Source organism: Mus caroli, unplaced genomic scaffold (assembly GCF_978045245.1).
Source record: "Mus caroli unplaced genomic scaffold, Mus_caroli_1 scaffold_2, whole genome shotgun sequence".
Classification (NCBI taxonomy): domain Eukaryota; kingdom Metazoa; phylum Chordata; class Mammalia; order Rodentia; family Muridae; genus Mus; species Mus caroli.
The window spans coordinates 102,497,554-103,069,198 of record NW_028227257.1 but is presented as its reverse complement, the minus strand read 5'-3'; the positions used below and the strand labels follow the sequence as shown (position 1 = coordinate 103,069,198).

General features: G+C 41.5%; 1 protein-coding gene, 2 long non-coding RNA genes and 2 pseudogenes across 13 annotated transcripts; 1 reads left to right on the top strand and 4 right to left on the bottom strand.

Annotated features, from left to right (window-relative positions):
- Positions 1-33,074: 33,074 nt before the first annotated feature.
- LOC115032787 (uncharacterized) lies at positions 33,075-36,494 on the bottom strand. The gene is made up of 3 exons (XR_003838420.2): positions 36,280-36,494; positions 33,461-33,594; positions 33,075-33,340 (listed from the first exon to the last, which is right to left on the bottom strand). It is a non-coding gene; the product is annotated as an uncharacterized LOC115032787 (long non-coding RNA).
- Positions 36,495-48,646: 12,152 nt separating this feature from the next.
- Positions 48,647-49,264, top strand: LOC110290457 (proteasome subunit beta type-3 pseudogene; annotated as a pseudogene).
- A 37,388-nt stretch (positions 49,265-86,652) lies between these two features.
- Positions 86,653-87,912, bottom strand: LOC110308047 (uncharacterized). The gene is made up of 3 exons (XR_002379506.1): positions 87,873-87,912; positions 87,309-87,403; positions 86,653-86,890 (listed from the first exon to the last, which is right to left on the bottom strand). It is a non-coding gene; the product is annotated as an uncharacterized LOC110308047 (long non-coding RNA).
- A 36,761-nt stretch (positions 87,913-124,673) lies between these two features.
- Znf385b (zinc finger protein 385B) lies at positions 124,674-527,433 on the bottom strand. 11 transcript variants are annotated; one of them, XM_029474277.2, is made up of 11 exons: positions 527,284-527,433; positions 422,306-422,453; positions 421,189-421,530; positions 217,644-217,786; positions 194,799-194,837; positions 190,083-190,193; positions 164,452-164,614; positions 129,955-130,200; positions 128,641-128,819; positions 128,001-128,102; positions 124,674-126,167 (listed from the first exon to the last, which is right to left on the bottom strand). In XM_029474277.2, exons 3-11 carry the CDS (start codon positions 421,481-421,483, stop codon positions 125,952-125,954), a joined length of 1,494 nt encoding a protein of 497 aa, XP_029330137.1. In that variant the 5' UTR covers positions 421,484-421,530; positions 422,306-422,453; positions 527,284-527,433; the 3' UTR covers positions 124,674-125,951. The 11 variants fall into 11 exon arrangements, with proteins under 11 accessions (XP_029330137.1, XP_085690869.1, XP_029330138.1 ...); XM_085834743.1 differs by lacking the exon at positions 194,799-194,837 and having other exon boundaries at positions 527,284-527,431; XM_029474278.2 differs by lacking the exons at positions 194,799-194,837; positions 422,306-422,453; positions 527,284-527,433 and adding exons at positions 405,432-405,560; positions 419,576-419,584 and having other exon boundaries at positions 421,189-421,524.
- On the bottom strand, positions 363,627-364,590 carry LOC110289341 (spermine synthase pseudogene; annotated as a pseudogene).
- Positions 527,434-571,645: the final 44,212 nt, after the last annotated feature.

Sequence of the window (571,645 nt, the reverse complement as noted above, 5' to 3'; positions counted from 1 at the left end):
AGCAAATTGTTGCAAAAACTTCTGACAATATACAATACATTAATTGAATACTAGGAAAAGCAAACTAATGAGACCAAGAGTCTCCATCTCCAATACAATCTCTTCCCATAAGCATTAAGTGTCACGTGTATGTTGAAATGGCTGTCTCTGAGGTCAAACTCCACAAGTGACAAAGGAATTGACACTAGATTCAAGTAGAAGGATGAAGGAATTCTACAATAATCCTGGGGCAACACAGATCCCTAAGAGGAAAACTTCATTTCTGGGGATCTCAGAGACTGAAGTCAAAACATCTCTCTCATTGACTCTCCTGTCGAGTCTGCTCCTCTCAGATGCGTCTGTAGTCTGTCCAGCAGCCAAGCAGTCTGCAGTAGATGACAATGGCTGAGCTCCAAGGACCAAGAGCTGCTTCTGAAGGTGCTGATATCTTGATTTTGTGAATGGCGAAACACTGGAGCTGGTAGAACAAAACTGGCTTGTGGGCATGGAGAAAGCATCCCCCACTATACAAGAGGAACATTGCCATAGGAGAGAGAAAGGATACCACACAGGTCCTCTGCTGTGAAGAAAACATCTTCCACTGTACAAGAAGAATGTTGCCATAGGAGAGGAAGAGTACCACACAGGTCCTCTGCCGTGGCTGGATATGTGCTTCTCTGAGCAGATATTATTGGGAGATGATTCTTGTGAAATATTTTATATAGTCAGTCAACTACTAGACTAATAATGTAAATTGTTTCCCTGTCTCATGATTTCATATTAAGAGCATATGCTTAAAGACTCATGTTCTGATATGCTGGTGCACTCTTAAATCCCTGCCCTAGAAAAGTCCTTCTATCTGCCCATGGCAGTTATACAAAGATACCACTTTTCTTACTTCACCAGACTGCCTTTAGTTATTACTTGAAATAAGTCTAAAATTTTAAGCCCGAACATGTTTTATTCACCACTGAGGATATAGAGGACTTGATTGTCAAACTCAATATTCATAGTGAAATATTTGTCTCTTGAAAAGGTTTTCTTTAAGGAACAGGGCTGGGCTCTTCACTTCCAGCACATGCTATTTCAATGTGGGGCCAGGTCTCAGATATCTTTAACTGAGAAAATAATGTGAAGGACGAGCTTGGTCCAAATTACTCAGTTGGTTCCCCCTTGTTTTCCTAATGTGCTACAGCCATCTGCATAGAAAGGTCAAGAATATTTCTTGTAGAGATTGAGCCTTGTGTTCTGCTCTGTACTGGGAATGCCTCAGGCTGGAGCCTCAAGTGGCCCCTCCTTAACTGAATTCTCTAATGGTCAGAAATGACTCTCATGTTTATCTACTTTTTTTTTTTTTTTTTTTTTTGAGCAAAACAAGGGCAAACCACATTTGGAAACAATCTCCACCCATCAGCAGGCTTCTTCCCACATGTCAGTCTTTCCAGCTGCCCTGGAGAGGTGCGTAAAACTGTGGCCAGCAGCTGAATGGCAGCCCACGGGAAGTTCCATGGCTTGGAGTAAAAGTCGCAGGAAGCGCCGTCGATACAGAAGCAAAGAATTGATTTGGTTGGTTGGGTAAAGTGGAAAATGGAAAGAATTGCCTTTTGTATTAATCTAAGTTTCCCTCTCCCCCTGAATACAACATTATTATGTAACAAAGGGCCTTTAAGCAATTGCTTTCTCTTTTAAGTTGGCCATTCGACAAATACAGACTGTGTCACCCTGGGTTAGAGCCACTTCTTAGGGTGTGGGGTTACTTGATTCCGCACTGTGCATCAGTGTAATGAAAACACAAATTAGGTTCATGCTTTGTGGACGTTGTGTTCAATTTGGGGAGAGAAAGAGTGCTTTTCTTTGGGGAACATATAATAGGAGCTACTGCATACATACGACTTAACCATTTTATTCTAAACCTTAATTTTTTTATATGAAAAACTTTTCAGAAACACCAACAATATATCCTAATCATCATTCCTAACGATGAAGAAAACTGTTTTTTAACACAGGGTTTTATTATACAGCACAGCCTTGCCTTGAACTCATTATATTTTTTTCTGCCTCAGCCTCCCTAGAGCTGGAACTAAAGACTATGGTGCCCAGGTTTAAAATTGTATTTTCTTTATCTAGACTTCTCCATGTAAACGACAGCAGCAAATTTAGGACAAGGGCTGTTGCTGCTACTTAGCTTAGCAACCAGATGAATAATGTTTGGGGTCTTGTCTAAAGATATTGTCCTGTACCTCCTTCCAAGAATATCTACAGATATTCCAAGATTCTGTGTTCAGGTCAAACTGATTACATTTAGGAAAATGCATGATTCTAATGTTATGTGAATAACCTTTAAACATTTTACTTGGAATAAATGGAAGCAGGAATGAAGCCTAAGGAAAATAAAATCAAAGATGTCTTTGTTCGTGTGTCCAAAAATAGAGTATTCTGGTGCTCAGGAAACCTGGGAACAAGAAGGAGGGTGTCATGACTTTGCTCTCTGTCTAATTGAGACACACAAACACACACACACATGGAATGCAACAGGATACATACGAGAGTTGTAACTAAACTCCACACAAAATCTTCCCAGGACCCAGACATGAGTCATTGCCAGGTGTCTGGGGAAAGGTTTGCAGAGGCTTTGAACTTGAACTGAAAATAAAAGAAAGAGTCAGAGCCGCATAGGCTGAAAACAGAGAATGCAGAGGCTGGGAAGCAAGTGACGAATGTGATATCTCAAGGGGAAGTTTGAGCATCCTTGCTGTAGCTGAATGAGGAACACTTATAGGTGTGATCAAAATATGAAGTGCTTTTGGTCCAGGGTTAAAAACAACCCAGGGATGTTATTCAAATGCCTGAAATCAAAGCAGATTCAGGGACTAAGTGTAAACGCCGTGATTGACAAGCTGTGATTGACAGGTTGATGATGCTTTATGGGAGGGCATACAATATCTTGAGCTATTGCACAAATTATAAGCCCCAAATGATCAGAGAGAATGTCTCTTTCCTTACTATACTCTTTCTCACAGTCGTCTTTTTTTCCCCTCACTCTTTTTAATATATATTTATTTATGCAGTGCTCATGGTTGGTAACTTGTATTCAGAATTCCACAGAAACTGAAATAAAAGTCCTATATCTTGAAACGTGCACTGTGGGGAGGGGAAGGGGGAGAGGCAGAAAGTATATTTTCAAAACCCAAATGGTCAAGTATAACATAAATGCGGTGGAATCAAAGCAGAGGGGGACCAGATAGAGAATGGGAGAGAAGATGGTATGATCTGGAAGGTTCCCCCCAGTGAACAAAGACTAGAGATGAGGACGGCTGTGCAATGGGAGCAGCCATCTGTGGCAAGAACACTTCTAGCAGAGAATACAATCATGACTACAACCAGAAGACCGCCTGAGTGGAGAGAACACACCCTCAGGGCAGCCGGTAGAGGAAGTAGGAGGAAGGAAATGAAACAGACAGGGGTCTTTTAGGCAATTGTATAGAGTCTTCACCTCTCAGCAAATCAAGGACTTTGACTAACTAGTTGATTGTGACACACATCTTTAGGGCCAGCACTTGGGAGGCAAAGGCAGACAGAGTTTGAGGCTAGCCTGGTCTACAGAGCAAGTTCCAGGACCGCCAGGACTACACAGGGAAACCCCGTGTGGAATAAAGCCAAACCAAACCAAACCAATCAAACAGCCAAACAAAAACCACTTTAACTAGTTGGAGGTGATGGATGAGGTTTATTCTTTTACAGACTTTTCTATGCAGCCAGAATCAATATCATTTGAGTAGAAGCCCAGGAATAGGGAAAAGATGGGAAGCGAGAACTACTACTCAGCACAAATTTGAACATGCCTTTGGCCGATGCAGTAGCAACCAGGGGTGGCAGACGTGATCAAATTTTTGTTATATGTCAAAGAGAAAGCATCCAGACTTCCCAACACACTGTGTATGGGGTGTGAAGAAAAAAAAAAGAGAGAAAGAAAGAAAACCTAGAGATAAAGGTGATGTTTGGACCTAAGCATTTAGAATGGCAACATCCAACTTTCTATGGAGAAGGTGGTGAGGGCACTCAGTCTAGGGGAGAGACAGAATTGGGTGACTTTGTTTCAGAAGTGCTAACATTGACATACATGTATCTCCAGTTATACATATGAGTTATACATAAGACAAGAGGTTGGGGCTAGGAGGAGTCTCTGGAGTTTGTTGGAGTAGCAGTGAATAGACACTGTTAGCAACGTGTGCTGAGAACGGGCTGGGCACTCAGCTCTGGGAAATGGTGATTGAGAAGATGAGGAGACTGAGAAGCAGTAGCCAATGAGGCTGGGGAATGTGTTGTGGATGGGCCTGGTACTGTTTGTATGCTAATTACGCTCTCCTGGGAGGGGCTATGGAAAGCAGTGAGTTACACCTATTCAGGTGACTTCTTGTGAACCAATCCCCTAGTGAGTAAAAGAGCCAATCACTGGGTGAATAGGATAGACGGAAGAAGAGAGGAAGAGGGTTAGGTCTATTTTGGAATGGGGACAGCAGAGGGGTAAGATGTAGCTATCAAGGCGGATCGGATTCGCCACCAGAGGAATCAGATTTTGATAAGGCTTACAAGGTTAGGTTTTAGTTGTTGCGCCCAGAGATTGAGTTACCGTTGTTTCTGAGTGCAAACACTAAAAATAAATAGATAGACAGATAGAATTAACCATGATGGCAATATTTTGAGACTAAGACAGAGCATTGTTGGCTATCTTAGGAAGCATAACTAATGAAATGAAAGGAGAAGAAAGTAGAATTAGAAGGGGAATACAAGGAAACTGGGGGGAAAAAGACTCTTTTGCTCCAAAACAAATAATTCCATGTGCTTCCAGGGTCATAGCGTTGTAGAAAAAACTCAAGAAGGGCCATAATCTACCAAGACAGACTTGCCTGATGCCAGCTGCATCCAGAAAAGGAGCCTGGTGAGGATTGATAGAAAGCAACTACCCCATGAAGCCCCCAGACTGTGAAATGAGTCCCAGCAGGCCCAGTGAGCATCACTCCACACAGAGGGCAGGGTTTGGAAAAACACATCCTCAATCCAGCTCTTCAGGATTTCTACCGACCAAAATCAACTAACCATGGGTTATGATCGGCAAGCAATACATTAGGGCATCAAAAGGAACATCACCTTTAGTCCAATGGGAATTTCAAATATTGGAGTTACCAAGCAAAGAAGATGAAATAACACTTACAAAACATTGAAGGAAATAAAAGATGGGAATGTAAAAATAAGCAACAAATAAGGTGTTGCCCCCACCCCTCTGAGGTGGGGCACATTTGAAAATGAGCTCTACTAAGCTCTAGAAAGTAAAAATTAGAAATATGCAGATAAGAAAGCTACTATTGACTAAAATATATATTGGGGACAAGTAAATATAAATATTAACAAATTGGAGGATGGAACAGAAAAAATATACAAGATGCAACACAAACTAAGCAGATAAACATATGCAAATAGCAAGAAACATGGATGTGGTCATAGAAGGTAATGAGAGTGAGACAGGGAAAGGACATTTGCTCCACATGGCTAATGCCAGCCATGCAAGCAAAGGACAAACTCCCTGGGGTTCCTACACACTCACCCTGAGGTCAACCTTAGATTATTCTGCTATTTTTTTCTTTGAGGGACACAGAGGAGGGGGTTGGAAAAATGGCAGAGTCAGTAAAAGCCTATAGTTAATAACATAAATGTATTGTGTAAGCCAAGAGACCACTGAAATGACTGTGGCTTGAAAGAGGACTAAAATCTTCCCATAAGCCAGTCTTACCATATGACATTAAAATGGTCTTATCAGTGCTTGTTGTCCTCTCACTGCTTACAAACATATTTGGTTTCTTTGTCTTCCTTGTTTTTAATTCTTTCAAGCTAAGATGTTCTTTTCTTCTTTCACCTAGTGACAGATTTCTTATGTTGGAGTGGAGAGCTATCTCAACTGGAAATGAATATATGCTCTCCAACCCTGCTGCTACCTCAGCTGAACTGGGTCTTTCCAAAGATAGACATGACTATTTAATCACTACAGGCAATACAAGGTTCTTCCTCTCTTCTGTTTATGATAATATTTGATATTGCTAGCCTTTGTGCAGGTTGGCCTGTGTGTGTGTGTGTGTGTGTGTGTGTGTGTGTGTGAACTTGACAAAAGCTGGGATCATCTGAGAAGAAGAAACCTCAGCTGAGAAAATGCCTCCATCAAATTGGCCTGGAGAGAGTCTGTAGGACATTTTCTTAATTAATAATTAATGCTGGAGGAGCCCAGCTCACTGGAAGCAGGGCAAGCCCTGGGCAGGAGGTCCATGGTGGCATAAGAAATCAGGTTGAGCAAGACAGTAAGCAGCACCCTCCTATAGGCTATGCCGAGCAAGACTGTAAGCAACACTCTTCCATAGTTTCTGCTTCAGTTCCTGCATCCAAGTTCCTACCTTGAGTTCCTGATTCAACATCCACTGATGATGGACTATACTCTGTAAGCCAAATCAACCCTTTCATTCCTAAGTTGCTTTTGGTCATGGTGTTTTATCACAGAAATAGAAAGCAAATTAAAGTGCCATTCATTCATTTTCCCCCCTATAATCAACAGTGATTAGATTTTTATTATTCTGTAAAGTAAGTGGGGAACAAAAGTTAAACTACATTCACTGAGCTCAAGAGGTTGATTTCTACTTATCAATGAAGACATGTATAACACTAGGGACCAGAGCACCATGGAACAGTCAGGAGTCATCACTTCTACAAAGCTCTTGCACTTGAATTTTCCTCAAAAGAGACTGTGCATTGACCTACTGGATGAAGTGGATCATGACATCTCTGGAGGCAGAGGAGGATGTGATTAGGGCAGAACAGCACATTTAGTATCGTGAGGACCACAGGAACACTTCCATAAGCCCAGGACAGAACAAAGATGGCCGCCAAAGAATGAAAACCATGTGGGATCATGGAAACCTTGCAGTCTCTTTCAAGGGGTTTGGATTTTATCTCCCCAGCACCGTATCACTTACTGTTTTCATTGCTGGACAAAATACCTGACAAGAAGCAACTGTCTTACAGTTTGAGTAGGTACAATCCATCATGATGGGGAAGGCATGGTGGCAGAGGCAGGAGGCCACATGATCACATTGCATCCATCTATAGTCAAGAAACAGAGAGAGACAGAGGGGCAGGGCTGTGCATACTTAGTTTTCTTTCATTTGTGTATTCACTCTACAGCCCTAATCCAGAAGATGGTGTGATCCATAGTGAGACATTCCATCTCAACTAAACCAATCTAGGTATGCCTTTAGGCATGCCTGGAGACTGTCTCCTAGGTGATCTAGTTGCTATGTGAGACTTACTACCTCAAGCACAAACCAAGAAGTCACCCTCCTCCTTCTCCTCCTCCTCCTCCCCCTTCTCTTCCTCCTCCCTTTCTTCCTCCTCTTCCTCCTCCTTCCTCGTATATTTTAAGTTTATAAATGCCACCCCTCTCTAATTTTGAGGGATGTATTGAAAGCTGACCTTGAATGTTCTGTGTAGATCAGGTTAGCTTCCACTTGGAGATCCCCCTGCCTCAGCCTCCTGAATATTAGAATTATAGCTATGAATCACCATGACTGCTTGGAAATAACACTCTAGTAAGAAGACGACGGAGGCTGAGGCTGAGGCTGAGGTACTGCAGAAGGAAGAACTAGGCAACTTGAGGTTTTGAATTAAAAACAATTCAGGTGAACTAAGAAGAGGGCAGGGTGGCAATCCCCAGAAATGTGGACTCCAACTGATGTCCATGCACTTCTTTAGATACTCTTGCTTTGCCTCATTTATAATATTGATCCTCACTATCAGATTCTTAGCTTTTCATTGCAGATGATTACAAAGACATTCTAAATATAAAGAATAAAACCCACCAGGAATCTCATTATGTAGATATAAGAAAAAAATCCATGAGCTGTGAACACATCCCATTTTTAGAAAATTGTCTCATACCTTATAAAGAATGTTAGTCCTTGCTTTTAGCATTTGATTGTGTTCCGTGAGCTCTGTTCTGCATACAAATAATCTTTGCATATAAATTCTAATGACTGTACAGTGTTTTATAAATGAAGTGAAATTTTTAAATATTGGCGAATATTGTAATTGCCTCATTTTTTCTATCAGAAATTATACTGTAATGAACACATCTATGTATAATACTCTGTGGTTTTGACTATTTCCTGAATAAATACTCTTAGAGGTCAATTACAATGTCAAATTTAAGGATGGTTACAAAGTCTCCTTATGTATACAACTACTTTATAAATATTTCGTTCCAACTAAAAGTCCCATTAGCACTTACAAATGTACTTTTAAAAATATCTTTTTTTAAGTGAATAGGCAAAGATCTCTTCTCCCTACTTTGCATTTTCTGAATTAGAAATTAATGCATTTATTGACATTTTTATTTGTATTTTATTTTCTTAATGTCTTTTCAGTGCTTTGAGAGTTTTCTATTAGAATGTTGCTTTACCCTTGATGAATATTAGCTCCAACATACCAAGAATGTTGTTTTTTTTTGGGGGGGGGTTGTCAACCATGTTTCTTTGCAGATATTGACATATGACACTTTATGCTTCTCTATAGCTAAATGTAATTGTTTCTGGCTTGGGGGTAACCCTGGCTTTACTTCTCAAATCATCTCTTCCAATGGTAGTACCACTGCTTAGGTCTGTTTCTGTGTCCATTTCTCTGTGGTGCGGAGCTAACACTTACTTCTTCTAGTAGGGAGATCTGCCCCAGTCTTTGGCCCTTTTTAGTCAGTATGTTTACTTTGAGACTGAGTTTATGCAAATGTTAAAGAATTTTTCAGTCTAGATGTTTTTAATGTAAAAATATTTTGTGTGATACATTTATATTTATTAACAGTATGGTTATAGTCAGGATTGTATGTGTGTGTATGCAGGTACATGTGTGTGTGGAGGTATGCACACACGTGTGTGAGTATCTGGGAACCTGTGTATGCATGAGTGTGGCTGGCAGAGGTCACTTATAGGTGTCATTCCTCAGCAGCCATCCCATTTGTTTTTTTTGAGGCAGCACCAGGATGTAGGGAGTTACTGACAAGAGGGGTTGGCTTCAGCAAGATGCTCCACTTCCTTGTCTCCTGTTCTGATCTGTTAAAGAAGAATGTTGATTATTGGCACCTCACAGGATTTTTGTGCCAGTTACGTTGGTTCATACAAAGGTTGTGCACACATGCGTATGCAAGTGTGCACGCATGTGAGGTTAGTTACATTGGTGCATGTGGTGTGTGGCAGGGCCCATTAACAGCTATGCTTTGGTAAAGAAACACTAATAGAACTTTTTATTTCCTAAAGAACATACAGTAAAATGGAGAAATGTTAATTGAAAAGTGTCCATATAAGGAAGATAAAGTGGAACCTGTCTGATGAATAAACCAGATATAGGAGACAATGGACAAAGAGCTATCTGGTTATTGTAGCTAAAATGATTTCTTAATATTTGAAATAGAAGGAAATGTCTTATTAGCTTAGCAAATGTCTGTCTGTCTGTCTCGCTGGCTGGCTAGCATTTTTAAGCAGGGTCTCTTTGCACAGTACTGACTGTACTGGAATGCACTATGTAGACCAGGCTGCCCACAAACTCACAAAGGCCCAGCTACCTCTGCCTCCTGAGTACTTGGGGTTACAGTGTGCACCACCACACCCAGCTGTTTTGTTTTGACAAAATAATGTGAAACTGTAATATTTAGTAGTTCTTTTGATTTTTTGGGGGGGCGGGGAGGGTTCGAGACAGGGTGTCTCTGTATAGCCCTGGCTGTCCTAGAACTCACTGTACAGACCAGGCTGGCCTCAAACTCAGAAGTCCACCTGCCTCTGCCTCCCAAGTGCTGGGATTAAAGGCATGCGCCACCACTGCCTTGCTTGATTTTTATTCTAAGGAAAAAGTATAGTTACTTAAATAATATCTGATTTTGTTAAATTTAATTTATTTTGTGGAATTTAAGTATGGCGGTAGGAATCCAAACCTGCTCATCACTGGTGGCCACTGTGGACTTTAGCTTGTTGTTTGTTTGCTTGGTTTGTTGTTGTTGTTGTTGTTGATTGTTTGTTTGGTTTTTATCTTGTTTGTTTGGTTGGTTCTTAGACACAGAGTTTCTCCCAGCTGTCCTGGAACACGCTTTGTAAACCAGACTATCGTGCACTCAGAGACCTGCCTGCCTCTGCCTCAGGTCTAGCATTAAAGGTGTGCACCAGCACACCCAGCTTTAATGTATTTAGAAAAACAAAACAAAACAAAACCAAAAAATCCCAACTCTGTTGTATTGCAACCGAAGACAATCCTCTGTTGCTCTCAGCTTGACTCATTCATTCATTCAGCTTCATTCATTCACCTTCACTCATTCATCAGTGAAAAGCGAACTTCCCAAACACACTCAGCTCTGCACATTACAGAATATGTTAATCAATGTGCTTGTGAGTGTGTGGCTGCATATGAGTGCATAAAGGACATGAACCCTTTACATACATATTGCATCAGTGTATTTCAGAACTCTGTCTAAATGTTTGCAGAGGTCATTTCCATTTACAACTAAGTGAGAAATGGCCTCCTGCTCTTTGTAGCTCTCAATTCCGGCTCCCATCCACTAATGCATGTGAGCAGGTTTCTGAGAAGCAGCTCAGCTCCCAACTCACCTAATAGATAAAGAAGTCAGTGCTGTGAAGATTGAGTTACTTATGGAAATATATGAAGCTGTTTAGTGAGTCCCAGAATTGGGTCCACACCACTCTCTGTTTATAAAAATTAAGTGGAAGAAAAATTTCCAACCGGTTTCTCTTTTAGAATTCCATTACATTATAGGGCTGACTCCGTCCAGGGTCTAGAAATGTTACTCATACCTGGATCAGCTTCAGAATTGAAAGTAAATTCAGATCTACCTGCTTATTCTCACAGTGGTAGACTTTTCATGGCTTTATCAATACATTGTAAACTACAAGGAATTTTTTTATTTCTAAGTCTGCACAGCTGATACTGTACACACAGACAATAAGCACAACGAATCTCTAATCTCTAGATTTTCACCACATATAAATTTATATGTATTTGGAAAAAAAATCCCTGCATGCCAGAGAAGCTTTTATGATATGAGCCTTTGTTATAGGAACCAAGGGGGAAAGATGCCGTCTGGCACACACAAGAAAAGGGGGGGGCAGCTACTCACTTAATGCTTTCTGATCCATTCTTTTCCCAGGGCTGGTGAATTTGAAGTCTACGGTTCACCCCAAATATGAAACCGCTTGCCATATTCAATGCAGCTGATATATTTCCAGGGCAGTTGGCTATCTGAGCTGGTATACGAGACTAGAAACCCAATGCTGATTCTGCAGGAAATGAAGTTCTGAGGCAGGCCAGGGTAAGCCGTTTATGATTGAACGTTTTCAGTAAGATGGCTCATCGACTAGTAGAACAAACCTTGCCTGCTGTTGTTTTCTGTCACTACTTGACAGAAAACAACTAAAGTCCTGGGAACACAAAGGAGTCTGACGTATGGTGCAGTCTACCCAGGAACACACCAACTTGGCTGCCTCAGTTGAAGACTTTGTCTACCTGCCCACAGTTTCAGGCATAAGGGGAAATGCCAACGGTTCAGCAGACCTAAACTTTCCAGCTGGGTAACTGCCCAGTTCTCTCTTCCTGGAAAATAATTGTACTGGGGCTCAGAAGGATTTCCCGAAATAAGCTATGATAAAACTTATATGTTTTCCTATGAGGGAAAAACATCTATTTCAGGGTTCAGTGTCTTCAATCTCATCAATGGTCTGATATATCATCTCTCTCCAAATCCCTTCAAGGCCATCTCTGCTGAGTTCCCTAGACACAGATACTAAGATGGAAGGCTGCATCTGGACCAGGAAGGGCTCTCAGGAGACCCACCTGTAAAATAGGGCTGTAGAGGGAAAAGCTGGCATGCAGTCAGTGACAAATGAGGCCTCAGCAGATTGAGGGTGGGGACTAGGCCTTTGCAGTTCAAAATTAACCAGTCATTGGTCACGGCTGCTTTTGGGAAAAGATGTACCCTGAAGGAGAAAGTTTCCCAGCCAAGTACAAGTACCATTGATAGATGCTTTGTGGCAGTTGTCTGCATCACTCTTGGGACAGGATCTAGGTGGACTTCCATCACAGCCTGGACAATGTGACTCCTCTTCCAGCCTCTGACCTCACCCTTCCAGATCCACTGGCACCCTTCCTAGTTCCTGACCCCAGGCTCCTAACTCAGGCCCTTTGTTCTTTGGGGCGCCTCTCTTAAATGCTCCTAAAGTGAGCCTCTATTTGGCCTGGCCTGCTTGGGTTGAGAACTGAAAGTCTTTCATTCTAGAAAACTCTCCGAGTCCCAAACACATTAAAATGCTGGTCATCTGCATCCATGCAGAAACTCATATTACACTCCTTCACTGCATTCAAGACTTGTTAGATGTCGTCTTCCTTGACCATCCTTTTAAAAATTGCACCCCCTTGCCTTCAAAAATATATTTGACTTCCTTTCTTAGTTTTAATATTTTCCATAGTATGTAACATCCTTTAATACATCATACTATATTCTTGCTTTATTTCAGTTGGGAAGGTAAATCTCATACTGACAGCTTTTGGTACATACTAGAGACAGGTTAGTTTGTATTAAAGGGATAAAACAAATAAGCATATATATCTTTTCAAAATATTTGTTTTATCTGTATGATTGTTTTGTCTACATGTATGTATGAGTCTGGTGTGCACAGAGGACAGAAGAGGGCATTGGAACCCCTGGGAGTGGAGTTACAGATGGTTGTGAGCCACCATGTGGGTGCTGAGAGTGGAACCCAGGTCCTTTGCAGGAGTAACAAGTGCTTTAAACCACTGAGCCATCTTTTCATCCCTAAATTAGCATGTCTAATATATTATACAATAGGCATAGTTGACAGTTAGTGAAAAAAAATATAGGTTGGATTGTAATGATGAACGTCATTTCGATTACAATTATTCATCATTTTAATTATTTGGTAATTATGCATGATCAAATTGATCATGTGCCCATGTGCTTACAAAAGACCCTCACATCTTCAGTGTATTGTATCTGATGCAGAAGGGATTTAAAGTGAAGTCGTGCCACTTGGTGGTTGATGGGAATAGCGTATCATCTTTAAATTATGTGAAATAGCAAATTACTTAGAATAGGCAAGTTGAAAATGAAATGGGGTAATCTCACTGATTGACAGCATAGCCCACCATGAAATTAATACAAGATAGCATCATATCCTAAGTAATAAGGTTATCAGACGACAGCATTGAGACTGAAATTCCAAAAGGTATGAATGCAGTCAGAGTTTTCCTTATCCTCAGTGGACCACGTTTCCTTCAGGAAGGGCAGAGGAAGGCGAAGGCATCATTTTTTGGAGAGATAAATATTTATTTTTACATGAATGAAAGATTTTTTAGAAAGTATAATATTCGAATACACATTTCCATTCTATGAAATGTCATAGATGTCTGATTGTAATATTATACAGACTGCATAATATTAGATGTCTGACTCCTATTTCTAAGAACTTAGCGCAATCTGAAGTTCCCTGTGCTCTACAGTGTAAAATTTTGAGAAGAAACGTGAAACAGTCTCTTTAGGCATCTAAGATGAGCATTAGTGCTTCTGGGCTTTGTTGATAATTAGTGCCCATCCGGCCCCTTTCACCACCCAGGCTTTCATGTGAACAGACGGCTATTTTCAACTTGTGGGGAAAAATTTTTAAATCAAAGATATAGAAAATATTCCTTTTATTTTATTTCTGAAATGGTTTTTCTTTAGGAGAGAGAGAGAGAGAGAACACGAGCGAGCGCATGAGAGCTGGGAGTAGCCCAGCGGTGGAGTGCGTGCTCAGCATGCATAAATACATTGCATTATGAGAGGAATTATGGATAAGCTTCCCATGATTTATACATAGATTCCTGTACAATATGATAGGGTTCAGGGTCTATCTGTATCTTTGTTCTGTTTATAGAACCATGGAGGGAGCTAATTAACCCAAGGACTTTACCTGAAAAGCCCCTGGTTGCAGCACAAGAACCAAAGGCTCATTGTCCTTGCACATTTTGCTTCCTAGTATTTAAAGGGCAATGGCCCAAAAGCTTATAGTGACTTTGTTGCAATTTTATTAAAATTACGTTCTTTGCTTCCATGCTGCCTTAGTTTCTTTACATTATTCTTAAAGTTGTAAGTTAAATTCCATCATGGACTGGAGGACTCTGAATTTTTTGTTTTGTTTTCTTTACTGGTTTTGTGTTTGTTTGTTTGTTTGTTTGCTTGCTTGTTTTCCAGACAAGGTTTCTCTGTGTAGCCCTGGCTGTCCTGGAATTGTATGTAGACCAGACTGGCCTCAAACTGTCTTCCTCTTCTATCCAAGTCCTGGGATTATTAAGGACAGAGAGTTTAGTTTAGTGGGTAAAAGCATTTGTCAGGGGCCCTAGAACCTAACTATCGTTAAGGCCAACCGTCTTGAGCCCACATGCTGGAAGGAGAGAGTGAAAGAGAGAACTGACTTCTAGAGATTGTACTCTGAACTTCACACATGCTCTGTCTTACAAGCATGTGCACACACATACATGCACATATACACTCAAAATAAATGAAAAAACATAAAAAATTAGATTACTGAGGTATTATTAGCGTAGTGACATCATTTTGTTACATTTTCCCATTTTGGTTAAACAGTGACAATCCCCACCCCACCCCCCACCCCCACCCTGAACTAAAGCAACTTGATTCCCAGAGCTGAAATAACTGGTTTTTCTAGATTCTTGCTCTCTACCCATACTGGCCATGGCATGGGCTGATGGCAGGTGATGCTTATTGATCAGCAGACATTCTTGGGCTCACCACTCACCTTGCTTCCCAAGCCACCCCTAGCAATGGCTAACCACAGACCCAAACAGGAAAGTTTTTGGTTCCCTTCCCTTCTTTTCCTATTCGGTCCTACAACTACCCACCCGTAAGTAGACAATAGGCTACAGGCCCCTCCACAGGCATGCTTTTCCTGAATAAAGCCTGGGCTGTCCTTCAGTTTCTGGTCCTTCTATCTGTCTGTCTTTCCTTCTTATCACAGTAGCATTAAAGGAAACGATTTTCTTCTGGTCAAGAGAATGAAGTCTCTGGTCCAGACAGAGACCCAACACTCCAGGTGAATAGGTCCTTCAGCAGGTTAAAGAATCGTCCCTCAGGAAGGCAGATTCACCTCAAGCCAGGTTAAAGAGATGGGGGGAATAAGTGTCCCTTTAACTAAAAATGTTCCTTTTCTTTTCAGAATTTCTGACCCTAGTGAAGTCCCTTACAGAGTTCCAGCCATGGTGCTTTTTAATCAATTACTCAGAAAAGCATAACTCAAGACTCTCTGTCTCTGTCTCTCTCTCTACCCCCACTCCCCACCCCTGTCTCTCTGTCTCTATGTGTGTGGGGGGAGGGGGGGAGCAGACTCTTACTCTGTAGGCCTGGCTGATCTGGAACTTGGTATGTAGACTACGTTAACCTTGACTTCACAGAGATACATTAGTCTCTGCCTCCCAGTGCTGGGATTAAAGGTGTGTGCCACCGTGCCTGGCTCTAACACCCTGGGCTTTGCTCTTCCTCCAAAGCCTCCCTCCCAACCATGTGGCTGCTTGTCTGCCATTGCTGAGCTCCATGTCAATAGGAAAACATGGTGCTCTCTCCTGGTCCTCTCTATTTCCCTCCTCCACCAGGGGCTGAGATTTAGAGCCTGCCTGTTTGGGAATTTTTCTTTTAAACTCTAGTAAAATTGGCTACAAGCTTCTTTTAAGTTCACCATTAAGTTCTTACATTAAGAACCCCAAGAAGGGACCTTGATTTGCTGGATAACATATGAAGATTCCCCAGTGGGATTTCCCAGAATTCTCAAAGTCCTTACCGGTGTCACCAAAGTTGTCCAACGTCTACTGCAACTCAATCTGGAAGGTCTCAAGATATGGCCATATTTAAAGATAGAGGCCTGGCAGGGAAGGGGGAGATGCTTAAGAGAAACAAGGTGGCAGGGAAAACCCTAAACCAATGCAGAGTAAGCTCAGTGGCTCTGCATAGAGGGAAACTAAGGACACAGGGAGCAAGCAGACCTCCTACAAGCCAAGAGAGGCCTCAGAAAAAACAACGCTGAAATACCTCCTCTCACTTCAGGCCTGTAGAGCTGTGGGGTGTTCTGGCGTGGAAGCCACCATCCTATGGTAGTTTGTTGTACAGCCTGGACAGATTGGTGATGTGTGCCTTTACAGTGCGGTAGCCGGTAGCCTTCATTAAGGCACTGATCAGGCACTTACTTCCCTTTTATTTAGTTCCTGACTGAAATGCAGTTTCATTTTTGTTTGCTGTTTTGTACTTGCTGTCCAAGTGACTTTGTGAGTTGTGTCTATAAACACGTGATGTCCTTCCTTCCCTCTTCATACCCTCCCTCCATCCTGCTTCAGCTCTCCCCTCCCCAGGGCTTTCGAAAGGAGACCATGCTTCAGCCAGAGGTCTGAGGTATGTGTGATGGGGACGGCATGCTATTTTCCTTGGAATGGAAAGAAAGAATGCTGAGAGGTGGGTGGAACTAGGTAGTCCCTGATGTCCTGAAGAGAATGACATTTTTCCTTGCTTCATCAAAACACTTAAACAGACTTGTAGTTAATTTAACTTCTAGCCGTTTAATAATTTTACACTCCACTGCCTTTGTGTTCCTCTTTCCTATTCTCTCCTCCCTGCCAGTAAGTGTTTCTCATCTGTCTCCTATTTCTATATCCATTGTCTGAGAATAAGTTTTCCTATCTGGGATCTTGCCTGTGGAGACAACGGTCCACTCTAAATTCCTCCTATTGAATAAGAGTTTGAAAGTGTTCAGGGTACGCGATCATAAACTTTCACACAATACCTTGTCTTGAAGAAGGTTTTAAAGAACAACTATTCATTACATTTTAGATTGTAATGCTTAGGGAAAAAAAACTATGCTAAGTCTTGTTTGTGCAAGTAAACAGCCACCATCTGTCCCCAACAAGGCACCATACAGATGGGTGCTTACTTATACAACTAAAGGACTGCCACCTATGAATTTAACAAATTAAACTAGGAATGCATGAGTATTTGAGCATGTCAAACACATACCAGAAAAATCAATCCTGGCCCTGAACTTGTTCAACACACCAGAACATTTCAGATAGTGATGTCTCAAACACACACACACACACACACACACACACACCGCCAAATCATTCACACAAAAGGTCCCTTATATTGAGTTATGGTGCCCCTCACTGGCCTGTCTCTAGCCCACCCCCGTGGGAACTGCCTTTCACGCTGTCGACAGACTCTGTGCACTTCCTTAAGCCAGCCCCATGCTTCAACTTAAATGAGATGTATATGCTTCCAACAGCTCCTATTGGTTTCTCAGGTTTCAATCTTAGCTTACAGGCTGTACTGAGTCTCTTTGCATTTGTCTTGATGAGAACAGGAGACAGAAAGTAGCCATGTAAGGAAGGGACCTCCTATCGCAGCTGTTTGGTGTGCCTTTTGTGGAGTCAGGAGTGCCAGAAGAGAGTTCTGGCTCCTGCTTCCTTGAGGCTGTGTGTGAGATCATGCTGGAACTGGACTCATAAGCTCATCCAGTTCTCATGCCTTACCCTGGTTTCTACCACAGGTCCTTTACACTGACTGTCCTTAGACTAGCAGTTCAAAGACACCCTAGTTCCTAGTATTCCTGCTGCTGTGTATGTTTTCTCTCTCTCTCTCTCCCTCCCTCCCTCCCTCTCTTCCCCCTCCTTACCTTTTTCCCTTCCCTTCCACCCCACCTCTCCTCCTTTCTCCTCTTAAAAGACATGTATAGTAAACTTTTCTCCATAACACCTCCTCTGTGTGTGAATTTCATATTTCAAACTCCCGAGGACCTTAAAGCCACTGCCCTAGGGCAGCTGTGGAAACTGTTGAGTTTCCCACCACACCCCCCAAAACAAGCTCACTAAGAGCAGAGAAAGACTCTGTCATCTCGAACACCCTTCAGCGCCCTCTATCAACATCAGCTCTCCTTGCTCTGGTCTCCACTAAGTCTTCAACCTCTGGAACACATTTGTTTCAACTCTGTGACATATACTTGCACACACATATTCGTGTGTTCTATGTAGCACCACACTGAGGAGCCTTCTATTGGAACACTAGTCACCCTAGAGTGTGCAAACTTAGGGGGGTGCCAATGGAGTTTGAGGCTGCAGAGCTAAGTGTGGTTAGCACAGGATCCTGGAACAAAAACTAGCCAAGCTACTAAACTGAAGACTCAGCTCTTTCTGGCATCAGAAAAACTCAGCACTAACCTAAATGTAAGAAAAGCAAGTCCACCAACAGAAAGTCTCTTCTGAGGGGAGGGTGTGTGGGGGGGGTGAGGTTAATTAGCCTCTGGAAGTAGAAAAAACTTTACAAGGCTTAGGGTGTTACGAAAAGTTACAAGATTCACGAAGGCCAACCCTCCCTGCAAGGCTATATAAGTAAAATTGTTGGGGTAAGGAGAAGGCCTGCTAGCCATTTTGGCAGCTCCAGGGATGCAGCCTTTGTGAGTCATCCCCCATGCAAGGGTGGGCTCTTCGAGACCCCGATATCCTTACTAGTTCACCAAGTTAGACTTGTGTGGCACGGTGGCTGGAATGAGCACGCCCATGTATTTGCATGTTTAGGTCCCTGTTGATGAACTGGTTGGAAGGATTTAGAGATGGGGCCTTGTTAGGGTAGGTGTGCCCTTGCAGGAGGTGTGTTGCTCCTGGTAGGGTCTGAGGTTTCAAAAGCCCAGGGTGCACCTAGAGCCTTTCTCTCTGACTGTTGATCAGAATATAAAGCTTTCTGCTTCTGCTTCTGTTTCAGCCCCATGTCTTTCTCTGTCTCTCCATGATGGTAATGGGCTCATCTTCTGAAACTATAAGCAAGCCTCCAATTAAAAGCTTTCTGTTTTACAAAAACTGCTTAGGTCTAGCTGTCTCTTTGAAGCAATAGAACAGTACCATATATGTGGAATTGTTTCTTGAGTCTGTCTGTGCCCAATTTGGGGTGAAGAGACATTTGTTCACAACTTCCTAGCAAAAGCCACACAACATTTTGTGTGTGATGCAATTATTATTATCAGGAGCTACAAATGGAATAAAAGAACCCATGATTGTCAACGGCCGTATCTCCCAAGGAAATATGAAACCAGTAGTACTTGGTGAACTAAAGCCGGTAAAGTTGACATAGCTTATAGATTCATTATTAACTAATAAATTCTGGCAGTGTGAAAAAACATAAAAATGTCCATTTATATGGCTGACATAATGTGGCCATGACATTAACCATCTCCCCCTATTAGAAATTATAATACAACTTGGCAAACAGCAGGCACTCCGTACGTAATTTATTGATGGATATATGATGTTGGAAGATATCCTGACAGTGTCTACTTCTCTCTATACTTATAACTGTGGCTCTGGTCTGAGCTTGATCATGTCTTTTCTGGGTCCTGAGGGAGGATTGCTCTCTCCAGCCCCAGGTTCCTGATAATCCATTCTCTACACAGCAGCATTGGCTCTTTAAAGAAAAAGAGAGACATGACCATCAGTGCTCATATCAAGATTTTAAATACAATGGGTGCATAGCTCTATGCAGTCTGCCTTTATCCCAACTCACGCCTTCCACCCTGGGCCCTGCTGAGACTCAAATGCATCTAGTAGGTTCCCATTCTTTAGATCTCTGTGCAAGCCATCCTCTTTGCTGCATTTCTCTATTATGAGCTTCCTTGGGTTCAGCTTGACATGACTACAGTCATCTTGAGTTGCAAATGCCACAACTGCCATGACTGTGCCAGAATAACCCTAGTCAGTTTTCCCACTTCGTTTCCCAGCAATCTATAAATAGATAAGACCATTAGAGTGGTATGTGGTGCTTACAGCTGGAACCTGGGGTCAGGAATGTGCCTGACTCTTTGATATTAGCTTAAGATAAACCAGATACATTCTGGTTACGGTGAAGTCTGTCTCTGTCTCTGTCTCTGTCTCTGTCTCTGTCTGTCTCTGTCTTGCACATGCTTGTGCACACGCGCACACCTTTCTGATACAAATCACTTGCTCTTGTTCTTCAAGACCATATTACTGGGAGTAAACCTATCAATAAACTGTATTCTGCTGGATTTTGAGGTGTAATCACAATTAGAAGTTGCCTATATATCACATAGGGGAAAAATTAAGATAAAAAGAATTGTGTCTGTTTCAAAGAGAGGATAGGTCGAAAGAGCATCAGAAACCATAGGACAGCCCAAGAGTACAGGGACACAGGGCAAGCAGCCCTTTGGAAAGACCAAGCAGATACACACTGAGCTGTGGATAGCTACAGTGGGGGGCAGTGGCACACAGTAGCCTCTCCAGAAGAGAACTGAAAGACTAACAGTGGTGCACACAAGTGCACAGTCCTTGTAAGACTCACATCCAGCCCGGGGATTCGGTGACTCTTTACCATGATATGTCAACAGTGGAAAGCTCATCTATTTACATTCCTCATGGTTCGGAGGTCTGTCATGAAGTGCTGTCCTCTGTGTGTGTGTGTGTGTGTGTGTGTGTGTGTGTGAGAGAGAGAGAGAGAGAGAGAGAGAGAGAGAGAGAGAGAGAGAACATTCTATTTGATACTGAGCTAATCAAATCATTGAGCCTGAGGTCAAATCGAGAGACCAATACAGGAGGTGGACATGGGAAAGGAGAGAATTGATGTGCATAAGTTCATATGGGGTAATGTAGGTGACAGCCCTGTCCTTAATGATAGAAGCTGAGCCCATCACCTGAGGATATGTGCTGTGTCTGATAGCGCTGAGCCTGAGGCTCAGCTTCAGACCCATCAACTGACCCATCTTCTGGAACAGCTTACCGGCTGCAGAGTCTGACGCGGCAGGACTGAGGACTTCAAAGCGTCATCCGAATATCTGTCTTCCTCAGCTGCTTCCTCCATCCTGAGTTGGTTTTAAAGATGCAAACTCATCCACCATTGCAGCCAACAGTGCTGTGTTTACCTCCTCCACTCAACACATCCAAGAAGCACCCCCTGTTTGCAGAATAGTCAACCCAGGGTTTGCAAACTTGGGGGCGTGTCCAAGGAGTTTGGGGCTGCAGAGCTGGGTGTGGACATCAGGGATTCTGGAATGGGAAGAAGTGAAGCCACTGAATGGAAGACTAAGCTCTGACTGGAATCAGAGAAACTCGGTGCTAGCTAAATGTAAGGAACAAAAGGTTCCAATATCATTTAACCTTCCAACCCTGCCCGATCTGTCAGAGCCCAGTTGTAGAGAACCCAAAAATAATCTGTTAAGTTTGACTTTCTTTATTTGTCTTTCTTTTGTTTATATACTGGCATGTCTCCCCTTACTACATGTAATAGTATTTTTTAAATTACTATTTTTATTTTATAATATTTTGTAGTAATTCGTTGGGAATTTCATAAAATATAAGTTGATCATATTCGGCCAGACTCCTCCCCTAACTCCTCCCACATTTCCTACCCGACCCCTAAACTTTGTGTTTTTCTTTCTCTCTCTTTTAATTAACCCATAGACTTTAATTTGTGCTGTATGTATACTCCTGGATGTAGGGCCATACACTGGTGTGAGATCAACACAGTAAGAGCTGTACTCTTTTCTTTTTCATTTATTTATTTATTTATTTATTTATTTACTTTTCATCCTAATCACAGTCCCCCCCCTTCTCCTCCTAGCTCCCCCATGGCTCCTCCCTCACCCGCTCCTCCCCTTCACCTCTGAGAAGTTGGAGGTCCCCGTTGGGCACCAACCCACCCTGGTGCTTTGAGTCACTGCAGGACTGGGTACATCCTTTCCCTCTGAGGCCAGACAAGACAGCCCAGTTAAGGGAACAGGATCCGCAAACAGGCAACAAAGTCAGGGACAACCCTGCTCCAGTTGTTGGGGAACCTGCATGAAGACCAAGCTGCACATCTGCTACATATGTGGCAGGGAACAGAATGTAGGTCTAGCTCTTTTATGTTCTTTGCTTGATGGTTCAGTCTCTCGGAGCTCTGATGGGTTCAGTTAGTTGATACTGTTGTTGTTCCTACTGGTTGCAATCCCCTTAAGTTCCTCCAGTTCTTCCAGTAACTCTTCTATTGGGGTCTCTGGGCTCAATCCAATGATTGGCTGTGAGTATCTGCATCTGTATTAGTCAGGTGCTGGTAGAGCCTCTTAAGGGACAGCCACACTAGGCTCCTGTCTGCTAGCACATCTTGGCATCAGCAATAGAATCAGGGTTTGGTGTCTGCGGATGGGATGGATCCCAAGGTTGGGGGGTGCGGGGGTGTCTCTGGATGGCCTTTTCTTCAGTTTCTGCTCCATTTTTTTGTCCCTGCATTTCTTTTAGATAGGAACAATTCTGGGTTAAAACTCTTGAGATGGTGGGTGGCACCATCTCTCAACTGGGGGCTATGGCTATGGACTAGAGGCAGTCTCTTCAGGTTCTATCTCCCTGCTGTGGGGTATTTCGGCTAACATCATCCCCATTGGGTCCTGGGAGCCACTCACATCCTTGGCATCTGGGACTTTCTTAGTGGTCCGTCCCCACTACCTCCTACCACTGGTACATTTCTTCCTCTTCTTCTTCTTCTTCTTTTCTTCTTCTTCTTCTTCTTCTTCTTCTTCTTCTTCTTCTTCTTCTTCTTCTTCTTCTTCTTCTTCTTCTTCTTCTTCTTCTTCTTCTTTCTGGTACATATTTCAATTCATTCTCCTAACCCTCTGGATTTCTCTCCTGTCTCTTCCCATACTTGATCCTGCCCCCTACTTTTCTCCCTACCACTCCCCTCTCCCACCCAGATCTCTCCCTTCCTCTGCCTCACATGATGATTTTGTTTCTCCTTCTAAGTGGGATTGAAGTATCCACACTTTGGCCTTCCTCCTTGATAAGCTTCATAAGATCTGTGAGTTGTATAGTGGGTATTCTAAGCTTTGGGGCTAATATCCACTTATCAGTGAGTACATACCATGTATGTCCTTTTGGATCTGAGTTACCTTACTCAGGATGGTATTTTCTAGTTCCACCCATTTGCCTGCAAAATTTATGATGTCCTCGTTTTTTAATAGCTATTAAATTCTATTGTGTAAACAGACCGCATTTTCTGTATCCAATCTTCTGTTGAGGGATATCCTGGTTGTTTCCAGCTTTTGTCTATTATAAATAAGGCTGCTATGAACATAGTGGAGCACATGTCCTTGTAATATAGTGGGGCATCTTTTGGGTATAAGCCCAGGAATAGTATAGCTGGATCTTGAGGTGTAACTACTCCCAATTTTCTGAGAAACTGCCAAATTGAATTCCAGAGTGGTTGTACAAGTTTGCACTCCCTCCAGGAATAGAGGAGAGCTCCCCCTTGAGTAGCCCCAGTCTTAAAGGAAACCAACTTTATTCTTTAAAAAAATGATTTTATGTTTTGATTTTTCATTGTTTCTTATATTTATCTACTTAATTTATCTATTTAATAATTTTATACATTTTCCTTTATGGAATGATCAGATTTTTTTTTTAAGATTTATTTATTTATTATATGTAAGTACACTGTAGCTGTCTTCAGACACACCAGAAGAGGGAGTCAGATCTCATTACAGATGGTTGTGAGCCACCATGTGGTTGCTGGGATTTGAACTCTGGACCTTCAGAAGAGCAGTCGGGTGCTCTTACCCACTGAGCCATCTCACCAGCCCAGAATGATCAGGTTTTTAATGTCTTTCCTACTTCATGACATTCCTTCCCATCTCTCCTTTTCTTTTTTCCTTTTATTTAACCTTGTTTCTCCTTTCCATGTTCTCTTTGTTTATACATTTAATATTTTTGAACTAATTTTTGAATTTCATAGCACACTTAGTCATGATTCTCTGGAATAGAATTTATAGAATAATTATACATGTGAATATATATATACATATGATATACATATATGTACATATATATACATATATGTATATATATATATATATATATATATATATGAGACTTATTAAAGTAGCTTACAGGCTATGATGCTGCTAGTCCAACAATGGCTGTCTAACAATGAAAAATCCAAGAATCCTGTTGTTACTTATTCCACAAAGCTGGATGTCTCAGCTGGCCTTGGGTCCACATTGGAATCCTGAAGAGGTTGGCTCTAATGCAAGTGGAGGAATAGGTATGACTGAGAGATTGGGAGCCAACAGACAAAGAGAGGTGGATTTCTCCCCTCAAAAGATCCACATTAAAAGAGAATCTTATACATTTTTCTTTTTGTTCCAAATGATTTAACTAAGAGAAAAATCCCACACAGGTGTACCCAGCTGTTTGGGTGTTAGTTAGTTCCAGATGTAATCAAGCTGGCAAGAATAGCCATCACAACATTCTACAGCTGTTTCTGTTTTTCTTTTTTCTTTCTGCTGTTGTGATTGTCCTATAGTCATTGGAGATGCATTCATTATCTTTAATTTATTTTGTCTATTTTTATCTCTCATTCTATCTGTTGCTATACTGTGATTGTTCTTCCTCTTATTGGAGCGGCACTGAGAACAGAGCCCTCCAGAGTTTACTGCTTACTTAGAAGATGGCCGATAAAATCCCGAACAGATAACAAAAGTCCAGTGCTCACAGCCAGGAACTATGCGGCTTCCAAGAGCTCAGGACTCTTCAAGTACTGAATCCAAAATCCTGAGATAGTTGAAATGGCAGAGTTCAAATGCCACTCCTAAAAATAAGCGGCAACAGTCAACAAGTCCGCGAGTGAGGTAAGGAAATCACAGAAGAGGGGTGGTCAGCAACACAGCACAGCAGGAGAGCAGCGTTGAGGGAAATGTCAGCAAAGAACTGAGATCTTGGGTGGGTAGGGGTGGGGGTGGAGGGCGATGGAAATGTTGGGAGTGAAAAACCAAGCTAATGAAGTGGAATATGGAGCGTGAATCGCCACTGTTAGATTAACCAAGCAGAAGAAAAGTGCCGCGCAAAGAGGGCTGGAAGACCTTCAACATTGAGCCTCCAAAACAGCAGAGGGGAAAAAGCCCAGCTACGATTTTCAAACCCTCGGAGATCAGCTGGCTTACAGGGGCAGATACCCTGGACCACTCAAGCAAGCCTTACAATCCAGGAAAACACAGCTTCTTCTTCTTCTTCTTTTTTTTTTTTATTTACTTTTTTTATTTGTATGAGTACACTGCAGCTGTCTTCAAACACACACTAGAAGAGTGCATTGAATCCCATTACAGATGGTTGTGAGCCAACATATGGTTGCTGGGAATTGAACTCAGGACCTTGGGAAGAGCAGTACTTAACCGCTGAGCCATATCTCCAGCCCGAAAGCACAGCTTCTTAGGAGGAAAAGCTCTCAACTTCTTGCCTCTCTTGCTTCCTGACTCCACCCACCACTAGTCTTCCCGGCTGAACTACTTCTTCCTTCTGTATTTTCCAATCTCCTTTTTCTTTAATCAGCAGTTCCTTTCTCATCTCTGAGTCGCTAGACCACACTTTCAGTAAACCACTTTAAATCTGTATCTTGGATCATTCTTGGATCTTCTTGATGGCTTTCTTTCCTGCCTTCAACAGTATGTATTTTGAGCCTCGTCTTTTTTTTTTTTTTCTTTTATCCTTTACAGAGGAAAACGTGCATGTTCCATGCCTTAAAGACAGTAGCTGTGCTATATGCCGAGGCTTTCTATAGTAACATTTTTATCCCCGGGATCTCTGCTCATGACATTTATGTCGCCAACGGCCAACTTGCCATTCTCTTGAATGTCACACTTTACATGTGCGGGACAGTTTTCCTACTACTCGCGTGCCTCCCCTGTCTCTATAGCTCAGAACAGGATTCCACCAAGTACTTAGAAATCTGAGGTCGTCACCAGTTCTTTACCTTGTCTGTACCCATAGACCCTAGTCTAACGGCAATTCCTGTAAAATCACCTCAGCCAGTCCAGTCTCCATGCTCACTTTCATCTCTGCTGGCCTATCATCTATCTTTGAAGGAGAGGCCCCTTGCTCCCGTTCTTGTTAGCTCGTGACCTCCTTGGAACTTTTCCATTCCCTGTCAGGTTGTCCTCATGTGCTCCTTGGTGTTGTGGGTTTGCCCATCTGCACATGAGATGCCACGGGTCCCTGCCCCCAGTTGGCTCTAATTGGTAAATAAATTTGCCGGCAGCCAATGACAGGCAGAGAGACAGAGGCGGGACTTCAGATTTTCCGGGCAAGGGAATCTCGGGAAGGAGAATCGCCATCTTGCCCTGCCAGGGAAAGCAGGAGGACGAGGTTTGAGAGCTGATAAGAGAAAGCATACAGCCATGTAAGAGCTCAGGAAGAGCGGCCCCAGGGTCCCCTCCCCAGATTGGGTCTGGGGTAGCAAAGATGGAATATAGATTTTAGTAAGTAATAATTCAAGAGTATTGGAGGGGAGGCATTAGCAACGAGGAAGTTTGGGAGTGGCCCAGTCATTGAGCTGCTTAGGAGATACTAAAAATAAGGCTGCATGTGTATGTCTTTCATTTGAGAATTCAGAGCATTTTGGCGGGTGGCGAGGAACATGTGCTGCCAGCGGAGGGGCGGTTTGAGTACCGTTAACAATTAATGCAACACCTTGGACCATCTCCATAACCTCTCTTCTTTCGTTCTAATCCCATCACCACATCACTTCCAGTTTGAGCTTTTGTAACTGTGTGGGCCCCATATCTTCATGGAGGTATACTGAAGTGATGCCTCTGTATTCTTAAACCTGTCTCCCTGCCTTGCTCTCTACCACACTTTGTTGCTCTGTGCTTCTGCTTGCTGTTTTCACAACCACGTAATGTCATTTGTCTGCTTTACTCCTTGAGTTTAAGATTTTTATTTAAGGGTCTAGAGAGGTAGCTCAGTGGTTAGATGCACTCGCTGCTCTTCCAGAGGACATGAGTTTGGTTTTCAGCATCCGTGGGCTGCTCACAATCACCTGTAACTAGTTTCAGGGAATCGGACCCCTCTTCTTCTCTTAAGGGGAACACAAGTGGTATGCACTCACACAGACACATACACAAAAATAGAAATGAATTTCATTTTGAAAGTCTCTCATTAAAGGTTTTATACCTCCTAGAAAACACAGCCCCTCACCTCCTGATTTCTCACAATTCAAGCCATAGGGTACCTTGAGTTCCTTAACAAGTTTATGACATGGCACCTGTCACAGACTCTGCTATGTCCTTCACCAGTTGAGCACTTTGAAGGCAGACGTAGATTGTGCAAGGCCAGCACATGGTCAGTGCTTACTGAGTCCTGACTAAGGTTGATAGGGAAGTAGTCGAGCGTAGAACTTAGTTGGACAGTGCACGTTTACTCCCAAAGGGAAAAGCAACAGAAGCTGTCATCTCTGAGAGGAGAGAGAGCTCGGCGAAGGGTTAGCAAATGAAGACCTTTCATGTTCTCCTTTTATGTGCTTAAAAAAACCCCTAAGTGGCCTGCTGTGCAGGGTCTATAAGAACACGATAGGACTGTTATCACAACTAGGCCTTGCCTTTCCTTAGACTGCCCACTAATTGGATGACCTTGGGCAAACCACTCAATTTTCTCATTGTAAAGTCTGAGAATTGGCTAAAGTGGGGTTCTTTTCAGATCTTTCTCAGGTTTAAAATGCTACGGTTTTACAAACGGAGTGAATTAACAACTTTGTAATGGAATTCTTAGTTCTTTCCCCCTGATTCCAGATGAGTTTTTCTCTTTGGATGTTAAAAGGCTATTGCAGTCTCTCACAAGTAGATAATATCTCATGTAGGCACTGCAGTTCAGACCTAAACTTCTTGCCTGAAGTACCCTAGAGAAGAAAGAATTCCTTCACCCTCCTGGCATACATTCTGTGCCACCCTCAAAGCCAAAATAACCATGCACTTCTGAGCTCTCCTAGATTCTAAGTTCCACATTTTATATTCCACATTCTATATTCTACATTCCACATTCTCTGTTCCACATTCTATATTCTATATTCCAATTCTATATTCTATTTTCTTCTAAATTATATGTATATATATTCTATATTCTATGTTCTATATTCTCTATTCTTCTATATTCTATATTGTATTATATATAGTCTATGTTCTATATTCCATATTCTAGGAGATAGAAATAGAATCCCCCACTAGGTGCCAAATACATTTGAGAAATTGCTGCAGTCTAGAGCCTTTCTTGGAGACAACCAATCTATTTGCTCTCCTGAAGGCTCAGAGAAGCCCCGCTGTGTGGAAATGCACTTACTGGCATTTTCCTAACCAAGAAGCATGGAAAGTGTGTTCCCCTGCACATGTGTTCGTGTCTGTGGCAGTGTGTTCCGATGGCACCAAACTGGGAAAGTAATTTTGAATGACCTCTCTGCTGTGTGGTTTAACTGTTGTCTCCTGAAATCTCTTGTACAGGCAGCCTGACCTAAGTAAGGACTGTCTCGCAGACGTCCTTGATGACAGTCTTTCCAATCCTGCCACTGTCTCCCCTAGCTCCCTTTCCTGTCTTACACTGCCTTGATATAAAAGTTGACTCATATGAGATTTATAAAGGCTATCTATATATCTAACCTTAGAAGATTTCCATTTTAAATCCTCTTTATAACATTATACAGCACATTTATACAGATCCGGCTTAGTTATAGAAAACCTCCATCTGGTCTAGTGGCCACTTAAGCTTCCCTGAAAAAAAAATCATTATCTTAGAAATTGCTTACATTTTTTTGTCCAGTCACACTTGAACCGTACCTCACTAGTAGAGAAATCGTTTGAAGGACAGAAGAACTTCTGCTCGGAGGACCCATTGAACTCTGAGTGTGGCATGTCACTCTGTTGTCAGGAGCAAAAGCTAAAACTCTGTAAAATGCCTCTCTCATGATTTATTGTTCCTACAAGCACTTCTTGCCTCTCCCAAGCACATCCCATTGAGTTAAGATGAGAGTTGAGGCCCCATACTGAACGATTACAAAGCTTCAGTTACTTGTCCTACTTTACAGGGATCTGCTTTTAAGGCAGGCACAGCACAGTGCTCTGATGGATGATGGTGCTGGACCATGCTCAGCATGACCAAAGACAGCTGCAACCATAGTTAGCATGAGGCTAACGGCTCTGACCTGACTACAGAACCCCATCCGTAAGCGCAAGCCAGCACTGGGGCTGTAGCCAACGGAGTTGACAGCTGTCTCCTCAGGAGCATTGCAGAACGATTTCAGTGAAGCAAAGTCGAAGTTCATTTTGAAAATCCTCTGGTTTTCAATTTGAGAAGGCTGAGAAGCTGAATGTGGCTAATCTGAATGATGTCATAATAGTACAATTCAGGATTCAAATGAAACAATGGATTTGATGGGGCTTTGACATAAATACCAGTTAGACAGAAAGCAACGCATCACTGTTTGGGGCATTGCTTTTCAAAGACAGACTCACTCTACAAAGAAATCTGCAGCTGTAAAATACATGGATAAAATAGACTGGTCAGAGTTTTAAAATAGAGTTATAAATATTTTAATATATTTGCCCTCAGGTCATTTCATGAGTATCATAAGTAAAATAAATTGAGTACTGGCATAATAATACGTAAGTTAATTGAATACAGTGTGTAACTCATAAGTCAATTCTATAAGAATTTTAAACAGGATAAAGTCAGTCCAAGAAAGGAATAAAAAAACAAGAAAGAGAGATACAAAGATTATTGAATGGTGTCATTGAACATATAGATAGACAAAAAAAAAATCATCTTGATATAGCTTTTCAAGTAGTAATGGGTACATTGAATACAGAGTGCTTTTAGAGCTAAATAAATGAATCAAGTTTAAGTAAAACATCAAATGATTATAAGTTGTTTATATACATTGTTACATATTTATGAGATGAAGTTGTAAGCAGTTATTAAAAATTATGGCTACAGTGATTACGTAGTGATAAAAGATGATATTGTGCTAAGTGAAAAGACTGAACTATAGCAAAATTCATAAACCTATATACTTAAGATTAAGTTTAAATATGTGTGAAAAAACTTTCTAAATAACAGTGTTTAACAGTGTAAATAGAAGCTTATTTCTCTGTTAAGCATAAGTCCTTTTGGCAGTTCAGGGCTGGAATAGTAACAAAGCAGACAGTGTGCTTCAGTGTTGAATTCTGAAGGGACTCAATCTCAGAGATGACTCCGTTTTGGGCTTCAGGCATGAGGATAAACAGAGGTGTAGGGCAACAGCAAGTATGCACGTGTTGTATCTGAGGACTGATTCCCAGAGATGACACATGACCCTTCAGCTTGGATTCCTTTGAACTGAAACCAGCTAAGCAGCCACTTGTAGCTGCAATGGAAGCTAGGAATGTCAGACTCTCCGTCTCCAATCATGCAATCATTTATGTAGCTCACAATCTGAGCCTTATCACCACAAAAAGGAGAAATCTTGATGGCAAGCAAAAGTTATTGTTTACCAACATTTTACAACTATATAATAAAACCAAGAGAGGGCTGAGGAGATGGGTCAGTGAGTAAAGCACTGGGCTTGCAAACACAAGGACTGGAGGTCTGTTTATGTGCTATACTACTGCGTTTTTACATCTTTGTTCAACAGGAAAATGGGCTTACAGTTTTCTTGTTGTATACTTGTTTGGGTACTGTGATGGCTATTCTTGGTTGTCAATTTGACTACATCTGGAATTAACTAAAACCATAAAATAGAGAGTACTCCTGCAAGGAATTTCTGCTTAATTTGATCTAGACCTTTGAGGTAGGAAGACACACTTTTAATGTGGATCTTTAGCTCAGATCTAATCTGAAGAACACCTTCTGCTGGAAGCCTGTATACACAGAGGAAGGAAGCCTTGCTCTTTGCCTTCACTCTCACTGGCAAGTCCACTCCTTTACTGGCATTAGAGCCTTCTTCCTTGGGATCTGAGCAAATACTGAATACCAGCTGAGACATCAAGCCTTGTAGACTGAGCAACTACTGGATTCTGGGATTTTCTTTCATAGTCAGCTGTTAATACATCATCTGGACCATAGCCTGTAAGTCATTCTAATAAATATCTTCTCTACTTGTCTCTGCTTCTCTCTCCCTCCTCTGCATCTATAGATAGAGAAGTGGGAATATATGTATTTATGTATATATATATATATATATATATATATATATATATATATATATCTTCTTTAAAAGTCTGAAACACTTTGGCAATGAATCTGTCCTGGGATTTTCTTTGTTTGGAGTCTCTTTGTCACTGTTTAAATCTTGTTGTTTATTCTGGTTTTATTTAAGTTTTCCAATTTCTTTTTAATTCTATTTTGGTAGCTCTTATGGGTCTAGGAATTTATCCAGCTTGATTTTAGATTTTCCCTATTTTGTCGTTGTTACTGTTTTTCTTTTGAATGCATGCTTTTCATCGATGCTGGTGGCATGCCTACTCTTTGGATCCTAGATTGACTTCCTTACATCATCATCTGCTTGCTTGTGATCCCTTTGAGGTCACTGATCATGTTCTTTAGTAACCCTTTGAAATCCGTTTCTAGGAGTTTCCCTGTCCAGTCACACTAAATTATCCGGGCAGTAGGAGGCCTGTGATTGGACAGGGAAAGGGATGTGAAGTTAAGAGTTGCAGGGTCAGAGAGCTTCTCAGAGAGAGGAGAGAGGAAAGCCAAAGTGGAGGAGGACAGACAGGAGGAAGAACCTGAACCAGCGTGGCTTTAGATAGCCACAGGTAGTCATGATATCAATAAGGTTAGAGTAATTGGGATACTTTGTCTCATCTAGGTGGGCAGCTTTTATCATTATCAATTGGTTCTGAAATTATTGTATTGGCATCTTGTAAATTGAGAATTTATTGATACATAAATCTGATTGGTGAAGTATAATCTTCAAGAGTTTGTTTCTATGGGGTTGATAGGTAGCCCTTGAATGGGGCTGGCGGGGCAACGATCCACCAAGGGGCACAGGAGCTCCAGCCTAGAGTTGAGATTACCTGTGGTCCATGCAGTTGCCTGCTGGTAGCACAGGAAACCTGCCGGTCCATTTTTTAATATTTACCACAACAGTTATCTTAGGGTTTTATTGCTATGAAGAGACACCATGACCAAGGCAACTCTTATAAAGGCAAACATTTAGTTGAGGCTGGCTTACAGTTTTAGAGGTTCAGTTCATTATCGTCATTGTGGGAAGGAAGCAGGCATTGTGCAGGCAGACTTGGTGCTGGAGGATCCAAGAGTTCTACATCTTGATCTGAAGGTAGTCTTTTCTTCACTGGGTGGAGTTTATACACTAGAAGACCTGAAAGCCCGTCTACATAGTAAGACCACACCTACTCCAAATAGGCCACACCCACTTCAAATAGGCCACACCTCCTAATAGTGCCACTCCCTGGGCCAAACATATTCAAACCACCACAGTAGTCAAAGGATTTTGATTTTTTTGGAGGACTTATAGCCTTTTCATATTTTTTTGCGGTGCTGCCATTGCAATTTGTGCATCTGTTGATTTGTATCGCCCTTCCAGTTTTATTTGGAAGTCTTCACAATGAGCAGCCTACTCTTGAGTTCTCAACCCACTCAAAAGTACCACTCAAAAAAAGAAGACAGATTGCTCTACTAACACCACCAAGCCAACCTAGTTAGAGAAACACATTAAAATTAAATAAATTCCACAAACACATCACCAATACCTATAGACCAGAAACTGGCAAAATTAACATACACTATTACATGAAGTTAAAAATTATTCCGATTTAATGAAAAACAGCAAATGAGTGAGATTACAGAAGGGGTAAGGGAAAGAGAGGAAGTAGGGTTAATAAAATAATAAAAGGAAAAGAAGAAACGGATTGTTATTTTAAAGGGGTAAAAAAAGAAGAAAGCCAGGTGGTGGTAGGACATGCATCTAATCCCAGCACTCAGGAGGTAGAGACAAGCACATCTCCTGGTCTACAGAGCAAGGTCCAGAACGTCCAAGGTTACACAAAGAAAGCTTGTCTCAAAAAAACCAGAAGCAAAGGGAAGGAGAGTATGATAAGAAAAAAAAAAGAACAAAAAAGAAAGAAATACTTCCCTATTGTGAAAAAATAAAGAAAATTTGATAGCTGGAATATAAAAGCATATAAAATCTTTAAATAAGGCACAGTCAAATACTATTCAAAGTTCAGTAGGATGAGAAAAATGGGGAATAAGGGAGCAAAACGAGAGAGAAGAGGTGGAGGGGCAAGGAGGAGGAAAGAAGATGAAGTATTAGAGCAGCTTAGTCCTTAAACATTCGGGTCTCCTAGCAGTGGGCCGTTGTCAGGGTCTGCTGAACTTGTAGACTCGTGTCTTTCCTGTGATGAATTCTGATGTTGGTCCAAACAGCGTTCATTCTCTGCAAGGCAAAACTTATTTTGTTATTTTAGTTTACAGGGAAGTCCTGGGGCAGGTATTATATCAATTACTCATTGTATTCAGCTTCTCCTTAGACTGTATTTGGGGAAAGTTACCCTACCTCTAAACTTGAGCTCGGGAGTAGCCCAGAGGTCACTGAGGTCGTTGGTCTCTGTATTCTCCATGTCATTGTAGGCTGGACCAATAAGTACCATAAGTACCTGGTCCACGAACAGTCTCCAGAGAGCAGTGTAGCTGAAGTCAATAGAAATGGAGGTAAGCCGAGCACCCTATGGGAGGTATTCTGAAGGTAATTACAAACATTGTTGTGCAGTCCAATAAAGGTATATCAAGAGAGAGAAGAGGACTTGCTGGTCATGTATTTCTATGTACCATAGTCCAAGCAACAATCGTACCAAAGTCCAATTCAGTGAAGCAATGAAACCCCAGATCACCCTCCCAGGCTCCCTGATTTTTTAATTTTTTTCTTCATTTTTTTGAACATATAATATAATTACATCATTTACCCTATTCCTTTCCTTTCTCCAAACTGTCCCAAATATTCTTCCTTTCTCTTTTTACACACACACACACACACACACACACACACACACACACACACACAACACACGCACGCATAAATACACCAGACTCAGTCTGTATCATATTATTTCTGTGTTTTCCGGACTCACTATTTGGTATTAGTCTAGCAAGACCAAGGTGTGCACTTCCTCGGGAAGAACTATTTTTCCTGCTCTCAGTATTCCTCCCCTTATATTTACTTACTGCTTCTATAACCCAGGGGAAGATCCCTAGTAAGACTTTCAAACTTGAGAACAGGAAAAATAGTAACACACAGCCTCAGCAGAGGAATGGGTTGCATCCCTACACTGTGGAGTCAATAGCCAAAGGAGTCACATAGACCCCTTACCCCCGGAACATCACAAAGACTATCGATTATTCTAAAAACAAAACGAAACAAAACAACCCTGATGGTAAGGCCTTATTGTTGAAGATTTAAACATGGGCCATGAGGAAATCAAGCTAGTGCCTAACTAGAAGTTTCACCCCCTACTGATAAGTGTACAGGGTACTGGAAAGAAGGTTGTATACTATCAAAGGAGAAAAACACTCATCACTGTCCCCTGTGATAGTCCATCCCAATCCCTGTGATGACAGGGAGCTGCTTGAAGATACATGGGTGCAGCACTGGTATAAATGTGAAGGGAATAACCAGTCACTTTTAAAATTTTGATTTAAGGCCCACTCCATAAGACGGAACCCATAACTGTTCAGATTGCAAGAACCTGAGATGAGACAGGCCAGAGGACTAAGGGAAAACCTAATGCTGTTATTAGGCTAACGGGGCCTTGCTATAAAATGACTTCTAATAGCGTAGTGCTATACCCATAGATCAGTGGGTCACTCAGCTCTCTTCAGAGAAGCTTATTCTTGCAGACGATGGTAATTAACAGAGAGATTCATAACTGGGCAATGTGCAGAGAGTGAGAAACCTTGGAGAAATCAGGGATGGTGATGTCTTTATCAAGCCCCACCCTCCTTTGGGATCTGTGAGGAAGAAGAAGCAAAACACCAGTGATGGTGGATGATTCAAAGAAACGCCGTCTCCCAGACACAACAGGATGGGCACACATATGAACACAGAGACTATGACTGCACACACAATACCTGCACAGATTCAAACCAGGCAAAACCCCAGCATTGAGAAGGGGAAATGTATACAACGTCCCATCCTTAACCAAGAAGCTATTGCAATCGATACTTGCTAGAAAAAGGAAATCAATTTTCTTCACTGGAATGTCCCTGGGTGTATCATCCACTCTCCAGGAGTAGCTGGCCAGCCTAAAACGGACTCCATGTTTTTTTGTGCACTTTTTGTTTTGTATTATTTTATTTGTGTGTTCATTTGCTTGTTGTTGTCGTTAGATAGAGAGAAAGAACATAAGATTGGATGGGTATGGAGGGAGGGAAGATATGGGAGGGAAGGAAAGAGTATGATCAAACTCTGTTACATGAAAAAATTTAAATAACATAAACAAATACATTTCTTTTTTAAAATCACTTATATGTCATCTTGATATGACTAATTATATCTTATATGTTTACATATACATTATTTCAGTGTTCAGTAACTTCGAGATATTTTGGCATTTCACTTAAATCAAATATGGACATTGTCTTTCAATGCTATACTCTGTTTATTGCTGGGATACATACCACCTCATATGTTAAATACAAGATGTCAGCAATCTTTTTTAATAAAAAGCCAGATAGTAAATACTTTAAATATGAGTCATACAGTTTCTATCAAAACCATACATTGCTGCTTTTACAATACAAGAGTATCAAGAGTATAGGTTATATGAATTCAGGAATATAACTACGCTATTAAAACTTCCTTTATGGGCATTAAATTCCATATAATTTTTAAAATATCACAAACATTATTTGTCTTTTGAAGTTTTCAACCATGTGCAAATGTGAATGCTATATTTGTTAGCCATAGAAGCATTGAAAGTAGCCATATTTGATTGGCGGTAACTGTTTCTAGTTAGTATTATGGTTACTCTTCCTGGGCACTCACAAACTGTAAACATTTTCTGTGTAATACTTCCACATACTTTTCTGGTAAAGAATGAACATCCTAATCTTACCAATGCCAGAAATCCAGTTTCTCAGGCAATTTGTGATGGTTTTGAATTCACCTAATTATATGTTCTAATACCCTGCATCAGGACAGGAAAGTAATAATTAGTTTTATTTGAGTCAGCGGCTGGCTCAGTTAATCATATGGAGAAATAACATTGGACTTGTGATGGAAGCCACTCACCCTCAGAGAAAAACTGAAAGAAGTAATTAGCAATTTTACCTTGCCTGAAAACTGAAATGGCTATATAAGTATTGACTATAATACGTTACCTGGACCTAGCTTTAGTGAAACCCACTGAGACGTTCACAGTGGCTGGGCTGAGGCTGACGGGAAGAAGCCACACTTGCTTGCCTCCTTTATTCAACCAGCTCCACGAAGATATTTCAAACCCCACAATTTGGGTTGCACGCAACTTCTTCAGTTTTATCTCTCATTTAAAGCGGAGAACTGTAAAACGATACAAAAATATCTACGAAATGTCACCCGCCTACTCTCCACCGTGCGTACCGAAAAGCACAAATCAAAGTCCAAAGGGCTGTTTCTCTGGCTCATACTTCAAAATGCTCAGCGGACCCTGGAAGGCCTTTGGCTGTCTTTGTCTGGAGCCTTTTCTCTGCTCACCCCAGATGCCATTTGGAATACACGAAACAAACTTCACTTGTATATTGACATTTCTTTTCATAGAAGATTCCAGACTGTTAAAAAATAAATAAATAAGCCTTTTCATCAGTTACTAAGTCTAGCTTCCTCTTTCCTCCCTGTCTTCTTTCTTTATTCCTCCTGAGGAGGAAGAGCAGGAAGAGGAGGAAAGAATCTCTCCCCCACTCCCTGTTGTTTTTGTTGTTCCATGGATCAGATCCAGGGCCTTATGCATATTGTAACTGAGTTGCATCCCAGGCCCTAACTCTGCCTTCTTGCCCAGCCTTTTCCAAACTCCATAGCTGCCATAATTATAACATCTTTTGAGTAAGGATTCAAGCATTCAATCAGGAAGTGCTTGTTTTACCTCAGCAAGCAAGGTTCCCTGGAGTCACTTGACACCATGTGTCCCCACTGGCAATGTCCCCCTGGGAAGCGTGTACTTCCTCACTGCGGGATAAACATCTGTGCTTCCTCTCTCCAGCGTTTACAGGAGCTGTGACCTGCAAACTCTAGCCATCTGTGAGCATAGGAGAATTAGTCTGAATTTGGTCTGAATTCCGTTTGTTTCTACATAGCCGAAGAGCCAGTAGGTGTGACTCGGTGGTTTTGGAGTCAAGTTATGCCACATACCTCAAGGCTTTTATTATTCTTGTGGAAAAATCTCAAGCTTTACAAATTCCTTCAATGTCGCAATTGGAAGCACTTCCAATTGAACATTTTGTATCTGCCCCAATTGGTCTGACCCTTTATTTCTGATTTAGCTATTGCTAGATTATGCCAACTTAAAACTGACCCAGTCTCAAGTGAGATATTAATTTACTGTCTAAGGGAAAATTCGATTTTAAAATTCCAGATTTCCACTGCTTGTCACAAAGCGCTTTATCTCACAGCAAGACTCGCCCTTATTAATATCCTTCCTGGCAAAGTATTTTACAGATGTGGAAAATATCACAAGCGAATGTCGTGATTTTCCTAACAGTTGTCAGGAAAGTATATTCTGTGAATTTGAAGATTTTATTTATAGTCTTTGAGTTACTCCCCGTCTTGGATTTTTAACATCATCTTAAGCTATTGATGTTAAACAGAATCTTGTGGCCAGCTCACATCTGTCCAGACATTATAGAGCCTTTCAAGAAGCAAAGCTGGAAAAAACACACAATTTTCCCCTCCTGAATTTTCATATTGAATTTCCACATTTTACCTTAAAATGTAAAGTTGCCCCCTGAGTGTAGTTCTCATAATTGGAATTTGACATTTTCCCCATCTTCTATTTAAAATGACATTTCAGAAGGATTTTGGACAGGCTCGTCGTGGCATCAAGTATTACTCAGCAGGAGCCATCTTTTCATTCTCCAAATGAAGTCACTCCTCCAGAATAGGTGCCTGAAACCGGCTTTGATAAAGTCCATTCACTTTAGATCTCAGACTTAGCCCTGGAAGCATATGCTCTTGGTAAAAACACCCAGAATTCGGCTTATGCAACAATGTTTCCTTTGAATGAACACTTTCATGTTTCTTTAATACCTATTAGGCTAAGCAGGCTCAGTTTTTAATTCATAAATTAGTGCTAGTTTTAACATCCTATGTGTAGGTCTAAATTCATAAATATATTCATCATGGAGACTCCTTTTAGTCTTTTCTATTAACATATAGTAATTATACATAATAGTTTTATCATGACCTTTCCATACATGTGTAGTGCATTTACATCATATTCACTTCTGTTAATGTTTTGTCCATTCATCCAATAATTCCCTTCCTTCCTCTTCCTAGCTAGCCCTCTTTTATTTTCCTCCCTTGTCTGCTTGGTTGTTCTCTCTCTCTCTCTCTCTCTCTCTCTCTCTCTCTCTCTCTCTCACACACACACACACACACACACACACACACACACACACATTCATGAATTTCTTTGGGGAGCATCAGTAAGCATTTGTTTACAAGAATAGGGAACCTTGCCAGTGGTTATACCACTGATGAAAAAATCTCTCCCTCCCTCCCTGTGCTAGTCAGTGTTTTGTAAAGAAACAGAACTGATAAAAAAAAAGTCAGTTGATATATTGAAAGCAGATATTTTAGATTGGCTTAAAGATGCTTTAAGTCTGGGCAGCCTAACAATGGCTGTCTCACACCAGAAAGATTGGGAGTCTGTTAGTGCTCAGTCCAGGAAGATTCCTGGAGATATGATAGTCTTCAGTCTGTGTCGGGATACTAAAGAAGTAGGTTCCAATATCGGTGAAGAGTGGTTACAGCAACAGGATGGAGGGACTTGCTGTAAAGACGGAGGACAAGCAGGCACAAAGAAAACTTCCTTCTTCCGCGTCCTTTTATCCAGGCTGCCACCAGGAAGTGCCACCCCGATTTAGGGTGGGTCTTCTTGCTTCAAATAATCTGATCAAAAATCCTTCACAGAAACATCTAGCAGCTTGTGTTTTAGTTGATTCTGAATGCAGTCCCCCATCAACTACTAATGAGCCCCGCCCCCTCCACGACAGCATGCTTATTGGCCCTACCTTGTGCAGGTAAGTATAACTGTCATGACTTTGAGAGTAAAACCGAATGTCATATCCAGAAGTCAGTGTTCCACCCTACTCCATCCCCTTTCCCTGTTTCTTAGGTGCTTTATAATCTTTCATCTGCAGTGTTCTTTGAATGTTGGAGGAGGTAGTCTAAATGTCCCATTTACAACTGGGCATTCAACGGTCATTTATTCTCAGTACCTCTAAGGGCATGAACAGAGTAATCAGAGGCTAACAGATGATACTGAGACTTTAATTAGATCAAAGACCAGAGAGGGCAATATGATAGAGCAAGTCTTGTCTATTGTCAGGAAAGGAAGAAAACTTTTATGTAGATGTGGCCAGGGCAACATAGAGACCGATGAGTAACTTACAAGGGGATAGGTAACTGTTAACGAGAACCCTAATTGCTGATGAGAATTCCTCATCTTTATCTGGATGGGGAAAACTGTACTTTTCTCAGAAGGAAAGCAGGCATCTGCTGTTCTGTTTATTCTTTCCACCAATCAGGAAGAATTTTGTAGTCAACTACTCAGACCATGTTATGCTCTGAAATTCTAAATCAAATTCTGAAATCTTAGGATTTTGTGGGAAAGGTTCTTTACCTGTAAGGAAAAAGCATCCTCTACCATCAGTAATGAAAAACTCCTCACTACTCAACTCGTCAAAAGATTTGGTAAATATACTAGCAAAAGTGTATTTACTGTTCACAGAAGTCTCTTTGGCTACTGTGTGAAAGGACTTAACTCCCAGTCCTTAGTGCTTATTTTTAATTCTTAAATCTAGAAGATTCACTCTTACAAGGAGATACTACTGGGACAAGAATACTGTTGAAACATTAAGGTGACTTTGAAGAAGAGACATGTGTTTTGTTAGACCATTAAAACACTGATGGCTGCATTTTCTGGGACCCATCACTGAAGCACACCTCAGCTAAAATTTCAGGAGAGGATTGTTTTTTTGTAATCTGGGGCTGACCTGAATTAGACAAATGCAGTTTCTGTGGCTATAATGACCCAGAAACTTAAAGCAAGGAGAAAGGAAACAACATGGAAGGGAAGACTGTTTCAAAGACCTGGGAGCCGGGCAGAAATAACTCATAACAACTTGTCTAGAGCATGTTTGAATTGAGTTTGGAGGATATACAACCTAACAGGATAAAACACATGGCTGTATACCTGTATACCCTGCCTCTATGCAGTTAATTTTGCTGCAAATTTACAGCAAATGGCTTTAAAGGAGACATTGGCTTGCTAGCTCCACAATCCTTTTGCCATTGAGTTTTGATCCTTACCCTACTGAAATGGCTGGTTGTGAGTCATCAATGCTCTCTTCATTACGAAGCCCAGTGACTTACCTCTGATTTACTGCTCTCTCTGCAGGCCAGCACACTCAGGGATTCCCTAGGTTCTCTTATCTGCTTGCTCTATTATCTCTTTCTTCCTGCCTTACTGAAGACTTTGTCATTCTGATCTCTCTCCCACCTCCTCTGCGTGTGACCTACATTTTCCATAGCGGTGATCTCTGTCTGGAGATGGTATCACTTGTTCCATGACTCCAGTATGTCTCCAGGCCTTACTTCCCACAAGTTCCAGATCAACACTGGTCTCTATAAATCACCTGCTTCCCTAGATGCTGTGTTGGTTCTTTGTTTGGTTCTTTGTTTCATTTTGTCAATGTGATGCAAGCTGGGGTCTTCTGAGAAGAGGGAACCTCAACTGAGAAACGCCTTTGTTGGATTGGCCTTTAGGCAAGTCTGTTTGCCATATTCTTGAGAAGTTATCAATGTGGAAGGGTCCAATTCACTGTGGACAGTGCCACCCTTGGGCATGAGGCCATGAGTTGCATAAAACGGGAATGCTCAGCAAGCAAGCCACGAGGAACGAGCCAGAAAACAGAGTCCCTCCACTTCCTACTTCACTTCCTGCCTCCATGTTCCTGCTTTGAGTTTCTGCGCTAACTTCCCATCATGATAGACTGTGAGTTATGAGATGATGAAATAAATGCATTCCTTTCGAGTTCCTTTGTGTCATGGTGTCTATCACAGCAAACTAGGACAGATGCCAGTATGTCAAAGTCAACATATCTAAAGAGAACCCTGAAAGGCTGGAGAGATGGCTCAGCAGTTAAAGATACTGGCTTGTTCTTCCAGAGGACCTCGGTTTGACTCTCAGCACCAACATAGCAGTTCACAACTGTCTTTAGTTCCAGTCCCAGGTGACCTGACACCCTTTTCTGACCTCTGTGGGTACTACACACACCTGGTGCATAGCCACACATGCAGACAAAACAAACAATACAGAAAGTAAAATTAAGGTTAAAAAAAAACAATAGAGGTCACTGGAAACTGGCTTCTGTAGCCAGCTCAAAGAGAACTCAGATCAGCTCAGGCTTTCCATCCTGACAACACATGAGCTAAATTGCAGAAAGATGGAGGACAGATGAATTAACTACAAACCCTACTCACACAGTTAGTTATCAGCAGAACCAGTGACATGGCACAGGTCAGGAATGTCAACAGATACCTTCAATTATATTGAATACTTTCTTTATACTTTTGAAAAGGTTACAACCTATGACTTGGTCACCAATGGTTTCTGATGAATGTCATGGAGACATTATTTTATACATAAAGATAACTTCATTCTTACTTTCCCATGTTCTTTTACATGTAGGCAGCCTCAGGGACCTGATGGAGCTTGGTGCCCTTATAATTTATATTTTCTAGCTTCACTTGGGTTCTGAGTACCCTCTGCTGTCAGAAATCTTCCCGAGAGATGAAGAAACATCTCCTCACTGCAGACATGACACTGGCAACAGAAACAGCGTGATGTTTCACCCAAGTATAGTTGGTGAACAAATGAGCTTAGTTTCTGTTACTTACAGGAAATAGGTAACTTCTGCATGGCTAAGCACTGAACACACACATACTCTGTCTCTCCACCCCTAACCATTAATTACATAAATAGGGGGGAATTCTCAGGACACCCTTCCCAGTAGCTGTTAACCGAATATAAATCCTTGAGGAGGGGCAGGGTCATGTGAGCCACCTCCCCATCTATAATAGAAAGCTAATAGACCCAAATATCTGTAGGTCTCCTTTGGTAACCACAGCCACTAATAGTTCAAGAGGGTCAAGGCCATGTCATAGCCAGGGGTCAGTCTTCCACATCCTATAAACTACTTTTGCTTTTTCTCAGTTGCAGCACTTGCTCCAATGACTTTTAAATCTGTCCATTTATATGTATTGAATAAAATAGTCTTCAACTTCAGATGGAAACAAAAATGATCTAGTGAAGTCTTCTGCTTCCCAGCAGGCTATTCCTCGGAAGACAAACACACAATAAAACTCCCTGTTCCTTTGCTTGATGCTTCTCTTTTCTGTCCCTCATGTTGAACCAGCTGTAATTGAAATTTCCATTTAAAACAAAAAGCTTTGGTGCATAGGTCTTTGTCTTTCCACTTAGGACCCTTGTTCTCTCTCATGAGTTTTGTTACTATCTACCTCCACTCTTCCTACTTTCTTAGACTCTCCCCACTGAGTTTACCTTACTCTGAAAAGGGTTTTAGTCTGATGTCCCAGCCTTTGTTTCTCCACAGTTAGCTTTCTTTATACAGAAACCACCTTTACCCTACGTCTTTGTATAGTATATGTATAGGATCCGTAGTATTTCTAGTAGAGATATCAAGATAGTCTTGACATACCTTTGGTCCTCGATTTTCTCTGTGCTACAATTACATTGTTGACTGGATGGATGGGACAGGCAAGGTATTCACTTACTGCTGCAGCTTACTGAGATTTGCCTAGAGAAATGGTTTTCAATCACTGCCATAAAACTAGTTTGTGAACACAAAGTAAGAATCAAACACTGTTGAGGTATGATATTGGGTCTTATGTTTCCTACTTCCAATAACCCAACAAGACCCTTTAACCTTGCCTAAGTTAAAATGAGATCTTTGGTAAAACAGACACAAAGAAAAATGGCATAGAAGGGTAGTGTGTGTGTGTGTGTGTGTGTGTTTATTTTTTGAATTAAAATCGAATTAGATCATTTCCCTGTTCCCTTTCCCCTTCTTCAGACCATTCAATGTACATCACTCTTGCTTTTTTTCATAAATTCATGACCTTATTTAAAAAACTATTGACATATATATTTATATTCATGTATAAATAGGTACAATCTGTCCAGTCTGTATGATGTTACTTGTTTGTATGTGATTTCCGAGCTGACCCCTTGGTAATGAGTAACCAAACAAGGGGCTCTTCTCTTGAGAAAACTATTCCTCTCACTCTCAGAATTTCTTAGTTGGCTACAGTTGTTTGTCTAAGGTCAAGGTCCAGAGAGAGCAACATCATCTTAATTAAATGTTAGAACTGTGTCTTGTCCCTCAACAAGGATTCATCGCTCATAGAAATTGATGTGTTCTCCATTGTTGCCAGCAAACCTAAAACGTTCTCCCTTCTAACATGAGGCAAATGAACACATTACGAAACCATATCAGAGGAATCACTCTGTGAGATTATAAAGTCCACAATTTATAGTCTGCTTCTAGGAGCTGATCACTTATGACAGGCAGCATCTATTTTAAGCACCATAGGTAACGAAACACACATTCTGGACATCAAAGATAACAAATACTGCATTTCTGAGTCTATTGATCTAAAAAAATGCCCAAAGAATTCATGAAGCAGATGCATACAAAAGCTTAATAAAAAATTGAAGCCTACATAGTTTTCTTGTGATTTCTGAGTTCACATCTTGATTTATAAAGTTCCTAGATTAAATCTTTGTTCATTTCTGTCAGATGAGGTATAAAATAAGCCCAGGACTAGAATTCCTACTGAGAGGGCTTTTTCCTTCATGAAATAATCCTCCTAGACACAGTGAATGAATATCATTTTAAAATTCAAGAGAAAAAATTATGCTAAAGGGAACATCCCATAATGTAGAAAAGAAATCCTGGAACAATTTGGTTAATAATATAGTATTTACAATAATTCTAGAAAATGAAAGGGATAGCTTCATCCCCAGTATGAATTGGCAAAAGAGGTTTTGTGCTAACTGAGACAGCATCAGTTGTGGATGTCTGGTATGTGGTACTGAGATGCAGTCCAAGAGTATGGAGGCTCACAGGAATGATTGATGGGTGAGTTTGCCTTGATGTCTGATGGGAAAGAGTAATGCTCACAAAGGGTATGAGCCGACCTGAAGTCTAACAGTATTCCTGGGAGGCCACCCAGAAATCTGGAAAGTAAAGTTTAAACACATCCAGGAGACAGAATGAAAATCCAATCATACAACACTCATAAAATAATATAAAGCATTGGATAGAGCAGGACAGAATCTACTCCAGAGAGAGATAACCAATAGTTTCTGAAACAGAATCTTCATCTGCTACTATTGAGAATTCGTGGACTTGATGTAGTTGAAAAAGGATAATGTAAGAGGCTACTCATCAGATAAGTAACAGCAAAGCAACAATTAAAACAAAAGTACCTGTCCTTTTTGTCAAGAGATATGCTAACCAAACCCCTATTCATTCCACAGACTTCAATGTTCAACACCTTGAACAAAAAACAATTTAAATCTAGATTTTTAAACAGAGAGTGTTCATTGTCCTTTCCCCACTTTTGGCTTCTGTGTTGATTCCAGGTAGACTTTTTCTCATAAATTCTCAATCCAGGTCTCTCTCTAACTCTGTTCCCTTTATAAAACAATTCCAAGATAAGGTATAAGAGAAAATAAAGAACAAAGGGAATTAGAGAATAACCTACTAATTGAATTAGATACTCATCTTCTTCCTCTTCCTTCATGTGGTGAACAATTACGCCTTTGTGAAGACTAATTCAACCAAGCTTACTTGCCTTGTTTCATAGCTCTTCGTGAGAAAGCACTTAGGCAGCGGCCATCCCTTGCCTCATTGGGAGACGAATGTATGCTTCCAGAGTTGATCATGACGGGTAGATCATAGACATTTATGCTATACAATCCATGTGGGAATGAAGTTTCTAATCATCTGTAGCACAGAGATTATTCCACTCATTCCATCTTTGATCCCAGATAAACTAACTCTGTGCCAGCAACTTTGTCACTCATTCATGTCTTCTGCCTTCCTTAAATGAATGTCAATTTCATTTAAACTTACTTTTTGAGAAGTTATGCAGTCTTTTTTTTTTTTTTTTTTTTTGTGGTTTTTCGAGACAGGGTTTCTCTGTGTAGCCCTGGCTGTCCTGGCACTCACTTTGTAGACCAGGCTGGCCTCAAACTCAAAAATCCGTCTGCCTCTGCCTCCCGAGTGCTGGGATTAAAGGCGTGCGCCACCACGCCCAGTTGAAGTTATGCAGTCTTAAGGAAAGAGTAGATGCCCAGGATCTTTAAGAAAAGCACAAAGAGCAGGGGAAAACTCAACCATGATTTTTTTTTTTTTTTAGAAAGATGAGATTATATCTTCATCGTGGCAGCATTAGTGTCCATAAGGCTAGAACATTGAGGCTGACCATTTGAAAAAAATCTATAGTCACAAGTTTGATTACGCACTTACTTAACACCCAGTTCAGTAGGTACAAGGTACTAAAATAACACCATCAGGAAAAACAGTGACAGAACTTACCACTCAGGAAATCACAGGCTACTTTGGGTAGAGACTTAGACATTTTTATAAGTTTGTATAATAGAAAATATGATAAAAATAAAGCCAATATAGCCACATAATGACGTTAGTGAGATAAATGGATTTTACTCAGGATAATTTTTTTTCTGGCAGGTGACAAAGGCAGACTCTGACTGTGGGTTAAAGTAAATTTGTACCAGCCATGTCGGTACTGGGTAGAGCCCCATTAAATATCAATGGATGGAGGAGGTCAAAAATGTGTCCAAGCCAGAAGAGAATATACAGACACGGGTCCAGCGCTGTCTCTTTTCCAGAACCGACGTTAGAGAACAGTTCTAAAGGATAAGCCATGGGCTCAGTTTTGGGTTTAAGGTTCCTGTTTCCCTTATTTAGGGATTTTATGAATTGAAACCTTACCTTACATTTACTGTACAGTTGTTTTAAATTTTGTTACATTTTATACTCCATGACACCTTACGAGAGGAGATCTTGGTTCTGTCAGCCACTTAAAACACTTCCTTCCTGACTCTCGGCTCTAAGACTCTCTCAAGCTTCCTTCTTCATAGCCGGGAGTGATAACACCTTATAGAATTTAGGAAAAATGAACATGATAATGAATATAAATCACTGATTAATGCCATCACACAATGGCTCCGAGTCGTTTCTGTGTTGTTTGGTGGGTGTGCTGTTTGTTTTCACAGACTATATGGATTTTATCACCTTACTTTCTGTCGGAATTTTATCATCATACGCAAACTATAACTATAATATAGACACACAAGCCTAGTCTTCGAGGAAAGGGGTCATATAGTAGGAGTCAGGGAGATGAGGGGCGTCAGAGGCAGGAGGGATGCCAAGTATTGAAGACTTTCTTTGGAGATGTGACCTCTGAGAGAAAAATGGATTCTCTGACAGCATGCAGATTCCTCATAAGAACACGTCAATTTTCTATTCTGTTGAAGGATGAGCAAATTGTAGCTTCTCATCACCGAATTCAATAGTGACAATAACACTGACAGTTATCGGATGACAATGGCAGCCATGAATGGAGCGAGAGCCTTCGAGAGGAAAACAATTATAATTAGACCTCAAGAAGGAAGCGAGGAGAAGAATGCAGAAAGTAGAGGACACAGACGATACTGTTTCCTAGCAACTGGGAAACACTTCTTTTTGTTAGGAAATGGCCAATCGGAATACCGAGAATAGGATTCAGCCCTGAGCTCAGGAGGACTAAGATGCATGACAATCACCATTGAGGTTATAATTACATTCGCAGCACTATCGATATATAATGATGCTTTGTGTCACACACTTTGGGGACTAGTTACATAAATATGCCAATGTGTTGTAATTTTATTGAGTCAATTGGACTGAGGATTAACCCCAATATAAAGAATTCAGACGGTGTGAATAAAGAAGTCTTAGGTACCACCTCCAACAGGAAAATGCAGGACAAAGATTTAAACTCAAGGAGACAGTCTATGTAAACCAGATGTGAGTGGGCTAAATAAAGGACTTTCCTGAATAATATTTACATTTCAGGAGGGATCTCCTCCACAGGCATTCTAAGCAGGAAGGTACAGGGGCAGGCATCTCAACACCTGCAAGGCTGATTCTTTTTTTCATTCTTTCTTTTCCTTTTTTTTTTTTAAAGTAGAGAATGTAACAGCAGAAGCCGGTTTACTGCCTACCCTACTCTTCTGCCCAAGGTCAACGTTCCCAGATGAAAATCTGCCCTCCTTTAGAAAAGCCAGTCTGCTACTGCAGCTACCAAACAGCATATGCTATTTGTCAATCTGCACCAGTGTGCCTGAAATTATTCAAATCAATCAATTAAAAACAAACCCACATAAATAATGCATTTTCCATCCCTGACTTTTCTCCTGTTTCCGGGCCTTGGTTCATAATCAAGGCGGTTAATAGTCTTTAGAATGCAAATGTCCATGTTTTTAGTTTTTAAAGACTTCACTCACTTTACACGAACGCTCTACCAGGTGTAATCCAAGAGAGCTTTTGAAGGGAGGCAGCAGATGGGGAATCTCAGCATAAGTGAAAGAGAAAGTAGAAGGCAAAGGACTCCCATGTCTTCATAGAATAGCACGCCATTCTATGTAGTAGCCATGTCTTCCTAACTCTCTTATAAACTGACCTGGAAGGGAGGGAGAGTCTCTAAAGCATACGACGTGGGGCTAAATCTAAAGACTCCTGCTTTCTAAAATCCTCTAGTACTTTCTTCACCAGGTTATCACCCCCTTAAATACATTCAAGAGAATTCCTTCATTTGTATCCAGAAGGGCGTCTGCCACACACCCTCTTTTGTGAGCAGGATAAACATCTACCCGTTCTAAGCACATCTCCCCGCGCAGAGTCTGTACATCTGGAAAACCTTGCTGTCTAAAGCGTGGTTCCAACTGTGAGCCGCTGGCAGGAGCTCACGCTACTCAGACTTTTGGTATTTATTGGGAGATCCTGCATAAATGGCACAAGGATGCCCAGAGGGAGGCCTGGAAAGCCCTCCGGAGCTCCACAGCTGGGCTCCCTCTCTCAGCTGCCAGACTGGCATCGTGTTTGGGCAGTGAGCTTTAGATTCTGACGGAGATGAAAGGCTAAGGACCAAACCTCTGTTACTGAAAGACTTCCAGATTCTTCTTCCAGTCTCCAGCTTCCTTGTTGATGAGAATTCATGAATTGGTTATATCTTCAAAACTTTCAAAGTGAGTTCAGATCAATATTGTTCAGCCTTAAGTATGGCGAGTTACATTTAAAAGCATTGTCCTGAGGACTTGGCAAGAACGTTGACCCTGAGAAAGCCAGAGCCGGTTTGCAGGCAATGCAGTGGGGATCGGGCTTCCACTCCCTCGCAATCATGTCTATTATGTCCTACAATGGAGGGGCCGTCATGACCATGAAGGGAAAGAACTGTATGGCTATCGCTGCAGACAGGCGTCTTGGGATCCAAGCCCAGATGGTGACCACGGACTTCCAGAAGATATTTCCCATGGGTGACAGGCTCTACATAGGCCGGCTGGCCTGGCCACTGACGTCCAGACAGTTGCCCAGCGTCTCAAGTTCCAACTGAACCTGTATGAGCTGAAAGAAGGTCAGAAGATCAAGCCTTACACCCTCATGAGCATGGGTAGTCAACCTCCTGTATGAGAAGCGGTTTGGTCCCTACTACACAGAGCCTGTCATTGCTGTCCTGGACCCGAAGACCTTTATGCCCTTCATTTGCTCTCTAGACCTCATTGGCTGTCCCATGGTGACTGACGACTTCGTAGTCAGTGGTACCTGCTCCGAACAAATTTATGGGATGTGTTAGTCTCTCTGGGAGCCCAACATGGATCCAGAACACCTATTTGAAACCATTTCTCAGGCCATGCTGAATGCAGTGGACCGGGATGCCGTGTCAGGCATGGGCTTCATGGTTCTCATCATTGAGAAAGACAAGATTAACACCAGGACGCTGAAGGCCTGGATGGACTAACCTGTGCTTTGTGGATGAACTAACCTGTGCTCTGGTCCCATCTCCTTTTGTTGATTTTCTTTTTAATAAAATCGCTTTTCTTTCCAAAAATAAAATAAAATAAAATAAAATAAAAGCATTGTCCTTAGGCTGTGGCAAAAACTAAATTCTGGTCTAGGCTGGGCTACATCTCAGACCTTATCTGTAAGCAGCACCACAGCTACACGAACCAGGCTCCTGAAAGGGAGGCTGGGGCTGCATGAGAGAAAATGGCGAGAGGAATAAGGAGACCAAGACAAAGATACTGATCAAGGCCCAAAGTTTACGTAAGAGTCTGAGCTTATGGGGCAGGGAACCCCATCCCCCACCACATAAGGATAGTGTCAGGAGAACAGGTTCAGCCTCTTAGCAGGTATCAGTATCTTGGAGAAAAGAGCAGAGGTGGCAGAACAATAGACCTATCTAGGTGGGAAGACTCCACCCTAGGTGGTCTTATTCTCAGCAGCAGAACAGGTCTGAGACAGCCTGCTCAAGGCTCAGGGAGGCTACATAGTAATATTGATACAGGTTAAATGAATCTGACTCTTAGCTCTGAGAAAATGATACGGATAATTTGAAAATAATTTTATCATATAACAGCTAATGGAAAGAAAATTATAATTAGGTTGTTTTGGGCAGTTGATATTTTTTTTTTTGACCCTAAACTGTTCCTGATGTCTAAATTCTGAGATGTAGCTAGGTTTAGTAAAGGTCTTCAATATTATTTACCAAACATCCTCACTACTTCCCCTCATTCCCCTATACCCAGCCAGGGTGAACCCAGACCAGGCATGGTAGTCCAGTCACTCGGGCTAGTAACCATCACTGGAACTGTCCTTGGACGCTGAGTGGGAGGAGTCTGCCTCTCTCCTTTGGATGTGAATTTGAACCATGCAACCATCTTGTGATGCCAGATGCCATTCTGGTGTCTCACAGGAAACAGACTCAAAGGATTGCCTTTTAAGAGTTTATGACTTGAAAGAGACTTGTCCCTTCCCCACTCATCAGGATTTTAGCATTTTGAACCCCAAATCCCAGATATGGGTTGGTTTTTGCTATTTGCACCCACAGGCATTTCGGTGGGTATGAATTAAAGTGCAAGTTGAGTATCTACAAACTTCCCACTGTTCATATGACCTTTCATGAAGGCCAGCCATCATTTAGGCTCTCATTCCAGGGCACTGTGGCACGTCCAACAGGTGTCTAAGTGTTCTGGGAATCTCCAAGCAGGGACTCCTTTGCCAAGGTCCACCCTTGGCTAAGTCATGATCTTGAGGAAGGAATGCTTGAGAGTGGTGAAATAAATGACTTGAAGTAAAATCAAGTGTCCAAGCCAACAGCTTATCTAAGGTCAGTCTGCTTAGACTGCTTTCTTGTTATTCTAAAACCTCTCTGAATAGCTCAACATTTGCATATCAAAAGTCCAGTCTTTTTATTTATATATTAATTCAGTCAGTACCCCATGTTCCCTTTTGATTATCCCATGAATCAGCATCCTGTGACTCCAGCTCCTAGATTCTTAGAAAGAGACCAAGAACACCTGAAAATACCGTTCCTACCTTGCCTGGGTCTTGATCTCAACTCCTTCTTTCCCAGGATGTCCTTGAACTCAGGAATCTACCTGCCTTTGTAAGCATAGCCCTGCAGTCACCACTCCCTAAATCTCTTTATCTCCTTCCTTAACACCGTCCTGACAAGATTGTGAGGCTGCCTCTGATACTTTAGATCTGTGATGATCCTTATACAATCCATAGGGCATCCTGATACTTTGGATAGTTGAGAAATTATCTATTTTTGAACTCATGTTTTCAGCGTTCTTTCCCACAGTCATAAGGGCTGTCCTTATCACAGCCTTTACCATTTTGCTGAGACATAGACACATATTCACCTCCCAGACTCATGCTATCTCTGATTATCATGGAGTCATTAACCTTGTCAGAGAGGAAGAACATAAAGTAATATATATATATATATATATATATATATATATATATATATTCTTTCTCTTTCTTTCTTTCTTTCTTTCTTTCTTTCTTTCTTTCTTTCTTTCTTTCTTTCTTTCTTTCTTTCTTATCTATCCACACACAAACAAGCCTCACGCCCACAGCAACCATGGACACTGGTGGACATCCAAGCCCTGCTGGCCCTGCTCCAGAGGCGGGAACCACATTGTACCATCCCTTACACATGGACAAGCAGAACCCAGCACCCCTTTTTCTAACTTTCCTCACTGTTTCTTTTATGCTCAATCCACCCTCACATCCATCTGAGTCATCTCTTTCTTCCTGTGTTTAGCTCCAGGATGACAACTCAGTTATTTCTGGAACAATGACATACAACTCCAACCGAGATTCTCCCAATAAACGACAACATTCTCTACACCCACAAAAGACAGCCTTAGAAGGGATGTGCTTCTCCGCTTCCTTGTTTTAACAGTCACCTCCCATTGCTCCACACTCCCCAAACACCAACCCAGTTTGGGACCTTTTCCTACCTAACCATGAATCCATTAAAATATTTTTCCAAAGAAATGGGCAGTTTTTTTTTTTTCCGATAATGTTGTGATCATCTCCATGATTATAGAAGTCATTTCTATTTCCTGTGCCTCATTACATATATAAATACTAAGCCAGGGATTTGAGGTTGTAAATTTTTTCTAATGCTTTGTTCCCTTTAAATAATAATAAATAGAATTTAGGAAAACTAACAGAATACAAGCTCATTGTTTGGGCAAACACTTCCAGCATTCCAGTACATAGTGAATTGAGTACTTCGGAGTTGAAGAAGTATTGCCTGACATTCAGAAAGAAAGGTAGCAAAACACATTTTTTATTTTGCTGAAGTCTTTCTGCATGTATAATTTAGCAGATACAATTCATCTCATACTTTTTTTTATTATTTTTTCATTAAGAAAGACTTTGGTTAAATCTCCCTAACTTATCCAAAATGCCTTTATCTAATTTATTTTCGTACTTCATCAGTGAAGGGTTAGGTTAGTAAGCATCGTGGGGGAGGGCATTTGAGTCTTGGAGCGTGGTATCATGATCAATATTATGCTTTAATTAAGTCACATTGACATTCATAATAGGTCTCAATCTGGCTAATAAGAATGAATATTTTCTTGGATAAAGAGCAATGCAAATTACAGACAGTGATCAACTGCTCGTACTTAGTTTGAGCTCTTCAGCCGGAGTGGGTCGTACTCTGTGGGGAAATTATAGAACTCATTATGAAGAATGATGATGCTCTGAGAAAAAGCAGATTTACAATGGAAGGTAATTATAACAGTTGCTGCTAGGCCTAAAAATTTTAGCATCTGAGGCTTTTCGTGGGTGGGCTTGATTTCTACATTGTAAGGTGCTCTTTAGGAGCCGCCATAAGTGAGCGCCCAAAAATAAGTCACGGTGGGACATACAGCACAAAGTCATAGACTCAGCCTGCTTCTGTACATTTAAAATCATTTAAACCATTTAATCATTGAAGACCATTTAAATAGTGGGCACAGTTCTGAGCATCAGAGAACCCTTCAGCCCACCTAGCTGAAAGGAAGGCAGCTTTCTTGCCAACAGCACTTAGCTTGCTCTAGGTCACACAGACAAGAGTCGTTTTAGTGTGTCCTGAAGTCTCTTGGCTCACATCTCCATGTGCCCACACCCTGGGTATCCACTGACTCGTTGGTAATGTCTTTTATTAAGTCCTGCTCTTTGCCCCCCCCCCCCCCCCCCCGCCCCAGACACACACTACTTCTTGCTTTTCAAATGAACTCTGTCTTGCCTAGGAGTTTTTCTTTTTTTTTTTAATATTTTTTTATTACATATTTTCCTCAATTACATTTCCAATGCTATCCCAAAAGTCCCCCATACCCTGCCACCCACTCCCCTACCCACCCATTCCCACTTTTTGGCCCTGGCATTCCCCTGTACTGGGGCATATAAAGTTTGCGTGTCCAATGGGCCTCTCTTTCCATTGATGGCCGACTAGGCCATCTTTCGATACATATGCAGCTAGAGACAAGAGCTCCGGGGTTCTGGTTAGTACATCATGTTGTTCCAACTATAGGGTTGCAGATCCCTTTAGCTCCTTGGGTACTTTCTCTAGTTCCTCCATTGGGAGCCCTGTGATCCATCCAATAGCTGACTGTGAGCATCTACTTCTGTGTTTGCTAGGCCCCGGCATCGTCTCACAAGAGACAGCTATATCAGGGTGCCTAGGAGTTTTTCTTAGCCAACCTGTGATTAGAAGGTTCAGGGGTTTTGTTTGTTTTATGTTTTTCCCTTGTAAGACGTGGAGGAACGGTTACCTTCTCAGCCTACCCGAGAGTCTTTGGCTAATGACTGGCTCTAAGCTCTCTGCTTTCCTCACTCACAACCTCATTATCTTCTCTCTTCTTCTGGAACTTTGAAATAATCTCTGTTTGACTGTTATCTGTGTCCTCTTTCACATTTTATAAATCCTTTCTTCTAGTGTATGGCCAGGTTTATCTTTCTTCAGCCCTTGAATCTAGACTGGTGGTTCTTAGCCTTCCTAACTCTGGCCACCTTTCATACAGTTCCTCATGTTGTGGTGACTCCCAACCATAACATTATTTTTGTGGCTATTTCATAACTGTAATTTTGCTTCTGTTATGACTTATAATGTAAATACTGGTGTTTTCTGCTGGTCTGAGGTGACCCCTGTGAAAGTATTGTTCAAGCCCAAAGAATCACAACCCACAGGATGAAAACCACCATTCTAGAAAGTGCTCACAACATGTGCTGATTGAATAAGAAGGAAGAAATGACTGAAGGGATGGAAAATGAAAAAAATAAAATGAAAATGAAAAAAAAGTCAGGAAAAGTGCACGATTGAAAAGAAGGGGGATCCAGCCTACAATTGTGTGACAAGGAAGCCTTGGTTTCACACTGTCAGTTGCCCTGTGAGGTTTCAAGTGTGGGATGGAGATCTATCACGGCACCAGAACTCAGAGGGAAACCAGCCAACTGTAAATCCAATTGAGGAGAATGGTGGAGAACCAAAGCACACAGAGGTAGGGGACCTTGTACTTTATACACTTTGGAGAATTCTACTTGGTTTCCATTTAATAGGTCCTTGTACCTATTAATGGGAAAATACTGAAGAATTCTTTAGGGTGGCGATGCCATATCTCAATCGAAGTGAAAGGGACAAAGCACACCTAACTTCGATTGTGTGGGAATGTGTATGAGGAGGGGTGTGTGTGTGTGTTGTGTGCCGAAATCAATAAAAAGGTTAGGATATGAAATCCTGCTCGCTCACACTAGTGAGCTGTTTCTCCATTGCACACACACAGCAGACACCGATAGATGGGGACAGACCTCAGAAAGCTCACTAAATACAGCAGGGAGGATACCTGTGTATATGTGAGTCACCAAAGCTACCAAAGTAAAGGACAACGGAAACATAGACACAGTGACTCAGCAAACAGCTTCCCTGCCTCCGAATGACTCGTTCATGCAGCCAATTACTGCACACCCGTTCCTCAAAACCACGTTCTGGGTGTTGGAAATCCTGCTAATAGCACAAGTGATGCTATTGGAGAAGGCATTTGGATTCAAATCCAAGCACTGTAGCTGTAGAATCCATACCCAAATACACTTTTCCAAATGTAGAGACTTGTCAGCCCTATTCCCAAATGGAGAAGAGCGCTGCTTTCATCCCAGAACTTCAGTCTGACTCAGTACTTAAAAAGTATCCCTCCTCGGAAAGCAGATTCCTACCCCAGAGCTCGCTTCTCGAATCGTCACCCTGGTGTTGATACTGCCCTCTGCCGACCACTCTTGGGGGAGCAAGGGCCTAAGCAGGCGTGACTAGGTGCTGTTTCAGTTTCATAGTTGCTGACACACTGCCCTCTGGTGGCTCCTAGAATAATTGCCCTCGGTCCTGGCTTCTGGATTATCAAATTAAAAGTCTGCAACTGCCCTTCTCCCAGGGAAATGCTTTTCAGAATTATTGTTTTCACAACACTCTCACATTGTTTATGTATATGTACGCTGATATAGATTACTATCATAATGCTCTTCTCCAAACCTGTTCTATTAACCAACTTTCTTTTTGTTAACTAGATTTGTTTTTAAAGGGATTTCAAATGGGAAGACCAAAGCTACAAAGCAGCTGTAAAATTAAATCAAAGGAAGACACACCAGGATAGGGAAGTTCAGACAGCTGCCCTTCAAAGCTCCCAACTTAAGACTCACTCTGTAATTGTTACAGGGAGATTAGCTGGTGTTAGAGTGTGTTAAAGACTTGGCAGTAAACTGGCTTTTGCTTGGATGGTATCGGGAGGATTGGGGAGTGCTGAGCGGAGATTAACTGCTATGTACTTCACTGCTACTTAATGCAGTGGGTATGCAGGGCTTAAACAATCTCTTGAGGGACCTGCTGCAGGTGGCAAAGCACTTTGATTTTTTTCTGCCTATGCAGTCTCTACAAGAGAAGTGATTTTTTTTTTTTTTTTTTTTTTTTTTTTTTTTTTTTTTTTTTTTTTTAGGGATCTAAGCCAATTACTGCCAAAATAGGACGATCCAAGGTGGCCAGTGAACATTCATCATCGTGGACTCTGAAATCAGGCAGCCCTGGTTTATTTCTGGGCAAATTCATTACCAAGCTCCCAGCTTCATCTAAAATTCCCACTTCCAGTAAGCTTAGCCTCACTCATACAGTCAGACATGTAACTGAGATTGAAGGTATAAAGGCTTGAGGCAGGAGTGGATCAATTCTGCTTCCCTTTAAATGATTAATAAAGTCAAGTCTGAAATTCCAGCTTCCAGCGACTGTCTCGGGTTGGGTACTCTTGAAGCCAGGGTGGGCCAATGAAATACAAGAAATCCTAGATACTGGTGTGGGAAATAATCTCAGGGCAGTGGCCCTTCCCACAGACATGCGAAATGCGTGTGAGGGTTGTCAGCTGTAGTCACCTTACATGGGAGAGATGGAAGGGAGAGTGACTAAGGACAGAGTTGAAAGAAGGAGCCCAGGTTCTCAACACCACTGGTCTTTGATAAGGCAAGCCTCCCTCAAGCCATCCATCCCCCTAGTGAACAAAGAGAGCTCTTCTCTCTTATGCTGGTGGTGCAAATCTGGTTTGCAGAACTTGGAATCCATCACATGCCAGCAGACACAACATAGCATAAAACAGGCATGAGCTGTGAGATTTTTTTTTCTTTAAAAAAAACAAAATCTGAGCCGGGTGTGGTGGCCCATGCCTTTAATCCCAGCACTCCGGAGGCAGAGGCAGGTGGATTTCTGAGTTCGAGGCCAGCCTGGTCTACAGAGTGAGTTCCAGGACAGCCAGGGTGACACAGAGAAACCCTGTGTCGAAAAACCAACCCCCCCAAAAAAAAAAACCCAAAATCTAACTGGAGAACCACATAGTGGTTCATAGAAGTACTAAATATCAGTTGGGCATGCTGGTTCAGACAGTAATACTGTAGTCCCAGTGTATGGGAGGTTGAAACAGGGAACCAAATCTGAGGGGTCAGCCTGGGCTACATGGTGAAACCTGTCTATAAGAGAACATATAAATAAATAATTAAATTTTAGCGCATTTCAATGTGTGTAAGGAAGAGCAAAAGCTGTACTTTGATACTCGGTGAGAGCCTGCTCTGAGCCAGGCATCATCCTCTTTTATGTACAGCATCTTACAAATGTTCTAACATGGCAAGTAGGTGTTGTGTCTAAGGTTAAGTTAGAGCTAAGGGATGTGTTTTCTTTTACTTTTGTGTAAGTGGGTTGTTTTGCCTGCATGTTACGGCTGTGCATCGTGTGCATGCAATGCCCTCAGAGGCCAGAAGAGGGGGGCAGATACAATCAGAACTGGAGTCATAGACGGTTGTGTGCTGCCATGTGGTTGCTGGGAATTGAACCTGCATCCTCTGGAAGGGCAACCAGTGCCCTTAACTCCTGAGTCATGTTTTCAGTGCCTTTATCTGCTGAGTCCATCTCTCCAGCTCCAGAGCTAAGGAAATGTAAGGCTCAGGTAGTTGGTACCTGCGGGGCAGTGGGTGTGGGGGAATAAAGGGAGTGGGAGAAAACCTGCGACCCGCCAGAGTTCCCGTGCTCTGGGCGGGCGGACATGGAAGGACCACCATATGCTTTCCACACAGACCCGGGTGGCTGTCTGGCTGTGGGGACACCGCTGGATACCTCGGAAGAACTGAGAACAGAATGGGGGCCCCGGGGGTGGCTTGGTCATTCCCAGGGCTGAAGGGAGGAGAGGGCAGGGGGAGAGGGGGCACTAGATGGTTCTCACATGGGGGAGAGTCCTTGGTCCGGTCCATGGCTGGAGCGCAGAAAGGCCTTTCAGCGGGTGGTTAGACGAGGCTCTTTAGGAGAAAGCCTATTTCATCATTCAATATGGCAGGCCTTGATGAGCAGAGACAGTCTATGGTTTTAGAGCATTTGTAGAAAGGCAGGGAGAAAGAGAAGAGGTAAAAGAGAGGCCAGCCATGGAGAGATGGGGGAAGGAAGAGAGAGAGAAGGAGGGCTAGAGATAAAAGTAAGAAAGGTGAAAGCTTAAAAAGAGTGAGGAGGGGGCCAAGCAACTCCTTTTATAGTGGGCTTGGCTCCCTTGCTGTTGCCAGGTAACTGTGGGGAGGAGCATACCTGGCTATAGTCAGGTAACTGAGGGGGTGGAGTCTAGCCAGAACGCCAGGAGCTTGGGGCTTTATCTGCATGACTGATAGTTACAGAATTATGGCTCTGTGGTGTCAGGCACCCGTCTCTGGGAATGTGGCTCACTGTTCTGTCCTTTGTAGAGTTTTCTACTGAGTCTCTACTGAGTCTCCAGAGCAAGCCTCATTCAACCCCACAGGTGCCTGCTCAGTTTTACAATGAGTGCTGGTAAGTGCGACTCTAGGTTTTCCACAGTAGCTGAGAATTAGAAAGTTACTGTAGAAACTGTCGAACAGCATCTCGTCTTCCTTCCTTCCTTCCTTCCTTCCTTCCTTCCTTCCTTCCTTCCTTCCTTCCTTCCTTCCTTCCTTTCCCCTCTCACACTCCTCTCATTCTTTCTTTCCCCTAAACTCCCTGGTAAGTTTTTGCTATGTACCCTGAGGTAGCCTTGAACTAGCACTTAACAAAAGATTGCCAGGATTGCAGGCATTGGCTACTGTGTCGAGCTGTGGAAAGTGTTTGCATTCTAATAGACTAGGCCTCTGTTCTTACTATAGTGGAATAATCTTAGAGAAATTATATAATTTCCCTGATTCTTTTCTTATTTGAAATATGGGATAATTATATCTTTTCCCCACAATGTTTCGCACCAGAATATATAAAATGATACTTTTATAATCAGACTGTATTCTTTGAACTGCACTAGCACGGTCAATGGAGGCCCAAGCTGAGTTTGTGGACACTTTCCTAATGCCATAGTAACACTTTATTTCATAGGAAGCCTCTTTGTGCTTGGGTATGACCAATCCCTCCTTTTCCGGCCATATTTATATTTAATTCTTGTTGATTCTGCAGAAGCTGCCGCCACCATACATTTTAAAGTGTTTGTCTTATCAGGGTACTCCAGCACATACTGTTGTTATGCTTCACTCTTTTACTTTAAAAGTTGATCTCATTCAATGACCTTTGAGAGACATCAAATGTAAAGTTCAAATCCATCCAGACTTCAGTTTGAGCAGCAAATATTTAAAGATCAATAGCCGAAGCAAGGCTTCCAGAAGCTCAGAACATCTCTCCTTTTGTCTCTGTGCTTTTGTATTAAGGCATCAGAACCGTATTAGCAGCCATCTTCCTGATGCTACCTAAGGGGCTTCTATGTCTCCCCCTCTCACACATGAAACCAGATCCTCCCCAAACTCCACAGATGGACTCCGTGCTGTGTCTTTCTCTCACCACCCCCCATCACCACCCCACCACCCCTTAGGTGTGGAGTTCTTGGCTGCTTTCCTGAGCCTTCTGAATTTGCGCCCTGTTGCAAGCAGCCTTTCTGCTCCCTTCAGTGAGTCAGCATCTCAGATGTCAACTATTATGGAGGGAAAGTTAGCGCAGAGCCCAGGGCTGTTTGCAAGGAAGGAAGAAATTAAATTCTGCCCGCAGGGGAGGTCAAGACACCACAGCATAACAAGGATTGAAAATAACAATAACAACAACAAAAAGGCAGCAGATGATGGAAACTCTGGAGGATAAGAGGAGGTAAAGGAAACGGTAGATACCTTTTAGGTACACACTTGGCAGGTTCTGAGAAGCCATGTACAAATTCCACGAACAAAGTGGTCTCAATCCCATGGTCACCTGAAGGTGGTTGGCAGAGACTGCGTTCCTTTGCTCTGCTGTTTAGCCCATCTTTTTTCTGGGGAGCCTATAAATAAAGAGGGTGAATGTAAACTTGAAAATGTCAAGGAAACAGAACAAAGTCACTTTTGGTGGTTTGAGTAAGAGTGGCCATCATAGGCTCACATATTTGAATGCTTGGTCACTAGGGAGTGGCACTACTTGAGAAGGATTAAAGGGATGAGGAGGCATGGCCTTGCTGGAGTAGTTATGGATTTGTTAAAGGAAATTAGTCACTGAGGGTTGGGCTTTGAGGTTGCAAAAGGCCCAGTGTCTCTCTCCCTCTCTTGTGGATCAGGGTGTAGCTCTTAGCTACTTCTCTAGTGCCACACCTGCCTGCTACACTGCTCCCTGCCATGATGATAATGGACTATCATCTGAAACTGTAAGCAAGCCCTCAATTAAGTGCTTTCTCTTATAAGCATTGTCTTGGTAATGATGTCTCCTCACAGCAATAGAACAGTTACTAAGCCATCATTTTCTCCTCCGCCCCTGATGGTCCATCAGTGGCATTGGCGTGTTCTCCCACACTGGGTTTACTCAAAGGTACATGTGTACTCAGCCTTAGAACTCTGACAGTACTTCTTAAAACCAAGAAGTCGGAAAACAGCCTTCATTTGCTGTGTTTTCATTATTCTAGCTCTGTTTAAATTCCACTGCATTGTTCTAGAAAAACAGAGAAAGAAAACATTTCTCCATATTCTATTGTTTAGAAATCATAGCCTTCAGTTCTCTCTGATTCCTTCCTCCTCCTCTTCCTTCCTTTCCTCCCTCCCTCTCTCCTCCCTCCCTCCTTCCGCCCTTCCTCTCCCTTCCTTCTTGCCTAAATGCATGTATGCATTAATTTCTATCTTCTTGCTTTCTTTCTTTCCTTTGTTCCTAATTACTTTTAAAAAATCCATATATATATATATATATATATATGTTATTGTTGTTCTAGAACACTTTGAAGGAACATAAAATATTGAAACGAATATTGCAAGAGACTCGTCTTAAGGGAAACCCAGGGACCAACACATCTTGCACACACCTGGACCCTTTCGAGAGAGATGCCATATATTTGCCCATGGTTTCACAGAAGCTTAGACAGGTTGTGTTTGCTCCATAATTTGTAAGTTTGCAGTGTAAATTACAGTGCACATAGAGATTTTTTTAAAGACTTATTGTTTAGAAGAATAATGGTGGGTTTTGGCCAGGAGAAATTTCCTCCTAAGATGCAGTCAAGTGGTGAAAACATTCCCTGCAGCATCCGAATGTACATAGGGGTGGCACATTTGGCTTTTCAGTGCTTGCTGGTGGTTATGTGTGCAGATGCATGCCCTAAGGAGCTCAATAATGCAGTTGTGGGGTAGAGCTTAATGTCTGAGTGGAGACATATGTACCAGATGTACAGGTTGGCTTTCATGCAGGACCCCCAACAACTGGAATGGGGTGAGGGGGCTTACCCTGACTCTGTTGCCTGCCTGTGGATCCTGTTCCTCTAACTGGGCTGCCTTGTCTGGCCTCAGTAGGAGAAGATGCACCTAGTCCTGCAGTGACTTGAGTACCAGGGTGGGTTAGTTTTCTGGGAGGGATCTTTCCCTTCTCAGAGGCAAAGGAGAGTAGGGATGGGTAGAAGGGCTGGGGGAGGGGAGACTGGGTGGAGGGGGCACTGTGATAGGGATGCAAATTGAATAAATAAATAAATGGAAAAATATTTTAGTGTAAAAAATTAAAGGCCAAAATAACAACAAGACCATGCTAAATGGATCAAAAAATGCAGAAATGAGGTATTAGGAGAAAAGAGGAAAAATAGCTCAAGACATAGCATGGATGATGTCTTTCTAGACTTTATCCCAGTAGCACAGGACACGCTAGCAATAACTAATGAGCAGGACTGTATGAAATTAAAACGCTTCTACAGAGCAAAGGGAAAAGTACTGGAATTAAAGACAAAGCCTTTAGAATGGTAGGAAGCCTCTGAGCTGCCCCCCCTCAAGGGATTATTATGCAGAATGTACAAAGAACTCAGAAAAGGTAACCCTCGAAAGAACAATGATCAATAAACAGACAAATGAACCAAACAGACACTGTTCAAAGGAAGAAATACAAATAACAACTGAGCCTGTTTTAAAAATGTTCTCTACCCACCTAGGAAATGTGAAGCAAACTCCACCAGCATTCCAGCTCACAGTAGTCAGAATAGCTCTCACCAAGAGAACCAATGACAAATGCTGGTGAGGATATGTGGAAAGTAGAACCCTCATGGCTGCTGGTAGGAATACAAACTGGTCAGGTACAGTGACCATCAGTGTGGAAGTTCTTCAAAAGGCTAAAATCTGACCTATGTTATCCAGATATACCAATCAAAGTCAGTACACATTAGAAGTATTGGCACACCCCTGCTTATGACAGCACCATTCACAGCAGCCACCTCGGGAAGTCAGAAGAATCACTAAGGAATACATGGATGGATGGATGGATGGATGGATGATGAGAGGAATGGGTGGATGGATAAGGTGTGGTGCATATACACAAAGGATGATTATTCAACCATGAAGTTGAACAAAACCATGCCTTTTTCAAGAAAATTGATAACGTTGGATGTCATCGTCTCAAGTAAGACACATAGATGTAGAAAGTCAAGTCTTACATGTTTTCTCTCATATCTGAAATCTGGGGTTGCAAGGAATTTTAGGAAAGTGGGAGGGTGACCAAGGAAGACTATTAGGGATAATGAAGGGAATTTGGGGAAGGAGGAGAAAGTGAGAAATGGAAGGGAATATAATCAATGTACATGCATGTACAAAAATGTTGTACGAAACCCATAATTTTACTCATTGCCACAAGCTAATAGAAGAGAAATGATTTATGAATGAAATGTCAAGTCCCAAAGAAATAGAATATAGGACCATGTTAGAGTTTTAACAAGATCCTCCCCATATTTGTTTTGTTTTGAGCAGAGTTTAAGGTTGTGTTCTCTGAGGTATAGCTTAGAAACGGATCATCAACGATGCTGATGAAGGACACATTCATCAGTCAATTGGGATGAAGTTGATGTTTTCTAATGAAAACCAAGGAATCGAATGCTAACAAAAGCCAGGATGGAGACAGCATCCCTCCCAGAAAGAGGGCAAATCAAGCCCTTCTTCCTCCTTCCTGCTAGAGCTGAGGGGAGGTTGTAAGTTGTAGACATGTTCCTGAACACAATCCCAATGAACCCATTTGTTCACCAAGCTGGATTGAATGCAGTCTTTTCATTGGCCTGTTATTGCTCTCTCTGGAGCCCCCAGGAATATTATACAGCATAAGCTAATGTGTAGCTGTAGATTCCATTGGCTGAAGGAAATAGGCATTCTAGAAAGAAATCACATAGAGGACTCAAATAACTCTAGGATAGGTAGGGTGGGGGGCTGGGACATTGGAAGCCAAACTGATGAGCAAGAACTGAGAAGAGTCATTGGGGGAAGAAAATGGAACATCTTTACATGGGACTCTACAGGAAAAACTGCCAAGCTACAAACAAACATCATTGTAATTGGTGCTGAATTCTTGGTGTCTAATAAAGATTATTTGAAAGTTTGATAAGCTCTAACCTTCTTGATGAAACCCTCAGTTTAAAAGCTTAAACTGGGTAGAGAGGTGGCTCAGTGGTGAAGAGTGTCTTCTGCTTTTTTTTTTTTTTTTAAGAGGGCCTGCATTCAGTTCCTAGCATCTTGGTCAGGTGGCTCACCACCACCTGTAACTCCTGATCCTGGGGATCCGTCTGAGGTCTCTGGCATCTTGGGCAACCATACTTACATGCACATCCTCACCTGTATGTACAGAAACATAATTAAACAACAACAAGGATACGTTTTAAAAGCTCCAAACCTGTGAAATTTGGAAGCATGCACAACTGAAAGCACTTCCTGCAGCTAAGAGTTCTAACTACCCTTAAAGAGACCGTTCTCCTCGGGGAAGTGCCTAACCTTCTGGCCTTGGTTGGGCATGAGGTCAGCAAGGAGCAGAGCTCACTGCCTCTTCTGCCCTGCAACTCTCACAAGCATCTCTGTGGAAGCAGAGTGAAGAAGGAAGATCCTCCGTTGGGAAGAGGAAGATGCAGCAGAGCAGGCTGTGAGTGCCTTGGCCTTCTGCTTTCTGAGGAGTTGTCAGATGGAGAAATGTCTAGTTTGAGGAGTTCTCATATTTCCCATCTTTTCTAATTGAAATATGGCTTCCTTCTATCTAAACATCGAAGGACGATGCTGGAACCCTTCAGAGTCATTGAGGAACGTGGCAGGAAGTAGCTCTCCTAAGTAGTCCTCACCCAGAGACAGATAGACTTGGGCAGCAGAAAACCAGTAGCTCTGGTTGTGAAATATTTGCTTTCGTATTTTATGTGCAAATTGTTGTTTATTCTGATATATGCAAACCCTGAGGCTGTTAGGCAGTCTTGTTACCTCCAGGGCAACCTTTTCCTCAGGTGAGTAACAAGCCAGGAACAGAAACATCATTCTCTTGCCTTTGAAATGATGAGATTTATAAACGCCTTGTGATATATCTTAGAAGCCTTCAACTTAATGCTTGGGCAATTTAAATCTCACCAGAAGAGTTGAATGTAGAAAAATGTACCAGAATTTTTGTTTTACATTTGTGGTAGAAATACATAGAGAAGGGCCTGGAAATAAAGGGGGCAGGAACAACTCCAGAGCATAAATATTTCACCGCCAACCTTATATTTCTCTCCTCCACATAGGCCTGTGATATTTGGCTGAAATACAAATCTGTGGCAATGCTTTCTAGAAGGAGCATAACTGAAAGTATCTTAGCAACTTAGGTTAAATCTATTTAGATTCTTATAAAAGTGGTTAGAACGTACTTTCCCTTCTTGAATATTTGGCCCGCTGCATTCTCAATCTATTTAAGAATAAGAATGAGTTAACTATTGCCTCTTGCTTAGAAGTCAAAATTAGGATGTCTCTCCTTGGGAATGTATAGCATGATATAAATAGCACTTGCTAATATTATTAACAAGGAACTGTCCTACTTTTTAACCAAGAGATAAAAGGTGGCTTTCTAACTGCAGAGAACCACTCTTGCTACCAACTCACCTCATTTCATAAATATAATTAAATGATCTAAATTCAAACTCCAAATCTAGGGTGAATTAGACCTGGTAGAATTAGAACTCCCTTGTGCTCTTAGCAGAGCAAGCAAGAGGTCATATCCAACACCATATCCAGCTCTTTGATGTCATAGCTCCTGAGGAAGCGCTCAGCCATCATAATTAAAGCCTCACAAAGGATGAATTATAGTGTGAATGGCATGGGAAAAATTAAATGTTGATTTTTATCATGCAAAATTCATAGGGAGGCAGAGTAAAGTCATGAATTGATGGCAATTTGTGGTTGTGGAAGCTCTAAAGTGGGTCTGTTGTTACTAAGAAAACATGTCACAGATATATAAAACAGGTTCAACAAGAATTTGCAGGTAGTCATGGAGAATTTTCTTGGGGAGATGCCAACATACCTTTCCACGAAGATATAACACCGATGATAGGACAGAGGACTAATCCTTTCCAAGTCCACCTTGGAGAACAATGGGGTTTATTTAGCTTGCTTTCTGAGCATGGAAGGGGTTATCATGTGGGTGACCCTCAGACAGCTGTGCTATGGAAAATTCTCACTCCAGCATGGATGACGACTTTCCCATAGCCATGGACATGAAATTCCTCACCAGTTAACCCTCTGTTTACTGTATAGTCAATCATTTCTGGAAACCACGTGTAGCTGGGGCAGAAATACAGATAGCGAGAGGGGACGTGCAGAGTGTATCTGAGATAAGAGGGGAGCGTCTGATGACCCCCCTTCACCCCCTCTTTCTATGAGTAGACGTCTAAGGTCTGATCGTAAGATCTCTTTCAGGCAGTCACAGCTGCACTGGAGAAGATGGCACCGGCCTTTATGCTCAGAGGGCATCGTTCCACAGTACACATAGGCACCCCAGGTCTACATTGCCTGTGGACAAGCTACTGCCCAACGGAGTCATGGCTGGCTTTGTTGCTGGACTTGGAAATCCTCAACTATGAGGCAGAGACCATGTTTTGCTCCCCTTTGATGTCCCTGAGGAAATCAAATTCCTTTTGCAAAAATGCAAAGATTGTTGACTGCCTTAGTCAGGGTTTCTATTCCTGCACAAACATCATAACCAAGGAACAAGTTGGTGAGGAAAGGGTTTATTCGGCTTACACTTCCATACTGCTGTTCATCACCAAGGAAGTCAGGACTGGAACTCAAGCAGGTCAAGAAGCAGGAGCTGATGCAGAGGCCATGGAGGGATGTTCCTTACTGGCTTGCTCAGTCTGCTCTCTTATAGAACCAAAACTACCAGCCCAGAGATGGTCCCATCCACAAGGGGCCTTTCCCCCTTGATCACTAATTGAGAAAATGCCTTACAGTTGTATCTCATGGAGGCATTTTCTCAACTGAAGCTCCTTTCTCTATGATAACTCCAGCTATGTCAAGTTGACACAAAACTAACCAGTACAATTGACCACAGAAAAATGAAGGGAATCTATGTTTAGCTCCTTTAGAGACATTTTGGACAGGGAATCATCTCCTACCCTGTTGGGAGTTATCTTTTTCTATCACATAAAAGGTTGGGAATATTTTTGTTGTTTTAACGGTTGACCTGAAAATTCATCCTGGATTAAGGTTAGTTTTTGTTTAGAAGAATAACTTAATCCATGGTTGAATAAAAAAGTGAGAATGTAAGGGACAGCGGTTGTCGGCTGTTACACTCAGAAGAGTCTTGTCTTGGGTCTTCAAAGGAACGCTCAGTGAAATAGATGGAGGTGAGCCACCTGTGTATCTATTAATACATACATAATTAAATGAATGTGGCCCATACAGAAGTGAACGATTATTTGGCCTTAAATGGAAGGACATATACACACAACAACACTGATGACCTTCAAGGCATCATGTGTTAAGGAACAAGAGTATTGTTCGAATCTGTTCCTATAAAGTTCCTAAAGTAGCCAAGGCATAGGACTAGAAGGTAGAGCTATGTTTTCCCAGTGATGGTGCAGGAGGAGAGATGAGTTAGTGTTTAAAGCATACAGAATGTCATTTGGGGAAGATGAAAAACCCCTGAATAGAGATAGCGGTGATGGCTGTACAACAGTGACTGTTAGCTTTGTGGTTATTGTAAATCCTGCCACTATGCACATGGAGGCACGGTGTGTTTCTGAGCCCACATAAGCTACTTTCGTGTCGCTGTGATAGGATGCCCTGACAAGAAGCAACTGTTAGGGGCGAAGGTTTGTTTTGGCTTATTGTTCCAGATAGAATAAAGTCCACCATGTAGGGAAGGTGTGGAGGATGGAGCATGAGGTAAACCTGGCAGTTTCGCAAGCAGAGTGTTGAGATTTCATCCATATACAGGAGAGAGAGAGAGAGAGAGAGAGAGAGAGAGAGAGAGAGAGAGACTCCATAAGCTCCCATAAGTCACTATCAGTTGGGGACTCCATGTTCAAACACGTGACCCTATGTGGGACAGTTCACATTCAAACTAAAAGTCCTCACTTTCATTTTTGGGGGCTATGAGCTTGTTAGATTACTGGATCATGTTGTAATTATTACTGGATCATACTGTAGCATTTTTTAACGAAATGCCAAATAGTGTTATTTTGGTACACACACACACACACCCCAAGCACACACACTTGCTCATTTTTGCTAGTTGTTTCTGTAAGACAAAATTCCAAAGCATAGAAGTAGAGTTGGCTTTTCACGAACATTTGATGCCTATTGCAAGTTTTAACTTAAGTATCAGTGCATTAACCTGCATTCCCATTGATAGTACTTTACGGCACTGAATTCCTTATTTCAAGGTGTGCTCGCAAAGTTTGCATGATGAGTTCTTGGCTTTGGCAGTTTGGGTTTGGGTTGCACCAACTGGGAGCCTCTCATCATTTATGGCCATTTGTAATCATTCTCCCGTGGCTTTCCTGTCTTTATCCTTTGTCACTTCCTCACTGTGATATCTTTTTCCTAATGGCTTGGTCTGTGCAAATTACAAAAACTACCAGTTTGTCTTTGGCAATTTCTCTCTTTTCTTTCTTTCTTTCTTTCTTTCTTTCTTTCTTTCTTTCTTTCTTTCTTTCTTTCTTTCTTTCTTTCTTTCTTCCTTTCTCTCTCTCTCTGTCTCTCTCTCTTTCTTTCTTTCTTTCTTTCTTTCTTTCTTTCTTTCTTTCTTTCTTTCTTTTTTTAAAACTAGTGTCTTCTGACCATACTCAGGAGTGTTTTTAAAAGTAACCTCAAAAGTCAATTTGTATTGTAATATAAATGTACTATAAATATAATTACTTATTTATTAGTAAATTATTTTACTATAATAAACTATACACTTCATAATAAACTATAATAAAATTAAATTGAAATTATTTAATTATAAATATAAATTGTAATATAAATGTATTCTATTATTTTTACTATGTTTTTATGTTATGTTCTTAAATACTCCTTTCATTTTGTTATTTATCAATAAACCCACTTTTATTTGTTTTCAGTGCTTTAAATTGTGATCGACACACCCACTAAATCTCCATGTTAGTATGAGGAGAGAAGTTGGACGCTGGGTCTTTTCGTCAAATGGCCAATTGGTTGTCTGTCTCCTTTTCCCTCACTAATCTAAGTTGCAAAGATTGGTCATATTAAAGCACCACACTCCTCTTTATTTGCTTTCCGTTCCTGCCTCTCATCTGCTGATTTCATAACATAGTATTTAATTGTGGCTTCAAAACCCCATTAAAACATATTAAACATAGCCTTTCCCTCCACCACCTTTACTCATTTTTTGGTTGTTTGCGGCTATTTTTGCTCGTATATTCTTGCAGATGAACTTCAAGAACAATTGTTAAAGTTTATTAAACTCTATTGGGGTGCTATTGAATTTACAGATTAATTTGGAGAAATTGACATCTTTAAAATACCGAGGCTTTTTCATCTGGGAACAAAGCACTTTACAAATCTATTTATCTAAGTCATTTTAATTAAGAGTTACCTCTTGATTGCTCTCAGGTGAAGACAAGTCCCAATTTCGAGTCTTTGTAAGAGCCTCCTGTTCTGTTTAATTATCTGCTTTGGTTTTTTCTCGACTGTTTTCCTCACCCTCAGCCACGGAGTATAGCGCTCATTAGCATTGGGACACAAACACCCTAGAAGAAAAACATTTCACTAAACTTCTGCGGGGAGGAAGGGAGGATGAGATTCCTATTGTCAGCCATATCCATCTGGGATGGATGGGAAGGAATAAGTGCATGGAAGGAGGGAGAAAGGGGGAGATAGGAGGCCTGCGGAATCAAGTGTACCAGACCCTGTTTCGTAAAGAACCGGAAATCCCATGATTGACTTATTCATTTGAAATGTTGTTGATTCCTAGAAAGTGAGAAGCAGTCAGGCCTAAGCATGAACAAAAATGTTTGAGTCCCTGGCCTCAAATATAAATGATATTTTTGGGATGGCAGAGTTAATGATAATATTTCAAACTGGAAGGAAGAACTACATTTAAAAATTTAACAGCCAATAAGCTTTGGGTAAATAAAGCATAAAGAAAATAGGGGATCTTAAGAGAGACGATTGTAACTATTTATCAGCACCATGATGACGTCATACAAATGATGCTGTCCTCTGTAGCTCCTACAAGATGGATAAACTGCTTTTAAATTCCGTTAAATTGACAATAAAAGGCCAAAGAATGAAATAAACGTGTTTTAAAAAAAAGAACGTCCCAGTGGCCACTAGAGGGAACAATAAGCAGCCTTTCTTCCAGACATTTGAGCAGAAGAATATTGCAGAGAAATGAGAGACAATTGGAGGCAGAGCACTTGAAGCCACCTCAATCACTTTTCTGGGAGAGCAATGGCTTTTAGAAACGGTCATCGTGTCTGACATCTAACCCCGGCGAAGCATCAAGAGCCTTTTGAGGGGAATGTGTGTCTTGGTGGAAGTAAAGTGAATCTATCAATGAATACAGAAGTGTTTCTAAGGAGTTCATTAGGAAAGCTAAGCCTTGATTCATATGCAGAAGTGTGCCGCCATCTCATTCATTAAGCCTGTTGGTTAAAACCTCTTCAAAGTGACTTCACAAAGATACCCCACCACCACCACCTTCAAAAACAGAAATGAAGGCATAGGCTTATTTTTTTTTAATTTATTTATTTACATTCTAGTCTTTCCCCCCTCTCCCTGGTCTCCTCTTTCACAGTTCCTCATCCCATTCCTCCTCCCCCTTGCCTCCCAGAGAGTGCTCCCCTCCACCAGGCCTCCTCCTTCCCTCCTCAAGTATCTCTAGGATTGAGCACCTCTTCTCCCACTGGGGCCTGGCTAGGCAGACCTCTGCAGTATTTGTGCCAGAGGCCTTGGATCAGCCGGTGTATGCTCCTGGATGGTGGCTCAGTCTGTGGGAGCTCCCTGGGATCTGGTTAAGTTGTAACTGCTGGTGTCCTCTTCTTCAATCCTTCCCCTAATTCAACCGTGGGGTCCAATGGTTGGATGTAAGTATCTGCCTCTGTCTCAGTCAGCTGCTTGTAGGGCCTCTCAGAGGACAGCCATGCCAGGCTCCTGTCTGTAAGCACAACATAACATCAATAACAGGCTTTTTTTTACAACCTCAGGAATCAACGTTCTGAGCCAGCAGTGCTTCCAGGGAGAGCACATGCAGGGCCTGCCTCCCTCGCTGCTGAGATCTCAGGATTGACAAGAAGCACTGTCTTCAGGAGGGTCTAAGAGGAGTAGGCATTGTGTGATCCTTTTTTTTTAGGTTGGGCCATCCAATGCTCACCTAGTCTACTGAAGTATTTCATGGGGAAAAATTGTCTTTTATACAAGATTCCACCTATTACCCATTATAAATACCTCCATCCTTTACATCTTAATTATTATTCTGCATTCCAAACTCACCATGCTTTTAAAAGAGAAACACACACACACACATACACACACACACACACACACACAAAACCTTTGAAACATTGGTGATCTCTATTACAAGAGGAAATAAAACAAGCTTATCTCATTAGAAAAGGGAACTCCAGAAAACAGCCTTGCCTAATACTGCACAACGCTTTACAGCTGATTGATTGTCTTTCCATCTGGTCATGGAGGTCACTGCATCCGAGTACGGAAATAGAAACTTACATCAGTGCAAGACCTCATGGGAATCGCCCTGGTTGGTAAAGGGAAGGCCTGGAAGACCAGACCCTAAGACCTTCATCATCCAGACCTGTGGGTACTTTGTTGTTGTTGTTGTTTGTGGATCATCTACAACTGAGATAAGCCAGTGTAGGAATCCTAAGGGCAAACCTCTCTAGAAAAACTTCGGATTTAACACGAGGAGGGTATTTCTGATTGGCTGTGAGTGCGCCTGTGTGCTGTCACGTGTCATTTTGGTTTCTCAATTACTTACTTTCCCAGGTCTAGTTTATAATGTAGACATAGCACCCAGCTTATACCTTGCAAAGAGACAATTCTGTGTCTTCAGCAGTTGAATGCCCTTGGTTTTCATTATATCATCATCCTGCTTTGATTTATTGATTTTGTAGAAAACAATCTCGAAGCCCGCAGAGCTGCCGAGTGTGTGCTCAAATCCTTTCAGCTTTTTGATAAAGGCATTTGAATAATATACGCTGTTTATCCATGTTGCTACTCCGTAATAATAATCTGCCTGAAGTAGATACTGTGTTCCTCGGCTTTGTGTCACTGTGACAAATTATTCCAGTGGTATCACCTCAGAGGGAGGAAAGGTTTATCTTGGTCCACAATTGCAGAGGTTCCAGGCTGTGTTTGCATGGCTCTTTTGCTCTAGACTCCAAGCAAGGTAGAATAGCATGAAAGGCAAGGCATGATGGAACAAAGATGTTTACTTTATTACGGTCAGGAAGTGAAGAGAGGCGGAAGGATAGGGGAGGAGAGTAAAGAGGGAGGGAACAGGAACCAAACATGTCTTCCAAGGTGTGTTTCCAGTGACCCACTTCCTCCAACCGGGCTTCATTTCCTACAGTCCTCATTGCCTCTCAGTCCTTATGTATGGATCTACTGTGGCTCCATTGTTCAATGGCTTTAGAGTCTTCACTATCCAATTGTATTCCTTACTCTTCACCTCTGAATTTTGCAACATTGGGGACTGAGCCTTCAACATATGTGCCTTCAGGGGGACAGTTTCTATTTTTAATGTTTTAAGTATCAGCAAGGAGGAGGTTGTATGAAAATGGGATAATGTTTTCTGTACACGACACATCATTACCCAGATATAGAAAGCTGTTATTGATGAGTCTTTTCTGACACTCCCTAATTTACATACAAACTAGATTACTTCTGAACGCATTTTCACGACATTATTGATCATTTCATTTGAATGGTACAGTGAAGTTTTCCTAGAATTAATAATTTTTTATTCAAGATATTTAATATATCTTTATGCCTGCCATCTCTATCACATACCCATGTTTATAAAATCAAACTGGATTAAAATCATTTTCCTAATATATTCAACTGTTTAATTTTAAATACTTAATTTTAAAAAACGTAATCCATTTGAAATTGTCATAGCCATCACAATTGATGTGTGTACCTCATCTTGAGACACACTGATTGAGTAGAGACAGTTCCCACCTAGGAAGTGTCATGTTTGATATTGATGGTTGATATGCACAGGCTCTAGAAAAATCTCGGAGACAAAGCTCTTGCATGTCTGTGAGGAGTTTTCTAACTAGGGAAACTGAGGTAAGGAAGGCCCACTCTAAACATGGGCTGTGTCCCAGCACTGAGAGAAAATGATAAACGAAGCTGAGCACCAGCATCCATCTCTGCCTCTTCCTCTGCTCCCCCTTCTCCTCTCCCTCCTCCCTTCTGATTGTGAAAACATTGTGACAGTTGCCTCCTGGCATACTATGCCTTCAAACTTTAGAGCAAATAAACACATTTTTCTTGATGTACCTGAATCAGGTATCGTGTCACAGCAACAAGAAAGCATCCTGTACAATGACTTACTATGCAAATACTGCCACTTTATAACTTTGATTATTTGTAAATCTGAGCCTGAGTTCCATGTGGCCATGAGTGAAGAGTTAATCGCCACAAAGACCACTGCCTGTGCAAGACATTTAGTCATCTTTTTAACTCCTTGGAGGGACTTCAGCTGATGAAAGACCATGTGTGTGAACTGAGTTAAAACATCGTCTTCTGTATGTAACATTCACCTACATTGTATGCATCAGAGTGCTAATATAAGACACAGAAGTCGTTTCAGAATGGCCAGACTTTGGGTAAAACCAAATGAAAGCACCAAGCCCCGTTCTAAGTGCTTTCCATGGTAGCTTACATCACATTCTCTTCAGAACATTGTGTTCCTCAGGGCTGCAAGAACAGAGGCTCACTAAATTCAGCTCAAATCAAAGGGGAGAACTTTTGTAGATATTTATAGACCTCAGAGACTGTAGGTTACCCAGTGGGGTTTGAGAAAACCCAAGTCCCTCTTTCAGAGGTTTTGTAATGGCTCCTCTGTTGCAGGCTCATTTAGTTTCTCTGTCATAATTTCCCACTCAACTGTCTTGCACACAGAATCACAGGCTGAGGACTCTAACCTAGCTTAGACATTTCCATGAAGTCAGAGGTCTCTGCCTATTCAGTCAATGACTCTCCTGGGACTCCTCATCAGAAACAGTAAGCCATAGCTGTCTGGTAAGAGGAACTGCAGGGAAGGTAAACATTGGTCCTTCATGAATACATCAATTCCGCTGCCCAATACTCTTCCTTCTCAAAGCACAGTAACTCATTGTAGGGGTTCTGGGGCCTACTAACGGCCTATCAGAGTGTAGGATGCAAAAGGTGGTATTTTATATAATATGACATATGATTACAAAATCTTCTGTCGGTAAAACAGGCTTTACTCTCCTTTAAGGTTTACTGTTACTTAGGCTTGTTTTGGCTTTATGTCAACTCTCCTTTTCATCCTAACTTTGATATTTAAAAAGATTTTTTAAAAAAAGCAGAGAAATTGTATTAGTAATAGACTCCTCCGTGGAGAATCAACCCCTTCAAACCTTCTATGATGAAAACTGAGGAAATTAACATTTAGCCTAATGTCTCACTGCCTTCAACAAATGTCATGAAATGATTTACTTCTTAAGTGTGTAGGCAGTGGGTGGTTCCCTTCCTCTAAATGTTGATATTCCGAATGAGTTCATTTTCTCATTGCTGCGAGAAACATCCAGTAGAAGCAACTTACGGGGTTACAGTCTTGGAGGATACAACACACCACGACAGAAATATGGTGGCATCAGGGTGAGGCAGCTAGTTACTTAGACTGCAGACAAGAGGTAGGGTTGTGTTATAAAATCCCAAGGCCCGGCCAGGCAGAGTTGGCGCACGCCTCTAATCCCAGCACTTGGGAGGCAGAGGCAGGCAGATTTCTGAGTTCAAGGTCAGGCTGGTCTACAGAGTAAGTTCCAGGACAGCCAGGGCTACACAGAGAAACCCTGTCTTGAGAAAAAAAAATCTCAAGGCCCACCCTCAGTGACCCACTTCCTCCAGTGGGGTGCCACCTCAGGAAAGTTCTACAACCTCCCAAAAGAACACCACCCACTGGCAGTAAAGTGTCCAAACACACAAGCTCACGGGAAATAGTTCACGTGGAAACCAACACATCATATGTGAACAGAGCTAGAAATGTTCATTACCACTGAACTCATTAAGATTCACCGTTCAGTATTATTTTATACACAAAAAGAGTTCTATACAAAATAAATAATTTCTCAACAACCACGGCTGGTAGACTCTAGTATGCATAAGAAGCAAATCAAAGATTCTTGTCTAATCAGTATAAGAAAGTACAAGAAAACTATGTTTTTGAGTAAGGACCTCAGCATACCTTGATATAAATGATCCTGGGATGCTCCAAGAAACCTTCTAGAATAAATTGCCATGCATGATTTGGAGATAATGTTAAGGAGACTCCCTAGGGACCTCTTGGCTCCAGCTTTGTGCAGGAAATCACCACACAGTGCACTTCATCTTTAGGACACTCATGCACTGGTTAGTTAGTTAAACTAGCCTGAGTCTCCTTTGCAAGGTGGGATGGGAGCATCTGGTGTGGGCTGCGTGTTCACCTGTTAGCCTGGCATCGCCTAAGTAGCTTCCTGTGCCTTCAGTGTCCTGTCTGTGAGAGGCTTTTGCTTTTCTTTCAAACAAGTGTTTTGCCAGGGGAAACATGGCTTTTGAAATCAGGTACATTTTCTTGGGCCTTGGGATACATGATTGGGTTAAATGATTACAAAAATGTTATGATAGTCTTTGGGGCTGTTTTGAAATGTCATACCATATGGTTTTTTGAATCATAAAAGCTTACAAGTGATACCAGTTCAAATTGAAAATCATATGACTAAAGTACTTAAGATATTCTGAAGCCCACAGGGAATTTTTAGTGTCTCTACAGGAAAAACGATAGAAAATTGAAGGCATGTAATAGCATGGGAGACTCTGGCCTTGCTTATCATAAGGATCTCCTGGGTTGTAAATGGAATTTCGAAAACATGATTGTTGCAAACTGAAAGGGATTTCAGAAAATGTCAGAAGCAAAACTTATTTTCCCAATTTTAACCTGTGTTTTTTACCTAACGCTTTCTTCACAATAGAGCCCCTTTATCCTCCATTCCTACACTGAACGCTGACCTAAAGTGTCTTTATCTGTCTTAAACCTTTTTCTCCTCAGCCAAAGTCAGGCTTGCTTTTGTAGTTTGTCTTTTCTATAAGTTTAATCTCTGGGCCGTGAAGGAGTTAGACTCCGAGAACTTGTTTATTTTTTTCCTAATTGTTTCCCTTGGAGATGAAAATGATCGGCCACTGCACACTTTCCGATCAAATCTTAGGAGGCCTCCAGCGGCTCGAGGTCTGCCTTCACTTCTAATTGCTCTGTGCTATTAAACAAAGGCATAATTTATTTTCTGAAATGGAGTAGACTTGTCTGTGAGATAATTTCTCTCTCTCTCTCTCTCTCTCTCTCTCTCTCTCTCTCTCTCTCTCTCTCTCTCTCTCTCTCCCCCTCCCTCCCTCCCTCCCCTCTCTGAAGCTACATACGAAGAACCTCAACTCACTACACCCTTCTCCTTGATGCCTTGCCTGAGATGTTCATGAACCCTTTGAAGTCTTTATCCTATTTTACAACCTCTGGAGAGTCAGTCTGAAGGTCTGTCTTGCAGCTGGGGTGCCCGAGCACAGATGGCAAGTCACTTATGGGTGGCAGACCGGCCTGTGTCTGAGATGGACGCTGTGTCTCTTAGTCTCCTGTGCACTTTAGACACTTTTGGGTTACCACTGGGAGTTGGGAAAGGGGGTCCAAGGGTTTGCACTTCCTCTCAGGGTGTTTGCACCCCAGGCAAGAAGGAAAAGGCAGGGTCTGGGACTGGGGGCAGAATCTGGTTTGGCTCCCTGTGAGGGCACAAAGTACAGAGGGGCTGCAAGAAAGGCCTTTTCTGGGAGATTTAAGTACTGCTCTTTATGATGAATGCCTCCCTCTGTGGCAATCCTTGATAAAGGAGATGGTCCTTGGTTGTCCAAACTTCTTAATTTGATGGTGGATGTGAATGCATACATCTTACTCAGGGTGAACCAAGGATTTAATACCTTTTGTGGAAAGGAATGCCCAGGAAGGGACATTCATTGACTTAACACTCAGGACCTATATAGATTGTTCATTAGCACTGAGAATGCCAGGTTTTTATGCTCTCAGTGGGGTGTCATGGTTACACGGTCCAGATCAGGTAGTTTGGCAGGGAGCTGGTCCCACACCTGCTGTTTACAATTCTGAGATTCCCCAGGGTTTGGGTCTGCTCAGCCTTACCAGTTCTTCTGTCTGATGGCATTGTCCACTTGCCCCACCCTGAAGCTACTGCTCTCTCATAGGGTGTGATTGTTAAGAGGCCCCTCTGTCTGCACATGAGGGGGATTCTTATAGAAGTCAGGGAACTTGTTTTGAAATCTACACTGCACTGTTTACTGAAAATAAAACGCAGGAAGATTTGAACGCTGGGACTCTAGGCTGCTGAGCTTCTTAGCAGCCTCTAGAAGGAGGTTAGGTACAGCTTTGATCTATTTCTCCTCTCCTATTTCTCAGTCTCTTGAAGGGCGTCAAGCACTTGGTTTGGATCTGGAATGTTCCTCAAAGGTCTATGTGTTAAATGGTTGACACGTGACTCAGCACTATTTAGAGGTGGTAGAAATGTTTAGGAGGTAGGGTCTAGTGGAAGGTGTTGGGTCATTTGTGATTTGTCCTCAAAGGGGATTATCTCAGACAGTTTTCATCCTTCTTTTTACTTAAAAACATTTTTTAAAGAATCCAAAATGGATTCTTCTCTCATGCAATACATCTGAAGCACAGTTCCTCCTCCCTCCCCTCCTAACCACCCCCATCTCTCTTCTCCCCAGGTCCACTTCCCCTCCATTTTCTTTCAGAAAAGAAACAGGTCTCCAAAAGATGGCAGCAAACAGGACAAAACAAGACACAATGAGTCAAGGTGGAAGTCATCATATCAAGTCTGAACAAGGCAATCCAAGAAGAGGAAAAGAGTCCCAAGAGCAGGTGAAAGAGTCAGAGATACACCTACTCTCACTGTTAGGAGTCCCACAAAAGCACCAAGCTAACAGCCATAACCAACACACAGAGGACCTGGTGCAGACCCATGCAGGTTTCGTGCTTGCTGTTTCTGACTCTGTGAGCCATTATGAGCACTGAGTATTAATGGCATGCTCTCCTACAGTCCTCCAGCTTCTCTCTCTCTCTCTCTCTCTCTCTCTCTCCATAATGTCTGTCTGTCTGTGGGTTTCTACACTTGCTTCCATCTGCCACTGGAGGAAGCCTCTTTAATGTCTACTCGACAAACCATCCATTTATGAGTATAGCAGAATACTGTTTACTTCTTGATAGTTATGAGGTGAGCAGTTTGCTCCCCCATGATGCACTTGCTGGTGTTTAGAAGACAAGAGTGAGTCTAAGCCTTTAAGAGATGAGCCATCTTACCAGCCTTCTCTTCTCTGCACTTCCTTTGTCCCAGTCCCCAATTCAGCATGGACCACACTCTACAGACTGAGCCTCCAAAATGTTGAGATAAAATAAAATTCCTTTGTAAGGTGAAGATTCTTTGTTGTTTGCTGTAGCTTGAATATGAAGCGTACCTCAAAGACTTATGTGTTGACAGTTTGCTGCTTTTGGAAGGTGGCAGAACTTTTGAGGCAGGGGTTACTTAAAAGATACTAAGCTTTTGGAGGTGCTCCCTTGAAGATTGAATTGGGATAGGACTTGGGTTCTCTCTCTCTCTCTCTCTCTCTCTCTCTCTCTCTCTCTCTCTCTCTCTCTCCATTGTAGTTATTTTGAGGTGATCAGCCTGCTGTCACGATTCACTATGTTGTCACAGATCCAAAGCAATGTGACAAAGTAACCAAGGGCTGAGACCTATCTTGTCAAAGGTACCTTAGGGTGTCAAAGCAATGGTTAGAGTGACACACAACTAACACAAGTGCCACCTTTCATGATTTTATAGTGACTACTGACTTAGACTCCAATCTAATATTTGGGTTTCTTAAAGACTTTTAGCTTATTCCTGTGGATTTTCTCACTCAGATGCAAAAGCACTAATATTTCAAGCCTAAAGAAACCCCTTCCATAAGGATCCAGATGTTGACCTTTAAAAGCCAGAAAATGATCAGAATTCTGATAATTGTTTTTCCTGTTTTTTTCTTTCTTATCAAAAAGAAAAGTGTTTTCCTAGCTGGTGCTGTCTGCTAACTCATACACAGTTCCTCCAGGCTACATTTCTTGATAAATTGTAGTTCATGTCTTTGCATTTCTAAGAAGCTTATGGAAAGTCCCCAAGGGAAATAATAATTGCAAGCATCATAATCTATACTTGAACCTGGGCTATACCTACTTCATTGGGGCTAAGTCACTATCCCTCTTAGTATCCAAGTTTTGTATTAGTTGTAAATTGTGGGTTTAAGCAAAGGAATCTACATTGGCTCATGAGAACAGAGAGGCCCAAGCACCAAGCTTGGAGAACAATAGAAGAAAATACCTCCTGGAATCTGGTGGTACGGTCCACAGCGCTCTCTCGGGAGGCTGCTCCAACTGTGATTTCCTTCTTTGTTCTTAAAATTGAAAGTCTTGGGAGGAATTAGTTAACTGGCCATCTTTAGATCCCGAGTACCTCCAGGCTAGAGAAATACAGAAGGGAATCAGCAATTTCCCAAAGGAAATGGGGAAAAAAAAACCAGAACAATAAATAAAAAATAACGATACACCCCTGCAGTAGCCAGGGAAAAAAAATCTATTGTTTTCCTTAAACAACTCTTGCTATTTTAGTAGCACGGAGAATAGCTCGTCCTGAGTGCAGACTCAATAGAGAGATGGTGTTTGGGAGTCTGTTTCTATTACGTTTTTAAAATTTGTTGTGTATGCACATGAATGTGTGTGTGTGTGTGTGTGTGTAGATCAGGGGAAAAATTATGGGAGTGGGTCTCTCCTTCCACCTTGTAGGACCCTGGGGGTCTGAACTCAAGTCATCGAGGTTCTGTGCAAGTGCGTTACTGTTGAACCATCCTGCTGGCCTGGGAATTTGTCTTAATTTAAAAGGTTCACTAACCAGAGGGAATAAATAATCAGTTCGAGGATAGCACAGAGACATTTTTTCTGTGTTTTTTTTTTCTTTCTTTTTAAGAAGTGGGAATGTCTTAGGCAGAGCTGTTACCTTCTGAAATTACACTCTTGACATAAAATCGCGCTATTCATATTAGGAAAACATGGTAAGAATTACAACATTCTAACTCTAATTTCTGTGTGTTCACTCTTGTGAGCTAAGGGATGTTTCCCTGACCCCCTGTCCCCCAGACTCATGTGCTGAAGCCCTCACCCCAGCACCTCAGAATGTGACTACTTTGAAGATAGGATTTAAATCAATAAAGTTAAATGAGGTCACAGAGGTGGGCCCAAATGACTGGTCTCTTCATCAGAAGAGGGAACATGGGCACAGGGACATTCAAGGAGAAAGAAATTGTGTGAAGACACAAAAGGACCAATGCTTCTTAAAGTCTGGTGAGAGGGACTGTCATGTAGCAGCCCCTGCAAATGCAGTATAAATTGATATAGCAGGTTCTAGTTTATCACACTCTGTGCAGAAAGAATAATAGCTTCTGTAGATGTATACTTGACTTAGATTCTAGCATTTCATGGATCACTGAGCGTTTTTTCTTGATACTCCCTCCTCTTGCCATCTGTAATGGTAGCTATGGTGTTAGCTATTTTCTCTGACCTAAAGCCCAAATAGGGAGGTCTGTTGGTTCCGTGATGCTCTCATGACTTCCCACTCCTTTACCATGAGTTGGAGTATTTTCTGGAATTCTGACTCTGGAAACCAAGCTCCCATGTCTACCTACACTTTGCTTACAGCTCCACTCTACTCTTCGTTTGATACTGAACGTTGCTGGGGAGAGACCTGTGGGGATTGCACTGAACGATGCACACCAGTAGCATCCACTGAGCTCTAGAATACCCATCAGGGCGTTTCTGTAAATCTGGGTGCTTTGAGGCTGGGCTCTAGAGGCAGGGAAGGGATCAGCCTCTGCTCCTTTGTGCCAGCCAAGTTGAAAATGAGTGTGCTTTTTTAGTCTTCCAGTATGAATGACAGCTATCTCATGAAAAAAAATTATGATTAAAATGGCTAGTATTGCTTGTCTAAAGGGCAGGATAACAACATTGAGAAAAACATTTGTTCTTTATTTTCTCTAACAAAATTTACATCAGTCCTTTATCATCTGTGGAGGACTGATTTAGGATGTTCCCCATCCTAGCCCCACGATGATACCAAATTCCACAGATACACCTAAGCCCTTTATGGAAAATATAGTATTTCCATATAATCTGTGTACATGGCCATGTGTGATTTAAATTGTCTGCAGATCATGCATATTGCTCAACACAATGCAAATGTTATATAAATAGCTGTTATCCTATATTGTTTAGGGAATGACATATTTGGTACAGATGCATTTCTCCACTAATTATTTTCAATCCAGATGTGATTGATTCCGAAGACATAGGATCTATAGATGCAAAGGGTCAATTGTGGACTGAGAGAATATTTTGGTAGGTAAAGTGTTTACTGCATGAACATTAGGACCTGATGCGGGGCCCTCAGGACTCACACAAGAGCTGGTGGCACCCCTCTGCAACCCCAGTCCTCAGGAGGAGGGGCAGGGATAGGTTGATTCTGAGAGCTTACTGGTTGCCCATCCTAGCCAATCAGTAAGCTCTAAGTTCAGTGAGAGACCCTATGTCAAAAACTAAGGAAGGGTCATGTCATGGAGGAAGACACCCGAGATCATCACATAAACACCGAGAAGTATGTGTTTGTGTGTGTGGGGAGAGAGAGAGAGAGAGAGAGAGAGAGAGAGAGAGAGAGAGAGAGAGAGAGACTATATTTCATTATGGAAATCAGGAATTGGATAGTAACACTTTTTGGTCTGCATTTGTGTTTTAGAAACTTTAAATTTATTGGAATCAACATATATAATATCATTAATATTTTTTATAAGGCCATGTTACTTTTAGCTCTTATGAATCACTATGGAGTGATTCCTTTCTACACAGATCTACTTATATTTGACATAAAGGCAGCCCACTGTGCCTAAGTTCAGTAGCAGCCTCTTTGCTTAGAAAGCTTCTTTGAGACAGTTCTTCCCTTAAAAAGCTCAGTGTTCTCCACGATTGATAGAGGAAGCAAATTAGAGGCTCCTTGAGACACAAGGAATCCATTCCTCTGTTATTGCCACCTGCTGTCTCTACCTGTGGGTGAGAGCCTAAAGAGAGGCATTACTCCACTTCCCGGTGCCACAGCAAGTTCCCCTAAGCACACCCGAAACGGGGTGGAAGGGGAGGGAAAGAGAAAGGACACAGCTTGGCAGTGTGATCAGTTATGTCTTCTTTCTATTTTGACACATCTATTGCTTCAGATTTTTGCTGGGATGAATGTAGATTCCTTCCACCCACTATGCACGAGGCTTAAATTAGAATTCCCCTCACCTGAAGGTTAAGCCTCCTTTATGGACTTGAAGCTACATTCTTCTCCTGAACCTAAAGCCGATTGATTTATCTTTCACAGGATGGGGGTACAGGAGGTCAGTCAGCGAATCTCGCAGCAACACTGAATCTCCTTCTCAGTTCTGTGCCTACCACCAAAAGTCACATGAGCATCTGTTAGTGCTCTCAATTTATCTCAATTGAAAATATTGATCACCTACTAGACAATTAACAAGGGGCCGAGCATGTGGAATCTTAAGTAAATATCTGAAGATTATGACCTTGTTGAAGAAACTTGACACTTGAATAGAAAACGATATAAGAGAAAATAAAAATAGAGGCAAAATACATACTAACCCCAAAGAACTGAAAACACATATCATATGAAGTTAGGTACACATTTTTTTTATGCCATACAGAAACTTGTATGTGGATGTTCATGTCAGTGTTATTTGTAATAAGCCTAAAATAAACTTATATCAGGTTTCTATTGCTGTGAAGCACGTTAGTCTAAAATTTAATGATGTAAAGCAGCAAATATTTATTGTCCCACATATCTGTGGACCGGACACCTCTTCTAGGTGATTCTGGTTTTGGGTATCCCATGAAGTTGAAATTAACCTGTCCAGTGCTGTGGTCATCTGAGATCTAGGAGGAAGTTAAAAGGTTTGCTTCTAATGGGATTCATGGTTAATGAACCCATTTCTTTTTATGTGCTGTTGTGTGCGAGTTTTCTGAGGAGATGTGAACAAAGTCTACTTGCCTCAGATAGGCAACCAACCACACACCAAAGTAACAATTCTACCAAAGTCCGACTTGGCATAATAAGTTTATTTGGATCCCTTGCAGGAATGGAAGAGGAGCTACCTACAGAAGCAGGGACAATTCAGAGGCATTTGCACCAGCAAAAAGCCCACCCCAGCATGGGTGAGGACCACGAAAGCCACAACAATGGAGGGAACTCTCTGTTCAGCTTGCAGGCAGCTCTGTAGACTGGAATTTCAAATCCAGGGGGGTGGCTGGGTGGAGAGTCCAACTGGCTTGAATCTCTTCCCGAGGCAGCTACTCTCCATTTCTGAAACCTTGGAGAAAAGCCTGTGAATACTGTACATGTGGGCCCTCCCAGCCCTGGGAGGTTTGTGTACTCCTGGAGTCTCACAGGTCTCCTTTCTCCATGCAGCAGGGAATGATTCATATTGGAGGAAACTGCTCCAGGACACTTGATCTTCCCCACAGGGCTGCTTGAGTTCTTTGTACATAGCGGTTTTTGACTTTCTAGAGAGGAAATTCAAAAGGAATGCAGGGAGAAAGCCCCAGTTCCTTACATGACCTCTTCAGAGACTGTGGGCCATCTCTGTTGCTTTAGTCTAGTCATTATAAACAAGTTGCTAAGCCTGTCAGAGAATTTCCAGGCATATTAAAACCACCACACAACCAAAATGTCCATCAGAAGGAGAATATAGATATGATTTATATCCCTGTACAGTGGATATTCTATGAATTAAAAAAAATTCAACTTCTGATACAGGCAACAATACAGATGAACCTGAAAATAATTGTGCCAAGTCAAAGAAGTCAGACTAAAAGACACAAGATTGAGTTGTGTCTTAAGAACTACACAGTAAGCTACTTAGAAGGAAGGTCAGCAGCTATGTGGGACTGGTGTTAGAGAGGAGGAGGAGGGAAAAGGAGGACTTCTAAGTGGCACCAGGAAACTTGGCTTCTTGGTTATCTATTCTTTTCATTTTTGTTTGTTTGTTTGTTAGTGTGTTTGTGAGAGGGCCTTACTATTTCACCACAGCTGGCCCGGGACTCACTATATAGATAAGGTTGACCTTGAACTCACAGAGATCATCTGACTCTGCCTCCTAGAATTTTGGAGTTTTGAAAGAAAATGTGTGCCACTAAGCCCTGCACTTGGATATACCCTCGGTCTTGATTGTGATGCTAATTTTAGAAGTTGTAAATGTGTTAAAACTCATCAAGTTATATGTCTTTAAAGCATGTAGTTTATTGTATGTCAATTACACCCCTCGTCCTGACAAACCTCTAAGGGTTCTGGAATGGACAAGAGAAATTGTTGTCTTGCACAACACTGTTTCCAAAGTTCTAGTTTCCAGCTGTCTCCCTAGCGACCAAATATGACTTACGAGTCTAAAAGCTTTATCCATTGATAAAATTTTCATCTCAGAAGGGATTTACTACGATACTTTTTTTTTTTTCAGCAAAAAGTGATGTTTTGGGGACTCTGGGTTCTTACTCTGCTAATCAGCACAAGCCTACTGTCCCTTTAAATGTTCCTATCTAACAGTGTCTGCTGTGCTTTGTGGGTTCTGTGCTTTCCACCAGGAAGATGTTCCTTTATGCTATGTGCTGCAGTCAGCATTCATGACCTACACTGTGACCTGGAAACATTTGGTGCTTGCTTCATTGCTCTCTCTCACTCCCCTTCCCCGGCCCACCCAGCCCCCTTCACACACCTTCATTCATGACTTCAGCATTCCTTGAGCAGCTGCCCCATGGAAAGCGGTAGCCAAGATGGGGCACAAGTGCTCCTGGTTCCTGAACTTAGACCTTAGTGAGATTTACACTGCTGGAGAGTCATACTGCCACCCATTCTGGGCCATTCTGGTCCATTCTCCTCCATCTGGCCAATTCCGTACCACAAATGCTCTCTATCCCCTCTGTCTGCCATTGCTACTGATTCAGGGTAAACTTATCACCTCTCACCTAAGTCATTTCCTAATTTTTCTCTGTCTTTCTCATGACCTCAAGCTAGTTTGTTCCCCATATTGCTGTTAAAATCACATTTTGAAACATAAATGTGGTTATAGTTTTCTCTGATTTACATTTTAAATATTTTGTATTATTTGGCAAGTCTATCCATGCATTCAATATCTCTTAATCATAATTCTCTCTCTCTCTCTCTCTCTCTCTCTCTGTGTGTGTGTGTGTGTGTGTATGGTGTGTGGTGTGCAGGTATATGCAAATGTATGTTTGCATTTGTGGGCACACATGTATGTAGGTGCCCATGGAAGTCCAAGTTTGATGTCAGGTGTCTATCATCCTTAACTGCTCTTCAGTTTATGTACTAAGGCGGGGCTTCCATCTGAACCATAGGTCACTGGCTACTCTAGTTAGCCAACTTGTCTCACAGATCCCCCGGTCTCTCTCTTTTGAGTGTAGGGCCACAGGCAGACTGCCGTACCCATCCACATAGGTTCTGGAACCTCAGCTCTGTTCCTCATTGCACAACTGTGCTTTTATTCACAGAACCATCTTCCCATCCCTCAAGTCATGTTTGGTGGGTGCATGATACCAGATTAACCACATCAAGACTTAAGGGTGGCCTCTCAACTTAGCCTCAGTTTCACTATCTCAACTCACCCATTTATTCTAATAGACTAAACTACTAAAGGTTTCCTGTTTTGCATCTTGATGTGCATATTTAAGCTTTTTATTTTGCCATGTGTCTTAGTCAGGGTTTCTATTCCTGCACAAACATCATGACCAAGAAGCAAGATGGGGAGTAAAGGGTTTATTGGGCTTACACTTCCATACTGCTGTTCATCACCAAGGAAGTCAGGACTGGAACTCAAGCAGGTCAGGAAGCAGGAGCTGATGCAGAGGCCATGGAGGGATGTTCTTTACTAGTTTGTCTCCCCTGGTTTCCTCAGCCTGCTCTCTTATAGAACCAAGACTACCAGCCCAGAGATGGTCCCACCCATAAGGGGCCTTTCCCCCTTGATCACTAATTGAGAAATTGCCTTACAGTTGGATCTCATGGAGGCATTTCCTCAACTGAAGCTCCTTTGTCTGTGATAATGCCAGCTGTGTCAAGTTGACACAAAACTAGCCAGTACACCATGGAAATGACAGTTATCCTTTCTTTCCTTTTGCTCATGAAATGTCTATGTGTTTTTTCAAGATGCCATTCACATGCACTGCCTTCCTAGAAAACACCTACTCAGAAGCCGAACTTAGCTGGCTTTCAAGTCGGCACACACATGGCCATCTTTGTAGTCCAGCACTTACCTGATGCTAAGTTGTGCAGTATAGCTTAGTCTTGAGGAAGTAAACAAAACCTAGTATCATATTTGCATAGGAATTCCAAAATCACATTACGCCGTGGCTAATCTTCTTCAGGGTTCAAAACAAAACCAAGAAAACACACACACACACACACACACACACACACACACACATGGTGGTGGGGGGGGGCGGAGAGAGAGAGAGAGAGAGAGAGAGAGAGAGAGAAAGAGAGAGAGGAGAGAGAATTATGATTAAGAGATATTGAATTCATGAATGGACTTGTCAAAGAACACAAAATATTTAAAAAATTTAAATCAGAGAAAACTATAAATGTCTCAGTTTAGGCAAATCCAAAAAACATGGTGCTAGCCACAAAAGTGTTTGCTCGTCTTTGCTTTCAAACCAAAGGGACTCACAGGTTTGCAAATGATAGATGTAACCCTCTTCCATTACTCCTACTTCCTAAAACAAAAATACTTACTGTCATCTAATGGAAGAGCACTCAAGTTCTGAGAGTACCTGGTCCACACAAGACTTTTTCTTTGAACTTTCCCCCAAATTATCTAATACAAACCCAAACCCCATTACAAAGCTCTCCATAGTGCCCTGTGGGACTCCTCTTTGTTCGTCATTACCCAGTGTCCCTTGCTGTAGTAAAAAATAGGCTCAACTTTGTTTACACAGAGCTATAGTCATGGTGGTGGTTGGCTGGTGGGCATCAAAGCATTTGCATATTTGATGTTTATAACAGACAATAAAGGTTTTGAGACATATTTATTTATTTATTATTTATTAATTTATTTATTTTTGTTACTTTCTGTACTAAGCATGGTGCCTGACCAGGTAATGAGCACATTTATAGAAAAATTAATGAGTATGTATTTTAAGATATAAAATGAAGAGCATATAATCAACAAACAGAAGATATTGTTTGAATAAAACATGCCATTTCACATCAAAATGCCCTACATCGGGCTCTGACCGAGTGCTCCTTTGCATGTGAGATGCCCTGTGGCTTTGATGCTGTTGCCTCTGGCCAGTTCCCACCATCAGCAGAGCTTGTGTCTTCATTTAGAAGTGATGATGGCTTGCAATGGACTTCCCCTGTTCCTCGCAGTCCTTACCATTCCCAGCATGCATAGCTGCATAGCCCACCAGGTGTGAGGATGCTGTTATTTGGACTCTAAATTACTGGAAATAAGTCACAGCGGGAAGGCAGATTAGGATAGTTTAAAGAGCAGGCAAAGAGAAGCTATGAAAAACTAGAAAGAAAATTGATTTCTAACTACAGTTGGATGTCATACTTGTTTCGACTTCACGGATGATACACGGAATGGTATATAGTGTAGCTGTTCTCTCTCTGGGGTTTACTCCTATCTGTGTATTACCAGGGCCCTTTCAACCTTAATATTGTAGTTCTCTGTCTTATGCTTTAGTAATAAGTATGAAACCAAAATGGAATAAAGGTGGTAGTTTTATTCATAACTCTTACCTTATTTAAGTCCTGTGTAGCAGAACAGGTAGGAACATAGGGTTTTTGAGATAGAGACCCATAGACTGGAATACAGAAATATCCCCTTCTGAATAACATGAATATTAAGTCACTTACCCGTTCTGAGGCTCAGTTTTGTCATTCACAAAATCAGATCAGCAGTAACTACTCCATGAGAGCCAATAGAGTGGAATGAGCTTGCATATGGAAACCTTTCTCCGCAAATAAAATATTCAGAAATTATATCTGTTATGAATGCAATTGGCTCATTACTTTTTATTAGCATTTATAAGCAACACAGGGTAGAATGGTATAGCATTATAAAACATAATATTAGTTTTATCTATTATGATTATACTGCACTGTTCTTATATTATAGATCATAGCCAAAATTGCTTACATTCTAGGATTTAGTAAAACCCACTAGCTTGGCAATAAACACTTTATGAAACTGGCTTGTGCGTGTTATATCTTTATCAAAAGAAAACTCCTAACAGAAAAATACAATAGGCTCTTTCTAATGCCTATCACGGATGGAGTTTTAGCGATTGGACTGGATGGCTTTCAAGGTTCCCCGTTGTCAGACAGAGAACAGTGAATTTGATAAACAGCAGGAGAGAATAAACCAAGTGGAAAAAGAAGCAGACATTACTCTGCCTCTGGGGAGAGTGGGATTATTACCATAGCCAGCTGACGATGATGAACGGAAGTTCTGTCAACTTGTATGCTGCTAGGTAATTGGTGGTTGCAAGAGGCCGTTGGCAGCTGGGAAACGGGAGTGAACCGAGCAGAGCAAGTGCCTGTGACATGTGAGGAAGCAAGAGACCATTGTTATTACCTAACAGTGATGAGTCCTTTGTAGGCACCAATGACTATGTTAGCTTGTTTAGTCCCAACAATATGATGTTAGTAGGAGGTGACTGTATTGCCGACCTGATTGGATTGAGAAACACCTAGGATAGTAGTGAAACACCTGGCTGAACACGTGGGTAAGGTTGGTTGTAGAGAAGACTAAGGATTAGGAAGACTCATCTTTAATGCGAGTGGTACCATCTCTTAGGTCTGGAGCGGGGGGGGGGGGGGGGGGGCTGAGAGGAGTAGAATCGGAGAGAGAAGAAAGCCAGCAAATTCAGGCATTTCTCCCTCTCCTCTGCCCCACCGTGCCCTCCTCACCACGTGAAACCCAGGCGACAAACCCAACGTTTCCTTCCTCAAGTTTGTCTCAGGTGTTTAGTCACAGCGACAAAAAGGCTGGGTGCCACGCGTTATCACCCGCAGTCTGCAGCTGAGGAAATGGAGCTGGAGTCATGGAGTCGCTCTCTTGCTCGCCCAGTGGGAACTGAGGTCAGAGGCACGGCCTGGCTCTTGGAGTTATGGTTCATTTAAATGCATTTTTAGTCTCTGACATTGCGTTGTTGATTTCTGGAGAAGCGATTTTGATCATTTCCCACCCCTTCCTCCTTACGATTGTTTTCCCTTAGATTTGTGAACATATGGGATGAGTAATGATAACGACTTTGATGTTTGTTTGCAAGTTCTGCATCTGTTTCTGTTTTGATTGATAGTTTTACTTATTAAGGGCCTTATTTTTTTTTTTTGTTTGCTTGAATGCTTATTAATTTTTGATTATATGCCAGCCTCTGAGAAGTTTGCTCTGGTGGCTTCTGGTTAGGATATCCTTTTACCTCATGCTGGTCTCAGATTTCTGATATCCTCCTGCATCTACCCACAGTGTGTTAGGAGTGCAGGCATGTGCCAACATGCCTGGTTTACACAGTGTTTGGAATCAAATCAGAGGCTCACGTATGCTAGGCAATCATTCTACCAATTGAGCTACATCCTCCTGCTGTGTTCGGGTCTTTCGTGATTTGTTTTGTTGTGGTTTTGTTCTGTGAGACAAGTCTTACTATATAGCCTTAACTGCCCTGGAATCAAAAAAATATGCCTACCACTGCCTCTAGGATATTAGGATTAAAGATATGTACTACAATGTCCAGCCTATTTATGGTCCAACTATGCTTTCAGAATTTAGACTTTTGGTATCTGTCTATCGGGCATTGTATGGCAATTGTCTTGAAATTTAGAGGAGTACTGGTTTCCAGCAGGAAACGCTCTAAGACATGGACCTCTAAAGAGTAGAGCCTCTTAACAGGGTCTCATATTAGGAGGTCATCAGATTCCAACAGAGTTTGCCCACCTACAAGTAATTCCTCCCCAGCTGCGCATGCTCTTGAGGGGTACTAAAGTAGACAGAAATTTTACTGGAGCTGGGGCTCCAGGGAGGCAGCTTCTGTGAATCATCGGCCTCCGTGTGGTAACACCCTGTGGTGGGTAATGCCCTGGGAGGCACCCTCGATCCTGCAAGTAAGCCCATTTGTTCACCATGCTGGACTTTGGCCTGTCAGTTGTCCCATCCAGGATAGTTAGTGGGAGTCTGTGCTTCTCCCCAGGAAAAGCCACGAAACACCTGTTTCTCTGCTTGTATTAGCTAGCACCAGATTAGCCTCCATTCCATGGCTGACTTACCCACTCACTGGTGAGTCAATACTTGAATAACACGGATTAAATTGTGCATCAGGAGACGTGAGTTCAAGGATACACCTCTGAGAATTCCACTTGAAGCCCCTATCTTACACCATTTTTTTTCTCCCGGGGTGAAAAACTAAACCGAAACACAGCATCTATTTCTGCCTCGCATGTGCTCCAGAGATGATGCTCACACCCCCTTCTAGCTGCTCTTTCCAAGGCTTCCGCTCACATTCTCATGCACAGGCAGTGGCAGACCTCAGGAGACTTAGTAACATTAATAGCTAGGAAGATCACCACAACACTTTTTATGGATCTTCTCCCCTCTCTACTTCCTTGCCTAAACTCCTGAGCCCTACAAACCCTTAATCCCATCTTCATAACTCAGGAGACTATTGGCCTCTTCCTGCGTTGGTCCCTTCTGCATGGCCTCCTGGGAAGGTTTTCTAGACAGTGAACTCTGCATGAGTTGAACTTACCCTATTGAGTCTCTCTCCTTAGTGCCTGCTAACCTGTACCTGAAGACAATTTTGTGTGTGTGTATGTGTGTGTGTATGTGTATGTGTGTGTGTGTGTGTGTGTGTGTGTGTGTGTGTAGCTGGAGGGAAGCTCTCACCTCTCTGATTCCATCTTTGTCAGCTACAGAAACCCCTAAACATCTTTTATCACATCACTAAGGCTACAGTGTGAATGAGCACTTGATTTGTGTCCCTTAAACACCCCACACAGATTAATCAACTGTGTTATGCGCACATAGCACCACTCTACACGGACCCAGCTCACTTCTCATTCTAAGGTCTGTTGACTGCTGCATACCATTTGCATGTATAAATTTATGTGCTAGCCACGGATCTTTCAGTTAAAAGCCTAGAAATTCTACTCTGACGAGCTAAGGGAAAGTATCATTTCAGCTCCCTTAGCTAAAAGTTCAGGGAAAGGAAGTATTTTCAGGCATGGATATGATGTTGTGAAAGCTATGTATCTTTAGTTCTTGGAAATATTTCGCACATAACTCTAAAGTGGTGGGCAAGACTACTTTTGACATTAGAAGACTTTCATCCAGGTAGTTAACTGCTTAAAGCATAAAGCATATATAGTAGGTTTAATCCACACAAACACCAAAAAAAGAAAAAAAAAACCATCTTATAGCCTTGGGTTTTGAGTTAGGGTTTCTATTACTGTGGTGAAACACCATGACCAAGAGTATCTTGTGGACAAAAGCATTTATTTCACTCACAGTTAGCGAGGGCAAGAATTCACCCAGGGCAGGAACCTGGAGGCAGGAACGCACGCAAAGACCATGGAAGAGTGCTACTTACTGGTTTGCTCTTCATGGCTCGCTTGGCCTTCTTTCTTGCAGAATCCATAACCACCAGCCCAGGGATGGCAACCCGTACAATGGGCTGGGTCATCCCCATCAATCACTAATTAAGAAAATGCTTTACAAGCAAATCTTATGGAGACATTGCCTCAACTGAGTCTCCGTCTTCTCTGATGTCTTACCTTCTGCCAAGTTGACATCAACCCAGCCAGCACACCGAGTTTGGAAGTTCTCAAGCTGGATCAGGTTGACCATGCTGGTTCCGCCTCTTCTTACTTGATTTTTAAGGTTGCATGATGAGGTCTTGTCCATAGGTCTGCTTTCTTCTCTATAGTCTCTCAGTGGGTGATTTCACACTATGCCTACTAACCAGAGCTCCATCTCTCTCTACCCCTGTCTTCTTAGCTCTAGGTATGTCTGTCCGGTGTCTGTCACATTCAGTAGGCACCTGACAACTTCGGAAGGTTTCCTATCTCCAAACCCTACAGGCTACACGCACACTTTGATTGCTCAGTCTCCCCAGCTCCCTGCAGCTCATTCTTTTTCAAGTGCTAGTAGATCTGGCTTCCAAATCTAGCCAAACATAGTCACTTTTCCTGGGTCCCATTGGTGTCTAGTGCAAATATATATCCTGTCTCACTGAGATACACCCTAATCCAGACAGCAGCCACTGTTGTATTGTCCTTTTTTTTGGGGGGGGGGTGGAGGTAGCTCTGGGCTCCCATATCCTAGAGTAGTAGTCTTTTTAAAATTTGCCATGGTGTGTGTGTGTGTGTGTGTGTCTCATTTTAACAGGAATCACTGTTGGTTTATTCTAAGGTCAGAGAGAATCAAGTCAAGAGAGGGTAATATTGACCAGTTAGTAAACCCTCAATGAGCAGCAGTCCGTGCTTCTAAACTATGGATGCTCTTGATAGATACATGTTAGGTGGGGGACGACTACTTTGTCTTCCTAGTTTTAAAGGTGACAGGTGACAGACCATGAAGGTTAAGGCACATGATTAGTTATGGATGACAAGTTCTCCCACAGAGTGGGAATCTTGATCTGACTTTAGAGGATCCATGGATGACTGAAGAGGACACTATGAGACATCCTAAGGGGATGCGGGGGCGGAGGTGTCACTGTGGTGCACTGGACACTGTCTCACTGTAGCGTGTCACAAACCACTGTGTGTCAAGCATCCTTCTTATTCCCCAGCTTCAGAGACATGGTCTAAAAACTGCATTAGTTAACCACTTCATCCTTTTTCAGATACTGTGCATTTGCAGAGACATCTGGGGGCTCAGGCTGCAGGAGACAAGGGTGGAAAAGAATGACCGGTGGCTGTGTTTTCCGAGGGACACAGTTTCGGCAGCATGAATGAGCTTCCCTGGGAACAGCCCCGTGGCTAGAATTTCCCAAGCTGATCTAATTCTGCTGTGTAATTCACAGATTTAAACACATCCCCTCTCTTTAGGCGCTCCAATAAAACCTAAAGGATTTACAGTTCCTTCTTTCTGAAGGATTTGAAGTACTTTCTGAGCTAAGTTCCCAGTCTATTGGGAGCTTATTTGGACAATTTCTTAAACTCAGGATTTATGTGGTTAAAAATCCACAAGATTTCAAGAGGGCAATTTCTCAGGACCCTCTTCTCTGTGAAGGGTCCTAGTGCTTTCCTTCATAGAGTCAGCAGTTGTGTAAATCTGCACTGAGCCACCCCGGAGAGCATCAGATGACACTGAGAGATAGTTCAGACACATACCTTGGATTAAGTGAACCTGCTAGAATCAACAAAAGCATTTGTCATTAAATATTTTAAGTCATGCCTGTGTGGATGTAAATCAGAAGGATCTGTTGGGATGGCTTATTGTTAGAGACTTATCCACTGCAGGTGAGTAAGGTAACTGGGAAAAGATTGGTTTTTGGTTAATCACTTTGATGTTCAATTTTGCTGCTTTAAAAATACTCATGAAGTAAGAAGCAGGAATATATGGAACTAATTTAAAAATTAAAAGATATCAATAAGCTTAAAATGAAAAATAAGCCCTTGACTAAAAGGGATTATTGATTTCTTTCCAAAAAAGGATTCTTCTATTTTTAAGTCCATATTTTAAAATGAAAACTTATATTCCTATTTTCTCATGTTATTAACTTGAGATAACTGGTTATCACAAAATAGATTCCATCTCTCTTTTTATTTTTTTTTAAATCTATGTGTGTGTGTGTGTGTGTGTGTGTGTATGTGTGCACACATGCGTGGCAATCAGAGGAGAAATTGAAGGAGTCATTTTTTTCCTTCTACCATGTGGGGCCTGGGATTTAATTTATACATGAAGCTTAGCTACAAGTGCCTTTATGTGATGAGGTATCTTGCTGGCCTCAAGAATCAAAACCAAGCCCCACCCCCTTTTTCTCAACAGGGCATCACTATGTAGCCTTACCTAGCCTGGACCTCACTATGTAGATGAGCCTTGCCTAGAGCCCACAGAAATCTGCCTGCTTCTAACCCCAGAATGCTAGGATTAAAGGCATGTGACACCACACAGGGTTAGAACCCATTGTCTTATATTACACATGAATGAGCATGGCCCCTGTGGGCTCATGTGTTGGAACACTTGGTCCTCAGGTGATGGAACTGTTTGGGAAGGATTAGGAGGTGTGGCCTTGTTGGAGCAGGTGTGGCTTTGTTGGAAGAAGTGTGTCACTAAGGGTGGGCTTTAAGGTTTCAAAAGTCTACCCATTTTCCAGTTAGCTCCCTCCCTCTCTGCCTTTCGCCTGTGAATCAGATGTAAGCTCTCAGCTTGTGCTCCAATGTCATGCCTGCCTGCCTGCCTCCTGCCATGCTTAGCAACTTGATAGTCATAGACTCTACCCTCTGGAACTTTAAGCCTCAAATTAAATGTTTTCTTTTAAAAGTTGCCTCGGTCACAGTGCTTTGTCACAGCAGTAGAAAATAGCTAAGTCGCCTCTGTAACTTCTTCCTCCTACTCATTCGCTATTATACATCTCATTTTTTAATCAAATCAACATCTATTAAAACTATATACTATGATAACTATGGTACGTGTCCCATTTCTATGCAGTTTTTACCTTGCTAAGTGGTTTCACTTAATACCATTCATTCCCCTTGAATCCTACACACTCTACTCCAGAAACAAAAGGCTCCCTAAGTTCAGCTATCCCAATGAATGGCTTTTCTTTTCTTTTATTTTTTTAATCTACTGGCAGAGCCTCCCTGTCATACTCAGATAGGGACCACACAGCAAGCTTCCTGGGATACCTTTTTGCTGCTGTGTGAGCCTGGATCTACTTCCCCTCAGATTTTAGTTTTACTTCTTTCGAGCCTTGTTTTCATTTTCTATTCTTAAACAGGGTCTTGTTGGGTAGTTGAGATTGGCCTGGAACTCAGAATCCTCCTGCCTCAACTTCCTGAGTTCGGGATGACCATACTTGATTTTACCCCTGATTTTAGTAGGGCTCATTCTTCAGTGAAGGGTATGACATATAGATTAACATGACTTTGTTCTGTTCTCTGTTTGTCAGGAACATGAAACTCACACATACTGTATCTTGTCATGCTGAAGAGATTACTTTTGGAAATCAGTTTTCCAAAGCCTCTGACTAAGTCAAATCCAATGCCATTCTCCACTTCTGATCTTTTTAAATGTGACCTACTGTTTTTATTCTTCTTAAATATCTTCTCTCTTCCTGTGGCTATGAATCAATATGCATCTTTTCTTACTCAGTACATCCAACACTTGGTAACCCCCTTTAATTAGATGCCTCCCAGGCTTCTGCTCCCTTCATTTGTTTTTAGCCTTCCAACATCACGGAGTGCTTTTTCAATCCATGGGTACTGCTTCTTCCAATTTCATAATTTTAACTGGCTTACTCTTTCATCTTAGTGGGGCATTGGAAAGGGACAGAGATACACACCCGTTGTGAATCTGGGGCTCTTAACGAAAAGTTTAGACAACGTGTTTTTCCATCAGGGAAATCGGTCTGCTCCTCTTCTGTTTGCTCGACTTCCTTGGGGCTTTGCTGGAACTGTTAATCACTGGAAGCATGTTCTTGATCACAGAGGTGAGCACGTCACACAGACAGTGGGGAGATCCAGGAGGCAGGGAACTAGGTTTGAGGTAAGCATGGTAAACCGGTGATATTTTGGTAGCTGTGCCTTTCTACAGTCAGAATACCCTTTTGTGCCTAAACCTCCTTGAAGCTCTGCTATACCAGAAACCTAGGCACCAAGGCGGACCATTGTCATACATGTGCACCCACAAAGAACCAGCATCCTCAAGAGACCCTCACTTTGTTACAATCTCATTTGCATTGTGCCATTGACTCCTCTTGTGAGCTTTTTAAAAGGATCATAGAAAGAAAACAAAAACTCTAACAATGAGACCTGTTCCATCATGATTTGGGAGGGGGAAGGGTTGTCATGTGCTATCTATCTCATGAAGATTCTAAGAGGGCCTTTAGACTTTGCAATGCAGAGCTCATTGGGACGTTAGCACCCTTTGGGTCGGCCTGCTCTGATCTCTCTCTGGAGTGTCGCATCACTTTGCTGAATGAACTCCTGCCTGAATTGTGTCTTTCGTCTGAGTTATTTCCTCCAAGACAAGAACCAAGGAGAAAGGTCCTTCTTGCAACACAATCTGGCAAGGGACAGTCAGGGTAAATGAAGCTGGGAGAGAGTCCAGCCTTTCCGGTAAATATCATAGCCAGCTGCTGTGGATGCCAGTTTGGAAGTGGCAGTGGATTTGTTATCTCCAAATGGAGAAGAGCTGTCAGCCTGCAACAATGGCGTCAAGCTGAAAGGAAGAAATAAACTAGGATGTGCTAAAAAGAAAAACAATGACTGAGTCCCAGGACCCAATCATCTCTGTCTCCCGTTCCTACGAAGCTGTAAGAGGAGAGTGAATAAATATTTCTTCCAAATTGCAAGACTGAAATTGCTTTCTACTTCTTATCAGTTAATTTGTCTCAACGATGTTGTTTTATGGGGTTGTATTGGGGTTCTGCTAAGAATATCTTGTCTCTCACTGAGTGTAAATTGTCTACTTTATGCTGCTAGACTAGAATACAGTAGGAAAAAAATTTTTATAAAGAAACCATGGTTTGGAGGACTGAGACCTCCAACTGTGTAAGCTTGATCTGTGGTGGGCACGTTCTTGGTGTGTCACAATGTGGCAGGGGTCAATGCGTGCCAAGACAGCAGATATGCAAGCTCAGGGTTGTCTACCCTTATAAAGCCACATAATGCTCTTAACAGGCTGCAACCCTCCCATGCACATCTAAACTAGTCGCTTCCCCAATGCCCTGTCTGTGAATTAAGATATGAATTTGGGGATTAAGTTTCTAACACATAAACTTCTAGGAGACACATTCATACCATAATTCAGAAACTTTAGGAACCGAGATACAGAAAACAAATAGAGGTCATTTATTAAGTTATCACTCTTGTTAAAAGGAAATTTCAGGTACTAGTGAATGGTAACTAGACATAGGTGTCCAGAAGGCCACTAGAGCCAGCTCCTCTTGCCCTTCACCTTGCCCTCTTTGGTGGCAGTCCTACCTCTCATAGGTTCTTTCTGTGTGCCAAGATAGAAATCCATTTCCCAGTTTAAACCAAACATGGTCCTGTATGTACCTGTGAGCCAACATAGAACCTAGGGAGAGAGGCACAGAGTGACCCCTGCCCTAGCTACATGGACACCATCACAAGTATGCAAGTAGAAAGAAGAACACATTCAAACTTGTGTGTGTGTATATATATGTATATATATGGCCCTGGATGAAAAGGAAAACATAACAAGAACATGAGAGAGAGAGAGAGAGAGAGAGAGAGAGAGAGAGAGAGAGAGAGAGAGAGAGAGAGAGAGAGAGAGAAGGCTTCTCCTGTGTGTCCAAGAGAGCATTCTTTATTTGCCCAACATAATATTTTTATTGATTATTTGCAAATTCCACATAATGCACCCATATCACAACCACTTTCTAGTCCTCCCAGGTCCATCCTCCTACCTGTGTGACCTCTTTCCAGTAAAAATAAGACAGCCCTCCCCTCCCTTTTTCCCTCTCTTACCCCCTCTGCCCCCTAGTTCCCCCCACTTCCTCCCACCCCCACCCCCAAGAAACAGTCTATACAGGAAGTCATTGAAAAAACTCTTGCAAATTGTGATAGCATGCTGAGGTGTAGCTTTCCACTATTGAATGTTTCTGGCGGGGATGCGGGTGGGGAGGGACTCTGTTTTCTTTAAAGGGCTGGACTCTGGGAGTTTGACCATGCTCCAGGGAGTATGTGGGCAACACAAAGTGGACTTGGTGTTTTTTTCTTTCTTCTTTTTACTGGGAAGAGGCCACAAGTGTAGGGGGAAGGACCAGGGAGGGCTGGGAAGTGATGTGATTGGTATGTATTATGTGGAATTTGCAAATAATCAATAAAAATATTAAGTTGGATAAAAAGAATACTCTCTTAGAAAACTTGTCCATCCCTGTGAAGTTCTAAGTTAGGCAAAGAGTATTTAATGCAGAGTAAAGACAGTTCAGAACTCCACCCTTGCTCAGGCATGCTTTAAATCATGTGCCGAGTCCAGAAAATGCTCTCATTGCCTCCAGTCTCTTCTCTAATGTGCTTATATAAGCTTTTCTCATCTACTATGGACAGTAAATGTGTAATTATATTTGGTAATCTATGCAAGTACCATGCATGTGAGCGATGGCAAGCTGGGGAAATTGTGAACTAAATCACAATTTATTTGTAATAGAGAAAGGAAATATATTCATTAAATGAAAGGGCTGGCTAGTCTCAGAGCTCTTGAAATAGAGTTCTAATTAATTTATAGATTTTAAAGGCCACTCTGACTCAGCCTCATAATTTGAGTAATAAAACTCTTCTAATGGTTTTACAGCAGATTTATAAAATAAATGAGCAAACTTAATCAAACCACAGTGCTCGGTCAATACAAACGTTTCTGTTGTCAGCAGTTTACTCTATCAATTGGGAGATTTAGCCATGAGTTTGGGTGGCTCCGTGGCTCCTGTGCCTGGAACTGATTAGCTAGGTCTTCATAAATGTGTTCTTTATAGGAAATTCATGAAGGCGCGTCCTTAGCTATAGGCTGGAGCTTTTTAAAAAAATCTTTCTCTTCTCTTCTCTTCTCTTCTCTTCTCTTCTCTTCTCTTCTCTTCTCTTCTCTTCTCTTCTCTTCTCTTCTCTTCTTCCTTCCTTCCTTCCTTCCTTCCTTCCTTCCTTCCTTCCTTCCCTTCCTTCCTTCCTCCTTTCCTCCCTCCCGCCTTCCTTCCTTTCCTCCCTTCTTTCTTCCCTCTTTCCTCATCTCTCTCCCTCTTTCCTTCCTTCCTTCCTTCCTTCCTTCCTTCCTTCCTTCCTTCCTTCCTTCCTCCCTCCCCTCCTCCCTCCTTCCCCCCTTTCCTTCCTTCTTCCTCCTCACTAAATCTTATTTTCAAAAGCAGTTTTAGGTTCATTGGAAAATTAGACAGAAGTCAGGGAGACTTCCCATATCTCCCCTGATCCCACATATGCATAGCCTCCCAATGGCTCTCAACATTATCTACTGCAGTGATACGCTAGTTATAACTGACAGACCTGCTTTACCTGTAGCCATAATGGTGTATACTCAATGGGTATAGTCTATGTTACATTTATGACAGTTACCCGCCATTATAATACAAAAAGAGTGGTGATATCGCTCTGGAAACCTTTCCTTCTTCTCTCTTCTTTTAATAGAAATGACCAGTTTCCAGAAAGCTCTACAGAGGTATTAAAACAATTAAAAGAAGCGGGATTAATTAAACATAAAGGAGTTGATGATTTCATCATTCAATGTAACTTTTGTTAATTACATTTAATATGTTTACAGAGATGCCCGATTACTTGACAAGTTTTGTGGACCTGTGCTTTAACTCGCAAGTATTTGTGAGGCAGGCAAGGTTATAATTTATAATTATGTGATCGTAGAGTTATAATCTGGAGAGATAACTTACTTGTAGTTTGCTTCCATGAAGGAATTGCCAGGTCATTCAAAGTAGCTACAAGGCCTCCTTGAAAAAGAGGCAGCAAGGAAATCACTTGGCTTTTGCTCCCTGCCTGTATCCACAAGCAACTGAATTTGTCTTCCGATGAATAATGGATCATGTCAGAGATAATGGATCATCAAGAATCTGTTGGGAGTGACAACTTCTCCAAGTAAAATGTACACCGACATAGACACACAGAGTTGACATAAGTGCTCGAGTCTCATGCACCAGAATCTTTACTCAGAGCCAGCCTACTTATATAAAAGTCAAAGGCATACATATTTCCCTAGAAATGAACATGTACAATTGGACCAAAGGGAACAAACCCATGTTGTAATGTATGGACTTCATGTGTAGGAATCTAAAGTTTTCATTCACAAGAGAATGTTTTGTGTTAAAATGAGTCCAAAATGCAGGGGAAAAAATTATTTTTTTAAAAACCTGGGGACGTGGCTACAACATCTCATCCACCAGGGGGCGGTAGTGTGGTTCTTGGAGCCCTGAAGCTCCTGAATGCCCTTGCAGTGAAGGTGAGACAGTGCTCATTGCTAGGGAATTTGCAAACTCTGGGATAGATTGGATCAGGCATTTTAGGGTCACACAGACTTCAAAGGTCACAAAGACTACAAAACATTCCCCAGTCTCAATGACCATGAAGAATAACACGACAATATTGGAAGGAAAACAATCACGTTTTCACACAGTACTCAAAGTCAGACCTGATCTATGTTGCTCCCTGGAAGCCCCCTCTCTCTATCTTACTTAGCCTGAGGTGGGGTAGCCACATCTGAGAGAAATCCAGGTAAGCAGAAGGTGAAGGCGTGAAGGAGAGGGTTGCCGCATGGAGGACAAAGCTTGTCTCTAAAAAGAACCAGGAAGATTTAGTCATTAACTGAGTGTCATAAGTTTAGACTGGGAATGAAGGTCAGCTCTCTGTTAACCTACTTCATGTTTTAGGCCAGACAGGAAGAGAAAGAGGGCACGGATGGGGTGTTCCAACGTGCAGAAGCTGAGTATTTCACTTCCGTCTGCAAGATGAGATGGGTGTGAGGTCAGAGTCCATCTAAATTTCATCATGTAAGTCTAAAGTCTCAGCTTGATGCTCAATCCTCTCTGAAGCACTCTGTGCTCTGGTGTACATACACCTGCCATATCCCATGGATGCTCTCATCTTTACATGGGGGATTGCAGAAGGACCAAAAGCGTTGGGTGGCTTACAGGAGTAGGAGGAAATGTGTGCATCAAGGTTAGAAACAAAAGAAACCAACCGGCGCTGGCTGCCTCTGGGGCTCACACCACCATTAAAATGTATTGCTTTTGTTCAAACAACAGGAAAAAAATTGGCAATAAAAGTACACATGTATGTGTGTTTAAAATTATATTCTGGGTTGTAATATATAACAATATGGTAAGACATGAGAATGTGAGACATCTTGCAATTAAACTGCAACAAAAGTAATCATTGTTTTAAGGAATGAAAAATTTAAAAAACTGAATTGTACCACTTACTTTTATATTGTGTAGCACTGATCATAATAAAAATTCATGTGTAGAATTACTGGTGTTTTGTAGTTCACGTCTGCATATGTATCTCATTCTTGCCTGAACAACTGAAATACAGTTAAAGGCTTTTATTCACTTCTTTTTACACACATATATTACCAATACTTGCTATTTTGCGTTTACTTGCTATTTTATTTTACTTGGCTATTTGGGTTTGAGTAAGAAAGACATGAGAGGAGAGAGAATTATTGGTTGCCTGATCAATCCCTTTCTTTTTGTGTTACAAGTTTTATTGTCATTTCTAGCTAATACAGAGCACTAGCGGAAAAAGAAGGGGGTATGACAGGATTTCTTTGACTATTCGGGTTTCTCAGCACACCATTCTTTTCCTTGTTCAAAACAATCTTGTTCAAATGCAAAAAGAAAACATGAGCTATTGTCTCTGGCCACTCCGAGATGAGTTGGTATAGAATGAGCACAGAATTCTGGTGGACCCAGGACCCTTGGGACTCCAGCAATACTCAAAGGCAGTCCTGGTTATCTGATGAGAGCTGTGAGTGGTACTGTATAGACCCGAAGGTCCCTGAAGACCCCACATCATGCTAGAGGTCCTGTTGATGGTTCGACTTCAACTGAGTAGAACATCAACAGCGCCATTGTAGAGAGACATGTATGTTGCAGGTTAAAAAGCAAAACCACCCTGGGCTGCCTTAGTCCTCTTGCTGTTTACTTTTGTCTCTGTTTGACCTGATATCCCAGTGACTATTAGGTAAGTAAAACTTTTGAAATGTACAGCTGAGCCTGGCCGGCCTCTGTCCTGCACTGACCCTAAGGTAAAGAATACTAGAACATCTGAAGCTGGGAGAAAATATGTGAGTGCTTCACCATTACCAACTTTCCTCACACACTCACCAAAGTGCCGAGTCAATGTACTTGATAAAGCAGCCCTATTCTTGCTATAAAAGTTTATAAAAGTTCTGCATGGCAGAACACACCATCCAAGGTCATTTGAATCTGCCTTACCCAGAAGATGGTCATCTATATTTGGCTAGATTTTCCTTAAATCCATTAAGAAAAAGTCATGGTTGTACACCAACAATTATACTTAAAGAAGCACAAGGCATGATGGCCTCCTTCTTGTGTCTTGTCTGCTTATCCAGATTCTTCACTATCACACTGAACCTCACGTAGGAGGTACAAATCCAAAGGTAAAGTTATTAAGAATGAAGAGATGCGAAACCCAGAGCATTTAAGCAAGTGCAGGGCAATTCTGAAAGGAGTGTGGCTTACCCTATCACGGCTGAGGATTATAGTCTAAAAGAAACCTGCTTTCAGAGCTGGCCTTCATCATTCCTGTGCTTAGGGTGGGCTCTGAGGGGAGAAAGCCGGTAGAACAAATTGTCTGGGATCTTGCTTGACAATAATCCTTTCAGGAATATCTCATCTCTCCCCTGCTCCCCCACAAAAAAAGTCAGGGATGCTAAAGCAGTGAAGACCACATTTGTCTAATTTTAATACTCTTCATGTGTCAGGGGCAAACATGGAGCATTGTTGAATGTCATGCAAATATCACCGAAGACCCAGATGATCACCTCTCCTATGAACTTTAATCCTTCATCTACAGCCCACCCACCTTCTCTCTGAACTTCATGCTCATAATCCCAGCTTCTTCCAAGACTCAGCGTCTGCAGCCAATCAGCACTGCGAGCTCACGCTACCCACTCCTGAATCCTTTCTTCTGGGTTCCATGATGGTGAGCGGCCAGTCCATCCCATCCCTTGCCTTTATGATGTCTACCTTCAGTTGATCAAGTGTATGGAGATGAGCTTTTAGCTATGCCTTAAGTCCAGGCTCCTTTATGCAACCTCATTGCCCAGCAGTAATGCAATGCTCCATTAGTTTTCCTATGTACAATGGTCTGACTTTTCTCAAGAATCCGCTAGGCCACCCTGCATTGACTTGTAATCTTGGAGGAGCAAACATATATGAAATATGACAAAGCATTGAAAAGGTTGAAAGTAATCTATACTAAAACCAGAATAGACCCCCCCACACACATTTTCTAAATTTCGACTTACCCATTCATTCTTATAGTTTATATTTATTTTATATGGATTGGTGTTTTGCCTACATGTATGTCTGTGTGAGGATGTTGGTTTTCCTGGAACTGGAGTTGCAGACAGTTATGAGTTGTCATGTGAGTGCTAAGAGTTGAACCTGGGTCCTCTGGGAGAGTAGCCAGAGATGCTTGGTCATCTCTTCTGTTTAACTTATCCATTTTGATTTTTTTTTTTTTTTTTTTTTTTTTTGGTTTTTCGAGAAAGGGTTTCTCTGTATAGCCTTGGCTGTCCTGGAACTCACTCTGTAGACCAGGCTGGCCTCGACTCAGAAATCCGCCTGCCTCTGCCTCCCAAGTGCTGGGATTAAAGGCGTGCGCCACCATGCCCGGCCTTGATTCATTTTTTTAAAAAAGGAAATGAAACACACATACACTGAGAGTCACCTGTGTGTTCCTTCCTGCATGATTCCATTTCCTTAAACCTACAGAAGCATCTGGAGTTTTTGTTTGTTGGTTTTTAAAAGATTTATTTATTTATTTAATGTATATGAGTACATTGTAGCTGTATTCAAACATACCCGAAGAGGGCATTGGATCCCATTACAGATGGTTGTGAGCCACCACGTGGTCACTAGACATTGAACTCAGGACCTCTGAAAGAGCAGCCCAGTGCTCTTAGTTGCTGAGCCATCTTTCCACCCAGCATTTGGTGTTTTTCCTTACTGTTTTGGCTTTCATGAGACTGTTCATAGACTTTTGTCTGTAATTTGTAGCTATTATTATGAATTTTTAAAATTCCCATAAATAGCATCACATTTTGGTATAGTTTCAACCCAAATGCTCTCCAAAGACGGCATGTCAAAGACCCAGCAGCTTACTTAGTGCTCTTCAGAGGTGTTAGAGCATTTGATTGGTAAGGTCTACCAGTAGGTTGTCTAGTTCTTGGACAGGTGACCCCATGCCTTCCTCGCTTTGTGTTACTTCCTGGCTATGGGGGTCAGCGGGCATGTACTCTACCCAGATACTCTACACATTCCCTCCCATTGTATGCTTATCCATTACAGCCCCAACTCAATGAAGGCAATTGATTATGGACTTTTAAAAATATGAGCCAAATGAAACTCTTCTCTTTTAAAATTGATGATCTCAGGTGTTTTGCTACCGCAGTGCATAGCTGACTAATACAAATGGTATCTGTCGTGCTTCATTATTATCAATCTGTAGCCAGTGATTGGATTAACTGTAGTATGGATCTCTTTTCTTCCTAAGTCTACAGTTCATCATCTGTACATTTTTTGCTTGGTTCTGTTGTATAATAGGGATTCTAGAACTGGCTCTGACCTCTGGGTGCTTATTTCCTTAACATGTACAAATCAACACTCACAATAGACTATTAGGATTATTAGGATTTTGGTGGTCCCATAATAAGATACTCTGTGGAATTATTATCTCGACTAGGGCTTTCTGTTTGTTTATTTTTTAAGGAACCTAATGCCTTTTGTATTCCATTTCTTTCTTTCTGGTTCTATTTCATCCTTTCTGACCAACCTCTTTTTTTTTCTCCTTACGAATTTGGCTTCTGAGAGTGCTGTACATGAGTAGAAATATGTCACGTTTGTCCTTTGGGGATGGTAAATGTCACTTAGCATCTTCAGAGTTTGTACACGCTGCTGTACCAGTTAGAACATTGAGCAGCATCCCATTGGGGATCCCACACGTTTGTTTATCTGTGCATTTGCTGGTGGCACTCGGCTTGCTCTACCTTCTAACTATGGGTAACAGTGTTGCTAGAATGTGAGTGCGGCTACCCATTCCTATGGTCTACTTTGTTGCTGTTTCAGAGGGTGTGCACAGACCAAGTGGAACAGGAAAAACCATGGGAGTTGCCTTTGTTGCTGCTATTGCTGGTGTGGTGTTGTGCATTCTTACAAACAGGGTAACAGTATACAAAAGTTTCAGAATCCACATAGCCTCACCAACACCTGCTATTTATGACCATTCTAGCTCATTCGAAGTAATGTCTCCTTGTGTTTTGATTTGTGTCTCCTGGAGACCTCTTCTTTATGACCTCTTCTTAATGCTTGTTATTATTTCTTCTAAAGGAGTCAGACATCTCAATCTATAGGACGTTAATGAACTCAGACATATAGACACATCTTCTGTATGAGAATACACACACACACATATGTGTATGTATATGTGTGTCTGTTCATGTGTATATATATATAATCAGAAAGAAAGAAATGGAATACAAAAAGGATTGGGTACCTAAACAAAGAAACGAAATTCCAGTAAAGATAATAATTCCACAGAATGTGAATGTGTGTGTATGTGTGTGTGTGTATCTCCTGTAGGCAGATACTGGTGATAATTTCTCCCTCCCCCATACTTTTAGGAGTGAGGCTCTGGGCTTCTCTTTTCCACGGTTTTCTCTCTCTGCGCTTCCATCAGAAGATGGCATGCCTCAGGTAGCCTCCAGGAGCCATCAGAAGGTTGTGGGCTTGTTTGGCTTTTGCTTGGAGTTCTTGGAGTAGCAAACTGGGAAAGAGCTTTCCTGGGTTCTGATTTTGGTCTCATTATTTCTCATTACAGCATGGGCTTCCTAAGTGGAGGATTCAAATAAGGAAACTGTTTAGAAGTTCTTGTTAATTCTATTGAGTGGTCTGAGCAACAGTGAGTAAAATCTTAACTCTTTCCTGTCTTATAAATTTGATTTGACCTTCAAGAAAATGGTCCGAAAGCCTGGGAACTCTAGGATCACTAACTGGTTAGACAGTCTTTCATCAAACAAACTAGGAAGAGAGACAAATATTCCATGCTAGGCACTGGGTCAGATACTCTTTATGTGGTGGCTTGTAAATTATGTATCATTTTTTATTACTGAGAGTAATTTGTTAAGACCACATAGCTAATAAGTGCCAGAAACATAAACAAAACCTAAGTCCAGTTCTAAACTGCTGCTCCCGAATGTGCCCATCATGCATGGTATGTAATTGCGGTTATTTTCACGATACCCCCTTTAATGACTGAAAAGGGAGACCCTCTCTGCATAAAGCAAATAGATGACCTTGGGGTCCTCTGATATATCGCAGAGTTTGAGACACTCTAAAAGCAGCCCAGTTGAGAACAGACGTTGACTCTGGCTGAGGCTTATTTAAACATGAGTGCCCTGCCATCCACGGACAAGGGCTCCAGTTCATCCATCACAGAAACAGGCATGGCGTGCTCTTGTTGATCAGGGGTGAGATTATTGAAATTCAAGCCTCAGGGGGAAAAACACGAGGACTTTTATCTTTCAAATTCCTTGTGTGTGAGTTGACTCTAGCAGGAGAGTTGAAGGGGAGGTAATTATAGCATTGTTTATGGGGCAGTGCTCAAACACCACCTCGTTTCCCTCATTTTACTTGTTGACAAAAAGAAAAGCATTTCAAACATATTAAAAATATAAAACCTGCCTCTAATAACCCTCAACGGCTTGTCATGTGATAGGAGTGCCCAGGGGCACCTTTTGTCTAAGGATTCCACAGTGCTTTTGATACTCATTATGTCTCCATCCATCTGTTTCTCTGTATTTTATTGCAGAGGAATGGAACCATCATGGAAGCCACACAGTGTCAGCATGGGGCTTGATGGGGTGTCCTTCAGATTCAGAGCATCCAGCCTGTTCATTACGACTTAGTATGTGCTCATCAGATAATGGGGATCGTATCGGCTAACATCATGAGGAATTTATTAAGTTCTAGACTCTACATAAATTCTCATGAAGATAAATACACATTCACTGCCTATCCTTTTCAAATCTGGGACGCAAAGCTGTTAAAATCAGATGGAAACAGGGAAGACCAGCGATATCTAATTAGTAATCTGCCCTGAGTTTACAGTAAGTCCTGGAGCTAGGATGAGAGCCAAGCAGAACCTGTGTTTTTGCTTAGTGTGGCACTATCTCAGCATGCAACAGACGGTCTTCTTTTTTTTTTCTTTTCTTTTCTTTTCTTTTCTTTTTGTTTTCTTTTACATATTGGAGTTTCATGAACACAGGGAAAACAACTGTTTTGCTTGGATATCTCAGAAACATCATATCAAGCTGACTCTGGATGAGAGAAGGGGAAATGGGACTTGGGGTGGGATGGAACTTAAGTACTTAGAGAATTGAAGAACATGGGGCTGGGTTTTGGGTAGGGTGAGGAGCTGCGCGTTAAGTCCTTATTCGCTCCACAGCATTGCTGCCCAGCCGAAGGAGCAGTCATCTTGTTTACACCCCAGGACTCAGCCCGAGGAGTGTCCAGCCACCTGAGCTGGTATGTCAGGCCCACTTCTAGCTCCGGTGCTTCAGGATGCAAATGGATTGTGCATCCTTACAGCACCTGATGGGGAGGAGGAAAGAGGTCCCAGTGGCATCCACTTGCTTTGAAATGAGGGCTGGGCAGGACTGCCGCCCACACAGTATTCCTAAAACACTGTGTGATGGGAGGCGGCCGTTCTAGACAGAGTAGGATGAGGAGGAAAGGAGAAGGGGGTGGGACCAAACGGCTAAGAAAGATACCTCAATGGGGATGCACCTCAGACAGCATCTCCCTCAGCCACAGCTAGCTGATCCATTGAAGTTGGCCATCACAAACTCAAACCTGTTAACCACATTAATTCCACAAGAAACAACACAACCAGAATATATATATATGAGAGCAGCAAGAGAGGGGAATCAAATGGAAAATGAGAAGGAGGCAAGGATATTGATTGAGTTTCAAAGTCAATAGAATTTATATTAATTTAGTAGTTACAATGTATGAAGTTCAAAGTAAACTCTAATTCCCCAAACTCCAAAAGGTAGTCCAAATATTCATAACTGAGCTCAATTTGGACTATGGAAGGGGTTCTAAAGGTTAGATAAAAGCCAGCATTACTCAGGAACTTGTGAAACGTGATCCCACTCTACCAAAAGGAGTCATTGCTCTTACCTCTGGCAGCCGAGACAGATGGTTACCCATGGAGCCTATCACCTGGTGTGCAAGGCACCCTGGCCTCCAGGCTCCCTCAGTATCACAAGTACCTGTTACACATTTCAAATGCCAGGGCATCCTAGCCCTTTTCACTCCGCCCCACTACTCCAGCTTACAGGATCCCCTCAATTCCCCAGCTACTCAATCTCTTTATAACCCCATTATCCTCGCTATGTTTCTGATACACTTTCAATTCTGTGTCTCCTCTTCCCTGATAGTCTCCCCTCTTGCAGATAGATAGCCCTGGCCACATCCTGTCTCCTGTCCAGATTCTTTCTACTTCTTTCTTTTTCTCCACTCTGGACTCTTCCCTATGTCTCTGACTATTCTCTTTCTCTCATATCTACAATAAAACAAAACAAAACAAAACAACAACAAAAAACCCTTACCCTTAACTGTATCATAGACTGGTTGTGTCTTCAGTGTATACACGATGCACCAAATAGTTATCTAAGCTTGCAGTTCTCTTAATCTTCATAGCAGCCTCGTGGGAACAGAGTCACTGTTGTCAATGCAGAGAGTTAGAAAGACATGGACAAAGAATGTTGCGTGCGCAGAGGGATTTCTACTTTGCTTATGGTTACACAGCATGCGGTAGAACCAGCAGCTGAACTGAGAAAGACCATTGGCCTCTAGAGCCTGCAGTCTTAGCACTAATCTAGACTAAGAGACAAAGTGCTTCTGAAAGTCACAGAGCCACACAAAACCAAGGCTCGATGGCTGTGTGTGCATGGTGCGTTTCACACCAGTGAGAACAGGAAAGACCAGCTGACCTGCTCCGTTCACAGGTGAGAGCCAACAGATGCAAATTTGTTCTATTTAGGTATTGTTGCTAAAATTCCTTCCATGGGCAAGAAGCAAACAACACCTATCCCTCCTCCTAAGGTCCTAACAACAAACCTACAAACTGAGGTGTGATGCCACCGAAATCATCCTAAGGAAATTGTGTTGGCTATTTTTATGTATACCTGACACAAGCTAAAGTCAGCTCAGAGGAGGGAACCTCAAATGAGAAGAAGTGCCTAAAAAAACTGGGTTGTAGGCAAGCCTGTGGAGCATTTTCTTAATAGAGATTCATCGGGGAGGGCCCAGCCCATTGTAGGTGGGGCTACACTAGGGCTGGGGTTTGGGGGTTCTATAAGAAAGCAGGCTGAACTTGCCCACTCCATGAAATGGAACCCATGCCAAGTCACTGCTTGGGTAACCTGGAACCAGAGACCAGATAGCCCAGAGACCTAGAGTAAAACCAAACACTACTGGCCAAAAAACAAACAAACAAACAAACAAAATCAATAAAGTGACTCCTAATCATATTCTGCTCCACTCATAGGTCAGCGCCTTATCCAGTCAGCATCAGAGAGGCTCCACTGGCAGCAGAGAGGAACAGAAGCAGAGACCCACAGGCACACATTATGTGTTGAGAGAGTTCAAATGGGAGGTGTCCATCAAATCCTTCCCCTCAGAGCTCAGGGAATCTGGCAGAAGAGGAGGTGAAAAGATTATAAGTGTCAGAGAGTGTGGAGGACACCAGGAGAATCAACGAAGCAAAATGAATAAGGCCTCACAGAGACAGAAGGAGCAAGCGCAGGGCCTGCAAGAGTCTCCTACCAGCATAGGATGGGACTCCTGACCAGGAGAAGGAGTGTATCTCTGACTCTCAGACCAGCTCTTAAGGCTCCTCTCCTCTTGCAAGGTTGCCACCTCCAACTTTGATGTGACAGTTTTTGTTTCATTTTATTACATTATATTTGGTCATGTTTAGTTGTTATCTTAGAAACCTGTTCTTTTCTAACGAGAGACAGAAAAGGAGTGGATCTGGATGGATGGGGAGGAACTGGGAAGAGGGGGGGGGGATTATAATCAGCATATACTGTGTGAGAAAAGAGTCTATTCTCAGTAAAAGAAAAAAAATGGGGGACAAAAAGAAGCAAGGAAGCAGGCTGAGCAAGCCAGGAGGAACATGCTTGTTCGCAGCACCCCTCCATTGCTCCTTCGTCTGCTTCTGTTTGGATGTTTTCCTTCACTGCCTTTGGTGAAGAATTGTGAGATGGAAGGGTAAGGGAAATGCACTTTTTTTCTCTCCAAGTTGCTTTTGATAATTTCACTTTATCACAGCAATAGAGACCCTGAGACAAGAGCCAGGGAGTTTGTTAAGCTTTTTTTTTTTTTTTTTTTTTTTTTTTTTTTTTTTTTGAGACAGGGTTTCTCTGTGTAGCCCTGGCTGTCCTAGAATTCACTCTGTACACCAGGCTGGCCTCGAACTCAGAAATTCACCTGCCTCTGCCTCCCAAGTGTTGGGATTAAGGGCGTGCGCCACCAAGCCTGGCTAGGCTTTCTTAACACAGCAATGGGTAAGGGTTACAGCATGAGCGCTGGCGACTTTCAAGTAGTCACTCTGGAAGGCATGTGCTCAGTGTGGATGCCGCCTACCCCATGGCTGTGTAGATGGATCTCCTTCCTTCATCCTTTCCGGTATCCTCCCTGAAGACCAGGTGCAATTAAGGCAGGATTGCATACAATGTGTTCAGAGGGGTGACTGGATACTCCAGTGAGGGTCCCAGCACCCCACAACCCCCATCTTCTATAAAAGGGGGAAGTCCAACTGTGATGATCTTTTGTGAGCATGCCCAGAAGAATTCCTGAAGATGATGGCAGTTTGGTTGGGTCTGGATAGTCTTTAATTACAAACATTAATCTGATCAGTGCCCTTCCAATATCCCTCCCATTACATGAAAGGCATAGAGGCTAATTCCAACTCTTGCCAATATGTTCATAAAGAAAATGCTGGGAACCTGGAGTAGAAGCTACAAAAACAAAAACAAAAACAAAAACCAAAAACCAAAACAAAACGAAATAAACGAACCCAGAAGTAACTGTTAGCAAGTCTCTGCGTTCTTGTGGCACATTCATTTCCAAAAGTTCAGTAAATGTGTGTGGTTTCCACAGACATGGCTTGGGTGAGCATCTGTGCATACATTTACTGCTCTCTGCTGGCCCATCCTCCCCATTAGTGTCTCACACTGACTGTCCCTCCTCCACCAGGCTCACATCACCTCCTGAGAGATGCCTCGAGAGACGCAACTCCAAGGGTGTTTCTGGTGTTTTATTTTAACCACTTGCAATGATTCTAAAAAGAAAAGGCCCTTTAAAAAGTTCACTTGAATAAGCTGACTTGAAGGTCTCATACTTTACTCTAGAAATAGTCCTGCCTCTTAGGCTAAACTATGGCTTTCCGTGGAGGTACTGTTAGGTCATGGCTGTACTCCCCACCTCTGCAGCTGCCATGCCTCTGCTGAGGAATTTGAGATACACAGTTAGGGGAGAGAGAAACCTAAGACAAATGAGCTCTAAAACCCCAACCCGTACATGCTGCATGAGTAACAAGACTGTGCAAATAAAGGCTACCCTCCATCTCTTCCGTTCCTAGCTTTGAGTTGGGGCCAGGTTTCCTAAGTCCCAAAGCCCCACATCAAATACTCCTTGGAGCAAAGCCATACACCACCCTAGAGCATCCGGCTGCTCTGAAAACATACACATAAGCATAGCCTCTCATTCCCCAGACTCCCACCTTCCTGTTGACTGCAACTCCTTTAAATAGAGTGCCCATTCCATCTAAACTTCACTTCACATATTAAATTAGCTCTCACCCTAGCAGTGGCTTCTCTGTCCTGAGAATACCATGTCAGAATCAGAGACAAGTACATTGGTTTCTTTCCACAATGCCAGAATTTACTGAATAACAATAAATTCACAAGAATCTATAGCTTTAGCAGCAGAACTCTGGCCAATCTGTACCTACTTTGGGATTCTGGCCCAGGCTGGTTCCTTCATTTCAATCTTAACTGCTACTATCAACTCTCACATCGCACATCACATAGTAAATATGTGTATCCGAATATGTCTGGTTTATATAATAGTCCAAGTTAAAGTGGTTGCTGCAGGGTTCAAGAGACCTTGAAAGTAGCCTGAGAGTCTGCATTGATATGGAATCAGACCACTGTCGAGAGGGAACTGCTGGCAGCAGGTTTTGAGAGCAACATTCCAGATGCAAGGTGGAAAGCATCAAATCAGGATCTGAGAACAGGAAATGGAGGGCCAGGTCCAGATGGGTAAACAGGTAGATGGACAGGTAGTGAGTAGGTGACGTCAACAGTGGAGGACCAAGGGACAGTCTGGGAGTCCCAGGTCCTTGACCATGGTAGTACTGGGTGTCCCTCATGCCATAGGGGCCAGGTAAGAAAGTTACATCCTTCCCTTGGTCTTATGTGTCTGATAAGTTCTTGGGTATGGCTTTCCTTACATAATTTTATTATACCCATGTGTCCCTACTGTCTCAATTTACTGCAACGAAACAAAGAAGGGAGTCTCCATTTCTATTCCCAGAAATAAGTCATTTATCAATCTGCACTGGATGGTTGGTTTCTGACACAGGCATGGTTTTCTGGGTCTACGCAAGGGCTGCAATCATCCTTCTCCCTCAAAATGAAATCAAAACTGCTTGCGAAATGGAGTCCCCTAGGGAACATACAGTCTCAAAAATCAGTTTTATAAAATGTGGACTTAGTGCAGGACATAGTCTGACCTCAACACCGGCAAACAGTTATTAGGTGTAGACTAAGCAGCCCTGTGCCTCATTGACCTGTAAGGAAGGCTGTGTATTGCTTTAACTTTTCTAGGGGACAAACCAAAGTGAGACTTCATCAAAGCTCAACTTGGTGAGCCCAGTGCATGTCTTGGGCTTTCTTATACAGCACAGGTGAAAGATTATATGCAGAAATATTGGAGACACCCAAACAATGGTATCAATGCAAAGTCCCACTCCATCATGGAAGATGACCTCAGGAAAGCTGCATCATCCAAACCCTTTCAATTAACCTTCCACTTCCTATCTACTCTAGTGTCTCCCAAGATCACCTACAGTGGGAGGAGGGTTGGAGGAATAACAGCAAGAATCTCAGGTGAAGCTTTCCTGAGTCTCCTTGGAAGTGTTAATAGCTTTATACCATTACCACAGACCTGGCTACCACTGTGTTGTTCTGCTCTGGTTGCCATGGATACCGGAGGGAAAGTCCAAAATGGCATCATGTTATGCCCGGGGGGTGGGGGTAGGTGGCGGGGACAGAGACACAGAAAACCACCATACAACATCACACAAGATCACTGCAACATTTATATTCATAGCTGTAGGTGGAGTGACATCTTCACTGGTCCAGTCCTCCACCTCCCAGACTTTTGGTGAGCTTTCCCGAAGGAACTCCTTCGGTGTTCCATCTCCATGGCACTTGTGCTACCCAGTGACAAGATGATGGCTCTCTGCAAGTGCCTGGACTGGAATGTATGAAACTAAGGTTTGCCCATTGAAATGAAATCTAGACATTGGGAAGTGTCATGGGACATTCAGGTTGTTAGCAGAATTGAGAACAGCGGCCTCTCTTCCTTACAAGGGACCAACCAGCCTTGTATCCAGGCCACTGCGCTAGAGATGGTGAGACAGGGTAGAGTATTGCTATGCTATTTCTAGTTAGTTCCCAAGCAGCAGGAACTCTCTGAAAAGTACTTCCTTGAACCATAGGTGGTGACCTACAGATGAGCATCTCTGGGGACTCCCTGGCATGTATCGAAAATGCAGTGGTGTATACATGGCTATGCATATTTTTTTCTGTAGTAAGAACTCAAAACTTTAATGGGCTCTTATGGAACTACCTCCACCCCTGTCCTACCTTTCTCCTCAGGGTGAGTGCCTCAGCCTTTAGCTCTTCTCACTTGCTGGGTAGGGGGACAGGGATCTCTAGGTTTCTGGGTTTTGGAGCAGGAATGAATGAGAGGGATCCATTTGCTCTGCCTTGCAAACCAACTGCTCCTCCCTAGGTTTAACAAATATACACCAATCCATCTGAACCCAGTAGAAAGAGCATGGCTTCAAGAGACACCCTTGCTACTGGAGTTTAATTACATGGAGAAAAGGCAGGTTTGCACACATCTTCCCGCTAGTCCGCCCCATTTGTAGCAGAGGCTATATTATCATTTTAAAACAGCCTTAGGGAAAACAGATTCTTCTTAGAGAGAATGACAATGTCTGGGGGGAAATAGTAGGAGTGGTAATGGAGAGTGTTGATTTAATTAATTTTATTGCCTATCTGCATCACCCGGGAGCAGGTAAAATAACCAAACAAGACATGCCATTTCATCTTCATGATCCGCACATTCAAGTCTGCAGGAATTTACTTAGTTGTGTAAGGCAAAAGAAATTGAGGTATTGAGGTCTTGGGATTGAGAGACAGAATTCCCACAGCGCTCTGAAAATAAACTTTAGGGGACAGGTAGCTACTGGTTGGAGGTCTGGGAATGCCCTTAACTGGGGATGTCACCTCCATGGGAGGGGTAGGGAGGGAGTGTGCTTCCAGTACAATTGGGGAGGGGTGTGTGTGCTCGGTATTATGTCTGCTGTGGGCACCCTGGACTTACATAACTTACATTGATCGATCCTAGGTTCTGTCTTTTTCGAATTCGTGCTCCAAAGTGTCTTGGTTAATTAAGTCGCCTGTTTGTCTGTGTATCCTAGAACACCCCACTTCATTTCAAACATCTTTGGGAACAGCAGGATGCTGCTCCCCATTTACTTGTAGGGGCAGAAGAACCACAGGCTTCCTTCTTCCTTTGGCTCCTTTGGTTGCCAGGATTTCCATCTGCTCTCAGGAGAAGGCGAGGAAACCCGCTCTACATCCAGCACAGGCTGGATCAAGCTTTCATGCTGATTTTATATTAGAGCCAAACACAGTTGCGGCTGCTCCAGACTGGTCCCTTTATTGACTGAGCTGTCCTTGGGAGGGAGCTGTGTGGGAAGACAGGCTTCCCAGCAACAGAAACCTTGCAGCACACGCAGTGTCCGGCCCCTGCTGGGTGAAAATGGCTTCAGGTCTTCCTAAATGCCAAGTTGGTCTTGCCCTAAGGATTTGACTTAGTCTAAATTGTCAAGTCCCAGCTTGGCCTAATAACTCCACTATTGCGTGCATTTGCTTTTAATGGGCACTATGCTACCTAATTCTGCAGACAGTAGACATAGCAGATTGTGTAAGATCAGCATTTAGCACTGAACCGGGATACGTGGGGACATGGGCAGATGTCTGTCTCAGTGGCTCAGCCTCTGGCTAGTCAGTCCCCAGCCCCCTGCCGGTTGCAGGCTCTGGGAAGCTCCCCACAGCCCACATCCGATCTACTTACAAAAGGACTCAGATAGTTTACAGACAGAGTTTCCTTGGCTCCCCTCCCACACAGGGTGGCACAGTCACATGGGCCTGGCTCTTGATGTGAGGGGATGAAAACACCCACAGGGTGCTTTCTCTCCTCTTAGCTTCTGTCTTCAGTGACAAATTTGGTCCCAAACTTTGTGACCATTGAGTCTTCATGATAGGTTCCTAGTGAGGCCTGTGGGACAGATGTTTCCAGATTTGCTTTTAAAAATACTAGGTGCAGGAAGGGATGTCACCATGCAGCCCTCCGAGACAGATAGGATCGCGAGATATTAGTCACTTAGCTTGTGAACAAAATGTGAAAGAATAAGAAAGGAGGGGTGGTTTGCCCCGCTCCCGCCCCCGCCCTGCTCTGCCCCGCCCCCCGCCCCCCCCCCCGCCCCTTCTCTGTGCTCTCCTGTCTTAAGTGTCACAGCTGCCATCTTCATCACTGGGTATCCGGGCTCTGAATGAGGTGCCACTTGGCCCCATATGGAATCTGATGATAATGACGTGAGGTCTCAGAAAGGAACTGTGATTAAATCGCCACGTGGAAGCTGGCAAAATTCACACTCAGAGCAGAGAAGGATTGTTGGTTACCTGCTCGAGACTGTTCAGTGATGTGGTACTCAGAGGCATCTTTGACTGTTTAACATTATTTTATTTATTAAATGTATAAGGTCACACCTTCATCGAAATAAAGCAACAGTGTCAGACAGCCTAATCTTTGTGTGGCTACATTTATGTTTGAAGATCAATTTTTGTTGGAGAACCCAGACCTTCCAAGGAACCAAACCATGAGAAGGCTGGGACACACCGAGGCCCACACCACCCACCTGCCATTTAACCTAAGTCATGCATGCCTTGTTTCCTCTCCTCAGTCAGCTAACATGGACCACTTACTAATCAAGCTTACGTCCCTGCCCTGTACAAACTCACCCTTCCTTCACGGAAACTTTCTAAGTATGCCTTTGCTGGCTCACGCTAGGCTATAGACTTCATTGATAGATAATAGGTCTGCTCCTCTAAGATGAAGGTCATCTCCTGGGACTGATCTCAGAATCTGAAAAAATTAGGCCAACTCCCCAACCCCCGCCCCAAGTCTTGTACCGCTCCTTGGGAAAGAGAAGAAAGCTGTCCAGGAGTTTTACAGCTTCTCATTTCTTGTCTGATTCAGTATCGGACTCCTCTGTTGTGTAGGCTGTGCTGAACGAAGTCATATGGTATGTAATTCCCCAATGCACCCTTTGTTCTGGGGGTTTCTCTGAAGATTCTTCAACTCTCCCTGTCATCCTGTCCATGCAGGTTGTCTCTTACTTTTAACGGAGTTTTAAAGGGAAGTCTCTCTGTCCCTTTAAGACTCCATCCTGCTGTCTCTGATGTAGGGTACCATTCCTTTGTTAATGCTTTCCATCCTCAAGGTCCAAGCATGGCTCCCTAGAGTCTCAAGGCTCTTTCCCCCCAAGAAAGCTTCTATTTGAAGAGTAATTTTGTGTCAACTCTTTCCTGAGCCAACCTATTACTCTGTATTTCTCTCCATCCATCCACCCACCCCCTCCCTCTTTCATACCCCTGCTGCATGGCTGATGTTATTAAAGACCTTTTGCCAAAAATGATCTGACTCAGGGTCTCCTTCAACCCACAGAATGGAACAGCACCCAATGCTGGTCTCTTTGTCATATGCCTGGCGCTGGGAGAATCTGTCAGAAACTAACATTGACAAAGCAGAAAAGCGGCCCAGCCTGCAAGCCCCTGGTAGCCTTCCCATGATAAAAACCAGTCAGGCAATTTTAGGGTAAGGACCCCAAACATTTTAACTTTCGTCCTTGGCTAGAAGCTGAACATGCCCTTGGTTCTGTGGGCAGCTCTGTCTTTGCCAGAGACTAGGAGGCAGGGGAGGATGCTTTGTGCCTTTCCTTCACTAAAAGAGCACTTCCCTGGCAAGCACACATGAGGATGTGCTCAAACCAAGAGGCACCAGGACAGCTCCTTTATGGACCCATTTGACGAGCCTGCTCACGCCTTCTCCCCACTCCCCAGTTTCTGCTGTGGCTTCTGGGTTTGGTGGTGCTCCATCTTCTTAAGCTCCCAGGTGCAATCCTATAACAGAGCTCCCCTCTAAACCCACTTTCCCTTTGCCCAGGAATTTCATCCTTTGAATTCAAGAGAAACCAGAAGACAGAGAAGCCCCCAGCCCAGCATTGCTGTGGTGGCTGTTAATTCGTCTGGGACCTTAGTACTCCGAACTATGCTCAACTGAGGTGAGAAGAAAAGGTGAAGTTGCTCTCAAAACCCCACTTTCCCAGGATCTACAGCTCTGGCCTTGCTTTAAGAAGCACCAGGGGGAGATTTGCAGTCTTACACCCCAGTTCTTCCATTTTAATTGTTTTAATTTTGGAGTGCTGGGAACTGAACTCAAGGTCTCATTGCATGCTAAGCGCAAAGTGTGCTACACGCTCACATGTGCCCATTCTGATGAGTTAAACCAGTTGCAGGCATGGATGCTCTTAGAAGTCCCCTAAAACAAAGAGTAATTTTGTGTCACGTCTTTCCTGAAGAAGTCCTTCATTCTGAGCCATGTTTGGGCATCACTGGTTAAAGGGGTTTGCACTTGGCTGGGCAGTAAACGGGATGCTTGCTAGAACGGCACAGAGAGATTGACAGTGAGAAAATGTGTAGCAGGACCCATAACAGGCTATGCCTCCTGTTAGCCATGCCTCCTGTTAGAGATTCGGGAAAGTCCACTAATGTGCTCATATGCCACTGTGTGATCCAAAGCCACCACACTGAAGTTAACAGATGCCTACTTCCAGAGTGATTTTGTGGGCCCAACCGTATGACCGTAGATATTGAGGCATTCAATGATTTAAAAGAAAAACAAAAAAACTTGTTCTAGTATCAGATGTTGATTATATTACTTGGCATCACTTGGGGGAACTTTATATTTAGATAATTTTAGAAAATTAACTTCTAGAGTTTATTGTCTTCCACTAGAGGTTCGGTAATAAATGAAAATGTTCCCCTCCCCCAGTCCTCATGGATGCTGGCAGGGCCAGCTGTTAGCTCAAAAAGCTCAAATGGTCTAGAGTACCACACATGGGGGAACTAGATGGTCTGATGAAGAAAAGCAAGCCATCATTTACCCAGATTATCTAACCCACTCCTTCAATGCACACCTAGGAGGCTCGTTTTCTTCCCCTGCCTGTTAGCCTGGAAGACCTATTCTGCCCTCAGATAGAATGCTCTTGAGTTCAAACTCTCCTAGGTGTTAGCTTGGGGGGCTTCTTCATCTCTAAGTAATTGGAGGCTATTGGATCCTTTAATGACTCGGTATGTTCCCCCGAAGAGGGGCTAATTTATTTTTGTGTCCTGTCAGGTTCACCTTCTGAGGGTCTGACTCAGCTGAGCTGACAGTGAGACAAAGACTTTGCATTTTTTGAAAATTCCAAGCAGGTTGATAGCTGAGATTAAACTCATCTCTGCAAATCAATTCCTATCAAAACAAATCACATTTCATGTTAAAACAAACTGGAAAATACACATTAAAACAAAACGAAAACTCACCCTCACTTCGAGGGTTTTAGTTATTACTTCTTCAGTGGTGGCTTGTTGTTTAATTTTAGTGTTCTGGGTGCCTGGCGTATTCTCATTTGCAGGATGAATCAAGGAGGTGGTGGTGTGTTCTTATATTAGGAAAGTGACTTAGGACACAGAAGAGGTGAACTCTGGGCATTGAGGCTCCGGATGGTTTATCCTTGAGATGCTCAAAGTATAGTGTAACTGTGCCATTGTTACTTGGTTTTTCAATGGTGGGCTTTGCGGTCCAAATCATTTTATCGTTCTTTTAGCTAAGATCCTAGGTCAGGCCATCCTTCTGTCTTAGAACTACCTCTAGTCTGAAAAAAAATGTTGTTCTTGCTTTCCTTACCAAAAAGCTCCCCCTAAGAGCAAATTCAACCCTATTCCTGCAAGCTGCAGCAGTTAATCCTGACTGCTGCATACAGCTCCTTCCAGTGACCTGTGTGCCGTCTGCCACCTGTCTAGCCTCTCATTTTCAGCCTTGACTTCCTATGAACCATTACTCTCTCTAGCTTCTACCCCAGGGCGTTCTTTTTCTTTGTAGTACCATCTCTTCCTGCACTGAGCCATCTTGTTTCTCAGGTAAGTACCTACGCAGCTCACACTGTCCCAGCCCTACCATTTGGGCTTGTTGTATTCCATTTGCTCTTACTCTAGACCATGGGTCTCGACCTTCTAATGCTAAGACCCTTTAGTATTATAGTTCCTTGTGCTGTGGTGATCCCCAAACACAAATTTATTTTTGTTGCTACTTCATAATTATAATTTGGCTATTATGAATGGTAATATAAATATCTGATATGCAGGGTATCTGATATGCAATCCCTGTGACAGGGGTCAAGACCCACAGGTTGAGAACCTCTGACCTTCACACGTGTTTGTCTTCACAGCACTTCCTGCACTCTGCTGCCTTTTCCCGGACCTGAAACGACCTTTCTTGACCACTTTCCACTCTGTGAACACCTGACCCTCAGTGTCTTTCCATCCATCTTCTCTCTTCCCTAGTCCAGATACCAGGTCTTACCAGGACCGGTGATAAGTAGCTCACCATCTCTGGGCTGCTACAAATGATCCCCAGGGCTGGCTTCAGAATGCAGTGTTCTGATAGCATACAGCAGTCACAGAGGAGCCAGTGGGGCCTGCAGCCACTTGGGACAAACCTGTCGAAGTTGGCTTTCATGTGCCATCTGTTTCTTGGATATGTGCAGTGGCTGACAGACCAGTAATAGGATAGTTAAACACTGCCCAAGCACTTACTATAGTTGTTTTATTTGAGCCCCATGATAAATTTTGGTAGAGGAGATATTGAATATAAATTTTAATAGAGGAGATATTGAATCTAAGCCAGCTTAAGGTATAATGCCAGGTGAATATAGTTCTTGGACTAAAATTTAGTTTGGATTTTGATTTTTCAGTCTTTTTTTTTTTTCTCTTCCTATAAGGGTACTTATAATGTGTTCAGTAGTGAATTATCACAAACATTTGATTTGATCTCTAGAGAAAGCCCTGTTTTCCTTCATCTGCAATAGTTATGAATAAGTTTCAAAGACCCTGCTTTAAAAGCCACATTCAGTGGTCCACACTCAGTAGAGCCACGGCAGAAGGATGGGCCTACGTCTGGGAACGCCCAAGGCACGCTGCCCCAAGGTGTGCTTAGAGAAAACCTGCATTCTCCATTCATGACTTGCCAGGTCTTCATACACATTAAAACTAGTCCTGGCTTTCTATCTTTTACTTTTAAACTGGGGTTTATGGTAGGATTTTGTTTGCAAAGGGGACAAAACCAAATAGATGCCCAGCGCATTTTACATTCTTTTAGGTTACTGAAAAGCATTTGGTTATGCGCATGTGGACCTCCTCAGATCCTAAACCTAAGGGGTTGGTTTCTTCAGCATAACCATTAGAACCGAGAAAGGGGTGGATTTGTTTGAGACCAGCTTAAGCCTAATAGTGAGACCATTTCTCAAAAAGCAAAAGAAAAACAATGTGTAGAATTTTTATGTAATAAATCTAAAACCCTTTTCTTTTCTGAGAAGCTGCCAGTGATATAGTGGTTTATTGCCTTAGTGTTAACTCTATTTGAATGATACCTTTGAGAATAGTAACATCAAAATTACAACTAATGAGTTTGCTTCTTTCTATTACTGCTCTATTTTTTTTCTGATTCTGTGTCACCATTAAAGACATAAAACATGAGAAAAACCCTAAAAACAATTTAGGAATTGAGAATGAGAAAAATTGATTTCACTCATAATGAAAATTTATAAAGTATGCTATTAATTTATGAAAACATTTTCCCCTCTTAATTTTATTTGCTCATTAGAACCATCTTCTTTGACTAGCACATGTTTATAGGAGATTTAAAAAAAACAGGCTTTAGGAAAATGCTATAAGATCTTTTTGTGATTTATATCCATGGACCTAATATGTGCCTGGTATGACCAGGTTTTGAATTTCGGTGTTATAAAGATTATATACCGTCGTTATTTAATTCTCTCTCATCCCATTTTGCCTTCTCACTACAGTAAAATGAAGAGCAGGTGCTTAATGGCAAGCTTGTCCAATCGTGTGTGGATAAGTGACTTCTTTAACTAAAGAAAGTGACATAAAGACATCCTCACTGCACCCACAGAAGGAATTCTATCTGACAACTGTAGTTTTGATTCATGTTGAACACTGAGCTGATTGAAGAACAATATTATATTGTCATTCTGGCCTAAGACATTTCCAGTCAAAGAAATGAGGGCAATTCCCCAATCACACTCCATAGCCAAGAACCTGCACGGTCATGGTCCTGACGTATTTCCCGATGGAGCCAATTACTTAGCTTTCTGCAAAGAGTAGCATCCCTTGTGGAACCAGCCGCTGCAGTACACAACTTACCCACTGAGGTACCAAACTATTGCTTCCCCAAGAAGACAAGAATCATGAAGCAGGTACAGAGAGGGGAGAGTCTGGCCTTGGGGTGTTTCCTGAACACCCCATGCATGTGTAGGGCATGTGTCTAGATGCTCACCTCAGCTGTAGTTCTCAGAAACCCTGGCTCCCCTCCCCTCTCCTCCCCATGATTCTACATTCAATGGGTACATACTTCTCACAATATTCCAAACACAATCTCTTAGTGATTCTCTGGACTCCTTTGTGAGTCTCAGCACAGCAAACCTTTGAATTTCCTTTGTCCTTCGTCTCAATACCTTAGCTAACACACTTTCTGAGAGAAAAATTCTGCATAGCTATACCTAGTTCGTCCTTGGGAAATGAGAATTCTCTTAGGGGAGAATTAAGGTGATGTGTTTGATACATACAAAAATTAGTATTTTGTGTTTTCTTCTTCCAATTAATTAAAATCTGTCAAACTCATCCTCAGTATAGGTAGCATACAGGACATGTGTATCTATAGTGGCTTCCATGCTGTCCCTATGCCTTGCTTATTCACTTATGGCCGGCTCCTTCTGCCGGTTTGCAAATATATTTCACAATGTGCCTTGACAAAAATTCATTATTGGGTTTTTAGTGCCCAGGAGGGCCTTCTCTCCTGAAGCACCAGAGCAAGAAGGAATCCTGCAGAGAAAAGGGCCGTGAGACTTAGAAACCATGGGATGTCTACATGAACTGGAATTTCAGATAAACAACAGGTAATCTTTTAGTAGAAGTATGTCCCCAATAATACACACTTATTTATAAGACATATATATATATATATATATATATATATATATATATATATACTGTATGCAATAGCATATGAAATTATACACTAAAAGCAAACACTATACTAGACTTACTTGTATCTTATTTTAGATTCAAATTTAACTAAGTATTTTATACCATCTCTGGCTACCCTTTCGCAGACCAGTTGTAGCTGGAGTATGTATGGAGTATCAGAGGAAGCAAGGTGTTTTTGTTTTGTCTCATCTTTTGAGGCAGGGTCACCTGTAGCTCAGGCTGCCCCGGAGCTGTGAAGCTTAGTGTGACTTTAAACTATCCGACACTCCTGATCCTCCTGCCTCAGCCTCTACAGTCCTCTGCAGCATATGTTTTGTTTTGTTTTAAACTTGCACAGTTGGCAAAGTTCAGTAGTCATCTTTTTCCTTTAGGAATGACATATGAGGAGGCATTAGTTCAAATACGTGTGTTCCCTTGGGGCTGCCCGACTCTGACACTTCAGTTCCAGAGTGGATGATGAGATGTGGCCCACTTAATAGTGTTTCATAAATCATAGCTTGAAGCTACTCACGGCTCCATTCAGAGGCATGAATTCTAATGAATTGCTATTCTTTTGTGCTTACTCCTTGGGGTGATTTAAAACTCTCAACTCTAAATCTAATCAATAAGTTTCTAGGTCTATTTAAATACTGACATTTGGAAATTTCTGAGGGCTGCAATAAGCTTCAACAAGACATAGGACAAGGCAAGGTAAATCAAGGAAAACTGCCACTGAAGTCCAGGAAAAAAAAATACGTTCCGTAGTGTGTCAAATGGAAACAGAATTCCTTCAGAGTATGGCATTTGTCAATCAAACCTCCAGGTCAAATTACGCAAGTTTAACTTGTGTTGGATAGAGTTCAAATGGGCTACAATAGAGCAAAACAAAACTCAAATTCTGAATGCCATACTATACTTCTATGACGCTTCAGAAGTAGCCTGCTTGTAAGCACAGGATGCTAAGGCCCACGGTTGGTCGTCAGACAGTTGGTTGAGTACTTTGGTGGAAGAAGCCATTTGCCCATGTACTGGGCACCATCACAGCGACGCTGCCATCTACTGGCGTTGGCTTTTAAGAAAAGAATATTTGCTTCCAATTCCAACCCATGTCTCCATTTTAAAGAATAACAGGGTTTGGGCTCAGGGTCTGAAGACAGAAGATCTATAAATAGTTTTGTTACCATTTTTTCCCCTCAAAATTGTACAACAGTGTGACAGATTAAAGATGGTGGCACATTCTTTGCTCTTGTTTTTATTTATGAACTGAAGTCTAGTGGTCCTCTCTTTAATCTGGATGGGTTTAGTGTTTTGTTTTTGTTTGTTTGTTTTTGTTTTTTTTGTTTTTGATGAGTAGTAACATGCCATGATTCATAAAGAAGCCTTTAATTCCTAGTCAGGTATCTCAAAATGCACCTTGTAATTGTCTGATTCAACTGGAAAGATTTGCGCGGCCACACATACATATTCCGCTGAACTTGTTGTTCAGTAGTGTCCAAGCTAGTCATTTCCACAGTGATGTTCAGGCCAGTGAAATTATCTGGGTAGCCCCACCTCCAGCCCCAACCCATCCTTAGCCCATTGCCATCCCCTTCCCCTCCCCAGCCCAACCCCTCCCTAGCCCCTCCCAGCCTCAGCCTAGCCCCAGCCCCAGCCCCAGCCCAGCCCAGCCTCCCCCAGCCCTAGCCCAGCCCAGCCTCTCCCAGTCCCAGCCCAGCCACTCACCCCCAGCCCCAGCCCAACCCCTCCTCAGCCTCAGCCTAGCCCAGTCCCAGTCCCAGCCCCAGCCCCAGCCCCAGCCCCAGCCCCAGCCCCAGCCCCAGCCCCAGCCCCAGCCCCAGCCCCAGCCCCAGCCCCAGCCCCAGCCCCAGCCTAGCCCAGTCCCACTCCAGCCCCTCTCCAGACCCAGCCTCAGCCTAGCCCAGACCCAGCTCCTGGCAGATTATGACCAAGGAAACTCTGATGATCCCCAAGGGAACAGAAGCACAACCCAGACAAATGCCCTCTAGAATTATCAGCCTGTGAAATCCTGATGTAACAAAATGGTTGTTATTTTAGGTTACAGTTTTAGCTGGCAAGGAAGCAAATAGCTCATCAGAATAAATAGCGATGCATTAAACCTTATGTTTTAAAAGTGATATAATGAGGTGTCCTGACTGGAGGGAGGGGCCGTGCCCCTCCATGGCCCTATAACCATGGTCCATAAATGTCACTGACAGGGATAAAAAATGAACTGGAGATTTAAAGGGCCTGCACAAAGTCCTAAGAACCCAGAGTCACAGGTTTTGGCCGGCTGCTACCATTTTGGATAATGTCACTACTTTGGTCCATCCTCTCAGACAGTCGGGGAGAAGGTGGTGGCTAAGCCTACCCTCACACAGACTCTGTGAACAGCAGTGAATAAACATGATAATTAAGAACACTTGCAAAAGAGTGAAATATGTAAGAGGCAATCCTCCTCCCTATCTGACAGCTCTCAACAGGTAATGTGAAATTACAGGAGTCTCCTGAGAAAAGACGGCAGGAAACACCAGCAGATTTTTTTTTTTTTGGTACTTTTATTGAAAAGGTACATTTAAAAAAATACACAGACATTTTACCATTTACAGATTGCAGATATAGGCCCTCTAAAAGAGTTCACTCTATGTTGTTGTTTTATGATACCTCTTGCCCCTGATATCACAACATTCCAGTCTTCTTAACAACAGTTTTTTTGGGGGGGAGTATTAGGGGGGAGGGGTGGGGGAGGGGAAGCATGGTCACATGACCTGCGACACAGTCATTGAACAGAAAGACAGATTGTTCAATTTATAAATTATATATCTTCTGTACATTATTGCATCAGGGAGCCACAGAGTTGTGTAGCATTGCTACCAATGGGAAACAGAAGTTTAAAGTGAAGATCATTATGTAGAAATACACGGATTCACTGTCTTCTTGCAGATGCACAGAAGGTGCAAAAATGTGCAATTTAGGAAGCTCTTTTTTTGTTTGTTTGTTTGTTTTTTGTCTTTTTTGTATACATTTGCTTAGCAACTCAAACCAGTGAGGATGCTACAAAAATAAGTTAAAAACAAAAATAGCAAACAGGTAGTAATTATAGCTATGTTATATGGCTTTCTATTTCGTTTAAATATCTCCAAATAAAACATGAAATAAAGAAAATACATTATCTTTTGTTCTCTTAAAGAGAAAAATTTTCAAAGCTACTTTGCTTCCTAACAATTACACAGCAATGAAAAAAAAGTTTAATTCAACGAGGGTTACGATCTAGTACTACGCAGGGTACAACAGTACTCGGGTCTAGAACAGTACACAATCCCTGTGGACACTAGTACACCAGAAAAGAAAAAAAAAAAACCTCCATGAGCCGTGGGGAGGATGGCATCCACAATTAAGCACTTGCGATGGACTTTTGTTCCACACTAGAATATGCCCGCTTGGATTCTGGAGTTATTTACAGACATCCGAGGAAGAGCCTACTGTTCAAGTCTGTCAGGAAGAGATTCTATTTTGTTTCTAAGCCAGATCGTTACGCCATGGGAACACACAGGGTCGGTTTTCTTTCTCTGATCAATATATTTCCAAGAAACTTAAGAATCTCAAATACACCAATTGGCTGGGGTAGGATGGAGAGGGCACCGGAAGAGACACGCTCTTGAGCCTGGCCTCCTTTTGTCCCTGGAGGTGGGGCTGGGCGGTGGCCTGCACTTTGTGAGTGGGTGGGTGGGGTACTTACAGTCACACACAGGGCTTATACTGCTGAATCCTTTGGGCTTTTCTTCTACACCTTCCCACTGGCCTGGCCTGTCGCGGGCTCTGGGTGTTTAGTAAGGGGCAAAGAGGATGGAGGCAGGCGTGGCCCGGATGGGCCCGTGGCCAGGCCTCAGCAGCGCAGGAGGGATGGCTGCAGCCTGGAACAGAGAGGCGGATGGCCGAGGTGGCAGCGACAGCGCAGAGGACACGGCTGCGGCCGCCAGGGGTGAAGACAGGAACGTAGGGGCCAGAGGCTTCATCAGATCTTTCTGGAATGCAAGCTTTGCCTAAAGACGGGACGAAAACCAGAAAGGGGTGACAATACTGTTTACAGCACCACAGAGATTTTCCCTACAGAGCCAATGCGTTGGATTTTTCAACATCTTGACTTTAAGAAGTCATGAAATGATGGCTGTCACTGGGCTCAGGGGCTCTGGGTGTGACTTGATTTTTGATACCTCAGCTTTTGTCTCCGGAGAGACACCTAGAAGATTCATGCTTAGCAACCAGAGCAACTAAAAAACCACGTGACCCAGAGAGGTGTATGCTGCCTACGCTGGCCTTGAACTTGTCTTCGGATGCGTCCTAACATCCAACACGCTCAGTTTGGGGTTTTCACGTCTCTTAGACACACTGTATTGAGGTTAGGCAATTGAGGGATAGAACATTAGGGACCCAGGAGATGAGAACATAAAACCAATTTGTACTTCTGTATTGTCCACGTGATGAGCATTCTCTGAAAAAAAAAAAAAAAAGCAAACCCAAATTCCAGCTAAATCAAATCCTGTGCTCGACAGTGACTGTCAGTGGGCTAGAAACCTTCTCTATTTAAAGGAACCCAGTGTGGATGCTTCCCAGGAAGAAATCAATCCTACATGTCTGTCTTTTGCAACCAGCAGGGGCTGTGCGGCAAACTGCTTAATACAGGCACCACCTGCTTGCCGCATCCACTGGTACCTTAGAAGGTAATCTAAGATCCCCTCCAGCAGGCCTAGCTCAGGTCCACCTCAGACTGAAGACCATGTTAGACCCAGCCCCAGGGACACTGTGAATCCATCCATCTGTGTAGTTATATGAGACTTGTTGCTGAAGTCCCTAGGTGTTTGTGTAAGGGACTGAAAACAGGACATATGGAGAGCCCGTGGGACAGGCTGATTACCAACATGCGCAGAATGAGCAATATGAACATGTTCATATATCCATACAAACACATACCAGAAAATGGGGAGATACTAACTGTATGGATTTTTGTCACAAAAGTAACCCCACGTTCCAAGTCTGAAACTTCCCAGAATTCCTCAGACATCACTTGTTCTTGTTTTAGGCTTTCAGCTTTCTTTGTTTTTTTGTTTGTTTGTTTGTTTTTTCCTTACAGAAGGTCATCTTTGACATGAGCTCTTAAAATATATATTTTTTCTTTTTAATTGTGTGTATGTGTGAGAGAGAGAGAGAGAGAGAGAGAGAGAGAGAGAGAGAGAGAGAGAGAGAGAGAGCAGATGCCTCCAATGTTCAGGTGTCAGATCCCCTGGAGCTGCTGTGAGCTGCTTGCCCTGAGTGCTGGGAACCAAAGTTGAGTCCCCTGCAAGCTTCTAACCTTCTCTCCAGTCCCAAGACACTGTCTTTTCAAGAGGCTCCACTTTGCTGTTCTAAGGTACCCTGTAGCTGGAATTAAGCACCTCATTCTAACATCTCTGGACCTGTTGGAGATGGCTCAGCAGGTAGAGGCACCTCCTGCCTATCCTGACATGGCTCCGTGGATACAAGTGCCTGCAGCCAGGTCTCACAGACAGAATTTGATCTCCCGGACCCTCAAGATGGAAGGAGAGAACCAACTCCCCCAAGCTTTCCTCTGATCTCCACACAGGCACCACCGTGGATCAAGACCTTCTCTCCCGTGAATGCTTTAGCTTTATGGTAGAACTCTTGCTTGGCAGGTAGGAAGTTCTGCATGAGATCCCTAGCCCAGCCAATTAAATGATAAACAAACAAACAAACAGACAGACAGAATTAATCACTTCCAGAGTCTAGTGCCCACTTGTCCCTAGAGGCTCTCCTGCTGACCGCCATCCAACTCAGCAAGGGTGCCCCACAAGGCAGGGCGGGGGCAGGAGGGAACTTACAGCTAAGATGCTTGGGCTCCGCTGCAGCTTGTTGTAGGGGCTGTATTTCGGCTTCAGCGGTTTTCCTGCCACACGGTCTTTATGCCTTCGGCTTGAAATGTGCTGAAAGAAGTATGTCGCATTAGCTGACTCTCTGGAAGGTTTGTTTCCTAGACAAGGATAGCTGATTTCTCATTCCCACCTTCTAAGGTGGGTTGGGTACCAAAAACAAACAAACAAACAAACAAACAAACTAACTAACTAACTAACTAACTAACTAACTTTCTGTTCCCCTACAGAGAAGACGTTTCCTTCTAGCCCAATGTCCCTGTCCTTGTAATGTTCTCGAGTTTTATCAGATACCCCCTGGATTGCCACGGTCACCACTAAGCCTGTCTTCTGATGCACTGCACTCCCTTGGGAACTACACATCTGTCTGTCTGTCTGTCTGTCTCTAGCACTGGGGCTGGAAGCTGAGAGGTACAAAGTGCAGGCTCAGGTATTGGGCAATGCTCTTCTCTTCAACACAGCACTTGCATGTTGCAGATTGTTGCCTATTAACTTTAACCTTGAGCACACAGAGAACCATTTATAGACGAGGAGCCATAGACAGACAGTGGTGACCTAACTCGGTGGCTAGGCTTGGTCTGGGCTACTTTACCTGTTTGAGTTGAATCTCTGAGTTCACGTGAACATCACAGATCTCACAATGAAACGTTTTGTTCTGTAGTCCTGAGCCCTTACTGCCGTTCTGTACCTTTAATCTTGACCCAGGTCTTGGATAGGACTTAATTGGACCAGCTCCATTACGAGCCTCAACCATGGTCTTGTGTTTAGATCCTAGGAAGAGAGAGGTATATATTTAGTAGCTATTGAAGAACTCCGCGTGTGGGTGTGGGGTGGAGGTGGAGTTCAGTTGGGGGAGTGTTTGCCCAGATGTGTGAAGGCCTGCGACTGAGCTCCAGCACTTCGTTATCTCAGCTTGGCGCGTGTATGCCTGTGAGCCCAGTACTTATAAAGTGGAGGCAGAAGGTCAAGGTTATCATCTGTGCAGCAAATCCAAAGCCAGCCAGTGCTGCACAAGGCCCTACCTAAATAAGACAGACAGAGAAATGAACGACAGGAAGCCTTATTTTTCTTTCCTTCTTTCCCCTCCCCTCTTCTGTCACTTTCTCTCCCTCCCCTCCTCTCTCCTTCTCCCTTCCCTCCACTTCCTTTCTTCCTCCTACTTTTCTTTGAGGCAGGGTCTTACTTTGTATCCAAGGCTGGCCTTGAACCCACCTTGCAGCCTTTGCTAGCCTCAAACTTGTGATTCTCCTGCCTGAGCCTCCTGAGTGCTAGAACTAATGGGCACACACCACCATGTCCGGCCCAGGTACATGTTTTCTTTCCATTAATTTTAATATCTGAGTAATATATATTATATCACATTGGGCTACTATAGTGTATTCTGAATTTCATTACTGATGAACTTTTGTTTACACCCACACCCACACCCCCCCACAACCCCCCCACACCACACACACCCACACATACACTACACACACACCACCCCCCCCACACCACCCACACACACACACACACCCCACACCCCCCCACACACCACACACACACACCACACACACACACACACACACACACACCACACACACACACACACACACACACACACACACACCACACACACACATTTTTTCTCTTATGAGTGTGTATAAGTGACCACTATACATAAATCTTTGGCTCTATCTCCAGTCCTTTGTCAAAATGATTTTTGGTCAGTATTAGATGCTTTTTAATGAAATAAAGAATGAGTTTGTCTCCACACTACTCCTGCTTTGTATTTTTCAGTAATTATGACCATACTTTCCTAAAATCACGGGGAGGAGGGAACAATAGATGTGATATTCTGCTGGGAAGAGTTGGGTTTAGTTATCAACATTATTTAGACGACAAAGAGACAAAGATGGCAGCTGACCTGTGTTGTGAGCCTCCAGCTGTGACAGGGAGTTCACAGCCACCTTGCATAGTGAGCAGTAGAGTAATTTTTTGGCTTTTTCTTCTTCTGACTCAGCAACAGACCCTGGAGCGCCGTTTGTGCTCTTGGAGGGAGACGCGATGGCTCCAAGTGGCAGGGGTGTTGTGCCAGATTTGAGGAGAAAGGAGCCTCCTTCGGAGCCTGAGGGCTGACTGGAACTTGTGGCTTTTATCTTCCCTTTGTCTTCTAAGGACGACACAGAGGTGTTACTAAAGGCTCCTATACCATGCATGCCAGAATGAGAAACAGGAATATCGTCTCCATACCACATAGATAATCCAACATCTGTTCTTTTAAAGTTTAACACGGATTTTATCTTGTAGAGCGTTACTTAAACAAAAGTCCATCCCATCCCATTAGTTCCTATTAGTTTCCACAGCAGGTCACCCTAAAATCATGGTGATCTATGAAGCATGACTTTGCCTCCCATTTAATGTAGGTGACTTTTCTAAAATGCTTGAGTTGTAAGCCATACCTTAGGGAAGGCTTTACTATAGCAAAATCAGCTTCTCTTCAGCGCGATGACAAGACAAGATGGCACCGTGAGAAAGGTCATTAGCCCATGTTGGCTTCAGCTGACAACTTATGTCTTAATTATGGCATGGGTATGAAGTCAAAATTTAACTCTGATACCAAGTCAATATTTTACCTTTGGGTGCGTGGGTAGAAGGAAGGGAAGAAACATGGCTAACTGTGGTTATGATCAGTTAAGTTTGTCCTGCCTTTTCAATGGGACCGCACCTTATCCAAAGCATGGGGGGGTGGGGGGGGGGGGAGGGAGCTGAGTTCCACTCTCTAGGCTCATGAATTAGTGTGAGTCTAAATAAAAAGTTTAAAGTAATCAGATCAACCACAGTCACAAAATGAATATTAGTCAGATAATTTAAAGACATCTTGACATTTTTAGTCATGCAATTACTGGAGGCTTATTATCCTGAAGAGTCTGGATAGGCTGTGAGGGGTCACAGTGACTTTGGGAGAATCAGAGGCATTGTTCAGTGGCTCCCTTGGGAAGAAAAACTGGGGCCTCATAGGCAACACCATACCCATGCCCTGTATATTTCTCGTAGAGCTGGCACTCTTAGAAAAATGTCCAGTGATACGTTAATTAAGAGAGGAACACTATGTGAGAAGATATTTGCTAACTGTCCTAGGTAATTCAGTGCTGCACACCATTGGCTTAGAAGACTGCCGACGTGTCTGCCTCTGCGTTTATTCACAAAATTCTCCATGTGGCAAACCAAAGCTTTTGGTGCTTACTATGATTTTAAAAGCTTCACTGATCTGGGCATTCACCAGTTTCTATCCCTCCTCTGTGTTGGGGTCCATGTTAAGATGGACACATGAAGACTGAATAAGAAGCAAGAGTGTCCTAGAGAGGGCCCCATCTGAGGAGGTGAGGGCTGTATCCTTGGCTTCCATATTTTGTATTCCCTTCCGGAAAATATATTCACACTTAGGATGAGATGTAGTTTAATTAAAAAAAAAAGTCTGCAACTTTTTATAAAAGTTTTAGCAGGAAGATTGCTCCTTCTAATTGGTGATAGTAAATCAAGATGGAGATTTATTGTTTAGATGGGGACTCCTTCATCCTGGAGAACTTAGAAACATCTGAGCAATGCGGTGGTCTTCCTACTTGCTATTGTGCTGTAGGAGCTGCCTAGCTCTTGTGATGGAGATTTGCTACTGCACACAAGTTACCTCCTGCTCCGACTGCTCCATTTGCTGTTTTGCATACATTTGACCTGAATGAGTCTGACCTTGTCGGTGGTGTACGCATGCAGGCTCCCTGAGGTTCCTACATTGGCTTCCTTACATCACGATTTCCATGCATCCTTATGTTACACAATAATAACATTCTATTATAACAGACTTATGGGGTAGGGACGGCTGAGAGTAATTTTTTCCCCTTATTTTTAACATGAGAAAACAACTTCATAAAGGAGTGTGATGTTCCCCATACCTGGTCTTCATGCTGTATACTAATCTTTTTGCAAAAAGGGGAAGTGACTTAATATATCATCATTAATACTACAGACACCTATAAAAGTCACCCTATATGTGAATTAGCTGTTGTTTTCTTCACTGCCGTTTAGTTTTAAGGCGTTTTTCTTTTGTTTTAAATTAATTTTTTTGAGAATTTCATACGTGAATACAGCATTTATATCATCTCTACTCATTTTTTCTTTATTTATACACACACACACAGACACAGATCTCTCTATGTAATTGGTTTTTCTTAAGTGAGGATATTGTACATTGTACTCAGCAATCACCTGCTTCATGTTACACTAGTAAGATGTATAAAATAAGTCTTTTTATTCTTTCTATGTTTTTTCTTTAAGAAAAAAAAATAAACACATTCCCATTTTAAATCTCCTTTAAAAAATTGTTAATTTATTCACTAACAAATGCAGGTTGACATCACGTTAATTGCTGACAAGGTGCTAGACTCTGAAGAGAACAGCAAGTAAACCAGGTAGAGACTTGAAAGTTACAGAGGAGCCAGGGGCACGAGACAGCCATTCAGAGGCTCTAATTTATGGTAGAAACCAGCGGGAGGCATGGAAGCATAGAGCAGAAATGATTACTTCTGCTTGGAATGAAAGGGGCATTTTTCATTAAGGAAGTGGCTTTTTGGAGTTTTGAAGGTCGGATTTAGATAAGCATAGAATGGGGGTGAAGAAGGAATAGAAAACAGACTACATAAGCAGAAACAGGAAGGAACGCGTAGGGTTAAAATTTTTCAGGGTTTCAATGGACAGAGGTCTGAGACCCCTGTGGTTGAATTGGGGAGGGGCTGGAGGAGTCTGGGGAGGAGGGAGACCCCAGAGGAAGACCAGCAGTCTCAACTAACCTGGATCCCCAAGATCTCTCAGACACAGAGCCACTAACCAGGAAGCATACACCAGCTGATAGGAGGCCCCCAACACATACACAGCAGAGGACTGCTGGGTCTGGCCTCAGTGAGAGAAGAAGAACATAGCCATCCAGAGACTTGAGGCCCCAGGGAGTGGGGAGGTATGGTGGTGGGGTGGGGGAGGTGATGGGGACACCCTCTTGGAGATGGGGCGGTGGAGAGGGATATGATAATGACAGGACTGCAAAAAAGGATTAAAGAATAATAATAAATAATAATAAATAATAATACATCTCTGGGTTTCAATCTGGCTGCGGAGGATAGGATAGGCTGCTCAGGTGTGGTCAATGGAGCCCAGAGGCAGAGACTCTCAAACCTATTGAATTATATCTACTGAGGACCACAACTTCCCTTTTAACAACAGACTGGAGTGCATATTTAACTTTAGAGTCATGTAAGATTTAGATAAATAATTATTCTCCATGAATAGGCTAGGGTCTTCATAATTTGGAACACGAGGAACAATTTTGATGTTGGAAATGTATAAATGATTTCAACATATTCAGAGGATTCTGTTGCTAAATGGATACCTGCTGGTCAATATAGAAAACTCGAAAATCACTGCTGCATTTACATATTTAAACAGTGGTATTCTCTCGGGATGTGTGAACTTATGAACAGCAGGGCCTAATCTTATTGTTTTCCCTCTCAGTGGCTTGATATCACAATCTACTGTGTTGTTCCTCTTTGCTAAGTGACATTTTTAAAACCTGAGTTTTAGAAATGGATTTGAAGGTTTAATTAACGTACTGTTTACTTCTGCTTCCTTTAATAAAGATGCGTGTCATCTGGAACTTCAAGTTAATGTAAATTCCATTTTCGAGTATTCCCTTGCCTAATGTTAATTAGCAGGTCTTCTGACTGTCGTAATTGTTTCCTGTCTACGCACACACTTCTTGTAAGGTTTTATGCTTCAGGATGTTGAAGCGACTGGCCCTCTCACCACTTCACAAAGCTCAAAACACTCAGCATCTTTGTTGGGGGACTGTCCTTCCGACCCAGCTGATGGACTGCAGGAGGAAAGCCAGGCATTCTTATTTTCTCCTCCAGAAACTTTACACAAGGAAGTTCACCTTGCACAAAGTTAATGCTGTATTTTAGATGCGGTGCTTTGTGAGATGGGGGGAGGGTGGGGAGCCATACTAACACAGAAGACAGCATTTCCTGGATACAGTGCTAAGAAATGGATTCTGTGGATGGAAGTCCTGCATATATAAATCTCTTAATTAAAAAAAAGTCCTCTACTTACAATGTTTGAAAACCCTACCAATTTTTTTATTATTCTATTTGCAAGGGTTACTCTTGAATTTTATTGTTGTGATAATTTTTTTCTAACTAGGCTTCAATATTAATCTTTATAGTAACAACATTTTCACTATTAAAATTTAGAAAATAAGTTCAGATGAAATTATAAAAATTAAAATGGCTCACGATTTCACCAAAAAATGTACATCACTTGTTTACACAACTTCCAATGAGAGAGGAATCATTATTATCTATGCTTTCATCTTTAGTCTGAGTTTCTTTTGCAATCCCTATAGGTCAGAGAGTGCGTGCATTTTGCTTTAATCGATCTCTGCACTACTGTAGGTGGATACAGACCGTTCCTGCCATCCCAGAAGGCTTGTTTGAGCTCCTAATCAATTAAGAACTCCTAAAGGTAACCACTATTCTTGCTTCTATAAAATTATACTAGTAACTATTTTCAAACTTCATATACATGGGAATCACACAATATGTATTTGAGCTGTTACACAGAGTCATTTTTTCTCACTGCTGAGTCATGTCCCACTAATGTCTCGCTACATGTGACCACACTACAGTTTATGTTTTGGATAGTGATGATCATTTGAAATGTTTTCAGCTTTACCTATTTTGAGCAATGCTATTACAGACATTCTTATGTTCTTTTGTAAACATGAGTACTAACTTATAGCCAGTAGACAGTCACAGTAGAATCCCTGTGCCACGAGATACTCATCTCCTCTACCTTTAGTAGGCTCTGAAAACAGCTTTTCAAAAGTAATTGTACCAGTTTATCTTCTTCTCAGGGGAATATGAGATTTTTCTAGGCTAGAGGAAAGAGGTGAGTGTAGGTTGCAGAAGTCTAATGCTGAAGTAGCTACAGGGCACCAGGGTGGAGACTGAGAGCTGAAAGAGTCAAAAGTGAGAACTTGCTAGAACTGATGAGGACTGTCACGGCTCCCGAGAGAGCTGCTAACTCTTCCTTGTTTCTTTATAAATGGTGTCCCTGTGTTAGCATTACGGACTGGCTGTACTCCTGACACATCTGACACCATGCCACATCTGAAAACTTCACATAAAAAGACAGAAGGAGGGGAATAACTGTTATTTCAGGGAGTCTCCAATTCATCTATGAGTTCCCCACTTTTCCCCCTTCTTGGCTCATAGGGAATGCTCCTCTCCACGAAGCATGGCTGGGCTGTCCAAATTCCCGGCCCATGACATGAACTCAGAGGATGAAATTTTCACTTCTTGACTGCGTCCTTCCACTGCATAGAAAGTCTCTCTCCCAGTTCCTCACTTTGCCTTACCTCCAGTGTTCCCCCTCCCACCCTCTACCCCCTGATAATGACAAGAACCAGGAAACACTGGGTGGAGGTCTCAGTCCCTTCTGAGATTCTCCCTGTCCCAATACTTGATATCAGAGGCTTCATCACTTTGGAGTTTAGCAACTAGGTGGGGATGGATTACTGTCTTACTGCAATGGTGGTTTGTGTTTATTTCCCCATGGCTAGTGCTATTGGGCATGGTTGCATAGTTGTATTATATGCTTTCTTTTGTAAAGTGTTGTTGCTGTTGTTTTGAAACAGGTCTTCTCAGTGTAGCCCAGGCTGCTCTGGAAGTCACTATGTAGACCAAGCTGGCTTTGAATTTACATAGATCCATCTGTCTCTGCCTTCTGAGTGCTGGGATTAAAATATGTACCACCACACTTGGCTTTGGGAATTGTTTGCTTAAACAATGTATTGTTTAAACTGGATTGTTACCTTTAAAAATATTTTTGACTTATAGGAACACACACACACACACACACACACACACACACACACACACACCCCTGAACTGACATCATTGTTAAACATGTATCACAACCCCTCCCCCAGGTTGAAACATGCTTCCCATCTTCTATGTGCAGTCTTATGATAATCTCAATTATGTAAAAAGAAAATAAAACCAGCCAGGGCTTAAATGCCTAAGTTGCCTGCAGCTGTTCAATTAATAAAGAGCAGGCACTGGTCCCGCACAAAGGCTGTGTGAACATGGAGCGGTCACTCTTCCCGCTTCACCATTTTGCAGGATGCTAGACTGAGACTGCTCACTGTTAGGATCCTCTTCTGGAAAGTTTGACAGAGTAAATGGACAGCATCCCTCTGTGTACGCACGGTACAGGATGCCATCCAAAGCAGCACATATGATGCACAAAACTGTCAAGAAACAGGGAAATGAATCGGCTTGAATGCTGTCTCTTTACATGCATGGAGGATCAGAAACGCTGCCTCTTCCTTGTCTCTTAGGCATCGGGATGGTTTTGAGAAACAGCAGCTGGAGAAGAGGTTCAGAAAATTAGCAGTAATTGTTGTATTTTAAGGAAAGTGTATACCTATAATGGAAAGCCTACTTGTAAGGGTGTCCCTTTCTCTGTGCCAGGAAGAGAAGGACTCTAAATCTCTAGAGGCTCTTAATGCGACAGCCAGTTTCAACATTATCCTTATTTACTCTTGCTTTCCTTGGCCTCTTCCTATAACTGGCCGCTCCAAGCCTTTCTTTACTTATTTGAAGATGGCACTTAGGTCTGATTCAAAGCCATTTCTTGGACACTCTCACTCTCCTGGCATAGCATGGATACATACAGGACATACGTGCAATGCTTTTCCCTCTCCAGTCTGTGCTTTATAGCCCAGTCAGTTCCAACCAGGAACTCAGAAGGAGAGAACATTATTTTATTTCTCTGTACTATAATAGTGGCTTAGCATACGGGATAGAGAAACAAATGTTCTTGGCTCACCAAATTCTTACTTCATGATTAGTGCCCCAAACTTAATGGATATGTCAATGAAAGTATCAGATTTCATAATTAAAATTTTTCTTGAATTGTTGTTTTTAAAGTCTTGATCTGTCAAGTGTGTATGAATTACAAGCTATTATGAATTCTCCATCTCTGAGACACTGTAAAGGTTTTAAAATTATAATAGAAGGGGGTGAGAAGATACATGAGACATTTATCTTCCATATTATAAGACATATATAGATACATAAATATTTACAACTTGGTGGGCCTGTGAATTGGCATAAATAACTACCCATTCACGAAAGAATCATTTACTGATCATCTACCACACACAAGTCTATCATATATCAAGAGCAAAAGGAAAAGAAAAAGGACCAAGACTTTGACTCAATGAAAACTAGGTATCTAGCTGTGGAGACAGGAAATAAGGTGTGTATGATGCTGAGACTCAGCTCCACAGCCTTGACATGCTTTGGCATGCTAAGCATTTTGGCCTTAAAGGTGAAAGGAAATTGTAAGATCTTAGTAGCTGCATGAAAATCAGGCGTTCTTAACTTTCCGTTTCACATTCCTCCCCCTAAAATGCAGAAGACAGCTCTCCCTGAAGGATCTTCATTTTAAGATCTGTCTGTGTTTTTTTTTTTTTCCAAAAGATGAAAAAAAATTTACCTTTAACCATCTCCCCAGGAACTTTGTCAAATAGGAAAGATTAACTGCCAGAGAAGAGACTGACGTTTGCCTCCATGCCTAGGTGGGCTTTTCACCAGTCTTCTGCGGGCAGAGCTATTAGAGATTGCCTGGGAGATTGTGTCCACCCAGTGGGAAGAGTCATGGTGACTGTGAACTTCTGCCCCTGAGCCTCCAGTGACACAGGGTGCCAACTGCTCTAGAGCTGAGAGCATTCTACCCCGGGCCATTGTTTCTCTTCGGAGGACCCATCTGTTTCTCCTGAGATTCACCCGCAGCCCCTCTATAGGCACTCACAGTCTCTCCTCCCCTTTCTCCTGAAGAAGACGACATTTAGAGTTTAAGTGTCAGTTCTAACTCTTTGGTTGAGTTTCATACTCCACCCTCCGCCCGTGCATATTAAATAATTTGCATGCCCCCTTACCCCTCTTTATCTGCCAGGTAATATAAAGATATTCAAAAAATATGATCAAGAATTATATGATCATATATAATCTGGGAAAGAATGGGAGAAATTTGACATTAATCACAAATTAAGTATGATTACTGAGAGGGGGGAAGAGGTGACTCATGTGTTCAGATGCTCTTGCTGACTGCTGTCATAGCAACAGCCACTCCTTTGTGAGTTATCCTATGCATCCTTAAGTGAGGGTGAAAGTAGTGTTTTGTTACAGGGAAGGGATCCAAAGAGGAAGTCCCAAAGAAGATAACTTCCTGGAGAACTAAGACCCGTTCAAATGTAGGCCTCTTTCTTACTCTTTTACTCTTCTTCTCTTTCTTCCCTGTAGAAAGCCCTCTGTAACTCGGTGCTGTGTCTCCTGAGAAGTGGCTTTCGAGAGGTGAGTGGCCCAGGCCTACATATATCAATACGATAGGAAAGTGAGCTGTGAAGGTACAGAGATCAGTCAGGAGACCACTGTAAGGTAGCCAAGGTTAGCAGTAGAGAACTGAACAGTAGTTTTAGGGGATATCTGTGTGTAGAATCATCAAGACTTACTGATTATGTGTGAAATATCCAAAGAAAGAAGTCAGGGATCACCTCTGTGGCTCTGGCACGAAGGCTTGATAAATGATGGCAGTGCCATTTATTAAGAGGGAGGTGATCGTATGTAGCTGGATAACAAAACAGCTAAGAAAACTAGGCTGTGCCTTGCTGCATTCTCAATTGACATTAATCTTAAGCAAGACTTATGTGATTGGTAAATTAATCCTCAGACATGCAAAAGGCTTTTGTTTTCTTTTTAAAAAGAATTATTAATTTATGATGTATATAGCATTCTGCTTGCATGTATGTCTGCAGGCCAGAATAGGGCACCAGATCTCATTACAGATGACTGTGAGCCACCACGTGGTTGCTGGAAATCAAACTCAGGGCCTCTGGAAGAGCAGACAGTGCTCTCAACTTCTGATCCATCTCTCTAGCTCCATTATTTTTTGTTGGTATTAAGAATCCAATAGAACATGAAGGTAAGATGAGGGCTTCAGGAGGGAGGTAGAGTGGGGAACAACTATGGGAAACTCACTTCTCAGGACATGGGTTTTCATTACCCATAAAAACCCATGGGTGCTCTGGGTTTCTAAACCCATGCCATTTACTGCTAAGGATCAAAAGAAAAATGTTGCCCAGTCCTAACAGGAAAATCACCACAATTGGGCTATCCCAAGTCAATTCCCTTGGCTGCAAAGCAGTGATTTTAATATTTAAATTTGAGGAAGCAGTATTGTTTTACACTAAGATATTATATTTATCATTATCTTTTTACCATTAAATTATCATTATATAGTCATTTGTCATTTGTTAAGGCTTGTGCCTTGCTCACTGATAGGTTAGGGACATCTCTTCAACAGAACTTCTCTAGAAAAAGAAGCAGAGGCCAGAAGAAAGACAAAGGGGACATTTAAAGAAGCCAGGGTCTGAGGGAAGGACAGTGTGCCTTGCAGAAATGGACAGAGGAGGGCAATCAGGAAAAATTAAAGAACCAGATGTACTGAGGCTTTGTCCATTGAGGCTTTGGAGTGGGTATAAAAAAAAGTGTCCTTCCTGGGATAACATGATGCATAGCTGTGAAAAGTTAACTGCCTTGGGCCAAGCAAAGAAAAACCATTAACTCCATTCTGATCCTATTTGGTTTTACTCTGAGCCGCAGACTCAGGATGGATGTTTGAGACAGGAACTCTTAAGTCATGGTCACTACCTTGAGTTTGCCTGTTAGTTTTTGTTAGGTTTGGGACAAGAATGAATACAAGATAGCCTCTTTTCCTGTCAGTTTACCTTTAGCGTCGTTTTTAGTCAACTTAAAGCCCCAAGTTGCCTTTCTAGTTTTAGTTTAGGGACAGGCACTTTGAGAATTGCTCACTTAAATCTTAACCTGTGAAAGTGCAGAGTCCCATTTTCCAGATTCTGTCTCTGCTCCCAGTGCCCACACTCCTCAGTGACCCTAAGGCAGACTTGGGCTTCCTGCGGTCACTGGAGAATTGCAACTTTAGAAAGTAACTTTTCCTTTTCATACTTCATATTTCACTGGAGAGGATTAGGCATTGAGGCAGGTGCTGAAGGCATGCCCAGTCATTCTTCTTCCTTCATTCAATAATACCTCAAGCAACAAGCCACCATCATTTCAGAAAAACACTAACCAGTTACTCCGGAAGACTCATGGGACCAAGGTATTTCAGTTTGAGGAATTCTGAGACCATTTTCTTTGGCTTTATCTTTCTATTTTCCAAACAGTAAGAAATGAATGGGAGTCAGTCAGAGCGCCCAGTGCCCTGTGCAGTCTTGTGAGAAATGAAATTTAAAAGCCCAGAGGGCTCCACACCAGACCAGGTTTGGGTGGTGGGGGAGGGGGGTTGGGTTGGTCGGGACCCAGTGCAAACCTGTATGTATGTAAATTGATATGTGGCTATGGACTTTTTAAGCTTTTGCCTCATCTGTCTCAGCCTTATCTACACATTTGACACAGCACAGAGGGACGGAAACCGCTAACTGATGACAGATATTTTAAAGTTTAAAGTAGAATTCCATTAAGATAGGTAATGGATTTGAAGGAAAAAAAATCCTCCACAAAATACAGAGGCGGCAGCATACAAGCTGTACAATGAATAAATGAACAAGCTGATCTGCTACCTGGGATGCAGAACAATATGAAATAAGAGATTCACAGATGTTAGGACTGCCATCTCTAACATCTCTTTTTTGTACTGTGCACTGTATATTGCTGGACACAAAGAGAGTGCTCTTCATTTGTAGAATAACGGGACTTGTCAGAAGGAGCAGGAAGAAAAGGCCAGTCTCGCAGAGTATGGTAGGAACGTCAGTTCATTCACCTGATTTTTTACCTATCAGCTGTTTCCCTAAAGGTTATATACAGAAAGATCATAGAAAATGCAGTGATTTGAAGGCAACATTTAAAATATTTCTCTGGGAAGATGTAACATTTTTTGGCAGTGCAATATTCATAATCAATTATTTTCATATCCTCTGATCTTAAGAAGTAGATTCATTTAAATTAAGACTCTGTACAGTTTGGTCAGGGAAGTGGGTAAGCTTATTTCACCATGTTCCTCATTTGTCCAAATCCAACCCCCCCAGTCTCATCCCAGTCCTGCTTCAGCTCCCACTCAGCACCCTGTGTCTCCATCTCTAGTGGATCACACATTTGACCTGGAGAGCCCCATGGCTACAACAACCAAGATCACAGAATAATTTACTAACAGACAATACACAATCACCACACTATTCTAAGAATCCTAAAGAACTAGGGAGGAGAACAAAAAACCAAGGTCTAAAACACCTGCCCAACAGAGACAAGACCTAGAATCTCAATCTTCCCAAACTCAGATACATAGATATCAGTATAAAAACATAATCAAAAACAGCAAGGGCAATATGCCCAGCAACCCTACCTACTACAGGAGGCCATGGGTATGATAGAGATTCTTAAAGAGGAAATGAATAAATCCTTTAAAGAAATCTATGCAAACACAAGTAGTAGACATAAAAGAATAAAACAGTTCAAGACATGTAAATGGAAATATAATCAGTAAAGAAAACCCAAACTGAGGGAAATCTAGAAGTGAAAAATGTAGGGACTCGAATAGGAACCTCAGAGGCAAGCCTCACCAACAGAGATGGAAGAGAAAATCCCAGACACTGAAGATACTATAAAAGAAAAGGATACTTTGGTCAAAGAAAATGTTAAATTAAAAGACTTAGTATAAAACACCAAAAATCTGGGACACTATGAAAAGACTAAGTCTAAAAATAACAGGAATAGAAGGGAAGACACCTGGGTCAAAGGCATAGAAAAGTTTTCATCAAAAAAATCATAGAAAGAAATTTTCCTAACCCAAAAAGAAAGAGATGCCTATCAACATACAAGAAGCATACAGAACATTAAATAGATGGATCCAGAAAGGAAATTCCCCTTGTCACATACAAATAGAACAAAGAAAGAATTTTAAAAGCTGCAAGGGATAAAAACCAAGTAGCATACAATGACAGACCTATTAGAATAACACCCGACTTCTCAATGGAGATGCCAGGACAGAAGGGCCTGGATAGATGCTCTACTCTCTCTACAGACTCTAAGAGACCTCAGATGCCAGCCCAGACTACTCTACCAAGCAAAACTTTCAATCATTACAGATGGAGGAAAATACAATATTCCATGATAAATCCAAACTTAAGAAATATCCATCCATCAATCTAGTCCTATAGAAGGTGCTAGAAGGAAAATTCCAACCTAAGGAGGTTAAGCACACCCAAGAAAACACAGAGAATAAATAATCCCAGACCAGTAAATCAAAAGAGGGAAACACCCTCCCCCACACCCTCCCCCACAACAAAATAATCAACAAACACTGCTCATTGATGTGTCTTCACATCAATGGTCACAATTCCCCCGATAAATGATACAGACTAACAGAATGGAAATGAAAACCGGATCGATCTTTCTGCTGCATTCAAGAGACACACATTAACATCAAGGCTAGATATCACCTTAGGGTAAGAGAATGGAAAAAGTATTCCAAGCAAATGGTATAGCCATTTTAATATCAGACAAAATAAGACTTTAATTAGAACAGATAGGGAAGGACACTACATAGTAATCAAAGAAAAAAAAATCCATCAGGAACACATTGCAGTTCTTAACAGCATCTATGCACTAAATATAAGGCACCCATGTTTGTAGAAGAAATAAGCTTAAATTACATATTGATCCTCACACAATGATAGTGGGAGACTTCAGTATACAACTCTTGCCAATAGACAAATCATGCAGACAAACACTAAACAGAGACATTGTAAACTGATGGTGCAAACCAAATTGGCCTAATGGATATTTATAGAACATTTCACTCAAACACAAAAGAATACACCTTCTTTTTAGTACCTCCTGGAATTTTCTCCAAAATTGACCATATACTTGAACATGGAGCAACTCTCAATGGTTATAAGAAAATTGATATAATACTCTGCATCGTATCTGAACAACATGGATAAAAGCTGGATTATCAACAACAGAAACAATAAAAAAATTTACAAACTCGTGAAAACTGAAAAAACTGTTTACTGAATGCAAAATGGGTTAAGATAGAAATTAAGACAGGAATTCAAAACTTTCTAGAATAAAATGAAGATGAATACACAACACACGCAAACTTATGAGACACAATAAAGGCAGTTTTAAGAGGCAAGTTTATAGTGCTAAGTGCCTACATAAACAGAACAAATGAAACAAAACAGGAGAGATCTTACATTAGTAACTTATCCACATATTTGAAAACTGTAGGAAAAAAGAAGAAAATGAGGAGGAGGAGGAAGAGGAAGGAGAAGGATACGAAGAGGATCAATAATATAATCACACCCAAAAGGAGTAGACACCAAGAAATTAGCAATAAAATAGAAACAATAACAAAAATCAATACAATGAGTCAAGGAAATAAAGAATTGGTTCTTTGAGAAAACTAGTAAGATTGACAAACCTTTATACAAATTAAATAAAGGCACTGTTATCCTGTTATCTAAACTACATAAAGACCCAAACAAACAAGAGACTTAAAAAGCCAATTTCCCTTATGAATATAGATGCAAAAATTCTAAATAAAATACTTGCAAACCAAATCCAAGAGCACATCAAAAGATCATCTACCATGATCAAATAGACTTTATCCCAGAGATGGAGAGATGGTTCAAAATATGTAAACCCATAAATCAAATCTACCATATAAACAAACCAAGAGCCAAAACAACATCACCATTAGATGCAGAAAAGGCCTTTGACAAATCCCAACACTCCTTTATGATAAAAGCCCTGGAAAGATTTGGGATACAAATGATCTACTTCAGCATAATAAAGACAGTTTACAACAACCCCATAGCCAATATCAACTTAAATGGAGAGAAACTCAAAGCAATTCCACTAAAACCAGGAACAAGACTAGTTGTCTACTCTCTTCTTACCTATTCAATATAGTATTTTGTCTTAGCCAGAGCAGAAGGAGATCAAGGAGATATAAATTGGAAAGGAAGAAGTCAAGGTATGTTTATTTGCAGATGTGATAGTATGTATATGTGACCCTAAACAGAGAAACACGCACAGCTGAGAAACACTTTCAGCCAAGTAGCTGAATACAAATGTATTTCACAAATCTCACTACCCCTCCTGTAGACAAATGACAAATGAACAGAGAAAGGAATCAGGGAAACAACACCTTTCACAATAGCCTCAAAAAATATAAAATATCTTGTGGTAACTGTAAAGTAAAGACTTATATGATGAAAACCTTAAGACTAGTCCCATCCATTTTTTACTAGTCCCATCCATTCCCTTGAGAATTTTATGATTTCATAAACACTCCAGCATAGCTTCAATACTGCTCCATTGTGTAAGTGTACATATTTTCTTTATTCATCTTTCTGTTGAGGAACTTCTAGGTTATTTCCAAGTTTTGGCTATTGGGAATAGGGCGTCAATGAACATGATTAGCAAACACGTCTGTAGTAGAATGAAACGACCTTTGGGCATACCCAGGGATGGTACTGCTGATCTTGAGGTACCCATCTCAATGGAAAGATATTCCCTGCTCATTAATCAGTAGGAATAATGGCTATCCTACCAAAAGCTATCTACCAATTCAATGAAATTCCCATTTTAAGATCCCAACACAATTCTTCAGAGATCATGAAAAGATAATTTTCATATGGAAACATACACAACAACAGCAGCAGCAGCAACAACAAAAACAACAAAAATAAGAACACTTTAAAAAAAAAGGTCCTGTTGAAACCGGATGCCTGTATAAAGAAAAATCCAGCTAGGTCATACTTATCACACTGCCACAAACTCAACTCCAATAGTCAAAGATCTGAACATGAAACCAGATACCCTGAACCTGATAGAAGGTAAAGGGGGAGCAAGCCTTGAACTCATTGGCCCAGGAAAAGACTTTCCAAACAGAACACTGTTAGCACTGGCACTACAATTAGTGAATGGGACATCATGAAACTGAAAAGCTTTTGTAGGGCAAATGACACCATTATTTGAATAAATAGGCTGCCTATAGAATGGGGAAAGATTGTACCAACTTTACATCTGATACAAGGATAATGTCCAAAATATATAAAGAACTTTAAAAACTATATATCAATAAAACAACCTAATTCAAAAAAAGGAGTGCAGCTCTAGACAACGAATTCTCAAAAAGAGGACATTCACATATCTGAGAAACACTTGAAGCAATGTTTAACATCGTCAGTCATGGGGAAAATGCCAATCAGAACAACTTTGAGGTTGCCTCTTACCCCTGTCAGAATGGCGAAGGTCAGTAACACAAGTGACAGCTCGTGCTGGTAGGGTGTGGGCAAGGGGACACTGATCCATGGCTGGTGGGAGTGCAAACGTCTACAGCTACTATGGACATCAGTGTGGCAGTTCCTCAGGAAGATGGGTACCTCAAGATCAGCAGTACCATCCCTGGGTATGCCCAAAGGTCGTTTCATTCTACTACAGACGTGTTTGCTAATCATGTTCATTGACGCCCTATTCCCAATAGCCAAAACTTGGAAATAACCTAGAAGTTCCTCAACAGAAAGATGAATAAAGAAAATATGTACACTTACACAATGGAGCAGTATTGAAGCTATGCTGGAGTGTTTATGAAATCATAAAATTCTCAAGGGAATGGACGGGACGAGTAAAAAATCATCCTGAGTGAAGTAACCCAGAATCAGGCATATGGAATGCATTTGCTTATATGTGGATCTTAGCTATTAATGCAGTGGTAACCAAGCTACAGTCCATTTACCCACAGAGGTTATGACAGTGTAAGGGATTTTGGCGTGAGGGATAGAGAGATCTCCTTAGAAATGGAAATAGTGTACATAATTCTGGATGGATATGGGTGTTGGGACTGGAATGTCACTACCAAGTGGAGGTGGGAGGAAAGACAGAGACAAGGGAGGGAATATAGAGAGAGAAGCTAAAATTAAGAACCATTTGATGGACTATGGGAATCTGATACAGTAAAATAAATATATATATACTTCTTCCTAAAATATATGCATATACGAAGGAGATCTAAGTAAAATTGCTAAATAATGGGGGAGACAGTGCTCCAGTGGAATGTTTTGTCACTTCTAGTACTGAGAATGGGTTACAACTAAGTGAGTTGTCCAAAGGGGTCCCGTGTGGATCCCCAAACAACCCATGCTCTTGCCAAGACTATAGGTCGCTCTCCACAACATAACAGCAAGGCCTCACTGTTGAACACAACACCTATCCAACTCGTTGAACACAGAGACACTGAGCAGTCACCTACATAGGGTTATCATAACCACGTGGCAGTGTCTTTAGTACAGGAAGGCATTCTGCATGCTACCAAGGGAGAAACGTAAACAACCCAGCCACTAGTTTAATGGTGGCACAAAGTTTGTGGGAGTAACTGATTACTCCCACAGTATCCAATAGCTGATTTGAGGCCCATTCCACAAGCTGGAACCTATGCCCAATACTGCCTGGCTGACAGAAAGCCTGAGTATAGATAGGCCAGGGACCTTGGATAGAACTCAATACTATTGTTATCGAAACAAATCAGAACAACACAAAAGGTAAAATGTCTCCTAACGATATTCTGCAATACTTATGGAACAGTGCCTTGCTCAGCCAGAGTCAGAAATTACACAAAGAGTGAGAGACCTTGGGACACTCAGCCCTAAAGGGGATGTCAATATCAAACCCTCCCACCTCAGGGCTCATTGGAACCCAGCAGAAGGGGAGGTGGCAAGAGTGTCCTTTGCATATATATTATAACTTCCACTTTGGTGTTTGATGGGATTCCCGAGTGGGCTAATGAGTGGTCTTTGGTTCTTGTGCCTTCTCGAGCGCTTTTCTTTCTGTTTGTTTTATCCAATCTCAATGTGTTAGTTTTTGTTTTATCTTATTATATTTTACTCTTATTATATTTTATTATCATCACATAGAAACCTGTTTGTTTGCTAATGAGAGGCAGAAAGCATAGATCTAGATGGGGGTGGGGGAGGAACTGGGAGGAGTAGAGGAGGGGAAACTAATCAGGATATATTATGTGAGGAAAAAAACCCTATTTTCAGTAAGAGAAAAAAGAATATGCATTAGTGAATGTAAATTAATAAAAATTTTTATATGTGGACAAGAGCTCAACAAATAAAACAAATGGGGAAAAGTATTATATGCAGAAACATATTATATATTATATATATTCCTCATCTTTTTCATGGAAGTTTTTTTTTTTTCCTGTTTGCTACTGATGCTCTAATCCTTTAATTAGCAAACGTCTGCTCTCCTGTTTCATAACAGAGAGGAGAGGCTTTGCAAGGTCATCCCCGATGCTGAAGTGTTTCTCATCTGTGAGGAGAAAGGCTTACGTTTTCACTTGGTTTCTCTGCCTTTTATCTTCTCTTTCCTGTAACTCCAGCTACTTACTTTCTGATGAAGTCCTGAGAGCTCCAGGTTCTAAGGTCCTTCTCTCAATCTGCTCAGCCCTGGGGCTGTAGACTTATCTTCTCTTTGATGGATGGAGGTCATGTGAAATGGCCCCCTTTGCTTCCTTCCTCCCATCCCAGCCTACACAAACCACTGTTCTCTCTGTAGTCATCACTTCTGGATTTACTTCCCTTGACGTTCACAGCATCACTGCTTTGGATGACTAGAAATCCTCCCACGATTATTTCTCTAGTCATTTCTACAGTGGTCCACTCTAGGTCCTTCAACAGGGATTGTTGTTCTTCCTGGCCTTAGGTAAGGGATGACATGCTTTAGGGAGGGTCACCTTACTTTCATCCTCTTCTTGGGCAGTGCATACTCGAATTAACTCTAGTGACTTCCTCTACCAGATGGACCCAGATTCCTAAATTCACAGGTTACCTCTTCTTTATTGTTCAAGACCCTTTCCTCACGTCTATGTCTAGATGTCCCAAGAATCTTCAAACTCAACACCACTGATACTCAATGGATCCAGCTACCCCACCGAGGTACCCCAACATTCCAAGGAGTCCTCTGTCTTCATCTCAACTAAGCTGCTGAGTCAGCAAGGGCCACCATGTTCTCTCCCCATCGGACTTTCAGTATTTAGTTAGCTAAGGCTTCTGATTTTATCTTTTCAGTATCTTTCCCATCAGCATCCTCACCCTTTCCTCCAGCTCACATCCTCTAGCATCTACTGCATGCTGCAGCTCACTGCACACCCTCTTCAACACTTTCTGAATCACTATTTAAAAAGACATCTCTACTAATTTTGCTGGTTAGGTTTCAGAATCACATCTTCTTCCCTTCTCCCCTAATGAGCTTTCGTAATCCTCTTCACAAAATTATTCTATTATCTCATAATCATTTATTTGCGCCTACAAATTGTCAAGATAGAAATTCTCAAGTCCTGGGAACATCTTAACCTATCTTTATGCAAAGTGTGCAGAAAAACATCCATGGACAATGATTCTGCTAAGCTACAGAATGCCTAATTCTAGACAGTGCTACAGGAGTAAAAAATTTCAAAATGTCAGTGCTTACCACTGAATTATAATGAATGAGACATAAGAAAAACATGTATTTCTTATTGATTATGCAAAATACTTTAACACCTCTTGCCAATATTACATGTTTGTAATATTTGGGGTTCATTTTATTAGTACATTATTATTAACTATATGTATGTATGTTTCTTTGTGTGGGTATGTGCATGTGAGTGTACTGAAAGAAGCCAGAGGCATGGGAGCCCCTGGAGCTGGAGTTGTAGGTGGTTGTGAGCTGCCTGGCATGAATTCTGGGAACTGAACTCTGGTCCTTTAGAAGACCAGCAAGTGCTCTTAACGCCCAACTCATCTCTCCAGCCTCCGTATCTGCAACAGTTAGTGCCAGTTCAAGTTGAAGCTTTCCTCTTATCAATGGATCTGTTAGATTTATGATAGTTATAAAAACAACAAAAATGCATTTGTGACAGGTTTGATGTTTTAATGCTTGATAAAATGAATGAATCATTATGTTCTCTGTTAGCAATGCCACACAGCATGCATATAGGTAAACAGTGCTGATAGTTGATAGAGCTGTAGACATAGATGAAGGTCTGCCTGTAGGTGTCCTGCCAGAAGTACACATGGAGGGAAAAATCCAAAGAATAGCAAAGCAGTTCTCTTTTTGAGTAAATTTGTCTCCTGTTTTTGGTCCATGTAGTTTTCTTTTGTTCTTTCCTTCTTTGGAGGTTGTGGTGAACCTACAGCTCTGACATTCCTGGCAAAAGCTAGTTCACTGGAAACCCATACAGAACAGGAGAATGCTAGCACTGGCAAGTTCACCAACGGCAGGCCGGGCTGCCCCGTTCAGCCTGGAGATAAGTGGTGATCCCTCCGCTTTGTGGTTGTTTGTTTCATTATTTTTGCTGCTCTTGTTTTTCTAGTATCTTTGACCTTGTTACACTCCGTGCACTCTGGCAAAATTTCCCACTTATGAAACTATTTGTGTTCTGTCTGGAGATGCATTAGAGAGTCATGCCTAGCGACTCTCTCCTCAGGGATGTTCTATGCTGCCAATATTAACTTGCACCATGCTACTGTGTTTTTTTGCATTTTCAACAATTATGTGGCTGATTTATTCATACAATAATATTCTGAAGAAATTCTAAGTACTAGGTGCTGTGCCGTTATTTGATTTCCTAAACCTTTCGGTATCATCATTGAAGGGCATTATGGAAGCTTTGCTATCTTAGAGACATAACCACTCACACCTAATTGAAGTCCCCAAGGCACATGACTTTATACCTGGTGGCCTACTGTGACTCAGCAGATGGGTCTTCTTGTCAGTCATTTAGAATTTTCCAAGCAGATGCCCTACTTAGATTAGATCTGGTTCAAATGTCCCTGAAGTTCACCTGGCAGAGTGTTGTGTAGAGTGGTTTATCTCACATCTACTAGCTGGCTAACTTGCTTTACTAGTCAGGAGACTTCCTCTTGGGCAATAAGCTGATGTCAGTTCCACACTTGGGAATGAACTTCAGAACACCCCGTGGACCTGGGCCCTGAACGGCTTTTCCATATATAGCGGATATGGAAAATAAGGTAGAGTACTTCAGGCTTCAGCCCGGAAATACCAAGTGGCCATGGAAAAAATAGAGGAATTACAGCTGCCTTGTAAAATTCTCAGGGCACAAAACAACAGTACACCCATCTGAAGCTGTCGGCCCTTGGTGTGCAATGCCACATCTCTAGCTAAATTCCAGAAACCCTGCCTCTCCAAGCATGGCTGAACACTGTGAAGCGTACTAATTCTTAATTAGCTATGTTTATGCCTCATTTTCATACGGTGGCCTTTAGACTAACTCAGAAGGCAGGTAAACATCAGCTAAGTTAAATGCTTCTTTGCTGAATCAGACGTCCTATGTCCTTTAAGGAAAGGAAAGCCTATTTAAAGTCACTTAGGACTCACAAGAGTAGAGTGACTAATTCTGTAAATTTGAAATTGGCCCTGTGCTATTTTGGCATCTGGGACCTCTGTGCCAGGCTAAGGTCCTGACTTAGGAGGCTGCTCTCATTTCATTTCAAAGCCACTGTCAATCAGGGCCTGGTCTCCAGCCCTTGCCTTGCAGGGGGTTTGTGGCTCAGTAAAATGTCAGATATTGCCCTCCTTCCCCAACTCCGTGCCCTTGGCTGCCTCTGTCCCTTCTCACACTATCCCTTGTTTGGGAGCGAGAGCAGCCAGGCTCATACTCAGATAGAACAGAGGCATGACCAAATACCTCCGTGTGGAAGGTTGGCAGCCCTGACTTGCTACCAATGAACTGGTGCCGATCTTCGTGAACTTGTCAGTTTTCCTGAGTGAGCACAAAAAAGATGATTTGCTGGAGTTTGAATGTAATGAAAAGCTTTCTCCTATTTTGTATAGTTTTCCAGCCATTTGCCTTGTACAATAGAGAAATCGTATTTCAACTTCTTTAGGTTGAAAAATTGCCCCTTTTCTGATTTGTCACCCAGAGATGTGAAACAGTTATCTTTGAGGCACCTTTATTATTGAAAATAGAATAACTAACTCATGTCACTCAAATCAAGACTCTTAGGGTGAAGGGATTCAAAAGCTCTGAATGAGATTTTTAAAAAACCTAATTTTCAAGATAGAATGAGGAGCAGGGTCTCTTTTGCTACGTCCATGGCCCTATTTTAGAGAACACAATCTTTGACTCACAAAGCCTAGAGGGGTGGGAGGGCGTTCAAATTTAGGTCCACCTTCCTCCTCCCTAGCTATGAGCTCAGCAAAGAGGGAGGCTTTGATGCTCCAGGCAGGGGGAGGTGCTCATAGAGGAAGGAAAGGTCAGTAGTCTGTGGAGGACACTGGCTCTTTCTTCACCTAGTCAGAGGCAAAAATTACTGCTGGGGAACAAGCTTATAGCCTCGGGTTGCCTCTGGCAGACAGGTACCTGGCTGGCCCACATGCTTTATAAAGGTAACTAGGCAGTGTCCGTTCTAAGGATCCTAGGTAGATATTCCAGGGCCAGACATTTAGGCAACACGGGGAGGCTGGGGACCTTTAAGAATCTTTGCTAAACACCCATCATGCTTTCCTGGTGCTGGTCTGACTTTTGTGTCCAAATTCAATCTGCGGCTTTATGAAGTTGTCAAAGCTAGCTTAATATTTAAGACCTATAGATGCTGGGGAGAGTCGGCTGACCCTGGGAAGTCACTTTTAATTTAAAAGGCTGAGTCTCCAGAGGAATTTGTTTTGGGCTGCCCATCCTGCCTGGTCTCAGGAACTGCTTCAGTTCTCTGATCCTGTGTCTGATAGGGGGCATCTGGAAGGCAGTGAAACGTTTTAAAAGGTGGAGCCTGGTTGGAGGTTTCTAAGTCCCTGGGGCATGGGTTCCTTTCAAGCAGATAACAGGTCAGGGTCCCTTGTCCCTGCCTCTTTTATTTTGCTTCCTTGCAAAGAAGAAGTTTTGCTTTGGGAAGGAGCTCCAGGCTATGGTATGCTGCCTTGTCAGAGGCGCAAAAGTGACTGAGCCAAATGACCAAAGACTAAAGCCTCCAAAGCTAGAACCCCAAACCAACTCTTTCTTGTTAGAAGTTGCTTGTTTCAGACTCAGGCCTGTGGTTAGATGGTGGCCAAAGTGAACCTCGATGACAGGACTGAGCAAGAGACAGCTAGGGAGGGCACTGCATAGCCAGTTGTTAACCTCACAACGAGAGAGAACGCAGAGACACAGCTGAGAGCTTCCTTCCTGTCCTGTCTGTGTCTGTCACACATACTTGTCATCTAGGCTTAAAGACACATTTTTATGTCATATGACAAAAGAGAGGAAAAAAATTCCCATTTCCGTCAAATTAAACATGGGGTTTTTAACCCGAGCTCTGTGGGCTCCAAGGCACCTAAAATTTAAGGTATACATACTCTAGCTAGCAAACACTTATCTTTATTTTCATTTACCTTTCATTAAAATTTAGCATTTCCTTCAGTTCAAATGAACATGACAGCCTCAGGAGTGCCTTTACCTCTGTCACCTACAGATGTCAAATAGTCTTAGGGGACATTAGCACTGTCGCAGAATGCTTGGACAATGTGCGTGTTTACCATCACTTTAAATTTGGGTAGAGGCTGGGCCCATGGCGAGAGCACATTTGGAGCATTATTGCTATGTTTGGATAACAACAACTGATGGCTATATTTGTGTCAGATCAACTTCAAAGCATGTAGTCTAACCACAGGCTCCATCAGTTGGCTAAAGGAATCCATGAGACATTGTGCCTCTGTATTGGTTCATTCTGCCTGCATCTCTGTATGCTCTTATCCTTCCCTGCATTGTTTAAGCTGTGTTCTGCCTACCTTCTTGCCTATATTTTCACTGTCTTAAATATTTAACTGGGTAGGGGTTCACATGTTAAATTCCATGGTTTACTGACCCTCCAATCACCAGTGCCTGCTACAATGCTGAATATGAAATGCATATGTGTATGCCTGATATCACTTTGTATTATTTATTTTAAAATATTCTCTAACTCTTAAATGTCCATTACTCATTATTTTCATGATATTACTTTTATTTACTTTTAAGATGCATAATACACACAGTTTATTTAAATAATCTCCTTGGTACTTCTTTGCATTTTGCAGTAATACAAATAAATGGGCACCTCCATGAATAATGTTTTATTATTCTTACTTTGTGCTTATAATTGTTTCCTAGTTATAGAATCCAGAAGGAAGAATTCGCTGATCTAATAGAATGAGCCTTTTGTACGGTTCTTTTTTGAGTCTGTGAAGTTCACTTCTGAAATGAGCTGACTCAGCTAGTCTGGTTGGCCAGCAAGCCCCTGGAGTGTGCCTGTCTCTCTGCCTCCCCTGTGCTGGGATTGCGGCAGACACGTGCCACCACTCCTGGATTTTTATGTGGGGACTGGGGAATCTACATGTAGGGCCTCCTGCTTGATAAAATGTGCCTGGTAAGCACTTTACCAGCTGAGCCACCTCCCTGGAACGGCGTCACTCAATTTTAAACACCACAAACACTGTGAGCAGAAGAGTTGCACTAACAAGCCTTTAAAGTATAGTTCTTAAAAAGACATTTTTGTATGCATGCATGCATACATGTCTATACGTGGGGGGTTATTCATGTAAATGTATGTAGGTGCATGTGTGCAGAGCACTGTTCTCAAGGGCACTGTCTGTTTCTTTTTCTTTGAGATAGGGTCTCTCACTGCTCTAAAACTCGCCGAGTGGGCTGGGCTGGCTAGCTGGTGACCCCTAGGGATCCATCTGTCCCCAAATCTCCAGCACTGGGATTTTAAGTATATGATGGAGTGACCCACATTTTTATGTGGGTTCTGGGCATCAGACTAAGGTGTTCATACTTGTGAGACAAGCACTTCATCAACTGAGCTGTCCCCCAGCCTCATATTTTTAACTATGTTTTTTTTGGGGGGGAGGGGAGTTAGTCAAAGGATTGAGTATAGTTCTGGCTGAAAAGAAAAGAACAATTTTTCCTAAACTCAAAAATGTAGGACAGTCTGTCTCTGTGCCTACGGACCCACATCTATACTTTCAACCAACTTTGGGTCAAAAATATTCAGTAAGACTGACACCTGTGTTGCACATGTTTGTTTATAGTCATTCTCTAGAGACAATAGAACAACTTTTCTATGGTATTTATCCTGTAGTAGTTGTCGTCAATGTTCTGTGGTGATTTAAAGTATCAGGGAGGCCCTGTGCAAACACTTTATTGTTTTGTATAATTAATTTGAACATCTGCGGATTTCAGTATACTTTTGGGGTCCTGGATCCAGTCCCTCGTGGACATTAAGGAAATGAATGGACATCAATACATTTCAATATTGAATAAAATTGTTTGTTAACAGAGAATTAGGAACAATGATATGCTAGAAATTTTAATTTTCTATTATTTTAACTTAATAGCTATTTTGCTAGTTAAGTGGGCAAAAATTATAAAATTCATACAGAAATTCAAATAATCTAAAAACAGGAGTAAGACAATCTATTGTGAGAACAAACTGTAGTATTTATTTATGCTACTTCACATTTAAAAGGGGGTATAAAGTGTACTTAGAAGTTAAGCCATTAAAAGCCCAGAAGAAATACCCAGCTAAATGCCATATACCAAGAAAGTTTCATAAATAGCTGGAAATTAAATCTATGAGATGACAAAATTCTTAGTGATGGACACAAATGCCACCTGGGGCTTTCCAGGACCGGGGCATGTTTTTCCTTAGAGCACCATGACTTCTAAATCTTTGATCTCACTGGCTAAGACTGGTTCCAGCCTGAGCTATACTGCTCAACATCCAACACCTACATTTCTCTCTAAAAGGTGCAAGTGTGTTGGGTTGTCCCTGAGTTCAACCCCATAGTCACACACATGTCAACCTCAGGCCTGGCCTCCTTTACACTGACTGGGGGAAGTACAAGAGCTATCTAGTGTCTTGCTGCCTTACCTAGCCCCTAGGGCAAGAACCTGGTCTCCCGCCATTCCAATGTCCTTAATAGTATTCATATGATACAAGCTACCTCTGTGATTGCCACATGCGGAATAGGGCCCTGGGAAGGGCAGACAGAAGGCATGATGGGTAAAGCACATAAGTGTTAGGGCCGATGGAGAAGTGCTTCCTCTGTTACACAAAAATGTGAGGGAGACCAAAAACGGGCTTCTTGCTAATTTGAAATGTCTCACAGGGTACTGGGCTCATCAGGCCGCGGTGTCCTGGAATGAAAACACACGTGCACGTAATTACTCTGAGATGATAAACAAGCACATAAAGGGACTTGAGTTACTGTTGCATGCCAGCGTGGCAGGAACTGATGGTGGAGTCAGGGACAGGGCCTTGAGTATCTGTGAACAAATGGTTGCTTTTTATGGCTACCATTTACCGAGTGCCTGTTACGTGGTAGGCACTTCGCTGAGCACCTAGCAGGTTTTAGCTCATTAACCCTGGCAATCTTATGAGGTAGGCATTAACACTTCCATTTTATAGAAGGGGAAAAAACAAAAACAAAAAACAAAACAGAAAGCCAGAGAACATGGCTTGGTCAAATTATATCAAGTCAAAGAGAGGTGGCACTAATGAGTTGACTTGAACATCATATTCTTTTCACTATGTTACAGATGCTGTGCTGGTGAGTGGCACCCAGAAACGACTCCCTGATTAACATTTCATTATGCAAAGCTGCTCAGACTGTGACGTCTCACTATGTAGTCCTGACTGGGCTAGAACTTGCTACGCTACCTGGACCAGGCTGACCTCAGATTCATAGACATCTATCTGCCTCTGTCTCCCCAGTGCAAGGATCAGAGGCACATGGAACCATGTTTAGCCTAACTTGATCAAAACCAAACCAAACCAAACCAAACCAAACCAAACCCAAACCAAACCCAAACCATCAACAACAAAACTAGCTGTAAAGTAGGCTGGGGAAAGCAACATTGCACCTTTTGAGATAAAGGAACTCACTAACACCACTTAATAGAACAATTCGCAAACAACCTTTTAAAAACCATACAGTGGTGTGGTCCTCAAAGCTATTCCAAAAGCTAGCGCATTGTAGGAGAGCAGCTGAGAGACGGTCTGGGAGACATACTGGCCTTAAAACTATCCTCAACTTGAAGCTATCCTCTAAGTTTCTTCTCCCTTTCTCTAGACTTCACTTTCTGGTGAAGTCCATCTGAAGACTTACAGCCCATAAGTAAGACAGAATATATAAAACACTTAGCACAATGCAGGTACACAATCATTCCTAGTCATATGTTGGTTATCATTAATATTACTGTGTCTTGGCCCATTTTTCTGCTACAATGACGAAATACCATGAACTGAGCATTGTTGATTAACTTCATTTCTAAATGTTGGAGACTGGGAAATCTAGAATCAAGTCATTTAAAAAGCTGGTGTCTCAGGAGGGCCCACTTTCTATATGATACCACTTTCTGGTGAAGGCCTTTGTGCCATGTCAGCTCAAACTGAATTCCTCATGAGTTTTGGAGGGAACATTCCAATTACAGCATTCCTCCTCGGGTTCCCAAAAACCTCATAGCCTTGCATGCCAAACTCATTCATCCCATTCCAGTTGTCTCAGAAACATTAGCTAATTCCAGACTCAAAAACCCAGAGCCCAGAGTCTCATTTAAGTGCAATAGAAGACCAGACAGTGCTAAAACAAACAAACAAACAAACAAACAAACAAACAAACAAGTCAACTCACATATGTGCTTTAGCTCTGACTAAGGGCGATTCCCTGAAGTTCCAGGTCTGTGGGCTCTAAACGAGCTATTTCCAATATATATCAGGCCTGGCATAGACATCATGACTCCAACGGGAGGAAAAAGGCAAGAAGAGAGAAGGCAGGGCTTCGATTGTCCCAGCTGCAGCTCACACAGGCCTGGCAACAGGAACTGTACAATTTGGATATCTTGAGGCTGGCTCTCCACTGTCTGTTAGGAGCTCCCTGCACAATGTCCCCGACCCCTCAGTGCTTCTGGGCCCTGTAGCAGTGTTCCACTGGTGGCTCTGCCCTACAACAAAGCTCTGTCTGGCGATCTCTGAAGTCTACAACATCCATAGGACTCAGTATGGGAAATCTTACACTCTGCATAGGAACCAAAACAGGCCTCACTGGACACTGCCAAGGCTGACTCCTGGCACTCTCCAGATAAGGAGAATCCAACTCCACCTGGGCCTAATTGAGCAAGGCTGGGGTCAGGAATCTACTCTTGAAAAGTTCCAGGAAAAGAAAAAAAAACACACATATATTTGATTTTTGTGTATTACTAGATAATGTTATTAGGATTGGCCCCAGAGTGCTAAAAACTGTCTTACATATGTGTCTTGCACACAGAATATAAAATACTTATCGAGTAAGCTCTATGTGAGCAGCCACCCTTGTCAGAAAAAATATGCCACAACAAGAGAATTTTTCCTGAAGCAAATAAAGAGGAATGCCATTAAAATATAAATAATAACCCTTGTTGAAGTCTCAAGGGCATCTGTGGTTATACAAAATTATTCAGTGTATGTACAAAGTCTTTTACATCCCAGTTGCTTTTTAATGCAAAAATGTTGTGAGTAAAGGTATTAAAAAGAGATGACTACAAGTTGAAATAGAAAGGACTGAAGATGAGGAAAGTTTGTGAGGGTGATGAAGCAGAACCCATAGCTTATGGGGTGGGGGTGCGGTTTACAACATGTCCCCAGAAAATCATAAATTAATGGGTCAACCAGATCTCAGGTCCACTTTTTTTCTGGTTCAATTCCCACCCCCACCCCCAAAGTAATGCCAGGGAGCAGCTTTTAACAGCAGGAAGCATGACAGTAAAACCTCAGCATTCTTTTCCATGAAGCTACTGCAAATGGTCAGAAGGCTCAGAAGTTAGCTTCAAGTGGAGACAAATGTCTCAAGAGCCATTGGCTTCACCTGGCAGGCTGCTCCTGTCATACTCAGTGTGTATGAGCAGAGATGGAAGCAATTTCAGTTTTGAAATGTCCTTTGAAAGTCTTCATGATATATGAACATTTCATGAATATACGAGCTTTAGTATAATGGTCTGTTCTCTTCAGACAGATGGGGCTCATTTATGCTCTACATGATTGTACCCCAGAATTTCAGGCTTAAGATGTTTGTCATAAACACAGTTAATCTATTATTTTATGAGGGTTACTAAATCTTGGCTTCCTGGATTTGAATAGATGTATACCAGATTTATGGTGGCACTTGTCTGTAAGTGACAGGCACTGTCGCAGCAAGAAACTATCATTTCTTCTATTTAACAGCACAAGGTCCTGCTGCTGGATACGGGAAGGGGGAAGACACACTCAGGAAGGCCTTGCTGGTTAACAGATGGAGTGTGGTGGCAGTCAGTGGAAAACCTGACTCCATTTATCACAACACATAAAAACTACTAAACACACAGGGGGACCCATAAAAAGGAAGAGCCTTTGCCAGAAGCACTCTTTGACAAAAATGGAAGATGTTCTTTCACAAGGCGATTCGGCCAACATAAGCAACTGAATGACAAGCCTTCCTGCGCACACTGCACTGACCTGTGTGTGAGCCGACAACAGCTCGCCGGTTCACACCTCAGGAACGGTCCCCACACAACACCATCACATGCCAGCAACTAAGGCAAGCTGCACTGGGATGCTCTGCCCTCAGATCTACATTGTCATCTCAGTCTCCACAGGTCATGGGCGTGAAGCCAACCAGAGTCCCCACTGCCAGTGTCTTCAATGGAAGGTTTTACCAAGCCCTGAAGGTAAACAAATGTCGTCTTGGGGGCGGGGCGGGGGGCGGGGAAAGGTCTATGCTATGCTGGCAGAGTCCTTTCCAAGCTTGGCATCATCCCAGTCAGCATTATCTGTCTCTACACACGGAGAGTCTACAGTGGTCACACCGGGGCTTTAAGAACATTTCTCATGTGCTATTTACCCCAGGCGAATTATTCAAATTTCTCCTTAAATTAAAAAAAAAAATCCCTCAAAAATAAAGCTTCTTCTATTACAGCTAAACACTGCAGGTAAGAGCCACGCAAGAATTCTAGGAGCAGTAATAAAACATTGTATATGATGTCCCTTGTACAGTCACCGAGTTTAGCTGAAGTGCCAGTGGCCACGGTTAAGTACGCTACTCCTTTCTGTTTCGGGGGGGAAAACAGCTCAGTTCTTTGGTGGAAGCTGAGTGTGTCCCCCGGCACTTGTGTGTCCCCTGACACTTGGGCATGTGTTCTGAACCTTAGAAGTGCCTGGGTTCAGAATGAGTGTGGGACAGGAAGCTGGGATTCCTGGTTATTCCCGACGATGCTGGGGTCTGCGTCAGGTAGCTTCACTAAGGACGGATTGCTTGGCTCTTCCCATCCCAGCTTCTTCACTGTCACCATATTCTTGGAAGCAACTGGAAGGTGGTGGCTATATACTACTTTTCTTTATATCACTAATTTCCAATTTTAAAATGTTGCCAGAGTGAGAATCCCTTAGAAGAGGCAAAACAAAAAACAAAACAAAACAAAAACAAAAACTTCCTATTCATTGTTGTACCACTGCATCTGACAAAATATACACATATACTATAGTACAGAGCAGTGGTTCTCAACCTCCCTAATGCTGAGACCCAGTTCCTCATACTGTGGTGACCCCTAACCATAAAATTATTTTGTTGCTGTTTCATAACTGTAATCATAATCTTGGTACAGTTATGAATTGTAATGTAAATATCTGATATCTAGGATGGTCTGAGGCGAGCCCCGTGAAAGGGTTGTTTGACCCCTCAAAGGGAGTTGAGAGTGTCTGTTACTGAGGATCATCAACTGCATGGAAATCCTGCTTGTTGCTGGCTGAAGAAGAGGTAGGTATTGATGTTAGCCCTACGTGCTGCAGGGTTCCTGAAGGGTCCACATGAAAACATCTATGTGCTTGCCTCTTGTAAACCAATGTTGCTTTACCATTGCTCCTGTGACTGTATTTCCTGCAGAGCATTCTGCGTCCTTTGTTTTTGGCTCTTAGCTGCATTTGTATATTGGCCGGACAGTTGAAATCATTCCCTAGGCCTTCCTTTGAGAGCAACCATTCAAAAACCCGCTTATTTAAAGTCGCTTTAATAGACTTTAAACTGGGAATGTTTTTCTCCATTAGAATAATAGTTGACTAAAATTGTAAAGGCCTGATAGAAAACCTAGGTTTATGGAATATGCTTGCTTGTGTTGATTTGATATTTGTAAGCAGTAATGTTTCCTATGAAGGCTCTGTTAATTTGAACCTGTTACAATATCACAAAAGGGCCTTGCCATGATCTGTGCTGCAGGTCACCGCAGGGACAGGCAGTGTCCCATGGCATCACGACACTTGAACTCCAGGGAGAGATTTGGATGCAGTGTCTGGCCTGTGTGTTCCAGTTGTCTTCCTGAAGCTGCCTAATGCTTGCTGTGTTCTGACCCTAATTCTCCCCAACTACATTCCTCCCCCTTCTCACTGTTTCCAACACCCACTGAAGCATCGTTAAAAGTTGGGGCAGATCCTGGGAGACCAGAAAGCTATCTGTCTGCACTTTACATTTAATTCTACCTCAAGTTCTAAGAACTGAGTGTGGCAGCTATTCTTACTCAACTTCCTTTAGCCTTTAAAAACCATGCAGTTGGAAGTTCCTATCAGTGAGACACCAGCTATTTGTACTTTAAGCCCATTTTGTTTACTGACCTGAGAGGAAAAACCCAGAGAGCTTGCCATGTCATCCTGACATTTTTATATCTGTTGGCTCTATTATGACGAATCTCTCTGTATTGTACAGACCCAGATTCAACATGAGCCAAATTATATCTCCAAATATAACGCAAAGGACAGAAATGGTTGTACCAAGTGTCAAAGTAGCAGGTAGGAAGGCCCACCAAAGCCCTGAAAGATGCTAAGTATCATAGCATAAACCCTGTGTGCTCTAGGGTAGCAAGAAGGATCACACCGCAGTCTTCATGGGCCTCCATGTTTCTCATTAGATGCTTCACCTCCTCACCTCATGGTCAGTGCTATTCAGTGCATTCCAGAACACTGCACTCCCGGAAGCTCCCTCCCTCAGTGCCTGGTTCTTTCTTTCCCTTCATAATTTGCTTTCCTTAAACAACTTTCTATGGCTAAGCTGATGCTAAGAGACTAGAAGTTGGATTGGCAAATTCTGTGGATACAGTCGTTGTCTGTATCACTACAAGCTAACAACTCCGGCATCAGGTGGGTGACTGACTTCTCACCCAAAACCCTCGGCATCACAGACTCTGCTTAAAACCTGTTGACATGAACTCTCTTCAGAAGAAAAAGACCATTGCTGGGGAACTTCAGTCTCATGGGATTTGACAATCAACTGTGGAGTCCCTGGCATTGACTCAGTTTTGGATGACTCTTCAGAGGCAATGTGGTCTGACAGAAAGCATTTCCATCAGCTTAGGATCACCAGTCACTGTTCCTCTTCCTGTTCTCTTTCTCACCCCGTTCTACCCAGGCCAGTTACAAAGGACTAAAGGACTTGTGTTTCTGTGTGTTCTGTCTTTCCAAAACAGGAGTTTAAATGAATGAGAGCTACTGACTAGAATTTGTAATAATGACAAACACACACACACACACACACACACACACACACACATACACACACACACACACAAAACCAGTTCAAGCACTTAGAAATAGGTGGTTAGCAATCATCCATCAGTTAGGTTATTTGGATCATTTTCTCTAGTTGGGTAAAGCTTCTAATTTTCTCATTTGGAAATTCTATAAAACACAAAGAAATTCTTACGTAGAGCCTAGTTTCAGGTAAAGGGGACAAAGGCACATATATCTAACAAGTAAACTCAGTTACCTTAAAGAGGCTGTCTGCCTTTGATGTTGGTGTCAGTTTAACTATCATAGATACAACATATTTCATTTACATTGATACTCATACAAACCATAAGTAATCTCATTAGTGATACACACACACACACACACACACACACACACACACATATATAATTTGAGTGAGGTGCCACAGTAGATGGGTTGTTCCAGAATACAAGCATTTTCCCCATTCCTCTACAAATCTGGAGAGGCTCACAGTGAGGGATTTAAACACTGAGAGTCTACAGGCACTGTGGCAGGGGAACACGATGCTGTAACAGGGGAAGCCGAGATGGCACTGCAGGATTAAAGACCACCTCACGCATGCCTTTGAGATGCCATCATTTAGATTTCTGTTTTCATCTCTCCACTCTCATCCGCCAGGGTTTTTTCTGAACCTTAGCCTTCTTTCTTTGTCAACATCACTGGTATCCTTGACCCTAGATGGTTCCGACAGCTCACCAGGCAAACACGGCTTCCTAGGAGGTCTCTTTGTTTCATGAACATCAGTCCTCGATGAATGCTAACATTCAAATGTTGGAAGAAAGACCTTGACTTGCTGCAATTTATTTCAACAGTTTTCGATGGGCACCCTATAGGCATGGGAGGCTGTGATTATAACCTAGCCCCTTCCATTTGCATTTTCTATGTCCTCGGTGCTCTGTCCTTGATTCAGTCTCCCCTGGTCTTTGGCACTTTCTATTTCACTTTCTGCTCATTACTTTTACTACTGTCATTCGAGCAAACACAATTCCCTGGTGGTTCCGGGGCTTCCCTGAAACACATTCTGCTGCAATGCTGGAGTATTTATAGAGTCCACTGACTATCTGATTAGCTCAAGCCACAAAATAAACTGAAGGGATGGGTGACACTAACCTCCATTGTTTTTCTTCTTACTTGTAAGTCCTGCTGGAGGTAAAGACCACAATTCAGGTAATAAAACCCTTGACAGAGTATTGTTTCATAATGGCAACAATATTCTGTGGAAAATAAAAGCTAGCAGGGAGTCAGGGGATGGAGAATTTTGCTCTTCCAAACACAGGGCAACTGCTGTGATTCCAAACACACTGCAGGCTGCAATGCCAATTGTGATACTGCACACATGGAAATGGTGTTTAGCACCTATACTAATAACTGCTTTAGACACAGGTTAACCATTACATTTTATGCTTTGTCTAAACAGGGGTTTTGTTCTCCACCAGGTTAGAAGTGCTGTGTAACAATCCAGTACTTATCATGTTTCTCTGATAAGGTAATTTGGTGACCCTAGCATAGAAAGCACAAAGAATCATTATTAACACTAAATCTGGTAGCTTAATTATAGGCTTGTATGCTTTTGAAGCCAGAATCTACAGGACTTAAGCAATGTTTCCTTTGTACATAGTTTTCTTAGTTGAAGAGGCTTTCTGTACTCTCCTCTTACGGTAATGGATTTGCCCATCTCCAACGGCCCTGGGCAGCCATGGGTAAGCATTCTTCAGCTTCCTCCTCAAGTGCTGCAGGGATTTTGACAATCAGGAGAGAATCTGAAGTGTGTATTTCCCACAACATAGAATTCCCTAACGCCAGAGTCAAACATAAAGAAAGGGACATGTCCTCTTAATGCCCTTTAACGGACGCTGTTCCTCGGCTAGCCACTAAAACAGGATGACAAATCCATTATGGATCCCAAGGGCCGCTGTGAGAAGGGAGCTTATCAACATCCAATTTCACAGCATCCACACTGAAAGAGACAGAGAATTTTGTTTCCCAGTGAAAGACCTCACTCAGAAATTACAGGTTCCGTATTAAAGAATTTTCTTACGAGGCTCTTCCATCATCAGCACATTTGTAATTTTAAATTAAGGCTTTCTGTTAGGCAGTTCATGGCTTTGTAAATAATTCCTTTAAATTATTTGGGTCTATTTGTAATTCAGAGAAGAGCTTTGTGAAGGTGTTAGAAAGTCAGAATCTGTTACTTCTAAGCACATTTTCATACCCACGAATGTCATTCTCTCAGAAAACATCACCCCTAACTCTTCACTGAGATCAGAGGATATGAAAAAAAAATATTAACAAGTATAAGAATCTCTTAAAAACCTGCAACACAAACCAGACATAAAAGAAATAGAAAGAATTCCATTGTTTTATATCCATTACATGATCTTTGCCTGAACATGTGACCAACACTCTTTGCTGATTTTTATACATATATACTTATGTACACACACATAGTTAAATATAAATATATATTGTACAACATGGAATGGCAACATATCAAATGTTTACATTCTCTGCTAACACATATTGCTTCCTGTGAGGGAAACATATCATATTACAAAAATAACTCATGGAGAGTAACATGCAACATCCAAGGAGGAGGGAAGCAGGGGTGGGGGTGGGGTGGGGAGGAGGGACACAACAATGCCAAAGAACAAAAATGCCATTGACCTGATTTGTCAGAGCTGTCGCCTGTGCCTGGCCTGATGGAGCAGCTGGGATTAGCCTTTGCGCTGTCCTTGGAAGGAACCATTTTGGGTTTATTTTTCGTTGCCTCTAGAGCTTTGACCTTCTTGGCATGTTTACTTCCTTTGTAGTGGGCCTCGGCCTGGCTCTACAAAGGAGAACAAATCAGGCTCATTGTTTTGCTACTTACAAACACCAGGATGGATGAGCATGCAGGAAAAAATACAATCAGTCATAGGCACCACAGACATCACAGGTCAGTGCTTGGGTACATCCCCAGCATTTATCTACGAGGTTTCAACATATCAAACCTTGCTGGATAATGGAGAACCCGTGTCGTTGAAAGCCTAAAAGTCACACCAGTGGACCACAGGATCTGGACAAAAGCAGGAGGAAGGTGAGACCGGTCAGCGGTGCTCTCTCGCCTCCGCTCAGGCCAGGGAGGACTGCTTTCTCACCATCTGGCTGGCAGCATCTGTGCTGGGTGTCATTCACCCTCATAGATGTGGACTTCCACAGTCTCCACCGCTCATTAGATAAAGCCTGTCTGCTCTGCACCTAGTCCCCTGTGGTCTTTGAGATCAACTAGGGTGACATAGCAACATGACGATAGCTGCTGTTGAATGCAGATGGCACGGCGTTTAGGAGACATCTACATGCACTTAGTATGCCACCTTGGATGATCCCAGTTCCAATTATAGCTCATGCCACAAGGGAGGTAAGGACAGTCCTTGATCTCAGATGTGGGTCTCACATCAAAGCAGTTAGCATTCCATTCTCATACATAAAGGGTGTGTAGCCCTGTGACTTCAATACTAGATCAAAGGAAGTAGAAAGTGAGACAAGAGACAACACCAAATTACAATAAACCAGAAGACACGGAGTTAACTTACTGACATTTGGGGAGTTACCTTCCATCCGAACAAGATCTTTTTGACACCTTGATTTACCAGACACATTGAGAAAAATAACTGCATAAATTCATTTGAATTGCACTCTGAACGGACTGAAAAAATAAAACTATGTATGTAGCAAAACCAAAACAAGACATAGTGGGTACACTGCTTTAGCTCTAAAGGTGACACACGTGGTAAATCTTATGCAAACAAGATGGAGTTTGATGAGAGGGCTTTTCACCTAATTACTTTTCTTCTATCAGTTTCCGTTAGAATCCGAGTGTATCTAGAGATGGTCAGGGTCAGCGAAGTGAGGTAAGGTCACGCCTTAGGTCATAGGCCCGTGAGGTAAGGTGTGATGCAGATGCACTCATGAGAAAATGGGCAGATGCAGCAAAGCAGCAAAGCACGCCATGGGGCAAGCCGAGCAAAAGCAAAGGGAACCCGAGAGGAGTTGTCTTGAGGAGATGTCCTAAAATTGGCAGCCTTAGGTTTGAAGATCTGAAGGAGGAGTTACACATGAATTGGTAAAGGGAGGTGTGCTTTGGGTGGGAGAATTTGGCCTAGGAAAAGCATTTGTGCTGGAATGGCAGAGGCATAGGTATTGGCAGGAGAGGGGGCTACACGGACCACTTGATAGACTACCTGCCATAGGAAGTCAATGGGAGTCAGGTGTGGGAGCAGCTTATCACAGGGATGAAATTCTCCAGCAAGTGCATGGTGCTACAGGTTCCAAGTGGGGGGAATTTCCATCTCAGCTGGTTTATTTATTTATTTATTTATTTATTTATACCAACTGTGTAAGAGAAAAGGAAGATGAACAGGGAAGCGTTGAAAATATGAGACAGGGGTAAAATCATGAGTGAGGAACATGACAGAAATATTCATAGTGTAAACAGAGTAGCTCAAGTTCCTGGGAATGTTAGTCAGTATCAGTCCTGTGGTCCTTTGCTTAAATGGATCTCATCAGTTTACTGGTAATCACTAAATACAGAGTGTTCTCCCAAAATATCACATTTGCTTAAGTCATCTCAGGCTGGGATGTGTGTGTGTGTGTGTTTTGTGTATGTGTGTGGTGTGTATGTTTGGTATGTGTATGTGTTGGGGCAGATGTGTATATGTGTATGTGTATGGTGTTTATGTTTGGTATGTGTATGTGTTGGGGCAGGTGTGTGTGTATGTGTATGTTTGGTATGTGTACGTGTTGGGGCAGATGTGTATGTGTGTGTGTGTGTATGTTTGGTATGTGTACGTGTTGGGGCAGATGTGTATGTGTGTATGTGTGTGGTGTGTGTGTTTGGTATGTATTTGTGTTGGGGCAGATGTGTATGTGTGTGTGTTTGTGTGGTGTATATTTGTATGTGTATATTTGTGTTGGAATGTTTTCCTGACTTCCTGGCTTCTTTTGTTCCAGCTCAGAGCACACATAACTTCACCATCTTCAGCAATTTCAGCTCACTCATTTCTGTGGAACTGGTGACGGTGACCATCACTTCAGTGCCCATCACTGTGAACCACCATGAGGGAAAGGCCTAGTTTTGCTGAATGCATAAGTGATGAGATGAAGGTAGGTGTTCTTGCTGAACTATAGCAGTCTGACTGTGAGGAGAAGATGCAATGAGCCGAACGCCCTGCCTGTACATTTACATTCCCATGGTTCACTGCACTCCCGCTGGAGTGGGAACTCAGTGATTTCAGAGCTCTCTGATTTGGTTGTTTCTTCATTTGACTAGGAAACGGATGTGGAAACATGCACTGTCTCGACACAACTGTCATCTGGGGATTGGTTTACTTTACAGCTAAGAGGACATTAGTGTCTTCCCTTGTGTGCAGCGTTTGCTACCCAGGGCCTGTGCTGAGTGTAGTTCTAGCTTCCTCAGGGTCTCCCCACAACTCTCATCTTAGCTGTTCATTGACTTATCATTGATCTTACTTTGGATGTTCAAGACTGCGTATTCTTTGTCAAAGTTAAAGGAAACCCCAAGGAAAACGGAAAAGCATGATGAGACCTTCATGTATTGGCTGTGAGAGGTGACATAAAGTGTAGTTGTTTATTTCTAGTCATCTTCAAGCTGCCAACTTGTCGCAACTCACACTTCTCTTCTGAGGGAGTCTCAGCTGGGGGACTGCCTTGATCAGATGGGCCTGTAGACATATCCATGGGGCAGTTTCTTTATTGATAATTGACTGAGGAGGCCCAGTCCACTGTGGGCAGAACCACCCTAGGCAGGAGTTCTAGGCTGTATAAGACAGATTATCTGAATAGAAGAGAAGATAAGGAGTGACCCAGCAAGCTGAGTTTCTTATTGGTTTCTGCTCTAGTCCCTGCCCCGACTTCCCTAATCTTGGGACCAGAAAGTGTAATCTGAACTAAGTCCTTTCTTCCTCTAAGTGGCTCTCGGTTTCAGATTTTATCACAGCAACAGAATTCATACTAGGACAATGGTAATAAACTAGAAAATGAATGCAGATTTAAAGGTGGACAGCGGAAATAACAGTGATGACTTATGTCCCTGAGCACTCTTCCAGTCTGAGCGTGACCCAACTCACTTGATTCTCATCGTATCCTGGGAGAGGAGGCATTGTCGGCTAGTGTCTTGCAAATAAGAAACTCTATATTTTAAAGGCAGATAACTCATCAACAACCACACAGGGCCTATAGGAAGGCATCTAGTGGATGTTACGTGCTGAGATGCACATCTCTCCTTAATTATATACTCATAGGTCTGATCTAAGTTTACACTGTAATCGTTAAGAACTGGAGAGCTACAAAGGCACCGCACTACTTTAAATATCACAGGAAGGGATTAGACCTTAATGCTGCTGAAATTTCTACAAATAGAAAACAGCTGCATAATTTTGGGTAAAGGGTAATACTTTAGGTCAAATCCTTTGAATGAATAGCTAAGAAAGCCCTAAAGTCCCACTTTGGAGTTGTATACCTCTAGAAGATACTAGGATACCTCCAACCTTTTTTTAAAAAAAAATTTGAGCAAGGCTCAGGTAGTTAAGGGTAGTCTTTAACTCACTGTGCAGCAGAGGCTGGCCTTGAACTCCTGACCCTCCAGCCTCCACTTCAAATGCTAGGATTACAGGCACATGGCACCATGCAAAGTTCCAAGGACACTTTTCAGCGCCTCTTGTTTTCAAGTGCACTGAGTAGTTGAGGGTTATTTAGTACCCTTTTGGCTCAAGAACAGGGTTCTCTAAATATAACTTTCAAGTACAAGACGAACAGGGTGATTTCCTCATTACCATGTCCTGGCATCAGGGCAGAAAGTTAACAGCACCAGTTAGCCCTCGAGATAAAGATACAGCTAGCTATGTGATACCTTACTGCATGTGGCAAGATAGAAAGGGCTCTCCGCAATGTGTTTCCCCTGAGTTTGGGGTGTGTAGAAGCCAGCAGTGAGGATCACTGGCTCCCTTGGACTGGCATTTGGGGCAAGTGAAGCCGCCCGTTGTGGAGCAGAGGTGCCCTCACTTGGCACACCTCTACTTTCTCCTGGTGTTCTCGGTGAGTGACACTTTGCTATCCTCGTACTTTATCTGATGCAGTGTCAACAGCTTCTGCTTCCTGGGCAAACCTTCAAGTGAAAGTGAGACGCTGTTAAATAGCAACAGCACTGACCCCACTTCATTAGCAAGGAAGCACCTTAATTGAGGAGTGAGAGAGGCAAGAAGGAGAGCCAGCAAACTCATGGCACCAGGCAGGCGACTGCCACAATCAAATGCCATCAACAATGGGCTTGTTTGGCCAGCCTGACTTTCCTTACAGCCCAGTGACTGAGCAGCAGGAGATAGCTGTCTACTGCAAGTGGCTTCAAGAGAGCTGTTGCAATCCCCCTGGCACTGACCAGTGCTTGTGTGTGTGTGTGTGTGTGTGTGTGTGTGTGTGTGTGGCTTAGCAGTAAGGCACACGCCTCGTTGCACAGGGCCCAGGGTTTGAGCCTGAGCAGTCAAAATGGAGAAGGAAGAAGAAAGCCCCATATGAAGAAGTGGCAAGAAAGAAAGGGTTACTGGAATGACCACCTTGACCTCCATCTAGGAACTGATGGGAATATAACCTCATATTTTAGGGGCCACTTCTATAGTTCCCAGAATACCCACTATCCATTGGCAAAATAGCTTTCACAGGAAATGACATCCAGAGATACATTTTCCCCCCATTAATTCCCTTTTGTGTCAAGTCCCATTGATTTCCCAAATCCTCAACATTTCTCAGAACCTCACTGGCCCAAGTTAAAAAAAAAAAGATAATGAATTAGACAAGGTTTTGACTTAAAACTAAAAATGTAATGAAGTCTTCCCAGTGGGATATTTTACAATCTACTGTGCGCTCCCCTCCGGTGTCTCCTGAGTTCTAATTTCTGCCTCAGAGAGGGAGATCTGCAACCTCCAGTCAGGATGTAACATTGTGTTCAGTGTATACGGAAAGGCAGATTCACGGAACGCTAGGCAAGTGCCCAGCTCTCTATAGAGAACTGATCTTTTCGTGTTTAAAGAAATGAGTGAAACTATTTCCTCCATTAAAGAAAATACATCATAGCATCTCTTTCTCTACTACCTTAGGTGTCAATGCGGTCAGCAATGTCATGAGGGAAGCGGCAACAGTTAGTTAGCATCAGACAAGATGGGCTCTGCACATGGTGGTATGGCTGTAGAGAGTGGTCAGTTAATTTAAACAACAACAACATATTCTAAATAAAATCTAAATATTAAAATACTAAGTAAAACATATGCCAAATCAACCATAAATAAATAAACTAGTAAACTTGATTGTTCTAAAAAGCAATTTGACTCATGCCATGTGTTGGACAGCATGATATTTTTAGAAATAAAGACAACCCCCTTTCACCCGGACACCCACTGAAGATCAGGAGGTAGAAGAAAAGAAATTCAAACCACAATCCAAAGTTCAAGGATAAAGATGACCCGAAGCAAGAGGGGGAAAGATATCAAGGATGGAGCAACTGAGAACTAAAAGGAATCAGTGAATAGAAAAAAAAAAATTCTCCAGATTGTAGAGGACAGGGGAACTTCCTCAGAAGAGGGAGCAGAGGTTGGGCGCTGCTTCTAGGGCAGGCTCTGAGGTGGCGGTGCCCAGTGGGAGACCTTCTGGGGTAAAAGGAACAGTATGCGCTGGACAGTACATCCTTTGAGCTACAGTGTTCCCTGGCATAGATACTTGTAGCTTCTCTAGAACACACTGATACAGAGAAGACAGCAGAGAAATGCCCCTGAACTGTTACCTTAAAATTTATGTCCCTTGTAAAACGGAAGCCATCGTCGGGCTTTTCAATTGCACGTCAAATGCCCTATCAGTAAGCACTTGGAATAGGAAGTTACTGTGACATTAGATGTGGCTTTTACATTACAGATCCTATTCTGTGTGCTAAACTATAATCTTGTACCATAGCCAAGGCACTAAGATAATTATCTGAGATAAAATAATAATGACACTTTGAAATCTATGAACATGTTAAGAAACAAATTAAAAATTACTGAGTAGAAGCTAAATAATTTCTTGAATCTCTGCCTTTTATTTTTTTTTCACAAAACTCTTTTTACTAGTAAAAACCCTTTTGCATGTATTTTTGAACTGATTAAGATTTGACACTCCCAGAGACAGGGCCACATTATGAGAAACGGAGGATGTGTCCAAGAGAAAGTCTTACTCAATCCAAAGATGGCTAGTGAACTTTTCTTCTGATATTGGCCATATTACGGTCTGCAATACCAATAATGATGTATAAACTGTCTTTGGTATTTACCTCACTCACTCAGTCCTTACTTATGGGAATCTGTTGAAAACAAAAAAAGTTCAGACAGAATTATGACCATTAGGGAAAAGAGAGTCAGTGTTTTTGCTAATTTCTAAGATCTAACTAACCAGTGAAAGAGTTGTCGTTTCTATGGTCCAGCTAGTACCTTGATATTGTGTAACTCCAGGGGGCGCCACTCACATACAGTTCACCATGGATGCTATCCTCCAGGCCACATGTAGGCGACCAGTAACCTGTGTAAGGCATTCTACATACATTGTCTGTAGAGTGCAGAAAGCACCCTGCGAACTCCAAAGCTTTCTGTATCACTAAAAGGAAAAGCAGTGGCTCTCAGGAGGGACACGATGTGCACTCTAGCCTGTTAATTCTCTTTGGGCCCAATTTAAAATCCATCAAATCTTAGAGACAGAGTAGAATTCTTGGGTCACAGCTGCTTCAGAATGCTTCTGTTTGATACCCCAGCTTTACACAGACATCTTCACTTTATACATTTTAGTGGAGGCAAATTAATCCATTTCTTAAAAAAAAAAAAAGCTGAGATCTTTAGTGCAGTTCAAAGTAATTTTTCAAATATATCCTATTAGTCATCTGTGAGCCTTGATGCCTGTGTTTCTGCTTGGCCTAAGAAACTGCACATAAGCACACTGTTGGCCTATCGGTGACCTACAGAAGGGCACCACAGCTTGAGTTAATAATCAGCTGAGATGTGGTGCAGAGACAGGATTGTGCCCTTAAAGAACAAGCAGGGCGGTTTCCCAGTTTCAAGTGAACAAACTCGGCCATTTCCCTTCACTTCAGACTTCACTTGAGTGCTCTGAAGGTAGATTATTAATTTTAGAGGATTCCCAGGAATCTTAGCTTCTTCCCTTAGGGATCCAACTGCACACCGAGTTACCAACTTAGGGTTGATAAGGGCAGGATAAGAGACACAGTTATTCGGAAGTGCCGGCACTAACTGTGATCTGACTGTGAGCCCTTTTATTTGGTCAGTTCTGTTCTCTCGCTTGCCTAGCTCTTTGACATTTGACATTTCATTTCAAATTAGGTCATAATTAAAACTTATGTCCATTAAAAAAAAAACAACAATAGGTTTTTGCTAAGGTAAAGACCAGATGATTCCTATCTTAATTCTGTTTGTAAACAATGAAAATCATAGAGATTGCATTTTGAAGAACATTTTCTTTTACCAATCAAGTGGCAGGACACTTATATGAATTCTTCAGTACAGGTCTTCAGCATCACTGCTCTGATAAATGTCATTACAATTTACATAGGGAGTTTCAAGTGGCTGAGATGCTTATTCTTAAAAAAAAAACAAAACAGAGTGTTTACTCTGTATTTTGCACTGCAGTGTGGTAATTTTTTGAGGGATGCTTATGCTGTCTTCTGTGTTGAGGATCAGCACCTGAACACAGTAAGCCAACACCTCGTGCATAAGTGAATTCCTAAAAAAAAAAAAATGTCCAACAGTTTAACGGGGGTAGGGGAAGATGAAGCAATAAACCCTGGTGGGGTGTACTCTACCACGCTCAAATCAAAGGGAAATATCTGACTCACTCCCCAGAGAATGCACCTAATAAGCTATACACTCTAAATGACGCTATCCAGCTCAGGAAGGCAAGTGCTTTGTACACTGACATGACTAACATATAAAGTGATTTTAAAAATACCCAATTTTCTTTAAAATTAATACATATAGGAATTAAACCCCTTAGAATATTTTGTGAATCAAACATTCTTATTTTAATTTTATTTGAAAAATTAATTTATGTTAATATTAAAGATTTGTCAATGATTACACAATATCCTTTGAATTCTTTATTTTGAGATTTTCCCAGAGTATTTAAAAGTGGAAGTGATCCATTTTCCTCAAATTAATTTCACATTTTATATAAGCCTGTTAGTTACTTCTCTGATACGGTGACATAGAAGGACATCTCCGACTCTGTGGTGACTCCAGTTTCACTGGCTCTGCCGGTGTATTTACAAGGAAGGACCACGTGCTTTCAGTGGGGCACTGTGACCGCTCACCTAACTGATCCAAACCATCTGAACTGTCTCTTAGACTCACACGTTTACAGTGGCCTGGTCCAAGAAAGCATCGCACTTATTTCTGTTTCCATATTAAAGACATTGACACAAACGACACCAATTACATCTAAAATGAGAACTTGTATTATGTCTCCTTATGTACGTTCCACGAATCATAGCCTTAGTGTTGGCTGTAGTGGCAGGGCAACTCAGTGGGCAGTGCTCAGGGAACCAGTTGAAACATGGCTGTACCAGTATTTCATATGCTGACACATTAGTTATCTATCATTCATCATTTGAGACTCTGTTTAACAGTTACTGAAACAATCATATTTCAGAGTGGCAGATTAAGGCCTAGGCCCCGGCATAATGTTATAAGTCAGATGAAATAAGATATGCAGATATGAAAAGCATATCTTAGGCTGGAGAGATAGTTCAGCTGTTAAGAGCACTGACTGCTCTTCCAGAGGTCCTGAGTTCAACTCCCAGCAACCACACGGTGGCTCACAACCATCTGTAATGGGATCTGATGCCCTTCTCTGGCATGTCTGAGAGAGTGACAGTGTTTTCATATACATAAAATAAATAAATAGTTTTTTTTAAGAAGAGAAGCATATCTCATAAACTCTCATAATACACAAATGTAATTAAGGGTAAATAATGAAACAATATATAGCCAACCTTGCCCTGCTAATTGTTCTTTACATTACAGCAGCAGGTTAAACCTGACGTTTCCATCCTAATTTACTATTTGCAGCCTGAGAGCTCCGTCTACTTAAGGCAAAAGAGGAATGGAAACATCTGCAGCTTTGATTTACCTACAAACTCTAAAGGTCAGCACACCATAACAGCATGCTATAGGGGTATCACATGCAATGTTAGGTACCAAGGGAACTTGCCCAGAGACTTGAATGGACTGAGCAAGCTAGTTATTGCAGGGAACTCTTGCTAGTGTATGCTTCTCTGCTCAGTCATCAAACACTGCTTACTTTTAGCCCTTTCTGAGGTTCTACTGCCCAATCTCACCCACATTATAGCACACAAAACCAGGTTTTGGATGTCCACTTTGAATATGGAAGGATCTTAAACAAAAACTCAAAGCTAAGCTCCTTGTAACAGACGTTGCTCTCTTCCTCTGAACTACCTAGTCCTCTCCCTCTTCTGTCAACTGCATCTCTTTTCTCTGTTGAAAGGACCAGGGCACCCTCTTATCATACGCAACACCCACATTCTGTGAATTGCCAGAGCCTGTGGAGTCCACCCCGGTACTTCTACAGTCAGGCTGATTTTCTTGTACTCTGTCACAACCATCCTGATGAAATCTGCTGTCATCTTACGTAAGGCTCCTCTGCGACCACACAAAGACCTTCCTCAGCTCTCTGTAGCAGTATTTTCAAACACAGGTCTGACTGTGGTCATTCCTTGGTTTTAAAAATCCACAATGCTTCACTGATGCTGTTTTTACAACCTAAATCATCTTCCTGGCAATCTGCCTGGCCTTCTCCCTCCCTACTTCTGGCTTTTTGTCTTGGTCTTCTCTATTGCTCTCTGAGAAAAAAACAGTGTGGCTGCAGCCCAAGGAAAGCACAGGAAGTCTTCTTTTACCCAGCCTAGAAGCTAGCTAGCCCCTCGGGTCTAGTCTTAGTTAATTCCTGTTCTTCCCTCAGAACCTGGCTAGACGCCCTTCCTGAAGAAACCTTCTGTGATCCTTCACTAGGTCCCATACTAACTGTGGATTCTTCCAAAGTACAGCCACCAAACGGCAGTGCAGTGCAGCTCCTTGCTGTATGTATTTCTGTCTGTATGATAGTTTCTGAAAGGCCTGCCCTGTTTTGAATTTATGAATTCACAAGACCATTTGATTAATTCTGTCTTCTACCAGACCATGGCCCTCTATTATGGCTCACACCTGTGAGATATTTATTCTTCATTTTATATCTTGCACCTAACACATTACTTAAAACACAGTAGGCATCTGATAAATATTTACTACATGGATGGGTGAGGGAATGAACATATAATCTTTATTCCTTCAAAATAGAACTCAAGTAAAGATAGAGGATGGAAAAATAGAGCTGACTTTAAATTGGTCATAGCCAAATGGCAGAGAACATGGCAAAAACAAATAACAAAGCTGTAGTCATGGTGGAGCGGGATATGTTTCAGGAGGAAATGAGGATTTTGTCTGGGCATCTGTCGGGGCTGCTCACAGGATACACACTGGGGAGATTCAACAATTGCTAGTTGAGGAAGGTTGCTGGACTGTAGGCATCGTTCGGAAGCCAGGCGACAAGATGATGGATGACCCTTTGGAGACAGACAAGGTTCCAGAGGAATTAGGTGCAGCGGGAAGGAGGAAATCTATTTGAGAAAAGAAATCTCAAGAAAACAGTTATGTACAGTGGGAGAGAAAAAAAATCTATCTGAGGAAAGATTCTTGAGAAGACAGTGACGTGAGACCTTCAGGAGACAGCTCATCAGTCAGGAGAGCAGGGTCATCAGGAGAGCAGGGTGGGAGAGAGAAAAGGTCAAAACAGAAGACAGCGAGGAGGAAGTCCAAGAGAGAAGAACTGAAAACTAAGTTTCTAGGAAGAACTGCGCTCTCTAAGGGTAGCAGCAGCGTTAAGTGCTCCAGCACTTTTCCACAATTTCAAATCAGTTTTATTAAATAACTGGAAAATAGTAGATTCTGAGGTCGTGTCGTTCCACAAGCTGGCAACAGTGCACCGAAAGCTGAGTGGTAGCCGTGTTTGTGTAAATAAAGGACTGAGAGCCGCCTCGAGAGAAATCAGAGCACCTTGCCCCCGTCACGTAGAAGAGGTGAAGAACACACAGCCAGAATGGAAACGCAGTATCCAGAAAAGCTTCAAGCATAAAGGCTATGACACATTTCCCTGAGTTCAGAAATAAAAATATAGACAACACAGCTGCCATGGCTTGTCATGTGTCAGGAACAGGGCTAAGTGTTTTCTGTGCAGAGCCTCATTTCACCTCATAAAGCCACGTGGAGCCAGTAAGACCAGTGGGAGTCTACAGAGAACTCGGAAAGCTACTGTTGCTCTATCTCAGTGTTAGACGTGGAAGACCGTGGGAAGAATATCTTATGTCTGGATGGACATGGCACCTGTCAATAATAGCACTGAAGGCCTATGGCTTAAGCAGGAAGTAGGAGGTGGGACATCCAGGAGAAGAAAGAATTCTGGAATAGAACCAGGCCAGGTGGGAGATCCACTTGGGAAGATGTGAGGAGACAGACACATGATCCCTGAGCTAGGTAACCAGCCACATGGCAAAATTAGGGTAAGATTAGGGCAAATGGTTTATGATCTAGTCAGAGAAGAGCCTAGCTATATAGCCAAGGTATCTGTCGATATATTTTAAGTCTGGGTCTTATTTCTGGGAGTATAAGGCTGAAAAGAAGAACTGGTCCAAACTTCTACAGAAGACATTGGATTTGAATAAAAGATTAAAAGAACGGGTTTTTCATCAGCATACTGCAGATCAATGAAGGAAGCCCTAGCCTAGATCAAAATAGCACGCCCTGGGGCAGATTAAAGACCATATAGACTCTCACCCTTCGCTATGATGCTTAAAGATGATCTGGAGTAAAAGCAGGCTTTGGGAGGTAGCCTTTAAGGCCATGTTAGGTTCAGTTTTTATCATAGAGCATGTATTTAGTAACTCTCCTATGACCCCTTTAGAATGATTCCCACAAACTGAGCTAGGTACAAGAGAGACTACAGAAGGGATCCAGTCACAGTCATAATCAATATGTGTGTGTGTGTGTGTGTTTGAACCAATAGTTCTATAAATAAATATATATTTTCTAATTAAGACACAGTCAATATAGCCAATGGGAGTGGGGCCAAAATTAGTCCACCAAATCTTGAAAAACTACAGTGAGCAAGAAATATTTAAGACCTGAAAGATGCATAGGAACTGGAGCTGCTGTGGGAGGGGTGGGAAGGTGGGCATGTCCTACTTAGGGTAGTCAGAGTCACTACAGATGCAGGATGCAAGCAACCAGGGCCAGAGGCAGGAGCTGGAGTACAAACTGGCACAGTTAGGAGCCTGAAGTTTGAGAATGTCAGGTGACATTATCTTGTCTAAACAAAATGTCAAGTAAGTAACAAAAGTACTAGTTTTCTTTAAAAGCGAGAATGGTGTAAGCTAAATGGTCATGGGCTAGGGAAAGTCTCAGTAGTGATTACATGACAGTCCAAAAAACAGAACATTTTAGAGATGGTGTTAGCTGGGGGGAAGGAAGGAAGGAAGGAAGGAAGGAAGGAAGGAAGGAAGGAAGGAAGGAAGGAAGGAAGGAAGGAAAGAAGGTAGGGAGGGGCGGAGGGAGGGAGGGAGAAAGAAAAGATAGAATGGAGGGAAGGAAGGAAGGAAGGAAGGAAGGAAGGAAGGAAGGAAGGAAGGAAGGAGGGGAGGAAGGAAGGAAAGGTTTTTAAAGGCTGTTAGCTGCCAGAGATGAAGCAATTTGTTAAAATCATGTGATAGTCACTGCATGAAAGTAAATCTGTGGGCTTAAGAAGCCTTCTCTGTGGGTTTCCAGTTTTTAGGCTTCGATTCCCCTTTGCAAAACTCATGTGTACTGTCTTTGAAGTAAGAACTTAGAACAAACAAAAATGCAGTTCATTCATTACACACCTGAATTACCAGAGATCCCTGGTTAATATAATCCAGAGTAATAAGAATTTATCACATTTATAAAAACGGATATGCATGCAAATGAAAATTCTTCAGTCTGTAAATCTCCAGCAAGATAGCTGGGAAGGAATGACATATCTTCACATTTCTAAATTTTTCTTTTTTCTTTTTTTCAATTTTATACCTGTAAATTCAGCAATCCTATTGTGGCACTTTAAAAATGTGGAAATCTATCATTTTCTCTTGACTTACAGAGATTAATGAATGCTCTGTTCTCTGACCATCTGTGCAAATGTATAGACTGAACACAAAATGTTGGTATTTTTAGTTTAAAAAATGTGTGGGGCATTTTGTTGGCTTAAACCATTTCAATTACAAAGCCTTAATGAATTATTAACAGCTCCTTTAGAATCTAGTCTTTTCTATTCTTCTGGTTCCTAAATGGAACCAGAAAAAGATGACAGAAACTGGTATTACTGAATGGCTGTGATATTAAATCCCAAATCACCACACAGAAGGATTCTGTAAGTGTCCCTCATAATATACAATGATAGCTCTGTCCAGAGCAAAACCCGAGTGGTCATCTCCCACTCGACCAATGGTATACGTTAGCCGGCTTTCTAGGAGCATCTTAGTAGATGGATCAAAGATGAAACGAAGTCTGTGATCCCAAGTCAATATTCTGCCTGTCTCTGTCTCTGTCTCCCAATGAAAGCGGGTAGACGTAGAACCAGAGTTCATTCATATGGAATGAACACTAGTCTTCAGGGGTGCACTGAAGGCAGGGCCCTAAGTGGTCCTCAGAGGGAAAGGGGTTGCATGATCTGTAGATGATTTAAACAAGAAAACTGGCTAAAACCAGTCTGTTTTGCATTGCCACTAGATGCTGGTGATACGGTTTTTAGATAAACTTATCCTATCTTATGTGTATGTACCATGTGTCTGATGGCTTGGAAGGTCAGTAGAGGGCACTGGGGTTTTAAGCCATTTCGTGGGTACTGGGAGCCAAAGATGTTCTGTAAAAACACAAGTGTTCTTAATTGCTGAGCCACCTCTCCAGCCCCGCCCCCCCCATGGGCTGTAAACTACAGAACTCAAATAGTCTTCCTTGGCAACGTTCTTTTGTTTTTAGTCTAAGTTCTAGTTAAGTGTCCTGGTTGTTCTTGTGTAATGTCCATTCTCCCAGCACTGGGCTAGAACCCAAGGTCTGGGGCATGTTAGGCAGGTATTCTACTCCTGAGCTGTACACCCCAGTAAGTTCTAAGTGTGTGTATGTGTGTGTATATAAAATGAGAATGTTGTGTTACTTAGGTTTTAATTACCTATGTTCAGTTAATACAGAGAACTTATCATTCTCAGAGGAATGCCTGTTTCACACTGGCTCCACGACATGTAATCATTCCTGATGCTGAGAGATCACCCAAAGCCATTTCAGATGGGTTCAGATCTGCAAACCTTTGCCACTTATATTGTGACATTGCAACCATAGATCTAACAGGGACACACAATACCACCGATTGAAACATGTTAAGTTTTTAAAATTTTATGTGTCTCTTTGAAATTTCTGTTAGAAGGGTTTATATTTTCTCCTGAATGCATCAATGTGATTAAAAGGCACAAGGAATTGTCTTTTCCCTCATTTTTTACTGTCTTATTTAAAACTAAAATTTATTTTTTGTTACATTTGCAAGAAAAAGTGCCACCCATGAGTTCCACTGCTTTTTTTTTTTTTAATTAATATCTACGTACTACAGAAGACTGGCTATGCTCTGTAATGGTCATCAGACACCTCATGAATAGTGTAATAGAAATATTATTTATTGTGCTTAAACCACACCCTTTTTTACATTTCTGATTTGTAATGCTAATGGTGAGTTCACAGACATAAAAGTCAAGCGGCACTGAAGTCCACACACTGAGTTAGAACCACATGTCAGCGAGCATGAGAGCTGTGTGCACAACTGCTCTCCAGTGTCCCTGTCAACGTCCTTCCTTCCCTTTGTCTTGACGTGGGAGGTGTGATCATGTGTGGTTTCATGTTTATATGGTGTGGATTCTAGTCATTTCTGACTCTCACCCAATCCCTCTCCTCTCCAGGTCAGATACCTCTCCCTGTAAGTCTCACCCTGCTTTCCTGTTATCTTGTGTCACCACTGTTAGCGCTGTGAATGCACACTTTCCAATCAGATGGAAAACACAAAACATTGAATTCCGAACCAGTCTCAAATCCCAGGGCTAGAGACTGATGGTGTGGTGCATCCTGAGTCCCTGTAAGACCAGCTGTCTGAGCAGTGAACACAGCATACACTCTCCATGTATCCTAGAACACAGGGGGGAGAGGAGAGAGAGAGAGAGAGAGAGAGAGAGAGAGAGAGAGAGAGAGAGAGAGAAATTGAGTGTGTGAGTGTGTGTGTGAGTGTGTGTGAATGTGTGAGTAAACAGAGGTTGGGGTGGGTAGAGGAGTTTGTTCTCTTGCTTTGGATTTACATGAGCACTGACTGGTGATTTAGCTCAGTTGGACTTGCCTAGTATGAGACCCTGAGACCCTGGGTCCAATCCAAATCACCACTACTGCCACTAAAAAGAGAAAGAATGGAAGGAAGGAAGGAAGGAAGGAAGGAAGGAAGGAAGGAAGGAACAAGGGAAAAGAGAAATAGTTTCGGTAACATGAAATATTAGTTCCTAAAATTTATCAGGATCTAGACCATGGGAACATGTTGATATAAGATGTGGAATATCTGTCCCCTGAGAAGAAAGATTAGTCACTTGTCTTGTGGTTTCAGATATGAAAATACAAAATATCTGCGAATTTTGGGAGGCCATGGATTCTCTGTTGCCTTTCCAAGGACCATGAGAAATATGTAACAGGCCATATTTGGGGTTTGTTCTTTTGTTTTGTTTTAAGAAACAGGGTCAAGCCGGGCGTGGTGGCACTCCACTTTAATCCCAGGACTGAGAGGCAGAAGCAGGTGGATTTCTGAGTTCAAGGCCAGCCTGGTCTACAGAGTGAGTTCCAGGACAGCCAGGGCTACACAAAGAAACCCTGTCTCGAAAAACAAAACAAAACAAACAAACAAACAAAAAAACAAAACAAAAAAAAAGAAAGAAAGAAAGAAAGAGAAACTGGGTCTCACTAAATATTCTGGCTAGCTTGATGCTCCACACACAGTCTTGGCTGACCTCAAAATCACAGAGACCCAGCTACTTCTGTATTCCAAGTGCTAGAACTAAAGGCCTAAGTCACGGTCACCAAGCTAGGCTGTGCCCTGTCTGCATCAGCTACAGAATTAGATAGTTCTTCTGTTGTGTTTTCCTCAAGTCCCGGCCATCTCTCGAGGCTTGCCCTCTGTGCCCCTGTGTGCAATCACAGGGATGATGTGTGTGGAGAGTGTCCTTGTGGCACCAGGCAGGGAGCTGGGACCCAGCAAACGCTGTTCCGCTGGAGGCTATTCTAGCCATAGGCTCTGTTCTCTCCAGAATTATGCTGCAGTTAGCACCACAGTACAGTTGGGCAGCCTTAAAATTCCTTTCTTTTTCTTTCCCCAGGTAGATAACCAAGACTGGGAGGAAATTGCTCAGACCTTCCTTTTGAGGCAGAGATTATCTTGATGGGTTTTTTTCTTAGCTGCTTTTCTGTCCTTGAAGAGCCCCCACCCCTCAGTCCCACCATCCACACGATATTGCCAGCAGATTCTTGATATTTTAGAAAATGGCTGAAGCAATAATCCTTTCTCTGCTGTCTCCTTCCACCCTTCGGCGTGCACAATGGATGGTTCCCACAGCCTTGCCTGGCTACAGATTCCAAATCCTTGGGCCTGCAGTGCAAACCGCTCCCATGTTACTCAGGGAACTGCCTGAGAGGTAAAATTAGCTAAAAGATCCTTTTCTTGCAGAATGTGCCAAACTGTCTCAAGTTGCCCCTCTTGCTCCAGCAGTGGAGCACACAAACTCCCAACCACCCTTTCCTTCTGTTTGGGTCACACATAAATAATACTTTCCATTTCTCATTGTGAAGATGGTGAGGAGTCTAGCCAACCGCCTAGGAAAGCATCGCAGAGAGGAGCTACAGGAAACCAAGTGCCCCTAAAGTAAAGCCCAGATATCTACCTGAGACCAGCGGCTAATCACACCGAGCCCTCGGGTGCTCAGCTGAGAATTTCTATCTGTCCTTAATTACATATTGAATGAACCTGTAGCTGAAATCCCAAGCCACAGAAATCACGTGAGACCTTTTCTTATTGTTAATGATTCTGGCATCAGTCTTAACTGAAGAAATTTATATCAAGGGAAGAAGGGAAATGCAGGAAGTCTTAGCAGTCTTCCGTGAGGCCCAGGTGGCAGGGAAGGAAACCTTCGGGTGGAAAACAACCTGACAGCAGACTTGGAGAAAACGCTTTTTATTTAAAGGGCCATTCACTGAAGAATTTGAGAAGTGAGCAGAAACCCGTCCAGTGTTTTTTAGAGCTGTATTACTACCTGACTAGCCCAGCGTTCACTGGGCATAGACCACAGCTGACAGCGAGTCAGAGGTGCCAGTGGGTTTCTCTTGAGAATGGACGGTGAGGAGCAGGGGTGGGCGTTGGTCCCTTCATTCTAACGCTCATATTTACGTTCTGTGCACGGCCATATACAGCGGAACGTACCATTCCAAACGTGGCTGCAAACAAGTGAATGCTAGAGTCCATGTCATGAGAGGCATCTCTACATTTAGAGGAAAGCCCGAAAAATACTAAATCACGTCCAGTGGCTGATTTCCTCCTTAATTCAATATGGAGTCTGACTCGTCTCTAAAAATTGGTATGCTCACTTTAAAAAAACAAAAGACAAAACTGTTCTTTAAATGTAGTCTATTATTTCTCCCAGTGGTAAAATTTAGTGTGTGTGTTATACTCACTCCTGAGCACATATGTTTGCATGTATGTGTGTACCCATGTGTAAGTCAGAAGTCATTGTGCATTCTCTTCCTTCGTTCCTCCTCCTCCTCCTTTTGATACAGGGTCTATCACTGAACTCAGACTAAACTTCTGGCCAGTGAGCTCCAAGGGATCTCCCTGTCTCAGGCGCTGGGATTACAAACTGTGTCAGTCTCTGTTACTCACACCGGTGTGGCAGATGCTTTCCTGGAGGAAGCCATCTCCCCTGCCCTGAGTTCTAAGTCTAAAAATCAGTCCTAAAGTTCTCCATGTGCCTATTTAAGATAGAAGGGACTGCTGCTTTCACGTTCTCAGGCTGGCCTACCACGGAAGCAAGGTTCTAAAGAATTTAATGAGTAGGTACTACACACCTCAAAGAGGTGGATTTTTAAGAGCTTTGTTTAATGGCAGCTATTGAAGAAAACTTTTAGCACCCCATGTCCCTGTTCCGTGTAATCACGCTATATTTCTGTCATGTTGAAGCAAAAAATGTTCATCATTTTGTCAGCTCTGTCTGGGAAACAGAGAATTACCTTCTCAGGCCCTGGAGATTTATGCTTTTAATTACCTCCTATCTGCTTCGCTACCCTCCAAACCTAAGAATCAATATAAATAGTCTTATTTATGGGAAAAAAATGTAAAATGTTTGACAAAAGCTGGCTCTCACTTTCTAGATTCTCATTGGACATTATTGATCCCTTCTGTTTGGGGCATTACACCTTTGTTCTTGACAGGATTGGTTGGGTTCTCAAACTCACGATGTTAATTTTTCTAATAATCCTTATTGCTTAACAGCAGATGTAAATTTTACAGTAAGCACTGCAGCTCCTGGATCAGCAACGAGACCACGATCCCCTCCGCAGCATCTCTTTATTCAATCACCTACTGCCAGGCTCAGCGGAAGTCCGACCTTGTGGAACCCCTACACCACAGATTGACATTTTAGTGAGGGAGGGGCAAGTTTCTTCTCTCTCTCTCTCTCTCTCTCTCTCTCTCTCTCTCTTCAGTAGTAGCTATGTTAGCACAGGTGAAATGTAATAGACTAAGCTTATCCCTGGATGTATGTGTAGCCATTGCTCCAGTTCATGGGGGATGGTTCCAGAAGCTTCCTTGAGTGCCGGAATCTGTGACTGCTGAAGTTCCTTATATAAAACAGTGACATGGGATTTGAATATGTCCTCCTATATTCTTTTAAAGCCATCTCCAGAATATTTAAACTAAAATATATATTCTGTGCAATGGCTCTCACACTGTACTGTTTAGGGAATGAAGTTGAGGAGAGCAGCATGTGTTTGTGCAAGATTGTGGGGCAGGAGGGAACGCTAGAACCATGCTTGGGGATCCCCTGAGTATAGAAGGCCTACTTTATATAATTCATATGAAATTACACAAAGGAAGCCATAGGGGACTGGCCGTCTATCCCAAGCACTGTCAAGAGCAATGGAGTAGATGTGTATAGGTGGTTGGCAGTGGTTAGATGCATATACATGAGGCAGGGGACAGTAACATATAGCCTTGATGCCTGTATAAGTGGCAGTGACCTTATGTTGGGGACAGTCAAACATCAGAAGATAAATTTTCCGAATCGAAATCAAAGAATCTGCTTAAGGAAAGAAAAGACTTAATTAAAAACACTACCAATGCTGAAGACAGATAGGGAAAGCAATGCATTTGTTACTCCAGTGTGACAGAAGGCAAGAAAAGGGAGAGGCATCGGAGAAGACAAGACCTTGGAGAATGAAGGAAGAGGAAAAGTAATGGTTTGGAGGAGAACACGGAAAAGAACAGGGAAGACATATTTCAGAGATAAAAGATAACTCAAGGATATCAATGGCAAGTTGCAGGATTCCCTGGAATACTGAATGGCACTGGAGTTTCATAAAGCCCTTCCTTGCACGCCAACTGCTTGCACTGGTTTTGCAAAAAGGGACCATTTTGTAAGTTTATGCCTAACAGGGTTCCAGGCTCTTGGGTGATTTGATTTCCTAGGAAGGGCATCTGCTGCAGGGGCTTGGTGGTGTCAAACGACAGCTGGTGGAGAAGGACAGTCGGGTCTGGTAGCCAAGAGATGGAGGACCCACCAGCAGCATGTGGGAAGGAAATTTATGTGGGGCCCAGAGCTGTGGCTTGGTGGCCAGCCCCGTGACTGTGGAGGATTCTGTTGGGTGGGCTGCAGAGACCGCCAGTGCCCCTGGCAGACACAGCAGGGAGGCTTCTTAATTGTTAAATGGATGAAGTTTGTTTACAGAAGGCAGTAATGGTGGCAGTGTGAGATTTTTATCTGCAAAAGAAATCAGGAGGCAGGAATAAGACTTACAATGGGCCAGGGAGGAGAGAGCAGGCAGAAAGACCGGAGGGCCCAATCTGGGTGAAATGAAGGTAGCAAGATGACAGAGACACAAAACGAGGGTGCCAGGCTTGCGCAAGTACCAATCACCTGCTAACTGTGGTCCTGGGAATTGCCACCAATCTCTGAATGACTGCGATTTTCAAAATGTCGGAGGTTCACAGTCAAGAATAGGAGAGTGAGGCCACCCTCAAAAATGTTCACACAAATGTCTGGCCTCCCTACCATTTTATCTTTGAAGCAAACCTTTAGTTTCCTGTCTGTCTATGATATTCTGAGGTCAATCAATGAAATGGCATGAGGTCACCTCTTTACATCCCCAGACAGGAAGACATATAAAGCACAACCAGAAAGACAGAGCCCTAAAATCTAGAGATGCTGGCTAAACCAAAGCAGTACTGGGACCCAGACAGAGCAATGTCAAGAAAACCCACCGACTCACAAATACCATGAAGTAAATAAAATGAAGAGAACGTGGACTATGGTGGGACTCAACGCTGAAGGTGCTAAGCAAAAAGCAGTACTGTAGATTTTGCAATCGGACTGGGTAGGGCCGTGTTAGTAATGAGAGCCTATGGCATTAGCGTCATGCATCATAATGTGTGGCCTTAATGACCATTTCCAAAAATTTTAGGATGGATTCCTGAACCAGAATTGAGTCTGTAGAGCTCAATTCGATTGCTGTGCTCTTTCTCCCGGTTCCCTAAGAAGCATGAGGATTTGGGTGAGATGAAGATCATGCATGTGTGATGTTGACATCGATGGTGGTGGTGATGATGATGATGATGATGATAATGATGATGATGATGATGACGACAACTCTAGTGGACCCGCTGTAATGTCATGTGAAACTCCACTTGTATTTTTTTGATCCTCCTACTGCTAGTCTCTAATGAACTGAAATTAATATGCAGATTAAAATTTATTTGTGATCTCCCAACTTCCGACCTAGCCCCAAAGGGAGAAGAATGTCCCCCTCAGGGCATTATTCTCAAAGTGAATGCTAGGACTGGGTTCATCTCCCGAGATGACACTGCCCAGCTAATAGGTAGCCATCCCTACTCAGGCTCATCACTTTATAGTCATCCTCCAGTTGTAGTACACCCACCTGACAAGGTGCACGACAACGTGAGTTTGGCTTACCCTAGGTTAGGATTTAAAGAGAAGATGAGGAGGAAGGAAAGAGGAGCTGTCACCTGCACATATTTGTGCAGAGGTCTAGGACTCTCTTGGAAAGTGTATTCTTCCAGGATGGCAGTGCCTGCCTCTGGCAAAGTTAATGGCGTCATTTGTAAAGGTTCACTTGGGAAATGTGGGTGATTAATGCTTGCTCATTTACATAAGGCTGTGTTGTGTAAATAAAGCTGTAGCCTTTTGCTTTCCAACAGTGGAGTTCTACTGAGACGATAAAAGCTGGACAAAGTGGGCTGCCGAACCCTTAAACTAGGTCGCTCTGAGCTTTACTGCACAAGGCCTACCCTGGTATGTTTTATGTGGGTTATGGAGAACCGTGGAGTGCAGTCTGTTTACTGTGCAAATTTGCCTTCCAGATCTTTCAATAAACGTATTTTCTACACTGAAGACTGAAGCCAATTCAGTCTCAGGCTGATTTAGAAATGTTATTAAAGGAAATAAGGATGAACATCTTCTTAATTCTTGCATTAAAATGTAAATAGGGTAATTATAAAATAATAAACTTTCTCCCCCAATAAAAAATGCTCAGTTAGAGAGCTCAGTTATGCAGATTATAGCGCCATTACTAAACACTGGGAACACATAGATGTCACATTTCTAAGTTTGCCATCGAGATTTTTTTTTCGGTTATATTGCCTAGAATCCAAGCATGACTCAGAAATCTCATTACTGTCTTTGTTCTCCGCAGAGCTGATGAGCGGTGACAGGAAGCTGGTGGTCGCCCTCCAATGCGCGTGCAGCTGACCTGCCCACGTTAGCGCAATGCGGGGAGGAATGGATGATGGTGAGCAGGATTCAAAGGGGTGGGAGATTCCAGGATGTAGGGAGAAGAGTCTCATACCTCACCCCACATGACCCATGGAACAGATGAGTTTTTGATTTTGTTTGTTTGCTTGTTTGTTTTGTATTTTGGTTTTTCAAACAGGGTCTCATGCTGCCCCAGTCTCACACTCACTCTGTAGACAAGGCTGGCCTTCAACTCCTGGTTCTCCCCCTCTTCCTCCTCCTCCCCCTCCTCCTCCTCCTCTTCTTCCTCTTCCTCCTCCTCCCTCCTCCTCCCTCTTCCTCTTCCTCCTCTTCCTCCTCTTTCTCCTCCTCCTCTTCCTCCTCCTCCTCCTAGTTTCTGGGATTGCAGGTGTGTGCCACCATACCTGGCTTCCATGACACAGTAGAAAAGTAGAATGCTGAGGTCTTAGCTGTCCTATCTATGAGGCTGATGTGTTTATGTCATGTTCTGCTAATGACAATACCATGCAGATTATTTTTAATCACAGAGCTGGAATGGTCCATTTCAGTTGCTATCATAGAAGAGAAAACTAAGGCCAACAGTGTGGCTATCATTTTCCATGTTCAGAACCAGGACTTAAACCTGTGTTCAAGAACTCTTTTTTAAATCTATCTATTTATCTATTTATTTTTGAGACAGTGTCTATGTAGTCTGTTGGTCCTTAAATTCTGAGAGATCTGTCTACCTCTACCTTTGCATTCTGAGCATTGATTAAAGGTGTGTGTCATCACACCTGGCCCTCCAGGACTCTGAATGAGTAGAAGACCCGTGACTTGTAGTTTTCTAAGTAAGGACAGAACCCAGACAGACTTAGTTATCATTTGCTGGTAGGGAATGTCCCACTATCGTCCAGGAGGGGTTCCGTTAAGCCTTACACCAAAGTCGGATGACAGGAAATAGTCTTGTAGGCACGCCTGCAGATTTAGGGGCAAGACATCCAGATCCTAGTTCTGCTGGCTACTGACTGTGAAAATATATGCAGTGCTCCTAAGCGGGAGACAACCTACAGGTTCACCTAGAAGGCACTGGTCAAACTGCACGTGCACACAGACTGCTGCTGGGTACTAAGTAAACAGTACCCAGGAGACGATCATAAGTTAAAGGCAACCCGAATGCATTATCTTCTAGTTGGTCATCGGAAATGGGATGTGTGTCTCTCTGGGCTAAAATGAAGGTATGGGTAAAACAGGTTCTCTGATGGAGCTTTCTGGAACCTGTGCACACTCCTTGGCTTTCGGAACCTTCCTTTATCTGCAAAGCCATCAGTGAGCAAGCACGTTCTTCTTATCATGCATCATCAACGACGGCTTCTTCCATCTCCTTCCCCTTTTAAGGAGGCCTTGTACACTGGGCACACGAGGAAGTGGTGGGTGGTCTTTCCGTTTTAGAGACAGATGATACCACCTTTAACTCTGCTAACTTACTTCCCCTTGGTGATGTAAGGTGACATATTAAGAGGACACAAGCATCGTTGTCTACCACATTCATTTGCAAACAAAGGGGTTAGGGAACACTCTATGTTGACAGAGTGGCTTCTCCATGAAGCTGAAGCGTTGTCAGGTGAGGGGGCGGGGGGAGCTGGCTCATGGTAGCGTGTCTGCCTTGCAAGCAAGAGGACCTGAGCATACATGGAAATCCCAGGTATGGTGGCACTGTGCTGCAGGGCAAAGCCAATCAGATCTCTGGAGCTCATTGGTCAGATAATCTCACCGGAAAAAGACAAGCTCTGGGTTTAGTGAGACATCTTGTCACAAGAAAAAGGAGGGGGAGGGAGATTGAGGATATCAAGCTCTGACCTGCTCACTCTTACTGACAAGTGTGCATGCATGCCTGCACACACATGTACACACACATATATACACACACATACATGTTCATGAACACCATAAAAACTAAACAAGCAAAGGCAGAGGAAAATTTATGTTACTCTATGTGTAAGAAAAACAGAAAGATACTCACATTTAGATATAGCTCCGTAAACAAAAGCTGGCGAGTTATGTAAAAAGTACTAAGGTGTTGATAACAATCAGGAATGGCAAGTAGGGCTTGAGAAGTTAGAATGGGTGAGGTTTTTAAGATATATTTAACTTTATACGTATGAGTGCTTTGCCTGCATGGACACAAGTGCACTAGTGTGTGCAGTACCCATGATGGCCAGTAGAGAGTGCCAGTTCCCCTGAAATTGGAGTTCTGGATGGAGCTGGGAATGGAACCCAGGTCCTCTGCAGAAGCAACGAGTACGTTTTACCACTGAGCCATCTATCCAGCTCCAAGATGGAATGATTTCTCAATTGATGACTGTAGATTTTGTCATAAGTAATGAAATCATGAAGTGTAAAAATCTTCCAAATTTATGCATATGAGGATTTTTTTTTCCTTCCTTCCTACGTGTATTTTAAGAAATGGCAGATTTGTAACAATAGAGAAGGTTTGGGGACTTGGACCTATTCGTTCTGCTGCTGTCTTTGAAGTCTGGGGAGAACTGATAGCTCTGGGATGCTGAGGTGTCAAATGAATTAGCATCTTCTTTCCCTCTGTTGACTCAAGGTTCATTTAAATTCTTCAGGGTAGAATTTTATGAGGTACTGAACATTTGCTAGACTTTGGTTGAAATCACACTAAATATAACTGTTCACATCATGGCCTGCTTGCTTCTCTGCCTTTCCAGTGAGTGGAATTTCGTTGTCTGTACTGTGTAGAATTATGAAAATGTCACACCCATGGTATATATGAAGAAGGATGTCTCTTATTTTTTTATTTCTAAAAACACATTGAATCTGCTTTTTGCAAAATGGCTTTTTGAGTTCAGAAGCTTAGGAAATTTCACAGCCAAGATAGAGTCTTCAGATTCCCATCTGAATATTACCAGTGTGTGTGTGTGTGTGTGTGTGTGTGTGTGTGTGTGTGTGTAAAGAGAGCACACCAATATGACGAGGCTTATTTGTATTCAGCCCACTCAGCATCAGGTCCACACACTTCAGAGAGCAACACAAAGGTGATACTCACATCCGAGTTAAAGCGAAGCTGACAGACGTTACAGGAAATAACTTGTTTCTTCTTTGGGGGAATGGAGACTCCAAATGTGTGGTTAATGACTGCTTTCTGCACGGGGTCCATCTGAAGAGCAAATGATTAAAAACAGAAAGTCAAAATCACCTTCCCAGGAGAGACAGCACTGGGGGCAAATAAGCCAAGCAGAACCACTCCTAGAGGTTTTAACTCTTAGTTCCCAGCTGAGGCTACCAAAGACTCTCCCTCGTTAGTAATGTTCTCGTCTCCCGGAATTAAGAATAAAAACCAAAGCAAAACACAAAGTGCTAACACAAAGAAGACCACAAGAGAATCACCACATGCCTTGTAACCCAGTGTCCGTGAAAGAAGGCATGAGGTATTTTAAAGAGTCTACTACAAAGCCCCACGTGTTAGGGTTAAAATGAAGTTGTGAAAGGTTTTCGTGGAGGAAGAGATAATACTCGGCAGGTCTCAGATGACCTCCGGGACAGTTACCGCAGATATATTTAACTTAAGTTTTGATTTATGGCAAAGTTGTAAATGTCAGGCTCTTATTACAGATCAGAAAGTGTGTACTCTTTATTTTAAAATAATTTATTAGCTTTCATGTTCTATGGATTGAAATTCACTGTTCTGGAAAGTATATTACAAATGAACACTCAGATGAATGTAAGAGATTGGCTAATACACAATCCTTGTTTAAATATTGATCCCAAGCAAGGCTTTGATTTATAGCGGGTGACTCCTTTTGGCTTCCATAAGAAACATACATATTTGGGGAAATGTACAGTAATGAAAGTGTTCAGCCACAGAGAAACTCATGGTGTAGCGCCATCACACTTAGGGGAAGTAAGGATTCCATCTGCAGAGCAGATAAAAAGAGCTATGTGGTGATTCTCTTGCATGGCCCAGAAGTTAATCCTTAGCATCAACATCAATGAGAGGTTCACAGGACAACGCAGAAGCGAAGCCAAGAGTCACTCATAGACAGGTGTGACGTGAACCAGGACAGGTCAACTGACACCGCCACCTAGGAAATCTCCCCAGCTCAGGGTTTAACGTTGGATTAGATGATGACATTTGAGAGACAAGAAATAAACACTGTCGCTGATCATGCTTATAAATCAATGAAGTCTAACACTAGCACTTAGGAGAACTGATATACAGCAAAAATAGAGGGCAGAATTACTGTTATAAGGGATGCCTAAGAATAATAGAAGTCATGTCTGTATGGTATATATGTGTAAAGCACAGGGGTGGAAACGAGGTAAATACAGTGTGCCCCTCTCTGAAATTCTCCAGAAGGAAAATTCAAAGTCACTGGAATTAGCTTTGCTCTTGGGTTACAAGTTTAAGAGTTGTGGAGGCGTGATGGTAAATGAATTGCCACTATACAAACAGGGGTGATGGTTTCCAGGTACATTTTCTGGAGTGGTGGGGATGGTCTCACATCCTAACCTAGGGCTTCATGAGAGCTAGCCAATCCTTACCACTGTCCTATGTCGACAGTCCTTGATTTTACCGCATGAGAAGTCGACAAAGCAGAACTAAGCCCAGCAAAAACAAACCACCATCAGGCAAAGCAAATCCCACAAGATCAGGGAAGAAAACATTAGGTATTTATTTTGTTTGCAGATGTGTATATCTAAATACTTTCTGCTGGTTCCTATAGATATATCAGAGTATCAATTTGTATTAGGCTTAAAAATAAAACAGTCTATTTGGCAGTATTAAAATGCCCCCAATTTTAAAGTTAACAAAAGAGCCTTTTATTGAGATAGTTTTTATTCTCAGACTTCCTGTTGGAAGACATCTACCGAACTCTAAGTCATGCATGCCTCTTTGCTCATCCTTGCTGTAGACTACACTCATGCTTCATCGTTTGCAAGGTGCTTTTAAAGAGACATAAATAATAACATCCTTTAAGCCACATCTAGAATGTACATTTTCCCCTACCACTCATTTTAAAAGGGTATCAAAAATTAACCTTAAAAATAAGAATTTCCATTGCTGAAAATAAATGCACATGTCCTCGTTTTACCTATGGTATGACACACAAGCACACATAAAATATGAACTTAAAATATGCTACTTTAAAATTTTTAGTGAGCCAAGATCATTAGGGGTGGATCCAACACAATCCTTAAATAGAAATATTCCCCTTACATTTTTTTTCAAAGAACTCCTAATATAACTGCATCCTGTTCCAATCTGACACTGGTATCACCCCAGCTTGAAGACACTGCTTCCTCTTCCCCATCCCTAAGGGAAAGTCATGGCTGAACACTCCAAACACAGATGCAGACAAGTTCCCAGCCACCTGTACCCCCAGAGCATGGTAAGGAGGTCCGTGCAAGACACTGGCACCAGACTTGGCCTCTGTAGTGTGTAAGATCCTAGCTTTCCTCACAGAGTCGGTTCAGTTGTGACAGCAGTTGTAAGGGTTTCCTGGCCTCCGGCTTTGCTGCCTTCCTTTGAACGACGACTTGGAGCTAGCCATACCAGAGTCTCTCCCCTGATGTCTCGGTCACTCTAGTTTCCAGGGAAACACGACTCATCTCCTTACAAGAATTTTCAGAAAAGACCCGTTTTCCTCTTGTCTAAATCCCTTCTATCTTTCTCGTAGATGCTGATTTTGGTGGTGAACCCCAAATGCCAGTCAGGATTGAGAGGTGCCCAGGGGATGAAGCACACCTCTGTGTGTGTGGGGGGGCATGGGGGGCTGTTTCCAGAGAGGACCAGCTAAGGGGAAGGGGACCCATCCTAACATGAGTGTCAAGACTCAATAGTCTGGAGGACTACGGTGTAGATGGAGGGCAAGAAGGAAGCCCTCCAGGAAAGCCTCTCTTTTCTCCCCTCTGCCCATCAGGGTCCAGCTGCTCGGGTCGCTGAAGCCTCCCTGCTGTAACAGACTGAAACCTAAATGAATCTCTCATCCTGTGGCTTGAATAGAAAACGTCCAACTTGGGTTCTGTGTATGACCTCTCACTGGTGGCATTAAGGAGATGGACAGTGGAACCCTCAGGAGGTCGGTCCTGGCTGGAGGAAGGTGACCACTGGGCACCTGCTGCTGAAGGCTATACCCAGCTCTCAGCCCCCACCCACCCTGCTTCCTATCTGCAAGGCCGAGTGTAGCCTCTGCTGTACCATCACAATATTTTGCCTCACCCCAGGCACAGAATAAACAGAGCCAAGGACTGTTGAGAAAAACCTCAGAAACTGATCTAGAGTAGAAAAGTTACCCTTTAAAAGTTGTGTTTTCTCTGTGGGTACAAAGCAGAAAAATAACTGTGGATCCCTCATTTAAGTGGCTTCCCCAGGGTCTGTGCCTCAGAAACAGAAAGTCTAAAAACATCTCTAAGTACAGTTTTTAATTCAAATATGATTTGTTGGTCCTGAATTTAAGAAGATGTTACGGGGTACAGATGCTCTCGCTGCCCAGTCTGTTGGATCCCTTGGGACAACTGCTGGTGCTCTGGACCCTCACGTCTGAACGAAGAACCCTGATGGGCAGAGAGGAGAAAACGTCTGAAGGAATGCCTAACTTATGGGCGAGATTTAAATTTGCAGCATCATAAGAAGGTTTTCCGATTTTCAAAACGCAGGAAGTGATAATAAGTATTCGGAAGTTTTGTTTCATGTCTTCCGCAATGTTCTAAGATTTAGATGGAATGGTTACTGTTACATACACTTTTTTTTTGTTTGTCTTACTAATTGGCTGCTTTCTCTATAGTCTGTCAGAAGGAGATCTGTCCAGCCTGTCGGTGTACGTGGTGAACCTGCTTCCTCTGGGTGGAATGTGACCATCAGCACATGACTCAGAGCTGCCACGATCCTCCCTGGAGCGATGGAGAGCCTACAAGCTTCATGGGGCTTCTGGGGGTGCAGGAGCCTTCATGGCTATCCTCTCTGAGGTTGAGAGCCTACAAGTGTCATAGGGCTTCTAGGGGTGCAGGAGCCTTCATGGCTATCCTCTCTGAGGTCGCTCCCTCCTGAAAGGTTACATAAGGAGTACGCAATGAAATACGGTTGGGAAAGCGCTTGCAAGTTGCCCAGGGTGCTCTTGAGTTTCACATTTTCCAGGCATTGTAATTCCCATGTGGTGGGAAGGACCCCTCGGGGAGTAAATAACTCCAATGGACTTATTGACAGAATTGGAACAATAAAGTTGGACAGAATCTATTCCGCAAGAACTGGGATGAGAGGATGTTTCTTTACATCTCCCCAGAAAGTCACACAACAGTGGCAATTCTTCCATTATTCATACAGTAACTTCCAGAATAAATATTGCATCCTAGATTAATAAAGACATTCTCATAAACACTAAAAAGTCAAGTAATTAAATTAACAAATGAAAAATTACATATGTATAAAAGACTTCATATATACCATATTAAGGTAAATTATTGAAGGAATCGCAATTACACACCAAAGCAGTATTTTAAAAGATTAAATTGGCAGTTCATAGGCATTTAATTGTTAAAAATGAATGCTTTCAACAATATTATTAAGTGTAAGATAAATTTTAAATGACCACATGCTTGTTACTTAGTTAGGCAATTTAGCTCATGCTATTTCTGTTTACACAGAAAAGTCTGCGGATGGGGGCAATTAGGATCGACTGGAAAATAATCATAACATAGCTTTCAAGAGGAAAAAACAAGTAAATCAAATGCCTGCCACACAGCTCCAGCTACCAGAGTCCCTTACCTGGCAGAACTTATTGGTCCCAAATAAGCCTCTTCTTTTCTAAAAAAAGTAAAAGTTAGAAGTAACCATCTGGTACTTTGAGACGAATGTGCACAGCCACACGCATTGACATGGTTTAGAAACCCGTTTCTCCCGCTCATGTGCGTGCAGACGCTGGAACGCTCGCTACCTACAGAGTAGTGAGGCTGAGCTCTCTGCAGTGAGTCTCAGGAAAACCAAAACAAAACTTATCAGTGCCCATTAAATGATAGGTAATGAAAATGGATGGGGTGGTGGCCGTCATCAGGAACTGTAGAAGGCAACTGGGGGCCACAAATGGGAGAAATAACTACTGGTTGCTGTGCTATAAGCCGAAGTAATGAAGCTGGCCCCATCACCTGTCTATTGCATTTTCAGCATCAAAATGAGAACAAACATCCCTTTGGTATATTCATCAAGATCATGAGGCCCACAAACCTATACGAATATTTTTTAAAGACCATTACTTTCCTTGAGTATAGCAAAAAGTAATTTGCAACTGCACGGGCTAAGCAATCACATGGAAACCGGTGGCCGTGGAGGGACCCAGACAGAGAGGTAGCACAGGCTGAACTGCGGTCACTTTCCGCTACGGATAGGCAGGGTCTCCAGGGCAGTGATCAAGGGCTGGGCCATACTTTAGACATGAGATGGTTCTCTAGGTGGAATTTCAATAGAATCAGACGTTTGTTCAGTCATCCCAATACTTTTGAAGAGGCTGAACCTGAGGTTTTATCCGATGTCTTTAAACAATTTAGCTATGGAGGAAGGCTGAGACTAGGGAGAGCCTGGGTGCTACCACCCTGTTAAGTAGGAGATATTGTTCAAGAATTATAGGGGGCTTTCTTTTACCCATGCTGTTCTTAAGGCAATTGCATCTTTAAACCAATCATGGATTTTTGGTAATGTCCCTAAAACCATTTGGTGAGCACAAATTACCTACACAATTCGGTATGTCTATTGTTATCAAATAAAATTAGAAGCCAGGGGTTCAGTGTATGTGTGTGTATGTGTGATATATGTGTGTGATATATGTGTATGTGTAATGTGTATGTATATGTATATTCCACCCACTAAACATTTCTGGAGTTCTAGTGTGGTTCAGATAATGTTCCTGTCTGCATGGAGAAATAGTCAAAGATGAGAGAGAACATGATTTTAAAGTTGAAACGTGAGATGGTACAACATATTTAATTGGAATCTGGAGGGTGAAGGTCACCATTAAGCAAAAATAAGAAGATATGGGAAAGAAAGACAGACAGAAAAAGCGGTCTGTGTTGCATGGCCCTTCCAACCCTAGGCTCTGTGCTCCCTCTCTGCTCTTCTCATCCTGCTGGTATCCAGGAGCCTCCTCTCAGTGCGTGACAGCAGTGTTGCCTTGCATGGCTATTGGCTTTGTCATTCCTTCCCCTAGCTGCCTAGTAATGGTGACAACATCGGAAGCGCTGCTGAGTTCTTGGAGACTTACTCTACCTAGGGCACTCGGAGCTTGAGCTCAGTACCCTTCACCAGGAGGTGAAGTGGATCACTTAGGATTTTCTGCCACACAGAAGAAGAACCCAGGACTCTGAGAAAGACCATCACTGACCACCCTATGTTCTCAAGTTCTGGAGTCAGGCGTCAAGCTTCAGCAGGGCTCTCTCTCCACACTTACCCTAGTGGAGGGACAGTGCAGAGGGCAATGGGACCACGCAACACCATGGCACAGCATGAATCTAGAGCCAGAATCCAAGAGGCAGCTACCCATGCAAGTGTCTCCAGAAAGAAGAGAAAGACTTTTCTCTTCTTGATTCTGTCTGCTCTTAATATACCCTCCCCCACTTTTTTTTATTGAGTAACTTTTGGAAAACCATATAAAACTCAGGATTTTCTGCCCTCTTTCTGAATCATAGCTGTTCAGACAGCACATAGACAAACACTCTAAAAATACTTAAGGGATTACTAGTTAGCAGGGCAGTCATCTCTTGCACCTGCCTTCTTTTTACTACAACAAAGAGGACTTCAGTTACTAAAGCCTGCGGTTTAGGGCCTTCTGGAAGTTTGGCTAAGCATCAGCCTTTTAACTGTGACATTATCAAATTACTGTAGTACACAAAGAATAACCATTCCTTTTCATCCCTTTCTTTCTCAGGAGCAGACTTAGGGGGAAAATATGTGACAAAAGAGTCTCATTACATTTCAAATATTCATGAAATGACACATTTAAAAGTAATGGCTGCATTATTGAAGAGCAATATCCCTCTCAAGTTACTTAAAAAAAAAAAGAGACATGAAAGTCCAAGAAGAGTTTCTTGGGAACACATGTGTCAGTGGGGGAGAGGACACAAGAGGGGGTGATGGGTAAAAATGGCTAAAATTCATTACATATGAGGACGAAAGTGTCAAGAAGCAAATCACCTCCTTTAGATGGCCTGGTCTCTTCCTCAGTTCTGTATGGGTAGGGGCTCTGAGAGCCAACAGGCACAAGTCCACGGACAAAGATGGCTTGGCATAAGGAAAAAAATAGTCTTTATCTATTTTGAAGAATAATTTTTGTCAAGACGACTAGCCTGCATTTTCTGGTAGTTTTTCTAGAATTCCATACAGAATATTCTTAAACTAAATTTTTTAGGTGTTAGGATTCTTAAAGGTTAAAGTTTTTTTTTTAAACAAAATAAAATATAGTAAGATAAAGCAAAAACACACTGGAGTTGACAAGACCAACAAATAGAAGGAAAGGGGACCAAGAGAAGGCACAAGAATCAGAAACCCACTCATCCACACTCAGGAATTCCATTAAAAACACCAAACTAGAGCTATAACATACATGCAGAAGACCTGGTGCAGACCTGTGCTTGCTGCCTCTCTCTCTCTCTCTCTGTGAGTTCATCTGAGCTTTGATCATGTTGATTTAGAAGGCCTTGTTTTCTGGCTGTCCTCTATCCCCTCTGCCTCTTACACTCTTCCCAACTCCTCTTCAGCAGGGCTCCCTGAGCCTTGCAAAGAGGGATTTGACAGAGACATCCCTTTTAGGGCTGAGAGTTCCAAGGTTTCTCACCCTCTCCATAATGCATGGCTGTGGGTCTCTGTATTTGGTGCATCTGCTACTGGAGGGAACGTCTCTGATGATCGGTGAACAAAAGGTACTGATCTAAGTATGTGTGTGCATTCATACACACACTGCATGTGATATCTATGTACACATACATAAAAATGCATATGTGATATATGATATATAATTATATATATCACATATATGTATATCAGGATGTCATTAATTGCTCTCTCTTTCCTCTTTCTCTCCTTCCCCCATTTTATATTTATTTATTGAACAGGGTCTCACTCTGTAGTGCAGGCTAGTCTGGTACTCACTGTGCAACTGAGATTAGCTTTGAACTCATGGCAAAGCCCTGACCTGAGCCCCATGTGCTGCATTGTAGGTGTGAGTCACAATGTCCAGCTCAACAGGCCATTTTTAAGCTGCACTGGATAGAAAGAATATTTCTAAGATTCACTTTCAGGCAGATTTGTTGCTCTTTTTTTTCCACTGGAAGATGTCATATCGTTAGCCATGTGCCTCTCACTGATATGAACTGTCTAATCTGACAGCAGATACTTGTATGTAGCAAATATTGTCACTACATATATAAAATGTTATTTTTTCTTGGCTGCCCACATGCCTGGTGATTTCCCATGTTACAAAGAGATCAGGAGAGATGATTCACAGTTGTACATATGCTGCTGTGTAATTCAAAATGCCATTATCAGTGAGCTTTTATAGAGTTCAGTTTAAACAAAGAGATGGTCGACTTATTCCTGAGAAGATACAGGGGCCACTTACACTCACAGCCAGCGCTACCTGGATAGTGATGATCTTATGCAAATGCTAGAGAGCCAAACTAAAGAACTGAGTTCTGTGGCACAGGATTCACAATTCAGGGTAAATGTGTGCATACAAAGCCATCTGACTGGTTGATTCCATGAGGTATTGAGTTGAGCTCCAGAGAGAACTTCTGTTTTCCCCTCCCCTGTTCTTAAACACGTCAATGTTGAGATGTGAAAGAAAGTGTTTTTCCAACCAGGATACAAAGAACATTCTAGAGAGGTTTTTTTACTTTACTCACAGTGTTCCTATAATTAAAATAATTTTTGGTCAAATTATAACCACTGAATTGAAGAGATCTGTGCTCATCTACAAAGACACTGTAACAATACTTCCTATCATATTGCTATGGTAGGCTTTTGAAAGAAATGAGAAAAATTAAAGAATCTGTAAAGGAGATGAAACTTATTTGGGATCAGTGAATAAACTAATGAGAATTTACCTCTATTGCAAAATTTAATAGCTCCACATGAGAAATAAAATAGGGGGAAAGAAGATTAATATTTTCTTATCCCCAGAGAAGTCACTTTCTTCAAAGTATTAAGTTATATTTCTCTCAATAAAATATATTAACATTTTAGAAATACACGGTTGAGAGTGAACTGTATGACACAAATAAAATACCTACGACGTTGTCACAGTTCGCTGTTCAGAGTAATGACAACAGGAACTGCTCTCACCAAGAGAATGTGAAATAAACAGACTGTCTCCTGCCCTGTCTAGTATGTGGTCTCCTTGGGGTGAAATAAAACAAAACAATATATATAATTTCAGGAACTCAGACGGAAGAGACTTTTCATTTGAGGGCCGGTTATGAGAGTGACTGCTCTGTAACATATTTAAAGAGAGCTAGCCTAATGTTGGGAAGACAGGCTAGATAGAAGATAATCTTGAAAACTGGCTTTTATTCTCTCTCCCTCCTTCCTTCCCTACCTCCCCCTCCCTCCTTCCCTCCTTTTCTGTACATGCATATAAAAGAACATCAAGTGCCCTGCTCTGTCCTGATACCCTGTTATTTCCTCAAGACAGTAAAGGTTTCTTTACCAAATCAGATGCTCGATTATCACTAGTTTGGCTGGCCACTGAACTCCCAAGAACCACCTGTTTTCAGGCCCCCACACTGGGGTCACAGGCACATACACAGCTATTCCTATTCCTTTAGGTGGGTGTAGGAAGACAGAGATCACTCAGGGCCTTGTGCTTGCATCTTGCTGAGCCATCCACCAGGCTCAAAGAAGGTTGGGCTTTTCTTTCAAAAATCAACACTTGAAAGCAGCTCCCAAATATACCTATTAATTTCCATAACAGACAATTCAACACCCCAAAATAAGTCTGAGGAATATTAGTTAAAAATAGAATTCCTTATTATTTTTAAGGAGGTTAAACTTGTATGCATGTCACCTGATTCTATGCAAGGACGCTGGCAGAGGTGGTTTAAGTACGACTGGTGCAAGACCTCCAAATTCTTTGCTGAAGTGAAGATGTTTGCTGCTTTCTGTATAAGGGTTAAGGAAACATTACAAGAGCTTTCTGAGAGACCAGGGAGGCAGTCACTCCTGATTTAAAAATCAATACGCCTATGGATCAACAGAGTACATTAAATAACATCCTTTCAAACAAAACAAAACAAAACAAAACAAAATGTTTTGCCTAAACTAGTTGGAACACTGCTCAAAACTCAATGTATACAGCACAGCACTGGGAGAAATCTGATTGGTAATGCAGAGTGAGAGGAGAGAAGACAAAGAGAGAACTCCTCTAGGCAGGATCAAATACAAAGACTGAACCACAGGTCTGTTTGATAGATTCTTCATTTTAAATTCAGAAGCATTTCCCTCTGTGCAACCAGTGGCTTGCTGCTCACCCTCACACTAAGAAGGTGGCAACAGAGGTGTGTCAAGGCTCCGCACACAACAGATCTGGAGTTGTCAACAGAGCTGGAGTTGAAGTTCAGTCCTCAGAGCAGGCTCTTGTGTAGTGGTAAAATCTCCACGACTATTCACGTGACTGTGGGGCTCTGTCTAGTCTAGAACTTGCTTTGTAGACCAAGCTGGCCTTCAACTCAAGAAATACGCAATTCAGCCTTTGCCTCCTAAGTGCAATGCTGGGACCAAAGCCATCACCACCACACCCGGCATGCCTAGAATTCCCCCGTCTAAAGAGAATCCTAACTGAAAATTCAATGCAACAACACAACGAAAGGGGGATTCTAGTTGAAGCAGGTAGACCAGACTTGGTGAAAGCCAGTATGATTTTTAACTTGAAAAAGAAAAAAATATATATATTTTGAGAATTTAGTGACCTGAGCAAACCTTTTCCACTAAGAACAAATACTACTGTAGCAAGATCGAGCTGACAAAAACTAAGATGTCAGTTAAATTTTATTTATTTTTTATTTAATCCTTCCTCTTGGTGGATCTTAGATCAAAAACAAAGCCAAAATGATAATAAGACAACACACTGAGCGCTACATGCACTCCAGAGGGCAGGAAGTAGAGGGGATGTGACTAAAGACGAGGTAGGACCATCAACACCCTCTTCCCTGTGACCTTCTCCAATCAGGACCTATACTTGCTAAAGTCTCAAGAACTTCTCAAAACCATGTCACCAGTTGAGGACCAAGCGTTCATCACACAAGCCTGGGTCCGACATCTCATCTTCAATTTCTTCTGGTGGGCCATCAGAAGCCACTGGTCCTGGAGTACCCTGGGCATTTACTTTAATCTCGCTTGCTCCTTTCTCTGATGGCGAACAAAGGAGGCGCACCCTCAGAACTGACTCTCCTGTAGCTCCTTGCAGCCTCACCTTGTCAAATGGAATGACTTAGGATTCCAATTGCCAAATAATCTCTGAGTGGTTTTATGGACATGGGCTATCAAAACTATTTCCTATTGTGTTTTCCCGTTCCCATTATCCCTTTGTGTGGTGAGTCTGCATGCACTCACCACCTCAGCTCAATAGAAAACACCTCTGGTTCAAGTTTGTTTTTCCATTTGTGTTATAAAAATATACAATGGTTGTAAAGGAAAATAAAGAGCTGTGATAAAAATGCCCCACTTTGCTTGCAGCAGTGATAATTGCTTTATTGAATAAAGCTTTGTTAATTGTATAGCCTGACATTCAAAATTTGTTCATTTGACTTGAAATTATTTTACATGAATGCAAAGAGGCAAGTAGTTCAATCCAAAAGTAGTTTTAAATAGAACCGTCTTCATCTTCTTAAGTTTGTAAGAGAATATGGTTATTTCCAGGAAAAGAAAATTTATTATCCAAACTTCCTTCAGATACACATGAAGTCTTCTTTCTAATAGAGCCACCACAAAATAGGGGAGAGTGACTCCAAGGAACAAAGTCACCAATCCATCTAGTTAGCTCACACAGACAGGGCATCAGCATTTTCTAATAAAAATTAAAAAAACAAACAAACAAAAAATAGAGATGGGCTTGGAAGGTGGCTCAGTGACTAATGAGTTCAGACCCCTAACCCTCTTGTAAAATAACAATGTATGGTGGAATGTCCCAGTAACCACAGCACTGAGTAGGGACCGACAGGAAGATCTGACGAGCTGGCTAGCTAGCTGGCTAGTTGACAAGCAGCAGGGTCAGTTTGAGACCCCGTTCCAAAGACACACACACCTGTGTCTGGTGTCCACACCGAATGGGTACACACCCTGCGGATTACTACACGTAGACAACAATTAAAGAAAGAAAGAAAACACTACATGGACAGCGTGCTAAGTTGTCAGGAAACACAGCAAGTGTCTCTCAATAATAAAAGACTTATTTCAGTTGGGGCAAGGTGGCACATGCCTGTGATCCCAACACTTGGGTGGTAGAGGAAGGGTGAGTGTCATGAGTTCAAGGTTAGCCTGGGCTACACAGGTAGTAAAATAAAGCAAACCAAAACAAAGACTTACCATTTTGAGCAAAAGGGTATTTAGAATGTGCCCAGGCAGTAGGAAGATTTTCAGAAATGGTCCTATATATTTTTTTTTCATTTTCTGAAATTAGTTCTTTCAGGATGCTTGGTCCTTCGGTCCTCATGACATCTGCCTGACAATTTTATGGACCATTATGCCTCTCCCATCACGTCTAACATGTTTACTACAATTGGTCAAATACCTGTACCTGGTAATACAACTTGCTTCATTGAAAACATTTTGTATAATTGTTAGGGAATCACCAAGTCCCTCCCAAACAACAAAACCATCCACAATCTCAATGACTGGCAGTTATCAAAATACTTGAGATTGACCAGCCCTCCTAAAGCGAGGGTTAAAAGCTGTCCTCTGGGAATCAATCATGTTCTCAGCAGAGAAGAATATTTCAGAGATGTGAAAGCTGAAATGGAGACTATAATCTTTTGTGATTACCCTTGAGGCTGAAGTGAACGCAAAAAGGAAAGTCTATGAATTGCTGATAATTTCCTGTGATGACCCACTCCCAGGAAATTCTGATATTGCTCTTGCACCGTAACAAAAGGACTGTTCCCCAGACGTGTAGCTTCAAAGAACTCCACATCTGGGGGTCACGAGAGCTAGTCATCCATTATGGGGGCCAGGCCTGAGAGACGGCTGCTCTCTCCGAAGACAATGGAGCGTCTGATTGCACCGGGACTCATCAGCTGTGTGGTACATACTGTCTTTCTAAAAAGTTTCGTTTTTGAAATAACTGATTAAAAAAAATATCAGTTTTAACTTACAAAAGTCCAAAGACTGATGCATTTTTCTGCTGCTCCTACTAGCTATGGCTAGTACATATTTCGCTGATAAATTTTTATTTGCGCAGATATTTTTATTCTGAGGAAAAAAATTGTTATGTACATGTACTTACCCTAAAAGTCTGTATCATACTTAAGATGGAACCCAGTGAGTTGTAATTACTCAGAGTTTGGGTGAAGTGATTTACATTCAGGAAAGAATGTATCTGGGGAAGGGAAGCAGGAGAGGGAGGCGTGTTAGGAAACAGCAGAGGGCTGAGGGAGTCCTCGGAATAAAAGTTCATTATCAGTACGTGAAGGATCACCTGGTAGGTTGACTGTTTCGGGACTCAGTTAAATCACTTCTTAAGTGGCCATTGGCCTAGTTGTGGTTTGACTAATGAACAATGTGAACCAAAGGTTCCAAAATCATTTTTAAATTATAACTGTAAACACCATCATCTTAGGGATCAATGACAAAGTCTCACAGGTAAACAGTTCTCAACTTCCCAAGTAATGGTAAAGACAGAGTACAATCAAATTCATTGTATGTTTTTCTCCCTAAGCTCCACTGAAAAGATCCTCTCGCCAGCTTTCCTGAATTCACTCGTGATCATCTTTAGTGCTTGAAGGAAGTCAGGCGATTCTGGTCTGTAAATCTGGTCTGCCTTCATCTCATTCAACTGAACATACCATGAAACCAGGCACACATCTGTAAACTAGAGCCTTCATGTCATAAGCTCATGTTCTTGACCACATGCATACAATTGGTATCTATGATAATTAGGGTTTCTCTGATGCAGAAAGTCAGCTCCAGTGGTGAACATTATTTATTCACTGCAGTTAAAGGGATCAAAGGGATTGATATATGAATATAAATTATGAGTATTTGTAAGAATACTGCATTGCCATGTTGACTCACTTTGTAAGGATCTAATATGTAAAAGTATCTTAAATTATTCAAAATATTATTGGGATATGTTTACACAGCACTTTGCTCTCCACCAAAAGAAAAACCAAATTTAATGAACTCTAGAAATTTCCTAAATACTCAACAATACTCAGTTCTCTATGAATATAATCAACAAAAATTTTCATTATATAATGATTTGGATAGGAAGGTACTATCATGTCTAGTTTTTCTTTCCTTTTTTTTTAAATGTATGTGAATTTTTTTTAATTAGATGTTTTCTTCTTCAAACTGATTTCCAGAGTGGTTGTACCAGCTTGCAATCCCACCAGTAATGGAGGAGTGTTCCTCTTTCTCCACATCCTCGCCAGCATCTGCTGTCACCTGAATTTTTGATCTTAGCCATTCTGGCTGGTGTGAGGTAGAATCTCAGGGTTGTTTTGATTTGCATTTCCCTGATGATTAAGGATGTTGAACATTTCTTCAGGTGCTTCTCAGCCATTCAGTATTCCTCAGGTGAGAATTCTTTGTTTAGCTCTGAGCCCCATTTTTAATGGGGTTATTTGATTTTCTGGAGTCCACCTTCTTGAGTTCTTTATATATATTGTATATTAGTCCCCTATCTGATTTAGGATAGGTAAAGATCTTTTCCGAATCTGTTGGTGGCCTTTTTGTCTTATTGACAGTGTCCTTTGCCTTACAGAAGCTTTGTAATTTTATGAGGTCCCATTTGTTGATTCTTGGTCTTACAGCACAAGCTATTGATGGTCTGTTCAGAAAAATTTCCCCTGTGCCTATATCTTCGAGGCTCTTCCCCACTTTCTCCTCTATAAGTTTCAGTGTCTTGGAGTTCCTTGATCCACTTAGACTTGAGCTTAGTACAAGGAGACAAGAATGGATCAATTTGCATTCTTCTACATGCTAACTGCCAGTGGAGCCAGCACCATTTGTTGAAAATGCTGTCTTCTTTCCACTGGATGGTTTTAGTCCTTTGTCAAAGATCAAGTGACCATAGGTGTGTGGGTTCATTTCTGGGTCTTCATTTCTATTCCACTGATCTACCCGTCTGTCGCTGTATCAGTACCATGTATTTTTTTTTTTTATCACAATTGCTCTGTAGTACAGCTTGAGGTCAGGGATGGTGATTCCACCAGAGGTTCTTTTATTGTTGAGAATAGTTTTTGCTGTACTAGGCTTTTTGTTATTCCAGATGAATTTACAAATTGGCCTTTCTAACTCTGTGAATATTTGAGTTGGAATTTTGATGGGGATTACATTGAATCTTTAGATTGCTTTTGGCAAGATTGCCATTTTTACTATATTAGTCCTGCCAATCCTTGAGCATGGGAGATCTTTCCATCTTCTGAGATCTTCTTTGATTTCTTTCTTCAGAGACTTGAAGTTCTTATCATATAGATCTTTTACTTCCTTAGTTAGAGTCACACCAAGGTATTTTATATTATTTGTGACTATTGTGAAGGGTGTTGTTTCCCTAATTTCTTTCTCAGCCTGTTTATCCTTTGTGTAGAGAAAGGCCACTGATTTGTTTGAATTAATTTTATATCCAGCTACTGCACTGAAGTTGTTTATCAGGTTTAGGAGTTCTCTGGTGGAATTTTTAGGGTTACTTATATATACTATCATATCATCTGCAAATAGTGATATTTTGTGATATTCCTATCCAAATTGTATCCCCTAGATCTTCTTTTGTTGTCTAATTGCTCTGGCTAGGACTTCAAGTACTATATTGAATAGGTAGGGAGGAAGTGGGCAGCCTTGTCTAGTCCCTGATTTTAGTGGGATTGCTTCAAATTTCTCTCCAATTAGTTTGATGTTGGGCAATGGTTTGCTGTATATTGCTCTTACTATGTTTAGATATGGGCTTGAATTCCTGATCTTCCCAAGACTTATCATGAATGGGTGTTGAATTTTGTCAAATGCTTTCTCAGCATCTAATGGGTTGATCGTGTGGTTTTTGTCTTTGAGTTTGTTTATATAGTGGATTACGTTGATGGATTTCCGTATATTAGACCATCCCTGCATCCCTGGGATGAAGCCTACCTGATAATGATAGATGATCATTTTGATGTGTTCTTGGATTTGGTTAGTGAGAATTTTATTGAGTACTTTTGCATTGATATTCATAATGGAAATTGGTCTGAAGTTCTATTTCTTTATTGGGTCTTTATGTGGTTTAGGTATCAGAGTAATTGTGGTTTCATAGAATGAGTTGTGTAGAGTACCTTCTGTTACTATTTTGTGGAATAGTTTGAGGAGAATTGGAATTAGGTCTTCTTTGAAGGTCTGATAGAACTCTGCAGTAAACCCATCTGGTCCTTGGCTTTTTTTGGTAGGGAGACTATTAATGACTGCTTCTATTTCTTTAGGCGATATGGGACTATTTAGATAGTTAATCTGATCATGATATAACGTTGGTACTTCCTAAAAGAAACTGGAGAGAGCATACACGAGCAGTTTGACAGAACACATAAATGCTCTAGAACAAAAGGAAGCAAATTCACCCAAGAGCAGTATACTGCAGGAAATAATCAAACTCAGGGCTGAAATCAACCAAGTGGAAACAAAAAGAACTATACAAAGAATCAACCAAACCAGGAACTGGTTCTTTGAGAAAATCAACAAGATAGATAAACCCTCAGCCAGACTAACTAGAGGGCACAGGGACAGTATTCTAATTAACAAAATCAGAAATGAAAAGGGAGACATAACAATATAAGCAAAGGAAATCGAAAACATCACCAGATCCTACTACAAAAGCCTATAAACAACAAAACTGGAAAATCTGGATGAAATGGACAGATTTCTAGACAGATACCAGGTACCAAAGTTAAATCATGTCTATTTTTAAGTTAGAGAAAATGGCACACTCTGACCTTCTCAATCTCTCTTCCATGTTCTGCTTGGAAAGGAGCAGAGTGTTCTCCCTCCTTGCTCCCACATAGACCTAGCCTTCCAGGCCTTCGTGACCTGGACTCCTGCCTTCCTATGGATACAGTCATGTGGAGTCACTCCTCAGGTCAAAGATTGCTTCTCCAAGAGGTAGACTATAATAAATTAACGACTAGTTAACCTTTTAAAGGACATACATCAGTGATTGTCCATCATTTCACTGTCTGATAGCTTCCTCTCCTTTTGGGAGAAGTGCATCTTAGAGCTTCACTTGGCTCTAGTATCTGCTTACTAGAGAGCAGGTTGGTGGCTGGGAGGTGGTGGCTCACACCTTTAATCCCAGCAACTTGGAAGGCAGAGGCAGGGGGATTTCTGAGTCCGAGGCCAACCTGGTCTACAGAGTGAGTTCCAGGACAGCCAGGGCTCTACAGAGAAACTCTGTCTCGAAAAAAACCAAGAGAGAGAGAGAAAGAGAGAGAGAGAGAGAGAGAGAGAGAGAGAGAGAGAGAGAGAGAGAGAGAGAAGGTTGGGACCGACAAGACAAACCTGCCTTCTGAATACTGTGTGTGCAAGCGAGGATGCTCTGTTTGACTTTGGGGGGATTTGTTAGGCACTTAGATTTCTGCCCCATGTGAAAAACACTGTGAAGAGTGTACATGTCAGCCCAGCTCAGGTGAGCGTGGAGGCTAGCCCTTGCTTATCTCATTCTTTTCAGGTCTAGCCCACTCTATTGGAAGACACAAGGATCTCAGTTCTGTCTTTCAATCTTCTGATCCACAAAGGGCTCAATCAGTGACATAGGTAGCCTATTTCATAGACGAGCACACTTGAACAATTAACTGTCGGGTATCTCTGAAACACACCAATGTCCCGTGATCCTGAGTTCCATATAACATAGGTTATTTGTCATTTTGTTTCAAGCATCTGAACATAAAAGAGGAAGTTATAAAAAAAAACCCTACATACAGTGAAAGCTCAATTTGTGAAAAAGTCTTTTCCCAAGATTCCTACTAAGCTCGCAGATGTGTTTTAACTCCACAGATTGCTAAATAGCTCTCCAATTCATCTTTAGCACCCTCAACGCAGCCATAAAAGCAAAGAGCCTGGAATCTTCCACAGCGTGCTGCTCATCTGCAAAGAGACGCAATGCTTAATTCTGAGCGCCAGAATCAAGGAGGAGGAAAGGACAGAAAAAGAAGAACAAGAAAAAGCAACAAACAAGCAACAACCAAAACCATGTCACTACATGGGCTCCCCAGATCTTTGGGAGCCACCACAACCAATCACTGAGCATCTGGCTTAGAAAGCCTTTCCTGGGCTGTGGAGGTACTGTTTTAGGTATCAGTATTTCTCCACTTTCTTACTGAGCTTTCCCACTCTATCCCAGGCACACAAAGTCTCTGTGACTGAGACCAGCTAAGAGCAGGCTGGACTATGGCGGTAGCTGAGCAGTTTCTGGTTGGATTTAAGGCCTGCTTCACAGCAGGGATTCATGTAAGTGTACATTTAAATTACAGGAGGAAATGCTACAAAACTAGCCAAGAACTGTGTTTAAGAACCATCATTACGAAATAGGGTTTGAGAAAATTAAAGCTACAAAGCACCTTGGTTCTTGTGAATTTAATTCTTGGTTGGGGACTATTATTCCGCTAAGTGGACAAAAGTATCCATATGCTCTCTAACCCTGGATTGCTACACTCATAGGTCGGTGCACCTCTTAGATCTCATCAGAGAAGTTTCTTAGTGCAGTGGACCATGGTTAATGCACAGGCTCACAACAAGTCAAAGTTCAGGCAGTACATGTCGATGGAGGGCTCAGCCACAAATAGGACATTCATTTCCAACTCTCTCCCCTGCTCCCACCCTGCTGCCTGCTGCAAGGCTCAGGGACTATGGCAGAGGTGCCTAGAAAGCTACCTTTTGGACATGACAGGACCTCTGTACTCATGGACCCACAACAGCTGTGGCTGTGTGTACATACGACAGGCACATGATCAAGGGAACACACATTCTAGCATGAAGGTGGAAGGGATTCTGGAGCCCACACCCATAACTGAGGTGCTACAAACAGTTAACGGCTTCTAGAAAAGAAAGGGACAATTTTTCTTTAACTGGCTCCTTGTACACGGTTCATGCTCCAGTGGATGGCCCCACATCCTGAATTATATGAACAGCACAAACTGGACATATATACATATACATATATATATATATATATATATATATATATATATATATATATATATATGTGTGTGTGTGTGTGTGTGTGTGTGTGTGTGTGTGTGTACCACAAAACAAAAGCGACAGAAACTTGGAGTGGGGATGGCTACAGAAGGAGTTAGGGGAGGAGCAGGACAAATACAATGAAAATACATTTATAAAATTCCTAAATTAATAAAATATATGTTTTAAAAGAGCAAGGCGAGAGGTGTTTTCTTTTCCTAATTATAAGAATAACTAAGAATATACCGAAAGTCTGAGTTGAGAATAAGATGAAGGTCTAAAGAAGATGGTCCGATGTAGACACTCTTTCCAAGGTGACTCTACTCTTGAACAATGCTGAGCTGGGGCGGTGCCAAGGCTGAGAACCTGTCTTGCCAGGGAAATCTAGTGCCGCCTCCAAGTACACATAATCCTTGAAACCCTAGCCCCGAAGACTCAGCCCAGAGCCCGAGAGGCTGAGACCAGGGCAACACAAGAGGCAGGAGAGGAGCACACAGCAGGTTAGCTGCAGGACTCTCTTCCTCGACTCCCCACACATCACAGGGACTATAAAAATCTAATCCGAATCTCCAGGGACCATATGGGGAATGCCAGCGACGGAGGAACTATTTGTCAACTTAACCTCTGTTCAGCACAACGAATGTAGCATCAGACATGCAGGAAATGGCTGTGAGTGGGAGCCTTCCTCAATGACGTAGACAAGGCAAAGAAACCGAGCCACCTTTTACAGAAACATTCTTTCTACGTCCATAGCATAGGGTCTTCAGTCCAAGTTTTGAGGCTCCTGAGTGAGGCAAAGGATACAAGTAAAAATGGCATGTTGTGGTCTGAGGGGCAGAAAAACAACTACGTGTGTTGTCACGGTGAAGTTGTGTCTTTTCCCCAGTGATCATGTCTATTTTTTTCCCCTGGGTCAAATTTTGTGGGAATGCAATATTTTCTAGACATATGTACCTGTGGCAAAATACTTGTACAAAAAAACTTTGTTAGCTCCTCATCACATTTTAAAAGTTTTCTGTTTTTAAGATTTTTTTTTCTAATTAAATGTATATATCTATGTGTGGATATGTGCACATGAGTGTAGGTGCCTGGCCGGGGGCCAGAAGAGGGCAGTGGAGTCCCTGAACCTGGAGTGACAGGTTTGCGAGCCTCCTGATGTTAGTGTTGAGAAATGAACTCAGATTCTCTGCAAGAGCAGCACACACACTCTAGCCATCCCTCCCGGTCTGCTAGAAACGTGTGTGTGTGTGTGTGTGTGTGTGTGTGTGTGTGTGTGTGTGTGTGTGTGATCATCTCAGAAGTGCTACTGATGAATGTGCTAGGTTTAGCACATTCAGAGTGGGCAATGATTTCTACCTCTCTCAAGTGATTCTGAGTAACTGTAGAAGACTTCATCTCAGTGTATCTTAGTATCACACACCTCAATGCCTGTGTGGTTCAGGCTTTTAATCCCAGCACTCCTGGGGTGGGAGTGGGAGGCAGAGCCAGGAGGATCTCTATGAGTTCAAGGCCAGCTTGGTCTATGGACAGAGTTCCAGAACAACCAAAGCTACACAAAACCTATGTGTGTGTGTGTGCGCATGTGCACATGTGTGCAAAATGTGTGTGATTTATGATATATATGAGATATATGACATATATATGAGATATATGATATCATATGACATAAGTGATAAATGATATCTATGTGATATACATCACATACTTCAGAACATATAGAAGAGGAAGACTCTTTAATGTAGTTTAAAGTTATGATCAAAAATAAAATTTCAACCACATTTTTTAATTAGGCAAACATGAGGCATAAGTGTAGCTAGACATACTCGCATCTATGAAATATTAAATATATAACTTTTTAATGCTAGCAAGCACTGTTAGAGTATAAAAATAAGACCCAAAGAGCAAAGATTCAATTTAGGTTATATCAGCTGAAGCATTCCACTATACCAGAACAAAATAGAACTATGTACAAAAAAAGAAATGTAGAAATAAGGAGTTTATTCAATAGATGGAAGTATTATAAGCAGGTCCCAGGTGATGTCAGGGTGTCTTTCAATGGCATCACCTGAGTAACAAGCTCACAGTAAGAGCAAAGTGAATAGGATTTTAATTTCTGATTTCTGTTTCTCAGCACCAGCTGATAAATGCATTATTTCTCTTCTAAGAAAGAGAAGTCTGAGTGCTTGTTGATATTTCCAGGCTATGAATGATTCAGGCTGCCAGGGGATCTGGGATGATAAGGTGACTTGCTAATCACACTGGTGACCTCATAGCTTCTCAGGCATGACTCAACGATCACACTGTGGCTTGCGACAATAGACTCTGAAATCATCTTTATTCTGTTCCACACATTTGATCATGTCTTGGGGAAAAATAATTTCAAAGTAAGTGGTGTGATCAGATCCCGCCGCCCCCCTAAAAACCAAGGGTCTTGAGCTTCTTGCAATAAGACGACAGTTGTGCTTGCGGTTTCCTGGAAAAGGAGCAGAAACATAGCAGGACCTGAGAAGAATTTCATATAAACAGGCTCATAAAGCACCTGTCAGTCCACAGAGACACTGAGGGATGACTGTGGTCCCCAGGCAGCTCGACTACAGTTAGAGCTCTGGAGAGGCAGGCTAACACATCTGTTCCTATATGCAGAATGCTGCTTCTTCGAGAAGGCTTTATCTACTAATACACATGATGAAGGAACCTGGGGACATGTCTATTCTGAGCTCACAGCCAAATACCACAGACTTCATGGTTTGACAACAAGGCTTCATGCTTTCATGCTCCTGGAGGTTGAAAGTCTCAGATTAGGTCAGGTTACATTTAGGAAGATATGTGAATATGCACATATACATGTGCATGTAGTAAGCATTAGTGAAAAAGGAGGCCATGGGTTTGAAGGAGAGCAGACAGGGTAGGTGTGAGGGTTTGGAAGAAGTTAAGAGAAGGAAAAAATATATATATTTATAATCCCCCACAATAAAAATTTTAATAAACTGGGAAGAGGTTAAAAATGGACTGGAGGCAGGCTGGTGAGATGATTCAATCTGCGAGCGCGAGCAAGAAAACTGAAGTCAGTGGATGGGCCCATGCAGGAGACTTGATAAAAAGAAAGCTGCTTCTGAGAGACAAACACGGATGCCAGGGCAGTGGCAGAATGAGCACCAGTGTGTAGCCAGGCAGAAAAGCCTACTGGGTTTTAGCTATGAAGGTCAAAACCTTAAAAAGAATTGATGTTTGTGTTTTCACGGTCTTCTCTTTATAAATGAACAAGCCAGCCCTCTGTGCAGCCTGACCACTGAGGCTGGAAGCTGATCTTGCAAGTCTGTGGCCATCAGGAAGCCAAACCATCAGCCTCCTTCCCGACGGCCAGTTAGTTTCCTTACTCGGCTCTTCTCAGTTTTCCTGGATGGGGTCTTACGCTATTTGGTTATTTTTTTTAAGAAAAGATGTATTTACTATTTTAATATGTATGAGCATTTACCTACATGTATGCATATGTGCCATATGTGTGTCTGGTGCCCTCAGAGACCACAGTAGTGAGTGCTCTTAACCACTAAATCATTTATCTTTCCACTCCCCTGCTTATTCATCATATATAGCATAGAACGATTCTCTCAGTTGTGGAGTGTGAGGCAAGCCAACCTCTAAATGAATGCTGGAAAGCGTAGATTCTGCAGTGTGTGAATTCTGCATTCAGGGACCTGTTTTGTTTTAGAGCAGTGGTTCTCAGCCTGTGGGTCTGGACTCTTTTGGGGGTCAAACGACCCTTTCACAGGGGTCTCATATCAGATATTTACACTAGGATCCATAGCAGTAGTAAAATTACAGTTAGGAAGTAGCAATGCAAACAATTTTATGTTTGAGGGTCACAACATGAAAAACTGTATTAAAGGGTTGCAGCATTAGGAAGGCTGAGAGCCTCTGTTTTTTAGACTATGACAGAATTGATTCATTTTTAACTTTTATTCAGCATGCAGTAATCTTCTCTATTATAAACAAAAGAGAAAACTTTAAATGTTCGTTGTTTGTTTATAGAGGCACAGTATTACTATGTAGCAAGCCCTGGGTGGCCTGGAGTTCACTATATAGATCAGGCTGGCTTTGGTCTCACAGAGATCTGACTGCCTTTGTATCCATAGTGCTGGGATTAAAAATGTGCACCACTGTGCCTGACTATGACTTTCGATAGAAATTACCTTATGTTTATTTACATGCGTGTACATACACATGTGTGTGAAGTCACTAGAGCAAGCATTATAGACAGTTGCCACCAACTCATGTGGGTTCTGGGAATTGAACTTGGGTCCTCTGCAGGAGCAGCAACTGCTCTTAACCACAAAGCTATTGTTCCAGGCTCCAAATATACTTATTTAAAACTAACTTGAAGGGATCAAAGCTTAGAATTTTCAAAACATTTATCCGTGGTCATGGTATAGCAATAGAATTGGTTCTTTTCAGATAAGAGTTGATTAAGTTTTTAATCACTTGCAGAACTTATTAATAACAGCATTGGTTTGAAGAAAGCTAACGTATAATACACCGTGTTTCCTCAAAGAAAGAGTAGGTAGTAACTCTTTAAACTTGCCAACAAGCTACGACAGCTGTTGGACAAACACATTCAGCTTTGGCAGAACTGGTTATAGAAGTTTGCGTTTCATATTGAAAAAGTCATTTCCTCTTTTACTTAAAGATTCAGCAGGAAATTTTCTAGCATGTGTCCAGCGAAGACAGAGAAAGATTTCTGATTGGGCTTTGTTCCCAGTGAATGAGGTGGGCGGTGACACGGGCCTAAAGAGCCAAGGGCCTGAGGAGCCAGAACATGAGTTTCAAAGTTAGAAAATTGTTAATTCCAGTCCCAGCCCCTCCTCTTCACAATAAGGGTGAAAACCACTGACTCGGCAATGTTTTGAGGCTTGATTACCTGAAGGGGTAGAAAATATCACAAATACATGATAATTGTGTATAATTATTAGTAGCAGTATAGAAACATTTCCCTAGGAAAGTGGCCAAAGATGTTCTTAAAATCTCCTAGAAATTTTCCTAAGTGAGTTTGGTGCTGGGATGGAAAAAGACAATTGGAAAAAGGACAGTCCAGCTATTGGATGGATCACAGGGCCCCCAATGAAGGAGCTAGAGAAAGTACCCAAGGAGCTAAAGGAATCTGCAACCCTGTAGGTGCAACAACATTATGAACTAACCAGTACCCTGGAGCTCTTGACTCTAGCTGCATATGTATCAAAAGATGGCCTAGTCGGCCATCACTGTAAAGAGAGGCCCATTGGACATGCAAACTTTATATGCCCCAGTACAGGGGAACGCCAGGGCCAAAAAGTGGGAGTGGGTGGGTAGGGGAGTGGGTGGGAGGGTATGGGGGACTTTTGGGACAGCATTGGAAATGTAAATGAGGAAAATACCTAATAAAAAGTATTAAAAAAAAGAATACCAATGAAGCTTTAAGCTCAGGCTCTAAGATCAACAATTGATAAGTGGGACCTCTTGAAACTGAAAAGCTTCTGTAAGGCAAAGGACACTGTCAATAGGACAAAAATGGCAGCTTAAAGATATTTACTAACTCTACATTTGATAGAGGGCTAATATCCAAAATATATAAAGAATTCAAGAAGTTAGACTCCAAAAAATCCCCACAAATAACCTAGTTTAAAAATGGGATACAGAGCTAAACAGAGAATGCTCAACAGAGGAATTTTGAATGACCAAGAATCACTTAAAGAAATGTCCAGCATCCTTAGTTTTCAAGGAAATGCAAATCAAAAAGACTGGGAGATTCCACCTTACACTAATCAGAATGGTTAAGATAAAAACAAACAAACAAACAAACAAACAAAAATAACCTCAAGTGACAGCAGATGCTGGCGAGGATATGGAAAAAGAGGAACACTCCCCCATTGCTGTGGGATTGCAAGCTTGTACAACCACTCTGGAAATCAGTTTGGCGTTTCCTCAGAAATCTGGAAATAGTTCTACATGAAGACACAAGTATCCAATTCCATTTGTACCCAAAAGATGCTCCACTATTTCACAAGAACACATGTTCCACTACGTTCATAGCAGCTTTATTAGTAATAACCAGAAACTAAGAAGCAACTCAGATGTCCCTCAACCAAAGGATGGACACACAAAATGTGGGTCATTTACACAATGGATTACTATTCAGCTATTTAAAACAAGGACATCGTGAATTTCTGAGGCAAATGGATGGAACTAGAAAATATTACCCTGAGGGATGTAACACAGACCACAAAGGACAGGAGTCTAGCATGGCTGCCCTCTGAGAGGCTCTACCAGCAGCTGACTGAGACAGATGCAGATACAGCCAAGCATTGAACAGGGAGCCCTATGGAAGAGTTAGGGAAAGGATTGAAGGAGCTGAAGGGGATGGCAACCCCCACAGGAAGACCAACAGTGTCAACTAACCTGGACACCTGGGAGCTCTCTCTTTCGAATGTAAGACATTTCGAAAGTTGACAATAGTGACCCACAGAACATTGCTGAATATCTGAACTTGCAAAACCCAGCTGCATTCAGGTATCTGTTAGATGTGCAGCTTTGAGAAGGAGCTGGGAGGACGGATGCCAGCTTTGACAGCGCATTCCTGGTAAGGGAATAGAATGTGACCCGGGGGCAGGGAAATTAAGCTTTCAGTTTGCCAGAAGTGCCAAGGTTTTGTTTGAAGCAGAACATGTTTGTAATAAATTCCTGTGGGCAAATTTAACAAAAAAAAATTGTGTTACTTGTGCTAATAGTCATGTGTGAGACTTGCATTAAAAAGTAAAAACAGAGGCTCACACCCTTCAGTGTGCTTCATCACTCAGGGTGCTCACCAACACCAGCTCCCTTGTGCTGCCATGCACAGACACAAGGAGAGCAAAAGACAGATGCCCCAACAGGGTCCCGAGTACAGCATCATGTCTAGAATGACTGCAGAGTCAGCAGCAGGCTGGATTCAAGCTCGCTAAGATGCCTCGATACCTTGGTACATTGTAAGTCTCACCCTCTCATTTCTCATGGATTCACCTGGCCAAGACAGGCTGGATTTATCTTACTTGCGTGCTTCTATAGACTAGAAACTATGCTTCATGCCTAAAAACAAAAACCAAATCAACCCACAAAAAAAAGAGCCCATTGGCCTTGGCCAGAAAATAAACTCAAAGAAACCACAAACATTCAACCATGGCCAAGTCAAAGGCGGAGCCTTCACCAAGCTGTCTGACACTTTACCATTCAGCACTAGGCCTCCAACAGAAGGCTTGACAACAGATTTTATTTACAGCCCATGAGGAAAAAACCCTCTTGCTGTTTTCATTTCTGCGGAAGATAAGTTTGCAAAGGGGGGACATTTGGCAGTGCTTCCTGAGCACACTGTCTGCTGCTGGTGATAACACGATTATTTGTTGTGATCATGGCAGCATCTACAATGGCCTTGTTCACAGACACCGTCCTGTTCCACTGAGTGGATTTATCTCTGGTGTGGATGTGATGCACGCACGGTGTCTCCTCAGTGTTCAACCTTTCTCCTGGCAGAAGTTTCCGACTTGCCCAGAATCCTGCGGTTCAAAGATGTCAGCTCTACTTGGCTCGCCTATGAAATGTCTTTCATTCAACTGAAAGGAAGTCGTCTGACAGATGCAAATACGCTTGTCAGGGTGGGCTAGTATTCATTATGTTTGTATAATGGGGAATAGCTACACAATGTACAGATAACTGAAATGTAGATATAAAATTAGTACCTTTCTTTTTGGTCAGAGTTAGAGTCAATAGCTCACAAGAGCCCCTTGCCCCAAATATAAACTCTGTTTATATGAAAGTCATACTTTATTTAAAACATCTCCCAAATAAAAAGGCACCCCCAGAGAGATGAATCGCACAGTTGTTGCTTTTTATTTATACTAGAAATTGGAAAAGTCAGTGTGGCTCAATGTCTCTAAATGTGTTCCTGAGCGCCTCAGGAATGAGAGGTTCGAAGCCGCTGTAGAGCTTATTAAACAAGACAATGTACCAGGCAACTGTCATCTGTGGGGACAGGAGTGAAGTCTACACACAGCTCGCTTGGTCTAAGTTCCCTGAGTGAGGCATTTCACACAGAATAGTTGAATGGTAGAGCCTAAACCCCACCCTTTGGAAACAGACTCCACCCATGGTCTACCTTGGAAGGCAGTGAAAGAAAAGAGATTCCGGAGATACAAGTAAAATACGAATGCATTTACTCACTGTGTTAAAGTTTGGAAAGAGCCCCACGGCAGAGCTACTGTCCACTGGAAAAGACATGAACGGTTTGATATCCAGCGAAGGCTGCATCATCAGGGTGGGTGTGCGCACGAGGGCAGGAAGGGTAGTGGTGTGGCATGCGCTGCCTGCCAAGAACAAAAGAGAACAAATTCAATCTCTCACATCCATTGCCCTCTCACGCTCCCAGTGCCAGCACAAGGCTGCTGAGCTGTGACCTGCAAACACAAGAGTCACAGAAGCAAGCACCCGGCAAATACAGCCAAAAGGATCTCTTCATGGACTGAGACACATGCAGAATACCTCCCTGTGCATATGCCAAGGGTTCCTCAGGGTCAGGTAATACAATGTCCCCAGGTTCCACCAGCAGGTCTGGCTCAATGGGGATGCCTTGGCATCCAACCCTCCTGGCACCTTTGAGAACCCACAGAACCATAAACTGCTGGAGGATAAAGGAAGGGCCTCTCACGATTGTCTTTGCTATTGGGAATAAATGGCCAGCAGTAGGTTTTATGCAAATCAGAGATAATTCTCAGGGTTTCTATGAGGAAGGAAACTTGGACTTTGGCAGTTCCTGACTACAGTTATGACTCAATCTGTCGTCTTATAAAAGGACCACAAAGTTGTTCTTACTCTAGGAGAAACAGAAAGTCGAGATAAGGGATGGCTAGAGAACACAAGATGGCAGGGTATGGTTTGGCTGCAGATGGGGAGTTGGGGACAGGAACTTCACGTGTCTTCATTTTTACACCTTGTGTTCTTTGGGGACCTGTCCCCTGAATGGTTACATTAGTGGTTCTCTCCTTTGGTGGCTGGTTTAATGCAGGCCTTGGTGGTTCCAAATGATGGTGACATTCTTCTTGATCATTACCAGTCATGAGGTATAGATACATTTGCCGGCCTGGTTGGCTCTCTGGGAGACAGGCTCTGGCACGCTTTGTGGGTGTGTGAGTTTGTACTTCTGTAGATGTGTATGCTCATGTGAACTCATGCATGTAGAGACCAGAGGTCAGCATCAAATGTCATTGCTCCAGCACCCACCGCTTTGTTTTCTGAGTCAGCGTGTTTCACTGGGGCTTTGCGGGGCTGGTTATGCTTGGGAACCACCAGTAGTGGAGGATCCTGCAGCCTCTGCCTCCCCTGAGCTGAGAGTACAAGAGTGGTCCCCCAGAGAATGCTATCATGGCTACTTTTCATGTGGGTGCTGCGGATCAAGTTCAAGTCCTTACCAGTGCATGGCATGCACCTTATCAAGCTACCTACATAGTCCCATGTATGTATGTATGCATGCATATATGTGTGTGTGTGTGTGTGTGTGTGTGTGTGTGTGTGTGTGTGTGTGTGTGTGTATTAATCTAGCTTTTGGCACATTCACAGAGTGGTAAATGGGCCTCATCTTCACATTCAGAACATTTTCATGACTTAAACTCTACATGGAACAGCAGCCCCTTTCCCATTTCATCCAACATCTCTAGCTCCTGACAACCAATAATCAGTTTTGTTTATGTACAGAATGATCTGTCCAGAACACGCCCCTTAAATAGAACCAGACAACATGGCTTTTGTGACTGCCTTCACTTGTTGGAGATGAAGGCTTTCATCAGAGTAGCGTGCCTTTTCAAGGCTCGGTGATACGGCAGAACATCACTGGGAACGGCCCTACATTTTGCATGTTCATTTATCAGGTCGTGGGCACCTGGATCAGTGGCACTTTGCGGGTACTCTTAAGAGGGTGAGACTTTCCCCCACCAGCAGCCCAGGAGGGCTCAGGTCCCCTGGCACAAGGATTTCAGTGCCTAGAATCCCTCACTTGCTTCAAGGAGAAATGAGTAATGTCAGAAAATGCCCTAACTATTAAATCTATTAAATGCCAGTGATGTAGGCATGCCAGGTCAAACCAGAATGGCCTTTAAGTATCCAACTTCTTAGAGTGTCCCCAAATCACTAAAGCTCCAGCCTCAATCATACCTGGCTCTTGTCATGAATTTCCAAACCAAAAAAACAAACAAACAAACAAACAAACAACAACAACAAAACAAAACAAACTGTTGGCATGCTACTAGTCAGCTGTGGATAGTGTTGGCAATCTTGTTGATTATGTGTGTGTGTGTGTGTATATATATATATATATATATATATATATATATATACACACACACACATATATGTATATATACACACATATACATACATACACACACATATATACATATACATGTGTGTGTATGTGTATTTATGGAATGAGAGAGAGAAAGAAAGAGGGGGAGGGAGGAGAGAGAAGGGCATAAGAAGTCTTAACTATAACAGCCATTCAGGTCAGCCACAGCCAGTAGGAAATACAGATGCTGAGTCAGAGGAGAAAATCAGCTGAGAGTATAGAAGGAATGCTACTTCCTTTCCTTTCCTTTTTCCTTTCCTTTTTCCTTTCCTATTTCCTTTCCTTTTTCCTTTCCTTTTTCCTTTCCTTTTTCCTTTCCTTTTTCCTTTCCTTTTTCCTTTCCTTTTCCCTTTCCTTTTTCCTTTCCTTTTTCCTTTCCCTTTTCCTTTCCCTTTTCCTTTCCCTTTTCCTTTTCCTTTCCCTTTCCCTTTCCCTTTCCCTTTCCCTTTCCCTTTCCCTTTCCCTTTCCCTTTCCCTTTCCCTTTCCCTCCCCTCCCCTCCCCTCCCCTCCCCTCCCCTCCCCTCCCCTCCCCTCCCCTCCTCTCCTTTCCTTTCCTTTGTTTTCCTTTGTTTTCTGATGCTCAGTCATCTGGTTTGGCCTGGAATGCATACACACTGGCATTTAATTACTCATTACTCTCCTAATCAGGTAATGCTACTCCTCTTGCTACCTTCAAACTTGGAGATCCAAGATGATGTATTACATAATTGCATCAAATGTCACAGAGGTAAATCTGAAAGGACTTATTTTAAAATCCTAGCTAAATTGAAAGCTAGAGAAATTGGCCTTTAGTAATTTATCATCATGATGATTATTAGAATTCTAAGTTTGAAGGGTAATAAGTAGGTAGAATCAATCTAAGCCACCGACTGAGCAAACACAACTGTCCTGTGGCTGTCGGTCTCTGCAAGGGAGTTCCACCCCCCAGGCCTCAGTGGTGACCATGATAAAAAAACAGTGTGTAATACAGAGGTCCCCAGGGCCTGGTAAGTCACTCTGTACTAACAAACTCAGATCAAACGGAATGCAAAGGGAAACTAACTCACAGATTGCCCCAACAGTGAAGGTCAGAACGCTCCACCATCCTCCTTACCCAATCACATCTCTATGCTAATAGACAGGCTGGAGAACTACTTAGCCTCCGCCAATCATTAGCATAAAAACTTAGCAGCTGTTTACCATTTCATTAGCATTTTAACGACACGCAATTTGCCACGTTAAACACAGATTGTTTTAAAGTACGGATGGATCTTCAGAGAAGGCCAGGCTTCCTCCATCCTTCACCTTTCTCTCACTGCTTCTGTTTTTTACAGACTGCTTCACCGAGAAAGAAAGCCTCCAAAGACACTTCTGCAGACCGGAAATAAAAGACAAAGCACAGAACGCCCCCCCCCCCCTCCCCTTTCAGGTCACAAGTTATTTCACGCTTTGATCCCCGGTCATTTTATTCTAGATTTTGCTACTGCTGCTGGCAAGCCTTTTTTGTCACCTTTGGGTACCTGAAAGTCGGTGAGTGTTGTGAGGAGAAATTTGGCTAGGACGCCTTGCACCCTGCAAGAAAATGTTCCATTTTTCTAAAAGTCAAAGAACTTGCTGAGATTTAAAAAAAGAAGAAGAAAGAAAAAAGAAAGAAAGAAAAGAAAAATGGTTAACACTGAAATAATGAGCATTTTCATGCAAAAGGGCTCCCTTGGGGGTTGAGGGGAAAGAGGGTTATTAAATAAAGTGCAGTTTATTAAGATTTTAAAAAGTGTGCTTAAGCTTGAAGTGTAAGTGTGAAGACAGGCGGCTACAAAAGGACACTGGTGGTTGACACCTTGGGCAAGGTGAACATGGCCGATGCTAAGAGAGTCTTTGGCTGTTCTACAGTTATTCAGCAATCTGAGACTCTAGATGTGTGTGCATGGGTGAATCTGGTTTATGTGCGCTCGAGAGGTCAGCTGTGGACAGAGGCCATAGGAAGAAGACAGGCGTCCTGTTCTGTCATTCTGTGACTCAGTGCTATGTGAGGTAGGGTCTCTCATTGAAGCTGAAGCTGCCCTCACTGGTCAGCCAAGGATCTCTGGCCATCCTCCTATCTCTGGCCTGCCACCCAACAGCTTCCAACCCCGGGCTTATGGGTGCACTGTACCCTGCAAACCTTTCAGTGGGTGTTGGCATCCAAACTCAGCAGGCACCCATATCCAGGAAGCTTTCTCTCCAACATCAACAGCTTTGTTGTTGTTTTAATTACTAACTGTGCCAGTTAGTTTTTGTCAACTTCCACAAACTAGAGTCACCTAAGAAGTGCGAACCTTAATTGAGGAACTGTCTCCATCAAATTGGGATGTAGTATCTGTAGGGCTTTTTTCTTGATTAATGATTGATATGGGAGGGCCCAGCCCACTGTTCCTAATGCCATCTCTAGGTGGGCCGTCCAAGGCCGAGCAAGCCAGGACAGTGGTCAGTAATCAGGGTTCCTCCGTGGTCTCTGCTACAGTTCCTGCCTTTAGGTACCTGCCTCTATTACCTTGATGGTGGACTGTAACCTCTAAGACAAAATAAACCGTTTCTTCCTCCAGTTGGTTTAGTCAGAAAATCCACAGATTTTTCTCACAGCAATTTGGGGACACTAACCTTATTAGGCCAGTGTGTAAAGCACTGAATTTCATCACGAGTTCTATATAAATGAATGAAGTCAAAATAGGGTTTCACTTTATTTCATGAGACTTTTTATAATCATATATATTTATCAAACTTCCTATTAGAATCACACATGCGCGCATATAGATATACACACGTATACAGTTACTTCTCTGGTTCTGGTGAGCTTTTTGGGGGCGGGCAGTCATTTCCTTAGAGAAGGAAATGCAAAGGGGGTAGAGGGAGTGGGGAGGGAAGAAAAGAGAGCAGCAAGAGCTGGCTTCCTGCTCAAGGTCAGGGAGGGGAGACAGGGTCAGAGTCCTAATTGCATGTTTCTAAGGTTGTCCAAGTGGTGTTGTTAACTTACCATGCTCAGGATGACAAGGTACCTTACTTTGGTGGTAGAGTTTATTAACTCACCATGGCAAGGTACTCTACTTTTGGGGGCACAGTTACAGTTTTCTGAGTCTTGACAAATAGAAGTTATATTTATCTACCCTATGAAGCCAGTAATACGTGAAAGACTCACCACTGTGATCATAAAAAAAATCCTATTATTTCAGCCAACTGCCTCTGTAACATAATAGGTACCTTATCATGTCAATGGATTATGTCATAATCCATCACAATGAGAGCTCATTTGAGGGCCAAGTGACACTTGGAATTATTGCCTTCGTCTCTGACCTTTAGAAATGTGATCTTGAAGGCCCTTTTAGGTTATAATCCCAAGGCTTCCTGGTGCCTCATCTCTGTGCCACAACAGAAACAAACAAAGTGTCTGACTCTCAGAAACGAGAGCTGGACAACCCACTCGAGGAAGTGTTTACAGAGAGAGGCTGAGTCTGTCCCCGACCACGCAGGGCTTGCGCCTCATGCCACTGTCAGGCATGTCCCTTCAGCAAGGACTGAGATAGAAAACGTAACATGCCACAGATGCCAAATACGGAACTCCTAGAGATGTCTCTGAAGAAATTAAACTGAGCGGCAGTTCATTTTTCTCATTGCTTCCCCAGCTTGGGGGCCCCTCGCTTTGTAGGATTTCCCATTTGCCCATCACAACCAACACCCACTCTCCTCCCAGTCCATTTGTCAGGAAAATAGAAGAGACTAAGAGGTCTACTGAGCAAGCATGAACACTAGGAGGCAGCTACCTGAAGAAAGGGTGAGATGAGAAAGCTTTGCTGATAAAGACAGATACAGAAAAATAGCACTGCCCTGTGGACCAAGTTCATTACACATGGCCCAACTATTAATATACACAGATGCATAGAGAGATGCATGCTGATGCATATTCATATCCACACATATACTTATATACTCACTTGATTCTTACAGCAGACCACTAAACAAACAAGATATCACTAGATATCAGAGACAGGACACTGAGGCGCAGAGTGACTACAGCTTTATAAAGTTGATATATGCAGGTGCAATAATTCAAATCCAGGAAGTTTGAGTTCTGGTTGCTGGTTTTTGTTACCAGGTTATTGCTGAAAACATTCTCACGACCTAGGTACATTCTCTAGCTGTAGAGAAGAAGAGTTTAAACTTAAACCAAGATATCTAAAATGCTAAACACACAAACAAAAAATCTTTGCTGCTGAGGAGGAGCTAAAACTCTTGATATTAACTTAAGTGTCTGGTACTGAGATAACGAAAAGGTGTAAGACGTTTTAAAGTTCTATGAGACCTAGTTCTAGAAAATATTGATTTTAAAATAATCTTCCCCAAAGAGTCAAATTATTTCATTCAATCAATAGTTATAAGGGACCAGAAAGGTAAGGTATTGATGTGTTTATAAACTGTGTCAGGATTTATTTTACTTTTAAGAGAGAATAAAACCTACAAATAACAAATATAAGAATCACTGAGATTCTACTACATGCAAGGCACTGGGCAGGTTATTAAGTTATAATAGAATTCCATAAAGTTTCTCTTACTGTCTCCATTTTACAGAGGAGAATGATCAACTTTAGAGCCATTAAGGTCATTCAGTAGATGCTGTAGCATGTGTGGTGGTTTGAATAGGTATGGCCCCTATAGACTTCTGTGTTTAAAAGCTCAACCCACAGGAAATGGTGCAATTAGGAGGTGTGGCCTTGTTGGAGGAAGTGTGTTATTCTGGAGTTAGGCTTTAAGATCTCTTATGCTCAAGCTATGCCCAGTGTGGCACAAAGTCTTTCTTCTGCTGCCTTTGGACCAAGATATAGAACTCTCAGCTCTCTCCAGCACCATGTCTGCCTGCCTGCAACCATGTTTCCCATCGTGATGATAACAGACTAAACCTTGGAACTGTAAACTTGCCCCAGTTGAATGTTTTCCTTTTTAAGAGTGGTCATGGTCATGGTGTCTCTTCGCAGCAATAAAATCCCTAACTAAGGCAGACTAGATCCAAATTCCTGCTCTTGACTTGAAAACTTAGACCATTACTATATAAAGCAGGATACACAAAAGTTAACTGTGAAAATGTTGTGCCATAGGGAGTGAGGAGACAGTTCAAATGGAAGAGCTCTTGCTTGCCATGAGGGAACAAAGTCTTGTGCTTGAGACACAGCCAGTGTCATGTATGCTTCAATAACTGTGGGCATGTCCTGTGATGTCAATACAATTTTTGGGAGGTTAAAGGGAGAAAGAAATTGCATGTGGTTGTAAGTTGGGTTTATCAACACTTCTCTAGATGAGTTGACTACTAAGCTAAACCTTGAGGAGTGGATAGTCTTTTGTAAGGTGACTATGAGAGAAAGGTATTGGGTACTGCTTAAGCACATCAAAGAAGCCACATATATTTAAATGTAACAGTATAGACTCCAGGGTTTGTGGTTAGAGGTAAAATACTAAAGAGAAGAACTAGAACATCTTCATAACCTTGGAATAAGCAAAGATTTCTTCGAAGTTGAAGGTATTGATCACAAAAGGAAGACTGAAGAATATATCCGACTAAGGACAGAGATGCAGCAAGAATATGCCTTCAAAAAATGATAAAAACCTACAAATTGGAAAAGATCTAATGATATGTGTGTATATCCACATATACATATCCACAAACACACATAGATATAGTATAGATGGTAAATATTTAGGTACCTTATCTTTAGAAACATAATAAAAAATTAGAACAAGAAAAATGAAGAAAAGCCCAAATGGACAAATTTCACAAAAGTAGTTATTAAAATAGTCAATAATTCTACAGAAGGTGGTCCATGGTGCTTCAGGGATTAGAGAGTTATAGTTAAAGGGGGATGCTACTCTGTAGCCATGAGCTTACATCCACAATGAAGAAAGAGTCTAAGCATTGAGCCAGCAGCTAGGACTCAAGGATGAAACATAGATTGTTGCAACTACTTGGAAAAAATCTATTTGACAATATCCCCATCAGCTTAGTACATCATCCCCTGTGACTCAGCAACTCCGCTTCTGGACAGATGCTGGCCAGAAGTATCACAGAATAATCCTAGCAATGGGAGGCCCACCTGGAGAAGAGGCAATCAACACATCAACTACAGAAAGAATAAAATCATTTTGGGATCTTGTAGTACAAAATATTCGTAACAAAGGACTCTGGCAGTGAGAACAAACGATACCAAGATGCCAGATTATATATACATTAGTGAATAATAGATGGCTTGAGAAAAACAACGTTGAGGAAAAGGACTGTGGGAGCAGGCACAGATGATAAAATCGTAAGAAGTGCATAGTGAGACACACTCAACCTATGCTCTTCGGATCATGGCTGTCTCTAAGGACAGAATGGACAGCAGTGGGGGCTGGAGGGGCTGGAGGGCAGCATGAGAGTGTCATCTCTCAGGTACTAGAAATGTCTTTTCCTTAATCTGAGGGCCAGGTACACCGCTATGCAGTTTTTCACATTCCTACAGAGAAGATGCCTCTCTGTGAAGTCCTGTGTGCTGGCCCATTGCACCAGGGGGGTCCCAGGGTGCCTTTCTGTATACGTTAACAGCTGTTTCTAGAAACAGGCTCTTAAGAAAACATTTGCACAAATAAGAAAAAAGAAACCCTGGAGGCTGGAGAGATAGTTCTGTGGTTGAGAGTACTGGCTGCCCTTCCAGAGGACTGGGGTTCAATTCCCAGCAACCACATGGTAGCTCACAACAGTTTGTAACTCCAGTTCTAGAAGCTCTGTAACTTTCATGCTAACGCACATAAAATAAGATTACATTATTTTAAAAAAGAAGAAGAAAGAAAAAGAAAAATCGCTCCATTAAAAAGGACGTACCCAAGTGCTGTCATATTATTACATTGTGTTTGGTGAGATCTGAGTTCCCTTTTCCATGGTTGGTTTGATTGTGCTCTGAGTGACCTGTCAGTTAATGAACATTCCATGATGTTGGCGCTTCTTCACTGGCCTGACCAAAGAAGGGACTAATGTCAGGGATGCCTAAGGGACTAGTGTGTATCTGGAAGTGTAAGGCTATATGATTTTTTAAAAAGATTGTTTTATTTACTATGTGGAAGTGTTTTGCTTGTGTGTATGTAAATATATGTACCATATATGTACCTTGTATATATGGGGGTGTGGGACAGAAGACATGAGATTCCTTGGAAGAGGAGTTACAGATACTTGTGGGTTTCCAAGTAGGGGCTGGGGATTGGACCCAGATTCTCTTAGCCACTGAGCTACCCCTTCAACACTCTGAGGCTATGTAATTTTAACTGTTGGCATCTGGGCCTTGGGGCAGCTAAGGTTCCCTGTGCCCTGCAGCCTGCAGAGAGCTTCCCCAGCATCTGCCAGTGAAGAAGCCTGGGGCAATGCTGTATATACAAAGGAACCCATGGAAGCTCCCTGCTCTGTCTGGCTTGCAAGCTCTGAGGTTCTGCGTGAGAAAGCAGCGGTGGAGCCGTGATGGATGGCAAGTCATGATGTCCTTCAGTTTACCAGTAATGCACAGCTTTTATACAAAATGATGAATTCATCAGGAAGATGGTGTTTCTCACGCTGTGGCAGCAGTGTACACACAGCCAGGTAGCGATTGATTTCTCTCTGACTCTCCGGCCCATGTACTGAATTCCTTATATTTAAATGCAGAAAGAATGAGATTTACTTACTATGTACTGCACACTATGGTTTAGGGAAGTACCTGACAGGCTTTGCTGCAGCTGGCAACCTTTTGAGACAAATGGGAGCATTTCACAATTTCAGTTTAGATGGCCAAAGCTGAATAAGAAATATTTCAGCTTTATTATAGTTCTTCTAACTTGCTCCCTGATAGGATGAAGAACAGCCGTGCAAGATGGAAGACTCAAAGATGGGAAAACGGGCTTCTAACAGATGCATTCTCCAGCTTTGAAAGCAGCATTTTAATACACCTGTCTTATCAAAGGGGAATGCCATGTGCTGGTTCCTGAATTACCAAGTGTTTAGAGAAGCCAGAATGAACTCCAGACATGGTTTTACTAACAGTGTCTGAGGACAGGCATGGCCTGAGAGACACAGGAGCCTGGTGACTTTTTTTCTTCTTTTTTGGCTAACTGACTCAGGGAGACGGTCCTAAGTTTTGTCTGCTCAGTTTTTCCTGGCCTTGGCATCCAGACTTCGTGCAGTCTAACAGTTTAAAGCTGTTTAGACAAACACAGCAACGGTTTTTGCTGTCTCCACATAGAACGCTAGAAAACTAACTGTACCATAGAGCTATGGCTTATTGTAGGAAGTATTCTAAAAAGACTTTCCTAGGAAAGATAACTGTGTTTCCCAAGTGATCGAATATTCCTAGAGAAGTTCTATCTCATATAGATATTATTAAGGGGAAATATAGCTTAGATTAATACAGTTTAGAATTGATTTGAGTAAAGTAAGAGTTCACCATGACACTTGACAAGTGAACCAAGTCTGAGTCCATAGGCCAGTGTCACTGCTTTGAATATTTAAGTTGGTACCCCCTAAGCTGTATAAGAATTACAGGTTTATTATTGTAATTATTATCATCTTTCTTGGGGAATTAGAGAAGGGTCAGGATAAGGTCTCTTACAGCCCAGGCTGGCCCTGAGTGAACTCACTGCTGCTGAGGAGATCATTCATCTCTGTTCTTGCCTCTACCTCTCAAGAACCAAGGTTACAGATGTGCGCCGCCCCAGAAGGCATCCTTACCTTCAATCATTTAAGTTCATAGTGTTCTGATTTGCTTTCTAACTTAGAATTTTAACACACAAAATAAATAATTGCTTTTTTTTTCAAGGAAGGTTTTAATGTCAACTTTTTTTGTCACTATGAATAATGGAAGAAAAAATCTGATAGAAGAAAAGCAGATGTGGCCAAGGACCGCCATTTCTCCCCAGTTTTAAAGCCTAGCAGAAGATTGATTGCAGTGCCTCATTTTGAATAAGTCTTTTAATTTCCCCAAAGGGGAAAAGGAGAGAGCAACAGAGTTCATTAAACCCACGCTTTTAACCACACGGCTTGGATCAATATAACTGATTCAAACAGCATTGTGGTAGGGGACACTCATACTTGGGTCGGTGGGGTTAGATGGCAGCACTAGCAGAACTGCAGTGAGCTCACTGTCTGAAAAGACACCTTTCCCTAAGCAAATGGCAATGGTCCTTCTGCTGGAGCAGATCTAAGCAGCAGACCCTTCTGGCCTCTGGCTCTTTTTGGGCCAGCCTCTCACAAAGGGCCAGCAGGAAAGGGGCTGGATCCAGGCACTCAGGAGGCCAGTGCACCAGCTGCTACTGTAAATTCTAGCTCCAGGACACAGAATGTTTCACGCCCTGGTGAGAAAGATTTTCAGTTTCTGCATTCAATATCTAGACTATTTATATTTAAGAACTTAAAACAGGGTAGGTGGGGGAGGAATTGTGGTATACAGTAAATAATACACTTAAAAAGACACCCTCCCCCTACCCAAGCTTGCTCAATTTCAGAAACATGGTATTTGCTCTGCCTGAGCCTTCTATTCCTACCTTGGTAGAGAGGAAAAGGTTTCCTGGATTTAAATATTAACCAAACACTTCCAAAAAAAAAACTGTTAAAAAAAGAAAAAAAACCTGTTGTTGTTCCCCTCACCGCTGCAAAGCAATAGACTCCCCGAAAACACATCTCAGGGATAACAGAAACAGCAGAAACCACTGTGGCCCCTTGTGCACGTGCCTAATAATAGCTACTGGAAAACTGCCAGGGGACTATTAACAATCATGGCAGCCATCATCGAAAGGGATGCTCCTGGCCCTCTCTACCACAAATGAAGCTATTCTTCCCTGGAAACAGAGATGGCTCCTAGGTGACGTCCAGGAACACATGAAGCATGAAGACCACTGTGATATCCCCAGGGAAGCCTGCTATCTGAGTGTGTAACCCTACTCTACACAGGGTGGGGTGAGTGGCTGTGAGTGATAAGGTGATATTAGGGCTGATAGAGGAGAGGGAAGGAAGGACGGTGGCTGAGCGTGTCTTAGATTTGCAGAAGGGTAGAGAATCAGCACCATTTCCTCATTTAGAATTTCCCAGTTTTATCTCCTAGAATGCCCACCCTGAGATCGTTCTCTTGTGTAGCAAAAACAGAACAAAGCAAAGATCACAGGAGTCGCAGCACCAAGGAAGGAGGGACTTGAACCGCCTCCAAGCACAGAGCTACGCAACCAGAAGATCCTGCTATCATATCAACCTCACTGTGACAAATCAACAGGGAACATCCTGTAGCCCCCAGGGTGCTCATCCTCCACAGGACAGCTTCAGGGGGTGCTTTGATGCCTGGCTTGACTTTCTGGAGCTTGGCCACCTCTGACATCCTAGCAATGGACTCCACTTGTCTCAGTCAGGCAGCAGCTCCTGAGCCCTGAGTGATATGCAAAGCAGCATCAGATAAGGCCCTGCATGAATGCCCAGGACAGTTTGCACTGGGCGTGATCCTGTGGAGATGATAGCCCTGCCCTGTGCCTTGTGTCTACTCTTGTACCAGCACACTAGCTTTGTTCTAGCTATTCTTGTACAGGATTTCTTTCTTCTTTCTCTGTGTGTTCATATATGTGCAGATACTTGGGTGTGAGCAGGTTCACACATGTTAGTACATGTGCGTGTGTGTATGCGCAGCCAGGAGGACAACCTGGAATGTGGTTCCAAAGCATCACCACTTATTTTTACATTTTTACTGTATTTAATTAATTTTTTTTTAAAGCTAGGTTTTCTTACTGACCTGGACTCACCAAGTAAGTTAGGCTGTTTCTGTCTCCACAACCCTGGGGTCACAAGTGCAAGCCACCATGCCTGGCATGTTTCTCAGTGGGTTCTGAACTCAGGCTGCCCTGACAGGGCAACTTTACTATCTAGGCTATCTCCCAAGTCTGTCTGCCCATCCATCCTCCCTTCCCTTCTAATTAAAACAAAACAAAACCAAACAAAACAAAAGACATATTTATTATTGCAGTTTTTATAACTTGACTTTGGTGTTTTCTCTACCTTGCTGTTCTTCTCCATGCAGTAAAAGGCTTTCTAACATTATATAAATAGTGCATATTATGCCCAGCATCATGAGATATTTACTGTAGGTAAGCAGTTTAGTGTGTGGTGAAGGCACCTGTAATCTATTCCCAGGAAATCTCTACTACACCACATGATATCATTAACTATAGTCATCTTGCGCTGTCTGTGGAATCACTAGGTTTATCCTTCCTATGTAAGTACAGGTCTGGCCCACTGGCCCACACTGCCCTCTGCCTTTCCTGTTCCCCTCCTTTGCTAAGTTCCTTGCTATTCTGTTTTTATGCTTTCGAATCTTGTTAATGATTGAACAGAGAAGAGACATGACTTTTGTCCCTCTGACTGGTTTATCTAGTTAGCTCATCATACGTTTTCATCCATATTTCTGCAAATGATGTGATTTTCTGAGAGCTAGATAACATTCCTTTCGTGGACATGGAATATCTTTTTAACTTCTCCCTTGTGCACACACTCCATAAACTGATTTCCTGGATTCACTACTACCTTCTTTCTGTACGCTTTCTCCTCATGGGACTGCTCACCCCTGTGCAACACTTAGCTCATCAGAACGCTGTGGGGAGGGATGGACACAATGGGCTTTTAACGAGGAACCCCACAAAAGTAAAGCATTTTACCATAGCACCCATTCCTCTTCTTTTCAGTGGTCTATGGCACAATGTAGCCAAGGACTGGAGTGTTTCCCTCAGAACCATCTGTTTTAACTCTTGGTCTCTTCTGGACTTCACACAGCTTTCTAAGTAACTTCTGCCTTAAAAGTCACCAATGCAAAGGAGAAAAAAACCATAAAAATGGACCTGGTGCTCCTTGAATATATGTTGATGACGCATATTCCAGGTAAAGTTCCCAAATTGGATAATCTTGACTCATTTTTCAAACCCGGGTTGATTTGTCTGTCTATTTTTTTCTAACAGTCCTCTGTCTTTCCCCTATCAGTTGCTGACCCTGACTCCCAATCTGCCAGCCTTTCCTGCCTTTCATCCCTTCCTGTTTTGCCTTAACGTCTCTTTGTCCGTCCCTCCCTCATCATACTACTACTGGGAAGGAGAGAATACTCATATAATCTTGCCTCTGCCTCCTTTACAGTTGGCTGTGTTAATTCTGTCTTGATTACTTTCAGGCTGTTCCATTAAAACCTGAGAGACTGCAAGCAAGATGATATGAGATCTGGTCAAGACACAACAATTCTACTAGGCCCGACATCTGTGGTTATGTCTCACACGGTTATGTTGGCTGCAACACCTAAGGACTGATTTCCTCTGTGCTTCCAGTGTGGTATCTGCTGACACTGTGAGAGAGGGGGGCACTCTATAAACGTAGCTGCACCATGGACGTTGAGTGCGTATTTTATAGAAACTCTTCATTGTGTCCTGGGTCATCCAAGCACGATTGCTTTTCTCCTCAGGGTCCATCGTCCTACTCCATATACTAAGTAGACTTCTGATGTAGATATTTAATAAGATGTCTTCTAGAGTCCTGGGTGGATTATGGTCATCCCATGCTTTACGTGGAATACACAAGTAAACCAGTTCATGAGAAAAGCAAACGTGGTGCCTTGCTGGAGGGTGGCTTAATTTGTCAACTGCTTGCTGTGCAAGTCTGAGGACCCAAGGATGCAAGTTTGAATCCCTGGAGCTCCTTGGGTAGCTAGTGCTGTTCAGTCAGTGAGCTCCAGGTTCTACAGAAGACTCTAGACTCTACGGGAAAATGTAAATGACAGACGTATGCACACATAAGAACACAAACACACATACATGTCACATGCACACGTAGCAAATGTCAGTGAAAGAAAAAATACCCAATGGTAGAACAGCAGGCAGAGGACTAGACCCAGTTCCTTCTCAAATCTGGTGCTACCCTACTTGACTACCTGTAACAACACAGCCTAGGAGATCGCACATCACAGAACCTGAAGGACCTTGGAAACATTAATGAGCTCTGGATTTAACACACTAGTTTCTGTTGTAGGGGTTCACCAAAGCCTCGGTGTTCACACCTCTGATCCACCAGTTAGGTGGAATACAAGAACTTGATGCTGTTTCAATGTTTTCCAAATCACCTAAAAGTCCCACTGGGGCCAGTGGTGAGATAAAAACATCTTCCTGGTGCCAAGGATCCCCGGGTCCATTCCTAACAGTAACTTCTCTTCATGTTTTACAAACCGCAATATTGGAAGAAAGAGAGGGAAATGGTAAGAAAACACAGCTTTCAAGTGGGAGTCAGTAATGTCACAAATACCTATTTTACACACAAAAGCCTTCCCCCTGGCAGGCACACACTGCTCCCTCTGGGGGAGCTATGCTTACCTACCAGCCTTCCCAAGAGAGTTCTCTGCCAAACGCTGAAACAAACAAACCTTGAGCTTGACTTAAACTAGATGGACCGGGCCATTACAGCCCAAAATTTGCCTGTCCTAAAACTCATGTGACAGGAACACAAATCACCCACGTCACTCCATTTCACTGCTGGCGGGCTGTCACTATCTTGTCAGTCAGAATGTGGACTCAGCCTCAGCCCAAAGAGACCTCCGGAAGACAAGAGAAAAGAGGAGGGGCAGTTCTCACGCAGTTGCTTAAATACACGCTTCAGTTTTTTATCCAGCAGTTATTCTACGACAAACTTCAAAAGCTAAAAAAAAGAACTGTAGCTCAGACAGACAGGCAGGGAATCATCCGACCGCATCTTTACGATATTTAGCCAAGTGCCTCCATAATACGCTTTAAATACAAACAAGTTAGGAAAGCCAGAAGTAAGGTGGGGTGTGAGCAGGCAGGGAGTGGGGGTGGGTGGGTCTGAAAATTAGCAAGCATTATTTTTCTCCCACCCTGATTCTGATGTTTGCCCTTTTCCTGCAGCTTTTGAACAATTTTATATTTCTGTCACACTCTTCTTCTGTCAGAGAAGTTATCTGCAGCGTGAATGCTGAACAGCCAGCCAGGCTTACCTTCACTTTAAAGATTTCAGTCCTCACTCGCTCACGCCTTCGCTCACGCCTGGTGCGCGGCATTACACTGAGAGATAAATTCTTCCATCATTTCAACCCGGTGCTACTGCGAGATGTGGCTCTAGGAAACGGCCTGCAGGCACTGCGTCTGAACAAATCACAGGTCCTGTAATTGCTGTCTAGCTCTAATTACTATAGAGGAGAGTGTTTGCAACTTGATTCCAGGGAGAGGGCCGGCTACCTTCTGACGACGCCCAACCAAATATATCCTAAAAGACTGACAAGTCACTTTCTTTATTGTAATTTTTCCCATTCCCCCATTCGCTCCACTGTGGCAAGATAAATCAGATACCTGTCTCCTCCCTCAACAAAACAGCTCAACGCCCACAAAGTATTTATCACGACGATTTGGAATTCTTTGTATCGCTTAGATTTCAAGAGGTTGTTTTGTTTTTCCTAAATGGGCAGCCAGATCTACAATTTAAATTTGCCTTTTATTTCTGAGCAGAACCTGTTCCCAAATAGACCCAATTTGTATTCTGTTAGCAGAGAACAGTTTATTTACAAGCTATTTGGTATGTGGAAAAAAAAGTGCTTCGTTTCCCATGGAAATTTAGGCTTTAAGTAAAGATTCAGAGCATATAATTAAAAAAGGCTAAAGCTGATGACGATTTGATGTTGACAACATTAGCAGTGATGTCTCTGCATTCCAACTCAAAACCCTAATTTCAGTTATGTGGGGGAATTATCCTGCTGAAATTAGCACTTGTCTAGGCCTGGGAGTAAAATGATACAGTATCTACTCCCATATTTAACCAATGCCACCCTCCATCTCCTGGCATTTGGGTCTTGGCTCTGTGGTCAGAGTAAGGATGAGGTGTGATGTGTCTGTGTTACATGGTGTGGTTAACGCTGGTGTAGGGGCTTAGGGAGGTTTTGTCACCAGTACGGATGAATTTAGTTCGAGGGCAGCTCAGCGATGTTTGCACACACCTTGTGCAACTCAGTACCGTTGCCAGCCAGAGCCAACGCTTCAAAATCAATCATGTCAGGTTTGCACAGTCACGACCAGGGAAAAGTAAACCTAATATAAAAATCAAATGCAGAGTTCAAAACAGTGAGTTTTAACATTAGCTCTTAGAAGCTATGTTAAACTTAGATCCTGGGTGCTTCTCCAGGTTCTATAAACTCAGGCATGAGTACCTTCGATGGGACACGGCGGGCTAGCTCTGAGCTTTCTTCCCTCTGACTAACACTTGTGTGTGTCTTACTCACATAGTATTTAGTTTCTGGGGAGTAATGTAAAAAAAAAAAAATAAGACAGTCATGCTGGGATTCTGCCTTTTTGTAAAATTAAACTTTCACTCAGGATGAATCTCTCTTAAGGAGTCTCTGGCCTACTAGAGACTGTTGTTAGGTCTCTCAGCCTCTCTGCTGTCCTCACCCAGAAAGCTGGAGAATATATATATATATATATATTCTTTCTTCCATAGTTTGGGCCTTCTCTTCTTCCTCTGAAACTGCCTTCCCTTTTGTATGTGGCTGCTCTTCCTCCACTTCTAACTCCCTTAGTGTTTTCTTTTCAACTTCAAGGAAGCATCCTACCGAGTCTGTCCTTAAATTCTTTGATTAAGGAGACTAGAAAATTTGGGAGGGGAGCCTCAGTTTCCTTAATAAGATGTGGTTCCCTAGATGGAGTCCACACAGATTTCAATACACTAACATAATGTTACCCATTGTACTCAATATTAGGCAATGGAAGCACCTTGAATCAACCATGTTCCTATTCACCTGTCTTCTGCGACTTCCCTCTGTGAGTTATGGACCGGAAATTCAACACACCCATATAATCTCTCTGCTACATACTAAATATTTCATGAATTAATTGCCCTTTAAGATACAATTTTCTCAGCTGATGAGCAAGCATTAAATAATAATAGTATCCCCTGAGCAGAGCTTGAGGACATGATGCTGCAAACTTTTATTATGGTGCCTAGAATATAGAAGGCCGTGTGTTATCAGCATCCCTCAGCCATCCCATCCCCAAGGTGCTCCCTCCCCAGGGCTTCAGCTCAGCATCTTCTGCCATCTTCAAACTTAACAGAACTATTTATTCCTTTACGTTGTTTTATAAAATTACTTAAACAAGGTTTCCATCAAGAGCAGTGCCTAATTTTGCTGTTGGTTTTCTCTCTCTTGGCCTCAGGCAATGGCAGATTGGGGGTGATGTTCGCCCATCCCACCCCTGGGAATGTTCGCCACATAAGGCGGCAGCTGTTTCTAGGCCTGGTATACTTTCTGATACTTCATTCATGCCATCCCTCCCAGGTGCCTCCTTGTTTGTCTTATTTTAAGTCCTCTCTGTTTGATACACCATTTTAGAGGCCATTTTTTTCCTCAGGAAGCTATTCTCTACCTTCCTAAGAAAAATATCTTGGTTTCTTCTAGGCATGAAATGTTTTCTTTTCCATGTCTATTACAGTACTGAAGACAGCGATTTGTATGGCAGTGTTGACACAAGGAACCCTGAGCTCCTCGGAGTTAAGAGAGTAGATTTGGTTGCTGCTTTGCCTTCTCTACTGTCCAGAAAAGACACTCAGTTAGATATCTTGAGCGAATGAACTAGATTAAGGGAATAGCTCTGCTATTATTATATGGTCTTCTTTCCTGATGATAATTACAAACATCATCACGAGTAGAGGATTACCCCTTACAAATGGGATCCATTCTTTTATTCTTCCTATTGAGACAGGGTCTTATATATTCCAGACTGGCTTCAAACTCACTAGATAGTTGAGGATTGATTATCTTGAACTTCTGATTCTCCTACCTCCATCTCCTGAGTCCTGGAATTATAGACTTGTCCCACCACACCAGTTTATTGGATACTGAAGACTGATCAAGGTGTTCCCTCGGGCTGGTCGTGCAAACACATTACAGCGCTGTTATCTCCAGCCCTGCAGTCAAAGTCCAACATTCCAGTTCTCAGAAGCATTTTCCTTGAACATGAGCTCACAGGTGAGTACTGAGTTCCTGGATAGACCCCAGGAACTTTGTTAACTCTTGGGTAGCTGCATTCAGTACAACAGTGTGCTAGCAACAACATCTCTATGGCAACATTACTACAAAGGACTTGAAATGGAGGCAGCGTACTCTGGGTATGGCCTCTCTTCCTTTGAAAGCCTGAACCATGATCTTTGTTCTATGTGAAGACTCAGAGAGCCATAACCAGAGCTTATTTTTCTATGTGTGAAAAAGTGCTTACTTTTTGTGAATGGAACATGATCTTGTTAAAAAAAATCAATTTATAATTGGTATGAATTCACAAAGCCCTAAAAATGTTAATATATTCTAATTTTTGGAAATCAGAAGTTATCTTTTTTATTTTTACTCAGAATTCCAAATTTTAGCTCTTTTTTTTTCATTGTGAACTATGGTTTAGTTGATGGTGGTCTCAGATAGTCCAGCATCTGCACTTTTATATGAATTCCTTCCTACAAATACAGAATGACTAACTGACACACTTTTAATTTCATCACTAAAGAGGTCTGGTGTCTCCAACTAACTTTTGAACAAGTAAATGACCGTCTTTTAATGTAAAAATGGTTGTGTTTCACTGATGTGATGGTAGTGTTGGATTGTCACACATTTGCATATTCAAAGCAGGCAAACCTATAAGGTTATCTATGGAGAGGCTAGATTATCCATATTAATCCTTGCTTCCTCATTCACTTAACTAGACATATGGACTGAAAAGTGGCTCCTTAGAACAATTTTAGACTAATAAGACGCATGGAACTTTGTAAAAATTACCCAGAAAAACCAACCAACCAACTAAATAAATAAAATAAACCCAAACCAAAAGGCTACAGGACAGGAAGAGAAGAGCCTCCAGAAGTCTTTCTTATGTTCACAAATACTTCCTAACACCTGGAGTCATGCTTTAGACATACTAATATTATGAGCTTAATAATCAGCTACTGCCATAAAAGGAAAAACTAAAAGGGTTAGAATGGCCAGAGAACGTGTCACTGAAAATCAGGACATAAGCAAGATCTTTCCCCCCCCCCCCCCGGTTTTTTGAGACAGGGTTTCTCTGTGTAGCCCTGGCTGTCCTGGAACTCACTTTGTAGACCAGGCTGGCCTCAAACTCAGAAATCTGCCTGCCTCTGCCTCCCAAGTGCTGGGATTAAAGGCGTGCGCCACCACTGCCCGGCAACCAAGATCTTAATACCTGTGCTTCTTTGATGCTCCCTTTGGCTTCTTGCCTGTATCCCAGGTGTCACCGAATCCTATTGTTTCTACCTCCGCTTCTAGCTTTTGTGTCACTCACTCCATGGTCTAGTTCCAGACCACCTCTGTCTGCACCCTAGTTACCAGCTCTCACCAAGAATACGTGGAGCCGCCGATGCTCTCCTATACTTGGTTCTCAACCTAGCAGCCAAGCAAAGTGTTTAAAAATATCTATCTGATGATGCCAAGGTGAAAGGCTTTCCCCTTGCACTTTAAGGGAAGTCGTACATGTTAGCATGGTCTACAGTTACCACAGGGTGACATCCTTGCTCAAGTCAAATTCTACTTAGTAACATCCTCTTCCCCTTTCCCCAAGGTCTTCGTCTCCCTTTTATTTTCCAGAATGCCAAATTACTACCTTCCAAAGCGGTTTCCTCATTACAGGTTCCCCTGTCCAACTCCAGCTCTGTAGAAGCTCCTTGTCTCCTCTCCAGAATTTAGTCAGCAAGAACACAACAGCCATTTTTCAGAAAGTCTCCCCAGCTTCTGAAACAGTGCCAGACCCAGGGCAGTCACTCAGGAGAGATCTTAAATGTGTGAAAGGCCACACTTTCTCCAGTCATTCCAATGAGGACACACAACTTTAGTATCATATGAAGATACAATTTTAGTGTCATTATGATGTTAAGGGCTTCTCCTATATTATTGTAATCATTTTCTTAGTATTTACAAAGTTCTTAGGAAGTTAGTAACATTCAAATACGGCATTTCATTATCATAGTTGTGATGCCACACAATTGGGAACAAAAGCATCTTGGGCATATGTAAGATATGGCAATTGCTCAATCTACCAAATACATTGTGTTTATCTCCATTTGTAGGCATGTAAATATCTCAGCCCATAGATGGGCTAATTTAAAGGACCCACTGAGTTATATGTACATTTGACAAACTAGGAACAGAATGGTCCCATTTAGAGTTATCACAAGACACAGAAATGCATTATCTATAAAGTTTAGCATAAAGCTTTATCCTAAACTTCAAAGAGGTCAACTTATTTGTCTGTTTGTTTATCTGAGATGGGATTTCAACCATTCCAGGCCAGTCTTGAACTTACTATGTAGCTGAAGCCCTTGCATTTCTGACCCCCCTGCTTCTTCCACTTTTTAAGCAGTAAGACTTACTACATGTGTGCTGGGGATGGAACCCAGTGCTTTGGTAGTAGAAGGAAAACACTCTACCAACCAGGGTATATCCTTGTCCCTGACAACTCTTTGTCTTCTCTCTCTCTGTCTCTGTGTGTGTGTGTGTGTGTGTGTGTGTGTGTGTGTGCGCGCGCGCGCGAGCGCGTGTTATATGTGGAGGGCAGAGCTCCACATTAGGTGTCTTTTTCAATTGCTCTCCACAGTTGGTTTTTTGTTCATTTTTGAGAAAGGGTCTCTCACTGTCCCCAGAGTGCTATGATTTGGCCTAGACTGGCTAGCCAGGCAGCCTCAGGAATTCTCCTGTCTCTGCTTCTTCAGAGTTGGAATTTCAGGTACATACTATCAGGCAAAACTTTTTATTTGGGTGCCAGGTAATCAAAATTCTCCTTCCCGGCAGCGCCATCTCTCAATGTCATTCCCCACTAATGTATTTTTAAGAACAAGTAACGCTCGATGAGTTTGTTATTCATCTCCACATATTTGTATATCAAGGGCTTTTACATAAGCATTTCTTGTGAGTCTCCTCTCACTGGAGGTCTAAGAATTTTATCATTTGTACCATCCATAGCCTGTGAGAAAAAAATGACACGTAAGATGTCACTCATTCCTAAATGTGCATATTTCCTCTCAAATATTCTCAAGGTGTGTTTTCCTCATTAATGCCAAATAAAGGTCAGACACTTTGGATCATGTGGGAAATCACAAGGAAAATCTAAATCAAATCCCAAGCCACACAGTGCCTTTAATATCAGTGTGAAAATGCACTGTGAAGTCTGAGGTGATAAGATAGCATATCTTAAAATGACTTGAAACCAAAAATGGATTTGTGAGCAGGCTCAGCTCACTAAGAATCTTCTTTGACCGGTTAGAATATGAGGACACAGGCCTCACCGTAACATGCAAACCAGGGCAATTTCTTCACAATATTGACTTAGGCTGTTTATGAAGAAAGGTCACTATTAGATTATAATGCCAAGACAGAATTCCAGCAAGACTGGCTGTTCTAACCCTCGGATAAGGCCCTCTGGCTATCCCTTCATTTTGAAGAGATTAATGAGTTTTCTTAATTGGGAAGGAAGGAAGGAAGGAAGGAAGGAAGGAAGGAAGGAAGGAAGGAAGGAAGGAGTCAACTTGGGGGAGCACGTTCATGGGTGCAACATGACCGCTGTGTAATAAATCTTTCTAGAAGCAGGTCATCTTTTCCAGATGGGCCCTGTCTTCACTTTTCTCCATGTGGGACTTGGCAGATGGGACGTTCTGAATCTGAGAGGCCACCTCTCTGCTGACAACTGTTTTATATAGCCATCAGCGGTGAACTCTTCCTGGGGCACGTAGGGGATCAGAACTGTTGAGTCATGTCTGGCCAAGAGAGTCTGTCATCTCTCAGTCCTCTGCCCACCAGTCCATCCCAGCAGCAATGCACCACACTGTTGCCAGACAGCCAGACTTCCAGCACGAGAGAAGGCAAGACTGGCTGTCAGTACCATGCTGTTTACAGAGGTACTTGGTGCAGAGATCACAAAGAAGAACAATCTTTGCATTTCTGTCTGTGATCTCTTGTGTAAAGATCTGGAGCTTGGGAAGAAGCAGGAAGGAATGGATGGCTTTTTACCACCCTGAAATAGCTGTACAGCAAGACCAATTTGGCGCTTTGCTTCCACCACTTACTACTCATAGGTCTTTGGAAGATCCTTTACCTGAAACAACTGCCTTCTCATGTTTGGATAGGGGATGACACTGTGGCTCTCATAAGTTTCATAGCTCTGTGCTTGGTACAGGGTACCACCTACGGCAGATGTTATTCTGTTTGCTTCCACGATGCTAAGGGCCCAGGTTATCGAAGCCCCAATTTAGAAAGGGCCCCAACATCGCCCGTGCATTCCAGTTTCCCTGGCTTTATCTCTGTTTTGGTTTAATGCCAGGATTCTTGATTTGGGATTCATGGAATCCCCATATCCAGGAACTTGCTACAAATATTTGCAGTCATGCTTGTTTTTCAGAGAGAGAGAGAGAGAAAAATCAGATTAAATCAACTCACTAAGACTGTAATTCAAAGAGATTAAAAAAATACTTATATGTTTCTGAAGAGTTACAGGCAAACTCAGTATGTTTTTGTAAATCAGATCTGATTTTTAATTTACCAGAAAAGCCCATGAGTACAGAAACTCTACAATGGATCTTTCTGTAGGCAACGACTTATATTGTAACTGCGTATTTAATCCAGACTATTTCAGTACAGTACAAAAGATTCAGATCCTCACATATCAACTTTAATCAAAATAAAGTGCATGGTGATATTGCATGCACAGTAGCTAGTCCGTCCATAATTTCCAAGAGAGATTGAGGGGGGAGTCATGGCAAAGTTGAATGGGAAGGGAAAGGAAGAGCTGTGTGCGATTCTTGTTCAATCAGTGAGAATCCTAATTATCCCACACCCAGACACTGTCTAAATGAAGAAATAGAGGTTCTGAAAGGCCATGTGATTCGCCCAAGGTCATCACGTAGTTACGGACAATGAGGAATCGCAGCTGTGAAAACCATGCTGGTGATTATGAAGATGATGACAGGGCAGTGATCTACGGAGCAGTCACTTGAGCTAAGCCTCTTAAAGACTTAACCTCTCTACTTGAGCTACAACCACGCAGCAAGATTTTATTACCTCTACTCAGCAGATAAAACACTGTGCCCAGGGCTCTAGGGTCAGAAAGTGGACAACTCAGAAAGCAAACCCACTCAGAACTCTGCCTTGCCTTGCAAGGCTGCTCTTAAACACTGCTGGAAACTGCTTCCTAGGACACAACAGGGTGGAGGTACACAATCTTGAAATATAAGTAGTTAAAAGGCTGTGTAGGAAAGATGTATCTGCAGTCTTTAAGGTTTGTTTACATCCTTGGATGGAGTTTTAAACAATATCCACATCATATACAGTCTTTCTGGACATGCCCCTCCTAGTCTCCAGGCCAGATGCATCAACCCCATGAAATCTGTGTTCCCCCTTACCAGCCCTCTTTCTGGGACTCCATAAGCATTATGCACCGATGGCCTTGAAACTGTTTCTGATGCCAGCTTAGGACTGCTTTCCAGAGCTGTCCCTGAGGTGGACAGACAAGGTGACTGTTTTCAGGAAGTGTAGACGAAGCTTGGAGGCGGGACTGTCTCTGGCATAGATCAAGGAGCAGGACAGGACACAGGTCAGCTTTCATGATTTGGCACAGAATGACAAAGGATCTTGGGATTCTAAAATGATATTTGGCTGTCTGTGGTTCTAAAAATCAAGAACGGAGGGTGAGAAAAATCACATAGAGGAAAAGTATGGTCAGCAGAGCATGGTAACTCAGTGGTTCTGCTGTTATTGAAGAAGAGCATGGTAGCTCAGTAGTTCTTGGGCTGTTATTGAAGCAGAGCATGGTAACCCAGTGGTTCTTGGGCTGTTATTGAAGCAGAGCATGGTAGCTCAGTGGTTCTTGGGCTGTTATTGAAGCAGAGCATGGTAACTCAGTGGTTCTTGGGCTGTTATTGAATGGACAAGAGCAAAGTTTGGGTGTGAGAAAGAAAAAGTACACAGAGGTAAGGATCAACTTTGAGGGAAAATCAATTTCTGATCTTTGATCTGAGCAGCCCTCCAAGTTAGGTATTCCGGCTTCCACCTTTCAGATATGATGCACGGAGTGTGGGAGTCAAATTGGATATAGTAGACTGTTCTCAGCCTGATCCTTCATGCTGTTCTGCCTTTTCAATGTAGCAGGACAGACTCATGCCAACTACAAATAAAAAAGACTCTTGAGGGAGGTTCTCATCTATAACCCATTACTCAAAGATAATCGTCATATAAAAGCTATTAGTCATCATACATGTTCCTGGAATAGTCATTACATTACAAACTATTTGAATTTCTAAAACTACATTTGATTTTCAGGTATCTTGAGTATTATTGCAAGAATTCACACTTGTAATTATTTCAAGATCATGTTCTCAACTATTTGAAGTTAGCTTATTAATGCTGAACCTCCAAAGGTTTTAAAAAAATGTTACTTAGATGCTAACTCATAATCTCCGAAATATATCTTCTCCAACTTTACACGTGATTCCATACTAAGTTGTATCAGTCTGTAAGCTTTCTCACCACATCTGAATTCTAGTCTTCTCTTAATCTCCAATATTGATCTTGGAAGCAAAAATAAATAAGTAAAATTAAAAGTTAAGTAATAGCATTTAGGATTGGATCAAAGCAACTATAATTTAAATTTCGTTTTGCCAGGCTAAACAACTGCTAAGCTAGTAGCTACCAGGAAGAAAGACAAAGATTAAACCCAAAAATACTCAAGAGTGAGATTTTTTGGGGAGAAACTTTTCAAAAGCTAAGTCTATTATTTTCCTCAATCAGACATGTCACATATGACACAGTTAGGTTTTACTTTTAAATTGAAAACTTAATAACTTCTGAACCATTTCGAAGTCGTCTGCTGTGAAGTTTTTAAGTTAAAAAAATATAAATCAATATACCTGAGGAAAAAAAAACCCAAACCGGATGGGAACACTTTCAAGGGCATCATTAATATTTCAAGCCAGCTCGGAGGAAGAAAATAAGGCTGCACTCAGCAACGCCAAGGTTCCTCAGATCTACCGCCTCTGTGGCTATGGAAAACTCTTAATTTCTTTACATTTCAGCTCCTTCATGGACAGGAGAAATAGAATAAAACACACCCTTAGAGTGCCACAGCGAAGAATGAACTCTGACAGTCAGTTGGTAAAAAGTCTAGAATTATTATTAGCTATGTCTGGCTTCATCTTTAAGCAGAACTGGTCCTGTGAACTGAAAGGGATGGTTTTAAAAACATTTCTTCACTGAGATACTTCTATCGGACATTTTAAAAATTAATAAAATCCTGGCCTATGAGAGATGAACAAATGAAAAGTCATCAAAACAAGGGTGTCAAATTACCACCCATCCCTAGATTAAAGATTTTAAATCCTGTGTATCAACTGCACTTCACCTAGGTAAATATAAAGAAACCATAATTTATACAAAGAGTAGTGGGACAGGAGGGTAAAATCACACTTTTCTGTGGCTGAAACACAGATCAGAACTAATTCTAATCAGCCCGCACAGTCCCTGCTGGGTACAATGAATGAACACAGCACACACTAGATGACCTTCTCTACGATTTTTACAGTTTTATTTTATTATTTTAAATATTTACTCATAGTGAAGTACATAGCTAGATACAAGCTATTTCTGTTTGCCTCTGGGCAAGGTATTTGCTTCATACAGAACAGGGGCAGAAAAATGCAAAAAAAATTGCAACCCCCCCCCAAAACAAAAAAAAACCCAACTAACCAACTAACCACCTCCCCCCCCCCCAAACCTCAGGGATTAAACAATGGTGAAATGTACTGGTTAACCATGGAAACCATAAACACTGAAATACTTGCATGGTGCCAAATTCCTTACATTAGTAGGCACAGATCCTCTAGCCAAACTATACGGAAGCAAGAATAAGGAAAGAAAGATATCCAAAGTCAAATGTATACACAAAGGCATCCTCCCGAAACATATGTGAGCACACAAGGACTTGCGATCCTCTCCTCTGCTGCTCCTGAGACTGAAGAGAAGCTGCTCCAGATAGAGAGCTCAGTAAGTGAGCTCCTGGCTTCACGTATTCTCATTTTAAAAACTATATTATTTATTTATTATTTATATGAGTGCACCATAGCTATCTTCAGACACACACCAGAAGAGTGCATCAGATCCCATTACAGATGGTTGTGAGACACCACATGGTTGCTGGGAATTGAACTCAGGACCCCTGGAAGAACAGTCAGTGCTCTTAACCGCTGAGCCACCTTCCAGCCCACTCTCATTCTTGCCTTCATCAACTTCATTTTATCCCTGCCTTCTGGAACTTGTCTTCACCTGGGTCCTTCCCTGGCCTCATTGCTGTCGTGGACCTTCCTCCTCCTTGGGCCTTTGCATATGGATGCTGCTGCTCAAGTCTCACCACTGCTGGCTGTGCTCTGATGAGAACCCTCCTTGGGAACTACTGATCATCCACCGTGAGACAGCTAAGGAAGTGAAGGTGCTTGCTCTGTGAGCCTGGGACCTGAATCAGGTCCCTGAGGCCACATAAACCTGCTAAGAGAGAGCTGACTTTATACATTTGTCCTCGTCTCTATGAGTAGGCTATGGCAATGCATGTCCCCTATCCCCCATGTCACACACAAACAATGTATAATAAAAATATAAAAAGAACTACTGACCCTTGAATTCTGAGCTGACTCTGCTCCCAAGAGCATAGCCAGGTATCTATGGTGCCGCCCACTGGATACTCCATACTCATGGGGAAACTCAAACTTACTTGTGTTTAGTTTCCTTTTATAGAAAGAAATCACTAAATGTTTATCTTGTTAAAAGAAAACCTATTTCTAGGGCTAGTGAGATGGCACAGTGGCTAACACTCTGTTTGGTTAGATCTGTTTACAACTTGCTAAATGCTAGAATTCTATTGGAAAAAAGTGAAAATGGTATTTCTTGGGAATTCTCCTTGGCTTACAATCATTGTTTCCCTCCCCATGTGCAATATACCAACTTGAAGAAACCATGTGAAGTAAAGCTCTCCAAAAGAGCTGACTCTGGGTAGATATGTAGAGAGTTAGGCTATTTCTCTCTTTACCAAAATTAATTTTGAAGGTTAAGTGGTAATTTAGTTATGTCAAAATGTGTTGGTATCAGTATCTTTTTGTTTGTTTTGTTTAGAATGTAAGGAAGGAACCATGAGACAGTCTTCTGAGAATGACTTAGCCAATGCTAACTTGAAATTAACATGAGACCCCCACTAGACTGGACCCACTGATACCCACCTCTAGAAAGAGTTGGGGGAAGGTCACCCAAGTTTTCCCTGAGTTTACATTCATTTCCTCCCCTTGACAGTGCACATAATCCCAAGCCAGTTGCACGTGGCCTCTGGAGATAGAAGGCTTAGTGAATGAACACCATCAGTGAAACAGCTTTTATGCTAAGCTAGTTTTGGGGGATGATGCATTGAGAGTTGCTCGTTGGCTACCAGGATGCATTCGGATGTGACCATTTCTTTACTCTGCTGTTGCTATATATGGGGTGACTGGTAATAGACTTAGCTGGAGAAATGGTTTAATAGGTACACATGTATTAAACTCATATTGTTTACCTAGTGAGGTGTATATGTCTATAGCATGTGTGTGTGTGTGTGTGTGTGTGTGTGTGTGTGTGTGTGTATGTGTAGAAAATCTGTAAGAATTCCTCCATGAGTTCCCTTCTTAAATTGACACATTGACACATTGCAAATTATACTTACTTATGATATACCATGCAATGTTTAGACACACACACACACACAAAACGTGTGCATGCTTAAGCTTGGTAAAATGCTCAAATTAGGGCAAGGTATCCTTGCATGTCTGTTTTTTGTGACAGAAACATTTAAAATCCCATCCAGCTTTTTTTGAATAGATAAAATATTATCATTGTTCATAGCTTTTTGCTGTGTAATATCAGAACAAATTATTTTTAATTTATTTATATTTTATACACTTTACATGTTTATATATATTTTTATTATATATATATTTATTTATGGAAAATAAATACTTACCATAGTAGTCATTTATCTTCCTTTTTAATACTACATTTGTATGTTTATGTGTTGTGTCTATGTATATGTGTTTGTGTGTATGCATGTATACAGGTCATACAAGGGGTGTATCTGTGTGTTTGTGTGTGTGTGTGTGTGTGAGTGAAGATCAGAGGAGAACTTGAGGGAAGCTGGTTTTCTCCTTCTATAATATGGGTCCTGGGCACTGAACTCGAGTCGTTAGGTTTAATGGTAGGGGCATTTACCCACTGAGCCATTTTGCTGATCCTTACCTTTTCATTTTAAAAGTAAAAGTCGAAGCAATCTATGTGTCAAGGTCTTTGTCGAGTATCCAAGCATCTAACACTCCTTTTCCCCTCACTGGCTCCTAACCGCAAGTGTGTATATGTTTAGTCTGTCAAAGACCTCGAATCCATTCCTCTGTTACACATAGCCCACGTCGCCATCTTTTTTGACCATGACTGGGCTCCTTTAGTCTGCATTTCATCACCTTCATCTCCCCTACTGCTGCTAGAGCAGCATGCGTGGGGTAGAGGTGGGACCACAGCACTCTTCAGTGGAGTGTCCTATCATCACACAGCCATTCAACACATAGATGCCACAGGCCAGGCGAGGTGAGCCAGAAGTGCACGCAATGTTAGCCATGTGGTGGAGACAAGACAGACGAGATCCCCATGCTAGGGAGTTTCACCCTCTCCATGTCATTGGCATGAACATACCCTAGAGGGTCCTCCACAGCGAGGTTCTTGTTTATTGTCTGTGCTTCATTTGCAATCACTGTTTGAGCCTCATTCTTCACAGTCTGCTTCCAATGCTGCACTGGCAAGGCAATCTGTTTACAATTCCATATATATATTAGCTGTTTCACACCTCCGTGGGTTCTTATATTTGCCCTTTGCCCTTCTCTCCCACATTCATCTGCCTCTTCCTACCCACTTAGAATGAGGATGCTATTTTGGATCAGGCTAGTTGAAGCAATATTGGTGTTTTCTTATAATACCTGAATTTGCAATACCTGAGTTCCACAATATTATACCTACCACATGCTACACTGTGTGGTCACAGAATCATTTTATGTGTATTCAGTTCCAGCAAACACTCAATGGCTACCAATTCTGAACATGATTTAAATATTATATTAATCATATTGCATAAAAGCTATATAACAATATATAGGATTTCAGGAGACAATGATGGCAAAGAGATACCAATAGTACAGAGAGTCATGACTCAGAGAAGAATAAAGGAGCAGGAGACACATGGATTCAAGGCCAAATTTCATTCCCACTGTAGACTTGAATATTGAAGGAGTTTAACAAATACAGACTACATTCAACTTATCTTTGTTACATTTGCCTTGCTGATGGAAGAGTCAATTATGTTGTGATAAAGAGCTCTTTGCACTACAGAAGAGAATCTCAGGAAAATTTCTTAATGATAGCTTCAAGCATTCTTCCTATGAGATAACAGCAATTCAGGAGAAAACTGGATATGGAAATATATTGAGGAAATAGAAAGCAGTCATTGTCACCAAACACACACTTGCAGCATGGAAGGCTCCCGCACCCCCACGCTTTCAGGATTTTCTGGGACACAATATGCAGGCTTCTGAGGTGAACGGGTTCAGTTTCATAAGACCAAGATTATTGGAGAACAATCTAACGATACCTCCTAAATCCAATGATACCTCTACAGTAGACTTTTGCTTTTTCTCTTCAAAGCTAATTGTAGTTCCAATTAGGGTACATAATGTGGAGTTGATCAATATTAGGTAGATAAACCTTATAGTGAAACATGAAGTCTCTAGTAGCATTCATCAAAACTATAGATGAATATAGTTCATTCCCTGTGTAAGGCCGAGTGTGTTTTCTCTAATTATGAAGAACTGGAATCAATTTTAAAAGCAAACTCGGTCCATGTCTGTCAGTATATTTGTAACTAAAAGTATGGCAACCAGACCTGGGTTCATTTATAATTACTAATCTTGGGGAGGGGGGAATCAACTTAAAGTTTTATTAAAACATTCAAAACTGTATGAGTTCTTATTCTTAGAAAAGTCCCTACATTTCTTTGTAATAAGACTTTGGAAGACTTTATGTAAATATTTTAATAAATTACCAGGTATCTTTTCATTTATCATGAAAAAATGATGAATGATCATTCAGTGGCTTGACTAAATAGCATTTCTTTATTAAAACACATAAAGAAAAACTGACATCTATCAGTGAACACCAACACGCTCACATTTCCAAAGGTTTTCTTGGGCTACTATGTTTAATTCTCATAATACTTAAATTCAGTTGTCATAGTAGGAAGTCAACTAGGACCCTGGGGAAATGGCTCACTCTCAGTAAGCGGAATGTTTGCTACACAAGTATGAGGTCCAAAGTTTCATCCCTAGCAGTCATGTAAAAGCCGGGCATGGTACCATGCACATTTAATGCCATTGCTGGAGAGGCAGGGACAGGAGGATGTCCAGAGCTTACTTGACAGCTACTGTCTTGTCATCCCACAAAGTCATGAGCTAAATATGTGGTAGACAGTGACTTAGGAAGACACAAGATGCTAACTTGCCGCTTCTACATCCTTTCTTTCTGTGTGCCTCTCTCTCTCTCTCTCCTTAAATACTATATACACAGAAATGAAAAATTCAGTAAGTTTTAAATAAAATCTCCATATTTCAGAGACTATTTGTTTTATACTATATATTATAATATATATTATTGTTGGCTAGACATCTTAAGCATTTACTGATCAATTTCCTGGCAATAGTATCTAAATGTGGGAAGTTCGTGTGTGTGCATCCATATATACAGTAACAGGTTTTTCAAGTAATGTTCATATGTATGCATGTTGCACAAAACTCTCAATCAAAGTCTTGTTTCACATATACTGTGATTTGGGAACCTCTGTTAATCCTGAGAAACACTCAATACATCCCTGCTTTCAAGAAGTCAGCTGGGGGTTAGCAAGATGGATCAGTGGGTAAATCTGCTTGTACCACTGATCTGCAGAACACAGGTTAAAATAAATCTAGACTTGGAGGAATACATCTATAACCCCAGCACTTGAACTGTGCGATGGGATTCAGAGCCAGGAAGATGATCCAGAACAGGGGTTCTCAACCTGTGGTCTGTGACCCCTTTGGTTTGTGTCTCACAGACATCCTGTATGTGAGATATTTACATTGCGATTCCTAACAGTAGAGAGCTATGAAGTAGCAATGAAGTAATTTTATGGTTGGGGGTCACCACAATATCAAGAAGAACTGTATCACAGCATTAGGAATGTTAAGAACCTCTGCTATAGAAGCTTGCAGGCCAACTACCCTGGAGTACTCAACAAAGCAGAAACAACACAGGGGCCTCAACAATGTGGAAGGAGAAAAGAACTAAAGACTGTCCTGTGACCTTTACAGGCACTGTGTGGAGTGTGTGCCCCCTCAGGTAGTGATACATTAGAAAACTAAAGAAACTATTTGGAGAAACAAAGCATTTCTGACAAGCTGTATGTGATGTAGCAGAAAGCTGCAGCAATGTAATAATTACACAGAAACCCACACTAAAGGGATATTCTTTTTGTCTTCCACACCAACACTTTGAGAAGATTGTTTGCCCATGTGTGCACAGTCATTCTGGGGCTACTTATAAAGCAGAGAGACAGATTTTACGTCGTAATTCATCTCACTCATGTACATGATCATAGACGCCTTGCCCTGACTATAAAAATGTTTTTCCAATAAACTCACGGGTAATTCTAAGTCAGGAACAGGACTAAGTACCCATATACAGGTTGGAAGTGGTTTGTAAGTATTACTTACTCACTTGCTTTTGGCTTTTACAGTCATTAGACTCTGTTCCTGAAGTCTCAATGTCACGCTGGCCCCTTCTTGTTTGCTCAGCTGGTCACAGAGCACAGGTGATGACATTCGCACTGCGAATGCGCTCTGCTTTCATCTTGTTAAGTTTTGCTTTGGTCTACTTTCTTCTACCTGAGAAAAATACATGGCTTTCTGCCTGAAAGTTTAACCCAAAGTAACTATCCAAATAAGATTTCTTCTTTTTTTTTTTTTAAATTTAAGAACACAAATTATTAATCCACCATAAACAGTCCCAGTAGGGAATTTTTAGTTATAAAGACGGTGAATGAAAGAAAATCTTTCTTCTTTTTTTGTTTGCAGAACATAATTTTAATATTTTCAACTGTTAATATTCAAAAAACAAAATAATTATTTTACGATATATTTCATTGTTATGTCTCTCTTTTCATTTCTGATTTTATTAATCTGGATAATTAATCTCTGGGCCCTCTGGTTAGTCTCGCTAAGGGTTTATCTGTCTTGTTGATTTGCTCAAAGAGCCTGCTCCTGGTTTTGTTGATTCTTTGTACAGTTCCTTTCATTTCTATTTGGTTAATTTCAGTCCTGAGTTTGATTATTTCCTGTGTCTACTCCTCTTGGGTGTATTTGCTTCTTTTTGTTCTAGAGCTTTCAGGTGTGCTGTCAAGCTGCTAATGTATGCTATGTCCAGGTTCTTTTTGGAGGCACTTAGAGCCATGAGTTTTCCTCTTACCACTGCTTTCATGTGTCCCATAAGTTTTGGTATGATATGTCTTCATTTTCATTGAATTTTAAAAAGCCTTTAATTTCTTTACTCCTTGACCAAGTTATTATTGAGTAGAGCATTGTTCAGCTTCCATGTGTATGCATGCTTTCCATTGTTTTTGTTGGCATTTAAGACCAGCCTTAGTCCATGGTGATCTGATAGGGTGCTTGGAATTATTTCAATCTTTTTGTATCTGTTGAGGCATGTTTTGTGACCAATTATATGGTCAATTTTAGAGAAGGTACCATGAGGTGCTGAGAAGGTATATTCTTTTGTTTTAGGATGAAATGTATCTAGATTCATTTGGTCCATAGCTTCTGTTAGTTTTTCTGTGTCTCTGTTTCCATGATCTGTCCATTGCTGAAAGTGGAGTGTTGAAGACTCCCATTATTATTGTGCGGGGTGAGATGTGTGCTTTGAGCTTTATTAAGGATTCTTTTATGAATGTGGGCGTTCATGCATTTGGAGCATAGATGTTCAGAATTGACAGTTCATCTTGGTAGAGTTTTCCTTTGACCAGTATGAAGTCTACTTCCTAATCTTTTTTGGATAACTTTTTGTTGAAAGTTGATTTTATTTGATATTAGAATGGCTATTCCGACTTGTTTCTTGGGACCATTTGCTTGGAAATTTGTTTTCCAACCTTTTACTCTGAGGTAGTGTCTGTCTTTGTCACTGAGGTGCGTTTCCTGTATGCAGCAAAATGCTGGGTCCTGTTTACATATCCAGTCCGTTAGTTTATGTCTTTTTTTGGAGAATTGAGTCCATTGATGTTAAGAGATATTAAGAAAAAGTGATTGTTACTTCCTGTTATTTTTGTTGTTAGAGGTGGAATTATGTTTGTGTGGCTATCTTCTTTTGGGTTTGCTGAAAGATTACTTTCTTGCTTTTTCTAGGGTGTAGCTTCCCTCCTTGTGTTGGTGTTTTCCATCTATTATCCTTTGTAAGGCTGGATTCATGGAAAGATACTGTGTAAATTTTGTTCTGTCATGGATATCTTGGTTTCCCTGTCTATGTAATTTGAGAGTTTTTCTGGGTATAGTAGCCTGGGTTGGCATTTGTGTTGTCTTAGGATCTTGATAACATCTGCCCAGGATCTTCTAGCTTCCACAGTGAGAAGTCTGTTGTAAACTTTGATAGGTCTGCCTTTATATATTACTTGACCTTTTTCCCTTACTGCTTTTAATATTCTTTCTTTGCTCAATGCATTTGGTGTTTTAATTATTATGTGACAGGAGGAATTTCTTTTCTGGTCCAGTCTATTTGGAGTTGTGTAGGCTTCTTGTGTGTGCATGGGTATCTCTTTCTTTAGATTAGGGAAGTTTTCTTCTATAATTTTGTTGAAGATATTTACTGGCCCTTTAAGCTGGGAATCTCCATTCTCTTCTATACCTATTATCCTTAGGTTTGGTCTTCTCATTGTGTCCTGGATTTCCTGGATGTTTTGGGTTAGGAGCTTTTTGCTTTTTGCATTTTTTTGCCAATGTTTTCTATGGTATCTCTGCATCTGAGATTCTCTCTTCTATCTCTTGCATTCATTTGGTGATGCTTGCATCTATGACTCCTGATCTCTTTCCTAGATTTTCTAACTGCAGGGTTGTCTGTCTTTGTGATTTCTTTATTGTTTCTATTTCCAGTTTTAGATCTTGGATGGTTTTGTTCATTTCCTTTGCCTGTTTGATTGTGTTTTCCTTTAATTGTTTAAGGGATTTTTTGTGTTTCCTTTTTAATGGCTTTAACTGTTTACCTGTGTTCTCCTGCATTTCTTTAAGGGATTTATTTATGTCCTTCTTAAAGTCCTCTATCAGCATCATGAGAAGTGATATTAGATCCAAATCTTGCTTTTCTTGTGTGATGGTGTATCCAGGAATTGCTATGGTGGGAGAACTGCCAAGTAACCTTTGTTTCTGTTGCTTTTGTTCTTATGCTTGCCTACTGCCATCTGAGTATCTCTAGTGCTAACTGAGATATATCTGACTGGACCCTGCCCATCCTATGATCCTGGTTGTGTCAGAACTCCTCAGAGTTCCACTGTCTTTGTGATCCTGTGATTCTGTGATCCTGAGATCCTGGGTGTGTCACAAATCCTGGGAGTCAAACTGCCTCTAGGACCCTGAGATCCTGCTGTGACCAAGGTCCTGGGATCCTGTGGTCCTGGGCATGTTAGAGCACCTGGGAGTGAAGCTTCTTCTGGGTGTTGTGGACTGGCTGCAGAGTTCTCGACTAAGGTCTTCTCAGGACACCAGCTCACACTGGAAAGAACCTGTGCCACTGGTTGGGTGGAGTTCTGGTGTAACTGGGTCCCACTGGTCCCAGTTACTTGTGGTGTTGGGGTAGATGCTGTGTCTTCCTGACCTCTGCTCCTATGATCCTAGGATACCTATTTCTTATGTGATACAGATCTGGTGTAAAATCTCTGCTCTGTCTTTTGAAGCTGTTAACCTTGGGCAAGTTTCCTGGCCCCTACAAAGTGCATTACGCTCACAGTCTGTAGTCTTACTCCCCAACAATGGGCAGCAGCAGCAGCTGTGAATAGAAGTCCAAGGATCTATCAGTTGCTCAGTCCTACAAGGCAAGCAGTTGAAGAAGAGAGGGCCGATTTCTTCATTTTCAATCATAATCATGGAAACATACTAAACCAAAATTGGATGAAATTCCATAATTACCTCTTCCAGATGAGAACCAGGGCTAATATGCAAGACATATAAAGTATATATTGCTAATTGGCCTTGGCTTACACATTCAATTACCCTCAAATCTGGGCATAGGTGGATACTTCCCTGTCACCATGGCTTAGATAAGCTGATGGTACTAAAAACTTGTATGCTACATTTGGGCAATCAAATTAATAAGACAATGAGTATTTTAGTAGAGACCAAGTCCTGAGAAAGGTGTATAAAAATTGAAGATATTAACTCGACATTTTTGTGACCCATATTTCAAGCAGTGAAATCTCTGTTATTTTACTGTTTGTTTCTTCGATAACAACTATTAGCCTGTATTCATCAGTAACTGTTACTGTCTTTCTGGTGTGAGAATAAAAGGACAATTCCAATGTCAAGTTTCTTTTATTAATAAGAACTAAATAACCACAAGTAAATGGAATAACAAAAATAAAAATAATAAAATTTAAAAACTCATTGGCTTGCTTAAATGGTAACAGATACAAATTTATCAAGCATCAGGCCATAATCTGTTGTTTAAATCTGTTGATTGAACTCATATGACACTATCTTGAATAAGTATGTGGAGAGAAGTAAAAGAGAGACAGAGGTAGGAGCTGAAGAATCTCACACCCAAATAACAACTGTGTTGTCCAGTTGGTAAATGTTACAAGCTTGTAAATAAAGTATTTCTCAATCAGTCAATACATTATGTAATTTGAATTACACAGTAATCTAAAGTCGAATGGAATGGATACATTTGAGTTTTACTTAAATTTAATCAAACAAGGTTTTCTCTGTACTCAGAGGTGATAGTGATTTTTTTTAACCTTTCTTAGCACTTCTAAGTTGTTTCTAAGCATTTGATGATTTAATTTTCAATAAAGCCCTAGGAAGCATACTCAGTTATTTCTATGTCACAGAGAAGAGCCATGGATGCTAGTGAGTTAAGTAGCTTGCCTACTTCCTGTTAATAAGTGACAGAACTTGAACTGAAACCAAACTTGAGTGGCTCTTGAGCCAAATTCTAGCTCATATTGATCTAATGTGGTTTTAAAACGTAAAGGCCTGGAAGAGACTCTCAGTGTCTATTAACTATTAGTTCAGAGACCTTGGGCAAACCAGTGAACTTCTCCAAACTTCAATTTTCTGATGTTATATAACAAAGTCAATGAAATAGCCCAAACATTCTTACCAAGGTGATGGTAAGGACTCAGGAGCTAATGTAGGAAGACTGTAGAGTACTCTAAAAATACCACTTCTTACATGATCGTGTCTTAACAGTTTGTAAATGCTGAAATCCTCCACGTGGTCACAAAATGAATAAACCAGAGATCTCATTAGAGAAAGCGTGTTTAGGAAGCCACTAGGGCAATCTTTTCTTCTAGTACTACTGAAGTTTTTGACAGGTAGCCCAGGATCAATCTCAGTGTTACATAGACCATATACTTGTACTCCCTTCGCCTTGTATATCAGCACCCAGACATGATAGGATTAATTTGTCAACATGACAGGTGAGAAAGTAATGATTATATTCTTATCCCTCCCTGTTCATCCTTCTCCCTATCTTCACCCCTTTCCACACATATGAGAAGAAAGGCATCTGCAAGCCAGGAAGAAAGCCCTTACCAGACATGAAGCCAGTTAGGACCTTGGTCCTGAATTTCTCAGTCTCCCTAAGTGTAGGAAATAAATGTCAAGCAAGCCTTAGGTATTTTGTTATGGCAGCCCAAGCAGATTAATATAACGAGTATCGTGTTCGCCTCTCCTGCTGCCAATGTCACCCAAAGAGCAGGGCCAACTGAGCCCTGTTCAGCTGCCAGCTGGGTACCAGTGCAGTCAGATAAGTCACAAGAGAAGCTGACAAGCTGAGGCTGTGTCCTGTGGAATATACAAATGTCCTAGGCAAGGTTAGCATGAATGGGGTCCAGTATAAAGCTGTTGCAGTTCATCAGGTTGTATAAATATTTTCAGGAAAACATTTATATTAAGCAAGAAAAATGGAAGTAGGCTAATGAAGGTCGAGTTCCATACCTGTTACTAAAACGTTAAAAGGTTGCAACCAAATCCGAAGAGTGAACGACAGAAACATTCACGTTGATAAAATTACAGTTGAACTAACTGGTCAAATAGAAGAACTTCTAAGTGACGGGGTCTTGGCTTCACTGAACCTTGCTTGGCTCTTTCTGGATGGCCCCATTCATGTTTCCTGAGCTAGATGGAAAACTGGCTGAAGTGTGTACATATAAAAAAATAAGTATGTGTCTTGATTTTAACACATAAACATAAAAATATGTAAAAAAAAGCTTGCTTCTGCAACTTCTTTTCTTTGGGGCCAGTAGAAATCTTATTTCTTGGGAGTCATGTTTTCATTTATGAACATAATAATGTTTTCAAATGCAAATATATTTGCCTAGAAAGGGATATCCTAAATTCTCAGTGATTAAAAAATCATGTTAAACTGTATTTTATTTCTCCTTTCCCACTAATTGTCTTCTGTATGATTTAAAGAGAACATCTGGTAAGCATTTATTGGACACAAGACACCACTCCAGGTACTTACAGTAACAAAATCCAAGTTGCTTTGCCAATCTCTACGAAACCAGAAATACAAATTAACAAATTGTATTCTGGCTAATACATATCTTCAGCCTTCTTTGGGGTTTCTTTGCAGGGGCCCCATGACTAGGTTCTGGCCAATGATCTATGAATAGCAATGATTAACTTGCAAGTCATGCCCTTAGACGGAGCATGTGTACTCCTGTAGATAACTTCCTATTTGAACTCTGGAATGTGGAATGAGTGGCGAGTTGAGCCCGCAGAACAGAAATGAGGAGCCCAGGGGCCTATGTGGAAAGATGTAGTAGTCTGGTGCCCACTGCACTGCCCCAGCACTCCTGGATAACTGATGGGACATGAGCCTCTTCAGAGAGCCATTATGTCCTTGAGCATTCTCACAGTAATTAAATGGCACTTTTGTTAAAAGGAGATTTTGCAAACTTGTAATAATGTATCCCTACCTCAGTTTTGCTGTTCAATCACCGGAGTCATGTATGACAGGAATTCCCCTCAATCTCACAGAGGAAGTGGAGAGAACACACATTTAACCAAATATCTTTCCCATTACATCGTTCTCACACTAACAGACAGGAAATTACTAATTTGTAAAACATTAGAATTATGCTGTGTAGCTCTTTGCCTTTTTTCCCCTTTAGATATTTTGTGTGGGTTCTACGTGAGTTCATCTCTGATCTCCTACCCGTATCTTCTCTGGCTCAGCTGTGTCTTATTTTTCACACTGCTCAGTGTCTTGTCTTCTCTAGCCCTACTCAATATTTTTTCTTCCTGTGTCAACTGTCTCCTCTAACCCTACTCTGCCCCTGCTCCAATCCTACTCTTCTGCCTCCTGGACCCTACTCCTCTCCATTCAGCCCCCTCTGGCTTTTTATATCCTCTCCTGTTCCCAGAAGTCCAAGAGGCAACAGACACTGAAGGTCATAGGGTCATACAGTTCTAATAACTAAGCGTTCCCAAAGAGTCAGCTAACTAGCTACTGGGGATCTTTTAAAGGGCTAGACATGCAAAATAAACCAGACTACAGCACTGCTTTGTAATTTCTGATCTATTGATCTCAAAGGATTACAAGAAGGCTTTAGTTTCCTTGGATTGGAATTAGGGCTACAGACCCTTTTTCTAGAAAAAGCCTGACAGCTACCCACACCTCTATGTATTCCTTACAAAATGTTCTACTAGAGAAACTGGAGTATGCTGCTTCTGGGCTGTGAAGTGGTGCATTAAGAGGCTGAGTCTGGCATGACCTGGGTAGGGACAGAATGGCATGGTTCCTGCCCCTGGATAGGGCCAGCAGGAAGTGTCAAAGGCTGCTGTGGATGTAAGGCTTGTTTGTATCTATTTGTCTTCCCTGTTAACATTAATGACTCCATGATAATCAGAGGCAACACAAGTTTGGGTGGCGAAGGTGTGGCAAAAGTCTGAGCAAAATGGCAAATGCTTTCAGGACAGCCCTTAAAGCTGTGCAAAAGAACTCTAAAAACATGAGTTGGAAAACATGTCATTTCTCAACTATACAAAAATATAAGAATGCAGTATGAATTGTATAAGGGGCTTCCCAGATCGAAAGGAGCAGAGGCAGCCGCACTGTGAGTCAGCCTGTCAGAAAGATGCTAAGGACAGAGGTAAGGAGATTTGGAAGTGATGAGCCCAAGGAAAGAGTCTACCCAGCCAAGTCTTTGTTTGTTTGTTTGTTTATGCTTACAAATTCAGGCAGATTCAGGGTCAGTCTGGGACAGAGATAATTTAGGTCCAGGTGTGGTCTATATCAGGACAAGGTCCCATCCAGCTAAATTTACAAAGGCAGGCAGATCTCTGAATTCTTTGGCAATGTTAAAAAAAGGGGGGGAAATGTACTTGCTGCCTCTTCCTAAGAGTCAGGGAGGGGGGGTTAACTAAGGTCATGGAATGCAGGTTCATGGGATGGTCAAGAGGGAACTGAATTTATATGTAAATTAAAACCGGGGCTTTTGGTCTACATGAAATGAGCTAGCAAAAGTTGATAGCATTCTTTCTTAGAATTTTTCTCTAGTGAGAGCAGAGCCATCTGAAGATCTCGGGAGAGCGAAGACAGCTCTTCCAGAACTTTTTCTAACAGAAATTTCTGATTTTGGTAAGAAAAACCATGGAGAGCGAACAGAGCTTTTAGAATTTTTTTTCTAACAGGATTTCTGATACCAAGAATTAGAAGGCCTCATAAAACTGCAAAGCTTCTATAAGGCAAAGGACACTGTCAATAGGACAAAATGGCAACCAACAGATTGGGAAAATATCTTTACCAATCCTACATCTGATAGAGGGTTAATATCCAATATATACAAAGAACTCAAGAAGTTAGACTCCAGAGAACAAATAACCCTAATAAAAAATGTGTTACAGAGCTAGACAAAGAATTCTCAACTGAGGAATACCGAATGGCTGAGACACACCTAAAGAAATGTTCAACATCCTTAGTCATGAGGAAAATACAAATCAAAACAACCCTGAGATTCTACCTCACACCAGTCATAATAGCTAAGATCAAAAACTCAGGTGACAGCAGATGCTGGTGAATTTGTGGAAAAAGAGGAACATCTTCCACTGCTGGTGGGATTGCAAGCTGGTACAACCACTCTGAAAATCACTTGGTGGTTCTACAGAAAATTGGACATAGTACCACCTGAGGACCCAGAAATACCATTCCTGGGCATATACCCAGAAGATGCTCCAACATGTAATAAGGACATATACTCCACTATGTTCACAGCAGCTGTAATTATAATACCTAGCAGGTTAAAAGAACCCAGATATCCCTCAACAGAGGAATGAATACAGAAAATGTGGTACATTTACACAATGAAGTACTACTCAGCTATTAAAAACAATGAATTCATTTGCCTAGGAATTTCATAAATTCATTCTTTTTAATAGCTGAGTAGTACTGAATGAGGTAACCCAATCACAAAAGAACTCACATGGTATATACTCACTGATAAGTGGATATTAGCCCAGAAACTTAGAATACCCAAGATATAAGATACAATTTGCTAAACACATGAAACTCAAGAAGAACGAAGACCAAAGTGTGGACACTTTGCCCCTTCTTAGAATTGGGAACAAAACACCCATGGAAGGAGTTACAGAGACAAAGTTTGGAGCTGAGACGAAAGGATGGACCATCTAGAGACTACCATACCTGGGGATCCTTCCCATAATCAGCCTTCAAACGCTGACACCATTGCATACACTAGCAAGATTTTGCTGAAAGGACCCTGATATAGCTGTCTCTTGTGAGGCTATGCCAGGGCCTAGCAAACACAGAAGTGGATGCTCACAGTCAGCTATTGGATGGATCACAAGGCCCCCAATGCAGGAGCTAGAGAAAATACCCAAGGAGCTAAAGGGATCTGCAACCCTATAGGTAGAACAATAATATGAACTAACCAGTACCCCCCGGAGCTCGTGTCTCTAGCTTCATATGTATCAGAAGATGGCCTAGTCGGCCATCATTGGAAAGAGAGGCCCATTGGTCTTGCAAACTTTATATGCCTCAGAACAGGGGAATGCCAGGGCCAAGAAGTGGGAGTGGGTGGGGAGGGGAGTAGGGGGGAGGGTATGTGGGACTTTTGGGATAGCATTGGAAATGTAAATGACGAAAATACCTAATAAAAATTATATGAAAAAAACAATGAATTTATGAAATTCTTAGGCAAATGGATGGATCTGGAGAATATCATCATGAGTAATGTAACCCAGTCACAAAAGAACACACATGGTATGCACTCACTGATAAGTGGATATTACCCCAGAAGCTCAGAATACCCAAGATACAATTTGCAAAGCACATGAAACTCAAGAAGAAGGAAGACCAAAGTGTGGATAATTCGATCCTTCTTAGAAGGGGGAACAAAATACCAATGGAAGGAGTTACAGAGACAAAGTGTAGAACAGAGACTGAAGGAATAACTATCCAGAGACTGCCCCACCTGGGGATCCATCCCATATACAATCACCAAACCCAGACACTATTGTGTATGCCAACTAATGCTTGCTGACAGAAGCCTGATAGAACTGTCTTCGGAGGCTCTGCCAATGCCTGACAAATACAGAAATGGATGCTCACAGCCATCCATTGGACTGAGCACAGGGTCCCCAATGAAGGAGCTAGAGAAAGGATCTAAGGAGCTGACCCCTAGGAGGACCAGCAATGAACTAACCAGTAACCCCAGAGCTCCCAGGGACTAAACCACCAACCAAAGAGTACACTTGGTGGGACTCATGGCTCCAGCTGCATATATGTAGTCGAGGATGGCCTAGTCAGTCATCAGTGTGAGGAGAGGCTCGTGGCCCTGTGAAGGCTCAATGCCCCAGTATAGGGGAATTCTATGGCCAGAAAGTGGGAGTGGGTGGGTTGGTGAGCAGGGGGAGGTGGGGGGGGATAGGGAGTTTTCAGAGGAAAAACCAGAACAGGGGATAACATTTGAAATGTAAATAAAGAAAATATCTAATATACACACATACATACATACATACATACATACATACATACATGCATACATACATAAAGAAGAATTAGCGAGCTGACATAGCTCCTTTAGAATGTTTTCTAGCAGCTATTCATAGAAGGCTGTATGAAGATCGAACATAGCTCTTTTAGAATTTTTTAATGGCTTTCTGATTTTGATAGGAAAACCCAAGCATTACCTTTTTTGAAATATTCTAACAGGATTTCTGACTTGGTTGGAATATCCAAAAAACATTTATAGCAGTTATTCTGACTTTGGTCAGAAAACCCATGAGCTACCCAGAGAGGTTTTAGAATTCTTACTAGCAGAGGAGAGCTGGCTGGTCCTTGGCAGGAGGCTGCTTTAATATACAGAAAACACAAAAGAAATAGCAACAGCTTAGAAGCAAACAGGGGTTTTTTCCTGTATGCTTTACTCTTTTATTATTATCGTTATGTCTCCCTTTATGTCCTGAGCAGATGTCAAAAGAAAGCGAGACAAAGCTGTGGTACAATTAGAGATAATGCTCAAATGTATCCATTGGAGATAATACCTTAAAATTAACACGGCGAGTTTACAGTGTGGGCCAATTCTATATACTCATCCACTATCCAGCCATCTACCATCCATCCATCCATCTATCTATCTATGTATCTATCTATCTATGTATCTACCTATCTATCTACCTATCATTCCATTTCACTGATCTACCTATCCATCTACCTATCATTTAGTCATCAATACATCCATCCATCCATTGATCCATCTATACACCATCTATTCATTGATCTATTTCCTATCATCTATGTTTCCATCCATCTATGACTCCATCTATCGATCCATCTATTCATCCATCTAGCTACCTACCTACCATCCATCCATCCATCCATCCATCCATCCATCCATCCATCCATTCATCCATTCCCACCTACATTTTGTTTTATTTGTGTTTTAAACAAGGTCTCACTATGTAGCTTTAACTGGCCTAGAACTTGGTATGTAGACCAGGTTGGCCTGGAGTTCACAAGATCTTCCTGTCTCTGTCTCTTGTGTGCTGGAATTAAAGGTCACTAGGCCTGGCTCAATAACCTATATCTTAAAGTTAAATTTATAATTTTAAATTTATAGAAAATATGAAAAATAATGATGAGTTCATATATACTGGTAATATAGTTTTCTCTAATGTTAACATTTTATATGTCTGTGGTACATTTGTTAACACAAACAAACTAATTTGGTATAATATTCCCCTTACCTTATACTCGAGATAAGTTCTGAGACTTGCAGTGGTTATCAGAAACTGCAGATGATATGGAACACTCTTACCTCATACTCTTTTAATTATAACTAACTGCCTATCACATGTTAAGGCTGTAACTTCTACAGTCTGATGTGAGAGAGCAACATCAGACACTTTTCTTTTTTTTCTTCTTTAAAATGTCACGGGGATAAAATTTACTCTTACTAGATCTTAGCATAGGACTTTAAATTTTTTTCCTTATTAATCCAAGAACTACTGTTCACTTAAAGGAAGCATTTATGCTTTTCACTGGTACATCTGAACTCCCAAGACTATCGCTTCCACACTATGGGTCGGTCTATCAGCAAGAGCAAGAAGAATTACTTGAATACAGGTGATTACCGCAAACTCAAACGTTGATATGGTAACTAAGATGGCCAATTGAGTCGCTAACCCTAGCTGAGTGGTTTATACCGTGTGGATTTGAGAGACAGAGGGATGATTAACATCCTGGGTGGGAGGCTGGGATGTGAAAAGACAGCAGACATCTACTACACCATGCTACTCAGAACGGCAGGCATATAAAGTGAATAATTGTTGATTTCTGTGATTTCCCACTTAATGTTTCCTAACTATAGTTGAACAGAATTAAGGTGTAAAAGCAAACGTTCAGATGAGCTACAGCTATTGGATTTATGGTATAGATGCAACCAAATCCAATGTTTTAGACATGCATCATGACATTACTCAAGAATCGTGTAGCCACCTCTCTCTCTCTCCCTCTCTACCCCTGCACCACCCCCCCCTCATACACACACACACACACACACACACACACACACACACACACCTCTAATGTTTTAAGTAATTTTTTGATTTTGTGTTGGCCTTCTTTCATAGCAGTCCTGAGCCACAAGTGGCTATGCACAGATAAGAGCTACACCTTGGAAAAGCAGTTTCTAGTAACTGAACCTTGGCATTGCTGGCTTCCCCCATTGCTGCCATTCCTGTGTTATTCATCTTGCTTCCTTAATGCTTTTTACTTTGGACAGTTCTCAGTTGTTCATGTTTTAATTGTCTCAAAAAGTTTGAAAAGTGTTGTTCTGGTCTTTGACAAATGTTCTTCAAGTTAGATTTCCTAAATACTTTCTCCTGGTTGGATTGGACTTGTGACATTTTGAAAGAAGAGTGGAGGGGCCACGGTTCCTTTCCATAGTCCTATAGAAAAGGGATCTATGATAACAAAATGACTTCTCCCTGGTAATGCCAACTCTGTCCTCCAATGAGGCCTGGTCCCATTTACTGGAGAACGGATTTAGAAATATTGATTTGGGCACTGAATATGCTTTTTGTTCTTGGAATATGAACTGAAACTCATAAAATCAATCTCCTGTCTCTACCAGTGAGTTTTAAAATTAAATGTAATTTTGAGAAATAATGCTAATAACCTCCATTTCTGTATGTTTTCATTAAAATACAGCCAATTTATTTAGGAATGTGTATTAAGGAATATATACATATAAAATAATGTTAGGTGTAGAACCATAAAATAAATTCTCTTATTATAATATCTTGTTATTTGTATTCTAGGATGCTAGATCTTGCACCTTTTACATATAAATATATCAAAAGTGCTTCTTGGATGGAACTTAAAAGAGGTTGAGCATATGGCCTCTTTCATACCGTCCTCCAGTCTGCTGGCTGTCACAGGAAGGCAGTGACATGCATCCAAAGTTTCAAGACCATGCTTTGGTGTCTGGCCATGCCGCCCTGAATGCACTCCATTTTGTCTGCTATCAGAAGCCTGTATTTCTGGGTTGGTATGACGCCAAGGAAAAAGTAACCTCAATTCCTTAACGAATTCAAGGAGCCACCAAACAGCAGTACAGACCTCCAGACTTATTTTACGTGGTAGAAAAATCAATTATCATTTAACTTAAGACATTTAATTTGCAGAATAGTTGGAGAGAAATGCCATTTTCCTGAAGATCTAGTGTATATTGTTATTGTATATACTTTAATTTGTATTATCATCAAAACAAATGTGTATAAATGAGAAAATTAAACATCAGTGGAGCTGAGACTATTGTATAATTTTACAAAGCTTTGAATTTCATAGCTGAATCTGAACCAAAACCTATTTTCTTCTTTCTTCCCTTCCCTTCCTTCTTCCTCTTTTTTCCCTCCCTCCCTCCCTCCCTCCTTGCCTCCCTCTCCCTCTCTCTCCCCCTCCCTCCCTTTCTCTCTCTCGTTATTTTATTTTATTTATTTTTTGAGACAGGGTCTCACTGTGTGACCATGGCTGCTCTGGAACTCACTACATAGACCTCACTTGTCTTGAACTAACAGAGATCCACTTATTTCTGCTTCCTAACTGATGGAATTAAAGGGACATGCCTCCAGATCGGGCCCTTTCCTATGGCAACATGCTAAAATGTCTTGAGTATAATACATAGAGATACTAGCAATCAGTGTTAACACATAAATTGACACTCGATAACAAAGAAAACTATATAAAATACCAAATATAGACATGGTATGTTCAGATAGACAAGAAAACAAACAGATGTACTCAGTCCGAGTCTCTCATTTCTCGTTGTGGTGTGTACCTCAAACATTAGAACTGGCATCAAGAACCCCTCAGCAGTGAAACAGCAGGACATACTGACCTTGTAACTATGTAACTATAGGCTTTCTCTGCAGGCTGGTGTGGGAACAATCAACCCACGGATGCCTCCATCTCCTCAGTTATAGGTTCATCTTTAAGGAGTATCTAGTATACATCACAGAGTCCCTTCCATACCAAAGCTTTGTCTAGTGACAGAAATGGGAAAATGGGCGGTTATAATAGAGTAAGGTTTCTTAGTATTAAAGAGACTATGATCAACATAATTTAATGTTTTGATGTGCTATACACTGAAGAATATTTATTGGCATTATCCTCTACCTACTAAGTGCCAAGATCATCTCAGTATTATTTTTGGTACAACCCAGAGTGTCTTTAGACACTGTCTAAGGTCCCAGGGAGAAAGCACCCATCCTACGTCTCTCCTCATTTACCAGAGCTGGCACAAGAGAACGGAGGCTCTGGCACCCAAAACAGGAGCCTGACCACAGGGGCTGTGGTTAGCTACTATTCTAGAGGAGGTAACAGGTTCACAGAAGACTGAAAGGTCAAACAAACAAACAAACAAACAATCAACACAGCAGACGAACAGTATGTGTTTGTTTGTTTTACATGTGTCTCTTACAGTCCCTGGAAATGTTTATGTACTGAATTGATAACAAATGTAACGTATCTGGTGGATTAAAGATGACCAAGCCCATGTGGAGCGTGGGGGTAAGAATGTGAGGTGAGTGCAGAAAGGTACCTAAGCCTATGGAGGAATTAACGTCTTTAATTGTAACACAAGAAGCTATGATCACAGCAGGAAAGGCTTAAGGAAAGAGGTCAGCTTCTGAGTACATTGAATCTGAGTTGCCAAAGGGACAGTCAGGTGTGGCTCTACAGCGGCAAGTTAGGTTTTTGTTTCTGAAGCAGGAGCGTGACTCAGGCCGTCTATATATAGAAGCCATATGTGTGGATGAGGTGACCTGGGGAAAGTGTAAATCTGGGAAGAGAAGCACAGGGACCTGACAGTGACAGAGTGGAAGTGGGTGAGGGAAAGTCAGGGCAATCCTGATGTCACAGAGGGCAAACGAGGTGAGCTTCATCAACCCAGCAGAAAGGTCAAGTAAGATGAGGAGGGAGACACGCCCACTGGAATGGGGACTCGGGAAGATGGTGCAGGCCTCTGCTTATTGGTGTGCATTGGGTACCCAGCAGCTTACAGTAGGCTGGAAGCAACATAACTGGATCCAGGGAGGATGCTTTTAAGACACGTGGCTCACATATTGGAATAATGATGCTCAACGTAGGACAGCAATGGCACCCAAGTAAAAACTGAAAATCAGCATGAGTTCTGGCTTCGGGCTAATTGTGGACACTTACAAGCTGTCCTCATGCCTGGTCTTCTGAGTCTCCTGGATATTTATATGACCTTACCTCATGCAATTGCTGAATATAAGCACACTGGGTTGTTTCTGCCTTTCACCGTAGACTGTGATTCAGGGTGACCCATGGTACTTATTTGCTTGCCTATAGTATGTCTTCAGAACAAAGGGCTAACATTAATATGTGAACCATTCTGAACTCACTTTATAGGGTGCCTTTTATAAACAGAATGATCCCCCGGTTTAAAAGCTGGAATTCACATGAATAAGCCTTTTTTAAAATCAAGGTCTAAAACTGTCTTTCCATTAAGTGCATCTATGAAGATAAGGAGGTCGCAGCATGTGACCTAGCAGCCTTGGAAGAACTGGTTCATGAGAGAAGAAGCTTGAAAGGAGGGCTGGAGCCCTGCCCTTCCTTCTCTCCCTCATCCACTCAGTGAGTTAGGGAGAATGACTTCCCTGACAACGTGTTCCTTCCCCTCCACTCTAAGCTGCTGCTGCCACCTCCATCTTAGTTCCCCTGTGCCTGGAGCACAGATTTCTAACAAGATCCCTTGCTTCTAATTGCCATCATCAACCCATTTCCAGATGCTGCTGCTAGAACACATATATACGACAGTTAAAAATACTACTCAGAAGAGTGTGGTGGCTTCTCTCAGAATCTGGTCTCCTTGTGTCACACAAAGGCTTTTCTCTGTCTCCAGTCAGCCCTTGAATAATTGCTTCATGCTCTGACTCCAGGCACAGGGACCCTGTGGAGGTCCTGGGGGCCTGTGCTCCCTCAGCCGAGCTCTTCACCTGGAGAAAGCAGACCCAACTCTGATGCCAGGATCCCCCCTTTAACACCTCTGTAGCTTTCTCTCCCCTAACTAATCTTAACTAATCATCTTTTCTTTTTGGTACCCAAATCTATCTCCCACACAGCTCGCTCTACAGAGTTCAGAAATACTTCTCATCTTGTATTAGCTTTGACAGATGATTATCCTATTAAACTTTCAGACCTCCTTAAAGGTAGGGGCTGCTTTTTCTAATTTTTGTGTCACACACACACACACACACACACACACACATTGTCAGAGCACAGTAAGAATATGACATTTCACATGGCCAGTGCATACTGTGAACTCAGTCAATAGCTATTGAGTGAATTCAGTCTAGGACTGTATTGTTCATATTAAGGAAACAAGACTCAGAGGAGTTAAATAACACAACCAAGGGCATCCATCTAGTGGGAGACAGAATGAGGGAAGGAATTGCAGATGCTGCCTGACTTTAAACTAGGACTCATATTGCTGAACTCAACCATCACTGCATGCAATGTGTGTGTTTGTAGGTTTTGTGCAAAGTTTTTGTGCACACGCACGGGTAAAATACTCAGAGGCAGGAGGAAAACTTTACATGTTGTTTGTTCCTCAACAGCCATCAACAAATTTATTTATTTAGAGACAATCTCTTTTCTTTATAAACAATTTTTATTAGATATTTTCTTCATTTACAATTCAAATGCTATCCCAAAAGTCCCTTATACCCTCCCCCAACCCTGCTCTCCAATCCACCCACTCCTACTTCTTGGCCCTGGCACTCCCCTGTATTGGGGCATATAATCTTTGCAAGACCAAGGGCCTCTCCTCCCAATGATGGGTACTTTCTCTAGCTCCTCCATTGGGGGCCCTGTGTTCCATCCAATAGCTGACTATGAGCATCCACTTCTGTATTTGCCAGGCACTGGCATAGTCTCACAAGAGTCAGCTATATCAGGGTCCTGTCGGGAAACTCTTGCTGGCGTATGCAATAGTGTCTGCGTTTGGTCGTTGATTATGGTATGGATCCCCGGATGGAGCAGTCACTGCATGGTCCTTCCTCTGCCTCATCTCCAAACTTTGTTAGAGATAATCTCTTAATGGCCTAGAACTCACCAAGCGGACTAAGCTGACTGGCTAGCGAGCCCAGGAGTTTGCCTATCTCTATCTTTACAATGCTGGGGTTACAACCATGGGCCACTATGCCTGCCTTTTATACCTGGGCCCTGTGGGTTGATGTAGGTTTTCATGCTTGCAAAACAAGTTCTTTGCTGACCGGATAATCTCCCTTCTCCACCCCACCACACCTAGGGCACCCAGAGCACAGCCACAGACGAACTTGTTTCAAAAGAGTTTTGAGCTTGGATATTTCAGTAAATACTTGAATGTGGAGTTATGACTTCCTCTTGAGAGAAAAGGGGACTTGCTCTTTTGAACAGATTCTCTGATTCATCTTCACCGGACTCCTTAGTCCTTAAACCTCTCTACCCAGTTGATCATATCAGTTAGCTTTCCCTTTTGCATTTTCAAAGGATTTCAAGATCTCAGAAATAAAAGCCAAAGATAAACTTAAACATTACCACATTCTTAGTGGCAGAAGAATTTAGATTCTTTAGATTAAGAATTTACTCTAAATATTTCAGATTAAATAATCATAGTAGGCTAATACTCTAGTTTGTTATGGCTTTTTATAGGGAAGAATGAGAGACGGAGAGAGAGGGAGAGAGAGAGGGGGGAGAGAAGGAGAGAAGGAGGGAGGGAGGGAGGGAGGGAGGGAGGGAGGGAGGGAGAGAGAGAGAGAGAGAGAGAGAGAGAGAGAGAGAGAGAGAGAGAGAGAGAGAGAGAGAGAGAGAACCAACAAGGCTATAGAGATGACTCAGCAGATAATGGCATGATATTGCTGCCAAGCCTCATGACCTGGGTTTGATCCCTAGGAACCACGCGATAGAAGAGACTCCTTTAAGCTGTTCTCTGCCTTTCACATATGTACCCAGGCACACACATGTCACAATTATATACTGACACAAACATACTAAAGACATGAATAAATGTAACATTTTTTTTAAAAAAAGAGAATAATGAACTTCCCTGGAATTATGCAACCAACTTGACTTACAGGAGTAAACTATACTTATGTTTTAGCTCATATGAATCTACTTTATTAAGTATATCTGTTAATAACTCTGAAAGATATCTAGTTTGCCTTTTATATTCATGTCCACAAATAAAATACAAAACTGACAGATATGCTTTACTGGGGTGTTTTAGTAACCCTTAATATGAGACTACAGAATGTTAGAGGCTCCAAAGAGCCCATTAAGGCTCCGCACCAAAGATACATGCAAAGATCCTTAGATGGGAGCCTATTTATGTTTAGACAAGATAAACAAGACCAACTCTCCCAAAGAGCTGAAGCTTTTGAGTATAAGTTTAACATGAACATCTTTTCCAGATGGCATGGCCTAACGTCATCCCAGAAGCTCAAGGAAGAAAAGATTAAGAGACTTCCTTTGACTCCAGGCTTCTTTCAAGTCTTCATCTCAAAAGCAGATCAAGAACACTAAACAAATATCCAACTTCTCTTTGCCTATAGTAACACGCCTGTTACTAAATCTATGAAGTAAAACAGCCTTTCAGCCTGTTTAGCGTCTCCCAAATGATGACTTGGTCTCTAATGTTATGTAGGAGTCAAGGGCACTTGGATATGAATCGTGAGCTATCAAGGTGAGATTCTGCCAGCACCAGTTTCTAACTTCCATAAGAAAGGTAAGGTTTGCCTTGCAGCAGCAAAACTCAAAATACAGATGGCCTACTCTGCTGGGGCCGATTTTCATTGCAAACAGAACAGTGAATGGGAAGGTTTCTTTCTCTTATCTCCACATCGAACATCATACCAGTCATGACCTAGACCTCCACACACATGCCATGCCAGCAGGGATGTACAAGACAGTATCTGACTTCTGTCACGCTTACCCACCATAATGGGAAAATCATTTTTCAACTTAGTCTTTCTCCTGGGAATGAGCCCAGGGCCACAGAAAGCACTCGTTCATCACCTGCCACGGCCCAGTGCTCCTGTGAGCAGGCATACTGCGCTGGGATAATTGGCTTGACAGCCTGGAGGTCAGCCCCCCCTTAGTGACTGAAGACTTTGCCTTACCACCCTCAGTGTTAGAATAGACTGTCTCCTTCCTGCATGTACAATGTTACTCACACACCATCAACAATGGCGATTCTGGGGGGAAAAAAACAAAACAAAACATAGGGTAAAGCTTGTGAACTATACCACCGACGGAAAAGATGTCACCAAGAGGCAGTGACAAAAACCCCAGCCCAGTGCTGCAAAGCCTTTGTTTTAGGAGTTCAGAAATGGACTTTTACAGAACCGTGCACCTCTAGCCTCTGAAATATTTTCCATATTTCTTCTTAAAATTTCAAGCCAGTATCTGTCGTCTGGAACAATGTCATGCATAGTGACCGTACCTAAGTACCACAGAGAGAACTAATAAGGACGCTTCGGCCATCTTCAACTTCACACTCTTGTCACTTCTCAGTTATCATCTCAAAGACAATGACGGAAGGGATGACAATCATCACTACAGTCCTGCTGCCCAATGGCAATGGGGGAATGAAGGCAGGACTTAGCTCTGGTCTGTGACTCTTTCTATGTACATCATAGCAGAAAGCCAGCGACTGCAGGAGCCAGCTTCCTGACTGTTCTCTCCTGACATACAAGCCACAAATGAATCCCACAGGGAAAAGCAAAGGGAAGAAAGCCAGGAAAGAGCATCAGCTCTCTTACCTGGGCCATCCGGGAGGCAGGTGTAACATTCCATCCATACCTTTCCTTAGCATTTGAAGAGAGCTAGATCTTATGGGAGGGTCTTGGAATTTAGACATAGACAATATTCTGACTACCCCTTAATAGCTCCTGGTAAGAAGAAGGAATGCCAATGAGGCATGCTCACTTTGGTCCCTAGACAACGAGCAGACTGGAAAGACTGTCCACTTCGGTAATGAGAACCTTCTCACAGAAGGCTGTGCAGCAGGCCCAGCTGAGAAGAGACTTGTCACTATGATGACTGCTCATCTCCAGCCTGGGTCTACAGCTGATCTCCCCATTTTCCTTTTGCAGGAAAAAAATCTAATTATAGGTAGATATTCAACTCAGTGCTCATTAAACTGTCACCACAAAGACGAGAATTACACGGGAAATTTTAGCATACTGCAGCGAGAAGTATATGTTTAAAGGGGTTTAATAGCCCCATGGTTTGACAGGGTAACTCTGCATATGTGTGCAACCCTGGAGATGGCTCACTTCTCTGATCTCTACTGATGGGGCAGTTGTCACAGATGATGTTTATTTCATAGGTTACAAAGACTTAGGGGCTGCAGACTCCGCGATGGTAGGATCTCACGTCCCACACCTCCAGAGAACTTAGACAAGAGAAGCAACCCTTTTTATGGCTCAGAATTCTCCTCTGTCAGATGGGGATTGTGTTAAGACTTCATTTCACATCATCATAGGAAACAATGCATACTTGGAATTTAAGCTAAACGCCCAGCAGCTGGTACTTTAATGATGCATTTTCTATCTATTCCAGTAGTGAATGGTATTGCTACCCATCTTTTTCCTCCCCAGAAGTTTTATTTCTTCTTTTAAAGTTCCCTTTCTACTCCTCGGCTGAGAGCTTTATGCACTAATGCTATGTAAATATTATTTGATTCAGTTTTCCATTTAGATAAATGCTTTGTTGGGCTTACATTGCTCACAATGCCTGATAGTAGAAGCAATTCTATAAAGATAAGGTTAAGTGAGACCTTAGAGATTTTTCTAATTTTCTACTACTTATCACAAGATAAAGAAGCTCAGTTCCAGAATTGCTCATTCCCTTCACACCCCCCCCAAAACTCCACCGTGTCTGTATGTTAATCGTTGCCTATGCATACACATCTACTGACATCCATACATATACAATCAAACTCTTAGAAAATTTCTTTATAATTGTAGGAAATTCTTTATTCCATGTTTTTAATCCATATCACTATATTCTGTTTCATGTCTCTTTTTATATTATTTGTAGACTATAGTTTCAAAATAAAAATTTATTTCTGCCTTCTGAGTGGTCTTTAAACCAAGCAAAAATATTGTTGTTAGATTATATCCTACTTTGGCTGGAATTTTATTTTTTTTCTTGTCTTCAATCAGACAGAGACAAAGCAGTGGGAGGCAGGGCTTTCTTAAGTGATTTTGTTTACTAATTAGTTATTTCTAAAAAGTTACTGTGTATTAATCAAATGGCAAATTGCCCTCTTCTAAGTAGGCTAATTTAAAAGCACCTCCAGAGGATGCTACTGAGATGGTGACCTCTGTCCATATCTGGTAAGCTGCAGAGATGGAGAAGAGCCACAACAGGCCCTGGCTATGGCTGACTCCATCCACTCTTCTTCCTTCACATCATTCCCTGTTTTCCCCCATGGTTCACACATGCTCTCTCCCTCCTGGATTAGCATAATCAATGTATTGAGCTATCCTCACTGACAGATAAACTGAGGCTCAGGTAGAGCCTCTCAGAGATTTACCCAGGGCCAGAAGTGTGAATTGAACTCTGTCTCCCTCCAGGAACCATGAGGCCACCTGGATTCTAGTCTTTGAGTCCCAGTGACTCCAAGTATCATAGCACAGGCTCAGAGTCTGTTCTATGGTCCAGAGTATCACATGGAGTGGTGTCCACAGCAACCAAACAGCTATCCTGAGATTTTCAAGTTAGACTTACTAACACATCATGGAAACTTTTATACAATTGCATCCATGAAGGATAAAAAGGTTCACATTTCTGTAACAGTACAGACCTCAGTACTACCAGAACTGCCCCTCTCTCCCAGCTCTCTCCCCCTGTGACCATCATTTAGACAGCACATAGTCCAGAGCAGTGACGGAGTAAAGACCTCTCTGAATGCATACTCTTCCTCCGCTTGTCCACACAAGCAAACACGTCTGCCCGAGAAAAAGTGTACAAGTAAATAACTGCCATTTTTATTAACTCATAAGAATAGCAGAGGCTCCTGTAACTTAGGTCCTTATGAAAACGTGAACCTGGCTCTCGGTACACTAACTGACAAGCTGAAAATGAAGCCCGATACGGTGATTAACCACTCTACACTGGCAGCAAACTGCAGCCTAGGACAGTGCTGATGTGTAGTAATCGAGAAGCACAATACTGGAGGAAGAAGCACAGAGTAACTATCTTTCAATAATCTGTGTCTTCTTTTCCTCTGCGTGTGTGTGTGTGTGTGTGTGTGTGTGTGTGCGCGTGTGATGCACATTTGGACTTATGCCTGTTTGCATCTGTGTGGGCATACTTCTATGTGGGGCGCACATGCATATGATGATCTGAGGTTGATATCGATCATCCTTGGTCATTCTTCCACCTTACTCAGTAAGGCAGGTAGGTCTCTCAATCAAACCCAGAGCTTGGGAATGATGGCCGGCCTTCTCTGGGGATCTGTACTCCAGCCTTCTGAGACTGGGATGACTGGAAGGCTGCTGTCCTAACTTGGTATTTATTCTGCTTCTGAGGATCTGAACTCTTGTCTTCACCTTCTGCACCAAGCACTTACTCACTGAGCCATCTTCCCAGTTCAGGAAACCAAGACTGACAGAAATAGATATTCTATAAAAATTCCTTTTGAATTGTGTTCTGTGATTTCATGGTCCCGGTGGAGATATTGCATTAAATTATTTACAAGGCAAAAAATAAAAAAAAAAACAAAACAAAGCAAAACAAACCAAAAAACCCCAAACAAACAACCTTCAACCTGAACTGAAGTGTGTTAGCACCACCTGAGAGCTGTAGATTGGACTGCTTAAAAAGAACCCAGGGAATCCAAATGATGAAATATTTGGCTGTTTTGTGTCTTACTGTTACAGTGATGGACCCTAATGGCTTCTTAATCCCTTCGTCAACCTTCTGTGAAGTGTCTCACAAGTGAACACTCCGACTGCTACTGTAAGCTTTCTAGGGGCTTTATGTATCCAACGGATTATAGAAAGGCACTGTCAGGTCAGGAGACAAAGAAAATAACTGCTTTATGATTCAATTAAATTTCCCCCAAATATTAATAATTCCATTACAATAAACATGAATTACCTGCTATCACTGAAAATGAAAACCTGGTTTGAGGCAAGAAACATTAAAAAAAATCTGCAACTAGAATCGACACTGAAACATAACAGAAAATAGCCTTCAGAAATTATAAGTGAAAAAGAAAATTACAGAATCAGAAAAGGAGTCTATTTTATTGATTTTTGCTCTGCTCACCAAAAATTTCAAATATTTTCTATTTAGATACTTTTTCTTTACCAATAATTACTACAATAATGGTATCCTTACTACAGGCTACTAAGGAATGCTAAGAGCAGAAGAAATAGTTTGCGTTAAGGAAGGGGCCACAAATTGGTTAGCCAATGCCACACAGTCAGCTATGAAATCATTCACACACAAGAAACTTGTGTGGATTGATCAGGCTGTGTTCATGTATATATGGAAATGTACACACACACACACACACACACACACACATACACACACACACAGAGCCATAATTAAGAAAGAAAAGCCATAAATTTTAGCAAGAACAAGGCATGGGTGGCTCATGGGAAGCACTGGAAAGAAGAAAGAGAGAGGGGATTACTATGTAATTATATTTTAATTTTAAAAATAAAAATATTTCAAAACTTGAATCCATCTTTAAGTGAAACAACTTCATGAAAAATAATAAATAAATAGCAAGTGGTAAAAAGTTACTTTTGAAAAAAAAATCTACCCTGAATATGTATTATCAGACTTCCATATATGTTTCTAAATTGTAAGAATTCTTATTAAGCAAGCCTTCTTTTAAAATTACTGATGGAAAATAAACTCTCAATTATTGTAAATCTACAAGAATTTCAAGTCATTTAACTTTCATGCATGCAAATACAAACGACTGTTTAAATACTTGAAAGCACTCTCAATAGATAAACTAGCTTTCAAGGGTTGCTAGAGACTCAAGTGTCATGCAGGCAATTTTACCCCGGTGATTATTAATGAGAAAATCTGTATTCACCAAACACATCAGCTACCACTGACATTTTCAAACAGTTCTCATACTTTACACTATCATTTAACTCTGTCATAACTGGGGCAATCAGGAAAATTTTCAACCAACCAGGACAGTTGAGTGGTCAGAGAGGAGGCTGTCAGTAGACAAGGCTAAGAGCATCCTGAGCACAATGCCCTAGATGGTCACCATAGTGACCTGTAAGAGCTGTCATCCTCTTTAACTTCTCCATCACTGTTCCATGAGAAGGGTGAACAAAGAGTAACCTTCTCCAATTTCAGGGTGTGTAAATAATGACGGGAAGGGGTGGCGGTTTTGGAAAGCAAAACAACACACACACACACACACTTCTTTCAGCTTCATAAAAGATAAGCAAGCATGAAGGTAGAGATGACCAAAGAAACTACCATCAGTTACCAAGGAAGACCAAAGGTTAGAAAGGAAAGAACGTTCAACAGCTGTCCACTGGTGGCTTGCTTTAAGCCTGTTTTTGCTTTCCTTTTAGCCAGTAGTTAACTAGTACAGATTATCTGTTGGCTGAGATTAGTCATTTTCTATTGTTATTGAGCAGCTTTCAATTCAGTTTCGTTGGGCACTCATGAAAATACAAACAGGCCTTAAAACAAGAAGCAGTGCGTCCCACCAGTTTCCACTAATGAACAGCATTCAAAGAAATGTCAAAGGCTGCCTCATTCTCAAACGGCAGCGATGCTAAGCTGACCATTGTCATGTCATGCCCACACAGATTATAATACCTGTGAATGCTGGGAAGAGATTGTCCACCACTATTGATTTCTATTCTTCTCTGTTACAACCTACATCTAAAGCCGGGTTCTGGGTGTAAGTCACAGAAAATAACACCCAAACATATGACTTTAGCCAGCAAATCCAGCAAGTGGCAGTTGGCCTAGGGCTGACTCAGTTACTAAATCTGCCCTCCCTGCTGTAAGCCCATTGTAAGCTGGGGTTATTTTTGACATTAGTATTTTTGAAGCTAGTTCAGATAATGTGCGGCTCATTGCCAAAATATGCTGATGAGAGGGACAACAATATGTTACCAAACCATGACACAGAGTCACTGTCTAAACGGACAGCGGTGAAGTCTAGCCACAGATTAGAAATGACTAAAAGATTTTAATGATCTATGACCATGTCACGAGGCAGGTTTCACAAGGGCATGAAATAAATGACAACGGAAAAAACTAAAAGTCTGGTTATCTCCATTTAAGAACATCCAATAGAGAACTTAAGTTGAAAAAAAGGAAAACAAAAACATTAATTTTTTTTCAGTACAGCCTAAAATTGAGGAACATTCCAAGGAAAATTATCTTAGGTCTTTGATCTTTCTATTGTTGCCTCCCAAACAAAGAATGACTTTTCTAATGCAATGTTTCTCCTGGTCTCATTAATTTAATTCATTAAGCCTCTTTTGGGGTGAGGAGAGAGGTTGCTGTGAATTGTTCGCCAACTCTACTGACCTTGTGATATTCCTTTCTGCCCTGCTTAAAATCTCTTATATGCATTGCTGTGCAGTACTAGATAATGCTTTGGGTCACACTAATTTAAAAAAAAAAGTGGTATTTCACACGGGTCAAAATAGAGTGCAAGATGCTGGCTGCGGTGCAGTGGGGTTACGTTAGAGGTTTTGGAGGGAGGTACTTCCCACTGAAAATAGCAGCTGTGGGCAGCCCAGTGCTGTGAAAGAGCTCCAGGAAGCTAAAAGCTAACAATTATTTTTAAACAGCCTTACCTATTCTGCAAGGCATTTAATATGTTCTAATGAATCCCTTCGTGGATTAGCTATATGGATTTGTTCTTTGCAGGGGAGCCCTGACCAGTATAATATACCTTAAAACCAGAATACAGAATCATGTGCTCTCTTATGAAAATGTGTAGTCACAAGCATTACTTTCTCCTAAGAGCTCATCCACCTCCGTGCTGTGTCCGAAGGCTTATCTTTCTCTAGTAGTTTAGCAAACTGTTAGTACATCAACTCAGGTCCCCACCCTGTGTCTTTCCTCTCTACCCCCTTCTGTTTATCTGAAAGAAAATGACTCAGATTGGTATGTTCTGCAGTGCTGACTTGGCCGTTCTCACAAGCCCCACCCTGATGCTCCAGATACCTAAACAATGTGAACCTAGGTCATACTATTTTCTGCTACTTGCAGAACTAATTACTTTCTGATATAACAAAAATATCGAGTGTGAAAACAGAATTCCCCACTATGGTCTTCTTTAGAACTGTCCTAGAGATACAGGTTGATGTTTAGTGTTTTAATGTACAGTAGCTAAGTCCTGGACTAATATAAACCATAAGGAAGATATAAGACATTCCATAATACTATATTCGACTCTGGTCCTAGAGAGACACAAAATATGCTTCATTATACTGTACACTGAAATGGACAGGAATTGGAAAAGAGTGGGCAGTACCTAGGTATGAAATAGGCATTCACAACTGAATAGAAACCATCTTGAAAATACAGCACTTTAAGAACTGGCTTTCAGTGGAAGCATCTACTTAGGGCCTTCAGAATAAGTGAACACAAGAATCTCAAAAAACACTTGCTCTCTCCCCCAAACCCCGGGCACTGCACTTTTCTGATCAATATCTGCACTAGATTACTGCATGCCCAATCACAAGTGAACTCAGTGACTTTGGACACTCAAAAGATCTTGTAGTTCAATAGACCCAAGCTTGAGTGGACTTAATTGATTTTCTGCTGAGGCTCTCCCCAGGCTAAGATAAGGGGTTGAACAGGCTGGACTCTTACCCAGCAACCCCCACTTCTGCCTGAAAGGAACATGTTAGTTGCTAACAGCCTTTCTCTTTGTGCTTCTTCATTCCCTGCAGTTCAAGAAGGTGATATTCTGGATGACATCATCTTCTCAAGAACTTTTGTGAGTCTCTCACTGATGGCCCAGTGATGTTTGGCTATGAAGAAAGGTCTTGTCAAAAGTGTGGTTCTGATGAACTCAGGCTTCTCTGTCTTTGCCTCTGTTTCAGGATTGTATTTCCAAGTTAGAATTTCTAAGCAGGAAGCTCTGTGAGGCACACCCTTAATCCCTTATGATGAAGTCTTTTGAGCTTTTAATTATTTTTTTCACTTTCAGTAGTTTCACAGCCACATTCAATAAACCATTTTTCCCCATGCCATTATTTCATAACCAGACTCTTAATTTTGGATGTTTTGTCATTTGAATAGTCTGTGACTTCCCAGAACAATTGAGCCCTAGTTCCTTGTTGTTTCCTAGTATACTTCCTGTCTCTCTCCTCTTAACAAGTTCTCTCAGTGCAGTAACAAATGCAGGACACAATTTTACTTCAAAATATCCTTAGCTTGAACCTCAATTGCTTCAAAAGTATTGTTTTAAAAAGTCACCAGCAGAGACAACTCCAGTAGGGTTCTGGCCAGTTTGTAACAAGGATCCACATTCTTTCTGTTCCCAATAACAAGACTGAGCCCCCAACAACGTTCATATTTTTAGTGAGTTTGTTTGCATTAACTCTGCTTCTCTCCTGGTCCTAGTAGGTTCTGCTCAAGTTCTCAGTCCTATACTCTACCTAGACTATTTTACTATGGTAGGAGCCTACTTTAGGTAGCTAATCTGTCACTTCAGAAATGTGCTGTTGACAGTAGTTAACAATCATAATTAAATATTTTTTAGATTTATTTTATTTATGTGAGTTCACTGTAGCTGTCTTCAGACACACCAGAGGGCATCAGATCCCATTACAGATGGTTGTGAGCCACCATGTGGTTGCTGGGAACTGAAATCAGGACCTCTAGAAGAGCAGTCAGTGCTCTTAACCACTGAGTCACCTCTCCAGCCCATAATTAAATATTTTTATGGGTGATTTAGTGTCATCTTGCATTAAAAGGTCCAGTAACACTTTTAAGCAGTTCAGTAGCACCCAACTTAATGAAGTAGGCACTGCTTTTGATTGATGACTTTAATGATTTTTAGCCTGATAGGATGTCAGCTCTCTCCACACACTGGTGAAATGGTGTCGCTATCCTGTCACCATCCTGGATGCCATGGCTAGCCCCTTGTTGACCACAGGGAAAGTTACCACACAATTTATTCACTGAGATCTTAGTATCAGTTATGCAGAAATCTCATCGATACAAACCAATTCACTAATACCATGTACAAGTGCTTTTTGATGTAATTGGAAACTATCAAGAGACAGAAATATAGTATCTGTTATAGTCATATCATATAGTCACGGCGTGGGTGATGACTGGGTAATATTACTATTTGCCCATAGGTTTCTCCACCTTGACTTCAATTTCAAATTCTAATTTGAAGTGACCAAGGACAAAATATTCACCACATACAAAGAGCCCCCAAAAGATTAATTCATCTGCTCCCGATGTGAAGAGATAGAAGTATTCACTAGATCTGAAAAAGAATGAATTCCAGAAAAAAAAATTCCAAGTCAGCAAAAGGAAACACCAATGGTTGCCATAGTAACTGCAGTAGATTCTTTTGCAACCTAGGATGCAGTTAGTAAAATCCGAATTAGATTCTTGGGGATGAAGATAGATTCTTGAGGTTGAAGACATAGTTAATAAATTCTAAGTTTGGAGAACTCAAAAATACTTAGGAAGTTTAAAATAATTTCAAGAGGAAGATATCTTAAAAATACAGCCAAACTTGCATTTCATTCCAATGAGCTTCTTTCTTGTTCCTGAGATGACTAGTGGCCTCATCTGCAGATGGCAGACAGCTGTTCGTGTGCTTTTTTGCATGTACCCTGCCCCACAACGGGAGAGGGGGGGAGATGAGGGCTAATCCTGAGGGCCAGTGTCGCAGGACTGAGAGTCACCCAGAAGACACACTTCTGGAAGTGGTTACGAGTGTTCTCTGAATGAGGTTTTAAAAGGCCCACCCTCAAATTTCATGGGCTGAGGCCACAGAATGAATGAAAAGGGAGAAAGGTGGCTGAATACCAGCATTCATTTCTCTCTGCTTAGACAGTGTGAGCATCTACCTCCCATTCCTGTTACTCCAGCCAGAGCTGCTCTGGCCAGGAGGCCTTCCTGGGCATGACAGAAACAAAGTGTAACAAACCCTGCCTCAATTTGTTTCTGTTAGGTATTTTGACACAGCAATGAGAAATGCAACTCAGCCTCATGGACCATCACTATTACTCCATGATCAATGCTTATACCTGTTACCTCTGGGACTCCAGAACTCTCCTTGCTCTGTGGTCTCCCCTTCATGGCACAGTTCAAATGCTAGGGATTTAGACTTTAGCATCTGAAACACGTGAGAGACTTTTTTTTTACTATGTGTAAATAACTTAGTAGATCTGACTACTTTACAGATGAGGTTCATATACCACAGCCCAAATCTGCATAAGGATGATACCTGTTGGTATCAGGGCGTGCACACAGGACGTGAACAAATAATGGATCTCATAGCACATTTCCACAGTTTTGAACCTGAATTCTGAAAACAGCATCAAGCTATGACAAATATAATGAATTCCATCATAGCAACTGTCAAAAGCTTGGATATCTTCTGATGCCCAGAATGTTTGGAACTTTGAAAAATTAGCATTACTATTATTGTATATCCTCTGAAATCAAAGGTATTGACTTCACTTTGAAATGATTCATTTCACTGACTTCATTTTGAAAGAAAACGAATGTTCTAGGTATTTTCTTACATTTTGCTTCATTTTTGCATTAAAGAGATAACAAATTTTTTTGTAATGTTTTGATATTCATATACAGCAGATACTGTGTGTATCAAGTTCTTGAAGATTTACCGTTTCTTCAGAATAAAACTCTTTCATGTTTTTATCTGAGATTTCTGAAATGGACAGTCCATCACCATTATTCATAGCCCCGCTGTTGCACGACAGCGCACCACTACTTCTTGCTCCTGTCGAACCTGTCAGCATTTTAATAAACACCGAGACATTCTGCTGTAAGGAAGAGACTTTTATATTAAATGCTTTATATATTTACGATGAACAGAATGATTCCTAACTGGAGATACTGTAAAGAATTCTGTGAGAATCATGGCTTTCGGTCCACGTGGAAGGAAAGCACATCATTTATCACGGTTGAAAATAACAACTATTATTAAAGGGAATGCACTGGTGACTTAACAGATCACAGCTGTAAAAGAATGGCTAGCTAGATGTTCCACTGTTTGTCAGTATTTGCATTCTCCACACGATCTTTTCATGATCTACTCAACTAGTATACTTGGCTGTGGTTCAGCCAATACCCACTCTCCAGTTTCAAAAGGGAAAGATTTGCTCACATGTTGAGTCTCCAAATCAGAAGCTCAGGCCAAAATCTTCTGACTCCAAAACCCATGATATATCACGTGCACAACCTAGTGTCACATTCGTGTTGATGGACAGTTCTTAAAATACAAAGATGGGCTGTTAAGATGACTTCCAGTGTAAGGCATTTGCTGCCAAGATCTGAGTTTCATCTCCAGAACCCACAAGACAGGCAAAAAGCAGGGACTTCTGCAAGCTGTCCTCGGACCTCCATATGATTGTTGTAGGAAGTGTTTATCATATAAATGCAGGTGCATACATGCACACAAAAATATTGACTAATGAGCTGATAAAGTGTCCAAGAAACCTCATGCTATCGAAACAAGCATCGTTCACTGCTTCACTTCAACTGGTTGCCAAGATGCCCCAGTCTCAAACTCATTAATGGTAACAGCATGGAATAATTAATCCGTAGCTCTTCCCATCTCTCTAAGATAACTTAAAAATATTCAACGCTTTCTATAATCTTATATGGAAGTATTTTCTCTCTGTGCTTGTCAGTTGAAGTAGCTCCGCTGAAGGGGAGATTTATGGTATTAGCAACAGGACTCTCCCCAAAGTGTATTCCTAACAAACACACAGGATGACAACGGCAGATCCTGGGTAGGTCTTCAATCACAAACGAGCTGACCAGTCATGACTGAATCAAACAAAGAGCCATAGAGACAAGAAGCAGGAGATTCAAACCAGCTCGTGAACATTTGAGATTGATGGCTCAGTAGCTAATGAACATGGGAACAGATTCAGGAGGACAGCCCTCCTGTGCTGCTGCTGAATAAACTCCTCCCCAGTGTGGGGTGCTGAGAGGTGAGCCCTGCATGCTCTGCCCAGTGGGTTCCTGACATTCCACAGGCTGTCCTGAGGACCTGGCTGTGCTGCTCTGAATGAGGAATGAGGGAGGCATCAGGTTCCACATCTTCAAGTCTTGTCTTTTCTCTTTCCTTTCCAGTACTGGCGATTGAGTTCTGTGCTTTGCACACTGTAGACAAGTCTGCTCAGAGTTACATCCATAGGCTCCGCTGTGAATTTTGAGATGAAGTGTCACTAAGTTGCCCAGGCTAACTTTTGAATTTACTATGTAGGATTATAGGTATGTGCCACCATGCCTGCCGCTAACCTGTATCTTGACAGCCTGTGTTAACCGCTTGACAGCCTCTTACTAAACGTTGAATGGTAGCACCTCTATATGAAGTTTGAGATTAAGCCTCATTTATGCTTATCTTTCAGCCTAGCCTAGATAGAGTGTAGGGCTTGCCTCTCACAGTATGGCTATAAAATAAAAGGCCCAATCCTAATTTCAAGAGTGGGCTCAATTAACAAAGTAACTCAAGTATTGTGAACTAAAGACATTACCTGAAAATTATAGAATTTCCTTGGAGTCTCAACTGTTGAAGAAAGTCTTGCGAGTTGACTGAAAAACTACAAGTGCAAATTGGAAGCTAACAAGTTTGAAAACGATAAAGTAAATGATTTGTTCCAGCAATCAAACCGGAGGAGGGCCATTTATACTTTACCCAGAACCATACAGTCTCACAACGGGCTACCCCAGATGAAAAAAAAATACTACTCTAAATATGAAAATCTGGATAGGTTAGCACGTTTATCATTCTATATCCTTTCAGGACAAATAACTTCAGTTCCAAATGTCTGGATAGGCAAGCTCCTTTATATAGAAAGATTAAGCAGTGCATTTCTTTACTATTGCTTCTACAAGGGGCATAGATCTCTGAGATGACTGACAGGATGAAGCACCTGCCTGCTTGTACTCTGTCTACAGGGCTACTGTTTACACATCTATTTTTTTACTACACTGAGCTTCTTAAGCAAGGACAATTCCTACATCACACATTTTCTTCCCTCCACTCAGGTACCAGCATACACTGAGCAGCCCAACAAAAGTCCTCAGAATCCCATCACCCTGCAGCCGTTTTCCATTTAGGAAAAACATTTCCAGCCCCTACTTTCCTACATAATGGCAGCTTTTAGACTTCCCTGTGGGAAGGCGATGACGAAGGGCAGCTGAGCTCCTCAGACGTTTTAGGAATTCATGGGGAGAGAACAGAAGGAGAAGGTGAAAGAGGCATTATAAATATGTTAGCTGTTTCACTCTTGGATGAATGAAGACATATAATCCACGTGGGTACCTTAGTCAGCACCATTTTCTTTGAATATAAAAGACAAAAATGCATATTCTTCAAACCTTTGAAATGCATTAGAGACCTTGAATGTATTTCTTCGGCAGTGTCTGGGAGCTGCATTTAGATGCTGTCAGCTCACTTGATAGCTTTATGCTGAGGGAGGGTAAAGGATTGGGCTGCAGGAACAAGAGGAAGAAAGTTTGAAGTTCATAATAAAAGTCCTGAAAAATGTTCTCAAAAAAGTAAGATATTCATGTATAGACTTGATTATGACCCATGATAGCTACTTTTATTTCTTTTGAAACTAGAGAACAGGTACAGATTTTATTTTCATAATAGCAAGTAAAATATAAAATGTGACAAGAGTTGTTAAGTTTTGCATTGCTGATTGACCCTGGGCCACAGCCATGCCAATGTATACATTCTTGATTGCTTAGAATTGTTTGTATTCATTGGTACACCTGTTACACATATTTCCCTGGATTAACAGCAATACACTGTCAATCCTATTACACACATGTCAAAATCAAAAGAGAAGGCTTCAGCTTTTAGACATCTTTCCCGTTCCTCTGATTAAAGCTGTGATCTCCTCGATCACCTTCTAAGATAAGAACCAAAGGCACAACCAAAATACACCATGCGCACTTTTCTCTGTGCCTGGGATGGACCCTGGGTACATTTTGTGTGTGCTGTGTTTCATGGATGCTTCGTGCTGGGTATGTGGTGTATGTATGTGTCAGTGTGAGTGTGCAGATGTATACATGTTCTGGTGGAGGCCAGAGGTCCACATCACGTGTTTTACTTGATTCCTCTCTATCTTTATTTTTAAAGATGGAGTTTCTCAATGAATGTGAACCTCATTGATATGATTTGCCTGGCTGGCCACTAAACTTTAAAGGTGCAGCTTGCTCCAGCGTCCTCTGGTGCTGGGGTTATAGGCATGTGCAGCTACCCACCATTTAATGCATTCCGAGGATGCAAACTTGAGTCTCCATGTTCGTGTTGGTGGCACTTTTTCCACACAGTCATTTCCCCAACCCAGGACCCAGGTTCTACTAAGCAAATGCTTTTTCCTTCTTTTCTCTCTCAAAAAGTTACAAATTATAAACATCTACTTGGCAAACCACTTAGAGTTGACAAAGTGGGACTGCATTTGTGAATATGATCATTTATTCTCCTAATGGCCTGTCTAGCTTAAAACAACTTTATAATTCTTGCTTCTTACAATAGTACTTCCCTGTAAAGTTTCAAGAGAAAAGAGTTCATACACTGTCAGCAAATAAGATGGAGGCTGGGGAGGGGTGGAAACCAAAGTGATTTCCCAAAGGAATATCAGTTTTTAAATGAAAGCTATCATAATCCAAATGTTACATTTGAGAGCAAAATCCTGATACTTGATCATAAATTAAATATTTGGAAAGTTTGTGCATTGCCACAGGCATAGCTTAATCAAGCAGTAACTCATTAAAGAGATGTATTTGAGTATGCATTTTTCATGTTAATTAGTATCTTTAAAGTTCTTTTTGGGTAAAGATGCTAACATTTTCCTTAAATACTTCTTAAAGATCAACACGGTGCCATAGGCATCTTCAAAGCAATTTGAAAGGGAACGGTTTGATTCTCCCTGTTTAATGGCCTTCCTTGTGGAATTGTAGCTCTCTGAAATTGATTAGAACTCAACTAAGGGTATTTCCAGTGCAAAGAAAATGGAGGGGAATTGGCATTGGTATTAAAGTAAGACAAATGGAGGCCCCTTCATTTCGATGTCCTTTAAGATGTTGATGAATCTCAGCCATTACCCTGCTCACCTGTATAGTCAGGACTGTGATGTTGCCAGCCTACCTGCAAAGCTCTGTGCTGAGAAGGAAGGGAGGCTACATGCCTGAAGCCCTCAGCACCGGGCACAGCAGAACACTCACCTGGGTATTTGTTAACCCTGTTATATGAATTTCTAAGGCATTTTGAAATATTGCTTTGGCTTAGTGAGATTCCACTAAGAACACAGAGTCTTGCTGTGCTGAGGGAGAGTTTCCAGATTCTCATTTTTTTGGCAATGCTGGAGACTGAACCTCCGGCCTAGGTCATGCTAGAGAAGCATTCTGGCACCATGCTAAAGATATCCTCAGAATCCCTCTTTTCATTTATTTGAAAATTTGAAACAAGGCTACCCTAATTTGTCCAGGCAGGTCTTGACATTAGAATTCTCCTGTCTCAGCTTCCTGAGTAGTTAGAATTATCAGCCTGCACCACCAAGCCTACCTCGTTTTGTAAAGGAAATTCTTTTTCATTTGAACACCAAAGCAAATGGAGTAATACCTTAAAACAACCCATTCATATTGATTAACTTTCTCTGAGCCATGGGAAGGAAGGCATAACAACCCCACAGTTTTATGATCGGTACAGTACTCAGAATGCCAGTTCCTATTTGTCTTCTGTGCTAGTAGTAACAGTTGTATGAGGGAGGTTGAGTGAATGGTTGGTTTCGCTACTTAACCTTTCATGAAATCAGGTGGCAGTTAGCTGGGGGCTGGCTAATGATGAAGCCATACTCACCTCTTTTTACCCTAGCATATAGATTTCCATGCATGTATCTGCTCTTCATAGGCATCACAATTCTCTGTTGATGGGGGGAGTAAAACATATCCTGTGTTATTCACAGATCCTCTTTTTGACTCTAGTTAATTTAATGGACATTAAGTGAAAAATCTCCATCCAGCTATGCTTTAGAACATTTTCCCCGAACTCCCTAGGAATTTGTGCTGCAGTCGATGCCATGGAAGGTATCAACAGTCTGACCGGGGTGTGGACAACCTGCCCAAATGAGAGGACTTATGGTAAACAGTAGGAATGTCAGGAAGAGGGATAGAGGACAAGAAATAAGTATAAAAAATTATGTTCCATTCATCCTGATAAGAGAATCAACTTGCTTTCTAGAATACTAGAGTCAACTGACAAGTGAGTTCTACTTGGAACCCAGAATTTTTACCATTTCTGATAATATGAAAATATTTATGTTGGTAGTCTCTTTTAAATCTTCTTTATATAAAACAAATGCAAGCTTTCAATAGGGCTTAATATCCAGAGGATTTTCCCAAAGTAAATATTTTGATATATTATTAATGTTCAAAATTAATAATTCATACATATTTTAATTTCTCCCAAAGTAAAACCATAAGACTGTTTTTGAGGAAACTTTCTTATAAAGCCTATCCTTATTACATTTTTGGCTAGGGTAATGTGTCAAATTCTATATTCAAAGAAAATGGCATTTAAACATTCAAAAATGCCTCTGTACCTTTTAAACTCCGTCTAAAACCACTTCACATCCTGCAGTATAGGGGAAAGTAAGTGATTTCTTTTCGAGCAAGGTGCATAACTGGGGCGTAATTTGTTTCCCGAGCTGCATATTTTAAAACATTCTCAAATGATGCATTGTTTGCTTCCAGCTGTCTCACCTATTGGCATAACGACGTCATATTTTCTATATGAGAGGCTCCGTACCTATCTCAAGAATCTGGGATATTTAATGGGAACTTGTTTAATACATGCAGTATGATTTTGGTAATGTTCAGCGATATGCTTTGAAATATTAAATGTTAATAACTGAGCTTTTGTTAAAAATGTTTTAATTTTGCTACATCTCATCTTTCACTTTTAGGCTGAATAAAAACACTTCATTTTTTTCAGAATATTTACTCTGTGATTAAAACACTGGATATAGGCTCACTGCTTGCTGTGCTATGTTATCTATGTAACATGTTCTTGTTTATAGACAAATCCAAATTGTCTACGAACTTAAAGGATCTCTCTTTTAAATGTACAAAATTCTGAAAATTATATTGGAATTGTCAATTGTTAATAACTTTGTTTTAAAATATCATAGGATTACAAGAGTACTTATAAATAACCAGTTGTGAAGATGAGACCTAAAAGCATGTCACTCATGTTGGGTCATCAAATACCATAGCTCACTGCTAACCAACAATGTGACAGCAGGTGATAGGTATCAGTCACTGCACACATAATACATAAATAACGCATGTATCATGTGTGCAGTGACAGGTATCTATCTGAGTAATTACTTACTGAAGGATTTGGTTCGATGTGAAAAGTGAATGGTCAGAACTAATGGATGCTTGTCCCCTAAGCTAATGCATTCATTTTCATAAATTATCAAAAGGCTTCAATAGTTACAGAGAAGCTAAGAAGCCACTAGCTAGCTTCTGTCTTCAAACATGGTCGTCCCAGGTGAAAAAAAAAACAGATTTTAACTTATCAAACATTATTATTACTGAAAGGTAGTAACTCAAATCAAGACAACAGACACATCAAGAAAGCCAACATGCGCTCTTCCTAGCAGAGACTTCATCACCCTGAGACCCATGAACTCTTTAGAAAGGAATGATCATATTTAAGGGAGGAATATTTTTTGGTAACAGTGAATCCAGAATTCGCTCACAAACCACCATTGGGAAGTAAATATTCATTATCATGTGAGCATAGAAATTATCATGTAAGTAAGAATTGTTATTATTTTTACATTGGCATGAGAGGTCAAGTGTTCACTGACAACACTTTTGTAGAAGTACACAGGCCATGGCTGTTAACATTTATGCCGCATTCCTTCCCTCTGGAGCTGAAGAAACGGTTAGCTAGTGAAGAGCAAGCTTCTGCTGAGGTACACAGGTCTGAGTCTGGAAGTTCAGGCAGACTTTGAAAAGGACAACCTTTCCTCAGAACACGGCAACCACGTCTGAGTACCCATGCCTCTGAGGCCTAGAGCTCAGGGCTGACACTGTGAAGACCATCTAGCACAGTGCAGGTGAGACTGAGAGGCCTCCACATGGACCCAGCAGGCCAGTGCTGCCCTCAGAAGCAGCTTCTGCTTGGGGTCTCCTCATGCTATTTCATTTGTTTTGCTATGAGAGAAACAGGACTCTTTAGGTTTTCAGCTGCAGAAATCTTGAGTTTTCCCAAACTTAGAGGTTAGGGAGATTTACCATCCATAAACACAAAGATGGTTTAAAATTCAATGGCTGCATGTCTTTCTGGCTTTTAGTTATTGTGTTTGAAAAGACTTTCCTTGACAAAATCGACACTTTTATAGAAATAATTGAAGAATTTTTCATTGTAAGAGCACTGGAGTCTTATGAGAGATTGTTTTGAATGATACGGAAAATAATAAAGATGAAAAGCTATATCTCCATGGTAGCTACTCACGATAGGTATTTTTCTATTTCATAGTCTTTTGGGAACTCATGCTGGGTGAAATTGTGTGGTCTGACTCAGCTTTTCTCACAGGACTGACACACATGGGAGAGTCAGTACTGGCATATCCTTGGTCTGGGACGTCCATCATTCCCTGGTGTCACCAATGATACCTATACGCTGCCTACTAGCTTTCTGGCCTAGATTGCTTGGTTAATCATAGACATCATTTCTAGCTGGTGCACAGGTATGGATGTGGCATGTTTAGGGATAGGACACTGTGCGAATAGGGATGAGCCTGCATATCTGAAGTGCAGGCAATATTATAATTGTACCACAGGTTTGCCTATGAAAATTGTGGTGAAGCAGGACTAGAAATACAAGAGCAGAGCTAATAGAATGTAAGTCCTAAGTGATCTCAAAGGAACAGGAGGATTATAGCTCATGGAGTCAGGGAGTATCAGGAAGTGTTGAAAAAGACCTCATTTACTCCAAGTTGTGATGATGATTTCTTGTTAAGATTGACAATTCTTCACTGAATCACTTTGTCATTAGATTATCTGTGTTTTAATAAATTTGGTTTCTATTCACTTCTACTGCTTAACTTAATAGGAATACCCATAATCCGATATGTTCAGATCCAAATTTTGTGTGCTCTAAGAACCCATAATCCATAATCACCTCTTGACCACCACCACCTGTCTACTTTCAGACCTGAACACCGTAACCCTGAAAAACAGAGGTATCAGCTCTTGGTGTGAAGATCAACCGGGAGAGAGCAGAGGTGAGTATGAAGCTTGCAGACTTTAGGTAGGAGGAGCGATAGCTACAGAGAAAAGCCATCTTTGGATGGACCCAGACTCTGAGCCAGACAGGCCCAGCTTAGGGTTCTATGGCTTCCTTATCTTATTTTCCTTTGACCAGTGGTTCTCAGTCTTCCTAATGCTGCAATCCTTTAATACAGTCGTGTCCTGGCAACCCCAATCATAAAATTATTTCTGTTGCTACTTCACAACTGTAAACAGAATAAAGCAAAGCAAAACAAAACAAAACAAAAAACGCAGAGTCAAGAGAACAAATGACCCAATTTAAAAAAAAATGGGCTTGGGATCTAAACAACATTCTCAAAAGAACTAAAATTTCAGAATCAACTAAGCAGAGCTCTTGGGTACACAGAGACTGAAGTGATAATCAGGGAGTCTCTAAGAGTCTGAGATAGGCCCTCTGCATATATATTATGGTTGTGTAGCTTGCTGTTGTTGTAGGACTCCTAAGAATTGGGGTGGAGGTTGTCTCTGACTCTTTTGCCTGCTCTTGGGACCCCTTTCCTCCTACTGGGTTGCCCTGATCATCCCTGATATAAGGGTGTGTGCCTAGTCTTACTGTATCTTATTCTGTTGATATCACTGGGAGGCCTGCTCTTTTCTGAAAGGAAATGGAGGGGTAGTGGATTTGGGAGAGAGGGGAGGTGTGAGGAGACTGGGAGGAATGGAGAGAGGGGAAGATGTGCTCAGGATATAATATAAGAGAGAGTTTAAAAAGAAAAGAAATAAAATGGCTAAGAAATAACTCAAAATGTATTCATCATTCTTAGCCATTAGGGAAATGCAAACTAACACAACATTGAGATTTTATTTTTGCTCAGTCAGAATGACTCAGATCAACAAATGCTGGTGAGGTTGTAGGGGCAAAGGAATCCTTATTCATGGGTGGGAGGAATGCAAACTGGTGCAGCCACTTTGGAAAATCTGTATGAAGAATCCTCAATGAGCTAAAAGTAAATCTACCACTCAAGCCTGTTATACCACTCCTTGGCATATGCCCACAAGATTCCACATCTTATTGCACAGATAATTGGTCAGCAGTGTTCATGGCTACCATATTTATAATAGCTAGGAAATAGAAGCAATCTGAATATCTTTTCACAGATAAATAGATGATAAAAATGTGATCATGTACTATATATTGTATATATATGCTATATATGATATATATATATCACATATATAAACAATATGGAATACTATTTAGCTGTAACGACAAATGAAATCTGCAGGTGAATTTATAGAACTAGAAAATATTGTATTCAGTGAGGTAAGCCAGAACCAGAAAGGCAAATGCCGCACGATTTCTCTTATCTTTAGTTCTTAATTCCAAATCCCCAGATGTGAATATACAACATGGAATAGCCACAGAAATCGGGAGGCTATAAAGGGACCATTTAGGTTGTGGTGAAGGAGGTATAGCAGGTTACAGGTGATATGAAGCAGGTGACGGAATAGTGGGAGGTTGTTAACAGGATATCTGGACCTGTTTTAATTCAGCCTTCAGCACATTAATCCCTCTGGATGGAATACATGCCTCTAGCACTCACCTTTAACACCAAACAATGAAGGGGAAGTTAGTTTGTAGAAGGAAGCACTCATGTTTGAAAGTGGTGTCTAATTGAGTGGCAGACAAAATGACTCATCAGAGAAAGATTTGACAGAATAGGATGTGCACAGTTCTCATAAGGAGAATGAGGAACTACTTAAGGTAGAGACAGTGGAGGAAGAAGAGAGTACTGTGCAGGAATTCAGTAGAGTCCATAAAGAGCAGTGCAGGAGAGTTGAGAGGGAGAGTAGGGCAGTACAGAGAGGGAGAAGGAGGCAGTTTTCCCCGGAGAGTTTTATAGAGACAGACTGAAGAGAGAACGAGCTAGACGTGGGTAAAGCCAGAATGAGCCAGAGAATGAGAAGGAGTCAGAAGATTAGAAAAGATTGCAGGAATTAGTTTGAGGCCAAGAAGAGCAATTCAGAGGCTGAGAGAAACAGCAGCGCTAAATCGAACCATCAAGTTCAGAACAAGAAAGGGTAAGCTTATTCAGCAGTCCTTCTCAGAGGCTGAAACCATTCTAGACCTAGAATAGATTGTAGAAAGGCTAGAAGCTTCCAGGTGTAGGCCAAAGTGAGCAGAGGGAGGTAGTAATCCTTGGCATCGACAACAACAACAGGAAAATAAAAGTTGCTTTTGCAGAAGGTGGTTCTCACTGGGTAGAAGGATGAGGGTCAATACAGAAGGAAGAGAAACAAGGGACAGATAATACTAAGGCTGCTTGATAAAGCTGGAGGAAATCATATTATTTTATTTTGATGTAAGCTTATACATTTACATATATACAATACACACATATACATTTGTGTGTGTGTGTGTGTGTGTGTGTGTGTAGTATGTATGTATGTATGTATGTAATGAATTTTAAAGGAAGTCATTCCACTTGGGCTGACAATGCCCCCCACAAGAACTGCAGACTAACAAATCCCATAGTACCAGGCACAAGAGCCCTCCTTTGGAACGGCTGGTCAAGATAGACTAAGTTACTCCCAAAACAATATAGATCATCAATGCAATCCTCAGCTGTCTCTAGGGGGTTGAGTGTGGGTCCATATTGCTGAAGAGACTACACAGTTTAGGGCACAAAGACCCAGATGATTCAAGATGGATCTGACCTGTAACTCTCTTTCCTATACTCTAGCTTTCACGGTTACAGAAAATATAATTCAAGCTGGCAAGGGAGGGATGCTATTAAAAAACTGTAGCATCTATGAACCAGGACAATAACCAGAATATCAAGATACACACAATAATCATATGTCTTTAGCAACCAAGAGCTATCTAACTGGAATTAAGGCCCTCTTAACAGGAGGACGTTAGAAAAGGCTCTATTGCATAATTCCTTACTACATTCTAAATCTTATCCTAATACCCAGAGAGTAGCAGCTGTCACCATTCACAACCTCAAAGAAACCCCTTTTAAAAAAAAGTAAATAGAGACATTACAGAAAACCACAGTTAGACACAATGCAGAGATCAACACATCTTAGGGACCCAAGGCCTAATGGATCCATCTACATCATGGCTCCTGTATCCTAGCTTAGAAAACATTGTGGAAGGGAGGGTGAAAAGATTGTAGGAACCAGAACATCAGAAAGTCTGCTGTGAAACAGTTTCTCCTAGAAATGACTGTATGTACAAGCAAGACCTGAACAATGTCCATGGACATGTTAACATGGACAGGGGTAAATTTTACAGTGTGATACCTCTAAATGAAGAACTATAGGCAAATAATAATTGCTTGAGGAATCTTCTCCTAAGGATGAGCCCTCTTATTGGTTGTCCCACAGAAAGGTCAGCCCTGAAACCATACACATCTACTAAAAACAAGAATGGATCCAGCACGTTTTACTTATATACAATTGTGCACACACATATACACACATATGTAACAATCAATAATCAAGAAAAGGTGGCTATCAACTTGAAGGTAAGGGAGACATGGGAAGTGTTTGAGGGAGGGAAGCTGGGAGAGGTTGGAGAGGGAAAAGGGAGGGAAAGCGGTTTAAGGATTTCAATGGCAGACCTAGAAATGGTTTTACTAATTCCGGGAGAATTTCATGCACTGCACTTTAATCATACCCGTCCTCTCCTCGTACCCACTAGGTCCACCCTTACCTCCTGCACTAAACTTCCTGACTCTCGCTTGTTGTTTTAATTGATTCATTGAGTACAACTTGTGCTGTCAGCATACATACACATGGGCATGACCCATTCACTGGTGCACTGACAACTACCAGTAAACATAAAAGAACCCCCTTCCCCATGAAAGGGGCTCCTCAGTTAGGGGTAGGGGCTTATGTCTGCTCCCCACCACCACCACCACCAATCTCCTTCATGCTTGGCCTCAAGCAAGAACCCATGACTGCTGTGAGTTCTTATGTGTACTCTAGCCATATCCAAACTCACCATTTTTGCTCTGATTATCCCCTGATGATACCTCCTGGTATATGTGGGTGGGGAGGGAAGGTGCAGACATCCGGTCCTTGGCTGAAGGGGCGCACTCTACTGATGCTTTATTTGCTGCACCTGGACCAACAGTGAGAAAGGGTCCACTACACAAAGAAACTTCTCTGAGGGAAATTCCATTTCAGCAAGAAGCCCTTACACAGCAAAGTTCTATATGTGATCTTAGTAAAAATGGTGATAAATGCTTAGAGACAGGTTTCAGAAATATCAAAATAAGAAAGACTTGATCACTAGTTTAAAGCTTTTAAGGGTCAAGACTGGAGTGTGTACACCTATCTGCATTTTCCATTGCTGTAACCACCCTGGGTTAGTAATAATGTTTGCAATGTGGGGATCTCTTGATAGACGATTCATTAACTAATACATTCTCCTAGGATTCCAATTCTCCTAGAACCCCACCCATTCCTACTTGAAAATTCTTCATTGTAACACACATCTTTCTATGACAAAGAACTTTGTGTGATAATAGGTTTTTTCCAGTGAATGCAAAGTATGCTATATACTACCTCAGCATGTAGGAGATAAAAAACTCAAAACCATCAAAATGTTAAAGTTTCTCTGTAGGAAGTGGCTGATGAGATAAAGTCCTTGACCACAGAAGAGAGACTTCTCTGCTTTGGAAAGCTCCTGTCTGTCTTCTGCCAGGTACCAGAGGCCACGGAGAAGTGTGCTTATGATCCATTATGTTGGTACCATCCCCTGTTTACGCACCCAGAACCTCACTTCTTATGTAATATCTTTCATTGTAAGGGTAAATGGCACTTTTCCACCGAATTTTAAAATAGTGCATCATGTATAATTCATTAAAACTGCCAGTGGCATCAACATCCTCCTGTAGAATTTGTCCCACTTAAGAAATGTCACACATTCATTCGACTTTTGTGATAGATACCATGTCTCTGATTGGATATAACTGGCCTTGTTCCGCTGTCCCCTCCATGGCTACCAACACTCATCTGGACATTTGAGATGTGTTAGCAACGGTGTCAACAGCTTTTCTCTTCTTTCTTTTTTTGTTAGACTTTTACTGTTGTCATAGAGACATGAAGACCGCTGAATAGAGGTTTTATATACAGATTTCCTTACAAAGAGGTGCTGCTAACCGTGCTACCATATGTTACTGAATTTGCTTTTAAGTAATTCCATCAAGGTCATGTTCTTGCACTTGACTTTTAAGGGGTTTCCAAAGGCTAGAAGAACTTTCCTTTGAAGGACTCTGTTACAGTGGTCTGTAACGTTTTGTCCATGGACTTGATGCACCAGCGTCATCTGCAGACCTGTTAAACGTGAAAATTCTTGAGCTCCCTTTGATGAATCAGAAAGCCTGTGGTATGTGTTTTATCAAGTCATCTAAGTGACTTCATACTGATGTTTGAAAGTCTCTTCTGCACACACTTCAAGGTGCTCAAGAACACACAGATACATGGAAGACTGGATGCCCTATGTGAGGATATTTCAAAAATCACAAACATAAATCTCAACTCAGCTCCAGTGAGTCAGTGCATGGTGGATGTTTTCATGCTATGGGGTCCTCTAGACTTATGTGAGACACCAGAAACATATAAATAATTGTGTATGATAAACTTTGCATGTATTCTTTGAGTATTATGAGCTGGATACAATACAATATATTACTTTCTTGGCACCTCTAATATGTGTCATGAATCACTGTAGAGAGATTCTGGCATACAGCATTTCTTAAGTACACATAACTCAGGTCCCAGTTTGCCAAGATGAGCTAAAATGGAAGGACTCATAATCACTCTTACCATTACAATGCATTTGGGTATGAGTTATTTTTTCCAAAACATAACTTTAGATGAGGAATTCAGGGATAATAGTTTGTGAATATCTATGTTACTTTTACAAAAAAAAATATCAAAAGAGCATTATTAAAGAAGGATGGTAGTATTACTATTATATTAGTATAAGTTCATACCTCAAGCAATTCATGTTTTCATTTTGATATATGGTAGAGGAGTAAAAGAGGCTCAGAATCTGGTTTAAGATAGCTTGCCCTCAAACGTTAGAGACTTACAAGGTTGGTTATTTTCCTCCTAAGGGTAATAGTTCCCTCATTCCTCAAGCAGATATTATAATAATAGTGCTCACTTCATAAGGCTGTGGTGAAAAACAAATGAGAATACTTCTAATAGCTCTTAGCACACAAAGAGAATTCAAGACCCCACTACAATGCAGATAGGATACCCTGAGTCTCCAGGTTAGGGTTTAATTTTAACACATGGTCATGGATGTGGGCATCTGGGACATGGAGCAGTGCTGTGCTTTTTCCTTTGTCTTGTTTGGCTCTAGATTTCATTAAAGAATAAAGAGAACCAAGGAAAAGAACTTTAGGAGAGATATTCAACTTTCTAGAGCTACCGAAACTTGCTATCAAAACTAGAGGCAGAGTTATTGTTTTTGTTTGTCTTGTTTTCCCAGATTTCAAATCGCTGTGTAACCTGGAGGTTCTGCTGAAGTGCAGTAAGTCCTACTTTAGAGTTTCTAGTTCAGCAGACCAAGGATGAAGTCCAAAAATGTCATAGTTTGAATATGAAAAATCTCCCCAAGGCCTACCTTCCCTAGCCCATTTACGCTACAGAGCATTCATAGAACCTTTGAGAGGCAAGGCCTAGGGGAAGGAAGATGGTCCTTGGGATGAGTCCTTGAAAGGGATTGGAACCTTGGTCCCTATTCTTTGCTTCCCAATAAACATGAAAAAAGAGTCCTCCTTTGCCACACATTCTCACCAGGACACACTGAGCTACTAGAGAGTCAAAGTAATAGGACCAAGTGACCACGGACCAATTAGGTCCTTTCCCTTATGATGCTGATTTCCCAGGCATTTTGTTACAACCATGAAGGACTAAGATACTCCTTAAAAGAATCTATCTATGAGTGTCTAGAGAATGCAGCCCTTCCTTCCTAACCATGCTTGAAGTCCTCGAAGTACATCTTGGTCTCTGCACTCTCTTATATGTCTTTAATCTTTCCTCTTCCCCCTGCCCCTGCTTATAAGCCAGACTTTCTTATTTCAGTCTGAGAAAGAGAATATTCTCACACTCAGTAACTTCCAGAACCCTGTAAGAATGAATACATTTTAATCCTTAGAGAAGTTATTAATTTCACGAATGATTATGATTTCAGCACTGCAGAATTAAATTCTTCTGGCTCCATCTCCTAATTCTGGCCCATTGATTCCATTCTCTATCTATTTGTACCTATGACTTCCTTCAAACCATGGTTTCTTAAGATTGAAGCCCTCCAAAACATCTTAAAGTATTAACTTACATGAATGCTTTGTGTGCAGGTAAAAAAAAAAAACCACAGTTTATAGCTCCTGTATTTTGCTTTTTTCTCTTTTCTAGTATTATGGTTCTAGGTTGATAATTCAGTACCCCCCATCCCCGCCTCCTGAGTATGCCTCTCCTCTCTACAGTACGAGATCCTGGAGCAGTGCAGCATCTACATCAGTGTCTGAGCTTCTTGATTTAGGATTCATGGGATTACCAGTGAGTGGGACCAGAGGACAGTGACCCCCCGATTCATAAACTCGTTATTCTCTTCTTCTACTTAGAATAGATGCAATTAATGTGCTTGGGAGGGAGAACAGCCACCAGTGTAGAAACTTTTGTTTTGCTTCAATTTTTGCTTTTATGCTCAGAGAATATAATGCTGCTACTATTAAACAACATCTATTCTCTTTACTAAAACAATATCACAAAACATGTTTATATATATATGTGTATATATATATATATATATATATATAATATCTCCCCCTATTTTTACAAAAGTATCTGCAAGTACAAATTATCACTTCACACTCATAATTACCACAGTAATTCAAGCATGGAATGTATGGCAAGTGATTCAGGCCAGCCGGTTAGAGTCTCCTGCTGTGCTGATGAACGCCTCAGGTGCATCTCACCCTATCATGGCTGTAAGTGTCCCAAGCACAGCTAGAGCCCCATGAAGCTGCAATAACCAACAAACTCAGTGCGACAGCGTCCCAGGAGAAACAGCTTTTTAGCATATATCTTCCTAAAGTAACGCAGTCTATCAGTTTACTGGTTTAAGGTTTGAATAGGTCCACTCCCCATAGACTCATGGGTTTGAATGCTTGACCCATAGGGAGTGACACTATTAGGAGGAAGTGTGTTACTGTGGGTGTGGGCTTTTGGGTCTCTTAGGGCTCAAGTTCTGACAGTGTGGAAGAAGCAGTCTCTCCTAGATGCTGTCAGATCAAGATGCACAACTCTCAGCTCCTTCTCAACACTATATCTGCCTGGATGCTGCCATGCTTTCTGTCATGATGATAATGCACTGAACCTCTGAAGCTGCAAGCCAGTCGCAATCCAATGTTATCCCTTATAAGAGTTGTCATGGTCATGGTGTCTCTTCACAGCAGTAAAACCCAAACTGAAAGAGTTGTTTTACTAACTTCTTTACTGACTTTTGTAATTCTTATGTTTGAGATACACAAACACACGCACACATGCAAGCACTCACACTTCAACATTTCAACATTTGTAGCATACCCAAAAGCCACTCCGTTTCTGTCCTCTCTGCACGACCCCATCCCACTCTGCCAAAGTCTTTGAGGGTCTGAAAGCTCCTCACACTGGAGCAGAGGAGGAAACAATAAAAGATACTTTGAATTACATATACTTATTATTTTACAGGACTTATTACAAAATTTCACTGTAAATAAATCATCCAATGGGTACCTGCACTTGCATGAGGTCCTGAATTTGACTTCCAGAACCCAAAAGACCACCACAACACACTTTAGCTAAGAACGCTGGCCTTCAGGTCAGTGGTATTCTTGCCACTGAAATAATTCATATGAACTTTTTGTTAGTTTTGTCTTCAATAATACCATATAAATAAAGGTTCCTGGCTTATAGTCAGTCCCCAGCAATTGCCATCTCTTATTCTGGTACTCCTATACACGGATGAGAGGACAAACATGGAGACACAAAGATAAATAAATCAAACTTCACTGGTGTCTCCTGGGTTGAGTAACATTTCCGTATACTTAAGATTTTTAAACTCTACTTTTGTTACGTTTTCCCATCCTTTGTGATTAAAAAGTTAAGTTTTGGATAATCAACAAAAATAGGAATTCACAAACCACATTAGTGTGAATATTATGGAAGCAATATTGCTCACTTTTAACATACAGATGATTCCTTTTTTTGTCTTTATATAGATTTCATTAAGTGTCTCCCAAACCTCCAAACACCTTCCAAGAAGACCTGGTAGGGACAGGCTAGGTAGGTCATGGCAGGTGGCTCTGACTCTCTACCCTTGTACTCTGAGGTGAGATAGAGGCATGACCTTGTCTTTGGATTTCACAATGCTCTCACATGGCCACTGAGGAATCTCTAAGGAGAATATCAGCACTCAGGTCCCAGGGTACCATGCTTTTCCTGTTGGGACCCAGTACACCTTGTCTGAGCATCACAGATGCATCGCATGGTGGTGTCGACAGAGTAGTGAACAGGGTCTCTACTACGCATCACCAGGCCATCCACAGACTTTGTACTTTGAACTTTCTATCCTCAGAGTTCCCAGACACTACGCCTTCACACTCCTTAGCCTCGTTCCCAGTGATAAACCACACTGTCTCACAGCAGCCCCTCCCAGGAGTTTGCAGTGTAGAGACTCACATATAGCGTGCAACTCTCCACTGTCCCCAGGGATGTAGAATCTCTTCTGGATTGCACCCAGTTGATTCCTGTATCCACTGACCCTTCTCATCAAGCATGTTCCGTGTCATGATGGTGAGGGTGGTGATTTCTGTCCTGGCCATTATCACTCAGCGATCAACCCCAGAGTAACTCCATAAGGCACAGTGAGGAACAAATTCCTAAATTTTTTGCCTACCCTTGCCCTAGACGAAGACAACAAAAACACTTCACCAGAAAGAATGTAAGGAGAAAGGGAACATGGGAGATGCAATAGAACCAGTTCTTGCCAAGTCCGGCTTGGCCATGTAAGAGGCAGCTCATGAGTAAAGAATTCATTCAGTTCAGCTTTGAAGATTCCATCAGCACCAAGGTTCCTCGCTTTGGGAACTCACACTGCTGTGTGGCTAATACATACCTTGAAAGGAAAGCCTCAGAATGACTCTAAGATGTGTTGAGCTGGCTCTACTTCTAGAAAGCGACTCTAATGTTCTCAGTCAGAAATAATCTCTATTCTCTGTGATTCTGACTGGGTGAAAAGACATGCTAGTGAATAGATACACACGGGCCAACTTTTAGAGAGCGTAGCACTCTAAACCTGAATATTTTTTAGTGTATAAAATAAGTCAGGCTGTGATAGCTTAATTCCTTTAACAAGTCAGAATCAGTTAAGGGATAATGGGCAAACCAATACAAAGGGTTTCTCTCAACAGGAGGTCATCAATTGGACCCCTCATGGAGAAAATCCTGGATTTGTTGCACTGTCAGTGTCTGAACTGTAAAAGTTCACACTGCAGTTAACTTCAAGCCGTCAACATGCTAGCATGCTGGTGTGAAGTACTCCCTAGTCTCTCTCAACCACAAGAGCTTGACAAAGACCAGGTTTGGAGACAGGTTCCTGAGAGAAGGGGTGTCTGGGAGCCATGAAACAAAGGGATCAAAGTTAAAATTCTGGATTCCAAAGTGGCAGCCCATGTTCTATGTTCTCTAGACAGCTTTTCAGACTCCCCCACCCCAACCCCTGTGTGTGTGTGTGTGTGTGTGTGTGAGTGTGTGTGTGTTCTGCCCAAGATAGCCTTTCAGATTGTTCTCAGTGTTCTGCTCTGCCCAAGATAGCTTTCTCTTGCTATTCTAAACACTCTCTGGATAGTTCATCTCTTGCAGATCAAAAGCCCAGTTATTTTTGCATTGCAAATGTTGCCACCCCCCATTCCAGAGTTCTTTACTCCCTCCCACCTTGCCTTTGCCTCTGAGAGGGTGCCCTCCCCCCCCCCCCGCCCCGCTGACTTCCCCCTTCCCTGGGTCATCATGTTTCTAGGTGCATCTTCTCCCACTGAGGCCAGACAAGGCAGTACTCAGCTACACACGTGCTTTGCTGTGGCATGGACCAGCCCATGCATGCATCCTACTTTGGTGGCTTAGCCACCAGGGATCTACCAGGGGGTCCCGTAGTTAGTTAACACTGTTGGTCTTTCTATGGGTTTTTATATACATAAAAATTCAGTCAGTACTCCAGGTTCCCATTTGATTATCCCAATGAATCACCATCTCTTGACTCTAGCCCTAGATCTTAGAAAGAGAAAGCAAGCACAAGTACAGACAATAAGATCTCTGGGTGAGACCCCACCTGAGATTACCATTCTTATGAAGCCTGGGACTGGCCCTAAACTCCCTCTGTCCCAGGCCCACTTTTAACTCTATAATCCACTTGCCTTTGTAAGCATAAACAATGAAACTTAGCTGGATAGGATCTGGCCTTGCAACTACCTCTCCCTAAATCTTTTATCTCCTTCCTTAGTATCTTTCTGACAAGCTGGCTCATAGTGCAGCTGCCTCTGCTCCTTTAGATCTATGATGCTCTGTATACAATTCATATTGTATTCTTATATTTTGTATAGTTGACAAATTATCTATTTTTGAACTCAAGTTTTTAGCATTCTTTCCCATGGCCTTAAGGGCTTTCCTGAATGAAGGTCACAGCCTTCTACCACTTTCCTGAGGCATAGACACACCCACTTCCCAGACTCCTGCTGTCTCTGATCTTCATGGAGTCATTAATTCATGGGGCATTCCTCAAAGGAAAATATGTACACTATTATACACACAAGCCTTAGACCCACAGCAACCACTAACATTCATGGAGACACACACCCTGCTGGCTCTGTTCCAGGGGCAGGACATTACATCTTACTGTCCCTTACCTGGCCAAGAGAAAGGGATAGACTTGGCAAGAGCTAGTTCTGTTACATCTTCCAAGTTCCCTTTCTCTGTTCTTTCCTTTTGGTGAAGAGTAAGTTGTTGTCTTGGTCTAGGGGAAGGGTTAGGCAAAGATTAAAAATTTGGTTCTTCAGTGTGCCTTACACAGTTGGGTTTTGTGGGCAACCTATGACCTTCAATTCATGAATCCTAGATTCATCTTCTAGTGCAGTGGTTCTCAACTTTCCTAATGTGACCATTTAATACAGTTCCTCGTGTTGTGGTGACCCCTAATTATAAAATTGTTTTCGTTGCTACTTCATAATTAAAATTTTGCTACAATTATGACTTGTAATGTAAATATCTGATATGCGGGACATTCTTAGGTAATCCCTGTCAAAGGGTTGTTTGACTACAACGGGGTCACAACCAACAGGTTGAGAACTGTTGTTCTAGTACATTGTGCATGTCGCAAATTCACTTTGCAAACAAGATGAAAGACTGTTTGAGCCACTGGCAATATCTGGAATGTCTGCTCCATGACAAACGCTACATCAATTTGATCACAGAAAGTAAGCTTAGTGTCCATGAATGTTGCAAAAACTATAAAATTATACAGCCATGGGCCACTTGATGATGGATATCCAGAGAATGTGTCCCTAGACAATGTCATTGTGGGTGAACATTATAGTGTGTATATACAAAAACCCAAGTGGCTTAGGTTAAAAAAAAATCAACTTAGCCTCTTGAATAACAAGACTTGAGGTAAAAGGATATATGAGACTTCTGCTGGCAAAATACAACACATTGGCTTGTCGTATATGAGGCTGGGTTCCGAACTAGAACACTAAGAATTTCAGTGGTATAGTGTAGTAAATTATAGTTATAAAGAATTATGTGTCATGCCTAATTGTAGATGCTATTTTCAAAATGACTGGTATGCAGAAGTGTTCCCTACATCAGCATCAGCACCAACAGCGGAGGAATGCATTCTGTTCTCACCGTTGTCTTCCGAGACCACTGTCATTCATGTGGCTGATGATAACAATGTTGACATGTGGCATGTGGCTATAAATGAGACAGGCTAAAGTCACTGATTTCCCAGGATTGCTAGATCTTCCATAGCATCCTAAGCCATCTTTCTAAACAGTAATCCTGGCCATAAGTTGCAGCTCATTATGCAAGCCAATATTTGCTTACCAAAAGCCTGCTTGCTTTTTTTTTTCTCTTATAATGCAAAATATACTGGGGTAAAGAAAATTCAGCCCAGTTCTGCGCACTTATGCAAATTACAAAGGACTCGAGGGCTCATGGCGAGGAATAAAATTTGATCTCAAGACATGCAACCATTAATAAGAATGTCATGTAGCAACCCAGTCCCAGAAGTAGCCCAGGGTCACCTCCATCAGGCAACCGTCACCCTGGCACCTTCGGCCTGGCTTAGACTGCTGCTGTAAACAAGCCCCTGGAATTACTTGGATTTAGTCTTAAAGGTAACACAGACAAAATCCAGCTTTGTGCAGCACATACTTGTCTGTGGCATTTAATGACATAGGAAAATCCCTAAGAAAGCTGCCTGGAATAGCTCCGAGAGGTACCACAGTTAAAAATAAACCTTATTTTCTAAGTTTAGGCCTCGGGTAGCTTGGGAAGGCATCCTCCCAGGAAGGGCTGAAGAAATTATTTTAGTTCTAACTATGTATTTTTGAAGCTAGGAAGAGTTATTTTGGCTCCCATTCTGTACATGCAGAATGGTGGTATTTTAAGCTGCATGTGTAAGATTAGGAGTTTTTAATCACAACTAGTTGGATAATCTTTCCTTGCCCTCACTTGTCCAACTGCCACACCGGAGTGTGGTCTGGCAGCATTCCCTGTAACTGGGATTGTCAGGGAGCAAGAGGCAGAGACGACTGGCCTGCGCTCAGGAGGGGCAGCAGCTGCGGCAAGCACGGGAGTGGCTGGCAGCGAGCCTGGTGAAGAGAAGGACATGCCCACCCAGCTGGTGCCTGTGAAAGCCAATTTGTGCTCCATGGTCATGATCATGACTTTCACGGGAGTGGTTGGAGGGCATCTACGTGACGAAGTTCCGAACAGTTGGATTTATTTTCAATTATTCTATACAAAACATAGTACCAACCATAGAATATACTCAGCACCAAAACTCAAACGCCGGTGACTTGGCACTAAGCATGATAATATACTCACGGCTTCACTTGAGTCTTGCACCCCGATCAGCACTGCACTCTTGGGTCACACAGTTAGGAACAACTGGATTCTCTTTTCCTGTGAATTTAGCTCTCAAAATCGCCCAGAGATTTAAAATTATAATGACTAAAAGGAAATTTTAGTAGACATTTACCTGCGTGTTTTAGGATGCCTAAAATCTACGGGGTAAGTCTCTGACAAATTCTGAGTCATGGTGGGAGGCAAAGTCCATTTCTCACTAGTAGGGACCAAAGAGCTTAACTCTCACTTCCCCAGCATTTCTTGAATCCAAGGCTTGACTTAGCTTAACCCAAGCTTCATCACCAATGTTTCTTTTCTTCCCCTTTCCTCCCTTTCCCTCTCTTTCCATTTCTTTTCTTCCCACTAAGAGAGTGTCTCTTGCTAGGTGGCTTAGGCTGAACTTGAACCCACTATACAGATCAGGCTGGCACCTAACTCCCAACCTTTCTGTCTCTGACTACTAAATGTTAACACTGTAAGCATGGATGACCATGCCAGCCTCCCCCTAAACCGTTGATAAGTAACATAAAGAGACAGGAATAGAGAGCAAACCCCCATGGAACAGAAACAGCAGAAAAGCTGTAAGCTGGGGTTTGGCAGTGTAGATCAGCTATGGATAGTTACTGGAATCAACAGTTCTGCTTTTAGCAGACAGGTTCAAGACCGGATGCTGTATTTCTTAGTTCTTGTTTCTTTTTGTTTTGTCCGATGTCCACCTCCCTGATCATTCATACAATACATACACACACACACACACACACACACACACACACACACACGCACATGCACACGCACACACACACATACCACTGCTGCAAACAGATGGATTTTGGCTCCCAATTAAACTCTGATTACTAAATAAACTGCAGCCACATAATTTACTTCACAAAGAGGCATTAGACCTTAACAATTCTATAAACAAATACCTTATATTTCCTTCTAAATTGGACTTACATCAAAAACGACACTAAAATCAAAATGGCAGTCAGATAATCATTTTTATGCTGTCATGAAAGTCACGTCTCTAGATGGCCAGTGCATTACCAAGAATATTTGCTTTTATTCTTTCCTCCTTACTCTCTCTATGTCTCATGAGATGGGATCACACTATGTAGACCATGCTGGCTTTGAACTCACTGAGACCTGCGTGCCTATGTCTTCCGCATATTGACTACATCTCACATGTAAGAACCTTATTTTCCTTTGGAGCTGAGCTGGTCATCCCAGTACCACTGGCTTTATTGTTTCTTCAGAGACTCACCAGTTGTGTGGCTCAACTCTAGTTTTGATGCCCAAACCAAAATCTTTTTTTTTTTCTTTGAGACAGGGTCTGCAACTCACTATGTAGTCCAGACCGTTTTTGAACTTACAGAGAAGTGCCGTGCTTGGTTTCTGAGAGTTAATGGTGTGTGCTACTCTACCTGGTCAACACTCTTATCAGCAGGGTCTCATCACTGGCTCCTTAGCTTGGTTCTCCCAGAGATGCCTATTGGGATGTTAGTTGCTATGGAAATTCAAGGTATGGCACTTATGTGGACATACGTGACGACTAGGAAAACAAGAATCATATTAGGAGATTGAGCAGAACCTGAAGCATTAGGGGAAAGATAAGAGAAATGTTTAGGCAAGAAGCACGTCTATAGGCTTTAACCTAGTCAGGGAAAGTGATGTGCTGTGACTTCAGCATATGATTGGGCTGCAGATGTGGGGAGCCTCAGCGGCTTCACTGTCCTCCCAGAGAAGCCTGGCCAGTGTGGGTTTCCACATACCATACTGACCAGACCCCAAATCAAAACATTCTCTAGAGCAGCTGGATTAGCTTTGAGGCTCCAGCACCGAGTGTCTGTCACCTGGGCCCATCAGGAAATGTCTTCCTAAACTCCCTTTATCCAGGTACAACCTGGGCCAAGCCAGAGGATGACTGAAGAATTCCCTTTCCATGTTCTACCTGATATCTTTGAAGTAGCAAAGAATGATCTGGTTGGATTGCCATTCCCTGTCGTCTGACGGATTGGTTTTGTTGCATTTAAAGATAAAGCCTTCATCATTTATAGCGAAGTCACAGAAATGAAACCCTGGGCCAGTCTCCTCCGAGTAGCGGTGCATTATTGCCCAGCCCAGATGGTCTCTGTGTCACATGAAGCCACATGTGAGAGCACATTCGTGTTGCGTGTACAAGGAAACACTTCATTTCTCCCGAGACAGTCTCCTTTTATTTAATAGTGGGAACTGTGTATCTGACACATGATCCTTTTTACTTGCCTACCAGAACATTCAGATTCAAGAATGAGCCCTAAAGAAAAAACTACAAAAGAAATTATCCCTTGATCATTTATGGCGTTCTTCCTTCTGGGCTTACTTATTTTATGATGTATTTGTTTATGTGCATATATATATTTGTTTATATTGTATATATATGCAAATGTTTGTGTTCTATATATTATGGTCATTTATTTTACCTATAATTCAGCCATAATTTTCCTATTTATTCATGATGCACAATGCTGTGAAAACTTTGTGCATGCCACGGTGTGGATAAATATAAATAGATGAATAATAATTGGTAAAGAGTGTGATGGGGCAGAATTTCGCCATCATCACTAATAACCATAATGACTTAGTACAGAGTAAATGTATGAGGCGTGTGAAAAATGAAAAGCACTTAGAGCCCAATGGCAAAGCCTCTGCCCTCTACACTACTGAAATCTAAGTTCATATGATAGGGCCTGTGACATAGCACATAATAAATATACACTTGCATATGTATGAGATGGCTGGCAGGGTGAATGGATGGGACATGCAATGCCACCCTTCCTGCTTCATAAAGGATAAAGTTAAAACTGACAGCGCACTGCAGAACCATGCCCCCCACGAAGTCCTCTCATGTATAAGGATCTCTACTGTGCCCTAAAGGCTTAATCAGACTCCTAGTTCTGCTATCTTGTAAGTCAAGGGTGATTCTGTTAAGAATACATGCATGCGCTCTTAAGCTCTTACCTTTCTTACTCTCATCTCTAGCTCTCCTTCTCCCTGTCCCTTCCCCCCTCTCTCCACGTGGCCATGGCCCGTCTCCCTCTTTCTACCTTCTCTCTTTCTCTCTGCCTTTCTACAATAAAGCTCTAAAACCATAAAAATAAGAGAATACATGTATGCACACCGCCCCCCACGGATTTCAAGAAGCTTGACAAATGTAAATATAATTTTTTCATGAACCACATAAAGGATAGTTATTCTACTCCAGTAACTCACTGCACATTTATAAGCATTAGCTTTCTAGCTATATTCTACTATGACTTATAAATAAATTTTATTTTACAGCTCAGAATATATATGTGTGTAATAGATACTCAGACACATACCTGAAATACACATTTCCAAAAACAGATTTAATCCTTTCTTGTGAGGGACACTAAAATCCTCTACTCTATTTTGTTCCATGACATTTCTTAAAACATACTTTTTTTATGGCCCACTAAATTTTATTTGGTACAATAGTAGAATTTTAAGTAAACAGGAGGCTGTATTTTTCTAAGGGGCAAATATTTTAATTGTCTAAAGGAAAGCTCTTCTTCCCAGAAGGAAGGTGGCTGGGACGGACGGCCCCACGCTCATCTCGGGAGGGTGGGAAAGACACTGCTTCTTATCGTCCAGTATTTGCTCAGTGATCCCAAATATTTAGATTTATGATGCATGAACCTTTCCCTCAGAGAGAAAAATACGACCCAAGTTGTATTCTCGGTAGGAACACATTGACCTACATACGTAAATCAAATTTCCAAGGCCTTTAGCACCAGTGTCTCCAGATTCTAAAACTTGGCTTGATTTTTACTTCAGCTTCATTTTAACTTTAGTTACAATAAAGAAAAAAAAAAGGATATTGGTATCATATAATTCAGTGATTCTAAAAGCTGCCTGATTGCTATATAATCAGTGGTGGCCTTAATCTTAGGTTTCCATACATAAAAAAAAAATTACTCAAGAAACAAAGGGAAGAGAATTTCTTGTATTAGTTCAAGCCATGCCAGTTGCATAACTTAAAGAAAATATAATGCTGCTATTTTTAATAAGTCTTCTCAAGCATAATCAAAATCGTGAATGGAAACATTTCCAAGTTGCCAACATCTCCCTTAGGGTTAGTCATGCTAGGAACATCTTGGCTGGCCCTCCACATTCCCTAGGAGAAGAATAAGACCTTTACAGCCTTTTACCGCGTCAACTCTAAGACTTAATTCATACTATGTCTTTGCAAAGCCAGATCCCATTGGACAGATAGCTCCACCTTTAAGAAACAAAGACTCTATTCTAGCTATAATTGTATCACATTAACTTGCCAGCCTACCAATTAATATCCAGCCAAATTAAAGCTTGGTGTGTTTCTGGCAGGTTTGTGACACCGTGGCACAAACCTACAATTTTAACTAATTATAGAAATTCTGGGCAGGAAGACTTTAGAAATGATGCTCTGCTTCATCCTCCTTTTTAAATGGTGAAACCACCCTAAGCCCACAGTTCTATCTTCCACTTGATCTGGCAGAGAAGAGACAATTTCCCCCAAGGATGATTATTCTCTGTGCAGTTGGAATATGAGGTCTCTCATGTGTTTCTTCCTTTTGCTAGTGCTAGGGTGGGAACTGAAGACCTTCATCACACTAGGCAAGTGCTCCACCATTGAGCTGTATCCCCAGCCCTAACTCTTTGCATCTTTGTGTAGGAAAAAAAATGACTGTCTCCATTCTACAGAGGGGGACTAAGGATCAGTAAAAATAAATTGATCTAGGACAAAGAAAGTGCATTCTAGATTTGGGATCTCACACACAAGGTCTTCTCTGATTCCAGAAAGTCCTGTTTCTGTTATTTCCCCAAGCTGATCAGCAAAGCTGGCTCTGCAGGCTCAAAGCTCTGACTTACACACATCTCTTTCCAATTCTACATTTACGGATGCTCCAAGAACAAGTTGAAATTGGACAAATCATGGATTTTTAGCATACCAGCTAAGTCACAGTAAATTTCAGCCATTCTTTCTCTTGTATCTCGTGTGTGTGTGTGTGTGTGTGTGTGTGTGTGTGTGTGTGCACCTAGGACCCATGCATTTCAGAACAGTACGATCCCTGAGTTGTATTACTTACTATTCTGCTGATTCTCTCACATCATTTCAAAGCCTCAGTAGCTTCTGAGAGCGTATGTACTTTTTATCTTATTTGAGGCTCTTACGTATTTCCTGACCCAGTGCTAGGACAACACTTTTCTGAGGAGCCAGACTGGAAGTGTCTCTACTCATCTTTGAAGCTGCTTTTGCTCTGCTCCACACAGATGCTGAGCACTTACTAAAAACAGCTGAAGCAGAAGGAACTGGCTACCAGCATTTGGAGTTCTATTCATTAAAGCAAATTTACCAAGTAATTATAATATTTCTTACATGAACTATATGAAACAAATAGATTCTGCTCACACACATTACCCACATTGGTACTCTTATGGCAGAAACAAGTGGCTGTGTTTAAGTCCACCATGAGTGCACACTTTATGGGTACAGACATGGACTAAGTCCAGATTTTGAGGGAGCTAAAATCTAGGCAGCTTAGAGGCAGGCTATCTTTTAGATAATAAATATGAAATTTCAAATGTGAACTTAAGCAAGAAGTTTATGTGTGTTGATTAAAAAAAACACAGCAAGTTATAAATGCAAATTTTCTAGAATAGCATAAAAATCACAAAAATGTGAATTATAATACACTTTTACAAATCTACTGCCCCCCTCTTAGATTGTGGTTGCTTAGATGGGAGAAACAGAGTTCATATTCTTGCTGTGTAGGGTAGCTGGCCAGACTTCTCTCTGGTTCTTGATGGTCAGAATGCATCAGATTGGCTCAGTACACAAACACATTCATCTTGGTGGGGCTAGTGTGATTTGTGTATTAACTACAGATTTTATTTTACCAAATTCTACAGAAATTTTATGTTCTTATTTTGTAAAACTTCCTTCCAAAAAATGAGATGGTGGTGGGGAGGAAGGGTGTAAGGTAGATTTGTAACTGCGTGCACCAATAAAGTGTCTAGCATATTCTGCACAGAGAGGATTCACAGTTTTGATTAGGGATCCAGGAAGTCATCCAGTTGCATATTTGTAGGCTTGGTGACAGAATAGGATTTCTATGAAAATTGCTTCCGGTTGTGTGCATTTCGTTCATCATTTCTCCTCCACTGACCAGGTACTTGCAGGGCTGGCATGGCATTAGTAATGCACCATGAATGCTGTCCCTGCAGGGTGACACGACTAAGTCTATGGTAGGCTTAGAAGTCCTTTACTCCCGTGAAGGTTGGCAATGGCGTGGCTATATTAACTGCACAGAGATGCGATTGCAGAGATGTGTGTGTGTCACAAACTCTGAGTGAGCCCATCTTCAACCCAGGGTCTGGTGCCATCCAGCAGGAGGAGAGTGAGATGTTTACAGCTTGAATAGAGGGAAATGCTGGTCTTCATCAGCTTGTCTTGAAATATGTGGCTGACATATGGCCTGTGGCCACACTTTCCCTACACAAGCAAAGGCCCTGAAGGTTCGCCTGAATCGTTTTCATAGCAATTCTTGAGAGAATGGTTAGCTCCCTGTGTCGTCTTTCCCAGCTGTTAACCCAAACATTTGACCCATTCTATCCTGGACTGTGTCACAGTCTTTGAGCAGGCTTTGAGTGTTGAAAATGCATCCTCCTCGGGGACTCAGGGCATATGACAGAAACCAGCACTCTCCACGCCTGTCACATATTCTTTATTGAGCTTCCCCTAAGGATGCAATTGTGCAATCATTTTTTTACTACCTTGAAAATATCTAACTGTAATAAACAGCAATATTATCATCTAGAATTTTTCTCTTACTAAATTAGTGAAGCCAATAATTTCTATGAACCTACAGATTATAACCAGTGGCTTGCAGATTAAAATAATCTGTATAAAAACATTTTTATTCTTGGCTTTACTGTAAAAGCGATCCAAGTATAGGATAACGTCATAGAGGGAGGCTCAGTGGCAAGAGAGATGCTTAGTACACATGAGGTCCTGGGTTTTATCCCAAGCATATCACAGAGAGAGAGAGAGAGAGAGAGAGGGAGAGGGAGAGGGAGAGGGAGAGGGAGAGGGAGAGGGAGAGGGAGAGGGAGAGGGAGAGGGAGAGGGAGAGGGAGAGGGAGAGGGAGAGGGAGAGGGAGAGGGAGAGGGAGAGGGAGAGGGAGAGGGAGAGGGAGAGGGAGAGGGAGAGGGAGAGGGAGAGGGAGAGGGAGAGGGAGAGGGAGAGGGAGAGGGAGAGGGAGAGGGAGAGGGAGAGGGAGAGGGAGAGGGAGAGGGAGAGGGAGAGGGAGAGGGAGAGGGAGGAGAGGGAGAGGGAGAGGGAGAGAGATTTCTAGCTATACTTGATTTGGCACTATGGCACTCCTTCTCAGGAACAGGGCCATTACATTTGTTTTAACTGTATGCTGTTCCCGTCAAGTCTCAAAGTTGCTAGGAAGGGTTTCAGGAAAATTCCCAGATCTATTATTAAATATAGACCTTCTTCTTATCTAGGTTTTAACTATGGGATCACTAGAAGATACCTCAGTGTTTACAGTGACAGGCACAGACCGATTGCTCGGGGATCAACTGCAACCAGTGATGGAGCTTAGGGGAGTAATTCTTATTTTTAATTCTCCATTACTTAGAAAGGACAAGGCCCATTTCAAAGCCCAAGACTTGCGAAGCCATAACTTTCCCTCATAAATCAAAAGGACAAAGAGAAGAGAGAAGAAACAAAGAGGGAAGAGAGAGAAGGGGGCAGTTTTAAAATGTATCAGCAGTGCTGAGTATCCAGAAGATAGCTTCCAATATGCTCACCTAGATCACGAGGAGCAGTCTCTGGCATGTGCTACCTACACATCGGGCAGTAAGTTAGGGCCTTTGCATCATTTCAAGATGGTAGAGCTGAGCTTAGAAATATCAAGGTAACAAATCTGCTCCAATCAGGAGGTGTGGGTGGGGTGACAACCAGAACTGGCCTCTGTTTCTGGATCCAATAAGGACTGGTGTATATTGCCTTTCAGCAAACCCCAAATTTTTCTCTTTTCTTGAAGTTAGGGGATTGATAAATATAAAATTATTTACTAGCTCAAAGAGAAAGATATATGCGTGCCCTTTCTAAACAGACAACAAAGGTTTTACTGAGTTTTTCAAATAAACAGAAATGTAAATTTCTTCTTTATACTTAAAAGCAAATTTATTTTATGCATTCAAAATAGATTAAATCACCAAAACTGGAAAAATGACTTCTTAAATAGATTACGTTTAAAACTCTGGGAGAACAAAGCATCAACTCTGCATGATAAGCATGCTCTGGAGATTTTCCATATAATGAGCTTCAGTTAACTTCATTAAGAGGGTTTTTACCTTGATGTCAGGAACTAGAACTAGTACCTTCACGCTTACAGAGCAGTTAGTTACCCACTGTGTGGTCTCCCCAGCCCCATACATATACTTGTCAATTATACATTAGTGAAACTAAAGGAAAAGAAGAATCAAATTAAAATGGGCAAGAGAGAAAAAAAACATGCATCCAAACCGGTTTTGTACAATATTACAAAGGGAAAGAAAAAGATATCATGTTAAGGTCTCAGTAAATTATAATTAAAACAACAACAACTAACTCTGTACCTGTAGCAAACTAAATAATAATAATAATAATAATAATAATAATAATAATAATAATAACTTATATACTTTTTTTTCTAAAAGTATTCTGGCTCTAAATAGATATGTATTCTAAAGCCAAAAAGAAATTGAGGGAATTTTGAGCTAGCAGTGTACTATTGGTATTAGTAGTCTTGTTATAGCAGTGGTGAGATAATTTTGAGTTCATTGCAAGACTGTAAAAGTAATCAAACATGTTGATAATGTAATGTACCAGGATTCTCATTTCAAGGAAGGGAACTACAAATATGGGATGGTGGAAAGAAAAAAAACCAAACTTCTCAATCTCCAAGTGAAGAACCCCAGGATCTCATTGCTTTGAGTCCTACTCTGAGGATACTAGATATGTGCGCACATGCATGTGCACACACAGTAGTACAGTATACAGCTATAAGAGAACTCTGTGTGTGTGTGTGTGTGTGTGTTGAAACCCACTGAATATGCTAGAGGCACAGGACAGAAGTGTCTGCATGCTTACCTAGATGTGCCACAGAGCGTGTGCTCAAACTGTGGAGCTCATGTCAGAGACCACTAAGGCAACTTTGTAGGACTATTGCTGATGTAGGACTGTTGCTGATGTAGGACTATTGCTGATGTAGGACTATTGCTGATAGGGAAATCTGGTACTGTTTGAGACTCTAAATGATGAATGATAGAATTAGATTATAATAATACTAAGTTGAAACAAGAATCAAAAGAGAAAAATTTTTATGTATGAAGGAGTTTCAGAGATCTTTTGCTCAGACACACACATACATGTATGTGTATGTGTGTGTATGTGTATACATTCATATATATGTATATATACATATAGTCATACGTATGTGTGTATATATATATACACACATACACACATATATGAATAAAATTCTTTTACATAAATCTGTACATACCAAGTTAAGGGCTTTGGAGCATCTCAAGATGGTGGTGCTGAGCTTATAGATGTAGAGAAACAGGGTAACAAACCATACATATATATATGTGTGTGTGTGTGTGTGTGTGTGTGATATGCATCTGAGTATGAGGGAATTTTATGCCTGTATGCAACCATACAGAGTTCAAGGAAGAACGCTGTCTTTTTTCATCACCCTCTGGCTGATCCTCTCGAAATGGAGTCTTTCATAGAACCATAACTTTGCTGTTTCAACTTGGGTGGTTGACCAGTAAGCTCTTGGAATCCAACTAGCTCTATCCTTCAATGCTCGGGTCACAGCCATCATGCATGGCCATGCCTGGCTTTTTACCTTGATGTCAGGAACTAGAACTAGTACCTTCACTCTTACAGAGCAGTTACTGGTACCCACTGTGTGGTCTCCCCAGCCCCATACATATACTTGTCAATTATACATTAGTGAAACTAAAGGAAAAGAAGAAGCAAATTAAAATGGGCAAGAGAGGAAAAAAAAACCATGCATTCAAACCGGTTTTGTACAATATTACAAAGGGAAAGCAAAAGAAAAACAAGACAAATCAATGCAAGTTTGAAACAGAGAGCCCAGATCTTACCACCACATATCACTAACCAGCCAGGCCACAATCATCAAAGGTGCTAAGACCACTGAATAAAGAGGGAGGAATTAGGAATTCACAGTCGCAAAACTTGCCAGTGTATATTACAAGCAAGCCAAAGAGGGGAAACAGGTCTTTCAAATGGAGCTCTCAGAGAGGTCCTAGCTTTACTTCAACATCTCCAGCAATGGGATAGACTCCGACACTACGGTCCCCTGAGACCAACAACTATGGTTCCCTGAAAAGGGCCGCTGCAGGAGGAAGTGCTAGCCGCACACCAGCAGCCTTTCAGTGATGCTCAATCCAGCTCTGCTACTAAATGTAGCAAAGCAGATAGAAACCACCCTAGAAACACTAATCTTAATCCTGGGGAGACCTTTCTGTTGTTGTTGCTGCTGCTGCTGCAGTTTGACAGAGGTATTGACAGCAATTAGCCTGCACTGAGTTAGTTGCTCTCGCGGGTCTCTATGCCAAGGAGCATCCCAATCATCTTTTCATAAATTTGTCGGTTAGATCATACCATCTCCAGGTCGAATCCTTTGGAGGATGCACCGTGGCCTTGGTGTGATGCACCTTCAACATCAAGGCCACATATTCACAGCAACAGTTGTTAAATAGAAAGCTGCATTTTTTTTTGCCCTGTAACCTCCTATAGGCCCCACATGCCTCTAAGCTTATTTTGAAAGATAGCTTTATTTCGAACAAGTCCAGTGAAGTGTTACTATTTTTGACAATTCAAATAAAAATATCCGCCTTTCCAACAGTAACCTGGAACCTTTTGATTTCTGTACTTTCTGGTTTGTAGGACATGGCATCAGGACATCAGATGAAAACAAAACACAAAGTTGAATGCCATCGCAAGACACAGTGAATCCATTCATTACTCAGACTCCACCACATCATATCTCCATTTCCTCCTTAAAAATCATTGCCTTTAGAATCTTTCAGCACGTATCATAATAATCTGGGATCTCTCAATCTCTCTCTCTCTCTCTCTCTCTCCCTCTCTCTTTCTTTCTCTCTCTCTCTCCCCTTCCTCTCTTCCTTTCTGAACTTGCTCATTTAAGGTCTATTTTTGTTCACATTTTGTGTGGGTCATATAATTTTTAAGTTGGTCATAAAACTAAATTATATTATGACATAATATTATTAATATTATTATGTCATCTTAGTGCACTCTCCTATTATTAAATATTTGTTTACATTGTTTGAATTTTAAGATATGGATTGTAATTATCCATCATTACTTATTGACAAAATGATGGTTTCAATGCCATCCTTGTCAGAAAACAGGTGTCGTAATTTTAACAGCAGAAAGCATTACAATTCTGCATGTTCTCCCTGCATAACCCCCCTCTAGGCTTTCAAAGCGAATGAGAGAAGCACTTGACTGCATCAGCTCTACCTCGGCAGTTGGAATGCTTCTGTCCCCCTCAAGAAGCAAGTACGGTGACACCCAGCCCTCCCAAAGAGGTGCTCTCTTGGTGTGGCTGAAGCCTGCAGACTATTTCAAGGTTGGCTCCCGGCCAGCTTTGCTCCAACTCTGTGAACTGCTGATGAGGCTAAACTGCCACTGTCAAACAACCCAAACTCAGGTTCAAGGGACACCCACATATCTCACTGTTATATACTGCTGTACTTCATAAGACTAGGGATGGATACCAACTGGGGCTACCTATCTGGCAAGATGCTAAGGGCTTCCTAGGAATGGTTATATAAGGAGGATAGCTCAGAGGCAGTTCCTAAGAACCAATTAATCCCGAGAGTGAAATTCTCACTACACTGCACAGGTACCCGGACAGTACCAGTCTAGTGCTGTATGTAGTATCCACAGTGCCTTCCCATCCTTCCCAGGTGATGAAGTTCTTCTGTGAGCTTTGCCTCATAAGCCCTGCCTCAAACCAGCTTAACATCTAATTCTTATAGGGGCAGAGCTCATAGACAGGTGCCCCACAAAATCTCTATAGAATAAACCAATTCATCACTCATAGACTCCACGACACACTACATCACCCCACTGTTCTCCTAAATCTCAGACCCTTAGCATCTCTGTTTTACAAGTCTGTGCCCCATTTTCTTGAAGTAGACTGAGAAGCTGAAGCTGTACTCACCCCCCACTCCCTAGTAGACAGGGTGAAACATTTTTATCTGATTATTAAAGACACTCATGACTCAGGGAAGTTTGAGAATATCCCTGGGGTCTAACTTGGTCTCTTCTTTCCACCACTCCATGGCAGCACTCCCTACGTTAATTCTGCAGTGGCATGTGTCTGGCCTGTTGCCTTTGCCTTCCAGCCTGTGATCCAGCCTCCTTAACGCTCTAGAGTGCTCTTTTGAAATCTACCAGTGTCATGTTCAACTCTGTATCCTGTTACATACTTAACAGGATGCTGAGCGCAGGGGCTGCTAAGTAAGTTTCCACTGAACAAATGAATGGGTAAGTGAATATCTGCTGACAGCCCAGGTCTCTGTCAGAATCCCAAAATAACTTTGCAGACTTGCTCGCTCTGACACACCAAGACTCCCTGAGTCTGTGGTCTTGGCACTGTACCTGGTGTAAGGGGAGCAACTCTGTCCTGTGAGTAAAAGAATCACCTGCCATTGATAAAGACAGCAGACCACAGCGTACTCCCATAAGAAAGTCCCAAGACAGAGAGCCCAGCCTGGTTAGTAAACATGCTTCCTTCATGTTTGTTTAATTTTTCAAGGGGTAGAAATCTTTTCAATGTCAAATTGATATGCTGTTTAATATGCAAACACTGTGTAAGCAAAGTAAATATGTAAGCAAAGCTATAACATAGAGGCAGTGAGTATTTAGGGATTAAGTTTAGATGCCCATGTCAGGTGTTACAGCTTTGACTTTGATACAGAGAGAGACTGACCCCTGGCACATGCTAGTACAGGCCAGGACAAACTCAGGGACCATAGCACACAGTTCCTCTGCCCAGTCAATATGCGAGCAGAACACTCATCAACCGCATATTTCTGCCCCGAGTCTGAACATTTTCCAGAAAGAAATGCTTGAGTTGCAGTTAGCACAAGAAACTGAACAAGCTGTAATGGCCCTGGGATTCTGCTTGTGCCAGCTTGGAACCTGAGATTTCCCTGAGCCCTGAAACTCCTTTCATCTTGAAGCCAAGCCATATTCCACCTGAGCTGTGCAGAGCTCACTGGCCTGCATGCGCCCTTGCTGAGCCAAGAGTCTCCCCAGAGGTTGCAGAGCTCTGAGCTAACAGGTGGTCAGAAATGACCATCTCCTGCTCTCAAAGCTATTGTGTTATAGTGAGCTTTCCTTCAATAGCAGTGACAGCAGAGACAAGAAGGGAGAGGAGGGGAAGAAGGAGGAGGAAGAGGAGGAAGGATTCAGGCATAAGAGGTTCCTGTAAGATTCCTAAGTTAAGGGCTACTCAGTGTGCTGAAGTAATGATATAGCCACAAGGAGAGCCTCAGAAGAGGGAAGGGAGATGGTCTAGAATGTATAGTGATTAGTATTTAATCATCAATTCAAATTTCAAAAAATTTTCATTAACACATGCTTATAATAAATAATCAGGGATACAGTGTGTTGTTCTTCAATACATGAATATGGTATGCAATGACCAGGCCACGGTAAGTGGCATGCCCACTATCTAATTATTTAAACAATCACATTATTTAATTCCCTTCTATAGATGTCTGTGAAATTAAAAAAAAAAGCATATAACGCTTTTTGGCAAAGTTCATCTTTCCTTCATTATCTTAAACAATTCTTTCCTGTGATTAATAGGCGGAGCTGAGCAAGGTAGAGTGTGCATCAGTGGTACTTGTCAGAGCAGAACAGGGTGACATAAATGTCAAGCAGAGAGGCCTGCACAGCATGGAGAATCTGAGCTTTGTCCTGGGACTCACCACAGTGACGCAGTGGAGTGTGGGGAGCCTGGAAGGAAGTCTTGCACATGTGATGGCAAGCATGCTCCACTTAAAGAAAATTAGTGATCCCCAGCTTATTAAAATCAGATGGAATCACAACTCACAAACATAAATTCCTATGACGAGATCTTTCTAGTCTCCATCTTTCCTTTTCCTCCTGTCATTTGCTAGACTATGAGAAAAGGATGTTCACTGCTAGACACCCAGTGGTTAGCTAGCACAGAGCCTGGCATACAGTAGGCTGCGATCACACGCTGGTGGGCAAATGCAGGAGCCAGAAGCTCATGTGTGTGCTGCTCACAGACAGATGATTTCAACAATTTTTAAAAGGCATTAGAAGTCTTATGTTTATAGTCATGCATATACTAATGTTCACTATAGACAAGGTTAAAAAAAAACTTCTGTAAAAATGCTAAGGGAATAAGCAAAGAAAGATCTCACGTTAGAAGGCTGCATCTATGTACATGTTTGGGGACGAGTTGTCACAGTTGGATGTGGTTTAAGCTGATGTGGTCTGAAAGTCTGGTGCTCAGCATACCAGTGATGAGGTGGAGGGACCTTTAAGAGGCGGGACTTATGAGAAGGTGGTTAGGTCAGGACATGTCTTTTTAGAGGGATGAGTGCTGGTCTCAGGAAGTGAGAGCCTAATGATCCTGGGATGCTATGAAGTGAAGCCATGAGGTTCCTTCTGCATGAGTCTACATCTGTTTCTTTCTCCTGCTATGACACAGCTGGAGGGTAGGGTGCTTATGCAGAGGCGGAACTAATGGGCCTGAACGAAGTTTGACTTTCAGCCTTCAAAGCTTCTGAGCTAAACACAAAATATGTCCATTATAAAATCCTTGGTGTCCAGTATTCTTGAACAGCAAAAACAAGACTAACATAGGGAAAGGGTGTGGTTCAAGTATGAGAATGGAATTCCGACTTACATTGTCTCTCTATCAAAACAGCATATTTAGGACACTGGGTGATGGAGAACACTTCCTTGATGAATAGGGTTCATTTCTACTTAAAAAGAAATGGCAAGAACAGATGCATATGGAAGAAAGTAACATACAGTATTCATGGTAGAGAACACTTCAGGACAAATGATAAAAGAAAACCCCCCAAAATAGATACTGCTAAAAGCCACAAAGATAATATGGTAGATATCTTGTGTGCACTTAGAGCAAAGGGTATAGAATTTAATCCCTGAAAGAGGAATCTTGTGCTGCCTCTCAGGCATCTGTTTATATCTGTAGCTTACAGTGATTCCACATACGGCGGATATTTCATTGCTTATATCAGAAGCAAAGCAAACTACCTGGCAAGGCAGAGAAATGAGAAGCCAGAACACAAAAGCCTCTGGGCTGTGACAACCGGCAATTAAAGCTTTGCCATCTTATGGAGAGCTGGGAAGCAGACCCAGACACCTGACACAGACATAGCCTGACACTGTTTACATAGTTATTAAGAAAGATGCATTAATGTTATCTTCAGCATCAACATGGCACTCGCAAGGAAACAGGGCTGTGTCCCTTAGACACTGGCATAACTCAAAGACCAAAAGACTCCCATTAATAACTGGTGCTTTCCTGAAGGCTTGACCCAGCATGGTACTACAAGAAGATTGTACAATCCTTTAAGATGTGGAGTCTTATAAGAGGATTTTAGTTTCTGGGATGGGGAGTGGACAGAAGAAGACAATGGGCCTCAGTCTTTTCATTGGTCTTTTGTCTAGCTATGATTTTGTTTTTTCAAATATCCCCACCATGGTAATGCTGTATTCCACAGGCCCAAAACAATGGGCATAGTTGATAATATACTTCACAAGCATGAGCCAAACTGTGTTAGGTATTGTGCTGAAGTCATGAAAAGTTGAATTATTTCTCCTCATCATTATTAGAGACATATTTTCTCTAAACATGACGATGGGGAAAAGACAGAAAAAAAATCAAAGAAATATTTCTTTCTATTACTTAGAAAATTATAAAGAGCCTCATTGGGCATGTCTTTTAGTCTTAGTCATGTATAAAAATAACCAAGTATTGAGCTTCTCTTTCATTGTATAAAAAGACAAGATAATTGACTTAAGAGAAAACATTAAGGTATAGATTTAGAAACATGATAAGGACACTGACCTTCCAAATAAGCTATAGTGTAGGTTCATAACTGTTAAGATAGGGGAACAATACCAACTTTTAGTAGAGCAACTTTTTTGTTTTGTTTTTATTTTATATGTTATGAGAGATTTGACTGTGTACATGTGTGAGTACCACTACATGTGCAATCCCTGCAGATGTCAGAGAGAACATTAGATCCCCTAGAACTGGAGCTATGTATGGTTTTTAGGAACCACGTGGGTGCTGGGGATTGAACCTGGATCTTCAGGAAGAGCACCTAGTGCTCTTAGCTGCCAAGCCATCTCTCCAGTTCCTTAGTAGAACATTTTTTCCATGCTTATGTGTGTTTTATCTTTTCACGGTTTCACCAAATAACTTTCTAAACTACAAGACAAACAGGACTGTTATAAAGTATTTACACAATGAGCTCCCAAACTATTATTTCTTCTGAGCATCCTAATTCAGGCCCTTGTAGTCTCTCCCAACCAATACCTAGAACTGCTTCATGTGTGTTTTAAACTGCTGAACAGATTGTGCTAATGGATTCTGGGAGGTATTATCTTTCCAAGTGAGTACTTTTGGGACTCCCATTAAGGCACATATTACTAAGAGCGGGGGGCTTTAGATGACTTGTCTGAGCAACTAGAAAATTGGGCGCTATGGTTATTACTGTAACACTTCCTCTCTTCTAAAAACGATACCATCATTTGATACTCTAGTGACCTTGTCATCAGTGTCATTTGCACATGTGCTTAGCAGCTAGAGGAGGAGCCCTCTGAATACTAGGACGTCTCACCAATTTCTCAAGTCCTCTATATACCAACCCCCAACAGAGATATAGAAATTACACCTGAATGAAATAGTGAACGGTACTAGAAACTGTAGGACCGCACTAGTCCACTTGTATAGCTTTCAATGTCACTCTTCTGTTGAGTACAGCATCAGACAATGCGCTGTGCTCCCTCTGGACTAACATCTCAAATGACTAAGACGACTGAGGATGCTTACGAGAGTCCTTACCATCTCAACAGTTAGGTTTTTGTAGGAAAACAAGAGTTATAAAGTGTTTAATAACAGGAGTCTCTTATCTTCTGTTTGCTAACCTTGATAGTCTAAGGGCCCATCTAACAGAGTCTGGTGTAGAATAGGCATTCAATAAAATTTTGTTGAGGAAATTACTAAAGCAATGATCTTCTCCTGTATAAATCCATAGAAAAATGGAAATGATTTTATTCGGCTAGAACTGCTATAGATAAGGCCGTAGATGGCAGTAACCCACGTCAGCTGATGCTACACAACTCTGAAGACCATTTTAAAAATGTCAAAATGAAGTAGCACAACTGGGACCACAGCCTTCCAGAGCTGATGGGTTTCTCCTGCTTCATGTTGCTGTTAGGAGTTGCATTATGCATCCTAAGTTGAAAGAAAACACCTAGAAAAAGCCAAACTGTCTTTAGAATACGAAAGGAGAGTCAAATGTGCATCAGAAAGGCACTTCCATTGGGGATCTGTTCAAATTAAGTATGATTCAGACCAGACACTCTCAGATGAGTTCAGGAAACTACATGGGCAGCTTGGTGTCTGTCTCTGTATCCGAAACCTCACTATCCCCTTTGTCTGATGTGGGTGAGAAACCCCCTCCTCCCTTATGTTTTAACACTTGTGGCTTCAAGTTGTGTTCACCCAAAGAAAGGCACAGTCACCCAAAAGAAGGATGAAGAGAGAAGCCTGGGGTGCATCTCCCAGCTTCTCTCCTTGTAGCTTTCTACAGTGATGCCATTCTAGAAAGTCATCTCCTCTTGAATAACCTTGGTTCTAGCCTCCATTTTGAGCTTTTAGTCAATAGACACGGCAATTACACCCTCGCCTTCCTTTCCCTTTTAGGAACAGAGGGGGAAAAGCACTACTATATGTGGGGTTGATATCTGATCTTTTACTTTTTAAATATATCACCCACATCTCTGTGCAGAGACCCATTAAATTCTGTTTGAAAATCTGAACTGATTCTGTCTTGAATGTTTGCTCGGATGCGTGTCCAATACATCATAGAGTAGATTTAGGCTTTGCTACTTTGTATAAGATTTAGAACTGACATAACAGGAACAAATCAATTATCAAACCATCTCTATTTCCCTCAGTGCCTTACAGTATCCCAAATGACCCAAGAGAGCCGTAAAGAAAGAGAAATCAAAAGCTAGGAAAAAAAATACGTGACTGGCAAGGGCAATTGTTCCCCAGCTACTAAGCAAATTCCGAGGCGCCTGGGCCCTTCCCACATTATCTTAGGCCACTCTATTCTTTCTGAATGAATAAAGAATAATTGCCAATGCTTCTTCAGAGCATTTTGAAATATTTCCACAGAAAATTGCAAAGTGTCTAAGAACGAGCAGAATTAAAAGCAGTTTTTTAAAAGAAGAGGTCACAGGTCTGGCTCTACTATAATTTGTGAGTAAATTACAGAGGAAGAGCTTGGATTGCCAACAGGAGTGCAAGCATAATCAAGGGCTAGAGCGGCGGGATTTACGTGACCACGCACGACGGAATGGATTAGAGCCTGTCACCAGTTCAGCGTCCTTGGCCACCCAACTTGAAACAAAAGGCAACAGGGTCAACGATAGAAAGAAAATTGTGTTCTGATCCCAACTCTCCCGGGTGAGACATCTTGATGAAGTCACTACCCTTTTTCAAGTGCACAAAAGACACCATTTTAATGTTTCACGATGCTGTGCCCCCGAGTTCCTGTGTGGGAGAGTTACTCTAAATAATTGGGGGAAATGCTTTCAGCTCTCCAGGTTTGGGAGATTATTTCACCTCTCACTGATCAAAGGAGATCCATTTCAAATCTTATCATTTTCCTAAAATCGTTGGCTTCTACTTTGGATTCTTTTGCAGGAATGGTAGTGGGTAGTCCTGAGACCATTATGCATGCATTAGAGGCTGGCTATTGTGGACTTGAACTTTCTAGCTCTCACTTAATAGGTATGGCTACTTAACCCAACTTTTCAGTCTAATGGCTTCTTAAAGTCAGAAACATTCCCCCAATTCTCTTAGACTATAACATTTAAAGAATGTGGAGTCAGAATCTGTGTCAGTATGTTTTATAATAAATGAAGTCCCTGGTTTCTCATATGGTTTTGAAATTCAGAGTTGTGTCTACCCAGAGAAACTCTGATCTCCAGCTCCCTGGAAAGCTAAGATGCCTTAAGTATTGTCACATGGGTGCTGTTTTATACTCTTCTACCTAGAGGGCCATTTCTGCTAGATAAATCTGTTGTTGCACACAACATTCTCTTAATTTTGATTCCCAAATGGCTGCTTTCTCCTACTACGGCAAAATTTACAATGCCATACTGTGCTACAGAGAACATTTCTCCATGGCTGATTATTATTAAATGCCTTTCTCATAGGAAAGTCAAAACATGGTTGAAGAGATAAATTACCATCAAATTAGATAAGCCAATAGGAAAGAAGAATACATTAGCCCACTCAGATGGGTTACCCTATCTGCCACATCACAATGCTTATAATTAATTCACCTTCCTTTCCTGCTGGATTTTCATCAGTGGAAATGACAGTATTAATTTTACCAAGCAAAAGAAAGCAAACTAACAAGGAAACAATATTGGCAAGTGGGCATCACAAATACAGAATAAGCATCAGGAGAAACATCAAGGATGGAGAGGAAGAGGTAGGGAGTATTTGTAGACCTTCAAGAAAATGGAATCTTCTACAGGATTACATCAAAACTAAAATTCATCTACCACATGAGAAATCTCATGTTTAAACACATACTATTTCTTTTCCATTAACTTTTTAATCTTGTGATATAATGCATGCCAGAATACCTAAAAACAAGGACTATCTTGACAGAGAAAGGTAATTCAGATTATGAAAGATGTGACCAGTAAACGGTACCTACTTCTATATCACAAAAAGAAATAAAACTATGTTACAGCTGAGTGTGATGTTGTAATGGGAAGAAAAGATCCCAAAGAATTCTGAGGATCAGAGGCAGAACCAGAAGACACTTCCAGAGATCACATGACATCTAGAGATTCTGACAGCTTAACTGGGTTTCTTCTCCTTTAGGTTATGTGAATAGGAATGTGTCACTGGCTTTACAGAATATTAGAAATATATCTTTCATTGCACATAGTATTAACAGTTTGGAGGAATCTCTGTCCTTCATGCATACTAATACTTTTAACTTCCTGATATAATCTTCATTTCTATGGGACCTTAAAAACCTGTAATCGATATGAAACAACATAATGCGCAACATTTCATTCCTTTTACTAACTCACACATAGGATTGTGCTTGATTATGCTACTAATTGTATGCTACGTAAAGAAGCGTTTTCAGACAGATGTTATTTTGATTAATCCTTATAAGCCTTGGAGTTAGACTAAATGGACATTATGATCCCCAAGTAATCATAACCCAAAGAAACTGAGACCCAGAGAGGCAAGTGAGTTGCCAACGGTCCCAGAATGAACACTTCCCTCTTCTTCATCTTCACTCATATTTAAGGAAGAGTTAACCGCCGACATTCAGACCTTATTTAACAGAATACGCGTGCTGATTTTTACACAGATTTCCTAAACCAAGCACAAAGCTGAAGGCATTTACAAACAACAAGGGAAAGATTCACACTCTACAGGCTTACAGCCTCCCTCCTTTCTTACCCTCATCTACAACAGCCTATTTGTCTTTTTTTGTTCTGTTACATGACATCCCTCCTAAGGAGCCTTCTTAGACACATTGTTTTTCTTAAGCATCTCCCATGAAATTGAACTGCTGCACACACACCACGTGTCTGTTCTTATGCATATTTGTACGCTTCGCATGCAAGATTTATAGATGAGGAAAGTGAGAGTTTCTAGAACTTCACCTCTAAAGTGCATTTTTGCAACTGTGGTGGTGATGTCAACAGAAAGATTCTCTCTCTGTTTTCCTCTAAACCTTATACCCACCTACAGGGTAATGTTAATAACCATGGGATCATGGATTAGGAATTTTGGCTTTCAGCTCAAGTTTTCAGTATGCTTAAATGCAGATGTGTGGAAAATCTTGGCGATCCACTGTAATTGTTTAGATCTTAGCACAAATATGTAAAGAAGAGAAAGCATGTTGACAAGGGATAGGAGAATGTGGAGATTTTCAACATGAAATAGAGCCTTGGAGAAGGGAGCCATTGGTGCCAACATGCTAGGTCATAGCTGTTCTGCAGCCTAGTCCTATAACACAAGCAAGCCATGTAAGAGAGGATGCTAGCTTCCATTCACTAAGAACAAGGAAACTTAGTCATAAGCTACCTCAGTGACCATCCCCTATTGATTGTTGTGTAAATATTAGGTTTCCTGCCTATGAAGACATTTACTGTTTGGTTCCATTCAGGCCTGTTTGCATATTTCCAACTGCTACGTGGCCAAGAATAAGTGAGTTTATGTAATATTCCAGAGACTGAACCACCCCGTGGCTCGTTTTAACCAAGGTATGAATAGAAGACAGAAATGAATTCACAAACGCTCCTTTCACAGACAGTATAAAATAAAACCTTTTACTCCCAGAGGTCAATCTGCTCAACCATTGAAGTAATAACAGCTCACAACTATAATTCAGAGTCAGCCCTAGTCAACTTAAAATTCACACAGGAAAGTTATTCACTCCTCTTACTGGAAAACTGATGCAAATAACTTTATATAACCCATAATGCATCTTAGAAAATGTGGCAAGTCCAGACAGAAGACAATGGTTGATAATTTCCTAAAATAGGTGCCTACTATTGGTGGTCACTGACTTACAAGGTATAATATTCCATGTGACACTCCATAAACACAGTCCGTGTAATGCTTACAGCAAGAGTCCATTTTTGTCTCTTCATCTCTAAAGGAGATGCACGCAGAAAGGACAGGTAATTTTCCTGACACAACCTAGAAGCTGAGAAAGGACCCAGACTCCTGTCACCACATGTTCCTTGTTTATCACTTTTGCCACCTTGATATGCATATCAGCTCAAGTTTACAGGTTTCTATCAGTCAAACAAATAAGTGGAAACTGTGGGCAAATAAACAACAGATCATGAAAATGAGATGAAACTATTTTGAGATTTCTCATGTAAGAAGTTACTTTAGAGATGGATGATCTGACCTGCAAATCCCCTGTAACAAGTATTGTCCATAATTTTCTGACTTTGATGGCTTGATGCACTCATGCATTAGGGCTTTTGGAAACGAGTAGAAAAATGGTGGCTGCTTTATACAAGCACAACTGCTCTTCCCAAAGGTCAAGTTAAAAATTTTAAAGTATTCTACATATGTGTATCCTACCTCTACATGAGAGGAAAACAGACAGAGAGGGCAGAGCAAAACAGCAACAAGACAGTGAAATTGAAGAACTAATTTTAAGAAGTTTACATCCAGTGGATAGGAACAAAGTATAGAACCAGGCTTAAGACACGGTCTCCAGTCTCTAAAGCAGTTGTTATCTTCATTTTAGTGTGCTTTCCCAAGTAGGTTAGGCTTGAGATCACAACAAAAAACTAAAGCCCCATATCTGAACATTATGATGAACCATCAGATGATGAAGAGCTAGCATAGTTAACTGGAATCCAGATGCATTATCAGCCGCCCCTGACTGATAGCATTCTTCCTACTTCTGATGCAGAAGCTGGAGATGCCCCAACATGTCAGGCCTTATAGATGACTGCTGATGTACAACTACGAAGCCTAATCGATACAGATGTCTTCTTCACCCCATCTCCTGGGGGCTGCACATGCTTATGTAGCCTTTACTATCTGATATAATTTGCTAGAAAAATGTTGATTTTCCAAATAAATATTCTGAACCGTAAAATTCAGCCAGTATTTTACGGTGTTCACTTGAAAATAGAAGAAACAGTTACCAATAGAGCATTTTAACATGTTTATGAAGCATCTGGTGAAGTTCTAATTTAATTAGACCCTTCTCTGCAGTGGGAAAACCACCTCTAGCAGCTGTTCTTAGGAGATCCTCATCAGATTTCTATGAAGGCCAATGCATGCTGATGTTAAAGTTTAGAGCATTTTAAGGTCATGTAAATATAGTTCTGAACATCACTAAATATGTGCAACACATTCCCTTTTAATGTTCTCCTATTTGAAACTAATTTCAATGCTGACAATTTAAAGTTCCGTTTACATCTAATAATAAGTTAGGCATACATTCCACTCAGTTCCAAAGACAATCTAGAGCTTGTTAACAACACAGATAAACCCACTATTTTTTTTTAAAAAACGGTCATTTTTACATTTATATCTTGAGGACTTTGTTGTCTCTAACAAATATAAATGAAATCTCAAAATGTTACACTCACTCTAATGGAAATCTTAAAAATATAGCTCAAACACTGACCACAATTAGAGATCACATTCCTAAGATTGTCTAAACCTTTAAATCTTATCACCGAAAATCTGGCAGGATACTTAGTACTAATTATAGCCCTGTCTAGCACTGCTTGAGACCCCACAAGCCTAGGAAATAAAAGCAAGGCAAGGTACAGTGACAGAGATGTCTCCCATCACATCAAAACGAAGCGACAACCATCTGTGAACTCCATCGCTTACCTAGGATCATGTTCCTTAACGACAGTCAGTTCAGCCAGGTGGTAGCTTCTGTCTAGAAAATGCATCAGGAGAGGAGCTCCGAGGTGTGTGGAGCTGCCCCCCAGTGGGTACAGACCGAGCCTTCACAAACTGTGTCCTTGTACCCTAAGCCTGCTGGAGGACTAGTCAGACTCCACTCACTCCCTGTGTACCTTGCTCGAAACTAAGGAACAATACAGTGACTGTCAGGGGATGGTGCCTCCTCAGTCTTCAGAGCCAAAAAAAATGATGGAAAAGTAGGTTACCTCTCCAGAGTCTGAGGAATTCCGAATATTCTGAAGCAATCAGGACATTTCTTTAAAATTCCAAGTCATGTTTAATACTCAGTACACAGAGAAAAAAACTTAAACCTCTGCAAATAAGCTTCGGACACGGTTTCAAAATGGAACTCTTTTCAGAAAGCAGCCTCCTTTCCTCTGCAATAACAGTTTACTACAATTTAAAATACATCTCACTGTGCAGTATAAAGAAATACTGCCATAAAAGAAACTACATGGTTTAAAGGAAGACTGGCTATTAATTTGTTTCATTCACTGAAGATCAGAAGATAGAAACAATATTTATTATTTGTTGTTATGAGCTTGGATCACCAATGACATTTCAGTTTCACAATAGATTAGTTTTTTTTACTTCAATGTGAAGGTAATTATTTCTGAAATAGGTTTCTCCAGATAGAACAACCCTTATAATTTAAAATAAGAACATTTTAGGGAATGTGTTTAAAAGTATATAAAAAGAGGGAAGAAAAAAATTCTTCATTTCTATTTTTCTACTGGATTTGTATTAAAACTTAAGGAAAAACATATTTGGACCCAAAGAAGAAACAGAACAGGGCAGCCCTCAGGAGCCAGATGTGATAGATGATTATTTTATATTTATCAGTTGTTCTAATTATCTGCTCTAATATGCTCTCTACTGCTAGGATAAACACCATAACCAAAAACAACTTATAGAGGATACAGTTTATTTTGTTTACCCTTTCACATCATAGTTAGCTATCCCACTCTCTAGATAAAACAGGAACAATGGTGAGGCAGGAACCCAAGCACAGACCACAGAAGGATGCTGCTTCATGGCTTGGTCCTGAGGCTTGCTTCGGTCTCCTTTGTTGTCCACCCAGGATCAATTGCTCAGGGGTGCCACTGTCCACGATGGGCTGGACCATCCCACATTCACCATTAATCAAGAAATTGCCACACTGAATGCTCACAAGCCAATCTGATGGCGCCAATTCTTCCCTTGTGTTTCCTCTTCCTAGGTGTCTCTAGTTTTGTCAAACTGACAAAAACCAACCAGCCCATTATCCCATTATTCTCCAGCACACACCACTGTTTACCCCTTACAATAGCAGAATATGGTAGGGAAGGGTCACCTTCCTGCATCCCACACAATGAAACCCTCCAATATCTATTCCTGTTTCCATTAGTCTCTTTCCTTTTATCTAAATGTCAGAAAAAATAATCAGTTATTTCTCTAATACGCCTCAGTGGTACATTCACTTCCATTTGGTATACATAATCTCTAGCTGTTTTTATTTTGGTAGGAACAGGTTAAAAAATTTTTTAAAAAATCTAAAAAACGAAGTAAAATCCGAAAACAGTGTAAGAAGGAAGGAAACTTAGATTGTAACATTAAGTAGGATGATGTCACATAATAGGATACTTTGGAGCAAAGAGGCAGACAGAGATTGCTGAGGTTGACAAGGCTTTTCGCTTGCTGTTATCAAATGCAAGCTGCTTGTTTGTCAAATGAATATTTGAATGTGACTCATTGAGAGACAAAACATAGTTCTAGATTGATTAAACCACATGCTGACTAGAAGAAGGTGTTTCTATTAATGAGCATTTGTGAGGAGATGACAGGGAAATAAGCCCTCTTTCTTACCTATGACCATTCATTCACGTCAACCTCGTGGTTCTCTCCCTTAAGTGAATGGGAATACCTCAGAGGGCTTAGGTTTCTGAGATGTATCCCATGTTTGTTTCTGATTCTGTCTATATGCAGGGAAGCTTGAGAATTTACAAGCACAAGAAGTTCAGAGGTATGATGGTTAATTTGGGGGTGCCAACTTGCACAGTCCCTGGAACAGTAGCAAAGCGTTACTTCTTTCTGGGTCTGCATCTGAGAGGGTTTCTGAGGAGAATCTATGTGAGTTGGTAGACTGCGTGGGCAAGATCTGCCCCACCCTCAAGATGGGTGTCACTCATGCAACTTGGCTAGGCTTAGATCAAATGAAAAAGGCAGAGGATAGTGAACTCTCTCTCTCTCTCTCTCTCTCTGAGCTGTGACCACCTTTTTTCTACTGCCTTTCGACAACAGAACTCATATTTTCTGACCTCTACACTCTGGGACTTGCACCCCAGTTTCTTAGTACCTGTCCTGGGACAGTGGGCCATATCAGCTTCTCTGGTTCTGGGGTCCTTCACTGTGGACTGAGCCATGCTGTTGTGTCCTCTGCCTCTCCAGCTGTGTTGCTGGAGTTCCTCTTATAGCGGGCTGGTAAGGGGATCTGAAGTCTCCTCAGCTCACGGACCAGTTCCTGCAATATACTTCCTCATGTCTACCTATGTGTGCATCCTGTCTTCTTGTGTCTCCATAGATCCTGACCACAGACCAGGCAACACTGGTACCTTTGGTCCCACACTTTCAGGATCATGGCTCTGGCTGTCTAGGTAACACTGATACTGCGATATGAACAATTTGTACCATGAATTAGTATTATGTAGATTCCCAGATCTTCCCCCACATTTTCTGCAGTTCTGATCAGAGCTTATGCATAATCAATCTAATCATATAATAATTGTTCATAGGGTAGCAGTACACACTACCTTCAGGTGAGTGATATTTTTGAGTTATATAATGTATTGAGTTTAACTACCATTTTAAAGTATTTTTAAAATTATAAATAAAAAAAAATCCAACAAAACCTGTAGTATGATTTGACTTTAAAAGTAAAAGCCGTTACACGGGAAGATGGCATGTAACAGGTGTGGGTTTGTTCTTGTTATTAGGAAAGCAGCTGTTCATTAGGAGAGGAATGACAGCAATTTCAGATTGTCTAGCAAAATGGCAATCAAATGTATCAAAGCCTAGAAGAAAGATGGCCATTTCGGAAGCAGCTGCGGCACATACAAGTTTTGTTCATTACAGGCAGAAGTCACAGCCAATCCTTTTAATAGATTTCAATATTAAAAGTTGCTGATGTGATTCAAAGGTGTAAAGAATATTCTTTATCATCTTGTTGGTGTTTTATTGCCATGGTCCTTGCCCAGGCTCCTAGACTCAAGAACTACTTTTCTGGGGTTTGTACCACTGCATCTGTGGTTCTTTGTTGGTGCAGTCTTAGCAAGTGCAAAAGGTCTTTCCAGGTGCCTGGTGTTAAGTGTACAGCAATTTCAAGGAAGGACTGGATGACCACTCGCTGGAGCCTACATAGCAGTTTGAAAGGCAGGTAGGACACACTTGCTCCAGTTTGTACTTTATTTTCTCCTAATCTATTTACATGAATTTCTCTTGTCTGAAAAATAAGTGATTCGACACTGTATCTCTTCTCCCTGTGTCTTCTATTGCAGCAATATTTGCTTTTATCTTTATTAATGTTTATGTTCTACTTTTAATTTAATTTTGATATGCTTTACCTAGTTTTCAAGCTGCATTCGTGGCTCATTTAATTTTAATTTTTGTCTTTTTATATTCAAAACCATTTAGGAGTGCAGTATTGACAGGAGGCTTTCCCTTCCATTAACTTTTACGTAATCTATCATTTTAAAGCTCCCTCCTTTTCTCCTTACACGATAGCTGAAAGTCTGGAGAGAGGGAATGAAGATGTCTGAGAATTCCATCTTTAGTGTTAGTGAGCTAATTCACCTTACACGAGCTATGGCACTGGCTGCTGAGGCCCAAACCAACAGGCAAGGCAGCATCTGAAACCACACATGTAAGGTTTTTGAAATTTTTTTTGGCCAATTAACTATTCACCACTAATTACTACTATTATCGCTATCATGCCTTCCCTTTCTTCTTCTCTCTGGGGGAAGGGCCATATGTGAAGGCTCAGAGAGAAGACATCAGGCGTGCTGCTCCTGCATTCTCTGCTTATTCTTACACGGCAGTTCGTCACCGAGCCCCGTGCTCACAATCAGCTGGCTGAGTGGTCACTGAGCTCCGGGTCTCTGTGGCAACATGTCCCTCTGCTCGAGGCTGGGGTTCCAGGCACTCACTGCCATGCTTAGCTTTTAACAGGGGTTTGGGTTTTGAAACCATGTCCTCATGCTTAGGAGCAAGTGTTCTTAACCAGTGAGACCACCTCCCCAGCCCCCCACCCATTACCTACCCATGAAAATAACGAGTTGTCCTATTGGCACAGTTTCTTAACTCCAGAAACTAACTTTCCACATTTTTCTGTGTGGTATATTATTAATCACCATGTTTGTGATTTTTATGGGAAAAATATGCTTATCACTTACCTACCTACTAGCACAGTTGTAAGTTATGGCTTTGCAAACATAGTTTTAAAAAATCATCTCTTGAAATAACTTGTCCTTATCATTTAATAATTATCATCTAAAAATAAAAACTCGGGGCCAGCCAAATGGCTCAATGGGTGGAAGTGCTTGCCATGCAAGCCTGGTAGAACCCATGTTAGTATGGAAGGATGGATAGTGTTGACTCCACAGGGCTGTACTCTAACCGCCACATATGTGCACGATGTGTAAGTGCACACAGACATAATTGAAAAACAAAAAACAAAAGCAATGGGCACTACTTTAAAAATAAACAAACAAATGAAAAGCATGAGCTGGACCAACCAGCACTAACTGGGAACAGCCATGCCCCAGAAACCCTTCTAGAGGTTGGTGGTGTAGTGTTATTGAAGCCACCATACAGATGGATTAGCCCAGGCTGTGCTAACAAGGAGCAAGCTGAGCAAGACTCAAATCTTTAAAAGCTAATGCTCCTGCCAGGCTCCCACTGGGCAAAACCTATCAATGGCACAGCCAACTGTTTTTTAAAAATTTTTTTCCAGAACATTTAGAATATTTCAAAGTTTGAAACTGATAATAAAATATAAAATAAAATTAATCAAAAGGAGATATCTATCTATCTATCTATCTATCTATCTATCTATCTATCTATCTATCGAGAGCAAGCAGTTCTTTTTTTTCCACCTCAGTGGGGAGTGAACATCTCTGAAAATGAGTTACGTTACCTTGTGTGATCCTGATGGTCTGCTAGACTGGATTTATGATCACGGAGGAAATACACATGAGGGTGTGTCTATGACAGTGTTTCCAGAAATAATTAACTAAGCAGGAGAGTCCCGCTGTAAATGTGGCAGCAGCATCCCATGAACTGAGGGCTCAGAACAGACAGCAGAGATGAAGACGGTGAGCTCCTCACTAACCACTGTCCCTCACTGCTTCCTGGCAACAGGGATGGTATGGGCAGCTGCCCCACCATCCTGCCAGGGGCTCCTTCAAACCCTCAAACTATCGGCCTAAATAAACTCATCCTTCTTTAAGTTGTTCTTTGTCAGTGATTTGGTTAAAACAACAACAACAATAGCAAAAACTAGAATCTAAGACATTTAAACAACACTACACTTTCAGCTTTTTCTAAGATGCTACGTATTAAGTTCTAGCACATTTTAACCATCAACTGAAGAGTCTCCATATTTAGTGTCTAAAACATATGTAAAATTATCCATAGCTCCCATTCTTAATGCTTAATACTTAACTTTTACCTCCAACCACCCTGATGCATTAACTACCATTATTGCTGGTGAAATTAAGCTTAACTGAAGAAAAATTGCCACCTAGTCAGCTTTTCCATTTTATATAAGTACAGCTCTATGCAGATATATAATTTCTATTAACTAGGCTGGCACCTGTATGAAGAGAAGGAATATTCAGGCAGTGTATGAGCTATATTTTGAGAATCCAAAATGTACTAATACAGGAGGAATAAAAGGAAAAAAGCAAAGTTTTAATACGAAGCCATTCATTACATTAATATAGTCATAACTGGAAATTACAGTAGAGATTATAAATTATACTTGGTGACATACACGCATCACTTAACAAACAGGAAAGAATTAAATTACAATAGAGAACAAGCACATAAAATGTGCATAAGATATATCAATGTGGATGTTTGTATATACGTATATATGTGTGTGCATATATACACAGAAAAAATGATTGTAAAATATGTTCCAAAATATGTTGCAGGTTTAGGTAATATTGTATTGGTTTTTTTACTCTTTTTTTTTGCCTGTTACCTTTCACCCTTTGGACATTAATCTATAAGTAAACTCATAAAAATGTAGTGAGAAATATTTACTGTTTAAATGAAAGCCTAGACATTAGTAAAGGTCTGGACCTAGAAGGAGCTGGCTTACATACTCTCAGTGTAAAAGCTTATAGTAGTCAATGTTGACCCAAGCTCTCCATCTCTCTGGGGCCCTAATGAGCCTCTGTTGTAACTGGAGCAAAGCTTAGACCTAGGTATGCATGTGCACTGAGAACTGCAGGAGGTTTACATCAATCATGGTTGCAATGCTAATGCAGAGTAAGTGGCGAGGAATAAACAAGATAAAAGGGATTGAGGGTAATGGTAATAGAATATTTATAGTTAGATTCAGTCATCAATTCCCACAACTCCTCAGTGGCTTAATCTCCTCACCTGTAGTACCTGCATCTCTGCATCCACATAAATGAACAGTGACAGACTTCAGAGTGAATGTCAGCAGTCCAGCCCTTGGATTGGCTGTTATTTATGCAACACCTCCCCCCCCAACACACACAAGCACCTCACCGCCACCAAAGGTATTAAATCTTCTTAACTACTATGATAACATTGCCATTTATACCCAAGCATTTAACTTATACAAAGGCTATAATTCATAAACTGGGAGATGTGGCTGCCTAGAAAGATTCTCTGCCCTGCCTCTCATTAAACTATTTATTCTCTATTAATGTCATCGGGTTTTGATAGGATCATTCCACACAGCTGAATCATTGGGGGTACATCAGATCTCTGTACAATTGGACAGTGGGAAGAATTCTTACACCATCAGTGATAACCTGATGGACCACTGGCTCTGCTTCTGCCCTGGGCTTATGACAGGTGCTCATGTGGTTTTATCAGGCATTTCACTGGCATCAAATGACAAGGGCTACCATAGTTTCCCTTGGATTCTTTTAAACCATCTTTCAGTGCATGCCCTTCTACCTTGTTTGGAAACCTTCTCTTCTCTGGTAGAGTCAGTCCTTAGTCCATGCTCCCCTATGCCGTGGGAATGACTGCCTGCTGGGAGGAATGTGTTTATCCTAATTTGCCTATAAAGTATAGATGGAAGTAGATGAAGGCGATCACAAAACTGTGGGCAGGTTGTGAGACTTTTTTTATTTATTAGGTATTTTCTCCATTTACATTTTCAATGCTATCCCAGAAGTTGGACTCCAGAAAGTCAAATAACCCTAATAAAAATGGGGCTCAGAGCTAAACAAAGAATTCTCACCTGAGGAATACAGAATGGCTGAGAAGCACCTGAAAAAATGTTGAGCATCATTAATCATCATGGAAATGCAAATCAAAGCAACTCTGAGATTCCACCTCACACCAGTCAGAATGGCTAAGATCAAAAATTCAGGTGACAGCAGATGCTGGCGAGGATGTGGAGAAAGAGGAACACTCCTCCATTGTTGGTGGGATTGCAAGCTTGTACAACCACTCTGGAAATCAGTCTGGCGGTTCCTCAGAAAATTGGACATAGTACTACCGGAGGATCCTGCAATACCTCTCCTGGGCATATATCCAGAAGATGTTCCAACCGGTAAAAAGGACACATGCTCCACTATGTTCATAGCAGCCTTACTTATAATAGGTTGTGTGATTTTTAACTGAGATGATATTCAAGCAACTATATTAAGGTGCATTTAATGTTCAGAGGTGAAACCTAAAGGAATTTTAAGGTTTATTGTTAGCTAAAAACCTGAAATAAAGTGATCCCATTTAAAAACAAACAAACAAACAAAAAAACTCCCAATGGCAGTGAGTATAAGGAAACAGATGGATAGAAGGAATAAATTTGAACCTTATACAATAAGATTAACTAAAGATCAAAAAATTTAATTATATACTAAAAGGCTAAACTAACAGAGAGGGTGTCTTCCAATACACACACACACACCATATATATATATATTGGGGAGGGTTATCCTGAGGTACTGAAAAAATCAATTACCTAATTCTAATCATTACACATTGAAATGTCATTCCAAGCCTTTGCAGGGATTAGATGCTCACATGTTTGTGTATCTACCTCCTACTTTTTACACTGAATATGAACCTGACTACACACACTTAGCTTGATATTATGGGCTTTCACCAGATTCTAGAAGAAGGAGCCTGTAATTAGGTATCAGAAAGGACAAAGCTATGCTGGATCAACAGGTGCAGAAAGAATGGCCATCTTTACAACAGAATTATTTGTGGATGATTTTCTCAGAACAAGTAGGTGATGCTGCACTCAAATGGTGACTTCCACACTGAGCTATGTTTTCATGGTTCCTATCAGTGATGCTAAGTGAGAGACTTCTATTCTCTAATTCTGTGGAGAAGGTGACCTTTGTCTCTCCTAATATTTGGTTCTTTGGCTGTTGAATAACCGACTGAAAACAATCATAAATCCAACCAGTGTAACCTTCAAGATCCACGAAGGCAAAGTGCCCAAGTCATGTCAACAGGAAATGATTTATGTCCAGCTATTTGTGGCTATAAACTCCTATCTCCAATTGATTGATGTCACTAAGAGACCTTGTGTAGATGGGCATCAGCATCACTGTAGCTGAATATAAACCTTTATCTGTACATGGTAAATGACACAAACTAAATAATGCCTCCTCAAGGGAAAATTATGATGAGCTTAATTTCTATAAGTGTATTTTAAGAATGTGGTCTAGAATGTACTACTATCCAAAGGTGAAGTAGCTAGCTTCTTTTTCTCAAATGTAATTCAGCAGAATAATAAAAGGCTACAACTAGACTTTTTATGACAGCAGTTGAAAATTACTAGTATGTTTAGTGAACCTTTTTCCCAGTATAAATGAACAGTTAAGGTATAAATAATTTATGATTGCTGTGATATAATATGTGAATTCATTCCATAATGGCTTAGTTGCCATGTGGTGTCCACAGTTTCAAAAATGTATTCATATGCACATAATAGCGTTAATGTGCAGGAATGATTGGCATTACATAATTCCCAGTAACAGGGATAACGCCCGTAAGTGTCAATAAAGGGAAACACTGCTGTCTTAAGTGAAAGGCCCTTTTATTTGGGGGACCAGGATTTTCTTTGCCTCTTGATATTATTTTTATTGCGTTTCTTCTCTTCTTAAAAGAAAAACGAATGTTCCTTCTTTCTGATTGCCCCCCCATAGCAGACTAAATATTGTCTACAACATAGACATCTGCAGCTGATACATGCTATAATTTGACACTATATATATATGTATATATATATATATATATATATATATATATATTTCAGGCTTAGAGTATTTTAAAATCTACTTACACTTTGAAAGAAATCAAATATGACTTAAATACCCAAGGAGCTAAAGGGATCTGCAACTCTATAGGTAGAACAACATTATGAACTAACCAGTACTCTGGAGCTCTTGACTCTAGCTGCATATGTATCAAAAGATGGCTCTAGTCAGCCATCTTTTGGAAAGAGAGGCCCATTGGACTTGCAAACTTTATATGCCCCAGTACAGGGGAACGCCAGCGCCAAAAAGTGGGAGTGGGTGGGTAGGGGAGTGTGGGGGGGTATGGGGGACTTTTGGGATAGTATTGGAAATGTAAATGAGGAAAATACCTAATAAAATATTTTTTTAAAAGACTTACAAAAATAAATATCAGGCATATTACTTTTTAAATAAAAAACATCTTATTTTAAACAAAAAAAATATGACTTAAAATCATATGCCCTTGGGGGAGTCCCAATAATGATCCAATATTGATGCAATGATAGAAGCCAGAGATCTTGAGCCAGATCAATGACTGATTACAATGATCGTCTGGGAGTGAAGATGTGTGGACAGAGGGATATATTGAGAGACATAGTGACAGACTACAGTTTCTATGATGAGGTGTTTTCTGTGCTTTGATTTGTTTATTCTTTTTTTGTTTGGGTGTGTGTTTTTTAATTTTTTTCTCTGGGGGGGGGGAGGCTGCAAAGACAGAGGGCTAATATGAGAGGATAGGGAGATGAGCCGGACTGGGGTGTATGATGGGAAACTCACCAATAATCAATAAAATGTTAAAAATCTTCTGCCCTACATATTCAATTAAATGTTTTTCACCCCGAAATCAGAACTGTTTGCTTATTTATACTTCAACCCAGACAAACAGAATAATTCTTTGGTTTTATGTTTTCTATAAGCAGATTAAAGAACAATTTGGTCATATTCTAAAATGTCCTAAAATATTTCAGATTTGGAGGGTTTGCTCTCTTTGTTCCTCAGAACTTCAAGAATAGTTTCTCTGTATAATGTTTTTGAAAACAAAAATTGTAGAAAATGAGCAGACCATTGGAATTTTTTCCTATCTTCCATGAAACATGTTTGAAGTATCTACTTTGTCCAAATGAAATATTATTTTGTGAACAAAAATAGAAACAATTTGATCTTACATAGAAACTACATGTCAAACTTGTCTGAAAGTACTGTTCAAAACTATAGAATGTAGTAGCCACATTTTAATATGTAGTGTGCATGGATGCTTGACATCATGGTTTTGTCACAGCAATAGAAACCTTAACTAAGACTCCCAGCATCAAAAACTTAGCAGGTCTCCTAAAGATGGCTCAGCCAATAAAAATTCTTACCACAAAGCCTGACCCCTTGAGTTCAATACTTCGGACCCACATAGCAGAAGGATTTGTAAATTGACATCTGACATTCACACCCACACCATGGCAAACACATATTCGAACACACAAAAATAAACATAAATGAGTAAATGTCATGAACTAAAACCAGGTAATTTTAAAACAAACAACTAGTTACATTGTAGAGTCTTGTAAGAGTTGAGTTCACACACTCACAACTCCTGAGCCCCACCATTACAGATAAGTGCCATGGCTTCCCCTCCTCTGATTCTGCACTGTTGAATTTGCTATAAAATGTACCATCCATATGATTTCGAGTTGGTTCACATGTAGAAATTTAAGACAATGGGAATTCTAGACCACATACAAACTTTGGATGATAGAAAAGTTTATACTATAGAGAAGATAGAGGCTTGCACACCAGGGGAGGGACTGTACTTGCTTTCAAGCAGAGAATTCAGTTTCAAGAGAAAAGTAACACATATGTGGCAAAGTAAAGACTTGTCATCAGATCTCAACACCTAGACTCCCCAACCATCTCCTGTTAAAAGTGAAGAAACAGAGACACTGAGAGGCAAGTTATTTTGTTCAATTCTGATTCATTGGGTCAACGGAAAAGATTCCTAAGAATACTCTTTCTCCAGCTCATGGGATTTTTTTTTTACCTGGCACCTTGCACTGAGGTCTAGCAGGGCCTGCTCTATAGCACTTAATGACTATTGTCTTATTGACAGTGATCATTCTTTTCAATGACTCACAATTCTCTCAGTCAAATGGCTGGTTTGAAAAACTTATAAATGGGTTCCACTGTCTGATAAAAAAATCCGTGGGTGTGGTTTAATTGTTTTAATTTTTCCTAGATTCACCCAGTATTTATTCTTTAAGATGGTCTTACCTCGTCTCATAAAAAGTACACTTTCAGGTCTTTATGTGTCTTTCAGTGAATAACTTCTATAACAAAAGATATATCATGGTTTCTGTAATGATGAAGGTATTAGGGATGTGGTGACATTATTTAATTGGAAAGATGTTTCACTTCTTCACCCCTCTACTCCCAAAAGGAAAAGATTCTGAAATTTGAAGATATTAATTTCCTGTTTCTTACTGAGTTCTGCCTTGCCATTAGCATTCAGCATCCAGCATATTATCATTCACCTGAAGAATTTAGAGAGGAAATATCTGTACAATATAGAGAGAGCTTGAAGCAGTGACTGAAGCAGTAAATCAGAAGACCTCTAATGTGTTGTTCTGATCACTCATTAGTATTCTGCAGAAATTATACAGTGCTGGGATGCTCAGCTGGAGAAGCCTTCCGCGGGTTCATCTGAAATGAAGGCTGGATACAAGGCCTGTTTCCTGTTTGCTGGGCTTCTGGATTCCTTGTCCCATCCGTATAATGAAACCCCTCTCGATACCATAGAACTCCATCCAACTCCAGACGTGGCTAAGATAGGCATGTATAAATAACTGATTTAGGAGAAGTTACGCATTGGAGATGTGTGATCAGTGGCTTAGTGCCAATATATCCCTTGAGCATTCGAAAGATTTGAATCACTGGAGTAGCAGTTGAGTGTGTGGAGGGTCTGGCCAAATCTACGGGGCCCCAAGTTCAAGGCAACATTTGAAGCAAAGAAGCACAAATCACTGGAGAGAAAAGAACAGAGCGATGAAGTAGTAACAGCAAGAGACCATAGAATGTAAATGCTTACTCTGAGAAATAAGGCTCCCTGTGGTCTTCTGGGCTCTGACACTGGCTTCTCCAAGTCCCAACCCACTATGATTAGCCATGGATTTCCTGAAATCCAGTGCTGTATGCCCACAACTCTAAACACCCATCCTCTTCAAGCTTAGTAGATGAAGAAAAGACATCTCCTTTGGCTGTGTGTATAAATACATGTACATGCTTTGCTCCCCTTGTTATCTAGCGATAGATACACGAAGGATTGTTGGAAACTCTTGGTTTAATTTTCCTGCATATGTTTTGCGACTAGAGAAGAATCTTCAACTTACTGCTCATATCTCTTAAGCCAAGGGGGAAATAAAAGGAGTTTAATTTTTTATAGCGTGAAGGAAACATCATTTTCAGACAATGCAAACACTTTATTCCCGGGATTTATTAAAACATTACAGTAGGCATGGCTCAGCAATGGCTTCGAACCATTTGGAAGCACTTTATCATAACTCCAGTTTTCCAACTAAAGGCAAAATTAAGTATTTTTAGACACTAAAAATGGCAAAAATATTGATGCAAATTAAAAGGCTAGAAAACAGAAGTAAAGAATAATAAAATGAAGATAAAGGTTAAGCCTTCAAGAATGCAAATGACTCTATGTTACAAATCATAAAGATGACCCCAAAGCACAAAGAGTACAATCGCTGGAGTGATATATGCTACCCTAAAAACATTGCTTGTAAGAATTGCTATTATTATAACTATTCCTATTGTTATTTGCATATAAGTAAAAAACAAAGTACAAATACTAAACAACTAACCCAAGGTCACATAGCCAGGAAGCTGGGGAATAGAAGCTATTCAGAAAATTGATTCAAAGGTTTTGATCTTGTGGGTCTATGTGGGGCATGCTATCAGCACACTGATAAATCCTGCCTTCTGTCTCTTTAACCTTGTGATCTGTGCAAAAGCAATGGAAACGTTACTTGACATTTTGATCTTTTCAAACATAGAGACAGGCAGTATGAGCTTCAATCACCATGCTTGGCAGCAGCAGGGAGTCTCACATCTCAGTCAGGTACTCATCCTGAGGGAGGAGAGCAGTAATGCACAGGGACTGAGTTGCTAAGCTGGGACACGCAGTAAGTACCGTGCTTCCCATGCGCTTTCAGCTCCAGATATTTGACCTCACTGAAGACATGCTGAAATGTGACCAAATGATAAAGCTGAGGAGCTTCTGTGTTCTCAGAGTCTCCCTGATTCTAAAGCACAGAAAGACAAGAGCATTCGGCGCAGACCACTGGCTCTTCATCAGTGGCCTCAGCAGAAGTAGAATCATAGCAACTTTCCAATCTTCTCTGTATTACGGTGACTCTCACCTTTGGCAAACTGATGGGGAAATGAAGAAACAGATTTCTACATGGAAGCAATGCATCTGAACTTCTCAAACCGAAAGCCTCTAGCTCATCAGGAATGGGCAAACACAAGAAAGCTGCTTTTTCAGAGCTAAGGCAGACTTTCCTTTTCTGAGACAACAGTGTTGCTTGGTTATCTTGCCAACAAACACTCCCAAATGCTCACTTATTAAATATTGTAGTATTAATATAGAAGCCAGAGGTCTCTCCTATGAAATTCAGGTTTTCTACAGGACTTCAGGCCTTCCTTCCAAAAGACAAACTCTGTCATATATCTCTATCAGTATCTATCTGCATGTATCTGATCTATACCTGTATCTATTTGGAAATGCAGTGCTTACTCTAGAACCGAGGGCAAGAACTCTACCCACTAACTGACATCTTCCGCCTCCGGAACATTTTGAAAAGGGATAATGGTGATATGATGGAAAAGACTGAACTACCGCCTCTCTGGAGGGGATAAATACTAACTTTTACCAAGATGACCTTTGCCAAATCATTTTATAAATAGCCCCTCCACTCTCCATTTCAATGTGACACTTTTGAGCAAGGGTTTGAGGGACGTTAAATGGCAAGCCGCTAGTCATCCCTCTACAACACAGGAACAACACAGGCACAGGGAGTTTTCAAGAGCATATGTAGAAGGAAATACATAAAATGATTAGAAAACATGGTTTTGAATATCTTTACTGATATAATTTATTTAATGTGAATTAATTTCTTTAAGGAAAAAAACGGAGTTTACTTGGCAGCCTACCATGGCAGTGAAGTCAAGGCAGCTAGAGTGTGAAGCAGCCAGTCACATGGCATCCACAGTCAGAAGGAGGAGATCAATAATGTCTAAATGGTGCTCACTCTCTTCTTCTCCATGTTACTCATTCAAACTGTTCTTTGACAATCTGATAAATGTGCATGCATTCTGGTTATTCCCTCCTTCCCCATTTCCCTTGCTCTCCTTCTCAACCTTGTCATCTCTCTCTGTCTTACAGGTCCATTCTCTACATTTGTGACTTTGCTTTTGTTCTGTGATCCAATGTGGTGAACCAGAAGTGTCTGTGTAATCCTGTGTCTCGAACCATCTGCTGGAATCTGGTGGACTCAGCCTTGGATTCACAACTGAAGACAATGAATTTCCTCCACTAAAACCCATAAGTAGCCAGTAGGTTACTTCTATCTTTATTTGGTTCAAGAGTTAGATCGTCAAAACCTGCCTGGTTAAGGAAACCCCAAATCAAGAAAAGCAACATGTGTGGTCCAGCCTGCCCTCAGTTGTTTTTTTAATTCCCTAAAAGACCAGAATATCACTTTAAGACAGTCAGTTTAAGATTAATCCAGATTATATAATGAGCTTCGGTGCCAAAACTTAATTTGAATCTCTGTAACTGGAGCTAATAAAGTTCTAGTTCCTTTTGAATATATTATTTTATAATAGTGATTTCAAAACATCCTTATTAAGGAAGTTTCTTAAACTTGGTAACTATGTTACTCCACTTGAATAGAGTAGCAGAATAAGACATACAGCCCTTACAAAACATTATGTAAACTTTATATAAAATATATTTATATAGTATTGCTTTTGTATCTGGGTGTCATATAACCCAACCTGGCTGTGAATGTAGCTAAGGATAACCCTGAACTCCGGATCCTCCTGCCTCCACCTCTCAAGTGTTAGGATTATAGGCACATGCCATCTTTCATGATGATAAACTCTGTTATATATACTTATGACTAACTTTCTTAAAGCTGGAGGCTTTCGCAATACTGTGGACAAAGTGGGGGGAGCTTTCATTTCTCAAGAAAATTTATTTTCTATTCAACAACATTCAAATGAACATCAGCTTTGTGTTGGGTAGAGGTTCCAGAGATAACTGATGAGCAGAACTGGTCCCAGTGTTTGCTTTCATGGAGTTTAGAGAGCAGTGAAAGAGACAGATTAGATAAAGATATTCATCAAATCCACGTAGAACTGCCGTGGAACAACTATGCCATATTCTTGGCTGCAGCAACAAAATGCCTTCGTCTTAGGACTCTTCTAATGAATATTAGATTTGGCAAAAGCTATGAGCAATAGTTGGATTAGTTATACTATCAACTAATTACTCCAGATTTTATTCACACGGTCAATCTCATCTATTCTTTCTTTAACTTTTATCTTTTTAATGCATTAAATTTGTTCTTTGACCATGTTATGAACGTATACGTATACAGTACATTCTGTTAACTGTTGCTAACCTTTTCTAAATCCCGCTAACCCTTGTCACCTCACCCCCATTTCTAAGGTCCCATTCTCATATTCATGCCTGCATCTACCCAGACTGATATCTGTGGTTACAAGTGTGGAACTATATACATTAAAGCAAGGTGGGTTCACCACTGGGTGCACGGAAGGCAATGATTGTTTCCAACCCAGAATCTATCAGTAGCCAATAGGGTGGATGTGTTTTCAGAACCCTTCCCACACCCCTGGCTGGCTCTTGAAAGCTCCAGTGATGTTCAGGCCCAGGGCAGGGCAGCACAGCTGCTCTGAGAGCATATTTGCCATGGCTGTGTCATGCCCTGTAGATAGCATTCTCCAGCCCTTCTCTCTATCTTTGGCTCTTGTATTTCTTTTCCTTCCTCTGTTGTGATTGGTCCTCAGTCTTACAGGAAGGAGTGTCAACAAACTATTTAGGGCTGAGCACTCAAACATCACTTATTCTAAGCACCATGAGCAATGAAGAGTTTCTGTGTTCACTGCTGTTGCCTGCAAAGAGAAACTTCTCTAATTAGTGAAGAGAGCAGCATTTGTCTATGCTGTAAACATCAGTATAGAGAGTACAGCTTGATGCCACTTCTTAAGGAATCCCTTTAAAAGTCATTGTTTTTCAAATTCTTTAGAATTTTTAGGATCTCCTGATTTTAATCCCAAGAGACAAAACTGCTAAATTTATAAATTGTACCAATGTATGCTTCCTTAGTAACTTACAAACTTGGAATTAATACATATGTGTGGGCTATTTAATAGGTTTGGTGATTTCTTTTCATTGTGCTGTCACAATTGCAATTTAAGTGATTTTAAATTGAATCCACCCCTCTTTCTACTTGGTGGTCCAAGATAGCCCATGATTGGGTCAGTTTTATTGTCTCAAACAAACAAACAAACAAACAAACAATCCAATGAAACAAACTAACAAACAAAGGAAAAACATGGATGTGGGAGAGAAAGCTCAGAAGTAAGGGAGAACCTAATAGCACAAAATCTCCAAGCCCGTAACTCCTGACAGCCTTCATCATTCATGATAACTCTACTTAACCTACGCAGAACCAGCTAGAAAGGATGCTATAAATGGTAAAGAGAAAGGCAAAGATTTGTGAACATATTTGGTGGTTTCATTCAGCAACTTTTCCTTTTGGCTAAATGGCTTCTAGATAATTGGCTCTAATCTAAATGGCCTTGATTAACCTATCGTAGTATGTCAATATAATCTATTCTTGAGTCATCAAATAAAAATATCCTAGCAGCTTGAAGCCGAATGTGAAAAGGCGTGTGAGTGGAAAGGAATAGATATGGCAAGAGGAAGCAGGGCAGTGGTAATGTCTAGCTGGCGGGGAAGAGTGTGTTGAGATAAAGCCAAGAGGACACTGAGTCCAATAAGATAAGCTCTTCGGGCTAGTTTAGAGTTCTCATTCTTTGGACTAGAGCATTGGGAATCTCTGGTACTGTTTTTAAATGTCATAGTGTTATAGGATTTGGAACTTGCCTGACTATTCTGACTATGTTTCAGAGAATGGTCTGGGAATCCGATGGAATATAGTGAGGATGACCCTGCAGGAGCTATGGCAGCTGTTCCCTGAACCACAGTAATGAGAGATGGAGAGGAATGGATGATTACAGTGGACATTGGTCTCAGTCATTCAAGAGTGATTTTTGCCTCACATTGCTCATTTGGCAATATATGAACACATTTCCTGTTGCCCCAACTGGAAAGAAGGAAATGTTCTGGGGTCTAATGAGTAGAGCCCAGGGATGATGCCAGGATGTTCTACAATGTGGAGGACAGTCTCCTATTACAAAGAATTCCATGAACCAAATGGCAATAACACCAAGGCCAAGAAGCCATTGAATAGATGCATACTTAGGGAGCAATATAGACTGAATGTAAAAAATTAACTTTTAGTATAATTTTACATTTATCAAAATAAAACACAACAATAAGAAAAACATAGCATGGGCTGGAGAGATGGCTCAGTGGTTAAGAGCACTGACTGCTCTTCCAGAGGTCCTGAGTTCAATCCCCAACAAACACATGGTGGTTCACAACCATCCATAATGGGATCTGATGCCCTCTTCTGGTGTGTCTGAAGACAGCGACAGTGTATTACTATAAAACAATAAAATAATCAAACAAATCGTTTTTTAAAAAGAAAGAAAAACATTGTGTGTATCAGTATCTATTTTAGGACAAGGAAATTTAAATGACCAGCTGCAGTCATTAAATACACAGGATCATGAACCTGTGTTAGAAAGGATGTTAGCTGCAGCCACTTCCCCAACTTTACAAAAATCCACAAATAAATCTAGCATTGTCTGCAAAAGTGATGTGTAGTCACTGGAGTCAGCAAGGTCTAAATATAGTTTTTACTCTTAGCATATGAAAATAGCATCAAGACGCACAAGAAAGCTAAACCTTCACACTCCAGGTTTCTATCTATACTGATAATAGCTGTTCCCCAAGATCCCTGCTGCCCGTGTGATGACAGTCCATTGAAAATGTGTCTTCTGTGAAGTTCTCCTCCCAAGGAGGAAAAGGAATTAAAGGGATGGTCCTAGATAAAATAACTGGCAACAGAAATGTCAGTGTAGGCATCACAGAAGAAACAGAAATTTACTAGAGAAAGCAATGAAGTTCTGAAAGAAATTTTATAAGGCTTCTTTATTGTACTATAAAAGCTAAAATGATCTCTCCCTTTCTGAGTTCTAGTGTCATAATGGTAAATTAGAAAAGCAAATAAGCATTTTTATTTGAAAAGAAGATCGGCTAATTGCTTATCATGTGAGGAAAGAGGAAGTGGGGGAGGGGCAGAACCAAGGGTGGGATTGAAAACAGGGCGGTTCAGACTATGCCCTGAGACCTTCCTCTGTCTTCAAATATGTCTGTTCCAACAGACTGATCAGAACACATTCATTTTTCTCTCTGTTTTATAGGATATTTTCAAGTATAGTTGGAGATTTCAAAGCACTGCTCTATTTTCTGCACTGTTAGGAAGACATTTCTTTTTCTAGAGTGCTAGGCAAACCTCCAGCTGTTGCCTTCTGCAATCATCTAAGCACACACGCACCAATAGTGGAATGGACTAGGATGAGTTGAGTCACGGAATGTGGGCATGGTCACTAGATTCTCCTTCATTCTAACAAGGAACTACAATCCCAAAGGAAACAACAACGTCAAAAGCAGAAAACTGGCACAGGCATGGTCAGCACACACAGCACTGGCTCTTTCTTAAGTAGAAACGTGATTTCCTTAGGGCAAAACTATTTTCCTATGTTAGATATATCAGATTCTGTCTCCTCATGTTGATCCTACCTCCTTATCCCTCCTATACATGCTTATATGTATTTCATATGTGTGTGTGTATGTGTGTATACATATATCATCCATATACTTAATATCTATATATTTATGAATGCCTCTCCAGTCACTCAATACACTCCTTAAAGAATTAAATAGTTTTAAAAGTCTAGCTACCTTTGAAGCAAGCTATGTATGGACATGTAACAAAACTCAAGCCATAAAGAATGTCCCGGGTTGTTGTTATTTTATAAAACAAACAACTTTTAACAGTATCATACATATATACAATGTATTGTGATTGTATTCACCAGCTCCCCCCAAGCCCAGTTAATCACTTCTTCTACCTCTGACCAGTTTTCTTCATGGTTAAGGAACACAGTGTCTTTCTTTCTACCTCCTACACAAAATGAAGTACCAATGAAACCTGTAAGACACTGAGTACAATCCTAGTGCAATGTCACAGAGAAGAGCACCCAAGAAGGTGAGGAAGAGAACCTCTGCACGGGGAAGAATTTCAGGGAGCACTCAGGTCATCGTGGACTCACTGTGAACAGACCAGGAAAAGGGAGACGAGGCTGGTTGGACACTTCTGCACTTTCTACGTTTAAGCCATCAGGTGTGCTATGAGAGAGGAAATGGCCATGCCTGTGTGACCTAATTAAGTCAGACTGCCCCTAGATGGCTTTCATTATTGTCATGTTGGCTGACCTGACAATTACCTTGTGATAATACAGCTAAGGAGGCACTTACTTAAAGGATGTGACCTTTTAGAAGAGTACTTTAGAGCTAAAAAAAAAATGTTTCATGATACTTTTTACCAAGAAAATGCAAGACTAACAGTATAAATTCTCACATGCATTATCTCACATGCAAAAGAGACCATATTAAGAGCATGGGAAGTAATAAAAGAGAATTAATTATTTATTTACTTATTATTTTGAGATAAGGTCTCAACAGGTTAGCCAGGCTAGTCTTGTGCTCCTGGGTTCAAACGATCCTCTTGCCTTAGCCTCCCAAGTTGCTGGGACTACAGGCTCAAAGTGCTCAGACCAGCAAGAATTCAAAACATATAATAACCCAAGATTCAAAGGTGGTTAGACTTCATTCCACTAGTTCACACAGTTAGCACAGTCTAGCATAATACTGGTTATAATATTGCGATAATTTTAACTGTATGTAGACACAGACATTATGTAACTAGAAAATTTTTCTATAGTCCAAATGACTGGTTGTTGAAATTTATTCATTTTGTGGCACTGCGGATACAACTCAGGTCCTCATACATGCTAGGCAAACTCTTTACCACTGAGCTACACCTCCAGCCTGTAAGTAACTAGTTTCAAATATTTGATTCAAACTAGGTTCACTGAAGAGTATTCAAAACTGACATTCATATTTTCCCCAAGTTTCTTTGAAAAATGCATTAATTGAGGTCAGCAACAGAACGTTAGTATTTTCCACTTATTTTAATTTTTCACAGGAAAAAATGCATAAACTATGTCTCGTGTCACACTAAATAGACCAATAAAAATGGCAAGCCTCAGTAGAATCCTTTAAGTGCTTTATTTTATTTTATTTTATTTTATTTCATTTTACTAGACTATACTATCAACTAATCTATGCAGGAACCTTGTGTTCTGGATTTATCTTATTGCTCTTTCTAGTCTTAAGGGAAAAAAGTGTTGGCTTCCTTTCTAATGGGTATGTAAATGTTAGAAATAAATGACAGAAATAATAGTGATTGTGGTTAGAAGACTTAATTAGAATACTTTGGTATAAAATTATTTGATGACTACAATCACTCTAATTTAAATACTCTTTGATCAGGACAGAATGTAGCTCTTGCTTCCACACAGTACCTTTTAATTCCATACCTTTGATCACAATGGCTTTCAGGACAAAAGGTTGACACGACTTAATTGATATCATCTACACTATTACAAAAATGTAATGTGAAACTTAAAAATCTGGAGATGTGATGTCAATCTAGTGTTTGAAGACAGAAAACATCAAAGTTCCATTGACAAAAGCAGTGTATGCTGGCCCAGACTTTATGGGAGAAAGTTTGGCAAAGTTAACAGTATTTTAATGGGCATTCTCTAAGTCATTCTCTAGTCACAGAATTTATAGAGATTTATCTGAAACAGGCACATAATGATTCGCTTACCATTTTCTAACATAAATGATAAGAATATATACAGCATAATTTATATCAGTATAAAGCTAAACACCCAGTGTGACATAAATGCCAAAATAATGAAAATGTATTAGATTAAACATGACATATTCACAAAACAGGACACTTTGTAGTCATTAACAATGACTTTGTCAGAAGCTGGTGAGATGGCTCTGCCACTAAGAGTTCTTATTGCTTATTCACAGGGAATGGACTTTGAATTCCAGCATCCAAATGGCTCACAAATACCTGTTACTGTTACTTTAGATTCCAGGGATCCCTTATTGGCTTCTAGCTTACACAGGTACTTGAGACATATGTTCATCCACACCAAATAAATAAATAAATAAATAAATAAATAAATAAATAAATAAATAAATAAAAATCAATCCTGCTGATTAGGAATATCTATGAGATAATATTTATCCAGACAAGCCAATAATATTGAAGTCCTATCCTTAAACAATCATTATTTTTTTATGTGTGATGTTATCAAAGGTCATGTATGTATATGTGACAAGGTCACACAAGGAGTGCTAAGTCTCAACACCCTCTACATACATCTTCAGAAAGTGTTTTCCATACCCAGGAGTCTGTCTTTATATCCTGGGGTTTCCCTACCTGCCTTGTTCCCTTTAGTGACTCCTTCCTCCTTCTGTGGGTCCAGAGCACACTCAGACATTTCTTTTCTGCTCTACTTCCTCGCCCCTAGCCCTCTGCTTACATGTGTGGCATTAGCATGATTGTCAGGGCCTATGTATCATTCCAAAGGTTTCTTCCCATTTTCTACTGTTGTTGGTATAAATATGAAGTAAACAGCCTTTTATGTGTAAATCGGGTCTTTCTGAGCACCAACCCCTATCGATGGTATTTTTTTGTGTGCTTTCTTTTCTGAAGCCTTCTGCCTCCCTCCAGGATTGTTTTTCTCTGATAAACCTATTTACTGGCACGCAGACAGAAGATGGCGCACGTCTATAGAATCTCCCTGTCAGTGACATCTTGGCTGTCGTGGCTCAGAGTTTTCATTTTTCCTAAATCCAAAAGGGAAATTACTCCTAGACTAGGAAGGCTTTTCTGTCCTTTCATCTCTTACTTTAAAAAAATTATTTTTATGCCTTAGGAGGTAGATTTATACCCTTGATAGCTGAGGCTAACCCTGAGATGAGATCTAGGGTATGGGGGACAGGGACCTTGACCACAGGGAGGGGCCAGCAAGTAGAGAAGGGGCTGGTTATGCACCATCCCGTTTTTGTCTCTCTCTGTTTCATTTTATGAATGTCTCTTAGTGACTAATAGACAAATACTTTATAAAATTAATTGTGAAACAAAATAGTTATCAAAGAATAGGAATTACTTCATCCCATTTTGATTTTTAAAAAATCCTGCATCTCCCAAAGCCAAACACAGAATTCAGATGTGATATATATACATATATATATATATATATATATATATATATATATATATATATATATATAAATATATATATATAAATACTTGTAGGAGGTGTTCAAGTTTCAACTGTTATTATTCCATGTCTAGACTTTTGAAATGGTACATAAGCTGGGCATGGTGGCACACACCTTTAATCCCAGCCATCCAGGAGGCAGAGACAGGTGGATCTCTCTTGCACTCAAGGCCAACCTGGCCTACATCTTGAGATACAGGAAAACCAGGCCTCCTAGAATTATCTTAATGCTCTCCTGAAAAAAGTATACAAACAACCTCCATGCCAATCAATCCATCCTGCATTTTCTAGTAGATACTTTCGATGCTCAGCTTTTTTTCCTAACTAGGACGTTGCCTTTTGTATCTGGAAAACAGGAAGAAACCACGCTAAGAAGATGAATTGGTTTTTGTCTGTTTGTTTCTAATTTTCCTTGACTTCACAGTTTCATCATGTTTAAATTATCACTTTCACATGACATTCCTTTCTTTATTTTTACTTTAAAATAAGGAATGTTATAGACGTAGGGATGGCGGATCTCACAGTCATCCAATAGCAGCAATAACCAGTACATCTAATCGGGCTTTCTGACCTCCTATGTACCATATGTGCACTCTGCCTGCATCAGCAGAAGCAACTCAAGCCAGGGGTCCACTGCTCCATTCTAAATGTGTGCTCTACATCATCGTTGTGCTCAAGGTACACACAACAACTAAGCACGCCCAGAGCTTAGTTCATCAGTGGGCCCAGCCTAGCTGTAGTACGGTCTTCATTTTTCCCTGCCGAGGTCAACAGTCAGCTCTGTTCTGTGTTTAGCAGCAGACAAGAGCCACTGTATCAAAATCAAAACAGAAGAGGCTTCATTCCTCACGCTCACCTTCTGAGGCTGTGCCACTGTTAAAAGGTAAAATAAAATATTCATAGGCTTCCATTATGTGGTTAAAGAGAGAGGAGGGCATTTCCTGCCAAGGATATTAATCCATGATGGCTCTTGGCCACACCTTCGTACCAAGCCACTCATTTACAGTCCCATCTATCTCTACTTCACAAGTCAACAAGGACAGCAGGAAGAAAAATGGTCACGGGAACAAGGCCTGTTGAATAACAATGGACCCAAGAGTGTGACAAATTATCAATCTTAAGTCAGAACACACCAGCTCACATTCCCTGACAGATGGAACAAAAACACTGGCATGTTCATCTGGAGAATAACCTATCCCAAGAAGAGATACCCAAAGATGTCAGGACACCCACCCTTCCAGAAAATTTAGTAAACGTAAACGAATAGTGGATGCGAGTTCATTTTCTGAATTAAAATTTTAAGCACTTTGAGTGAAATAGCAATACTGAAAGTAATTTAACATCTTTTAAGATAATCCAAAGTGCTTAACTCACTTAATATAATTATCTCCTAACATTGTTATGTAGTCTCTATTTTCCTACTGATCTTTAGAAAGGACAAAATATCCTTCCCTTTTACCGTAATTTCCCCCTTGTCTATATCTAATTGAAGAGCTTTCTATCAGGAAACTTGAAAAATGGATAATTACTGCTCTGGGGCCTTCCGTCAACTATGAACTTGGGAATTAGAGTTTCTGGCCTTGTTTAATGAAAAGTGGCTGAATTAAATTTTCTTCGTCTAACAAGTATTACTTTTTTCCTTTTGGTAAAAAAAGTTTCTTTGAAAAGCTCCCTCTTAATAGCCATGGGCAAAGCCCATGATTCTACTACAGAAACAATGAGATCTATTTTCCAGACCATCAATCTTCATTCTCCAGACAGATACAATTGTTTGAAGAGTTGCAATTACATTATCCCTCGATGCTTCTTCAGCCTCCACATTTGGCTGATTCCACAGTTAACAATTAAAAGGCCAAAGGAATTGAGGATTAATTTTTATCTCTAATAATAAAATGTTCACTGCACTGAATTTCTTGGTCTCAGCATCATTGCCCTCCTAATTAAAAAGTGCCATCATTATATAGTCTTGCAGACGGAGACAGGAGACCCAGTACCCACACATGGACAGGAGACTGATTGTGGAACCGACAATCATCCTCAACGTGTGGTGAGCACAAGACTTTACCTCGAAGTGAATATATTTCCAATACCCAGAATAATTGTAGGTGCTCTGAGAATGGCAGCTCTTTTTCCCCCGTTGAATGCTGAGGAAGAGTCTCTCGCTGAATCTAGAACTATGTTAGTAACCATCTGAGTGTCTTGTCTTAGAGGCTCACAGTACCAGGGTTAAAGCCCTACTCAGCCATGCCTAGATCTCCGTGTAAGTTCCAGGTCCTTGTCTATGTACGGTATATATTCTTACTCCATGAATGTGCTGTACAGTATATCCTCTTACTCCATGAATGTGCTTATATATCCTTACTCCATGGATGTGCTTGTACAGTATTTATTCTTACTTCCTGAACTATCTCCCAGCTAACTTACTATTTTTTTCCTTTTGAAGCACACTCCATTTAGCAAAAATACAGGTCTGATGGATTCCTTGTTGCTAACACAATTCCCTGTATTTCTATTGTTCCCCAAGCTGAGGAGCACGTGGAAGATCCCCACTGGCTTCTCAGAGTCAGGAAAAAGTTAAGATGGCCACCTCTCTGCGTCTTTCAGATATAAATACTCTTTCACTTTTGTGCTGGTTCATTTTGATCATCTTGAGTGGACTGAGGAATGCCTAGCAGATTAAAATGGGGCACTTTGGGGATGGCCATGAGGTGTCTCCAATGGCTGATTCATAAGGCCTCTAACCTAACTAAGTGCTTAATTCATTTATGGGTTCAGAATTTAGACTGGCTTTTGGGAAGAAGAACTGGAAGCTAAGACTGGTTGGAGGGTATAAGTTCTAGGTGGGCTACGCAGTCTCGGAAGTAGCCTCCATTCTGACCCTTCCTCCATTCTGCCTCCTATCCATCCTGATGGGCTGTGTTCTTTGCTTCCTGTCTATCACTGGTAGAACAGGGCCTGCTTCATATTTCCACTAATCATGGGTACAGAATACAGAGCCAAACGACCATGGATAGATGAGGCAAAAGAAATTTTCTCTTAAATTATTGTCCCAGGGTTTTGGTCACAGAGACAAAAGTAATGAATTCAGCTTTCTTTACTTGACACGAGGGTCATAAGAAACCTTTATATTATCATTGAAAGAAAGAACAGTCCTCATTTTATAGTACTTTCCTTAATCTGAATGGCAATCTCATTTCTCAGCCGGTTGTGTTCATGTTGGTGTCCCCTTTACAGTTCTATTGAGCAGCAATATCTGCTCTGCTTCCACCAGCCTCTAATGGGATCCTGGGATTGGAATCTTTCAAGGACACACAGCATAGTTCACATGAATGCTGCGTGCCATTCTCTGAGCAATCGATGCTCCATGCTGAGAGCTCCTGAGTAGATCCAGTTCCTGAGTCCTCTGTGAGTATGTGATTCAACTAAAGTGACACTATTAGGAGACATGAGCCAGAACGTGAGGGACATTAGCAACTGACTTGAGGAAAGGAAGCCCCAGAAGTGATGTACCAAGCAGCAACACTTTTCTTACCTACGGGAGTCTCAAACCTGTGGAGTGAGGTTGCAGGACAGGCAGAAAGGCAAAGAACTTGCAGGACTGTCTGGTAGACAGAACAATCTAAGACTCTCCTTGATGTTAATGCCACAGATCTCCAAGCTGTCTTTTCATAAAATTGAGTAAAACAAACAAAAAGTCTAAGCACTTCATAGAAAATCTCATTAGAAATTATCCAAGATATATATGCACATTAAAGTTAAACATAATCTTCTAAGACTATGAGATTTCATCTAAAAAAATTAAAACACTATTAGAAAAATATACTTTAAAGTTTCCTAAAGCCAATGGATCTGTTTATATGCATTATTTCACAACTTTCGTATGTCTGCCAATATTCTTGTGAGTACTTAAGCCAGGTGTGTGTCACAGAACGACACTACCTCCTTCTCTCAGTCGTTTCAATTATCTGTAGGCTGGCTTCATATTAGAAGTCAGTGTCCACACATCCATCAAAGCCATGCTTCCTACTGATGCAGTATACTCTCCCTCCCTCTTAGTGGATGTTACTGGACATGATTAAGGGCTATCAAGGATTCCCATGGGTGCCTGAGTAGAAGCCAATCATGAAGGAATTGATTCAAACTATTAGAAGCTCGCCCAGGTGGCTGGGTATCATTACACTTTCTTTAAAGCCATGCCAGTAACTATGAGTGACACTTGAGCTGGAAACTGGTGGAGAAATAACGCTATGCTGTCACCTGTATTCTGAATTCTGGTTGTTAGGGTTGCTTGCAGTTTGTCATTCTCTTGACTCACACCCCAAACCCCGCGTCTCTCTATGTCAAAGGTGTAGACATGACCTTCATGGCTGCATTTTAGTATCGGTGACTGACTAACTGGCATCTTTCAAGCTGAGGCTCAGCAAGTCCTGTCATGTTGAACCCCCCTTTTCTTTTGTATTGATGATAAACTCGTTTTTTTAAAGATTTATTTATTTATTTTTATTTTTATGTATATGAGCATTTAACCTATACACATGTGGTGTACTGTGTGCCTGCACTGCCTTCAGAGGCCATAAGACGGTGTCTGATCACCCTGGAAGTGGAATGATAGATTTCTGTGAGTCAGTATGTGGGTGCTAGGAGCCGAATCCAGGTCCTCTACAAGAGCAGTAAATACTCTTCACCATGGAACTAACTCTTCACCACCTCTTCTAAAACTGATGCTGTTTTAAATTACAGATGTGTCTGTGTATCTGTAGGTAGATTTGTGCCCATTTGTGAGGTACTCACAAGGCAAGGAGGCATTCCATCTCCTAGATCCCGAGCCACAGGCAGTTGTGGGCCTCTGCACACGGATGCTTAGAACAGAGCTCAGGCCCTTTACAGGAGCACCAAACACTCTTAACAGATAAACCATCTCTCTAGCCCTATTAATATTTCCTTATTTCTTATCAATAATGTTCCTGCAGTACTATCCAGTTAATAAATAAGAAGTTAGCTATTTTACTATTATGAATTTATCTCCTTATAATAAGGCGGAGATCAGAGAAGTATTGACAGTTCCCTAAAAAAATGATGTGAATACAGAGGGTCCAAATTATAGCTCTCATGCATGCTAGCTGTGTGGGCGGTAAGATATGAGATCCACTCTGAACTTCAGTATACTCACCCAATACTTATGAGTTTAGCAGAAAATATAAGGTGAGTTATGCATGTTAGTGCAAGAATTTTCAAAGTATCTGTTCAATTCCTGCAAACATCACACTGTTTTACAAACAATATAAGCTCTATATGACTCTATATAAACTCTATATTTCTTCATTCTTAGAGTGGGGCTTACAACAGCTCTCCTGCAAATGTGACATGAACACCAGTAGTCCTTTCTCATGCCTACACCACTAAGAAGGGTTCTACTTCTTTCAGTTCATTTTCTTACCCTTCTCTGCCTCCAAGAGGGCTTTGTCACAAAGGCAAGTTGCTTTTATAATATAGAAATAAAAGAATAAGAGAAGGTATAAAACAGAGAGATCTACATGTAAAGTGAGATAGGGTCGGGAAAAGACCAGAGACAGGAAGCTTCACAAGTTTGGAATACACTTAGAAACTAAGGGAACAGCATTTCCTGAAAAGTTTTGTTGCTTCACACATAGTTCTGACTAGTCTGGAAAATCAAGTGAAAACCTTTATTAAAAAGGAAGAAAAATCCCTCACTGTCATAGGCTGTTCTGTGAGTACCCATGTAACTCTAAGGATGGTCCCAATTGTACTTTCAATAGTGGTCACTGAAAAACTTCTCTGTCCCTGGGACAAAAGTTCCCCTCTCCACATCTAACTCCTACATGTCTTTGAAAGCTGCAATATATTGCTACTAACTTTTATAACCATGCTATACAATGCATCTCTTGACCATAATTCTATTTAACTTAAACTTCATATCATGTGGCTCTCCTCTTCTGACCCAGCCATGGTGTCCTAAGATACTTATACTGTCTCTGTGATAAAATTCCCCAATAGAAGCACCTTAAGGAAGAGTTCATTTTGATTCACAACTTAAAGCAACTGGTTGGGAAGCCATGGTGGAGGGGCCTGAGGCTGCATCCACAATCAAGAAGTAGAGAGCAATCAATGCTGTGCTTAACTCATTTTTTTTCTGTTTTATACAGTACAGGTTCCGAGGCCAGGGAATGGTGCTACCCACAGTTGCTGGGTCTTCCCATTTCAACCAACATAATCAAGATAACTCCCACACATACACGTTTAGAGCCCCATATTCCAGGGAATTCTAGGTGTCATCAAGTTGACTATTGAGATTAACCATTACACTCATGGAACCATGATAAGTGTTCACATTCCTGAAAATTTAAAAAAACATACTAATAAAGAAAATAGTCTGGATTCTGTCTTCTTCATTTTGTTCTACCAACTTACAAATGTGTGTAGAACATTAAGAACATTTGCCCTTCCATATCCCTAGTTACACTATACATGTTTTCAACTTACCACAAATCAGAAATATTCTTAATCTCAGAAAAGGGGAAAGAAGAGCAAAACTTGAATTTTTGCTTGAATTGTCAAATGCCAATCCCTACACCAGCTGAAAGAGACACATAGGCAGAGACAGTCTCCTACAATTTCAAAGATCCTAGGACACCCTCAGCTCTCACTATTCAAACTCTTGTCTACCCTGTCTCCTTCTTGACTACGCCATTAGATTATGACAGGTGTGTGTGACCTGACCTTGTGCAGGCTTGCCTTCTAGTCACTATTCCACAAACAACAATGTGGAGCAACTGTTATCACAGGACTTACATAATATCACGTGTTATAATTAATCTAGAGATTAGAGTACACAGGGTTATATATGTATGTTGGACACAAATGCTTAGCCATTTTGCATGAGAAGTTTGCACATCTGTGAGCTTTGGCACTTCTGCGGATTCTAGAACCAAAACCCTGTAGATACCAATGGTTGACTGTGGGTGAAGAGAATTATTCCTGGGCTCTGAGGCAATAAAAAGACTTCTGGAATCCAATTTCATTGAGATTCTACATTATTGTACATCTGCAGGATGACATATTATATTTATACATGAAGGAATAATAAACTGAATATAAGTGGTTTTTAAAAAGCCATTGGAAAGGGTCTGCTAACTTCTTAGGAGAATGAGTGTTCAAAGGAAACCCCATAGTCCAACCTTGTTTGTATTTATATTATCATGATTATATATTTGCATCGTTATTATGTTATTTGATACTTATATTCTCTCTTCTCCACCCTGAGCCATGCCTGGGAGACTAGTACTGTGGACTGAAACAGTGGTTTCCATCTTTTCTAGCTTCTAATTGAGTCACTGTTGGTCCCCAGCAAGACATTGCAGTGGTTTGGGGATGGGCCAAGTGTGTGCTTGGCTGTTTTGCCCTGGACCTTAGGTTAACATCTAGCTAATGGCAGCAATTTGGCTGTATATGTTCTGGAAGACAGCAGCCCCTTACATTCTGGTGTTCTTCTCTTGTGACCCCAGTCCTCAACATTTACTAGTGACATTTCCCTATTGTCCCATGCTCCTGCAGAAGTGATTCCTGATGCTGCTAGTCTCTAGCCCTCTACACTCTCCCATTGGCTCCCTTAACCCTGGGAATACCTCTGAAAAGACTGCCTTTACTATGTTCCCATCAACTGTTCTACATACAGCATCAATGACCTGTCCAGATGTTAACTGATTGGCCCAGGTAAGGTGCTAACAGCACCTTAAGAAAATACAGAAGGAGGCTTCCACCCTCCTGAATAAGGCAGAAGAGGAGTGGAAAATATGAGAATGGAGAGACAGCACTAGTGACCAAGATTAGAGGTTATTTAATATTGTCATGTGAACTAGAGTTAGATTTATATTATATGATATAACTGTAATTATTTTCATTTACTTTAAAGATAAAAGTCCATGAAGTTTTGGAGTTCTATAATTCTCAGAAGAAGCTGGTATGCAGTGTGATAGTACAGACTCAAGTTTAAATTCCATTTTCCTAACACTCTATCAGCTTACTACTTATTCTCTATACCTCAACCTCCTCATCTGGACAAAGAGAGCCAAATGCCCTCAGGTCTGGGCTCATTAGACCAAGTGTTATTCTGTAGGCAGCAGGCTTGCTTACAGTGACCTCTGAAAAGGTGGCCTTGCTGTCTCCAGACTACACCAAATCCTTTCTTGTCACAGGTCTCACTTTCAAGAACGCTAACAAGAGCATCATTTTATCAAAGGTGGTTAAGTCTGAGAGAGCCCAATCAGCTCTCTCCACTGATTTAAATGTGAATGGAGATTGGGGTGATGCTGATGAACCCCACCTGTCCTCACTGTGGCACCCGCCAGCGGGCTCCAGCAAGACTCCAGCAATCAGCACCTCTGTCATGTCTCCCTCCGGTGAAAAATGAGCTCTGAAGTGATTTTGCTTCAAAATATATTCCAAATCACATCAGTTTGTGCTACACACTACACTTTAAATCCTCAAATTATTAATCAGCTAAAGACCCGAGAATTACTCTTTAAAATTCTAATGAGCTGGTGATGTACAACTGTCAACATGCATAAAAATTCCACTTTCAACACCTTAGCCAGACTTTGCACCATATCTGCCATGGCGAACATTTTTTAAACATTTACTCAAGATCTGTTGTGCAGAGAGAAATAATGTAATCCTTTCTATCTGTTCTTATATTTACAAACAAGTATCGAAATGTCAGCCCTGTTCATTACTGTGCAGAACACTCCCTAAGATTTTTATCTCTCACCTTCGTTCACTCACTCGGTAACTATTTACTGTCAGTGCCATGCAACCGATGGCAATTTCCCAGAAACAACAACTGAAACGCCCACCAGAGCTCACACTGATGGAGACTGCGTTCTAAACACAAGGGAAACACAAGCTCAAGAGGTGCTTCTCATCTGTATCTCCTTACTGTAAAATTCTGAGATGTTTACACTTAAATGTAGATAAAATACAGGGTGTCCGATTAAATGTGGATTTCAAATCAACAACACATAATTTTTACATATAAACATGTTACACTGTACCTGATTGCCAGTGCCTACTGATGTTATTTTTGTCCGTATGGAATTGAATATTAACTGGGTATCCTGCTTTGCATTTGCTTTATCACAAAGTGCTAAAGAGGACAGTACTGTGCTCTCTGACCACCTAGTGATTGAGCACAGAATCTGCTTCCTTTGTTGAGGGCGAGAAGGAGGGCACATGAGGCAGTGTACTTGCAAAAAGAGGCCCACCCTGCCCAGGAATATACAATTAGTTAACAAGAGCTGGGGGAACTATATTTATGTTTGGTGATGCAGCCACCCCCAAGTTGTCCATGCTTCTCTAAGTAATCAAATTAAATTCGCCGGCTCACCAAGCTACACTTGGGTGGAATCATTGCTTTGGTCTGTGGTTGATACATTATCTGAAATGAAGAGATGTTGCTTCATACCCATTCAAGAGAAGCTAATGCAATGATCCCATATTTCGGTAGCAGCTTGCTTCCCAGTATGTTTTACTATGCACAATTGCTCCATCAGTTTCTCTCCTGTGTTTCCTTCAGAAACTTGGTGCTGAAGTTGTAAAAATATAATGCTCCTTATGTACCTGTCTGAGCACTCTCAGCCCCCACAGAGAATGCGCTACAGTGACAGGTGAAGGTTTGCCAGGGGTTTCGACAGTGCATTCATCTCTCCTGGGCCTCTTAAAGCCTCCTCTGTATCCTTTCAGCATCTACAGGAGCAAGCATCTGTTTTCTCCCTGACAAATTCTTCTTTCGGCTTCTGAATTCAGAGGGGTAAACTGCAAGACTGGTCCACACTGGTCTTGGATACCAGGGATGGAACCATAGCATCCAATGCCGGGAGCCTGTTAGATGACGACTGTGTCATCTCAGATTCCACCTGAGATCTATGCAACGGGAGGCTGCCTCTCTGCAGACTGAGAAGCTCTGCTTTAGAGCATTTCTACTGAGAGGGGTTTTTTGTATTTTCTGATGATATTAGAAGTGCTGAATGTAGTATATATTTATAAGAATGTCCCAGAAATTCTGTCTTCTAGCCTTGACATCTGCAGGATAAGATACCTCCCCTTGGAGAAACAGGCTGACTTTCATTCGTGATTCTCCTTCCACCCACCAACAAGCTCCGTTTTACAGTCCCTCCTGGATGCTGAAAGCATCAGTCAGCCAGGATGCAGAGTGACCAACCTCAACCAGAAGGAAACAGAAGCAAGGTACCGTGTCTCAGTGTTAAGTGAGCAGTAGGGAGAGGTGAATCATGCTCTCTCACTCTCACTGGATAGCTAGGACCAAATATATTGACTCATCTTGAAAACACTGAGAATAATGCAATGATCAATTATTTCTAATACAGGGAGGCTTAATGAATAATGTGAAAAGCACTTCATTGTTTCTTTTTTTTTTTTTGAAACTTGCATTTATTTATTTTTTCTCAATTGGGTATTTATTTCATTTACATTTCCAACGCTATCCCAGAAGCCCCCCTCACGCTCCCCCACCCACTCCCCCACCCACCCACTCCCACTTCTTGGCCCTGGCGTTCCCCTGTACTGATGCATATAAAGTTTGCAAGACCAATGGGCCTCTCTTTCCACCGATGGCCAACTAGGCCATCTTCTGATTCATATGCATCTAGAGACACAAACTCCGGGGGGTATGTGGGGGGGCGGTACTGGTTAGTTAATATTGTTGTTCCACCTATAGGATTGCAGATCCCTTTAGCTCCTTGGGTACTTTCTCTAGCTCCTACATTGGGGGCCCTGTGATCCATCCAATAGCTGACTGTGAGCATCCACTTCTGTGTTTGCTAGGCCCCGGCATAGCCTCACAAGGGACAGCTATATCTGGGTCCTTTCAGCAAAATCTTGCTAGTGTATGCAATGGTGTCAGCGTTTGAAGGCTGATTATGGGGTGAATCCCCAGGTATGGCAGTCTCTAAATGGTCCATCCTTTCATTTCAGCTCCAAACTTTGTCTCTGTAACTCCTTCCATGGATGTTTTGTTCCCAATTCTAAGAAGGGGCAAAGTGTCCACACTTTGGTCTTCGTTCTTCTTGAGTTTCATGCGCTTAGCAAATTGTATCTTATATCTCGGGTAAAGTTCTCAGTGCTTGGTAATAAATGAAAGCAATCCAGATCTTCAATGGCTGCACTTCTTATATCTTGTTCTACTCCACAGGGTAGCTGCTGGAGCTGAGAAATGTATATCTTTTAGAACTGTTTATAAAAATAATTGCAGGTACCAAAAGAGTGACAGAAGCTACAAAGCTCTATCTGCCTGTGTCTGTAAACAGACATTTAGTCTGCATATCCCCATGGGCCCAAGGACAAAGAACAACAAATGTGAAGGAAACAGGCTTTTGTCTGGCTGTAATATTAATTTGTAGATAGTAAGAGACAAAAGGACAGAAAAGAACTCTGTTCTACCTTGAATCCTTGAGTCATGTATAATTCTTGAGAAATGACATTTTGCAAAGTGAAAAATATAAACATTGTGCCTGTGTTCTTGCAGTAAGAGCAATGTCATCACAAACATGTGTGGCCACATCAAACATAGCAACAGAGTAATTCAGAATTTAGTTACATTCAAATAGAGCAATTACATGTTTTAATGCTACATTCAAGGGTGCGAACCCAAATCAAAAGCCAGTTAAATTACTTCTAAAAAACTGTGGTCGTTAGAATAAGAATGTCCTCCATTGGCTAATAGATTTGAACATTTAGTCACCAAGGAGTGACACTATTTGATAGGACTAGAAGAATTCAGACGTGTGGCCTTGTTGAAGGAAGTATGTTTTTGACGTTTCAAAAACCCATGCCCTGAATCTCTCTGTCTATGGATCCATTGAACCATCAGGTACTGCACTAGCACCTGCCTGCATGCTGCCATGCTCCCTGCCATGATGGTAATGAACTACACTTCTGAAACTGTTAAGTAAGCCCCCAGTTAAATGCATTCTCCTATAAGACCTCCCTTGTTCATTGTGTCTCTTCACAGCACTAGAACTCTGATTGACACAGACAGGTAAGAGAGGAAATGCTTCCTTCCTTCCTTCCTTCCTTCCTTCCTTCCTTCCTTCCTTCCTTCCTTCCTCCCTCCCTCCCTCCCTCCCTCCCTCCCTTCCTCTCTTTTAAAAGCCAAACTTTAATATCTAAGTCAATTTGGGGGTGAGAGGGGAGAAATACTATCAGGAACTTCTCTCCAGAACAAAACACTGATGTTCATTTCTGCACATGTCTAAATTAAAGGTCAACTGAAACAAAAACAAAAACCCAAACCCCACACAGAGGGAAAAAAGATATTAAAACCACATCATAGGGGGTCAGTGCATTCTGCAGACTTTGCTAAGCTGTCTAACTGTCCTACAGCTGACTTTTAAAAATTAACACCCTAACTCTATATATATCCCCATTGGCGATTTAAAATTAAAAATAATAATTAAAAAGGAAAACCACTTGAAGGAATTCATGAACAGTCACCTGACTCATTTGATGGCATATATGGCATATGGAGGTCAAGAAGGTGGCTTAAAGCACATGTCACTCAAGGAATGCTCATCTTTAAGGCTTAGCTTTCTTCCAAACAGTGTAAAATACCCACAATTTTTGAAAATTCCACAGGGCAATACAAGCGCCCCAGCTGTTCTTCATAGAGTGACAGGGCTTCAATCAAGTTGACACAGTTCTTCTGTGTGAAGTATTTTCTGTCCTGTTTCAGAACCTTCATCGACAGGTGGAGAATCAGTCTGAGGCACTGCCTTGTGTAATCTTCTGGAGATGTAGAGATAAGGACAGCTGTCAAATCATCAACCACATACTCAGACTGTCTCCAATCTTCGGCGTCCCTTTCAGTACTGGGATACAGTCTTCTATAACAACCTAATAGCAGGCCTCTTTAAGATTGTCTAAGACATCTCCACATGCATTTCTTACATCCACCAATTACCATTTGGTCAATCTCTACCATAGAGACCATCTTTTGTTTCAGTTTGACAATGTCACCTAATATGCCTCCATTGCCATCTACTCAAATCCATATATCTTTGCCAGTGCAGTCTTCTTTAACATCGCCCATGATGGCCTGGATATACACCAAGTCACTCTCTGTAAGTTAACATCCCCTGCTGAGGATGAGAACATTTCCAAACTGATTTGAGTGTAGAATTTTGATGTTCTGATAGGGTGAATCTTCATCATACACCACTTCATCTATGTCATACTCAACCATGCACCCATCATCAATAGGCCAGTATCTGTCAATCGCCACCCATTGAACTATGGGTCGTAATCGCTTCACCTACCCAAGACTGTCTTGACTCAATCCTTTCATTTTTTTTTCTTCTAAAGGGCTGTCAGTTTCTTGTTTGCCTTGCTTATTACTGTCGTAACTCTGAAGGTTCAGCAACACCAATCCATATGGATAAATTCTCAAATTGGCAAAGCTGCCAATTTCTTGTTTGCGTAAGTTGCTAAGTATCCAGGGTCCTGCCAGGTGTACACTGACTGTCATCCTCTCCTCCTGAAAAATGGATTGAAGGCTTTGCAGAATGGCCTCACCATCAGCTTTGGTGCCCAGCGTGAAGTCAAGCTTGCTGTGTCTTGCTGCTGCTATAGTGTGGCTTGCATGCCTGGGGAGGCAACCACAGGAGACTGGGGATGTGTCAGACTGTGGGCCAGCAGGGAGTGGCAGCTCCAGGAGAGGCCAGGAGTAGGAGGTGGGTGGGGCCTCGGGCAATGGACCTGGGGCACAGGGTAGAGCCAACCCACCTCTTAGAGGAGGAAGGAGGGATGCCTCCAGCCCTGAACTTGATTCATGCTGGATGTCAAGGAAACTTTTTCTTAAATATCAAATTACTTCTTTTTGCATGTATTTTGTGTGTGTGTGTGTGTGTGTGTGTGTGTGTGTATGAGAGAGAGAGAGAGAGAGAGAGAGAGAGAGAGAGAGAGAGACTGAGACTCATGGAAGTCAGAAGAAAACTTACCTGAGTCTTTCTCTATTTCTACTGTTGTTTAGGGGCTCCAACTTAGGTAGGTCATCAACACTGACAGAAAGCATCCTTACCAACTAAGCTATATTGATGGCTCTAAAGTCGTCGTCAGTCATCATCATCATCATCATCATCAAATTCTATAGAGGACTTTATCACCCATCATTGTCAATCCACAGCTAAGTTGAATTATAGCCAGCTAACTTAAAGCTGTGTAGCTAGTTGTGACCAGGACCTAGGTTCACCACTAAACTTTACTCTAAAGAATTATAGTTAGAGTAACTCAACCTACTTTTTTGAAATTGATGGTGAGACAACTGCTCTACAACTGCACTGGAAACAATCCTGAATAGCTCTCAGTGGCACTGTCCCCTCTCAATTGTTTTTTGTTTTACTCTGGCTTTATTTCACCGAAGTAACTGTATAACCAGGAGTCATTAATGCCAGCAAGGCATGACACTGATGTGCAACTATATCTACTTGAATTTTTTAGTAGAGGATACAAAATTGCCATGAGCTGACAGGAATTTGCCTGTTAAAACACATCCTGAGAACACTGACTTAGAGACACACTATTTCAGCAGCTGGAATTGAAGAAAATATTCTGGGAAGGGAGAAGATTGAATGTTGGATCCGGGAAGTTGTAAGCTTTTGATTGAAACCATCTGTGAGTGTTAGTCATCATCCAAACCTCTGACTCATCCTGCTTCACAAACTTGGTGATGCTACTTTCCTCTCTCACGACCACTGCTTTCTATCTCTGGCTGACTGGGTTGGTTAGTGACAGTGGGATACAATGCCCCTGAAATCACAAGGAAGAGTCATCACATAGTCATAGGTCAGGGAGGTTGACTCCATCCCATTTACCGATCCTCTACAATCAAGTACAAACAGTGCTATGTGAGAGTTAGCTGAAGATTAGCTACAAATATATCAAAGTAACTAAAATTATGAAGATGTCATAAGAAAACATAGGTGTAAATTGTCAGAATTTTGGATTTAGTGGAGAATTCATGCATATGATGTCAAAAGCATAACAACAAAAGGGAAAAAAGAGGAACAGAACTCCATCATGATTTAAAAATGTTTTGCTTTGAAGGGCACTATTAAGAAAGTGAAGATAGACCACAGAATGGGAAGAATATTTTCAAATCCTAAGTGATAAAGAATTTCAACATGGGGTTTGGATAGATATTCTTTGTTTATTAAAATTCCATAAACAAAAAAAACTAAATAAAGAATGAGAAAGAACTAATAAAGAATGAGAAAAGGGGAGCTTGGAAGATTTCTCTGAAATCATGAGCATTTGAATTGGAATCCCAGAAGCAATGACTTTCCAGGCTTGGCTCCATACACCTATAAACCCAGCACTACTGGCCAGCCAATGCAGCTGGGTCAGCAAACCTCCTGCTCGGCGAGAGACCCTATCTCGATGCAATATGGCAGAGAGTAATTGAGGACGACACTCAAAGTCCTGCTTTGGTCTTCACTTGTGCACACAGAAGGGCACGCACATCTGCATGTTCAATTGTGTGTACCCCATCCCCACAATATACCATACACATACTCATATAAAAGGAGAAATTATTTGAATCAATGTTTCCCTAAGTCTGATAAACAAAAGTTAAAAAGCACATGAAAAAATGATGGACACTACTGGCCATTTGGGTCGTAAAAATGAAAATCCTAAAGAAATGTTATTTCCTAGCCACAAACATGGGGAGTCATTAATTGAGATGCTGAGCTGAAGGAGGGACCCCTTGTACTCTTAGGACCAATGTAAAATGGTGCTATGACTTTGAAAAACATAATTCAGCTGTCAATTAGACATAGATTTACTCTGTAACTCAGGAATTACACTTCTAACTATATACCCAATAGAAATTATAATACAAGTAACATAAAATTCATACAGGTGTGTTAATAGAAGCAGTATTTATATCAGCCCAAAGGTAGAAACAACAGGTTTTTCACAGATAATGCGCCAATCAAACAGACAGATGAATGATCAAAGGTGATAAAACCATAGAGTGGAATATTATTTGGCTATAAAGACAAAGAACTGTACTAGTATGTGCTACAGCATGGATAAGCTTTGAAAATACAAGGTTAACAAATTCAAGAAGTCAGTCATCCAAAAAAAATGACATATTGTATTATTCTATTTAGTTGACAGTCCAGAATAAAGAACTCTGTAGAGAGCAGGCTATGTTAGAAGAAGCCCATGAGTCAACAGGACTGGCCTCCTAGCACGTGGCTCATGTAAGTGCCAAGAGCATCCATAAGGGAGAAATCCTCGAGCTACATTCATTTTTAATCAATCATTCAATAAACACAGCTTTACAAAACTGCACAAAGAAGCTGTTTTCTCCTCAGCATACCATTCGTGCATGAGCATTAATTTTTTAGCATGTAAGGGACAACTGGTTCCAGGCCCTGCTTTGTGTACCACAATGTATGTTTGCACCAAGTCTCCAATGTGCATGGTATCTGCAAATAGCCTAGACACATCCTCCTACATACTTTCAAGGCTTTCTCGGTTATTTTCAACCCATATACAATATAAACAGTTTCCCTCCTGCACTGCTTAGGGAATATGAGGGGAGTGCCTGCCATTCCATATATATTCACTGCTCATGACGTGTTTTCCTACAGAGTTTGTTGATCTTCAATTGGTTGGATCTAGATGTAGAACTCGCAGATGTGGAATTCACAGATGTGGAAAATCAACAATACTAGCTAAAATCCAGTAGCACGGAATGCCTATTTATGGATTTTAAAAAGTTAGTGTGACTCTTCTTTTAAATTAGGATGGTCTCAGATGTGGGGCTATCTACTTGCCTTAATGCAACTCTGTGAATAAGGAAATGAAGACAGAAAATGGCAGTCAATCAATGGTGCCCATACTTGGTATAGCACCCACAGAAAGACTGCACCAAGGACCAGGAAGAACCAAAGACCCCAACACTGTCCACATTGTCCATACTTCATCAAACTGTAAAATTTCAGTGCTTTCAAGAACTCTCAGGATTGAGGAGCCTCAAATGAATTGGGATTAAATGTCATACCGCAGGGAGTCAGACTCTATTTTTTTTTTCATGAACATGAATATGTGTATCATTTTCTCTATAAATAACTGATTTTGCAGAACAAAACATATATTGGCACTACTTATAACATAGCTAGCTCTGACTACAAACCTTTTGACTTCTGTGCAGTTCTGATCATTATTTGTGTTATAATGTTAAGTTGATTCTTGTTATAAAAATTTATATAGTCTTTTCTTTACTCTGTGGATTGAAACAGTATTCAAAAATACATGAATCAGACACCTGAACTCCAAAAGGAATGGAAGCATATTTAAAAAATATATAGTAATTAGATAAACATTGAGGCATATGAAGATGGTTTCAGCAAAACCCCCAGAATGGAGTGACAATTTATCAAAAGAACATGAGCTGTTCTTTAGGAAAATGTGGCTAAGCAACAGGTATAGTTAAAAAAAAATGGAGCACGTCGCTGCCTTAAGGGTCTTAAGTTGAATTTTTAAAATGACTATCATACAAACTGGAGATTCTTGAAGACCAATTATTATTTACCCAACTCTGACATCTTGCAAAAGCTCTTCAGCACCTGGGAGGAGAGGATAACTAACAGTGTCTCATAAATTCCAGGATCATTTATTCAAATCAAATATCCGCTTCTACATCAAGGGTAACTATTACTTCATAAAAGACGTGTGTAATATATTACCTAGAAATGAATGTTACATATTTATAACTCCGGCTGGTAAATCCAGTCATGCTATTATTATGCCATTAAACTGGAACTATAGAGACTTGAAAAGAAGACAGATCATAATAAAAGCACTTTATCCCACACATAATACCTGAAATTCAATCTAATACAACTTCCAAATACCAGAGGCTTAATGTTTATGGTCTTGTTGAATAATCTTCTCCTTTGACTAAAGTCAATAAAAAGTCATCTCTAAACTTTCTAGTCAAGCTAGAAACCATTACATTATATAAGGTCATGAAGTTAAGCATAAAATCAAAGCACTCTCTCAGATCGCTGCCGGCTAGGGCCTGCAGTGTTTTTTAACTACATCCCAATGTGGGTTTAGGCATTTTCATGGTTTCGACCAATGTTTTATAGTAATGCATTTAATTGCATATTCATATTGTACTTAGAGTTATTTTAAGGAAAATATTGTTTTCAAATAATGTCCTAAATACACTGGAATGTCCTCTTAGTATGGAGGAGACATGTTTTAAAATTATGTTGTAATAGAATATACATAACACACATTTGCTATCTGAACAGTGTCAGAGGGTGACAGCATTAGCATGTTGATCCTGGTGCCCAGAAGTCACCACTGTTCATCTCCCAAAAATGAAATGAAATATTCATTAAAGAGTAACACTCCCCCTTTCCTCCATGAGGAGAAAATTTAAATAACATGTTTCTCTAAAACATGCACCCAAAACATGGAAGTACATTCAAGTAGAAATCCTCAATAAACTAACTTTCTGCTCTACACCTTAGAAGCAGAGACTGTCCATGGCCATTGTGTCACATGTTGTCATTAATGGTGCATGCCATTGTGGGCTTGTCGTCTGTCAATGCTACACAGCAGTTATGCATTTTAGATTTGGGTTACGTGCTTACTTCTAAATCATTGAAAATACTATATCATAGATTCTCTTATGGTTGAATAATCCATGCTTTGGGCACTAAACTCCTTCTGTAGCCCAGGCTAGTCTGGAACTCCTGGCAGTCTTTCCCCCATTGGCCTCCAGAGTGCTCAGGGTACAGGTGTGTGCCACCATGCCCAAATCACAATTCCCACTTTAACAAACGATTTGAAATATGTATGAGGCATGCATTTAAAAATAGGATGTTTAAGGATGCTGAACATTTTTTCAGGTGCTTCTCAGACATTCTGTATTCCTCAGGTGAGAATTCTTTGTTCAGTTCTGAGCCCCAATTTTTAATGGGGTTATTTGATTTTCTGGAGTCCACCTTCTTGAGTTCTTTATATATATTGGATATTAGTCCCCTATCTGATTTAGGATAGGTAAAGATCCTTTCCCAATCTGTTGGTGGTCTTTTTGTCTTATTGACGGTGTCTTTTGCCTTACAGAAGCTTTGCAATTTTATGAGGTCCCATTTGTTGATTCTCAATCTTACAGCACAAGCCATTGCTGTTCTATTCAGGAATTTTTCCCCTGTGCCCATATCTTCGAGGCTTTCCCCCATTTTCTCCTCTGTAAGTTTCACTGTTTCTGGTTTTATGTGGAGTTCCCTGATCCACTTAGATTTGACCTTAGTACAAGGAGATAGGAATGGATCAATTCGCATTCTTCTACATGATAACACCAGTTGTGCCAGCACTATTTATTGAAAATGCTGTCTTTTTTCCACTGGATGGTTTTAGCTCCCTTGTCAAAGATCAAGTGACCATAGGTGTGTGGGTTCATTTCTGGGACTTCAATTATATTCCATTGGTCTACTGTTCAGCATCCTTAATCATCAGGGAATGCAAATCAAAACAACCCTGAGATTCTACCTCACACCAGTCAGAATGGCTAAGATCAAAAATTCACGTGACAGCAGATGCTGGCAAGGATATGGAGAAAGAGGAACACTCCTCCATTGTTGGTGGAATTTCAAGCTTGCACAACCACTCTGGAAATCAGTCTGGAGGTTCCTCAGAAAATTGGACATAGTACTACCGGAGGATCCTGCAATACCTCTCCTGGACATATATCCAGAAGATGTTTCAACCGGTAAGAAGGACACATGCTCCACTATGTTCAAAGCAGCCTTATTTATAATAACCAGAAGCTAGAAAGAACCCAGATGCCCCTCAACAGAGGAATGAATACAGAAAATGTGGTACATTTATACAATGGAATACTACTCAGCTATTAAAAAGAATGAATTTATGAAATTCCTAGCCAAATGGATGGACCTCGAGGGCATCATCCTGAGTGAGGTAACCCAATCACAAAAGAACTCACATGATATGTACTCACTGATAAGTGGATATAAGCCCAGAAACTTAGAATACCCAAGATACAATTTGCAAAACACATGAAACTCAAGAAGAATGAAGACCAAAGTGTGGACACTTTGCCCCTTCTTAGAATTGGGAACAAAACACCCATGGAAGGAGTTACAGAGACAAAGTTTGGAGCTGAGATGAAAGGATGGACCATCTAGAGACTGCCATACCTGGGGAGCCATCCCATAATCAGCCTCCAAACACTGACACCATTGCATACACTAGCCAGATTTTGCTGAAAGGACCCTGATACAGCTGTCTCTTGTGAGGCTATGCCGGGGCCTAGCAAACACAGAAGTGGATGCTCACAGTCAGCTATTGGATGGATCACAGGGCCCCCAATGTAGGAGCTAGAGAAAGTACCCAAGGATCTAAAGGGGTCTGCAACCCTCTAGGTGGAACAACAATATGAACTAACCAGTACCCCCCAGAGCTCATGTCTCTAGCTGCATATGTATCAGAAGATGGCCTAGTCGGCCATTATTGGTATGAGAGGCCCATTTGTCTTGCAAACTTTATATGCCTCAGTACAGGGGAACGCCAGGGCCAAGAAGTGGGAGTGGGTGAGTAGGGGAGTGTGGGGGAGGATACGGGGGGCTTTTGGGGTAGCATTGGAAATATAAATGAAGAAAATACCTAATAAAACAAATTAAATAAATAAATAAGTAAATAAAAATAAAAATAGGATGTTGCCAGTTAGTATGTCCACATAACATAACTGATCAGGGAAAGATACTGTTTTCTGTTGCTTTCCTCAAGGTATCTAAATGAACACACAGGGGTTCATGTATACTTTGTGACTCCTGCAAGCAGAGGAGTGGCATATATATATATATATATATATATATATATATATATATATATATGTGTGTGTGTGTGTGTGTGTGTGTGTCTCTCTCTCTCTGTGTGTCTGTGTGTATATATATATATGTGTGTGGGGTGTGTGTGTATATATATATATATATATATATATATATATATATATATATATACTGAATACACACCAGAGGAAAAGACAGTACCAATAAAATCCCTTGTAAAAAACCATGAAGGAAAAGAATTGCTGGTTCCAGTGATGACTTGCTTAAACTGTGAGCATGTCAGCAAAGAACCCTTCAAATAGCCCCCAGTCCACTGACTTCAATGAAGAGAAAAGCTGATGTCTCTCTTAAATGACCCATCTCTGTTTACACCACCCCCAAGTTCTACAGCCCACGACTCTAAAATATAGCCTTGCCCTGTGAGCTAGTATCTGCTGACTGCCAGCTCATAGGTCACCTTCATTCCACTCAATTCCCAGGCCACAGCTAACATACTGTAAAACGGTTTGCACCAGTATTTCTCGAAGTTTGGGGTGTACCCTGTTCATTCAGAGTAGCTTTCCCTCCTGAGTCTCAAGTCTAAATGGCCACATCTGCAGAACGTGTAGCATGGTCTCACTTTCACATCTTTGTTCTTTTCCAGTGTCTTTTTAGCTTTAGAGTCTGTGTTGATGCCTGCAAATCCCAAAGATGCTCAGAGAAAGTACCGGATGGCACAGCATGCTTGCAAATGAAGGCATGATGTGTGACTGCAGGATCCTGAATAGACTCAGTCTGAGGAGTGCTGGGAAGAGGGAAGCAGGGAGAACGTGGGCCAGGTTTCATGGCCATCCTGAGTGTCACTTCAGCAGCACAGCCCGTCAGTGTAAGCCGTTTACTTCATCTTCAAAACAAACTAAAACTGATTGTAGCTGCAGTCGCCGTATTAAATTTTTAAATGTTATTACCAATGACACATGTTCTTCTAGGTTGCACACTGAAGAATTTGGTGGTACAGCTTAGAATTACCCTGCTTTTCTCTCTCTCTCTCTCTCTCTCTCTCTCTCTCTCTCTCTCTCTCTCTCTCTCTCTCTCTCCCTCTCCCTCTCCCTCTCCCTCTCCCTCCTCTCCCTCTCCCTCTCTCTCCTCTCTCTCTCCCTCTCCCTCTCTCCCTCTCCCTCTCCCTCTCTCCCTCTCCCTCTCTCCCTCTCCCTCTCCCTCTCTCCCTCTCCCTCTCCCTCTCCCTCTCCCTCTCCCTCTCCCTCTCCCTCTCCCTCTCCCTCTCCCTCTCCCTCTCCCTCTCCCTCTCCCTCTCCCTCTCTCTCTCTCCTCTCTCTCTCCTTGTTTTCTGACTGGAAGACTTCTTATTATTGATGAAAGCACAGAAATACATTAAGATCTGACTAGCTATGGATTCCCTTGGAATTATAGTCTCTTTTCACTTGAATGTAGTCCTGTTTTAATATGCAATTTATTTGTAAGCCCGAGAGTCCCATTATCTTCTCAGACAATAATAACAGCTAATGATTATTGACAGCTAGCTACGTGCTAGGAACTGTCCTAAGAGTTTCGCATTAATTGTTCAGTTAATCCTCCCAACAATCCTGTAAGGTGGATTCTCTCCCTGCTTAACAGGCAGTTAAAGAGATGCTACAAAACTTACCCCACACCAGCCAGGCCCTTTCCAGGGTCTCCAGGAATGCTCAAGCATAGACTCGTGCATTTGAAACCTACGTTTCTGAGGGTGTAAATGATCTGGGTGGAGGTGCATACTGCTGTTGGTGCCTGAGATGTTGGCCAGGTGACATTTCTATGCTTCCTGTGTTAACAGCATGGACAATTCCATTCAATGACTGATTTTCAAGTCAAGTTCTTCACATACATTTTATAATTAATTCACTGTTGGCCCTCACTGAAGGATCAGTTAACTTGTATAATCCTGTCTAAGTAACTAACTTCTCAAGGCCAAAGGAAGAATTGGCATGTTCTCTGAGGGCAGGTATATCTAACATCCAGAAAATAGTAGCTCCCTTGCTGCCCCACTTGCAAAGGCATCCTGTGGAGAGGAGTAAGCAAAAGCTGAGAGCTTTCCTGTCCCAGAGATGAGTCTCCGATTTATAAGTGGAACAAAGGGAGGAAATGCCAATTGTGTCCAAGGTGGCCAAGAAGGTCAGTTTTAGTACTTGAAGAGATTTTTTTACTTAAAAGAAAAAGTAACACTCACTGTTCTTTCTTTTTTTATTTCTTGGGCAATGGTGTTTTGCCTGCATGTATGCCTTTGTGAGGGTGTCTGATCCTCTGAAACTGCAGTTACAGACAATTGTGTGCTGCCACACGGGTGCTGGGAATGGAACCCAAGTCCTTTAGAAGAGCAGCTTTAGGAGAGGAGAGGAGAGGAGAGGAGAGGAGAGGAGAGGAGAGGAGAGGAGAGGAGAGGAGAGGAGAGGAGAGGAGAGGAGAGGAGAGGAGAGGAGAGGGAGAGGGAGAGGAGAGGAGAGGAGAGGAGAGGGAGAGGGAGAGGGAGAGGGAGAGGGAGAGGGGGAGGGGGAGGGGGAGGGGGAGAGGAGGAAGGGAGAGAGAGGGAGGGGGAGGATGAAGTTAGGTGAGAAGAGAGGTGGAGAAGATTTGGGGAAAGGGATGATAAATGTAGGAAAACAAATAAAAAGATGGCTTAAAATTTTATTCATCTATAATTCATTTAGAGTCATTTGAATTCATATGCAAGAAGGGATCTGGGTGCTAAGCAAATTCAGTTGCAAAATTCATAGAAATATTTTTTACCAGAGTAACACTGGTCCCAGACATTCTGTGGCACATATTAAAATCAAATATGTGTATTGTATGTGATATGTTTATTAAATGTGACTAATTCCTGTAATATGCATATGCTGATGAGTTTTCATAAGTTGTAGTGACACAATGTAGTCAAAACCAAAATGTTTCCACACAGGTAATTCTTCCTGACATAAGTGCAATTCAATTGTGCCTAGGAAGGATCCGTGAGGTTGAAATTCAGCCACTGGGCCAAAAAGACCTCACTTCTGGGTAACCCAAGGGGGGGGGGGGTTCTTATTTTCATATCTTATTAGATGCAAAACCTCAGTTATTTGTTCTGTTCTGTTTTGTTTTCTGTATTTTGGCTCTTCCTTTCTCATCCCCAATATGGTCCATGAGCAAAATCAGAAAACAATTTAGTCAGTGGTACGTGTATGAAATGCAATTCCAGCCCTTGGGAGGCTGATGCCAGAAGAATGTTACAAGTTCAAGACCATCCTGGGCTACAGAGTGAGACCCTATCACATTAAAAAATGCAGGGGGGGGGGACTGAGGACGAAAAAGAAAAGGAAGGAAGGGGGGAGGGAGGGGGGAGAGGGAAGGAGGGAGGGAGGGAGGGAAGGAAGGAAGGAAGGAAGGAAGGAAGGAAGGAAGGAAGGAAGGAAGGAAGGAAGGAAGGAAGGAAGGGAGGAAGGAGAAATATCTATAATCCAGTCATTTGCCACTACACTGGCGAATACCATTGTTTTCTAAGGAACAATATTATGTGAATTCTGGAGAGTTCTTCTGTGTAACAGTTTCCTCTGAGACTGAAACATTCCATCTAGCTGAGAACACCCTTAAGAAAGGATGTAAAGTCAAACTAGTTTTAGGAAGTTCCTGAAACTGACCAGATTCACTAGGTCATTCCTTCCCAGAAGGAACAAGCCAACTAAAGGCTCTCAGACTAGCCAGACCAGATCAGCTGCCTGGAAGAAGCAAAAACCAGCTGAGCTGTTAGAAAAGGTTTAGGCCAACATAGTCACTAGTAAGGGTCACTCTCCAGCCTGTTGAGCTGCCTGTAGGCTGTGCAGTGGGCTCCAGGTTCCAATGTTTGTGAGCTGTCACCTGTGCTGAGTGGCATTTGGTGATGCAGCTGTCTGAGTCATTTCTACTCCTATCAGTAACCCTTCACCAAGCTGGACTTCAGTGCTATCTATGCTCTATGCTTTGGTTTTTAGTGGGCTACTTGTGTTGGGTGAGGTGATATGTGTGTTGCTTCTAACCAGAAACACAAACTACGTGGTAGATTCTGGCTGCTCACTTTCACAGTCTTCAACACAACAGACAGAAGACGGTGATTCACGAGGTGACTGAGAGTGTAGTTCAGTGGTAGAACTTGCCTAGCAAAACTTTCATTTCTAGCATGGAGGTTGTGTGGGGGTGGGGTGGGGTTTATCTTAAAAGCAAGAATACTAATACTCCTTTATCTTTTAAACTGTCACCACCATGGGTGTGAGTCTTGCTTGGGTCCTAAAACTCCAGCCACATTAATGTCATAAGAAGTTTCACCCTATTCCAGTCTTCCTTATACACCATAGGTAAGGTTACCATCTATTAATTTGGTTTATACAATTTGATGTTCAGAACAGAAATCATAAAATAATGGTCCTGCCTAGATATCTGCCATCCCAAAGACGCTTCTATGCATACTGGAGACAGCAATACACACACGCATGTGAGAGGTCAGCTTCCTCTAGTTAGACAAAGCTGTGAAGGAAGAAGAAACTTAAAACTGTACGGCAAAGGAGGGGAGCAGAGGCAAGTAAGAGAATGGAATCACAGCAATGCAAGCGGCAGCAGCAATTACTAACATGCATATTTATTGAGCACACGTGTCAGCATGTGTTATTTCGGGAACATCTCACTTAGCTCCGTGACAATATAAGAACTATGGTTTCCCCGCTGTCCACACATAATGCAACTGGACAAATGCACTCTTAAATGACTGCTCAGGGACATTTAGGCAGTAAATGACGGAGATAAGCTTGGAAACCAAGTCTGTTTTGTTTTTGATCATGCAGTAACCCTTCTTAACCAAGGTAATAGGAGAAGATGGGGGTAAATGTATAGGGACAGAAAGGATCAGATGGCAGGGATGGGGAGATGGCAGATAGGGCATGGAGGGAGAGGGGACTGAGAGAAACAACTGGAATTGGGGGTGGGGAGGCATTTAGGTGACAGCATGGAAGCCTATTGCAGTGCAGACTCTCTAGGATCTACAAGGGTGACCCTGGCAAAGATACCTAGCAAGGTGGGACATGGAGGCTGAACCAGAAATCTTTGGTAACCAGGTAAGGAATCTAGTGGAGGGATCGGGACACCAATCCAGCCACAAAACATTCAACCTACAGTCTGTCCTGCCTGCAAGTTGTGCTGGGGTGATGGTGGCACAGAACTTATAGGAGTGGCCAACCAATTACCAGTTTAGCTTCATGCCCACACCATGAGAGGGATCCCATGCCCAACACAGCCTCCGGAGGAAAAGAACCAGAGGATAGATAGCTCAGAGACATAGGCTAGAACTGAGCACCACTGGCAGAAAAAAAGTCAATGAAATGATTCCGAATGATATTCTGCTATACTCAGATCTGTGACTAGCCCAACTGTCATTGAGAGGCTTTGTTTGGCAGCTAATGGGTGCATATGCAGACACCCACAGTCACACATTAGGCGGAGCTCTGGCTCTCACAGAAGAGGAGGGATTATAGGAACAAGTTGGGCTGAGGACACAGTAGAACGTGGCCCAGAGAATCAACTAAGCACGGTTCATAGGGGATCACAGAGATGGAGGAGATAATCACGGAACCTGAATGGGTCTGTGCTATGCTATGCATATAGTATGGTTGAGTGCCTTGGTGTTCTTGTGGGACTCCTAACACCTAAGATCTTCTGAACTAATTCAGAGTCTACAGTAGTTACAATATAATGGCCAGAACACGCAAGCACCATTTCTTTACCTTTTGGTATAAAACAAACTGAGGTTGATAGATGGGGAAAAAAATCCCCATTTGCTTTGCTTACTTTAGGATGTTAAATATTAAGTTAATTATTATTAAAATCTGTATACTCTTGCTTTTATCCACAAAAATCAAAGACTGAAAGTAATAAATTCCTTTAAGCTATTTATGTCTGACTTTCTCTTTTAAGAAGCCAGAGACAGGACTGGAATATAATTCAGCAATCCCACTATTTGGCATTCATCCAAAGGAAAATGAGATTTATATACCATAGAAACACAGATATTAACATGTATATTGTAACACTGGTCACTCTGAATAAGAAATGGAATTAAACCAAGTATTTATCAATAGACAAATGGATATAGAAAGTGTGACCTATCTATATACATACATACAAGCATATGTATATACATATATATATATATGCACACATACACACACACACAAACACACACACACACTGGAATACTGCCAAAAGAGCAATTCTGTTCTCATTTGATTCAAGGTAAAATTAAAACTCACTTATAAAGGGTAAAGTGTGCTTGAAAAGGCAGGTAATATCTTTCCAATGCTTGGTCACTGAGGTAGAGGCAGGTGTCCCTTGTCTCAGGGAAGAGATAGGTTGGAGGGAAATTTGCAGTGATGACAGTGTTTTAAATCAACTGCAAGTATAATATCATAAAACTGTACCTTGTGAGTGCACCAAAGGATCATCCAGGAGGGGCTCTGGTTATTTTGGGGGGAGGCATGCATGTAACAAACTCGGAAGCATAGCTCTACCTGTTAGTAAGGCTACCTTGACAGTGGGTGAGTTTCTGTATTTCCCATCCTCTTTGGCATTTCGGGTCCCTTAGTTCCTCACTCTAGGTAAAGCTGTGTGGGTTACTATAGAGCCCCGTGTTTCACCACCAAGGCAGCAAAGTGACATAGGTTGACAACTCCGTCACCAAGCACACTAACCTGAAGTGTCTAGGTCAGCTGGTGACCTGCTCTTCCTTACACGAGTCTCTCTGAGGGACCAAAGTGAGCTTCTGAAAGCATGACTGCAGATGGAAGCCACGTATAGAACTGCAGACTTCAGAACCCGCTTGGGGGCAGGGGACAGGGGTTAGACAAGAAATGACCTTTTTACTTTAGTTCATTTGAGGTGCACTCCTAGTACCTAAAATGCAAATAGTCTTGAGTAGTATCTCCCCTCTTTGGCTTCATTTAAGAGTTTTATTCTATTCGTTCTGTAGCAATTCTCTTAAATGTAAATTTAAAAATAACCCCATAATAAACCTACCTATTTTATTAAATTCAGTGTGTGTGTTTGTGTGTGTGTGTGTATGAGTGTGTGTGTGTGTGTGTGTGTGTGTGTGCATGCGAGGCCATGACTACATGCTACATGTGTGGGAGTGCTCATGGAGACCAGAAGAGGTGTTGGATCCCTGACCTAGACATTAAGGCACTTAGAAGCTGTCTAACATGGGTGCTAGAGCTGAACTCGGGTCCTCTGCAAGAACAGAAAGCACTCGTAATAGTGCTGGTGAGCCATTTCAGGAGCCATGTGCTTACCAATTTTGAAGATTTCTTAGATCTAACAATATATCAACCGGAAAACACTACTTAAACAGAAAAAGAGATACACACAGATACACACACACACACAATATGTTACACTGGTACACAGGATAAGTTTTAATGTATTTTAATAATTTTTAAATTAAGTTGTCAAAATTGATATAAAATTATTTTTAAATATGTAATGTATCAGACCAATGAACAAGCAAAAAAGAAAAAGGAAAAACTTTAAAAAGTTAATGAGATATAATTATATCCAAATCAATAACAAAAAATATAAGGACACAATAATGATGACATTTAAGATGAGTAAGAGGCCAGGTGTGTGGCACATGTCTCTAATCCACCACTTGTGAGGTTGACTGAGGCAGGAGGGCTGCAGGTTTGAATCCAGCTTAGTTTTAGCAGTGAGACTGAGTCTCAACCAACCACAATGATAACAACAATAAAAATAAGAGCAAGGGTCACTTCAACATTGGAGCTGAGCTTATCAGCTAAGGAAAATTAAATTTTATATGAAAATCTTAGAGTACTTTAGCATAAAATTACTATAAGAAAACACAGATAAGTACTCTTATGCTTTAGAACAATCAAGTACACGATCAAATATAGTAGTAAATAAATGGGAATAGATTTTTGTGTCTCATACAAAAATTTGAAACGTCAGAATACAGACATAAAATGAAAATGCAAAGACAATATAAGACAACACAAATGATAATTTTGGAATGATAGAATAAAGGTAACATGTAAAATTCTACAAATAAATAAATAAAGAGAGAGAGAGAGAGAGAGAGAGAGAGAGAGAGAGAGAGAGGAGACTGAACACTGGAAGAGATCCATGAGTCAGATTAAAGTGTTGGCTGTGGATATGTCTGTGTAGTGGAATGCGAAGTGGGTTTTGTTTGCTGTTTTGTGTTTTCTGAGGCTGAGCATATGCTCCTTTGTAATTAGTAAAAGCAGAGTATATTTATGTAACCTGGAACCTTATGGCAGGCAGTAGTGAAGAAGCAATCTGGAAATTCCATTGCAGGGGCTGGGACTCTGTCCTAAGCACACAGCTTTCTGTAGACTCTCAAAGCATTAGCTACATTGCTTCCATTCTGCATCAAGCCTTTAAAACTACTCAACTCTGAAAACTTGTGTGGTTTACCTATCTTATTAAAGTAAAATTACGTGAGCTCTTTAGCTTGGATGTCATGGACCCCCAAGTAGACGATTCTCTTAGGATTAGATCACAGTGTTTAGACTAATTACACATCTCCCTGCCTCCAACTCGCAGGGCCCCAGCCTGTGTTCTCACCTCTGCCCACCAGACACCAGAACACGTGGTGGTTAAGGCTAGTGGTTCACCTGGCCTGAATGAAGCCCCTGAGATTATGAAGCGTTATCAGTAAATGTTCTTCAGTAACACAAAGTGACAGAGCATGGCACGACAGTCACTAAGTAGCCACTCTCTAGCCCTTACGTGAGTATTTTCATGAAAGCTCATTTAATAGCTTACTTCACTTACATTTCCCATTTATTTTAAAAGTAGCTGCATACTCAAACTAGAAATAAATAAAGAAACATGTCAATTTTGACATTTTTGTTATTTAACATGAATGAGAAAAAAAAGATCACAAAGAAGTTTGAATGTTTTCTGGGTACATAGTACAAAACCATGCTCAGGCAGAATTCAGACCCAGGAGTAAGCCCACATCGGGGCAGTCAAGTCTGTGGTCACATTAACATATAAGCTTAACCTTGACAGTATTCAGAACCTTCAGCTAGTATTTATTTCTTGTTGGAACTTTAGTTGCATGTTTAAAACTAATTTCTCATTAGCTGTTTTTATTTGCATAAAAGTTTCAAAATTCTTGAAAGCAATTCAACAGATTGCTGCTTCTCTCTGAAGAGTCACTTGGCATGAAATTATTTGGAGAACAGGTTTCCTGATAGGTGGCCTCCTAACTATGCTATGCAAAGCCAACGATAGCCATGGTCTACACTAACAAAGTTAAATTAATGGCATTTCATTATTCTGTCAATGTTTTAAATATAAGAGGACATAGAGTATGGATCCGTAAATGTTTTTCAGTAACACAAAGGGCACTGTTATTTAATGTAGAAAGATTTTTACTAAAAGGAATTCAAGGGAGACAGAATCTATGATTTTATTTGTTCATTACCATGCTAATGCAAAAATAACAAGAATTTTAGCATCATTTGTTTGAGCAGCGACTCCTAAAATGTTTTCTTCACTTTATAGTAGAAAATAAATATATATTTCTGTCATTATGGGACAATTATAATTTCGGTACTTTGAGCTACACATAAATGTACTTTTATTTTTCATTACACACCAAATTATCAAAAAAGCACTGACAATTATGAAGGCATGGTTTTAAAATAACTATGTCTCTACATATTGCATCTTTACAAACTGTCATTTTTATTTTAAAAGCTCATAGAATCAACAGTAACAGAAATTATGGATAATGGAGAGTACAAGTTTATTCACTCTACTGCTTGTCTGTCTGTCATGTAACAACCTAGATACTGTGTTTGCTCTACAATAGATGTCTGCTCCTCATCAGCCAGTCCATGGGGCCTACCAGGTGGAATCCCTGCATGCCACTGCCTTCAGTCCATGCTTCGCCTCCATTTGTACTATTCTGGGCAACTGTATTGGTGGGTAACCAAGTCTAGCAGGTGTTTCCTTCCTAGCCACAAACAAATACAGGCTATTGAACACAGACCTCATCCACAAGGGAACTGTACCTTGTACATACCCAAGTGAACACTTCCCGCTCGCTGCCTTACACAGCGTACAGACACACATACGGGAACCAGCTGAGGAAGCTGAGGCTGTGTTTTCATACCCTTGCAGCCACACATCAGCTTTAGGTTCTGTTAATTAGCCCAGTGCAGGGGCTATCTTCACAACGTGCAGGACAGAACTGTCTTAATGCCCACATTTGTCTTAGTATGTGTCCAGGGAAATGATAATAGGATACAGAGTAAATCCAATATCATCACCACAAGCAAAACAGGCTTAGAGTCAGCAACTTCTCAAGCAATAAATCTAAAAGCACAAACAGTAACAATAATATCTGCAGGGGTAGCCTGCAATTTAAAAACTGGCCAACCATGGGATACAAATCCAGAATGACTTTATTATCAGAATAGCAGCAATGATTAACTGTTGACAATGCCATGCTAAAAATATACGGAGTAACCATTAAGCAAGGGACTATGGAGTACACAGCTTTGGAACATGGTAAAATGAGATGGTGAGAAAAGACAAGCTCATTCTATCCAAAGGCATAAATAAGGAAAATGAGGGAAGAGAAGAGAAAGCCCACAATAAATTAATAGATGGGAAACCCAAGTTATCAGTTTTCTGTTAAGTGTGAGTGGATGGAACTTTCCAGATTACATTCAACACAACCAGACAGACAAAAAAGCACAGCCAATCTATGTTATATGCCTTCACATATTGAACAATGTACTGCAAGTTATATCAACACCAAAACTAACAGACTTCAGGGTGAAAAAGCACAAGCAAAATGCTAAACTGACTAATTAGCAAATCAATCTAATTTATAAGCATTTATCACCTGAAGCAATAAAAGAATACTTAAAACACCTAATCTGTACAATTGAGACCATTATAACTTATATAATGACTTTAAAGAGACCTTACTTTATGCAGAAGGCCACACATTTTAGATAAGACCACTCAACATTTGAACAAAAAGGACAAATATTCAAGAGTTGTATATTTCTAAAACAGAACAGCAGAGCCATATGTGTAAGCCTGAACCCCAGAATGTATGTACTGGGAGATATGCCCCAAGGAAGTGATTAAGGGTTAATGAGACCTAGGACTAAAGAGTGAGGTAATACGGCAGTGTCCTCTTCCTCCTCGTCGTTTACTTGTTTGGGGACAGACTTGTGCTATGAGTCTCTGGCTGACCTGGACCTTGTTATGATGACCAGTTTGGATTCAAACTCAATCTAATGCTCCTACTTTTGTCTCCCACTGACTAGAAACAAAGCAGATGTGCACTACCACAGTTGTCAGTATAGCCATCCCCTAATGAGTGACACTGGAGAGCCAAAGACAGGCTTGTAAAGACATATCAAGTGGTGGCCATCCTATATGCCAATAGAAAATGCTTCAGAATGACGCCTATCCTTCTGATGCCTGGATCTTGGACTTGCGTAAGCGAAAACTGTTAAAAATAACTACCTGCTCTTAAAAGCCGCTCGGTTTGTGGAATTTTGTTATGGCAGCCCAAGCTGACTGTTGTACTATGATATATAATGCATATGTCATATTAAACTTCACTGTGACTCTTTTAAAAATAATAAAATAAAAACAATGTAGCACATTTGACCTAAGAAGCTATAAAGACGTTTTATAAGCTCACAGATATTACAATAATATGGTATTGGTGTAGGAACAGAGAAACCAGTGGACCAGAAAAGAACATAGAGAACAAATGCACACATTTATACAAACCTGACTTCTGGCAGTATGAATACTGAAAACCACTGAGGAAGAAGAAACTATTCACCGGATGACTCTTGAACAGTCCGTGATGTAATATAGAAGAAAGGAAAGATGCATTAAATAGACGGTATGTGACCCTGCTGTATGAAAAACCTTCTTAGAGCACAGAAGCAAAAGAAACATTTGATTATGATTGAAATAAGGACTAAATTTTCTCAGCAGACATCAAAAAGAATAGAACCTAAAGCCAAACACCATGAGAATCAACTGGCAATATAAAAAATAAACTGAAAAACATCAGTAACCTCGAGCATATAAGCATCTACTACTGCTAGCAGTTAAAAACTAATGCTTTTATTAAATTGTTCATTCGGTATGAATAGGAATTTCATAGAAGAAAAGACATAAATGGCCAATAAACATGAAAAGTTATTCAACAACAGTAGTTACCAGGGATATGCAAATTAAGTCCCCAGTGACACAGCATTTCACCACCACCAGATTGTCAACAATTTTGAAAAGTCAGAGAGTTTCAAGTGTTGCCAAGGATATGACACAATGGAACGCTCAGCTGCTGCTGGTTAGAGAGTCACCTGCTACCTCCGCTAGGGAGCTGCTTGGCTCTGGCCCATTCACTTCATACCCATTAACTGATTATTAACTACGCATGCATCTGGCACCATTCTGAGGCTACACAGTGAACGAGACAGAAATTCCTATGTCAGGCTGAAAGTGCACTTTTCTCGCCCCCTACCTTCCACTTCTTGGACACAATAAGCTTTAACTCTGTGACCTTCACCAACTGGACAGATGTGTGCCTGTGAACTGAAGCAACACCGCCCCTATTCAAGCCAAGAAGAGACATCATCAGAAGGATGGGTAAGAGGATAGGACACAGAGAATAAAGTCACCTTGACAATGAGATAACCAAAGCAGCATATTAAAAAACAAAAACGTTTTAAAGTAGTCTGAATAGGTAAGCATACTCTAACAAGCAAAAGCAAACTCTTTTTGGATGTGTGCATGCGCACTGGTGAGCTTCATGGGAGCAGGAGAGAGCATGTGCAGAACTTCGGAGCCCTGAGAAGGAAGTGAGACATCGACGGGAAGGTTTTGCTTCGGAAACCAGTGTTACGTAAATGGGTAATTTGTCTTAAAATTCCAAGATTGTATCTACCTTTTGAAGCTGCTCTGTATTTAGCATTGTGGCAATACTCTTAGCACACTGACTAGGCTAACCCTCCTTGTTTGGATAATCAAATGAGACCCAAACAATAAAATGGTAAAATAGAGAACTCATAAATGTCACTCTACATATTCTATATAAAGACTAGTTTCTGCAAGTGTTATCAATTAACATAATAGTGGAAGCTAAACGGAACAATTTGGCATGATTAGGAAGCTGAGAGAAGGAGCTAGGATAACCTGGTTACCCAGAATAGATACAAATTCTCAGGGACAAGCCTGCCTCGATAGCATTGCTCGCAATTGGGGCTGTGAGGAAAGAATCTTTTAAAAGCCCTAGTAAACGTGTCACAAAATTATTTACGAGGGTTTATAGGACAGAAAGCTACTCATGTAGCTTGCTTCTGCAGAGTGCTTTACATTATAAGCCATCATACTAGCTGAGTATTATTTCACTGTAATTTTGGCAGTGGAAGATTAACAGAGACTAGCAGAGGAAGCTAACTTTGCAAGATAGAAATATGAAATGGACGCTCTTTAAAAAACATGGTAATTATTTTGGCCTAATAAGCCAAACTCAAATAAAAAAAATGTTGTCTAGACTCTGAGCTTGGAAGGCAGAAGAAATGAGGATGGATCTCTCGGCTCTGATGTGTAAACCAGTGCCTACATACTCAGAGATGTTATTTTTATAGAAATCATTAACGAAGTTTGTGTAACTTCTGTCGTTAACATAGACATATGTGACATTTAATGCATTCTTTTAGACTGCTTAACCATACTGCCTAACACCTTCAATCACACTCTTTATGTAAATTCTGAACTTATGCCATACTGGTAAACATATACATGTATATAATTCATATGGAAACATGTATATAACTCGTGTGAATTATTTGCATAATATACAAGTAAATAAGCATTACAATGAATTAATATCATTGTATGTCTACCAAACGCTATGCAACATTAATTAAACTCATTTAATGCTTATTTAATTTCATCTATCAGATCAGAATTACAGACATTTTAAAACCTCATTCTAATAAGATGACTGTGTGATTAGAGATTCTCTGTATACTGTTTAATCAAAATAATCTTATTCCTAAACACCTAAGTATTTAAAAATGTCAAGTGAAATTATTCAAGCTTAGATGAGTTGTAAGTTTCCAATGAAAAGGTTAATTACAAATGAAAATACTGCTTTAACCACATAGTCTGTGACATATTTTGAGTAGATAGTAACAAAAGATTTAAATACCTTAAGATTACCATATATATATACACACACATACACACACATATGTCACATATGTACATGTATGCATATGAACACACAATTTCCCTTGGGAGATATATATACATGAGAAAACCATTTATAAGCATTTTTTCCTGCATGCTATAAATTAAGGTGTTGGCTTTTTTGCCATAAATTTTATATGTAGACATAAGGTTCTCTATTTCTCTAGCTCTGACTGTCAGTTTCACACTGCTCTGCGGTGTGAAATTGAAACGAAATGGTACAGAATTGACAAGTGGAAAGCACATAAATTTTAACAAAAAAAAATTCAAATGTTTGAAAAAGCCTGAAAGAATAATATGCAAACATTTTATAGCAATGACTATGCTCTACCTATTGAAATGTCTCAGTCCAAGAACGTCAGATAATCAGGAGTGTATTTAAACACGGCAGAAGGCAAACCCTGCAAGCAGCATATCTTACTGCCTCACAGGAGACGGGCAGGACTCTGAGAGAAAGGCTCTGAGGCAGAGCTTCCATCCAGCTAGAGCAAATTTGTGGCTCCCACTTTTGCCTACTTGTAGACAAGATTATTGTCATTTTAAACACTCTGTCTCCATAGCAACACCCTCAATTTCCTTTACTGAAAGTACGAAATCCAAGGTTGCCAAAAAGAGTGGTGTGGCAATAATAACACCTTTCATTAAAATTTCTTGTCTTGGTACCATTATTTGGGGGTCTCTGAGACTCCTTCATGCTTCCTTTCATGTTCTGAATGTATGGTTTGCACTTCTTGTTTGGAGGAGAAAGAGTCTCTTAAGTGGTCCCGGCCTGCCCGGACTTTGGAATGTAGACCAGGCTGGCCTTGAACTGACAGAGATACATCTGCGTTTGCCTCTACCTCTGCAACACCACACCTGGCCCCTAGGTGTTTACTTGCCTCAGTTAGGGTCACTATTGCTGTGACGAAATACCATGGCCAAAGCAACTTGGGGAGGAAAGCATTGGTTTCCCTCTCAGTTCCATATAACAAACAGTTCATCATCAAAAGCAATGAGAGCAACAGGAAACTGGAGGCAGGAGTGGATGGAGGGGTCATGGAGGAATGCCGCTTACTGACCTGCTTTCCATGGCTAACTCAGCCTGCTTTCTTGCAGAACCGAGACCACCAGCCCAGGGATGACCCCACCCACACACTGATCATTAAGTAAGAAAATGCTGTATAGCTGGTCTTATGAAGGCATTTTGTCAGTTGAGGCTTCTCCCTCTCTGATGGCTCTAGCTTATGTCACATTGACACAGATTAGCCAGTACAGAGCTGTTTTAGTGACCCACTTAGATAAGCCTGGAAGACCTTTCCTCCTTCTTCCACTTACTCTGCAACTCTGGGACTCTCAGGATTTTTGTTGCTCATTGGGAGGGTGGGTGTTAAGTTTCTAAACATTAAGTGCAATTAGACAAAGTGCTTTACCAAGGTCAGTACACCATAAGATGTCAGGAAACTATAGTGAGGGGTGTCGAGTGGCTATTTTTGTAAGTCGCTACTTCCTGCTCTCTACATCATTTTGTTATGGCAAAATCTAACACTAATAACACAAAAATAGCCTGGAACTTAATGACTACTGCATCAGAAATAATAATCTGTGTTTAGCACATTATCCTTATAGACACCACATCATGATTTATAAATCAGGTATTGTTTTAAGGAGGAATAAATTAAACCATAGATTACTGATGAAGTAACATACATGGATAAGGCCTAGACTCTGGACGTTGAGCGAGTTAATGCCGACGGGAGACGGCATGTTCCTGCACTACATGAACACGCTATGCAGACTTGAAACATTCGCCCTGATGTCAAGGTTAGGGTTGATGTGTGTGCCTCAGGGGACACCTGAACTACATTGATCACTTCAAAGGAGATGCACAAATCCTCAACACTAATAGAAGATCAGAGCTGCCCTTCGTGGAGAGGAGATGTCGTGTCAGGTCCCCTCCCTATCTGTAAGTCTTTTCTTTCCTGACTCCAATAGAAAGCAATCCGGGTTAAACATGAGGTTTTCTACTTAAAATGCCCATAACTTCCAAATAGAAATAAATGAAGCTAACTTAATTTCTTTCCTATACATTTTTTGAAGCATCAATGTGATCCCAGCAATGTTGGGATACTATAGCACAAACTGTCTTGCATTGAATCAGGAAGAGGTCTGTACCTGAGAGAGCAGTATTGGGAACATGTGGTGGTCATGGTTTTAAATAACGATTTCTGGGATTTCATCATGGAGAACAGAAATAATGCTGATTATCAAAAACAGTTATAATTTATTTAAATAGGCTACAATTTTGGAGCCTTCCTAAACATTTTAATTTGTATATAAACTAAGAACTGTATACAAAACAAGGAGTAAGGGGAAAATCATATGAGTCGAAATATAAGCACTGAGCACAATCAAATGAGAGCCGATTTAAATAACCACCATGGAAATCATGTGACAACTAAGTTCTGTGTACTTAAGCCATATGGTGCACATCAAAAGTACCATAAAGTGACTGAAGGATTTATTTCGAACACTGGGGAAATCTCACTTGGGAGCAGATGCCCAGACTGGCTTGAAGACAGCAGGGTCTACTGGGTGACTAACCACATCGCTGGTAAAGTCTATAAAAGGGATATTTAGTAGTAAAGTGCATGAATATTGATGATAGCGAGCAATATGGACACTTGAAGTCATCTCTGAAGAGCAACATGAGTGTCCTGAATCTTAAAGCAAATCAGCTCATTCCTATGCTCAGAGAACAAATGCCCTTTTGTTGGCGTTGACTCTTCCAGGGAGGAATCAATGAGGAATCTGCCTGAATAAAAGGCCTATGATTAAACTCCTCAAGTACGTTTAACTCAATAATAATTTCTCACTTAATCCTTCATGTCCTTAGAGTAGCTAATTCTGGAGAAAATCAAAATCATTATAAATTTTTTTTTTGTTTCTTTTTTTTTAACTACTGAGAAAGTGCATTTTCAAGAATGCAGGAGAAGGGCTTGTGAGATTGCCCAGCTGGTAAAGGCACCTGCTGCCAAGGCTGGCAAGCTGAGTTCCAGGACCCACCTCATAGAAAGAGAATACCGGTTCCTAAAAACTGTCCTCTGGCCTCCATATGTAGGCCATGGCACATGCACACCAGATAAATAAATGTAATGTTTAAAAGAATGTATGAGAATAATAAAAAACACATATGAAGCCAATGAAAACTTGCCTAGAATTTTCTAGCTTCCTGGCAAATAAAGAGTACTTTTAAAAACATTGGACAGATAGATACCTGCAGACCTCAAATTTGAGGGGACTGAGGCAGGAGGATTGCTGTGAGCTAGAGACTACCCTGGGCTTCACAGTAAGATACTGTCTCAATAATAAATTATTATTGTTCATATTAAGTTACTATTTTATAACACTGAATTATATTATTATGCAAAATGAAAGTTGCCCGTGTCCCTTACTTTAAAACTAATTATGGAGAGCAGCAGAACACCCTGAAAACCCATTTCTCAACCAATGTTTCTCCTCCGTTATCAGACGTTCTATATAAGCATAAAGTATGAAAGAAACATAGTTTACAGTATAGAGTCTTGAAATGTTATCTTTCTCATAGCCTATCATTTCTGGTCCTGAATATTACAGACTCCTCTTACATGAAATTTTTGGATGTTTAAAATCTTCACGTGTTAGATCTCATAATGTTGCCCTTTTTCCCAGAAGAATTGAGTCATCAGAAACCCACAATCCCGCTTTGTGAACTGCAGTCAAAACTGCTATTAATGACTTTGCAACTCAAGGCTGCAAAGATCCTGGGACAGAATAAAACGGCTTTCAGACATCAACGTGAAACACTCTCCAAACAGCCACACCCCGTCTGTTTAAAAGCCCAGGTATAAATTCTTCATAAAAGTCAGCTAGACATGAACCAGGATAACATAAGCACTTCTAAAATTTTCCTTAAATCCTACTGCTAAAGTAATGGCTTTTCAAAGATTCGTGTTTTATTTGCAGAGTACCAGACAAAGAACAGGTTAAATTCTGACACAGCAGAATGAAAACGGGGCTTCAAGGAAAATCTAGTTCACATAAAATATTTACAATAGAGTTGAAACTGGATTAAACTAATGAAAATATTCCTCTATACTCATAAAAAAGAAAAGAAAATGGGGTGGGGGAATTAACTTTCTTTTTGGTTCAAGTTCCCCCCAATCCCAAAAGGACATTAAACAAAACAAAACAAAACAACAAAACCTAGTAAAAAGTAGCACGGCAAGTGCTGAATTAATCAAGACAGCATCTTCACAATGACAGCAACAGAACTTTCCTCATGATTAAACATAATCAAAACAGCTGGGGGTGGACCCAATCTAGTTGGAAATTCCAAGGGAACAGAATCCTGGGAATGCAAAATGCTTGCGGAAATGAAATTTGTAACAGAGGTAAAATTCTCAGCCAAAAAACCCTGAAAACCAAAAGGGCAGATCTTGTATTCTCGGATTTGGAGTCCTACTATTCACCGGGATATCACCATGCATGCCCTTAATAATACTGGTCAGGTGTGTGATGTTTATGTAAAAGACCCATTTTCTCTAATTTCCTAAGACAAGGCTGTCAGGGTCACATGACTACTAGCTCTAGGTAAGGTCAGAGATTAAACGGCACACTGACACAAGTATGGGCTTGTCTTAGGTGTTCATTTTAATTATGAACTGTTAAGTTAAAAATATCTGAAATTTGATTTGATCTATCCAACACTGGCACAGGGAAAATCAAATGTCCCTTCTTAGAGTGGCCGCACATTCCAGTAGAAGGCAGTGTTGAGTTGAGGTCTACGACCCTGGCTTACTCATTAATAATTCTTTTTTTTTAATTAAGAATTATTTATTTTATGTATATGAGTATGCTGCAGCTGTCTTCAGACACACCGGAAGAGGGCATCGTATCCAAATACAGATGGTTGTGAGGCACCATGTGATTGCTGGGAATTGAACTCTGGACCTCTTGTAGAACAGCCAGTGCTCTTAAGCGCTGAGTCATCTCTCCAGCCTGCCCATCCATATTTCTTAAAAGTGCCCCTAGTTACTGGCTTGATTTATCCACTCCTCAAGGCTGTTCATGCCATGCAACGGCAAAAGCAACACAGCAAGTGATCAATTAATCAAGACAGCATCTTCACTGACAGCCAATAGAACTTGACCTCAACTCACCCCGTATGCTCCAGTTCCTACACTCCCTAGGCCCTTCATCTGTGACCTTTATCGCCTTACCTTCTCTTACAGAAGTAAATCTCATCTATCCTCTGGAACTCATGTACCATTTTCCTCTGATATCATCCCAATAGTGCTTAGCTGGCTCAGAAGCCCAGACCTAACTTAAAATACTAAGTCCGAAAGAAAAAATATGCTTGGAAAACACCAATTAACTGGCAAGTCAACACTCACAACAGAGTCTTGTAAGTTAGCTGTTTCTTTTGTACCAATAAGAAAGTTAAGTAGGCAGGGCTGGGGAGATGGCTCAGTGGTTAAGATCACTGACTGCTCTTCCAGAGGTCCTGAGTTGAGTTCCCAGAAATCACTCACAACCATCTGTAATAGGATCTGATGTCCTCTTCTGGTGTGCCTGAGACAGCAATAGTGTACTCACATATATAAAATAAATAAATCTAAAAAGGAAGAAAGAAAGTAAGTAGGATAACACTTCTGCTTACGGAGGCTTCTGAATAAGCCTGGATAAATATGTGAATGTCTTGGGCTGGAGAGATGGCTCAGTGGTTAAGAGCACCGACTGCTCTTCTGAAGGTCCTGAGTTCAAATTCCAGCAACCACATGGTGGCTTACAATCATCCGTAATGAGATCTGACGCCCTGTTCTGGTGCATCTGAAGACAGCTACAGTGTACTTAGATATAATAATAAATAAACCTTTAAAAAATATATGTGAATGTCTATGTATATAAAGGGCTATATATAAGAGGTTCAGTGGAAAACAATAGCAAGTTATGGTGATACAAAGACAGGGGGAGTGGATGAGGGGAACGGTTCAGATCCAGAGGTAAGTGAGCTTGGGCAATTCCCTCTACACTCACTCCCTACAATGGACAGCACACTCCAAGAAAGCAAAAGTAGCCTACCTACAGGGATTTCTCTTCACTTGAGAAATGTAACTAAATCTTAAACGTGAAAATTGGTGCTTCAGGTGAGTTATTAACTTTTAGAAATTATGTGTTTACTTGACAGAAACTTACTTAACGGAAATACATAATTTCTTCCTGAAAATGTAAAGACATTTGCTTTCCTCCTCAATCTGCAGTTCTCGGTCTTCCCGATGCTGTGATGTTTTAATACAGTTCCTCGTGTTGGGGTGACCCCCAAACAACAACAAAAATCATTTATTTTCACTGCTACTTCAAAACTTAACTTTGCTCCTGTTATGAATCATAATGTAAATATCTGATATGTGACCCCTGTGAAAGGACCCTTCAACGCCCCCCAAAGGGGTCATGACCCACAGGTTGAGAATGGCTGACTTACCTGTGTGGATCTGGTTAGTGCTATTCCAGTTTGTTCAGAAGAGGAATCCAATGCTGCGTTTACGGTTCCCACAATCCCATGCGTTTAGCACTGTATCGGACTCTCTGACAGAGGCCATTTAATTCACTCTTCTCACCTACCCGACTGAACTCTGCCACACACACAGCTAACAGGAGTCAGGGTTAGGATGAATCACAAATCCTTCCATAAGCTTTTCACCGTCAATCACTCGGGATGTTCTTTCAAAGACTCTTATCATAGATAGCCTGCAGAGCGCAAACCCCTTTAGGCAGCCGTTTTCAAAGGTGCCTTAAAAACAAATTGAGGGGCTCATCAGAACATCCAAGTCTCTGATCCTGACAGAGCTGATCAGTGCAGGAGTGGAGGGTGTAGCTCGCTGTGTGCTTAGCATGCACACAACCCTGAGTTTGATTCACAGTACTTCAAAAAAAAAAATTAAAAACTGAGCACAGTGAAATGATCATACTGCTGCTGTCATCTGCAGGGTGGCTCTCTTGAGGTGGTCAGTTCTGGGGTAACTGTTCCATATAAAATCACCTAGTGTTATAAGACAGTGTTCTATTTCAAAAGCTGGGCCCGAAATGTAGGATGGGCATAAGCATCACACCCAGAGTGCAGCAGGCAGCTGGACAAGCTTGGTAGAGCACTAAGTATGCAGCCACTTCTGCAGCGTTCAACTGTTACCTCCTGGGGTTCCGTCTTTTTTTTCTCTCTTTGTATATAGCAGTGGGACTTGCAGAAAGTTTTGTTTCCATCACAAAGCCCAGGTCCCATAAGGCCTGCTGTTTTATGTGCACACCTAGCACAAGTGTTTGATGGAAAGGACATTTCAATACCTGCACGTCCAGGGATGTGCGAGGAGGAAGGTCCCAGCAGGCACTGAAGATAAACACAAACCAGTGGGTAGGCTAAGCCTGGGTATGGAAACTGGTCCTGTAGATCCAGCACAGCACTTGCTCAGGCGTGACCAAACACCAGCTTCTCACCTGGACCTTCTCAGGGACAGACAGAGGGGTGGATACAGGACAGCAGGCTACAGGGTGGGGTGGCCTTTGCTCTGTGTCTTGTCCCCAGATATTAACGTGGCTCAAAACCATAGCCAACATTATAGGCTTTTACTGAGGTAAGCTTTGATAACATCATATTCCTTCCCTGTTCCTTCCACTCCCAGCATCTTTCATATCCTTTTCTATGTGAACGTTATATGTTATTTCACCCCCACAATGTTAAAAATTCAAAAGCACAAAAAGATGAAATATAAACCTAATTCACACAATAAAAAGCAGATACTCAAAAGTACTTTGAACTGTGTCCTGGTTCCTTTGTGATATAATACTCTGTTTTCCTCATTTTATCTCCCTTGCCCCTTCCCCTATACACAGGAACACATATACAAATACACAGATGTATTTTTATATAAATAATACATACTTTGCTCTATGTCTTGTTTTGCCCTTATATCATATACAGTATTACATGTTGGTTTTTGCAGATTTATCTTATTATTTTAAATTACTGCATAATATCATAGCACATGGACCAACAACAGTTATTACTGTCATCATCTGCCACATGTGGAATGCTGTCCTCTGGGCGTGACAACACTATTACCATCTTATTCAGAGTGGCTAGGACTGTCAACAGTCCTAGATCAATTTCATCCCCCTGCAGGAGGGTTGCAGACCTCACCTGAGCTTCCAGCCTCTCAGAGCTCCAAACACTCTCCCTCTCCCCCTCATAGCTGTAAGTGATTCTGCAGCACCTCCACAAAGTCACAGAAGATGCTGGAGTACACAGAGGCAGGCTCACTGAAGGGGGCCTCCAATTATGCAGCTTTTGGAAGGCCACCACCCATCCTTACTCAGGACATTTTGGGGACACTGTGGCTGTTTGGGGGCCACTCATTTTCCTGCAAGTAAGCCCAACAGTTTCACTGCCTTACCAAGATGGACTTGAATGGAAACATTTCTTTGATCCATTGTTGGAGTCCCATCTGGGATGCATAAATGTTTGCTCATTTCTTCTTCAGGATAAGTTGGCAACCACATAAATATTCTTTATATATTTCCCACTACAAGCCATATTATAGTAATGTTCTACATGTGTATGCATTCATATACACATGAAATGGCAATTTTTTTGTTTTATGCCTTTGTATACCTATGAGTTCATGCATGTTGACTAAACCTAGCAGTGCAATGTATAAAGTTTACATTTTGATAGTTATTGTCACATTACCCTACAACTGTGCGAGCTCATCTAGATTCTATCGACAATCGAGTTCTTATGTTCATGATTGTATAGTACTTGGTCTTATTCATTTTTAAAACTAATAAAAATGGCATCTTACTATAACTTTAAATAGGGCTGTCATGGGGTTGGGGAGAAGGCTCAGTAGAGTGCTAGCTACACAGATACCATGACCTGAGTTCAAGCCCCGGAACCTGTGTAAAAGCGGCGTGTATTGGCATGTACTTGTAATTCCCGAGCTGGAGAGGGTGAGACAGAAGGCTCCCAGAGGTTTGCTAGCCAGCCTGTCTAACCTAAGAAACACATTCTCAGATGAATAGACCTTGAATCATAAAATGAGGTGGAGAATGAATAAGGAAGACAGCCAATGCTGGCCTCTACATATACCCAGACATGTTCACAGGCACACACAAAAAGGAGAGAATAAATCTTGTTAAAAAAAACACTATGGAATAATGTATTACGTTCTTCAGAGATATTTACGGGTCCTGTATGCATGGGCTTTAGCCTTAACTCCAGTGGTTCTCAATCTGTGGGTCGTGCCCCTTGGGAGCGTCAAACAACCCGTTCACAGGGTCACCTAAGACCATTGGAAAACATAAATATTTACATTATGACTCATAACAGTAGCAAAATTACGCTTATGAAGTAGCAATGAAAATAATTTTATGGTTAGGGGTCACCACAACATGAGGAAGTGTATTAAAAGACTACAGCATTAGGAGTCTGAGAACCACTGCCTTAGTCAGTGTTTTGACTGGATCACTTGTTATGTCCAGATAGTGTAGTCAGGGCCACATATTTGAAGGACCAGGTCACTGATCTCAAGACACTAAGAGTCTAGGATGTGAGACAGATGGTTTTAAAAATGATATGTAATGTCATGTCCCGGCATAGATTTAGGGACTTGGACCTGATGGGGTGGGGTGAAGAAATGACAGATGGACACAGGGAAAGAAAGCTGGAATCAGGTGGCCTGGGCTCTCAGCCCTGTATCCAGTATTCAATTTTCCTCCTATTACTTCCAAGGAAGACAAACTCATCATTGGCTTCCCTAAGAGCTGAGGCCCGAGAACCACCCCTTCCCCCTTCTTTGCTTGTTTCCTGGCTTCTCTCCTTCCCCTGCGTCCTCCTGTCTCTTTACTTCCTCTTCTCCTTTTCCTTCCTCCTCGTCTTTCTCTGTATAAGCCTGTTCCTCTTGGCAGCCTCCCTCCTCTAATTATGAGACTTCCCTGAAGACCAAGTCCACCCTTGTCCCAGTCCCTTTTCAAGGTGCCACTTTGCTGAGTCCTTGCTTGATCCCCAGGAACACTTCTGATTAGGCAGTGAAACAAAAAACAGACAGACAGGCAGACACACAAAAAGCTGAGGTCGGATGGGTAGACCAGGGCTCTCTGCAGGAGAACGGGCACAATAAGCTGAGCGTGATCAATATCTACAGTTGAACAGGGAGGCAAGGTTCTTTCATACAAACAAAGATGGAGGAGGCAGAGCTTATGGTAGACTGTTGGATCAAGGAGACCGATTTAGCTCATCTTGGTAGAAGCAGTCTCTGTAGTGAGGCTCTCCTCGGGCTGCAAATGTGGGGCAGGAGGAGGAAGCTAGGTGGACATTTTTGTGCATATGCTACCAAAAACCCCCACACAGGACCAGAGGAAGGCTTTGCCATCCTTCTCTGAGCCTCATCCTGGGAGAAGGGTCGCTTCACCATTCATGCCCATGTCTAAGACTATGGATTCCTTGACAAGGCCTTGTGAGCACTACACACTTAGGCCCTCACATGCAGGGCTCTCTCTACTCTGTACCATGTAGTGTGATAAATATACTAATGAACTGCATTTACTGCCTGAGCACAGAACTAGTTCACTGTGGGCACAACGTTTGCTCTTAAGTATGTTTTGTCATTTCTTTCTAAAGCTATTTTATAAACATATTTAAATATGATAAAAAGGAGGATGAATATGATTCATTGGTTAACAAAAACCATCAGTAGCAACAAAATAGCTAATAACTAAAAGTTGTGTTAGGTACACATATATTAGATCAGTGATTATAACCTACTTATTGAAATAAAAGAAAGAATAATTTATAAATTGTCTACATTGTTAAAAAAAAAGAATCATTTATAAACTATCTACATTGATAGTTGGCAAGGGCTTTACAAGTTTAACTAAAAGATAAAATTGAGCACACATTTCCTCCAATTATGTGACAGCATTTTTTTTTTTAGGTTTTCTTCTAATTGGCAAATCGAAGTACAAACTTACCTCTTCTGCCCTTGTTCCTCTTCCAAGTCACAGAACCATTAAACTTTTAATCCATGGTGATTCCTGCTAAGTACTGGATTTGTTACACCATGCTAAATAAGCGTGCCCTTTAGCATGAGGTGTGTCAAGGATGGTTAATTACACTGCACAGGAAGCCCCTTTCCCAGTCAGACGTGATAAAATGTGATGCCGGTGTTAATGCCACTGACTGGTAAGCCTGCTCCTTCAGCTTTAAATCACCACCTGAGCCGGCCTCCTTTACACCTTTTCTGTGGAATAAGTGAAGCTCACTGACCATAGTTACTTTCCATACCATGCCCTTCTAAGTTCAAACGACTGAGTTGATTATGGCATCTACTGTTGCATATGCAGATGGCCAAACTGCATCCAGACTCAGAAGAAGCTGATGTGTGATCTATGGAAGCTGAGAAGAGTGTGCGTTTGTGTGTGTGCAAGTCATATATGTAGGCATGCACTATCATCACTACTGTATTTATTATGCTAATTTCTCATCAGTGCAGTTAGCAAATCCTACTTTCTCTATTCTCAGGATCATGGCAGGCATCAGGTGGAGTAACAATTGGGAAAGAATGAAGAATTAAGAGCAGCTGACTCCCCAAGGCATCACACTGTCCTTTCTCAGTGGTGATACCAGACACGCCATAGAAGATGCTATAGAAGATGCTATAGAAGTTACCAAGTGTACCTTTTACATCCCTTTGACAGACATGACAGAAACATCTCAAAGAAGGACTATTTCTTTTGATGTATGGTTTCTGAGGTTGCTTAGCTGCATGCATTTGAGTAGAACACATGAAATCAGGAATCTGTGTCCAAGGAGAGCCGTTCACTTAGTGGCCAGCCAGGAAGCATAGAGGCAGGAATGGTGGCTCTAAGCTAGCTTTTCCCACCTCTCGTCTTTGCTCTCCTTCCCCTCGTTCCATGGGCTCAGACTAGCCACATTCAGGGTGGATCTTCCCCACTTAGTTAATACTCTCTGGAAACAACTCATAGACACCCGTGCAGATGTGCCTCTTTAACCTCCTATGAGATTCTAAATCTAATCACCACACCCTTCAAAATTGTGGGGGCATATGTCAATCGTAGCATGCTTTTCACCCAGATCCATCTGTTTCATCAATATTCCTACCCCTTCGGTTCCTCTTCACTGAGTCTAATGGTGGTTCCAAGTAGGGCTGCAGAACAAGAGCATTTGAGAACATGAGGTTGTGATTCTATGGTGATGCCTCCAGCACCTGATCATTCAGTGTACAAGGCAGCCTACAGATAAGCACTGAAATTGCTTGTGCTTTTCTATTTATCTTTATCCTTGTTGGATAACATGAAAATTTTAATGACCAGGTCATAAGGGTCTGAACTGAATCATAAATTAGGGTACTTCACTCTAAGTTCATAGGGGCCAGGTACACTGAGTGTGTAAGTGTTCAACCAGTTATAAATCTACTAAAAGCTTTGTCACCTGGTGTTGTGGACTCTCCTACCGAAACCTGGTCTAGGGTATTCTTCAAAACTTGTAATCTGGAGCCCCTGGAAGAATGTAAAATCTCATCTGAGCTGCTGTGTGAATCTGGGTGGGGGTTGACTTAATTTCACTACAGTTTGCCTAGCACTCCTTTATGAGGGTAAAAAGACTAAGGGGTTCAATATATAGAGGGCAGGGTATAACCTTAGCTTGAACATTGACTATTACTATCCTTATTTACTAAGTCCCATAATTAACACCCTTTATCACACATATTCCATTGAACAGATACAATAAAATTTGTTGCTAAGAATTTCATGTTGGTTAAACCTGTAGTAGTTCAACCTAGACCTGTATTAATAGACTATTTCCATGCTATCTCTATTAAAGAATGATCCACAGCCATTTCAGAACTCCTAGTAGAAATGACATCTATGACTCTATACTTCCTATGAGTAGGAAAAATGTAAACACTCATGATGTAGATGATGAAATCTTACTTGGTCCATTAGTATACTTAAATACACAAACTCCGAATGTTCCAGTTAGACAAAAGTCTAATGGAATTTTATCTATCACATAATATATAAAGCATAGAAAATGGTTGGCAAGAGAAGTTACTGTGGCTCCATTTCTGAATCCTGTTAATCCTGTCCTTTTTGAAAGCCCTCCAAAAAAATCTTTATCAAAGAAGGGATAGTTTTTGTTTGTTTTCTTGGTTTTGCCAGAAGACAGGGAAGCTTCTAGAAGATATTTCTTTTAAAAACGACACTAGAGTCTCAGAAAACAAAACCAGATAAATACACAAAACCTCTCTGGTACTAGCATTACCACAGCTCTATAACAATCACTGATCAATACCATGTTTGAAATCTCATCAACAAGACATTTGGCTGAGTGCCCTGGTGGTTTACAGACTTCCTAGAGGGGATCAGAAGACATTAGTCTGCTAAACTCTAGAAACTTAAGGATTCCCTCAATCTCATAGTCTTAGTCCATTTTGTGCTGGCCTAACAGAACAGCTAAGACAAGATAATTTATAAAGAGCCAACATTCACATCTTACAGTCCCAGAGAATGAGAAGGCCAAGATCAAGGGCTGTGTTTGACAAGAATCTTTTTGCTGTAGAAGGCAAGAGGTCAGACTTACAAACTTGCCATCCTGTTCATGATGATGGTATTACTCCATTCCTGAGGATGGAGTGCTTATGAGCTAAAAACCTGCCACACTGTTGACACTGGGGATCACACTTCCAACACGAGAATTTCGGGTGGCATTCAAACCATTAGAGTTTTAAACTAAGATCTTGACTTCACCAGCACCTCTCCACTTTCAAATGAAAAAACACCAGTAGATATTCAATGATTGAGAGTGGATCATGAATTCATGCTGGTCATTTGCTTTAGCAAACATGCTATATGGCCAACTATAACTATAGCTATGGTTGTAGTGTTACTATTGTTATTTACTAAATCTTACAATTTACACCCCTTATCACACATGTTCCATTGAATAAAGACAAATGTGTTCCTAAGAATCTGATGTTGGTTAAACCTGCTGTGTGTGTAGGAGGTTACTGGAGAAAATCTAGAGAGGAACGGAGTGTTTAAGGTAAAGAGAGAACCTTTTCCTAGATACTAGAAAAGACCACAGATATCATTTTAAACAGTTGGAAAAGGATGCAATAACATAGTGATAGTATTGGCTAGAAAATTAGGAGAGGATAAAAAACAGGTTAATGGGGGAAGCAAAAGTTATATTTATACTTAGAAATAAAAGTAAGCAGACTGAAAGAAGCATATATTGCTAATAGACATAAGTAAATAAGGTAATAAAAATGTATCTTCCTATGTTACAAGATATGGAGGAATAAAGTGATGGCTGATGGGGAACCTTTCAGTCAAAACAGAGATGACTGACTCAACAATACTTTGTCACTATAGGAGCAGGCCTTCATTTAAAAACCTCAGGTCAACTGCACTTACCAGAAAAAAGAAGTGGGTTTCTTGGTCTGACGCATCACATGACTGACACAGACAAAACTGAGGTTAGCTATTAATCAGAAACAGAAAGGTTAAGGAAATGCCCTATACATCTTCTCTCCCTAAATCACTTATCAATTATTAGGTATCCTGGTAAGCAAAACAAAGCAAAATTATCAGTGGGCGTGAAATTCATTCCACTTGTTTGTTTTTGTTTTTTAGCTTTGAGAATTAAATTATACATTGATATATATTTACTCCTGTTGGGACTATTTACAAAAAAAAAATCGTGGGTATGAGAACATGAGAGAAGAGAGAGAGGGAAGGCAAGTCAGAGGTTCAGTGAGCAGAGCACTTCTCCTTAGGTGGAGGGAGGACTCTCAGAAGGAGGACTCTCATGAGGAACAGGGCCTCTATTCTCCAGCAAGGACAGTCAAGGCACACTGGTCTTGATGAGCTCTAGTAAGGTGAAAGCTGAGATAACTCAGGGTAAGGGTGGGGTTTGGGTCAGCAGACTGGCATATATACAATTACATATAAATGTTATAAAATTATTGCAATAACCCAATATTAACTGCCAAAATATTCTGCCATCACAGGGCCTGCATAGTGGACACACATACTCTCTCTTCTACTTTACCTTGCTATAGTGAGTTCAAGCTTTTCTGGCACATAAAGCCCCTAAGCCTCTTGGCCTTTCTAAGGAAGCCATGGGGAGCCAAACAAGATTAGTAAGTCCCAAGATTACTCAGAAGAAAAAAAAACATTTAAATAAGGACCAGATGGAGTGGTAGAGCAGAGGGAATTATGGGAGAAAACTTCTATTAAGCATACTAAGTACAACCAAGAAAAACTAATTTATAAATATTTCAAATCTGATGAAGTCTTGAAAATGTTCTAACTGACAAGGGATAACAATTGGAAGCTAATTGTATAATCCTCGTTTATTTGAAATGTCGCTGGCAGCTATTATTTATTGTTCTGCTGTTATTGATTTATTTTAGTAATTATAGGAAGCCTTCACATACTCATTATTTCCATTCTACAGCACTATTTTTACCCATTTTAAGTTTCTCAAATGGTAACTTAACAGCAGGCATGTTTAGGTATAAAATCCAAAAGCAGAAATGGATTGCTTTTGCAGGAACAGAGCGCCTCTGTGTTGGCTTCTGTAAGAACCAAGTTCATAAGCTTTCACCTAGAGACAGCCTCTTACTGGGAAAGCAGGTAGGGAGGCACAGGGTTAGACAAACTTGTAGTCAGCTAAACAGCAATCAATTTTAGAATACCCACCACCCAAATGATACATGTAACATAATAATAGTTTAAATTATTATATTTTTATCTAAATTTAAAGTTTAACTAGAAGACCTTTGTGATTTTACTTGCTAAATGTAGCAACAGAAGACAAGATCTTCCTCATTCATTAGTGGGAAGTAAGGAAAAGAAAGTCAATGGAAAGACTGAACGCTGAGGCCAGAGACACACGCTCTCATTAATCCACACCTACCTCAGCAACATACCTCAAAACAAATTGCAAACTCCATCAATTATTCAGACCATTGGGAAGTGGGAAGGGCCTACGAACTAGTCATGTTCTCAATTAAACCAGCTTTACCCCCATGGGCTACATTACAGAAGTAACTGTTTTTTATAAAATCAGCTAACAAACAAGTCCAGGTTGTTGACCTCTGATATAAAAGTAAGAGCTGTCAGCAGATCACTTCCTCAGGACTCCCCAAATTCTATTACCTATAAAGAAAAATTGCTGGCGAGATTGAGGCAGATATGACAAGTTAGCTCCTGCTTCCCTTGAGTGGATTTTCTTCACTGTGTGTAATATGACAAATCCCACTATACTAGAGAATTCTGATATACTATCAAGGCTTTCATTGAGTAAACACATAGCATCATCTAGAATTTCAAGAGAAAATGTCAGTATCTGATAACCTTCTAATTCTCAACCCACAAACACAATTAGTTTCCTGGGCTTTGGGGTGATGAATGTGAGTTATTTCTAAAACAAAGTCCATTGTACAATTCGATGATGGCTGGAGACTCCCGAAGGAATAAAAGGTCTTTACAATTATGCTACATCTAAAGCCACATCGACTTCTGATGAAAATGGCATGTTTTACATCCTGGCATTTCAACAGCAACACCATTTTTATCTTAAATTACTTCTTAGATCTCTCTCTCTCTCTCTCTCTCTCTCTCTCGTGTGTGTGTGTGTGTGTGTGTGTGTGTGTGTGTGTTTGTGTATGAACACTGCATGCACAGGTGTCCATAGGTGGCAGACATGGCAGATTGCCAGGAGCTACAGTTGCCAGCAGTTGGGAGTTGCCTAATATGGGTGCTGAGAACTGAATTCAGGTCCTCTGTAAGAGCAGTGCATACTCTTAACTGCTGAGCCATCTGGAGAGATGTTTTATCCTGGATCTTTAATTGCCTGTAATCACTTAAGCTAGGCAAAGATCCGAGAATTAAAAGAAGGAAAAAGTGATGAAATTAAAGGTTTCCAAAGGTCTTTCAGACCACACAAGAGGAAAAAAACCCATTATCAACATTTCAATATATACATCTCAGTCCACCTGGACGCCGGCTACACCATGCAGAGAACAAACACTCTAAGAAATCATTATTTTTTATTACTAAGAATAATAACAAGAACACACTGTTCCCTTAAATATCTTGGTAGTTTGGGTCACCTCTGATTCAAAACTCTCAACAAGCATTACCTTCTGATGGAAAGAAAAGCCCAAGGACGGCACAGTCATTTCATCTACTGACATCCATGAAAGCAAACAAAAATTGTTTTTGAAATTTCAAGATCAGGTCTTTTCATGACAGAAGATATTTTTTCCAAAAATGTTAATGCCTCTTAGGACAGTTTCAATGTGATGCCTGATCTCACCCTGCTCTGAGTACATACGCACGCAACCAAGTATTGGTTGTTTACATAAATATGAGATGTGCAAACGCTTCTGACTGCCTGTAACAGGGCTTTAGCATGCATTAGCAGAGAAGCAGGGGAGGCGTCATGATGAATTGCAAAACACAGTCAGGCCCAGTAAAGTGGTTTCTACATATGCATTGCAATGAAGGGGTTAGATACTGTACACTGGCAGGGCACAGCTATGTCCAGGGCTGGACCATGTCAGCAACTTCTGATGGGTGGGTCCTGGATAAAACAGCATAGAGAACTTTGGAGAAATGGCAATGGCTCCAAAGCAAAATTAATAAGCTTGTCTTCTTGAGGGTCTCACTGCCCCCACACACACACACACCTGTCTTCTTGCTTTTCTTAACTATACAGACACGTTAGCACACACAGTCAGCTTTGGCAGAACACCAAAATCCTGGTAGTGGACCATCAGTTGACCAGTACCATAAAAAAGAGCCGCTAAATGAGAAACCATGTGCTTGGTATAAAACTCATTTCATGCCTTTAAAAGCACACAGTGGCTTCTAGCGAGATAGTGGCCCTGGGACTTGCCGAGACAGATTGGTGAGCACAAATGGTTTGCTCCTGATGTGACTGCTTAGCCAAGCTTTACATATGCTGGCTTCCCGAGTCTTTGAAGGAGCGTATAGTCATCTATAACTTAAAGCTGCAAAGCACCAACAGCAGCCTCAACTACATTTAGCAAGAAAAGCACACTCACATATATGCTCAAATCCCATGTGCCATGTTAGCGTCCAATCAATAGGAACAGATTTCTCTGTGCTCCTAACACACCCAGTGCATAATAAGCATAATGCTATCTGAATACAACACAACATGCACGCTCCTTTTCTTATACAGAAACAGCTCTGATCACATAAACTTACAGTAGAGCGGAACCTAGGCAATAGGATCTCTAGCAGGAGGCTGACTTTGATCCTGCCCTTATCTTACTGGCCTTCCAGTGCCCCACACTTGAAATGTTATATCAGAAATATTCTGAGCATGATTATCCGGTCATTTAACTTTCCCAGGTGAGCACCAGGGAAAGTTACATTTTAAATGATTAAAATATGCTACATTAAAATATCACATCTAGTTCATGCATGCTCCATAAAGAAATACTGTTCATTTTCCCCTCTTGGTCAGTATACCATCACTAGAAACCAATTACTGCAGGCTGTCCACTGCATGACAGGTCATAACTTTTAATTATTAATAATGTCAGACTTAACAAGGTGTCATCTACAGTATGCGAGCCGTTGCTCTCACTTTCTCAGCTACCTTGTAAACATGATTTGTTTCCTCCTACATATTTTTCATGTCAAAGACTCTGCAGAACGTATTTGGTTTACAGCCTCTTTTTTTTTTTCTTATACCTGAAACACATAATAACACTGCTAATTGCCTACTTTCGGTAATGATAGCAAATCGCGTATCACTGACTTGTTCTGAATGTTTAAAATGCAGAGGAAGTCACCTGCTGGTAAGATGTCCCCGGCACACAGCTAGTACAGGGGAAAAAAGGATGCTTATCACACCCATTCAAGAGAGTTACTTCCCAATAAAATTAAAGGCTGTTCGATTTGCTCTTCAATTTTCCCCTTCCCAAGTGCCAGCCCGATATAATAATCGCCAGTGATGACTCCACAGGATTCAAAACAACGGTTAAAAGAATCTGTTCCTGGCATTCCCAGACCCCAGCACCCAAGTTTTACAATAAAAGATGCTCACCTCTGCTGGGAAGTCCACTCCACATCCTGGCAGGGATTTCAGCAGCTTCACGAGCAACCAAGTTGGATAAACAAAACTTCCAGGATGCGGCCAGCGTGATGTACGGTGCTACCGGGACTTGGCTCCAGCCTGATTATCCGTGACAGCCCCACACTACATCAGTGCCGCTCAGAACCTTCCCGTGGCTGGCTTATTTCACTCTCATTGAAAATCCTTTACACGCTGGCAGCATCTTAGGGAAGGACGAACGCGCTCTGAGTCATTTGTTAAGAAAGCAGAGCAGCAGTTTCAATCTGGATCTCTATGCGTGCTGAAACCAGCAGCACTGTCAACGTACGCGTCGGAGGTGGATTTGTGCCGAGAAACAGGCAACCTAAGCCTTCATTATCAATGCATGAAATCAGCCACTGTGATCAAATTCAAGCAAACCACAAAAAGGATGTAATTATGAAAGGCTCCACAGATTTAGCAACAAACCTTGTGGAATGAAGAATCGTCTTTCAAAATTGTGTGAATGTTAAAAATAGCTCTGGCTTTTCAACAATAAGCAGGGTAGAGGGAAGAAATCACTAGTCTCTAGCATAAACCCCTAGGCACTAAGGCTGCAAAAATCAAAACAGCTATAGGTTCCCAGGACTTCTTCATTCACAAATGAAGTCACTAGAGCCTATGACAATTATGATGAAATTTTTCCATATATTTGACAATGTCTATTAAGAAGCAAGTTAAATGTCCTTTAACTCTTAAGTGCCCTCAGTGAATTAAGGTGACAAGGGAAATGTGCATAGCTGTGCTAGCACCAGAACAAGCTGCTATCAGTTTAACTGTAAGTTCTTACACAGCCTAAAATGTAAATGTATTCTGTGTGACAAAAAGAATGGCAATATAAAAGACAGTATACTTGCAATGTCAAAACTTCACTTATAGTTTAAAAAAAAGCATATAGGCTCATTAGACCCATCCCACTTCTGGACAACCCCAAATTTAAATATTTACCTTCTTAGATTATTCTTCCTCTTTTGTTTACTAACAAATATGATGCAAGAGCCTGCTGATGTTCTCGTTACAAGGCATATGGTAACCCTGAAAGGAGCAGTAATTTGGTAGCAAAATACATAGCTCTGATGTGTTCGTGCCAAGTGGAAAGCAAAACAGGACACAAAACATCCATCATAGATCACCGAGATAGCCCTGAAGCCATTCCTAATGGGCTGCGTTCACAAAGGACACACTTAGAGTTCTGTGCCAGTGTTTACACCAGGCTTCAGGTTCTCACCGAGTCTGTAAGGGTGGAGCAGATCAGGGTGTTTGCAGTAAAGCCATATTTTGACGAGAGAATCTGTGAAGGACTGGATCGGTGCTAGCAATGTGACTGATTCCAGGATGCTTTTAACGGTGGGTGTGTGCAATCTACAACACCTGTGTAAAACTGAGCACTAGGTGCAAGGTGACAGCATTTTGGAGCAATAGCTGACAAGCCACTCCCACCAGGGTTCCTCACTCTGTTTCTAGATGCAGGGTTCATTCCTGACACACCAGTAGGTAGACTCTTTTTGTGGAGACAGCATACAGGCATGCATGAGTAGACATAGGCCCGGCGTGTGTATGAATGCACAGAGCCGGGCACTGCTGCCCTTTGCAATTATTATTGCCTCTTAGATTCCATTTAGTTTGTGAAGACCCTAAGACAATAACTGACTGTATTATGAGACCATGACCCTGAACACCACAGATTTCCCAACTACTCACTAACCTTGTATTTCTTGCTTCCTCTTCCTCCCTTTCTTCCCCACCCTTCTCTCCCCTGGATACTGATGCAAGTGCCATCTTAAAAAAATACTACATGGAAGGCTGTTTCTGAATATTCTTCCATTATTACTGCAAACAAATATGCTTAGCAATTGGATAACAGTTAACATTATGGACCTGGAGAGACAGCTCAAGAGGTTTACAGCATGTGTTTCTGCTTCAGAAGACCTGGCTTCCATGCTTAGCATCCATGCAGTGGCCTACAACCTCCTGTTACTCCAATTCCAAGATGCCCTCTTCTGGATTCCAAGGGCACCAAACATACACATGCTGTTCACACATGCATGAAGGTATTCAAACATACACATAAAATAAAAATCAAAGAATCAAAAACATCGGTATGTATTCAGTTTGTTTTTATAAAACATTTACTTTGTGATGCATTTCAGATACCAATATTTTTTTATTTCTGGAAGGTGACCCTCCATTTATACCATAAATGACTGGCATGACATATCCTGCAAATCTGGATCAGTAACCCTAATCAGGCACACTAACATTTCTGTAGCAAAATATGCATATTCATATAAGACAGAATAAGTAAACATTACAATTAACCTCAGATCAGTTCAGGCCAATTTTCCCATCAGTATGAATTATGAAACTCCCTGGTTTCTGGAAGTTCTCAGGTTGCAAGATTTACAGAGTAAAGGCTTTCTGCTTAAAAGCTCAGGCCTGGAAAGTGGTACCTAAGCAGGACTTGTCTTGCATAACTAAAAGACTTGGGAGAGCAGCGGACCTTTAGCAGGACAGGCACAAAAGGGAAGACCCTAGGAAGTCTGAGGTACAAAGCTGAGCAAAAAGGTGGCAGTAATACAGGGTGACAAAACTAGGACGTGGGGACCTCAGGCAAGAAGCAGCCATCCAGGATTACTGAGCAATGACAAACCCCACCCATAATATCAACCACCCACTGGTTACTTGGTATAAGGCCGGTGTGTGTGCATGTGTGTGTGTCTGTGTGTCTGTGTGTTTGTGTGCAGGGTATGGGAAGGTCAAAGCAGGACACTGGGTGCTCTCTATTACTTTGAACCTTGTTGCCTTGAGGTCTCTCGCTGAAGTGGAAGTATGTGCCCTGTTAGGCTGGCTGGACAGCAAACTCTCAGGATTTGTCTGTGTCTACCCAGTGCTGGGGTCATAGACAAGTGCATCCATGCCTAGCTTTTTACCTGGATGCTGGGAATTTGGAATTAGATCCTTCTGCTTGGAGATCAAGCACTCCTCACACACAACATATCTAGAATCACATCTCACGGGGCGTCGCACGGGGCGTCATCGCATGGGGCACTGTTAACTTTCTATCTCATTTGCCTCTACTATGGTAGTACTTACTTGCTCTACTATGTGTAGACTTCCCAAATAATGTACTTTAAATTTTATTTTATATTTTTATGGGGGTGGGTTTTCTGGTTTTGCCTGCATGTGTATCTCGACACCATGTGTGTGCCTTGTGTCCAAGAAAAACCACAAGAGGGTGCGGATCTCTTGCAACTGGAGTGACAGATCACTGAGCAGCCAGTGTTTTAACCACTGAGCCATCTCTCCAGCGCCTTGAATAATGTATGTTCAAACGTAAGCCTAGTTCAGACCTTTAGCACAACAAAGCTTGAATTTCACTTAAGGCTTTGATCCTACAGAACACTAGCCACTGTCTTAGAACATTTCCTAACCACCTTTTGGGAAATAGGTTTGCTCTGGTGGGAAATTCCAGAGAGGAGGGGTGTGAACAGAAGTCCTCAGGGTTTGGGGGTCTAGTCGTAAACCCTGGAATATGATTGTAGAGTCATTTTATAAGAGAAGGAGAAAACCACATGTTTCTGGTGTTTTGTGTTTTTTAATTGTTTTTACATGAGTCCATATTCTCTCTTTAGCTACCAAAGTGAAATTTAGATGGTTTGATAAAGTTATTTTAACTTGTAAAAGTAACTGGCTTTCCTGGGTGACGTGAAACACAGAATCAAATCGTAACACCCTTACCTAAAGGTCATACTCTCCTGACATATACTTCTAAAGCATGTTCATACAGGAATAGGTGAACTTCCAGCATCGGTAGGACAACAGTCTATGGGCTAACAAAGCAGGCTTATATGAGAGTGACCTCTGGAAATAAAGTGGGTCAACACACCATGAACGCTGCTATGCTCAGCCCATAAAAAATGCAACAACTTGCCCGCACAGCTCCTCTAGACTTTTCATCTTCTGAGAACTAATGTACTTCACAGTTGGCCCAAGAACCAGCTCCCAGAAAAGACAAAGCCAAATACCAACGCCACAGCTGGCTGTAGCATGCCACAGGGATTTCTAACTGAGGCAGCCTCCTTCCCTTGATGCTGTTAGCGTATGAAAGCAGAACATCGGTGTGAAAGAGTCAAGTCAGTCAGGGTGACAATACATGGGTCCCATGGCAGAGAGTGAGCTCATTAATTTTACATCACCATTGAAAGAGCTACCCAAAGCCTTTCGTCCTAGATCATTTTAAAAGTGGTAACATTTATTTTTCAAGAAGGCATTGGGGCTTTAAAAATACCTTTGATGATTCAAAACACTCACCACCAAATGCTTGCTCTGATGGCCTGAGACTTGATGTTCACACAGAAAAGTGTTGCTATTTATTTTTCAAAATTTAAAAATTGATGCTTGATGCTATACATCCCTTGTTTTTTAGAAAATGAAATATACATGAAAGTTCATAGCCCAAAGCACCCTACACGTTTAACTCCTTAACTGAAAATAAGGCCAAACAGTCCTTTTAATTCTCTTAAACTTTTCTATTTACAATCCTCTGTGTATTCATTCTGTGGGATCCTGAAGTTATATAATTAGCACCTTTGTTTACCGTTTTAACCCCCTGTACACATGTGGAGCTGTTTTATGATGATTTCAGGTCTACCTAACTGGTAGTTCTAAATCTGGGACATCATCCAAACTGGCAAAGGGTCTCTCAAAGGTGAAGCATCTGGGGAACTGGGGTCACAACTTCAGCCTGCATCCTATTTCCAAAGGACTCTCATTAATAAGAGCCTCAACCCCAGTAATCGCTTCAGTAGGACTCTCAATTAAATATGTCTGGGTAGACAGATATGAGCCAACAATAGCATCCTTGCTTGAATATTGAATATCAGGATTTTGTAAAATACTTCAAAATTAAACAGTCACCAGTACAGGTGAGACAAAGACTCAGAAAACATACAACATTCCCGGTGGTGTGTGTCACCTTCTGAGTTCACATCGGTGAGAGACAGTTCCTGGTTCTCTCATTAGGATCTAGGAAAACATGGTAAGAGAATAAGAGATGCTCATGTGTTCGTGTCTATTCTCAAAAGTCCAAGAGCAGAGGGCCTTTCCCCTCTATAGTCCATCATGTCATGAAAACTCCTATGCCCTGCTCAATAACAAAACTGCATGATCATTATTATAAGAAAAAAGTCTTTTTAGGGGGAAAGTACATTAAAACTAGTTTAGCCACCTGCCTCACACTAAAATGAAACTGATAACTTCTTCTTCAATTATTTGTTATCTTTTCATCTTGGCAAAAATCTAATCAGGACAGGAGATGACTCAGCAGTGAAGAACACTGGCTGCTCTTCCAAAGGACCAGGTTCCATTCCCAGCATCCACACAGTGGCTCACAATTGTCTGTAATTCCAATTCTAGGGGAGCTGGCATCCTCTTCTGGCCTCTCTGGGCACTGGGCACACACCAGGTACAAAGACAAAACACTCATACACATAAAATAAAATAATAATAAATGAAAAAGAAAACCAACAGTACACAGTATAGAACATACCTGTAAAGACTGCACTAGGGAGTTGGAGGCAGGTGGATTATAATAAGTTAGAGGCTGACCTGGGCTATATAATGAGACTCTTGTCAGGATTCTTTTAAAAGAGAAGAAATGGGGAGGGAGGAAGGTAAAAGGCCTCACCTGGAGTCCCACGTGAGCGTGTTCTACTAGCCCTGTCTGCATCGAGCACGCAAACTTAGACATTTTCAATCTCCCTGTAATATTTCTCCATAAGATTGGTGAGAACAGATCATTTAAGCAGCCATCTTTATTCTCCCAAACTGGAGAACTAGCTTTCCCTCCACTTCCTCAAGAACACACAAAAGACTCCCCTGCAGATTTCCTAGCACATATAAAAATGCTTACAAAGTCTGTAAACGTGTTTCTGCCTCTGTGTGCATAGCCACACACAACACTCATCCTTTTGTGGGGTACCTCCTTTTCCAAACTCATTAACGGAAGTTCCACCCACCTTTGGGAATAAGACAACTCCCTCACTTTCTATAGACTTTGGGCACCATCGTGTGGTAAATCTGTGTCATTGCAACTTCAATCTTGAAGTTTAAATCTCAGGTTTACATCTAATGTCTGGGAAAATGCACGTGAGGATAAATTTAGCATCTTAAGTCTACATGAGATGCAAGATGAGAAACAGAGATCTGTGCATCCCACTTCCCACACATATTTTACTGGTCATAGTATAAAATACAGTGTCTCGCACCCACAAGCTGTTCAATAGCACCTTTTAAAACGTAGAAAATAAGGGAACAGTTTGAAACAAAAACCATTCAAGGATTCTTGGGGTAAATGAACCACATATTCTTTATTCATTCTTCAACTGAAGGACATCTAGGTTGTTTTCATTTCTGGCTATTACAAATAAAGCTGCTATGAACATAGCTGAGCAAGTGTCTTTGTGTGGTGGTGGAGCATCTTTTAGATACATGTCCAGGAGTGGTACAGCTGGGGGGTCTTGAGGTAGAACTATTCCCAGTTTTTTTTTTTAGAAACTTTCAAATTGATTTCCAAAGTGGTTGTACAAGTTTGCACTCCCACCAGCAGCGGAAGAGTGTTCCCCTTGCTCCATACCCTCGCCAGCCTGTGCTCTCTCTTGGGTTTTTGATATTAGCCATTCTGACAGATATAAGGTAGAATCTCAGAATCATTTTCATTTGCATTTCTCTGATGACTAAAGACATAGAACATTTCTTTAGGTGCTTCTTGGCCATGCGAGATCCCGCTGTTGAGGTCTGTAACCCATTTTGTAATTGAGTTATTTGGGTTGTTAGTATCTAACTTCTTGAGTTCTTTATAAATTTTGGCTATTAGCCTCTGTCAGATGTAGGGTTAGTGAAGATATTTTCCCAATCTGACAAAAAAGAACATTCATGGTATATACTAAATTATAAGTAGATTTTAGCCATAAAATAGATAATAGCCATGCTGGAAGCAAGAAGAAGAAGAAGAAGAAGAAGAAGAAGAAGAAGAAGAAGAAGAAGAAGAAGAAGAAGAAGAAGAAGAAGAAGAAGAAGAAGAAGACTAGGAGGAGGAGGAGGAGGAGGAGGAGGAAGAAGAGGAAGAGGAGGAAGAGGAGGAGGAGGAGGAGGAAGAGGAGGAGGATGGGGAGGGGGAGGGGGGAGGATGAAGAGGAGGAGGAACCACCACCACCACCCCCTCAAGGGAGGATGGTTGAATATTTCTCAAAAAGAGAAAAAAAATAGATATGAGAGGTCAATGGAAGGAGAGACTGGGGATAAGGAGGGGTGGGGAGGGGAGTGGGATGGGGCCTGGAAGATCATATATAGGGAGAGCAGGGGAGAGAGAGGGGAAATCAGTGGTTGGTGGGGGGATACAATCTTTAGGGTGTGCCACAAAACTGGGAGGGCTCATAGGGTCTATGGGGGCAACTCTAAGCTGAGACTCCTAGCAGTGGAGGAATATTGATCCTGAAATGGCCACTTCCTGTAGACAGGCAAGACTTCCAGGGGAGTGATAAGGACAGCAACCTACTCACAAAACCTTCTACCCAAAAACATATCCTGCCTACAAGATGTTCATGGACAAAGATGGTGCAGAGACTGAGGGAATGGCCAACCAATGACTGCTCCAAATTGAGACCCATCCTGTGGGCAAGAACCAGTCCTTGGCACTCTTAATGATACTCTGGTATGCTTGCAGACAGGAGCCTATATAACTGTCCTCTGAGAGGTTCCACCCAGCAGCCAATGGAAAGAGATGCAGAGACCCACAGCCAAACATTAGATGGAGATCAGGGAGGATTATGGAAGAGTTGGGAGGACTGAAAGACTTGAAGAGGACAGTGACTCCACAGGAAGACCAACAGAGGCAACTAACCTAGACCCTTGAGGGCTCCCAGAGATTGAATCACCAACCAAAAAGCAAGCATGGGCTGGACCTAGGTCCCTTGCACATATGTAGCAGAAAACATATTGGTCTTCATTGCCCCAACAACTGGAGGAAGGACTGTCCTTGAATCTGTTGCCTGCATGCCTGTAGACTCTGCGCTCCTAAATGGACAGCCTTGACTAGTCTCAGTGAGAGAGGAAATGCCTAGTCCCGTAAAAACTTGATGTGCAGAGAGGAGGGGTAGTGGGGGGATAACAACCAGAGTAGGGCTTCCCCTTCTCAAAGGGGAAGTGGAAGGTAGAGTGGAGGAGAGGACTTGTGTGAGGGGGTAGTGGGAGGAGAGGGGGGCTGATATTGGGCTGTAGCATGAGGGAAGAAAGAAAGAAAGAAAGAAAGAAAGAAAGAAAGAAAGAAAGAAAGAAAGAAAGAAAGAAAGAAAGAAAGAAAGAAAGAAAGAAAAGAGGGAGGGAAGGGGAGGGAGGGAGGGAGGAAAGGGAAGGGAGGGAAGGGAGGGAGGAGAGAGAGAGAGAGAGAGAGAGAGAGAGAGAGAGAGAGAGAGAGAGAGTATCAATCAATCCTGGGGGTGCACAGACTCAAAGTTTCACCATGTTTCACCTGGAAAACCCTACTCCATCATCCTAACCCCCTGCTGCAAAGTAGAGTTTTAGCACTTACCTTGTCCTGACCCCGAAGTGTCCATGTCTTAAACTCAAGCTCAGTTTAAAATTCCAAACGTAGAGCTGGAGAGATGACTCAGTGTAGTAAAGGAAACCCGGCGCTAGTCTGACAACCTGAAAGGGCTGCATGTGACAGCACACTCCAGTAATGTGGCAGCACACTCCTGTAATCGCAGCATTGCTGATGGTCAGACAGGAGGATCCCTGGAGCTTCCCGAGCAGCCCATACAGGCCAACCAGTGAGCTAGAGTTTCAGTGAATGTGCGCACACACTTGAAGGGCAAGGGCAAGGCGCCTCTTGTAGAACGTAAGTAGGGTCATTTTCCATCACCAACTTGGGACTGGCCGGCTCTGATGCAAGCCATCACTGCAGCCTCACTCCTCCTGACTCACTGTGTTCCTTTGCCATACTCTATATAGAAGGCCCCAAAGCAGAGGCTGATGGTCAGAATGAGCTTGGCTACTGATGGCACCAATTGCCCAGACATATACCTGACACCACTGGTGGCCACCCACTCATGAACATGCAGAGTCTGTAAGAAAAACCTACCTGAGCCCAGCACACAGTTCTGACCCAGAGAATGGGGATTATATGAAAATCATATTTAAGGGGGCGGGTAATCTGTTAAGGTCTCCGGCCATCTTTTCAAACTTCAACTGTTTCTACCTCTCTGTTCCAAGTCCATCTTTCCCTTTCAGAGGTGCCAAACCTGTCCTCAACTTGACCTTCTGAACATTTGCTCTCTGGGTCACTTCGCTTGCACGACTGACTTACCTTTAGCCTTAATGTGTCAACCTTACACAAAGATTAGAGATCCCTTTCGAACTTGTTGCAGATGAGAGAAGAAAATGAACCACTGAGTCAGTAACCAACAGGAAAAGTCCAATGTCAGGTGACATCAGGTGACCTGACCTCTTGAAACTCTTTGTGTCTAATTCATTGCAGCAACCACTGAGAGATAACACAGTCGCAGGGAAGACTTGAGTCTGTGATGTCAGGAAAAGGGCTTGCTCTCTCCAGCCTTTACTTTCCTCCAATATAATGCAAGTGGAATTGTACACACTGTCAGAATGAATTTCAACTGTCAATGTGATGCAAAGGTAGGGTCATCTAGAAAGATGGGACCTCAGTTGAGGGACTGCCTAGATCAGGTTGTCCAGTGGCCGTGGCCATGAGGCATTTTCTTAATTGCTAGTTGATATAGGATGGTCAGGCTCACTGCAGTGAGTGCCATCCCTGGGCAATAGGCCCGGGCTGTATACGAAGGGTAGCTGCTGAGCAAGCCAGGAGAAGCAAGGCAGCCAGCAGGGGTTTTCTTGGTCTCTGCTTCAGTTCCTGTCTCCAGGTACTTGCCTTGCACTCCACATTTGGCATCCCTTAACGATTGACCATAACCTGGAAGCCAAGCAAGCACCGTCCTCCGTGAGCTGCTTTGAGCTGGTGTTGAACACAGCAAGAGCAACCTTGAACGCCCACCTCACAGTCTCGAAGCCAAGGATAGGTGTCAGTCTTCCCAGGATCACCTCCAGCTGCAGCATACCTCTGATCTCATCTGGGTATTTGTCTCTTGCCACCAAGCAGGCTCCTGGTCTGACCTTTCTTATCTTTAAACATCATTTGAGGCAAAGCCCTGCCTAAGGCAAGATCCGAAGCAACTCCCAAGCAGTGAACTCTTTCCCATTCTGAGGAAACATAGATCTCAAAAGACCCAGAACAAAGCCGGTTCCCACCAAACCCCTCAGGCGATATGGTTCTCCGTGGCAGGCACAAACATTCCTTAAGGACAGGGTGAACAACACGAAAAATGAGTGTTTGTCGCTCTGTCTGGCAAGGATCTTGCTGCTGACTCACAGGACAAGGGCATCGGAGTGAGAGGAATTACTCATTGCCGTGTGTGTGTGTGTGTGTGTGTGTGTGTGTGTGTGTGTGTGGTGTGACAGAGACAGAGAGAGAGAGAGAGAGCAAGAGAGCGAGTGTGTATCTGTGTGAAGGGGGCCTCTAAGCAACTGAAGCTGCCCCTGATGTAGACATTAGCCGCACACTGAACATCACTGAACTGGTTTGTGGCTTAGTTTCCATGGTAGACCTCCCCTCCCCTCCCCCCCCCCACCCCAGTCCGGACACTGACCATTAAGCACAAACTTTGAGATATCTGCCCCGCCCAACATGCATCAATAGTTGGGAGGTACAAACCCTGCAGTGAGGAAGCAGTCCACAGACTCTGCCTCATTCCAAGCACCAGCCTCGCTTCTTCCAGCTTGCAGCTCAGTTGCCATTTCACACGTTTAGCTAAAGTGAAAACCTCATGTTCTGGGTACAGACCATCCTTGACAGGTTATATCCAGGCCCTGCAGCACAGCAGCAGTTTGAGCATTATCTGGGAAGCTATTACAACAACAAGATCTCTGGCTTTCAGCTGAGAAATTCTGAATTAGTAGCTCAGTGCTGGAGCCCAAAATACGCTTTGCAGCAAGAGGTTATATGATCACCATTCAGTCCCCGCTGGTTTAGTATGTTCAGATCTTTCTATCTGAAACAGTAAGATTCGCATTCACTGAGAAGCCTTGATCCCCAAACCTGGCATGCTAATAAGGTGGCATTAATAGAGAGAACACTCAATGTTGACCTCTGGTCAGCTCCACAAGTGCCTGCAATGGCGAGTGCATATGCACACATATGCATAAGCCCTCTCTCCCCAGCCACGAAATAAATGAAATCAATTCAGTATATAAGGGTGGGCTATTTCTGGGCTCAGTATTTCTCATTGATCCATGTGTTTATCCATTACAACCACACTACCTTGATTACTGAATCAATGTGGCTAGATTCTTCACAGCTTATCTTTGTCTACATTGTTTTAGCTGTTCTGGGATTTGTGCTATTTGCACATGAATTTTAGAATGCTTGTGTCTATATTTGATTCAAAACACTTGTGAAATTTTAGTAGGAAATTTTATAAACATACAAGATCAATTTAGGGACACTTGACATCTTAAATATGTTGAGTGTTCTAATCCATGAACATAGTATGTAGCTCCATCTGTTTATGTCTCTGAGTTCTTTCTTCAGTATTTTATAATTTTAAGCATATAGATGCTTTTAAAAAGATAAAGCTGAGTATTTCATTTTAACTTAGTATTAGCGTTTACGGTCCTGTTGCTTTTTGTAATTTGGTTTCTACATTTTCATATTCGGTATATATCTATGTGATTTTTATGTGCTATTTGATTCTTATATAACCTTGGCTATACCATTTCTAACAGCTCTCTTCGGAATTTTACCATATCATTTATAAAGAGAGACCGATGCTTTTATTTCCTCTGTTCTAATCTATGTGCTCTCTATTTATGTTCCTGTTTGATTTCAGAGTCCAGTACTCCCAGGACTTCGTGATGAATTAGAAGCATTAAAGTGAAATTCTTCTTTTGTTCTAACACCTAGAGGCTAAACGTTCAATCTTTTAACATCAAGCTGCATGCATTCTGTGGCTTATCTTTATTGAATTTAGATAATTATCCTTTATTCTGTTTAATAAGTATTAGAAGTTATCAAATATTTCCAAGAAAAACAATGCATCAATTACTATAATCACCTGAGTTCCCTTCTTAAGTTTGCTGACATGTTGAATAACTTGACTGATTTTTAATAGACTGAGCTAGATTTATTTATATGCCCCAAAGCTCTTTGGTCATAATTTTTGTATGTTTCTGAATTAAAACTGTTTACATTTTGGGAAAGTTTGATTCTAGGTGCAGAAGTGATATCATCTGATAACTCTTCTATATATCTTTTTCTGCTTCTAGTATTATTGTGATACTGGTCATATAAAGTAAGTAATTACGCATTTCTTCCTCTTCTATTTTCTGAAAGAGATTGTGTGAAAGTGATGTTAATCCCCCTTTAAACGTTCAGTAGAATTGCCCATGGGCTTCAATACTACCCCAACACTCGAAGACTGACATGAAAAAGAAGAAGCCACTTCCTAAATAGTTATCAGGTAGGACAGTATTATGACCCCCCTCTTTTCCCTTAGAACATGAAGTGGTTACAAGCCCTACCAACATATCAGTAGCTAGAGCCACTAGGGCAGAATACCACACTGAGTGAGTGGCTTAAACAACCTCAATTAACCGCTTCATGCTTGCTGCAGCTAGATGTCAGGAATAAAGGTGTCCGGTTGGCTGACTGCTTCTCTGTACTCTTGAGGGATTCAGCTTTAAGTTATGGTTAGCTATTTACTCCTCCTCTAGTTGACTATTTTCCAGCCCCCTATGCTATCTGCACAAGAAAGAGAAGCCTCCTCCCTGCAAAACGTCTGTTCTTTACACGTCCCGATCCAGTTGGTTCCACATTTTAAAGATGTCCTCTGACTATGTCCTCAAGCTCCCCAGATTGTAACTTATGAAAATGGAGGCACAACTTTTAACATTACTACAGCAGTCAGAAAAACCAGAGGCACACATAGTTGAGAAATGGTGCAATGTGGAAGGCAAGCTGGAAGACACAGCTACCTCACACAGGACCCTCAATGACCAAGGGACTACTTTGGGGAGGCCAGCTGTGACTCACAGAAACAGCTGAGGCAGCAGGCTCCAGCGAAGAAGAGCACTCTCCGTTTGCCAAAGCTGAAGGAAAGTAGTCACCACTCCTTCATCTGAACCCCGTTCCCGTCTCTAGGGTTGACGGTGGACTGAGGCAGAGCACAGAGACAGTGTCTGCGTGGAGATCTACTCGAAGCTCCACGGGTCATGGCACTAAATCTTCATCTAGATCAATGAGATCAATGCTTTATAAGTGGAGCTCCATCTTCCTCATCAAAGAGTCCTTCTGAACAAAAGACAGCGAGAAGCTATGAGTTGACACTCGGGTTGAGAGAGCTGCTGCCCAGCAGAAAACAGCAGTGTGACGGATTGAGGCTGAGAAAAGCCGGTGGGGAGAAAATGATGCCAGCCTTGGTTCTCTTTGAGTAGAGGCTCAAAACGGTAAAAACTGTGCCTGTGCCACTCACTGACTCCTGCATCCTGTGACAGAAACGTTCCTCTGTCGTCAGGCTATGGAGTTGTATCATTTTGAATGACTAAGGTAACTACAGCCATTTGACTGAGAGGTAATTCTCAAACCATTACTCAGCCGATTTGCTTTCTAACTGAGATATCAATTTTCAGCCTAACACTAACATATTCTTAACCGGGAAATGAATACAAGCAAACACATGCTTCTATGAACAATTGCAATTAGCATTATAATAAACAGAAATTTATTATAGAATTATGACAGAAATGGAGAGTAACTTCTCACTCTCATAAGCATGTATCTTATATCACGGTGTGATAAGCACTGATTAGGAGAATTAGCTTAATGAAGTTAAACTTACTTTATACTAGGCAAGAAAAGTGGTTGCGCTTAGCTTTAAATACAAACGTTATCTGCACACAGACATTTCTAGCTGCAGTCAATGTGGATCTGGGTATAGTATACAAAATCCACACCCCAACAGCTGACACACCTACATTGTCTCCTTTGATGTTGAAGCCATGAGTTGGGAACAGGCACTGGCCAGATGGCCAGGGAGCTCCTCTACCTCACTTAAGGGCAATCTTTTCCAGCCAAAGAACACCCACCTTGAGTGGAAACCTTCTCTAGAGGTAACCATAGAACTCAATTCTTGTTAGTTCTGCCAGATGAAGCCACCACTGAGTAGCATGTGGAAGAGGAAAGGCTGCCCAAGAATGAGGTAAGGGGCTGAAAAGGCAGTCCACTGTCCCACCTGGAGATCCATCCCATATACAGTCATCAAACCCAGACACTATTAAGGACGCCAACAAGTGCTTACTGACAAAAGTCTGATAGAGCCCTCTCCTGAGAGGCTCTGCCGGTGCCTGAAAAATACAGAGGTGGATGCTCTCAGCCAACCATTGGCCTGAACATGGGGTCCCCAATGGAGGAGTTAGAAAAAGGACCCAAGAAGCTGAAAGGGTTTGCAGGAGGAACAACAATATGAACCAACCAGTACTCCCAGAGATCCCAGCAACTAAACCAACCAACCAAAGAATACATATGGAGGGACCCATGGCTCCAGCTGCATATGTAGCAGAGGATGACCTTGTCAGTCATCAATAGGAGTAGAGGCCCTTGGTCCTGTGAAGGCTCAATGTCCCAGTGTAGGGGAATGCCAGGACAAGGAAGAGGCAGTGAGTGGGTTCGTGAGCAGGGGGAAGGAGGATGAGATAGGGGGGTTTTGAAGGGGAAACCAGGAAAGGGGATAACATTTGAAATGTAAATAAAGAAAATATCTAATAAAACAAACAAACAAAAACAAAAAAAGAGTTAAAAACTACATCATGTTAAAAAAAAAAGAAGAGAAGAGAAGAGAAGAGAAGAGAAGAGAAGAGAAGAGGAGAGGAGAAGAGAAGAGAAGAGAAGAGAAGAGAAGAGAAGAGAAGAGAAGAGAAGAGAAGAGAAGAGAAGAGAAGAGAAGAGAAGAGAAGAGAAGAGGCAGTCCAGACACGAGGGCAGAGGAAGGGTTACAAACTCTCAAGCCTGTGCTTCTGCCTACTCATGGCAGGGTGTGACACGAGAGTGGACATGAGAACTGAGACGCCTGATGGTTTGGATGGGGCCTGGTCCAGCTGTCAGCTCCACAACCGCACTGCTTGCTGGGGGCACTCTAAAAGAGCAAGCAAGACAAGCTACTGTGCTACATCAGTGCTAGCTTACAGGATCATGGAGGTTATAAATGCAGCTGTAGCTCTTTATATACCATCAAGTAAGACATCACCCAAGAGAAAGGAGATAAGGAAAACCTAATTTTGAAGAGGGAAAGAAATAGTGGGTATCACTGATCAATTTTTAAACACAATTTCAAAAGATCAATACAATACAGGCAAATAGTAAGCCCATGGTGTCATGTGTGTGTGTGTGTGTGTGTGTGTGTGTGTGTGTGTGTGTGTGAATTCTCTGAGAGTGAACAAATAGAGTTTTCCTAGATTTTACTCTAGAGAGACAGCCTACGTGTAGTGGCAGTTTTAAGATGACCAATACTTTGTTCTACACCCTCCATTTTCTGTAACAAGACCAGTTTTACAAAAAGGCAGTGGTGCCACAGGGCCTGCTTCCTACCTGTGCTGGTGTTCGGGCCAGGCCCAGGGCAAGGGCAAGGGCAAGGGCCAGCCAGCAGTGGCACTGTGCCCTGGACCGGGGGTGGGGGCTGCCCATCGCTCAGCTGCTTGACCCGCTTTCGATGGGATTTGCCGTCATAATGGACCTGGGCCTGAGCAGCGGAGTTTAGCTGGATGTTGCACACTTCACAAAAGGAGAAGAGAATCTTCTTCTTCTCCTTGCTGAACTGGTCCCCAGGCCTGTCGTTCTTTAACCCCTTTTCTTCAAAGCCCCGTAGGAAGGTTGCCATGTTCATGATTCCATCTTTACAATGGTTGTCGGGGCTTGAGTAGTTCTTGATAACTGAAAGAAAAGAATACAAGGGCCTATAAATATATATGTGCTCTCGTACCTTCCAGTGCAGGTATAATTCATTTTTAATGGTTGGTTTGAGCAAATATGATCTTCAGCCAATTTGAGATTTTTACACCCCTCCTTTTCCTATCACCTCTCCCTCCCTCTGTCCCGTTAACTCCTGCCCATCCACAAGACCTTAGCTAGCAGTGGTCATTTCCAGGGAACCCATTCTGAACCCAGTGAAAGGACAGGGCCTGGTCATGTGTGGCACAGACCTATGTGACTTCCTTCACAGAGTCCATGAAATTGTATATTCCATGTCTCAGAAGTTATTTGTCATGTGTCCAATTCCTCCACTAAGTATGATCTCTGTGGGGACAGACATCTCTTCTCTACGTATGGCTTAGCCCTAGAACTGTACCTTTTACATAGTTGGCCTGTAAACATCTATTCAAATCAGGAAGGATGTTTTGAACATGTGAAGACAAAAATAAACAGAAAGAGCACACACACACCAAACACCACACATACCACATACACAAACACACACCACAGATACAGTTATGCCATACACAACACACCGCACACACATACCACACACATGCCACACATCACACACCACACACATACCACACATACACACACACATCACACATACACATACACATATACAGATACACACACACACACACACACACACACACAATTGCACAACCAGAAGGAGAACCATGCCAGAGTTAGGGTTGAGAAAGATTAAAAACATAGTATGGCTACAACTTACACTGAATTGTGTTCTAAAAACCCCTTTAAAAATCAGTCAACTGGAATTTGCACATATTTTCTTGCAGTTGTAGTGAAACAAATTGTAAATTTCCAGGTTAGCCCATAAATATCAATTTAATCTTTGATGAGCCTGAAATGTAGAGCATCTGGAATTAAAAAAAATAGAAATACAGTATTAGAGTAAATCAATGCATATGTTAAAGGAGTAGAACAGAATCTGAGTCTGGCATAATTTTGTGTTTAAATTCTGATCTTTTCTTTCATTTGCTAGATAGAAAACAGGATCATGAAGAATAATAACCCTCCTATGGGATTTTAAGAGAAAACTTCAGTACCTTGAGACCCTCAGTTAATGAACGTGACCTTGCCTATTTTCATTTATTGTTCAGTTCTTCTTTAAATGGGTAAGTGCTCATTCCACTCCTTCCCAAGTTGCTGGCATTTCCATGCTACCCACGTGATTGTGTTGCTCTTCTGTCTTGGGTTGAGGGAGGAGAAAGCCACTCTGAGAAGACAGGGCTACGCAAGTACAGTGACAAGCACCTGCAGCCCAAACTTGAAGAGATGGAGGAAGGAGAATTTCCAGTTTAAAGCAGAATGGATAGTACGACAAAACTCATCTCAAGACAAAATGAAAATAAAAATGAGAGTGAACAACTGGGCAGAAAGCAAGTGAAATGTGGCATGCTTAAGAAAGAACTGACTGAAGAGGATGGTGCCTGGCCAAGGAGGACGAAAAAGAAAACCCATATAAAAGAATAATCAGGGGGCTGGAGAGATGGCTCAGTGGTTAACAGCACCGACTCCTCTTCAGAAGGTCCTAAGTTCAAATCCCAGCAACCACATGGTGGCTCACAACCATCTGTAATGAGATCTTATGCTCTCTTATGGAATGCCTAAAGACAGCTATGTGTAGTTACATATAATAATAAATAAATAAATCTTAAAAAAAAAGAATAATTAGGACTCATCATGACTGGTGATAGATCACTGTGTATGGAATAAACTTGGGGGTTGAAATATTTTATTGGCTTTGAGTGATTATTTTATCCAAGTTTGTTTTGGGGCTTTCTGGAAAGGAAGGAGAAACTAAACACAAGTTGACAAGTGGTTGTTCACAAGCTGAATAATGAAAATTCAGAAGGGTGTTACCATAAAGATAGATGTTGATTCTACATGCAATATGCCAAATATACCATTTATTTGTACACATATACCTAGCTGTAAGGACAGTTCACATCTTGCTTACTTGATACATAAAATATACTCAGCCCATATACTATCTTACCTGGTGCTACCATTTTAAGGGATTCTATAAAAGTTTGCTTATTCTTTTTGGCTTAATCAGCTATTTTCCTTTGAGTCTACACAAATAGGCTGGTGAGATGACTCAGCAAGTAAAGACCCGTGGTTCCAAGCTGACAACCTGAGTTTAATTCCCAAGACCTACATGTTGGAAGGATACAACTGATTCCCACTTCCACACATGAAATATGGCATGCCTTCCCCATAACTAAAAAACTGGAGCGAAAATCCACACCAAATATACATAAATAGCAACTAAGCAATTCCCATAGCTAAGTTTGAAAATAAGAATTATTATTAAAATGAAATTTGAATTCCACATATTAATATTTTTGTGTTTCTTTAAATGAGTTATTAATGTCCTTCTTAAAATCCTCTACCAGCATCATGAGATATATACAATTTGCAAAACACATGAAACTCAAGAAGAAGGAAGACCAAAGTGTGGATTCTTTGTTCCTTCTTAGAATGAGGAACAAAATACACGTGGAAGGAGTTACAGAAAAAAAGTTTGGTGCTGAGACTGAAGGAAGGACCATCCTGAGACTGCCCCACCCGGGGATCCATCCCATATACAACCACCAAACCAAACTATTGCATATGCCAGAAAACTTTTTCTGACAGGACCCTGACATAGCTTTCTCTTGTGAGTCTATGCCAATGCCTGGCAAATACAGAAGTGGATGCTCACAGTCATCTATTGGATGGAACACAGGGCCCCGAATGAAGGAGCTAGAGAAAGTGCCCAAGGAGCTAAAGGGGTCTGCAACTCTATAGGAGGAACAAAAATATGAACTAACCAGTATCTCCAGAGCTCGTGTCTCTAGCTGCATAAGTAGCAGAGAATGGCCTAGTTGGCCATCACTGGGAAAGAGAGGCCCTTGGTATTTCGAAGATCATATGCCCCAGTACAGGGGAATGTCAGGGCCAGGAAGCAGGAGTGGGTGGGTTGGGGAGCAGGGCGGGAGGAAGGTATAGGGGACTTTCAGGATAACATTTGAAATGTAAATGAAGAAAATATCTAATAAAAAATAAATAATTTTGTTTTCAAATCCAAAGCCTCGACACACTCCAAAGCGTCAGAGCCATATGAAAGTTATGCTCGGGTCCCGGGACTCCGCCGAAAAGTAGTCTGCACAGGTGAGAGTGTGCACACGGAAGCAGACAGCTTCTGGGACAGGCGGGAGCCACAGAGCTTCTGAGGCAGCGCCCTTTTCGGGCTCCAGACATCAGACCACCTTCCTTTCCACTGCAGCACTGGGGTTCCTGGCCTGGGAAGTCTCCAGACAGCAGCAAGGACCCACACAGGATCCGCCATGGGATCCTAAGACCTCTGGTGAGTGGAACACAGCATCTGCTCCAATCCAATCGCATGGGACCTGAGACTGCATTAACTAGGGAAGCAGATAACCGGCCCTGATTAGGGGCACAAGTCCCTTCTGTCCACTCCAGCATCGGGGTTCCTTGGGTGCTGAGTTTCTGGACACCCCCAAGTTCCTCATAGGACCCTCCACGGGATCTTAAGACCTCTGGTGAGTGGAACACAACTTCTAGCAGGAGGCAGTTTGGAACACTAGATATCTGGGAACCTTCCCTGCAAGAGAAGAGCTTGCCTGCAGAGAGTACTCTGACCACTGAAACTAAGGATGGAGCTAGTCTCCCAGGTCTGCTGATAGAGGCTAACATAATCACCTGAGGAACAAGCTCTAACCAGAGACAAATATAACAACTAACTCCAGAGATTACCAGATGGCGAAAGGCAAACTTAAGAATCCTACTAACAGAAATCAAGACTACTCACCATCATCAGAACGCAGCACTCCCACCCCAACTAGTCCTGGGCACCCCAACACAACCGAAAAGCTAGACCCGGATTTAAAAGCATATCTCATGATGATGGTAGAGGACATCAAGAAGGACTTTAATAACTCACTTAAAGAAATATAGGAGAACATGGCTAAAGAGTTACAAGTCCTTAAAGAAAAACAGGAAAACACAACCAAACAGGTAGAAGTCCTTAAAGAAAAACAGGAAAACACATCCAAACAGGTGATGGAAATGAACAAAACCATACTAGACCTCAAAAGGGAATTAGACACAATAAAGAAAACCCAAAATGAGGCAACGCTAGAGATAGAAACCCTGGAAAGAAATCTGGAACCATAGATGCCATCATCAGCAACAGAATACAAGAGATGGAAGAAAGAATTTCAGGTGCAGAAGATTCCATAGAGAACATCGGCACAACATACAAAGAAAATACAAAACACAAAAGGATCCTAACTCAAAACATCCAGAAAATCCAGGACACAATGAGAAGACCAAACCTACAGATAATAGGAGTTGATGAGAATGAAGATTTTCAACTTAAAGGGCCAGCAAATATCTTCAACAAAATTATAGAAGAAAATTTCCCAAACATAAAGAAAGAGATGCACATGAACATACAAGAAGCCTACAGAACTCCAAATAGACTGGACCAGAAAAGAAATACCTCCCGACACATAATAATCAGAACAACAAATGCACTAAATAAAGATAGAATATTAAAAGCAGTAAGGGAGAAAGGTCAAATAACATATAAAGGCAGGCCTATCAGAATTACACCAGACTTTTCACCAGAGATTATGAAAGCCAGAAGAGCCTGGACAGATGTTCTACAGACACTAAGAGAACACAAATGCCAGCCCAGGCTACTATACCCGGCCAAACTCTCAATTACCATAGATGGAGAAACCAAAGTATTCCACCACAAAACCAAATTCACACATTATCTTTCCACGAATCCAGCCCTTCAAAGGATAATAAAAGAAAAAAACCAATACAAGGAAGGAAATCACGCCCTAGAAAAAGCAAGAAAGTAATCCTTCAACAAACCAAAAAGAAGACAGCCACAAGAACAGAATGCCAACTCTAACAACAAAAATAAAAGGAAGCAACAATTACTTTTCCTTAATATCTCTTAATATCAATGGACTCAATTCCCCAATAAAAAGACATAGACTAACAGACTGGCTACACAAACAGAACCCAACATTCTGCTGCTTACAGGAAACCCATCTCAGGGAAAAAGACAGACACTATCTCAGAGTGAAAGGCTGGAAAACAATTTTCCAAGCAAATGATCTGAAGAAACAAGCTGGAGTAGCCATCTAATATCGAATAAAATGGACTTCCAACCCAAAGTTATCAAAAAAGACAAGGAGGGACATTTCATACTCATCAAAGGTAAAATCCTCGAAGAGGGACTCTCAATTCTGAATATCTATGCTTGAAATGCAAGGGTAGCCACATTCATTAAAGAGACTTTAGTAAAGCTCAAAGCACACATTGCACCTCACACAATAATAGTGGGAGACTTCAACACACCACTTTCATCAATGGACAGATCGTGGAAACAGAAACTAAACAGGGACACAGTGAAACTAACAGAAGTTATGAAACAAATGGGCTTAACAGATATCTACAGAACATTTTATCCTAAAACAAAAGGATATACCTACTTCTCAGCACCTCATGGGACCTTCTCCAAAATTGACCATTTAATTGGTCACAAAACAGGCCTCAACAGATACAAAAATATTGAAATTGTCCCATGCTTCCTATCAGACCACCATGGACTAAGGCTGATCTTCAATTACAACATAAATAATGGAAAGCCAACATTCACGTGGAAACTGAACAACACTCTTCTCAATGATACCTTGGTCAAGGAAGGAATAAAGAAAGAAATTAAAGACTTTTTAGAGATTAATGAAAATGAGGCCACAACATACCCAAACCTATGGGACACAATGAAAGCATTTCTAAGAGGGAAACTCATAGCTCTGAGTGCCTCCAAAAAGAAACTGGAGAGAGCACACACTAGCAGCTTGACAACACATCTAAAAGCTCTAGAAAAGAAGGAAGAAAATTCATGCAAGAGGTGTAGACGGCAGGAAATAATCAAACTCAGGGGCAAAATCAACCAAGTGGAAACAAAAAGAACTATACAAAGAATTAACCAAACATGGAGTCGGTTCTTCGAGAAAATCAACAAGATAGATAAACCCTTAACTAGACTCACTAGAGGGCACAGGGACAACATCCTAATTAACAAAATCAGAAATGAAAAGGGAGACATAACAGATCCTGAAGAAATCCAAAACATCATCAGATCCTTCTACAAAAGGCTATACTCAACAAAACTGGAAAACCTGGACGAAATGGACAAATTTCTAGACAGATACCAGGTACCAAAGTTAAATCAGGATCAAGTTAACGATCTAAACAGTCCCATATCCCCTAAAGAAATAGAAGCAGTCATTAATAGTCTCCCAGCCAAAAAAAGCCCAGGACCAGATGGGTTTAGTGCAGAGTTCTACCAGACCTTCAAAGAAAATCTAATTCCAGTTCTGCAAACTATTCCACAAAATAGAAGTAGAGGGAACTCTACCCAACTCATTCTATGAATCCACAATTACTCTGATAACTAAACCACAGAAAGATCCAACAAAGATAGAGAACTTTAGACCAATTTCCCTTATGAATATAGATGCAAAAATACTCAATAAAATTCTCGCTAACCGAATCCAAGAACACATTAAAGCAATCATCCATCCTGACCAAGTAGGTTTTATTCCAGGGATGCAGGGATGGTTTAATATACGGAAATCCATCAACGTAATCCATTATATAAACAAACTCAAAGACAAAAACCACATGATCATCTCGTTAGATTCGAAAAAAGCATTCGACAAGATCCAACACCCATTCATGATAAAAGTCTTGGAAGATCAGGAATTCAAGGCCCATACCTAAACATGATAAAAGCAATCTACAGCAAACCAGTAGCCAACATCAAAGTAAATGGTGAGAAGCTGGAAGCAATCCCACTAAAATCAGGGACTAGACAAGGCTGCCCACTTTCTCCCTACCTATTCAACATAGTACTTGAAGTCCTAGCCAGAGCAATTCGACAACAAAAGGAGATCAAGGGGATACAAATTGGAAAAGATGAAGTCCAAATATCAAATTTTGCAGATGATATGATAGTATATATAAGTGACCCTAAAAATTACACCAGAGAACTCCTAAACCTGATAAACAGCTTCGGTGAAGTAGCTGGATATAAAATTAACTCAAACAAGTCAATGGCCTTTCTCTACACAAAGAATAAACAGGCTGAGAAAGAAATAGGGAAACAACACCCTTCTCAATAGTCACAAATAATATAAAATATCTTGGCATGACTCTAACTAAGGAAGTGAAAGATCTGTATGATAAAAACTTCAAGTCTCTGAAGAAAGAAATTAAAGAAGATCTCAGAAGATGGAAAGATCTCCCATGCTCATGGACTGGCAGGATCAACATTGTAAAAATGGCTATCTTGCCAAAAGCAATCTACAGGTTCAATGCAATTCCCATCAAAATTCCAACTCAATTCTTCAACGAATCAGAAAGAGCAATCTCCAAATTCATCTGGAATAACAAAAAACCTAGGATAGCAAAAACTCTTCTCAAGGATAAAAGTATCTCAGGTGGAATCACCATGCCTGACCTAAAGCTTTACTACAGAGCAATTGTGATAAAAACTGCATGGTACTGGTACAGTGACAGACAAGTAAACCAATGGAATAGAAATGAAGACCCAGAAATGAACCCACACACCTATGGTCACTTGATCTTTGACAAGGGAGCTAAAACCATCCAGTGGAAGAAAGACAGCATTTTCAACAAATGGCGCTGACACAACTGGTTGTTATCATGTAGAAGAATGTGAATCGATCCATTCCTATCTCCTTGTACTAAGGTCAAATATAAGTGGATCAAGGGACGTCACATAAAACCAGAGACACTGAAACTTATAGAGGAGAAAGTGGAGAAAAGCCTCGAAGATATGGGCACAGGAGAAAAATTCCTGAATAGAACAGCAATGGCTTGTGCTGTAAGATCGAGGTTGACAAATGGGACCTCATGAAACTGCAAAGCTTCTGCAAGGCAAAAGACACCGTCAATAAGACAAAAAGGCCACCAACAGATTGGTAAAGGATCTTTACCTATCCTAAATCAGAGAGGGGACTAATATCCAATATATATAAAGAACTCAAGAGGGTGGACTCCAAAAAATCAAATAACCCCATTAAAAAATGGAGCTCAGAGCTAAACAAAGAATTCTCACCTGAGGAATACCGAATGGCTGAGAAACACCTGAAAAAATGTTCAACATCCCTAATCATCAGAGAAATGCAAATCAAAACAACCCTGAGATTCCACCTCACACCAGTCAGAATGGCTAAGATCAAAAATTCAGGTGACAGCAGATGCTGGCGAGGATGTGGAGAAAGAGGAACACTCCTCCATTGTTGGTGGGATTGCAAGCTTGTACAACCACTCTGGAAATCAGTCTGGCGGTTCCTCAGAAAATTGTACATAGTACTACCGGAGGATCCAGCAATACCTCTCCTGGGCATATATCCAGAAGATGTCCCAACCGGTAAGAAGGACACATGCTCCACTATGTTCATAGCAGCCTTATTTATAATAGCCAGAAGCTGGAAAGAGCCCAGATGCCCCTCAGCAGAGGAATGGATACAGAAAGTGTGGTACATTTACACAATGGAGTACTACTCTGCTATTAAAAAGAATGAATTTATGAAATTCCTAGGCAAATGGTTGGACCTGAAGGGCATCATCCTGAGTGAGGTAACATAATCACAAAAGAACTCAAATGATATGTACTCACTGATAAGTGGATATTAGCCCAGAAACTTAGTATAGCGAGATATAAGATAAAATTTGCAAAACACGTGAAACTGAAGAAGAACAAAGACCAAAGTGTGGACACTTTGCCCCTTCTTAGAATTGGAAACAATCACCCATGGAAGGATTACAGAGACAAAGTTTGGAGCTGAGACAAAAGGATGGACCATCTAGAGACTGCCATATCCAGGGGTCCATCCCATAATTTGCCTCCAAACAATGACAGCATTGCATACACTAGCAAGCGTTTGCTGTAAGGACCCTGATATAGCTGTCTCTTGTGAGACTAGGCCAGGGCCTAGCAAACACATAAGTGGATGCTCACAGTCAGCAATTGGATGGATCACAGGGCCCCCAATGGAGGAGCTAGAGAAAGTATCCAAGGAGCTAAAGAGACCTGCAACCCTGTACGTGCAACAACATTATGAACTAACCAGTACCCCGGAGCTCTTGTCTCTAGCTGCATATGTATCAAAAGATGGCCTAGTCCGCCATCACTGGAAAGAGAGGCCCATTGGACACGCAAACTTTATATGCCCCAGTACAGGGGAACGCCAGGGCCAAAAAAATGGGAATGGGTGGGTAGGGAAGTGGGGGGGGAGGATATGGGGGACTTTTGGGATAGCATTGGAAATGTAATTGAGGAAAATATGTAATAAAAATATATTAAAAAATAAAGAAATTTATGCTCATATATCACTATACCTCCTCTCTGAATATTCAAATATAAGAGTTGGTGAATGAGATGAATTGATAAGCAGATAGTTCTAACTATGAGCTAACCAAGGTTGCACCCTGGTGAGAACACTGATCCCTGTAAAGCAAGCAAACCCGGGACCGGTGAACCTTGCAAAGCTAGACCATCACTAGCCCTTACTGCATTGCTGGACTCTGAGAGTAACTAAGATCCTTGAGTCACCTAAAGGCTGCTCTGTTGGACCTTTCTCCTGAAAATCTCACATTTCCCAATATCTCTGACCTTGCACATGTTGTAACTGAACGTGGTATTTCAGAGAAGCAAGATATCTGCCATGTTATCCCCTCGCCTTTAAATCTGAATTGAAACAATGACCTTGTTTTTGTGTATTATAAAAAGGTAACCCAGCTGCCTCTGCCTTTCTGGCTACTTTAAGTTGTCCTAGAAACAAGCTATATTTTACATTGGTTTACATGTGCATACCCTAAGTAGGAAATCAGGAGCCTGTAAAGTGTATGCCCCCTCCCAGAGCTATTTTTCTAAGGGATCCTTCAACCCTCCAGAACCACAGCCATGGGCCTCTTTGGCAAGACTGCAAGGCAATTCCTTAAGCGATGTTCACCAACTCCCAGTTATCAGTCCAAACCTGATTTCATTCACCACACCTCCTTGGCTTCTCAGGGAAAAGAAAAGCTGGTTCTCACTAACAGCCACTTGCAACCAAAGTATATTTAGTTACAGAGGTCTTGGGGAAAGGACCTAGAGGTGGCACATATCAGAGTCTTGACATCCACATTGGGTCCAAGATGACATCGTGCCAGTCTCACACCCGGTGTGAAGTGATAGCGTCTATAATGTCAACTTTCTAGCTAAGGGTACGGTGAACAGTGAGTCTAAGTGGAAGGCAAGAGAAAATCTCACTTGTTATTTTAATTTTTTTCTTAATCAGGCTCCCCCAGATGACATGTTTTGTATTCGTGGGACAGAAAGCCCTTTAGGGATGAATTTTTGAGAGCAGTAAGCAGCAAGCTACTTTAAGTAGACCAGAACGTGTCTCTGGGGACAGGACCAGGAGGAGCAGGCAAAATATCCTGTGCTCTTTTTGTGTTATTCTGCGAGATGGCTCACACTTTGTCACCCATGAAAGAAGAGCATATTCTGATACAAGTTAATGTATGAAAAGGTGGCCCTGTGAGATGCCTTTTGGAAAGTGAACTGAAGGCCCAAACTGGACGATCAGTATGTATCAAAATGAGTGATTTTAAATGATCAAGGTGACTGATTGAATAAACTTTTCTAAGGAGAAACTTATCTCTAGAACCGGTCCCATATGCACAGCCATCCAGCGGTTTTTTACAATAACTTGAAAAGGGCTGGAGGCTGCTTCAGAGGTAAACGTTGGATTCTGTGAAACGGCATGCCCATGTCCTGTGAACAATGTGATGGTGACCTTTTGAGGAGCTGGCTGTGTATATTCCCCTCATTGCCACGCCCTGGTGACTTGTCACTTAGAGTCCTCCAGATGATCCGCTGGCCAGGGTCTCTGCGCATCAAGATTCTATATTCACAATTCTCTGTTCAAAAATCCAGGATGGCACACTGCCCTCATGCGATCACTTTAAATCTCAATCTAGGTCTGTTACAGTTGTGTAAATTTGTTTATTTCCTCACTTAGTGAACGCTTATTTATTGGGCAGGCAGGAAGCTCGACAGTAGGAAGCAACAGTGCTTAGGGTGTGCAGGGCATGCAAGTCTGACCGACAAGAAACAGGATGAAGGAGGAAGGACAAGGGTCGGCTGAGTTCTTTGGGGACTAATTTTTCCTCCCTAACTAGATTTCAAGAACCCCAGAAGATTGAAAAAAATTCTTATTTGTCTTGGTACCCTCAGCATCCATGATTGAAGTTAGTATGAAAAGGCATTCACTCTGTCTGAATAAATGAATGTAATGTGCGTGCATATTCAAGGTGTGCGTGGGGCACTCACTGTGAACCTAAGAACCAAGTTCAAAGCTTGTACTGTTTCTGTTGTGGGTGGCCCAACTCTTGCAAGGTCACACTGTATCACTGACCACACAGCCGCATCCTTTCCTGTGGTTAGTCTAACAGGGAATAAAACAGTCAGTACTTGGAGGAAGGTGCGGGCAAGCTTTGTGGGATTGAAAATACATAGGTGAGAAACTCGCTAGGCTTGGACACAGGGTGCGTTCACTTCCCAAGAATACAGAATGCAAGCACTTAATATTAAGTTGACCTCCAGGATCTCCATTGAGGGGGAAAATTAAGAGGTTGATAGAATGTGTTCCTTTTGTTGTGTGAGTCAGTATCTGATTCATAATATGAGCTAGATATTGACGGCTATACTTGATTTAATCCAATTTCACATTCATCCAATACTGACTAACAATAATTAGCTGATCTCGCTCCGTGGTAATGAAAAAAAAAAGTCTAAAATAAAAACCTGTGAGAAAAAAAAAAAAAGAGTTCAGAGCTGAGGGTACAGTTCATAGAACTCCCTAGCATGTGCGAGGTTCTAGTTCAAAGACCCCAGTGCACTGGTACAAAAGAAGCAGAAGGGAGCACTACTAAAGTAGTCACTCTTCTGCTTGGGTCCAGAGCTTGACTCCAGAGAGTTCCATGCACAGCTGTCTCCTACTTCCTCCTCACTGTAGCTTTATGACACTGGATTCGAACTGCTGCTTAGGGTTCGATGTCGATACATTGTTTCTCCATCCCGTGTTTCTCCATGTCTTTCAATCATCTACTGGCACTCTGCTAGTACTGGTGAGGTGGGCTATAACAGGAAGCCCCAGACTCATCTGGATGTTGGTGTCACAGTTGATTAAGAATGACAGGCGCTGCTGTGCTTCTAGTAGCTTCTTCCATTTGATTTTCTTATTAATTAATTAGTTAATTAATTAATTTGCATCCCAAGTGCTGCCCCCTATCAATTCCCACCTCAATGAGGTCCTCCCCCACCCCTCCCTTTCTCCTGTGAGATGATGACGACCCCTCTCTTCCCCCTACTATGCTCTCACAGTAGCGCATCAAGTCTCTGCCAGATTAGGCACATCTTGAGAAAAATTCAGCTTTTAGGGACACACTGATCCTTCATTTGAGGGAAAACGTCTAAGAGGCTCTCTGTAGTATGTGAAGGCAAAAACAGAGGCTCAGAATACGCGGTAGTGGACACTCGGGAGTGATGGTTCCAAGGATGCCAATCTGTCTTCCATAGCTGGACAAAAGGCATCCTTGCCCACCACGGCACAGTTGCACCTCCAAAAATTATATTTTCTTTCATAAAGTATTTCTTTCTTCTAAGTGGATTTAAGTTTACGGTTCCTGACAGTTTTTGTTACATTCTGGGAGATGAGTGTGTTCCCCTGCCATCGCCTTGAGAGATGAGAGGAGACCCCATGGCAAGGAGTGAAACAGAAACACCCTACAGTAAGAGAAGAACGTCAAAGGGATGTTGAGGTTCTGCCCAAAATAGCTGCTTGATGGCACATATTCTGGATAAATAACACGATTTCATAGCAAATTCCCCTTTTCCTGAAACTGTCCAAATGGCAAAAAAAGGGACAATCATAAATTCCATGGATATGTTTAGAAACAAAATATTCCCACTATCTGTCTTCCCAAAGATTGACAGTCAATGGGGAATAGAGGGGCTATCATAGAGGAGCAGAAGCCTATGGTTCAGGTATCCCTGGAATGAGGAGAGACGTTGCCTCCTGACACATAGTGACAGGCCTGAGGGTTCTCAGAAAAGACTTTCACAGTGGGTGACACCTCTAGAGGGTTTGGTCTTAGAGCCCAAGGGGACCTCTCTCTAGCAGCAGCGTTTAGTTCTCCTCTAGTGTCTTTCTGTCCCTTCTCAAAAGACCTCTGGGGATGAAGAAGGGCTCAGTAGCTAACACTGCATCCTGCTCTTGCAGGGAACCCAAGTCTGCTTCTCAGCACACATGGCTCGTAGCTCATAACAACCTGCACCCCAGCGCTGGAAATCTGATGCCAAATTTTGGCCTCTGTTTGTACTGCACTCACATACAAGCAAGCATGCGTGCAAAATTAAATATAAAAGCAACACCTTAAAAATAAAACACATCCCTAACTCATCAGTGAAGACACTGAAAACTTACAGAAGATCTTGCCACTATGGAGCATAGGGGTGGCACCTGGGGCAAAGGTCATGTGTGGGGAAGTAGCAGCAATGGACTAACGGATGCTACTAACCGACGAAAGAGGGAGACAGTGATTCAGAACCAGTCTGCTGGTGAAGACACTGAAAAACTGTATAATAACATCTCAAGGGTCCCCCAAGTCCTGAAAATAAATAGAATTCCTGCATTGAGTCAGAATTTAAATTTGTTTATGTATTGATTTATTGTGTGTTGGCAATAGAACCTAGAGTTGTGTGTGCAACTCTAGCCTATGGGCTACATCCTCAGATCTGCATTTCTATATTTGTATGATATTGTGGACAAACAGGGAAGGACATTTGAGTATCTAAGGATAAAGCAAACAAACTGTATTCTCATTAATCATTACAGACAGAAAACCAATCAGATGGCTGGCACTTAGAAGGTATTCTATACGCCCAAGCAAGTGCTATAATTCAAATGTAGTTTAGCTTTACTCAAAGGCTGCCAGTGAATTTAGTCTTGACTTTCCTAAGACCTGAAAGCTGAATGTGTTTATAAACAGATGTCTTTTCTGGAAACCTTGATCTTCAAAGTAGCCCAAAGCCATCAAGTTGAGACAGCCTAACCATGAGAATGCAATTTATTCTTAATGCCTGAATACGTTTCAGCTTTAATTGTATACTTCAGATAACGCAGGGACTGAAGCTATCTTTTATATTCCTGCTTGAAACGGGGTCTCCATCTGCAGCCCAGGCTGGCCTCACAAGTGTAGTCCCCCTGAGCCAACTTTCTGTGTGCTGGGACTGAAGGCATGCACCAACACAGCTAGCTTTCCTATATGCTTAATGGATGCAGCACACAAGCAGAGGAACATGAATGCTTCCTAGTGCAAGCCCACAATGGTGCGATAAAAATGCTTACTTGGAAAGCTGTTAATGTTACAAACAAAACAATTAGTGAAATGCTCCGTTAAACAGAGACTGACTGCTGTACACACCTAGTTATATAGATACAGAGTATAAATTTATTTAATTTAATCACCGCACGAACTTTCCTAGAAAAGAAGAATACTATTTGGGAATTCTCTTCTTTGGGGGATGAATCAAAGGCAAAAGACCAGGTTTGCAAACTTAAAATGATTACCCCAAGGAGATAATTAGGTACACTTACACCTAAAATATGATATAGTTTTTTATTTCTATATGTCGAGTTATATTAATGATAGATTAGAATTTATTCCTGGCAAATCAGAGCTTGGCTTTTTATATTCCACTGAAACATGTGTTAGGAAACCCTTCCAGCTATAAGAGATGCTACATCTGGGCTACACAGCCCTCTTTTTTTTGAATTTTTTGTTTTGTTTTGTTCTTGTTTTTCGAGACAGGGTTTCTCTGTATAGCCCTGCCTGTCCTGGAACTCACTCTGTAGACCAGGCTGGCCTCAAACTCAGAAATCTGCCTGCCTCTGCCTCCCGAGTGCTGGGATTAAAGGCATGTGCCACCACGCCCAGCTCTTTTTTTTTAATTTTAATTTTATTTTTTTAATTAAAATATATCTTTCCCTCTCCCCTTTCGTCCGTTAGCCACCTCAATGTACCTGCCTTGCTTCCTCTCAAATTTCATGGCTTCTTTTTCCATTAACTACTAGTTACATATAGAACCACATAAATCTACAAATGCCACCTGCTGGGTCCATTTAGTGTTACCTGTATACATAGTATTTCAGGGCTGATCACTTGGTATTGGATAAACAACTGGGAGTTTCATCTCTGGGGAAGACTATTTCTCCTACGATAAGCATTCCACAGTTGCCTGAAGATCTTTGTCTAAGGGTGAGGCCCTGTGAGGTCCCCTTTCTATGTTAGTGTATATTAAAAAAAGACACAAACAAGCACAACAGTAATAGACACACATAATCCTCTTTGTGGTAAGGATGGCCGGATTCCACCTGTACTGTAGCCTGCCTTGTAAATCTGTTCAACATGAGACAGACACAAAGCACAGGAGAGGGAGCTTAGAAACAACTAATGAGGACCTCAGCAAGGACAGACATGGGAGCCCAGCCCCTTCCATTGTCATTCACTGTCCAGGCTGGGGAACATCCAAGAACATTTCCTTTGAATAACCAGAAGCTTTTGTATGAAGTGGGAGTAAGTAATTCCACCTGGTAGGAGCCTCCTATTGCATGGAAGAGGGGACAGAAAGTCACTAGATGGCTCCACAGAATGCTACAGAGTCCATCAAAGAAGTAATGGGTTTGGCTTTAGATGCTGTGGTGGTTTGAATACGCTTAGTCCCAGGAGTGGCACTGTTAGGAGGTGTTGCTTTGTTGGAGGAATTATGTCACTGATGGCATGGGCTTTAAGACCCTCATCCTAGCTGCCTGGAAGCTAGTCTTCTAGCCACCTTCAGATGAAGGGTAGATGCCTGTCTGGACACTGCCATGCTATCAAAGTGGTAACTTAGATGATACTAGACCTGTAAGCCAGTCTCTATTAAATATTGCCCATATAAGAGTTGGATTGGTCATGGTGTCTGTTCACAGCGGCAAAACACTAAGACAGATGCTTTACTCTTGGCTCACTATTCCACTCCTATTCTCAAAAATGCTTTTGTGCTTTCTTAACCAAGTGTCTCTATTTCCCTTTCTGACCATTATGCCATGATGCAGTTCTTTATCCAGGGACACAAGAGCCTAAATCAGGTGCCGATCTGCCACTCAAGAGCAATCATATTTTCTCTCTTCCTTCTCTTTATTTCAGTTTCACACACTATCTGAGAGCTTACTCGTGCTTCCCTGGATGCTTCAGGCTGCTTTCCTTGCTCTGAGAAGGCTCCCTTCATCTCTGCCCCAGGAGCTGCTTGCAGATTCCACATCTAAGTCTGTCTGTGTTCTTGAAGGTATGACTTTCTCTCTTCCTCTCCTCCATCACCCTCTTCCCAGCAACTGCCAAGATTTACAGCTTGCCTGCCCTCCTGTTTTTCTCTCGAAGTTGTCCTTGAGCTATAAAAACATAAAAGCAGTGATGATTTCATTCAGGTCACTGCCAGTACCAGACTCACTCTTGGCTGTGGGCAGTTTATCCCATGGGCCCTTTCTCTCAGTCATGAAGATTTTCATACCCAGCATCACCAAAGGCCATTCTTCCTAACACATCAAGTGGGCTTTGTGGGTAAAAGGAACATTTAGAAACAGTTGACCAGTTCTCAATTATGATAATTTGCTCACAAAGGAAACTATTTTCTTGGGTAGTACATTGGTGTGGCATTTGTAGTAAAAAAAACAAAAAGTAAAAAAAAGAAAGAGAGAAGAAAAAGAAAGAAAGGGAAAAAGAAAGGAGAGAGAGGGGGAGAGAGAGAGAGAGAAAGCAATCAAATTTATATAGGCTTATTTTTGAAGTAGTAGGTCAAATAAGGATATCTTTGCCCAGGAAAAATGCTATAATGCCAGGTCAACAGATGTAAACTGAGAACACTTCAAGTGAAATGCAGCAAATAGCCACCTATGCACACAACACACTCCTCTGTACCTTGAGAGCATTAAAGAGCAACTACGCTGTTGAAAACACAAAGTCCTGCTAGGCTATTCATGTGTAACTTTTCCACACTTACCACTTATGAAGAAGCAAACCTTATCTCATGATTTATTTGAGGGACTAGTAGTGACTATACTACACACACACACACATCAAATATAATCATAATTGAAACATTTTGTTTCCCTCTTGGAAAATAATTTTTAATCTTCTTTAAATTTCTTTAACCCAGTTGTGCTTCATTTGTGAAATTACTTTGCATTTTCTCATTACAAAACTAATGTGCTTATTGTCCATAATTAGTGAAGTCAAAGTAATGATGTCTAAAACCTGGGAGATGTGCTTTCTAAAAACTGGCATGATTTGAAGATGTATATGGCATTTCAATGAATGAGGTGCAACCAAGGCAATTCTGAAGAACAATTAAGGTGAGGGGCTTGGATCGACAGAGGTCACAGACTATCATGAGGCTACAGTAAGACATCCTGGTTTTAGTTGAGGGGAAAAAATAAACTGACCAGAATAAAGGAATCAGTTAACATAAAGACCATGGTGTGTATGGTGAACTGATGTGCATGTATGGGCTTGTGTACTGAGGACACAATTGATAATGTAGTGAAGGAAGGATAGCAATTTCCATGAATGAATTGAGTTGATTGGTGTTGATATTTTTTATAAAAAGTATTTTGCTACTTACTGCATACCTTAGGCTTGGAGGATGACGAGGGGGTGACAGTAGGAGGCATAGGTAAGTGGTGATGGTGATAGGCATAGGGGTGATGGTAGTAGGTAGAGATGAGGGGAGACAGTGTCCGGCAGAGGTGAGGGATGATGTCAGACACAGGTGAGGGGTGGTGGTGGTATTTGGTAGGCGTGGCTTTCATGACTTCAAAGTAGGCAAAGACATAAAAAGTACCGACACCAAGACAAAAATAATATTAAATACATTAAAGTCAAAATTACTTCTTCAACTAAGGATACCTACCAACTAAAGTAGGGTAGAAAAAGATATTTTCAATTCATATACATTCAGAGGATTAAATTTTGCTACATGGAATCTCCTCTGAAGCTTTAAAGACTATCAATTCAGCAGAAAAATGAACCAAAACTCTGAATTCAGAAGACAGTCCTCCAACAAAAAGTAAGGTCATGGAAAGGCGCCCCAGCTCTTTAGGCATCCCAGAAACACAAATGAACACTATGATGTGACCCTAGTGAAAACAGAAACAACAGAAAACATGATGTAGTTAATGAGGAAATAGAAAAATCAAACCTGATCCAGATGCAGGTGAGCACACTACTACTGACCATTTATGAAAACTGGAAAGATCTACTGAGGTAGACCATGTGTACACCTGAAGATCCAGCAACTTCATCCTTAGGTATATAACCAACATACATGTAGACGGACTCCTTGAATGTACACACATCCACTAAGATCTGTACAAAAGACCCTACACTAAAAACTATCCAAATGTCCACCAAGAGTATATACAGTATGTTATTTTAAAACTAACAAAAGAAAAAGGATAATGAGTATTAGTGCGGACATTGCAATATATTAATTCAATATATTAACTGAAAAAGAGAATAACATACATAAAAAAAGAATGGATGCTTTCTAGCTGCATACAGCAATATGGCTGAATTTCACGAATAACACCAGTTAATTACCACTGACTCTCTCAGCCTTTCCATCCAGCCCATCCCCACTTCTTTATGTCAGCACTGATTCACAGAAACGCCTTAAACCAGGAACTTCTAGTGGCCACACTGGGCTGGAACACCAGCTTACCTGGCTCCCATCCTGATCTCTCAGTTCTGTAGGAGCCTTCTTTCAGAAGCCCCTCCTCTCACCTTCCCTGGAAACTCTGCCTCTTGGTTCACAGGAGCACTTTCCTAACAAGAACCCCATGGCCACCACACTGGCCTAGGAGTAGGCTATGTCAACTAAAGAATGGAACACCTGCCCAACAAAGACATGGACAGATGTGTACACCAAACCAACCACCCACCCACCCAACCAAGCAAACAAACAAACAAAACACTTTAAACATGATAACTCCAGATGCCTAGTTCCTAGAACAAAAATATGATAGTTAATACCTAAAATAATATGCCACCTCCTGAAGCCAGCAATCTTATTGCAGCAGTCCCTAAGAAATACAAGTTAGATAGCTGAAGCCAAAACAAAGACTTCAAATTAGTAGTTATGAATATGCTCAAAGACCTTAAAAACAATATGAATAACTGCCTTAGTGAAAACACAAAATGTAATTGAGGAAAATACGTAATAAAAGAAATATTTAAAAAAATAAGATGGAAATAAAGCCCATCAACAAAAAAAAAAAGAAAGATAGAAAAAGAAAACACAAACAGTTCAATGAAATATCAAAAAAAGTTCAAGACGTCAAGGAATCTAAAGAAAATCAAAACTGGCATGAAAAACTTACGATGTCAAGCAAAAACCTCACAGGTAAGTCTCATCAACAGATTATAAGACTTGGAAGAGAGCATTTCTAGTCTTGAAGACAAAGTTTAAAAAATGGATAGCACAAAACTTAAAAATAAGATTTAAGGGCTGAAAAGATGGCTCAGCAGGTAAGAGCACTGACTGCTCTTCCAGAGGCCCTAAGTTCAAGTCCTAGAAATCACATGGTGGCTCACAAACATCTGTAATGAGATCTGATGCCTTTTGGTTTGTCTGAAGACAGCAACAGTATACTTACATATAATAAATGAATAAAATATTTTCAAAAATATTTAAATCTAAAAAAATTCAGGCACAAAACATTCAAAAAATCTGAAACACTATTAAAAACAACTAAGAATAACAGGAATAGAGGAAGAGCAAGAAACTCAAGTCAAAAGTACATAAAATATTTTCGATAAAGAAACCTTCTCTAACGTACAGAAAGATGTGCCTATCAAGATACAAGAAGTATAAAGAACACCAAACACAATTGATAATAAAAAAATCCACAATACATAGAAATCAAAATAATGGATAGATAGATAGATAGATAGATAGATAGATAGATAGATAGTAGATAGATAGGTATGAGAGAAAAAGAGGAAAGAAAGAGAGAGAGAGAGGTGGGGAGAGGGGGAGAGGAGGAGAGAGGAAAAAAGAAAGAGAGAAAGAAGGAAAGGAAAGGAAAGGAAAGGAAAGGAAAGGAAAGGAAAGGAGAAAGAGAGAGAGAGAGAGAGAGAGAGAGAGAGAGAGAGAGAGAGAGAGAGAGAGAGAGAGAGAGAGAGAAAGAAAGAAAGAAAGAAAGAAAGAAAGAAAGAAAGAAAGAAAGAAAGAAAGAAAGAAAGAAAGAAAGAAAGAAAATTAAAAGCTGCTAGGGATAAAGACCAAGTCATATTTAAAAGCAGATTGATGAGAATTAACACCTGATTTCTCAAAGGATATTTGAAATCCAGAAGGGCCCAGTCAGACATTCTATAAACTCAGAAAGTCCATAGATTCCAGCCTAGATTACTATACCCAGCAAAATATCAGTCACAATAGATGAAGAAAGAAAAACATTACATGATAAAACCACAATCAATAAAATGAAGAATTGGTTCTTTAAGAAAAATAAATAAAAAAACCCACAATCAATAAAATAAATAATTGGTTCTTTAAGAAAAATCAACAAGACTAACAAAACCTTAGCCAGCTTAACTAATACATGGACAAAGAAGATGCAAAATAATAAAATTAGGATAAAAAGGAGGACATTACAGTAGACACAAAGGAAATTCAACAAATCATGAGGACATACCTTTAAAATCCACCAAACTGGTAAGCTTACAAGAAATGTATGAATTTCTTGATATATACAGACCTACCAAAGTTAAGTCAATATCAAAGTAATTTAAGCAGACTCATAACCTCTAATGAAATATAAATAGTAATTAAAAGTCTCTCAAACAATGATAGATAGATAGATAGATAGATAGATAGATAGATAGATAGATAGATGCCTAGCTAAAGGAGGACTCAGACCAGAATTCTACCAAATCTTCAAAGAATTAACACTAATACTCCTCAAATTATCTCATAAAATAGAAACTTAAAAAATATTTCCTGACCTTGGGACGAACTCGGCGGGCAGTCCTACAGTCTCCAGAGGACTCTCCACCCCACAGGCACCCTAGCATGCCCAGAATCTCAGGATCACTGGTGAGTGAAACACAATACCTGTTCCAACAGAACCAGGATGCCTGGGGACAGCTGAAATACAGACACAGGAACCCTGCCTGATCAATGGCTCGGGTTCCTTCTGGGCGGCACTGTTCTACCTTGGTTTAGAACCCAGTGGACAGCCCCATGGTCCCCAGAGGACACTTCCAGGCCCACTAACACACCCAGGATCTTAGGATTCCAGGATGCCAGGAGATTGGTCACATCACAATCTCAGGGTCTCAGAGGAAGCTTGACTGCCAAGAACTCTGACATCTCTGACACCCAGAATCTCAGCATCATGGGATTCCAGAATCACAGGATCACTAAGAAAACTGGACTCTGAGAAGTTTTCTGACTCAACTGGGATTACAGGAAGGACAGGCTCCAATCAGATATATCGAGGGCAGGGAGCACTTGAGATAATCAGATGGTGGGAGGCAAGCATAAGAACAGAAGCAAATAAAAACAAAAACAAACAAACAAAAACACAAGGTTACTTGGCATCATCAGAACCAACTCTCCCACCATCCACCATTGCAAGTCCTGGATACACAATCACACCAGAAAAGCAAGATATGGATTAAAGTCACTTTTCATGATGATGATGGAGGACTACAAGAAGGACATAATTAAAAAAATACATGAGAACACATGTGAAACAGGTGAAAGAATTGAACAAAACTATCAAGGATCTAAAAATGGAAGTAGAAACAATAAAGAAATCACAAAGGGAAACAACTCTGGAAATAGAAAACCTAGGAAAGAAGTCAGGAACCATAGATGCAAGCATAACAAACAGAATACAAAACACAGAAGAGAGAATCTCAGGTGCAGAAGATATCATCGAAAACATTGACACAACAATCAAAGAAAACGGAAAATGCAAAAAGATACTAACCCAAAATATCCAGGGAATTCAGAATGAGAAAACCAAACCTAAGGATAATAGGTATACATGACAAGTAAGATTTCCAACATAAAGGGCCAGTAAGTATCGTCAACAAAATTATAGAAGAAAACTTCCCCAACCTAAAGAAAGAGATCGATGAACATATAAGAAGCCTACAGAACTCCAAATAGTTTAGACCAGAAAAGAAATTCCTCCCATCACATAAAAATCAAAACACCAAATGCACATAACAAAAAAAATATTAAAAGTGGTAGGGGAAAAAGGTAAAGTAACATATAAAGGCAGACCTATCAGAATTACACCTGACTTCTCACCAGAGACTATGAAAGCCAGAAGATCCTGGGCAGATGTTATACAGACATAAGACAACACAAATGCCAGCCCAGGCTACTATACCCAGCAAAACTCTCAATTACCATAGATGGAGAAACCAAAGTATTCCATAATAAAACCAAATTCACACGATATCTTTCCACGAATCCAGCCCTTCAAAGGATAATAAAGGGAAAACACCAACACAAGGACGGAAACTACACCCTAGAAAAAGCAAGAAACAAACCTAAAAGAAGATAGCCACATGAACAAAATTCCAACTCTAACAACAGAAATAACAGGAAGCAGCAACGACTTTTCCTTAATATCTCTTAATATCAATGGACTCAATTCCCAAATAAAAAGACATAGACTAACAGACCAGTTACATAAACAGGACCCAACATTTTTCCGCTTACAGGAAACCCACCTCAGTGACAAAGACAGACACTACCTCAGAGTAAAAGGCTGGAAAACAATTTTCCAAGCAAATGGTCCGAAGAAACAAGCTGGAGTAGCCATTCTAATATAGAATGAAATCAACTTTCAACCTAAAGTTATCAAAAAAGACAAGGAAGGGCACTTCATACTCATCAAAGATAAAATTTACCAAGATGAACCCTCACTTCTGAAGATTTATGCTCCAAATGCAAGGGCACCCACATTCATTAAAGAAACTTTAATAAAGCTCAAAACACACATTGTACCACACACAATAATAGTGGGAGACTTCAACACCCCACTCTCATCAATGGACAGAGCCTGGAAACAGAAACTAAACAGAGACACAGTAAAACTAACAGACGTTATGAAACAAACGGATTTAACAGATACCTATAGAACATTTTATACTAAAACAAAAGGATATACATTTTTCTCAGCATGTCATGGTTCCTTCTCCAAAATTGACCATATAATCAGTCACAAAACAGGCCTCAACGGATACAAAAATATTGAAATTATCCCAGGCATCCTATCAGATCACCACGGACTAAGGCTGATCTTCAATAACAACATAAATAATAGAAAGCCAACATACATGTGGGAGCGGAACAACACTCTATTCAATGATAACTTGTTCAAGGATGAAATAAAGAAAGAAATTAAAGACTTTTTAGAGTTTAATGAAAATGAAGCCACAACATATCCAAACTTATGGGACACAATGAAAGCGGTTCTAAGAGGAAAACTCATAGCTCTGAATGCCTCTGAAATGAATCTGGAGAGAGCATAGATGAGCAACTTGACAACACACCCAAAAAAGCTCTAGAACAAAAGGAAGCAAGTTCATCCAAGAGGAGTAGAAGGGAGGAGATAATCAAACTCAGGGGCGAAATCAACCAGGTGGAAACGAAAAGAACTATACAAAGAATCAACCAAACCAGGAGCTGGTTCTTTGAGAAAAATCAACAAGATAGATAAACCCTTAGCCAGACTAACTAGAGGGCACAAGGACAGTATCCTAATTAACAAAATCAGAAGAGAAAAGAGAGACATAACAACAGAATCTGAGGAAATCCAAAAACCAACAAAAAAGCCACAATTACTCTGATGCCCAAACCACACAAAGACCCAACAAAGAAATAAACTTCAGACCAATTTCTCTTATGAATATCTATGCAAAAATAATAAAGTTCTCGCAAACTGACTCCAAGAACACATCAAAACGATAGTATATCATGATCAAGTAGGCTTCATCTCAGGGATGCAGGGATGGTTTAATATGCGGAAAGCCATCAACATAATCCACTATATAAACAAAAAACACATGATCATCTCACTAGATGCTGAGAAAGCATTTGACAAAATCCAACACTTGTTCGTGATAAAAGTCTTGGAAAGATCAGGAATTCAAGGCCCATACATAAACATAATAAAAGCAATATACAGCACACGAGTAGCCAACATCAAACTAAATGATGAGAAACTGGAAGCAATCCTACTAAAATCAGGGACTAGACAAGGCTGCCCACTCTCTCCCTACCTAGTCAATATAGTACTTGAAGTCCTAGCCAGAGCATTAAGACAACAAAAGGAGATAAAAGGAATACAAATTGGAAAGGACAAAGTCAAAATATCACTATTTACAGATGATATGATAGTATACATAAGTGACCCCAAAAATTCCACCAGAGAACTCCTAAACCTGATAAACAACTTCAGTGAAGTAGCAGGATATAAAATTAACTCAAACAAATCAGTGACCTTTCTCTACACAAAGGATAAACAGGTTGAGAAAAAAATTATGGAAACGACACCCTTCAAAATAGTCACAAATAATATAAAATACCTTGGTGTGACTCTAACTAAGGAAATGAAAGATCTGTATGATAAGAACTTCAAGTCTCTAATGAAAGAAATCAAAGAAAATTTCAGAAGATGGAAAGCTCTCCCATGCTCATGGATTGGCAGGATCAATATAGTAAAAATGGTTATCTTGCCGAAAGAAATCTACAGTCTTGCCGAAAGCAATCTACAAATTCAATGCAATCCCCATCAAAATTCCAACTTAATTCTTCACAGAGTTAGAAAGGGCAATTTGCAAATTCATCTGGAATAACAAAAAACCTAGGATAGCAAAAACTATTCTCAACAATATAAGAACCTCTTCTAGAATCACCATGCCTGACCTCAAACTGTACTACAGAGCAATTGTGATAAAAACTGCATGGTACTGGTACAGAGACAGACAGGTAGATCAATGGAATAGAGTTGAAAACCCAGAAATGAACCCACACACATATGGTCACTTGATCTTTGACAAGGGAGCTAAAACCATCCAGTGGAAAGAGGACAGCATTTTCAACAAATGGTGCTAGCACAACTGGTGGTTAGCATGTAGAAGAATTCAAATTGATCCATTCTTATCTCCTTGTACAAAGCTCAAGTCTAAGTGAACTAAAGAACTTCACATAAAACCAGAGACATTGAAACTTATAGAGGAGAAAGTGGGGAAGAGCCTCAAACATACAGGCACAGTGGAAAATTTCCTGAACAGAACAGCAATGGCCTGTGCTGTAAGATCAAGAATCAATAAATGGGACCTCATAAAATTGCAAATCTTCTGTAAGGCAAAGGACACACTCAAATAAGACAAAATGGCAACCGACAGATTGGGAAAAGATCTTGACCAACCCTACATCTGATAGGGGGCTAATATCCAAAATATATAAAGAGCTCAAGAAGTTGGACTCCAGAAAACCAAATAACCCTATTAAAAAATGGGGCACAGAGCTAAACAAACAATTCTCAACTGAGAAATACCAAATGGCTTAGAAGCACCTTAAAAAAATGTTCAACATCCTTAATCATCATGGAAATGCAAATCAAAACAACCCTGAGATTCTACCTCACACCAGTCAGAATGGCTAAGATCAAAAACTCAGGTGACAGCAGATGCTGGCGAGAATGTGGAGAAAAAGTAACACTTCTCCATTGCTGGTGGGATTGCAAGCTTGTACAACCACTCTGGAAATCAGTTTGGCAGTTCCTCACAAAATTGGACATAGTACTACTGGAAGATCCAGCAATACCACTCTAGCCATATACCCAGAAGATGCTCCAATCTGTTATAAGGACACATGCTCCACTATGTTCATAGCAGCCTTATTTATAATAGCAAGAAGCTGGAAAGAACCCAGATGCCCCTCAACAGAGGAGTGGATACAGAAAATGTGGTACATTTATACAATGGAGTACTACTCAGCTATTAAAAACAATGAATTAATGAAATTCTTCATGTATGTATCAACTGGATGTATCTGGAGGATATCATCCTGACTGAGGTAACCCAATCACAAAAGAACACACATGATATGCACTCACTGATATGTGCATATTAGCCCAGAAGCTCAGAATACCCAAGATACAATTTGCAAAACACATGAAACTCAAGAAGAAGGAAGACCAAAGTGTGGACACTTTGATCCTTCTTAGAAGGTAGAACAAAATACCCATGGAAGGAGTTATAGAGACAAAATTCGGAGCAGACACTGAAGGCATGACCATCCAGAGACTGCACCACCTGGAGATCCATCTCCGCTCTCCCCCGCAAAAAAAATTTTCTAATTCTTTTTTACAAGGCCACTGTCACTTAATGCTAAAGCTACACAAAACCCTACGAAGATTCCCAAACATCACAGGGTATTGCCAAGTCTATTGGTTGCTCTCCTCACCCTGATTTAGGCCCCATTGCTGGAGATAATACTAATTTATGTCACTGAACAGAGGGGAGTTGAGCTGGTACCAAGGAGTCACTTCACCACTACTGTTTCACATTTATGTTACTGGAAAATACTTTGCATGCTCCCAGACCAGAAAGATAACAGTGGCTTGTCTGCCTCACATACTGCTGCAATAGTGCCACTAATATTACAGGAGTAACCAACCACTTTTTGATTGGCCTTAAGGCCCATTCTTTGAGATGGAACCCATACCTGATACTGCAAAGCTGGCCCAGAACCTGAGACTAAATGGATCATAGACCTGGGGGAAACCCTGCTCCTACTGTTATGCTAAAGGAACACAGCAATAAAATGACTCCTAATAACATAATGTTAAACCCATCAATCAGCTCCTCAGTCAGTCCTCATCAGATAAGTGTCCTTAAGTAGATGAAGTTAACACAGAGAACAACAACTAAGCAATGTGTAAAGAGGATAAGAGGCTCTGGAGCACTCAGTCCTACATGAGATATCTCCATCCATTCGTCCCCTCAAGGCTCAGGCACCCACGAGGAAGAGGAGGTAGGAAGACTGTAAGAGCCAGAGATGATGGATGACTTCAGGGAAATGGTGTCTGCGTGACACAACAGGACCAGTGCACATGGGAACTATAACAGCATGCAGAAAACTTGCATGGGTTCAAGCCATACGTGGTCCCAGCAATGAGAGGGGGAAATGGACACAGGGTCCCACCCCTACCTTAGAAGCTATCTGCAACTGTGCAACTGTGCAAAATTTAAGATAAAAAAGGCAAATGACTTTTCCCAACATTCTCACAGGATATGAAACGCAATTCGGGGCAGGCCTAGATTGACTAGGCCAACACAAAACATATTCAGTGGTATTTTTGTGGACATTTTGTTTTATTTTGCTTTGTGGGGGATCATTTTTGTCCTGTTGACTTTTGCTTGTTTGATTTTTATTTTATTGTGTGTGTGTGTGTGTGGTTTTCCGGGGTCCTTTTGTGCTCCTTGAATTTTTTTTTATCTTGGTTTCTTGTTTGTCTGTTTGTTTGAAAGAGAAACAGAAAAAGAACATGAAGCAGGCTGAGTAGGGATGTGGGAGGATCAAGGAGAAGCCGGGAGAGGGGGAACACGATTGAAATACACTGTGAAAAATTAATTTAAAAAGAATAACATCAGGTAAATCAAGTAGTAAAGTTAAACTACTTATATAAAAGGGGAATATGTGAATCCAGTTAGTGCCTTTAGAGGTCAGGCTGGTCATTGCTTTGGACGGTGGCAGAGTTATTAAAATTTTTTATACAGTTTATTTTGATCATCTTCTTTCTTCTCCCCCAAATCTTCTCAGATCCTCCCCATCTCCCTATCTCCCCAATTTCATATCCTTCCTCACTCTCTCAAAAACTCTCTCAAAAACCCTCTCTCTCTCTCTCTCTCTCTCTCTCTCTCTCTCACACACACACACACACACACACACACACACACACACACACACACACCATACACATACTCTCCAAAGTAACTTTTTCATGTTGGTCAGCTCCTCCTGGGCCTGGAGTCTGCCCTGGAATATGCTTGCTATACCCTGTGACACTCCATTGCAGAAAACTGATTCTCCCTTCCCCCGCAGCCATCCACGGCAGATAACGTCTTAGTTGAAGAACCTGAATGTTGCTAGGCACAGGCTCCACCACTGAGCCATATTTCCATCTCCCCCCACCCTCCTGCTTTGGTCACTTAAAAACATCCCTCGGAAGGAGTATTTGGGCTATGTGTACGCCTGTACATATTAATGATTGTTCCCTGAAGACACATTTTTTTGTACGTGGAATTCCTAGATTCATTTTAATCCGGCTGCCAGCTTGATCTCCAAATCAGCAGCACTGACTTGAACGTCTATCAGCAGTGTGGTGGAACGCCCTTTCCCTGTCACAGCATGGAGAAAGCTGCTGGAAGGGCTCAGTCAGTGTGGCAGCACAATGCATCTATCTGCTGGCATAATTGGGTAGCGTTTCCTCTGCACCACGGCCTCAGAGGACCCTGGCTGGGCTTTCCTCCTCCTCAGTTGGAGCTCGTCTCCACTTTTTTTGGAGAACTTTGTCTCTCATCAGTTGCCAACACTCTTCCACTGAATTTACTGTTTCAATGTGTTTGTTGTGCTTTCTGGACGTACTTAATTTTTTACTTATGGTAGATTCAAATCAATCCATCCTCTCATTGCTGATCTCTGCCTTTAGCTCAAAAAGGAAGAGAGAACAAGAGAGAAAGAGAGAGGGAGAAAGAGAAACCTGTCCTCAGTGTTGAAGAAATTCTTAATTCCTAATTACGATTTTCTAGTTGCTATTATAATTTTAAACATCTTTTATAATAGACATTGTATAGAAGTGTAGATGCCTAAAAATGAGTACAATGACTTTTAATTAAGGACATATGGGGCAGTTGTGTAAATAGCTATGAGCCATACTGGGGTGTTACACTGAAAGTTAACCAGGAGAGGTCAGGACAACAGCAAGAAATACTCTTGCTAGACATCACTTAAGATGTTCCTTCCTCAAGACTGTGGTGAAGGATTGTCTTCCTCTTCAACTTGCTGGAAGGGTCTGGACTGCCTCTGAGGCCACTGTCTAGAAATCCCACTGGAGGCGTAGATAACTCTGCCCATCTTCTGTCTAAACACCATGATTCCAGAGAAGCTAAGCATACTTTAACATCTTCCAACTCTCCTAGCAAACGTCTCTGTTTACTTGAAGAACCTGGACATTAGAAGCGTATCTATTTCACCATTCTGAAAGCTAAAAAGATGAACTGCCACCAAACTCTCAAGCATCTGTCAGATAAAGGAATGGCTCTGTAATGAATTCACTGAAACAAATCTCAGGTATCATTTATCATTCCTTCCTTCAAAAGTCACAGACCCTGCAGTAGTTGTACAGCAGATGCGACCGTTTAACACCTGCCAGGGTTTGTGCATAGAGCAAATTTTAAGAATTCAGATGAACTTTTTCAGATCAAAAAAAAAAAATCATTAACATAATGTAGCTTTCAAACATTTCCTGTTATGTAATGATTTCAAATCTGGCACAGAAGAACTGAAAATACAAGGCTGCATTGGAAGACACACATGCATATATACAGGTGACAGTTAATCTGTAGACATGAATTGATTTGAAACCATGCTTTCTGTGAATGATGTTATCTGGTCATTCATAAGTTCTTTCCCTCCTTGTTAGCTACTCTGCTGCAAGATGGTACCGCTAATAGGGAACGAAGGGAAGTTTAGTCACTGGACTGTGCCCTGCTGGGTCAAAACGCACAGCAAGTAGAGAATGTTCAAGAAGAACATCAGAGGAAAAGAGCCATTTGTGCTACTCTCTTGAGGATTTAGAACACTGGGTCAAGACCCCACACTGGCAGTTGTGGTGGTGTGAAGTGGCTGCCAGGAAATAAACCTGCACACCATGCTGGAGAAATTAATCCCAAAGGCAAGGCCGTCAGAAGAGCGCCCAATTACTGAGAACAAGGTCGGATGCGTAAGAGACAATGATGAGAACAGGCCACGACGAAGCAAGTATCAGAGCACTCGAGAGAGTGGGACATCGGGGTCTGAGAATCAGAATTAGATGCTTCTGAAGAGCACAGGCGAGAACGCTCTGCTGGAAATCAGAGCTGTGGTTCTAGGGGTGACACTGCCCATTCCAGCTGCAAACAAAAGACGGTGTGCCGTGACAGTTCATCAGGCCTCACCCCACTACTGGCTGAAATCCGTGTGAGAGAGGAAGGCAGGCAAACTTGACCCAGAAGAGGGGTGTCTGGATCCAGAATCTGATGACAAGCTGATTTTACTTGAACTTTTAATTTATAGCCACATCTGACTACCTGTTCTTTCCATATTGATTTTCTTTTAAATGGTCTTTTGCCCTTTTAAAATTGATCTTTTTTTTAAATGTCTTTGCCAAATATCTCTACTGCATTTGATGACATTTAAAGTCTTTATATTCTTACTTTTCTCCCATAGGGTGGGTGTATGGGGGAGGGGAGAGACTTTACTTAATTTTATTATAGGAAAAAAAAACGAAGAAGATAAGGAAAAACTTATTTGTTGCCCTTAATTTACTCTATAAAATGTTCATGAAGTTGATACCCCAATTAGTTTTAGATAAGTTCAAAATTAAAATTATCAAGTTCATAAAATCACGGTGGTTTATACACACGCACACACAAACACACACCTACCTAAAAGAACACCTTACATAGAATTTGTTCATAAACTCTACGATCTACTGGTAACTGCATCTAACTGTAGAAAAATTTCACAGTTTTCAGATATATAAATATGTGCGAGTTACTTTCAAGGCATCTGGCAATCAAGCAGATGTGTAGAAATAGAAACAGAAAAGAGAATAGAAAAGAGAAAGAAGAGCACCAGGAGACATGGGTGGATCAGATTCGGCCTCCTGAATCTCCGTGGCACCCTCACATCAGCAAGTGCAGTTTGAAGATGAAGAGGACGGAGCACCTTGCCATGGAGTGTCCACCAAACACCACCCCTCCCATTCCACTCCCTTCCCCTCAACAGGCGCCACACCTCTCTGCTCAGTGAGACAAGCATCAAAACAGATGTTTCTTCTCTCTCACCTCAAAAGGCCATACGGGAAGCACAAACATACTGAGGTACTGAACACGTTTCTACTACATCGGGGTAATTCTAAAAGGATCTTGCCAAACACATGAGAACGCTAGCTCCCTGCTTCAGAAGAGGATGACACATAGAAATAACAAAGGGGTTTCTCAGACATTGGGGATGAGTGTTAGTGTGTAAACCACAGAGTATGTTCAACTCAGGTGTCGACATCTGAGGTTAGAAGAAAGATCAAAACCATGTTTCATTCCAGAACCATCACATGTCAAACCAGCTGCACAGGAAAACTCCAACTGCCACTCAAGTGTTGACTCTGGCTTACTCTGGGCCTGAGTGGAACAAGAAAGACACACTTTCACAGTGGCTACTTTAGACCTACGCAAGCCTCGCTTTCTTATATTAGTTGGACAAAACCTTCTTTCCATGCCTTTCTTTCCTGAGGCTCTAACACATCCCCTTCCATTACCACTCAAGCTTGATCTGAAATTTCTTTATATTAAGTTGATGTTGACTGATACAAACACATCTATCTTAAAACACAAATCTCAAACATAGCTGTATTTAATGCAGGGTTGCACTGGAAATACAAGGAGGAGTTTACCAATATCTACATGCCCAAGTCCTATACCTGTAGACCCTGGTTCAACAAGTTTACATCTGTGTAACTGATGGAATAGGCCAGATAGATAGATAGATAGATAGATAGATAGATAGATAGATAGATAGAGAGACAGACAGACAGACAGAAAGATAGACAGGAGATAGATAGATAGATAGATAGATAGATAGATAGAAAGAAAGAAAGAAAGAAAGAAAGAAAGAAAGAAAGAAAGAAAGAAAGAAAGAAAGGTAGACAGGAGATAGATGGGTAGGTAGGTAGCTAGATAGGTAGCATTTCTTAGACTACCAAGAGCACATTTATTCATCTGGTATGGAAGTTTCTTGTCCTGCCACACCAGAACTACAAGCATCTGAAATAATTTGCCTTCCAGGAACAGGACACCGAGATCAAGGGCCTCACCTGCTCCACAACCTGCCTAAGGCATCCATCATCAAGTGGATGAAAGTGGCAGTTCCTCTGGTCACTTGATAGTTGGGAGACCTTGAAAAACCATTCATGTGCCTGCGCATCAGATTCCTCTACTGTAAATGAAGGAGAATGAACTAGATGACCCCTAGCGCTCCACCCTGTTCTTACATGACAAAGGTTTTTGCAGGGTCTGGGGATTTTCCCATGCTGTTTTCTTTTTCCTTATGCTTTTCCTGTCTAATTGCTTTGATTACAGGGAGATCACAATGTCCCACACAGTTTATCAGAACATCGCAGAGCCCTAGGAAAGCGATGCACTCTCCTACTCCCCATCTAGCCTGCAACCTCGACAGAGACCAGAGGCGGCTGCTGTCAGGTCTTGGTATTCGAAGAGAATATCCCCTGTCGTCTCACTTGGTGACTGAGGGGGAGGCAGCAGGCAATATTTCAAAATGCAAACTGACATTTAATTATACAAAAATCTCCTTCCGTCATCACTTCTCTTGCCAGGCTGATTTTGATTTACTTAAACATTTTCCTTTCTATGTTGATTCCTTTTCTTTTCCCCAATTCTGAATGAGCACAGTCAGAAATGAAGCACACGTTTGACTTACAGTCTCGTTGCTTCCCTTTCTACCTCCTATAGTCTTTTGGTGACACAGTGGTTTACAAAATTGTGTTCATTTCTGCGATGAATCTAAATCCTGACATACAAGCGAACATTCTCAAAATGTAAATATTTTCCAATATCTATATCACAGAAGAGGTTTTAGACAAATATTACCAAAAAGTAAAGAGATTTGGGAACAAAAATGCAAGAAATTGTACTGTCCTGCTTTAGGTTCTTAAACAATGACATGATTCCAAACAAGAGATATGGCAAGACTGCCCACAGGAAGGCAAATAGGGTACCTGCCTAAGTGTGAGACTTAAGGAGAGGCCACCATCTTCAGTGTTCCAGATAAGCAATGCTTTAATGTGATATTTTAAATCAATAACAGTGCTGTGGAAAACTACTAAGACCAAAGAAAAGAATCACAAGACTGATCCTGTCTGTATTTAAATTTTGACATTTTTTTCACTACAGGATATTTGCATTATTGTTGATTTTTCTGAAAGTACTGAACAAATTTTTATTTATCTGGATTCTCTTCAAGTTTGCACTGAAATGTCCTTGTTGGCCTCACTTCATTAGGGCCTGGGCCTGTCCTGGGGAACGCAGTAATATTACTGTATCTTATTCTTAAAAAAGAAAGGCTCCTGTTACAACGACTTTGATCATTCCTGATATCACCATCATGCATGTGTATGAGTGCTTTTGGTGAAGGTCTGGTACCATTTGGTACTTATTCCAAGTAGTGACTGCAGATGTAGAGAAAGTTCTTTCCACTGAAGAGAAAAACATCACTCTGAAGGATGAAAGCTACACGGCAGAGGGCAGATGCAGTTAGACCGTGAGATTCCTGACTCAGGGGCATGGCTTGATGAAGAGCTGCGAGGGAAAAGCCAACAAGAAGAGGGAGGGAGGAAGAAGGGAAAGATGGGTGCGTATGCAGGAGTTTGGAAATTCAGTTTGACATGCAGACTCCCAGGCAGCTCTCCACAGAGCTGAAGGGAACACCAAGCATTTTCATATGAAGTGATTCCCAAGGAAGTGCTCTAGAACCTGAGGAGGAACCCATCACGGAGCTCTAGAACCTGAGGGGGAACCCACCACGGAGCTCTAGAACCTGAGGGGGAAACCCACCACGGAGCTCTAGAACCTGAGGGGGAAACCCACCACGGAGCTCTAGAACCTGAGGGGGAAACCCACCACGGAGCTCTAGAACCTGAGGGGGAAACCCACCATGGAGCTCTAGAACCTGAGGGGGAAACCCACCACGGAGCTCTAGAACCTGAGGGGGGAACCCACCACGGAGCTCTAGAGCCTGAGGGGGAACCCACCACGGAGCTCTAGAGCCTGAGGGGGAAACCCACCATGGAGCTCTAGAGCCTGAGGGGGAACCCACCACGGAGAAGCATTTTGGCTGAGACTGTGCTGTGGGCCTGCAACACAATTCCTCTCCACCCCACCCTCAATAACCTTAAAAGCAACAAGCGCCTCCTCCTTCTCACATGCCCAGCAAGATCCCAAGATGGCAAACTCATATGTGACGCAACTCTGACCATGTAGACACGGGAACTGCGATCAGCAGCCATGATGGCATTCAAACTAGCATGCAGAGTACCATTAATAATATTCTAGGTGAGAGAGAAAGGTAACAGATGGGCAGACAAAAGGTAACAGAGCCAAAGCAGAACAATCAACAAGAAGAGAGAAGGTCTTGTTTTACATGTGTAGTCTTACTTTGCAGTCTGAAATTCGAAATGGGAAGTGTGGCCACTATGTTCGATGCTACCTACTATACAAGCAAAGGGCATGTTTTCAGGCCAGTCTGGAGTCATGTTTCTTGAGGGAAGAACAGAAGCTTGGGTTGAGCCTGTTTTTAAGTTTGAATGCACATCTTTGGATTTATCTCAGGGAACCCTTTCCTTGCTGACTCTAATGACTACCGTCTTTCTGTTTCTGAACCTTAACTCAAGCTGTTCTGACCCAGCCAGTCTTCTGTTTTTCTAATCTTAAAGAAGAGTCTGTTTCAAACTGAGCAGTGGTGGCACAGGCCTTTAGTCCCAGCACTTAGGAGGCAGAGGCAAGGGGATTTCTAAGTTTGAGGCTAGCCTGGTCTACAGAGTGAGTTCCAGGACAGTCAGGGCTATACATAGAAACCCTGTCTCAAAATAACCAAAAAAGAAAAAAGAAAAAAAAGAAGGAGAAGAAGAAGAAGAAAAGAAAGAGAAAAAGAAAGAGAGAGGAAGGAAGGAAGGAAGGAAGGAAGGAAGGAAGGAAGGAAGGAAGGAAGGAGGGAAGGAAGGAGAGAAGATGGGGCTGGCAAGGTGGTTTAGGATGGTGTCAGTTTGATCCCTGGTCTCATGTGAAAGTAGAGAACTGACTACTGCAAGTTGTCTTCTGACCTGCACATCTGCACCACGAACAGCTCCCCCTACAGAGAGAGACAGGGAGAAGAGACAGAGAGAGACAGAGAGACACAGAGAGAGAGAGAGACAGAGAAACAGAGAGAGAGAGACAGAGAGACAGAGAGAGACAAAGAGAGAGAGACAGAGAGACAGAGAAATCTGCTTCAAGTCCATTTCCTTTAGGGAAATCACCCTGGCTAAGACATCTTCTACCTCTATTGGACACCTTGTCATTTTGTGTACTGTCCATCTTCTACTGTGTTACAACTTACTACATAGACCTATTATTTATGCATACAAGCCTGCATTGTTGGGTCTCCTGATGCTTCGAAACCATGCAGAAATTAGTAAACATTTGTCAGTTTGTAAAGATGCCTCAATGCTATGAAGCTGAGTTACAGAAATCCCGTACCCTAAAAAGATGTTTAACACCATGAAAAGGTTCAGTGAGCACCAACTGAGGAGAATAACATGGCTACAGGTCCACAGGTCAGCGACTGGCTGGCTACCACTAATGAGCCCGTGAAGTGAGGCTTCTTACCCAAAGTATATCATTACTAACTTCCAATAGTTAATAGCAATTTGATTCTCACTATGTCGCTAAATCAGTTGGGGAATTAGGAGAGAGGTGCATATGATATGTTCTTAAGAAACTTAAAATCTTACTGGGATCAAAGCCAACATACACTGTCTGTAATTTTAGGCACGGGTGTTCCGAATCTTACCAGGATTGTTACTCTTAACAGGAAATTGTGCAATCTTAACAGGAAACAGAAGGGTCAAAGTAAACTTGGCAGTAATCTTGGATAACGTGTGAACTATAGCTGGAGAAAATATGACAGGAAATAGAGAATTGTTGCCTCAATCACAGAGGAGAGTAGAGACTCGTCCATGGTGACATTCTAAAGGGGACAGTGAGTGAAGGGAAATTAAGGAGAAAAGGAGCAGAATAATAATAATAATAATAAATAATAACAACAACAAAACAGTTCTCATATCAAAGCATTCTGGCTTTGGAAGAGGCCACTAGAGAAAGGTGAAAAATGTTTCCTGGGGATGAAGAGATCTAAATGACTTTGAAGGTAAAACTGCAGAGCACCTGTAATTTAAGAATGAAAAAGAAGAGCGGAGGAAGAGTTCTCAGAGGAAAGACACAGGAAAGGAGGTGGTTGGACATTTTCAAGGGGGATGCAAAGGATGAAAGATGCAGGATTCGGGGTCTGTCAGGAAAAGCTGGAGGAAGGCAGGAAGGGGAGATCTTATAAGGAAGGTTTCTGTTTCCTGTTACAGTCTAGAACAACTTAGTGAAGACGAGTTCTACACCCAGGTCAACTTCTGAAGGCCAAGCAAGTGGGGATAGACAAAACTCCCTGGTGGAGGTTTGATCTTTTGCTATGTATTGTAATGCTAACTATTGGCCCCCAAGGCCTGGTTGCCCCCAGGAAGGAGAGAATCCACAGGTAGACCCAAGTGGTGCTAGGTAACCTTGCCCCCACCACCACCACTTACTCCTGGTTGATGAATAAAGATGCCTGCAGCCTATAGCTGGACAGAAGATAGTCGGGGGAGGGGGTGAGATTGGAGCTTGGGACTGGAGGCTAAGGGCCATGACGAGGAGGAGGAGAGAAAGAGAAGGTGGAGCGGAAGGTGAGGAGAGGAGGAAGCTGCCATGGGGTGGGTGAATTAAGAAAACACGGCCAATTGTTAAGAACATCCCAGATGGAATATGGCAAGTAAGAACTCAGGGTTATTGAAAGGGAAGTAGATCCTAATAGATTAGAGTGTAGATATCTGCCCTGCTATAGTGCTGATTAAGGCTTATTATAAATATCAAAGTTGTGTGTCTTCTATCTGAGAACTGAATGACTAAAGCAGGGTAGAAACTAAAAGGATGGACCATCTAGAGACTGCCATATCCAGGGATCCATCGCATAATCAGCCTCCAAACGCTGACACCACTGCATATACTAGCAAGATTTTGCTGAAAGGACCCTGATATAGCTGTCTCTTGTGAGACTATGCTGGGGCCTAGCAAACACATAAGTGGATGCCCACAGTCAGCTATTAGATGGATCACAGGGCCCCCAATGGAGGAGCTAGAGAAAGTACCCAAGGAGTTAAAGGGATCTGCAACCCTGTAGGTGCAACAACATTATGAACTAACCAGTACCCCAGAGCTCTTGACTCTAGCTGCATATGTATCAAAAGATGGCCTAGTCCGCCATCACTGGAAAGAGAGGCCCATCGGTCTTGCAAACTTTATATGCCTCAGTATAGGGGAATGCCAGGGCCAAAAAGTGGGAGTGGGTGGGTAGGGGAGTGGGGGGGTGGGTATGGGGGACTTTTGGGATAGCATTGGAAATGTAAATGAGGAAAATACCTAATAAAAAATATTTAAAAGAAAAAAGAAACTCCAGATTGAGACTAAATATTTTCTGCAACACTCCCCGCATGACTGTGGTGGCAAAAAGTCACACAGTCATCGCCATCTTCCTCAATGATGATGGCTCTGACATGTGTAATATAAGTTACTACAGATTGACTATGAAATATCTCTGGTTAGGCTCATGTTTGAATGCTTGTCCCCAGCACTGGGTGGGAGACTGTGGAATTTGCAGAAGGTGGAGACTTGCTAGAGAAAGTTTGTCCCGGGGTGGACTTTGAGGCTTTGTGTCCTGATCTCTTGTTTTCAGAAAGCCAAGCATACTTCACACTCCTGTGCCACACCTTTCCCACTATGCTGGGGATGTCTCATAACTTAAGGCAAAATGAACCTTTTCTCTCCAAAACTGCCTTTTTCTCAGTGTATTCTATGACAGCAATGAAAAATAAACTTGTTGCAGTTAGCTCTGAGGCTAATTATATTTGATGGTAATTCCGTTCTCCTGAGAGTGGCTTCGAACAAGGAATGAGTCAACACTCAGGTGATTTCCTCTAAACCTGCTTCCCACCTTAATTTGTAAAATAAAGGAGAGCTGATGATTGGGCAGATAAAAGGGAAGGTGGAACAGAAGGTGAGAGTGAAAAAGGAGAAAATGGAAGAGGGAGACACTGAGGAGGGAGAGGGAGAGGGAGAGGGAGAGAGGGAGAGAGGGAGAGAGGGAGAGAGGGAGAGAGGGAGAGAAAGAGAGAAAGAGAGAAAGAAAGAAAGAAAGAAAGAAAGAAAGAAAGAAAGAAAGAAAGGAAGGAAGGAAGGAAGGAAGGAAGGAAGGAAGGAAGGAAGGAAGGAAGAAAGAAAGAAAGAAAGAAAGAAAGAAAGAAAGAAAGAAAGAAAGAAAGAAAGAAAGAAAGAAAGAAAGAAAGAAAGAGTGGAACAGAAGCACATGGCCTGGAGAAACCTCAAGTTCTAAGGGGTCTCAAAGATGTGGAAGATGGTGATAGCAGCAGATCTGCCCAATCTAGGCACACAGCATGTATTCATATTAACTGAGTTGTGTTTTCATTGCCGGGGCATATTTGGGTTGGAGATTTACCGCAACATAAACTAATGCACAAGGGATTATAAATCTTGTATAAGCAAATAGCCACACTTGCTTCTTCAAGATCATAAAGTATAAATAACATCTCTATTTTTAAAGGTGTAGAAGGGAATCTGTTTCATTAGCTTCCTTTGTTTCTATATATTAGGGTTAAGCAATCTTAATAGCATTGCTAGGGTTGTTGCTGTGAGTTGTCTCTGTGCAGTGCTTTGCAATAATGAAGCAGCGGTGCTCTTGCTCTGTTTTGGCAAACTTTAATCAAGGATACGTGTTTTACTTGTAGTATTATTTGTATGATTGAGCTAGCATTACATTCTTATTTGGAATAATTGTATTTCAGCGTCAGGAGGAATCCCTAATCTAGCTAACATTCTGCGACCTTCACTGTGTCTGGAAGTTGGTCAACAGCTATGTAGTGAGCAAGAAGCACGTCTAGGCATGAAGGAAGTTTTTGCATTTCAACTGAAGAACAGATGGCTATAGACAATACCAATTCATTTCCTTTGTTTCCCATTGAGACAGAAACTATGGAAGGTTAATTTGGTTGCCCTTGCTGGGAATGTGAAGAAATACATTCACCCAAAACAATTAAATCTGGAGAAAAGTTGGAGCAATTATCTGAACAACCATTGGCCACCTAGGAATTGCATGTATTTTAAAAATTAAATTAATGAGGTTGGAGAGATGGCTCAGTTGTTAAGAGCACCGACTGCTCTTTCAGAGGACCTGAGTTCAATGCTCAAGCAACCACATGGTGGCTCACAACCATCTCAAATGAGATCCAATGCCCTCTCTGATGTGTCTGAAGAGACAGTGTATTCACATGCACAAAATAAATAAAATCATTTTATAAAGAGATTACCAAAGAAAAGGGGAGGGGTAGAAGGGGGATGGGATGAGGGTTGTGGATGGGTAATTGGGAAGAGGGATATCATTTGAAAAGTTAAATGGATAAAATAATTAAAATTTTTTTTCTAAAAATAAGAGATTACATTTATTTTTAAAAAATTAATTAATATTTTTACACATGCTAGTGCTAGGCAAGTGTTCTACCAGAGAGCTATGTCCCAGACTCTTAGATTGTTTTTACTTTAAGTTATCCATTCCTGGGAAGGTATACAAGTTGGCTCCATCCCAAAGAAGTGGAAAACAAGCTGTCTTTATCAGGCAAAGCTTTGCAAATCGCTCTAACTAGTCTGTGTTCTACAGTCAGTCAATGAACCTCTTCAAGCACAAAGCCTACCCCAGTCATTCTCCCAGCTGCTACTTTACCTAAAAAGGTGCAAATGGCAGGAATTGTAGTCACTCCAAGAAATAAAGAGGACCATGTTTTGCAAAAGACTTTGCCAACTTGGGGTTTTTAATTTGCACCTCCAGAGAGGACTTAAATAAGATGCTCTGACGGCCCACATAGGACTTGAACATTCATCTTTGAAAAGATTTCCTAATCTCCCCTGGATCCTCAATGAGGGCACTCTCCCCCTGGGGCATCATGAGTGTTTTATCTGAGGATTGTTTCATATTATTGAAGATGTCATTCCCTACTCGCTGTAGGTTTCCCTCCTCCTTTGTGCACATGCATAGCAATGAGCCCCTCACATTGGGAGCCACTGCCCACACCAGCCCACCAGCAGCACCACCAGTGAACACACTGTGCCAAGGAGAGCCTCTGAACAATTAGGGTGAGCCTCAACCCCTGAGCTGAGCTTCTGCTTGCTCCCTGACTTGTGAGGAAGGGGAACAACTTGCCTCCTTAAAGAATCAGATGGCTAGGATGGCTTTGGAGCAGACTGAGTAGTTTGAGAGCCTCTCATTTAGCCAAAACGCAAATTACAATGTCCCCCCAAAAGACTTTAATCTGGGTAAAGAACTGATCAAGAAAATGGGGTGGGGGAAGTGTAAATAAAACAGGGGATGCTGTTGCTTAAAAACTCCACCCCTTGTAAACTGCTGGAGCTGAGCAGAGAAGGGCAAGCTTGGAGCCCACAGGACAACTTTGCCAATGCAATGGCAGAGATCAACGTATTCCATCCCAGCAGTTCAGGAAAACTGAAGGCAGTACAATTTCTTCATAGAACTCTGGTAAATTCTAAGAATCACAGGTAATACGTGTGAAATGACTAGAGCATCTATCTATTAAATATAGTCCTGGTCTGTACAGCTTTCATGGGTGTCTCACCTAAAACTATCACTCCCTGGACCCACGTTATCTGGACGCAATTCCAGAAATAATATTTTATCCATACATCTTTCAGTATGCCTCTAAAGCATGTGGATTTTTCCAACGTGGTATGATGAGGCGATGCTGTCACACACTTTGAACGGAAGTAATAACTCCTTAATATCATCAGATATGCAGTCAGTGTTCGTCCCCAGCTGTTGTAGGCATACATTTTCCTAGACATTTGTCCACTTGACATATGAATAAAGTCTAAGTCAGTTAATATCTCTGAGACTATTTTAGTCTACAATTGCTCCTCACCTTTTCCCCTCTCTCCGTTTACTTGTGGGTGAGGCAGCTTGTTGGTACTTCAGAGCTCTCTGGGGCTGGGTTTTGCTGATTGCAGCCCCATGGTGCCTTCAAATGCCCTGCTCTGTTTTCCTTTTCTCTCTGAAAACTGGCAGGCAGATCAAGGCTTTGTCACACTGGGATGTAATCTTCCACACTGATTAATCAATCGCAGGGAGGCACACGAAGACTTTTTGTCTCTCTTTTCATGACAATATACCTGATGGTCATTACCAGAAGCCATTATTGCAAAATGGTAATATTCTAATTCTGTCATTCACTCTTCAATGACTAGGGAGAAGATGCCTACAAGGAAAGAAAACCACCTCACCAGGTCTTAGTGATCCTAGGGTACAGTTCCTGTGTGAAAGACGATAAAATGGCGTTGTTTCCCCTTTAGTTATTACCAAAGGCCGAGAAGGTTCTTTAGAAAACTAGTGGCCACTCATGTATTCATCTTTTAGTGTCATTAAAACTGAGGACTTATGCTGGGTGGTGGTGCACGCCTTTAATCACAGCACTTGGGAGGCAGAGGCAGACAGATTTCTGAGTTCGAGGCCAGCCTGGTCTACAGAGTGAGTTCCAGGACAGCCAGGACTACACAGAAAACCCTGTCTCGAAAAAAATAATAATAATAATAAATAAAAATGAGGATTTTTAGCACATCTTATTACTTTTGTTTTTGATTTATAATTAATTAATGTCCAATTTGCAGTATCCTTCAGTCTGAATAACATACCTAGATCTTGTCTCCCAAAACACCAATTAAGTAATTAAACTAGTTATTTCTATTAAATTCCCAAATTTTCCAATACTGATATGTAAACAGTTCTAAACTGCATGCAAATTTCCTTTCTTCTTTTCTTTTAAGCAGTGCCATATCTTTTTAAACGTTTGTAATAGGAACTTTATGTGGAAGTAGCTTGGATTCAGAAGAGCCAAAGAGAAATGTGAGCTAAGGGCTAAGCAGCTGTACCACTTCACTGCGTGGAAATGATCCTGACATGGTATTGTGGTATGTGAAACTGGAATAACTATCCAAAAGCAGTGTGGAAACCCCAAAGTGCTCTGCAAATATAAAGCATAATATTCATGGAATTAAATATCTGGTTTGCTAAAATCCAATCTTAAAGCTTTAATTTGTTCGTTTAAAATGGCGGCACCACGATTGTGAACAAGAACTCTGCAATTATTGGAGCTGTGGTTGGAACCCGTTTGCCTGAAGAGAACTCAGTTATAAATATCTGTCTTTGGACTTGACATTCAATTCTGAGATGAATCAAACATGTTTCAGAATTTTAATCTGACATCCAAGAGCTAAAACTCTGAAAGCAGATAAAGCATTTTCTGAGGAAAAAAGCAACTTGTTAATCTCAAGTGCCTTTTTAATTCCAGCAGTGATTATTCAATGTAGAAAATACAACTTCAGATAGAAACTCATTTCTGAAAATTTATCTCCAATGCTTATGCATAATCTAAGTCAGAGAAGAAATGTGTCTATATTTTATAAGAAAAATAAAGCTAACATTCATCTTTTTTTCTTATAAAACTTTTTAAGCAATCATAAACCACAAAGAAATGATGTATCGCCCAAGCGCCAATGTGGAAGACTAAACAAAGAACTAAAGCAAGAGGATAAATATGAGGCTTGCAGCACCACATGGAAAGGTGTCAGCTCTCAGCCATCAGACTATCCACTCCTTCCAATAAACTCCGAGTGTGACTTCTACTCATAACCAATGGTGTAATGTGTAAATATGCCTGATTGCTTTTAACCAGAGATCTGTCTGAAGGATTAAACTTTAAACGGCCATACCTAAGTTTATAAGCTAACGTCAAAACCAAGACTACATATAGGCATTTTAGCTCAAATTTCACACTTATCTGTCATGTGTGTTTCCGTCTAAATCCCAAGTGCTGTTAGCACTAACATCTCTAACCAACCAGCCGCGTCCTCTCCTATCACTGGGCTGGAAGAAGAGCAGAATTTGGTTATGAATTGTTTCAAATGCACACAAAAACAGGGAAGACACTGGTCTCTGGTACCAAGGCTCACAACACCAGGAACCGGTCCTGTTTACACTGCCTTGCCTCCACAGAAGCCCTTCAGAGCTGACCACAGATTTGAGGCAGAGTTCCACATAGAGCTGAGACATGTTCTTACATGACCACGGTTGCTACTTTCACCTAAGACGGCCACTGGTTCCCTGCTTTCCTTTCTTACCTAGCGCATAGTGAAGGTTCTCAGGTACTTCAAAATTCACTGTGGATTCGAACTAGCATCCCAAGGCCACACGTTTCTTTTGCACGAAATCCCTCCTTTTCTTTTAAAATGTATATCTTCATACCCTAATTCTTTTTTTTTTTGCTATTTACTGTTGTTTTTAATTTTTTATTAGATATTTTCATTTACGTTTCAAATGCTATTCCGAAAGTCCCCTATACCCTCACCCCCGCCCTGCTCCCCAATCCACCCACTCCGGCTTCCTGGCCCTGGCATTCCCCTGTACCTGGGGCATATAATCTTTGCAAGACCCAGGGCCTCTCCTCCCAATGATGGCCGACTAGGCCATCTTCTGATACATATGCAGCTAGAGACATGAGCTCTGGGGTACTGGTTAGTTCATATTGCTGTTCCTCCTATAGTGTTACAGACCCCTTCAACTCCTTCAGTACTTTCTCCAGCTCCTCCATTGGGGTCCTCAGACCCTAATTTTTACTAGGGGTTTTTGTGCTTATCATCTGGCTTAATCTCAGAATATTTTCAAATATTCCCAATGCCTTGACCTTCTGAGCCATCTCAATGTCCCTAAAAATGCCTTTATTGTGCTAGAATAGTAGTGATTGAAACAGGAGCATTCCCCTCCAGTGCATGGAACTGCTGCTCAGAGGCTGTTCTGTAAACCTGGACCAGAGACAGTGTCAGGAAAAAAATGGCTCCATTACGCTCTCCTACCTCAATATGTACTCCCAAAGACAATTTGATCAGTGGGCCTATTTGTTGACAAATATTCCCTCCCCCAGCAAAGCTCCTAACTCCCTTCTTTGCACAAGGGACCAGGTCACATTTTTAGAATATCACTTCTGGAATTTTCACCACTACACGGTAAATCCCAACAGGACAGAAATTGTGCTTTATTGAATTTTGAATCTCCAGAGTGTAGCACAATGGCATATTTTAAAAACCCTGGGGGGAAAGTGCAGCGAAATGAATGGCTCACACATCCATCAGTGAGAGCAGGACTCAGGAGGCAGGGATGTCATTATCCCCCCCAGAGAAGTCTTCCAATACATCTGTAGTGAAATCTCAGCACCATAGAACAAGAGGGACGGAAAGTGGTGAGACACAAAATTATAGAGCATCTGAAGGAGAGGGAAAGGTCACGGTAGGGGAGAATCTGAGGGAAGAAATCATATACTTTCAAGTAAGAAATTGCTCTGACATACTGAAATGCAAGGGAAACCAAATTGTAGTTAATAAGAGGCCTTGGGCCCATCATTCTGTCTTTGCATGGGAAAAAAATCTCCAGCTGATTGGCAGTTAAGACATTTTTCAGTATTGTCGGGACTGAGATTACCCAATTCAAATCCATGTTTAACCGTCTTCATTGTGCAGAACGCTGAAATCACATACACTTCAGCTTAAGCTCCGCTCTTCTTCTTCTAGCGTGAGAGGTGAGCAGCTGGCTGCCATACTGAGCAGAGACCCTGCGAACACACACTGCTCATTCCAACCTTTAAAATATGCAGCCCTCTTCACACCCTTCTCTTTTGCATCCCGTTGGGAATGTTCCATTATGTAATTGAAATCATCTCCACTGCCACCCCCAGCCCCCACCCGGCACATTCCTTAACGTCACCCCTCCAATCCCCTTCTGCTGCTGAGCTGCTCTAGTTTCACTGACAACATCAATGCGTCCCCCCTCTGAAATTCACATCCTGTTTTTACATCATCATAAGAGAAAGGCTTATTTTAGATAATAATTTACCTTACATTTCACTCCTTGTTTTGAAGTGCCCCGTGATAAAATTAAAACCGTCTCAATCAGAATCAAGCGACCAACTTTTTTAAACAGCCTCCATCTGTCTTGGGAAAATCTGCCTTGCTAGAGATGTGTAGATGAATTTTAGCACAAATTAAACCTTACAGAAATCACTCCTAAAGTATTTTCTATGAGTGGTCCATGCTCTGCCCTTACATCACCCTCTGATCATGAAAAACAGCACAGCCATTTTGAAGCTGAATGCCCTCAATGCGAACAGTCCTTCTCATACACTGCAAATCTGTAGACCGGGTCCTGCAGGCAAAGTGACTGGACTCAGGGAAGGCGTCTGGTAAGTGTCCCCCATGAAGCTCCGCTGTCTGTTTTAAGCTTTGCTATTCTGCTTCCCTTCACTGCCAACCAAAAGCCTTAGCAGACAAACCTCTGGATCATGGGGCTAAACACTTCTAGCCTTAGAAACCAACACCAAAGAACAACCCACAGCTAACCCTTAATTACAGAGTCCTGCTTATGAGCATTTTACAACAGTGACGCAATTAATTTAATTTTGGAATGCTCTATCGAGAGGAATGATTTTATTGTCCATGTGTCACAGATGAAGAAACAGACGCCCAAAAGGTTTCAACAATTCGCCTCAAGTCACGCACGATTTGTCCAATTCGGAATCTAGTTTTCACGGCAAGCTGGTAATGGCGTGTCGTAAATGACCCAAGATGTACAACTTTACGCCACAAGTTGCTCATCTGCTAAAGTAAAAACTACTCTTTATGAGTTTTAGACTAATTATATTTATCTTATATGTAAGAGTCTGCGCACATGAGTGTCTGTGTAACACATGGATCAAGTGTTCACAGAGGCAAGAAGACGGTATTGGATCTCCTAGGATTACAGTTACAGATGAGACTTGTCACCCTGTCATTATTGAGAATTGACCCTAAGTTCTCTGGAAGAGAGTCAGTGGTCTTCACGTTGGGTCATATGTCCAAGCCCCAAGACATTCTTAATAAATCTGAACATAGCCCAAAAGTAGTGTTATCTCAGTTAACAACAACTAGAAACGATAACCTGGCTTGAGACGGAGTAGTATCATTCCTGAGAAATGATAAGTGGTTGAGAATATTTTTATGTGTACTTGAGTATATTCACCTGACGTTTAAACAAAGATTTAAAAAAAAAAAGAAAACTGTACAATTATTAGATGTTAAGATAAAATTATTTTTAATTCAAAAACTTTTCATACAAATGCTTTTTCTAAATAATAGACTATGTCATCAGTCTCACATATTGAGAGTTGTAGGCTCCGTGAGATTTTATACAGTATCATTATGAAACCACAACCAACACACAGGTTCAAATTCCCAATATGCAGAACAATAGATCAGGAAGTTATCAGCCTGTCATTTACTGAATACAAAGTCTCAGACTGGATCCTATAAAGAACCAAGAAAAGAAAGTCCTTGTAAAAAGAGGTTGGCCTCTATTGTCAAAAGAAAAAAAAAAGAAAGAAAAAGCAGTGGCAGGGCATTTGATAAGAACTAAACATCTTTCTATCTCTTGTAACCAGGTGAGACTTCCAATGGAGGGACTAGGATACTAACCCAGCCATTAATCCTTTGACCTACAATATATCTTGCATACAAGATGTGCAGGGGTAAAGATAAAGCAGAAACTGAGGGGATGGTCAACAAATGACTGCCCAGCTTGAGACCCATGCCATGAGAGGGGGCACACACCTTACCCTGTTAATGATATTCTGCTATTCTTGGAGACAGGAACCTAGCGTCATTGTCATCAGAGAGGTTTCACCCAGCAACTGATGGAAACAGATGCAGAGACCCACAGCCAAATATTAGGAAGAGGTTGGGGAATCCTGCAGAAGAGGAAGAAGAATGATCGAAGGAGCCAGGGGGGTCAAGACACCACAAAGATAACCTAAAGAGTCAACTAACCTGGGCCTATAGGGACTCATGGAGACTGAATGTTCCAACCAGAGAGTATACATGGGACTGACCTAGGCCCTCTGTCCACATGTATCAACGGTACAGCTTGATCTTCTTGTGGAACTCTAACAGCAGGCACAGAGGCTGTCTCTGACTCTGTTGCCTACCTTTGGATCCCTTTCCCCTAAGTGTGCTGCCTCATCTAGCCTCAACAGAAGAAGACTTCCCTAGTCTTACTGCAACTTGATATGCCAAAGCTGGTTGATATCCATGGGAGGCATGCCCTTTTCTGAGGAGAAAGGAAGGAGGGGTGGATGGGGTAGTGAGAGGGAGGGACTAGGAGAAGAGGAGGGAAGAGGAAGCTGCAATCAGGATGTACCAAAATAATTTAAAAAAGAAAGAAAGAAAGAACTGAACATCTGTTAGACAGGCTCCTTGGTGCGGAGAGTGAAAATCCCCTGAGGTGATGCATCACAATAGGCCTTGATAATAAAACTGTCTCTGAAAATGAGAAGGACAGGTGTTCTTTGTTAGGATAAGACTGAGGAGGAATCTGAGGGCCGACCATTCAGCTCAGATCTGGATCGAGGAACAAGGTCCGGTCATATGTATTTAGTTGACACACATGCTCGCCACCACCTCTGCCTTCTCTGCCATCAGCACCATTTTCTGTTTCCAGCTGTTTCCTTCTCTTGTTCTTTTCTATTCCAAGATTCTCCCATGGGGGTTGCAGGGGCGCATCTGACCACTAATTTTCTTACCATCTTGGTGCAGTTCATTGCTTCCACCACCATGACCATCATTAGCATCTGGAATGTAAGTACATGTTTGACCTGAGACCTCTGGATATGGCAGCTCCACTACTGACTTCAGAGAGATCCCTAGGCTGCAATGGAGAGATCACCATGTGCCAGTCACAGGGACACGACAATCAGAAGGCTAGTCAAGTGACTCCAGTTTCTTTCTCCGGGCCCACATTCTTTACCATGGTACACAGGATCTGGGAATCCTGACTTGAAATGTGCATATTTCATAAGCCATAGAACCTGAATGGTGCAGTGGTTAACCTTTGGAGACATACACCCTGTGTCCAAACTTAGGTCTGGCGTTTACTGGGGTTGTGACCAAATATAAATTGTAGATGTGTGGAAAAACAAATCGTTTTATATGCAATCTACGGATGAAGAAAAGCTAGGTCTTCCCATCTAGAATATTGAGATACTGGCAGGGTGGGGTATGGTTCAGTGGTTAAAACGGCTGCTGTGCAAACACAGGAACTAAATTTGGATCCCAGCATCCATAAGAAAGAAAAAAAGGCAGGCTGGCCAGATAGCCAACCAGCCAGCCACCCAGCTAGAGATGGAAGCCTATGCCATGAATCCTAACATCGAGAGGTGAAGACAGAGAATGCCGTGTGCTCATTTGCCAGGCAGTTTTACCTACTGGTTGGTTCTAGGTAGAAAGAGACACCCTACCTCAGAAAATTAAGGTAGACAGTGGCAGAGGAAGACACTCAATATCAACACACAGGCACTTCGGCTGTATCTGTAACAGTGGGCTGACCTTACAAAAGCATAGGTTAGGTAAAACTGCTGATACTTAATAAAACTGAATGGCAGGTGCTTGCTGGAAGCTAGTTTATAAACCTCTCTATATTTAAAGTTGTTCATAATAAAATACAAAAACAAAGAAAATGTGGTATAACAAAGAATATTCCAAAAATAAAAGACAAGGGCGTGATTTGCATATATTTCATCACAGCCCTTTTTGGGAGAAAAAAAAAAAAACCTTTACAGAAGCATCCATTGCTGTGTCTGGGTCCTTAACTTTGATGGTTTCTATCTTGCTTTAGAGACCGAGCAAATAAATTGTTTCTACCGCAGCAATAACATTATAGTGTTGCATAAAACAACAAATTAGAATACCCAAATATGTATTATGATAAACAGGAAAATAAAATTAGTGACAAGTCATTTACAAAAATAATACTAACATCCTGTCTATCCTGATGTGACAATCTTTATGATAGGAAAGCTAACAGCAGGTAAAACACACAAATGTTTTACCCACATTTTTATAGAGAATTGGTAGTTTCTCTTCCATGCATGAGGTAAAATACCATTCAGGATTAATGAGGTGGAAATAGGTTAATAACTGTGAAGCTGAGATCAGTGCCTCTAGAATACCAGATAAAGAGAACAAAAAGAAAATCTCACAGACTTAAAAAAAAAATTCACCTTATGTCACGATTTGAGTTTACTGGCCTACTATTCTGCATTCACTTCTACCACCAAACTGTCTGCCAAAGAGTGACCTAAGTCAAATCCTGACTCCTGAAGAAGGACAGACAGCAGGCACAGAACTCAGCATCAAGAAGAAAACCTGGGCTTCACCAAGTCTTTCTACTCTTTTCACTGTCTACCTCATCTGCCAGTATTCTTATATTCTTTATACTTACATGCAAAAAGAGCAACTATGAAAGTTCTGAGTTGAAGAGAATGTACCCTTTCTTGGGTCTCTTCCATTCCATCCATAAGGAAGAAAGCTACACATCAAGTGATTTTTTACAAAGTTGCCAAGAACACACATTGGAGGGGACATTCTCTTAAACTCATAAATGTGATAGTACTAAAGAAAAACAAAACGAGAAATACTGATACAGAGGTGTGAAAATGGACCTTTACCTCACTGTTGACAGGAGAATCAACTCAAAATAACTAAAGGCTTTAAACATGAGATGTAAATTTATAAATTATGAGAAAAAGGTGATCAAAGACTCCACAGCATAGACACGAGCAGAGATTTTTTTAATATTTGTTTATTACTTATTTTCCTCAATTATATTTCCAATGCTATCCCAAAAGTCCCCCATACCCTCCCCCCCACTTCCCTACCCACCCATTCCCATTTTTTTGGCCCTGGTGTTCCCCTGTACTGGGGCATATAAAGTGTGCGTGTCCAATGGGCCTCTCTTTCCAGTGATGGCCGACTAGGTCATCTTTTGATAGATATGCAGCTAGAGTCAAGAGCTCTGGGGTACTGGTTAGTTCATAATGTTGTTCCACCTATAGGGTTGCAGATCCCTTTAGCTCCTTGGGTACTTTCTCTAGCTCCTCCATTGGGGGCCCTGTGATCCATCTAATAGCTGACTGTGGGCATCCACTTATGTGTTTGCTAGGCCCCAGCATAGTCTCACAAGAGACAGCTATATCTGGGTCCTTTCAGCAAAATCTTGCTAGTATATGCAATGGTGTCAGTGTTTGGAGGCTGATTATGGGATCGATCCCTGGATATGGCAGTCTCTAGATGGTCCATCCTTTCTTCACTGCTCCAAACTTTGTCTCTGTAACTCCTTCCATGGGTGTTTTGTTCCCAATTCTAAGAAGGGGCACAGTGTCCACACTTTGGTCTTCATTCTTCTTGAGTTTCATGCATTTAGCAAATTGTATCTTATATCTTGGGTATCCTGAGTTTTGGGCTAATATCCACTTATCAGTGAGTACATATTGTGTGAGTTCCTTTGTGATTGTGTTACCTCACTCAGGATGATGCCCTCCAGGTTCATCCATTTGCCTAGGAATTTCATAAATTCATTCTTTTTAATAGCTGAGTAGTACTCCATTGTGTAAATGTACCACATTTTCTTTATCCATTCCTCTGTTGAGGGGCATCTGGGTTCTTTCCAGCTTCTGGCTATTATAAATAAGGCTGCTATGAACATAGTGGAGCATGTGTCCTTCTTACCGGTTGGGACATCTTCTGGATATATGCCCAGGAGAGGTATTGCTGGATCCTCCGGTAGTACTATGTCCAATTTTCTAAGGAACCGCCAGACTGATTTCCAGAGTGGTTGTACAAGCTTGCAATCCCACCAACAATGGAGGAGTGTTCCTCTTTCTCCACATCCTCGCCAGCATCTGCTGTCACCTGAATTTTTGATCTTAGCCATTCTGACTGGTGTGAGGTGGAATCTCAGGGTTGTTTTGATTTGCATTTCCCTGATGATTAAGGATGTTGAACATTTTTTCAGGTGCTTCTCTGCCATTCGGTATTCCTCAGGTGAGAATTCTTTGTTCAGTTCTGAGCCCCATTTTTTAATGGGGCTATTTGATTTTCTGGAGTCCACCAAGGCAAAAGACACCATCAATAAGACAAAAAAACCACAAACAGATTGGGAAAGGATCTTTACCTATCCTAGAGCAGAGATTTTTTTAGGTAGATTTTTTAGAAATGGTGTCAGAGCACACAGTTGAAAAAGAAAGAGGCAGAGGAAGAAGAAAGGAAAAGGAGAAGTGGAAGAAGAAAGAAGAAGAGGAGAATCACCACCACCACACCCACCACCAACACACCCACCACTACACCCACCAACACACCCATCACCACACCCAACACACCCAACACACCCACCACCACACCCACCACCACACCCACCTCCACCACACCCACCTCCACCACCACACCCACCACTACACCCACCAACACACCCATCACCACACCCAACACACCCACCACCACACCCACCTCCACACCCACCTCCACCACCACACCCACCACCAGATAAATGGGATTCAGCAAACTGCTTCTCCTTAGCAAGGGATAACATTAGTGGAGTAAGGACAAAGCCACAGACTCGATGACTGGCAAAATCCGTTTCCAAACCATGCATCATTTAAAGGGCTGATATTCAATATATGCAGAGAACTCCAACTATTAAGTAACATAAAACTATTAAGATGGGCAGCGATCTAGAATAGATATTTCTAAAAAGAAGACAAAATATGGCCAACAATATCTTAAAAAACTGCTCGACATTCCTAATCATCACAGAAAATCAAATCAAGGCACAAAGGAGTATCTCACACATGTTTAGATTGGCTATGAATAAAAAACTTATGTTTAACAAATGTTGCCAAAGATGTGGAAAAAACAGATCTCTCATACATGGTAGTATTATACACTAGCAAAAATGTTTTAGAAAACAGTATGAAGGATACCTTAAAAAAATAAAAAATAAAAATAAAGTCACCCTAGGACCCAGCATTGCCCCTAAAGGATCTGCATCCACATGAAGTGAAGTCATGAACTGAAGTAGTACAGTTGGCTGTACTACTACAGTACATGAACAGTAGCCAAGACAAGCAAATGTCCATCAGTAAATGAAAGTGTAGCACCTATACACAACTGAATGCTACTTGGTCTTAAAATACGGAAATTCTGTCATTTATGATAATGCAGCTGAACCTAAAGGACGCTACGTTAAGGGAAACTAGCTAAGCCCAGAGGAACAAATGTCACTCGATCTGACTCATATGTGGAATATAAAGAGGTTGAACTCAGAGAAACAGCATAAAGGGAGAGTGGTGGTTACCACCTATAGAGGAGATGCTAATCACAGATATAAAGCTACAGTCAGAGTGGGGAAGAAGCTCAGCTGTTCTGTTGTACAAGCTGGACAGAATTAAAACAATGTGCTTTGAAAGTAAGAAAAGAAAGTTTAATAAATTCCTCACCACAAAAAATAATAAAAATGTGGGGAGCTGGACATGCTAATTTTTTCACGTATTGAAAGATATCAAAACCCATAAATATATGTAATTACTGTTTATATCAACTAAAATTAGAACTTTAAAAAGTAAATACACTAAACATGACTGAGATAGGCAATGTATATAAAACATCTTAGAAAAATCAATATAGAAGGGACAGGGTTCAGTCATTTGATTTTACTTTACACAAATGATAAAAAACGGAACCGTGTATTCTACTACAGATGGGATTTATTTTTAAAGAGATTAAAAACATCTGGAAGGATCACTGAAGAAAAATACTACAAGATGCAAATTTATCACAGAAATTTTAGAAAACCTTATAATCAAGAGACATTTGTAACATGAGCAAAGAATCTATCTTATCTGGATAACTAATGGTTTCTGATGATTCATAAGTAATCATAGCCTTGAATTATTCAGAAAAAAAAAGTCATCTATTCAATATACCTTGATTAAGAAGCAGGGGGAAATGACTTTAAACTTCTGGTTCTAAAATTAATTTGGAAAACAAATCTGTAAGTATTTTCTTTATAAAGTAAAACTAAACCAAGTGTGCTATCAGTAGGAAGACACAAGACAGGCATAATAATTAAAACAGTGGAATGATATCATAGGGCAGATATTTAAATGAAGAACCAAATGGTCTCCAGACGGAGACTTCCACAGAAGAGAGTTGGTGATCTTTGGTAAGGAGCGCCAGGTACCAACCCATCACCTAGTAAGTAATGTCACAGCACAGGCTCCGTATTTTAACTGCTGATTATTTAGGGAGATAAACAGTTTCAGGTAGAAACTACATTTTAATTTTAAAATGTAACATATTATGTGCGTTTGTAGATGTTAGTGCCTGCATGTGTATACAGCTGCCCTCGGTGGCCAGGGGCTTCAGCTCCTCCAGGAGCTGAAGCTGTGGTAGCTATGAGCCCCTCAGTGCGGGTGGTGAGCACTGCCCTGCGTTCTCTGGAGGAGCATGCACGCTCTTATCAGCTGAGCTGTCTCTCCAGTTTAACCCCCACCCCCAAATTGTCGTAAAGGTCACTGTTTTATAAAGGCATGCTTTAATCACAGGGAAAAATGATTTTTAAAACAAAAGCAGATCTTAAAAGTGTAAATAACATCTACTTTTATAGTTACCAAGTCTAAGTGTGAGAAACTCACCAAATTTAAAATGCATGAGAAAATAAAAAGAAAATATGAGTTTCACCACCATCAAGGAAAACTTTGCTTGTATTTTATGTGACTTAAGTATGTGTATATGTCAATATTCCGTTTGATTATTATATAAAATGAAGCATGTTTCCTTTGTGATTTGAAGTTTTTGTTTGTATTCAGAATTTTTTTCCATTTCAATCAGCATAAATACCCGCTATCATTATCATTTCTACAGCCTACAAAATATTTCAATTATTTAATAGGAAATGCTGCAACTAAAATCAAAGATTATAAAAAGTTTCTCTTTGAACTACTTAGCTCTAAAAGCCAATCTTGGAGCTCCTCCCACAACCCCTAATTTTAATAGTTTTTTAAAATTTGCTATATTGATTCATAGTGCTGATTCAGTAAAGTCATTTAATACCTGGAAAGTTCTGACCAGCTAATCACGTTTATATTGTTTCCATGTATGTGTGCAGCATGGATTTCTATATACATGCATTTGTTTTGCATTTTTTGAAAATTAATGATGTTATTAGGCTTTGGAAAGTGTTATTAGTAGCTGCTTTTTAAAGTTACCCCTCCCTGATCTTTGATCGATAGTCTATTTGGAACTTTTCAAACTGGCTCCTAGGAGTCCTCCATTACATTATTTATAAATTAATTTCTATGTAGCCTGAATGTTTCCGCCGCTTGTCATTTGTGTGTGCCTGCAAGTTTTTACATGACTGCTTCCCAGTTAGTCACAATTCTCATGACATGTCCCTGGGCCCCCTACCATTATAAATATCCACTGAAACTCATTCATGTGCTCTTCTGTATGTTAGCCTTTGAATCCACACTTGATGGTTAATCTTCACTGTCCACTGGACTGAGAGACACCTAGAGGCTTAATAGAGCTGAGCTCTGAGTATATTTGTGATGGCAGATTCGGAGATGATTAACCCCTTGGTGGACTCCTACAACAATGGCATTGTAGGGAGATAGTTGTGATGGTTTGAATAGGAACGCCCCCATAGACTCATGTGTTTGAATGCTTGTTCCATAGGGAGTGGCACTACTAAGAGGTTTGAGTAGATGTAGCCTTGGAGGAAGTATGTCACTGTGGAGGCGGGCTTTGAGGGTCTCACACATGTACAAGTTCCACCTAGTGCAGCATGCAGTCTCTCCTTGCTACCTGAGGACTAAGATGTAGAACACTCAGCTTCTTCTTCAGACCATGTCTGCCTGGATGCTGCCATGCTTCCCACCATGATGATGGTGGATTAAAGCTCTGAACCTGTAAGCCAGCCCCAATTAACTGTTTTTCTTTATAAGAGTTGCCTTGGTCATGGTGTCTGTTCACAGCAGTAAAACCCTAACTAAGGCAGTAGTAAAAGGCAGGAGATGAGGCCTCCTTGAAGGATGAAGGTCCCTGGGGTCATGTCCCATATTGTATTATTGTATCACTTCCTATATCTCTGTTTCTGCTCCTTGTCTATCACGAGCTGAACGCTTTCTCTTCCATGTGCTTCTAGCACATGATGTTCTTCCTAAGGACAGTGGGCCGGGCTCTCAGAAACCGTGTGAGCCATAATAAATAATTCTTCCTTTAAAACGTTTCTCTCAGGTTTCCTCTCCCAGTGATAAGAAATCGACCAATGCACTTAATAACCTGGAGACACATTTAAGCACGGGGTATGGAATTTAATTCAAACAGTGTTTCCAATTTTGAGTGTTTGTCCCCATCCCATTCTTTACGATCATCGCATACCAGTTCCACATGTCTGGTTCAGCCTCTTTAGGGGCTGTGACTCCCACACTAATTTAATTTTAAATTGTTTGATTGCCTAAGACCTTTAAGTCAATGGAAGTATAAAAGTAAAAGGCTACAAACTATAAATATGTATATATCTATATAATATATATATATATATATATATAAAATATTACAGACAAGTGGTTGTCAAAAGGCACATGTTGAATTCTGGAAGTCAGCAAAAGCTGTAAGAACATTTCATTTCAGTGGAGGGCATGGAAGACGGGTAAAGACCCGAACGGAAATCCATTAGAAAGGAAAATAAATGACCCCTGCAAACATGGAAAAGTAATGTGTGTCCTTTAGTGATCAAGTATGTTTAAGCAGTGACACTAAACTGCCCAATTAGCAAAGAGGATTTCAAAAGCAATGTCTTAGGAAGTCCTCAACACTGAAGAGACTCTGAGAACACGCTTCAAGTTCCCAGCAAGCACAGAAAGTGGCAGAATCATTTTATTAAAAGAAAGCAGTATCTAGCAAGAGTCATGAAACCAGACCGATCTTCTGACTCAGCAATCTTCTTCTGCTAGGAACTGGAAAATAATCTTAAATATAGTAAGAGATTTATGTACAAAGATATTCACCCTAGTTTTATTTATATCAAAAATAGAAACTAGGTAGAAAAATCCAATAAGGGAATGAACATATAATTCATACCACAAGCAGTGTCACACAATCCAGCTTTTAAAGCAGTTATTTTCAAACTATCCAGTGGCATGTGGAGAGCGTTGCAATGTGATACTAGAGAAATAGAGGGGAAGTTTCTAAGGTCCAGATACACTTGGATCTTTATCAAAAATACACAGAGAAATAGCTGAGCGTAAACCCAAATAATGATCATCTCTGAGAAGTCCGATCATCAACAATCACTGCAGTCTGCATTCCTCATTTCCTTTCCAATGCTCTGCCACATCACTATTGTTTTGATGGGAATACAAACTGCCTGTGGTCGTAAGATGGAAAAAATGTGACTAATATGTTAATGAGCACATGAAAAACAGGCCGCCTGCGAGCTTGAGAGCTGAACAGTGGGTGTCACGGAGATGCGTAGGGATGGGACCATCTCAGGGCAGCCGCAGAGAGCTTTACAAGAAGGCCGTCTTCCCTTTGGTACTTGCAAGAGGACGGCACAGAACGGGGGATGGATACAGGCAGGCTGTTCCACAGCTACTAAGAGCAGAACACTGGACCTTACAGGCATGTACTTCTACAACACTCGCTGTGTACAGGCTCGTCGGCTGAGACCAGGGCGAGCACAGATGAATGATGGTGATTAAGAGAGGGAAATGGAAGGGGGAGGGGGTTAATTAAAATTGCTGAAAAAAATGTCCTATTTGTCTTTCTAAACACAAATTTCATGGAGATATGAAATTGTAGCTAAGGAGTGCACTGAGTTGGTGAAGTGCCAGTCTCAGTAGTGCAACTTAGAACCCTAATACTACAGAGGCAGAGACAGGAAGAGCCCTGGGCTCCCTGGCCAGTCAGTCTAGCCTGCTGGGAGAATCTGAGCCAAAGTGAGAAGCCCTGGATCATACATAAATCAAAGTGGGTACAGCCTGAGGAAGGACACCCAAGGTTATCCTCTGACCGCCATATGCAGGTGCACCTACACACAGGTGCACATAAACATGAACATGCCGTGCGCATGTGTGTGTGCACACAGATTATCAAATCATTCAGTTTGGGAACTGAAAAGCAATTATTATTCTATTTACCATAAAACTATTCTATTAGCAAAGCTATGTCATTTTTTTTGTCATTTACTTGATTTGCTGACTTAGACTCTTCTTCACCCCAAATTTCTCAAACATGAATATCTTCTACACTGGAGAATCAGGGGCCAACTCCCAGTCTTAGGATTATTTGCTACCTTATCAGTCTATGACACAATTAGAAATCACTGTTTTGTGAACATCACTCATTTTCTTCTGGGTTGTTGCCATTGGTACTTCTACTGTATCCACCTCACACTCCTCTGTTAGTGCCCTCCATGCCTGACTGTGAGTTTTAAAGTCCTCTGAGGCGTAGTCTCTAAACATCTTCCCCACATTCTCTCATCCAGGCTCTTGACTTAAACACACTGACACATGCACACACATGCACATGCACATGTAGGTATGCACATGCAGGTATGCACACACATAAGCCTGCAGTCTCAATAAAGCACACATCATACATGCAGGCATGCACATACATGGGCCTGCAATATCAATCTCTTGCCTAAGCTTGAACCCATAAGGAGTTTCCCACTGTGTTTTAATTATTACCGAATGGTTCATAAGCAAACCCCTATGTACTCTTTCTCCTGAGTTAAAACACAGCTAGCAAGTAACTCCACCCATCTGAATATTCTATTTGGAGGCTTGACATCATCCACAGGTCTCCGGACATGCCTGTTAGGAATGGAGCTGTACGTTTTATATATCCAATGTTCAAGAAAACTCCAGGACATAACTGCTCCCCACCACTTCCAGGTTACTGCTAGCCACTGGTCCTCGATGACAGCTTTCCCACCAGCGCTGTCCCTCCCTGTCTATGCCCTCCATAGTAACCAGACAAATTCTTAAAAATGGGTAGGTCAGATCACATCAGTGCCTTCTGCTCTGACTCTCTGACACACTATTCTCTTCAAAAATGAAAGCCAAAGTCCTGTCAGTCGTAAAGCCTCCCATGGCACGCAGCCAGTAGGACAGCATCCTCTGCTCAGGTCTCCAGATGGGACAGAAACACTTTCTCTGAGACAACAAACAGAAGCTCCCTCAAGTAGAAATGTCTGCCTATCTTCTATGTTCAACTATGAAGATCAAGATAGGGGCCCGGGTAAAATGACCTTGAGCAATTACCATTCCTTCCAGGATATAACGGGCTGCGTTCTAAGGGCCATTACCTCGCATCGCTGCTGTTTTTACAATCAGTGCACTAACAGACTATGTGATTTATGGGAGATTTCCTCCCCTTTCTTCATTAGTAATAATGTCGCAGAAGGATGAGCACAAGATTCCCTTGAAGAGAGAGGCTTGGCACATGATGTGTTCCAGACGGTGCTTTCCGAGCCTTCACACAAAAATGGAATTTTCACTGTCAAGGGCAGTGGACACCTCAGCTCTGTTGAAAGTAGAAGAACGCACACTTGCCACTAGGCATTCACAAGTAGAAACCATCTCTCAATTCCATCAGGGCAGCCAATGACATGCTTTCAGCTCCAGTCTCTCATTGAGATGCTAAGGTATACTACTGCCTCGTTACAAGCTATTTCTTTTTTAATATTTTATTTTTAATATGTGTATAGGTTGTGGGGGTGTTGTGAATGTGCACGTGGTGACCACAGAGGCAAGAAGGCACCTCCTAGAGCTGGAATATCAGACTGCCGTGAGACAGCTGTGCTGGGAACCCAATTCAAGTCCCCTCCTGACCTACTTCACCAGCCACACATGCTTTTCAAGCTCGCCAGTGCCAACCACTGAATGCAAATACACAAGAACACTGTCTGTGCTATGACAAAGCAAATAAGATGTTTTCAAATCTCATGTAGTCTTTGCCTAGCTTTCCTCTAACCTTGTAGCCTCACAAATACGATGAAAAGTAACTTTCTTGTCTACTTGCTTAACTCCCTCAGCATCCAGGTTCATGTGTTAGAGAAAGAGGGGTTCCCAAAGATAAGAATGTAATAAGAAACGAGGCCTCACCAAGACCATCAGTCTCATCCCAAATATAATTGCACGAAGTAAGTAGTATGAACTAACCACTTCTAAGTCCAAGATCAAGACAAAAAAATCAGAGCTCCATTATAAAATAGTGGGGAGAGAGAGAGAGAGAGAGAGAGAGAGAGAGAGAGAGAGAGAGAGAGAGAGAGAGAGAGAGAGAGAGCACTTAAACTTTGCTGTGTGGCTGGTCTTTCTTTTCCTACCCCCCCCCCAAAGTGTGTGTGTGTGTATGGGGGGAAGTGCATATGTGTATGTGTTGTAGCATACTGCGAAAGTTTGAATGGATCCACATGGGTATGTTGGCATGACTGACAGTGTGTGTGCCTACATCGTTATGTGCACATGTTGCCTTGAGTGTGTGTATCTGTGTGTACATGAGAAAGTATGTGTATGCTCTGGTGGTGGCTACACACATTTTTACACTGTATGCTCTGATTTCACTGAGGGAATCACTTGTATGTGCCAGCCTGAAAAGGCAAGAATTTATTGGGAAAAGACAGAGGCCTGTGTATGTGTGTGCAGATTAAAGGAGCATGTGTGTGACTCAGTCCACATGTATTGGAAGAACCTAGGAGTCTTCCAAATCTCTGACTCCTGTGTGTTGAAAGAGCTCTCTGAAAATTATGACAGTACACTTTTACTAAAGCCTGCCTTTCCTTCTGCATGTCTCAGAAACATCTACTATAAATCATTCGTAAAGACTGCATCAAAATGACCTGGTATCCAGTTCCAGACTTCAGTCAAGAGCTAAATGTTCATATGCAAGCAAGATGCTTTTTCTCTTTCAGCTTGAAATGGCCTGCTCTAATTATTCTCCCTCACTAAATGGCTCTTTAAATAAGTATTACAATTGATCACTGTATATTGATTAAACATTTCATTTTAAATTCAAGTTCAACTGAAGTAATTTTTGACTAATTAGGGCTAAATCTCTTGATAGTATGAGTTGCACATAAACATAAAACACACTGTGAGCAGAAGTGTTTGAACATTTAAAACGGAGTGCCATGAAACACGGGCATGGCATGTAGACCAATGTCTTGTATTTCAGTGTGGACAGTACCCCTCAGGTCAGTTCATTTTGACTTGTTCTCCAGAGCTGAGTGAGAGAGACAGATCACACTACAGCCTCTCACCATCGAATGCTTAAAGGAAAGGATGATGCTTTAGCTATCATCCTTACTTCTGAGGAAGAGCAATTCGCTTTGCTTCTGGTCTCTGAGATCTCAGTTCACGGTCACTTAACTGCACATCGCTGGGGATCCTTTTTCCCATTGGTTCTTAGTCCCTTTGGACTTGGGACTTAAAAGGAACCAAGAAGTTCAGCAAAGTGGAAGGTGGGCTGATGGCTTTCTGTCTGTCGTGGTCAGCGATGAGCTGGTGCTATCCAGAAACCAAGGACACGCCAAAGGCAATGGCTGCATTCATTCTGTCCATGCAGATGCTGGAATCTTTAAGGGCCTTGCATAGAGGCCCTCTTCACTTCATCTTCTTTTCAACCACATTATCCTATCTCCTATCACCACAAGTCTTATCGTTTTCTTGTGACCTCACTGGAGTAAGGGTAGGGCTGATACCTCATGTATGTTACATCCGCCCTAACTCCAGCTGTGTCTTTGCTGCTTTTTTTACAACTAAACCAATTCTTACGGGTAGTCAGTTTGAAGCTCACAAAAAGACAAAGCCCAGAAGAAGTGGAGGAAACACCATCAGATGTCCAGGCCTTGACAGTAAAGCTAGCTGATATGCTTATCTGCTATGGTCTTTTCACTTGTCCTTCCTTGTACCCACCCAAAATTGTGGAATTGTATTGATATATTATGCCTATATACTTTGTACTGTTAAACTTACATTCATTTATTGGAGGGCAGATAGGTGCATAGCAGGTACATGCTATGACACTTGAGTGGCGGTCAGAAGACAACTCATGAGGGTCCTTTCTCTCCTTCTACTAGGCAGCTCCCTAGAAATAACCTTAGGATATCATATTTAGCAGAAAGCACCTTTACCCACTGAGCTATCTGACTGTCTCTAATTATTTTTAGAAGAAAGCAATAACAATCACTTAGCATTATAAATACCTATTGGTGCATTTTTATGTAGTATATAATTTTGACATGTAGTTCTATTCTTTAAGTATCTTCTTGAAAATCCATAGCTGTATTTCTAATTTGGGTGGTCTGTTTATTGTAAAAAGGAACTCATGGTTTTATATAAGCATGACTGGTAGACGATTCATTTTGGGGTGAAGTTTAAATCTGGGAAAGGGACGTTAAGAATGGAGAATCTAATGAGATCCTTAACTACCAACATCTAGCCAGTTACTATTCTTTCCGCGTGTCTATTCTAAATGCACAGTTTCCCATTTAACATATTTCCCTTAATACAAGATGGTGAATGGAACTTGGAGCAACTGGTTTTTTTTCTTTTTACTACCCAAGATATGAATTCAAGGAATAACTGCCAAACTTTACAGGGAATCTTCAAGTCATGCTACAGCTGGCCAGCAGACAAATTCCCAACTGTCAACACAGGACACAGGAGTACAAATGGTCTGTGTGTGTATATAAAAAACAGCTGCATATATTATAATACATACTGTGTGTGTGTGTGTGTGTGTGTGTGTGTGTGTGTGTGTGTGTGTAGTTAGGTACTAATCTTTCTTTACTTTACTAGTTTGTCAAGAGGAACTTGGTCCAAGAGTGACTATATAGTTACACTCTTGTTGATGGCTTGACACTCTAGTGTTCCCAATACTATCTTGACTGTAGTTCTCACAGGCCTACAAGGAATACATCTTAATTCTTATTATGTTAATTAAACTGTATACGTCATAACTGAGTTTCACTAATGTGACAAAACAGAATGCAAGGAGGGAGTACTCCTACAGCATCCAGAAACACACTACTAAAATAGCTTTTAACAACTGCATATGCTTAAAAGTCAGTGTGGTGTGTCGTTGTATTGCATACTAAGTCTCTTCTTTTTTAAAAAAGGAAGAAGTTCATTATGTTCCTTTGTTGAGGAAAAATGGTCCCCTCCAAAGGAGCCTTAAAGAATTCTTATTATTTAAGCAATTTAAAATCTTGGCTTTCCATGAAAGAAAGTAATTTCCTACATAATAGATTCCTAAAATGAATACTATACTGAAATAATAAATTAAATAAAGTTCCACTGAGCACAATGGGAAACAGTGGGCAAACACTGGCTTTGTCCCCTTTTGCAGCTTTCATTTTCAAATAAGATGTTCTCTGTCCCTGTTAATGATGTATCTTTCTAATATGAGATTCTTCTGCTGTTTCGAGTCCTTAAATTAAGGCCATATAGTGTATCACTTCCCTAGCAACTAGTTTTTTACAGGGAACCACAGACCTATGCAACCAACTTATTTTGGTAAAGTACTTAAATGTTGAAAATTTCATAAGATAATAATGATTAAAAATGATAAAAAATATTTTCTGATTCAGTACAGCCCTAATTGTAGCACTTACACAGGACAAGGTGTCCAGTCAATATAGCAGAGTCCTTTACATGCACAGAAGGTGTCAGAAAGACCACTGCAGCCTGAATGTCATCGCCACACACAAATCCTAAGAAAAGGGCTTCCCTTACCTTCTAATTTTAACCTACAACTCCAGTTATCATGTAGTTCCCATCTCGGAATAAACATAGTAAATATAGTGAACCCAGATGTCGTTCCTTGAGTGAGAGGACAAAGATGCCAGGTCAGTAAAAACTTAATCATTGCACAGTTTTCCACTCAAGAATTATTCTTTTGCATACGTGCACACACACACACACACACACACACACACACACGGAGCACATAAAAACAGAATTCTGGGCTTATAAAAATAAGCTATCAATATCAATTACTTACAAAGCACAATATCAGTCCTGGGCTCTTTGTAAAAATTTCTGAAAATGGGGCTTTGAAGACATGAGACTTCTTTTTAATTATATAACTTGGAATGATGTAAGGGAGAGGGGGAAAGCTGGTTTCAGCCCAGGTTTGAAAAACATTCTTCTTAGATGGCTTCTATCGTTTTCCAGGGGCTTGGGAAGTAGTAGTGCTCAGGCACTCGGATTCATAGGGAACCAAAAGGCAGCTTCGTGCCGGCTAAAGAAAAGTTGCAGCTGACTAACCCCACTGTGGTGAAAGAGAGCAAGTGAGGGGAGGAGGAGACCGGCTGTTCTGTGAGATCGTGTCTGCACCAATCCAATCCCATCACCACAGAATACAGCATAAATCTGTGATGCTTCATGACGGCGAAACTCAGACAGGGACATCTTCATTACAAACAAGGATAACGTTGCTTGCTAAGGCTAGGTAAGCTTCATTTTATACCTATCTTTGCCAGGTCAGCCATAGCCACCAAGCCAAGCTCATTTTGGATGCCTTGTTTTTGTTTTTGTTTTGTTTTGTTTTTATCAAAACTGTGTTCACCATTCCATCCTATCCATTCCCACTGTCTCTCCACCTTCTGGGGCATTCTGTCTGAAAGGATCTCTGCTGTTTCTATTTGTTTCTTTTAGATTTTACTGTTACTTCTGTTTCCTTCACTTAATACTCAGGCCTTGGGTCTTTTGCCATCGCTCACTGAAGAACATGCTATTTTCTTCTCAATAATAATGATAATAATAATAATCCCAAATCACTGGACTCCAGTTAATTCATAAGTGACACCATCACACAGCTAGTTTGATGAAGCCACTTAAAAAGACTCACCATTCACAGACCCTGTAGATGCCAGTGAAAACATCTATTCTGTTAGCTCCAAAACAGAGGGGCCCCACATAGGGACTTACTATCAACTGCACTTTTATGCACTGACCTACCACTGGAGATCTTCTTAAATAAAGGCTCTCAAATGTTTATAAATCAAGGGAGTCTCAGTTATTTTCAAATAGTGTATTGGTTGAAGGGTCTTTGGTCGCAAGTAATTAAAAGACCAACTCAAAGGTTCGAGCAATAAAAATTTATTGTTTCAGGTAACCAGAGACTCGGGCTGTTCAGCTACTCTGTCACCAAGGCCTCCTGCTCGCCAACCTGCTGAACTCAGGTGTTGTATCCAGCCCGAGGCTTTTAGAAAAACTTTGCAGGATTCTAATCACCTCTGAGGCAACAGCTTCATTTGTTACCAGAGGGAGAATGACATCCTACCCCCAGTAAGTGAGGCTAGCCCACAGGATGGCTTACAATGAAGGGACCGTTCTGAAGGTGAAGCCATCTGTTACTCGGTCTGCACGGTCGGAAAATGGTAGTATTTGGGAAAGAAGAAGGATTTTGATAGTTAACCAAATACGTTAGCTACAAAACTAAATCTCGGACACTTATTAAGTTGCTGCTTCTGTTTCCTACTCTTTATAATACCCCACACAGAACGGCGCAATATTCGCCCTGCACAGAGTCAGTATGAATAAAGGAACTCGGGAGACACAGAACAGAGAATGAACACTGATTAAATCCTTGCTAGAGGAGCAATACATCTAGGGATTTCCAAATAAGAAGGAAATCAAATTTGTGATTCCCATATGATCACAGCGGGCACTTTAAAGGCTCACTGTGACCACAACTCAAACCTATTCTTGCTATTGTTGTTTGGTTTTTGCTTCTTTATTTTAGTGTACTTTACGTTTTCATCGCACACCAAAACAACATTTGGTTCTCTAACATTTAAACCCTGGCTTCATAAGTCTGTTGTGGAATTTTTAATCAGATAAAAATATGACCCTTAAGTAAGTTAACATGTGTGCTGTGCTTGTCTGCCAGGAGGTTTCTGGATTGTGACCTTTGGTCCCTAGGGTATCATGAGAATGCTCACTCGCTCTGCTTCAGACAACAGCCTGTCTGTCGAGACTTCTCTGTTATATTCTAGAAGAGATCTGAGCTATGAAAGCTCAGGTCAGAAAATACTAACTAGGCGTTCCTCTTTGGGGAAGTAAAGGAGAATCGAGTTCCGTCTCTCACTTGGAAAGCACACGCTGCCCAGTTTAAAAGTCTCAAAGAGAACTCATTTGAAGCCGCAGATGTTGAGGTTTGGGGATTTGGATTACGACTCATTATCTTTTCTTCTTAATGCTCTTTCCTGGACCAATCAGTGACCAGAAGGTATTTGCAGTCACTGGACATTGAATGGACTCGAATGGCCTTGTATTGTAATACGATCGGATTATGTCTAGTCCAAATGCTGTCTGTCCTCTGCAGGGCAGACAAATCCTAATCCCCCGCTTACGGAGACAGAGCCAGCCCGGCCCCCAGAAGCTATCAATTCACTCTTTCCAGTTGTTTTCTAAGTGACAGAAAAACAAACTGTACACTCATCCTTTCCTGAATACAGACGAAGAATAAATATTGCATCCTCTTGGTCTGTGCTTAAAAGCACTTCTTGATTGTGTAAAGCACGCCATGATTCGTTAAAACTTTCCCTGCGAAAGGACAAAGAGCTGCGGAGTGAGCTGCTCAAACAGAATAGAGATGAGTTCCCAAACCCCTTTCACTTTGTCTTTTCTAAATGGCCCAGGGATTTATCTGGAAGCTCAGATCTCTATCAATCAAGTAGCAATAATGTTTTAAAGCAGGTGACTCCCTGAACATGACTCATCGGACCCTTCTGGAATGGAAATTCCTGGCTCGTTATGCAGTTACACTGTCAAAGCCTGCTTCCCCCAGATCCAATTAATTCTCAAGTAAGTGGGAGGGTGAAGTGCTGCCAGTGTCCCATGCCCTCCTGAACCCTGCGTTCACCGCCTACCACCTCAGGATGTCCCTCCCTCTCCTTCCTCCCGAGATCCTGGAATTCAGTCAGTGTCCTGATGCCAACCCCCACAGCTCTGCGGGGTTTATTGCCACAGTTTTGGGGACCCACCTTTTCAAACTCCTCTGTGTCCCATCCCATGATGAGGAAATAAGTGTCTAAAACCAACAGGAATTGAAAAACAAACAAACAAACAAAGAAAATCCTGAAAAACTAGCTGGCCCAAATGTAGCGACCACTCACACAGAACAGCTTGGGGTGTGGAACAGCTGAGCAAGCATTCAGTCTTTAGAGCAAGGGGGGTGAGTTTTCTCAACAGCAACAAAACAAGAAAGAGCTATGATGGGATCAGGGGTCGGGGTAAATGTTGAGAGTGGACTTTGTTAACAGCAAAAAGAAACCATCATGGCTTGAACTAGATCACTTGGCTCAATCCTTGCAGAGTGCTCAGACATCACCTACTCAAGGCCCATCCATCTCTAGGAGACAAGGCATTCCCATGAGTGTCTCAGAGCAGCAAGATCCTCAACTAACACCAGTGCAGAAGGGCACTGGATCTGCACCGAAATAAACCTGGCAGGTTCTGTTTCCTTCTGCTCTGTGTAAACTTCTGCTTGGTAAATTATCCATAATACAATCTTTTAACTTGCCTGAATTTCTCTCCCTGCCTCACACCTACCCACAAAAATACATTCCAAAAATAAACACTGCCTCTGCCTCTATAAATAATGCAGTATGAAAGATAAATGTGAAGTTTACATTTTACAGGATGGACATCAAAGACAATTTTGGTTGACTTCTAATATGCATGAATTCAAAACTTCAAATCTTTCATCCACTCAGTAACCTAATAATTTCCTACCGTATTCTGAGTACTACAGCACACAAAGACAAACTGAAGACTCACAGTGCACTTAGTGATCTTAAAAGTAAGTAAAGAAGCATATACTTATCTGAGGAGATAAAGTGTTACAGTATAAGATACACCGTCTTCAAGCTTCCTTCAACTAACCAATTGTCCGCGTATGCCAAACACTGTGCTAACTAGGAGAAATATAATATTTAAAGATGTAAAAGCGTGACACTAGCATGAGGAAAAAGGAAGGCACAAATAACAGCCTGAGCGAAGACTTCTTTGTGGGAGACAAACAATGTCCGTGGAGTGTCAAGTGTCTGATGTGGTGGACACATCTACGCAATGGAGGGCTGAAAACCTGGAGGGCAGACTCAGGGTCATCTGTGGTCCTTATGTGCTGTCCCATGCCATCGGCCCTCTGTCCTGAAAACAATGAGAAGCAGCTAAAGATCCTCCCATATTAATTTAAACATTCAACATCTCCTTTCATCAAAGAATGTATGGCATCTTCAAAAGAATGGATATATGTCTCCAGTAATGGGAGATTAGTATTGTATGCTTAGACAAATACAAACAACTTATTTGAAATATTATCAAGTGCAAAATGTAAAGAGTAATTCCAAGTATCGTTTAAGTACTGTACTGGCTGGTTTTGTGTCAACTTGACACTGCTTGAGTTATCACAGAGAAAGGAGCTTCAGTTGAGGAAATGCCTCCACAAGATCCAGCTGTAAGGCATTTTCTCAATTAGTGATCAAGGGGAAAAGGCCCCTTGTGGGTGGGACCAACTCTGGGCTGGTAATTTTGTTTCTATAAGAGAGCAGAATGAGCAAGCCAGGGGAAGCAAGCCAGTAAAGAACATCCCTCCATGGCCTCTGCATCAGCTCCTGCTTTCTGACCTGCTTGAGTTCCAGTCCTGACTTCCTAGGTGATGAACAGCATTGTGGAAATGTAAGCAGAATAAACCCTTTCCTCCCCAACTGCTTCTTGGTCATGATGTTTATGCAGGAATGGGAACCCTGACTAAGACAAGTACTATTAATCAAGTCTTCAAATATAATCTCAGGTTCCTGCCTGCCTTGTAACTGGCCTGGCCTGTATCTCTTTGTCCTAATTAACTGCTACAGATTCCATGAGGCCTTATATACAAAGTTCTTAAGCAGCATTTTCTTTCTTGATTACACTATTAAAAACAGCATGTGCACAAGCGCATGTGTACACACACACACCAACACACACACTCACCAACACACACACTCACCAGTCAAGGATTAACAAATTGCACAAATGAACCAATCCTGGGTAGCCTTAATTACGATTTTAAAATTCTGCAAGCTTCCTCATGACCATCCTCCAGGGTAAGCACCACCCCCACCTCTGACATCATGGGTTAGCTTCGTTTCCCATGAATCTTCTCCCAGCTAGAGGCACGTGGTATTTACTCATCGTGAGCTTTATTCCTGTTGCTGTAGATAGCTGTGAATTATCCCTTCTCCCTTTCAGAGTATTGTCATATACATATCACACTTTGTCTTCGTAATCTACAATTAATTACTGCAAAAATTATAAAGTATTTATAAAATCATAAAGTGTTTTCCAGGTGAGGTTATTATGAAAGATACTATTAGATGTCCTTGTGTTTAGGGGACAAAGATATAAATGACAAGGAAATTTCTGAGTCTACCTCATTTATTTATTTATTTATTTATTTGGAATGCAATAACGCTCTTTCAAAGAGAGGGCAGATGTGAGGTGAGGATGTGTGGAAAGCCACAATCACAAGAGATAAAAATGCATCCCAAAAAGGGCAGCCAAATCAAAATTCACTTGCTCATCACCAACTTGGTCAGTAACTCTTTCACTGCGAGCACTATACATTTTACACATAATTAAGGGCTAATCGCCTTTATTCGGAAAAAATCCTTATTAACATGACCTGATTTCTGAATTCCCACATAAGTTAAAAACAAACTAAGCCTTTATTCAATTTTATCTTTCAGATTATTTGGTTCAACACAAAGCAAGCTGGCATACTCTGAGCTGCTACATTTCTGCCAAAGGATGCTGCATCGTCAAGGAAGCCTGTGGATGGATAAAACAAACAAACAAACAAACAAACAAACAAACGTGCTTTCCACTTTCATAAAGGTTGAGAGGATGGCAAATGAAAATTCACTTCAGGAAAAACTAAGCCCTTTCCTTTAGAGGTCCCTATAGAGCCCAAGTACCGGAAACTGGCGGCTCAAAATATTTCACAAAACTCACACAGTCTGAAATATATGGGTTTTATGGACTGACTGGGCTCTGTGCCTGGAAATATTTCCAGAGATCATCTCACGTTTTAATTCCTAGGATCAATAATGTCAGCAGATGTTAAGGTTTGTTAGCCAAGAACAAACCCTGGTTTAAAAAGAAAGAAGGAAGAAGATGGAGAGAGAAAGAAAGAGGAAGGGAAGAGGAGGGGAGTGGAGGAGGGGGAGGGAGACAGGACATCACAGGACAAGACAAAGATTTCCATTTCCCAACTTTTTGAAACCAGCCTTTCGCAGGCTAGCAGACAGAAAGGAGCTGCAGAAGAGCAGCTGTTTGGACCATATCCAGGCAAATGCTTTGCTGGACATCTAGATTCTGGTCAAGAAATAACAGCAATTCTAAATAGCACACGCCACCCTGTAGTCTCTCCCAGTCATTCATTAAACGTCAAATGTGAGGATGCTTTACTGACAGAGTCCCATAAACTCATAACATTTCTCCACAGAGAGAGGTTTTGTTTACTAAAAAAAAATTAAATATTCTCACAAGCCTCTGATGATTACACTATCTTCTTATATTATTTGGGGGGATGTTAATTTATTCAAGAGTGTAAAAATTAGATAAACTAACAAGAGCAAGATAATCCCCATTTACACAGTCATCTTAGAACTCCCATGAAACGCTAATTCAAAGTTTACTGGAAACCTAAATTTAAAACACAGAACCATAAAGTTTCTAAGAGAAAATAAATGGAAAACTCTAGATGACCTTCGATTCGGAGAGGAGATTTAGCATGCAACACCAAAAACATGACCCACGAGAGGGAGAAAATGGATAGGTGGGAACTTTACTGAGATTTAAACTTTCTGTTGAAAAGGCACCACTTTAAAAGATGGAAGGGTGGTCAGAAACTAGGAGAAACATTTGCAAGACACAACCCTGATGAAGAACTCAAATCCAAAATATACAAAGAACTGCTAACTCTCAATAATCAGGATAAAAAAGAGAAAGATATATGAGTAGTCACTCCATCAAAGAAGACACACAGATGACAAACAGATGAGGCTGTGCTAAATAGCATGCCATTCAAAAGATGCATCCTGGGACCTAAAGAGATAGCTCAGTGGTTAAGAGAACTGGCTATATTTGCAGAGGACCTAGGTTCAGTTCCCAACGCCAATATGGCAGCTCACAATCATCTGTATCTTCAGTTCCATGGGATCCAACACCATCTTCTGACCTCTTCAGATATGAGGCACACATGTGATGTACATACACACATACATACACACATACATACATACACACACAGTCAAAACACTCATACATATAAAATTTTTTAAAATAATAAAAAAAGACAGAGACAAAAACCAATACAACAACACATAAACACATATTGACTAGAGCACATAAAATCTGTCTGCACAGTGCCAACACTGACACCAGCCTGGTAGTCAGAGTGTGGGGTAAGGGGCTCTCACTGCTGGGAAAAGTCTAAATCAGCCTCACTGGAGAGCGGAAGGCCGTTTCTTACACACCCAAACGTGTTCTTGCCAGGGAGTCTAGAGACCATGCTAGACTTAGGTGAATACCTAAGTGTGTAATAATCTATATTCACATAAGTCTTGAATAAAAATAATTTTTAAAAAGATGGTTGTAAGAAAGTTGTTCGTCATCCTTGCTGATCATCTGGGAGCAGGTGACAGCCAGGTCACACACTCACACCTCCAAGTTGTCCTTCAGTGAGTGATGAACCAAGTGCGGTGAAGCCAAACGGTGGACTTTTACCCAACAACAAAAAGGCGACACGAGAGAACCTTAAAGCTTGTTCATTCGTGGCTGAAAGCATCCTGTCTGGGTAGACACAGGCTGTCGGTTTCCTAGGTATATGGTCCAGGAAGATTCAGAACTATGGAGATGGCTAAAAGGTCACTAGTCTCCTGTCTGGGGGAGAACAAACTGACCAGAGTGAACACTGGCCTTGTGTGTGCATGCATGTGTGAGCCATGGGCTTCTGCTGAGGTTATAACAGCATTTTATAAGCTGTTGTCACACAAGCCAAATGTTGTCACCCATTCCAAAAGGTCTGAAACTGAGGGGCAGGGGCAGGGGGAGGGAAGAGGGTATATAAAAGACACGCACTGTCCCCAGTTCATACAGTGATGAAATAGTAGCAGGCTGACCAACCCTACTGTGCTCTTTACCTCAACGTTACTGTCATAGTTCACAGAGGAAGCAAAGAGCTAATATGTTCCTCTTTTTTTTTCTTTCTTTTTTTTTTTTTTTTTTTTTTTTTTTTTTTTGAGGTCAGGCATACATTTGAGAGGGTGTCTAAATCCTCCCCACCTGGGACATTTTTTAAGGTATTTTCTCTATTTACATTTCAAGTGCTTTCTCCTTTCCTGGTTTCCCCTCCAAAAACCCCCTATCCCATCACCCCTTCCCCGGCTTCTATGAGGGTGTTCCTCCACCCACCCACCCACCCACTCCCACTTCCCAGGCGTGGCATTCCCCTACACTGGGGCATCAAGCCTTCAAAGACCAAGGGCCTTTCCTCTCATTGATGTCTGACAAGGCCATCCTCTGCTACATATGCAACTGGAGCCATGGGTCACTCCATGTGTACTCTTTGGTGGTTTAGTGCCTGGGAGCTCTGGGGGTACTGGTTGGTTGATATTGTTGTTCCTCCTATGGGGCTACAAACCCCTTCAGCTCCTTCAGACCTTTCTCTAACAACTTCATTGGGGACCCCCGTGCTCAGTCCAGTGATTGGCTGGGAGCATCCACCTCTGTATTTGTCAGGCTCTGGCAGAGCCTCTCAGGTGACAGCTATTATCAGGCTCCTGTCAGCAAGCATTTTTTGGCCTCCACAATGGTGTCTGGGTTTGGTAACCACATAGGATAGATCTCCAGGTAGGGCAGTCTCTGGTTGGTCTTTCCTTCACTTTGTCTCTGTATCTCCTCCCATGGGTATTTTGTTCCCCCTTCTAAGAAGGACCGAAGAGCTAATATGTCTAAATGAACATCTCCCAGGGATTCCTAAATACTCTTGCAAATAATGCATGAAAATGGGCTAATTGATTAAATTACCTTCTTATATGTAGTGTCATCTGTACATACAGACTCCTTGAATGAAATTAGGGCAGGGTCTCTTGTTTTGCAAAAGTATGCTTCCACGCAGACAGATGAAAATGGTCTTGCGGCCTGAGTTCCTCAAATTCTCTTTCAGAGAAAGGCAAGAAGGGGGAACGCAGGGAGGGGAAGAGGAAGAGGGAAATTCAGGAGTACCAAGCGATAGGCAGAGGCCAATCTCGAGAGCAGGAGGCCAGGAAGTGGAGAAGCCAAGGTTGTGGGGCAAGCTCCACAGTTCTGTGCCAAGCACATCTGCCTCAATGTGTTGGTTTGTAAAGAGGCTAACAAAGAAAAGAAATAATCTTCAGATGCTTGCTAGCTCTCTGATTCATGCATTTGGATTCCAGAAGATTATTAATTCTTATGACAGAGAAATAGTTTGGGCATAAGGCATGAATAAATTATGATACTGTGTGCAATTTCATCTTGAGGTAGGCAAGACTGCCTGCCTGCAACATCCAAATGTCAGTGAGAGTTTCATCAGCACAGCTTCCTTCCAGACAAGAAGCAGAACCCCATTCAGAAGGTGAGCTCCGTCTGCTCAGTTATCGAAGGAGGCCCAAGGGGAAGAGGAGACCTTGAGCTTCGGCTCAGTTTACAAAAGAGTCTTCCATCATCTACATACTCCCCACCCCCACCCCACCACCCAACCCCGCATAGCATGCCCCGACTGCGCTGGGCAACCACCCAGCATGTTCTCTGAAGTTCTCTATAAGCTACAAAATGTTCATATTGCTCTTTAAATGTAGTCTTGATGCAGCTCTTCCAGGCCGTGCTATATATGACAACGGAGTTTTACCAGCCCAGGGTCAGTACCTGTATGTAAAAGGATAGTGTTACTACCCATAAACCTTTCCATTTGGGATTTGGAGAAGAAGAAACTGTAAATAGACATTAAAAGGCAAAGTTAGCAGAGGCAGGAGGATTTCTGAATTCGAGGCCAGCCTAGTCTACAGAGTGAGTTCCAGGACAGCCAGGGCTACACAGAGAAACTCTGTCTCGGAAAAAAAAAAGACAAAGTTAGACATTAGGAAAAGAAAGCCACTCTCATTCTCCAGAATCAGGCAGGACACTGAGCAGACGGAGCACACCTTCTGAATGGGGTTTGTCCTGACTGTTGTGCTTCTTGTCTGGCAGGGAGTTGTGTTGATGAAACTCTCGCTGACATTTCAGTATTGCTCTGTGCCTCTATTAACGAACGCACCTTGATACCAAATAAGAAAAGCTAAAGAATTAATAACCTATTGCCTCACTTCTGAGAGCTTACTAATTCACACCCTGGCCACCCCAAAATACACAGCAGCTGACCTGCTATTTAGGCTAACAACTTTAGCTACCACTGCAAATGTCTACTACCTTATAAAAATCATCACAATCCACACAAATAATTAAAGACTAAAAGAATTAAAGTGAGACACATTCACAGAGAAAATAATCAAGGCCCAAAGACATGCACAGAGTGTGATTAATTTTCATTGAATGAATAAACAAACCATCCTGTGAGCTGAAATAATTTTACTGATATTACCTTCATGAAGAAACATTTTGTTCTCCTGAAATTACTCTGTATGGGGCAAAGATGAATATTATCATAGAAGAGATTTTAAAGGTTATTTTAGAATTAGGCCCACACATGGTATATTCAAACAATTGCATACTTCGTGCAATTTTAATTTTCCCGGACACATCTGAACATTTACATATTTTTTTTTAGTTCTAAATCTTTTGTTTCCCCAATGTGCTCCCATTTTGAGTATTTCAGAATACACCAAAACAAAATCATATAAACAAGACAATCACTTGATTTTTCTTGGAAACGATTTCAGATCTCACACATTAAGGCATGGTACACATGAGAAACAGCCAAAAAATACTAAGCCATAATATCCTGCTGAAGCTAGTATGAAAGTTTAACCACTAAATAGCAAGTATTACTTGTGCATGCTTTTAACAGCGTGAACACACCACTGCCATTATGTCATTTGACAAAATTACGTCATTCATTGATGTTGACATGCAAAATGTTGTCTCAAGAGAGTTTAAAGCTAAAAATGACTTATGAGTTTTTAAAACTTAGCAGTACTCAATGTACTTTTCTTTATTTTGGTTTTCTTTTTTAAACAGAGTTCTTGCTATGTATATGTACTGGTTACTTTTCTGTTATGTGATAAAACACCATGACCAAGACAACTTATTAGAAGTGAGAGTTTGCATGGGCTGTGGTTCCAGGGCTTAGATCCATGATGGCAGAATGTCACATGATAGCAGAGAACGTAGCTAGGGACTCACGTCTTAAACCTCAAGCACAACGCAGAGAGAACAACCTGGGAGTGGCCTTTGCTTTGAAAACTCAAAGCCCACCTCCAGTGGCATACTTCCTCCAATAAGGGTGCACCTCCTAAACCTAGACAAGCTACACTACCAGCTGGGGATCACTAATCAACTTCCTGAGATTATGGTGAGGGCATGGGACAATGACATTCTAACTACCACCCTAGCCCAAACTGGCGCACTACTTGCTACTTAGCCCAGGCTGCCTACAACTCGTGGCTATTCTCCTGCCTCGGCCTCTTGAGTCCTGGATTGTACAACCACCTCGGCTAAATAAATCTTTTCATGTGATTTTCATTTTTGTGTTTTGTTTTTTTGTTTTTTGTTTTTGTTTTCGTTTTTGTTTTGAGACAGGGTTTCTCCGTATAGCCCTGGCTGTCCTGGAACTCACTCTGTAGACCAGGCTAGCCTTGAACTCAGAAATCTGCCTGCCTCTGTCTCCCAAGTGCTGGGATTAAAGGCGTGCGCCACCACTGCCCGGCGATTTTCACTTTTGACCTGTGTTAATTTTACAGATTTTTAAAGGTTATATTTAAGGCTAGGAAAATGGCTCAGTTAAGTGTCAGCCCTCAATCATGAGGACCCAACTCAGAAAAATCCCATGCACAGTATCAAACATCTGTAATTCCAGAACTGGGGAGACAAAGACAGGTTGAGACAAGCAGGTTCCTAGGATTTACTGGACACACAGTCTACCCTACTTGGTGATCTATCTCCAGCCTAAGAAAAGATTGTCTAATAAGACAAGATGGGTGGTACCTGAGAGGTGATACCCAAGGTTGTCAACTGGCCTCCACATGCACCAAAATGCACCATGCACAGGCATGCTCTCTCTCTAGATATGTGTGTGTGCATATATATGTATATGTATGTGTATGTGTATGTGTGTGTGTGTGTATATATATATATATATATATACATATACATATATATAAGAAACTAAACTTAGTTCAAACAGAAACAAACTTAATTATATATCAAATATAATTACATTAAAAATAATTCAGACAATTCAAAACAAAAATATAACTTCTCATCCTCAATGAAATAAATGACAAGGACAAAGAGATGGGTAGGAAGATCTTGAATTCCATGAGTTACTATCGATACTGGTATTGATGCAGCAATACCAACATTGTGGAGGGGGATTATTATAGTCATATATGAGTAAATATTAATATGTTCATAATAGAATCAGATTCTCTGTAGGTGACATGAGATACAAATAAATATTGCAGGGCAGAGAGAAACAATGTTACAATCGCAGAGGACAATGAGAAGTGTCAGGGAGAACTCATGGCCCCAGATCTTACACACAGGGTACGTGGAAGTGGAGGGGGTGTTAGGAAGGGAAGGAGAGAGAAAGAGAGAGAGAGAGAGAGAGAGAGAGAGAGAGAGAGAGCCTGTCTGCCAGCTCTGTCTACTGAGCAGTTCTAAATCTAAGGATACATTCACTCTTGAAGCAATGATACAATAGGAATAAACACATCTAGTTCCCAGATGTTCATTTCCTAATACCCTTTGCACTAAAAGAAACCAGAACCCTTTTTTTTTGAGGCCCCACTGATTGGATTGCTGGTTTGGTGCTGAGAAAGTACAGTGAGCCTGAGCACCTACGCCCGGCTGAGGAGAGGAAAGGAAAGGCTTAAGCACTGTTAGAAACTCGGCTTCATTCAAACACCAGGATATAACATGGTAGCAGCTAATAAACACTTCATGGATTAATATAAAAAAAATCCTGATAGTCTTAAGGCAGGGATAGAGAGGGGCATTTTTCCCTAACAAGATTTAGATCAATGACTAAGCACAGGGAGGAAGACAAACAGCAAGTCACCATTTTGCCAAATCACCACCTTAGTAGCCAACCCTGAAGAGATGAGTGCATGTGGGTGCTAAAGAGCAGAGGTGGAAGGCACTAGGAAACAAGATATTTAGTCTCATGATGTCTCCACAGATTATTTATTGATTGCAAAGGGAAAAAGATACCCTTTTTCACACAGAAGTGAAGCAGATGCGCCTTTAACAAGAGAGACAGTTTAAAAAGAACACTAGATGTGATAACCTCATGAGCCCTTGACTATGTATGTTAAAGACATATCATCTACAGGGCAATCTTGTCAAATGGACTTACAGTGAAATCTACTCACAATACAAACATCAGAGGCAACCAATGGTAAAGAGTCTTCTCAGAGAGCTAAGTTTATTTGTTCAATTCTCTTCAAAACCTTCAGACTCCTACGAACAAAAGGGGGCAGTGGCTTACTCCAAGCTAGGGAAAACCAAAGATAAAGGACAATCCATCCGCTAAAATAGCGTCACTAGAATTATCTGGGAAATTAGAAATTTGTCTACAGAGCAGAGGAAGGAAGAAAAGCCCTGTATGGTGAAAGAATTCCATCCATGATCAGTCACATGCTGAGGTATTTATGGGCAGGATGTCAGGTCTGCAAGTGACTTTGACATGGTACAGCAACACAACACAAAATGTGAATGTGTGTGTACACAGAGTAAAGCAGGAAAGCCAACCTGCAGCCAACTGGTGAGCCCACAAGAAGAGTGCATGTAACTTTCCCGTCCATCCTCAGTGTCTCAAACCCACACTTGGGCAGGAGGACGATGGCGACCCTCAAGACTACAGGACACTTTTACCTGCTTTGGTGTCAGAATTCTGTATTCTGAATTACTTAGGTAGTCCCTAGACATAATGGCAAAGCAGAAACTAAGCTCATGAGACACAGGTCCTGTGTGGCACTGGGAATCTTGGCAAAATTCCTAACAACTCTTGATAGTTGCTGGCACTCCGTCACCATGGCCACCAGGGTCCCACACTCTCTGCTCTCTCTGTTCTTACCAGATACCCTCTCATACTTCCTGTTTCTATTCCTTATGACTGGTAGGGTTTGTTCTTTCTGTTCATTCTTGGAAATTCTGCCCATACAGTAACGTGGACAAGCACTGAGGATGTGATGTGAAGTACAATAAATAAGCTCACAGTAAGACCGACACCAAATGGCTCCTCTTACATCTAATGTGACCAAATTCATGAGGTTGCTCATCATAACACTCACCAGAAAGATGGCAGGAGTCAGACGTGACCATGTGTGTGCTTTACCTCCTGGGCTGACACACACTTGGGATCTTTGATTTCTGTATTTAATTTATATCACAAGTGGAAGCCAGAAGACTAGAAGAGGGCCTCTCAGGGGCATGTTAAGGAAAAAATACAGTAGATTATAGGTCAACAAAAGTAGAGAGGTGAAATGTTGGGGGCAAAAAGGCTTGAACAGGGAGGAACACAGGATTATGGGGTAAATGGGGGGGGATGGAAAGGGAGGACCAACCCAGTGGAAGGGAGAACGAAAAGCCATATGGCAGCCTACTATCTCATAGCCCAATTTAAAAGCATAAATGAAAAAATAGAAAATTCATGTGCTGAAGGATTTAGCCACAGAGACAGTGGCAGGGGGGGGGGGGGGCGGTGTGAGAGAAAGGAAGCAGGACGAGAGGTGGCCTTAACCAATGGGATCGATGAAAAGGCCTCAAAGAAAACCATGAGTTCAACCTTTAAAACAAGGGAGTTCAAAGGTGATTTATCATTTGTTATCTTTGCTCTAAGAAGGATCCTATTTCTCACTCACTATTGGATGAGCATCTCTGTCACTGCCTAACACGCTCCACCAACATCGAACTGACCAACTGCGGTATACCAGAGCCAAACCCCAAAGGTTAAACTCGTGTTGCCTCATCTCTGATGTTTGTATTTAAAACAATAAAATGAAGGTGTTCACGCTCCTTTTAACGGTTATTTCAAGATGCCTATGTCAGTGTGTGTGTGTGTGCCCGCGCACGCTCGCGCACGCGTGCACATGCGTACTTGTGCGAACAAATGTAGATTTGCAAAAACTCATAAGCCACAGAAAACTGGGCCTTGTTGTCCTGGAGAGGACAGGGAAGCAATGGACAGGGCTGTGGCTTTCCTAGCCCTGGCCGCTCCATTCTCTAGCCAGAAGGAAGCACTGAGCAATCACTGGGACCCTGTTCTGCCTTTCTAGTTCATTAAATCATATATCATTCTTACACGTGTGCCACCGGGCTATAAATCATGTGAGACACAATGAGAGCTAATTAAAGGGTCAGCTGAGCACATAATTTTGCATTTGGAGGCACCAGAAACTGAGTTACAATAAAATGTGATTTAAAAAAAATAGAATCACTTCCAAGCTGATAAAGCAAAGGCTTTCCAAAAGCTGCCAACCTGCTCAAACTGTTCCTTCCCATTTAAAAGAATCTACAAGGAGAATGTGTACATGGGAATGAATTTCCAGCATTTAGTCTGGACTACTTCATTAAAATGTACTTGGGTCTTGATGTTTCTCTTGGTACTGTCTGTGAATTGTGTTTTCCAGTCACTCCTGACTTGTTTACTAGGATGCCCACTGTGTCCCCCTCCCAAAGTATGTCCAAGGAAGCCAAGGAGTAGAAAGAAATGCAGAGAGACAAAAATGCAGTCAGACCAAGAGGGCCAAGGTCATTAAGCAAGTCGGTGACTTTGGTGACAAGAGCCTGAAGAGACAGCTGACTCATGGTGGCCACTCTATTCCAGATCTGCCGCTTCACGGGGAAGGCGCCGGGAGGGTGTGTGAGCTTACACAGTTCATCCTTGCTTCCTCACCACAGCCTTCACGCTAGGAGAAGAGCTACACCTTACACACCATACCAGATATGAAGACGACTTGCCTCTGAAGCTCTTTATGGTTACAATATAAAACAAGGTTTAGAATTTGACATGAAGAAAACAACCATGGTATAAACACCAGGTGAGGAACTTAAACGAAGAGACGTGTTATTACAATTATTAAATAACCAAAAAGTACGTGTTCACAGCGGCTACCGTCCATTCAGGATTTTATCAGCTTTAATGCTAAGTTATAATCACAGCTAAAAGAAACTAAAATCGTAAGAGGAAAATACACTCTCGGCTTATTAATTCTTTAAGAATGTAATTCACCAGTATTTCTGGCTCAAGTTCCAGAGGATAAAATAAAGACCTTTCCTGTGGAACAGAGAGTTGAACAAAGTGAGGGGTCCTGTTCACACAGGCCAGGGTTCCCCAGCCCGTTTCCCAATCTTTACCCTATGCACTGATAACAACAGAAGGTTCAAAGGCACCACAGAGTAAGAGCCACATATCCAGGTCATCTGGACCTTTCCTAATCATGTAACCCTGATACCTCAGCAAGTCTGCTCACCCTGCCCTGCTTCCTGGTAACCAAGTAGTGGGGGCTGCCTTCCTTTGCTATCCCTCTGCCCAGTGTCGTTACCAATACACAGGGATCCTTCTCCCCCCCCCTTTGCCAAGCCAAAGGACGTGCATATCACGCTGCCCTTCCAAAATATGGTCCTAGAGAAAAAGAAAGAACCCTGGATGCAGAGAAATAAAGATCAAGGATTATTTACAACTAGATCTATAAGCAAAAGATAGATAATACGAATACTAAAGGTGAGAGTGAAAAAACTGCTCAGTCTAATAAGGTGCTTTCCACACAAGCACGAGAACCGGGAAGTTAAGAGTCACCAACATATATGTTTGGAGGCACATGCCTGCCATCTCAGTGCTGGGGAGATCTCTGGAAGATCTCTGGATTTCCTAGCCAATCAGACTAGGAGAATTTGTAAACTCCAGGTTCAGTGAGAAACACTGCCTCAAATAACTAAGACAGAGGGATACAGAGGAAGAACAAGACATTGGCAATCTCTGGCATGTAAACATACATACATACATGCATATATACATGCATACATACATACACAAGTGTACACTTACATGAATCTATGTATATGTGTATATATATATATATATATATATGTGTGTGTGTGTGTATATATAAAACCCACACAAAATCTGTTCATACCCACATGAGCCCCCACACACATATACCACACACAAACACACACACAGATAATAATACATCAGAAATATCAGTCTTTCTTGTCTGTCATATTTGAGTACTATTCATGCATCTCTGAAAAAAATCTATTAATGGGAATGTTTTACAGGACTAGAGTCATAAAAACTGAGATTCACTAATTATCAAACACGCATGTTTGGGGGTATAATTTGAACCAATAATGAAGAGATGGAAGTTACTATAAACAGCAGTCTAGAACATGATCTTTTGGCTTTCGTGCCACAAACCTGTGCCAACCTAAAGAATACTGACTGGATACTAGAAAAAGGCTAAAGAGAAAACACACAGAATTCCTACCTGGATCCTTTCTGCAGAGTTTTCATGAAGTCACATCTGACTCCAGAAGAGAACTGCTTAGGGGTAACCTTCTCAAAGAGTCTGGCGTACCCTTAAAAGTTCACTTTGTTTTATTAGATGATCAAGCCAAAGCTCAAGACCCTGTGACATCACCAGAGCGGACTGTGTGCACATCCTGTGAGCTCACCAGAGAGGACCATATGTACATCATGTGACATCACCAGAGAGGACCATGGCACATCCTGTGACATCTCCAGAGAGGATCGTGTGCACATCCTGTGAGCTCACCAGAGAGGACAGTGTGTACGTCATGTGACATCACCAGAGAGGACCGTGTGCACATCCTGTGAGCTCACCAGAGAGGACCATGTGCACATCCTGTGACATCACCAGAGAGGACCGTGTGCACATCCTGTGAGCTCACCAGAGAGGACCGTGTGCACATCCTGTGAGCTCACCAGAGAGGACCGTGTGCACATCCTGTGAGCTCACCAGAGAGGACCGTGTGCACATCCTGTGAGCTCACCAGAGAGGACCGTGAGCAGGTGGAGCTCCTCCCTTCTCTCATTAATTTTTATTAGAAAATGAATTGAAATATTTCCCAGTCAATGGACCACATTAGAAAAATGAAGTGCCCTTATTTAGTTACTTTTCAATGTAATTTTACATTTTGTAGTTTCATGATGTTTGAAATATTAGGCAAAATACAAAACAGATATTTTGTGCTCAGTTCAATTGTTTATCATTTAAATCTTGGTCATTTACGGGCACTAAAAGTTCTGTTTTGGTTGGCCAAATGTGTCGGTTAGGATCCCAAACTGGAAAGAAATATAAGTTCTGAATTGGGAGAATTGGAAAGGGTTTGTTTCTAAATGATTATGTACAGGTACACAATCAGGATGTGGAAGAAACACAGGGATGCTCCAGGAGCAACTGCCCTGACCCAAAACGAAGACAGAAGGCAAACAGGAGGAGACCACCTTGCCTTGCAGGGTGCAGTGACATTCACAGGAGCCAAGAGAGCCCTCAATGTTTCTAGAGAAAGATCTAGGGAACTAACACCCTGATCTTAATGCCTTCTGCCTTCCTATCTCCTGCCAAATTTACCTTTAACTAAAACTAAACTGGAGGGAGAGGGTAGGAGAGTTAGGTGGCGGACTGAACTCTCAGAGCCCAGCAGACAACAGGAAGAAGTTGAGTACAGACCCAGAAGATCCGACTAAAGTTATCCACACAAGCAGAAACTGATGTGTGCCCTTGGTGGCTGTGGAGGCCAGAAGAAGGCATCCAGGAACCTGGGACTGGAATTACAGGCAGCTGGTAACTGCCATGAGGGTACTGGGAATGGAATTCAGGTACCGTGCAAGAGCAGCCCGAGCTCTTAACTGCTGAACTATCTCTCTAGCTTCCTTCAATGTATTTTAAAGCATCAAGAGAATTCACATAGGCTGGAAGCAGGTGCCCCAGTACTGCCTGCATTGTGCCATGAATCCTTTAGGGCACATCGATGTTGGCTGAGCATGGCACGATCTTGCTAAGGAAGAGCCACTTACATATCTCATCACATCAAGCTACATCTATATTCAGGACAATTCTGACAAGAGGCTCTGAGCCCTCTGCAAAGGAGTCTGGATTGTCTGTGGGAAAACTTGAACCATCTGAGCTGTTTGATCAGAGCAATCTCATGATCGAGTTTTCCTTTAGAAACATATTTTTGGTAACACTGCAGAGCTGAGATCAGCTGATGAAGTAAAGAGTGAAAACGGGAGACCATTTAGAAAGTCGCTGCAATAACCCAGGAGAGAGAGAGGCTCGGTAGCATCACTCTGTGGCTTACACTGTTCCAATCCCTGCTGCCCTATACTTGGTGATACAGAAGAAGGGATATGAAATTTTCTCCTCCAATTTTGAGGTTTCTATACTGTCCCATTGATTTCTCCTGATTTCTTGCTGCCGTAACCCATCATTCACCCAGCACTATTGAATCTGACTTTCAATAACTTGAGAGTGTTTCCTCCTCTTGCTGACAATGAGTTGATAAAGGTTACATTTATCCTGCAGACCATAATTTCCAAACTATGCAGAAACTGTACTTGGAGGGTTCTGTGAAAAAGGAAGGCTTCTTGCCAAATACCCCTGTAAAACCCTGGGATATGCAACTTTAAGTAGCTTATTTTCCTGAGCTTCAAAGAATTCTCATGTGAATTGTAAGTTCCTAGGGAGAGCAGGCTGAATTCAACAAGTGACCCTGATTTGTAGAAACCAGGTTGCAAAACAGTGGGTCCCTCTCAAAACAGTGTGCAAAATGCTGACGTAAGCAATCTCAGGGTTTTCTCTAACTCCCTTAAAACATTGCTCTTTGACAAAATAGGTGATGTCCTAGAGACCAATAAGAAACAAAACAAAACAAAACCTCAGTTGCAATAATCATCACAAGGACAAACAGTGCTCTCCGGCGTAGACTTTTTTTATATTTGTTGCTCCAGGAAATGCTTTGGATAGCACAAAGGGAGTGGGGGGAAGTGATCAATTCTTTTGGTGGGAATTTCAAACATTAGGAAAGGGAATTCATGGGCACCTGACTGGAGCAAACCTTTGCATACTCCATCTTGACAGAAGGAAGAAGTGTCAGGGTGCAGGGGTTGTTGATCAAACACCGAGAATTCTAATCCAGGAAGGGCCCGATGTCCAGCTGTCCACATCCATGCACTGAGCCTTGATAGGAAGAAAAGCAACTGGAGCCCTAGATGTCTTGGTAGGGACCTACCAACCAAGAGGACCTATGACTTCCAGCAAGTAAGAGCCCTGGGAAAAAGGCACATTACAAATCAAACTGTGGAAATGCAACCCCATGTTTATGCAACATTCCTCAATACTGGCACCCTGACATTTCTGGTCTGGATAATTCTTGTTATGGGGCTGCTGTTTGTATGTGGTGGTATGTTCACCAGTATCCTTGCCTCTGTCTATCAGGTGTCTAGAAGGCATTCCTCTCCACACCCCCAGCTGTGAAAACCAGGAATATTTCTAGGCATTGATCAAATGTCTCCTCCAGGAAGAATCCCTGTTGAAACCCACTGGTCTGAGTAGCCATAGACAGCGCCAGAGAGATCCTGCCTTCGAGGTGTAGATATGAGAAGCTGAATGAGTCCAGAGTGACCAAATGGATGATGTCCTACAGGCCAAGGAGAAACGACACGAAACCTCGGTGGCAAAAGTCATCTCAAGGACAAACAGTGCTCTCCGGCAGGTGCCCTGACACTGCAGATGTCAGAAAAGAAAACAAGCGCTCCGAACTAGGGAGCACTGGAAGCCAAGCCACTCAGGTTCAAGCGCTGGACGTGACTCAACTCTCTGGCTCTCAGTTTCCCCATATCTCTAAGACGGAGATAACAGCAGTATACAACATGCAGGATTACCATGGCAATTAAATGAGTAAATATATAATTACGTTTTGAATAATTAGGTGGCCTTTACTATGTATATAATCCCCTGGGATTAAATCTAAGTCATAGGGGAGTGTGACAATGAATTATAAATCAATTTTCAGCCTCAACTCGAAGGAGTTTCACAGTCAAAACAGAAACTCATGGAACATAGATAAGTTATTTTTATATAACAATTTGTGTTCAGGAATTTATCTCCAGTACATTTTGTTTCTTTGCGTCCTGCACATCTTCCCTGTTTCTGCCCCCTTAGTGTGCCTTCATACTGCCACCGCTGGGGTTGTTTGATGTGAAAACTAATCAGAAAAGGGTTTTCTACTGTCTAGAGAGCCATGGTCCCACGGACACGTAAAGAATGCAAGGTATGTGAGGAGGGCCCAGCATAAGACTCTGTGGCCTGCTTCTGTGTTATCTATTTTAGACTTTGTGCTTTTGTGTAGATTTTTATGTGGAAGCTTTTCAATGCTTCTATGAAAGTCACGGGGCCAAAGAAACTCCACCAGGTGGCAGTCAAGGCTCCCCGTGTGCAGCCCTTGCCCCTCCCTCCATCTGCTCACAGGGACCTCAGGATACATTTATGGTCCCTGCCCAGGAACATGGGTTGGCACTGTGGGGCTGGCAACATCACAGTTTGACTGACAATTTCACCTTGGAAAGCTCTTCTCCATTGTCTGCGGGGGGGGGGGGGGAGTCCTTAAAGCGGTCCTCTGCTGCGAAATTTGCTCTGATTTTAATTTTTAAGAGCATTCTCTCTAGACATTGGTGTTGACAGTCCTGAAAGGCATGCTTTGGAATTCTCTACGAAGAACAGGGACCCACGGTCTTCTAGGGCGTTTCATTCTCTGCCTAGCCCCACGTCCGCAAACTCAAGTCCTTTCGCAGTACTGGGGTGCCTGGGGTGCCTTAAAGGATCTACTAACAGTAGAAGGGAACATGTCTGGGTGGACTCTGACGTTTTCCCCAAAGGTCCCCATGCAGATAACTCCTTCCAAGGACCCTAGAATGTTACAGCCAGTCTCTTCCAGTGTGGGCAACCCGCGCTTCTTCTCAGTGACAAACCTATGCCCTGAGGCAAGCAGAGGTTGGGAGGCCTAGCTACTTGTTGGGAAAGGACAAAGAATAAAACACAGCCATATCACTAAACAAACAAACAAACAAAGTAAGCACTCTTTTACCTGCCTGGTATCTCTCTGAACGACGGCTTCTTCATACTTTTACTGAATAAGTCTGGTGCTTCGGTCAGAAGGCACTAGTAATAAAATATATATAACTAGGAAATGCATGTATGTTGAAGAACTACTTTACAAATTAAATACTGCCTGAGCTACTCACTTTATGGCTTGACAGATGACTGGCTGATTGATTGATATCCCATAGAGGTAACTATTAGGTAGGGGCATCTTGCTCATCAAGTTCTTCTCTAAACTGTGAATGCATTCATTCAGTGACAGGACATACTGATATGCCCTCAAGAGGCTCAACATCCATTGTCTCCATCCGTGCATATGTCTCTTCTCTTTCAGTTCAGTGCCACGGTCCATCAGAACAGCTCCTCCCTGGTCCCATTTGGCAGTCAGTATCAAGACTGCTGCTGATTCTCCATCTGTCAAACTCAATCTACCTTCCACATCGAGGGAGGACATGGAGAGTGGACTAAGAAAAGAACAAAGGGAGCGAGCGGGCTGGCTTCACCCTGGATGTGGTCCACTTTAAAGGGACCAGGAGTCCTGAAGACATGGAAAATTCCCTAGCCGGACTTGCTTTGTGGAAGTCTGACTAGAACCAAACAGCCAGAAACATAACAACCCTACATAGAGCAGCTTTTGTACTGTTTTCCTAGCTACACAAATGCCTCTTAACCTCCAACAAGGAGACAGTACTCTGGTGGGAGCTATTTCAGAACTCTGTACAAGGCGCTCCAAGTCCTTGTTATGGGAGATAGATCCGGAGGAAACACCTAGTCCTAGTTGGCCACTTAGATGGGCTGAAATGGCTTCACGCTCCTTGAAAAACACCAGCTGAAACTGCCTCTTGCATTGGCTGTCTGTGTGACCCACCAATGAGGACTTTTACATTTCTTTGGCCTGTGCCTTCAACTATAAAAATAACAATTTGGAATATCTGATCTCAAAATTCCTTTCTGCTCTTTCTTTACAGTGTTCAGAATCAGTGAGCCTCAAGTTCAAGACTGTGTCCTGGCAGGTATTATATTTTTATAACTTAAAATTCCTCAAGAATGGAAACATCCATTTCACTACCTGTAAATGGTGGTGATGACAGTGTCTAAAACATGTTATCAAATGATTCGTGTTAAATGCTTAAAATACGAGCATACACAGTTAGGCATCTCCTGGCCTCTGCTCGCTACTGCTGTTATTATCTCTGCAGGTTTGGAACCAAAGAGAAGGGAAGTGGAAGATAAACACATGGTAACTGTTCGGCCAGAGGAAGATTTTAATAAGGAGTACAACCGTTTGGCTTCCTATCAGTGTAAGAAGTGCAGTGAATCACTCTAACTCTGTAGGCATGTAAACGCACAAAGCATGTTTAACAATGGGCTGACAAAAAACCCACCACGACTGATCTCGAATTTCATCATTCTCAGAATGTAAATGAAAACCTAATACAAACAGCACTGTGTAAAATAATAATTACCTCATGAGTGGTCATGTCTATAAACAACTGAACTGAAGAACCATTTTTGAGACTTTAGCTATTTCATCATCTTTCTCCGTGACCTTGTCTTGGTGACATCCAGATCTACATGGGATATTCCTTCCTTCTGTGGGGAGTCTGAACACTCTCTATACATAAAGATAATCTCTGATGCAACTGATCACCTCAACACAGAAACTATCCCCAAATTCTGCAGGTGGCAATGTTTCAAGGTGCTCTTTGGTACAGTCTGGAGCGAAGCTTACGATAGTCGTACTTCTGGTTTTGAACAAGTCAAGGTCTTAAGTACGTAGCAAGCAAAAGTGAAGGAACAAATAACAACTAGGAGATAGCATAAACATTATCAGATCAGTTCACAGCATCCAGCAGGTAACTAGAGAAGACCAGGTGAACAAAGGTAACACCATCAAGTTTGCGGCTTACAAGCATCTGGTAGGAGTCAGCTGGGGAAACCGAGGCAGTCAGGTGGAGTGTCTGACTGATCTCTCCACAGATGAGCTTGCCATGGCTGACCTCCCATCTCTCCCTGTTCTCGCTGCAAGCGTTTTTATATCATGGAATACATAACAGTTACCTCTGTTGGAAATGGCTTACTATCTAGCTGTTCCCAAGAACACAACGTTGTTATTCTTGGCATGTTTCACTATTCCCTTCCCTCCCTTTCTTAGTTAGGAAGACACTTTGAGACAAAGATATCTGAGTCTGAAATGGGGGAGCCAAGCCTGCTTCCAGAGCCAACTCATCAATGGCCTGAAACAACACAGCACAATTTATCAATATCATGTGTATTTCATGTTCAGAAGAATGGATCAGTATATCCATTCTCAAATGGTTTCTATATAGTATACCCTACAGAAAATCATTGACACAGATTTACTTAAACATACAGCCTGTTCCAGTTCCTTTGTTTGGTAAACAAGGTGATCAGAGAGAATACAACAAGAATACAAAATAAAAGCTAATATTTATGCAGTGGTACACAATGTGGCATAATATAAAGCCAGCCTCAAGAAATAAAAATTTTCAACCAGAACTAGGCTGTGGTTAGTGAGGCGGATTGACTGAGAGTCTTCAGACAGAATAAAAATGTTATTTTACCTGTAAACCTGAGAGCAAGTGCCCCTAAATTGATGGAACCAGAGATCACTGATCAGGCCGCCATCCAAAGGGCATGATTCCTTCCCCCATAAAAGGTTTATCTGATCACAGGCATCCTTGTTTATTATGTCATGTTCTTGAGGAGCTGCGGCTCATGTTCCATTGTCCTGGCTTGTATGCGCAAAACATCATGTGCACACATGGCCTCTTCAGATTCACATGAGAGTGCTCACTAGAGGATCCTAGATACTGCCAAAGAAATGCAGGAACTTTATCCACTGTCCCTTTATTTACGCCATGGCATTGGGCGCTTTCAGAGCAAAATGAATCGCTATAGTCCCTGTTCACTCAGTTATCTTAACAATATCACGAGTTGTCAAGCTTCGGGCTAGTGGAACTTTTTCAAAGTCAACTTGCTCTTCTGAAAGACAATAAAGGATAATGTCTCACATATTCTCTTCTAAGATTACATCTTTTCCTCTGTTGTACTAAGACAAAATAGGGGACAGCTTTAGAAGACATGGAAAATGACCTCCTGACTTGCTAACTGCAAAAGTAATCAGTAATTAAGGAATTTCTGTGTTCAAAATTTGATGCTATTCAGTTAAGTTTATATCTCAAAACCATATTCTTACAAAACATCTAGAATGGCTATTTTAGAATTGAGATCAACAGCTATCAGACTGTGGTCAAGCAGTCTTCTTGTCTGAAACTGTGTCAGAAACTGAGTTCCAAAATGTAATTCAAATTGGTTTAGGCACTCTGCTATCTGCAAGGTACGTTCCCTGCTTGCCCTGCTAACTTTGCATGTTTTCAGGTGGGAATCTGTTGATATGAGGTGGTGACATTCAAAGAGAGTTTTGAAGGAGCTAAATGATGAAGTCTTGATGTGAGAAAAGCATCCCCCAGCCTGCTTCTCTAATGAGTGTTTCTACACAGCATTTTCTGCTAGTGTGGAAAGAAATAGAAACATCCTCTGATTGTATTTTATGTGTATAATCCAAGAAGCTCTTCTGTGGCCACTTGAGCGCATTTTCCACCTCCCCTAATGAACTCGGATGGGCTCACCTTATGCCAATGATATGTGAGAGAAAAGTCTTCAGTGGAGGTACTGGGTTCCTCAAAATCACTACTTCTCAGAAGCCCTTGTCTAGATGACCCATCTGGAAGGTCAAAGTGGAGATTCCGACCCAAGAGGCTTGAGGTATGAACTGACTGATCCATGAGTCTAAGCTGCTGGGCTCCTAACTGCTTCCATGAGACAGCAGCTCTTACCACATGGGGTTGTGCTGCCCTGGGCATGGGCTAGTTCTTCTCAGAACTTTAACCGAGAACTCTTCCTTTCCACAGACAGGCAAGAAAGAAAGGCAATCACCAGCCATATTAGGGGAGTCGAAAGCGTCGGAATGAATAAATGCAGGTGAAGGCACCCTGAAAAAGTTTAGTAAGGGCTTAGGAGATGCTCAAGGGTCAAGAGCACGTGAGGTACATGCAAAGGGAACTGAGTTGGAAGCCCTAGCACCCACATAAAAGCAAGGCAAGGCTACACATGCTGACAGTCCCAGCACTGGGATATGCAGACAGCTAAATCCAGAAAGACTGGAGGCCAGCTAGCCGGGCCAAGATGCTGAACTGTGTAGTTCAGTGAGAGAAATCATCTCTAATTATGAGGTGAAGAAAAATAGATACTCTGCATCCTCCTCTGGCCTGCACACGCATTCATCCAGGCATGCACATATGCCTAAGTGTGGATCCATGACACATAGCATACATATTTTCACACATACTAACACACACACACACACACACACAGGGAGAGGGAGAGGGACAGGGACAGGGACAGGGACAGGGACAGGGACAGGGACAGGGACAGGGAGAGGGAGAGCACATTTAGCCAACTACTCAACCATCTTTAAAACAACTGAAGGTGAAAGTTATTACCCCTTCTCCTATATACAATGAAATGAATGTTGGCACTTCAGCTGTCCACCTTGGGCCCTGCTTGCCACTCTACTTTTATGTTCTCCAGGAAGTCATTACATTCTCCAGTAAGTCACTACTCCACATGTCTGCTCTAGCCAAGTCATGACCAGTAACCTGGCCTTCTACACAGATGTGTTTCTGAAAGTCCTTCAGCTAGAGCTCAGAGTAGCAGGGCACGTGAGGTACATGCAAAGGGAACTGAGTTGGAAGCCCTAGCACCCACATAAAAGCAAGGCAAGGCTACACATGCTGACAGTCCCAGCACTGGGATATGCAGACAGCTAAATCCAGAAAGACTGGAGGCCAGCAAGCAGACTCTCCTAGGCTCACATTCCACTGGCTGATCTTCAAGGCATCCACTTCTTAAATCCAACTGTACAGAGAAAGAGAGGGTAGTTTTCCATGTCTACACACATAACAATTTATAGTTTTCTCTTTTGCCCCCTTTATTAAAATATAGATTCTTTTCACATACGCTATAATCTGAATACAGTTGTCCCTACTTCTACTCCTCCTCATTCATCCACACTTCCTCTCCCATCCGGATCTATGCCCCTTCCTTCTCTCATTAGAAAAGGACAAGCTTCTAGCAGATAACAGAAAACATGAGGAAATAACATAAGATAAAACGAAAACCATCATATAGATTGGACAAGTCAAGCCAACGGAGAAATGGAAGAGCCCTGAGACCAGACACAAGAATCAGAGACCCACTCATTTATACATTCAGGAGTCCAACTGGTAAAAAGTAGCAAATGAAAGCTATAGCATATATGCAGAAGACCTGGGGCGGGCCCATATGGGCCCTGTGTATGTTGCTTCAGTTGGAGTCTTCCATTAAGAATTAACTTACCCTATTGCTTGTTTTGTACATAACAAAATCAAGAGGTAGTATAGAAAAAGTATCCAACATCACACAAATAATAGAGAGTGGAAACAGGATTGCAAACTTTGCATCTAATTCCTAGTGCCGTGTCACCCCCTCAGCTCCATCTTGGAAGAAATCTTCCTAAGGTTTGGTTTGGTTTGGTTTTGCCTTCCAAATCCCTTGCAAGTCATTTCAGCCACTCTTGGCTTTGCACCAGCAGATGATGGTGCCTGTGGATCAAAGGAGTGTTGACAACAAGATAGCATGAAGAAGCAATTCCCATAGAAGAAGCAGAAGAGACAGAGTAAAGAGACTTTAGTATCAGTCCATGCCTCTGACCTCTCAGAGGAGACCCAAGAAAGAACTCTTGACTTATTCAGTCGGCCTCTGTTTGTGTTGCAGGTAGGAGTTATCTGTTCTAACCTATACTAAATTAAGTACCTTCTTAACAGTATGTTTTTGCAACAAGAGGACTATATTCTCAGTAGCCTAGACTTTGCCATATGATCAGCAGCAGGCTTGGACAATGCCACACGGTTCTAGAAAAGACCTCACGAAAAGAAGAGTGTTCTATAAATAAGAGCTGGTTCACGGACAGAAGATGAACTGCACATGAGGTGAGCCAGTCTAGATGCAGACGGCCTGGAGGTGGTCCTGAGAACCACACAGAGGATACGTGAAGGAGCGGTGTGAAGAGAAATGCTCTGGGGGCTGACTTCTTATGCTCCCTTGCCACCCTGCTATCTGATGCCCAGAGTCTCCAAGGTACTGCTTTACTCAGCACTGGAATTTTTATATCCAGGGATGCTGTCTCAAATAATCTCATTTGGTAAGATGAGAAAAATCATATCTCATAAAACTATCAGCCTTTGCCAAGAGCCCATATAAAGTTCACAGGCTGGCGAGGTGTCTAGCCATAGAATGAACTTCTATTATGGGTGATGTGGAAACAATGGGCCTAGGGATGCAATTATTTTAAAAAGAAATGTGACTGCTCAGTATGTGCAGTGTGTTCTTTACAACCCAAACTTCATAAATTTTTATAAGGTGTCTATGAGCTGCTGTGTCACCATCGCTCTGTCAAAGCTTTTGCAAACAAAGGAATCATGATATGGGTGTGATACATTATATGATATCAAGATACAATCGTACCCCCACTTCCTGTCTCTGTGCTACCATGGATGTGTCTTCTACACAAATGCAAGAATAAATATAATGCCCCAGCCACTGGGAAATGGGTTCGTCTTTCTGAGTAGCATGAATCAGAAAATGGGATCTTGCTTTCCTCCAGCAAGTCAAGATGGAGGATGAATGACATTCAACAAGAGTGGACTTGGCATGAACTGAGGAAACTTCCTCGGGACTTGTGTGTGTGACTTCCAGGTGTTGGAGAGAAGAGAAGGAAAGAAAAGGGAGTTTCCAGCTATTAGCAACAATTACTTCTCAGCTGTTCATTTTCTATTTGGCCCAGGATAAACACTCCCTATAGAGTACCTCACTGAGTCTCCAATCCTACGAGATAGGTGACACACTGATTTCACGCTAGAGGACTCTTCTGCTTCACAATGTTTGTGTTACCCAGGGCCTTGCAGCAGGGACCTCATCTGGATGAGTCAGACCACAAGGAACAGACTCTTTGCCACTGCACTTCCCAGATTGCTCTACCCAGGACTGGGTCTCGTCAGCATCATCCTGTCTTCTCAGAAAATTCTGAAGTCATGGAAACAGAAAAGATAGCCCAGCCCACCACCAGGATCACAGAGGGCAACAGATCCATGGGAAAACCAAAGGTGTTGCATCCGGGTATCTCCCCAATCTGATGTGGGGTGGGATTCAGGCCTCATTCCTTTCTCTGTCTTTCCCTGTCTTCAGAGATGGAACGTATGGGAGAGGTAATTAGGATGTGACTAGGGTTAGAGTCGGGAGCAGAGTGCTGCAGCATTTTGCTTTCTTACCTGGAGGATAAAAACTCATCCCAGGTATTTCTTTTAGGGTAGGAGCGAGATGGGTGGTTTACCAACGAAGACAACGCCTACTGAGATCTACTATTGCAAACAGCATATGAGAAGCACAGAGAGTGGTATGAAACACGCAAAGGTTCTCAAGGACGTTTAAGCAAGGTTGCTTGCTTACAGCCTGGGGATGGTTGTAAAGCTTGACCTTGTGTGCACGGCAGGAATCAGTTGTGGGATTCTGTCTAACGAATAACAGCCTGGAATCTGCACTCTTGGGTTGCTAAATGAGATCGTTTGATGCAATGGCACAAGAGCTAAGTAAATGCCATGTGCTAAGAACTGGGGGAAGGCATGATCATTCTTATTTTAAGGAGTCTAGAAACAGCTCCTGCTTCCTTCTTGCATCCTCCTGCCCCTGTCTATAACCAATATGCAAATAGTTCTGAACAATTATGCCAAGGGGACAGATCAGAGGCCAGCTCAGCGGAGTTTCCACTCAACCCTGGAACTCCTTCCATCCTGCTTCTGGTTTCTGGTGACTGATCCACACACTGCTGACTTTCACTGTTCAGCTCAAGGGAATGTGAAACTCAAGGCAGACAGACTGTTATTGGAAAGTTGGAATCATTAGAAAGTACTTTCTCGTATTGAGTTGAAATCTGTCTCCCTATATCCCTGCCCACTGAATCTGATCATGCCTGCTGGAGCTTCAGAAAATGAATCTACTTCCGTAACCACATGCCACCCTTTCAGGGTTGTCGGGCAACTGCCATGCCTGTTCAAAGCCATCTTATGTGACACAGATGGTGGGGCCTGTGCCAGTCCTCTCACTGAAGTGGGTTAAGAGATAGCGGCCACAGGGATTAGGGAGGTTCACAAAAATTCCATCCTGCCCTTCATCAAATTGATCTGTTTGGAACAGCTTCTGCCCATAAGGAGTTCTGACCCCAATGTGCCTGGTCATCAGAAATCTTGAAAGGGAAGAAGAAGTGGTTGGGGAGAGCCAGAGAGGCCCTGCGAGTTCCATGACCTTCCCAATTAGGCACAGGCCCTATAGACTATTAAAACCCCATCCTGCAGAGGTGTCCTCAAGCCACCTGCATAATTACTCCTATGGAGCAGTTCAGATGTTTCCTTTTACATTTTTTTCCCTTAATATTAGAAAATAAGCTTGCCAGGTGATCAGTAATATGGCTCTTGGGATCTGTAAAGTTTGATGTTGTATCCTTGAATGATTCTCCTCCTCCTTGGATCTATCATTTCTAGAGGACATATCCACATTTAACAAATTACGCTTCAGTTACCAGTGAGCCTTCCTGTATAGTGTAGGAAGGAAGGTGACATGGGCTTGGGTGGGCTAGAGAGATGGCTCGGTGGTTAAGAGCACTGACTGCTCTTCCAGAGGTCCTGAGTTCAATTCCCAGCAACCACATGGTGACTCACAACCATCTGTAATGAGATCTGATGCCCTCTTCTGGTGTGTCTGAAGACAGCTACAGTGTACTCACATAAATAAAATAAATAAGTAAATCTTTTAAAAGAAGGAGGAAGAAGAGGAGACATCGGGGGAGACATGAGGCAGACTGAATACAAGACTCAATCACAGAATGACCCTATAACAAGGAAACACTATGCTATAGGCCTATGACACCTCCTGCCTCTGAAAACAGATTGGGAGTTAACACAACAGGACTGTTGGGTTTTGAGATGCTGATCAGAGTGAAGGCTGAAATTTAACTGTTACTGACCAGTATCACTTGGGCTAATTATTATATATGTACCTACATCAGCATAAACAATTCTATCATTTGAATTGTAAATGAATATACTGAAATGCATACCCTGGAGACCCAGGAGAATTGTTACATGGCCCAAACAGTTCTTTGCTACAGTTTCTGATCTTTCAGAAACATGATCTCAATGATCAGCTGTTCCTAAAGATTTGATCCCCTTTGCCAACGACAGCACAGAGCACGTCCTATTCTTCCTTCTCCACTGTAGCACAAGAGGAAGACAATAGATCTGAGAGCCTACTGAATGCTCAGCAAATTTAAACCTTGCTTGTGTAAGTCCTACACAGCAAGAAAATCTCCAAGGACCCGAAGGACTTACAGGTGTCTCTGCCAGGGCAGCAGCAGTTTGCACACCATCACATCTGGACCCTTGGCAGTTACCGTGGAAATGGATAATGGGAAGAAGCCGAAGAGAAAGGAGACCATAATTTCCTTCTGCAAAACCCACAAAGACAGAACAAATGTCAGTTCCCAGAATGCTGACAAGGGAAAGCCTAGAGGCAGGGAAAGGAAGAGACCCTGCGAGCATCCAATAGTCCTGGTAGTCTCTGTCTCTGTCACTGAAGCCCGCATGGTCACCAAAGCTCAAATTCCAAATAGTATTGAGATCAAACCAAATGCAGGCTTGCTTTCACTGGCTCCAAGACATCAACTTTTAGGAACGCCTTTTGGTTTTAGTGAGGGTTTGAAGGTTTTGTGCTTTTCTTTTCTTCTGGAGACACAAACAGTCAATGTATTTGTTCATCATGGGTGTGTGTAGCTGTGTGCATGGGATTGAGTGTAAGGCATGCACAGGTATGAGCAGATGTATGGAGGTTATAGGTGTCTTCTGCCATTGCTCTCACTTTATTTGTTGAGACGGAGTCTTACACTGAACCTGAAGCTTAGCAATTAAACTAGACCTGCTGTCCATCAAGCCCCAAATCCCAGAGACCTCAGCACTCAACACTGCATCCAGCGTCTCCATGTTCAAGCTGGAGGACTCAACTCCGGTCCTTATGCTTGTACTGCAAGGACATTACTGACTGAACAATCTCCTCAGACTGGGTCCTAGAATCCCAACACCCAACACGTGACAATAACAGAAACACTGAGGCGTAGCACACAGCCAGCAGTATACACCGCTGTAGGGAATTGAAACAGGCTAAAACCATAAAGGGAGTTAATGATGGAGCAAAGTTGGCTTGCCAGAATTCACACCGGAAAGGCCCCACATGGCTGGGTCTTGGGACAAAGTGAGGACAGTGTGGTCTGACGGGGCTGTGTTTTTCCTTGTCTTTCACTCAGAACCATAAATAATTCCAATAAGGCATCCCTAGCTGAGAACAGGTATAAATCTCCAAGAGTAGCCTGGGTGCTCCTCCAACCTGGTGAGGCTAAGCCTCTGCTATGGCTTAGCTCTTAAATGTCCCCCAGAGGTGCAATGTGTCAAACTGGTTCTCCACCTGTGGTTAGAAAATTACATTATTGCAGGGGTGATATTAGAAGGAGGCATTAGGTCCTGGCCTCGCCTCTATTTTGCTTTGCAGATACCATGAGAAGAACAGCTTTGCCCAGCGTACATCCCTCATCACACTGTTGGCCCTCATCATAATCCCCAAAGCAAGAGTGCTGACCCACCACGGATGCTACACTGCTGAAACCACACACACACACACACACACACACACACACACACACACACACACTTTCTTTTAAGTTTTAGCTCAAATATTTTCTCTGGGCCATGGGAAAATGGTTGGCATAGACTTCCAAAGTGAATAAATACTAACACCACATGCCTTCACTTCCAGCATTCAGAAGGCAGAGGCAGGCTGATCTCTGCAAGTCCAAGGTCAGCCTAGCCCACAGAGTGAGTTTCAGAAGAGCCTGGGCTACACATACAGAACCCCCTTCTCACCCTCCAAAAAAGATTCTATCCTTATGTAAGTGAAATTCACTATTAAGAACCAGAGGACAGACATGAGGTATATGAATGTGAGCTCTGGAAATCCTTCATGTACTTCACCAATTACATCTTTCTCTTGTCATTTATTTTGCTTTCTGAACTACAACAACAAATAAAATCAAGATTTTTTTATATAAATGCTGCTATGTCCATAGGACTTGAGTGTCCATCCATCTAAAGTCAGTTTCCTTGGAAGAAAACACCCCTATAGTAGATGTGCCCTTGCCCTAGATACACAGACCCTAGTGACATAAGCTCCTATTACTGGGCCACTCCTGACTCCACTCACTCCCAACATCCCATGTGTTCATGTGTTCTCCTAGGGACTGATGTAGGGAAGCATGGTCATGCAGACACTATTTAGCCAGTTGATTTAACTCATCTGTATTAGTTTAAAAAACATTTTTTTTTCTCTCCCAGGTCCCGGGTCTTTGCATGGCTACACATTCTCAAGAGTCCTAATGATGTTTACGATTCTTCCTCTCTTAAGGCTTCCCTTTAACTGTTCTTCTCAAGTAAACAAAGAAAAGTTGATGAGAAAATACAAAAGACATCATGGTGAAGCAATCGATCTGGGGGGGGGCACTGGGAGGGAGGGAGAGATAGGGAGGGAGGGAGGGAGGGAGGGAGGGAGGGAGGGAGGGAGGGAGGGCTGGCAGAAGTCGGTTGTATTGCATGAGAAAAGATTAAAGAAATGTAAAAATAAAAATTTAGATTTAAAAAAAAATCATTGCAAACTACCGAGTGAGTTTCAATCTGAAGTTCAAGCCTTCGGGGTTGTAACAGCTCTTTTGGCAAAGAGGTCAGAGTACCTACCCAGTACCCGATATTAACAGTAAGCTTCATGATGGACAGCTGTGGCTACCTTGATGAAGAACTATAGGTGCCAAAGACCTCCCTAAGGACATTATGTTCACTAAGTACATTATGTTGTATTATCTAAAAATAATTCCATGGAAGTATTTTTTTCATTGTTTCTTAGATTTGAGAAATTAAAGTCATAAAAAGGTTAAGCAATATTAAGTCAATGTCACACCACTAATAAATGAAACTGCTAGAAGTTACATTCACAAAGTCAGACTCCAAACTTTAAATCCAATCTTTAGGCTACTCTATCTCCCATCTTCAGCAGTGTGACCCAAATAAAGACTGGGTGCTTTAAAATAAATAACCTGTGAAATAATCAACTGACTTACACAAAAACATCTCCTGCATTAAAAATCAAAATGCCTCATACATATACATGTATTATATCTAAACAATGGGATCTCATGATTCGTGTCATTATTCTAAACATTAGATTTCCATAGCATATAAGGTTTCCATAGCATATAAGCTAATTCCTCCTCAAAATCAGTGAGGGCAAGTTTCCCCACTCCCAAGCTATCACACCTAAGTGTGCTCGCACGCATGTGTATGTGTGTGTGTGTGTGTGTGTGTTTGTGTGTGTAACGTGTAACACATTTACAAAATGAAGTTTAGGTTCTAGTGTTAATACTATTAGGCATTATCTGTCATTACCTGCACTGCTTAATGTCCTCAGGCTCTGAGTTTAAATATTCTAAATTTTCCACCTCCCGTTTTTTCTATTTACCAAAGGGAATGCTGTGTAAAGGTCACTTTTAACCCCAAAGACACCATGACTTACCAAAGACATCTGAATGACTTAAGGCCAGTTCTACACCCTTTTCTGATGTGACGTAGAAACAGCAATTTGTTAAGCCTGAAAGGAATAGACTTTGAGCCCTGCTGAAAATCAGTGTAAGCTGACCAAGTGTCTAGGCTGTGAGTGTATAAAAACCTTACTTGATAGGCTAAGCATGCTGCACTTAGAGAACACACGTCAAACATCACAGCTCTTTGTAGAATTTTACACTAGTTAACTAAACCAAGACTTAGAAGAATGTGGCCATTGCTTCTCACAAGAGTCTTCAGTGTAAACCAATGTGTTTTTAACATTCCTCCACATCTTCTTAATTGTGTTATTTAAAAACCTATACATCACAATGTGGAAAATAAACACTGAGCTGTTAGTACAAAGTTAACTGAAAACATTCTTCCTGACTAAAAAGTAACCCAGAATGAAACTTTGTATTCTAATTGATAAAAGGGTCACACAGCGACCCTGAGAACCATGGTCATTTAGCATCCCAGATAATCATGGTCATATGGCATCCTAGATAATAATGGTCATATAGCATTCCAGATAATCATGGTCATATAGTATCCTCAATAATAATTGTTATATAGCATCTCTGATAACCATGGTCATATAGCATCCTGGATAATCATGGTCACATGGCATCCTAGATAATAATAGTCACATCATATCACTGATATCACATTCTGTTACCCCTACCAGACCCCCTGAGATTACAAAAATACCTTTTTTTATTTATTTTCAGATATATGAAGAAAAAGTCAAATATCAGCCCCAGTTACTATTGGTTCTGTCCACTTGTCCAATCTTTGTTTTGCTGATTCAATGATAACATAATAGCATAATGGCTATTCAGAACCCCAGCCAAAAAAAAAAAAAAATGGAAGAAACTTTGATTGGCTTTAGCCCACGTATGCTGTTTTTATTTTTAAATTCCATTTCCCATTATAAACACAGAAATGTAAATGCTTTGCGCATTCATATTTATTACCAAAATAAAATGCTCTCTCAGGTCCAGGGATTTCAATCCTTTGTATTTGTTGATGATAGAACTGTCTTTATTAAAGAGCTAAGTCATTTTTCATAAAGTAGGTGAAAAAAAAGTCTAGCCATCCTTCTGTATCAGTTTATACATATTTTATTCTATCTCTGCAATTTACGAGATCATAGAGTTGATATGGCACCAAATGAATCAAATACCAAAGGGTGGTTGAATTTTTATTAGTATATATGCCTTCCCCATTTTTTCATTGCCTTCTGAGAAATATGCTCATAAATTTCTTTTCAAACTGATCACACTGGGCTGAAACTCTTGAAGCTGAACGGGGAGAGAGGAAAATGTTGACTAGGCAAACCCTTAGTGGAACTGGGCCTTCAAGCTGCAGCCCTGTGATTGGCAGGGTGAACAGTCTCTGCCTTTCCCAGAATGGAGCTGCACCTGGCAACATCCCAGCAGACAGCATCTCACATATGGTCCACCCGGACCAAGTCAACTCACCTCACCACAAAGAAATCAAGACCCAGTAAACTGAAGTAACCCCTCCAAACGCTCTCCTGGCTGATGACCCAAAGGCCAGAGTTTGCCTTAGAAAAATACTACGTCTACTCCTCCACCACCATGTTACAGCCATCTTACCTCCTCCCCCACCCTCGCACCCCCGGAAGCTGCAGCTTTCCACTCAGGCTGGGGACTTGAATCGCTCTGGGAGATTTTTTTTTAATATTTATAAGCATTTTTATTGTTTTAGTTCCTTGAAGTGATTTTTAGTGTGTACCTAAGGAATGCAAAACCTGACCTGGAAATCCAGGGAACAGGCCTTTTCTGAAGAAGCACAAGTATGTCAGGTCTAGTAATGCCAGCTGTTTGAGAGGATGAGGCAGGAGGATTCCAGGCTCAAGGCCAGTCTATAAAACTTAGTGACCCTGTCTCAAAACAAAACATACATACATACACACATACATACATACATACACACACACATACACACATACACACACACACATACATACATACATACACACATACATACACACACATATACATACATACATGCATATGTACTTACACACACACATACATACACACATACACACACATATACACATACACACAAACACACATACATAGGTAAAAGGTGTGAGCTGCTAAACCTGGAACCCTGAATTGGATCGTTGCAACCCATGTGGTATAAAGGAAGAAGAGAAACTGCTTCTACAAGTTGCCCTCTAACTTCCACATGCCCATCTACATGCATATGTGTGAGTATGTATATACACATATACACAATTAAATTAATTAAATGTAACAAAAATAATAACATTCTAAAAATTAAATGCGGCTCAGCAGTAGAGCACTTACTTAGCCTGATTCAGATCCCAATACAAAAGAAAAGAAAGGTTTTTAAGAAAGCAATAAATTGCTTCCAACAATTGAAGCTCTAGTCGTTTAGCTGGAACAGGACCATGGTGCAAGACCACAGGCAGAGACACACAGCAGCTTGAGCAGAAGAGCAAGCCTCATCTCCTTGCCCAGCCCAGCATGTGCCTTCCACCCCAAGGGAAGGAAGATACCACATGGTGTCTGCCTTGGTCCTGACGCAGACCCAAGCAGCTTGGTCACCCACATCTTCTACTGACAGGTGATGGAGGACAGCTTTGTCTTGGGTCTCATACTAGTGACCAAGGTAGAAAGAGAGATTGAGTCTCCTGCACCCTGAAAAACTCTGGACATGGCAGAAGAAAAAATGGGTGGGTACAGAGTTAGCTGAGGCACCCAGAGAGAATTCGAAGGGATGGAGGAGAAGTAGAGGGAGAGAGAGAAAGTGCAGAAAGATAAGAGCAGAGCAAAAAAAAATTAAAAATTAAAAAATTTAAGCAGAGTAAGAAAGAGCCGGAGCCAGAGCCAGAGCCAGAATGTGCAATACCAGGAAAATGAGCAGTGTGGAACAAAGCACTATTATTTGGCTGGAGAAAAATACAATGGGGTCAAATCCAAATGCAATAGTGTTGCGGGGAAAATCACAGGGCAACACAGGGAAATGCCCACCCTCCCACCCAGCCGTGGGAAATGTCAGCACCTTGTACTTTCCTAACATGAAGTAATACTGAAGCAAGCATACACTGCAGTGCAGTCATCAAGAAGAGCACTAGTCACTGCTAGAACCGTGCTGCACCCGCCCCCCCCCCCAAGCCTGCTTAGTATCACCTCTTGCCCTCCCGCTGAACATTTTAGGAACAGCTTCTTCCATACTACCATGGGAGTATTTTACAGAGGCAGAATCACGGGCCTCATCCAAGTCCCTGCTCAACCACAATCTGCATTTAATAAGGTTTTTGAATGGTTTATGTGCATATTCAAGTTTATGAAGCACGGGCTCTACTATAAGAACCGAGCTGAAGTGTTTAAATAATATCAGTTATATAAAGGTAAGACTACAGAACCAGGAAGAACGTAGTCCACCTAGTTAATTTATCTACTGGTGTGTCACCAGAGGCCAGGACCTGGGCTAGGTATTTCAGGGAGTGAGGAACTGAGGTTGGGCTAGGTGCCCTTGAGTACAGTGCAGGGAAAACACATAACAGACTTCACTTCTGAGAAGTGAAATCCAAGGTAATAGAACTTGGGGAGAGTCAAAGCCGTAGTTCAAAGGGAGATCACGACTCTCAGACAGGGGTACATGGCAACAGGGAGAGGAGAGGTCTGATCCAGGCAGAGGGGGACCGCATGAGCACAGAGGAGCAGTGCAGAGACACACTGTGTGATGAGAGAGCCACTGTCTTCAGCACAGGGCAGGTCGGACTGTTGCCAGGAAGCACCGGACTGCACTTCAGAGGGCTAAACAGAGGCAGCCCAAGTCAGTAGGATTCCTGGGGCCCTGTTTCTACCATGTAGGACTCCATTTTAGCAGTAGATTTCAACATTGAGTATTTTCTCAGTATATCACTGAACATCAGCAGATGTTTATAAGAGTCTCAGCCAAGGCTGTGGCTAGCACACAGCAGATTCACTCAATAAACGAGTCAATGAGGTCAGATACAGCTCACTAGAAGAGGACCTCGCTCTTAGAGCAGAGGTATACGCTACGGGGGCATTACAGAAGCGTTAACCAGTGAGGAAGTTTTCCCACGGCTTAGTCTCCAAAAGCAAGCATGAAATTCACTAGGAATGGAAGAGACAAGAAATGGCAAGTGAATCCAGAAGCCAGCATGGTAACATCTAGAAAAAGATGACACTGAACGGAGGCAGTCACGCTGTGGATAAGAAAGTGATGCGGTCATGAGGCCTTGTGGAGACGGAAATGGTGGGACTGTCTGTGCACTGCATGTGGAAAGCAATGGTATGGGAGAAGGAGGCTCTGGGTGCTTGGAAGAATTGTGGAAACTGACACCAAGGAGCCCCTGCTCATTTAAAAGAAAGACAGTGATTAGAGTTTATGCTTAAATTTAGAAAGCAGGTGGTGGACCTGAGAGCAATGCAAGGCCTTCAGAGGGTTTCACAGGGCAAATCTGATGTCTGGGTGGAATGCAGAAGTATGATGTCATCTTAAGAAGAAATGATCTAAATTAATAAAGGACAGCACCAGATGAAATCTACAAAATGCAAAAGGAAGATAACTCAAAAAGTAAAGAAAACTAAGAGAAACCCCTAGAGGAAGGACAGAAGGAGGTGGGGAAGGGGGGGGGGAAGAGAAGGAGAGGGAAAGGGAAAGAGGGAGAGAGAAAGAGAGAGGGAGAGAGAGACTATGAAGAAGAGAAGAAGAATAGGGTTGGGGAAATACATCATATTGAGATCTATGTGGAACAGAGACAGAGATGGGGAAATGGTGACAGCAACAATAATAAAATGGTGTGCAGAGAGGACAACAATAACAAAACAAAGCAAACAGAAGGCAGGGAAGTTCAGCACGCGTTGTCCTTTAGATCTAAGTAGAAGCTTGAAAGCCTTAGAAAGCCAATTTAGCTCTTTGTTTCCATGAACAAGGATTTTTCACATGAAGCCACTCCTGTGAGATGTTAGTTAATTGTTCTTTTTAGCTATATATAATATAATATATATAATGATATATGGTATATAAGCTTAATTAATATAAAATAATTAATATCATATTCACATATGTCATTGGGCGGTATCATCTTCAAACTCAGACGGAAGCAAAGGAAAATAGAGTTGGGATGTCTTGTTGATGGTACCCGACAGCACCCAGCATCATTCTATGTAGCTTTTCATCTCTCAAAGATGTTTGCTTTGATAGATCCTCTCTACTCCCAGAGCCAGGACATTCGATCATCATACAATAGTCCCACTCTGGAAGAAGCATCTTCCAACTGCTGTCGGCTCTCATTATCTGCTGTGCTTGGGTGCCAGGCACTAACCACACTTCTGTCTCTAATTTGACTGAGATGGAAATGCCTCCATTTGGTTTCTTTCTGCCTCAGTCCAAAGAGACAGGCTGTTTTCTTTGGTCCTGGGAATCTATATATTGTTAAAATGCTGTAAAGCTATCAACATTGTTTTTCTTTCCCTTAATGTCAATGGATTCTAATGCTTATTGGGCTCCTTTTCAATGATTTACCTAATAACCATAACATAATATTATGCAAATGAGATGCTTCAGGGATGATACTGCACCACACTGATACCTAGCACCAGCACTATTCCAGCAAGGGCGGCGATCCTCCCCTGTTTGGGAGAGTTCACCTTTCCAAAAGCATTTACTACCAATGCGCCCACGAGAGGTCAAGGAGACAGACAAGAACAGCTTATTTGATTTGTGGTTTCACCTTAAACCTCCTCAAACCACTTTCAGAGACAAGTAAAGGTGCAAACGATAAATCCACAAAAACTTGAAAAATACAGAATCTGAGCAAGCAAGGCTTTGACCACATAAACATATTTTCACCTTCCATATCTTAAGTAGCCAAACCTACAAGCCGGTATTTTACATTCTAAGGACATTCAACTATGACAGGAAAGGACAACCCGTATCAAAGCACACATGACATTCAAATAAGATTGAAGGATTCTGGAAACAGGCAAAAGCAGACCCTGAAACACTAAAGGGAGTTATCTGGAGCCTAAATGTTTGAGATGCAGCACAGTAACTTTCTGGAAAACTGTCTCTTCATTTAATAAATATATTTCTCAGTCCTTCCCAAGCTGTATGGACGCTGCCAGTCTACCCGACAACACAAATGTTTTTGCTCCATTTGGAGCATCTATTTTGCTTCATTGTGACAAAGTTTGCAATAGCCTCTGTGTACTGCTCATCAGATAAGCAAAACCGGAGAGAACCGCCAACCTCCTTTCTAGATGAAAATGTTTCCAAATCCAGGAACTTTTGAGGTCATTCCAAAATTATTTGTGCTCATGGGGGCGGGGGCATTTTCTTTTCCTTGAAGGACCCAGGACATTCGCCATCTGAGTGTCCTCCAGAGCCATAGGAAGCAAAGCATGAGAGACCTCCGTCTAGTCTTCTCCTCATCCCAAGGCCAACACACAGCAGAGGCAAAGCAGATGGTCCTCCCCCTCCCGTTTCTCTCCTCCCTTCCGCTGTCCCGCAGAGTCCTCCCACCCTGAGCTGACACCTTCACCAGCTCTTGCTAACCCAGGCTGCCCTTCCCAGCTCCCAACAAGTGCAAACTTTGAGCATCTGCTCTCAAGCCGCACCATTCACCTTTCTGCTGGTCTTTTCTCTGCAGAATGCCCTTGGGACCCTAAGCTTCCACAGCCATCCTGCCCTCACACCTCGGTATCCAAATTATTCATTTCCCTCTGGCAAAAAGGGAGTCTGCAAAACCCCCCGGAGTTCCCGGGAGGGGAGAGGCGCTGCCACTGACCCCCTGCGAGGCTTTCCTTGTGCCCCGTCTATCTCTATGCTCCCTTCCCATCCTGGCTTCTCCGAGCCCACCCTGGGGACTCCTCGCCCGACGAGCTCCCACGTCCTACTCCTACGTCCTACTCCTTGACTCGAGGGGCTAGGGGGAGCCTCGACTCTGCGGCCGGGGCAGCGGCCGGGCGCCCGCCTCTACAAGTGGGGCGGCGGGACGCAGCGCAAACTCTGTCCCTCGCCTGGGCGGAGGCGGTGGGGAGAGGCGCGGACGCGGCGCGGGGCTGCTCGCCCCAGGCTTACCTCTGCGCGCGGGCGGCGGGCGGCGGGCGCGCGGGGCAGCCGCTCCTGAGGCCGGGGGGATGTGGCCGGCGCCTGGGAGGCGGCGCTCCCGCCAGGGCTGCGCTGGAGCTCCGCGCAGACGCTCTCCCGCGGTCTGCGGCAGCCCGGGGCGGTGGCGCCGGCGACAGCTCTGCGCCGCGGGCCCCCGGAACTGTCCGACCCAGCGGGAGCGCGGGCTGAGCGGCCGCTCGCGGTCTCCACGCTCGGCGCCTGCGCGCCCGGCCTCGCCCAGGTGAGGGGCGTGTGCCGAGTCCGCGCGGGCCACGGGGACAGGCGTGAGGACCTGCGAGGCGCTCGGCGCGGGATGCTGCGGCTAGGGTGGGGAACGCCGCGGAGACGCCCCGGGGGCGGCGCAGCCTGGGAGGCCGCCTGGTCACCGGGTCCCACGCGCCCCTCAGCCTCCAGCAGGGGTCGGGGGGTGGGGGGATTCCCCAAGGCGGGACGCAAACCTCGCGCGCGCGGGGGCCGACGTGTCACCTATTGGCCGAGCGGACTGAAACTCTTCTTGGAGATGCTCGCCACCAAGTATGGGCTCTGCCCCCGCGTGCAGCTCCTGGCTGGCGGGCGACACAGATCAACCTCCGCGGGGACCCAGGGCTTCGCAGCCCAGCAAGGACCTGCGAGGCTCGTGCGCAGGGGAGGGGCTCGCCTGCTCCTACTGCCAGACCTCGCTGATTGAAGTTTCAAAAACTAAACCGTGTCAGGGGTTCCCCGGTGTAAGCCATCTTCTGAAAATAGTGTAGACACAGCCAGGGCACTTATTTCTGCGACGGAGAGCACTTCAAAGAAAACACTGGGGGGAAGGAAACATAATTTTAAGGGCTCAGTCTTCTGAGATGACTTCTTCGGGAAGAAATTCAAGAGTAACAAATGACAAGGGAACTGTGGAAGGCAGCAAAGATTGAATAAAAAACAAAACAGATGACTCGACTTTAAAATATTTTTCTTTGGATCTTGTCTTAGATGATTGACATAAAGGCCATAAATAATTAATCCGGCAGCTGTTAATGTCTTGGCATAGTGTCCGGAGTAAATATCTTCGAGACCAGCCAAAGCTAGTGCTGCTTCCGGGGTGGGTTTGAGATCTGACGAATGCACACTCACTGCATTCTGGAGCCTTCCAAAGGAGCAGCTTGCTTTTTTTTTTTTTTTTTTTTAATCCACCTTGGAATGTCAGCTTATTGCAGGCGCCAGCACCTGAGGTAACCAGCATGAGAAGGGACATTAATCTGACTGATGGTCTTTATATTTTTAGAATCCAAACATCTTCTAGCTGGCCTGGCTCGCTCTACTAAATACAGACCCAAACTGGTATGTTTATTATTACTGCTACCTCTATTCAAAATAACTACAGGAGGCAAGCTGCAAAATTCATAACCCCAAAAAGAACATGAAGAACTGTAATTGTTTGTAGAGTCCCTTTTTAAAGTTATAGCCGTAACATATCTTCCTGCCCATGAAGGTTATATTGAAAGTAAGCATTTTATGAGTCCTGAGAATGGAGTTCTGGCAAACGGAGAGCAGCAGGAAATTCTATGATCAAGGCACCCAGCTTCCAGGCCCTTGCACTTGAGAGTTGAAAGCAGCGAGGTTGCCTTAGCCAATACTACCGACCTCACAAGAATTAGCACTCCCAGAAATCTAAGGTGCAGGAGGGAGTGAGGGTGAGGGTGCTTCAGAGTCCTCCACCCAACACTTTTAACTGTTCTTGGAGGGGAAGAAAATGAGCAAGCCCTATGGAATGAACACCTGTGAGAAGTGTTCCCCATGGCTTGCACAGTTTAGCAGGATTTGCAGTTTTTATGTCCTGCAATCTGCAACTATATCCTCCTCTCCTCTCTGTCTATTTTTAATCACTTATAGCTGAGATGTATGGTAGAAAATAATTTGAGGGTTGCAATTCCTAACAATAGCTGAAAGAAGCATAAAATATTTGCAGACGAGTCTCGAATTATTTTTAACCTGTGACCTAAGAGATAAAGAACTATGTCTTTCATGTCCCTTAACCAAGGCCGGATAACGACTTCTGGAAGCTCACGCCCCAAAACAATCGGTACACTTTCCCAGAAAATACACTTCAATATAGAAACAACTATAAACTAAAAGATATATAGGGAAAATTAAATTAAACCGAAGCTTCCCTTCAAAAGTATGATTGTCTATTGGCAAATCTGGTTCTCTGGCCCACCTGACCTTTTAAAACCATTGTTCAGTAACAAGATCTGCCACCCTAAACTAGGAGCGTCCAGATAGTAACCCACCAGGCTAGCGCAACATGCAGACACCCCTCACTGGCAGGAGAGAGCAGAAAGAGGTTCATTTAAGTCTTGCCCCAATGTGTGTTTATGAGGTAAGTGGTTCCTAAGTATTCCCTGAAAATCATACTAAATGCAGTCTAACTCCTTCCCAGCAATCTTGTTAATTCCCCCTGCCCATTGGATACTAGTGGTAAACAGGCCATCAACAGATTTGAAAGCTTTAGAAATCACTTGGTTTTATGATGCAATATAGCACATGTGAATTTACACATGGTACATTATCTTATAAAACAAGCTCTGGTTAACATTATATGTTTCTTTGCAGCCATCATTGAGACTCCGTTCTTGGGCATAGGAACATACTTTGAAAGCCACTTTGTCGAGGAACATAAAGCCAGAATCTAAACTTTAGCTATAGCTTTACAGCTTAGGACTTCCATTCTATGGTACACGACTGATAACAACACCCTGACTCAATGCAATTCTGGAAAGTCACGATACACAGAAATCACATAAAAGCACAAGGCACCACTGATTGATGGGTACATATCTCACTCATGTTTCTCATTTCTCTCATTGCCTGTCTGGGTGCTACGCAACCCTTCACAGGGTTTTAGAAATCCTATTTCACTTTCCCAACAGGCTCCACTAGGAAGCCTCGGTGATTACCTTGGAATGGCTCCGCTGCTCCATGATGAAGAAAGAAGAGCTCCCCTAGGGGAAGGCTTGAGTTCTGACCATGCACTTAACTAGCATTACCCTATAAAATCCACCTTTTAAAGAAGTTTGTGTGTGTGTGTGTGTGTGTGTGTGTGTGTGTGTGAGAGAGAGAGAGAGAGAGAGAGAGAGAGAGAGAGAGAGACTGCATGACACGGTATATGAGGATAACTCGTGGGACTCAGTTCTCTCTTTTCACCTGAGTATTGAATTCAGGTCACCAGGTCACCAGGCTTCATAGCACGGGCCCTTACCTGCTGAACCACCTCTCTGGCCTACTTTCTTCATCATTAACGTAGGCAAATAAAAATATCTTCTTTATAGCATTATCCTGAAGACCAAAACAAATAGGAAAATTTTTTGTAAATTTCAAAACACATCACAAGTGTTTATTAAAATTTGTTTTATTAAATACTTGAGAAATAAATGAGAGGATTATATCCATATTTGACAATAAAGTCTACAGTGTCCTAGAAATGAAAATATATGTGCCTGGTTGTGTTAGAGCAGTTTACAGCTTGAAGGACGGTAGTATGGAATATTTTCAATCAGAGACTACGTTCCCGATTATGTTTGCAAGCCCTGAAAAGGAGATGCCATTCCTAGGTTAGGGTTCTACAGACCAGCTGACTGAATTGAACTTCATGATTACAGAGAGTTGGAATGTTGCAGACAGAAAGTCAAAATTATCTTGGGCTCTCATTAGTACTCTTAACAGTCATTAATCATCCACTTCTGTGTCAGATCTAACATTTTCTTGACTCTTAAATCAAAGTCTTGAAATGTATCACTGCATAGACTTGACCTACCTAGCTTCCATCCATGCTGAAGTTAAGAATGTCGTTAGATCCCCAAGTGGATCAGTCTCTGGCTGGTCATTCCTTCAGTCTCTGCTCCACACTTTGTCTCTGTAACTCCTTCCATCAGACTGAAGGAATGACCAGCCAGAACTTCCCCACTTGGGGATCCATCCCATATACAATCACCAAACCCAGACACTATTGTGGATGCCAGCAAATGCTTGCTGGCAGGAGCATGATATAGCTGTCCCCTGAGAGGCTCTACCAGTGCCTGACAAATACAGAAGTGGATACACACTGCCATCCATTGGACTGAGCACAGGGTCCCCAATGAAGGAGCTAGAGAAAGTATCCAAGGAGTTAAAGGGTTTGCATCCCCATAGAAGAAACAACAATATGAACTAACCAGTACTTCCAGAGTTCCCAGGAACTAAACCACCAACCAAAGAGTACATGTGGTGGGACTCATGGCTCCAGCTACATATGCAGAAGAGGATAGCCTAGTCGGTCATCAGTGGGAGGAGGGGCTCTTGGTCATGTGAAGGCTCCATGCCCCCAGTGTAGGGGAATGCCAGGGCCAGGAAGCAGAAGTGGGTGGGTTGGTGAGCAGGGGAAGTGGGGAGGAAAATAGGAGGGGGCGGAGGGAGATCAGGAAAGGGGATAACATTTGAAACATAAACAAATACAATATCTAATAAAAAGAAGTAGGAAGCCAGGCATGGTGGCACATGCCTTTAATCCCAGCACTTGGGAGGCAGAGGCAGGCAGATTTCTGAGTTTGAGGTCAGCCTGGTCTACAAAGTGAGTTTCCAGGACAGCCAGGGCTACAGAGAAACCCTGTCTTGAAAACAAAACAAAACAAAACAAAACAAAACAAAACAAAACAAAACAAAACAAAACAAAAACCAAAAAAAGAAGTGGGAAAAAAATAATGACATTAGATTGCATCTAAAACCTATGGCAGGTGTTCGCCCTAGCCCTGTAATCTGGCTATCTGATGTTGCTGCAATGTGGCTACCTGCTTCTACCACCAATGTATTTGGTAAAGGCATTAACTTATGACTCTATTCTGTTCTGTGACAGTACAAGTTCAAGTAAGCACTTTCATGATGGAAGATGACATTCAGACAAACTGAACCAAAGTTCCTGGGATGTAGGCTTAGATTTTTCAAAACCTATTTTAATAAGGGTTCTCAAACACTTTGGCCCCCTCTCTTAGCCCACCATCCAAAGATAGGGGAGGAAAGATGGTAAACAGGACAATGGAAAGTGGGTCTGTTTAGAAGTAGTTCTTTTGGGTTATTCCAATCTTGTTTGTCAGGATACTGACAGTCCAGTTCAAAAGTGTCACCAAACAGGAATCAGGAACATTGGCAGGATCCAGCAGAAACCACCAGGCCTCTGCCAAATCGGCACAAGGACCAGCCAGAATATCAGGAGTTCTCTGCTGTGCCTCTCTCAGTAAAGTGAAGATCAGTGAAAATGAGAGACTAGTGAAGAGTTGCACAGCTAATTATGCAAGTATCCTGTGTCTGTCTAATGAGTGCTATTTATACGTTCTCTAAACATCATGTGTCCTCCAACGGGTCTTGCCTCAACAAAACACCACTAGAGTCTGCATCACATGACACAACCAGAAACTTCTACTTCACTGAACTGTGGTCATTCATATTTGGCCTAGAAAAACAAAAACTTTTCCTTATTCTTTTTGGAGCAAGAGATGTCTGCTTCCTTTCAATTTCCACAATTTATGAGAAATTAATGAAACCTGAGTCTTAGAAACTGTGTTCTTTAAAACCCTAACTCAGATTGAACTTCAAGAAAGTATTTGTTAAAAAATAATTTGTATTAATTACTATTTTTATTCAGTTACATTTATTTATTGGGGATCCAGTGCACATACCATGCATGTAGAGATCAGAGAGCAACTTTGTGGGAGTTGGTCTCCACCATAGGTTCCAGAGGTGGACAGAGGTGGAGTTCCAGTCTCAGGCTCAGTGGCAAGTACTTTTACCCACTGGGCCGTACACGAGTCCCCACTTACATTAATTAAGGATCTCTGCTCATTCAAGATAGATACTGATGAATTGAAACAAACATTGTTGTGGCTTTATTGACCAGGTAATTTTCAGTATCCCTTTCTCATACATTTACTTAAAAGTAAAAACATCCTTAGACCTTTAAGGTCAATGTGTCGGCTTTTCTACGGAAGTCCCAACTTGACCTGCACATTTATCTTTACAACAATCAATAAACAAAATGTGGAGGAGTTTGTTTTAGATGGGAATCTTAAAGTTATTTCTGCTGTGTCAGTTTGTATTTCTCATTTTTTGAGCCTAACTGCATTATCTTTTAAAATCTAACTCTAGTGTCTGTATTCAGAAGGTGAGGACAGAAAAAAAAAGCTAAACCTCAAGCTTTCTTCCTGATCCAAGTTGTTGTCTTTTCCTTCTGTCTAGGGGGTTGTTTTTATATGAATCATCGGTATTCTTTGAAAAAGAATTGCCCTCTTGGCCTGTAATTATATTTTAACTGGAGATTCAGTTTCTTTTCATCTTTTTCTTTTCTTTAATTCAGTGATCTTAGCAGAGAAAGGCCACATAAATCCCTTGTTCATTAACTGGACCCTTGCACATTGTGATATATAATATGTAATAATATAATATGTTTAAGTTCATTGTCTGCATATTCTTCCCAAGCATGTCTGAATTCGTTTTCACCCCTTCCACATTAAAAAAAAAAAAGTATTTTCTTGAGCTTTCATGGAATTGGTGGTAGACAATGACACTCTGGTTCCCTCTCTGAAATGGTAGTATCCTTTGTGTCCAGAGGTGATCAATATTATAAAAAGATTCCTTTCAGAGCCTAGCCACAGCGTTGCAGTGAAAACAATATCTCTTGCTATGTATCTGTCTTTTTGAAAGCCAAGCCAGCACAGCCATGGGCCCTGAAATGAAGGTTGCAGAATTTCACAACACCCCCAAACCCTCCCCTGATTAGATCGCAAGATGATTAGGCTGCTTGCATACACTCCCCTGTGTGGCTCTTCACACTGAGACAATATAAAATAATTAATCATCTTTGAACTGCGTTTGCAGTTTTGATTTCACTCCACCTTTAAAGGTCTGAAAATGTGTTAATACTCTTTTCAAAAAAAATGTTGATTTCTTTCCTAGGCTTAGTTTTTTAATTCCTGGTGCATTTAAGTCACTATTGAGATGTGAATGTGGAGGATTCCCTAAAGATCAAGATCTTTTGGGTTCAAACAGTATCTCTAAAGAGTTTTCCATTTTGACTTTGTTATAATGTTGAGTTTACCACATTGATGAACGTCTCAATGCTCAGTCCTGACTGGAGAGCACACCCTCTGTGCTATGTTCTACTATGCCATGTAAGACTGCTGCAATGGAGAAAATAATAACAACAACTTACAGTAGAGGAAAGAGATTCAGGAAGCTTGGGATATGCTAAGATCACTATTGGACAGTGAAGTGGAAACTTCTGGTTTATTTGGAAAGTCACTTGGGTCAAATGACGTTTTGCTAAAGCAAACACGTGAAAGAATGTTTTCCTGAAGCAGACACAGGTGAAAGGATGTTTCGCTATAGCAGACACACAAAAGGACAAGTGATGAAGGAGTATAAATATGGTCTCGCTGACAGTGGGAGAGAGAATATTGGTTTGCTTTGCTTTGCTTCGCTATTCTTTACTAACAACAGGCATGTATTGGTTAGCCTTGCACAGTGTTGTTGAGGCCTCCAACACTGAGAGAAACTCCCCAAAGAACTGCTCCTTAGGTTCCTGAGGCAGCTTGCCAGGTCCCACTTCCACAGCCTCCCATCAGGCTGGTTAGCAAGCTTTGCGATTTCTTCAGGAGTGAACTACAGCTGCTGGTTCCTGTATGGTGTCTGCCTGCCAAGAGCACTGGACTGAAGCTGCTGATTCGTATTTAGTGTTTGCTATGGGACTGAACTGCTGACAAACAAGACTGAGCTTGCCCTCAGAGAACTATTGCTGAACAGGTCCACTTCCTCCATATCCTATTAACTTTTCTTTTCTTTTTCCCCCACTACCTCCGCTGGCCAAGAAGGAAATACACACTCGAAGGCAAATTCTTTGCAGACAAAGGACAGATATACACAGCATTTGTGCTCACTAAAACAGCCCGAGAGAGCAAGCACCGCAGGAGTGAGCAAGTGATGAAGCAGGTCTGGTAAAGACGTGATGCCATGGGGACCTTGTCCTTTGGTACAATGGTTCCAAATGGAGCTTCCCATATTCTCCAAAGACCTAAAATAACCCTTCTTAGTTACTCAGGATCCCAATCTCAATCTTGTAGAAATAACACTAAATGTGTGAGGAGGGGAGACACACAAAAACTATTTATCGGAGTTTTATGAGTGATGGGGAAAACTGAAGACTACCTAAAAGGATCAGTGGAAACAAATCCCATTAAACAAATCTCATTAAACAGATTTTTTTGAAGCTCTTCTTATTGATGTTTATTTGAACTTTATGGTGATGTGGAAAATTATTTACTGTGGCTTAAAGAGATAGAAAAGGAGCTGGGGAGAGATGGCTCAGTCAGTAAAGCTGTCACCTCACGACAGTGTGAGGACCTGATAGATCTGTGGAATCCAAATAAGAGACCAGGTATGGTGGCACACTACCTCCCAAAATTTGGGGAAGGCAAAAATAAGAAGATGACTGGTACTTACAAGCCAGTCTACCCTGTGAGCTCCATGCCAATGAAAGACTCAAAAGCAAACAAACAAACAAAAAAGGCTTGACAATATTCCTCAGAATGACACCTAAAATTGTCCTCTAGTCCCCACATACATATACATACACTTGCCTGTATATGTACACACACACACACACACCACAGAATAGCAAAGGAAAAATATGTATTGCCACAAAACAAAACAAAATAAATCAGAGAATGAGAGATTGACTGCATTGAGAAAGCCATCCATATTCATTGATTTCCCAAAGTTCTGATTGATATATAGCATTTCAGGCACACTATAAAAGCTGCTTTATATATACTTAGATGCATGGCATATTGTATTTTCTGGTATGTACCATCTGAGATTTCTTTCACATATGTTAAGTTTTCTTGAATTTAAAATGAAACGCAACGAGGGTTTTTTCCCCAACACTCTAAGATGTGGTTATGTTGTATGAGACTATTAAACAATGGAGCATACACTCATGCACTATTGATGGGGCTGTAAATTGAGGCTCTCAGGAAGTTACTTTATTAGTGTGCATGTGCTTCGACACAGCCATTCCACATTATTTTAGAAATGCACTAGAATAGAGAGGCAAAGCAGTATGTACAAAGAGGTTCCCTGTGTCATGGCTTGAAAACATCACAGGGAAACTAAATACCCAGCAGTGCTACAATGATAAAGTAAATGAATACACTATATGCATTGCTAATCTTCTTATCGATAGATAATATTTGTATTTTGGACTTAACATTTGTTGTTAAACTAATAAAAGTTTCCTTAAAATCAATTGCCTGGAGGACTGAGTGGATGGCTCAGTGTACCTATGAGATGGTTGGTGTGGAAGCAAATGGGTTCAGACATCCAGCCAGTAACCACATAAAAAATAGCCAGGCATGGTATGTGTTTGTAACCATAACACTGGGAGTAGTAGAGTCGGTCAGAACCAGGGGGTTGCTGGTCAGCCAGTCTAGCCAAAATGGCAAGCTCCAGGATCAGTAAAAGCCTGACTATAAATAGATATTAAGTAAGTAGGTAAATAAATAAATAGATAGGAACTAAAGAAGACACCTAATGTCCGCCTATGGCTTACACACACACACACACACACACACACAGAGAGAGAGAGAGAGAGAGAGAGAGAGAGAGAGAGAGAGAGAGAGAGAGAGAGAGAGATTTCTGAAGTTATAAACATTAAACACAGCTGGACACACCACAGCCTACCTTGGATAGCACTAGAACCCCACTTAAACTGTCCGAGAATCCTGAAACACAATAATCCCATTGGTTGTCATCACCAGGAACTGTGGTAGCCCAGACCTAGATTACCTACACTATTACCTTGTGCCTCTCAACAGAGCCCTGCTGCTTCTGGAGAAATCCAACCATCCCTGTTTCCTTTTAGTGATTCCAAATTCGCCATATTAGTTTTCCTCATCTTTATTTCGAAACTTTTTTTTTCTTGCAAGCAGTTTTTAAAAGCTGCCTGCCCAGATCCCTGCTTAACTTCTTCCATTTAAAGAAGAAGAAGAAGAAAAAAAGTGTTGCGTCATGATGGGTCACTTGAGGTGAGAGCTGGGTGGGGGAGGGAGGGATTCAGCATACCATTTTTGTCTTGCACACAGAACAAAGGAACAGCGACACACACGCCGGGCTCTGAGCTCCCTCTCTCCTCTCCTTAACCTGTAGGTCACATTCTGTCTTCACTTTTCATTGCTGCTGACATCCTGATATCCCTACCCCAGGTACTTTTCAACTATCTATTTCTTACCCTGTATTAATTTAGCAGTCAGCTAAATCCAAGTCACAAACTTGCCCTCTGATGCAGCAGGCAAGGCTTAACTCTTGAATTCCTGGAGTGCAGAACCTGATGGGACAATCATCAACTTCCTTCCTCACCACAGAAAAAACCTCCGAGTTTTTTTTTCTCTCCAAGGCACCCCCTCCCCTGCCCCCATGTATTCTCAATGTCCAATTCTCTTGCTTCTCACAGGACAGCCTTAGCTTTGTTGACTGGCTCCATCACTTGAGAGAATAGCCTCTCCTCTGTGGTACCTCCTACACAATGTTAAAAATCAATATATTCAAAACAAAACCAACTAAAACACAGAAAAGAATCTTTTCTCTTCCATTTCCCTAAAGCTGTTATCTTGTTTGTTTCTTTGTCACTAGTACATATTTAATATTTCAAGTACCTGCTCACCATACTTTGAAGTGAGTTAGAGTTAAGCAGAGCCTATAGAAACACATAAGATATAGTCTGTGATGGTTTGTATATGCTTGGGCCAGGGAATGGCACTATTAAGAGGTGTGGAATAGGTGTGTCACCGGGAATGTGGGCTTAAGATTCTCACCCTAGCTGCCTGGAAGTCAGTATTCCACTAGGAACCTTCAGATGAAGATGTAGAACTCTCAGCTTCTCCTGCACCATGCCGGTCTGGATGCTTCCATGTTCCTGCCTCAATGATACTGAACTGAACCTCTGAATCTATAAGCCAGCCCCAATTAAATGTTGTCCTTTATAAGACTCGCCTTGGTCATGGTGTCTGTTCCCAGCAGTAGAACCCTAACTAAGACACTGTTTCTTCTTTAAATGCCTAGTCTAGCTAGATATGGTCATATATACCTGTAATCAAAGTATGAGGCAGCATAGGAAAATGGATGATGAGTTCCAGCCTTGCCCAGGCTATACAGTGATACTGACTCAATAAAACAAACACAGCAGTAGCAACCAACAGCAACCTCCTTTTCTACTTTGGCTGGCACATGTTCAACAAACTTCTGGGAAAAGGCTGCCCCAGTGTGAGAGCTATAGTTTCTCATCTTCCCTCTTCAATCGTGGCCATCAAGCCTCTACTTCCAACATCATCAACATTGAGAGTGTTCATTCTCTTGGATTATCCTCATTTTGGTTGTTAGTGATCTTAAAGCGTGGCCTTAGATCTGATCAAAATGAATTCTCACACACAAAATATAAGGAGACACCCCACCCTCGTGCTCCACTCTGACTTCATTTACCAGATGAACTATATGGAAGAGTCTCCGACTTACCCCACTTCTCTCAACAAGTACATGACAAAACCTGGACTCAGAACCATATCTTCAGTGATCAAAGTCTCCATGTCTTACATCCATGATATCTTCATCAGTCCTTGCGTAGATGGTACAATGAGTGACCGATGTGTTTATGCACACATGTACAGGATGCACGATATATTTGGAAACTCCTTTCTGGTTTAACCTAACGTCAATGTGATCAGAATTACACCTATCCTCTGGGCAACAGATGTCATCCACATTTGTATACAAAACACAATCTGACAGAGACACCTGAGGAGCAAATGTAAGATAATTATGCTGAAATGTTGTCACTGGAATCTGGACTACAAAGGTGCCTTGTCCACAACTCAGTTTTATAATTAAGATGTTCGGGTGCAGGAGTAACTTAACAGCTTCAATTGACCCCTCATTTGTGAGAGAGTAATATTTGAATGAAGTTATAATTTACAAATAATCACCTTCAATAAGATGTTTTTGAGTAAATAGAGAAGTTGGAGGATCTCAAATACCCAAACTGAGACTGCTACTCAGCTTTTCAGCCTTCAGTGAATAGAGTCTTTCCTACCTTGCTATAGTCTGAATATTCTGAAACTCCCGTGACCCCGATAGCACCTTAACCTGTCTAACTCAAAGCTCCATCACTTGCTTCCTCTCTCATAACCATCGCAAGCATAGCTGATCTGGAATTGCTGTCTTGTCTAATTTCTTTGCAGGTAACTTTTTTCCCCCAACTGCCTACATCTGTTGTCCCAGGAAAATTGTTGCCTGATAAAGGTACTTCTCCACCTGCTACTTCTAAAGTAGGAGGCATAAACACATCTGGGATTTTATCTCCCAAGCAATCTCTTGTGCATAATCCTAATTAGTCCAGCTATTTGCCTTCATTCAGTGCCGTCATTTCGTTCACTGTGCAGCCATTGGAAATGTTTTTGGGAGCCTGCTGCATGTTGTTTTTTCTACTCTAATATGTCACTTTCCTTTAATTTGGCTTGTTTACATTGCTTTTATTCTCCTTCCCAATTCCTTTGTAAATTGATATTTTTTATATCTTTTCCATATGTCTGCATAAATTGTCTAAGATCTCTCCTAGGCACTTACTTATTTGAACTGTCCTCCTTTCTTTATTTTTACTTCCATGGTAAGTCGGCCATACTTCTGCCCTATTTTTCAAAGATTACAAAGAAAGCAAGTAAATTCTTTGTTTTGCAATCAGTGTGTGAAATAAACTCCCACTCATTAGATAACATCACACTATAACCTTGGGGTTTAGCTATGGGATGGAAAAGCCAAGCAAAAGAAAGATTATGAAAACAAAATGCAGCAGAGTTCCCACAATGAGGGAAAGTTGATGTGTAGATGGGCTATCTGAGAAACCAGAACTTGAGGATAGTTTGTAATGATTGCAAGCAGGTCTTTAACTGATTTAGCTGATTCTTTCTGAATCAGTTGGTTGATTGGTTGGTTGGTTGGTTGGTTGGTTGGTTGGTTGGTTAGTTGGTTGGTTGGTTGGTTAGTTGACTGATTGATTGGGTGGGTGGGTGGGTGGGTGAGTGGTTGGTTGGTTGGGTGGGTTGTTGGTTGATTGGTTGGTTAGTTGATTGGTTGGGTGGGTGGTTGGTTGGTTGGTTAGTTGATTGATTGGTTGGGTGGGTGGGTGAGTGGTTGGTTGGCTGATTGAGGGAATGGGCACTGGTGAGTTGGTTTCATCAGGGAAGGTTCTGTGGGCTCTAGGAAAGATTCCAAGATTTGGCTGGCTCAGCTCTGAGGATCAGAAGAACTCCCTCTGGAGGAAATGAGGAGTTTGTTCAGGTTTCTCCTTGCTTCTTGTTGATTGAATGAGGGAATCAAGCACTGATGGACAGACAGGGGCACCTGAATGAAACAGGCAAAGGGGGAGCGTTTATCATTTCTAACGTTTGAGAACTCATCACCTAACTTTGATACTGATCTGTGTTGTTGATGTGTGTTGACAATATTTTCCTCATGTTTTGTCTTGTCTTGTGTTTTTGTTTTCTGTTTCTTTCTTGAGATGACCTGATGAACCCAAGTTCTTAATTTTAGAGTAGTCAATTTTATCAACCATCTCTATTTTCTTTCAAAAGTTTTCAAGTTTTGTTTTTTACTTTTAAGTTCTTTTTCCATATTTTTATTGGTTATTTTATTTATTTACATTTCAAATGTTATCCCCCTTCCCAGTTTCCCCTCCACAAACCCACTATCCCCTCCCCCCACCCCTGCCTCTATGAGGGTGCTCCCTCACCTGCCCACCCACTCCCTCTTCAGTGCCCTAGCATTCCCCTATGCTGGGCCATCGAGTCTTCACAGGACCAAGGGCTTTCCCTCCCATTGATGCCAGATAAGGCAATCCTCTGCTGCATATCCAGCTGGAGCCATGGGTCCCCCCATGTGTGCTCTGTGGTTGGTGGTTTAGTCCCTGGGAGCTTTGGAGGTTCTGGTTGGTTGATATTATTGCTCTTTCCATGGGGTTGCAAACCCCTTCAGTTTCTTGAGTCCTTTGAGTCCTTCCCCTAACGCCTCCATTGGGTTCCCCATGTTCAGTCCAATGGTTGGCTGTGAGCACCTGCATCTGTATTGGTCAGGCTCTGGCACAGCCTCTTAGGGGACAGCTATACCAGGCTTCTGTGAGCAAGCTCTTCTTGGCATCTGCAATAGTGTCTGGGTTTTGTGTCTGCAGATGGGATGGATCCCTAGATAGGGCAGTCTCTGGATGGTCTTTCCTTCAGACTCTGCTCCACTCTTTGTCCGTGCATTTCCTTTTGAGAAGAGGAATTCTCCATTATTATTTTTGAGGTTGGTGTGTGGCCCCATTCCTCAACCGGGGGCCATGCCTATCCACTGGATATGGTCTCTACAGGTTCTATCTCCTCTTTGCTGGGTATTTCAGCTAATGCCCTCTCTGTTGGGTCCTGGGAACCTCTTAGGTCCCTGGCATCTGGGACTTTCTAAACTTTTAAGTTCTTAATCCAGTCATAGTCGGTGCTAGTAACCCATATATTCTTATTGGCTTGGCTTATTTAATAGTTTCTGTTTTGGCCAGTGATCTTCCTCCTGATACAAACTCAGAGCTACCCCAATCCATTGCAGATTCCCTGTTCTTTTCCACTGGCAAGTTAAAAAGAAAATGACATTACACACTGACCATTGTCACTCTTAAGTGATATTGCTCTTTAAAATAGCTTTGGAATTTAGTATTATATCATGTACAATATTAACTATAAAACAGTTTGGTTATCAGAAATGGTTAGGTAAATGAATGAGTAAGCTTTGAATGAGCTGTGGTGAAGCAGGATTAATCTAAGGCTATGAACCTGAAGTCTGAAAGCTTCAAAGGAGGGTAATGTAAGAGCTACTATTGAGTATAATTTAGGTTTTTGAAAATCCAAAATTTTACTTTTTTTTTTTTCAAAATCGTGATTTCATTGGTTTGTTTTAATAGTGATGTTTAAAGCTTGGTGTGATAGCCCATACAGAAAACCCCAGAACATAGTGATGTGATGATGTTGAGAAGAAGAAAGTAAACAAAATAAATCTGTATCAACCTAATAAAAATTAGACAATTCATGTGTTGATTCAAATAAATTACAATTCTGAGAAAAACCTGTTAGCCATCTCTTACCTTATTGGAGGGCAGGTATATACTATATACATAAAAATAGTATCTATACTTTATATAATATATAGTATATTTATTATTATTATTGTGTAGTATATATTTTATATTGTCTATTTATACTACTTATATAGGATATTGCTGCTAAAAATAGAAGCAACTACCCATTGGATAGTTGAGGGACAGCTAAATGGCAGAGACTATCAGAGAGGAATCACATATTTTTGAATCCTTAGTTCAAACAAATCGTATTAGGTATTTATTACTTATTACTGTGTGCAAACATGTGAGGGAATGCATGTTCCATGGGCATGTGAGGGTTTGCAGTTCCACAGGATGACTGTGGAATTGTTTCTCTACCTTCACCCTTATGTCCTAGGGGTTGAATTCAGCTCAGCAGGCATGCATGGCAAATACTTTTATCTGCTGAGCCATCTTGTCAGCCTCCAAACAGTTTCATAGACTAAAATTCTTCAAGTGGGAGGAAAACAAAAAAGGCTTGCCTTTATGATCCCGTATAGTTAATCAAAGCATGCAGCTTCTGAACAACAATGCAAGTGGATCAAAGTAAATGGTGGTCATCAATTGTCCAGGGGAAGAGACATGTACACCATGCTAGGAGCTTGGGTAGAGCTATGCAGAGAGATACATGAGTCGAGATGCCCAACCCATGATGTTCTAGTTTTCATTCAAGCTGAGAATTCAAAGGAACCCAAGAGAAAGTTGTCAGAACACTCGGAGTATGTATGTGTGAATTAACTCAGTGCAAAATGTGGGCATTGGTGCTGAGCGAACATGGGCAGAGTACCAGATGCCCCTGATGACAGTGAGAGGTACCAGTACTTCCTGTGAACATTCTCATATTGTTGGAAGTAATCGTCATAGCTTCCTGTGAGTGTGCAAACTGCTACCACAGCTCATTGGGGAATCTTGACCAAGACTGCTTTAAATAGATACACATATATATATGAAATATGTACACACACACACCATATATATGTGTGTGTAGATATTTCTTTAATTTTACCTATAATTTACAGATTTATTATAGTCCTAGTTGGCTGTATTTTTATGAGTTTTCATAGCATAGAAAATGGAGTATGTACAAGGCACATGCTCTTTATAAGAAATAAGTATCAGTCTGTTAAACTTCTGTTTCAGTTGCACACAAGGTTTTTCTGTATAGGTGTGTGTTGGCTATGATAGAAACCATATTTCTTGCTGGAGTTTGGGAGGAACTGTAAACAGGAGAGTCTGCAGATAGCTGCAAAGGCAAGTAAATGACCAATCTTTGTTCTGTCCCAAGGCCGGGCATCGCCTGCTCCTTCTACAGATTTATACTTTGTTGCCTAACTCTCCAGTTTGCCAGCAGGCAGCAATTTAAAAATAATAATAATAATAATAGTCTCTCTCCCTCTTATAGCTGTCCCCAAGGTTGAAAGTTCTCCATGTAGCTTCCCAAATATTTATAGCTTAGCCGTAAATACATCCATGTAGAGGCTGTCCCATCTTTCAAGTCTTTACCCTGCCTACTCAACTTGGAGTGACCCTCTTCAGCAATAAATAGTGTGAGAATCCCATTATTCCTGCACATTGTATGATTCTGGGTCTGATGGAATAATGTCATAGGAAACTCTGCAGAGATCAGCCGGTCTCATGCTGTGCCTGGCTTATTTTTCTGTTATTGTGTAGAAGAGTGTCTGCTCACGAAGGGTACTGCATAGGCAATTACGCTAGCCTAGAAGAGCAAACCTGTAATTATTCTGTAACAACTGCTTGAATTCTTTATTTCCTAGATGATCTCTGTGAGGTTTGGAAATTGAGAAAATAATATTTTGAACCAATGAAGTTGAAATTGTCAGCACTTTCTCCCAGAGCTCATTTTTCAAAAGTTCTTGAAACAATAAAAAAAAAATCTTGTTGAAAACAGGATAAATTGATTTTTATGTATAGAATCTAGTCATGTTAGGTTTTGTTGTTGTTGTTGTTTTGTTGTTATTGTTATTTTTGTATCTTTTTTAAAAAGTACTATGAGCAAAACAAGGCAATCCAGGAACCTTCAGAAGGTCAGTCTCTGAGGTCAGCTCTGCATTTCAAATGTGCACACACTTAGTGGATATCTGCTAAATGAGGAGCAGCCCAGAAGAGAATCAAAGCATTAGAACAAAGAACCAGCCAAAAGCAATAGGCCAATAGGTTGGAGACTGAATGTTCCATTCTCCCAATTGTTGGGTATTTCCAACTTCAGTGAGAACTCTCTCTGGAGATGTGAGTGCCAATGGGAGCAGGAAGTATGCCTGCAGGTGATGGACAGAACATGGAGCTACAGTAACGTCAGCTCTCTGCTATAAGGAGAGAAAACCAGAAGCAAATTGTCTGTGAGATAATGGTAGGAGATATTCCAGGGTGTGCTTTGCAATTTCATCGTTTAGTTTTTCATAGACATGGGGCAGGGTGTAAAGAGGCGTCGAAAAATGGCATTAAGTTTATGCCTGACAACCCGATGTATTCCACCTGTAAAGATGAGACCTTTCCTTGCCTTTGGCGTGTCCATCCTGTGCACATTCATAGCACAGACAGTTCACAATTATTTCTCATTGTTTTCCATGATCAAGAGACACTCCATTATCCTGTGACCAACTAAGTGGCTGGCAAACAGTGAATGTCCTCTAGATTATCCTTGGAATGGTCTCAACATACCAATATTACAATAACATTTATGTTGCTGTGTCTGGAGTACTTTGAGTTGATGGGAATTGCTCACATTGTAAAAGGTGAACCATTACAGCCTTTTATTCTCCTAAGACATACTTGGATTTCTCAGAACCTGAGAAACGTGAGGTGCCCATTACAAACAAGGATTCAATTCTCCACAGGAGAAGGTTTCATAAATTCATTATTAGGACTAAATGTGTAGTCATTTTTTAAAAAAGACAACTTTTCCTCTGAATTATTTGTTATTTTCTGCAGATGTCAACATTTTTATGGAAAGATGGTTCTATACTTAAGGATTAAAATTATCACACTTAAGGGTTTGGCTCAGCATGTAAAAAGCACGTGTCACCAAGCCTTATGACCTGAGCTTAATCCGAAACCAAACTGGAGGAGAGAATGCCTCCCTGCAAGGTTTCCTCTGCTTTCCCCATGCTCCGCATGCTTTGTCGTCAAGTGCAAGCATATATACATATGTAAACAAATTTAAATATCCGTTTTAAATATCACATACTTAATAAAATATATCTTATGTCCCCAAATTATTCTTGGAGTTTTCTCTGTGAAATTTTCATACTCTATGACAAGATATCAGATGAAACACAGGATGTCTTGAGTGTTGTCTACTGTGCTAGATGACACATGATATTAAAGAAATCACCCCATATCATCTTTGATGCTAACAAGCACTTGACCTTGGCATTCATGGCGTGCACAACAAATGAGAGGTACTACCACTTTGGCTCCATGAATTAGTTAACAATCAACAGGAAGATTACTTTTTGCTAACAGAAAGCCACTCAAGAGTGGGTTCTTGACTTTTATGTCTTGTAATCCTTCCCATTTTAGAGTGCTAGATTCTTACATTTAAAGGAAACACACATCTGTGTTTATAGCAGATGGTATGTCGACGTTTCCTATTATTATTCATTCTTCTGTCCATTGCTACAGATGTTACAAGTGTCTTCTACATGTCTCCCCACTCCCACAGGCTGAAAATAGAACCCAGCTTTAAACATAGCATTAAAAGAAGAAGCAGAGGAAAGTGCAAGGGAGAGCCTGTGCATTATAAAATTAACTTTGACCTTCCATCACTTGGACACTTTGAAAAACAATGAACTTGCAGCATAGTCAAAGCAACTTTTTTGCTTGTTTGTTGTTTATTTGTTTCATAGATATATGTGAAAGGAAATTTCTAATTAAAAACTGAGCATTATATAGCACCATACTCACAGGGAATGATAAATCTCACTTGAAAAGCCATGATTTCTTTTTCAAGTTCTTATTTAGTTCTGCCTATTGATCTATTTTTGAAATTTGATGCATATGACTATTTAACCGCATGAACGTCTGTGCACCATGTCTGTGCAGTGACCAAGGAGGCCAGAAGAGGGCGTTGGATCCCTGAGACTGGAGTAACAGACCATTGTGAGCTGAAACATGGTGGCTGGGAGATGAATGTGGGTCATCTGGAAGATCAGCAAGTGATCTTAGTCACTGAGCCAACTCTCCAGCCCTGTCTTAATTTTATAATGAAAAAATAGTCAACTCGTATTTGCTAACTCTACACAGTTCAATGTTTAACTTAATGACATTTATTGGAAATTAAGCCAAAGTTATAAATTTCCTTACCAGAGAATACACTGATGAAACCCAGAAATGAAGCTTCACAGGGACTCGGGGTGGATTCACTTGGCAGTGGCTCAAGCCAGCAGCTAGTGAGGCTTCACTGCTCACATCCCTAGGTTTTGCAGTACCCTCTTCCTCTACAGATCAGGTCCTGGACATAGACTGCACTATCCTCAGCTTCAGTGATTCACTAAATAATACTTATTGAGAGCCTACCCTGTAGACCATACATTCAGAGTTACTTCGCTTGCTTTCACTGCTATTTATTATTTGACAAAATGATACACATATATTGTATTCATCCTTCATTACCTTATCCAACCCCTCTCTCACTCCTGCTGAACCCCTGTCCTCCAGTAGTGTTTCTCTTGCTTTCATGTCTTTGGGGGTGATTGACTCAATGAGTTTAGTAGGATTGCTTCTTCATGAGCATGGAGCAAATTCTTTCCATGATGTCAGAATTTGGAAGAACACTGGGAAACAAGGAACAAAACAAAACAAAACAAAAATAAAAACAAAAACAGAACGAAACAAAAATGAAAACAAAAACCCTACTTCATTCTAAAAATTGTCTACCTGAGACTTGAGATCACATCTTAGTTCATTCTCCATGAAAATGAAACAAAACAAAACATACACAAACAAAATACCAAACAAAGCCAACATACAAAAACCTGTTTCTACTGAGGAGGAAAATAACTCAAGCTCATTGCTAGTTATGAGGTCTAGAGCATAAACTTCCTATGAAAGGTTCCTAAGGGAAAGAGAGGCCAAGCACAATTTTTGTAAATGGCACTTTCAACTAATTGGCCAGTGGAAAGGTAGGGGGTTACTTTAAAGTGGCTTTATGTAACTAACATTTTCCAAGGTTTACTTTCACAAGAAGAAAGGAAAGTGACATTGCATGAGATTGCAGAATAAAGGACTTGTATCATTGAACCACTGTTCTTGGGAAATTAATAGACTCCCAAATCAGGCAAGATGATTAATACTGGCTTTCATCTGATCTATCAGCCACAGTGACAAGCACAGCATGCCCCTGACTTTTCCTGGCAGTACCATTTAATAAAAAAGAGAGAGCCTAAGAGAAGATGATGGAAGGGGGAAATACACAAGCTTTCTGTATTGGGTGAGAAACTTCTTGATTGACATACTGGGCTTCTTATGTTCGGTTCTTTATCAGCTCTTGGTAGGTGGACATTTTCTTGCTAAGACTACAGGCAAAAGGTGTTAGTTTTTTAGAGTGGAGATGACAATTTTATAAGAGAAAGTGATGGACAGTTTCATATTTCTAAAGGAAATGACATTTGCAAAGATATAAATAATGATGATAAGAGGAGAGTGGATGTGCTGATCGTGGGTGTGATTTACAATAAAGTTAATGTGAAACTTTGGCTAAACTGATCCATTTCAGAAGACTGTAAGGCTGGGTAGAAGGTGGTTAAGAGGGCACTGGGTTGTGTTCTTGTTCTATCCGGTCTCAAGTTCTGAAAGGAAGACCAGAACCTTAAAAAAAATTAAACTTCCTAGGTCCCTGTCTCTTTGATGAAGCCAAAGCAGAGACTTCTAGACATCCCAAGGCTTGACAGAGGTGAACGATGACTTTGTCGATAAGAATGAAACGTCCAAGTCACTGTGTGGAATGCTCACACTACTATGGGAACCCACAGCTTTTGCAGAGTCAAACTGGCATCGTGCCCACCGTTTTTCTTATGACTCTTGCCCTAAGTGTTAGTTACCTTAGTTCAGAAATTGAATCCATGCCTTTTCTCTCCTCAGTGCTTTCCCTGATGCTGTTCCCTGGCTCCTGGCCCACTTTAGAGTTCCATTTTTGTCCTTGTCAGCATTTCCTTCTGAGCCTGATCCAAGGCTCTTGCTTCGTTTTGCTCTGAGATGTTTCTTCAGAGACCATTGCTTCCTCTCTATCCTGTATAGCCACCCTCTAGGGATTCCTCTGAACACTTCAGATGGGGATGTGCTCTTGCACATTGTGTGTGTGTGTAGAAATATCTTTCCCTGAGCCTGAGGTTGGATGTTCACATATGTCCCCCAATATTTGCTCCTTGCATATATTGGAATTTCATTAAGCCTCTGCTCTGTGTCAAAGCTCACCATTCCCTGTAAACATACAGTCATTCTTCCAAAGATCTTAACATGGGAAGAACAGCCAGTGTCAAGATCATAGCATGGTAGTGCCAAGCCAAAGGCTGCCTGACTAGTTTGTGTGAGAGCAGTATCATAGGATTGGCAGCTGTGCTCATTGATTTTAACTGTCAACTTGACACAACCTAAATCACTGGAGAAGAGAGTCTTAGTGAGGAGTTATCTAGATCAACGTGACCTGTGTGGTCTGTGAAGGGGTGGGTGATGGACAGCATTGATTGATTGGTAATGGAGGTAGGAAGTCCCACCCTACATGTGGATAGCACCATTTAATGAGCTGAACTCAGAACTGTTGAAGAGTAAAGACAGCTGAGCATAAGCAGAAAGATGGAGCAGATACCTTTGTTTCTTTGTACTTTCCTATGGATGGTGCATGGCCTGCTGCTTCAGATTCCTGCTACTATGACTTCCCTGCAATTGTGAACTGTAACCTGGAAATCTAAGACAAATAAGCCCTTCCATTTCATCATTCTTTTATAATAGGACCTGAAGGAAAATTGGGACAGTAGATCACATGACACCCTTCATTAAGAGCCAGTTCTATGCCCGAATCTCCTGGTATTGCTCAATGTATTGGTTAATTCATGTGCTTGCTAGGACAGAGTGCCTAACCAAAAGTCCAAAGGAAGAAGAGCTTATTTTGGTTTGTGGTGTGAGCATGGAGCCCATCATGGTGGAAAGGGCGTTTTAGCAGGGGTGTGAAGCATCTGGTGACATTGGTACTATGGTTTAAAAGCAGAGAGACTCAAATGCTGATGCTCAGATGTTTTTTGTTTTGTTTTGTTTTTCTTTATTTTATTTTTCTTTCTTTCTCAGTCTGGGATCCATATCCATATGTCAGTAATATTGACATTCAGGGTGAGATTCCTCTCTTCAGTTAAACCTCCCCAGAAAACACCCCCACAGACATGTCCAAAGGTGTGTCTCCTAGGAGATTATAAACCCTATTAAGATGTCAATGCAGATCAACTATCACATTTCAAAGACTGTTTTCAGAGTCTCTTTGATAAGCCAGACATTATTCTGTAGTCTATGTAGCTTGATCACCAAACAAAACAGAGCTGTTTTCACAGAACCTATGTCCCAGTGTGTCGCAGGTCCTTTCTTCCCACTGAGACACGAACGACATGGACACCAAGGCGGGACACCAAGGCAGGTTCATGCAACGGCTTCTTTACTTGTGGCTTTTTCCTTTACAGCTCTCTTCCCTAGCAGCTTCTTCTACTACCTCCGTCCTTCTCGCAGCTTTTCTTACAAAACTCCCCTTACAACAGCTTCTCTTACTACAACTCGCTTCTACTTAGGGCAAGGGCTAAACAACTCCTATACCTCATCTAGCTCCACTCCACCTCATCTGATCAGAATTCACACACGCTCCTTGCACGAGCTCAGATCGGATACCGATAGGCTGACAGGTCCAGATCACGAGGGAACGAGGGATAGTCTAGCCTACGTATGCAGCCTCACTGCGCATGCTCGGGCAAGGCAGTAACCATCTTGGCCCATGCGGCCGCACCTGCTTCCCACACCAGTGGAAGCAAAACTCCACAAGGTTTCACAGAAGTAATTGAAATAGAGAACGAAGAAGACGGTGGTGGTTTATGATAAGAAAAATAAATCAAGGAAGGGGAACATAAACTATGAGACAGACAGTATATCACTGTATGGGGCACCAGGGCAACGTCCCTGAGTGGCTTCTGCTCTGCAGGCCTTGGTCTGGGGATACATAATCCAGGCCCCTCCCAGGAAGCATGAGCTGGAGCAAAAAGCATAACATCAAAACAGAAGGCACTCAATGGCCTCAGATGTATTTGAAGAAAAGTACAGTTTGATTATGTACCCCTAGTATCTGACCTTCCCTCATTTTCTCCCCTGGAAGTCCCTTCTCAGTCCAGCATAATCTTTCTTGCCTTTTAATTTCCACAAATTGACTTTCAACAAGATTTAGTATAATCAAGGATTAAGTCTCTGGAGATCTTTGACCCTAAATTGACCCAATGTCAGAATATATATACATATACATATATATATGTATATATATTCCCCAGGGGAACATCAATTAAATTCTTCATTCTTAAAAAATGCAAACCACTCACTAATACACATACATACATGCTATTCCTCAATCCTAGACAAAGACAAAAAACAGATTCCTTCTAAAAAAGTGATTTTTTAACCTGCCATCTGTTATGGACCCCCTAGAGAATCTTATAAAAGATATGAAAACAGATTCAGGACAAAGTGCAATTTTTCTTCCAAGGGACTATAGGTTTCACACAGTGTTGGATGCTTCCATGCCATTGAGATTTAGAATACCTGATGTGGAAGAAAAGGTCTTCCTTTTCAGAAAGCTATTAGATCTGCCAGGATCTGTCAAACTTCAGAGTTACAGCTTTAGCGTCTCTGCTTACTATAAACATACCATGGCTTACAGTTCACGAATAAGAATCTAATCTCTCCCATCACATCCGAACAGCCCCAAGGTAAGATTTGGTGGGGGGAGCTAGTAACAGTTCAGTTCATTCTAGCCTCTTTGGAGATAGCACCATCAGACAGCTGCATGAGTTCCCCTCTGGGCACAGTCTCCCTGACCCTTACCAGCTTCTCTGTGACCCTCACTGCTAGCTGTCCTGTCCCAGGAGAAGCACAGAGTTATGCAAACAGATTGAGCTGTCTTAGAAAGATTCTTCCCCCTTCTCAGTATCAGTGGGTGTTCTTCTGTCCTAGCAGTTTTCCCTAGACTCACCTGGAATGGCCCCAGAAAGCTGTCTTAAGCCCTGAAGCTCTGATCCAGCATGCAAGGGAGAGAGAGAGAGAGAGAGAGAGAGAGAGAGAGAGAGAGAGAGAGAGAGAGAGAGAGAGAGAGAGAGATTCTGCTGCTGGATGTTTTTTTTTTTTTCTCCTCATACCTACTAAGCTACCAGAGCAGCTCTGTGGATTTGGGCTTAAACACTGAAGTTAACAACTCCCCTCGTCGCATTGCTACTGCTGGCTGGGAGCTAGTCCAGAAGATGCAATGATTAAAACATGTATCTATGTTTTGCCTTTTGTTTTTATATCACAAAAAGAGAGGTGCTGTTACTCTAATTTTAATAAATCTCAGAATGCTTCTCCCACTCTTTTCCTGTTCCCACACGTTCTCCTCTCTAGCTGTATCGGCTTGTGGACTTAGTGTTCTCACTGAAGGAGTTGAAATGGCAATTTGTTTAGGATGACTGAAGCCAGTGCTGCTTTGACAGAGCAGCTGAGTCCTTATCTGGTGCTTGACACGTTTGCAATCCTTACACTGGGGTGTGTAGGAAGGGCAGGTTTTGTTGCTTTGGTTATGCTAAATCTATCTCTAGGATCCTCTAGGAGTGAACTGATTTATCATCAGGAAAATGTGGCAGCCCGAAGAACAGCATATGGGTTCCTAAATGCAAAGTCCTCCTCTCTGTTGACTGAGAACTAGAGCCCAGCCTTCTTGAGAAGTACTTAGCCAGTAAGAAAAGAGAAAGGAGCCGGGCGTGGTGGCACACGCCTTTAATCCCAGCACTTGGGAGGCAGAGGCAGGCGGATTTCTGAGTTCGAGGCCAGCCTGGTCTACAAAGTGAGTTCCAGGACAGCCAGGGCTACACAGAGAAACCCTGTCTTGAAAAACCAAAAAAAAAAAAAAAAGAAAAGAGAAAAGAGACAGACCCATGAGAAAGAATGCTCCCGTTTCTCTAATAGTCTGCAGCTCTACAGAGGTTTTCTCATCCTCCGTGAGGACAACCTCACTCAGAAAAACTCACCACCATAGGAAACCACTATGGCTGCAGAGTCTAGGAAAGGACGTTGTTAGACTCTTTACTGGACAAATGAACGTACTGTGCTTGCATGGTCGCTCCACACTTCTGCAAGGCGTGGCACAAGTATGGCTAAGGTAGTGTCTATGCAAGGATCGATCACAGATCAAGGGCTCAGTCCTGTCCTGCAGAAGGAGCATGCTCATGTAGTTATCTCTTGCAGGGCAACATGTGAAAGTACATTCACTGTGGCTGTTAGCAAAAGTCCTTGACATCAGGTGGAAAGTGGCCAGCTTGTGACCAAACACCTTACAATACAATACATAGACCCAGTTCCCAAGCTCAAAATGGCAAGAGTGTCACATTTGGAAATATGCTGCTGCAGAGAACTAGGGGTTGGAGAGTTGAGAGACAGGGAAAGAAGGTACAGCCGGCGCCTGGATAGGTGCAGAAATGCGGTCTTTTCCATCAAAACGTACAGATTCTCCTGATCGAAGAATAAGACCAGGATAGTTCTGGCTGGATATTTCAGGGAAGAATCTGACAATAGTATTGATTTGCTGATAAAAAAGAAATGCACTCTCTCATGTATGCTGGTAGTTAGTGCCCCCCCTTATTCCTGGGGAGGCTTTGATGTTATCTCTGGATATGCATGGCATCAAAAGGCAAAACAAATAGACTTAGGTCCCTCTGGGCTCCAACAGTGTGGAACTGTAAACTAATAAAATTCCAGTTCTTTGTGCCCTGTACAACACTGGGTTTTGTTTTGTTTTGGTGGGTTTTTTGTTGTTGTTGTTGTTTTGTTTTGTTTTTGACAAAGTTACAGATTATTTTCTGGGCAGAACACATTGTGAGCTGCTGTTGGCTTAAGAGGAAAGAATCATGCCCTGCCCGGAGCTCTGGACCACAGCACTGGGTCTGAAAACGCCCTCGGAAGGGTTTCATAGTAATTGTTCTTCAAAAACAGCCTGAGATCCATGAAAGGTCCTGCCTCTCCTCACTACCTGGGCAGCGTCCCCAGCACTGGAGCCTGTGAGTATGCTTTGAGTTCCCCTGCCTTCCCTGTTTCCTGCATTCTCCATCCTCACATGCTGGACTATTAAGGAGTGTCCCACTTCCCCTTTGGTACCCCAGTAACCTCAGAAAGTGGAGATGGATTCCTGCATTTCTAAGCTTCCTTCCTTCTTCTGCTAGCACCTCTGGAATTTTGTTGACAGTCACTTGCTCGTCCTTTGCCTGAGGTCCTCAGAGGTCCTGGGCACGGACTCTGGCAGCACAGAGGGCTGCTCTGTGGGTGACAGGCACGAAGGACCACCTGGGACATTTGTTTTCCTCTCATCTCATTTCTGCCTTGCAGTTTTGCCCTATATTCCTCAAGATTACATAAGAAGGTCTTTAATGGGCTGACTCCGAGAGAGGACCCAGTGATAGCAGGAGAGACTTTAGTCGGTGCTGTACTTAGAGGGTAAGTCCGCAGAAACCGAGGCTATTTCTAAAACGGTTCGCAAAAGTAGCTTAAAAAATAATGGAGATTCTAAAACGAGATCATTTCCTGATGAAAACTCCAGAGCTTGTTCAATTTTTAATTCTTTTTGAAATCAGCATGGTTTCCCTACTTCCTATAAAGGTATTTAGAGAAAAAGAAGTCCTTGATTTTGCCCTTTGGATACATTTCTGAGTGTGGTTCCCACTTTAAATCCTAATAACTATTTTGAGGAATTGGATATTTGTTTAAAAACAAATGCATAGCAACAAATATTTATTTATCATTTAAATGCCATCACAGTGTACAGCCATGAACATATCCTTGTCATTATTGAAATTGCTTGAGTTTTAATTAAGGATTAAGGCAATTCATGTTTGTTTTGCTCTAAGTTGAGACAAGCTCTCACTCTGTAGCCCAGGCTAGCCTCAAACTCATGACGACCCTACTATTTCAGCATTCTGAGTGCTAGGATTATAGCCTCTGTGCCCTAGCACTTGGGAATTGGAACTATAATACCATCTAAAAGGGAGAGGTCATATTTCTATGGATTCTTTAAAACCTCAGAAGCTTGCAACATGGTTGGAGGGGTGGACAGATAACTCAGTGGTAAAAGTCTTGTGACTTCAAAGATAAAAGGTCCATGTCTGTTTGTCAGCAGTGACTTACAATGATACAAAACAGAGATCAATAACACAAAAGTAACCTGCATTAAAATGTAAGGGTGCCAAAAAAACGTACCTGCCCAGAGAAATACTCAAGAGCTTCTACTCTACCACACTAAAATCATACTATACCACAGACATACTCTACCTGGCAATATAATCAGGAAAGTCATTAGGAATCCTTTCACAGTTTCTCCTTTATTTATTTATTTATTTATTTATTTATTTATTTACTTACTTACTTACTTACTTACTTACTTACTTATTGTATTCACCATGCTTACTCTTCTTTCCCAGACCTCATATTTAATGGACTGCAGTGGAACTTGTGACTATCTATCTGCATTTGGAAGTTGGGGATTGACCTAAATGATTGCATTGGATGACAAACACCCATACACATGGCCATCAGTACCACTCAGCTGACATTTTCATTATTCAGCTGGACTCTAATAAAGTCACTCCTGGTAAATTACATCATCAGAAGACAAGTGGTTTGAACTTCAGCAGCCACATTCCCATAAGAACTAACATCTTTAAGCCATGCCCAATGAAGCAAAGGTACTTTCCCTATAGCGACGTGCAATGCAGAGTCTGCCTTTATCCTCTGAGCCATTTCTCTCTCCCCGATTTTAAATTCTCTAATAATCACATTTAAAAAGCTAGATAAGTAGGGGGGAGCTGTGGTTAGGATGTAAATAAATAAATAAATAAATAAATAAATAAGTTTTTAAAAGCTAAATGAGTAGGTGAAGTTAATGCCAGAATATAAGAGTTGGTTTTCATACTAAGCCTTTAAAATCAAACACGTGCTTTACACGTGGAGCCATTCTGAATTTCTAGCACTTAGCGGTAACAGGCCAGAAGTTACTAGACTAACAGTACAACTTCGAGTTAACAATGTGAGCTAGAGTTTATCCCTTTATTGCTAAAGGGATAAACAGCCCGAGGAAGGGTAGCAAAACTCATCCCCACCCCTCAAAAAAAAAAAAAAAAAAAAAAAAAAAACAGAAAAAAACTCAACACATTGCATAGCCTCAGATATTTAGCCTCAAGGAATCAGACAGTGGAATTTAGATAGCTTTGGCTGGTGGTATTGGTAATGTTTTTAGAAGGTAAAAGTGAATTGTGTTGTATGTACGCAAGGATGCACATGCAATAAAAATGATCTAGAACTACATGCAATAACAAGGATTAAGGTCTGTTCTAGTTTCGTTTTTTTATGGCTGTGATGCAATACTCTGATTATAAGCAACCTGGTGAAGAACAGGTTCGTTTGGGTTACAGTTCCTAGTTGAAGTCCATTGTTTCGGGGAGTTCAAGGCACAGTCAGGAGCAGAAAGAATTATCTTTCTTTAAACATGTAGATACTAGACTGCCTGCTCACTCTCATCTGTCTTTCCCCTGCATATGTAGTTTAGGCCCAACTGCTTAGGGAAAGGTTACCCACAGTGGGCAGGGTGTTCTACATCAATTAACATTAAGATGATCTTTAAAAATATGTCCACAGACCAACCTGATATGAATAATTCCTCATTAATGTTCAATCTCAATTAATATTGGGTTCGAGTTGTGCAGCCTTCACTGATAAAACTCGCCAGCACAAACTTTTAGATATAGTAGTATAGATTGAGAGAAACAAAATATAAAGAATTACATATTTCATACACCTGAATGCATATGAAGTTCAACACACACAAGCAAAGACATAAAAACCACTCAAAGAATAGAATCAACATAGCAAGAAAGAATAATCTATTCAATACAGTGAGCCAGTGATTAGAAAGAAATGCCAGAAGATTCTGAGAGCTGGTCATGTTTCATTTCTACTGGATACAGTTTGTTTCTGAAAATGTATTGATGTATACAAAAAACATTATATATGTTGTGTGTCAATACTATGAACAGTCTAATAGTATTCTGTTGTGGATTTCTCTTCTGTGGGTTTACAAATTGAAGGAACATGGAGACTTATCATGTCAATGAAGAATACTCAGACTTCTTGTCTTCAGTTTTCTCAATAGACACTGCAACCCTGAATTAGAGTCTTCAACTGAACATAAGCCAAAGACTCTCAGGACTCAAAGGGAGGGATCTTAGATGAAATGCCCAAAAGTAGGGAGAGGGAACTTGTAGAGTCCACTTCCAGTAGAAAGACAGGGCATCAAGTGGAGGGATGGGGTTGCCATCCCACAGTCAAAAACTCTGACCCAGAATCGTTCCTATCTAAAAGAACTGCAGGGACAAAAATGGAGATGAGACTGAGGGAAAGGCAGTCCAGTGACCAGCTCAACTGGAGTCCACCTCATGGGGAGACATTATTACTGCCATTATTGCTGATGCTATGATGTGCTTATAGACAGGAGCCTAGCATGGCTGTCCTCAGAGTGGCCCAACCAGCAGCTGACTGAGACAGACAGAGATACTTACACCCGACCATTGGACTGAAGTAGGGACCCCTGTAGTTGAATTAGAGAAAGGCTGGAAGAAGCTGAGAAGGAGGGTGACCCCATAGGAAGACCAGCAGTCTCAACTAACCCAGACCCCCGAGATCTCTCAGACACTGAACCACCAACCAAGCAGCACATGTGAGCTGGTCTGAGGCCAAAACACATACACAACAGAGGATTGCCTCTGGTCTCAGTGGGAGAAGATGTGCCTAACCCTCAAGAGACTTGAGGCCCTAGAAAGAGGGGAGGCCTGGTAGGGGAAGAGAGGTACATCCTCTTGAAGACAGTGGGAGGAGGAAAGGGGTAGGGGAACTGTAGGAGGGGAGCCTGGGAGGGGGAAGCAATTGAACTGTAAAAAAATAAAAGTAATTAAAAACAAAAACAAACTTTAGCTTACCCCTCAACTCCTTCAGTCCTTCCCTTAATTCATCCATTAGATTCCCCATGCTTAGTCCAATGGTTGGGTACACGCATCTGCATCTATATTTGCCAGGCTCTGGCAGAGCCTCTCAGAGGACAGCTATACCAGGCTTCTGTCAGCAAGCTCTTCTTGGCATCAGCAAAGCTCCCAGAGACTAAACCACAAAACAAAGAGTACACGTGGAGGGACCCATGGCTCCAGCTGCATATGTAGCAGAGGATGGCCTTATTGGGCATCAATGAGAGAGGAGCCCCTTGGTCCTGTGGAGGCTCGATGACCCAGTGTAGGGGAATGCTAGGGCACTGAGGCAGGAGGGGTTGGGAGGGTGGGGAAGCACCCTAATAGAAGCAGAGAGACAAGGGAGGAGATAGGGTGTTTAACTGGGAAGGAGGACAACATTTGAGGTGTAAATAAATAAAATAACCAATAAAATAAAAAATAATTTAGTCAAAATTTTAAAAAAGAATAATTTCCTGAAAGTTCTCTCTGTTTTTGTAATAGCAAAACAAAAACGTGAAAACTTCCCTTCTATGTAGGGCATGCAACCTACTTCTTCAATATTCTTATATACACTAAAGACCAGCTGTGACCCCTAGCCTACTTCTTCAGGATTCTGACATATATTGACATACACTTTGACCAGCTGGCACATCTGACTTTGTGGACTGAACAATTACTGGATTCTTGGACTTTCCATTGGGAGACAACCATGGTTGGACTAGTTGAAACATAGCCTGTGTATTTGTCTCCATTCTATCAGTTCTGTTCTTCTGGAGAGTTCTCATACAACCTTCTGCGCATTTTTCAAGTCAGGAAAAGAAAAACTCCAGGGTAGTTATGAAAACTTGCTGCTATTGATGCTAAGGTGACAACACTAATGAAAGCACTCCAGTAGTGAACTAGGAGAGACCAAGTGCCAGAGTTTCCCAGAGCTTTAGGACAAAAGCAAGTGTTAGCACATCTTGAGTTTACCCTGAATTTCTAAGTTACACTGATATAAAGCTAGGTTCTGGGTTATGCATTAGCTTGATTCTGTTTTCTTCTGTTCAGTGCGAGGAGCATGTAGTCTGCCTTGGAAGTGAAAACATGTACTTTGCTATTGTTGTCCCTGAAGCTGAAATGCTTACCTTGTACACAGTGCATACAATGAAATAAACACTCCAATTTCCTTTCGGCTCATATTCCTTTAACTTGACAGTGATTCTGTGCTTATCTTAGCCATGTTAGCTTCCAACCCATAGATATGAAAATAGAAGAATCCAAAGTGAGTTACCAACAAAGAAAAGAAGGGAAAATGAATTCTAACCCAGATTTTCTCACTAAATGTAACTAGGGTGTTATTTGTGAACCCTGCATGATTGTCTATGCCCTCCTGTCATATCTTTAAAGGCCTGTTGGGACTTTTTGTTTCACACACACACACACACACACACACACACACACACACACACACACACAAGTAAACTACCTGAATTCTATTTAGTATTCTTCCTGCTCATCCTTCCCAAAGCAGGACGTGTGGCTGCTGAGTTTTAGCAAGTTCTTTCCTTATTGTGAGAGCAATATCCTACATAGGAGGAATTGTGGTCGAATTTCATTGGTTCTCATCTATAACAGAGTCAAACTGAGCAGCCAGAACTAAAAACAAACAGAAAAATGGGTCCTGACACAGGATTCTAAGCCAATCATGAATTTGAGGCTCAAATAAGAGATCAGGAAAGAGGGCATCCTTAAAGGTTAAGAGAAGGAAATGGACTAGGTTTGATTGATGGGGTTTGGGAGACGTATCATACCTTCATGATAGTGTTGGTCTTAAAGTCCTTGGATCTTTGGTTTTCTAACCACTTCACATCCAGCCACTCTTACCACTTCCCTTTTATAAGAGGAGTTACAAAGAACCATCACTCTATACTATTCAAGGATATATATATATATATATATATATATATATATATATATATATATATTTTGCCTTAACAGAGAGTTCTTAAGAAGTGACTAATTAATCTTTACAGTATCTGTCAGTTAGGTAATAGAGTGAAAGAAAGTACATCCCCCAACTAGAACGAATCCCCATTTAGAACGGAAGTTTTTTGAGCTATAACTAGATAGCATTTAAGACAGAATGTTGAGGACAACATATGGGACAAAAATCTAAATGGATGGAAGTATGAAAATAGGACAGGAAGCTAAAATAGATGTGCACTCAATTTCTTTAGTATAAATAGCATTGTCTGTAATCTCAGGTACATGATTCAGCAATTGCCAATGGAAATAATTTCCAGTATATCAAATGGACAAGGATGGACAAAGGATGGGGCACCAGACTTGGACTTTATAAAATAAAATAAAATAAAATTTGAATCACTGAAAGATTTGTAAAATTCTAGATTTTAAGCTTGTGCATTTCTTTCTCCTTCTTTCTTTTTCTTCTCTCCTCCTCTTCCTCCTCCTCCTCCTCCTCCTTCTTTTGTTACTGTTGTTGTTATGACTGGCGCTGATCACCCACCTTTGCCATTCATTCTAATCGCTAAAAGAAACCAGTCTCAATATAGGTTTGAGGAGTATTGGCTTCCTCAAACCCGCCCTGGTCTCTTATACACTCTACATCCATTTACTTACTGAGGATAAATCCCACCTCCCTACACAGTCGATCTAGTTTCTCTCCCCCAGCTCCTAGCTTCTTCATGAAGCTCTTGTTCGTTTAAAAATTAATTTGCTACCAGTTGCCATTATCTGATTAAAACGTCCTTTCTAATATTACTCTCTTCGGAATTATAATCCTTTTTTCATTGACACTTGGTCCCAGGGATTCAAAGACAATTCTCTACTCTTATTTCTTCCAAGGTTATACTTCCACCCACTGCAACATGGCTTTAGTCTTGTCAAATGATTAAACATGTTTAACATCTACAGTTTGAGTTTCTAATCTACTTTTGTTTTCCCCTCATCTTAGTTTCTGTTTCAGTTTCTCATGTTTCTCTCCTTAGCTAATTTCTGGATATTGAATGATCCTCTCTAGACTTAATCCTTTCCCAACACATCTCTCTGATTTTTCCCTCTATATCTCACTGCTATTCTAGTACTACCCAGTCAGCTGCTAGGTTTTTACAATCTTACTCCTGCGAGATCTAAGGATAACCCCGTCTTTCCACACTCCTTGCTCTTACAATGCTCAGGAGCATTGTCTGCTCCCATTGGCAAGTCTTCCAGTTGATAGCTCTCTCCAGCTTCTGCTTATCTCTATTGGTTACAAAATACCAGATGAAAGAAAGTTAAAGAAGGAAGTTTATTTAGGTTCACAGTTTGAGGGTATCATCTGTCATGGCAGGAAAGGCACGGAGGCAGGAGCATGAGGTGGTTGGTCACGTAGTGTTGGCAGTCAGGAAGTAGAAGGTATGAGTGTCGGTCCTTTCCCTTTTCTCCTTTCCACTGAGTCTAACCCCAGCCCATAGGAGAGCATCACCATGTTCAAAGTGAGGCATCCTACCTGTTAAATGTTCTGGAGACATGCCCTTAGATACCCTCACAGGTGTACTTCCTTGGTGCTTCTAAATCCAGTTCCATTGAAAAGCAATATCAACTATCACATCTCCCAAACCTACGAGAGTTATTAAAAAACAGCAGCCTCGGTTCAAAGGTTTTCCCCAGTTGCCTACTGCCAACTAAAAATGCTTACTTTTCTCACCTTAATTGACCAGCCTCTGTGTTTCTAGTGTCAAACCATATTTCCAACTACAATAACTAATCCTTATGGACAAACTTTTAATCTCATAAAATAGCTAATGATTCCTTTAAAGAAAAACCCATTCATTTGCTTGCTAGCCACAGATTTTTGTTTTATATTATTTCTGGAGTACACTTACAATAATTTGTACTATTTTAACATTTTGGGTTTCCTCACTAAGTTATAAATCCTATGAGACCAGAGACTGGGTGATCCCGGCACCTAGTGTGATTAATAAGAGCTACCTAGTGTTCAGTTTAATTGGATAAACATTATGAAGTGCCCATTGGCCTCTACATTGAACCAAATAGCTGGGCAAAATGAAGGAGCTTTCCTTCAATACAATGATTCAGTTTCTAACTGAGTACCAAAGCTTTATTTGGGCAGGGAGGCTAAAACTCCCTACTCAAATCAATCAGTGCTGTAATTAAACCTTGAGAGGAAAATTTAAAACTTCTGGAGGCATCAAGCAAAAAGACTCTGCATGCTTCCGTGTTACCTGGATAATTGCCTTACTCTCCCATCTTATTTTAGTTTATCACCCTAGGATTTATCACCAACTGATACTCATTAAATTTTAATAACTCTCTGAGACAGGCATGGTAGAGTGACACATACTTTCATAAGTAGCATGCCTATATACACAAATATTTCAATTATGTATAAATGGTATGCAGATAAATCTGTAAAGAAGGGGTAAGGGAATAATGGTGGGGATTTTATGCAATAAGAAAAAAATATTTGATTACCTTCTGCAATAACTACAACAAAGTTATCCTATGTCTCAACAATTAAAGTTCTCCTTCACTTTCATGATTTGATTTATTCCCAACATACATAGATCAATAAATCAATTCTATTTTCATATCTCTTATAATTTGTTTAACATTTGTTTTTCCATCCGTCTTTGTCGATTGGCCTCCAACTTTTGTGCATTAGGCTGTTTAAACAACCCCTATCAAGTAATTAACAGTCTGGAAACAAAACACTAAATAAACTCCCATTTTAAAGGAATCCTAAGGTGGATCATTCAGCAAATTGATGTATTAAATACTAATTTTCACTTGGAAAATCCAACTTTGCATAGACAATTCATATATGTTTTTGAAATGTATGATTATATGTAATTCCAATATGCTCAGTTATAAAATTGGCTACAGAGAAATCAGAATACAGATTTCCATCAAGACCACTTTAGCTAAGACCCCCATACCTATCCTTTCAACTCTAATGTTGGTGACCTTTAGTCAATTTGTGGTGTTAATTATCAGGTCAGTTTCAGCTTGAGATTGAAAAGCCTTGCACATCCTAAGAAGAAAGGCAAGTGGAGAACAATTTCACCTTCGAATCTTTACTGGTACTCTTAAGCAGTAGTTCAAAACTGCAAGATTTGCTATCAGCACTCAGTACTTCCTCTGTGTCTTTCTTCCTGATCCAGCTCAACTCGCAGAGTTCTACCCTCAGGGAATCTTCATGGTCCTCTGCTGAAATGGCATTAAAGGATGTATTTCAAGCTCCGGGGTGACCTAAAGCCAACCTGTCTCTTCAAAATTGCTTTTGCTTTCCCAGGCAATTGGTCCCAAAATACAGGGAGCAAATCCTCTCATGGAGAGGGGGGTGATTATCTCATTTTACTAATCTATAGCAGACCTACGGATGATGGAGTGAGTTCATGTGCAGACCTACAGATGATGGAGTGAGTTCATGTGCAGACCTACAGATGATGGAGAGAGTCCATGTATTTTTACATTTCATCATTTTTCTATATAGCATTACGGCTATACTCAAATGGAGATTGCAGAAAATAGAATGAGTGACTTTACAGTTCTTTGCAACAAATAAGTTGGAATGGTTCATGAAGGAATGAAAAGGAGGATAATTCCTCAGGCAAGCCAAACAAACTGGGGTGCAGCACATCGTGCTTTGATTTGGAGGTGACTTAAGGGTTCTACTAGGATCCATTATAATTGAGTTTTTTATGCAGGAGCTTTGGGGCCTTTGGACAATACATGTCATCTGAAGACAGTTATTGTGAGAGCCCTTGGTAGTTTTGAGAAGGTTTTATAAAAGCCTAAGTTTGCCCTTACCCAGATTCTCTCTGCTTCTGGATTGAGACATGACTATCACTTTTACTTATACTTCTGTCGTGAAGTTCTCACCAGAACAGTGTCCTTGAACCTCCCAAACTGTGAGCTAAATACACTTTGCCATTATTAGCTGACTCTGATATTTTGTTCTGGTACCACAGAGATGAATGACACTGTATTAATACATCAGGGATATTCATTGGTTGAGAACCTTATAACTTTAAATGAGATTCTCTTATGATAATGATTCAGGCCAGCAAAAGAAAATCCAATAGAAGATGAATAATTTTCCGTTTTTCAAATATATTGAGAATAAATGAATACTACATCAAGTTTCTAAATTAAAAAAATAATTTATAATAAACAAATTTAATATTAAATGAAACTGTTTCTCCTGTGTTTTAAATAACTCCCGACAATAATAGACAGTTAAAAGTTTTAAATAATTCCTGACAATAATGGACCATCTAAAAGTTTAGTGTATTACTTATGAATTCTTGATTGTACAGGTTATTTATAGAAGAACAAGTGTGAATTTGTAAACAGTAAGTATGCTAATTTAACACAGAACAATTGAAACAAAGTTTTATTGCCAATTATCCATATGGTCCTGTATTATAACATGTTTCTTCCCCTGTCACACTGTCACAATAATTGACTGTTATTGTCTCAGTGTAAGGCCAACAATTCCCTCTGCCTCACCTTCTCCCCTATGGAAAAATTTATTTGTGCAAAGATCCTTTCTCAAATGTAAATAGGACCTTTATATGACAAGATCAAAATGCCTTGTTATACTAGACAGCAAAGAAACCATGAAATGCTGCCTGGGTATGTCAGGAAAATTCTGGAACAAAATGGACAATGTCCCTACTGTGCACAGATTGGAACAAATTGAATGTAATATGGGTAGAATTAATATGGGTAGAATTTCAATGTATTGAAATATTATATACATGTGTGTGTGTGTGTGTGTACGTGTGTGTGTGCATGTGTGTGTAAATAATTATATGAGTTCATTATTTTTAAAACTTATTGTTTATTGGAGAATACTAAGCAACTTATTATTTGAGAACGGAGAGACACAATCCAACATAATTGTGCCTTTCCTAAACAAATTGTAATTATGAGAAGCCAAATAAAATAAGAGAAATATTTCAAATAGCCAAAGAAGGAAGGATAGAATTGGCATTTCATCTTAATTAATACATGTCTAGCCATCGAGCATCAATGCCTGCCAACATCATGAGAGTCAAGTAGGCATTACACTCTCTTAGAGAATGAAGCATACTGCCATTTATGAAATAATCTCATCCAAAGTTTAAATTCAAATTGATAAAATTTTAGATGAAACTATGAATATAATGGAGATTTAAAAAAAAAAACAGAAAGTGAATTGTTTAAAATATACAGAAGATTAATCAGATATAGGCCCAAGTTTACATATTTGGAATCTAGGGTCCTACCCCACAGTTTTGGGAGGTGGAGTCTAATGGGAAATATCGTATCATGTGGTCACCTCCCCATTACATGAGTACCACCTCATGAATGGATGGCTGCAGTTGTGTAAAAGAAATTGGAGGTTAGGGTATTTCTCCTGGACTCTTCTGCAAGGTTCATCCTCTCTGCAAGATTCAGCACATATCTCAGAATTAGAGACCTACATGCAGCTGTCTTAATCATATATTTTTCAGCTTCCAGAGGCATGCAAAATGAATGTCCATTCTTTTTAATTTGCCCAGTATTTCTCTTTTATAGAAACCTCAAATATTCCAGGACAAGTGTCAAGACAACAGGAGCCTATGGGACAAATAACCTAAATTGCAACAAGGGAAAAGATAAAGTCTACAGACTAAGAGGCATACAGAGATATAGCCAAATGTTGAACAAACAGAATTACCACATGTAGGTATTGTTTGGAAATTTATTCCGGCACAAGTATATGCATTTATGAAACAATGAGAACTATCAGTCTGATGAGAGGGCCTCCTTATTTGTGGGCTTTTATTGCCATGTCAGTACTGAATTACATTTCTGCAAAGCATTCTTATAGCGATGTGCTCACAAATATTTATAGATGAAATAATGATATCTAGGATTTGCTTCAAACAGTAACGTTACAAGCGTAACAAGACCATTTATTCCTAAAGCCACTCACAGATATGGGGATCTGCGTGTACCAGTAGGCTCACTCTTGTCTACATTTTAAATTCCAAATCATAAAAGTGCTTTCAAAAATTGTCTCTTGTGGCTGTATTTTTTTTTGAACTGGCAGCTTCATTTCTGTGCTCCTCATTGGAGTGAAATTTCACACAGGACATCTTGTCTTCCATCCCCTCTCTCTCCAAGGAGGCTCCTGATGCCCTCTCCTTAATTTACTTCTCAGTCTCTTCTCTTTCTTCACCCACTTCTCAGTATCTAACAGGAGCTGGACCAGGCCTGGTTCCTGATGCTCTCCCTGCCTCTCACTTTTCTCCTGTTTTCACTGGCTTCCTCTCAGACCACTCTCACCACTGGGATCCTAGTCGATGCATCTTGCTAGGAAATCCCGTGCAATCCTCACAGATATAAAGCTGAGTGAAAGGCTAGTATCTTCTAATTGAGCATCCTCATCCATCCGAGAGCTTCAGCCTGTACGTCCAGTTCCACAGCCTAACACCTACCAGGTAGATAGATCCTCTTCCAGTTCATAAATGATCAAGGAAACTTCCGGTCATGCTTTCCTCTTTAAAATATTGCCTTACCTCGTCTCAGGCTTCCCACCTCGATGATTCTCTGCTCCCCAAGTCTCTCTGACGAATAGACTCGGAATTTGATTATTGTTCCCTTATTCTGTACAGTCATTCTCTCAGAATGTCCTGCCAGCTCCAATTTAAATAAAGCTTAGAACAGGTACTTTGGTCATCTCAAGTGACCATAACAAATGCCACAGGTTACAAGTCACAGGCCGGGGGCTGGTGAGATGGCTCAGTGGTTAAGAGCGCCAACTGCTTTTCCAAAGGTCCTGAGTTCAAATCCCAGCAACCACATGGTGGCTCACAACCATCCGTAACAAAATCTGATGCCCTCTTCTGGAGTGTCTGAAGACAGCTACAGTGTACTTACATATAATAAATAAATATTAAAAAAAAAAAAACAAGTCACAGGTGATGCAGAAGTCCTGGCATAGTTCCTACTGATGAAGGGCTGATTCAGTTTTTGATGAAGCCTTGTATTGCTGTTTGCAGAAGGCCATCAACTGTCTGGGTCCTCATATGCAGGGGTGACCAAGCAAACATCCCAGGATCATTTATTTATATGGAGACTAACCTACCAAGTTATAATCTCAAATGTGTGACCTCAGCAAAACTTAACTACTCCTTATCTCTAAAGCAAATATATTGAAGATTAGGTTTTTGAAACACGGATTTGACCATAAACTTGAATTATTGACTTCTTTTTTTTCTGCCTACATCCTCAGGTCAGGGCTAGCTGCTTTTTCGCATTTAGATCTCATAACAAATATCCTTTCTCCAAAGCCCTTTCTTCACCACCTGTCTACGTTACCAACATAAATCCTGCTAAGCCCCAGGGTTTCACACTGCCTTTATTCATACCTGCTAAGCCCTAGGGTTTCACACTACCTTTATTCATATTTCCAGCTAAACTAACTTGTACGTGTTGCCTGTCAGTGGTTTGAATGTGAGGTGAACTCTGTGGGTTTATATGTTTGAATCCTTGATTCCCCAGATGGCAATACTATTTTTGGAAAGTTGTAGAACCTTTAGGGGTGGAGTCTCCAGAGGGACTGGGTCAGTGGGGCAGGGACAGAGCTTTGAAGTCTTCCAACCTGATTTCCTGTCCCCTCTACCTTCTGATTGCCACTGGCTACAAAGTGAGCACCATCTTACAGTCCTGCCACCATGCTTTATCTACCTGGATGGACTGTATTCCCTTAGATTGTGAGACAAAAGGAACCCCTTCTCCTTTAAGTGGTTTCTTGTCCAGCATTCAGTCACAACATTAAGAACGGTCATCAGTATACTCATCAACTTTACTGTGGTTGCCCTAGAGCTTCGCTGCAGGTAGGCTCAACATTCTCCATGATGCTGAGTCCCAGTCCAGAGGGAAGTGGTGAGCAAACAGATCAGGACTCTCCCAGACTGCCAGACACTCACAGCAAGATCCTATCTCATTATCCTTGAGTGTTCCTGTCTAGAACATTACTGGCACCGACTTAGTGAATGACTGAATGCACCCTTAGCCTGTAACTTGGCCCTCGAGTGTAACCTTGCTCTTTTCCAACGTTCATCATTCAGCTCTCTCAAAGACACCCATTTCCCTTCCATTTCCTGATAACTTCATAAAGCCCAGCTCTCTCACTTGCTTAGCATTTCTAAATATTATTTCAGGAATAAATGGCTAGGAATTTATACTTAGAGCATAAGATAAATGGGATCTTATTTAGCCACAGGCTCTCAAGTGTTTCTGTTTTTCTAACACTAAAGTTGTAAAGGAGAAAATACAGCTCTTCTAAGAAAGGCTGAATGGAAGGTGCGCTAGTCCAGGCTCTCCTGCTTTGCAGTAGATAATGTATCTATTATAAGCCAGATACATTTATTCTCTATTATAGCATAAATTTTAAGTGCCTAAAAGTAAAAAGTACATACAACCATTACACAAAATAAAATACAAAGTAAAAATTAAGGATCTACTCTACTCATATAGTAAGTTCTATTTACACTTTGACACTTGACTGTCTAAGCAGAACTTATGCACATGTGCACACACACACACATTCATGTCCTAATGAAAATCAGGATATATATATATATGTGTGTGTGTGTGTGTGTGTGTGTGTGTGTACGTGCATATTATGTACGTATGTGTATATTGTGTATATGTGTGTGTGTGTGTGTGTGTGTGTAAGTGTGTGTTTCTACTACCTATGTTCTCACTGAGTATGCCCTGGCCATTCTTCCATTCTTCTAGGTCAAGGACATTAGCTTCTCCTTTCTAAACGTTGCATTATATTCTATTGTATGAGTTTATTTGGTCTTCTAGTGATAAGCATTGAAATTATTTTTAACTGCTGAAGGTATTAGTTATTGTTTTTAATTGTTTCTTATTAAATTCAATTTACTTACATGTATTTACAGATCTATCCTACTATTTTTGCAGGTTCTGTTCCTCTGGTATGAGATGGCCCTGTTAAGTGCAATGACTGCTTTCCTTCTCAGATTCCTATACCTACTTCAGTTCCCCACACACACAACATACGCCACACACCTCACCAGCTAAAAATGCCAAATTCTCATCAGACTTTCACTTTTTGCCAAACTGACAGACAGGGTTATCTTACGGCTTTAATATGAGTTTATTTCATTCTTAATGAAGCAGAGCACCTTTGCATGCCTCCATTGGCTGTTCGTAAGCTGGTAACGTTTATAATCATGTTTTTTATGTGTAGATGATTAAGACTTCCTACTGAGATTAATAAGCACTTATAATAGAACACATATGAGAACTACTATAAATGTGTAATATGGAGTGTTGTCAAGGAGGGTTGGCCTCCCGTGATGTACACAGGATGGAAGCACATCTGGCAGATGTAAATTTCAACTAGTATCCATGGACTCTGCCACTCTGCTAGCCTGGTATCCCCTAAGCCCATGAAGCTAAAAATTAATATGACCCTGTCCCTGAATTTGGAGCTTTTCCATCTAATTAACCAGGCACCCTAAATGGGAAATTAAAACATAAAAATGAACAGCTTAGAAGCTTCATATAAAAAGTGTAAACTCACAAAACATTAGGACTCAAGAGTCATAAGTTGGATAAATTGGATCATCCATAAATATGCTAAAACAAAACTTCAAACTAGAAAAATGAATGTAGGCCTGAGTAAAACGATTCCAGGTTAGCATTAAACGCATATTAGATTTAGACAGTAAAACTGTGTTGATGTTTCCGAAGGTGAAAACTAATTTAATTCCCCAGCAGACAGGGGAATTTGCGTGAAGACTTGATGAATTACCTCTCTTGCATCTTAAAGCCCCTGCTTGTGTAGATTCTGATGGTTTTACGAATAACTGAGTCTCCCGGGAAGCTGCACTTGGCTTCTCAGATGTATTCACTCATAAAGTAATCGCAGGTTATAATAAAATCATTCCAAATATTAAAAGAAGACGAAAGTGAGAAGCATGTGTGCGCGTCTCTCTGGAGTTGAGAAACAACACGCCCCTGTTTTAGACACCTTATCAAGTGCTGCTGAAGCAAAAATAATTCAGCTCAAGTTTACACCCAACAACCCAGGTGCTGCACAGTTTGTAAAGTGGGGCTGCCCTGGTTCTGGCACACAGTGGAAGAGTTAGGCGATGAAATGCAGCAACTCCCTCAAGCTTTCCTAGATTGTATAGGGGATGTGCAGACTAGCCATAGAGGATGGCTCTCACTGCCCTTCCATTAGGAGAGGCAGCTCAGGTGAAGAGAGAGCTCAGGTGGGTAAGGAATCCTCCAGAGAACCTACCTTTTGCCCCAACTCTGATTGAAGTCATCAGTGGACACCATGACCTAGATAATGGTTCTCAACCTGTGGGTTGTGACTGATATCCTGCCAGTCAGATATTTACATTACAACTCCTAACAGTAGCAAAATTAGAGTTATGACGTAGCAATGAAGTAATTTTATGGTTGAGCATCACGACAAAGTGAATTGTATTAGAGGTTCACAGCTTTGGGAAGGAAGGGTGAGACCACTGGCCTACATGGATGAGCTTGGGTAGGAAAACAGGCTTCAATGAAGTTTGGTTAACTCAGGACTTTACCAGGGAAGCTAGCTAATGTTGTCAGTGGAGCCTTTTCTATTGTTCTAGATGTTTCCATAGAGCAGTAGCCTTAACACTATCAACTCTGGCACATCGTCTTAGATTGGAAAGAAGTCAGAGTATAAACTTGACTTGGCACTTTTCTGTGGCATCTTGAGGTAGCTTCTTAGCAACACCTCACTCATCACAAGGCAGTCTCTGGCTTCCCTGGTCTTGGCTCCAGAGTCCATTGTAGATGGACTGAAAAGTCAGGCAGTCTTGTGTGACTAAGGCAGAGGTTATATGGATACTTTACACAGTGACTTCCTTTCCTCCTTCCTCTTCCTTTTCCTTCATATTTTATTCAGGGTTGATTAGTGTATGGGACGCTTCACAGCATAGTGCTAACAACTTGGTAAGTCTGAGTCCATGTATATATTTATGTCACCATAGTTAGGATAATAAAAATACCTCTCATCCCTAGCCTCAGACAGGCTCCTTGTGCCTCCTCTACTTTCTTGTGGTGAGAACATTTACAACAGACAGCTCTCTGTACTGTTTGTATACTCATTGGATTAATAAATGCCTATGGGGTTAGGGAAACCCACTTTGGGCTGTGTCTGTGAGGGCATTTTCAGGGATAATAGTTAGTTAGTTAGTTAGTTAGTTAGTTAAACAAAAAAATTAGTTCCTGTGGACTCTGACCTAATAAATGCATTAACCTTTAGATGACTATCTAAGACGGCCTTATTGGGGGGAGAAAAGTTGGAGCTCTGTGTCTGAGTGAAGGGAGAAGGTCTCTGAGGTGTTCTTGAAGCTTTATCCCTCCCCCCCTTACTTATTTTATCTATTCTGCTTTTTCTCTTCTCCTTGTCTATCCTGAAGCAACGAATTGGGGGTGGGGGCATACATTCCTGGCACTATAATGTTATGTCCAAGTACATGGAGTCAAGGAGCCACAGACTGACCCTCTGAAACCATGAGCCAAATTGAGTTTCTTCTCAGGTTGTTTTTGTCATTCATATTGATTGTCACTGGGACAAGAAAGTCTATCTAACATATTCAACCGATTCTTAGGAGTATGATATCTTATTGTTTGTCATAGGAAGTAGATTTGAAGCCTTTCTCTGGAATGTATTCGCATTGCGCATCTGTAACTCTGTACTTACTGAGCACCTCCCCATATGCCATTCTTTTCTTGGGAGCCAACATTGTTTACTTCTATGAGAATCAAATGC

Bases quoted from the DNA above. Each gene is read 5' to 3' on its own strand.
- Znf385b (XM_029474278.2), bottom strand. From the start codon at position 421,483: ATGAACATGGCAACCTTCCTACGGGGCTTTGAAGAAAAGGGGTTAAAG. The intron at 217,787-405,431 runs GTGAGCATCTTT...TGTTCTTGGCAG, and splicing joins GAGTGGACTTCCCAGCAGAG to GCAGCGCATGCCACACCACT. The intron at 128,820-129,954 runs GTCAGCTGCCAT...CTCTCTTCCTAG, and splicing joins GCTGGAGGCTCACAACACAG to GATCTAAACACAAGACCATG.